The 431,413-nt window shown below is 33.3% G+C and overlaps 3 protein-coding genes and 2 long non-coding RNA genes across 11 annotated transcripts; 2 read left to right on the forward strand and 3 right to left on the reverse strand.

Annotated features, from left to right (window-relative positions):
- Window positions 1-84,091: 84,091 nt before the first annotated feature.
- Window positions 84,092-117,501, reverse strand: Arp2 (Actin-related protein 2). 2 transcript variants are annotated; one of them, XM_035353280.2, is made up of 9 exons: window positions 117,345-117,501; window positions 116,994-117,104; window positions 116,873-116,893; window positions 110,032-110,247; window positions 107,355-107,427; window positions 103,719-103,855; window positions 103,437-103,586; window positions 87,576-87,854; window positions 84,092-84,563 (listed from the first exon to the last, which is right to left on the reverse strand). In XM_035353280.2, exons 1-9 carry the CDS (start codon window positions 117,390-117,392, stop codon window positions 84,390-84,392), a joined length of 1,209 nt encoding a protein of 402 aa, XP_035209171.2. In that variant the 5' UTR covers window positions 117,393-117,501; the 3' UTR covers window positions 84,092-84,389. The 2 variants fall into 2 exon arrangements, with proteins under 2 accessions (XP_035209171.2, XP_035209172.2); XM_035353281.2 differs by lacking the exon at window positions 116,873-116,893.
- Window positions 92,887-99,591, reverse strand: LOC118183685 (uncharacterized). 2 transcript variants are annotated; one of them, XR_015041160.1, is made up of 4 exons: window positions 98,658-99,591; window positions 97,478-97,587; window positions 95,267-95,309; window positions 92,887-93,111 (listed from the first exon to the last, which is right to left on the reverse strand). It is a non-coding gene; the product is annotated as an uncharacterized LOC118183685 (long non-coding RNA). The 2 variants fall into 2 exon arrangements; XR_015041161.1 differs by lacking the exon at window positions 95,267-95,309 and having other exon boundaries at window positions 98,658-99,159.
- A 213-nt stretch (window positions 117,502-117,714) lies between the features above and the next one.
- On the forward strand, window positions 117,715-156,758 carry Rpn9 (regulatory particle non-ATPase 9). The gene is made up of 13 exons (XM_035353279.2): window positions 117,715-117,874; window positions 122,822-122,900; window positions 133,898-133,932; window positions 138,785-138,840; window positions 138,960-139,003; window positions 144,919-145,005; window positions 145,482-145,653; window positions 145,819-145,898; window positions 153,594-153,719; window positions 154,923-154,985; window positions 155,328-155,408; window positions 156,262-156,378; window positions 156,593-156,758. Exons 1-13 carry the CDS (start codon window positions 117,777-117,779, stop codon window positions 156,686-156,688), a joined length of 1,134 nt encoding a protein of 377 aa, XP_035209170.1. The 5' UTR covers window positions 117,715-117,776; the 3' UTR covers window positions 156,689-156,758.
- A 182-nt stretch (window positions 156,759-156,940) lies between these two features.
- ninaC (STKc_myosinIII_N_like and MYSc_Myo21 domain-containing protein ninaC) lies at window positions 156,941-389,629 on the reverse strand. 4 transcript variants are annotated; one of them, XM_085816856.1, is made up of 25 exons: window positions 389,010-389,629; window positions 351,134-351,306; window positions 335,968-336,072; window positions 332,545-332,644; window positions 310,743-310,819; window positions 303,275-303,414; window positions 297,927-297,992; window positions 293,703-293,859; window positions 227,972-228,136; window positions 226,648-226,764; window positions 219,327-219,431; window positions 218,920-219,003; window positions 213,662-213,812; window positions 208,842-208,893; window positions 202,423-202,618; window positions 196,764-196,875; window positions 190,985-191,159; window positions 186,486-186,627; window positions 177,739-177,862; window positions 177,542-177,618; window positions 170,054-170,113; window positions 169,316-169,432; window positions 163,747-163,994; window positions 159,853-159,964; window positions 156,941-157,177 (listed from the first exon to the last, which is right to left on the reverse strand). In XM_085816856.1, the coding sequence occupies exons 1-25, from the start codon at window positions 389,179-389,181 to the stop codon at window positions 157,049-157,051; spliced, it is 3,156 nt and encodes a 1,051-aa protein (XP_085672982.1). In that variant the 5' UTR covers window positions 389,182-389,629; the 3' UTR covers window positions 156,941-157,048. The 4 variants fall into 4 exon arrangements, with proteins under 4 accessions (XP_085672982.1, XP_085672981.1, XP_085672984.1 ...); XM_085816855.1 differs by having other exon boundaries at window positions 177,712-177,862; XM_085816858.1 differs by lacking the exon at window positions 170,054-170,113.
- LOC146997159 (uncharacterized) lies at window positions 213,793-334,268 on the forward strand. Of its 2 annotated transcripts, XR_015041163.1 has the most exons (4): window positions 213,793-213,918; window positions 323,359-323,593; window positions 333,278-333,466; window positions 334,088-334,268. It is a non-coding gene; the product is annotated as an uncharacterized LOC146997159 (long non-coding RNA). The 2 variants fall into 2 exon arrangements; XR_015041164.1 differs by lacking the exon at window positions 323,359-323,593 and having other exon boundaries at window positions 213,827-213,918.
- Window positions 389,630-431,413: the final 41,784 nt, after the last annotated feature.

Here is a 431,413-nt window from a genome sequence, read left to right on the forward strand (position 1 = left end):
TATTATTATAGATGTATCGTCAAAACAGCAAACTAACGCTAGAATAAAGAAATCAATTGTTACAATCGAACGTTATTTGAAAACAAATAATAATATCAGTGAGTCAAAAAAACCGTGATAAATTAATTATAAATAATAAGCTACAAAAAAGAAATGAATTGTAATTAATCGATTTAATGTATCGTCAAAACAGCAATCTAACGCTAGAATAAAGAAATCAATTGTTACAATCGAACGTTATTTGAAAACAAATAATAATATCAGTGAGTCAAAAAACCGTGATTAATTAATCATAAATAATTTTTTTTAAATTTTTCCAATTCAAAAATCGAAAATCGGTCTTCGAGGTCTGGTGGCCAGCCCCTTTGTGCTTCCGTATAAAAAATTCCAGGTCCCTGCGTGCGATAGATTTGGCTGGAGAGCTCGGTCAGACAGACAGACACATTACACTTGCTTTTATTATTATAGATGTATCGTCACAACAGCAAACTAACGCTAGAATAAAGAAATCAATTGTTACAATCGAACGTTATTTGAAAACATATAATAATATCAGTGAGTCAAAAAAACCGTGATTAATTAATTATAAATAATTTTTTAAAAATTTTTCTAATTCAAAAATCGAAAATCGGGCTTCGAGGTCTGGTGGCCAGCCCCTTTGTGCTTCCGTATAAAAAATTCCAGATCCCTGCGTGCGATAGATTTGGCTGGAGAGCTCGGTCAGACAGACAGACAGACAGACAGACAGACACATTACACTTGCTTTTATTATTATAGATGTATCGTCAAAACAGCAGACTAACGCTAGAATAAAGAAATCAATTGTTACAATCGAACGTTATTTGAAAACAAATAATAATATCAGTGAGTCAAAAAAACCGTGATTAATTAATTATAAATAATTTTTTTAAAATTTTTCTAATTCAAAAATCAAAAATCGGGCTTCGAGGTCTGGTGGCCAGCCCCTTTGTGCTTCCGTATAAAAAATTCCAGGTCCCTGCGTGCGATAGATTTGGCTGGAGAGCTCGGTCAGACAGACAGACAGACAGACACATTACACTTGCTTTTATTATTATAGATGTATCGTCAAAACAGCAAACTAACGCTAGAATAAAGAAATCAATTGTTACAATCGAACGTTATTTGAAAACAAATAATAATATCAGTGAGTCAAAAAAACCGAGATTAATTAATTATAAATAATTTTTTTAAAATTTTTCTAATTCAAAAATCGAAAATCGGTCTTCGAGGTCTGGTGGCCAGCCCCTTTGTGCTTCCGTATAAAAAATTCCAGGTCCCTGCGTGCGATAGATTTGGCTGGAGAGCTCGGTCAGACAGACAGACAGACAGACAGACAGACACATTACACTTGCTTTTATTATTATAGATGTATCGTCACAACAGCAAACTAACGCTAGAATAAAGAAATCAATTGTTACAATCGAACGTTATTTGAAAACAAATAATAATATCAGTGAGTCAAAAAAACCGTGATTAATTAATTATAAATAATTTTTTAAAAATTTTTCTAATTCAAAAATCGAAAATCGGGCTTCGAGGTCTGGTGGCCAGCCCCTTTGTGCTTCCGTATAAAAAATTCCAGATCCCTGCGTGCGATAGATTTGGCTGGAGAGCTCGGTCAGACAGACAGACAGACAGACACATTACACTTGCTTTTATTATTATAGATGTATCGTCAAAACAGCAGACTAACGCTAGAATAAAGAAATCAATTGTTACAATCGAACGTTATTTGAAAACAAATAATAATATCAGTGAGTCAAAAAAACCGTGATTAATTAATCATAAATAATTTTTTTTTAATTTTTCTAATTCAAAAATCGAAAATCGGTCTTCGAGGTCTGGGGGCCAGCCCCTTTGTGCTTCCGTATAAAAAATTCCAGGTCCCTGCGTGCGATAGATTTGGCTGGAGAGCTCGGTCAGACAGACAGACAGACAGACAGACAGACACATTACACTTGCTTTTATTATTATAGATGTATCGTCACAACAGCAAACTAACGCTAGAATAAAGAAATCAATTGTTACAATCGAACGTTATTTGAAAACAAATAATAATATCAGTGAGTCAAAAAAACCGTGATTAATTAATTATAAATAATTTTTTAAAAATTTTTCTAATTCAAAAATCGAAAATCGGGCTTCGAGGTCTGGTGGCCAGCCCCTTTGTGCTTCCGTATAAAACATTCCAGATCCCTGCGTGCGATAGATTTGGCTGGAGAGCTCGGTCAGACAGACAGACAGACAGACACATTACACTTGCTTTTATTATTATAGATGTATCGTCAAAACAGCAGACTAACGCTAGAATAAAGAAATCAATTGTTACAATCGAACGTTATTTGAAAACGAATAATAATATCAGTGAGTCAAAAAAACCGTGATTAATTAATTATAAATAATTTTTTAAAAATTTTTCTAATTCAAAAATCGAAAATCGGGCTTCGAGGTCTGGTGGCCAGCCCCATTGTGCTTCCGTATAAAAAATTCCAGGTCCCTGCGTGCGATAGATTTGGCTGGAGAGCTCGGTCAGACAGACAGACAGACACATTACACTTGCTTTTATTATTATAGACTAGCTGTACCCGCCCGGCGTTGCCCGTGCATTTAGAAAATGCAGATAAGTGAATAGCGCAGGAATAGTAGTGTAGGACATGTAGACTGTCTCTCTCTCTCCCCCCCCCCACAAGCTACAAAAAAGAAATGAATTGTAATTAATCGATTTAATGTATCGTCAAAACAGCAAACTAACGCTAGAATAAAGAAATCAATTGTTACAATCGAACGTTATTTGAAAACAAATAATAATATCAGTGAGTCAAAAAAACCGTGATTAATTAATTATAAATAAATTTTTTTAAATTTTTCTAATTCAAAAATCGAAAATCGGGCTTCGAGGTCTGGTGGCCAGCCCCTTTGTGCTTCCGTATAAAAAATTCCAGGTCCCTGCGTGCGATAGATTTGGCTGGAGAGCTCGGTCAGACAGACAGACAGACAGACACATTACACTTGCATTTATTATTATAGACTAGCTGTACCCGCCCGGCGTTGCCCGTGCATTTAGAAAATGCAGATAAGTGAATAGCGCAGGAATAGTAGTGTAGGACATGTAGACTGTCTCTCTCTCTTCCCCCCCCCCCACAAGCTACAAAAAAAAATGAATTGTAATTAATCGATTTAATGTATCGTCAAAACAGCAAACTAACGCTAGAATAAAGAAATCAATTGTTACAATCGAACGTTATTTGAAAACAAATAATAATATCAGTGAGTCAAAAAAACCGTGATTAATTAATTATAAATAATTTTTTAAAAATTTTTCTAATTCAAAAATCGAAAATCGGGCTTCGAGGTCTGGTGGCCAGCCCCTTTGTGCTTCCGTATAAAAAATTCCAGGTCCCTGCGTGCGATAGATTTGGCTGGAGAGCTCGGTTAGACAGACAGACAGACAGACACATTACACTTGCTTTTATTATTAACTAGCTGTACCCGCCCGGCGTTGCCCGTGCATTTAGAAAATGCAGATAAGTGAATAGCACAGGAATAGTAGTGTAGGACATGTAGACTGTCTCTCTCTTTCCCCCCCCCCACAAGCTACAAAAAAGAAATGAATTGTAATTAATCGATTTAATGTATCGTCAAAACAGCAAACTAACGCTAGAATAAAGAAATCAATTGTTACAATCGAACGTTATTTGAAAACAAATAATAATATCAGTGAGTCAAAAAAACCGTGATTAATTAATTATAAATAATAAGCTACAAAAAAGAAATGAATTGTAATTAATCGATTTAATGTATCATCAAAACAGCAAACTAACGCTAGAATAAAGAAATCAATTGTTACAATCGAACGTTATTTGAAAACAAATAATAATATCAGTGAGTCAAAAAAACCGTGATTAATTAATTATAAATAATTTTTTTTAAATTTTTCTAATTCAAAAATCGAAAATCGGGCTTCGAGGTCTGGTGGCCAGCCCCTTTGTGCTTCCGTATAAAAAATTCCAGGTCCCTGCGTGCGATAGATTTGGCTGGAGAGCTCGGTCAGACAGACAGACAGACAGACACATTACACTTGCTTTTATTATTATAGACTAGCTGTACCCGCCCGGCGTTGCCCGTGCATTTAGAAAATGCAGATAAGTGAATAGCGCAGGAATAGTAGTGTAGGACATGTAGACTGTCTCTCTCTCTTCCCCCCCCCACAAGCTACAAAAAAAAAAGAATTGTAATTAATCGATTTAATGTATCCTCAAAACAGCAAACTAACGCTAGAATAAAGAAATCAATTGTTACAATCGAACGTTATTTGAAAACAAATAATAATATCAGTGAGTCAAAAAGACCGTGATTAATTAATTATAAATAATAAGCTACAAAAAAGAAATGAATTGTAATTAATCGATTTAATGTATCGTCAAAACAGCAAACTAACGCTAGAATAAAGAAATCAATTGTTACAATCGAACGTTATTTGAAAACAAATAATAATATCAGTGAGTCAAAAAAACCGTGATTAATTAATTATAAATAATTTTTTTAAAATTTTTCTAATTCAAAAATCGAAAATCGGGCTTCGAGGTCTGGTGGCCAGCCCCTTTGTGCTTCCGTATAAAAAATTCCAGGTCCCTGCGTGCGATAGATTTGGCTGGAGAGCTCGGTCAGACAGACAGACAGACAGACACATTACACTTGCTTTTATTATTAACTAGCTGTACCCGCCCGGCGTTGCCCGTGCATTTAGAAAATGCAGATAAGTGAATAGCACAGGAATAGTAGTGTAGGACATGTAGACTGTCTCTCTCTTTTCCCCCCCCACAAGCTACAAAAAAGAAATGAATTGTAATTAAGCGATTTAATGTATCGTCAAAACAGCAAACTAACGCTAGAATAAAGAAATCAATTGTTACAATCGAACGTTATTTGAAAACAAATAATAATATCAGTGAGTCAAAAAAACCGTGATTAATTAATTATAAATAATAAGCTACAAAAAAGAAATGAATTGTAATTAATCAATTTAATGTATCGTCAAAACAGCAAACTAACGCTAGAATAAAGAAATCAATTGTTACAATCGAACGTTATTTGAAAACAAATAATAATATCAGTGAGTCAAAAAGACCGTGATTAATTAATTATAAATAATAAGCTACAAAAAAGAAATGAATTGTAATTAATCGATTTAATGTATCGTCAAAACAGCAAACTAACGCTAGAATAAAGAAATCAATTGTTACAATCGAACGTTATTTGAAAACAAATAATAATATCAGTGAGTCAAAAAAACCGTGATTAATTAATTATAAATAATTTTTTTTAAATTTTTCTAATTCAAAAATCGAAAATCGGCCTTCGAGGTCTGGTGGCCAGCCCCTTTGTGCTTCCGTATAAAAAATTCCAGGTCCCTGCGTGCGATAGATTTGGCTGGAGAGCTCGGTCAGACAGACATACTGACAGAAAGACACATTACACTTGCTTTTATTATTAACTAGCTGTACCCGCCCGGCGTTGCCCGTGCATTTAGAAAATGCAGATAAGTGAATAGCACAGGAATAGTAGTGTAGGACATGTAGACTGTCTCTCTCTTTCCCCCCCCCCACAAGCTACAAAAAAGAAATGAATTGTAATTAATCGATTTAATGTATCGTCAAAACAGCAAACTAACGCTAGAATAAAGAAATCAATTGTTACAATCGAACGTTATTTGAAAACAAATAATAATATCAGTGAGTCAAAAAAACCGTGATTAATTAATTATAAATAATAAGCTACAAAAAAGAAATGAATTGTAATTAATCGATTTAATGTATCATCAAAACAGCAAACTAACGCTAGAATAAAGAAATCAATTGTTACAATCGAACGTTATTTGAAAACAAATAATAATATCAGTGAGTCAAAAAAACCGTGATTAATTAATTATAAATAATTTTTTTTTAATTTTTCTAATTCAAAAATCGAAAATCGGGCTTCGAGGTCTGGTGGCCAGCCCCTTTGTGCTTCCGTATAAAAAATTCCAGGTCCCTGCGTGCGATAGATTTGGCTGGAGAGCTCGGTCAGACAGACAGACACATTACACTTGCTTTTATTATTAACTAGCTGTACCCGCCCGGCGTTGCCCGTGCATTTAGAAAATGCAGATAAGTGAATAGCGCAGGAATAGTAGTGTAGGACATGTAGACTGTCTCTCTCTCTTCCCCAACCACAAGCGACAAAAAAGAAATGAATTGTAATTAATCGATTTAATGTATCGTCAAAACAGCAAACTAACGCTAGAATAAAGAAATCAATTGTTACAATCGAACGTTATTTGTAAACAAATAATAATATCAGTGAGTCAAAAAAACCGTGAATAATTAATTATAAATAATTTTTTTTTAATTTTTCTAATTCAAAAATCGAAAATCGGTCTTCGATGTCTGGTGGCCAGCCCCTTTGTGCTTCCGTATAAAAAATTCCAGGTCCCTGCGTGCGATAGATTTGGCTGGAGAGCTCGGTCAGACAGACAGACAGACAGACACATTACACTTGCTTTTATTATTATAGATGTATCGTCAAAACAGCAAACTAACGCTAGAATAAAGAAATCAATTGTTACAATCGAACGTTATTTGAAAACAAATAATAATATCAGTGAGTCAAAAAAACCGTGATTAATTAATTATAAATAATTTTTTAAAAATTTTTCTAATTCAAAAATCGAAAATCGGGCTTCGAGGTCTGGTGGCCAGCCCCTTTGTGCTTCCGTATAAAAAATTCCAGGTCCCTGCGTGCGATAGATTTGGCTGGAGAGCTCGGTCAGACAGACAGACAGACAGACACATTACACTTGCTTTTATTTTTATAGATGTATCGTCAAAACAGCAAACTAACGCTAGAATAAAGAAATCAATTGTTACAATCGAACGTTATTTGAAAACAAATAATAATATCAGTGAGTCAAGAAAACCGTGATTAATTAATTATAAATAATTTTTTTAAAATTTTTCTAATTCAAAAATCGAAAATCGGGCTTCGAGGACTGGTGGCCAGCCCCTTTGTGCTTCCGTATAAAAAATTCCAGGTCCCTGCGTGCGATAGATTTGGCTGGAGAGCTCGGTCAGACAGACAGACAGACAGACAGTCACATTACACTTGCTTTTATTATTATAGATGTATCGTCACAACAGCAAACTAACGCTAGAATAAAGAAATCAATTGTTACAATCGAACGTTATTTGAAAACAAATAATAATATCAGTGAGTCAAAAAAACCGTGATTAATTAATTATAAATAATTTTTTAAAAATTTTTCTAATTCAAAAATCGAAAATCGGGCTTCGAGGTCTGGTGGCCAGCCCCTTTGTGCTTCCGTATAAAAAATTCCAGATCCCTGCGTGCGATAGATTTGGCTGGAGAGCACGGTCAGACAGACAGACAGACAGACAGACAGACACATTACACTTGCTTTTATTATTATAGATGTATCGTCAAAACAGCAGACTAACGCTAGAATAAAGAAATCAATTGTTACAATCGAACGTTATTTGAAAACAAATAATAATATCAGTGAGTCAAAAAAACCGTGATTGATTAATTATAAATAATTTTTTTTAAATTTTTCTAATTCAAAAATCGAAAATCGGGCTTCGAGGTCTGGTGGCCAGCCCCTTTCTGCTTCCGTATAAAAAATTCCAGGTCCCTGCGTGCGATAGATTTGGCTGGAGAGCTCGGTCAGACAGACAGACAGACAGACACATTACACATGCTTTTATTATTATAGATGTATCGTCAAAACAGCAGACTAACGCTAGAATAAAGAAATCAATTGTTACAATCGAACGTTATTTGAAAACAAATAATAATATCAGTGAGTCAAAAAAACCGTGATTAATTAATTATAAATAATTTTTTTTTAATTTTTCTAATTCAAAAATCGAAAATCGGGCTTCGAGGTCTGGTGGCCAGCCCCTTTCTGCTTCCGTATAAAAAATTCCAGGTCCCTGCGTGCGATAGATTTGGCTGGAGAGCTCGGTCAGACAGACAGACAGACAGACACATTACACATGCTTTTATTATTATAGATGTATCGTCAAAACAGCAGACTAACGCTAGAATAAAGAAATCAATTGTTACAATCGAACGTTATTTGAAAACAAATAATAATATCAGTGAGTCAAAAAAACCGTGATTAATTAATTATAAATAATTTTTTTTTAATTTTTCTAATTCAAAAATCGAAAATCGGTCTTCGAGGTCTGGTGGCCAGCCCCTTTGTGCTTCCGTATAAAAAATTCCAGGTCCCTGCGTGCGATAGATTTGGCTGGAGAGCTCGGTCAGACAGACAGACAGACAGACAGACAGACACATTACACTTGCTTTTATTATTATAGATGTATCGTCACAAGAGCAAACTAACGCTAGAATAAAGAAATCAATTGTTACAATCGAACGTTATTTGAAAACAAATAATAATATCAGTGAGTCAAAAAAACCGTGATTAATTAATTATAAATAATTTTTTAAAAATTTTTCTAATTCAAAAATCGAAAATCGGGCTTCGAGGTCTGGTGGCCAGCCCCTTTGTGCTTCCGTATAAAAAATTCCAGATCCCTGCGTGCGATAGATTTGGCTGGAGAGCACGGTCAGACAGACAGACAGACAGACAGACAGACACATTACACTTGCTTTTATTATTATAGATGTATCGTCAAAACAGCAGACTAACGCTAGAATAAAGAAATCAATTGTTACAATCGAACGTTATTTGAAAACAAATAATAATATCAGTGAGTCAAAAAAACCGTGATTGATTAATTATAAATAATTTTTTTAAAATTTTTCTAATTCAAAAATCGAAAATCGGGCTTCGAGGTCTGGTGGCCAGCCCCTTTCTGCTTCCGTATAAAAAATTCCAGGTCCCTGCGTGCGATAGATTTGGCTGGAGAGCTCGGTCAGACAGACAGACAGACAGACACATTACACATGCTTTTATTATTATAGATGTATCGTCAAAACAGCAGACTAACGCTAGAATAAAGAAATCAATTGTTACAATCGAACGTTATTTGAAAACAAATAATAATATCAGTGAGTCAAAAAAACCGTGATTAATTAATTATAAATAATTTTTTTTTAATTTTTCTAATTCAAAAATCGAAAATCGGTCTTCGAGGTCTGGTGGCCAGCCCCTTTGTGCTTCCGTATAAAAAATTCCAGGTCCCTGCGTGCGATAGATTTGGCTGGAGAGCTCGGTCAGACAGACAGACAGACAGACAGACAGACACATTACACTTGCTTTTATTATTATAGATGTATCGTCACAAGAGCAAACTAACGCTAGAATAAAGAAATCAATTGTTACAATCGAACGTTATTTGAAAACAAATAATAATATCAGTGAGTCAAAAAAACCGTGATTAATTAATTATAAATAATTTTTTAAAAATTTTTCTAATTCAAAAATCGAAAATCGGGCTTCGAGGTCTGGTGGCCAGCCCCTTTGTGCTTCCGTATAAAACATTCCAGATCCCTGCGTGCGATAGATTTGGCTGGAGAGCTCGGTCAGACAGACAGACAGACAGACAGACACATTACACTTGCTTTTATTATTATAGATGTATCGTCAAAACAGCAGACTAACGCTAGAATAAAGAAATCAATTGTTACAATCGAACGTTATTTGAAAACAAATAATAATATCAGTGAGTCAAAAAAACCGTGATTAATTAATTATAAATAATTTTTTTAAATTTTTCTAATTCAAAAATCAAAAATCGGGCTTCGAGGTCTGGTGGCCAGCCCATTTGTGCTTCCGTATAAAAAATTCCAGGTCCCTGCGTGCGATAGATTTGGCTGGAGAGCTCGGTCAGACAGACAGACAGACAGACAGACAGACACATTACACTTGCTTTTATTATTATAGATGTATCGTCAAAACAGCAAACTAACGCTAGAATAAAGAAATCAATTGTTACAATCGAACGTTATTTGAAAACAAATAATAATATCAGTGAGTCAAAAAAACCGTGATAAATTAATTATAAATAATAAGCTACAAAAAAGAAATGAATTGTAATTAATCGATTTAATGTATCGTCAAAACAGCAAACTAACGCTAGAATAAAGAAATCAATTGTTACAATCGAACGTTATTTGAAAACAAATAATAATATCAGTGAGTCAAAAAAACCGTGATTAATTAATCATAAATAATTTTTTTTAAATTTTTCCAATTCAAAAATCGAAAATCGGTCTTCGAGGTCTGGTGGCCAGCCCCTTTGTGCTTCCGTATAAAAAATTCCAGGTCCCTGCGTGCGATAGATTTGGCTGGAGAGCTCGGTCAGACAGACAGACAGACAGACAGACACATTACACTTGCTTTTATTTTTATAGATGTATCGTCACAACAGCAAACTAACGCTAGAATAGAGAAATCAATTGTTACAATCGAACGTTATTTGAAAACAAATAATAATATCAGTGAGTCAAAAAAACCGTGATTAATTAATTATAAATAATTTTTTAAAAATTTTTCTAATTCAAAAATCGAAAATCGGGCTTCGAGGTCTGGTGGCCAGCCCCTTTGTGCTTCCGTATAAAAAATTCCAGATCCCTGCGTGCGATAGATTTGGCTGGAGAGCTCGGTCAGACAGACAGACAGACAGACAGACAGACAGACACATTACACTTGCTTTTATTATTATAGATGTATCGTCAAAACAGCAGACTAACGCTAGAATAAAGAAATCAATTGTTACAATCGAACGTTATTTGAAAACAAATAATAATATCAGTGAGTCAAAAAAACCGAGATTAATTAATTATAAATAATTTTTTTTAAATTTTTCTAATTCAAAAATCGAAAATCGGGCTTCGGGGTCTGGTGGCCAGCCCTTTTGTCCTTCCGTATAAAAAATTCCAGGTCCCTGCGTGCGATAGATTTGGCTGGAGAGCTCGGTCAGACAGACAGACAGACAGACACATTACACTTGCTTTTATTATTATAGACTAGCTGTACCCGCCCGGCGTTGCCCGTGCATTTAGAAAATGCAGATAAGTGAATAGCGCAGGAGTAGTAGTGTAGGACATGTAGACTGTCTCTCTCTCTTCCCCCCCCCACAAGCTACAAAAAAGAAATGAATTGTAATTAATCGATTTAATGTATCGTCAAAACAGCAAACTAACGCTAGAATAAAGAAATCAATTGTTACAATCGAACGTTATTTGAAAACAAATAATAATATCAGTGAGTCAAAAAAACCGTGATAAATTAATTATAAATAATAAGCTACAAAAAAGAAATGAATTGTAATTAATCGATTTAATGTATCGTCAAAACAGCAAACTAACGCTAGAATAAAGAAATCAATTGTTACAATCGAACGTTATTGGAAAACAAATAATAATATCAGTGAGTCAAAAAAACCGTGATTAATTAATTATAAATAATTTTTTTAAAATTTTTCTAATTCAAAAATCGAAAATCGGGCTTCGAGGTCTGGTGGCCAGCCCCTTTGTGCTTCCGTATAAAAAATTCCAGGTCCCTGCGTGCGATAGATTTGGCTGGAGAGCTCGGTCAGACAGACAGACAGACAGACAGACAGACACATTACACTTGCTTTTATTATTAACTAGCTGTACCCGCCCGGCGTTGCCCGTGCATTTAGAAAATGCAGATAAGTGAATAGCACAGGAATAGTAGTGTAGGACATGGAGACTGTCTCTCTCTCTTCCCCCCCACAAGCTACAAAAAAGAAATGAATTGTAATTAATCGATTTAATGTATCGTCAAAACAGCAAACTAACGCTAGAATAAAGAAATCAATTGTTACAATCGAACGTTATTTGAAAACAAATAATAATATCAGTGAGTCAAAAAAACCGTGATTAATTAATTATAAATAATAAGCTACAAAAAAGAAATGAATTGTAATTAATCGATTTAATGTATCATCAAAACAGCAAACTAACGCTAGAATAAAGAAATCAATTGTTACAATCGAACGTTATTTGAAAACAAATAATAATATCAGTGAGTCAATAAAACCGTGATTAATTAATTATAAATAATTTTTTTTTAATTTTTCTAATTCAAAAATCGAAAATCGGGCTTCGAGGTCTGGTGGCCAGCCCCTTTGTGCTTCCGTATAAAAAATTCCAGGTCCCTGCGTGCGATAGATTTGCCTGGAGAGCTCGGTCAGACAGACAGACAGACAGACACATTACACTTGCTTTTATTATTATAGATGTATCGTCAAAACAGCAAACTAACGCTAGAATAAAGAAATCAATTGTTACAATCGAACGTTATTTGAAAACAAAGAATAATATCAGTGAGTCAAAAAAACCGTGATTAATTAATTATAAATAATTTTTTTAAAATTTTTCTAATTCAAAAATCGAAAATCGGGCTTCGAGGTCTGGTGGCCAGCCCCTTTGTGCTTCCGTATAAAAAATTCCAGGTCCCTGCGTGCGATAGATTTGGCTGGAGAGCTCGGTCAGACAGACAGACAGACAGACACATTACACTTGCTTTTATTATTATAGATGTATCGTCAAAACAGCAAACTAACGCTAGAATAAAGAAATCAATTGTTACAATCGAACGTTATTTGAAAACAAATAATAATATCAGTGAGTCAAAAAAAACCGTGATTAATTAATTATAAATAATTTTTTTTAATTTTTCTAATTCAAAAATCGAAAATCGGGCTTCGAGGTCTGGTGGCCAGCCCCTTTGTGCTTCCGTATAAAAAATTCCAGGTCCCTGCGTGCGATAGATTTGGCTGGAGAGCTCGGTCAGACAGACAGACAGACAGACACATTACACTTGCTTTTATTATTATAGATGTATCGTCAAAACAGCAAACTAACGCTAGAATAAAGAAATCAATTGTTACAATCGAACGTTATTTGAAAACAAATAATAATATCAGTGAGTCAAAAAAACCGTGATTAATTAATTATAAATAATTTTTTTAAAATTTTTCTAATTCAAAAATCGAAAATCGGGCTTCGAGGTCTGGTGGCCAGCCCTTTTGTGCTTCCGTATAAAAAATTCCAGGTCCCTGCGTGCGATAGATTTGGCTGGAGAGCTCGGTCAGACAGACAGACACATTACACTTGCTTTTATTATTATAGACTAGCTGTACCCGCCCGGCGTTGCCCGTGCATTTAGAAAATGCAGATAAGTGAATAGCGCAGGAATAGTAGTGTAGGACATGTAGACTGTCTCTCTCTGTTCCCCCCCCCCACAAGCTACAAAAAAGAAATGAATTGTAATTAATCGATTTAATGTATCGTCAAAACAGCAAACTAACGCTAGAATAAAGAAATCAATTGTTACAATCGAACGTTATTTGAAAACAAATAATAATATCAGTGAGTCAAAAAAACCGTGATAAATTAATTATAAATAATAAGCTACAAAAAAGAAATGAATTGTAATTAATCGATTTAATGTATCGTCAAAACAGCAAACTAACGCTAGAATAAAGAAATCAATTGTTACAATCGAACGTTATTTGAAAACAAATAATAATATCAGTGAGTCAAAAAAACCGTGATTAATTAATTATAAATAAATTTTTTAAAATTTTTCTAATTCAAAAATCGAAAATCGGGCTTCGAGGTCTGGTGGCCAGCCCCTTTGTGCTTCCGTATAAAAAATTCCAGGTCCCTGCGTGCGATAGATTTGGCTGGAGAGCTCGGTCAGACAGACAGACAGACATATTACACTTGCTTTTATTATTATAGACTAGCTGTACCCGCCCGGCGTTGCCCGTGCATTTAGAAAATGCAGATAAGTGAATAGCGCAGGAATAGTAGTGTAGGACATGTAGACTGTCTCTCTCTCTTCCCCCCCCACAAGCTACAAAAAAGAAATGAATTGTAATTAATCGATTTAATGTATCGTCAAAACAGCAAACTAACGCTAGAATAAAGAAATCAATTGTTACAATCGAACGTTATTTGAAAACAAATAATAATATCAGTGAGTCAAAAAAACCGTGATTAATTAATTATAAATAATAAGCTACAAAAAAGAAATGAATTGTAATTAATCGATTTAATGTATCGTCAAAACAGCAAACTAACGCTAGAATAAAGAAATCAATTGTTACAATCGAACGTTATTTGAAAACAAATAATAATATCAGTGAGTCAAAAAAACCGTGATTAATTAATTATAAATAATTTTTTTAAAATTTTTCTAATTCAAAAATCGAAAATCGGGCTTCGAGGTCTGGTGGCCAGCCCCTTTGTGCTTCCGTATAAAAAATTCCAGGTCCCTGCGTGCGATAGATTTGGCTGGAGAGCTCGGTCAGACAGACAGACAGACAGACACATTACACTTGCTTTTATTATTATAGACTAGCTGTACCCGCCCGGCGTTGCCCGTGCATTTAGAAAATGCAGATAAGTGAATAGCGCAGGAATAGTAGTGTAGGACATGTAGACTGTCTCTCTCTCTTCCCCCCCCCACAAGCTACAAAAAAGAAATGAATTGTAATTAATCGATTTAATGTATCGTCAAAACAGCAAACTAACGCTAGAATAAAGAAATCAATTGTTACAATCGAACGTTATTTGAAAACAAATAATAATATCAGTGAGTCAAAAAAACCGTGATTAATTAATTATAAATAATAAGCTACAAAAAAGAAATGAATTGTAATTAATCGATTTAATGTATCGTCAAAATTTTGGCTGGAGAGCTCGGTCAGACAGACAGACAGACAGACATACAGACAGACAGACACATTACACTTGCTTTTATTATTAACTAGCTGTACCCGCCCGGCGTTGCCCGTGCATTTAGAAAATGCAGATAAGTGAATAGCACAGGAATAGTAGTGTAGGACATGTAGACTGTCTCTCTCTCTTCCCCCCCCACAAGCTACAAAAAAGAAATGAATTGTAATTAATCGATTTAATGTATCGTCAAAACAGCAAACTAACGCTAGAATAAAGAAATCAATTGTTACAATCGAACGTTATTTGAAAACAAATAATAATATCAGTGAGTCAAAAAAACCGTGATTAATTAATTATAAATAATAAGCTACAAAAAAGAAATGAATTGTAATTAATCGATTTAATGTATCATCAAAACAGCAAACTAAACCTAGAATAAGGAAATCAATTGTTACAATCGAACGTTATTTGAAAACAAATAATAATATCAGTGAGTCAAAAAAACCGTGATTAATTAATTATAAATAATTTTTTTAAAATTTTTCTAATTCAAAAATCGAAAATCGGGCTTCGAGGTCTGGTGGCCAGCCCCTTTGTGCTTCCGTATAAAAAATTCCAGGTCCCTGCGTGCGATAGATTTGGCTGGAGAGCTCGGTCAGACAGACAGACAGACACATTACACTTGCTTTTATTATTAACTAGCTGTACCCGCCCGGCGTTGCCCGTGCATTTAGAAAATGCAGATAAGTGAATAGCGCAGGAATAGTAGTGTAGGACATGTAGACTGTCTCTCTCTCTTCCCCACCCACAAGCTACAAAAAAGAAATGAATTGTAATTAATCGATTTAATGTATCGTCAAAACAGCAAACTAACGCTAGAATAAAGAAATCAATTGTTACAATCGAACGTTATTTGAAAACAAATAATAATATCAGTGAGTCAAAAAAACCGTGATTAATTAATTATAAATAATATTTTAAAATTTTTCTAATTCAAAAATCGAAAATCGGGCTTCGAGGTCTGGTGGCCAGCCCCTTTGTGCTTCCGTATAAAAAATTCCAGGTCCCTGCGTGCGATAGATTTGGCTGGAGAGCTCGGTCAGACAGACAGACGGACAGACAGACAGACACATTACACTTGCTTTTATTATTATAGACTAGCTGTACCCGCCCGGCGTTGCCCGTGCATTTAGAAAATGCAGATAAGTGAATAGCGCAGGAATAGTAGTGTAGGACATGTAGACTGTCTCTCTCTCTTCCCCCCCCACAAGCTACAAAAAAGAAATGAATTGTAATTAATCGATTTAATGTATCGTCAAAACAGCAAACTAACGCTAGAATAAAGAAATCAATTGTTACAATCGAACGTTATTTGAAAACAAATAATAATATCAGTGAGTCAAAAAAACCGTGATTAATTAATTATAAATAATTTTTTTCAAATTTTTCTAATTCAAAAATCGAAAATCGGGCTTCGAGGTCTGGTGGCCAGCCCCTTTGTGCTTCCGTATAAAAAATTCCAGGTCCCTGCGTGCGATAGATTTGGCTGGAGAGCTCGGTCAGACAGACAGACAGACAGACACATTACACTTGCTTTTATTATTATAGATGTATCGTCAAAACAGCAAACTAACGCTAGAATAAAGAAATCAATTGTTACAATCGAACGTTATTTGAAAACAAATAATAATATCAGTGAGTCAAAAAAACCGTGATTAATTAATTATAAATAATAAGCTACAAAAAAGAAATGAATTGTAATTAATCGATTTAATGTATCATCAAAACAGCAAACTAACGCTAGAATAAAGAAATCAATTGTTACAATCGAACGTTATTTGAAAACAAATAATAATATCAGTGAGTCAATAAAACCGTGATTAATTAATTATAAATAATTTTTTTTTAATTTTTCTAATTCAAAAATCGAAAATCGGGCTTCGAGGTCTGGTGGCCAGCCCCTTTGTGCTTCCGTATAAAAAATTCCAGGTCCCTGCGTGCGATAGATTTGCCTGGAGAGCTCGGTCAGACAGACAGACAGACAGACACATTACACTTGCTTTTATTATTATAGATGTATCGTCAAAACAGCAAACTAACGCTAGAATAAAGAAATCAATTGTTACAATCGAACGTTATTTAAAAACAAAGAATAATATCAGTGAGTCAAAAAAACCGTGATTAATTAATTATAAATAATTTTTTTAAAATTTTTCTAATTCAAAAATCGAAAATCGGGCTTCGAGGTCTGGTGGCCAGCCCCTTTGTGCTTCCGTATAAAAAATTCCAGGTCCCTGCGTGCGATAGATTTGGCTGGAGAGCTCGGTCAGACAGACAGACAGACAGACACATTACACTTGCTTTTATTATTATAGATGTATCGTCAAAACAGCAAACTAACGCTAGAATAAAGAAATCAATTGTTACAATCGAACGTTATTTGAAAACAAATAATAATATCAGTGAGTCAAAAAAACCGTGATTAATTAATTATAAATAATTTTTTTTAATTTTTCTAATTCAAAAATCGAAAATCGGGCTTCGAGGTCTGGTGGCCAGCCCCTTTGTGCTTCCGTATAAAAAATTCCAGGTCCCTGCGTGCGATAGATTTGGCTGGAGAGCTCGGTCAGACAGACAGACAGACAGACACATTACACTTGCTTTTATTATTATAGATGTATCGTCAAAACAGCAAACTAACGCTAGAATAAAGAAATCAATTGTTACAATCGAACGTTATTTGAAAACAAATAATAATATCAGTGAGTCAAAAAAACCGTGATTAATTAATTATAAATAATTTTTTTAAAATTTTTCTAATTCAAAAATCGAAAATCGGGCTTCGAGGTCTGGTGGCCAGCCCTTTTGTGCTTCCGTATAAAAAATTCCAGGTCCCTGCGTGCGATAGATTTGGCTGGAGAGCTCGGTCAGACAGACAGACACATTACACTTGCTTTTATTATTATAGACTAGCTGTACCCGCCCGGCGTTGCCCGTGCATTTAGAAAATGCAGATAAGTGAATAGCGCAGGAATAGTAGTGTAGGACATGTAGACTGTCTCTCTCTGTTCCCCCCCCCACAAGCTACAAAAAAGAAATGAATTGTAATTAATCGATTTAATGTATCGTCAAAACAGCAAACTAACGCTAGAATAAAGAAATCAATTGTTACAATCGAACGTTATTTGAAAACAAATAATAATATCAGTGAGTCAAAAAAACCGTGATAAATTAATTATAAATAATAAGCTACAAAAAAGAAATGAATTGTAATTAATCGATTTAATGTATCGTCAAAACAGCAAACTAACGCTAGAATAAAGAAATCAATTGTTACAATCGAACGTTATTTGAAAACAAATAATAATATCAGTGAGTCAAAAAAACCGTGATTAATTAATTATAAATAAATTTTTTAAAATTTTTCTAATTCAAAAATCGAAAATCGGGCTTCGAGGTCTGGTGGCCAGCCCCTTTGTGCTTCCGTATAAAAAATTCCAGGTCCCTGCGTGCGATAGATTTGGCTGGAGAGCTCGGTCAGACAGACAGACAGACATATTACACTTGCTTTTATTATTATAGACTAGCTGTACCCGCCCGGCGTTGCCCGTGCATTTAGAAAATGCAGATAAGTGAATAGCGCAGGAATAGTAGTGTAGGACATGTAGACTGTCTCTCTCTCTTCCCCCCCCACAAGCTACAAAAAAGAAATGAATTGTAATTAATCGATTTAATGTATCGTCAAAACAGCAAACTAACGCTAGAATAAAGAAATCAATTATTACAATCGAACGTTATTTGAAAACAAATAATAATATCAGTGAGTCAAAAAAACCGTGATTAATTAATTATAAATAATAAGCTACAAAAAAGAAATGAATTGTAATTAATCGATTTAATGTATCGTCAAAACAGCAAACTAACGCTAGAATAAAGAAATCAATTGTTACAATCGAACGTTATTTGAAAACAAATAATAATATCAGTGAGTCAAAAAAACCGTGATTAATTAATTATAAATAAATTTTTTAAAATTTTTCTAATTCAAAAATCGAAAATCGGGCTTCGAGGTCTGGTGGCCAGCCCCTTTGTGCTTCCGTATAAAAAATTCCAGGTCCCTGCGTGCGATAGATTTGGCTGGAGAGCTCGGTCAGACAGACAGACAGACATATTACACTTGCTTTTATTATTATAGACTAGCTGTACCCGCCCGGCGTTGCCCGTGCATTTAGAAAATGCAGATAAGTGAATAGCGCAGGAATAGTAGTGTAGGACATGTAGACTGTCTCTCTCTCTTCCCCCCCCACAAGCTACAAAAAAGAAATGAATTGTAATTAATCGATTTAATGTATCGTCAAAACAGCAAACTAACGCTAGAATAAAGAAATCAATTGTTACAATCGAACGTTATTTGAAAACAAATAATAATATCAGTGAGTCAAAAAAACCGTGATTAATTAATTATAAATAATAAGCTACAAAAAAGAAATGAATTGTAATTAATCGATTTAATGTATCGTCAAAACAGCAAACTAACGCTAGAATAAAGAAATCAATTGTTACAATCGAACGTTATTTGAAAACAAATAATAATATCAGTGAGTCAAAAAAACCGTGATTAATTAATTATAAATAATTTTTTTAAAATTTTTCTAATTCAAAAATCGAAAATCGGGCTTCGAGGTCTGGTGGCCAGCCCCTTTGTGCTTCCGTATAAAAAATTCCAGGTCCCTGCGTGCGATAGATTTGGCTGGAGAGCTCGGTCAGACAGACAGACAGACAGACACATTACACTTGCTTTTATTATTATAGACTAGCTGTACCCGCCCGGCGTTGCCCGTGCATTTAGAAAATGCAGATAAGTGAATAGCGCAGGAATAGTAGTGTAGGACATGTAGACTGTCTCTCTCTCTTCCCCCCCCACAAGCTACAAAAAAGAAATGAATTGTAATTAATCGATTTAATGTATCGTCAAAACAGCAAACTAACGCTAGAATAAAGAAATCAATTGTTACAATCGAACGTTATTTGAAAACAAATAATAATATCAGTGAGTCAAAAAAACCGTGATTAATTAATTATAAATAATAAGCTACAAAAAAGAAATGAATTGTAATTAATCGATTTAATGTATCGTCAAAATTTTGGCTGGAGAGCTCGGTCAGACAGACAGACAGACAGACATACAGACAGACAGACACATTACACTTGCTTTTATTATTAACTAGCTGTACCCGCCCGGCGTTGCCCGTGCATTTAGAAAATGCAGATAAGTGAATAGCACAGGAATAGTAGTGTAGGACATGTAGACTGTCTCTCTCTCTTCCCCCCCCACAAGCTACAAAAAAGAAATGAATTGTAATTAATCGATTTAATGTATCGTCAAAACAGCAAACTAACGCTAGAATAAAGAAATCAATTGTTACAATCGAACGTTATTTGAAAACAAATAATAATATCAGTGAGTCAAAAAAACCGTGATTAATTAATTATAAATAATAAGCTACAAAAAAGAAATGAATTGTAATTAATCGATTTAATGTATCATCAAAACAGCAAACTAACCCTAGAATAAGGAAATCAATTGTTACAATCGAACGTTATTTGAAAACAAATAATAATATCAGTGAGTCAAAAAAACCGTGATTAATTAATTATAAATAATTTTTTTAAAATTTTTCTAATTCAAAAATCGAAAATCGGGCTTCGAGGTCTGGTGGCCAGCCCCTTTGTGCTTCCGTATAAAAAATTCCAGGTCCCTGCGTGCGATAGATTTGGCTGGAGAGCTCGGTCAGACAGACAGACAGACACATTACACTTGCTTTTATTATTAACTAGCTGTACCCGCCCGGCGTTGCCCGTGCATTTAGAAAATGCAGATAAGTGAATAGCGCAGGAATAGTAGTGTAGGACATGTAGACTGTCTCTCTCTCTTCCCCACCCACAAGCTACAAAAAAGAAATGAATTGTAATTAATCGATTTAATGTATCGTCAAAACAGCAAACTAACGCTAGAATAAAGAAATCAATTGTTACAATCGAACGTTATTTGAAAACAAATAATAATATCAGTGAGTCAAAAAAACCGTGATTAATTAATTATAAATAATATTTTAAAATTTTTCTAATTCAAAAATCGAAAATCGGGCTTCGAGGTCTGGTGGCCAGCCCCTTTGTGCTTCCGTATAAAAAATTCCAGGTCCCTGCGTGCGATAGATTTGGCTGGAGAGCTCGGTCAGACAGACAGACGGACAGACAGACAGACACATTACACTTGCTTTTATTATTATAGACTAGCTGTACCCGCCCGGCGTTGCCCGTGCATTTAGAAAATGCAGATAAGTGAATAGCGCAGGAATAGTAGTGTAGGACATGTAGACTGTCTCTCTCTCTTCCCCCCCCACAAGCTACAAAAAAGAAATGAATTGTAATTAATCGATTTAATGTATCGTCAAAACAGCAAACTAACGCTAGAATAAAGAAATCAATTGTTACAATCGAACGTTATTTGAAAACAAATAATAATATCAGTGAGTCAAAAAAACCGTGATTAATTAATTATAAATAATTTTTTTCAAATTTTTCTAATTCAAAAATCGAAAATCGGGCTTCGAGGTCTGGTGGCCAGCCCCTTTGTGCTTCCGTATAAAAAATTCCAGGTCCCTGCGTGCGATAGATTTGGCTGGAGAGCTCGGTCAGACAGACAGACAGACAGACACATTACACTTGCTTTTATTATTATAGACTAGCTGTACCCGCCCGGCGTTGCCCGTGCATTTAGAAAATGCAGATAAGTGAATAGCGCAGGAATAGTAGTGTAGGACATGTAGACTGTCTCTCTCTCTTCCCCCCCCCCACAAGCTACAAAAAAGAAATGAACTGTAAATAATCAATTTAATGTATCTTCAAAACAGCAAACTAACGCTAGAATAAAGAAATCAATTGTTACAATCGAACGTTATTTGAAAACAAATAATAATATCAGTGAGTCAAAAAAACCGTGATTAATTAATTATAAATAATAAGCTACAAAAAAGAAATGAATTGTAATTAATCGATTTAATGTATCGTCAAAATTTTGGCTGGAGAGCTCGGTCAGACAGACAGACAGACAGACAGACAGACACATTACACTTGCTTTTATTATTATAGACTAGCTGTACCCGCCCGGCGTTGCCCGTGCATTTAGAAAATGCAGATAAGTGAATAGCGCAGGAATAGTAGTGTAGGACATGTAGACTGTCTCTCTCTCTTCCCCCCCCACAAGCTACAAAAAAGAAATGAATTGTAATTAATCGATTTAATGTATCGTCAAAACAGCAAACTAACGCTAGAATAAAGAAATCAATTGTTACAATCGAACATTATTTGAAAACAAATAATAATATCAGTGAGTCAAAAAAACCGTGATTAATTAATTATAAATAATAAGCTACAAAAAAGAAATGAATTGTAATTAATCGATTTAATGTATCGTCAAAACAGCAAACTAACGCTAGAATAAAGAAATCAATTGTTACAATCGAACGTTATTTGAAAGCAAATAATAATATCAGTGAGTCAAAAAAACCGTGATTAATTAATTATAAATAATTTTTTTAAAATTTTTCTAATTCAAAAATCGAAAATCGGGCTTCGAGGTCTGGTGGCCAGCCCCTTTGTGCTTCCGTATAAAAAATTCCAGGTCCCTGCGTGCGATAGATTTGGCTGGAGAGCTCGGTCAGACAGACAGACATACAGACAGACAGACACATTACACTTGCTTTTATTATTAACTAGCTGTACCCGCCCGGCGTTGCCCGTGCATTTAGAAAATGCAGATAAGTGAATAGCACAGGAATAGTAGTGTAGGACATGGAGACTGTCTCTCTCTCTTCCCCCCCACAAGCTACAAAAAAGAAATGAATTGTAATTAATCGATTTAATGTATCGTCAAAACAGCAAACTAACGCTAGAATAAAGAAATCAATTGTTACAATCGAACGTTATTTGAAAACAAATAATAATATCAGTGAGTCAAAAAAACCGTGATTAATTAATTATAAATAATAAGCTACAAAAAAGAAATGAATTGTAATTAATCGATTTAATGTATCATCAAAACAGCAAACTAACGCTAGAATAAAGAAATCAATTGTTACAATCGAACGTTATTTGAAAACAAATAATAATATCAGTGAGTCAATAAAACCGTGATTAATTAATTATAAATAATTTTTTTTTAATTTTTCTAATTCAAAAATCGAAAATCGGGCTTCGAGGTCTGGTGGCCAGCCCCTTTGTGCTTCCGTATAAAAAATTCCAGGTCCCTGCGTGCGATAGATTTGCCTGGAGAGCTCGGTCAGACAGACAGACAGACAGACAGACACATTACACTTGCTTTTATTATTATAGATGTATCGTCAAAACAGCAAACTAACGCTAGAATAAAGAAATCAATTGTTACAATCGAACGTTATTTGAAAACAAAGAATAATATCAGTGAGTCAAAAAAACCGTGATTAATTAATTATAAATAATTTTTTTAAAATTTTTCTAATTCAAAAATCGAAAATCGGGCTTCGAGGTCTGGTGGCCAGCCCCTTTGTGCTTCCGTATAAAAAATTCCAGGTCCCTGCGTGCGATAGATTTGGCTGGAGAGCTCGGTCAGACAGACAGACAGACAGACACATTACACTTGCTTTTATTATTATAGATGTATCGTCAAAACAGCAAACTAACGCTAGAATAAAGAAATCAATTGTTACAATCGAACGTTATTTGAAAACAAATAATAATATCAGTGAGTCAAAAAAACCGTGATTAATTAATTATAAATAATTTTTTTTTAATTTTTCTAATTCAAAAATCGAAAATCGGGCTTCGAGGTCTGGTGGCCAGCCCCTTTGTGCTTCCGTATAAAAAATTCCAGGTCCCTGCGTGCGATAGATTTGGCTGGAGAGCTCGGTCAGACAGACAGACAGACAGACACATTACACTTGCTTTTATTATTATAGATGTATCGTCAAAACAGCAAACTAACGCTAGAATAAAGAAATCAATTGTTACAATCGAACGTTATTTGAAAACAAATAATAATATCAGTGAGTCAAAAAAACCGTGATTAATTAATTATAAATAATTTTTTTAAAATTTTTCTAATTCAAAAATCGAAAATCGGGCTTCGAGGTCTGGTGGCCAGCCCTTTTGTGCTTCCGTATAAAAAATTCCAGGTCCCTGCGTGCGATAGATTTGGCTGGAGAGCTCGGTCAGACAGACAGACACATTACACTTGCTTTTATTATTATAGACTAGCTGTACCCGCCCGGCGTTGCCCGTGCATTTAGAAAATGCAGAAAAGTGAATAGCGCAGGAATAGTAGTGTAGGACATGTAGACTGTCTCTCTCTGTTCCCCCCCCCACAAGCTACAAAAAAGAAATGAATTGTAATTAATCGATTTAATGTATCGTCAAAACAGCAAACTAACGCTAGAATAAAGAAATCAATTGTTACAATCGAACGTTATTTGAAAACAAATAATAATATCAGTGAGTCAAAAAAACCGTGATAAATTAATTATAAATAATAAGCTACAAAAAAGAAATGAATTGTAATTAATCGATTTAATGTATCGTCAAAACAGCAAACTAACGCTAGAATAAAGAAATCAATTGTTACAATCGAACGTTATTTGAAAACAAATAATAATATCAGTGAGTCAAAAAAACCGTGATTAATTAATTATAAATAAATTTTTTAAAATTTTTCTAATTCAAAAATCGAAAATCGAGCTTCGAGGTCTGGTGGCCAGCCCCTTTGTGCTTCCGTATAAAAAATTCCAGGTCCCTGCGTGCGATAGATTTGGCTGGAGAGCTCGGTCAGACAGACAGACAGACAGACAGACATATTACACTTGCTTTTATTATTATAGACTAGCTGTACCCGCCCGGCGTTGCCCGTGCATTTAGAAAATGCAGATAAGTGAATAGCGCAGGAATAGTAGTGTAGGACATGTAGACTGTCTCTCTCTCTTCCCCCCCACAAGCTACAAAAAAGAAATGAATTGTAATTAATCGATTTAATGTATCGTCAAAACAGCAAACTAACGCTAGAATAAAGAAATCAATTGTTACAATCGAACGTTATTTGAAAACAAATAATAATATCAGTGAGTCAAAAAAACAGTGATTAATTAATTATAAATAATAAGCTACAAAAAAGAAATGAATTGTAATTAATCGATTTAATGTATCGTCAAAACAGCAAACTAACGCTAGAATAAAGAAATCAATTGTTACAATCGAACGTTATTTGAAAACAAATAATAATATCAGTGAGTCAAAAAAACCGTGATTAATTAATTATAAATAATTTTTTTAAAATTTTTCTAATTCAAAAATCGAAAATCGGGCTTCGAGGTCTGGTGGCCAGCCCCTTTGTGCTTCCGTATAAAAAATTCCAGGTCCCTGCGTGCGATAGATTTGGCTGGAGAGCTCGGTCAGACAGACAGACAGACAGACACATTACACTTGCTTTTATTATTATAGACTAGCTGTACCCGCCCGGCGTTGCCCGTGCATTTAGAAAATGCAGATAAGTGAATAGCGCAGGAATAGTAGTGTAGGACATGTAGACTGTCTCTCTCTCTTCCCCCCCCCACAAGCTACAAAAAAGAAATGAATTGTAATTAATCGATTTAATGTATCGTCAAAACAGCAAACTAACGCTAGAATAAAGAAATCAATTGTTACAATCGAACGTTATTTGAAAACAAATAATAATATCAGTGAGTCAAAAAAACCGTGATTAATTAATTATAAATAATAAGCTACAAAAAAGAAATGAATTGTAATTAATCGATTTAATGTATCATCAAAACAGCAAACTAACCCTAGAATAAGGAAATCAATTGTTACAATCGAACGTTATTTGAAAACAAATAATAATATCAGTGAGTCAAAAAAACCGTGATTAATTAATTATAAATAATTTTTTTAAAATTTTTCTAATTCAAAAATCGAAAATCGGGCTTCGAGGTCTGGTGGCCAGCCCCTTTGTGCTTCCGTATAAAAAATTCCAGGTCCCTGCGTGCGATAGATTTGGCTGGAGAGCTCGGTCAGACAGACAGACAGACACATTACACTTGCTTTTATTATTAACTAGCTGTACCCGCCCGGCGTTGCCCGTGCATTTAGAAAATGCAGATAAGTGAATAGCGCAGGAATAGTAGTGTAGGACATGTAGACTGTCTCTCTCTCTTCCCCACCCACAAGCTACAAAAAAGAAATGAATTGTAATTAATCGATTTAATGTATCGTCAAAACAGCAAACTAACGCTAGAATAAAGAAATCAATTGTTACAATCGAACGTTATTTGAAAACAAATAATAATATCAGTGAGTCAAAAAAACCGTGATTAATTAATTATAAATAATATTTTAAAATTTTTCTAATTCAAAAATCGAAAATCGGGCTTCGAGGTCTGGTGGCCAGCCCCTTTGTGCTTCCGTATAAAAAATTCCAGGTCCCTGCGTGCGATAGATTTGGCTGGAGAGCTCGGTCAGACAGACAGACGGACAGACAGACAGACACATTACACTTGCTTTTATTATTATAGACTAGCTGTACCCGCCCGGCGTTGCCCGTGCATTTAGAAAATGCAGATAAGTGAATAGCGCAGGAATAGTAGTGTAGGACATGTAGACTGTCTCTCTCTCTTCCCCCCCCACAAGCTACAAAAAAGAAATGAATTGTAATTAATCGATTTAATGTATCGTCAAAACAGCAAACTAACGCTAGAATAAAGAAATCAATTGTTACAATCGAACGTTATTTGAAAACAAATAATAATATCAGTGAGTCAAAAAAACCGTGATTAATTAATTATAAATAATTTTTTTCAAATTTTTCTAATTCAAAAATCGAAAATCGGGCTTCGAGGTCTGGTGGCCAGCCCCTTTGTGCTTCCGTATAAAAAATTCCAGGTCCCTGCGTGCGATAGATTTGGCTGGAGAGCTCGGTCAGACAGACAGACAGACAGACACATTACACTTGCTTTTATTATTATAGACTAGCTGTACCCGCCCGGCGTTGCCCGTGCATTTAGAAAATGCAGATAAGTGAATAGCGCAGGAATAGTAGTGTAGGACATGTAGACTGTCTCTCTCTCTTCCCCCCCCACAAGCTACAAAAAAGAAATGAACTGTAATTAATCGATTTAATGTATCGTCAAAACAGCAAACTAACGCTAGAATAAAGAAATCAATTGTTACAATCGAACGTTATTTGAAAACAAATAATAATATCAGTGAGTCAAAAAAACCGTGATTAATTAATTATAAATAATAAGCTACAAAAAAGAAATGAATTGTAATTAATCGATTTAATGTATCGTCAAAATTTTGGCTGGAGAGCTCGGTCAGACAGACAGACAGACAGACATACAGACAGACAGACACATTACACTTGCTTTTATTATTAACTAGCTGTACCCGCCCGGCGTTGCCCGTGCATTTAGAAAATGCAGATAAGTGAATAGCACAGGAATAGTAGTGTAGGACATGTAGACTGTCTCTCTCTCTTCCCCCCCCACAAGCTACAAAAAAGAAATGAATTGTAATTAATCGATTTAATGTATCGTCAAAACAGCAAACTAACGCTAGAATAAAGAAATCAATTGTTACAATCGAACGTTATTTGAAAACAAATAATAATATCAGTGAGTCAAAAAAACCGTGATTAATTAATTATAAATAATAAGCTACAAAAAAGAAATGAATTGTAATTAATCGATTTAATGTATCATCAAAACAGCAAACTAACCCTAGAATAAGGAAATCAATTGTTACAATCGAACGTTATTTGAAAACAAATAATAATATCAGTGAGTCAAAAAAACCGTGATTAATTAATTATAAATAATTTTTTTAAAATTTTTCTAATTCAAAAATCGAAAATCGGGCTTCGAGGTCTGGTGGCCAGCCCCTTTGTGCTTCCGTATAAAAAATTCCAGGTCCCTGCGTGCGATAGATTTGGCTGGAGAGCTCGGTCAGACAGACAGACAGACACATTACACTTGCTTTTATTATTAACTAACTGTAACCGCCCGGCGTTGCCCGTGCATTTAGAAAATGCAGATAAGTGAATAGCGCAGGAATAGTAGTGTAGGACATGTAGACTGTCTCTCTCTCTTCCCCCCCCACAAGCTACAAAAAAGAAATGAATTGTAATTAATCGATTTAATGTATCGTCAAAACAGCAAACTAACGCTAGAATAAAGAAATCAATTGTTACAATCGAACGTTATTTGAAAACAAATAATAATATCAGTGAGTCAAAAAAACCGTGATTAATTAATTATAAATAATAAGCTACAAAAAAGAAATGAATTGTAATTAATCGATTTAATGTATCATCAAAACAGCAAACTAACGCTAGAATAAAGAAATCAATTGTTACAATCGAACGTTATTTGAAAACAAATAATAATATCAGTGAGTCAATAAAACCGTGATTAATTAATTATAAATAATTTTTTTTTAATTTTTCTAATTCAAAAATCGAAAATCGGTCTTCGGGGTCTGGTGGCCAGCCCCTTTGTGCTTCCGTATAAAAAATTCCAGGTCCCTGCGTGCGATAGATTTGGCTGGAGAGCTCGGTCAGACAGACAGACAGACAGACAGACAGACACATTACACTTGCTTTTATTATTATAGATGTATCGTCAAAACAGCAAACTAACGCTAGAATAAAGAAATCAATTGTTACAATCGAACGTTATTTGAAAACAAAGAATAATATCAGTGAGTCAAAAAAACCGTGATTAATTAATTATAAATAATTTTTTAAAAATTTTTCTAATTCAAAAATCGAAAATCGGGCTTCGAGGTCTGGTGGCCAGCCCCTTTTTGCTTCCGTATAAAAAATTCCAGGTCCCTGCGTGCGATAGATTTGGCTGGAGAGCTCGGTCAGACAGACAGACAGACAGACACATTACACTTGCTTTTATTATTATAGATGTATCGTCAAAACAGCAAACTAACGCTGGAATAAAGAAATCAATTGTTACAATCGAACGTTATTTGAAAACAAATAATAATATCAGTGAGTCAAAAAAACCGTGATTAATTAATTATAAATAATTTTTTTAAAATTTTTCTAATTCAAAAATCGAAAATCGGGCTTCGAGGTCTGGTGGCCAGCCCCTTTGTGCTTCCGTATAAAAAATTCCAGGTCCCTGCGTGCGATAGATTTGGCTGGAGAGCTAGGTCAGACAGACAGACAGACAGACAGACAGACACATTACACTTGCTTTTATTATTATAGATGTATCGTCAAAACAGCAAACTAACGCTAGAATAAAGAAATCAATTGTTACAATCGAACGTTATTTGAAAACAAATAATAATATCAGTGAGTCAAAAAAACCGTGATTAATTAATTATAAATAATTTTTTTTTAATTTTTCTAATTCAAAAATCGAAAATCGGGCTTCGAGGTCTGGTGGCCAGCCCTTTTGTGCTTCCGTATAAAAAATTCCAGGTCCCTGCGTGCGATAGATTTGGCTGGAGAGCTCGGTCAGACAGACAGACACATTACACTTGCTTTTATTATTATAGACTAGCTGTACCCGCCCGGCGTTGCCCGTGCATTTAGAAAATGCAGATAAGTGAATAGCGCAGGAATAGTAGTGTAGGACATGTAGACTGTCTCTCTCTGTTCCCCCCCCCCACAAGCTACAAAAAAGAAATGAATTGTAATTAATCGATTTAATGTATCGTCAAAACAGCAAACTAACGCTAGAATAAAGAAATCAATTGTTACAATCGAACGTTATTTGAAAACAAATAATAATATCAGTGAGTCAAAAAAACCGTGATAAATTAATTATAAATAATAAGCTACAAAAAAGAAATGAATTGTAATTAATCGATTTAATGTATCGTCAAAACAGCAAACTAACGCTAGAATAAAGAAATCAATTGTTACAATCGAACGTTATTTGAAAACAAATAATAATATCAGTGAGTCAAAAAAACCGTGATTAATTAATTATAAATAATTTTTTTAAAATTTTTCTAATTCAAAAATCGAAAATCGGGCTTCGAGGTCTGGTGGCCAGCCCCTTTGTGCTTCCGTATAAAAAATTCCAGGTCCCTGCGTGCGATAGATTTGGCTGGAGAGCTCGGTCAGACAGACAGACAGACAGACATATTACACTTGCTTTTATTATTATAGACTAGCTGTACCCGCCCGGCGTTGCCCGTGCATTTAGAAAATGCAGATAAGTGAATAGCGCAGGAATAGTAGTGTAGGACATGTAGACTGTCTCTCTCTCTTCCCCCCCCACAAGCTACAAAAAAGAAATGAATTGTAATTAATCGATTTAATGTATCGTCAAAACAGCAAACTAACGCTAGAATAAAGAAATCAATTGTTACAATCGAACGTTATTTGAAAACAAATAATAATATCAGTGAGTCAAAAAAACCGTGATTAATTAATTATAAATAATAAGCTACAAAAAAGAAATGAATTGTAATTAATCGATTTAATGTATCGTCAAAACAGCAAACTAACGCTAGAATAAAGAAATCAATTGTTACAATCGAACGTTATTTGAAAACAAATAATAATATCAGTGAGTCAAAAAAACCGTGATTAATTAATTATAAATAATTTTTTTTAAATTTTTCTAATTCAAAAATCGAAAATCGGGCTTCGAGGTCTGGTGGCCAGCCCCTTTGTGCTTCCGTATAAAAAATTCCAGGTCCCTGCGTGCGATAGATTTGGCTGGAGAGCTCGGTCAGACAGACAGACAGACAGACACATTACACTTGCTTTTATTATTATAGACTAGCTGTACCCGCCCGGCGTTGCCCGTGGATTTAGAAAATGCAGATAAGTGAATAGCGCAGGAATAGTAGTGTAGGACATGTAGACTGTCTCTCTCTCTTCCCCCCCCACAAGCTACAAAAAAGAAATGAATTGTAATTAATCGATTTAATGTATCGTCAAAACAGCAAACTAACGCTAGAATAAAGAAATCAATTGTTACAATCGAACGTTATTTGAAAACAAATAATAATATCAGTGAGTCAAAAAAACCGTGATAAATTAATTATAAATAATAAGCTACAAAAAAGAAATGAATTGTAATTAATCGATTTAATGTATCGTCAAAACAGCAAACTAACGCTAGAATAAAGAAATCAATTGTTACAATCGAACGTTATTTGAAAACAAATAATAATATCAGTGAGTCAAAAAAACCGTGATTAATTAATTATAAATAATTTTTTTAAAATTTTTCTAATTCAAAAATCGAAAATCGGGCTTCGAGGTCTGGTGGCCAGCCCCTTTGTGCTTCCGTATAAAAAATTCCAGGTCCCTGCGTGCGATAGATTTGGCTGGAGAGCTCGGTCAGACAGACAGACAGACACATTACACTTGCTTTTATTATTAACTAGCTGTACCCGCCCGGCGTGCCCGTGCATTTAGAAAATGCAGATAAGTGAATAGCGCAGGAATAGTAGTGTAGGACATGTAGACTGTCTCTCTCTCTTCCCCACCCACAAGCTACAAAAAAGAAATGAATTGTAATTAATCGATTTAATGTATCGTCAAAACAGCAAACTAACGCTAGAATAAAGAAATCAATTGTTACAATCGAACGTTATTTGAAAACAAATAATAATATCAGTGAGTCAAAAAAACCGTGATTAATTAATTATAAATAAATTTTTTTAAATTTTTCTAATTCAAAAATCGAAAATCGGGCTTCGAGGTCTGGTGGCCAGCCCCTTTGTGCTTCCGTATAAAAAATTCCAGGTCCCTGCGTGCGATAGATTTGGCTGGAGAGCTCGGTCAGACAGACAGACAGACACATTACACTTGCTTTTATTATTAACTAGCTGTACCCGCCCGGCGTTGCCCGTGCATTTAGAAAATGCAGATAAGTGAATAGCGCAGGAATAGTAGTGTAGGACATGTAGACTGTCTCTCTCTCTTCCCCACCCACAAGCTACAAAAAAGAAATGAATTGTAATTAATCGATTTAATGTATCGTCAAAACAGCAAACTAACGCTAGAATAAAGAAATCAATTGTTACAATCGAACGTTATTTGAAAACAAATAATAATATCAGTGAGTGAAAAAAACCGTGATTAATTAATTATAAATAATTTTTTTAAAATTTTTCTAATTCAAAAATCGAAAATCGGGCTTCGAGGTCTGGTGGCCAGCCCCTTTCTGCTTCCGTATAAAAAATTCCAGGTCCCTGCGTGCGATAGATTTGGCTGGAGAGCTCGGTCAGACAGACAGACAGACAGACAGAGAGACAGACACATTACACTTGCTTTTATTATTATAGATGTATCGTCAAAACAGCAAACTAACGCTAGAATAAAGAAATCAATTGTTACAATCGAACGTTATTTGAAAACAAATAATAATATCAGTGAGTCAAAAAAACCGAGATTAATTAATTATAAATAATTTTTTTAAAATTTTTCTAATTCAAAAATCGAAAATCGGGCTTCGAGGTCTGGTGGCCAGCAATTTTGTGCTTCCGTATAAAAAATTCCAGGTCCCTGCGTGCGATAGATTTGGCTGGAGAGCTCGGTCAGACAGACAGACAGACAGACACATTACACTTGCTTTTATTATTATAGACTAGCTGTACCCGCCCGGCGTTGCCCGTGCATTTAGAAAATGCAGATAAGTGAATAGCGCAGGAATAGTAGTGTAGGACATGTAGACTGTCTCTCTCTCTTCCCCCCCCACAAGCTACAAAAAAGAAATGAATTGTAATTAATCGATTTAATGTATCGTCAAAACAGCAAACTAACGCTAGAATAAAGAAATCAATTGTTACAATCGAACGTTATTTGAAAACAAATAATAATATCAGTGAGTCAAAAAAACCGTGATTAATTAATTATAAATAATTTTTTTAAAATTTTTCTAATTCAAAAATCGAAAATCGGGCTTCGAGGTCTGGTGGCCAGCCCCTTTGTGCTTCCGTATAAAAAATTCCAGGTCCCTGCGTGCGATAGATTTGGCTGGAGAGCTCGGTCAGACAGACAGACGGACAGACAGACAGACACATTACACTTGCTTTTATTATTATAGACTAGCTGTACCCGCCCGGCGTTGCCCGTGCATTTAGAAAATGCAGATAAGTGAATAGCGCAGGAATAGTAGTGTAGGACATGTAGACTGTCTCTCTCTCTTCCCCCCCCACAAGCTACAAAAAAGAAATGAATTGTAATTAATCGATTTAATGTATCGTCAAAACAGCAAACTAACGCTAGAATAAAGAAATCAATTGTTACAATCGAACGTTATTTGAAAACAAATAATAATATCAGTGAGTCAAAAAAACCGTGATTAATTAATTATAAATAATAAGCTACAAAAAAGAAATGAATTGTAATTAATCGATTTAATGTATCGTCAAAACAGCAAACTAACGCTAGAATAAAGAAATCAATTGTTACAATCGAACGTTATTTGAAAACAAATAATAATATCAGTGAGTCAAAAAAACCGTGATTAATTAATTATAAATAATTTTTTTAAAATTTTTCTAATTCAAAAATCGAAAATCGGGCTTCGAGGTCTGGTGGCCAGCCCCTTTGTGCTTCCGTATAAAAAATTCCAGGTCCCTGCGTGCGATAGATTTGGCTGGAGAGCTCGGTCAGACAGACAGACAGACAGACACATTACACTTGCTTTTATTATTATAGACTAGCTGTACCCGCCCGGCGTTGCCCGTGCATTTAGAAAATGCAGATAAGTGAATAGCGCAGGAATAGTAGTGTAGGACATGTAGACTGTCTCTCTCTCTTCCCCCCCCACAAGCTACAAAAAAGAAATAAATTGTAATTAATCGATTTAATGTATCGTCAAAACAGCAAACTAACGCTAGAATAAAGAAATCAATTGTTACAATCGAACGTTATTTGAAAACAAATAATAATATCAGTGAGTCAAAAAAACCGTGATTAATTAATTATAAATAATAAGCTACAAAAAAGAAATGAATTGTAATTAATCGATTTAATGTATCGTCAAAATTTTGGCTGGAGAGCTCGGTCAGACAGACAGACAGACAGACATACAGACAGACAGACACATTACACTTGCTTTTATTATTAACTAGCTGTACCCGCCCGGCGTTGCCCGTGCATTTAGAAAATGCAGATAAGTGAATAGCACAGGAATAGTAGTGTAGGACATGTAGACTGTCTCTCTCTCTTCCCCCCCGACAAGCTACAAAAAAGAAATGAATTGTAATTAATCGATTTAATGTATCGTCAAAACAGCAAACTAACGCTAGAATAAAGAAATCAATTGTTACAATCGAACGTTATTTGAAAACAAATAATAATATCAGTGAGTCAAAAAAAACCGTGATTAATTAATTATAAATAATAAGCTACAAAAAAGAAATGAATTGTAATTAATCGATTTAATGTATCATCAAAACAGCAAACTAACCCTAGAATAAGGAAATCAATTGTTACAATCGAACGTTATTTGAAAACAAATAATAATATCAGTGAGTCAAAAAAACCGTGATTAATTAATTATAAATAATTTTTTTAAAATTTTTCTAATTCAAAAATCGAAAATCGGGCTTCGAGGTCTGGTGGCCAGCCCCTTTGTGCTTCCGTATAAAAAATTCCAGGTCCCTGCGTGCGATAGATTTGGCTGGAGAGCTCGGTCAGACAGACAGACAGACACATTACACTTGCTTTTATTATTAACTAGCTGTACCCGCCCGGCGTTGCCCGTGCATTTAGAAAATGCAGATAAGTGAATAGCGCAGGAATAGTAGTGTAGGACATGTAGACTGTCTCTCTCTCTTCCCCCCCCCCACAAGCTACAAAAAAGAAATGAATTGTAATTAATCGATTTAATGTATCGTCAAAACAGCAAACTAACGCTAGAATAAAGAAATCAATTGTTACAATCGAACGTTATTTGAAAACAAATAATAATATCAGTGAGTCAAAAAAACCGTGATTAATTAATTATAAATAATAAGCTACAAAAAAGAAATGAATTGTAATTAATCGATTTAATGTATCATCAAAACAGCAAACTAACGCTAGAATAAAGAAATCAATTGTTACAATCGAACGTTATTTGAAAACAAATAATAATATAAATGAGTCAAAAAAACTGTGATTAATTAATTATAAATAATTTTTTTTAAATTTTTCTAATTCAAAAATCGAAAATCGGGCTTCGAGGTCTGGTGGCCAGCCCCTTTGTGCTTCCGTATAAAGAATTCCAGGTCCCTGCGTGCGATAGATTTGGCTGGAGAGCTCGGTCAGACAGACAGACACATTACACTTGCTTTTATTATTAACTAGCTGTACCCGCCCGGCGTTGCCCGTGCATTTAGAAAATGCAGATAAGTGAATAGCGCAGGAATAGTAGTGTAGGACATGTAGACTGTCTCTTTCTCTTCCCCAACCACAAGCTACAAAAAAGAAATGAATTGTAATTAATCGATTTAATGTATCGTCAAAACAGCAAACTAACGCTAGAATAAAGAAATCAATTGTTACAATCGAACGTTATTTGAAAACAAATAATAATATCAGTGAGTCAATAAAACCGTGATTAATTAATTATAAATAATTTTTTTTTAATTTTTCTAATTCAAAAATCGAAAATCGGTCTTCGGGGTCTGGTGGCCAGCCCCTTTGTGCTTCCGTATAAAAAATTCCAGGTCCCTGCGTGCGATAGATTTGGCTGGAGAGCTCGGTCAGACAGACAGACACATTACACTTGCTTTTATTATTATAGATGTATCGTCAAAACAGCAAACTAACGCTAGAATAAAGAAATCAATTGTTACAATCGAACGTTATTTGAAAACAAAGAATAATATCAGTGAGTCAAAAAAACCGTGATTAATTAATTATAAATAATTTTTTAAAAATTTTTCTAATTCAAAAATCGAAAATCGGGCTTCGAGGTCTGGTGGCCAGCCCCTTTGTGCTTCCGTATAAAAAATTCCAGGTCCCTGCGTGCGATAGATTTGGCTGGAGAGCTCGGTCAGACAGACAGACAGACAGACAGACAGACAGACACATTACACTTGCTATTATTATTATAGATGTATCGTCAAAACAGCAAACTAACGCTAGAATAAAGAAATCAATTGTTACAATCGAACGTTATTTGAAAATAAATAATAATATCAGTGAGTCAAAAAAACCGTGATTAATTAATTATAAATAATTTTTTTAAAATTTTTCTAATTCAAAAATCGAAAATCGGGCTTCGAGGTCTGGTGGCCAGCCCCTCTGTGCTTCCGTATAAAAAATTCCAGGTCCCTGCGTGCGATAGATTTGGCTGGAGAGCTCGGTCAGACAGACAGACAGACAGACAGACACATTACACTTGCTTTTATTATTATAGATGTATCGTCAAAACAGCAAACTAACGCTAGAATAAAGAAATCAATTGTTACAATCGAACGTTATTTGAAAACAAATAATAATATCAGTGAGTCAAAAAAACCGTGATTAATTAATTATAAATAATTTTTTTTAAATTTTTCTAATTCAAAAATCGAAAATCGGGCTTCGAGGTCTGGTGGCCAGCCCTTTTGTGCTTCCGTATAAAAAATTCCAGGTCCCTGCGTGCGATAGATTTGGCTGGAGAGCTCGGTCAGACAGACAGACACATTACACTTGCTTTTATTATTATAGACTAGCTGTACCCGCCCGGCGTTGCCCGTGCATTTAGAAAATGCAGATAAGTGAATAGCGCAGGAATAGTAGTGTAGGACATGTAGACTGTCTCTCTCTCTTCCCCCCCCACAAGCTACAAAAAAGGAATGAATTGTAATTAATCGATTTAATGTATCGTCAAAACAGCAAACTAACGCTAGAATAAAGAAATCAATTGTTACAATCGAACGTTATTTGAAAACAAATAATAATATCAGTGAGTCAAAAAAACCGTGATTAATTAATTATAAATAATAAGCTACAAAAAAGAAATGAATTGTAATTAATCGATTTAATGTATCGTCAAAACAGCAAACTAACGCTAGAATAAAGAAATCAATTGTTACAATCGAACGTTATTTGAAAATAAATAATAATATCAGTGAGTCAAAAAAACCGTGATTAATTAATTATAAATAATTTTTTTAAAATTTTTCTAATTCAAAAATCGAAAATCGGGCTTCGAGGTCTGGTGGCCAGCCCCTTTGTGCTTCCGTATAAAAAATTCCAGGTCCCTGCGTGCGATAGATTTGGCTGGAGAGCTCGGTCAGACAGACAGACAGACAGACACATTACACTTGCTTTTATTATTATAGACTAGCTGTACCCGCCCGGCGTTGCCCGTGCATTTAGAAAATGCAGATAAGTGAATAGCGCAGGAATAGTAGTGTAGGACATGTAGACTGTCTCTCTCTCTTCCCCCCCCACAAGCTACAAAAAAGAAATGAATTGTAATTAATCGATTTAATGTATCGTCAAAACAGTAAACTAACGCTAGAATAAAGAAATCAATTGTTACAATCGAACGTTATTTGAAAACAAATAATAATATCAGTGAGTCAAAAAAACCGTGATAAATTAATTATAAATAATAAGCTACAAAAAAGAAATGAATTGTAATTAATCGATTTAATGTATCGTCAAAACAGCAAACTAACGCTAGAATAAAGAAATCAATTGTTACAATCGAACGTTATTTGAAAACAAATAATAATATCAGTGAGTCAAAAAAACCGTGATTAATTAATTATAAATAATTTTTTTTAAATTTCTCTAATTCAAAAATCGAAAATCGGGCTTCGAGGTCTGGTGGCCAGCCCCTTTGTGCTTCCGTATAAAAAATTCCAGGTCCCTGCGTGCGATAGATTTGGCTGGAGAGCTCGGTCAGACAGACAGACAGACAGACAGACAGACATATTACACTTGCTTTTATTATTAACTAGCTGTACCCGCCCGGCGTTGCCCGTGCATTTAGAAAATGCAGATAAGTGAATAGCACAGGAATAGTAGTGTAGGACATGTAGACTGTCTCTCTCTCTTCCCCCCCCCACAAGCTACAAAAAAGAAATGAATTGTAATTAATCGATTAATTGTATCGTCAAAACAGCAAACTAACGCTAGAGTAAAGAAATCAATTGTTACAATCGAACGTTATTTGAAAACAAATAATAATATCAGTGAGTCAAAAAAACCGTGATTAATTAATTATAAATAATAAGCTACAAAAAAGAAATGAATTGTAATTAATCGATTTAATGTATCATCAAAACAGCAAACTAACCCTAGAATAAGGAAATCAATTGTTACAATCGAACGTTATTTGAAAACAAATAATAATATCAGTGAGTCAAAAAAACCGTGATTAATTAATTATAAATAATTTTTTTAAAATTTTTCTAATTCAAAAATCGAAAATCGGTCTTCGAGGTCTGGTGGCCAGCCCCTTTGTGCTTCCGTATAAAAAATTCCAGGTCCCTGCGTGCGATAGATTTGGCTGGAGAGCTCGGTCAGACAGACAGACAGACAGACAGACAGACACATTACACTTCCTTTTATTATTATAGATGTATCGTCAAAACAGCAAACTAACGCTAGAATAAAGAAATCAATTGTTACAATCGAACGTTATTTGAAAACAAAGAATAATATCAGTGAGTCAAAAAAACCGTGATTAATTAATTATAAATAATTTTTTAAAAATTTTTCTAATTCAAAAATCGAAAATCGGGCTTCGAGGTCTGGTGGCCAGCCCCTTTGTGCTTCCGTATAAAAAATTCCAGGTCCCTGCGTGCGATAGATTTGGCTGGAGAGCTCGGTCAGACAGACAGACAGACAGACAGACAGACAGACACATTACACTTGCTTTTATTATTATAGATGTATCGTCAAAACAGCAAACTAACGCTAGAATAAAGAAATCAATTGTTACAATCGAACGTTATTTGAAAACAAATAATAATATCAGTGAGTCAAAAAAACCGTGATTAATTAATTATAAATAATTTTTTTTAAATTTTTCTAATTCAAAAATCGAAAATCGGGCTTCGAGGTCTGGTGGCCAGCCCCTTTGTGCTTCCGTATAAAAAATTCCAGGTCCCTGCGTGCGATAGATTTGGCTGGAGAGCTCGGTCAGACAGACAGACAGACACATTACACTTGCTTTTATTATTATAGATGTATCGTCAAAACAGCAAACTAACGCTAGAATAAAGAAATCAATTGTTACAATCGAACGTTATTTGAAAACAAATAATAATATCAGTGAGTCAAAAAAACCGTGATTAATTAATTATAAATAATTTTTTTTAAATTTTTCTAATTCAAAAATCGAAAATCGGGCTTCGAGGTCTGGTGGCCAGCCCTTTTGTGCTTCCGTATAAAAAATTCCAGGTCCCTGCGTGCGATAGATTTGGCTGGAGAGCTCGGTCAGACAGACAGACACATTACACTTGCTTTTATTATTATAGACTAGCTGTACCCGCCTAGCGTTGCCCGTGCATTTAGAAAATGCAGATAAGTGAATAGCGCAGGAATAGTAGTGTAGGACATGTAGACTGTCTCTCTCTGTTCCCCCCCCACATGCTACAAAAAAGAAATGAATTGTAATTAATCGATTTAATGTATCGTCAAAACAGCAAACTAACGCTAGAATAAAGAAATCAATTGTTACAATCGAACGTTATTTGAAAACAAATAATAATATCAGTGAGTCAAAAAAACCGTGATAAATTAATTATAAATAATAAGCTACAAAAAAGAAATGAATTGTAATTAATCGATTTAATGTATCGTCAAAACAGCAAACTAACGCTAGAATAAAGAAATCAATTGTTACAATCGAACGTTATTTGAAAACAAATAATAATATCAGTGAGTCAAAAAAACCGTGATTAATTAATTATAAATAATTTTTTTAAAATTTTTCTAATTCAAAAATCGAAAATCGGGCTTCGAGGTCTGGTGGCCAGCCCCTTTGTGCTTCCGTATAAAAAATTCCAGGTCCCTGCGTGCGATAGATTTGGCTGGAGAGCTCGGTCAGACAGACAGACAGACAGACAGACAGACATATTACACTTGCTTTTATTATTATAGACTAGCTGTACCCGCCCGGCGTTGCCCGTGCATTTAGAAAATGCAGATAAGTGAATAGCGCAGGAATAGTAGTGTAGGACATGTAGACTGTCTCTCTCTCTTCCCCCCCCCACAAGCTACAAAAAAGAAATGAATTGTAATTAATCGATTTAATGTATCGTCAAAACAGCAAACTAACGCTAGAATAAAGAAATCAATTGTTACAATCGAACGTTATTTGAAAACAAATAATAATATCAGTGAGTCAAAAAAACCGTGATTAATTAATTATAAATAATAAGCTACAAAAAAGAAATGAATTGTAATTAATCGATTTAATGTATCGTCAAAACAGCAAACTAACGCTAGAATAAAGAAATCAATTGTTACAATCGAACGTTATTTGAAAACAAATAATAATATCAGTGAGTCAAAAAAACCGTGATTAATTAATTATAAATAATTTTTTTAAAATTTTTCTAATTCAAAAATCGAAAATCGGGCTTCGAGGTCTGGTGGCCAGCCCCTTTGTGCTTCCGTATAAAAAATTCCAGGTCCCTGCGTGCGATAGATTTGGCTGGAGAGCTCGGTCAGACAGACAGACAGACAGACAGACAGACACATTACACTTGCTTTTATTATTATAGACTAGCTGTACACGCCCGGCGTTGCCCGTGCATTTAGAAAATGCAGATAAGTGAATAGCGCAGGAATAGTAGTGTAGGACATGTAGACTGTCTCTCTCTCTTCCCCCCCCACAAGCTACAAAAAAGAAATGAATTGTAATTAATCGATTTAATGTATCGTCAAAACAGCAAACTAACGCTAGAATAAAGAAATCAATTGTTACAATCGAACGTTATTTGAAAACAAATAATAATATCAGTGAGTCAAAAAAACCGTGATAAATTAATTATAAATAATAAGCTACAAAAAAGAAATGAATTGTAATTAATCGATTTAATGTATCGTCAAAACAGCAAACTAACGCTAGAATAAAGAAATCAATTGTTACAATCGAACGTTATTTGAAAACAAATAATAATATCAGTGAGTCAAAAAAACCGTGATTAATTAATTATAAATAATTTTTTTAAAATTTTTCTAGTTCAAAAATCGAAAATCGGGCTTCGAGGTCTGGTGGCCAGCCCCTTTGTGCTTCCGTATAAAAAATTCCAGGTCCCTGCGTGCGATAGATTTGGCTGGAGAGCTCGGTCAGACAGACAGACAGACATATTACACTTGCTTTTATTATTAACTAGCTGTACCCGCCCGGCGTTGCCCGTGCATTTAGAAAATGCAGATAAGTGAATAGCACAGGAATAGTAGTGTAGGACATGTAGACTGTCTCTCTCTCTTCCCCCCCCCACAAGCTACAAAAAAGAAATGAATTGTAATTAATCGATTTAATGTATCGTCAAAACAGCAAACTAACGCTAGAATAAAGAAATCAATTGTTACAATCGAACGTTATTTGAAAACAAATAATAATATCAGTGAGTCAAAAAAACCGTGATTAATTAATTATAAATAATTTTTTTTAAATTTTTCTAATTCAAAAATCGAAAATCGGGCTTCGAGGTCTGGTGGCCAGCCCTTTTGTGCTTCCGTATAAAAAATTCCAGGTCCCTGCGTGCGATAGATTTGGCTGGAGAGCTCGGTCAGACAGACAGACACATTACACTTGCTTTTATTATTATAGACTAGCTGTACCCGCCCGGCGTTGCCCGTGCATTTAGAAAATGCAGATAAGTGAATAGCGCAGGAATAGTAGTGTAGGACATGTAGACTGTCTCTCTCTCTTCCCCCCCCCACAAGCTACAAAAAAGGAATGAATTGTAATTAATCGATTTAATGTATCGTCAAAACAGCAAACTAACGCTAGAATAAAGAAATCAATTGTTACAATCGAACGTTATTTGAAAACAAATAATAATATCAGTGAGTCAAAAAAACCGTGATTAATTAATTATAAATAATAAGCTACAAAAAAGAAATGAATTGTAATTAATCGATTTAATGTATCGTCAAAACAGCAAACTAACGCTAGAATAAAGAAATCAATTGTTACAATCGAACGTTATTTGAAAACAAATAATAATATCAGTGAGTCAAAAAAACCGTGATTAATTAATTATAAATAATTTTTTTAAAATTTTTCTAATTCAAAAATCGAAAATCGGGCTTCGAGGTCTGGTGGCCAGCCCCTTTGTGCTTCCGTATAAAAAATTCCAGGTCCCTGCGTGCGATAGATTTGGCTGGAGAGCTCGGTCAGACAGACAGACAGACAGACACATTACACTTGCTTTTATTATTATAGACTAGCTGTACCCGCCCGGCATTGCCCGTGCATTTAGAAAATGCAGATAAGTGAATAGCGCAGGAATAGTAGTGTAGGACATGTAGACTGTCTCTCTCTCTTCCCCCCCCCACAAGCTACAAAAAAGAAATGAATTGTAATTAATCGATTTAATGTATCGTCAAAACAGCAAACTAACGCTAGAATAAAGAAATCAATTGTTACAATCGAACGTTATTTGAAAACAAATAATAATATCAGTGAGTCAAAAAAACCGTGATAAATTAATTATAAATAATAAGCTACAAAAAAGAAATGAATTGTAATTAATCGATTTAATGTATCGTCAAAACAGCAAACTAACGCTAGAATAAAGAAATCAATTGTTACAATCGAACGTTATTTGAAAACAAATAATAATATCAGTGAGTCAAAAAAACCGTGATTAATTAATTATAAATAATTTTTTTAAAATTTCTCTAATTCAAAAATCGAAAATCGGGCTTCGAGGTCTGGTGGCCAGCCCCTTTGTGCTTCCGTATAAAAAATTCCAGGTCCCTGCGTGCGATAGATTTGGCTGGAGAGCTCGGTCAGACAGACAGACAGACAGACAGAGAGACAGACACATTACACTTGCTTTTATTATTATAGATGTATCGTCAAAACAGCAAACTAACGCTAGAATAAAGAAATCAATTGTTACAATCGAACGTTATTTGAAAACAAATAATAATATCAGTGAGTCAAAAAAACCGAGATAAATTAATTATAAATAATTTTTTTAAAATTTTTCTAATTCAAAAATCGAAAATCGGGCTTCGAGGTCTGGTGGCCAGCCCTTTTGTGCTTCCGTATAAAAAATTCCAGGTCCCTGCGTGCGATAGATTTGGCTGGAGAGCTCGGTCAGACAGACAGACAGACAGACACATTACACTTGCTTTTATTATTATAGACTAGCTGTACCCGCCCGGCGTTGCCCGTGCATTTAGAAAATGCAGATAAGTGAATAGCGCAGGAATAGTAGTGTAGGACATGTAGACTGTCTCTCTCTCTTCCCCCCCCACAAGCTACAAAAAAGAAATGAATTGTAATTAATCGATTTAATGTATCGTCAAAACAGCAAACTAACGCTAGAATAAAGAAATCAATTGTTACAATCGAACGTTATTTGAAAACAAATAATAATATCAGTGAGTCAAAAAAACCGTGATTAATTAATTATAAATAATTTTTTTAAAATTTTTCTAATTCAAAAATCGAAAATCGGGCTTCGAGGTCTGGTGGCCAGCCCCTTTGTGCTTCCGTATAAAAAATTCCAGGTCCCTGCGTGCGATAGATTTGGCTGGAGAGCTCGGTCAGACAGACAGACGGACAGACAGACAGACACATTACACTTGCTTTTATTATTATAGACTAGCTGTACCCGCCCGGCGTTGCCCGTGCATTTAGAAAATGCAGATAAGTGAATAGCGCAGGAATAGTAGTGTAGGACATGTAGACTGTCTCTCTCTCTTCCCCCCCCACAAGCTACAAAAAAGAAATGAATTGTAATTAATCGATTTAATGTATCGTCAAAACAGCAAACTAACGCTAGAATAAAGAAATCAATTGTTACAATCGAACGTTATTTGAAAACAAATAATAATATCAGTGAGTCAAAAAAACCGTGATTAATTAATTATAAATAATAAGCTACAAAAAAGAAATGAATTGTAATTAATCGATTTAATGTATCGTCAAAACAGCAAACTAACGCTAGAATAAAGAAATCAATTGTTACAATCGAACGTTATTTGAAAACAAATAATAATATCAGTGAGTCAAAAAAACCGTGATTAATTAATTATAAATAATTTTTTTAAAATTTTTCTAATTCAAAAATCGAAAATCGGGCTTCGAGGTCTGGTGGCCAGTCCCTTTGTGCTTCCGTATAAAAAATTCCAGGTCCCTGCGTGCGATAGATTTGGCTGGAGAGCTCGGTCAGACAGACAGACAGACAGACACATTACACTTGCTTTTATTATTATAGACTAGCTGTACCCGCCCGGCGTTGCCCGTGCATTTAGAAAATGCAGATAAGTGAATAGCGCAGGAATAGTAGTGTAGGACATGTAGACTGTCTCTCTCTCTTCCCCCCCCACAAGCTACAAAAAAGAAATAAATTGTAATTAATCGATTTAATGTATCGTCAAAACAGCAAACTAACGCTAGAATAAAGAAATCAATTGTTACAATCGAACGTTATTTGAAAACAAATAATAATATCAGTGAGTCAAAAAAACCGTGATTAATTAATTATAAATAATAAGCTACAAAAAAGAAATGAATTGTAATTAATCGATTTAATGTATCGTCAAAATTTTGGCTGGAGAGCTCGGTCAGACAGACAGACAGACAGACATACAGACAGACAGACACATTACACTTGCTTTTATTATTAACTAGCTGTACCCGCCCGGCGTTGCCCGTGCATTTAGAAAATGCAGATAAGTGAATAGCACAGGAATAGTAGTGTAGGACATGTAGACTGTCTCTCTCTCTTCCCCCCCGACAAGCTACAAAAAAGAAATGAATTGTAATTAATCGATTTAATGTATCGTCAAAACAGCAAACTAACGCTAGAATAAAGAAATCAATTGTTACAATCGAACGTTATTTGAAAACAAATAATAATATCAGTGAGTCAAAAAAACCGTGATTAATTAATTATAAATAATAAGCTACAAAAAAGAAATGAATTGTAATTAATCGATTTAATGTATCATCAAAACAGCAAACTAACCCTAGAATAAGGAAATCAATTGTTACAATCGAACGTTATTTGAAAACAAATAATAATATCAGTGAGTCAAAAAAACCGTGATTAATTAATTATAAATAATTTTTTTAAAATTTTTCTAATTCAAAAATCGAAAATCGGGCTTCGAGGTCTGGTGGCCAGCCCCTTTGTGCTTCCGTATAAAAAATTCCAGGTCCCTGCGTGCGATAGATTTGGCTGGAGAGCTCGGTCAGACAGACAGACAGACACATTACACTTGCTTTTATTATTAACTAGCTGTACCCGCCCGGCGTTGCCCGTGCATTTAGAAAATGCAGATAAGTGAATAGCGCAGGAATAGTAGTGTAGGACATGTAGACTGTCTCTCTCTCTTCCCCCCCCACAAGCTACAAAAAAGAAATGAATTGTAATTAATCGATTTAATGTATCGTCAAAACAGCAAACTAACGCTAGAATAAAGAAATCAATTGTTACAATCGAACGTTATTTGAAAACAAATAATAATATCAGTGAGTCAAAAAAACCGTGATTAATTAATTATAAATAATAAGCTACAAAAAAGAAATGAATTGTAATTAATCGATTTAATGTATCATCAAAACAGCAAACTAACGCTAGAATAAAGAAATCAATTGTTACAATCGAACGTTATTTGAAAACAAATAATAATATAAATGAGTCAAAAAAACTGTGATTAATTAATTATAAATAATTTTTTTTAAATTTTTCTAATTCAAAAATCGAAAATCGGGCTTCGAGGTCTGGTGGCCAGCCCCTTTGTGCTTCCGTATAAAGAATTCCAGGTCCCTGCGTGCGATAGATTTGGCTGGAGAGCTCGGTCAGACAGACAGACACATTACACTTGCTTTTATTATTAACTAGCTGTACCCGCCCGGCGCTGCCCGTGCATTTAGAAAATGCAGATAAGTGAATAGCGCAGGAATAGTAGTGTAGGACATGTAGACTGTCTCTTTCTCTTCCCCAACCACAAGCTACAAAAAAGAAATGAATTGTAATTAATCGATTTAATGTATCGTCAAAACAGCAAACTAACGCTAGAATAAAGAAATCAATTGTTACAATCGAACGTTATTTGAAAACAAATAATAATATCAGTGAGTCAATAAAACCGTGATTAATTAATTATAAATAATTTTTTTTTAATTTTTCTAATTCAAAAATCGAAAATCGGTCTTCGGGGTCTGGTGGCCAGCCCCTTTGTGCTTCCGTATAAAAAATTCCAGGTCCCTGCGTGCGATAGATTTGGCTGGAGAGCTCGGTCAGACAGACAGACAAACAGACAGACAGACACATTACACTTGCTTTTATTATTATAGATGTATCGTCAAAACAGCAAACTAACGCTAGAATAAAGAAATCAATTGTTACAATCGAACGTTATTTGAAAACAAAGAATAATATCAGTGAGTCAAAAAAACCGTGATTAATTAATTATAAATAATTTTTTAAAAATTTTTCTAATTCAAAAATCGAGAATCGGGCTTCGAGGTCTGGTGGCCAGCCCCTTTGTGCTTCCGTATAAAAAATTCCAGGTCCCTGCGTGCGATAGATTTGGCTGGAGAGCTCGGTCAGACAGACAGACAGACAGACAGACAGACAGACACATTACACTTGCTTTTATTATTATAGATGTATCGTCAAAACAGCAAACTAACGCTAGAATAAAGAAATCAATTGTTACAATCGAACGTTATTTGAAAACAAATAATAATATCAGTGAGTCAAAAAAACCGTGATTAATTAATTATAAATAATTTTTTTAAAATTTTTCTAATTCAAAAATCGAAAATCGGGCTTCGAGGTCTGGTGGCCAGCCCCTTTGTGCTTCCGTATAAAAAATTCCAGGTCCCTGCGTGCGATAGATTTGGCTGGAGAGCTCGGTCAGACAGACAGACAGACAGACAGACACATTACACTTGCTTTTATTATTATAGATGTATCGTCAAAACAGCAAACTAACGCTAGAATAAAGAAATCAATTGTTACAATCGAACGTTATTTGAAAACAAATAATAATATCAGTGAGTCAAAAAAACCGTGATTAATTAATTATAAATAATTTTTTTTAAATTTTTCTAATTCAAAAATCGAAAATCGGGCTTCGAGGTCTGGTGGCCAGCCCTTTTGTGCTTCCGTATAAAAAATTCCAGGTCCCTGCGTGCGATAGATTTGGCTGGAGAGCTCGGTCAGACAGACAGACACATTACACTTGCTTTTATTATTATAGACTAGCTGTACCCGCCTAGCGTTGCCCGTGCATTTAGAAAATGCAGATAAGTGAATAGCGCAGGAATAGTAGTGTAGGACATGTAGACTGTCTCTCTCTGTTCCCCCCCCACAAGCTACAAAAAAGAAATGAATTGTAATTAATCGATTTAATGTATCGTCAAAACAGCAAACTAACGCTAGAATAAAGAAATCAATTGTTACAATCGAACGTTATTTGAAAACAAATATTAATATCAGTGAGTCAAAAAAACCGTGATAAATTAATTATAAATAATAAGCTACAAAAAAGAAATGAATTGTAATTAATCGATTTAATGTATCGTCAAAACAGCAAACTAACGCTAGAATAAAGAAATCAATTGTTACAATCGAACGTTATTTGAAAACAAATAATAATATCAGTGAGTCAAAAAAACCGTGATTAATTAATTATAAATAATATTTTTAAAATTTTTCTAATTCAAAAATCGAAAATCGGGCTTCGAGGTCTGGTGGCCAGCCCCTTTGTGCTTCCGTATAAAAAATTCCAGGTCCCTGCGTGCGATAGATTTGGCTGGAGAGCTCGGTCAGACAGACAGACAGACAGACAGACAGACATATTACACTTGCTTTTATTATTATAGACTAGCTGTACCCGCCCGGCGTTGCCCGTGCATTTAGAAAATGCAGATAAGTGAATAGCGCAGGAATAGTAGTGTAGCACATGTAGACTGTCTCTCTCTCTTCCCCCCCCACAAGCTACAAAAAAGAAATGAATTGTAATTAATCGATTTAATGTATCGTCAAAACAGCAAACTAACGCTAGAATAAAGAAATCAATTGTTACAATCGAACGTTATTTGAAAACAAATAATAATATCAGTGAGTCAAAAAAACCGTGATTAATTAATTATAAATAATAAGCTACAAAAAAGAAATGAATTGTAATTAATCGATTTAATGTATCGTCAAAACAGCAAACTAACGCTAGAATAAAGAAATCAATTGTTACAATCGAACGTTATTTGAAAACAAATAATAATATCAGTGAGTCAAAAAAACCGTGATTAATTAATTATAAATAATTTTTTTAAAATTTTTCTAATTCAAAAATCGAAAATCGGGCTTCGAGGTCTGGTGGCCAGCCCCTTTGTGCTTCCGTATAAAAAATTCCAGGTCCCTGCGTGCGATAGATTTGGCTGGAGAGCTCGGTCAGACAGACAGACAGACAGACAGACAGACACATTACACTTGCTTTTATTATTATAGACTAGCTGTACACGCCCGGCGTTGCCCGTGCATTTAGAAAATGCAGATAAGTGAATAGCGCAGGAATAGTAGTGTAGGACATGTAGACTGTCTCTCTCTCTTCCCCCCCCCACAAGCTACAAAAAAGAAATGAATTGTAATTAATCGATTTAATGTATCGTCAAAACAGCAAACTAACGCTAGAATAAAGAAATCAATTGTTACAATCGAACGTTATTTGAAAACAAATAATAATATCAGTGAGTCAAAAAAACCGTGATAAATTAATTATAAATAATAAGCTACAAAAAAGAAATGAATTGTAATTAATCGATTTAATGTATCGTCAAAACAGCAAACTAACGCTAGAATAAAGAAATCAATTGTTACAATCGAACGTTATTTGAAAACAAATAATAATATCAGTGAGTCAAAAAAACCGTGATTAATTAATTATAAATAATTTTTTTAAAATTTTTCTAGTTCAAAAATCGAAAATCGGGCTTCGAGGTCTGGTGGCCAGCCCCTTTGTGCTTCCGTATAAAAAATTCCAGGTCCCTGCGTGCGATAGATTTGGCTGGAGAGCTCGGTCAGACAGACAGACAGACATATTACACTTGCTTTTATTATTAACTAGCTGTACCCGCCCGGCGTTGCCCGTGCATTTAGAAAATGCAGATAAGTGAATAGCACAGGAATAGTAGTGTAGGACATGTAGACTGTCTCTCTCTCTTCCCCCCCCCACAAGCTACAAAAAAGAAATGAATTGTAATTAATCGATTTAATGTATCGTCAAAACAGCAAACTAACGCTAGAATAAAGAAATCAATTGTTACAATCGAACGTTATTTGAAAACAAATAATAATATCAGTGAGTCAAAAAAACCGTGATTAATTAATTATAAATAATTTTTTTTAAATTTTTCTAATTCAAAAATCGAAAATCGGGCTTCGAGGTCTGGTGGCCAGCCCTTTTGTGCTTCCGTATAAAAAATTCCAGGTCCCTGCGTGCGATAGATTTGGCTGGAGAGCTCGGTCAGACAGACAGACACATTACACTTGCTTTTATTATTATAGACTAGCTGTACCCGCCCGGCGTTGCCCGTGCATTTAGAAAATGCAGATAAGTGAATAGCGCAGGAATAGTAGTGTAGGACATGTAGACTGTCTCTCTCTCTTCCCCCCCCCACAAGCTACAAAAAAGGAATGAATTGTAATTAATCGATTTAATGTATCGTCAAAACAGCAAACTAACGCTAGAATAAAGAAATCAATTGTTACAATCGAACGTTATTTGAAAACAAATAATAATATCAGTGAGTCAAAAAAACCGTGATTAATTAATTATAAATAATAAGCTACAAAAAAGAAATGAATTGTAATTAATCGATTTAATGTATCGTCAAAACAGCAAACTAACGCTAGAATAAAGAAATCAATTGTTACAATCGAACGTTATTTGAAAACAAATAATAATATCAGTGAGTCAAAAAAACCGTGATTAATTAATTATAAATAATTTTTTTAAAATTTTTCTAATTCAAAAATCGAAAATCGGGCTTCGAGGTCTGGTGGCCAGCCCCTTTGTGCTTCCGTATAAAAAATTCCAGGTCCCTGCGTGCGATAGATTTGGCTGGAGAGCTCGGTCAGACAGACAGACAGACAGACAGACAGACACATTACACTTGCTTTTATTATTATAGACTAGCTGTACCCGCCCGGCATTGCCCGTGCATTTAGAAAATGCAGATAAGTGAATAGCGCAGGAATAGTAGTGTAGGACATGTAGACTGTCTCTCTCTCTTCCCCCCCCCACAAGCTACAAAACAGAAATGAATTGTAATTAATCGATTTAATGTATCGTCAAAACAGCAAACTAACGCTAGAATAAAGAAATCAATTGTTACAATCGAACGTTATTTGAAAACAAATAATAATATCAGTGAGTCAAAAAAACCGTGATAAATTAATTATAAATAATAAGCTACAAAAAAGAAATGAATTGTAATTAATCGATTTAATGTATCGTCAAAACAGCAAACTAACGCTAGAATAAAGAAATCAATTGTTACAATCGAACGTTATTTGAAAACAAATAATAATATCAGTGAGTCAAAAAAACCGTGATTAATTAATTATAAATAATTTTTTTTAAATTTCTCTAATTCAAAAATCGAAAATCGGGCTTCGAGGTCTGGTGGCCAGCCCCTTTGTGCTTCCGTATAAAAAATTCCAGGTCCCTGCGTGCGATAGATTTGGCTGGAGAGCTCGGTCAGACAGACAGACAGACAGACAGACAGACAGACATATTACACTTGCTTTTATTATTAACTAGCTGTACCCGCCCGGCGTTGCCCGTGCATTTAGAAAATGCAGATAAGTGAATAGCACAGGAATAGTAGTGTAGGACATGTAGACTGTCTCTCTCTCTTCCCCCCCCCCACAAGCTACAAAAAAGAAATGAATTGTAATTAATCGATTTAATGTATCGTCAAAACAGCAAACTAACGCTAGAGTAAAGAAATCAATTGTTACAATCGAACGTTATTTGAAAACAAATAATAATATCAGTGAGTCAAAAAAACCGTGATTAATTAATTATAAATAATAAGCTACAAAAAAGAAATGAATTGTAATTAATCGATTTAATGTATCATCAAAACAGCAAACTAACCCTAGAATAAGGAAATCAATTGTTACAATCGAACGTTATTTGAAAACAAATAATAATATCAGTGAGTCAAAAAAACCGTGATTAATTAATTATAAATAATTTTTTTAAAATTTTTCTAATTCAAAAATCGAAAATCGGTCTTCGAGGTCTGGTGGCCAGCCCCTTTGTGTTTCCGTATAAAAAATTCCAGGTCCCTGCGTGCGATAGATTTGGCTGGAGAGCTCGGTCAGACAGACAGACAGACAGACAGACAGACACATTACACTTGCTTTTATTATTATAGATGTATCGTCAAAACAGCAAACTAACGCTAGAATAAAGAAATCAATTGTTACAATCGAACGTTATTTGAAAACAAAGAATAATATCAGTGAGTCAAAAAAACCGTGATTAATTAATTATAAATAATTTTTTAAAAATTTTTCTAATTCAAAAATCGAAAATCGGGCTTCGAGGTCTGGTGGCCAGCCCCTTTGTGCTTCCGTATAAAAAATTCCAGGTCCCTGCGTGCGATAGATTTGGCTGGAGAGCTCGGTCAGACAGACAGACAGACAGACACATTACACTTGCTTTTATTATTATAGATGTATCGTCAAAACAGCAAACTAACGCTAGAATAAAGAAATCAATTGTTACAATCGAACGTTATTTGAAAACAAATAATAATATCAGTGAGTCAAAAAAACCGTGATTAATTAATTATAAATAATTTTTTTTTAATTTTTCTAATTCAAAAATCGAAAATCGGGCTTCGAGGTCTGGTGGCCAGCCCCTTTGTGCTTCCGTATAAAAAATTCCAGGTCCCTGCGTGCGATAGATTTGGCTGGAGAGCTCGGTCAGACAGACAGACAGACAGACAGACAGACACATTACACTTGCTTTTATTATTATAGATGTATCGTCAAAACAGCAAACTAACGCTAGAATAAAGAAATCAATTGTTACAATCGAACGTTATTTGAAAACAAATAATGATATCAGTGAGTCAAAAAAACCGTGATTAATTAATTATAAATAATTTTTTTTAAATTTTTCTAATTCAAAAATCGAAAATCGGGCTTCGAGGTCTGGTGGCCAGCCCTTTTGTGCTTCCGTATAAAAAATTCCAGGTCCCTGCGTGCGATAGATTTGGCTGGAGAGCTCGGTCAGACAGACAGACACATTACACTTGCTTTTATTATTATAGACTAGCTGTACCCGCCTAGCGTTGCCCGTGCATTTAGAAAATGCAGATAAGTGAATAGCGCAGGAATAGTAGTGTAGGACATGTAGACTGTCTCTCTCTGTTCCCCCCCCACAAGCTACAAAAAAGAAATGAATTGTAATTAATCGATTTAATGTATCGTCAAAACAGCAAACTAACGCTAGAATAAAGAAATCAATTGTTACAATCGAACGTTATTTGAAAACAAATAATAATATCAGTGAGTCAAAAAAACCGTGATAAATTAATTATAAATAATAAGCTACAAAAAAGAAATGAATTGTAATTAATCGATTTAATGTATCGTCAAAACAGCAAACTAACGCTAGAATAAAGAAATCAATTGTTACAATCGAACGTTATTTGAAAACAAATAATAATATCAGTGAGTCAAAAAAACCGTGATTAATTAATTATAAATAATTTTTTTAAAATTTTTCTAATTCAAAAATCGAAAATCGGGCTTCGAGGTCTGGTGGCCAGCCCCTTTGTGCTTCCGTATAAAAAATTCCAGGTCCCTGCGTGCGATAGATTTGGCTGGAGAGCTCGGTCAGACAGACAGACAGACAGACAGACAGACATATTACACTTGCTTTTATTATTATAGACTAGCTGTACCCGCCCGGCGTTGCCCGTGCATTTAGAAAATGCAGATAAGTGAATAGCGCAGGAATAGTAGTGTAGGACATGTAGACTGTCTCTCTCTCTTCCCCCCCCACAAGCTACAAAAAAGAAATGAATTGTAATTAATCGATTTAATGTATCGTCAAAACAGCAAACTAACGCTAGAATAAAGAAATCAATTGTTACAATCGAACGTTATTTGAAAACAAATAATAATATCAGTGAGTCAAAAAAACCGTGATTAATTAATTATAAATAATAAGCTACAAAAAAGAAATGAATTGTAATTAATCGATTTAATGTATCGTCAAAACAGCAAACTAACGCTAGAATAAAGAAATCAATTGTTACAATCGAACGTTATTTGAAAACAAATAATAATATCAGTGAGTCAAAAAAACCGTGATTAATTAATTATAAATAATTTTTTTAAAATTTTTCTAATTCAAAAATCGAAAATCGGGCTTCGAGGTCTGGTGGCCAGCCCCTTTGTGCTTCCGTATAAAAAATTCCAGGTCCCTGCGTGCGATAGATTTGGCTGGAGAGCTCGGTCAGACAGACAGACAGACAGACAGACAGACACATTACACTTGCTTTTATTATTATAGACTAGCTGTACACGCCCGGCGTTGCCCGTGCATTTAGAAAATGCAGATAAGTGAATAGCGCAGGAATAGTAGTGTAGGACATGTAGACTGTCTCTCTCTCTTCCCCCCCCCACAAGCTACAAAAAAGAAATGAATTGTAATTAATCGATTTAATGTATCGTCAAAACAGCAAACTAACGCTAGAATAAAGAAATCAATTGTTACAATCGAACGTTATTTGAAAACAAATAATAATATCAGTGAGTCAAAAAAACCGTGATAAATTAATTATAAATAATAAGCTACAAAAAAGAAATGAATTGTAATTAATCGATTTAATGTATCGTCAAAACAGCAAACTAACGCTAGAATAAAGAAATCAATTGTTACAATCGAACGTTATTTGAAAACAAATAATAATATCAGTGAGTCAAAAAAACCGTGATTAATTAATTATAAATAATTTTTTTAAAATTTTTCTAATTCAAAAATCGAAAATCGGGCTTCGAGGTCTGGTGGCCAGCCCCTTTGTGCTTCCGTATAAAAAATTCCAGGTCCCTGCGTGCGATAGATTTGGCTGGAGAGCTCGGTCAGACAGACAGACAGACAGACAGACAGACATATTACACTTGCTTTTATTATTATAGACTAGCTGTACCCGCCCGGCGTTGCCCGTGCATTTAGAAAATGCAGATAAGTGAATAGCGCAGGAATAGTAGTGTAGGACATGTAGACTGTCTCTCTCTCTTCCCCCCCCACAAGCTACAAAAAAGAAATGAATTGTAATTAATCGATTTAATGTATCGTCAAAACAGCAAACTAACGCTAGAATAAAGAAATCAATTGTTACAATCGAACGTTATTTGAAAACAAATAATAATATCAGTGAGTCAAAAAAACCGTGATTAATTAATTATAAATAATAAGCTACAAAAAAGAAATGAATTGTAATTAATCGATTTAATGTATCGTCAAAACAGCAAACTAACGCTAGAATAAAGAAATCAATTGTTACAATCGAACGTTATTTGAAAACAAATAATAATATCAGTGAGTCAAAAAAACCGTGATTAATTAATTATAAATAATTTTTTTAAAATTTTTCTAATTCAAAAATCGAAAATCGGGCTTCGAGGTCTGGTGGCCAGCCCCTTTGTGCTTCCGTATAAAAAATTCCAGGTCCCTGCGTGCGATAGATTTGGCTGGAGAGCTCGGTCAGACAGACAGACAGACAGACAGACAGACACATTACACTTGCTTTTATTATTATAGACTAGCTGTACACGCCCGGCGTTGCCCGTGCATTTAGAAAATGCAGATAAGTGAATAGCGCAGGAATAGTAGTGTAGGACATGTAGACTGTCTCTCTCTCTTCCCCCCCCCACAAGCTACAAAAAAGAAATGAATTGTAATTAATCGATTTAATGTATCGTCAAAACAGCAAACTAACGCTAGAATAAAGAAATCAATTGTTACAATCGAACGTTATTTGAAAACAAATAATAATATCAGTGAGTCAAAAAAACCGTGATAAATTAATTATAAATAATAAGCTACAAAAAAGAAATGAATTGTAATTAATCGATTTAATGTATCGTCAAAACAGCAAACTAACGCTAGAATAAAGAAATCAATTGTTACAATCGAACGTTATTTGAAAACAAATAATAATATCAGTGAGTCAAAAAAACCGTGATTAATTAATTATAAATAATTTTTTTAAAATTTTTCTAATTCAAAAATCGAAAATCGGGCTTCGAGGTCTGGTGGCCAGCCCCTTTGTGCTTCCGTATAAAAAATTCCAGGTCCCTGCGTGCGATAGATTTGGCTGGAGAGCTCGGTCAGACAGACAGACAGACAGACAGACAGACATATTACACTTGCTTTTATTATTAACTAGCTGTACCCGCCCGGCGTTGCCCGTGCATTTAGAAAATGCAGATAAGTGAATAGCACAGGAATAGTAGTGTAGGACATGTAGACTGTCTCTCTCTCTTCCCCCCCCCCACAAGCTACAAAAAAGAAATGAATTGTAATTAATCGATTTAATGTATCGTCAAAACAGCAAACTAACGCTAGAGTAAAGAAATCAATTGTTACAATCGAACGTTATTTGAAAACAAATAATAATATCAGTGAGTCAAAAAAACCGTGATTAATTAATTATAAATAATAAGCTACAAAAAAGAAATGAATTGTAATTAATCGATTTAATGTATCATCAAAACAGCAAACTAACCCTAGAATAAGGAAATCAATTGTTACAATCGAACGTTATTTGAAAACAAATAATAATATCAGTGAGTCAAAAAAACCGTGATTAATTAATTATAAATAATTTTTTTAAAATTTTTCTAATTCAAAAATCGAAAATCGGGCTTCGAGGTCTGGTGGCCAGCCCCTTTGTGCTTCCGTATAAAAAATTCCAGGTCCCTGCGTGCGATAGATTTGGCTGGAGAGTCGGTCAGACAGACAGACAGACACATTACACTTGCTTTTATTATTAACTAGCTGTACCCGCCCGGCGTTGCCCGTGCATTTAGAAAATGCAGATAAGTGAATAGCGCAGGAATAGTAGTGTAGGACATGTAGACTGTCTCTCTCTCTTCCCCACCCACAAGCTACAAAAAAGAAATGAATTGTAATTAATCGATTTAATGTATCGTCAAAACAGCAAACTAACGCTAGAATAAAGAAATCAATTGTTACAATCGAACGTTATTTGAAAACAAATAATAATATCAGTGAGTCAAAAAAACCGTGATTAATTAATTATAAATGATTTTTTTAAAATTTTTCTAATTCAAAAATCGAAAATCGGGCTTCGAGGTCTGGTGGCCAGCCCCTTTCTGCTTCCGTATAAAAAATTCCAGGTCCCTGCGTGCGATAGATTTGGCTGGAGAGCTCGGTCAGACAGACAGACAGACAGACAGAGAGACAGACACATTACACTTGCTTTTATTATTATAGATGTATCGTCAAAACAGCAGACTAACGCTAGAATAAAGAAATCAATTGTTACAATCGAACGTTATTTGAAAACAAATAATAATATCAGTGAGTCAAAAAAACCGTGATTAATTAATTATAAATAATTTTTTTTTAATTTTTCTAATTCAAAAATCGAAAATCGGGCTTCGAGGTCTGGTGGCCAGCCCCTTTGTGCTTCCGTATAAAAAATTCCAGGTCCCTGCGTGCGATCGATTTGGCTGGAGAGCTCGGTCAGACAGACAGACAGACAGACAGACAGACACATTACACTTGCTTTTATTATTATAGATGTATCGTCAAAACAGCAAACTAACGCTAGAATAAAGAAATCAATTGTTACAATCGAACGTTATTTGAAAACAAATAATAATATCAGTGAGTCAAAAAAACCGTGATTAATTAATTATAAATAATTTTTTTTTAATTTTTCTAATTCAAAAATCGAAAATCGGGCTTCGAGGTCTGGTGGCCAGCCCCTTTGTGCTTCCGTATAAAAAATTCCAGGTTCAATTGTGCGATATATTTGGCTGGAGAGCTCGGTCAGACAGACAAACAGACACATTACACTTGCTTTTATTATTATAGATGTATCGTCAAAACAGCAAACTAACGCTAGAATAAAGAAATCAATTGTTACAATCGAACGTTATTTGAAAACAAATAATAATATCAGTGACTCAAAAAAACCGTGATTAATTAATTATAAATAATTTTTTTAAAATTTTTCTAATTCAAAAATCGAAAATCGGGCTTCGAGGTCTGGTGGCCAGCCCCTTTGTGCTTCCGTATAAAAAATTCCAGGTCCCTGCGTGCGATAGATTTGGCTGGAGAGCTCGGTCAGACAGACAGACAGACAGACACATTACACTTGCTTTTATTATTATAGATGTATCGTCAAAACAGCAAACTAACGCTAGAATAAAGAAATCAATTGTTACAATCGAACGTTATTTGAAAACAAATAATAATATCAGTGAGTCAAAAAAACCGTGATTAATTAATTATAAATAATTTTTTTTAAATTTTTCTAATTCAAAAATCGAAAATCGGGCTTCGAGGTCTGGTGGCCAGCCCCTTTGTGCTTCCGTATAAAAAATTCCAGGTCCCTGCGTGCGATAGATTTGGCTGGAGAGCTCGGTCAGACAGACAGACAGACACATTACACTTGCTTTTATTATTACAGATGTGTCGTCAAAACAGCAAACTAACGCTAGAATAAAGAAATGAATTGTTACAATCGAACGTTATTTGAAAACAAATAATAATATCAGTGAGTCAAAAAAACCGTGATTAATTAATTATAAATAATTTTTTCAAAATTTTTCTAATTCAAAAATCGAAAATCGGGCTTCGAGGTCTGGTGGCCAGCCCCTTTCTGCTTCCGTATAAAAAATTCCAGGTTCCTGCGTGCGATAGATTTGGCTGGAGAGCTCGGTCAGACAGACAGACAGACAGACACATTACACTTGCTTTTATTATTATAGATGTATCGTCAAAACAGCAAACTAACGCTAGAATAAAGAAATCAATTGTTACAATCGAACGTTATTTGAAAACAAATAATAATATCAGTGAGTCAAAAAAACTGTGATTAATTAATTATAAATAATTTTTTTAAATTTTTCTAATTCGAAAATCGAAAATCGGGCTTCGAGATCTGGTGGCCAGCCCCTTTGTGCTTCCGTATAAAAAATTCCAGGTCCCTGCGTGCGATAGATTTGGCTGGAGAGCTCGGTCAGACAGACAGACAGACACATTACACTTGCTTTTATTATTAACTAGCTGTACCCGCCCGGCGTTGCCCGTGCGTTTAGAAAATGCAGATAAGTGAATAGCGCAGGAATAGTAGTGTAGGACATGTAGACTGTCTCTCTCTCTTCCCCCCCCACAAGCTACAAAAAAGAAATGAATTGTAATTAATCGATTTAATGTATCGTCAAAACAGCAAACTAACGCTAGAATAAAGAAATCAATTGTTACAATCGAACGTTATTTGAAAACAAATAATAATATCAGTGAGTCAAAAAAACCGTGATAAATTAATTATAAATAATAAGCTACAAAAAAGAAATGAATTGTAATTAATCGATTTAATGTATCGTCAAAACAGCAAACTAACGCTAGAATAAAGAAATCAATTGTTACAATCGAACGTTATTTGAAAACAAATAATAATATCAGTGAGTCAAAAAAACCGTGATTAATTAATTATAAATAATTTTTTTAAAATTTTTCTAATTCAAAAATCGAAAATCGGGCTTCGAGGTCTGGTGGCCAGCCCCTTTGTGCTTCCGTATAAAAAATTCCAGGTCCCTGCGTGCGATAGATTTGGCTGGAGAGCTCGGTCAGACAGACAGACAGACAGACATATTACACTTGCTTTTATTATTAACTAGCTGTACCCGCCCGGCGTTGCCCGTGCATTTAGAAAATGCAGATAAGTGAATAGCACAGGAATAGTAGTGTAGGACATGTAGACTGTCTCTCTCTCTTCCCCCCCCACAAGCTACAAAAAAGAAATGAATTGTAATTAATCGATTTAATGTATCGTCAAAACAGCAAACTAACGCTAGAGTAAAGAAATCAATTGTTACAATCGAACGTTATTTGAAAACAAATAATAATATCAGTGAGTCAAAAAAACCGTGATTAATTAATTATAAATAATAAGCTACAAAAAAGAAATGAATTGTAATTAATCGATTTAATGTATCATCAAAACAGCAAACTAACCCTAGAATAAGGAAATCAATTGTTACAATCGAACGTTATTTGAAAACAAATAATAATATCAGTGAGTCAATAAAACCGTGATTAATTAATTATAAATAATTTTTTTTAAATTTTTCTAATTCAAAAATCGAAAATCGGGCTTCGAGGTCTGGTGGCCAGCCCCTTTGTGCTTCCGTATAAAAAATTCCAGGTCCCTGCGTGCGATAGATTTGGCTGGAGAGCTCGGTCAGACAGACAGACAGACACATTACACTTGCTTTTATTATTAACTAGCTGTACCCGCCCGGCGTTGCCCGTGCATTTAGAAAATGCAGATAAGTGAATAGCGCAGGAATAGTAGTGTAGGACATGTAGACTGTCTCTCTCTCTTCCCCACCCACAAGCTACAAAAAAGAAATGAATTGTAATTAATCGATTTAATGTATCGTCAAAACAGCAAACTAACGCTAGAATAAAGAAATCAATTGTTACAATCGAACGTTATTTGAAAACAAATAATAATATCAGTGAGTCAAAAAAACCGTGATTAATTAATTATAAATGATTTTTTTTTAATTTTTCTAATTCAAAAATCGAAAATCGGGCTTCGAGGTCTGGTGGCCAGCCCCTTTCTGCTTCCGTATAAAAAATTCCAGGTCCCTGCGTGCGATCGATTTGGCTGGAGAGCTCGGTCAGACAGACAGACAGACAGACACATTACACTTGCTTTTATTATTATAGATGTATCGTCAAAACAGCAAACTAACGCTAGAATAAAGAAATCAATTGTTACAATCGAACGTTATTTGAAAACAAATAATAATATCAGTGAGTCAAAAAAACCGTGATTAATTAATTATAAATAATTTTTTTTTAATTTTTCTAATTCAAAAATCGAAAATCGGGCTTCGAGGTCTGGTGGCCAGCCCCTTTGTGCTTCCGTATAAAAAATTCCAGGTCCCTGCGTGCGATCGATTTGGCTGGAGAGCTCGGTCAGACAGACAGACAGACAGACAGACAGACACATTACACTTGCTTTTATTATTATAGATGTATCGTCAAAACAGCAAACTAACGCTAGAATAAAGAAATCAATTGTTACAATCGAACGTTATTTGAAAACAAATAATAATATCAGTGAGTCAAAAAAACCGTGATTAATTAATTATAAATAATTTTTTTTTAATTTTTCTAATTCAAAAATCGAAAATCGGGCTTCGAGGTCTGGTGGCCAGCCCCTTTGTGCTTCCGTATAAAAAATTCCAGGTTCAATTGTGCGATATATTTGGCTGGAGAGCTCGGTCAGACAGACAAACAGACACATTACACTTGCTTTTATTATTATAGATGTATCGTCAAAACAGCAAACTAACGCTAGAATAAAGAAATCAATTGTTACAATCGAACGTTATTTGAAAACAAATAATAATATCAGTGAGTCAAAAAAACTGTGATTAATTAATTATAAATAATTTTTTTAAATTTTTCTAATTCGAAAATCGAAAATCGGGCTTCGAGGTCTGGTGGCCAGCCCCTTTGTGCTTCCGTATAAAAAATTCCAGGTTCAATTGTGCGATAGATTTGACTGGAGAGCTCGGTCAGACAGACAGACAGACAGACAGACACATTACACTTGCTTTTATTATTATAGATGTATCGTCAAAACAGCAAACTAACGCTAGAATAAAGAAATCAATTGTTACAATCGAACGTTATTTGAAAACAAATAATAATATCAGTGAGTCAAAAAAACCGTGATTAATTAATTATAAATAATTTTTTTTTAATTTTTCTAATTCAAAAATCGAAAATCGGGCTTCGAGGTCTGGTGGCCAGCCCCTTTGTGCTTCCGTATAAAAAATTCCAGGTCCCTGCGTGCGATCGATTTGGCTGGAGAGCTCGGTCAGACAGACAGACAGACAGACAGACAGACACATTACACTTGCTTTTATTATTATAGATGTATCGTCAAAACAGCAAACTAACGCTAGAATAAAGAAATCAATTGTTACAATCGAACGTTATTTGAAAACAAATAATAATATCAGTGAGTCAAAAAAACCGTGATTAATTAATTATAAATAATTTTTTTTTAATTTTTCTAATTCAAAAATCGAAAATCGGGCTTCGAGGTCTGGTGGCCAGCCCCTTTGTGCTTCCGTATAAAAAATTCCAGGTTCAATTGTGCGATATATTTGGCTGGAGAGCTCGGTCAGACAGACAAACAGACACATTACACTTGCTTTTATTATTATAGATGTATCGTCAAAACAGCAAACTAACGCTAGAATAAAGAAATCAATTGTTACAATCGAACGTTATTTGAAAACAAATAATAATATCAGTGAGTCAAAAAAACTGTGATTAATTAATTATAAATAATTTTTTTAAATTTTTCTAATTCGAAAATCGAAAATCGGGCTTCGAGGTCTGGTGGCCAGCCCCTTTGTGCTTCCGTATAAAAAATTCCAGGTTCAATTGTGCGATAGATTTGACTGGAGAGCTCGGTCAGACAGACAGACAGACAGACAGACACATTACACTTGCTTTTATTATTATAGATGTATCGTCAAAACAGCAAACTAACGCTAGAATAAAGAAATCAATTGTTACAATCGAACGTTATTTGAAAACAAATAATAATATCAGTGAGTCAAAAAAACCGTGATTAATTAATTATAAATATTTTTTTTTAAATTTTTCTAATTCAAAAATCGAAAATCGGGCTTCGAGGTCTGGTGGCCAGCCCCTTTGTGCTTCCGTATAAAAAATTCCAGGTCCCTGCGTGCGATCGATTTGGCTGGAGAGCTCGGTCAGACAGACAGACAGACAGACACATTACACTTGCTTTTATTATTATAGATGTATCGTCAAAACAGCAAACTAACGCTAGAATAAAGAAATCAATTGTTACAATCGAACGTTATTTGAAAACAAATAATAATATCAGTGAGTCAAAAAAACCGTGATTAATTAATTATAAATAATTTTTTTTAAATTTTTCTAATTCAAAAATCGAAAATCGGGCTTCGAGGTCTGGTGGCCAGCCCCTTTGTGCTTCCGTATAAAAAATTCCAGGTTGAATTGTGCGATATATTTGGCTGGAGAGCTCGGTCAGACAGACAGACAGACAGACAGACACATTACACTTGCTTTTATTATTATAGATGTATCGTCAAAACAGCAAACTAACGCTAGAATAAAGAAATCAATTGTTACAATCGAACGTTATTTGAAAACAAATAATAATATCAGTGAGTCAAAAAAACCGTGATTAATTAATTATAAATAATTTTTTTTAAATTTTTCTAATTCAAAAATCGAAAATCGGGCTTCGAGGTCTGGTGGCCAGCCCCTTTGTGCTTCCGTATAAAAAATTCCAGGTCCCTGCGTGCGATAGATTTGGCTGGAGAGCTCGGTCAGACAGACAGACAGACAGACACATTACACTTGCTTTTATTATTATAGATGTATCGTCAAAACAGCAAACTAACGCTAGAATAAAGAAATCAATTGTTACAATCGAACGTTATTTGAAAACAAATAATAATATCAGTGAGTCAAAAAAACCGTGATTAATTAATTATAAATAATTTTTTTTTAATTTTTCTAATTCAAAAATCGAAAATCGGTCTTCGAGGTCTGGTGGCCAGCCCCTTTGTGCTTCCGTATAAAAAATTCCAGGTCCCTGCGTGCGATAGATTTGGCTGGAGAGCTCGGTCAGACAGACAGACAGACAGACAGACACATTACACTTGCTTTTATTATTATAGATGTATCGTCAAAACAGCAAACTAACGCTAGAATAAAGAAATCAATTGTTACAATCGAACGTTATTTGAAAACAAATAATAGTATCAGTGAGTCAAAAAAACCGTGATTAATTAATTATAAATAATTTTTTTTTAATTTTTGTAATTCAAAAATCGAAAATCGGGCTTCGAGGTCTGGTGGCCAGCCCCTTTGTGCTTCCGTATAAAAAATTCCAGGTCCCTGCGTGCGATAGATTTGGCTGGAGAGCTCGGTCAGACAGACAGACAGACAGACAGACAGACAAACAGACACATTACACTTGCTTTTATTATTATAGATGTATCGTCAAAACAGCAAACTAACGCTAGAATAAAGAAATCAATTGTTACAATCGAACGTTATTTGAAAACAAATAATAATATCACTGACTCAAAAAAACCGTGATTAATTAATTATAAATAATTTTTTAAAAATTTTTCTAATTCAAAAATCGAAAATCGGGCTTCGAGGTCTGGTGGCCAGCCTCTTTGTGCTTCCGTATAAAAAATTCCAGGTCCCTGCGTGCGATAGATTTGGCTGGAGAGCTCGGTCAGACAGACAGACAGACAGACAGACACATTACACTTGCTTTTATTATTATAGATGTATCGTCAAAACAGCAAACTAACGCTAGAATAAAGAAATCAATTGTTACAATCGAACGTTATTTGAAAACAAATAATAATATCAGTGAGTCAAAAAAACCGTGATTAATTAATTATAAATAATTTTTTTTAAATTTTTCTAATTCAAAAATCGAAAATCGGGCTTCGAGGTCTGGTGGCCAGCCCCTTTGTGCTTCCGTATAAAAAATTCCAGGTCCCTGCGTGCGATAGATTTGGCTGGAGAGCTCGGTCAGACAGACAGACAGACAGACAGACAGACACATTACACTTGCTTTTATTATTACAGATGTATCGTCAAAACAGCAAACTAACGCTAGAATAAAGAAATGAATTGTTACAATCGAACGTTATTTGAAAACAAATAATAATATCAGTGAGTCAAAAAAACCGTGATTAATTAATTATAAATAATTTTTTCAAAATTTTTCTAATTCAAAAATCGAAAATCGGTCTTCGAGGTCTGGTGGCCAGCCCCTTTGTGCTTCCGTATAAAAAATTCCAGGTCCCTGCGTGCGATAGATTTGGCTGGAGAGCTCGGTCAGACAGACAGACAGACACATTACACTTGCTTTTATTATTATAGATGTATCGTCAAAACAGCAAACTAACGCTAGAATAAAGAAATCAATTGTTACAATCGAACGTTATTTGAAAACAAATAATAATATCAGTGAGTCAAAAAAACCGTGATTAATTAATTATAAATAATTTTTTTTTAATTTTTCTAATTCAAAAATCGAAAATCGGGCTTCCAGGTCTGGTGGCCAGCCCCTTTGTGCTTCCGTATGAAAAATTCCAGGTCCTTGCGTGCGATAGATTTGGCTGGAGAGCTCGGTCAGACAGACAGACAGACACATTACACTTGCTTTTATTATTATAGATGTATCGTCAAAACAGCAAACTAACGCTAGAATAAAGAAATCAATTGTTACAATCGAACGTTATTTGAAAACAAATAATAATATCAGTGAGTCAAAAAAACCGTGATTAATTAATTATAAATAATTTTTTTAAAATTTTTCTAATTCAAAAATCGAAAATCGGGCTTCGAGGTCTGGTGGCCAGCCCCTTTGTGCTTCCGTATAAAAAATTCCAGGTCCCTGCGTGCGATAGATTTGGCTGGAGAGCTCGGTCAGACCGACAGACAGACAGACAGACACATTACACTTGCTTTTATTATTATAGATGTATCGTCAAAAGAGCAAACTAACGCTAGAATAAAGAAATCAATTGTTACAATCGAACGTTATTTGAAAACAAATAATAATATCAGTGAGTCAAAAAAACCGTGATTAATTAATTATAAATAATTTTTTTAAAATTTTTCTAATTCAAAAATCGAAAATCGGGCTTCGAGGTCTGGTGGCCAGCCCCTTTGTGCTTCCGTATAAAAAATTCCAGGTCCCTGCGTGCGATAGATTTGGCTGGAGAGCTCGGTCAGACAGACAGACAGACAGACAGACACATTACACTTGCTTTTATTATTATAGACTAGCTGTACCCGCCCGGCGTTGCCCGTGCATTTAGAAAATGCAGATAAGTGAATAGCGCAGGAATAGTAGTGTAGGACATGTAGACTGTCTCTCTCTCTCCCCCCCCACAAGCTACAAAAAAGAAATGAATTGTATTTAATCGATTTAATGTATCGTCAAAACAGCAAACTAACGCTAGAATAAAGAAATCAATTGTTACAATCGAACGTTATTTGAAAACAAATAATAATATCAGTGAGTCAAAAAAACCGTGATAAATTAATTATAAATAATAAGCTACAAAAAAGAAATGAATTGTAATTAATCGATTTAATGTATCGTCAAAACAGCAAACTAACGCTAGAATAAAGAAATCAATTGTTACAATCGAACGTTATTTGAAAACAAATAATAATATCAGTGAGTCAAAAAAACCGTGATTAATTAATTATAAATAATTTTTTTTAAATTTTTCTAATTCAAAAATCGAAAATCGGGCTTCGAGGTCTGGTGGCCAGCCCCTTTGTGCTTCCGTATAAAAAATTCCAGGTCCCTGCGTGCGATAGATTTGGCTGGAGAGCTCGGTCAGACAGACAGACAGACACATTACACTTGCTTTTATTATTATAGATGTATCGTCAAAACAGCAAACTAACGCTAGAATAAAGAAATCAATTGTTACAATCGAACGTTATTTGAAAACAAATAATAATATCAGTGAGTCAAAAAAACCGTGATTAATTAATTATAAATAATTTTTTTTAAATTTTTCTAATTCAAAAATCGAAAATCGGGCTTCGAGGTCTGGTGGCCAGCCCCTTTGTGCTTCCGTATAAAAAATTCCAGGTCCCTGCGTGCGATAGATTTGGCTGGAGAGCTCGGTCAGACCGACAGACAGACAGACAGACACATTACACTTGCTTTTATTATTATAGATGTATCGTCAAAACAGCAATCTAACGCTAGAATAAAGAAATCAATTGTTACAATCGAACGTTATTTGAAAACAAATAATAATATCAGTGAGTCAAAAAAACCGTGATTAATTAATTATAAATAATTTTTTTAAAATTTTTCTAATTCAAAAATCGAAAATCGGGCTTCGAGGTCTGGTGGCCAGCCCCTTTGTGCTTCCGTATAAAAAATTCCAGGTCCCTGCGTGCGATAGATTTGGCTGGAGAGCTCGGTCAGACAGACAGACAGACAGACACATTACACTTGCTTTTATTATTATAGACTAGCTGTACCCGCCCGGCGTTGCCCGTGCATTTAGAAAATGCAGATAAGTGAATAGCGCAGGAATAGTAGTGTAGGACATGTAGACTGTCTCTCTCTCTCCCCCCCCACAAGCTACAAAAAAGAAATGAATTGTAATTAATCGATTTAATGTATCGTCAAAACAGCAAACTAACGCTAGAATAAAGAAATCAATTGTTACAATCGAACATTATTTGAAAACAAATAATAATATCAGTGAGTCAAAAAAACCGTGATAAATTAATTATAAATAATAAGCTACAAAAAAGAAATGAATTGTAATTAATCGATTTAATGTATCGTCAAAACAGCAAACTAACGCTAGAATAAAGAAATCAATTGTTACAATCGAACGTTATTTGAAAACAAATAATAATATCAGTGAGTCAAAAAAACCGTGATTAATTAATTATAAATAATTTTTTTAAAATTTTTCTAATTCAAAAATCGAAAATCGGGCTTCGAGGTCTGGTGGCCAGCCCCTTTGTGCTTCCGTATAAAAAATTCCAGGTCCCTGCGTGCGATAGATTTGGCTGGAGAGCTCGGTCAGACAGACAGACAGACAGACAGACACATTACACTTGCTTTTATTATTATAGATGTATCGTCAAAACAGCAAACTAACGCTAGAATAAAGAAATCAATTGTTACAATCGAACGTTATTTGAAAACAAATAATAATATCAGTGAGTCAAAAAAACCGTGATTAATTAATTATAAATAATTTTTTTTAAATTTTTCTAATTCAAAAATCGAAAATCGGGCTTCGAGGTCTGGTGGCCAGCCCCTTTGTGCTTCCGTATAAAAAATTCCAGGTCCCTGCGTGCGATAGATTTGGCTGGAGAGCTCGGTCAGACAGACAGACAGACACATTACACTTGCTTTTATTATTACAGATGTGTCGTCAAAACAGCAAACTAACGCTAGAATAAAGAAATGAATTGTTACAATCGAACGTTATTTGAAAACAAATAATAATATCAGTGAGTCAAAAAAACCGTGATTAATTAATTATAAATAATTTTTTCAAAATTTTTCTAATTCAAAAATCGAAAATCGGGCTTCGAGGTCTGGTGGCCAGCCCCTTTCTGCTTCCGTATAAAAAATTCCAGGTTCCTGCGTGCGATAGATTTGGCTGGAGAGCTCGGTCAGACAGACAGACAGACAGACACATTACACTTGCTTTTATTATTATAGATGTATCGTCAAAACAGCAAACTAACGCTAGAATAAAGAAATCAATTGTTACAATCGAACGTTATTTGAAAACAAATAATAATATCAGTGAGTCAAAAAAACTGTGATTAATTAATTATAAATAATTTTTTTAAATTTTTCTAATTCGAAAATCGAAAATCGGGCTTCGAGATCTGGTGGCCAGCCCCTTTGTGCTTCCGTATAAAAAATTCCAGGTCCCTGCGTGCGATAGATTTGGCTGGAGAGCTCGGTCAGACAGACAGACAGACACATTACACTTGCTTTTATTATTAACTAGCTGTACCCGCCCGGCGTTGCCCGTGCGTTTAGAAAATGCAGATAAGTGAATAGCGCAGGAATAGTAGTGTAGGACATGTAGACTGTCTCTCTCTCTTCCCCCCCCACAAGCTACAAAAAAGAAATGAATTGTAATTAATCGATTTAATGTATCGTCAAAACAGCAAACTAACGCTAGAATAAAGAAATCAATTGTTACAATCGAACGTTATTTGAAAACAAATAATAATATCAGTGAGTCAAAAAAACCGTGATAAATTAATTATAAATAATAAGCTACAAAAAAGAAATGAATTGTAATTAATCGATTTAATGTATCGTCAAAACAGCAAACTAACGCTAGAATAAAGAAATCAATTGTTACAATCGAACGTTATTTGAAAACAAATAATAATATCAGTGAGTCAAAAAAACCGTGATTAATTAATTATAAATAATTTTTTTAAAATTTTTCTAATTCAAAAATCGAAAATCGGGCTTCGAGGTCTGGTGGCCAGCCCCTTTGTGCTTCCGTATAAAAAATTCCAGGTCCCTGCGTGCGATAGATTTGGCTGGAGAGCTCGGTCAGACAGACAGACAGACAGACATATTACACTTGCTTTTATTATTAACTAGCTGTACCCGCCCGGCGTTGCCCGTGCATTTAGAAAATGCAGATAAGTGAATAGCACAGGAATAGTAGTGTAGGACATGTAGACTGTCTCTCTCTCTTCCCCCCCCACAAGCTACAAAAAAGAAATGAATTGTAATTAATCGATTTAATGTATCGTCAAAACAGCAAACTAACGCTAGAGTAAAGAAATCAATTGTTACAATCGAACGTTATTTGAAAACAAATAATAATATCAGTGAGTCAAAAAAACCGTGATTAATTAATTATAAATAATAAGCTACAAAAAAGAAATGAATTGTAATTAATCGATTTAATGTATCATCAAAACAGCAAACTAACCCTAGAATAAGGAAATCAATTGTTACAATCGAACGTTATTTGAAAACAAATAATAATATCAGTGAGTCAATAAAACCGTGATTAATTAATTATAAATAATTTTTTTTAAATTTTTCTAATTCAAAAATCGAAAATCGGGCTTCGAGGTCTGGTGGCCAGCCCCTTTGTGCTTCCGTATAAAAAATTCCAGGTCCCTGCGTGCGATAGATTTGGCTGGAGAGCTCGGTCAGACAGACAGACAGACACATTACACTTGCTTTTATTATTAACTAGCTGTACCCGCCCGGCGTTGCCCGTGCATTTAGAAAATGCAGATAAGTGAATAGCGCAGGAATAGTAGTGTAGGACATGTAGACTGTCTCTCTCTCTTCCCCACCCACAAGCTACAAAAAAGAAATGAATTGTAATTAATCGATTTAATGTATCGTCAAAACAGCAAACTAACGCTAGAATAAAGAAATCAATTGTTACAATCGAACGTTATTTGAAAACAAATAATAATATCAGTGAGTCAAAAAAACCGTGATTAATTAATTATAAATAATTTTTTTTTAATTTTTCTAATTCAAAAATCGAAAATCGGGCTTCGAGGTCTGGTGGCCAGCCCCTTTGTGCTTCCGTATAAAAAATTCCAGGTCCCTGCGTGCGATCGATTTGGCTGGAGAGCTCGGTCAGACAGACAGACAGACAGACAGACAGACACATTACACTTGCTTTTATTATTATAGATGTATCGTCAAAACAGCAAACTAACGCTAGAATAAAGAAATCAATTGTTACAATCGAACGTTATTTGAAAACAAATAATAATATCAGTGAGTCAAAAAAACCGTGATTAATTAATTATAAATAATTTTTTTTTAATTTTTCTAATTCAAAAATCGAAAATCGGGCTTCGAGGTCTGGTGGCCAGCCCCTTTGTGCTTCCGTATAAAAAATTCCAGGTTCAATTGTGCGATATATTTGGCTGGAGAGCTCGGTCAGACAGACAAACAGACACATTACACTTGCTTTTATTATTATAGATGTATCGTCAAAACAGCAAACTAACGCTAGAATAAAGAAATCAATTGTTACAATCGAACGTTATTTGAAAACAAATAATAATATCAGTGAGTCAAAAAAACTGTGATTAATTAATTATAAATAATTTTTTTAAATTTTTCTAATTCGAAAATCGAAAATCGGGCTTCGAGGTCTGGTGGCCAGCCCCTTTGTGCTTCCGTATAAAAAATTCCAGGTTCAATTGTGCGATAGATTTGACTGGAGAGCTCGGTCAGACAGACAGACAGACAGACAGACACATTACACTTGCTTTTATTATTATAGATGTATCGTCAAAACAGCAAACTAACGCTAGAATAAAGAAATCAATTGTTACAATCGAACGTTATTTGAAAACAAATAATAATATCAGTGAGTCAAAAAAACCGTGATTAATTAATTATAAATAATTTTTTTTAAATTTTTCTAATTCAAAAATCGAAAATCGGGCTTCGAGGTCTGGTGGCCAGCCCCTTTGTGCTTCCGTATAAAAAATTCCAGGTCCCTGCGTGCGATAGATTTGGCTGGAGAGCTCGGTCAGACAGACAGACAGACAGACACATTACACTTGCTTTTATTATTATAGATGTATCGTCAAAACAGCAAACTAACGCTAGAATAAAGAAATCAATTGTTACAATCGAACGTTATTTGAAAACAAATAATAATATCAGTGAGTCAAAAAAACCGTGATTAATTAATTATAAATAATTTTTTTTTAATTTTTCTAATTCAAAAATCGAAAATCGGTCTTCGAGGTCTGGTGGCCAGCCCCTTTGTGCTTCCGTATAAAAAATTCCAGGTCCCTGCGTGCGATAGATTTGGCTGGAGAGCTCGGTCAGACAGACAGACAGACAGACAGACACATTACACTTGCTTTTATTATTATAGATGTATCGTCAAAACAGCAAACTAACGCTAGAATAAAGAAATCAATTGTTACAATCGAACGTTATTTGAAAACAAATAATAGTATCAGTGAGTCAAAAAAACCGTGATTAATTAATTATAAATAATTTTTTTTTAATTTTTGTAATTCAAAAATCGAAAATCGGGCTTCGAGGTCTGGTGGCCAGCCCCTTTGTGCTTCCGTATAAAAAATTCCAGGTCCCTGCGTGCGATAGATTTGGCTGGAGAGCTCGGTCAGACAGACAGACAGACAGACAGACAGACAAACAGACACATTACACTTGCTTTTATTATTATAGATGTATCGTCAAAACAGCAAACTAACGCTAGAATAAAGAAATCAATTGTTACAATCGAACGTTATTTGAAAACAAATAATAATATCACTGACTCAAAAAAACCGTGATTAATTAATTATAAATAATTTTTTAAAAATTTTTCTAATTCAAAAATCGAAAATCGGGCTTCGAGGTCTGGTGGCCAGCCTCTTTGTGCTTCCGTATAAAAAATTCCAGGTCCCTGCGTGCGATAGATTTGGCTGGAGAGCTCGGTCAGACAGACAGACAGACAGACAGACACATTACACTTGCTTTTATTATTATAGATGTATCGTCAAAACAGCAAACTAACGCTAGAATAAAGAAATCAATTGTTACAATCGAACGTTATTTGAAAACAAATAATAATATCAGTGAGTCAAAAAAACCGTGATTAATTAATTATAAATAATTTTTTTTAAATTTTTCTAATTCAAAAATCGAAAATCGGGCTTCGAGGTCTGGTGGCCAGCCCCTTTGTGCTTCCGTATAAAAAATTCCAGGTCCCTGCGTGCGATAGATTTGGCTGGAGAGCTCGGTCAGACAGACAGACAGACAGACAGACAGACACATTACACTTGCTTTTATTATTACAGATGTATCGTCAAAACAGCAAACTAACGCTAGAATAAAGAAATGAATTGTTACAATCGAACGTTATTTGAAAACAAATAATAATATCAGTGAGTCAAAAAAACCGTGATTAATTAATTATAAATAATTTTTTCAAAATTTTTCTAATTCAAAAATCGAAAATCGGTCTTCGAGGTCTGGTGGCCAGCCCCTTTGTGCTTCCGTATAAAAAATTCCAGGTCCCTGCGTGCGATAGATTTGGCTGGAGAGCTCGGTCAGACAGACAGACAGACACATTACACTTGCTTTTATTATTATAGATGTATCGTCAAAACAGCAAACTAACGCTAGAATAAAGAAATCAATTGTTACAATCGAACGTTATTTGAAAACAAATAATAATATCAGTGAGTCAAAAAAACCGTGATTAATTAATTATAAATAATTTTTTTTTAATTTTTCTAATTCAAAAATCGAAAATCGGGCTTCCAGGTCTGGTGGCCAGCCCCTTTGTGCTTCCGTATGAAAAATTCCAGGTCCTTGCGTGCGATAGATTTGGCTGGAGAGCTCGGTCAGACAGACAGACAGACACATTACACTTGCTTTTATTATTATAGATGTATCGTCAAAACAGCAAACTAACGCTAGAATAAAGAAATCAATTGTTACAATCGAACGTTATTTGAAAACAAATAATAATATCAGTGAGTCAAAAAAACCGTGATTAATTAATTATAAATAATTTTTTTAAAATTTTTCTAATTCAAAAATCGAAAATCGGGCTTCGAGGTCTGGTGGCCAGCCCCTTTGTGCTTCCGTATAAAAAATTCCAGGTCCCTGCGTGCGATAGATTTGGCTGGAGAGCTCGGTCAGACCGACAGACAGACAGACAGACACATTACACTTGCTTTTATTATTATAGATGTATCGTCAAAAGAGCAAACTAACGCTAGAATAAAGAAATCAATTGTTACAATCGAACGTTATTTGAAAACAAATAATAATATCAGTGAGTCAAAAAAACCGTGATTAATTAATTATAAATAATTTTTTTAAAATTTTTCTAATTCAAAAATCGAAAATCGGGCTTCGAGGTCTGGTGGCCAGCCCCTTTGTGCTTCCGTATAAAAAATTCCAGGTCCCTGCGTGCGATAGATTTGGCTGGAGAGCTCGGTCAGACAGACAGACAGACAGACAGACACATTACACTTGCTTTTATTATTATAGACTAGCTGTACCCGCCCGGCGTTGCCCGTGCATTTAGAAAATGCAGATAAGTGAATAGCGCAGGAATAGTAGTGTAGGACATGTAGACTGTCTCTCTCTCTCCCCCCCCACAAGCTACAAAAAAGAAATGAATTGTATTTAATCGATTTAATGTATCGTCAAAACAGCAAACTAACGCTAGAATAAAGAAATCAATTGTTACAATCGAACGTTATTTGAAAACAAATAATAATATCAGTGAGTCAAAAAAACCGTGATAAATTAATTATAAATAATAAGCTACAAAAAAGAAATGAATTGTAATTAATCGATTTAATGTATCGTCAAAACAGCAAACTAACGCTAGAATAAAGAAATCAATTGTTACAATCGAACGTTATTTGAAAACAAATAATAATATCAGTGAGTCAAAAAAACCGTGATTAATTAATTATAAATAATTTTTTTTAAATTTTTCTAATTCAAAAATCGAAAATCGGGCTTCGAGGTCTGGTGGCCAGCCCCTTTGTGCTTCCGTATAAAAAATTCCAGGTCCCTGCGTGCGATAGATTTGGCTGGAGAGCTCGGTCAGACAGACAGACAGACACATTACACTTGCTTTTATTATTATAGATGTATCGTCAAAACAGCAAACTAACGCTAGAATAAAGAAATCAATTGTTACAATCGAACGTTATTTGAAAACAAATAATAATATCAGTGAGTCAAAAAAACCGTGATTAATTAATTATAAATAATTTTTTTTAAATTTTTCTAATTCAAAAATCGAAAATCGGGCTTCGAGGTCTGGTGGCCAGCCCCTTTGTGCTTCCGTATAAAAAATTCCAGGTCCCTGCGTGCGATAGATTTGGCTGGAGAGCTCGGTCAGACCGACAGACAGACAGACAGACACATTACACTTGCTTTTATTATTATAGATGTATCGTCAAAACAGCAATCTAACGCTAGAATAAAGAAATCAATTGTTACAATCGAACGTTATTTGAAAACAAATAATAATATCAGTGAGTCAAAAAAACCGTGATTAATTAATTATAAATAATTTTTTTAAAATTTTTCTAATTCAAAAATCGAAAATCGGGCTTCGAGGTCTGGTGGCCAGCCCCTTTGTGCTTCCGTATAAAAAATTCCAGGTCCCTGCGTGCGATAGATTTGGCTGGAGAGCTCGGTCAGACAGACAGACAGACAGACAGACACATTACACTTGCTTTTATTATTATAGATGTATCGTCAAAACAGCAAACTAACGCTAGAATAAAGAAATCAATTGTTACAATCGAACGTTATTTGAAAACAAATAATAATATCAGTGAGTCAAAAAAACCGTGATTAATTAATTATAAATAATTTTTTTAAAATTTTTCTAATTCAAAAATCGAAAATCGGGCTTCGAGGTCTGGTGGCCAGCCCCTTTGTGCTTCCGTATAAAAAATTCCAGGTCCCTGCGTGCGATAGATTTGGCTGGAGAGCTCGGTCAGACAGACAGACAGACAGACAGACACATTACACTTGCTTTTATTATTATAGATGTATCGTCAAAACAGCAAACTAACGCTAGAATAAAGAAATCAATTGTTACAATCGAACGTTATTTGAAAACAAATAATAATATCAGTGAGTCAAAAAAACCGTGATTAATTAATTATAAATAATTTTTTTAAAATTTTTCTAATTCAAAAATCGAAAATCGGGCTTCGAGGTCTGGTGGCCAGCCCCTTTGTGCTTCCGTATAAAAAATTCCAGGTCCCTGCGTGCGATAGATTTGGCTGGAGAGCTCGGTCAGACAGACAGACAGACAGACAGACACATTACACTTGCTTTTATTATTATAGATGTATCGTCAAAACAGCAAACTAACGCTAGAATAAAGAAATCAATTGTTACAATCGAACGTTATTTGAAAACAAATAATAATATCAGTGAGTCAAAAAAACCGTGATTAATTAATTATAAATAATTTTTTTAAAACTTTTCTAATTCAAAAATCGAAAATCGGGCTTCGAGGTCTGGTGGCCAGCCCCTTTGTGCTTCCGTATAAAAAGTTCCAGGTCCCTGCGTGCGATAGATTTGGCTGGAGAGCTCGGTCAGACAGACAGACAGACAGACACATTACACTTGCTTTTATTATTATAATTTCTTTCAATGTAAGTTGCTTCGTTTTATGTGATAATACTTTCTCTTTAATTCTATAAACAGACATAATTTCTTGTTCGTTTACAAAGTTCCGCTGTTCAAGTCCCGTTAATTGCTGTGCCGAGAATAGCGCTAACTTGTCAATCGAAATTTTTTCGTTTTCACTAACCTCTCTGTCACATTCATCATGTCTTTATCCATTTTTTTGCAGCAATTGCACTTTTTGTTTGATGAACATCGAAACATACTTTCGTTTTGTACGATCCTTTGGGAGCTCCAGAATCGGAAATTCTATTTGACATAATCGAAAGGTCAAGCTTACTTTTATAGTATTGCTCTTACAATCTGCAAAAAATAATAAGCCGGATCCAATTCGAAAATTAAGGAACAACGCAATCATCAACATTAACTGAAATCGATAATTAGATAATTTTAGCTTATACCATCCGTTATACATAAAACGCGCACGCGGAAACGTATTCTGCGCTTGCGCACACTCATATGCGCAGTCGTAAAAGGTCTTACACGCACGCGTAAACGCCTATGCGCGTGTGTCAACGCGGCGCATGCGCAGAAAGTTTTTAGCTTTGATGTCCGGATTATAGATCATTCCGAATTAACGACTTTTGACTGTATATGATGTACACGTGTTGAACCTGATATATTTACTGCATTTTAATCAAAACTGCTAATTAAAAGATTATTTATACGATTTTAAGACTGATCTATAAAATATGTAAGTGCTCATACTGAAGGTACTTTGCCAATAGATGGCAGCACCAGGCTTCTTTACTCATTGGGTGACATAATTTACTTATAATTATGTATGACATAATATGATACAGCTGTTTATGATTAATTTACATGTTGTTTAGGATTAAATATTTTATTTTCATGAATTGATGGGGGAGTTTAATCACCCTGTGCTAGGAATGAATATAAGTATTTTAGTTCCTTTTTATACTCTTTTTTTACTCCATTTGAGTTTTCATTTTGCTCTGTTTAGCAAAAATGTTAATGCACCACTATCGTTTCCTCAAGAAAGATTAATTGATTTCAAAATTGTTGTCTGGTGTCAAAATGTTACACAATTGTAGAGGTTAAATATGGCATGTTAGCCTCTAAAGATGCCTGTCGCTTTGTATTTTCCGAAACTCCAGAGTGCAGCGAAAAGGAAAAGAGGTGATTGATGGCTAATTTAGTCATACTGTCTTCACAGTGGGATTTTAATAAAAGCACACAAAAGGGAAGCTTACTTACAAACATGGGAAATAGGCATGCATTTTAGGCCCATCTTTTTTCACCTGGTAGTGGAATGGAAAATCTACTAATTTGAAAGCATGCTTTAGGAGATCATCTTTGTTAATTTCAGATGAGAGACTAAGACAAGAGAAATTTTTTTCCTAGGTAAGTATACAAGTAGCCGGTTTTTTGAAAAAGTCATCACAGTTGGTGAAAGGGAGGGGAAATATTTGTAAGGCCAGTTTTAGATGCAAAACATTTATCTTGGGAAAGAAAATATCCACTGGTTCCACAGGACTCATGGGCCTGCTAATTAGGAAAAAAAAGGCCTTGAAGTGTGTTAGTAATTTGCATCTATTGAAAAAATATTCTTCCTGAGCAAAATTATATATTACTACATTATTTATCGAAAAGGGATCCAATTGAAATAAGAGCTTTTAGGTGTATCAAATAATAAAATTGTTTAATGGCTTTTCTTCGTGAACAAAATGATATATTACAAGCTGCATTTACAAAAAATTAAAAAGGGGCCCTTATGGTTCCTGATAATTCAAAGTGTGTAAGAGGGGCGTTCTTGGTATAATAGCAGGAAGCATATTCTTTTCATATTAAATCATACAATATAATAATTCGTATTGTTTTATATATTAAAGCATAAAATATAATAATTTAAAAAATGTAACTTTAATTTCCAAGCTGAGTTATGTTTCATTTTTTATCTTATTTTTCAGCTGAATTACATTTCCTTGTAACATTGTATTAGTTTAGTTAGAGCATGATATGGTTTACTGATACAATGTTATATTTGCTAATTTTTTTGATAAAGTAATAATATTGAATTTAAAAATCACTTTTATGAATGACATCATCAAAATGAAAAAAAAAAAAAAAAAAAAAAAAAAAATATTTAAAAAATTTTAAATTTTTAGATAAATTTTAGAACTATTTGACGTGAGACTTCTGAAGCTATATTCAAGCACCCATTTAATAGACGCACATCAAAAGTATGTAAAAATAGAATAAAAAAACAAAAATTAAGAATTGGCAGTTGCATGGAAAAATGTATTGGGCAGTGGTATAAAATAAATACAGGCCCTCAAAATTCAGGATTTCATTCTAGATTTTTTTTCAATTCTCAATTATGTGTTCTTAGGGTCTGAAAGTTACATCTCATGCAAAATTTTACCACAATTTAAGTTCTTTTATATACCACCCCTTAGGGGTGGTATATAAAAGAATGTACTGAATGCTGAAGGGTTAGCAGCCCTTCTATATCTCAATATAGAAGGGCTGCTAACCCTTCAGGTAAAAATCGGAGACTCCAGAATTTTCACGATATCTCTTGGTCTCCTGGTAAATCACAAAATCTTAGTTTTTAATTAGTGAAACTTGAATTATATAAATACCAGATCTGCCATGGTGATTTTCAAAGTAATTCTTTGGATTAGTTTTTATTTGATCTGCAAAAGTTTAACTTATTATAGAGATTGTAGAGCATTTTATCGAGACTATATCATGAGCTCATAGACCAATTATATCATTGAGCTTAACCATGCTATTATTTTCACTTTAATTATTAATTTAATTTTTATCATTGTTCTTCTCTATTCTTGCTTTAATTGGTATAAAATTGTAAGAAAATTAAAAAAATAATATGAAGTTAGTCAAAAACACATTAAATAAAATTAAATATTTAGAATAATGAACTAAATATGAAGTCAACACATTTTCCATCAACAACATAACTCATTGTATTATCCAAATTAAGCATTATAAAGTTAAATTTATTGATTTGTAGACCTTTTAAAGTTGTGCAGTGTGAAAATCTTCCAGTTTTCCTTGCTTTTGGCAGTTATGGCATAGCATAAGTTATCATAGGTTTACTTGTATCACAGCTTTCTGTAAATCAGTGATCTCAAACTAGAAGGCTGCATGCAGCACCCAAAGCAATTTTATGTGGCTCATAATATATGTCCTGTAAGTTAACTAGCATTAATATGACATTAATTATTATGGCAGAAATTTGAAGAAACGTTTTAAGATAATGATGGATGATATTGAAATGGATGATTATTCATTATTTCATTGCTGTTAAAAACTAATGTGAATAATGCCTTAGAAACTCTACAAATGGAGCTAATTAATTTACATTGTGTTATGTCAAAAGATAAATGTGCTTATTTAGTTTTTTCAATAAGAATAACTGCTTTGTTTAAAATAATAATATATATATATATATATATAAACTTTTTTTGTGTCTTCAGTTGAAACTTAATAAGTATACATATAAAAAAAGAACCAAACTGACCAATGAAGCATGTGCAATTTATGATAGTCTTCTAGTAATTTTTCTCCAAGATTACAAACTTTATTAAAATTCAAACACCATAAGGTGGTGTAGCTAAAAATCATTGTAAGACACGAAAACATTTACAATTATTGGCATACAAATCTGTATGCATAAAAAAAAATATACATTTTTATAATTTATTCTAAATTTATATCCCACTTGGAAAGTTTTTCATTATTATTTATATTATTAATAAGGTAAAGAATTCAATCAATAAATAAATTGGTATGCCTTTGCATCATATCATTTTTATTAGTTTTTATATATGTTAAAGCATTTGACTGACAGGAAAATATTTGCAAGTGCTTATTCCTTAGTCGGATGTCAAAAGGGCTGTGGAGTCAGAGTCGGGCAGATTTTGGTAAAAAGAGTCTGAGCTGGAGTCGCTAAAAACAGGTTGACTCAGACTCCATGGACAGTTTGAATATGAAATGAAATTAAAATGAATTGAAAAAAAATAATGACAAACTGAGTTATTTTTATTTATGGATTATATACATTAATAAACAGTTTTCTATTTTATTGACATATTAATAAATAAATATAAGGGAGGAAGATGGATGTGATATTTGCCATTAGTGATTAAATTCATTTAGTTACAAATTTCACTTGTAAATTTAAGCAGCAACAACTCCCAAAATTGATGCCATTCTTAGGAAGCGAGCAGGAAAAGGAGCAATCATTGATCAAGCAACGAGATGAGGAAGTACATATTTGATGATAAAGAGGTTGTTAGAATTAAGAACTTTTTTAGAATATGTAGATAACTCTAATGTTTCACTAACAGAAAAACTGTGGAATGACCTAGCAGAATTGGAAAACTTCTTCCTACATCATATATAGCCACGAAAAAGCTGCAGTCTGAAGAAATGACAGGAGGTGAGATTGGAAGAATGTGATGCTTGTTCTTTCTGATATGGAGGGTTTATTGCAGAAGGAATCATTTCTTCAATGAAGAAAAGAGAAACTAGTTTGTTAGACAATGAGATCTTGCTGGGTTCAGTATATATAGATTTGAAACACTGAATTTTCTTGGATGACTAACAAATTTAAAAGGCAAAGAAAACCACCTATGAACTTTTATTAAGAATGAAATTATTCTCAGAACAATTGGAGAATTCGAATCAGGACAGTCAAACTGCAGACATTGCAATTGAGTCTCTATCATCCTTTTCCAGTTATGAATTAGATTTTGAAAAATATTTTTGGATAATATTGAAAAGGCTAAGGCAAAGTGAATGAAAATAAAGAACCAAGAGCCTTTAGATGTGATCAACAAACAAAATTTCTACATGGCCTTTGAAGAAACAGAGAAATATGATTGCTCTTGCAAGACACCTGTTTTAGAACTTATAAAAATCTATCCTGAAATGTTAAGTAGCCTTAACAGTAACAGCTCTTCCTCCTACTCAAAAGGAAAGGCTCTTCTCAGCTCTGAAGTTTATCAAATCGGATCTATGATCCTCCAACAAAGATCTTGCCGAAGCTATGCTGCTTCTTAGAAATAACCAATGCCAGTTTTTCCATTTTGTAATAAATGCTAATTAATATAAATAATTTGCTATGCCATCAATTTTTTCTGTAGCATCTATTACTTCTTTTATATTAAAAAAAATAAGCTGTAACCCATATGTTACACATGAGGGAGTCGAAGTCGGACATTTTCCCTACCGACTCCACAGCCCTGTTTTAAATCATTCATTATATTTTAAAATTATTTATACTAACTATTCATTCTTTGCAGAATCCCTAAGGGACTTAATTTCTACACTTTTATAACATGAAACTAATCCAGTTTATTTTAGATTTGACAACTTAATTGTATAACTGCAAATCAAAAATTTTAAGTGATTAACTTTAGATGTGTGTAAAAGTAAATGTATTAAATTTAGAACATTTTTCTCCCCCGGAATTAGAAGATGAAATTATGAAGTTGTTGTGGAAATAATTTATATACAAAAACAAATACTTTATAAAATACAGCCAATTAAACATGTAAGTGGCAAAAGATTATTAAAATTTTACTTTTAACAAAATATTTATGCAAATACAACATGTGAAATATTTCAGCCTCTATACAACATAATTTCTGTACACGGGAGGTTCACTTTCTTATATTCGAAGTTTCATACAAATTTCACAGTGAAAGTCTGTTAATCACACCTTTAATAAACAAATAATGTCATCTCTTATGGTGACAACTTCTGAAGAAGATCAGCATTTCTGACAACATAAACAAATATTAATATCGAATATGTTCTAAAACATTAAGGTCAGTCTCTGTTATTTCAAATTTAGCTAATCTATAGTATTCAGCATATTCATTTATATTCTTATGATTTTAAGCTAGATATAATTACATCTTCCTCAGTTAATAGTCAGGTTGTATTTTCAGGTTTGATTATTTTATGAAACTTTGTTTCAATGATGATTAATCCCATATAGTCATTTGATTCTTCTGTAATGCTGGCCATAAATAAATAAATTACAAAACTTGTAACAGACTTGATGTTACAAGGAAGGACATTATGATTTTGATCTTTACTATGACTTCTTCCTTCCATATTCTTCATAGAATGCAAATTACCTTTTAGTGTATTTAAATTGAGGGTTTTTGAATCTTGGATAATTTCTAGTACTTGCATAAAAATGTTAAAATTTTGTGAACTCTTGTCTAAAAGTAATTATCTTGACTTTGCATTCTCTCACACCCAATACTTTAAATCTGCCCTGATAAAATACTGAACCAATTTATGTAGCTTGGTTTATTTGACTGTGTAGTCTGAAACTACTTTATCAATATTTAAAGCTATTTGCCTGTTAATCTGCATAGTTTTTAATTTAGTGGCTCTTGTCTGCAACACAAGCTGTGCCTTTTATTTTACAAGTTGAAGATTAAATAATAATAATAATAATAATAATAAAAAAATGTAAAACCTTGATAAGTCTTTGTCATACTATTTTAGACATAGCGGTAACTTGCTAACCTGTCTACTAGGGTTGTTCCGAAAGCAATTGCACCTTGCAACTTGTTTATCTTATTTTAGGAAGTAAAAGGGCAAGGGGGGTTAATTTGAAGTTATAGAACTTCAGTTATTTGGAATAAATGCTACCATACCCCACATGAGTAATCGGAAAATTTTGATAATGGATTTCTGTTATTTTTTAGGCCTATATTCAAATGCTTATGAAGAACATTTTATTTTTTCAATTACCTAAATTCATTTCCACAAAGATTCTGCAATTAAAAGAATAAAAAATTTTTTTTTCATCAAACAATATATAAAAGCACTGGACCAATGTTCGGAATTATGATTTGACGTTTCTGGCTTTCCCGAATTCACAAGCCATTTCTGTTTTATTTAAAACTGAACCATAAAATTAATTTTTAATTACACAGACCTTAAAACAAAATGTATATCTTTATTTTTACTATAGCAAAATTTAAAAATTCCTAAATTTACATTTGCATAAAACAAAATGCACAATTTATTTTTATTTATGCTATTACTCTTAAAAAAAGAAGCACTTATTAAGCTTAATCAAAGATTGGCAGCTCTTTTAAATAATTATGGGTGGCATATGACAGTTATGTGTCTTAACATCATATTCATGTTACACTAGGCAAATGCCTTAACATTTTAAATATAGTAGATATGAAAAATGCTTTTCTGTTAATGATGATAAGCTGTATTTACTAAATATCTAATCCCATGTAGTTAAAATATACATGTTTGCAAATGATATGTAATGACACAGGACAGTTTATTGAATTTAATGAGATAAATACCTATGATATGTTTATTAGTTTTAATAAATTATCTTTTTTTGGAAGATAATAAATGTATACATGTTCATCTAAATTAATTCAGTAGTTCTTTAAATATTGTATTCTTTATCATTTTTGCATAACTTAAATAAATACAAAAATTAAAAATGCAAATAAATTTAAAGCAAACTTGAATTTGCACAGTATGTAAGGAAGAATAAGTGATTTGAGATTTTATAGCACAATTTTGTTCCTTAAAATTTCCAATGAATTCAGTTTTTACTGTATACAAGGCTTTTTTTTTATCATGGATTTCCAATTATGCACACATTATAAAAATTTTCAGCAGTAATGGAAAAAAGTACCACCAAAATAAAACATAAAAAATTTGTATTTATTTAATTTTTTACAGAGATATTTATTTTTATGTGATTGTGCCATACGAGGCTAGTTAACCCACTGATTTTTAATTTTTGTATTTATTTAAGTTATGCAAAAATGATAAAGAACACAATATTTTGAAGAACTACTGAATTAATTTAGATGAACATGTATAGATTTATTATCTTGCAATAAAAGATAATTTATTAAAACTGATTGTGAGTTATCTATTAGTCCCCCTGCTGTCCATTTGTGACATTATAAAATTACGAGGGCAATCCCAAAAAAAAGGTCTCCTATTTTTTGGGGATGTAGAGAAAGTTTTAATACGGTTGTTGGCAACACTGTTGTGAGTGGTGCCTTTTCCGCTACCACAGAAGCACGCAGGCGCTTTGCTCGGATCCTCAGTCTTGGCTTGGCAGCCATTCGAAATGGAGCTCCCGATAAACGTTACCGCCAGGTGTGAAGTGCGAGCAGTTATTCGATTTTGAACGCAAAAGGCGTTAAACCGGTTGAAATTTACCGCCTATTGACGGAAGTGTATGGACAGTCATGCATGGATGTCAAAAACGTTCGCAAGTGGTGTAGAGAGTTTCCAGCCGGTCGTACTGAAATTCATGACGAAGAAAGGAGCGGGAGGCCGTCAATTGCCGATGACTCAACTTTTGCGATTGTCTTGTTGAGTTCGTATTTGTTGAGTTTCGCGATTGTTGAGTTCGTAAAATGCGTAAAGATCGGAGGATCATCTGGATGCTCCTGAAGCTCCTCAACATTTCCTGAAGGGCATGGCGGCAAGCTGGTATGACATGGGCATTGTAAAACTGCCACAGCGTCTACAAAAACGCATCGACCGAAATGGCAATTATGTTGAAAAATAAAGCATTCTTCAATCTTTAAAGTGATGTAGCAATTATAGAAAATAAACGGTTCTTTGTATATCTAAAAATATAGGAGACCTTTTTTTGGGATTGCCCTCGTACTTGTGTATTTTTATAGTGTGTTAACAAATTACGATGTGATCCAGAAGGGAAAAAATAGCTCATGCTTATGAAAAGGTTGGATAGTCCTGGTGTAGATGAATAGTTATAAGGTTTAAATGACTTTATACATATTTCAATACAAGAATAATGTAATTTTTTCAAAATTTCAAAATAGGAAAAATATCAGTACATTGATTGTCACATTATAACATAACCAATTATTTATATGCATTATGCATTTTAAGAGCAAAATCCTAAAAATCTTTACCTGTAGCTCTTTAAAGTACCTCTACAAAATAAATTAGGTCTGCTTAATATTATACTAATAATTCAGAACATTTCTACACTTATATTTAAATAAAAATAATAATTATTAACAGACAGACTCCTTTGATTTTAAGAGTGGGATATCTACATTACAAATACATTTCAATACATTTCTCTTATCAAATTTATTTAATATATATTTCAAAAGAAACATAACAAATGTTAGCAAGGAAATGTACAACATAAATAGTTTTAAGAATCAATAACTTCAAAATCACTAGGATGAAACATCGCATCAAATACAAAATTCTATATATTAGAAAGTCATACTCGGTTCCATATTAGTTTCAGCAGACAGCTTTGGAATTGAAAGTGATTTTTAGAAATAAAATTTCTATGGTCCCAGATACAGATAAAAATGAAGTAGACAAAAGCAGAATTTGACTATGCAGGACTGATACAAGTTAATATAACGTTTTTGCACCCAATTTTTCTAGCACTTTGAGTCCTTTCTCTAAATATTCTTCTCTAGACAACCAAAATGAATCTTTGTCTTTCACAACATCTGCTAATACTGAACCACCTATGAAAACCATATCTTTCCTTCTGGGAGGATCTTCAATACGTATTTTAAATTTCTAGAGAAGAAAAAAGAATATAATTAACAAAATTATTTTGATATGTTCTTTTCTTCCAATACATGGGAATACAAATTTGGTACTTTTCTGTTATCAGAACCGGATTCAGAAATGTATGTATATATGTACGGATGTATATATATATATATATGATATAATTTATTTCCTAAACAGTATTGATTAATTGATTATATTATCTCCTAAGTTTAATTAAAGTAGAAGTTCATGAACACATACATACATGCATACACATATTTCCTAAATCCAGTCCCGATAACAGTACCACAGATTTTTCTAGATCAGCAATTTTGCACCTAATAGAAATTTAGCTATACAATAGGAAATTTTTGTAATATTCAATCATTCCCTAGATTATAATAGATTAACATCATTTCAATCAATAAGATATAAGAATGTTTGAAACAAAATTACAAATAGCAATGGATGTTAAAATTAACAATTACAGTTAATAAAAAGTAGCTGACACTTGTTTATTTTCATTAAACATGCAATTTCAGAGTAATAGGCATTGAATGTATTTAGCAGCTTTTAGCGCTAATTACCTAACTAGATTTTCTCATTTCATATAAGTAACTACATTTTTCATGTTCTAATAGTTTGGTTATTTTTTTCTTTCTTATTTCTTTAGTTTCCTGGTATAATTTTTATGCACATTGTTCTAACTTTTAATTAAACAAATTTATTAACAATATCTATTTTTATTATAATAGTTATCTTTAAAAAATATCCAAATAGATTTTAGTGGATTAAATTAGCAATACCATTTAGATTCTCAGTTTAATATTTGCTTACACTTTATTTACATATGCTTTCTGAATTTGAATGATACTGCAAATTAGTTCGCACCAATAATTAATCTTTTATTTGTTTACAATTGAATTTTTATAATTTTAAAGATTAAAATAACTTTACATGAATGAGATAATGTTTTTGTGCTTGTTAAATTCATGATATACCATTCTTATCTTTTATGTGAATATCTTTCATAATAAATAACTTCTCCCCCTAAAAGTAAGACTAACAATGAAATACCATTATGTGTATTCTAAAAGTAGGAAATTTTATAATTTAAAATAGAATCTGGCAAAATTAAACATTTTAAAAAGGCTTTTGAGAAAAAAATATGAAATTCATGATAAAAATTTTCAGGAGTATAAAGATGTAGAGAAACATAATTTTCTTTTAAATTGCATTTTTCACTGTAAACTGATACAGAACCATGTTATACAAAACCGTCACTACTAGTCACATGTGATGAATGCATGGTAGTTTTCTGTTATCAGGACCGGACTCATCGCCAAATGTTTTACTAAACTTGCCATTTTGCTTTACCACAGTAATCTTCTGCATATGACAATATTTGAATCCATTCCCCCCAAAACAGATGTACACTTGAAATATGGCTACTGCATATAGAAAAATTAATCAAGTCCATAAAAATTACATTTAACCTATTACATGCATTTCGAGTTTTGTCATTTAAATATTTTTTTCATTTTGCATTAAGTTAACTTTTACCCTTTTGACCCTATATTGCGAGATCTTTAATATGCTTAAAAAAGATGGTTTTTTTCTTATTTCTTGTTGTCCTTCTTTTGTAGTGAAATGATTTTTAAAATGGGGTATTTGCCAACCACGAACAATGAAAAGTTAAAAATTGGGAAAACCAGTACTATAAGTAAAGCTTTTTATGGAATAAGTGAATTTACAGAGATATCAAAAGTTTATCTTGCTGTCTATTATTAAAAGGTAGAAAAAACATACCCAATATATTTGACCTAGCTATCGTTTATAAGCTTTTAACAACTTGACTATAATGGATCGAAAGGGTTCCTATCAAAGCTTTGACCGCATGTGCCTATAAGTTCTTTCTATCTGATACCTGCACAGTCCCTGAATTACTTACACACACATTGGTACTTATTATTTATTTGGTACTCACACACCACAAACCACCTACTGGTGATGAAATTAGGTATTTAAATGTTTGGCAGGTAATTACTGCAAAATAACTGTTATTCTCTGCATCTTCCTTTTGCCTCCATCTGAATTCTGATAATTAAGATAACAAGTGATGGTGAACTGCATTATATTGTCGCTTATTCTTTCATTTCGCAGATCTCCATATGCGTTCCATTGTTTATGCATGAAAACCAGCTTTAGGACTAAAACTGACATAAAAATATACTTTTCACTTAAAAAAATTGTTTTTATAGAAGAAATGGAACAGCTTCTAGAATTGTTTATGCTAATAAAGAATTGTCAGCCAGGGTATTTTTGGCAGTGGATGATATCGGATAACCAACAAATAGCATTACATTAATAAATGAGTTTCAAAGGATTTTCTTTTCTTGACAATAGTGGACAATTATCTTTAGTGCCAATTTTATGCTTATTATCTTTTGTATAAAGATGTAAGCAATCAAAGTCAATCAGTGATACTTATCTTGTGATTCGGCGATACTTAATCAATTCGTCCTTTTTTCCCAAATAAATTTATTTGAAAAGTAAAAGATGACATTTTGGAAATGCAAAAGATAAACTTTCATTTACTGAGTTAGTGTAAATAGGTAAGTATTTTGATCTTTTTTTTTTTTAATGCTTTAAATTTATATATTAAGAATTTGTACAAAATTAATTACACCTTAAGGAATATAAAACAAATACTAGTACACATTACATAAATTTAAGCCAATAAAATCTGACACTGTAATTTACCCCAAAATAAAAATCTGATATGGCTTATATATGTTAATAATTATTATTGGTATGCACGTCTAAGTTAAATATGAAAGTATAATGAATCAGAAAAATATCATTTAAATGTGATTAATTTATTTATTAAATTAAAAACTGAATTAATTTATTTATTAAATTAAAAACTGAACTAATACACAGAATCTTCCTAATTAAGTAAATTTTTTATGAATGTTTAGGCATACATGAATAGATATATATTTTAATAACATACAAAAAATATAGTTTACTTACGGATAGCTTTTCTGTGTCACCTCGTAATACTCGTTCAAGATACAGTTGTTTAATTTCCCTTTCTAATCGACTAGGCAAACCAGGATACATAGTAGATCCTCCAGATAATACAATATGCTTGTATAATTCTGGTCTTATGTCTATATCAGCAGCTTGTATAGTATTAAAAACTAGTTCTGCTATGCCTTGGCCTTCTACATTAATAAGATGGGGTTGAAATAAAGCTTCTGGAGCTTCAAATCTTTCTCCTCCAAGTTTTATAACTCGCCCATCTGGGAGCTGATGGAATTGTGAAAAGGTGTGTAAATATAATTTAAGATACAAAACATTTTGAAAGAATTAAAAATCATATCAACTAAAATGACAAGGGTTAAATAATTAAAGAGAGACTTATGTCAAATATCATGGAAGAAAAACATCATTTTCAATAGTTATCTACATCAGAAATGCATGTAATATGGCATTACTCAACTTTTTACTTTGAAAAAATTCCAAATATATCAAATTTAATATAATATTTTGTTTCAAAAAAGGAAATGTTAACTAATAAACAAAGAAATTTTTTATTATAATCCATTATTTTGAGATAGCTAAACCAAAATGTTTTTAGCTCCCTTTTTTGGGGGAGATAGTTTAAAGGCTCATTAATTTTTATAAGTAACTTTTTTGCATAGATAGTCTGCATTTACAGACTGTCTATGCAAAAATATACTTTTTTACATTTATAGTCTGAAATCTCAAAGAAATATTTACCACTAAAAAGTTTAAAATATCATGTAAAACAAGAAGAACAAAAACTATTCTATACCAGTTATACAATATATGGCATTAAAAACATCTTTTATTAATTACATCAAAGCTGAAAATATTCACAAAATCAACAGTTATATATTGTATTTTAATTTATATCAGTTAGACACAATATTAAAATATTTGATCTGGACACCACGTTTTCCTTGTACAGCTTATTAAATTATACACACTTTTTGCTGCATTTCATTTAAACTTATTTCCTAAAACATCATTAGAGATATATTTTTCATTCAATACATCCAGTTAGTTCTTGCTTCGCGGCAAAGCAAAAAACTCAAAACATCTTCATTAAAAATTGTAAAATACAGGAAAACATAAAACACGAAATAAAGTTAAAAAATGTTATTACAATTAAAAGCAGAGTTCCCACACAAAAACAAGCAATTTGACCAATGGGCAGCAAGACATTTTCTTCAGTGCACAGAACTGAAAAAGTTTACTTTTGGTGCCAGTCATGAAAAAAAAAAAAAAAAAAAAAAAAAAAAAACTGAAGTTGGTGCAGAAACTCACTTATTTCACTATTACGTTTGATAGCATTTTAACAACTTTTAAATTGTTGATAATTTTACAACTACGCACAATTTACCAACATATGAGACTAACAAGAAAAACTGAGCTCACCAAGCTTGGTAACAGAGTGTGTGTATGTATTTATATATGTTTGGTGTAGCCTATTGCAACCAAAAAAGGAAGTGCATAACTACATGTTACAGCAGCAAAATATACAAAATTTCAATTTTTTAAGGCTACTTATGTTTTAGCTGTGCAAGATATATATGTAGATACAGACATAATGAAACAAATCTCTTCTGAATCCATTTTGGGGGGGGGAGAAGTGTCCTTTATTTTGTCCGTATGTACAGACATCATGCAAAAGCATCGTTCATATAAATATTTTATTTGACATATGATACCCGAAATGTTTTCATAATTACAATACTTCGTTTACCTCGTACAAGGGAGTAAAAATAAAACAAGTGTTTAAATTATTAAGAAGTGCATTTATCACTTTTAAATTGCTCATTTTTTATTCAATAATATATTAATAAATTAAAGTTCTTATGCTTTGCTGAATGACAATATTCTAAGATTTGCTATGCATGAGGATGGATGGAAAATAAATTATGAATTTTTTTGATTTAGTGTGTATATGTGTTTTTTATTTGATTGCTTCTATATTCTTTCCATTCTTTGTGAATAAATTTACGAAGCATTATGTGTCTATGGATTTTATTTTGCCTGGATGTTATTTTATAATTTAATTGAAAATGATACAATACCTTTGAGGGGAAGCATATAAGATTTACTATTATAAAATGTTATTCATAATTTAATCAAAAAAGGCTTCATGAACTCAAAGGAGTATTACTTAACGTGACATTACTAACAGTCTATGAAGACACTCAACATAGTTTCTGTTTTAAGACATCTTATAATTGCATAATGTTCTTATTAATATAATATAAGCATACTATAAATAAATTATTTGGAAAATATTTGCAGGTTTACAAACATTTATTTTATTACTATAAAATTTTTCGTAAAGCTACAATGCTTAGCAGGGAATATGCCTATAGGGATATATTGCTTACAAAGCTTTTAATGTTTACAATACATTATTTACAAAATAAAATTTTGGGCCATTTGAAAAGTTCTGCAGTTTTACAAATCAAAGCTTGTTTTCTTCTATTTTGCTACTGCTGATACCGAGTGACCTTGATCAAAGCGGATGTTTAAAAATATGCCCTTTTCTGCTCACCTGCTTAATTTTAGCATGTGCTGTGGAACAGTTTTTGTTTCAGTGCAGTATTAAAAATGGAGAATCCAAAATTTTTAAATTCATTATTGTCATATCATCCTCTTTTATTTAGGAAAAGGGGGAAAAATGCTCATAAAATTTCTGCTATAAATTAAAGAAGTGCTGTTTCTGATATCAGCCCAGGCAGCATGCATTCGTAAATTGCACGAGAAAAATACGTGCAATTTACGAATGGCCTTTCGTATAAAAAACGTTCAAGTTGAACGTAAAAATATCATAAAAAGTGTCCAGTGGCAATTACTAAATATTTACGTATATTTTTACGTTATACAATACGTAACTTTTACGTAAAATTTAGGTATATTTACGCGAGAGACTACTGTTCATTCGCTACTTTTACGTATAATATACGTAAATTTCAGGGATTTACGTATATTTTTAGTAAAAATTTACGTATATTTATCGTATATACGTAAATCTCAATTTTTTGCTTCACGTATGCTTATATATTTAGTAAAAATTTATGTAAATTTCCCCGATTTTTTACTGTATATAAACGTATATATTACGTAAAAATTAAGGTAGATATCCCCCGTATTTTACGGTACAAAAATGTATATATTTGATAGTAATTGACCTAAATCTTCCCTATGTTTTCTTTACATATGCGAATGACTGGTAAAAATTTAATCCGATGTATTCTCCACTTTACTGTGTATAAATGTACATTTTTTGGTAAAAAATTTGCATAAATCTCCAATTACCTTTTCACTGCATTTTTCATAAAATGTACTTATTTTAATCTCATATTTTTTATATAAATCTATGCAAAAACTTTCTGTATGCTATGATTAAAAGGTAAAATAATTTTTATATCAAATTCTTACATATCTGCCTTTTAGTTATGTACAGCAATATGGAATATATATAATTGGAAAATTTAAATGCACTAGTAAATGAAAAAAAAAAAAAAAATTCTATTAAAAAATTATGTAACACTTAAAGGCTGAAAATTACTTTTAATATTTCATTTCAAAGTGACTACAAAATATGCAATAAATTTTGTAAACATCAATTCTGTGTTTTAAATCAATTAATGCTATCGTTCATTTGCATTTTTGTTTACTAAATTCATTTCATAAATTTAAATTTAGTAAACAACTGTACCAAACAGTTGTTTACTAAATAACACTTTAAATAAATTATTTGCTTTTCCGAAGGACATTTTCTTATGCCATGTAAATGAACGATAGCATTAATTGATTTAAAACATAGAACTCAGGTTTACAAAATTTATTGCATATATTGTAGTCACTTTTAAATGAAATATTAAAAGTGATTTTCAGCCTTTTAGTGTTATGTAATTTTTGAATAGAAATTAATTTTTTTGCATTTAAATTTTCCAGTTATAGATATTCCATATTGCTGTACAAACCTAAAAGGTGGATATGTAAAAATTTTATATTAAATTAATTTTATCTTTTAATCATAATATGCAGAACATTTTTGCATAGATTTATATAAAAAATAAGAGATTAAAATAAGCACATTTTACGAAAAATGCAGTAAATAGGTAATTGGAGATTTATGCAAATTTTTTACCAAAAATGTGCACTTTACACAGTAAAGAGGAGAAGACATCGGACTAAATTTTTACCAAAGTCATTCGTATATGCAAAGAAAACATAGGGAAGATTTAGGTCAATTATTATCAAATATATGAGTTTTTATACCGTAAAATACAAGGAATATCTACGTTAATTTCTATCTAAAGTACAATATAGTTAATTAACAAATTCAGTAAACGAAGGTAGCACAAAAGAAAACATACGTTTAGATTATTTGAGTGAGTGTGCTAAATTTTAAAATTGTTAAATATAGACCAGGAAATTGTATAAAACTTACCTTTTCCAATAGTTTACCAAGTTGACTTTATTTTCCTTGAAGATGAATGTTTAATGTCACAAATATTTCATTCATATCTTCAGATAATACACAAATATATACATATTTATTTATTAAAATTCAGTTTATCCCAAACATGTTAAAGAAAATATTAATTTGCATGCAAGTTAATCGAGTAGCTTCTGTTTCAATTACACACATAATTATGATATGTAAAAATTTTACATTTATCAGTCAATCTTGCAGTGTATTGTAATCTATTATTGTTGTCTTTTTCAGTTTAAAATCTTATAAATATATTAGATCAGTACTAAAAGTTCACCTCTACAAAAGAAATGCTTTATTGAGGTATTTTTAAAAAGTTCCCTTTTACAAGGTAACTGTTAATTTCACAAATAAGTTCATAAAATTATGTAAATTCAAAATTACCTAAATATGTTCTTTATTTTATCTTATATACCAGATAAAATTTCAAAAAGTTAATTTGTTTAGGAATATTGAATTTTTTAATATTTATCTCATGTGACTTTTTCTATAACATCATTATAAATGTGCATGTTGATGTGGACATACCAATTATTTTTTTTCATCAAATAGCTTTATGGTATTAAATGATTTAAAAAGAGGCAACTGGACAAAAGAAAGCAATTAGAAGTTGGCTAATTTTTTATTAATTTGTTGTCAAACGCTGTGCATTTTAGATTATGCTCATATGATGACAATGAGTTATTTAAAATTATTATGAACATATCCCACATAAATTAACAAGTATAAAATTTCAAGTTGTTTGAAGTATTATGAACTGTAATACTTGCAAAAGAAATACACATGAAATTAATTTAAGAATTAGGTTTATTTTACAGGTATTCAAAAACTGCAATTACTGTTAAACAATAAAAACTAACATTAAATCTGAAGAGCATATTTTTTTCAATAATAAAATTCAACATAGACTTCATGCAGCTTCGCCATATTTGTTCTATAGTTCGCTGTCTTTAATATCCTGCTCGATTTTTGTAAAAGTGAATTCTTTGTCACCCAATGTTTTGAGAACAGCTCCTAAACAAGAAAAAGAAAAATTTGTAATAATTTCACACTTCAGATGTTTTCAGTTTTTAAATATAGTTGAAGTATTAAAAGATGCATATAAAATGCACTGAGTATTTCATATTTAAAAATTTACATTTCAGTAATTAAAAATTTAATTTCACACTATCACACAGTAAGCTTCAATTATATACCTTACACAATGCCTATAATTTCAAGTGAAAAATACTTAAGATTTGTTTAGAACTGCAAGGTTGAGAAAGTCTTTAATGGCTATGTTTGTATTTAAGTACATGAGAAAAAACTTAATTTTGTATTAATTATATTGCATTAGCCTTTTCAATTTTACTCCTACATATAGTAAAGAATATTCACTTTCTTACAGATAACGTTTTCTTAAATAAAGAGTAAGCAGAAAACTAATCACAACACTATATACATATAACAGAATACTTCATAAACATATACATGTCATTAACATACGTATCTGCATTAACAGGCTATTTTACACATTTCAATAAACCAGAAACCAATACACAATCAAAAGTATTATCAGTAAATTCCTCCAAAATCAGAGCAAAAATCTTTAATTATGATAACAATGGCATCTCAGTTTGTAATATAAAATATTTCAAGTCTACATTCATGTGCATTCTAAGCAAACAGAATGCTGAATAACAATAAAATTATAAATACCATAAAAAAGTTAAGAGCCATGTAGAATGATAGTAAGACTAAATAAGTCTTCCTTCAAAAATCAATTTAAATTCAAAAATTTGCCTTCCTATTTAACATCTCAAAATAGAGTTACTGCTTTCACTAACTAAATTTCCTGTCTTGGCAAAATAAAAATTGTCACTTCTGTTGCAGGAAATATTTGCTGCAAACTTTGTATGCAAATAATCCAGTGAAAAAATTTTAATTGTGGCTTGAATATTTTCTTTATTAAATAAATGAAAAATTGCCACATAATATTAATTTATGATCCACATGAAGCTTTTTACCTCTACCATATCATGCAGCTATTTTAAAACATATACTCTCATATAAAAGCCACAGAATTTTTTTACCAATATTAATATAGTATAAATCATTAATAAATCTTCTAAAAACAGCTCCAAATTTTCTGAATTTGATACCCAAAACATAATTCTACGTAACTGTTAATGTATGCATTTGCTTGCACATACTTAAAATGAATTATACACACAAAAACTTAACATATTAACTTTAATAAATTCTTAATTAGCAGGATGACTCATTTAAGGCAAAATATGAAAGAAATCTACCTGATGGAATAGTTGTAAAAGATATATTTAAAAAAAGCTAATATTGTTTACCTTACACAAGAGAAATTGAATTGATGGCAGAAATTGAGTAAACTGTATGCAGCTGGATTATTTATTAGGAATAGAAGTTAGATCAAAGTACCAAAGTCACACTAGGGCTTTAACCATTTGGGTGCAAAGAAGCACCTGAATTTCAAAAAGAATAATTAAAAAAAGCTAATAGAATTATATAACTTTTACAATCTAGTACAAATATTAGACACATAAACAACACTAAATGCCATTATTTACTTGCATATTTTCCTTCTTTGTGTACTTAACTCCTTAATTTTTCAGGATATGATTTAGAAACAGAGTTATGGTAAAAATGTATACTGGTAAAAAAAAAATATTGCTGAAACTGATAAGTCCTTTGAATTATATACTATAGTGCAAAGAGGGATGGAATATGTGACTAAATATGATAAATCAGATTACAATAACATTAAACAAATAACATGAAAAACTGAAAAAAAGAAATTTTATTTGAAATTATTTTTTAACTCATGGAAAGACAGACAGTATTTCCAACTTATTAAATTCAATTATATTTTACCTTCGTCAAACCAACATTGATAAGAGAGTTGTATTTAAAATTGGTGCTAAGCTAAAACTGCTTTCTTGCCTAATTTTATACTATTGAAAATACCGGTAATTGTCAAAGTTATTCATACTCAATATGTGTAAGATTATTAATGAGTTGCCAAACCTCAGTTAACCATCTAATATACTACATTCAACATTATTATTTTTCTTTTTGAATGTCAGGTTTTCATTATTTCTGCCAATATATCTGTAACAGGACATAAAGATTGAGTTAATGTAGAATAGAAAATTACCTTGCAAGTTAGCACCTTTACCTTAGCGGCAGTACTTCATTCTCTAGAAAAAACATTTTAAATTATTATACTTAAACAAAAAATTCATATTTGTTACAGCAAAACATCATTAATACAATAAACCAGAGTTGAATGCAAATCTAGTTTAACTCCATTCTTGAAAACTAGTTTATTACTTTCAATTTAATTTAAAAATAATAAAACATAAGGTAGTATTATGATGACTACCTAGATATCTCGCCTAAACTGGCAATCCTTGTAGGTTATACAGGTTAACCCTAACATAGGTTATAGAGGGCACTAAGATAGAGAGTATTAATCCCACACTAAGGACTCTAACATTTGGTAGGAACAGTTTGAAAAGTGAAACAGATATTTATAGTGAACCAATGCAAAACAAAAACAATAGTTCTTTAGGGACAAAGCCCCTTTGGACTAATAAATCCGAGTAAATTAACAGCTTTTAGCTATTTTTTCTTCTTGTAAAAAATAGACATACATAATATTTTTAGAAAATAACAGTACTTTAAGCATGCAATTTCCACATATTTAACACAATATTTCATTCTAGCTCTGCTGCAATACTGGCACAGGTACTCCTCCGTTATTAGGACGGGATTCAGAAATGTACAATGAAACCTCGAGATACGAGGAAAGTATGAGCAAAATACGAGATTAATTCGAGTAATGAGCAATGAGCCAGGCTGTTGGTATGGGTGGCGCCATTTCCCTATCCGGCTCAACTCGAGGAACCCCCTCGTCAGATCACTCAGTGTTCTTTTATATACGCGTTTGTGCACTTGCAAGTTAATTGTTTTGACATTTAACGTGAAAATAATTATTTCAAGATGCCTCGCAAGAAGATTGTTGCCTCAGATAGTGCTGCAAAGAAAAATAAGGAGGCCATGGCCGTCGATATCAAGAAAGAAATCGTAGATAAACATAAGCATGGTGACGGAATTGGCGAAGACTTGCGGCCTTTCAACATCGAAAATCTATACTATTCTGAAGAAGCAGGAAGAAATTAAGAAACCTGATGTAGCCAAAGGAATTATCGTTGCTTCCAAGCACCATAAAAGTATTCCTAGATGTTGAGAAGCTGTTGTTGGTGTGGATTAATGAGAATGAGTTAAAATGTTGGTAACAAAGTTAAACTATTGTTATATTATTTACCAGTGTTATTTATTAGGAAAAATTGACTTGATATTAAAATGTTGATATTTTTTGGGGCGTGGAAGGGGTTAACTGAATTTCCATTATTTTCAATGGGGAAGCTTGTTTCTAGATACGAGAAATTCGCTATACCAGTTGAATGCTGGAACGAATTAAACTCTTATCTCAGGGTTCCACTGTAGATATGTAAGCATGTGTATATGCATATATGCGCATATACACATACATACATAAAGAATATACACATGCACACACGAGCACCTACATTTAAAAATGCATGCATATAAACACACATTTCTGAATCTCCTGATAACAGAAGAATACCTACATGAATCACAGGATTTACATTATTCAGTTTCATTAGAATTCTTAAATGCAGAGGATTTACATTAATCAGTTTTATTAGAATTCTTAAATGCAGAGGATTTACATTAATCAGTTTTATTAGAATTTTTAAATGCGGAGGATTTACATTAATCAGTTTTATCAGAATTCTTAAATGAAATCTTCACTATCCGAAAATTCAGTTTCATTTCCAGCTGAAACTGTATCAGGACAATCTCATTTATATTATTTCCCTCTAACAACTGAACATTTTGAAAACCTTTTCTATTCCATGGAAAACTAATGCTACATTAAACATACATTTTCTAAATCTGAAAATTTTAAGTTAGCTTAGAAACTGTAATCATTCTTAAAAAAGTTTGATTTATGTTAGATCAATAAAATTACTTTCCTGTGAAAAAGTAATATGGCATTGAACAACACGATTTTACACATCAAGATATACTGAGTGAAAATTCCTGAAATGTTTTATTTCTTGGTATCTCTGCAAGAATTGTATAAATAAAACTACCTCCCTTTTATATATATATATAAAAAAAAAAAAAAAAAAAAAAAAATGTTTAGTAAATATACTATGAAGAAAATTGGTTACATTATTTACAGTTCATAATTAACAGATAATAAATAATTTCTTATCTTATCAGAATTTATTTTTATCACATTCATAAACAGTACTAATTTAAACAAACATACCATTATGATTTCAATAACTATGAAATAGAAAATCCAAATCTGCATCTTTGATGGTCTAGTAGATTGGACATCTCGTTTACTACAATTCAGCAGGGTGCTGACTCCCCAGACTGTAATATATATATATAATTAATTTACAAGGGAAAAAGCAACAAAAATATAAACAATTTCTTGGTTTTATATAAGCATTTCTGCACATTTACAATTTAAATTTTTTTAACTATCTAGCTATATCAAAATACATGATTTAGTAAAATATAATTCAAATAATTTAAGGTATTTTAGATCAAATACTAATTTTTCAATAAATTTTTTCATGCAAGTCTAATAATCAACATAACTATCAAGTTTTGACTTCAAAAATTATGTTTAGAGAAACTTGAAGCTGCAGTAAATAGTAATAAATTTATTCAAAACTGAAAGTAAAGCATTCTTACTTTATTTTCTTTCTTTAACTATGGCAGATCTTTTAAAACAACAAAATCAAACAAACAAAAAAGAAGTGCATTCATGAAAGGACTTAGGACTTACTTATTATTCATGAAAGGATATATTTCAGTAATTACTAGTGCATAAAAATTCAGTATATATATAAAAAAAAAAAAATGAACACAGATTTGGAACAAAGTACCTGTGTTTCTATGGCATAAAGTTTCCTTTTTTAATAGCACAATATCTTTGAGTTAAAGATTATATATTAAAGCAAATTTATAAAACTAAATTCAAAAATAAGAAATTAAATTATTTTTAGGGAAAACACTAAGCAAATAAAAAATTTTGAATTTCATAAATAAATGAAAGTTACATGCTTTATTTTTTGGCATAAGGTAGATAACATTTCCATAACAGATTAATGAACAATTAGCCATGTTAATATTGCCTTTCTTTTTCCATTAAAAGCTATTTCCTGCTTAATTACAGTATGCTTTAAGATAAATATTAAAACATTTGAGTAAAAATAATATAACTATAAAAAGGTGAGACACATACAAAAAGGAGTGACACAAACAGTAAGAAACAGACTAGTGCAAAATTTAACAGTACCAAATCCTGGAAATGAATCATTAGGCACGTACACAAAAGAAAAATCACATTTCCTACACAGACGCTATTTATAAAATTTTATATAGGTGAAAAAAGTACGAGTATTAAACACTGAAAATATAAAATATTCACTTACTTTCTTCAAATAATTAGTAACTTCGATGGATTCTGTCACAAACGCCAATCCACGAACAAACAGTATTCTTTGCGACTTTACCATTCTTTTCGACAGCCATTGCTGAGTGCTGACTTCACAAATATCCCGCCACAACCGGAAGTAGAAAGTGTCTGCTTTGCCATTGGTCGGTGAACAAGAATTGCAACGCTTTTTTTTTCTTTATAATTAAACATATTAAGAAAGCCTCTAAATTAGCATATGAAATAAACTTACTTTTGCATTATATAAATTTATATTCACAGCATCTCTGTATTAAGGTAATAATTAAATTTTTCTACGAAAAATAGAAATGTCTGTATATGCGCATGCTCAGTGTATAATCGTAAATCCGGTTAATTTTTATAGCGTAAAATTAACTATGCAAATTTTGAGTTCATTTAACTGGACCCTTGTACTTACTCTGTAGATCTCCATATTAAGAATGTCTTTAACTGTTTCAGGAAAAATATAAAATATAATATAATTATTTATTTACATTATTTATTAATTTTTTCCTCATATAAAAATTATTAAAATCGCTATATCATTTTTTCCATACATTAAACAAAATTTAAAAAAATTAGCCTCATATGATTTTTATAACAAAGATTAAAGGAACTGAAATATATGTAAAATATCAGGATTCAGCTTGCAATTTCGTAGAGTTATTATTATTATTATTAAATAAAAATATTAGTATATCTTTGATTATAATTAATGATCCTTTGGTCTACATTAAACTATTGTTCAAGAAGTTAAACGTTTTCGAGCATCTTCTGCTGTATTTATTATTCTATTCCTCGACATGAAAGATTTGCTAGTCTTATTCCAATTCAATTGCCCACATTTGCTAAATAAAATAAGGAGAGTATTGTACCAAACTCAGTAAGTACACAAATTTAATATACAGTTAAATTAATTAATTATTCCAGTTAAATGGGTAATAGGATTTTCATAAAAGAAATTAAATTGTGTAAATTAATATAAGTGTTGATATGAATAAAAATAACAAATTTGATATAAGAAAATAAATAAGTTATTTTGAAGATGTTTGAATTAAGAAAATATAATTTTTTGCAAAAATGCACGTAAAGATTTAGCTCACATGTTAAAATTTATAGAAAAATTTTAGCCTCATATATGAATGCCCCTTTTTTCATGTTCGTGGACAAGGAAAACAAAGTGAAATGCCAGAAATACACTAAATATTTTGAATTAATAAACTTCATTTTCAATCTTTTTAGACTTCGTATAATATCCGTAAAAGTGACGAATGAAATATACCATAAAGGCAGTAGTTTCTTTCAGAACATTCGGATTCGTATAATATGCGTAAAAGTGACGAATAAAATATACCATCATAACGGTAGTTTTATCAGTACATTCGGATTCGTATAATTTTCGTAAAAATAACGTGTGGAAAATAACGATCAAGAGTTAACAGTAACTTCAGCCTTTTTCATTCGTATAAATTTCGTAAAAGTAACGTGCAAAAAATACCATACCCTTATTTCACCAAAATTATACGTATATTTTTGGAGACGTGCTGCCTGGGAGAGTTCGAAGGTGGAAGGTTTGAGAAGTTTAAACATGAAAATTTCAGTCTCAAAGATGGTGGCCGCTCTAGACAACCATCTTCTGTAAAGCAAAGATATATTAAAAGAGGTTATCACTGAAAATTCAAATTACGCAGCTAGAGAATTATCAGACAGAATGCACATGATTTTTTGCTGAAAAAACATAAAATAAAGCTCCTTTTTTGAAACAACTCCTTACTGAGATCAGAAGTGGATGCCATACAATAATGCTACCCCTCCCAAAAAAGTAAGACAGAACATCCTCCTTAGTAACATTTATAGAGGAGACTGCATCCCAAGAAAGTAATGCTTTGTTTACGCGGACAGAGTAAAGAAATTAACACTATCAATTGTTGTTACCAAAACGGACAATAAATTCGGAAAAATACCATTCCCAGATAGCAATTTTAAAAGCAGAAATAGATGGAAAGTGTCCAAAATGAGTAGTCTTTGAGGTGCTGTCATGACAATGCTTGGACCCACATTTTAATGACTGTCAAACAAAAACTGAGATGTGTTACCTTTGTTATTCACTAGACTTAGCTTCTCGGATTTTCATCTCTTCAGGTCTTCAAAATTTTCTGAATGGTTGAGCATTCACTTCTTTGAAGACTGTCAAACAGCATGTTCATAACTTCTTTATGGATAAATTTAATGAAGTTTTTAAAAAAAAATTACATATTTCATGAGAGAAGACAGAAAGGTCATAGATTAAAATCATACTTTTATGATCCAATGAAAATTTTTTCTGTTTTTGTATGACCCAACAGATATTATTAATGAGAAGACACAACGGAAGTTCACTAGCTTTTCTAATCCCATTATAGGCAGTGAACTGAGCTAAGAGAATTTGTACATGGTTGAAATAATCCACCTTCTTTACCACAAATTTTATACAATTTGTAGCTCTTTTAGCTATAAGAAATCTTTCTTAGCTCACATCTTACAAATTATGCATATACTTGCAAATGGAACCGAAACACTATTTTCACAAATACAGTCTTTCTGCTCTAACAGTGAAGGCAACATTGTGAAAATTGACACATTTAAAGACTCAACTTAAAGAGGGAAGGATGGAAGTCAGAATTTTAGCAATAATATAGGATACTGAGTAATTCATTTTTGGAACAGAAAGAAAATAAGACAACAATGTAAGTAGAAGAAACTAAATTTCAATGATAAATATTACCGCAGAAAAGTTAGAAAAGAAATCTATATATACAGGAATTACAATTGTCTGATGATTAATAGATTAACAATTACTTATAACGTTAGAACAAAGGACTAACATAACATATACAGATAGGTCAAAAAATAAGTTGCACTCACCCAGAAAATTTTGTTATATTTTGACAAATATTTCCACAGTTATACATAAGTGGTGCAGTGATAGTTAAATATAGAATGTTATCAGCAGTGGAAATATGTCATTTGAAACTTAAAATCCAAACTGGAAGTTTAAACTGCTCTCTGTGAGCAAGATATGTATTTTTATTGAGATTCATTACAAACTGCAGGACATACATGATGCTAAAGAAATTTTGTGCCATGTAAATGTTAAATTATATGTTTGAGAATGGGTGGGCATCTTGGATAGAACCAATGAGAGGTGTCAAAACACTGTTACCTCTGATCTAAGACAATATTCATGTGCTTAGATCTATGAAATGCTTGAAGAGGTGATGCCATTTTGATGAGAAGGTCAAAACTGCACAGAAATAATGACTATTAACACTTTTGCTGCCAAGCGACATTTTCAAAAACAGTTCCACAATGCCAACAAATTTTAATTAATTGTAAAATAAAAATACAAAACATGTATTTATGAGAAAGATATTGAATTTGGATAATTTTTAATTGCTTTATTAATTACACAAGTTATATTGTAGTCGGTTTTTGTGATAAAATGTTTTATGACAGTGCCAACGAGTATACTTGTAACGAGTACATTTGTAGTTGGCGGTTGCTTATAACAAATATAACATTTATAATAAATATTGAAACATTTATGTTTAATATTAATAATATTAATTTGTCCTTTTATTCATATTTTCAAAAAGCAAAGTTTGAAATTTTAACAGACATAAAAGATTTTATTTAAAACCTTTCAGAAGCATATGCGATTTCTTCTTTTCTTTTAACCATTTAGTCTCATATATAAATTGCATTTTAAATTAATTTAGATGTATTAATTAGAGTTAAATGTTCCAGCACAATTTTCAATAAGGTTACAGTCAGCAAATTGATTACTTTCATTACATCACCTCTTTCTATTCATGTCTCATCACAAATGATTTCAGTTTTTGAAAGAGCTTAGCAAAACTGACAATACACATAGAAATATTTGCTGAGCTGAATACACACATATAAGCCTACTAGTTAAAAAATGGAAAAAAAAAAAAAAATCTACCAGATTTATGTTTGTGACATGATTGCTCGCAGTGGCTTATGCGTTAAGGGATGGAAGACTATGTGCATCTGAACTGGTTCTGAAGGCGAAACTGCTTTATATCCCCTTTTCTTCGTAATACAAATGGTGGCTGTGCAAAACAACATTGCACATGAATGGAGCTTACAGATATACTCATTTCATAGCTGGTGGTTCTTAAAAAAAAGATTGATTATCTTTACAACAATTATTATAATAAAAATTATTATAAATTGCTTGATCATTTTTACAGTTCCTATGTTATTTACTTTATAATTACTTATATTGTACTTATAATAAATCTCTTGAACGGCATTAAACTGCTTTTTTTTTTTCCTAATCCCCAAAGCCAGGTAACCTTCAAAGAACATGAAAATACTAAGAGTTTGATCGGATGTGGCATAAGTAAAACAAAAACATTCTATGAATTAACTTGTAGCTGGTGCCTAAACACAAACTTCGATTTACAAGATAAACTCATAGCTGGCAGAGAACGTGCTAAAAGTTTGACGGGAATTCTTCAAACAATGTATACAGATACCACATTATGATAATTGTTTGAAGAATCTAATTTTGGTAATACACACTTCATGTAAATTAAAAAAAATAGAGGAAGCATATATGTTTTATGTACTATTTCTTTTATGCAAGTGCAATTAACTTTTTGCTCATTATATGAAATTCAGTATGAACACATTCTATAAAGAAAAAAAGAAAACTAAAGTTTGCAAACTTTTTTTTATAGATACTTACAGTATATGGTTCAACAAGAAAAGTAGTTTCTAATGCTAATTTTTGTTCTTGTTCAATGTTATAACCTATATAACATAACTTTTCTTTAATCATCCTTACTGTTTCAAAGTCTGCTGAATGGTTGAATGCATATCCTCGAAATAGGAGTAGCTACAGTTACAAGAAATAAAATTAATGCAATTTTTGTCATTAAAAAAATATGGAACATATCTTGCATCAACTTAAGTATAATGTTATAAATACTAGTATTTCCAAATCAATATAACTAACTATACATCCTACCTTAATAAGATATCGAGTAATATCTCTTCCCGCTATGTCTAACCGACGGGTAATGTGCGACAGTGCAAAACCTTCATACACCGGACATATGTGAGTAACACCATCTCCAGAGTCAACAACAACTCCAGTAAACAAACCTTGAAAGATAAAATATTTCAAACCTTTCAAAAATATTCACTGTAAAAAAAAAAAAAATATCTATATCTATATATATACATATATATACTGTATTAAAAAAAAAGAGAGAGGGGGGGGGAGGGGAATGACATTTTAACCTATTTGCAGAAAAGAATCGTATAGCCAAACTTCTTTATCCCTCTAAATGTTCTGTTAGTTGTAAGGACTGCTGCTACATTTTATATGTTGTCTTGTTAATCAAAACATTTTTCTTATCCTCTTTAACCCTCTGACTGACGTGGTTTTTGGATCTTTCACGAAGATCTGTATTTAAACAGCCTTTATTAGCTAAATTTGTATATTTACTTAGTTTAGTCTCTATTTTCATAAGCTTACATTCATTACAATGACATTTATAATAAATATTAAAGAAAGTAAGAAAGCGAAATATCTTAAATTATGAGCTAATAGATACCAAGTGACAAAAAATCTCATTGCTTGTCATGATGTTAAGAGGGTTAATGATCAGGATATCATTTTATAAATGGAAGGTTTATGAAAACAGCGAACTAAGTAATTATATTACAAGTCGTAAGTGCAATTTAGCAAATGAATCTAAAGCATCTGGTTGTCCAGAGGTTAAGTTATCATCTGGATAACATACCACTCTTCTTATGGATAACATATTGCTCACTATATATGAAATAATGTTCAACTTGAAATTTTTTATTCTCTCCTTTTTCAAAATATTCAGTTCTAAAAAACTGCAGTTTAAAAGATGGAATCTAGTTATTTTTCTTAAAGTGCTACTATTTCTTGTAATTCTTTAGGATTGGATGTTCAGATTATCCTGTTTCTTGTTGCTTTAATAGAAATGCTACAAATTAGGTTTTAAGAACAGGCTTGGCATTGCAAACATGCAAAGTTGCCAAAACTGACTAATTTAATCTTTTAATCTAAATTATGCACAGCACATTGCCAAAGGCTTATATGATGCCCACTTTAACAAGCACTTTTTTTCTCATTTCAATAAATTTTAAAACATTAAAGTTTTAGATAACGTAGCTTATAATACTCGAAGCACATTTTACATACTCATTACACTATTTAAAAAACTACTACCTTCATTTAAATAATAACAATTGTCCTAATTTTAAATTTTCCATGTCACATATATTATGAATAAGTTTTGGATACTAAAGCTTTACTCAACCCTTTAATTGCCCGAAACTCTGTTCTTTCTACAGAAAACACGATACTCGTGTGTAAGACTATGTTGTGGACCATTCTTACCTATGTGGGTTTTGCATGTAATTCAAAAATGAGAGAAAAACTTACAGCAAATTCAAAATATCATACTAAGACAAAAGACAAAAACTATCCATGGTACATAAGGAATGAAGCTATTCACAACGAATTAAATGTTAATAAGATGGAAATATGTATTGCTAAAATTGCTAAGAAATTCTTTAAAAATATTGGTAAAGCAAACAACAGTTCAATCCCCTTTATGGATTATAATTATACTTATCAAAGCAGAAGAAAGTGACCTGGAGTGGTCTTACCGCACCTAAATTAATTTGTCTACTAAATAAATTAATATTTATCATTCTCTTTTTTACTTAATTTTTGTAATTTTATATTACACTAAACCCACAAATTCTTATGTATTTCCCCCATTTCTCCGAATTTGTCTATTAAATAAATAAACATTTGTCCTCATTTTTACTTAATTTTTGTAATTTTATACTACACTAATCACACAAATTCTTATGTTTCCCCATTTCTCTGTTCCTTTCCATCAGTTCTATTCAAATTTAAGCGGTTCTGGAAAAGAACCAGCCTCTCTTACCAATGTCCGACTTGCTTAGAAATGCACTCTCTTTACAGCTAAGAAGCTGGCTCTCCGCTGATCTGGCCAGATGCCTTGCCCATCCTCCAACCTAACATACATTTATTCTGGACTTCAAGATGCACAGAGCTCCAACACTTTAACTGCTTTATGTTTATACCACAACATAATCATTTTAAAATGAACAGTAGCTATCTTATTGTTGCTCAACTAACCTGGATTTTGAAGAGTAACTCTATCTCAAAGAATCACTCAAGCTTCAATTGAGAATTAGAATTTTTGCTGGTTCTCGCTTCATATTAACTCCATATTATGCTACCAAATGCCATGTGTTCCATTCAGGATGTAGCTATCGGTCAGGAGCCTAATATAAGTGTCTCATGCACCTCGTACTCTTCTAATTTTAATAAGAGAAGTCCGTAAAATTATTTTAAGTTTGACAACCACTGTTTTAGAAGGTGGCAAATTTTACTTTACAACAAATTTTTACAGTTCAATATTTTCTGCACAAATATAAACATACTAGCTTTACCTGCGGCTTTGCTCGCATTGATATCCTTAAATAAGTTTCAACTCTGCATGAATTTAAAAAATACACTCTGCGTAAAATTTCAAAATAAAGAACATTCGAGCGCCTTAAAATGATAAAACAAAATTTTTTATTGCACACAGTAAAATGCAAAGAATATAAAATGTAAATGCAATTTTTCAAGCAACTATAACAGAAATATATAACATGAATGAATAGATCTTTAAAAAAATATGAAATGAAACATTAAATATATCACAAAAGTCGAAATGTTGATAATAGTTTCAAGTTGGTAAGTTAATTAGAAGTTATTAATTTAAAAATGGTTTTCCACGTGTAAATCCGTGAACTTTGACTTTCGTCAAACCAACGGTCGACCGGATACCAGCTCCCCCCACTCCATCGCTTTCGAATCGCAGCCTGTCAACAAAGAGTTAACAATAGCAAGCAGAGTATTGTTTCAGCTGTGATTAAGCTGCAAATAATTAAGTGACAAAAACAGTTACAACACCATTGTTCCTATCATTCAGAGAGCGAAACAAGTTTCTAAATTTCTAGAAATTTGGATAATTAGATCAAAAGTTATAATTTTTATCACCAATTTATTGGACCCACACAGAAAGACTCAAGAAAAAATCCCTAATGTCCCTACTGAGTCACATTCAAATTAACACTTTCAGAGTTTTTAATGAATACTTCAGCTGATTAAAGTCGTACGAAGATGAGAATGGTATCGATAGATTCCGACAAATTTTTGGAATCAGTGGATATGTGTCTTGAAATTCAACTAACCGCCGTTCCATAGATATTTGTGAAAGTATAAATTGGCACATAGCCAAATCCCTTGAATAGGGAAAAACCCAACAAAGTAAGTGAAAAATGTAGGGGAAAAGTAGTTTTTAATTAATATCTCGGCTAATTAAAGTCATACAAAGACATTTTATAGCTTATAACCTTTTCTAATATATCAAAAATACTTCTTGAAAGTTTCATGATGATCGGTTAAGTAATTCAGGCGTGAAAGCATAACAAACACACACACAAACAAACTCACGTTCACATTTATAATATTAGTAAGGATTTCCATAATTATAAAATTTTTAAACTAAAAAAGAAGCTTTAAATGCAAAAAACCTACCTTGCGCATAGAGTGTAAGGACTGCTTGAATAGCAATGTATGTGCCTGCAAACTGATATTTTTCAAACATAACCTAGAAATCATAATATGAAAAAAAAATTAAAGTGTGAACGAAAATTTGTGAAGTATAAATTTATAAAGTATATCAGTTTCTTATTTTGGTACTTTCTAATTATTCGTACCTTTGTTTCTGATTATTTGCATTTGATTGAGGCAAAGCATTCTGTTGCCAAAATGTGTGCAACTGACGATGTTGATAAAAAGCATTTATGTGGCAACTCAAGTATGCGTGTAGCATGTCTGTTTTGACTAGTACACAATGGAGCAATCGTGCAGAAAGAAGCTTGAGCAATTCTCTCTTTTTTTAAAGTGAAAACAGATCACTGTGTACGTGGGAAGAACAATATCCTCCTAATAAAACAAAACAAAAGAACAAAAAACAAAACCAAAAAAAAAAAAAAAAAACTTCTTGAAAAGGGTAAGTGTTTTATTACCAGTGTTTCTTGTTTTTTTAAATTTTATTGATTGACAGTGGCGACTCGTAATAAGTACTGTGGAACTGCAGCACCCTCTATTTCCACTTATTATTTTTAATATTTAATATAGTGTGCCCTTTAGTCTTTAATTCTTTCTTTATACTTTTATAATACATAATCCTTAAGCTTAATGTCAGTTGCCATCCCCTGCTTTGTGAAAAAAGTACGAAATTCTTTCCTTGGAACTGCGCGCTTCACAGTTCCAGCAACGTGGTATTTGGCTGTTCTGCGCATGCGCGCACAGAAAACAGCATGCGAGCCGGGTAGCGAGAAGAGCACTGTCGCTCTTGCAGTGCCGGAATTCCGGCATGTTGTTGGAAACGTGATTTCTTTTTACTCCGCGTGTGGTATTCCTCCACAAGGTGGAACTTCATCATACGGACCATTAACAGAGTTCATGAAAATTTGCAACCTTTAAAAAATTGCCTTACTGAAATTCAATCAACATCAAATGCAGATCAAACTATTGCAAAAGCAACAGGAATTTAAAAAAAACCTATATGATGATAATTTAAGTTTTGGTTAGAGCTTTTTTATCAGATGCCTCATGTTGAAATAATATACAACTAAATGCAATCCAGAGAAATTAGTGTGTTGTTTAAAGTTAACGAATATATAACAAATTTCAAAACTGCTCTTTTAGAATTAAGAAACTCAAAGTACTGTAAGAATTTTTCAAAGACACTGATGGCAGAAGCTAAGGAAATATGTGATTTTATATGAGTATTGATATAATGCACAAATATTCTTCCACTAAACACTTAGCAGCTGCTAAATTGTTAAACAAAAAATGCTTCGCTAGTTTTAGGAATGAACATTCTACAGAAGAAATAGTACTGACCACTGAAGCATATTTAATGATTGACAAAGAAAAGCTTGAAACTGAACTAAAAGTATTCTATTGTAGGTCTGATATCCATGAATACTGCAAATTAATTGAGCTACTGAAATTTATCTTCGAAAATAATCTAGATGATGTTCTTAGTGAAATTACGAAACAGATAAAAATTCTCTTGAGAGTTACATCAGAGGGAGAACCATGCTTTTCAACATTTTAAAGAATGAAAACTTTTCTAAGAAGCACTAGGAATTCGGAAAGACTAAATGCGCTTGCATTGATTTCAATAAAGAAAAATCTCCTCAGTTGTCATCCAGAGATCAAGGAGAAAATTATTGATCTTTTCGCGCAAATTAAAACAAGAAGAATGGATTTCATTTTTAAATGAATAGACAAAGATTGAACTGTAACAATTTAGGTTAAAGTGATTAAGAAATGTTTAATTTTGCTCTTGTAAGATTTCATGAAGTTTCAAAATAAATTTTCTTTTTATACATGTTTATTTCCTTTTAGACAATTTTAAAACAAAGGTTAAAATTTTTTGGAACAGCACCCCCACTAATTTTAGCTACGAGCCGCCACTGTTGATTGAATAATAACTCTTGTATGAAATTCTTAGTGCCTCACTAGTTTGAAAATGGCTGTTGCCTTTTGCACATTAACAAAAAATTAGTGAACCACGAGTTTGTGACTTTTCAGTCGAGAGTGCAGATAATAAAAACAAGTTAAGTCGAGAGTTCGGATAATAAAAAAAAGTACCCTTAATTTCTATCATCTCTCAAATTACAGTGAAGCCTGTTATGATAATCATCACTGACAAATGACTGGTATTTTATAAAGAATAAGCATTATCTGACTACATTGAAGATGATGCTTACAGAGGATCAGAATTGCATAGTTGATAAAACTGTTAGCTGAATATGTTAATTTTGGAATAACAAGACATAAATGAAGATTCTTACAGAGGTATAAAATTTGCTTGGCAATTTATATGCATTATGCGTAACTAAATGTTGAGTTATTTTAGTCTTTAGTCTTCAAATGCCTTAAATTTAAAAGACAATTAAAAACTAAGAACAAATTTGTTTTCTGCAAGAATACTGGAGTGCAGTTCAAATGATAGATGAGCTTAAAGACATTATTCTACTTGTTACTAAGAGTAAATTTATACAATTTATGTGCTATATACATATTTAAGGAAAATATTTTGTTAACATTTTTGTATTTCTCTTTATTCTGCACCATATTTATATGTTACAAAATAGCACTCCCATGAGTGATGATAATATTATAAACTAAATACCTCAATCATATTTTCTCTATTTTTTACTGGATTCATTGGAGGCTCTGTCAACAGAATTTTACAATTTTTGGCATCAAGGTTCATCTTATTAGGACCAAATGTATAATCCCAGATATGGCACATATCTTCCCAGTTTCGAACTATGCCATTCTCCATAGGATATGAAACTTCAAGCATTGAGCGCAATTTACTAGCTTCATCGCCAACCATCAAATCCTGAAAAACATACAAAAATATAAAATACTTAATATACTCTTCCTAAATACTAAAAGGTCACAGAATGTTAAAAAAATCTTCAACTGTCATTCAAATGCAAAAAACAAAACAAGAAAGGTAATGAGAAAACATGCATGAGAATATTTCAAGCAGGTTAAACATAATGTTATTATGCTATACTCATGATTCCCTTCTTTTCTATACCTCACAATCCTGAGAAATGTTTGATTAGTATCTGCTATCTGCACATCTTACAAAGTAATGCCATTCCTACAAAATGTACTCAGTCTTATGAGCTATATCACATTATTTATCTCCTAATGGCACACAATACTCTGTCATAGTTCATGATACTGTATTTTCCACAGTGTATGTGTGTGGATGGGAATGCTTGCATAAGATAGACATTTCAAAATATTAAAAATAATGTCAAATGAAAGCTTAGTACCAGAAAATGCATTCGTACATTGAACAAGTACTTTTGTATCAAATGATTAAGGTTAAGGTTACTTGCAAAAAAGCGGTGAAAAAGGACAAAAAGATTATTTTTATAAAATATGCGATATCACAACAAGGTACAATTTTTGAACTATACCATTATTTTTTACAAGTACAGCAAACGTTGAAAAATGCGACAGCCATAAGTACAATTTAACTTCCTAACATTAATATACACAAAATCTTACTTTTTTCAGCCTAATTAAACAAACTAGACTTTTGTTGTGGCTTTATTTTAATTGTTCAAGTTCACAATATAACTGTATTTTATGCACACCGTAATTACAATAAATTATGGAAATCTGGGACTTTGTTTCTTATATCGGCACTATCATATTATCCACCCTAATCAAGCAAGAATCAACAGGCAAAAATGTTGCCAAAGCAGACAACATAGAAATTTAAGATAATGTATTTATCTGGCATCTCAATAATGCTTGTGTATGCATTATGCCATCCTCTAGTGGTGGTATATTAACTAATTTTGAAATCTGAGGCTCCTGTTTATGGTTTCTGTTTGATCAGTATTTTTCTCGTAATGAATCATAATGCCACTGTGGAGTTTGCCTGCTAATGCAAAAAAAAAAAAAAAAAAAAAAAAGCATCATTTTTTTCAGGTATATGACATATTAGGTAGGTGAGACTAAGCATTCAGTGAAGTTAATTCATACAATTTTCTGATTTTGGTTAATCTTTGGATTATGGTAACTGGGCGATTTTTTGGCGACCAACACTACTACAGCAACCTGCTAGTTTTTGTTTTTCTTCTAAATATTAAAAATCAATTTAATTTTATAGCTGTTTTATGTAATTTTGCATGGTTCATTATGGAATTTGTTTTATGTAATTTTTATTATTTAATTTTAATATTTATTGCATTTTTAATTTCGTTTATTCGTTGCTGTTTCATGTAATTTTCAGCGTAGAAGCATTTTTTAAAATGGCTACTATTTTTCATGCGTTAGGCTGTCAAAAAATTAGTTGCTAACGATTAACCACCGACTTGTGGAAGCGATAGGCGGATATTGTAAGAGCACCTTTACATTTATTAATATAATATTATATAACTTTTTTTTACAACAAAAATATCTCAAATCATTTCCATGCAAAATGCTACTGATACATTAATTAATTATAGACAAAAAATAATAAACCTAGAACCCAAACAATGAAGACTTTAAAAAAATGAAATATTAAACAAGTACAATCCCTAAATCTCCCATTAAAAATGTAAAAAGACCCTATTAACTCAGTGTATTTAAACAAGAAGAAACCCTTATAAAAAGAAATACAAAAATTATCAAGAGGAGGTTGATCAGATCTGAGTAAAGTTTTCTGTTCACCTGAATTCAGCTGACGAGCGCTTTTAAATTATTCAATTATTATAATTCATCTGAAAATTTTGAGCATCTCCTCTACACAGAAGTCCCCAAATTGACAATATATATAAAAAATGTAAATGAAATAAATGTAACAAAAATCAATTTGTCTAATAAAGCAAAAAGTAATATTAAAGTAAAAAAGCAAAAAGTAAAAGTAATATAGTATATAATTACAAATATCAAAATCGAAAATTTACTAGGTGCTACTTTGGTAGACGGTTGTACGGATTTTGGTGAGTGATACGACTTATGGTAAGCCCATTGCTGGTCAAGTTATTTATGGTAACTGATACTTTGTTGTCATTTTATTTAAAAATAATGCCTTTTATTATGCATAAATTCTGTGTTTTAAATATTATTTATGGCTATTTAAATATTAAAAATCAATTTAATTTTGCATTTTTATGTGAAATAAAAATTTTATCATTTATGATATTTTGTATAATTTATGTTGTGGTTGATGTAATCAATGATGTCACCTTGCTTTAAAAGTAATTGATTTTAATATCTATAAAGTTAATCTAATGTTTTAAACATTATTTATGACTGTTAAGTATTAAAATATAATTTAATTTGCATTTTTTTTGGAAAGCTGATTTTATTATGTTATTATTATTATTATGTATGATTATTTAAATAATTTTAATTCCAGGCGTGATGTACTTTTGCATTAGCGAGCTGTAATCAGCTCACTGATTGGTTACGGAATATTTGTGCATTACTGCGCCATTTTAAAATTTTATTATTCATCTCTTCAAATTCCTTAGATTTCATAGGAAACGGATATGTCCCTTTCATTATTAATGCTGTTATTGGTAAGTACCAAGAATTATTGGTATCAGGAAAAAAAAAAAAAAAAAAAATCTGAAATGTTTCAGATTTTAAATTACGTCCAAAGGGGCATTTTTTTAACATTTTGTGTGTTACCTTTCTTTATTAAATATCATGTTCCTCGCACTTAAACCATAAGATCCAGTGCAACAGCAATATCGCAAAATAGTTTTAAAACGAGCATATCTTTAGAATTTCCGATACAGAGACTCACGTGCTGGAGATAAAAATGGTTTTTCTGCACAACGTTGCCATTGCTCGCTTTGAAATCCTTGAGTTTGTTAATCAAAAATTCGTCAAAGTTTTAAAAAATAGGAAATCGATCATAAAACAAATTTCAAATTTCAAATTTGCTCTTCCACATGCTCATATTCGTTGGAGGATTACGTTATTCAAAATTCGATGACTCTATGTACCGTTGTTTTATCACAATACGAGAAATATACATACATTTATGCAGATTTTTCATTATTTAATTTCTTCAAATATAATGCAGGACTCTAACATTTTGTAGCAACAGTTTGAAAAGTGAACCGACATTTATGAGTCCGACGCAAAATGCCAAAACGAAACTAATAGTCCTTCGGGATTCAAATCCCTTTGAACTAAAAATGTTCTTCGAGACCTTATTTTGGCCAACCTGGCGTTCCTAATCAAAGATTTATTTATAAATTGCTACAAGGGTCAGAGGAAATTTATTTAAAATTTTTGGAGGAAACCTCGCTAATTGCTTCTTCAATGAAGTGCGAGAAATGTGGATCACAGATGAAGATCCTTAGAAGAGCCGATTCCAAGGACGATCGTATATGGTATTGTGGTCACAGTGGAGGAAATAACCGATGTAATGGTAAAAAATGTATTAGACATTCCTCCATTTCTACCGGCAATAAACTAATTGCTGTCATTTTAGCTCTAGTTTATGAAGTGTTCTTATTTACTTATTTTAATGTATTTGAGTTTAAGTAATTGTTATGTCGCGAATTTCAATTACTAATATGTGTTTTAAGTTATTATTATTCTAATATTTTTATTTGTATTCATGTGTATTTTAATCTGGAAAAAAGTATTCTTAAGCTCTTAAGGTTTTATTTAACTCATTATTCTTGAGTAGGAATTGTAACAAAGGCGAGAGACGGTTGCAAGGACACACATCTGTTTTATAGCCTTTCCAACAATGAAGGTAGTAGGGTATGTATTGTCGCCTTTTAGCTAATGCGTGTGAAACGGAAATCGTTTTTCCTGTCGCTTTGGCAGTTTTCTTACTTCAAGACAGTGGGAGGTGTACTAAGTTAAATAATTGGATACTCGTAAAAGCTAGTTTCGCTTGTTAGTTGGGGGGGTCTATTTTTTTTTCTCACTTTATGTGAGTGCAGATGTTTTTCGGATTGCATTGTCAGATTTTCTGGTGTTTGATTCGTCATGGGTGTGTCATTTTCTCAATTTAGATAACTTAAAATTCCGGGATTGGCAAGATATAATTTTATGATTTTTTTGAAAGCCTATGAACCCACAGAGGTGGAGAAACCGAGATTTCCTGGGTGCTTGCACCAGGCTAGAGTTCATTCTGATTCTGATTTTCAAGAAGAGTAAGAGGAGAAAAAGTGGGGGCTTGACCCTTCGGGTCTTGCTTCTCGCGAGCCGCGTGAACAGCCGGCAGAGGGTATGATTTTTCTCTCGGCTTTTAGCTGGCGAGAATTTGCATTGGTATAAGGCATAGAGCTCAGCAGAAGAATTTCGATTTCTCTTATCCCAAGAATTGTTCGGCAGATTCGCTTGGTGATCCTGACATCCTGATGCAGTATTCCTGTTTTTTACCGGCTTTGACTTCCTAATTAGATTTTGTTCCAAAGGTGCTCTACACTTATGGTGAGTTTCGGGGCTTCCAGAATGAAAGAGACTCGTGTAGGACCCTTCTAAGGTGTGCATTGCTGTTTATTCTGCCTGTGCCAGCTGCGTCGATTTTTTTTTTTCATCATTCCATGCTCTGGAATTTATTTATTGTAAGGACAGCTTCAATGGTGTTGCAACCAGGTCATCTTTTCGCAAGAACTGTCTGCCTCCATTAACGATGATTTTGTGAATAAAAGACAGCAGGAATAATGTGGTGCTCGAGTAAACTTTGGACGCTGTCAAATGACCTTATTAAATCAGTATACGAAGGTATTCCCGAGTAAAGTGAGTGTTGCAGTTTCGACTTCACCCCGTGAGTGATTTTATTTTATTTGTTTTACTTCAATAATTATCTTAATACTCAAGCAAGAGTCGTCATTTTAATGTTTGTTGAAATTTGAGCAATTACTTAATTTAATTAATCGATGTGGAAATTATCAGTGTTCTTAAAGTGAATTACTATGATAAATACTTAAAGTTAGAAGATGAAATGGGAGAAAATACTAGTGTTACACTTATGATACAGTAGAATTTGATAATGTTAATCTTAATTAATATAAGCTGTAATTTTGTGTAGTATTATGTGTTATTTTGCTTAGAAAAAATATGTATTACTGATCAGTTATCCATTATTTAATTATATAATATATATTCAAGAATTTAATAAATGTGTGTTTAAAATTTAATTATATTTGTGTATTTATGTAGCGTATAATTTACTGTGGTCTGTCATGTCCCTCCATTTGTTTGAGCCGGGAGGCTTTTAAGAAACATGGAGTTTAATTGAATTTGGAGTTATTGATTTTCCCTTTACATAGGTTACTCACAACGCAAACCTAAAAGTAAATTGTACTATACCACTATACGATTGATTGATAGATATGATATACGATTGATTTATAGATATGATATACGATTGATTGATAGATTTACTATACGAATGTTTATAAGAATGTCGAAATGATATTTGATTACTATGAAATAGATTTTGAATGTTTTGAATTATTTGATATTTTATTTTTTGATTTTTTTTTTGTTAATTTTGTCCGGCACCATCAGTCAAAGTCCAAAGTTAAAAGGTATTAAAACAACAACATAATTTTTTCCCATATAACATAATATTTATTCTCTTAAATATTGGTATGATGGTTTTTAATTCGATATTCAATTTACGCAATATTTTAATCCAATTAAATGTTGTTTTTATAGCGGTGTTTTTATTATATTTCTGTGCTATATGAAAGTAATAATTTAACCTTACTTTAGTATTTTATACTTGTAGTAAATGTGTTTATTTACATTTACCTGCCATCTTAAGAAACAACGTTTTCAACAAAAAAATAATCCATTATTTTTAACAATATTTATTTTTTTAAAGTTTGGAATACTTTACTAAATAACGCATAAAATAACGTAAAAACAGCGTTTTTCAAGATGGCTGACGATTGTAAAAACCCCGCCAACAATTGTGCCAAAGTATATCGCCAAAAATCCGTGCAATCGTCTATCAAAGTAGCATCATTTACTAGAACATGCAAGACAACAGTGAATAAGTGAAGAATAACCTCCAAACCTGTGAAATCAGGTTTGAACTATTATCGCCATTGTTGCTGGTAACATGTACTGGGTTCTTTGTGAAAGTGCTTCCGAACAGTAAAAAGTACTATGCATAAATCAGAAAGTATCTAACTGCCTAGGTTATATATTTTGATAATGAAAATTCTATTCAGATTGTGAATTATAAATCATGCAACACATTTAGTGTGTTTTAGTGCACAACAAACAAAAAATACAATTATAAATTAAGTTTTAATGCTGCATTTTTCATCAAATCTACTTTAGCTGTTATTTTGTCATGACTAATTGTTTCCAGACTACTGAATTTCGTATCTCCAGAATTAGTGCATGCTATGATCACTTTCAATAGACAATATTATGATTAAAAGTTGGTGAAATAAACACCCAGATATAACCTTTCCCATTGTGAAAGTGTCAGAAAGAAACATACGATAAAAACCACTTACACGAGCATCAGTAGGTGCATCCTAAGGCAGCATGAAGAAAAAGATAGATAAATAGAATTTGTAGGAGAAAAGTTAAACTTCTGAATGTAAACTTGCTGAACATTAAGCAAATAGTTCTTACCTTTACTTCAATATCTCCAATTTTGTGGGCAGCTCGTATGATAGGTCTTCCAACCAGAGACGGAAATGTAAAAGCAGGGAAGTTAGAACCAGCATAACCACATTTAACGAACTGAAAACATAGAACACAGTACAATTATTACTTCCTTATGTAACTTTCTATTAAAATAAATAAGCATTAAATGAAAAAAAACACATTGACCCACATATTAAATAAAAATTATACTGAATTTCAGTTACTTCAGTATGCACAGGGAGGGAAAAACATTTAAATACTTTTTTGGAACTGTCAATCAAATAGTGAAAATGAGATACTAGGTATTAAAAGTGAAATAATAGGTATTAAAATTACCCCTGTTCCATTATCACAAACTATTATTTTCCGACCTTGACTATCCATTTTGATACTTATGGATTTATTAATTAATAATAAATAATAAAATTGCACTTTAAGTCACAACATTACGGCAAAATAATCGGAAGGGTGGTGTGAAAATTGACAGTTGCCATTCTGTATCAGAGTTATTTGATATTACAATAAAATGCTCTAATAATATACTTATTTACAATTTAGTACATACAGGTTTAAAGCAAAAATATTTCATCACTTAAAAAAAACGTCAAACTTCTAACACTTGTATTGAAACTGTTTAACATTTTAATTATGCTGAGCATAAAATACTTATTTTTAAATTTGTCTATTCTGAATTGGCAACAATTTCATCTCGGCGAAATTTTGACTCTGTCACTGTTGTAGAAATAAGTTGTGATATTTGTTTCAAAAATGCGTGATGTAAATGCTTACTTGTCTGCTCAACAAGCAAAAAGTTCCCCAGAAAGAGCTGAAGAATGGGCGCAATTGGAAGAATATTATAATAAAAAGTAAGCTGAGAGTTCATAATATAATTTTGCCGGTTCATATTATGTTTATTATTGGAAGCTTGCGATACCAATTCGCAATTGTCAAAATTCTAACTTTAAGTAATTGCTTTCAATAACAGAAAAATTTCTTTTAATTAGCTTATTGTACCTTTTCCATGTATTATTGCTAAACGGTAAAAAATTAGCTATCGAAACAAATACAACATTTCCTTCACAGTCATAATTTTTTTCGGGTGAAATGCAGAATCGCCCACTTATTTGTTTGGCGCTTTTTACAAGAATAAGAAGAATGGGATTTTTGTCAGTTCTCTTTGACTTTTTAAGTGAAACTAGGTCGATGTGTACATAATGCCATTTTTGTGCAATTCAGAGATTTTTTTTACAGTAGGTCGATGTGCAGATGGATACTGAGTTAGTGCAATTCTTGGTGAATCTTCGGATCATGGTAACTTGGCGAAACTTTGGCGACCAACCCTGCTGCAGCAACCTGCTACTTTTTTTTAGATGCCATTTTGTTTTCACGAAGTAAAGGCATTTTTTTTTTTACTCAACATTTTTTCCAACAATCTGCTAGCCAAATTACGCTTATGCTAGAACTTTTATGCAACAAAAGTGCTTAATCATGACGAAGATTAGGTGCGAAATTGAAAGAAAGTAATCGCCCACTGCTTGCTGCGTTTTTAAGAATTGCATATACACGGTATCCATGTACACGTCGACCTAGTTTCACTTAAAAAGTCAAAGAAAATTGACAAAAATCTAATTCTTCTCAGTCTTGTAAAAAGCACCAAATACGTGGGCGATTCTGCACTTTAGCAGTGAAATTGTTTCTAAGTGCTTATTAGCTAAAATCCCGATTGGAATTTTTCGGAAACTGTCACATTACATGTCTGATAATCTCTCATTTCTCCGAGACAAAATAATCTCTGATTCGAACTGTGTACTTCTCAAATTATTGCTGAAGTCCTAGCTAGTAACCTTTATCGCCTTACCAAAATGTTGCCAAACTACCTGTTACCATTTTCCAAAGATTAGCGCAATTCTTAAAAATGCGCCAAGTAGTGCGTGATTCTGCACTTTCCCCGTTTCCCCCCCCCATATTGCTAGTAATAAAATAAGGGTACAACTCTGATAAACGCCCTAATTTCACCAAATGTGACAATATGTGTTTTGCGCTGGTTTTTGGCGCGATTGCCAACCATGTCGACGTTGAAAAGTCTTTTGGTGGAGTAGTTTGTTAATTGCTAGTTGGTTCGTGTCGCGTGTGTTTTTGAAATGGCCTGTGTTGCGATGAAAGACAGACGTGGTGGGAAGGTTTCAGCTGCGTATTTTAGATTATGTGCAGAGTAAATTTAGTATGAAAAGGTACAATGTTGTAGTTGTTAACGAGTCTTGTTAACGGATGTATTTATGGGGATCGTAGTGTATATTTAGAATTTCTGTGGGAGTCGGGACTTTTAAAACGGAGTTTGACGTGTCCGAAATGCGGAGCTGATATGGGAACTCGGACGAAAAATGGTGTTTCTGATAGACTTGTGTGGGTTTGCAGTAAAATTGTTGCTAATAAAGTATGTGGGTGTCAGCGGAGTTTAAGGTTTAAATCTTGGTTTTCGTGTAGCAAGTTAACGTTGGAGGAAGTTTTTATTGTTACTTTCGAAATTTTGAATCGTAGGAAGGCATGTGATATAGCAAAATCGTGGAAGTTTTCTTCACAGACGTTGTGTGACTGGCGAAATTTTATTAACGAATGTATTTTGGACTTTGCATGCTCTGTATCTGAGAAGATAGGGGGGAAAGATATTTCTGCTTTTAAAAGAAGCTTTCATTATGGTAAGTGCATTTTATTTTATTGTTTTTATTTTTTAGAATGTTATATTCATTGTTTTTGGTATGAATTTCCGTTTTTATTGTTGTTTTTTGAATTGTCTGAAATTTATTTTAGTTTATATTCTTGATTTGTTTTTAGTGTAGATTGTGCAATTCGTAGATGTTTTTTAAAGTTGAAACAGAACTCTGTGTACATGGTATTCTTTGAAATTTATTGTTGTTATGTTAATTTATTAAAGCGGAGGTGTGCGTATTTCGTAGATTCGTTTGTTGCCTACAGTGTGCCATTCGTAGATGTTTTTTTAAGTTAAAATATGTCGCTGTGTACATGGATTCTTGTCAAATATTTTTGGTTTGAAACTTTACGTTTTTGCTATCTAAATTTTTTGTTTTTGTTTCGGATTTTTAGCTTAAATCGTGTGTTCAAAACGTAGTTTTTGCATGTGCGAAAACCATGTTTTTGGAGACATTTTAGGCTTAAAGTTCGAAATGTAGACAAAAAATTTAGATAGTAATATGGTAGCGTAAAGTTTCTCACCAAAAATATTTGGCGAGAAATTTGGCGACTTGAGGGCGCATATCAGAGTAGTTCCAAAATAAGTAATAGATATTTCAAAATTTGGAAAGATATCTTTTGTACAAAGTTAAACAAATAATTCCATCGCAGAATTTTTGCTGGTAAAATCCTACTGTACGGTGCGGCCTTGGGGCGATTTTAAATATTGTCACCAACACCAAAATCACTCGTTTACTGTTTATCATAAAAAGCGTGTTTAGTGTTCACCATAATGTCGCCAAATCCCGTGTGTACAGTATACTAGGATTAATCGTTTTCGCTGAATAATTTTGAAAATACTCCCTGCTTACTAAAATACTCATGTACTGAAGTCTGCTTGTCTCCTTTGAGGTAATTTACCAGTAATATCTTCAATAACTTTTACTTGTACTTCTAAACTTAAAAATGTTATTTTTTGATTTCAAACATTTTAATCGGTTTAATCCTAGTATCCTGTGCGCAAGGGATTTGGTTACTTTTGGCGACTTTATGATGAGCAGTAAACGGGACATATACGATGAGTAGTTAAATGGGTCATTTTGGTATTGGCGATAATTTTGAAAATCGTGCCAGGGCTGCACCGTATACTAGGATTTTACCTTTTAATCTATGATTAACTATTTAAAGATTTTAGAAGAGTTTTTTTAAATTTGTGAGAAAGGGGCGAAATATGAGAGTAAATATGGTAAATCCTCATAACTCATAGGGTCTGTTTAATGTTTGGAGCTTTCATAGTTACAGTGAAAACATCTCGAAATTTTCGAATGGCAACACTCGCTTTTTCTCTGCAAATTGATAAGTGCACTGAAAAACCATAAATGGCATTGGAAAGATACACGTTTGACTAAAATTACCAGTGTAATATTATTATTATTCACCTTAAATTTAATAAAAAGAATTCTGTTATATAACAACATTCTTTTTACATTATCAGCATGAAATATTCGTTGCTAAAAATTTGGCAAATTTTTAGCAACGAATAATTTGTAAAATCATCAGAAATAGCACGTCGTAAAAGTGCTGTCTACTCTGAAATTTCCACGATTATAAATTTAATCAATATATAAACATTTTAAAAATGACTTAGACATTTATACTACAAAACAGCAGTATTATATATAGCATTTTCCGTATTTCTTCAATAAACCGGCTTCTATTTCCACTGTTCATGATCTCGCATTTACAGCCATCGCCATACTGAAAATTACCCGTGATCCTTTTCTTCAGAAGCAGAACTTTCATCTTATTGGTTGATCTCTTCGTGGAACACAGCGGTAAACGAAACATGTTCAAAAATGTTTCAAAATGTCTAACTAACGGTTGTCAATTCGAACGTGAATCCGTTGATATGACTTGTACTTCACTTATGTTACATTTGTTATTATGCTTTTGAACTGCGAGTAATAAACACCTTTCCCTCCCCTATTTTGTGTCCTTGTGTTTTATCTCTAAAAAATGTGAAATACAAAATGAAGCATCAAAACAAGCATGCTTGAAACACCAGCACCTATTTAATGCCCACTACTGTGTCAGGAAGGCCTTTCCGACCTGGCATTCCGATGTGATTCTGAGTCTGTCAGTGTACCTTATCTCCCTTCGAAGTATTGTCTTAGCGGGGACATCCTGTATATGAAGAAAAATTGTTTTGTTCTTTCTGAGATGCACAAGAAGGAAAGACATTTATATTTTTCGCAAGTAAGGATTTGCAATGAAGTAGTTGCATTAATATGTCTACAGCTTGTGCGGGGATAACGATGAGTGAGAATGGATTTGTATAAAAAAAACTGCTGGTAGTTAACATATTTTTACTCACTGTCTGTGCTTTGCGATGCTCTGAAATTCATTCTTTTCATAAGAAACCAAGCTCTTAACGTTTTTTGGGAAAACATTTGCAAAGATATGAATCTTGATTACCAAAGCTTATTGCTACATACAGAAATATGATGGCTCTTAAAAGGACAAGTGCATTGCTACAGATATTGGAGGTTATTGCATTTGAAAGATGTTATATTTTTAATTGAGCAGAAATCAGATTTTTCAAAGTTTTTCATGATGAATTATAGCTTTTAAAAATATTATTTATTAGATATTTTTTAAAGACTGTCTGCTTTAAACATGTCATTTCAAGGAGATATTTCTAAGCATATTTGCATTTAAATGTAGAATTGAAAGTTTTGTTTAAAAAGCGAAGAAATGGAGAAAGTTGAAAATGGATCTTTGAGAATCATCATTGGCATAATTACTTCCATAATTAAGTATAACCTTTTCAAAGATTTAATTCTAAAGTTATAGCTGATCATTTAAAGAGTGACTTTTTGCCTTAAAAATTCCTGAATATAAGAACACATAAAATATATATTGGATATAAGAACACATAAATAATAATGAATTTTATTATGAGTGTTTCTTTGTGGCATCTTGCTCTAAATCATAAGTCATATAACACATTTCACATTCATAAAATTTTTTTAAATTAAAATATTTGCATTCAAATAATATTTTTTGATTAGAACTTGTGTAATATTAGAGTATGTACACATTTTGATATTAAAATATTATTTTAGGCTATGGCATCAACTTACTTTGAAGCTTCTAACACTTGTCAAAGCTCCTCATTTGCAAGAAGGAACAGCTTTAGTAGAAGTATGTTTCATTTCTTTTTTAAAATGTTATATGTATTATTTCTATGTTAAGAGATCCTAACAATTTATAAGGACCTAAAATGTGAACTCTCTATTTTATGTAGGAAAATAATAAATTTGCAGTTAATATTTTATATGCGGTATTTCATTTGTATGATTATCTAAATTATTTTTGTAGATTAATGTCATAAGTAATTGTCAAAGCAATGAATGAGATAACTGATAGTCAACTTTTATGTGGATTATGTATCTATATGTCTGTATTTTGTAAGAATGACTAAAAATAGCAGAATGTTTTTTTACAGTTTCTTGTGGGTCAGCCAGAACGCGATATACCAAAGTATAAGAGAAAAGAACAATAAAAAAAATTTAAGAAAACTAAATTCAACATGATAGAATGGTGCATTATCATTCATTAAAAGGAGTTATCATCAACTGTAGCTCTAAAAAACTTTGCATAAAGATAAAGAACCTCATCTTTATATCTTTCAGTATTCATTGTTGTACTGGTAAAAATGTATAGGTTAATGTGGCCATTCAGAATGATGCCTACTCATACCATGATTCTATCACTTTTGTAAGAGGAATTCTCATCTATCAGTAAATTCACTGTCTCACATGTGGGCTTCATTTCAGATAACGAATTCTTGGGGCATTCTTAATAATGTGTTTTAATTTACAATGGTCAAATTAAGGAAATTTTGGCTAAAGAATACTAGGAATATGTTAGGAAAAATGAAACATGTAAATTGTCTGTTGCTTGATACTGTTGGTCAGAAAAATCATATTTGTCTATTTTTTGCAGCCAAAAGTATTCAAAAAATATCATCTGTTGGTGAATTAGAATTTCTAGAGGTGTTTTACATTCATAAAAATCGTTCAGTTCTAGTTATTATTCTTAATTCTAATCCATCTTTACCCACAGCTTTTAAGAAAATTATTTCATAGTTATTTTCATTTTTCAATAGATGGTGAACACTAACTTAACTTTCTTCCTGTCTTTTCATCACCTGATCACATGCTTTCCTTTTGTCACTTGTAGTTCTGTAGTTGAAAAATATTCTAACTATATTTAAACCTTCAAAACTAGTCCTGCAAATTTATGAATTGATATTGCTGATTGTTATTGCTGTCTTAACACCTCTCAAATATAATGACATACTTGTAATTTTTTTAAGCATAATATGCCATATTATTGGATAATATACGTTAATAGCAATATTTTGGTAGCCAAATGGTTTATTCTGTTATGCAAATAAATTACAAAATAAATTTTATTTTATATATCTTGTCCTCAGTCCATATTGGGAGGGGGGAAGCTTGCATTTGTAAACTTCTGTGCACTCTCAAATGATTAGAAAATAATATTTTTGCAATTTTTTTATTACAAATTATATACCTTTTCATTTTCTTTATCTTTAATGTTTTATTTAGAACCTAAATGTAACATATTAATTTTATAAAAATATGTAATTTTTTATCCCCAAAAATAAAATAGTGTTTTAAGTAAATATTACATTAATTTTCTTATATCCTAAGATTAAGAATAAAGGAAATCATAATTTGGAATGATTAATACATAGCATTAATTACTATAAGTTATTTAAAAGTTGGTAAATATTACATGCATTGGAAATCATTTGAAATTTTGTGCTTTTATGAGGCATTGCATGCTTAACACGTTCTCTACTAGTCAAATCTTAAATGACTTTCATTTTTTTATCTGAATATGTGATGCCAATGAGAAATAAGAAACAAATAATTAAATTACAGTATTGTGTTTTACCAACTTGAAAATTTTATTGTCATATATTCATGAATATTGTTAATTTCTTTTTTATGCTACAATGGTCATTTGACATTTCAGGGAAAGCCTCATTGATCACTATAGTTTGGATTAAGAAGTAGTCTGTAAGGAATTACTTATGTTACTAATTTTGTTATGCTTGAAAATATTACTGTATATTCTGGTGTTCTTTAATACAAAAAATAAGATCAAAACCTATGGGTGTGCATTACACACTGGGTATAACAATGATAGATTTAAAAATAAGGAAAATATGAGCATAAAAAAAGTAGATTTCTACATGTACTCAAATGCTGTTTATTTAAAAGAAATGATATATCTTATGAATTTAAATTTTTCTTCTATTATATCTTCAAGCACATCATCAAATTCTGTTTCATTTTCACCATCACTGTTATTCTGATCCATAAATAGAGCATCATCTGTTCCTTCTAGATTAGCTACATTTTTTAAATGACTTTTGGACTATGTTGAATTTAATAATTTCATCATGCGTTTATTATCCATTCACATGCTATTTCTAGACTGGCATGACACATCTTTAGTCCTTAATTTCTGTTTGTGTACGAATCATATGTATTATGCACATTGGAAAATGATATAGCAGTATTGTAGGGTTCTACTCTGTGTACAAATTAAACTCTGCCACTTGCAGGTAGTATAGATAATAGGAAGTTGAATTCATAAATTAATGTAATTTGTAGCATGAGACTACAAATAAGTCTTCTAACTAAGCACTCAAATTTTAAGCATACAATTTAACTTCAGCTAGAAAAATGGCCCATGCTGGCTAACTTACATAGTGGAGCTGGGTGGGCAGAATTTAACCCTTTGATCAACAAAGCTGTATATATAAATGTGTGGCCTAGATCAGCGGTTTTCAACTGGTGGTATGCCTACCTTACTTTATCTCTTTCTTACCACTAGTGGTAAGAAAGAGATAAATAGGTTGTATGCAAAGAAACAAAGTATTTTTGACTATTAAACTCAAAAATTAAATACCCCAACAACCTTTAAATTTTTTTTCAAAACTTGTAAATTTATGCCATCTGAGCTTTGTTCAAGTTCAATAGGTGCTCACAGACTTTAGCCAAAGAATCTGTTTTTATTTTCACAAATATTCTTTTAGCCTTAGAAAAATTTGTCATAAATAATATTCTTAAAAAGAGTTACAGAAATGGTTATTGCATTTAATAGGAAATAAAAATAAGTTCCTGTAAAAAGGTAATAGTATCTCATTAGACTCGATCGATTTATTAGCATGCCTACACTTTATGTTGCCACCATTTCCGAGCTCATATTGGTCTATTTTAAATTAGAATAATTTTTTTATGTCGATTTGCTGTCTCTTAACTGCAGGTATTTTGTTTTCTTGTTGCTTTGTATTCTTTACTTTTCTACACGATTTGAGAATAGCGTCGTTTGTTTTTGAAGAACTCGCAATATACTGTGTATTTAAATATTTGTGAAAAAATAATAAAACAAATGCAGATTTTCAGAATGGAAAAATGGCTATTCTTGACTAAGTGGAAGAGTGATTATCCACAAGTAATGGATCCAGGACACACTACTAGCACTAAGAAATTGAAAAGAAAGAGAAAAATTGTTTATAGAAAATGTAGCAAAAGTTAATTATCATTTAGGTTTACTTGGAATAGACACAAAATGGACCCTCAACCTTGATGTGTTGTTTGCAGTGAACTGTTATCCAATCAAAGTATGAAACCATCGCTTCTTAAAAGACATCTTGAATCTAAGCATGCCAATTTAAAGGATAAATCTGAAAAATATTTTAAGAGGAAATTATTGGAGTTCAAAAATAGTAAACAAGTAATGAAAGGTTTTGCTACTTCATTTGAAAAGGCTTTGGCCTAAGAATTGTAAGACTGGGCAGGTTCACACTATTGCAGAAAATAATATATTACTAGCAGCTAAAGATATTGTTTTTAACATTATTCAACAAAAAAGTGGCTAATGAACTTAAAAACATTCCGTTATCAAATGATGCAGTAGATTGGCGAATTCATTAAATGGCGAATTCTATAAAAGAGACTAAAATAATATAAAAGAGACTAAATTCTATAAAGAGAATTTTGCATTGCATTTGGATGAAAGTACTAATATAATGAAATTTGTTCAATTATTAGTTCACATACGTTTTGAAGGAGATGATCAAATTGCCGAAGAGTATTTATTTTATGAATCTGCTCATGATTGAGCAACTGCAAATGAAATTTTCAAAGTAATTGACAATTTCATGTCTGAGAATGATATTCCTTGGAATAAGCACATTGCCGTATGCAGTGACGGAGCTCGGGCTTTAACAGGAAAACATTCTAGTGTTATTTCTCAAATAATGAAAGTTGCTCCTGAAACTGAATTTACTCAATGCTCCATTCATCACGAGTAGCTAAAACTATTCCTGAAAACCTGAAAATCGTTTTGAATCAAGCTGTGAAAATTGTTAATTTTATTAAAAGCAAGCTATGAAATCAAGAACATTTATGATTTTTTGCCAAGAGATGTGAACATGAAATGCTTTTATTACATTATGAAGTAAGGTGGTTATCCAGAGGCTAAGTTTTAAAACATCTTTTCGAACTTCAATCAGAAATTCAAATTTTCCTGGTAATGCAAAATTTGAATTGCAAAATTGTTTATTTAATGAATTATTGTTGGCAAGTTTAGCATATTTAGCCAATATTGTTGGAAATTTAAAAGAATTGAATTTAGCATTACAAAGTGTTAATTTGTTTACTATTAGAGATAAAATAAATGCAATGATAAAAAATCAAGGCATCGAACTAATAATCAAAGAATTGGATAATAATATTTTAATCTTTTTCCCACTTTTAGAAAGTTTTCTAACCGAAAATGATTTGAAAATAAAATAATTAGCATACGACATTAAAAATCATTGTTTTTTATTGATAAATAATTTCAACCTGTTATTTCCTGAGGTTTATGAAAAAGAAAATTGGATTAGAAATCTGTTTTGTCCAAATGTACTTGAAATTTTATCTTGTGAAGAAAAGAACAATTGATAAAAAATTTCCAGTGATCAAAGTCTAACTGAAGATTTCCAAAATAATATACTTGTTAATATTTGGCTAAACTGGGGGGGGGGTAAAGGCATTTCAAATAAAGCTATTAAACTTTTATTATCTTTTTGCACGACCTATTTGTGTGAACAAGGATTTTCTTCTATGTTATATTTGAAAAATAAATACAGAACAAAATAAAAAGTGGATTCTAATTTACTGTTAAAACCAAGTGAAATAAGACCAGACATAAAAAAATTGATCTCTCTTAAACAGGCTGAAATTTTGCACTAAATTATAGAATTAAAGTATTGTAACTTAAATTTCAATAATTAAAATGGTAAACAATTTTTAATCTTATATTTTTTATCTGTGCATTATAAATTTAAATATCCAATAGGTTATGAAAATGCCAAACTATATATATTTTTTTTAATAATTCTGTTGAGGAATTCAAAAATAATCATTGAAAAATGTAGTGGTGGTACCAAAGTTTTTCAATGTTTGTTTAGATTGTACACCTTAATAAAAAAATTGAGAACCACTGACCTAGATTCTGTGTTCTAATTTTTTTAGTAAATCACAAAAAAATATATACACCAAGAAGAAATCGAGCCACAGTCACAAAACTTGGTAGAAATGTAATCTGGTAAGAGATATGCAAATGATTTAAATTTCGACGTCAATGAGACAAGGGTATGTACGCTATATGCACATGAAATGCGCAGCTGGGAGAGTAAGCATGCTATTCAAGCGAATCTATTGACTTAGATGAACAGTATTGTGACGAGAGATTCTTTTGACGTGTAACCGACAGCAGTACAAACAGTTGTCGGACTTTGAGAAGGAGCATATAGTAGGCCTCAGAGAAGCAGGTTAGTTGAACAGGCATATTGGCTGCCACCACGGTTGGAGAGATATGGTAGTTGCTCGGTATTGGTGACACTTCATTATGGAAGGGATAGTCTACTGACGTAGAGGATCAGAGCATCTCAAGAACACAAATGAGCGTGATGATCACATAATCATAAGAGTGGCAACTTCGTGCTAACAACATTGCTAACATCGATTAGACGTTATTTACGACCTTCCAGGCATCCGGTGATATCAAGGGAAACCATTCAGAGGCAACTGGCCAATGATGGTATATGCTGTCGACGTCCATTAAGATGCCTACCGCTGTTGGATTTTTGCTGAACTTGGGCAAGCTGGAGTGTGCCTGACCGGAGGCATGTGATCTTCAGCGATGAATCCTGATTCAGTCTCGCTGCTGATGACTAACACACATGCGTTGGGAAGTGGCCAGACTAGTGGTCCAATCTGGCATCACACATGCGTGGGGAAGGGGCCAGACTAGTGGTAAAATCTGGCATTTGTTGTCGAATGGCATATGGCGATTACACAAGGTGTGACAGTGTGAGGAGCGATTTGCTGGGATACATGATGACCTATAGACATCCTTCAAGGGGCTATGATTGCTCTCAGTTACATGGACGACATATTAACTCCAGTTGTACTGCCTGTGCTATTACAGTGTTTGTATGGTCCTTAAGAGTTCTTAAAAGTCCTTGAAAATTTTGAAATTGATTTTTGGTCCTTAAAAGCCTTTAATTTCAGCCCAAACCGGCAGAAGGTCTTTAATTTTTAATCATCTGAAATTTCTGTCTGTTTCTACGACTGCCATTTTGAGTGTGAATTAGCATTTTGGAGGAATATTTTTGGTGATTCACTGACAAATATGGTTATCTTTTGAATGGGTTATAATTTGTTCCTATTTCTAATATAAAATCGTGGGATACTCAAGTTTCTGAGCAAAAGTGAAAACTTAGCATTTCGAAATTATTTCATTTTTTCTAATGAAGAGCTCTTAAACAACCTTTTCACTTTTGGGGGTGTGACTTCTTTTATTAAACGAATCTAAATTTAACAACTTATCAACATTTTGGCAATTTTAAGATCAGCTTCTATAGAAAATTTTTAAGATCCGAAATCTAGGAATTTTTCGACGATTTTTTTTTTTAAAACATTGTAACATTGATAAATTTCATTAAAATAATGGTAATATATATAGAAATTAAATTTAAACAAAAATATTAAAATAAAAAATTTTTATTTTTCGGTGTCATATAAGTTCTATTTTGGCCACTTATTATACAAAATTTTGAATCTAGAAAATAATCAAGGTATAATTCGATAAACAGCAAAAGCAAAATAGCTATGTAATTTATTAAAAATGTCTTCTTAATTTTTTCATGGTAAGAGTTTTTTCCATATTAATTGTTCAGAATATTCGGAATTCTCAGAATATGCATAAGTTTTCTTAATTTTTTCATGGTAAGAGTTTTTCCATATAATTATTCGGAATTCTCAGAATATGCATCAGTTTTCTCTATAAAATTAATTTTATGCTTTTTCCTCCTTCTTTTTTTCCCAAAATATTTCAGACTTTTTGCTGTTACAGAATTGGTTAGGGTAATTTTTCTGTCAGATTTTAAACATTGCAGCTTAGCATGTTTTAGTAGGATTTAAAGGCAAGATTTAGAGATCCTCTATTCTAGAAGATTCCAGAAAAATGTGACAAAATGAAAAATTTCTCCATGCTATTAATACCCAATGGATGTAATTTACAGAAAGTTTGCGATGAATTTCTTACTTTTTGGAGAATATCTGGAAGACAATGATAACATAATATTTGAATGTTTTACTTCTGATATTAGAATCTTTTTCTTAACATGTTTATATTCCCTTTATTTTCTCTACTTTTTACTAGGCACAAGCATGGAAAATATCGAAAATGCTTCTAAACTTATCACGTGGACAGGCATTATAGAAAGAAGTTCTTGTTATTAGTCAAGAAATTGAAAACTTACAATTTAAAAGGTTCATGTCTTAATGCATCATATACAGAGCTGGCATTTTCCCACCTGATGCAATCTCTGTGGATCCTAAATTCTGCTGCCTAGTGCTTTTCTAAATTCTGCTTCCAATACCTGCTCTAAATTCAGAAAGTTTTGCCATTTCTAGATTTTGTTGCTCGGTGTTTCAGTAAATTCTAAAATATTTGCCACACCAGGTTTGCAATCAGCCCTTATCATATATCATTTCAAATTTCTTCTGAATGTTCATATTACTACAGAAATAAAATTAGTAGCTTTTTCTGTAAATTCTAAATGCATTTAGTTTTTTTTTTAGAATAACAGAAATCTTTAATTAAATCCAAAAAATTCTGAAATGAAAAGGAAATGTGTTTTGAAGAAAGAAACTGAATGCATAAAGAGGAAGAAAATTATTTTTCAAAAATATATACAGTTATTATTTAAATTACTCAGTTGCTTATAATTTCAGCATTTACTATAATTTTCTATTTATACTTCCTCATCAGAATACAAATCGCTTAGACAGTTTTTAAACTGAGGTTTTTGGAGTGTAAGACAGAGTGTGTTTCTGACCTCCGCTTGCTCCCTGCATTAGTTCCTACCAGCTTTGATAATTTGTATTTATTCATCTTTGTATTATCATCGCCAATATTTGAATTTGTTATGACGCTGAGTTACTGAGCCAGCTTAAATTAAAATTCAGTTGTATAGTCTTTGACCACTAGTCTACGTTTTTAGTTTGAATTTGACTCTTGTTTAAGTACATCACTACGAGCTGTAATTGATTTGGTTAGCATAAGAACATGCCATTATATTCTAAGTTCTTTTTAAATAAGAAGCTTACTTAAACCTTTGTGTGACTTTTAGTTACTTTCAGACAAAGTGATAATTTGCCTCACATCTGTTGGGGGGAGGTTTTGAACTATTTAACTTTTACCAGATCAAGTAAACCCTGATAGGTACATTATGGAGAGGTGACAAGTTAAGAGATAAAGCACGCAGAAACTGAGAACTTTGGTTTGCATATTGAGACAAATTTTTAATTGTTAGAAAAGATTTTTAAAGAGAAGGAAATCGATATAAATTAGCCAAAATGTCTCGGAAGGCTTCAAATTAAAAAGACGCATAAATATTTTGTTGAGAGTTGTTGCTACTAAGGATTTATGTTTTTTAGCAGCAACTGTTTTTAATGTGTAATTATCCTAATATTGTTTAAGAATCAATGTCATAAATTACATTTATTTTAAAATAAAAATTTAATCGTGGCCATGTAAATCCATAATGATTAAGGTTATTTATCTATCTAATTTAATTACTTATAACTAATGCTTACCCTTAAAAAATTATCTCTGCACATTAAAGTGAGTTATTGCCTTTTATTAATCCTTACCGTGATCACAAGATAAAACACAAAAATGTAAAAATTCATGTTGAATTTATTTCTGTGCATCTAGTGAAACTTGAAATAATACAAAACAGCTAGAGCATAACTTTCAAAATTGTCAACCGTGCCTAGATCAGGCCTTTCAGGTTTGCTCTGATCAGCAGGTCTCTCTCTGGGCAAGCAGCAGCAGTGACAACAGCCAGTCTTTTATTATGAATCATACTGATTATAGCTTTACTTGTCATTTTAACCTATGGCACTTGACATAAAATCTACCTGTTATTTACTAAACCTCTAGACTGAGTAAGTATGTGAAAAAATGAGTCATAAAAAACATAATCATGAACCTAGCTGTTCGTAAAACGTTAATATAATGTCACTTATCTTCTTTCAAATCTGTCCAACTATTATGAGTGTAAAATATTTAATGCTACTTGATAAATTTCATAAAGTTTATTTTATTTTCAAACTTATTAATAACTATATTAATTAATTTATGTTTAATTATACTGCATCCTATGCACAATCTATTTTATTTTTAGGATGGTATTACAAAAGTGAAGTTTACGCATATAGATAATATTTTTAATTGAATTGATTCAGTTTCCATTTGCTCATATGTCCTTAATTTTTTCACTAATGGTCCTTAAAAGTACTTAATTTCCATGGGCAGAAATGTGTAGGAACCCTGTATTAAATCGCCCAGGTGCCATTTATTAGCAAGACAATGCTCATCCACACACTGCATGACTCCCATCAGTGTCTTTAAGGATATGACATACTCCCATGTCTTGTCAGGTAACCAGACCTCTTACCAATAGAGTAGGTTTAGAACATGCTTGGAAGGCAACTGCAGCCGTCCCAGAATATTAGTGAATTAACTGCTGAATTGCCAATAGCAAAGATTATGGCATGATCTTCCACAGGGGATCATAGGTGACCCACTTGATTCGATGCCACATCTAGGTGTAATTTCATCATTAAAATCAAGAAAATACTCCATTTTATAGCAGTTTTGGGAAATTTGGAGTTTCTCAGCGAAACCCTCTGCTGGTTGGTGGGTTGAACTATTAAAAACCAAAAGCCTTTAATGACCTTGGAAGGGACAGTTTAATTCTAAAATTAAACATATAAGACACACTTTTACATACATAAGCGTTCTCCGCCCAAAATTTATCTTAGCTATCAGTTGCTCCTGTTAACAGTGTTACTTTGTCTTAGCTATCAGTTGCTCCTGTTAACAGTGTGAAATGTATAAATGCCAAAATATTACTGTATTTTTAAATGCTCTCACTTGTATACCAGTTTACAGTTCATATTTTGCTCCTCAGTTCTTTGAATAGATCATTTTTGTTTTGGAAAATTGTATGTACATAAAAACGAATCATTATCAAATGTGCAATTAAAACTCAGTGATAAATATTGTAGTACAGAAAGAATCTGATATGTCCACGTAATTAAAAATAAATCATTCAGTGTATGAGGAAAACCAATAATAAACATGAACAAAGAAAATTGCTTACTCACTTTGTTTAATATATAGTCAAGGCCATTAGGCTGTGGTATGCCAAAACTCCTGGTATATAAAACTTTATATGGTATATAAAATTTCACATAGGTGATTTAACCGTGAGTATTAACTATTAAAAATATAAATTTGTTTGTTTACTTCCTTCAAATATTAGTATAATAATCCAAGATATCGACGGTTTGGACTAATGTAGTTTGCAGATAGAGTTCCCACAGGTTAGAGTACTTAATCATGTCTTAATTTCTTGCAGACTTGTCACCAAAAGCCACTATTAATTTAACATCTTGTATCATGTTTTAGAATAAAATTTTATGTTCAATATATTTTTTATAAAAATTGAACTTATTTTATTTTTGCAGTTGTATGACAATTTTCTGGCTGATTTTGAAAATAAGTAAGTTTTTTAACTACTTTTGTTAATTAATTGTGCATATTAATAGCATATGCTTTTGTACATTTATTGTTATGTTTGAGATATATTTAATAAATGTAATACATTTAATTAAATTTTAAGTAAATAAAATGCTCTTTGTATTTTCTGGATTAGCTTAAATTCATCTTGATGTGTCCCCCCCCCCGATTTTCCTTTAAAAAAAAGAGGGCTTTGTGTTTTGAACTTTATTTTTGTTCTTTCTGATTAAGTGTTAACTCTGCTACGTAATTAAGAGTAACTAATCCACAGGAGTTATAGTAAGCTAAAGTTATTCACTGTTGTGCCATTTTGTGTATGCAGTATACAAGTGTTGATAATTTATTGCAACCTCAACAAAACTTTTTACTGGAAATTCAATTTTGGGTATACTTTGATGCATCTTCTTATATTGATGGAAAGGGCATTGAAGACAATTTGAAACTTTGTTGGAGACTTAAGTAATAATTTGTGTATCTGCTATTTAATTAGATGAAGGTGCTGGTTAAAAATAGCTAGTAGGGGAACCAGCAACACATTAAATTATCCTTAATGGCAAGAACAAATCTCTCCTAAAACAAAACATTCTTAACAATTTAAAGCTCAAACCAAGCGAAGATATAGTTTGGCATGAAAAAGCTAGGTCATCTAGAAATCTGCGTCATCTAAAAACTACTTAGTCCAGTCAATTTCCTAGGGCTTAAAATATTCCTTTGTTTACAGTTGCCTTAAATCAAAATCAAGCTCTTTAGTGATTTAATCTCATACCTGGAGACACGTCTCAGTCATTTAGCAATTTTTATACTCTATTTTGACCTTATTTGGCAATTTTAGTTCAGTTTAAAATATTAATTTTTAGAATATTTTTACATTAACCATCTTGCCAACCACAATAACCAATGTGTTTTTCCTGTTTTTGTATGCAAATGGATGAGACTTAAGCAATTCATTAACAATATCTGAATAACAACATTAACCACGTTCACATGAAGGGGCACTTGCTGTATTAAACACATCAATTAATGATCACACATGGTCATATAGCAATATATTGATATAATTTATATAATATTTATGTTTATATAATAATTTTGTTATACATTTTGTCTATTCTGCATAGCTTTAAAGCTTTACTTCTGTTTGTTTATTTTTTAAAACGTATTTTATGAAATTTGTTAATCGAGTAATTTAAAATTTGCAGTCATTAATCATATTTACATATATCTGGCCTATAATTTCATAGTACTTATGATTCCAAGTATTAAGATATTGGAATTATGAAAATGGCTTATGAATAATAAATATGAAAATAATATAAAAATTAGGCAATAGACCAGGGTTGAATTAACCATTAAGCAATACTTGTATAAGCACATGTTTAGGGTATCAAGAAAAGGGGGCACCACAAAAAAGGTCTTTAGGTATTCAGGAACCAAGGCATCAAAAAATTTCCGTTGGAATGATGGTACAGCTAAACCAAAATCAAGAGAGAGAAGGAATAAAATAAAAACAAGTGTAAACATATGCGAGGGCACCAAAATCTTTCAAGTGCTTACCACTTCTAAAAGTTTTAATCCGTTCCTGCTGAGACACCTACACAATCTTGGCAATAAATTGTTGTTGTCAAATTGGTAATATTTGGCAATGTTTCTTTAGCCTGAAAACATTTTTCCAACAAATACATTTCTCAGACCCTAAGAACTTATTTTTCTAGAAAGTTCTTCAAGTGCTGTTCCATCATTTAACAATGCATAACTAGGAAGCTGTTGAAAGCTGTCAGTTAATTAATACTGTGAAAGCCATCAGCCGATAGCATATGGGTTTGTCCGCCTCAGCTCATGTGCTACTGATTATTCCTCTATAAACTCATTCTTTATTCTGAAAGCAACTCAGCAGTTGTACTGTGTGCTTATAACTTTAAAAAATTAGTCAATGGAATGCTGCTCTTAATTTAAATATATCTCAACCTGTTTTATGCAGTATTTTGAAGAATGATGAAGAAATTGTTTACAAATCAAAGAAAAATTTAAATGAAAACATGAAACGAATGCATAGTGAGAAAGATCATCTTCTTCATAAAGCATGAAGAAGATGCTGAATTACTGAAGATGTGATTTATAATGTTCATAAATAAGATGTAGTCACCAAATGTTCCATTAATGCAGCAGAAAGCTGAAGAAGTAGCCATAAAAATTGTGAAAGATCGCTTTATGGCAAGCCAGTTCGGCTGATGGAAGAAAAGAGAAAAGTATTGTTTACAGATACATTCATGGTGAAGAAAAAGATGCTGCTTTACCTGCTTTTGGAACATGATTATCAAATGCATTGTCTTGTAAACGTATATGATGCTGATAAACAGGTCCGTACTATAATGCATTGCCTAAACATACATATTTATTTAAAACAAAATTCAAAAGGATATAAAACATGGATTTCCAACCATTTTCTTGCATTGACCTGTTTTAAAAGAATTGTTTTCTTCATTGACTCCCTTACATTTTTCTCTGTAATATACAGCATTCAACATCATAATACAAATAATTGCACATAATTTGAAAATATTTATTATGAAGATTATTATGTATTGAATTAGATTTTTATGTATGAATATATAGTATTAGACATTGAAATTTGAATTAGAATAAGAATGTGAACAAAAATTTTGGAAAAAAAAAGTTTTATTTGATTTATGTTTTATTATTTTTGTAATATTTTCAGTTTTGTATATAAAAAGTTTTCAGGAACAAAATAAGATGCTAATTGCATAAAAGTTCAATTTTAATATGGCTACAGTTACTGTACAGGTAGAATTTTTTTAATATTTGGTATAAAATTTCTTATTTTGAAGTCACCTCTTTCAAAAATATTTAATTTGTGTCTTGTTTTCCATTGTAAATTACTAGCCTGATTAAAGCTTGCTTTCTATAGGTAAGGAGAGAAAAAAGTCTATATTGTTGGTTTGGTAACAACTTTTATTTTGGGATAATTTTCTCAGTTGACTTTAAAATTACAAAACTTGGTGTAATTGTGTGTTTTGAATAAGACTTGTGCTTAAACATCCTTCTTCAATTCATCTTTACTTTTTGTATCATTAATATCAAGATGAGATATATTGCAGTTCAGTTCTATGAGCCATGCTGTCGCATTCAAATTTTCAATATGTTCGAAGCGAGCATTAAAATCTTCTTTTAAATTTTGCAGGTAGTTTGTATATAACATCATTTGAGGAAATAAATCCTTTTAAATAGCGAACAATCACATTAAGGTGTTATGAATTTAACATTTTGGTGGATATTAATGATGAAACTCAAGTTTAGCATCAATAGCAAAAGATGTTTGCCAGTCGCTTTCTTAAACAAATTCAAATGCATCATGTGATTGTCTGAAAAAGTTGATGATTAATTAGTGAGTGAATTACTACAATGTTGAAATGGGGATGTCCTCTAAGTATCAAGATTAGCAGTACAGTATTAAATAAATAATTTCCAGAAATATTAGATATGAACAATTCATAAATGAACTTTTGCATAATAATTGCTTACAGGCAGTTATTAATGCACATTTTTACCTAATTAAAATGCTGTGAAAGTAAGTATTGGTATGTTTCTAGTTATATTTATATTAACTGAATTCCATTGATGTTTTGAAGGGATATATTTCTTGTTGCTTAACATTATCTAAGTTGTTTGGACAAATATGATCACTATAATGTGATATGGTAGTGGTGCCTACTGTATTCAGTTTCTGCCACACTCAACGTGTAGTATAGTAAATTATTCAGTTGTATTATGCTTTAGATCATTAATATGATTGCTTCAGTTATTTCAGTTATACTTTAGATTGTTAATGTTGCATATTCATAGATTTAAATTATTTTATGTTTTAGATCATGAATGTCATCAGTTACTTTAGATCATATTCCATAAACCATCATCTTTAGTATGTTTGAATGATAAAGCTTGTGGCTTTTTTTTTTTAGCATTCTAAGTTTTACTGGACTTGGATGTCTCATTTTAATTTTTTAATTGTTGGGTTTTCTTTGGAATATTCATTTTCATGAATCCTACTTCATAGACAAATTAATAAACAGATTAAAATTGGAAAATTATCTTTCATATAAAAATAGATATCTTCATAATGTTTGAAAAATATTGTTTTGACAGATTTTTGAAGCTGTAGTGCTAATTTATAGACATCTTAATACAATGTACAATGAAACTTCCATTAGATGATTGCCTGAGGTTTATACAGTTTTCTCTCATTGAAGGTGAACATGACCATTTTTTATGTTCAATACTGTTATTTAATTATACTTTCAAGAGCATCAGGAGGGGTGTATTGCAGCAATGCATTAGCTAGATGGTTACTATGTGAAGTTTCAGTGTAGTTTGGTGTGGTGTATCAACTGTCACGAAAATCATATTTTATTTCAGCATTTAGAAATTTTGTAATTGTATTTTTGATTTTATTGTATCATTAATATAGACATTTTGTTTGTTAGATTATTATATTCGGTTCTGCATTCATTATTTTATGTTTTTTTCATAAAAATAATGGCACATGTAATTTTATTCTGTTAACTTGAATTTTGACAATAAAAGATAAGATATAATTAGTTGAAGTAATCGAATGAGAAAAGAAAAATGAATAAACTAATTTTTAAATATCTGTTATTGCTAATGTTTGAAATTAAAATTCAGTGCTGCAGATTTTAGTGAGTTTTTAACATGATTTTATTTTTATGTATGTATTATGATTTTATATTTATGTTTTATGTAAGATCTTATATTATGTCTCTTCTTATTTTACTTCTTATTGCTTACTTTTTATTTTATAGAATTAGTCCATTGTCTCTTGTTGAAATATTAAAGTTTGTTGTTAAACAAATTTCTGGTAAGCCTTTTTAAAAATTTTTAAACTAATTTTTTTCTTAATTTAAAAAGATCTGAAAATTTCAACATTCTTTTTTATGCTTTTGCATATTCGTTATTTTTTTTTTTTAATCTCTACAGATTATGATAAGAAAATAGACTTTATGATGAAGACAAAGGAAAAGGTAAAAAAAAAAAAAAAAAAAACATTTATATTTCTAACTTGCAGTTTGAACTAATTTTGAAACATTTAATATTGTTTATTATTAAAATGGAAATTACTTCTATCTTCCTGCAACAGTATATGAATTAATTTAATTCGTAAGTTTTTAACCTTTGTAATTTTTAGTTCAGTGATTCAGGAAAAGCAGTATTTTCACTAGCCTGCTTAATTTCTAAGACTTTCTAAGAGTTTCTGAAAAACTCAGGAGAAAGGCATTATTTTCCCAGTATTATTCAGTGTTCTTATTACTTTATACCAGGTCTCTCTTTCTTCCATTAAGTCATTGAGCATATTCAAAGATGTGCTTATTACTCAGAGACCTAATTCTTTCATTAAGAAATTTAAGGGCATGTCCAATGTAATTTATACTAAAAAATTGTTGCTTGACTAAAACAGGTTTTTTGAAGAAAAGATTTGATTGCATGGCTCAGGCCAACTTTTTGTTATTTATTAGCTAAACTTAAAACAAATGAAGTTTCTTATGAGTAATTCTGTGTTATCGAAAATAATGATATGATTTATGTTAATGTAATATTGTTTTACAAATGTGAAGCTTTTTTTGGGGGGGGGTCACAACAATGTGGAAGATGGGTCATTAATGTTTCATTTTAGATTCTGTACACTTGCAATCATGTTCACCAATAGCCGAGCAGTAAAACTGCTGAACACTAAAGCCTGTTACTTTAAAATAGGAACTTCAAGGTCATTTTCTGCTACCCTGTATGCCTTGTAACCATTAGAATAACAACTGCAGCAAATGGTTCGAGTTGCCTAAATTTTTTCCTTCCACTTCATTTTCATTTAGCTTGCTTTGCTTCCTGAAAAGCTTGTGAATGAAGGGTGACCCTGATCTACAATCTTAAATGAAGTGGAGAAAATAAGTGCTGTATGGTAGTGATGATAATATGCATTACTATCACAGATGGTGGTGGATGGTAATGGCCTTTGAAGTACCTTTCAAAGAAACATTGTAGAAGTTCGACCTGGATTCAAATCCTGGTGAAGGAGATGGCTGCATGAGATATTTTATGCTTTTCATCATGCATAATGTGAACATGATCAAGTTGCCATTAAGGAGTCTTTCACAAAGGCATTAGGAAGTAGTTTTTGCATGCTTTGTCATAATCCAAATGACTTAATCCATACATATACTCAAATTTACCATCTGTGCCTGGGGGAAAAAAAAAAAAAAAAAAAAACATCTAGGTAATTTTTGACCTGTTTGTGCATAAAGCTCTGTATAGTTTTCTAAACGACAGCTATTTATGATTACCATTCAGAAGCTTTGTTGCAAGCTCAGCAGCACTCCTTCTGACATTCATTTCATGTAAGAAAATTTACTACATATGCCATAAAATGCATCATAATTTTGAAAATATTATAGATTTATGCTTTATTATTTTACAGACTTGTGTGATATTCTCTGGTGCTTTGCTGATTAAAGAAAGTTCAGAATGATCTTCTCAAGTGCCTGATTTTGAATTAGTTATATTATTATTTTTACAAAGAATATTTCAAAGTTTTTGGCAAAGTTTAATGCTTTTATGTTATTATTTTATGCTATGCCGTATTAATTACAAAGTACGCAAACTTAATTTCTTATCAGAAGTAAGCAAGTCAACTTTGAAACATTGCCATATTGTAGAGTAATTTAAAATATAACACATGGTAAGTCAAAGAAGATGCTAGCAACTTCCATGTAGTTTAGCGGTGATTAATTTGGAAATTTTTTGAGGATATTCATTTTGTTTTTTGAAAATTTTTGCTGTATTTTTTTCATCAGATCGATTATAAAGCTGCATAAAATTCTGATATTTGGGCATGTGTCCTTTAGAGCTGAATATTTTGTAATTAAAAAATTATTAGTGTACGTACTGTTTTATGTTATCAATCGTTATATGTTCTTGCAATTGAGTTTTGATTGAGATAGATTGAAAATTTTCCAGAATGAACAAGGAAAAAAAATAATTGAACTAATATTTTATTTCCCATCATAAAACTTTTAAACTTTAGTCCAATATCTCTCTTTACATTTCAATTTCCTTCTAGAAGTGATTTTATTTAAGCTCTGCAAAATACCCATTCACAGCCTTTTCATTTGACAAAAATCTCTTTCCAACTAGGAATGTATTGAGATTTAAGAACAGATTAAAGTCCTAAGGAGTCAAATCAAATCAGTACAATATATGCAGAAAGATCACAATTTTTATGAAGTCATCAGAATTATGCCTAAATATTTCTTCACTGGAGGCAAGAGGGTGAATGTGTACCTCTGTCTAAAATACATGTTAACCATGCTTGCACATTTTTGTTCACAACAAATGTAATTGTTTAAAATCATGACTCCATAACTAATAAAGTCATTTTTATTACATCTTTTTATACTGCCAATGTTTTCGTATTAAGCTTGTGAAGTTTTTCAAAAATGTTTTTGGAAAAATAGTAGTGAATCCAAAGTTATTTGAATTTTCTACTTTTGATTTTAGAAGCCTTTCTCTTGCCATATTCCTCTTTCCATTATTTTATGTTCTTTTATTTCCATGTGTTTCATTGTACACAAGCATAGAAAATAGAATCTTTGACTGTGAAAAACTTTTAAATTAGCTGACATTGAAAAGGTGATTGTGAAAAACTTTTAAATTAGCTGACATTGGAAAGGTGATTGTGAAAAACTTTTAAATTAGCTGACATTGGAAAGGTGATGAAATTGATTACCAAACAAAGATCAGAGATGTTACAGCATGTTAAAAAATAGCTTTTAATCTGGATAGCAGAAAAACATTTCTGTATCATGTGCTGTGCTTAATTTATATGCAGCATATATTTTACCTACTACATTTGTATTTTAATATTTGACATTGTTACAGTAATAAAAAGTAGGATTTTTTTAATAAAAACAGATTAATTATTTCCCCTTTACTTCTTATTGGGAAAAGTTTGGTATAGTTCAAGAATCTGGAATGTATTAATGACGTGTACTGAGGTACCATTGTGTAAGAAATAATTTGGGTGTTAGTGGTGTGTAGGTGCATAAAGACATAATTGCAGTCATAGCCATTAGATAAACATTTTAAAGCCAACATAAATAGTATGGTGCAATAAGCATACTTGTTCTTGAAGAAGCTTACATTTTTGAAAAGCAAAGGAGCAACAGCAGTCTAGGTAACAAAAACAAAAACAAAAAAAAAAAAAAAAAAAAAAAAGCAGAGAGTAATTGCTTTAAGATGAAGTCCCTATTCAGAATGGTCTGGTTTAACATTTATTGGTTAATAATAACTTTCTAAAATTATTATTGCTATAGCCTTGTGTAAGTATTTGCATTATTAGTGTTGTGCAGGAATCATAGTATATAGATTGGTTTTGAAATGACACAGTTTGTAGTAATTTATTATAAGCAGTTACTGTTGTTAGAATAGATAGGGGAAGTATTCAAATTAAAATGGGGAGATAAGAGGCAATTGCAAATTAAAATTAGAATTTAATTTACACATTCTTTTATCTTAATACATATACATGTACAAGGTAGCCATAAAAAATTTCCTGATACATGAACCTCTAACAGCCTATCTGCTGAACCAATCAAAATGAAATTTCAAATATTGTTAATTGAAAGTATAAAGATTGTGATTTAAAACAATAGAGCTCTAATAGTTACAGTGAAAAAATTTCAAAATTTTTCAAATGTCAATACCAACCTTTTTCCTGCGCAAATTGATTAATGCATTGAAAAACTATAAATGGCAGTGGAATGATACATGTGGGATGAAAATTACCAGCGTAAAAAGTTTGCAAAGAAGAGCATTATAAAAGACCAATGACAACACAGGAAGGAGATGTATTGACCTTCTTGCATAATTCTCAGAGACAGGCAGTAGAAGCAACAATCACAGGGTATGATGTGCAAATCATTGCTTGTGGCAAATCTGTAATAAGGAACGTCGTGGCACGCAATGACCTAGAAGTTGATCTGTCAGCACTATCCTTATCTTCAGGGCAAATGTTTTTATTTTATTCGGTTGTAATTCCTTAATAAATGCAGTATTTCATCTCGAGGTACTCCGTCTTTGATTGGACACATCAGAAGCTGGCAGAAATTTTTGCTTGTAATGAAATTAAATATCATCCTTCTGTATGGAATTTTATGTCCTTAGCCTTTGGAGTGTTAAAATCTAGTCCTGACACAAAATGAAAATAATGTGCTGATTTGCCCGAATAGGTATGTTCTGTCATTATGCATAAATGTATCTAGATATGCAGTTTAGAGGTAAATTAAGTATGGGCTCTGAAGAACAAAATCTCAAAATGTTTGAACCATTCATCGCGTTCAACAGCAAACTTAGTTAACTCTTGGATGTCTATGTTTGCATATGATGTCTGTCAGAATAAGAGTGAGAGATCTGCCACGTTTGGTTTGGTTCTGGCACTTGCATATGATTGAGCTATAGCATTATTGTTGTGAAGCATCATCTTTCTGGACCCCAAATTGTTGATTTGTCTAAAAGGGTTGCACAGTATCCGCTAATAGCATTTTTTGCTTTTATAAGATAATAAGTAAAATATATTTGGTATTCCAAAAAACTGATGATGTCAATTTTGTAGTCAACTGAATGCTCTTTTGCCTTCTGAAGTCCATGCATTATCTCTAGTTCTATATCATGATTTTAGCTTTTGGTGAGTATTTGTTAACCCAAATCTCATCTTTTATAGCAAATCGTTTTCGAAACCTGATGGACTAAAAATGTTTAGATGTTCAGCTGAGATTTGTGTTTTAATGAATTTTTGCTCAGGTTTGAGCAAACATGAACTGCTTGTTCATAAGAGATGCTCACTGCTTCTTGAATTTCGTGCATTTTTTTTTTTTTTTTTTTTTACTGATTTGTTAAAATCATGTCATGGACTTCGCAATTTATTATTTCAAATGTAGTAACCTTTTGTACATAACCAGAATATGGTTTATTAGAATGATCTCAAACTGGTGGCATGGGGACCCCAACTAGCCTCTGAAGCAACTTTACACTGCTCAATACATTTCAATGATGTATTTATTGTAAATATGATATGTATAATTTAAAAAACATGGATATATGGATTATATGCAATTACTGTTGAAAGAAAGAGAGGTAAAATGCAGAGGTTGGGGGTTGAATTGCTTAAGTTTTACCCAAATGTCATGTGGGCAATCCTTCTGTGTGCAGCGTTATTTGCTCGTATATGTTATGGATATTTCAGAGTTTTATTTTTATTTTAGTTTACTTTTTCTGTTTCTAGATGGCATTAGTTGACCATAAGAAAAAGTTTTTTTTTGGGGGGGGAGGGGGGCTATTGAATTGATAGTAAAATGTCTGCTTTCTTACAGATACACTATGTTGTAATTTCTAAACATTTTGCTTATTAAGATTTTATTACAAGCTAATAAACATCTATAATCTTATTATTAAGAGCTTATGAAATAGCTCTTAAGTTATATAATTGTAATTTGCATGTTTTAATTAGTCTAGCACTGTACTTTCTTGCTAAAACCAAATGAGTTGTCACTTAGATTTGAAATTTATTTTCTGTCCATTGAAAATGTTGCCTTCTGAAATATATTAAAATTAATTTGAAAAAATATATCCACTGATGATTTTAGAAATGTTTTAATCTAAGAGCATAGTGCTTCTATATGATATCAAATTAAATGTACGTGGAACCTTTAGTTTATCTCATTAATGCATTTCTAAATGAACTGGTGTTGAATATTGATGCAAATCAGTGCAAAGCCAGTGGCATTCCTGGCACTTAGACATTAACATTTCTTATTAATCATTCAATATTGAATAAATTTACATATCTTTTCTTTATGTTCTCCCATTTATTTAAATGAAACATATTTTACAGGTTAAAGGAAACAATGAAGCAGTTGTTCTGTGTAACATAATCTTAGGATTACTGAAGTTGGAGAAAGCCGATTTGGATGGAGTAAAAGTAAGTTTTTAATTTTTAATGATTTCCACAGTTAATGTAATATTACTTTAATTCCATTAAAATATTAAATTAATTGCTGTGACATCTCTAATTTAGTAAAGAAGGTTAAAATAGTTTAAAATATTTGTTGAGGTAACTGAAAGCAGTGAAACAGAAATTTAAGGAATATATAACTATTAAAACACTTTAAAACGCTTCTAAGAATGAAAATGCTGTATACTTGTAAGAGTAATAATTTTTAAATGGCATTTAGACTTTTTTAAAATTTTACCATTATTATTCTCGTTAGCATACAATTAAATTTAATATCCGCTATATGAAAGCGCAAATGAAAAAGGAACTATTTCTGCCATGAAGAATGTAAAACAGTTGTGCATTGTTCAAGAACAGTAGTTTAGCTTTTGTAAGGCATACAGATGTTGATTAAAAATTGAGACTATTTCAAATGATTCCTAATAATCTAATCTTTAATTTAGAAAATACTTGAAGAAACAGAAGCTATGATTGATGCAATGGATGGCATAAGTACTGTTCATGGACGGTATTATCAGCTCAGCAGTGATTATCATCAGATTAATGGCCAACATGCCCAGTATTACAGAGATGCATTGCGCTACCTTGGGTGCACAGATCTTGATGATATTGATGGTTAGTCAATAACTTAGCTGTTACTTAAAAAATATAATTTTTATGTCATATGTTATTATAGCCAATTTTTTGAAAAATTTATTTTTGAATTTGTTTGCTGTTAAGTTTTTTCCTTTATCAAAATATTCTAATATCAGAGGAACATTTTAATAATATTTCTTTCAGGTGAAGAAAAGAAGGCAAGAGCTTTTACATTATCACTCGCAGCTTTGTTAGGTGATGGTGTTTATAACTTTGGAGAATTAGTAAGCTTTATAGTTATCTTATTTCATAAGCAAACCCAAATTTGTGTGTGTATATATATATCTGTGTGTGTGTGTATGTGTATCGGTATGAATGTAGGAAATTAAACGTAATGATAGTTTTTGGAATAAAATGCAAGAGGCTAAAACTAATGAAACATTTATTTGAGATTAGCAGTGCCAGAAGAATGTCATACTAATTTGTCAATGAATGATATCAATAGAAAATGATGTTATGGATACTTAGACATTAGAAATCTGATTAAGTACTTTGGAGCGAGTGAAAGAATAAAAGTGAAGAATAAAAATGCAATAAATACATAGCCTTTCAATATTTTAAAAAATATTTTAAAAATATCACTTTTAGTATCAAACAAAAACTTATACGGTCAAAAGTCTTTAATCCGGACTCGTCGAGACTTCGGCGATTTCGGATTATAGATCATCAGTTTAAATCTGGTAAGATGGCATGCAGAAATTATAAAATTAAAAATATGAAACCATAATTTTTGAAATAAAGAGCAATTATGATCTAAAGAGTATCAAAATTTACAAAAAAAATAATATTTATTTGTTTACTTTATTGAACATTTCTTTCAACACGCGCATGCGTAAAGCATACATTATGCATAGTCGAAATTAGAAAATTGCAACCAGAAAACTATTTGATTTGTGTTCGTGATATTTATAATGACGAGGAATTTCATTTAAATTATATCAAAGATGGAGTACATCGAGATGAAATACAACATTTAGTTAGGAATTATAAGCCAAATAAAATAAAAACATTTGCCCTGAAGATAAGGATAGTGCTGATAGATCAACTTCCAGTTCATGGCGCGCTGCGATGCTCCCCCCCTTCCCCGCACAGAGCAGCATGAAATTGATGAACAGATTTTGGAATGGTTAGAGAAACAAAGGAGCCTTTATCCATTTTTTGTAGCAATTCCACTTTTTGTTTAATGGACATCGAAACATGCTTTCCCTTTGTAGATCCAGCATCGGAAATTCTGTTTGACATAATCGAAAGTTCCAACTTACTTTTATAAAATTATTCTAACAGTCTGCAAAAAATAATAAGCCGGATCCAATTCGAAGATTAAGGAACAACACAATCTGCAGCACTAACTGAAATATATAATTAGATAATTTTAGCTTAGCTTATACCGTCCGTTATACATTAAACACGCATGCATAAACGTATTATGCGCATGCGTAAAGGTATTACGCGCATGCGTCAACGCATTATACATTGATGCATGCGCAGAAAGTTTGAAGCTTTGAGTCCGGATTATGGGTGTCCAAATTAACGACTTTTGACTGTATTATAACAATTTTAATTTTTCACATTTTTGACCAAAGTACTGTTCATACATTATCTTTTAAATTTCATATTGGTATCATAATTAGATCAATATCATAATCTCTGTGGCTTTCCCCTTAAATTGTGAATTTAAATGTTTCATTTATGTAGTTTTTAATTTTTGTCTTTAGTTAATGGAGTATTGAATTTCAATTGTATTTTATGTTATTACTAGATATTTTTAAAGCACAATAAAAAATGGAGTAACACAATAATTAATAAAATTCCTTAATTACAATATGTTAAAACATTGGAAAATTTTTTACTTCATAATCTTAAATTGTGTAGAATATACATTAATATTCTCTGCAATATATAACACAGCAAATATGCATGCCTTTCATAACAGTCTGGTATTAAAAGCAAGGCTTTGCTTATATTAACATTAGTTTACAGTCCTTTCTTCAGAAACCATCATTTAGTATACTGTAGTGATAAGATTGGATTTTTTAACATGAAGCCATAATGCAAGTGCTTCCTTTTAAGAATAAAATTGGAAAGTTTCTATTTGTCAGCTACAAGCAATGATACTTCAGCTCAAATATGCACTTATAAACTGAAATTATGAACAAAGACCTCTGATGGTTGAATTGCATATTTAAAAAAATTACTTCTCTTCAACGGCTGCATTTTTTTTTTAATTTAGAGGTTTTCTTAAAGTCAAGTCACCATCGGTAATATTCACTAGTAGTCCAATTACCTGGGTTTTAATGGTCAAGCAGCTGCATAAAGCTCATAGTCAGCCTCGGAAATTCTGAGCACAAAATAGAGTTGCATAAAATTTTAGGGTTGCTTAGAAGCTCTCTCTTTCTCTCTTTTTTTTTTTTTCCTAAGATTCAAAATCCTTAGCTTATATACTCTGTAAGCTAATTTGAATTCTGGTGAGAAATACAGAAAGAAGTTAAAAATACAGATTAAAATCATAATGATTAGTTAATTAACATAAGAACCTTACAGATTCTTCTGAAATTTTTACCAATTCATGATAAATTTGTCATTTTATAGGTATCATGAATCACTGTGATAACATCACTGTGCAAATGCATTCTATAAAATGATAAAAAAACCTTTTACAATTTGCCAGCTTGATAAGCAAATATATAGTGAATACTAGAAGAATGTTTTTTGTCTGGATGCTTTTTGTTGTGAAGTCTGGTGGTTGAGACATGGAGAAATGTTCATCAAATATTTCTGAATGTGCAGTTTAGTTTCTGTGGCTGAAGTCTGTGGAGATGTTAAAGACCAGCATTTCTCAACCTTTATGCTTTGAAATAATATTCATGCCTCTGGAAATTTTTACATAAATATTACATATGATTAGCAGTATACATACATACAGTAACAAATTTATAATAATCCTAGCAAATAAATTTGCTTAAATCCTGACAAATTCTTATAAAGCTCCAAGGTTTTAAGAAAACCTGAATGAGAAAAATTGTTCTAGAGTGCTTTAATCCCACCTTTATAGTGATGATTTAAGAAAAGCTGTTTTCTCTATAGTGTGATACTATTATTTACTAAACAAGGCCAGTGCATGATTATGCATGTGAATGCTCTTAAGGAGCTTGAAATGGTCTTGAAAAAGTTTTTATGAGAAACATATGGAGCACAATATATTTTAAGCTCTGATTCCAAGAAAAAAGTCGTCAATCATCATTATGGAGTTTTTTTTTGGGGGGGGGCGGGGTGTCTTCTGGAAATTTCTGCTGTTTTTCAGCATGCCCTTTTCTGATTGTTCTGTTACTGCTACTAGTGAGTAATCTTGATGGACATAAATGTTTAAATGTAGTTTTTCTGCTCACATTGCAAAATTCTGGGATGTGTTGTGGCATAATTTTTGTTTCAGTGCAGGTGCTAAGAATGGAGAATCCAAAAGTTCATTTTTCTCATACTATGGTCTTTCATTTTAAAAAAGAAAAAAAAGCTGTTGGTCAGACTGTTTATAAACTTTATGTATAGAAAATGTGCGGTTTCTGATAACGCAGTCTGAAGTTGGTTTAAGAAGTTTAAATGTAAAAATTTCAGCCTTGAAGACGATGCCCACTCTGGATGATCATCTTTTGTAAAAACGATTTATCAAAAGAAGTTGTCACTAAAAACTATAAGGGAAAATATATATATTCCAAAAACTTTAGGACATAATAATTTGAAAGTGTTTGGGTATGCAAACTGCTACAATGTATGGTTATTCTATACTTCAACAGAGCAAAATATGCTTGCTTGAGGATCTGCATTCGATTCATTACTGGGTTGCGGCATTCCTTTTTTGATGTGGTTCTTTACTAGAAATGAGAACTGTACTATACAGTAATATTGCAATAAAAAAGTTAAGCAGTAAGCCAAAAGAACCCCCTTTAGTAATACTGAGAGGGGAGTGAAAGAATTTTCTTGCTGTTCTTGGTAGCCATTCTTGGAAACCATCAATGAGAGATTGACTGATAAAATAATCAGTCTTCAGTGAAATGTTGTTTTCTGTAGGCTGCCTGACAGAAAATTATCTTCATGTTTTTTACAAGTATGCCATGGTTCTGGAGTGGATAATTAGTTCCATAACTTACGCAGCCTGCCTGATTTCCATGATGTGATGAAGATAATCAACAAGCTATTATTTTCTGGTGATTTATTTTCTTTAATAGTATTGATAACAATATCTAATTCTTCTAGAGTGAGGTTCTTTAGAAACAGGTCATCATGCTTGTGTTCTCTTCCCTTGAGAAGCAATTTTTTGGCAGAGCTTTTTATTTTCTTTCTGATAATTAATTTTACTAACTAGAGAAGTGCATTGCAAGCCCATTGGCCACTTTTCCATTAGTATCTACTGTTGATCCACCTGTATGAAGGATTTTTGAAGATTGGGCAGCACTTGGACTGAAAAGTTTTTCAGTAATTTATTTATTTTCCAATACTTAGAGTTTTTATTGGATCTAGGGTCTTACAAAGCTCGGCCCATTTTTGTTTGATGGCAGCAACCTTTTCTTCCATTCTCTTATGCCTCTGGTAGCAGTCTTCTGTTTTCTTCCATGTTGTTTGCTTTAAGTTGATCATTCAACAAGTTTCTCTCTTTAATTAGGAGTCTATATTTGGCCCTTCCAATAGGCAATCCAATTTTATTTCCTTTTCCTCTTGGAATGAAGCTCTTAGCTGCAGTGTTAAAGTTATGTGTTCTCTTCGGCTATTTCTCTGGGCAGGGATTTCAACATTAAATTGAGCTTCATAACAACTGGTCGATGATTGCTCATTGCATTATCAAGAATCTTCCATGTAAATTGAATGTGTGATAACTCACTGCAGTGATCAAGAGCTGGCTGTGTACCTGTTCTTGAAAGATGAGTATTTTCTTCATTGTTTAGGTAGCTAAATTTAAGTCTGTCAGTAGATCCTTCCTTCATCTGCTTTCTCTTCTCATTCAGAGAATGCAAACCCCAAGTTGAACTTCTAGCATTACAATGGTCGATCGTAATAATGAATTCAGCTTGGGAGTGAGGTATATTACATAAGGTTTCTGTATCGATACTTGAATAGTCCGAGTGATAGACATTAATCAAGAAGAAGAAATGTCATAGCAGGAGGATTTCCGTGGCCTGAATTTCTGTGCTTTCCAAGTGATCAATTTTAATCTTTCTGTATTTGGCATTATTATTTCTAATAAGGAAAGCAAGTCCTCCTCCCATTCTGTCAGTCCTATTTTTTCACAGGATAGGTTAGTTCTTAATGTTGAATTGATGATTTTTATTTAGCTTAGTCTACTGGGTACAAGCAGCGTGAATGTCATTATTCTGTAGGTATTGTATACCATCAATCCGAACTAGAGATGTGCGTGTTGTGTACCTAATGGCTGCCCAAACTATTACACCAGGTGCAGGGCTCCTATGCCAATATCGAATGATGTGCGTTCTTCTCGGACACTCCAGAAACCTATATGGCCATCAGAATACTGCATGTAGAAGCGGGACACATTTGAAAAGGTGACATTGTGCCACTCTTGTATCCAGCTTTGTTGTTTGGTGCACCAGAATCACCATCTCTCTCTATGCTGCATTGTCAAGGGAAGCTCAAGTAATTGTCACCCTGCATATAGACCATGCTGCTGCAAACGTTGATGTACCTTACGAGCTGATACCGGGCATGCTGCAAACATGCCCATTTCCTGTCTGTGATGGGGTCATACGGTTTTGCAGGCTGACCTCATAATATGTCTCTCCACTCTGGTGTCAGTCATGGGAGGGCGTTGAGATCATGTGAGCCATTCAGTATGACCCTTAGCAATCCATTAATTACATATTTGCATGACAGTGGTTGGATGTTGGTTGACCAGTGTGACCTGTAATATCATGGAACGATAATCTACACTTTGGATTGACAACAATCCTGCCTCTATCGAATTTCGAAACTTGATGATAAGCATTTTCTCTTCTTATTTGAGGCATAACACGATATTCTGAGCAAAGTCCAACCGTACAAAGTACTTTCTGAATGAGATATCCGCTACACAACTTTTCTTTTATGCAGTGCTTCAGATGTTGTTTCTCCCTTCTACATCTTCTAAATGTGCTGAAATACTAACCATTCGCATATCCCAACTTCTTCTTTCTTTCATGTGATTTTGACGTTCTTCAGATCGTCCGTCCTCACCGTGCAAACATCGTAAGCAAATGCCTTCAATCGGAGGATATCACCCATATGGACTGGCCAGTGTTCTCACTGGACTTGAAACCAGTAGAGCATGTGTGGGACATGCTTGGCCGACGAGTTGCAGCCCGTCAACCTACTCCTACATGTCTATTGGAACTTCGGAGAGCAATGCTTTTTGAGTGGTGCAATATCCCCCAAGATCAGATCGATAATTTGATACTCAGCATGCCTAGGCATTGTACGGACTGTATTGCATCGTCTGGGAGACATACAATGTATTAAGAATTATACCCAACTATGTAATATTTGTTTTTTGTAAATAGGCTTTTTTTTTTAATTTGCTCCAGGGAGAAAAATTGCTAATTTTTTTAATAATATCAAACATATAACATCTTTTTTTGCTCTTTACTTTTTGTTTAATAAATAAGCTTTACAAATAAGTCAAATTTGTTTTGCTTCTAACTTTTCTTTTACCTGATTTTGCATTATCCTTAATTTATGGACGTGAGTGTATTTTATATCAGAATCATAATGTAAGTAGTTGAATAAACTGAATCATGCGTTATAAACGAAATTAAAATCAGTTTTGAGTTCTTTTAAAATGGTGTTGCTGTACAATTTGAAAACTGCCTAGAAACTCCTGTTTTTCATGTTTCATAGACAAAAAGGTAAGAAATTTTACGCAAAGAGCCAAAAGAAGTGAAATTCAATACCAGTAAAATTCCAAATATTGAAAAAATATGAAAAGTAATAATTAAAGAAATGTAAAACTAAAACCTAGTTTTACATTTCTTTAATTATTTTAACCCTTGGGGGGGGGAGATATACAAAAAAATAAATAAATAAAAGACAAAGTAAAAAGATGAGGTTACATCAGATTCAATTACATTCCCACTCAATTTCACTTCTTTTGGGTCTTTGTGTAAAACTGGTTCTAAATTTCTTACTATTTGTTAATACTGATCAATATTCAGCAGTGCATTGCACAGAAATACTTGCAATAATTATGTTTTTAAATCAAAAAAATTTTGATACTATGTATATCTTGGCTTGTAGAGTTATTTTATAACTTAATTGTGTTGGAATTTGGCATTTTATATAATTTTTCACACACTAGTGTTTCAAGAAAGGTTGATTGTTCATGTAAGTTATTATTGTTATTATTTTTTTTTTATTTGTTCAGTGCAATCATCACTGAACAGAAAGTTCATGCTTTTTCCTAATTTGTTTGGATTGGAGATTAGAAACTATTTTTTATACTGCAAACTATGTAAATTTAGATTTAAATTTGGCACCCTAAAATCTGTTAACTTGAATGATCCTTTTAATTTCAGAATAGGAAGAAAAAGAGGAAATGAACTGATAAAAGTAGAAACATAAATGTTAATAAACAGTAATATTGTCAACTGAAAAATATTTGTTATTATTCAGTACCAAAAAATGGAAATAATGCAGTACCAAAAAATGGAAATAATTAAGTTTGTAATAGGCTTGAATAATGTATTTATATTTCTTTATATCTGTTTCATAGAAGAGGGACTGAAAGTTAACAAATTATTTTATTCCATATTTAAAAATGATTTGCTTATGAACAAAACTGTGTTGAAAGTGATTTGCTTTTTTCCTTTTCTTATTCACCATTTTTCGTCTGTGTATTAAAAATAAATTTTATGTAATGTTTTAAAAGTGTGTTTCTTCTTTAGCTTGCCCATCCAATATTAAATTCCCTTAAGGATACAAGCAAGGAATGGGTTGTTGAATTATTGTACACATTTAACAGTGGAAATTTATCAAAGTATGAAGAACTACGTAAATTTTGGATAACACAGGTATGTTTGAATACATAATGTTTGTGTAGGCATATTCAGAGCAACTGTATGTAACAGATAATATAAATCATACATATATAAAATCTTTGTAAAAAAGTGTTTTTTTTTTTAAAGCTTCTAAAACATTAAACATTTTTAAAGCCATAGTGTTAGCATGATGTATATATAGTCAGAAACAGTACATTATACAGTCAAATACCGAAAATCCGCCAACTCCTGAAATCCGCGTTGGCTCTCAAAATATAAACATTCAGTTTATAGGTTCCGGAAACTGCAACATGGAGTACGAAATATCAAAGAAAAAATACTTACCCAATAATGACATCATAATTATCAAATAATAATGAGTCATAACGGAAATACCAAATTATTGACATCATGATAAAAGTTTTTTCCCCTCTAATCTGCATCGAGGTAAGAATGCAGACGATTCACTCAACTCTTCTTTCAAGTTCACGATTCACGTTGTATTTTCTGAGCTTTCTTATTTCACAAGATTATTTAGTGCTGCCTTTTTTTTATCCGGATATTTTGTGGATAAATTAAGAATATTTTTAATTTCAGCCCTTTTTAATACATTGACCGATAAGAAACGTTCTCATGATTTTACTGCTTGCAACGTTGAAAAATGTAAACACCTTGCATTGACGGTAATGCAAAACGTGCAAATTATGCAAAAGATGGAGGCAGGTTCCACTTTTCGGTTTATAGCAGAATCATATGGAATTGCGACATGATTGTGTATGATATACAGAAAAAAAAAAAAAAAAAGAAAAGAAAAGCTGTTGAAATTTTACAGCAACAGTGATTCTAACACTGGAATCCGAAACTGGAAATCTTTGCATGAAGCGAAATCGGTAAACCTGGATGCTGTGTACATATAATACAATGAATAATGTAATCAATTTATATATGTAATAATAATTTAATGCATATAATAAATTACTGCAATAATGTATATAATAATATTAAATGTATCTAATATGCCTTTTTTATTTTGCACTTTGAGTCTGAATATTATGATTTATCTTTTCTGTTCTGAAATCCACAAAATCCAAAAATCCGCACAACCTCTGGTCCCAAGCTTTGTGGATTTCTGGACCTTCTACTGTAGTATGAAATAGTAAATTATGCTTAGAAAAAGATGAATAAAATTTTTATAAAATATCTTTCTGATTCTAAAACATCCATTTCTTTACGTAGGCTGACCTTGCTGCCCATGAAATAGCTCTACGGCAAAAAATCTCATTGCTTTGTTTGATGGAAGTATGAATTCTTGATTCCTTCCGTGTATTTTTATCAGTATTTTTCTAAATTAGCATATTACTTATATACTGCATACCATATACTTACATATATTTTTAAAAATCCACTGTGATACACTATTTTGTATAAATATATTTAAATTCTTATTTGATATTTTGTTTTGATGTACATAAAATTCAAGTTTTATAAACTTCTGCTAAATGTAATTTTTGTGAGAGAAGCCAAGAATTCTAGATTTCATTAATATGTACTGTTCTAGTATCCTTTCTTTATTAGTTTATTTTATGAAATCTTGTTTTTCATTATATTTTTGATAATTATGCCTTTTTAAAAACATTTTAGATGACATTCAAACGACCTGGTAACAATCGGGTGTTAACATTTACTGAAATAGCAAATGAGACAAGGCTACCAGAGAATGAAGTAAGCACATCAAAGTCATAATTTCTTATAAGTTATGCAGTTATAGAAGGATTTATAGGAAGTTTGATTGTAGTATATGGAACAGTGCATTTAATGTAATTAATTAAAAATTTAAAAGCAGGGCAGATATAAATGAGAATGATGAAGTGGCTTTAAGGAACAAACATAGTTAAAAACCTTATTATAAAGTTACCCCTAAATACTTGGTAAAGGTAATCTGTGAAGGGGGTAACCTAATATACACAAACAACTGAGCAATGTAATCAAAGTTATAATATATAGAGAGGGAAAAGTAAGTGAATGAAATGTTAATATAATAAGGGTTAACAAAAATATTTTAAATAAAATTGAGTTTTTTAGTGATTGTAAATTATTCTTTAAATTTAAAAATGCATATAACCCTCCCTTCCTAAAGTTCCATAATTACTACTTGAAAACCCCTGAATTTGTAAAACATTCTGAATAATATCTTTGAATTGTAGCTTGCTGTAATTTCACAAAATATGAAATAATTTTTAAATCTTGAAACATTTTGAATTTGTTTTCATTTTTCTCTATGTATTATTAAAAATTTTACATTTCAGTAGAAAAATAATACCATAAGCAATGTTACATTATTAGAGGTTTCAAGTTCTGTCATTTTTTTTATATTTGAGAAGGGAAACATGCTAGTTAACTGTCTAGTGCATTTTATTTATACATTGTATATCAAGAAATTTTAAGGGAATAGTGTTTGAGTTACCTTTTAATGATTAATATTTTGTAAGTGAGTGCAGTCTTATAAAATTTATTATAGAATAACTGTTTTACTACTTTTATAAAGCAAATGTATTTTTTAAAAATTGATTTACAGGTAGAACTCTTGGTGATGAAAGCCTTGTCTTTGGGTTTGGTTAAAGGCTCTATAGATCAAGTTGATAAAACTGTAAATATGTCTTGGGTTCAGCCACGTGTTTTATCACTAGAACAGGTATGTTTAAAAGCATATATATATATATATATATATAATTGTGATAATTAATGTAATTGAATTAATTTAAAAAGAATAACTCAGTATATCAGAAGATTTTAAAGGATTGGCTGAAAACCTTATTAAAGTTTGAGTTACTGTCTGTAATTGCCATTTCTTAGAATTTATAAAACAACTGTCAAAAATAAATGTAATAGTTAAATCTCCTTTCTAGATTTCAAATATGAAGCAGAAGCTTGACCGTTGGTGCCAAGAAGTACAGAGTATGGAAGTGCTTTTGGAAAATAAGGCATATGATATTTTAACATAGTTTATTTATTAACTTCCAATCATTCATCATGCAATGTAAGCAGTTATATTGAATAAATATTTTAAGGACATTTCTGACCCAAATATTTATTTGTATAGCTAGAAACAGCTGTTTTGGGGGAAGAAAATTTTCTAAAAAAATTTTCATTTTCATGAATGCATAATAGTAGTCTAAATAATAAAATGGAATGTAAAAGTTGCTTAACTCTTGTAAAATTTATGAATGTATGTGGAATACAAACAATGGACAGAATACTGCAGTTTCCAACTTTATTCATAGTTTAATGTAAAGTTCTTTTAAAATAATACTTTCAGAGCATAGCATATTCAACACTGATTATAAGTATCTGTTAATTCAATTTTATACATGTCTTCCATGACGGGCTTTAACTATAAACCTTCTGGCCATGGCTTGGACTTTTACAATTTTCTTCACATGTGTCTCATATAGGCGGGAAAGATATTCTTCAGCATAATATTTTAAGAATACCTGGAAGAAATTTAAACACCATGAATAAAAAGGAATAATAATAATGTGTAATAAAATAGCCTAGTTAGCATTCATTTTTTCTCTGGACAGGCTGCTCAGGCCTGTCATTTTTCATTTTTCATTTTAAATCTATTTACATCCTGAATTTTCTCTCAGTTCTTCTAAAATTTTTCCTTCGTGTTATTTTTTGCTTTCTTTTCTTTTTTGTTGAGGGGGGTCATTAGTCTTATATTTTGAACCTGAATTCGTTCATGTAGTTTTGTTTTTTATAATTAGCCAACCCTGATAATTTAGTTAGGGTGACCAGTTTTCCATTCTGAAAGTAAGAGAGATTTAGCTAAAGATGGTATTAGTCCTTTTTTTTTTTTTAGGGGGGATGTGATGACATGACTCCAATAAATATTGATTTTGAATTGAATTTGATATTGAATTGATATTAAATATAAAGTAATACAAATACAAAGTAATACTTTCTGTAAATACCATCTAAACCCAGACAGTCATCTCCAGAGCCTCATACAACAAATGTACCTTGCTTTCGCTTGATAAATAATCATTTTTGTAGAGATTGAGAGTCCCACTTTTCTGTGGCCTAAAATCCAAGTATTCAGCTCTGCTTCATGTTCAGGCCATTGTGCAGTTCCCCTTCATAGATTATATTTACTGCAAGTTTTTTTTTTTTTTTTTTTTTAAGATCCTTTTTCTGATTCTGCCAAGTTCTTATTATTTTCTCAGTTGGAGGTGGCTCGAAATGCCTTTCTGCTGCTCTGTTTCCATGTTCTGTTTAAGTATACGTAATCACACGTAACTTGTGTGCTGTGTTATAGCAATGTCGACATTGTTTTTAAGCGATGACTTGCCAACAAATTTAAGAAAATTGCACAGTCGAAATTTCACACACTTAAAAGTCATTAAAAAAATTGGAAAGTTTAAATAAACATGTGATCGTCGATACAGCACATGCACATTCATTGAACTTTACGCAACTGTAATATTCCCACACTCCTTAAGGAAACAAGGAAGAAAAAAAAATAACCCGAACTCCAAATAGAGGAAATTTCCAGAAATGAATGTAATCAAGATCTGAGTACCGAAGTAAGATGCACCTCGTTTTTCAGACCTGTTTTCAAAGAAAAAAAAGTGTGTCTTGTATGCTGGCAAATATGGTATTTTTTTGTGGAGTCATATTGTAAGATATAGTTATTCTTGTGGATTCTCAATTTAAAAGTTATTTTTACTCAAAAAATAAACCTGCAGCAAATTTTCATCTGATCTGAATCTTAAAACAGAATGGTCAAATCTAGGCCAGACATTGACAACTTTTTTTGGCAGTGGGTGAAAATCCACCAAAATGTGTGTATTAAGATGTTTTGGGTCAGTGGTATTTTCATTTTAGATCAGTCTTGGTGAATAATAAGATAAATTTTATTGAGAAAAATAATTACGATATGCTTATAAAGTATTTCCTCCCTCCTTTTGGCATGCTTTCATGGTGTAATGGTAGCACACTTGGTGTGGATTCGAAAGGTCCAGGTTCGAGTCCTGGCGAGAGATTGCTTATACTTCAATTCTCCAGCTTAAAAATAACCAAATGATTCTAAAGTTATGCCTGAACTAAAAAGGTGAACGATAGTTCATCACAACCAGGATTTAGTGATAGGGTCTCCTAATTCCCAGTCGTCCTTTAAAAGGGGGAGTATATAAAGTATTTTCTTCCTCCTTTCAGCATGCCTTTATGGTGTAACTGAGCACACTTGGTGCATATTTGAGAGGTCCAGGCGAGGGCTTTGCTCATTTTTTACCTCTCTAGCTTCAAAATAACCTAATGACTCTACATACTTTAAACATAAAAATTAAAACTCTAATTATTATAAAAACAAGCATAACTGTATTTTTTTCTTCAAGATCAATAGCTTCTCAGATGCTAGTTTAGTTAAGTTTGGCTTGTCATTAGTTGTCTTATAGACAAATACAAGCATCTGAATTTTCAGCATTTAAGCTGCTTCTGTTCTTACTTAAAATAGCTATCATGTGCGAAAATATTTGCTCGCATTTATAAGTTGAACTGAATGTCGGTATAAAGGGTAACTTTCTTTGGGGTTAAGGAATTATGGATTATGGATTAGCATTGCAAACGTACTGATTTCTCCTTGAAATTATAAATGCATGTTTGTTTACTGTAAGTTTGTAATCAAGCAAAAATGTTATTGTTATTAGATATTTTTTATTTATTATTATTTTGTTATGTATCCTAATTGCTTATTCCATGCTCTCTAATTGCCTGCTCTTTGCCATTTTCTATATTTGATTTCATTTTATGAAAGCATTTTAACATATATCTGATTTTAAAGTTGTATTTTTAAACATTGTTCACCATAATAGGCTTTTTCTTTCTAAAATAATAATTATTTATAAAAATACATTAAATTAATTTTTTTGTTGCTTTTGATTACCAAATAAAGTATTCATTTATAAAGAAAACTGCATCTCTTTGAGTTTGTCTTTAATAAGAACCCAAGTGAAAGTTTTTTCTGTCTTTTTACAATTAGGTGTTAAAGTATTCATGAAATAAATAGTAGAAAAATATTCTCATAATGTTATATTTGTGATGATTAATTTGTTGCATTTGAGGGTTTATAAGATACAAACTGAATCACATCTCTCATATACTTTACCTTATTTAGTCCCATTTTCCAACCATCCATTTTAAGTCTGATCAATAAAAGCTGACAGTTCTGTTTATTTAATTCTACTTCTTCATCAAAATCGAAAGCTAGGTATTTGTATCTGGAAAAAAATTTAATAGCACATTAAGGTTTAGTATGATTATAATAAAAAAAATATAGTCTGTTTAGCAGAGCATTGAAATCATAAATAGTGTTGATTACCTATTGATCCTAATTGGCCAAATATAGTTTTATAATGGGCTAATTCCACAAATAAATTAATCATGTTTTGCAATCAAAAAATATTTATGATCTGTTTAAAGACATTTTATCAAACTTTGTAAAACCAGTCTGTGTTTTATCTTTTTATTCTATATATGATGTGATTTATGGTGAAATTAGAAAATCAGAAGAAAGATGAAGATTTGGTAATAGGAGCTGCAACTACAAAAGTAGTGGAAGAACTTTCAATAGAAGACAAAAATAAGTTTTATCTTCATGTTAGAAGTTACTTCTGTCGAGTATGTGATTACATACATAAATTTCCAGTCAACGATGATTTTGCATGCTAAAGTTGCTGATGTTTCTGCTCTAGCAAATGCATCTTTTTCTGATATAAAGTACTTTTTGAACAGATTACCTGTGTTACTTCATTTAATCATGAAAGATGATGATATTGATGTTGCCACCGATAAAATATTGCAGTTTACAATTAGAAAACTTGGATGTAGTTATAAAATCAGCTAGGATTGACACCCAGTGGAGTTTAATTGGAAAACAAGTTAATTGTAAAAGGTGCTGATGGAATTTTAAAATATAGTGAACTGTGTAGAATTATGTTGGCCATCATGGCAGTTCCCCATAGTAATGCAGAGTGTGAGAGGATTTTCAGTATTGTTGTGAAAAAGATGACTAAATTTGGATCTAAAGTTAGTGATGACACATTAGAAAAACTTTTATTAGCAAAAGCAGTTCTATGTGGGAATTGCTATTAACAAAATTATGAAGTTTCTTTCTTAACGAAAGCAAAATCTGCCATTGTTCATAACATTTGTATGAAAACTGATTTAAAGTGCCTTTTTTTTTTTTTTTTTTTTTTCTTAAACGATGCAAGTAGTAAAAATGTTTTTTATGTGTAAGGTATTTTTGTGTTAGTTGCATTTAAGAATTAGTAACTATTTAAAGTTAATTCATTATCAAAAACTATATTTTTATCATTTAAAAAGTCTTTTTTAACATTGTGAAAAATCTGATGTCTTAAAAAAATCTCCTGATTTTTGAGTGTATTAGGCTGGAAAGTATGAAATTGAAATTATGCTAAATGAAAGTCATATTAAAGTTCCTGAGTGGTCAGTGATTAATGCAAGTTTAAATTATAAAAAGGCTTATTTAATCTTTTCTATTACAGTACAAAGTCCGAAATCCGGACTGGTTGGGACCTTGGCGATTCCGGATGTGGTATTTTTCCACATAATAAATCATCAATTTAAATCTGGTAAGATGGCATGCAGAAACTATACAATTAAAAATATGAAATTGTAATTTATGAAATAAAGAACAATTATAATCTAAATGGTATCAAAATTTATCCCCCTCCCCCCCAAAAAAGGCTTAATATTTATTTGTTTACTTTTTTAAACATTTCTGTCAATGTAAGTTGCTTAAGATGCTTTCACAAAAAATTCAAAAAGTTCCTTTTTCTTTTTTCTTGTGTTATATACAGTGGACTTTCCAATGCCATACTCCTCACATAATTTTGAGACGGATACGCCTTTATCCATTTTTTGCAGCAATTCCACTTTTTGTTTAATGGACATCGAAACACGGTTTCACTTTGTAGATCCTTTGGCAACTCCAGTATTGAAAACTCTTTTCAACATAATCTAAAGTTCAAGCTTAGTTTTTATAAAATTGCCGTAATAATAACAGTCTGCAAAAAATAATAAGCTGGATCAAATTAGAAGATCAGGGAGCAGTGCAGTCTGCTACGTTAATTGAAATGCCTTAGAATCAGTAAAGATAATTTTAGCCTAGCTTAATAGCGTCCGTTATACATTATTGGCTGTTTATCACAAGATTGGCGATGAAAACCAAGTTGTTTGGCTAAATTTTGTCTTGCTCATACTGTGTCCTGAATTAAGCCTGAATTGTATTAGTTTAGTTATTTACTATACCTACGTTTATTTCTTGCACATGCTTCAAACTAATCCGAGTCCTCAATAAATAAACTCCCACATATACTTAAGGCTTTATCTAGGGCCGGCGCTTGATACTGCCTGCTGCTGTCTCTATGGGTCCTAAATTCTGCTACAAAATGCTTTCCTAAGTTTTAAATTTTCACCGTGCCTAAACTTTGGTCCCAGTGCTTTCCCTAAATCATAAAACTTCTTTTCTCTTAATTTTGCCACTCAGTGCTTCCCCAAATTCCAAAAATTTCATCTTCTTTAAATTCTGCCATCCAGTGTCAACATATTTTGCCACCGCTTCTGGATTTATGGTGAATAACATATCAGTTATTCTTAATTAAAATAACACTAAATGTAATCTTTTTGCATTTTTAGCATATAAAAAGAATTTTTTGTTGTCAACATTTCTTGGAGCATTTAAAAATCTATAATCATCGCCAAGCGTAATGTGAGCGTAAAAGGTTGCCATACTCTTGTTATTTAATTACTAATATAAGAAAGGTTCAGACATCACAGCATGAGTTATTGTTGAAGCTGTCATGTATTGATAAGCATGCGGTGATGAAAGCAAAATATAATAAATAATGGGTCGGCGTCAGGGATATAAAATAGGTGAATGTTTCGGTTTGAGATGTATGCCAAGAAGATACTCGGCTACGGAGCCCAGTTATTAATCTCACAAATTTATGCTTACATGATTGTTTTTCCATAACGAGGTATTTTATTTAGTGCTTAAGAGAAATTAAAAATCAGAATTTTTAAGTGAAAATCTCCACATGTTTTATTATGGAAGCAAAAATCAAATGTGCATGCGTAAAGCATTAATAAAAATATTTGTGGTTTTGAGGTCCGAATTTTAGATCATTTCGGATAATGGATGTCCGGATTTCGGACTTTGTACTGTATTAAAGTTGTCTGTTTTATGAATTATTTTAAAGAATATTACAATATTTCTATTAATTTGAAACGTTTAATAAGAGGTTAGTAATTCTTGCAACATCTCAAACATTTTCACTAATATTAACTCACTAATACTCAATTAGGACCATTAATAATAATCAGACAGTTGTCACTAAATGTTTAAATGAAGGGAAGAGTCGCATAATTCTCATTACAAATGGGCCCACCAGCGGCCGAGCGGTAAAATCGCTGAACATTGGTATTTTGGTTCGAAGTTCGAATCCTGTGAATGGGCTGGCTGTATAGGCAGTTTTGTAATTTTCTCCAGGTGTAACATGTATATGAGCCAATTTTCCTTAAAAGGTCCTCCATGAAGGCATCCCTCCCCTTAGGCAGACAGCCCTCGATGCTTTACCATAAACACATAAACAAAACCTCATTACCAATAGAAAATCAGAAATCACTTTAAAGGATGTGCTATTTTTGTGACAAGCATTCAACCAATTTGTGAAGCAAAGGGGAAAAGACTTTTGAAATAAATATTGAGAAGTGCTTTTCAAGCAAACACATAAACAGCAAGCTAGTATGCTTTGCCATAATCTACCAAACCAAACCATGGATGATAAGAGAGCAATACATTTACAATTTATAGATTATTGTGTATATATATTGTGTAAACCAAAATGTCCATATGATTTCTTTCATTGCAATATTCATTTCGTGGGTGAGATACAACAACAAATATTGCACCTTGAAGTTTACCTGTATGAAAAAGCCATATTTTACTACTTGCATATTAAAAAAATGTCATTACTACCTGTTAAGGAATTCTGAAAACGATAGTCTTCGTGCATAACCCTTTTGCCTTATCATGATAGTTTCCATGAGTTTAAAAGCACGCAGCTGGTGTACGACATACTGAGGATCAAATCGAATGTCTTCTCGGCACGAATCAGTAGGCTGCATACATACGACCAAATGTGGGAAGTCTTCAGTTATCCCTTCAAGCAGTTTCGGTAAAAGAAACCGTGTTTGTTCTGCTAAAGACGAGTTCTCATCTGATAGCTAGAAAAAAATATGATCGATATTATCATCATTGCACATATTATCAGGGAAAATTGAATAATATGTAAAGTCATGAAATGAGAAAATCAGAATACATAAGTTCTTCACATATTTGACTGATCAAGAAGGCTGGAATGTTATTGAAACGCAACCCCCTTTTTTAAACTAGCAGATACATTTTGGATGCCGAAAAATTTTAATAGATGTAATACGTATACAGATGTAATACAGAGCTTGGAAAACGAGTGGCCATACTGAATGTAATTAAAACTGAGTAAAAATTTTAAATTTACAAAAAATGAGAAAATAGTTTGAAAGGGTGTATTACAGGCTAATTATCAATAGGAATTAAATGGATAGAACATTTATTGCAATGCAAGAATGAGTTTTGAAGACTACTAAAGTATTTAAGTGTTTACATATTAGGTTATTATGCTGACTGATTGAAATTTTCAGTCTTTATTCTTAGTTGCAAGATGGGTGATTAAAAACTTTTAGCGCGTATATGTGCAGTTTTTCGATTTTCAAAATAATGTCATTTAAAAATTTTCTTTTCCAAATATACTTCATATGGCATTTATTTATGATTATTATTGCACTCGATTATGATTATTACAGGATTCTTATTAGCACACAGTATTTGATAAAATACAAATACATTGATTGATAAATAAATATATGTGCTATTGTATATTGTAAAGAGAAATGATGAATGGTACGTGAATGGTATGAAGCATATTTTCTTTTTTTTTTACTTCATATAAGACACATACGTTCGAGCTTACCAAGATTGCACTAATCAAGTTGTTTCTATTAATGCAAAAGCTAGCTACTGTTGGAACATTGCTGAATGCATTTGAAAATAGTTATGAACCAGTGAGATGAGCGAGATATGATTTAATGTTGTTGCCCTCAATTATGGGAAAATGAAAATGACTGCTTATAATGGAAAACATCTGGGAAAGAAAACTCTTAGCAGGATTAGCAGAACATTGGTAATATTTAAGCAGAGCTAATAAATAGCCTTTCTCTTCCCTCTCCCAATAGAAAGCAATGAAGTAAGTCTGATTGGATTGTTATGCATTGTTCTTCAGTTTGAAGAACTGACTTAATTGGTAGGTAGCTAAAGGTCAATGTTATTACATATGAAAAGGAGTGCAAAGGATTACTTCATTCTAATTGCAAAAATTGTATGAGAAGCTCAGGTAAAATTTTCGCATGTAGCATTCGACAGATTTTGAGAAATGGTACATGACTGACGAATGATGATCTAGATCGGTAGTCTTAAACAGCCAAAAGTTTCATTTCAAGAAACTAGAAACGGCTCAGAGACACTGGTGATGTATACAGGTAACTAAATCAAAGTCGGAAATGGACCACAGCAGACTGACTCTTAGGATAAAAATTGGACTTTGGCAAAAGTTGTTTCAAGTATTTGGCAACAGCTGATATCAGCCGAGATTGCTAAGGAGCTTGGTGCAGCTGCAGTATTTTGACTATCCAGCTGTACTGTGAATAACAGGCTGCATAAAAGATGTATATAAAAAAAATTAAAATAAACCAGTACAAGAAATTGTTTTTTCTTGTAATGGTTTATTTTAATTTTTCAGAATTCTAATTCTACATTAAGGATTTCTTGAACTTTATTTATTGAATTTCACCTTTTTGTCTGAAACACTGGTTCTAAATTTCTTTTTTTTTTAATGTACATATATATATATATATATATGTAATATTAGCACAACTTTGGAAACATTAATGTAAGAACACTGAGATGTAGATGCGTAGAAATGCTGGTTGCAAATATACTTGATGCTTAGAACGTCCATCCATTTGAAGAATAAGCAGTCAAGCTGGATTAAATTCTATATTTATTTAAATTTAGATTTGTGGCCACAATTCACTTGGAACTCCAATCGTGCCTATTTCCAGAACAATTTTGATACTATTGTGATCATAGCACATACAGGATTGTAGCAAAGTGACTGGCCACGAGGAAAGCACAAGCAAAAAAGGGAAGAGTGTCGCAGTACTTCAGAGGAAGAAGAGAGGAAGTCAAGTTTCAGTTCGAGTTAGTTTTAGTTTACAATTATTTTGATTGGGCAAGGGATATCTGCAGTAAGCAATACGTAAGATCACATGATTAATTTTAATGATGCAGTTTAAACTTATGGGTCTATTTCTAAGAGAGAGAGATGAAGTCCCCCAAGTAAATAAAAAATAAAAGAAGTTGTAGCCAATTAAAATTAGAAGTTTGCTTTCATACTTTTTATCTTGCATATATAATATTTTCTAGTAGATTATTGAACATAGTATTGCCTTTGAAAATAAAATAGTTAAGTTAGAATTCTATTGAAACCAATTTACACATTAGCATATCTTGAATTATTAAAATGGAATACAGTACAAAGTCTTTAATCCAGAATTGTCGGGACTTCGGCGATTCCGGATTAAGGTTTTTTCCGAATTATAGATCATCAATTTAAATCTGCTAAGATGGCATGCAGAAATTATAAAATTAAAAATATGAAACCTTAATTTAATATAGAGCAATTATGATCTAAAGGGTATCAAAATTTACAAAAAAAAAAAAAAAAAAAAAAAGAAGCTTAATATTTATTTGTTTACTTTATTAAACATTCCTTTCAATGTAAGTTGTTTAAGTTGCTTCATTTTATGTTCTAATACTTTCTCTTTAATTCTATAAACAGACATAATTTCTTGTTCAGTTACAAAGTTCCTCAAGTCCTGTAATTGCTGTGCCGAGAATACCGACTACTTGTCATTCGAAATTTTTTCGTTTTCACTAACCTCTCTGTCACTTTCTTCATGCCTTTATCCATTTTTTGCAGCAATTTCACTTTTTGTTTGATGGACATTGAAACATGCTTTCACTTTGTAGATCCTTTGGCAGATCCAGAATCGGAAACTCTTTTTGACATAATCAAAAGTTCAGTTCAAGCTTACTTTTTATAAAATTGCTCTAACAGTCTGCAAAAAATAATAAGCCTGATCCAATTAGAAGATTAAGAAACAACACAATCTGCAACATTAACTGAAATAGATAATTAGATCATTTTAGCCTAGCTTATACCGTCAGTTATACATTAAAAGTATACGTAGGAGCTACGCATGCGCAGAAAGTTTGTAGCTTTGAGATTTGAATTATAGACGTCTGGATTAAAGACTTTGTACTGTAATTAAAAGCAAAATTACAACCAACAAAATAGGTAATTCTAGTCATTGACAGAAATTAGTTGATTTTTCAAGGGAATATATATATAAATAAATATATATACTCACATACACTACTGCAAATATTTACAAAACATAAAGACAAACATGCATATATACAGTCAAAAGTCGTTAATTCGGACACCCATAATCCGGAATGATCTATAATCCGGACCTCAAAGCTAAAAACTTTCTGCGCATGCGCCGCGTTGGCACATGCGCACAGGCGTTTTACGCGTGCGCGTAAGACCTTGACTACTGCGCATATGCGTGTGCGCAAGTGCAGAATACGTTTTCGCCTGCGCGTTTAATGTATAACGGACGGTGTAAACTAAAATTATCTAATTATCTATTTCAGTTAATTTTAATGATTGCGTTGTTCCTTAATCTTTGATTTGGATCCCGCTTATTATTTTTTGCAGACTGTAAGAGCAATTTTATAAAAGTAAACCTGAAATTTCGATTATGTCAAATAGAATTTCCGATGCTGGAACTTCCAAAGGATCTACAAAATGAAAGTGTGTTTCGATGTCCAACAAACAAAAAGTGGAACTACTCCAAAAAATGGATAGACATGAAGAATGTGACAGAGAGGTTAGTGAAAACGAAAAAATTTCGTTTGACAAGTTAGTCGGTATTCTCGGCACAGCAATTAACGGGACTTGAACAGCGGAACTTTGTAACTGAAAAAGAAATTATGTCTGTTTATAGAATTAAAGAGAAAGTATTATCACATAAAACGAAGCAACTTAAATAACTTACATTGAAAGAAATGTTTAATAAAGTAAACAAATAAATATTAAGCTTTTTTTTTTGTAAATTTTGATACCCTTTAGATCATAATTGTTCTTTATTTCATTAATTATGGTTTTATATTTTTAATTTTAGAATTTCTGCATGCCATCTTACGAGATTTAAACTGATGATCTATAATCCGGAATCGCCGAAGTCCCTACGAGTCCGGATTAACGACTTTTGACTGTATATACATATTCACTCTCATTTTGTTAAAAATAAATCCTTCTGCAATTTTCATGCAATTCAAGTTTGAGAGCAACGATGTAGAGATAATCGTGTTTGGAGTTTCACAGGCTGGAGCCAAACTTTTTTTATTGTTGAGTCTTGTTTTTGTTTACAGAGTTATTCCAAATGTCTTAGAATCTGAAAGTAGCAAAACACATGCAATAAGCCTCAAGGCATTTGTACAAAGATGATGGAATTATGCTATGAGCTGGCATCATTTTGAACGGCTACTTTATGCATTTATCAAGACAGCAGTGCGTGCTGAAATACGAGGTTCTTGATTCTTACATCAAGTTGTTTAGGAAAAAGTTGTTGGTTAAATCTTCCTTCTAATGAACAAATGCTTTTTTCATCGCTAATTCCTTCTAATGTTTATTCCGATGGCTCTGCACTTTGACGCATTATCTTGAAAGAGAAGTAATCCAGTGGAAGGAGTGGGCCGCATGTTTTCTGAATTTAAATCTGATAGAACATTGGTGGGATGCACTAAATTGCTGACTTGCATCACTGTAGCTCCTGGCATTCTATTTCGCATTCTTCAATGGCTTTAAGGCACTATTTATCTTGAATATACTTTGTTAACATAGGAAATCTTGGACAATCAAACGCATAGCACGGAAAATCTCAATAAAGCTTGCATTTTGGTCAAGGTTTATCAAACCTTATTACTTTTTTGTTGTATCTCTAAAACGTCGTGTGACGCCAACGTTTAACTACTCGACAACATATTCCAATTCTTATATTAGTATTTTAATTGTTATTCTTTTAATTTTTCCTGCTAATGTGTGCCTTCATCATACGATGCGAGTAAAAGTGTAGCTATACTTCCTTGTAAATTGACTTGCATTTATCAATTTATTCAAAGATTCGAGACTTAGCTCTTATACTGTCAAACTTATGAAGACATGCTATGAAATAAACATGAAATGTACTATTGTGCTGTGTAACTAGTTTTCACATTAAAATATTATGTCTGTCTGCGTATCGTTTTTTAACACATTATTATTTGAGACTGAATTATGCACTAATATAAACAAGCATCTTTTAAATTATTCGATACTTACTTTATTGGCAATGGCTGATGTTATTTGATCATCAGTTCCTTTAAAAGTTTCTATGAATTCCATCTCATTTATATTGCTAATATTTTCTACTGTTAGCTGTTGAATATTGTATGATACCTGCAAATATTTTTATAGCTTTTAATTTACTTTAGATTTTTGTTGTTAACATACATGCACTTATAAAAATTAAACAAGATTAAAAGAATGAAGCATATATTTTATCGTTTTAGATTTAAAGAACTTAATGTTAAAAGGGAAAGCATATATATTATTTTATTATTGGCATCAGAAACAGAGAAATAATGGAAATTTATGCTAAAGAAACTGAAATGATACTCATTTAAAATGGATGCATATTTTAGTAAGATTTTGATGTTTTTAATTCTTGGTAAAGAAAGTGTAATTTAAGAAAATGTTTATTAGCAGACCTGAAAAATAATAGAAAGTAGGGTGGTTGCAATGAAATATGGCTGAGAAAGTGTGAATTCAAAAGTGTGAAGTCATACACACTGAAGTTATACTTTAGAAAGCAGTTCTGTATAATAATGAAGCAAAAAGTGTACTTTGTTAAAATTTCTGAGCAAACTTTTATGCCGTTAAACTAATAAAGCTCCATAAATTATTTAAATTTATACAAAAATGAAAATTTTAAACTCAAGTATGATTCACTAAAGTATTTTAATTTTAATAATAATAAAAATTTAAAATTATGCTAAAAAATTCAATAATGTTTCTTACATGCTTTATTTTATAAATAAAACATTGAAATCTGGAAACTTCTGACTGCAGTTTAGTCATCTAAGAAAAGTTTATGATTAAAATTTTAAAAACATAAAATAGGGTGAAAAAAATCAGTTACATAACATAACTGCATTATTATAAAATAAGCTACAGATATGAATCAATACTTGCGGTGCAGCATGAAAGATTTTAGTCTTTTGTGTGTTTGCGTAGTGGCAGGCAGCACTTGCCAAAAGCTGCATCAATATTCCTTCTTCTCTTTGTGTATCTTCAGCTTTCAAGGCATAATCATGTTTGCAAAGTTTATCTTTTCCATAGAGGATCCCCATGTGTAAGGTGAATACGAACACATTACACATAGAAGCTCTTAGAAATTTCTTCACTAAGTTACCCATTCTTATAGTCAGATAGCCTTCGTAACCTTGGGTAATTAACCTCTAGCTGTTCAAAAAAGAAAAAAATTGCAAAAGCAAGTAATGCAAACAAAACTTGCATTTTTAAAGGGTTCAGTTAATTAGCCTAGAATTAAAATAAATGTGTTATATATATATATATATAAAGAAGGGGTAGTGCATCGTTTAAGCGGCCATCTCGATCAATCACCAAAATTGGTAACTTAATCGAAAGATTTTGAACGTGTTTAATTCAATGATTACGATATTGTTCACATGGAATTATCGATTCAATATTTTTCTTTCGTTGAAATGTTTACCATTAACATAATAAATTGGAAAAGAAGCAGTTTTTCTTTATTTTTGATATAAGTATATATAACGTGCAACATATTTTATCTTCACGCTCATTTTAGTCTAAGTGATATGTGATGGCATTCCTTTACTTTTTTGCCTCTGAAATGCAGGTTATTTTTAACTTTGCATCAAACAAAACCTAAGAAGTCGTTTCTTTGTGATATCATTTTTTTTCGTATGCTTCATTTTTTTTTATTTCCCTGTGAAGTATAAACTATATTTAACTTACCATCAACTGAAAAAGAAACAGTAATTTTTTCCCTCCAAAAAGCATCAAATTTTGCATACTGAGCGAATATGCAAAAATACTCTCATTTGGGACCATTTTTGCATATTCGCTCAGTATGCAAAAATGGCCCCAAATGAGAGTATTTATTGGGAAGGAAAGTGTTTGGAGATGCAACGTGAAACACCGAGGGGAGAAAATGGTCTTTATACCGGTAACTGATTGTGGTTCTAGGATTCATTCTGTTACTGCTTTGCGCTTCATATACAGTCAGGTTGAAGAATTAACTTCCATCAGATGATGTAATAAACGAATAAATATTTGTGAAAACACAGCTATTGATTGGAAAAATTATATGAGAGAAGTTTATTGCTTGTTTTTGATTAAACACTCAAAAGGTAAATCTAGTGTACCTAAAAAAATTGTCAATATTCAATAATGTGTATTCGTCAAGAGGAAGGGCAGTATATGCAGAATTGTGCCGGATGTTCACATGGAATTATCGATTCAATATTTTTCTTGAATCTTCAGGAGAAATCTTTCTTGAATCTTCAGGTTTGGAGAAATCTTCAGGGAAACAAATGAACATTTATTACAAATACCGGATAACGGAGACTCCAATGAAAATGATAAAGGTCATATATATGAAGGAAGTATAAAATACTGGGACTGCTCACGCGTTTATCACATTGAGGAATTAAGGCTGGTTTTCAGAATTTTACTGTGAATCGTAAGTACAGCATTGAAGTTTCAATATCTTGTGCACAGAAAATCCAGTTACTTTTGGAGGGAGGAATGGCAGAATAAAAGACAAACGGAAAGGCTTACTAACGATTTAATTCATAGTTAGTACTTATGTGGCGTCGATGTGCAGGGCGAAAAAATTATTTGTTTCTATAATAGCAACAATTACTGATTAATTGCTGCAGTAAACCCTCACCAGAATACAAATGAGATTAAATACACTGAAAAGCCAAAACACCACCTACTCAACGCAAACAGCCGCAACTCGCCTTGGCATGGATGCCACAAATCTCTACTTCGCACGAAGTTAAAGAGACTAACGTATTTTTTTAATCTACTTTCTGCAACAGGAGATCTAAAGGATTAATCGAAATTATTTTTAAGAAATAATATTCCTATTAAACAGTATGTGTACGTTTTATTTCTTTATCATACCAAAGGCATTTTTTTTTTTAACTTATTACGTGCTCCGCCCTTAGGCATACACAGAAAGGGAGGGATGCCCTGTGGAGGTCTTTTTAAGGGAAACTGGCTCGTATCCACGTTACACATGGGGAAAACCACGAAAACGCCCATGCAACCAGCCCGTTCGCCGGGATTCGAACCCCGGACGAACTACCAGTGTTCGGCGGCTTTTACCGCTCGGCCGCTTGTGGGCCAATCCAAAAGCATTCAACAACAAAAATGGTGCATGCTTAATAATGGGAATCATTTTCATTATTATTTTTATCATTCAAGTTATAGAATTTATCTGACCTTCTACAACAAATTTGTTGTTTCCTCCCCTTCATATATTAGTTAAGAATTCTCTAATTTTACCTTCTATTCCTTCCTTATGGTACTGAAATTGTGAAGGCGAAAGCATCTTTTACTCACAATCTGTCTTTCCTGTCACAATAAAAATTTTTCACAGAATTTAAACAAACAGAAATATTTTTAAATCCTCCCTGAAAACAAAGTTATTTCAGATCGTTATTATTGTAACAGTTGGTTGTAGATATATAGTTACAAAAATACAGGGTGTTTATAAAGTCCCAGACCCATTTTGATGATTAATAACTCATAAAATAATGAAGATATAAACAAACTTTTGGCATTTACTGATGGAATAACTTATATATTTTCCTTTTCAGGTTTGAATACCTTTACTTTTGTAAATATTGTCTGCGTGTGTGGTTAATTTCAGATAATTTCATTTTCCAGTCTAAATATCTGTACTTTTCTAAATATCATCTGCTTATTAATTGCATTTTTCATAATTATTAAGGAGTACTGTAATTAATAAGGAGAATGCATACACCACAAGAGAAAGCACAGATTTTATGGTGGTTCATAGAAACGAAATCCATAATGCAAACACAGAGAAATTGCAGAAGATTTTACCAAAAGGATTAAAGAACTTTGAACTTCAATTAAGAACCAAAAAGAAGAAAGAAAGAGGTTTGTGGAAAACTTCGTATTTCCACAAGCCACATGTCTTTTTGCAACAAGATGTTGCACCACCTCATTGGGGTACCATCGTTCGTAGTTCTTTGAATGACCATTTTACAGGAAGATGGATTGGGCGAGGAGGTCCAATTCCTTGGCCACCCAGATCACCTTATATAACGCCGCTGGACTTTTTCCTTTGGGGATTTGTAAAGGACAACGTTTACAGGAGGAGAGTGTCGAACATTGATGACCTAAAAGCCAGAATTACAACTGCAATAGCCTCTGTGGATGCCGACATGCTTGCTGTTACCTGGCGTGAAATTGAATACCGACTTCATATTCTCCGTGCGACGAAGGGGGCACACGTGGAAGTTCGTTGACAAGGGTCATGAAACTTTTTGAGTCTATCTAACTATTTATGGTATTAATTTTAATCTATCTTTATTATTTTATGAGTTATTAAAGTTTAAAATGGTTCCGGGACTTTATAAACACCCTGTATTTTAAGTGACTTAAATATTCATATTTTAGCATTTTTAAAGTTTAAAAATCAGTTTTATAAAAATTATGAAATAAGACTTTTTTAATGGTTTCCCATTCCCTATGTTTATATTTAGGAAGTTGTTTGAATCATTATTAAAAATAAAAAACAAAAGATTTGACTCCAGAGTGAAAAAAATTGACCGAGACATATAATAACAAAATTTTAGATACTTGACGCAATTTTCAACTTCTTTTGAGGGGTCTGTTTGTAAATAAACTAGAATAATTCGAGGTGCATTTCAAGCTCTACAAACAGGTTATATGATTTTACATATTATATATGCAGATGGAGGACAAAATAATGCGAACACCTGAGAAAAAATATGACGTATTTCATACCTGCAGTACAGCCTCGCCACCTGCAACAGAAGTGTGCCAACTAGTGAGCGTGAAGAGGAAGGTATCAGTCTCTCAACAGCAGTCACCTGCATTGCATGCTTCGATCGAACTGTCTGTGAGAAGTTGAAATGTCAGACCTGTCAGAGTTCCAAAGAGGAATGTTAGTTGGAGCGCGTTTAAGTGGAGCATCGGTTACGGAAACAGTAAACCTTGTGGGGTGTGTAAGCAGTAGGATATCAGCCGTTATGACAGCATACACGAAAGAGGGTAAGACAATGTCTTCAAAGCACAACAGTGGCCGAAAGTCAAAGCTGGCTGATAGGGATAGACGGGTCTTGAAGCGCATAGTAGCCCGAAAGCACAAGCAATCTTTATCTGAGATAACATCCTAAATGTACAGTCATCTCCAGGACCCTTTTTCAACAAAAACTGTCAAAAGGGAACTTCACGCTGCGAATATTTATGGCAGAGTGGCAATTCATAAACCCTTGGTGACAACAATTAATGCTTTCAAGCGCCACCAGTTGTGCAGAGATCACATAGGCTGGCCCCCACAGCAGTGGCAACAGGTAATATGGTCAGATAAATCGTCATTCACCCTATTTCAGACGACCGGACGCGTTTATGTCTGGAGAACATCCAAAGAAGCGTTTCATGCCGACTGATTCTTTCCAACTGTGAAGCATGGGGGGGGCGCCATTATGTAATGGGCTGCGATATCTTGGCGCGGTCTTGCGCCACTTGTTATTCTGCATAAGAGGATCACATCCAATCACTATCTAAGCATTCTAGGGGATCATGTCTATCCTTTCGTCCAGATTGTAACGCCCCTATCCACACTGCTAGGTGTGCTAATCTCGCTTGGCCCCCTCAGTCTCTGGACTTGAATATTATTGAACATTTATGGGCATATTTGGAGTCCAAACTTCGTTCCCGATATCCACCTCCATCCGGACTTTCGGAATTAGAGACTGCTCTGCAAGAGGAATGACTTAATATTCCTTTAAATATTGTGCATGACTTTTATGCATCTATCCCACGTCGCATTCAATCTGTACTTCAGTTAAAGGGTGGTCAAACCCCCCTTTTAATAAAGATTTTCCATTATTTCACAGGTGTTCGTATTATTTTGTCCTCGATCTGTATATGTGTTGTCTATAAGCCATTACTGTATTTTTAGTATGTGTCAGAATATAATTTCTTATGATATGTGCTGAATAAGAGCTCTTGTTTGAAAAAAAGGATATTGAGCAATACTTTTCACAACTATGTGTGTAGAAATGCTCCTAACTGAATCAATTAATGCGAGAAAACCTTTTCTAAACTGATATTTTATTTTGTTAGTTTGATACAATTGTCAACATTTTGCTGTCTCTGAATTTGATAATCAATATTAAAAAGATATATCTCGGTCGATTTTTGTCGCATGGTAGTCACACATTTTGTTTTTTATATTTTATAACAACTATAAAATTTCTCTAAATATAAACACGGAGAGAACATGAAAAGTTATACAGTTAGATTTCGTAATTTCTTTAAAATTTAAAATGCCAAAAAATTGAATGTTTTTATTACATGAAACAGTTTTGGTACTGGAAATATATATGTCTACTATCCAACGCTTAGAACTTTTGGGGGCACAGTGTATATGTAGGTTTATACATATACAGTCAAAAGTCGTTAATCCGGACTCGTCGGGACTTCGGCGATTCCGGATTATCGATTTTTCCGGATTATAGATCATCAGTTTAAATCTCGTAAGATGGCATACAGAAATTCTAAAATTAAAAATATGAAACCGTAATTTATGAAATAAAGAACAATTATGATCTAAAGGGTATCAAAATTTGCAAAAAGAAAAAGCTTAATATTTATTTGTTTACTTTATTAAACATTTCTTTCAATGTAAGTTGCTTAAGTTTTGCTTCGTTTCATGTGATAATACTTTCTCTTTAATTATATTAAACAGACATAATTTCTTGTTCAGTTACAAAGTTCCGCCGTTCAAGTCCTATAATTGCTGTGTCAAGAACACCGACTAATTTGTCAATCGAAATTTTTTTGTTTTCAATAACCTCTGTCACTTTTCTTCGCTATCGGAAGCGAATTATAATGACGAGGAACTTGTTTTAAATCATATCAAAGACGGAGCATATCGAGATGAAATACTACATTTGGTAAGGAATTATAAGCCAAATAAAATAAAAACATCTGCGCTGAAGATAAGGATAGTGCTGACAAATCAATTTCCAATTCATTAGGCGCCCGCCGCCGAGCAGCGTGAAATTGATAAACAGATTTCGGATTTCAAAACATACTTTCGCTTTAGATCCTTTACATATTAACAAATATATATCGGAAATTCTGTTTGATATAATCGAAAGTTTAAGCTTACTTTTATAAAATTGCTCTTACAGTCTGCAAAAAATAATAAGCCGGATGCAATTCGAAAATTAAGGAACAACGCAATCATCAACATTAACTGAAATAGATAATTAGATAATTTTAGCTTATACGTCCATTATACATAAAATGCGCACGCGAAAACGTATTCTGCACTTGCGCACACTCATATGCGCAGTAGTCAAGGTCTTACGCGCACGCGTAAAACGCCTCTGCGCATGTGTCAACGTGGCGCATGCGCAGAAAGTTTTTAGTTTTGATGTCCGGATTATAGATCATTCCGAATTATGGGTGTCCGAATTAACGACTTTTGACTGTAATACATATAGAGGAACAAATATATTTGTGAAAAGGATACTGTAAAAAACAATTATAAAAGATAAAATGTAAATAAAAATTGATAACCATGAAAAAATGAAATGGCAATTAATAAATAGAAATGAAATAGGTACTTAAGTTGACACTGCAATCATCATAACGATGAGAGCTTCAAATAAAGATGATTACTGCATATTTCTGTTTAGCATATTTATTCAATTTACATTTTGATTTTTTTAAATGCATATACACTAGGCAATGTTGTAAAATAATAAGTTAATCTTTTAGAGGATGTTCTTAAAGCAAGAACAGTTTTAGGAATAAATTTTAAATCAAAATTACAATGATTAGTAGATTTTTGAATACATTTACATCAATATTTGCTTTTTAATGATTTTAAAATGCTCATTATTCGATTAATTTTAAAATAAATTTTTTTTCTTGCTCTCTAAAAATTCCAAAATTTTTGCGAAAGGTATTCCTCGAGGAAAAAATAATTTGTTGAAATGAAAAATAATTGATTGGAAAGAAATAACGACATCAGAATGTTTTAGTTAAAAAAAAATCATAGAACTAAGTTTGTGATATGTATTTAGTGGAAAGATACGTAATCTGAATGAGCACCGTACTTTTCTGCTAGCAAAAAAATCAGTTGTATTTCAGTATAAATTGATTTCATGAGGCGGAAAATTCAAGTTTATGCGCACTTGCATTATTTACACTGCCACTAACCTTTTGAAACATGTGATATACTGTAACTTTATCGTTTTCCACTTCAACACACGCGCATGGCAAAGATCTCATTTTTTCTGAAAGGAGAATATTAAAATTATAGATTCATACGAAGCAAAAACTGGAAAGAAATTAAAAATGATGTCGAATGTTTTGTGCTCAGAGCTTACTCAACCAGTTGAAACTTCCTTTCACACCTGAGCTCTGCAGACCATTCAGCAGAATTTTCTCACTTTCTATCAAGTTATTCAGTGCTTGCTGTTGTAACGTGGATTCTTCGTACTTGAAAGGTATGTCCACGCTCTCTTCTTTGTATTCTTCCTACAAGAAAATTTGATAAACTATCAGATAATGCAGTTCTTTATTACGCATTGCTTAGCAGCCTGTAACACTAAAAGGATAAAGTAATGTTTTATTTTGTATATTCTTAGGTTTAGAATTTTATTGCATTTTTTCTTAAGTATGTTATGTTTCCCACAAAGTGTATTTCTCAAATATGGAATTTTACAAAGTATGTGCTGAACTGACCAAAATGTTCATTTGGTTTTGTCCTTTAATGGATAACACTGTTAATTAACTGGTAATAAATAAGCGGCTTTTCTTATATACCATTTCATAACTTTTACTACCACTTAGTTTATATTATTTTTGGCAAAAGAGAACTGAAATTAAAGATATTTTCTGTATGCCATACAATGCAATATTTCTGTATGCAAGTGTCATGAGCAAGGTTAATTTTGACACGCAAGTTTTTTTTTTTTTTTTTTTTTTTTGTCTCTGCTCTGTACTTAAGTTTCTTCTGTTACAATCACCAGATATGTAAATTAAGTTCTATTTAAACGACGAATGAAAGTTTTAACAGAGAGTGTTTTTAGCAACACACTTAAAGAATTATTTCTCTTGTGAATTGCCCTTCCTATAAATTGTATAGGTTTCGGTGAGTGGCCTTCAGTCATTTGATAGTGTTTTTGCTTAGAAGTCTTTAGAAGCCAGGTTGTTAGGTATTAAATTTATTATTTGTGTTGTTTATATTTTTGTTGTGTTCCAAAATCATGCAAGGATCAATGATTTAAATTAAAACTGTTGCAAGGATCGATGATTTTTGTAAATTTTTCAAAAAAAAAAAAAAAAAAAAAATTGAATTATAACCTATAAAATTTTTACCATCATCTTAAAGTAGGTGTAGTTCTAAGCATACCTGAAAAAAATTAGACTTTTTTATTCAAAATTTTCTAAGATATACACGAGTTTACATATTTTCGCGTTTTGAAATTTGGCATCTTTTTTTGTTTGAGCGATAATAACGCCAAATGTGGTTTATGGATTTTTGTTACAGTGAATTGCCACAGCTATTTTTAATCTTAAATTTCAAATAAATTTTTACGGATTTAATTACATAAAATTTTTTCCCTCAATGATGCGTAATAAATATTCATTAATACTATACGAAAAGCTATTTTTAGTCCAAAGGGGCTCTGTCCCTGAAGGACTATTGTTTTCGTTTTGCGATTTTGCGTCGGACTCATAAACGTCGGTTCACTTTTCAAACTGTTGCCACAAAATGTTAAGAGTCCTGCATTATATTTGAAGAAATTAAATAATGAAAAATCTGCATAAATGATTGTCTATTTCTCGCATTGTGATAAAACAATGGTACATAGAGCCATCGAATTTTGAATGACGAAATCCTACTGCGAATATGGGCATCTGAAATCCCAAATTTGGAATTTGTTTTATTATAGATTTTATATTTTGTAAAACTTTAACGAATTTTTGATTTACAAACTCAATGCTTTAAAAGCGAGAAATGGCAACGTTATATAGAAAAAAAAAAAAACTTTTATCTCCAGCTCGCGAGACTGTGTATATCGGAAATTCTAAAGATATGTTTAATTTAACATTATTTTGCGATATTGCTCTTGAACTGAATTTTATGGTTTAAGTGCAAAGAACATGATATTTAATAAATAAAGGTAACACTCAAAACGTTAAAAAAAACGCCCCTTTGGACGTAATTTAAAATCTGAAACATTTCAGATTTTTTTTTTTTAAATTATAGATGATATTATTCAAATTTTTAACTTTTTAAATTTCTTTCTTCCTTAAAAAAATATTTGTAAGAGTAAATTTTTACCTTCGCTGTGTTATCGTCTGCTACTTTGACTGCATTTAAATTCAATTGTCTAAAACTGAGAAAGTTCATTTGATGTTTTTTTTCACAATATTTTTAAGCAAACAGGATATTGAAAGTTTGGGTCATGACCCAGCTTTAAAAATTATATATAGATAAGTATAAATTTTTACATTAATTCTCTTCGAAAGAATGTTTTAAGTAGCTAATTTTTTCTCGTGTTATAGATTGTATAAAAAACATGATCTTTAATATGATTTAGATTGACACTCAAAACGTTAAAAAAAACGCCCCTTTGGACGTAATTTAAAATCTGAAACATTTCAGATTTTTTTTTTTAAATTATAGATGATATTATTCAAATTTTTAACTTTTTAAATTTCTTTCTTCCTTAAAAAAATATTTGTAAGAGTAAATTTTTACCTTCGCTGTGTTATCGTCTGCTACTTTGACTGCATTTAAATTCAATTGTCTAAAACTGAGAAAGTTCATTTGATGTTTTTTTTCACAATATTTTTAAGCAAACAGGATGTTGAAAGTTTGGGTCATGACCCAGCTTTAAAAATTATATATAGATAAGTATAAATTTTTACATTAATTCTCTTCGAAAGAATGTTTTAAGTAGCTAATTTTTTCTCGTGTTATAGATTGTATAAAAAACATGATCTTTAATATGATTTAGATTGTTTGTAGCCGATATAATAATCGGGTTACTCAGTGGTACAGAATAAACACTGCTATATTGTTTTATTTCTTTGTCATTTAGCAAAAATTCTCTTATTAAAATATTTATCCTTTGGACTTTGCTTTAAACTTTATTTATAGTTAAAATGCCTAGAAAATGAACAGCTGTCTTCAACTGAAACGCAGTTGATATAATTGATATTTAAAAAAGAATGACAAGAATGCAAAATTTATGGAAGTGTAGCAATTGTAAAATCTTAATTTTCTTGTGGTTAGCACTCAAAATAATGTAGAAGGAAAGAAGAAAATTAGGGAGAAAAGTAAGCAAAAATTTGAAGGGGAATTTGGCTGTCAGAAATACCAAGGTGTTTTGAAAAGTTGGATGCTTTTGAATATACTTTCAGAATACTTCAAGGAATTTGGGTGTTCAAAGAGAAAACACTTGGACGCGTACACCAGCAAATACCATCAGTTGAGCTTGTGCTAACGGAAAAGACAGAAACAATATCATTGCAGATTAGTGAAGAATGACTGGTTTTCGACTATATGTTTGTATAAATTTAAATTACGTTATAGAACATCATATCATCATAAACGGAGAATCCCATGATTTCTTAGTCGAATTATTTGAGTATTCACGAATTTATCTAGTGACATATATGGATGTCACCTAAAGACGTTTTCCCTCTTGATGAAACCAATCTTTCCTTTCATATCATTCCTTTAAAATGCTTAGTCTCTAAAGACTGATAAAGGTTGTGACTAAATACTGATGAAATGGATTGAATTGGATTATTAAGTTACGGCAAAGCAGGGCTATCTGTCTAAAAGGAGGGATGCCTTCGTGAAGAACTTTCTAAGGGATACCAGCTGGCATACACGTTACAATGAGAAAAACCAGAAAACTCACATGCAACCAGCCCATTCGCCGGGATTCGAACCCCGGAGCGGATTATCAGTGTTCAGCCACTTTATCGCTTGGCCATTTGTGAACCTTTATGAAATGGAAGGCGATAACTTTATTTAAAATGAATGTCAGAAATACCAAGATGTTTCGAAAAGTTGGATGCTTTTTAATATACTTGCAGAATGCCTGAAGAAAAAGAGCAAGCCATTAAGAAGAAAAAAATAAATTTTTGCATAAAATTTAGTATTTGTTTTAAATTTAAAACTTTTTAATCTTATTAGTCCAAAGGGATTTGAATCCCGAAGGACTATTAGTTTCGTTTTGGTATTTTGCGTCGGACTCATAAATGTCGGTTCACTTTTCAAACTGTTGCCACAAAATGTTAGAGTCCTGCATTATATTTGAAGAAATTAAATAATGAAAAATCTGCATAAATGTATGTATATTTCTCGTATTGTGATAAAACAACGGTACATAGAGTCATCGAATTTTGAATAACGTAATCCTCCAACGAATATGAGCATGTGGAAGAGCAAATTTGAAATTTGAAATTTGTTTTATGATCGATTTCCTATTTTTTAAAACTTTGACGAATTTTTGATTAACAAACTCAAGGATTTCAAAGCGAGCAATGGCAACGTTGTGCAGAAAAAACATTTTTATCTCCAGCGCGTGAGTCTCTGTATCGGAAATTCTAAAGATATGCTCGTTTTAAAACTATTTTGCGATATTGCTGTTGCACTGGATCTTATGGTTTAAGTACGAGGAACATGATATTTAATAAAGAAAGGTAACATACAAAATGTTAAAAAACGCCCCTTTGGACGTAATTTAAAATCTGAAACATTTCAAATTTTGTTTTATGATATTTGATTCTTGCGATTTCAAAAATAAAATATTTGACTAAAATATGAATAACATTTTAACAAACTAAATGTAGGATGATAAAATTGTGTAAAGCAATGAGCACAATGTTAAAGCTATTTAAAGCAATATATGCAAACCATCCTGTTTCTGTATAAAATACTGAAAAGTTAAAATACATCTTTCTAATTCATATATCTTTTTTGAGCGGAACATTGAAAGGCGTGTTAATTGTGCTTTACTGTATTTTCTCTTTTGATATATTCAGTTATCAGATGTATCGTAGTCTGGGACACAACGTATTCTTCCGAAAGAACCGCAATTCAAATAAATAAAATCAAATCCTATAAAATTTATATTAATAAATGTATTTAAAATGCTCAGTTCGAATGAATAAATAGAAAATTTTAAAACAATTATCTGAAGAGACAATGCAACACGAACAATTAAAATAAAAGTCTAAAAATTTAAAAATTACCTAAAATAATGACGAAAAAAAAAATATAAAGAAAACTATTTGAAAAAATAAATAACATAAATTATGCATGTTTTATTTAAGCTACGTAGTTCGAATGGGTAAATAGAAATTTTAAAAACAGTTATTCGGAAGAAACCATGAAACTTAAACAATTAAAATGAAATTCGAAAAAGAAAAAAATACTTAAAATATAACAGTTATATAATTAAAAATCTAATATAAAGAACATTATTTGAAAAAAGGAACAATTGTAACTTTTTTTCCGCTTACGGGGAAGGAAAATAGGTTGCCATATGTTAAGAAGTTCGTCAAGTGAACTATTCTTGGCGCAAACTGAAAAAAAGAGCCAACATAAATTTGTGAATTTCTCCGTAAATTTCGCGCCAAATTCTGCGAAATTTCATATTTAGGCATAATTTTAGTTGTAGAATCGAAATATGGAAAAAAATTGGTATGTTATTTCGGAAAAAGTCCGATTTTGTGTCAAAATAACTATGTTAGAATACAGCTATTTATAAATCTAATATATATCCTAAGTTGCGCATTCGAGACATGAAGAACGCAATTTGAATTTCGTCAATCGGCCCAGTAGGACGGGAGATATAGAACAGTCTCTCTCTCTCTTTTTTTTTTTTTCGCAGTGTACAAATCTAAAATTTTTTCAGACAATTTTGGAAAGGAAAAGAGAGAAATTGCTCGAAAAATAGGTAGTGCGTGTACTCAAACAGGTGTATTTAATAGACATTCTACTGTATCACTTACATTTTAGTCCATTTAATTCCTTAATAATTATATTTGAAAAATATAAAAGTGAAATGTTTTGATAAATATTTTTGTGGGACATATATCGTAATCCTAAAATTTAACACATTTTAAACTCAAAATGTAAGTCAAAATCAAAGATCATACTTTGATAATATGCTTATCGCCTGTTTCTAACATTTTAAGTAGTATTCTGCTAAAATAACACCAATAATAGATTTATTGGTACTATTTTCCAAATTTGGGTGTCGAACGTATTCGGCTACCTTTGAATTTATTTCAGAAATCAAAAGTCATTTCTTTGGAAGATGCTACATTTTCTGATGTCTTTACTTTTAATATTTAAAATAAACGAACAATGCTAATCATTGCTTCTCTAAAAAGGATTTTAAATAACATTTATTTTTGCAAAGAAATATATTTCTACACATACAAAAAGTGCTCATGTGCTGATGTTTCTAAGTGCATTTGAGAACCTTTTATAAAAAATAATACAGTTAAAAGTGTTTAAATAACAGAATACGTTCAAATGAAATACTATAATACTAAATCATTAAACATTTATGAAACAAACCTTTCATTTCAGCTAAACAAATAAAACATCTTCAAATAGCATTTCAAAGTTTTTAAAAATAGGTGAACTTTATGTTAAAGAATTTTAGTGGTTAATTAAAATTTCGTTTCTGTATAAAATACTGAATACGGTGGTCATGAAAAAAATATATATATCACTGCCCATTTCTCAAGAAATAAATTACATTAATAAACTTCTTTGCAGCTATATTCCGATATTTATATTCAGAATATTTGCATTGATTGTACTTATTTCTTCAGAAGTATAATTTCTGGTAACAACTATACTAAAATCTGTTACTGTAATGTAAACTTAGTGACAGGTGTAAGAACTCACTGATCATTGGCAATGTATAAAGCATTTTAAAAATGATTAGGTTACATACCCAAGGCTTCCTCATTAGAGGCATGCCTCATAGCAATCTCTTGATTTGATTTTATATGAACATTTCCTGTTCCGAACTTTCAGTAATATTTCACACACACACATAAAAAAAAAGTGAACGATGTATTTTTAGGTTTTCTAGTTAAAATCTGTAAAATTTACTGTTAGTTTCAATTAACATGTGAGCATAAAAATGACTTTTTTTTTTTTTTTTTTTTCAAAAATAGTCTTGAACCAGAATTTTCTTTCCAAAGTGTCTCGTACATGTCTTTGTGACATTGGCACTACATTATATCTTGTAAGTTCAATGTCATGGGGATATGAACAAAATTAACAGTAGAATTAATCTACTGGGAACAGCAGAATTAATATACTGTTCCCAGAACGCAAACTGGATAGGTAATGGAACTAATTTTGCAAAGTACTTCGAAGCCCTTATCTAACATCATTTGACTTTTAGCTGTAGAAGATTTGGTTTACTTCTTAAAGATTACCAGTCTGCAAATTATACACATATATGCCATCTCAAATATAATTACTGAATTGTTGAGCAACAAATAGTCACTAACGTAATTCTTGACTCTACGTAGTCCCTTTCAATTTTATCCCCAATTTAGGCTTAATAATACAGATTCATGTGAATGCGGTGGGTTTGGCAGTTCCTGTTTTCAACACGTTGAGCGCCACGTCAGTCATCGGTGGCTGACACTTTCTGTTTAGGCTGCGTCAGCCATCTGCGGCTGACACTAGACTTTCCGTTTAGGCCACGTCGACCACCGCTGGCTGACAGCGTGTAACATGATATATAACTATAAAATTTACTCTATTTTATGGAATTGCAGAAAATTTATTTAAAATTTACTTAATTTTGATTCATTACCGGACTAATGGATTTCATTGAAACACGATAAACATAAAAACGGCTCTCCATTACAGCTATTACAAAATGTGACAGCTCTCTTAGTCTTTTTTTCTGCCCATTACTCTACCAGCTTCTGTTGCATTATCTTACAATATTTCCGTACTTCAGAGGCTTTTCCCGGTTTTCTTTGGAGTTTATGTTGTCGTTTTTTAGATATTTTTGCATTTCTGTTCGATGGAATGTCTTCTTTTTCACAACTTGTAAGGGATAGCGCTAATTCTTTTCGGAATTCAGTAATGCTAATTTTCTGCTTCGTAATATCTTTGTATAGAATGTAACTATTTACAAAACAGACTTGACGCGTAACATGTTGAATGAATGAATGCCTATAGGAATCCCGTCCCGAATGTAAACTATTTTCTGCTGCGATAAGAATCACTGGCTCTACAATACCAGCGCTTTTAAGCGGCGCCCATGGCCTGAACGGGATTCCCTAGGAAATACTTGTGGCGCTCAACGTGTTAAATCATCGAATATTAAAGAACCTTGATCATCGAAGTGCTGTACCACCAGCAACTTACTCCTGAGAATGCTTCCTTCTGACTGGTCATCATTGACTAGAACCACACTGACAAGCAAAGTTGCACAGGTCAAATTTGGAAACAAATATTATTTAAAACACTGTTGACTTGCTTTAGCGTTGATCTGTCACCTTCGGTGAACTACTGCATATTCCTATTGTTATTCTAACTGAAAACCTTTGAAAACAGCATTTTATCAAAAATTAATGTTTTTAAATGTTGGAAGGTATATAAGAAAGCAAAGAATGCATTGATGATGAAACAGTCTTTGGAAGACAATCTATTTTAAACAATATGTCAATAAAGTTAGAAATTTGATGTTTAGCAGTTAGAGATTTTGTTAACTATTTGAGATATTATTGAACAGGTTCCTATAATGTTTTCCAGTGCGTGTTTTGCTGTATTATATGCTTGGAATAATATACTTCCCGCACCATAGTATATTTCCTGCGTTTGCATTGGTGTAGACCGAGTGTTATTTCGGTGGCACACTGTCATTAGATTGACTCTATAGTTATTCATTGTGTTCTTGGTATAATAAATTAACGGAACTATATATTGTAAATAAGACAGTATCATCTAAAGATATAAAATTTCTTGTGATGCTTGACTTATTAAAACATCTTTATAGCATTTATATGAACAGAATTGTCAATTTGTATAGTTTTATGCTGCTTCTGAAGTTTCATTTTAGTTAAACATTAAGTAAGAACTTACCAGTTCTTTGAAAAATATGAGCTGTTGAATGTAATTCTGTAAGAAATCGTCGATAATATTGGTGCTAAGCTGAAACATCTGGTTGTGCTCACCAGCTCCAAATCCAGGAGGATCAATGACAGTAACTGAATAGGAATCACCTCTAAATAAAATATTTTATTATCTTTAATGTTATAAAATATTGTATAAAACCTCTACTTACATAAAAGTACACAGGTATAGCGCGAATAAGAAATACTAAATTTCCTTCGTGAAATAGCCACTAGAAATCTAGAATTTTATAAGGAAATCAATAAATGATTTTCTACTTTATAAAGCTATTTAAATATAATGATGAAAGAAATAATGAAATTCGTTTATTTTAATTTTTTTCTTCTTATGCCGTAGAATCTCATTTAAGTCTGATATGTTTATGACATTCGTGGAAACAGAAAGCGAGGCAATTTAATTCCTGCAATGCTACTTTAAAATGTACATGTGTGAGACTCTATACTAACGGATATTGTCACCTTCAAAGTACTCGCCTCTTACATAACATACAGTAACATACATTGCCCTGAACCTTATTTTTGGATCCCTTGGCCTTATTCCCTGGAAGTGAGTCTTCTCTCTTTCCATTTTCCACCCAAGAATGTAAATGAATTCGCCTGTATTTAAAGGGAGGTTTTGAGATCGTTAAGTTAGAGCGTGATCTGCCACTCGTTGCCATGTTGACTATTCTAGATAAGGGCTTCTGCATTTAGCCTTAGACTGCCGATAGTTGAATTCACGCCGGTGAAGTTCTGGTCAACTTCGCGTTAAATTCTCTGTGTAGCATTTCGCTATTAGTTATTTAAATTTATCTTTGACTTACTATACTTTGAGTTTCTCGCCATAAATGTTGGCGAATTCGTAAACACCAGGCATGCGTTCTGCTCAGCTTATTTAGTTTAAAATAAAAGGTCATGTAACATCCTTCGCAAGTTTCTGTTTTTATTTTACACTTAGCGATAAGTCGCTTAACGTATGCCAAGAGTTTGGTCATAGTTATAAAAGAAAGATTTTAAAACCTTACAATTTAAAATTTTTCAGAAGTTGTTAGTACTTTTAGCCACATCTAGCAAAAATCGGTATTTGATTTCCCACCTGTATGCTTTTCATCTTCTATCCGTATGTTTTCAAATAAATTTATTTTTATCGAATAAAAAATTTCTCTTTCGGTAATTTTCTAATATGGCAAATATAATCAAGCAAAAACATAATTGTTTTCTCAGTAGGAATTTTAATATAAAAGCTTTTGAAATGTAACAAAAAACCTTTGAAAGCAGCATTTTATCAAAAATTAATGTTTTTAAATGGTGGAAGGTATTTAAGAAAGCAAAGAATGCATTGAGGATGAAACAGTCTTTGGAAGACAATCTATTTTAAACAATATGTCAATAAAGTTAGAGATTTGATGTTTAGCAGTTAGAGATTTTGTTAACTATTTGAGATATTGAACAGGCTCCTATAACATTTGAGTCCAATGAAAAAATTCTGTATGATAACTTTGGCTGCCGGTGCGTCGTTCTCGAGTTAATCCAATAACGTTGAATTTTTTCTCGAAGAAAAAATTTATTTAGGTCGTACAGAAATGAATGACACAAATACTGCCACAGAGCGGAATACAATTTATTAACAAAAAACTGATAGCACATCAGTTAGAAATAATCCTCGTTTATGTCCATACACTTCTGCCATCTGGCTGGGAGGTCCCGAAGTGCTTTGGTCAACCAGTCTGTAGGGTGTTGGTGCACAACCTATGGACAACTGTATACAATTCTGCAGAAGATTCAACATGTTGGCCCCTGACTGCGTCCTTCATGTTGTCAAGCAAGGCTTAGTCCGAGGTCCACCCACTTTGCACACATATTTGTCATCTCCAAATCACTATGCCCAATCGCCTGCAATGTTTCTTGCGCAAGCCCTGTCTCCTCCTGCATCTTGTTGAACGTTATGCGCCTGTTCGCCATGATCAAATCCGACACGGCTACCACATTTGCTGTTGTATGCGATATTGCTGGTCATTCCGCGCTGATACCATTGGCTGCAATCTCCACTCCACTGCTAAACTTGGCTAACCAACGTGATACGGTACGCCTTGAGGGTGCTTTGTTCCTGCACACCGACATGCGATGATGGGTTTCACTACCTTGTATCTCTTCCTTCCATAGGAGACGCTTTCCAGCGCTGATCTCGATAATCACTTTCTATTATTGCAGTCCACGCTCTCAATGACGACGGCGAAAGGGACGTGTGCTGACTTATACCATTCAACTTGCAGCCAGCTCCATCTATGCATTCTGAGTAGCTCACGCCCCCTTGTGCCTATTTCACTTGTTTTCCCTTCGCATAGTGTAATAGTTTCGTTGTGAGAGCCGTTGTGTCAATCATTTCTGTGCGATCGAAGTATTTAAGTAGCCCAAGATATACCTTCTCAAAGCGAGTTTTTCTAAATGCATTATGACCAGTGATGAATTGTGAAGCTAGGCTTTTGATACAGACACAGTTGAATAATCAAGTAAATAACGCTCGAAAGGTAAGGCAAGACCAAAACATATTACATGAAAGTTGGTCATACATAAAGTTTATGTTAACTGTTTCTTCAATCGCCGTGATATTGTGCATTATGTATTTCTAACAACTGGCTAAGCAGTTAACAAAATGTATTAACTGAAGATTTTGCGTGAAGTAACTTGTAAAAAGAACTGAAATGAGGTGAGATAAGTCACAGATTTAGCATCACGACATTGTACTTGTTCAAAACGTTCTTATTGTTGATCAAGTTTTGGCCCAGACTTCAACAAATGCTGTTCCGTAATTCGCATTCACCTAATATGGTACCGTGAGACTTATTTTTATTTCCGTAGTTAAAATTACAATCCTTTGTGCATCGTTTTGAGTTTATTAATGTAATAAAAAGATTCTTAAATTACTTCGAGATTACTTTGAAAGAGATATAATAAGTATTGACAAGTAGGCTGAAATTTTGTGTTTATATAATCATTATCGATATTTTTTTATCACAGCAATTTACCTCCTAAATTATCTTGTTTTCCTATATAAGTAATTCTTGCAAGCTAGGCATCAATGTTGATAACTACCAAGTAAGATAACTAGATCTTTCCAGTTAAATAAATATATAGTGCGAGTAAAGGAAAGGTGATAATGACACTAAAAATTTTCTTCATGAAGATGGGAAACTGCCTGTATTTTCAAATGTAACCTTGACCTAGCCGGACGTTACGGAAGAGAGACAGATTCGTGACATCATGCAGCGAGAAATAACCATGAGCCCCCATGTATATAACCCGTTATATACATGGGTTCGCCTCCAGTCGGATGATTTGTGTGTTTGGTAAAAGTGCTGCTTAATTGGCTGTGAACTCCAAAAGATTTAAGTAGGTGAACAATATAGAGTCAAGGACATGTTTTTATAGATTGAAAGTAACAAACGGATCTTATTATATTATATTCATAATATAATGGAATAAGTTAATGTGGATTCAAAGAACGTGAAGAAGGAAAGCTTCTATAGACGTGATATAAACCAGTTTGACTACTGCACTGCTAAATCATCGAGTGATATATCCGCATTTCCAAATCGCTTGGTGCACAGGAAATCGAGGAATGCAATACAAAACCAAAATACTTATTCGTTCTTTGACAAAACTTTTGGCGACAATTTAAACTCGGATTTTCCTAATTTTTTTTTTACTCAAAATAAATAATCCATTAAGTAATCTATTTGTGCGAATCTCTGATTTGACTTACGTCGATACTGCTGAAAAAAATGACATCGCAGAAGTTTGAACTCTTGAAGACTTTCGACCTTTGATAACGGTTTGATATCTATTTCGCACATGCGCATAAGGATATTTAGGCTGGATAGGTAGCCCCCGTAAATTAAATTTCGTGTATATTTTCCCCTCTTCGGTTTGAGGAAGCCACTTCTGCTTTGGCGTATCGTTGCTCGTTCTTAAGCCTAGAAGTTCTTTGGTGGATTAGGGTAACTTTTTGCAGCTGAAATGCCATTTTCAAAAGGCACGTTAGTGAAAGATGCACGCTATCTGGAGGTGAACCAGTGCTACACGCCAACCTATTATGCATGGTTATTATCCTCGCTGCATGACGTCACGAACCAGTTTATGCCCTTATGCTCAGAGGTTAAGCATTTATTTGAAAAAGAATGAATTTTTCATATACTCAAGGCAGAATTTGTTATCGCCGTCGTCACCTTTTCATCTAACAAAACCAAACAAATAATCTCAAATGATAAGATCCGAAAAGAACAGTCGTGTTTATGAGTTATTCAATGCAAAAGGGTTTGGTGAGGTATTTTGAAATATGAAATAAATGCTTACGATTTATACCAAAAATGAAGCATTAGTTAAACGAACACTTGCTGAAAATGTAATTAATTATAAGGAGTGTTATGAGTGTTACTTTTCAATAAGATAAGATTTTTCAATTGTACTTACAAAACAAGACGTGAAAAGGAGAGCTGCTTCTTGAGTGAAGATACAATCCATTCAAAAAGCCGCATGTACAAAAACTGTACCCAAGCATCTCTTTTCTGAGTAACTTCTTCTAAACTATCACCTCTAGAAATGACTGAACACAACTGCTCATTATCTACACTCAAGTTTTTCGCAGCTGAAAAGAGAAATTATTTTAATCATACGTATTAATTTTTTTTTCACTTTTGTTTTCTTTGTAAATTTTACCTTGAGTAAATGCATATAATAAAATCATGTTTTGTCAGCACTATACAAAACTACTCAGAGTTAATATCCTCTTTAAAATGACACAGCGCTGTTCATTTAAGCTCTTGGTAGGAAAGCGTCAGTCAAACTTATCATGTATTTAAAACAAACATTTTTGCTTATAAAACCCTTATGAATTTAAATTTTTAAGTATGAAAATTTGAAATTTATCTTTATTCCAAAGAAAGGATGAAATTATGAAAGTGGGAAAACTAGTTTAATGAAGTATCTATTGCATCCTTATTGAAATATCGACAACAAAAACGCGAGGTCTGACCTTCGAAATGGATTAAAATTTACTAAATGGTAAATCCAAATTGAACTTAGATTTCTTCAGTAGCAATTATTCGATGATATATGCCGAGAGACCAATAAACAATTGCCTCTTCAAAGACCTAATCGTACAGGCTTTTTTCCTTTTGCAATTAAATAAGTAATATTATAATGCAATTAATGAAATTCATATTAAGAACAAAAAGGATCTGAATATTTTAATCACAAATATAGTTTTACAGATCTAAAAATCGGTTGTGGATCAAACATGGTGACTTGGATTTTTAAGCAGTTTAAACAAATGCCCCATATTTGACGATATATCACACTCTTTTTCCCTAAGGATCAAGACAAAATTGTGAGCCCCATTATGAAACAAGTGCCCAAATTTATGTATGAAATGCTTCTTCAGAAAAATTATATATATTTTGGAACTTACTAGCACCTTAATAAAAACCAGTGGCAAATATTTAGAAATGCACCAAATTTTGTCAACCATGCGCGTAACCGTTCTTCAAGCATGCGCGGTTCTTTTATTTAACAATGTCACCATCGTATACGTTCTTATTGTTATTTTGCAAGTCCAATTGTTTCTCCAGGCAATTCGTATTATTATGTATCATAAACTCAATTTTTAAAAACATTTTTGTGGGATTTGCCTGTAATGAAATGACCTAAGAGGAAATTTCTGCAGGAATAGAATGTTTTGAAAGCATGTTTTGAATTTAAAATAAAATACGAATTAAATATTTAAACATAAAGCAGTAAGTTATTAAGATTGTTCTGAACGTTAAAGGGCCGTATAAATAGGATTTTGAATTTTATAGATAAATTGAGACGCATGAAAAGGCTATAAGTTCCTTATTCATCTGGGAGTATTCTACATATTTTCAAACAATCCATTCTGGAAAAAAAAAAAAAAAATCAATTATTTATTTAGATATCGTTACGATTATTTCATATTCTAATACTATAGTTATCTGCATTCTATAGAACATCTAGAATGTTTTCTTTATATAAGGATTTGTGAATTTTCTCTTAAAAACTTCATTATTTCGAAACTTTTAAAACTCTTAATTTGAATAAATCGATTTTTAATTTTTTTCTTTTAAATTTCTTCAGAACAATGAGTATTAAAATAAAAAATTTGATATTTTTTGCATTAGTAGCTTTTATTTTACGGAAAAGCTAACTGAGGCAGACAGAAATTTTTTGCATCGGGAATCAGAACTTTATATGAAATCACGTTAGAGTATAAAGAAGATGTCTATAACAATGTGAAATTTGAATGTAACATTTTACACTAAGAAGAAAGTGAGATGCATTAAACATCTGAGCTTTGGAAGCAACTTTTACTTTGAAACCTTGTTAAAATCGGAATTTCCAGTTAATTATAAATGTCTGAAGAAATTCGTGATATCAGTTCTTACACATGTCACAGGAAAGGCGTTTAGCAAAATGAAAGAAATTTTATTTTAGAGATACGTTTTCTTTTAAACTTGAAGATACTCATTTTATTTAATGGTATTCATTCGCTTCTTGAAATACATTTTACAAGAATGACTTTAACATGTTAATTGTGTTATAGAAGGGGTTCTTAACCCCTTGCCGCGGGCGCCAATGTGCCCGCGAAGCTATTTTTCTGCGCCAGCGACTGTCCGCTATGTACTATATCAATATCAACGGTGGCCAACCCGCGGCTTGCCACGATTTTTCCTGTGGCCGCGAAATTCTTCATACTTTTAGAAATAATATATAAAGCCGTAAAATTATTGTATTGGCAATACTGTTTTGTGAACACTAGTACTGGTAACACTGTTTTGTTGGATCAGTTGTTATTGTCGTTGAACACCCTCGAGTTCAATCTGTTGCAGATTAAGAAATTTCTCAGCAATTTAACTTTTTGTTTAATGTTTATTTTAAGTTTCTCACCCTAAAATGAGTTTCTCCAGCAAAAGGCAACGAATGTATCATTTCAACAACGAATTGGGAAGAAGACTACGGATTTATCCAGACAAAGGACAAGTGTGTTTGTTTGATTTGCAATAGTACTGTATCAGTTTTGAAGAAACATAACCTCGAACACCATTTCAAGACTAATGACAATACTTTCGTCATTGATTATCCGCTTAAAATAGAGAATAAGGAAAATTAATCAAAAATCAAGGCTATTTGCCCAGCAAGCTGTTTTTACTAATCGTGCGAATAAAAATAAAAATGCCACAGTCGCTTTCTTCAGAATTTATCATTTGTTGGCGAAATGTAAAAAAAAAAAACTTTTCTCGGACAGCGAATTAATCAAGAGAGCATGTCTAACAGGAGCTGATGGATTGTTTGAAGTACTTTGTAATAAGCAAGAAATTATTACAGTAATACAAAGATGTGAGTTATCTAACGATAGAGAATACATATGCTATCAACTAATTTACACAGTTGAACGATGATATGCAAATATGTTAATGATTTGCAATTTACGAGACGACAGATTTATCTGATACAGCGCAACAGTATGCATAAGGATGGTTTTTAGTGATTTTAGTGTAAAAGAAGAACTACTAAAATTACTACCAGTGCATGGGAAAACAAATAGGAGGAGATATTTTTAATATCTTTAAAAATTATGCTAAAGAAATTAATTTGCCTTTACAAAAGGTATCAGCAATAATTACTGGTGGGGCTCCATCAATGGTGGGCTGCAATAATGGATTCATATCTCATTGCAAAAGAGATAAATCTTTCACGTTCTTCATGAATTATCATTGCATTATTCACCAAGGAGCATCATGTGCTAAAATATTGTCCTTTGAGCAAGCCATGAATTTAGTTATTTTTTTGGTCACCTTTTCAGAAGCTTTTGGAACAATCCCAAAATATATTCCAGCAATTTTCGATTATTGAGCCAGTGGCTTCATTTTTTGTAAACCCATTCAATCCTCAATATTTCTGAAATTGCAAATTCCGTGCAGAAAATTATTCAGGAAGAAGCATCTTCAACTGAAGATGAGATTTTAAATATTCAGACTGACATTGTATTAAAATCATGCGAACTTGATGAAAATATTTGAAATCTAGTCGAAGATAAAAAATATCCCCTTTTGAAAAAAGGAGCTTACAAATTAAAATCCTGTTTCGGTTCCATATATTTATGTGGTTCATTGTTTTCAATATTGAATACAATTAAATCAGCAATCAGATCTCGACTTAACGATAGCAATCTCGAAGATGTTAATATAAGATTGGGAATATCATCTTATACGCCTGACTTTTGAAAAAAGGAGTAAATAATTTACTTTTGAAAAAATACTAAAAATATCCCCTTTTGAAAAAAGGAGCTTACAAATTAAAATCCTGTTTCTGTTCCATATATTTATGTGGTTCATTGTTTTCAATATTGAATACAATTAAATCAGCAATCAGATCTCGACTTAACGATAGCAATCTCGAAGATGTTAATATAAGATTGGGAATATCATCTTATACGCCTGACTTTGAAAAATTAGTGGATAACATGCAATACCAAAAATCGCATTAAATGTAACTATTTTGAATTTTTTGTTACCTTTTTAGTGTAGGATATTTTTTATGATGCTTATAATTGGAATAAAATAACGAAATATTAAGAATCGTTATACATTTTTTTCAACTGCGCCCGTCAGCAATTTCCTGTTTGTCAGATGTGCCCAGACGGGGTATACGGTTAAGAACCCCTGTGTTATAGAATACTTTATTATTTATAAACTAGGTGAGTGACAAAAATTCAGCTTTAACGTCTGTAGCCACACTATCCCAAAATGAAAGTGCATGGAAACAGCTCAATATATTAGTGAGAACGTAACAGTAACATACTGATTTCCAAAGGCTTTAGAAAACAAGTTCAATTTGTGAACCAAATCATAATTTTTAACTTAATTTTAAAAGTAAAATGTGTAGGTTATTATTACTTAAATTAACAAGGTTTTTATGATTTGGATGTTTAATTTCTTTTCTCTGTTTTTCTCACCAAAATGTAGATGAGTTATATAGTATCTATTTATACTGAAATATTTGGATTGTAAGATAGATCGTGTTCCTAGCTGTGCGGGCACGTTATGTTTAGCTCCTGCCGCCTTTGATAATTGTAATTTTCGGCTTTGCGTTATTCGCTGCCGACATATCGATTTTGACGCGCCTTCACATCTGTTAAGGGTTTCTGACTCATTGTCAGTTCCAAATCAAATAAATCTACATAAGTATGTAATAATATAATGTTTTTTGGAATTTGTTCATTAGCTAAGCGCAAAATTATTTCGTGATGTTTTTGTGAAGAGAATGTAATAAACAACCAAATATGGCGTTGTTAAACTAAGTAAAAAATTATATACTTCAATATCATGCTAAGGAAGTTTTGTAGTAAATCTTTGCATTTTCTCCAGATCCTTTTACTGCAGCTAAAAATGAAGCAGAAAAATTCAATTGCTGTTATTATTTGTTCTAACATCTATAGCATTCGTAATTATAACAGCAGCTACCAGTATCTGAATGAAAGTAAGTAAAATTGCTAATGGGCTTAAGTTTGAGTTCTTGATCGAGTCATGTGGTTGCTTTTACCGAATAAGTGTATTTAAAATCCATCTCATAGAAAGTCTTCAAGAAAATCTGTTAATATAGGAATAATGATTCGAATCATACGAGACATGGAAATATTAACAACAATAACCTTCAAAATGGAATTTTACAAAATTATTACTTTTTTATTCATTTTTGTTGAATGTACCACTTTAAATAACTTAATTAACAGATGTAATCATGAAACCTGAAAAATAACAAAAAGTAATTTTTCTTTCTTATTCAACTTGCAAAATTTATTCTTTTTAATTCTTTTTAATTTTATTTGTCTGATATATTTTGCGCTCATTTGATTTGTAGTAGACAGTTTATTTGCCTTATCAATTACCACAGAAATAAAAAGACTGCGTTGTATTTCTCAAACAAATAAAATATTCATATTGCAGTCAACAGGGTAATATTACCATATACTTTGGTTTCCCAAGAATAATGAATAAATCTAGATAAAATCTCTGTTTCATAATTTTTTGTTTATATGCTAGTCTTATGAGAAGTCTAAATAACGTCTGCTCTTGTATCAGTAAATCTTAAGAAAATAAAAAATGCCAGAGGAAAAACAAATTGAAAAATGAATTCACTAAGTTTTCAAAATAACTTCTAAAACTCATTATCATACCAGAAGAAATCAGATAAGGATTGCTTGCTGTCGCAGTTGATTCCTTCTCAGTATAAGTGACGTCACCAAGTAATAAAATAGCTGACAGTATGCGTAGAACCACCAATATTTCCTGAAATGTAACATTAAAGCATAATGCAAATAAGGTGCAGTAAGTCTAGCTAAATATAATTTGCATCTTACAAGGAAATTTGGAAAAAAAAAAAAAATGCGATTTTAGAGATCAGTATTTATGTAAATAAATTTCATATTAAACGTTTATTAAATCAATATTATCAAAAATAATTAAAATCTGTTTATCTTAAAAACTGTTATATAAATATCATGTTTATGTAGGTTTCCGTAATACTGTGACATGAAATCATGTTTTTTAGTGTTTTTATGAAAAACAAAAATTACCCTTTCCCCTGTTTTGATAAATTAGACAAAAATTTGGTTTTATTGTTAATGAAATAAAAGGAAACAAAATTGTATTTTCCCGTTTTTTTTTTTTTTTTTTTTTCCGGAAAGAATAAAAATGAGTGTACAATGACGTGATCCTAGACGTGTTTCCAAAAATTAAATTTCTTAAGCGAGAAGATTTATTAAAGAGAAATAACATACCGATTTTTTCCCATATTTCGATTCTGTGACTCAAATTATGCTCAACTATTAAACTTTATAAAATTTGGCAAGAAATTTACCGAGAAAATTAAAATTTATCTTGGTGCATTTTTTGCCAAGAATAATTCACTTGGCGAAATTCTTAATTTACAGTAACGTATTTCCATTTCTCTTTCTTCATTGTGCACGAATGAAAAAAAAAGGCGCATCGTACATTCTTTCAAATAATGTTAACAAAGTGCATAAAGCACATTTGGTGTTATTATCGTTTAAAACAAATATGCCAAATATCAAAACGCGCCAATATGTAAATTGACATATATCTTTGGAAATTTTGAATAAAAAACTCTAGTGTTTTGCAGGTATGTCTAGACATGCATCTACTTTAATGTGTGGATAAAAATGTTAATTTGAATCATAGAATCGAAACATGGAAAAAATAGGTATATCATTTCAGAAAAAGTCCGATTTTGTATCAGAACAATTATTTTCAGAGAATATTTGTTTTGTTTGATTTAAGAGGACGTAAGCTGTTAATATTTAAGTGTAATTCAATATAACTAGTCGATTATCAATAACGAGTTGATTATCAATCATTCTATGCACATTCTCTCAAAGCAGCAGACACAGAGGCGTTTGTATTCATCGAAACAAAACCAAAGCTGATTAAAAGTTTAGAAGATACTACAAAGAATAGGTTGTAATTCGAGTCATTTATTTGCAATTGTGTAGTTCTGCTATGGATTTCGGTCACAGAAACTGTGGTTATGATTATTAAATTTAAAAATTCGAATACGGGATGATTTTCTGCTTTATAAAATTTTCGCACAGTTATAAGGCTTTATCTTATTAATTTATTTCATTTCTTTGATTCTGTAGCTTTCATCTGATTCTTCCTAGAATAACTTAATTAACAGATGTAATCATGAAACCTGAAAAATAACAAAAAGTAATTTTTCTTTCTTATTCAACTTGCAAAATTTATTCTTTTTAATTCTTTTTAATTTTATTTGTCTGATATATTTTGCGCTCATTTGATTTGTAGTAGACAGTTTATTTGCCTTATCAATTACCACAGAAATAAAAAGACTGCGTTGTATTTCTCAAACAAATAAAATATTCATATTGCAGTCAACAGGGTAATATTACCATATACTTTGGTTTCCCAAGAATAATGAATAAATCTAGATAAAATCTCTGTTTCATAATTTTTTGTTTATATGCTAGTCTTATGAGAAGTCTAAATAACGTCTGCTCTTGTATCAGTAAATCTTAAGAAAATAAAAAATGCCAGAGGAAAAACAAATTGTAAAGAAGGGCAAGATATTTAAACTATACAAGAACTATTTGCAAAAATTTTAGTTTAAAAGGCATAAATTTGGCAGATCTGCCTTGCTGTTTGTTCTCTATGGCAGTTCGGTTATCTACTAGATACTAACTTAGAAGTCTAAAAGTATCTATTGATAAAACTATTAGTAAATTGATTTTTAATGCTAGAGATTCTAATTCAGAAGTCAAACAACAAAAATCAGCGTTATATTTTCAAAATTTTCACAGGACTAGTTTCGATGGTTTTACCGAACCACCATCCTCAGCTGCAAAACCGCAAATGAACAAGATAGGAAATAATGATTAGATAAGATAAGAAAGCCTGGATAAGAATAAGCAAGTGGCGCCATCTGTTGATGAAACCAGAACTAAAATATAATTTCTTTAAAGGCCGAAGGCAAAGATGGATTGGAATTAGGATCGTTAACTAGAACAGAAAGATTTTTTTTGAATGTGAAATGCCTCTAGAAAATCCAGTTCTCCAATGGAAGATGTTTTTTAAATGATTTTGGCAGCAGAAAAATTAAAAGTGTGATATTCGGACCAACAATGTTGTGCAACAGAAGACTTCTGTGTTTCCTTTTTTCTAACATATGCCTCATGTTCCTTGACGCGAAATTTTAAGGCTCTCTTAGATTGGCCAATGTGAATTAAACCACACTGGCAAGGAATCCTATATATACCCCAGGAATCCAGAAACTAGTCCTGTGAAAACTTTGAAAATATAACGCTGATTTTTGTTGTTTGACTTCTGAATTAGTATTTATTCGGCGTGTTATTGTGTCTAAACTAGAGATTCTAGTTCAATTTCATTGATTAAATTGGCAAGGCAAGTCCGTGGCTTTCACTAAATGCAGATAGCATACTATTAAGAAATTAAATCGCCTTTAGTTGCGGTCCTGCAAAAGGTGGTGATTAAATTTTTATGTCAAAATCTATAATTTACAGTTGATTAGAGAACATATAAACGTTTCGTTTGTTTTATTCTTGAATTGTTATCAATCCTACCAATATCCAATATTCATTAAATTAGGGTAGAAACAACAACTCGTCAGACACACAAGCTATATTTATATAGACACACAATATTTTGGAAATAGAAATTTAATAAAACTTGAAAAGTAGTTCTTCAAGGATCAAATCGCGTAAAATCTCTAAAATGTATGTATTGTTGGGGGTATCATGACGTTATATCTCTTCAGGAAGAAAATTTAATACGTTTAAACTTCATACACAAGAAAAATTTATGTCTATATTCCATTATTTTTAAAGTGCTCTTAATGTCAATTAAAATCCTATAAGCTAATTTTTAAACTCTGTTCTGTTAATTGTTTAGTTCTCTTTCTGATTAACATAAACTTCTGCGTTAATATTGAGTCTCTTTGGAACTATATGTATTTTCTTTGGATCTATATAAATAGAAATATATTCTCCTTTTAATACTTTATCTATCAGAAAGAATCATATAGGATTATAAACAAACCCTGGCAAAATATAGTTTAACGATTCAAAGAAGTTAGGTTTTCCCAATTTTGTATTTTACGATTGTACTCGGATTTTACACAAAAATGTGTAGACTCGTACTTTCCTAGGTGCCCTTTCTCACTTTAATTCCCCCATGTTTAATATAATCGAAAGTATTTGATTTCCCTGCTTTTGAAAAACTGCAAAATTTCCTCATGAAATTTTGTGTTAATTCCTTTCTATAATTTTTTTATATTATACAATTTAATTACTGCTTCCTGAGTTGATGAGTCTAATCTTTTAATAATTCCTGAGTCTAATCTTTTAATATTCAAGTATTGAATAAACATCACAGAAAAGAATTTTGATAAATGAACTTTTAGCCCAAAGAGGCAATTTGTCCAGAAGGGCTATTAATTTCGTTTGCGTCGATTCACTATAAACGACGAATCACTTTCTAAATTATTGCCACCAATATTAGAGCCCTGTATTATATTTAAAGGAATTAATAATGAATAATCTGCGTAAATTATATACAATTTTCTCACCTTGTGTTAAAACAACAGGTACTTAGAGCCATCAAATTTTGAATTACATACATCTCCACCCGAATATGGGCATCTGGAAGCCCAAATTTGGAATTTTTTTTATTATCTATTTCATATTTCGTAACATTTATGAGTTTGGGATTAGAAACTCAATGATTTTAAAGCGAGAAATGGCAACACAGTACGAAAAAAAAAAGTTTTTATCTCCAGCGCGCGAGGCTGTGTATCGGAAATTCTAAAGGATATGCTCAATTTAAAATTGTTTTGCGATATTGCTGTTGAAATAAATTTATGGTTAAACTGTGAAAAACATGATATTTAATAAATAAAAGTAACGAACAAAACGTTAAAACATTTGGCGTAGTATAAAATATAAAAGCTTTCAGATTTTTTTTTAAATTAACGTTTTTGTATCTGTTTTAAACTGTTATACCGTAAACTTGGTCACTTTCATTTAACTACTATTGCTCTGGCACTGATACTCGGCAGCTATTAAGCTAGGTTCGCATGTATATCTATTTACTCAGAAAGGATCTTATCCCTGTAGAAAAGTGGCAATACAGTACCGCTCGCAAACAACTTTTTGTATTCTCTTAATACTATTTTGAAATGCTGTTTTTAGAGCACTCTATATTTAAGATGTGTTTTTCAATAGTTTAAAAGGCGAAATACCTTTTACGTTGTTAAACTATATATGAAATTTTCAGATTTAATTTTTTCAATATGTTACTCTCCAGTTTCAATTTTCCGCCGATTATGCGTTTCTTTCACCCTTAATGCGAAACTGACACGCAAGGCTTGGGAAAATACAAGAAGAAATACTTGGTTAACAGTTGCAAAGAAAATGATAAAGCTGCAATTTAGTATTGTTAATATTAAATCCTTTTTTCTAATGTAATTCTGTATCTTAATATGTGACGTTTCATGTAGTTTCTTAAAAGGTTTTGCATTTCTGTTTTACGATCCCGTCTATTCTTTTGTTTATTTGACTCCATCAGTTACGCAAATGAGAACTGAGGACATAACAGAAGTTAAGAAAAAGGTGAAGTGACTAATTAATTGCTTGCGTAGGTTTTAAATTCTTTAAGTAACCCACCTATTTTAAAATTATATGCCCAAACAAAAAAGGGACTTCGTTATAGGTTTTTAGGAGAGAGTTCATTCATTTATCGTGTATTTCTTCGATTTAAAAGCTTACTGTGGTGTAATAAATTTAAATTGTTTGATGTTGTCTTTTTTGCATTATTTTAAATTTGGAACTTAGATTGATGAATAAGTTTAAATAATTATGTAGGCAAAAATTGCCCTGAGACTTCGGCTAGAAAAGTGAAATACTAAATCAGAAGTCAAACAACAAAAATCAGCGTTATATTTACCAAATTTTCACAGGACTAGTTTCGATGGTTTTACCGAACCACCATCTTCAGCTGCAAAACCGCAAATTGATTTTTGTTGTTTGACTTCTGATTTAGTATTTATTCGGCGTGTTATTGTGTCTTAAAGAGAAATAATTTAGCAAAGAATTTAAAAAGATATTATAGTATAGGTTTTTAATGTTAATATGCCGTTAATTTTTTATATATCTAAGAAGAACTTAAGATTGTAAGAGACGATTATTTGGGAATGCACAGAACATATTTTGCGCAAACAGAAACAATATGCTTTGATACTTCAGTTTAATAATAAGCAGAAATATAGCATGAGAAAAACTTTACCTCTTCTGTAAAAGAAAGAATTCTGAAAGCATGATAGACATTTTTGTAACCAGCCACTAAATCTGCGGGATTCTTGGAATCTCTCTGAGGGAGATATCGTATGCTTGATAGCTTATCGAGGCCAAATTCAGCAAGTCTTTTCTCAGATTTCAGGCCTTCAAAGAGGTAGTACAGGATATGAAAGTTGCTTTCGTTTCTGCAATCATTAAAAAGAAGTGCTTAATTTTGATTATTCATAATAAAAGTATTAATAATTATGAATATAAAAATAATACAGAAATTTAAACATGCAGATTTAGAAATATAAAGGGTTTTATCGGAGAGTATTAAAGTTTCACTTAATTTACGTGAATTTTTTAATGTTTAAAATGAAAAAAAAAGTTAAAATATAAAATTTTATTTTAATGTTTTTTATTACGAAGCTTACTGAAATTTAAGAATGTATGATTATAAAAAGTAAATTGGCGGTTCATACATAAATTAAATACGAGTATATATAAAGGTCCTTATATGAAAAAGAAAAAGAGTATTTGAATTTCAGAAGAGAAACTGAAATGAGAAAAAGGAAATCAGAAAAAAATCATAAATAAAAGCGATAATTGTTAAATAGTAACTATTGGATACTGTATTCTTCCCGCACATATTCTATGTTAGAAACGAAATGCCATAATTTGAATAACATCGAAATAATAAATAAATCGGTAAAAGAAATATTTCAATTTTTTGGAACCGAATTTAAGAAGAGATCTTCATGTTAAATGAAAGAGAAATGGCTAATTATTTTGTGTTTTTATTTGATGGTTAGGATAATTGCTTTAAAGTAGTTAAACCGAAAAAAAGTACATTTGGCTAGTAAAAAAATTACTTTTACAGATTATTTGACAGGTTGTTCTACATTATTATTTTACAAGTTATTCTACAATAAAAAAAAATATTTCAAAAGAAATAATCATCAGTGATTTATAATTGAGGATTATTATCAGCTTATCGCAGTTTATGAATGACCAGATATTTATTGAAGGTATGAAATACTTAACGAAGTTAAAGGTTTGTGAGGAACAGAGAACATTTACAGTAGGCGAATATCGATGTACATTCTTAATAATATCGTATAGGAATATTTTATGAGCTTTGTTTCAGTGAAGCTCATTACGCTGTTGTTCAACATTCATTATTCGCAAATCACAGCTCCTCACTATATATTTATAGCGTATCAAAAATTATAGTACCAAAATAAATAAATAAATAAATTACAAAAGTTTGAAATGTTTCAGATTTTAAATTATGTCCAAAGGAGCGTTTTTTTAAAAAACATTTTGCGTGGTATCTTTATTTATTAAATATCATGGTCTTCGCACTTAATCCATAAAATTCAGTTCAAGAGAAGTATTGCAAAATAATTTTAAATTGAGCATATTTTTAGAATTTTCGATACACAGTCTCACGCGCTGGAGATAAAAATGTTTTTTTTCTGTACAACGTTGCCATTGCTCGCTTTGAAATCGAGTTTTTAGTCAAAAATTCGTTAATGTTTTACAAAATAGGAAATCGATAATAAAACAAATTCCAAATTTCAAATTTGCGCTTCCAGTAGGATTACGTCATTCAAAATTTGATGGATCTATGTACCGTTGTTTTATCACAATGCGAAAAACATGCATACATTTATGCAGATTCTTCATTATTTAATTTCTTCAAATATAATACTGGGCGATAATATTTGGTGGCAACAGTTTCAAAAGTGAAACAGGCATTCAGAGAGATTCGACTCAAAATCGCAAAACAAAAACAATAGTCCCTCAGGGACAAAGCCTCTTTGGACTAATAAAAACGCAACTCAGATAATATTTCTAACATTGGTTATAGAGACATTAGGAGTTTTTTGGACGTAAGAGAGATTGAAAAATTAGCAACGCCTTCGCCAGAAATCGAACCGTGGACCTCTGGAATACGCGCCCAGCGTGCAGACCACCACATTACGAAGGCATGCCAAGGAGGTGGGAGAAATACCTTATAAGCTATCCCCCCCATAAAAATCCCAAAATGGTGACGCAGATGTGGATCTGCTGGACTATGAAAGATGTTCTCATGTGATCAGAATATCGATAATCACATTGTAAGAATGAAAACGTAATTTTTTACCTGTCACTTTTGTAGTCATAATTGAGAATATATCATTCGGATACAGCTTTAAGCACCATATCATGTTTTCAATTTAAACACTTTTCGTGCCACAGCAGACTTTTGTTAAATATAACCTTTTACAAAATTGTAAGAATTATATTTTAAGGTAAAATTTAAAATCTGAAATATTTATTACATCTGATTTCTTGAAAGTAAGTTTACAGTTCTGTAGTCAAAAACAGAAATGTAACAAAAAATTGCATTATTTCTGACATTTGCCTAAGTCATACATTGTTCTATAACAAAAGCAGAGAGTTAACTTCTTTCAATGTATTGGCATTTACTCCATGAAATTATCCTATTCCACTTTGGCTTTCGAGGATTAAACTGAAAACTCCAGTTTCATCTCCTAAGAAAAAATGTACAGTCGGATCACATTAAAAAAACCCTGGAATGCCATCACGACAAACATATTTCGTGCTTAGTTTAAGCATAATTTGACTACTCACAATGATATGTACGGAAATCAAAGTTGTGGTAATAACCAATAATAAAAAGAGTGCTTGGCTTGCGAACTAGAAAAAGAATTAGTATCAGATCTGAGTCATTTGTTAATTATTTAAAATCTTATTTCATTGGTATTAATATAAAAATGAATGAATTTTGACCTAGCAAAAAAAATTATTCTATTGCTTTCTAAACTGGCAGCAGAGTTGCCAGATTAAAATGTTAATTTGAGTCAAACAGTAATAGTAAAATGCCTTACTATAAGCCAAACAATTAAATATTTTTGATTTGCTCTCATTACAAGAAAAGCTTCTGCTAAGATTTCTTTTTCAGTCTTAATCAAACAAGTGCAATCTTCGTTAGGATAACTCGTGTCAGATGCAAAATGTTTGCCCAACATTTAATGCACTATCACTAATTTGGCAAGGTATCGCCAAGCTGGAATTGGTTCTGACGACTAAATTTTGTCGCCAAATTTGGTGAGAAATCTCCAAACGTCGTCAAACTTGGCGACATTTCGGTCAGATCCCTGTACTGTAATTGGTGTAAATGCCTGTGTAAATAGTAACGTTAATCCTCAATACATAACTGTAACTGTATCCGGCCTACGTAACTAAACTGTGTATGCCTTCTAGTAATTTCGAGAAATCGAAGGTACTGTAAATTTCTCGTCGAATGAAGAAACTATATAAAACAGGAGAGAGCAACAGTTTTCCGATTTTTGTTCAGAGTTGACTTCGGTGTATTGAGAGATTTCCATGTCAGCTTCGCTCTTTAGATGCATTTTGAGCTGAGTTGTCTTTAACGTTCTTAGTACTTTGAAGCTATAACTAACAATCATGCTGTGTGTTATGTTGATAATAGTTTGAATTTTCGGTTATGAAAGAGCTGAAGTTAACTACTTTTCTTATTTAAGAAAAATCTGAATTTTTATTCAATTCTTTGAATTATTAATTTAATGTTTTATTATTAATAATTAATTTAATATTCGGTTATGTAAATTCTTTAATTTTGAAAAAAAAAAAAAAAAAAAAAAAAAAAAAAAAAACAATGCTTCAATGATACTTTTATTTTTCTTTTATTTAAATTAATGAAGAATTCCGCGTCCTTGCGAAGGATTAAGGAAAGGAGCAAATTTTCTCCTATTCATTCTCTCAGGGTAACGTACTTCCGTAGATCTTTCTAGAAAGAAATTGCTTTATTTCGGTTGCCTTGAATGACAACAAGTACGTGGCGAAAGGTCAGAGGGGCTAACGTTTCACCTACAAATGAGGTCATTGCTTTGGCGATCTTACGAAACACTTTTAGACTGTTAGATTTTACACTTGGACTTTTGCGCGGAGTAGAATGAGGTGAAGTTTTATGTTCTTGCAGTAGTGACGGCTGGGAGCGGCAACTATGCTCCCCGGCCGCGTGTCTCATTGAAATTGCGAAAAATAGGATTTTGTGTGGCGATCTACTGAATTATTGAGCGAGTTTTTGTAATATCTAAAAGACTTTTTGCTCGAGTCGTCGAAGTGATGGTTGCCTTGGAGTGAGCTGCAAGGAAAAGGGGGGGAGCTGCACTTGTAGAGTCATTACGTTATTTGGAAGCATAAAAGATGAAAAATATGCATCCGCCTTCGCCGGGAATCGAACCACGGACCTCTGGAATACCGGCCCAGCGTGCTACCGTTACACCACGAAGGCGCGCTAGGGAAGTGGGAGAAATACCTTATACACTTATGCTCCCGACATTGTTTCTCTTTTTTTAAGTTCGGGAAAAAAAAAAAAAAACAGAGTTTTCAATGGTTAGCGCGAAAGTGGTTTTGCTCCCCAACTGTAAAATTTGTCTGAACTAACAAAAAGAATAATTCTGCATTATACGTTCTGGTTCTTCCCGCCTTTTTAGTTTAGGGCTGATTTGGACATCCGTTGTGCTTCGTGGGTTACTGCCAGTTGAGCGTTAATCTTACCTCCCATATACTACGATGAAAGTTGTTATCTCGAATGGCATTCTGCCTTAAGGAGTTTTATTATCGATTAGCGTGTTCCACGTGTTGGATACAGGATCTCTTAGCCGAATCTCGCTAATAGTTATTGTCGTGGTTTCGCCGCTGTGAATGAACCTCGTCTGCTTCTGCATAACGCTTCAGATCGCCATGTTCGGAAGTCCTGGCCTTTTCTTCGACGTTTTCCTGCAACTGGGAGCCTAGTTAATTGTACCAGCTGGAAAACTCTTATTCCTTGCAGGCATTTTCGGCAACCTCAAATGGAGCCTTGGTATCACTTCAATAGACAAATAAGTTTTATTTACTTTTTTTATTCATCACACAATTAAGAAATGGACTGGTATTGACAATGGATCTTGCTCTAACGTAATTTGTGTTGAAGGAATTTACCTTATTAAACTCAAAATTTAATTTTTTTGAAAATTCGAGTAGTTCCTTAATCCTACAGGAGACTTATTTTTTTAGGCTGAACCCAAATAATTAATAATTAATAGGTTAAAATTTTCTGAATTAATTGTTCGTCCAACTATTAACTCATACTTAACACCTGAAGGTGAAAACTCTAATAATATATCTTCTTCTACTTTATAGCTTGTATTGAACAGTATTAAATATGCCTTATTTCTTAGTTTATATCAAAATTATGAATTAAGTTAAAATACAAAATTTACTGGGTAATCCATAAATGATGATTCTGGGAAAATTCCTTTTAGACCTGAGAATATTTAATAAACTTGGAATTCGATCCTTACCTAGCATGGTCCCGGAAAGACATTACTCACAACCCGATGTCTATAAATAAATACAATCACAATTAAATATTTAATTTGCTAGCATTTATATTTCTATGATTATTTTAGGTTATGCTAGCTAATTGGTTTAAGGTTTAATAACTTATAATATTGGCTTAAGGATTAATAACTTATCACGAATTCAACAGATAATGTTGTGGGTCCCAAAAAGGTACAATATTACATTGGTGACGTTTATTAGTTACGGTGTCACCTGTCAGTTCTGTGTCGGTATTTTATTTAGATATCGTAGCAGAAACTGAACATGTGTCTTACTAAGAAGATCTTTGCGAGTACTATTGTGGAAAATTCCAGAGCTGTAAAGTGTTTCTTATGCGAAAATAAATATTATCAAGCTACCATCGGTTCTGTCAGTATTCAATCCATTGCGAATCTGTATGCACGTAAAATTATATGTAAGATTCAAGTCTAGTTTCTTACTTTGTAGTGGCTTCTGTATTGTTTAATATTGACTTTTGTACTACAAGGGAAAACAATGTACTACTTGAAAACCACAGTTACTGAAATATTACATTATTTCGAAAGCGAGAAAATGTAAAAAATCTGATGTTGAACAATCAGTATTTCAATTTAATGACCAACGTGAAAACTGAGAAAAAGCAAAAATTTGATCTTGAAGGTTATGTTTTATTTTGACATAGATTTATCTCTCGTCTTAATTTACTCGTATTACCATAACGTGGACATAAGTGACAGGTGATATTACATTTCAATATGAATAATAAAATGCTTACGCAGAGAATTCATACGGATAGTCATCCTTGTATGAGGGAAAAAAATCCTTTCAGACGAGGCGATTATAGCTAACACCAGGCGTCAAGAACAGAAACATAAAGAAGATTATTCGCAATCTACCTTTTGAATTTCTTTACCAGGTAATTGATGAAAAATATTTAACTCTCAAAACACGAAACTGAGAGTTTCCCAGGCTTGGGGACAAATAATCAAGAACAGTATAGGATCAAGGAAAATTAAATTAACTCACGGTGGTGTTGAACTGATTCTTATTCTATCCAGTAGCGTCGCTGTCAGAATTCCTGAAAAATAAGAAAAGAAATTTCAGAAAGTCATAAACGGAAACATGATAAATGATAATACATATATAAATGAAACTTTTTTTGCATCAGATCCAGTATTTATCTTACATGAAAAATGTAGTAAAGCCTCCATAAGATGACTAGTTATGATACCAGTTAGGATTTTTATTTCCTGCGAAGCTGGTTGCTTTACATAACGGCCTAACAGTGATCATTTAATTACGCTTACATTCTCTGAATCTTACGTTCTCATCATGAGAGGTTTCACAGTGCTATTTCAAATTTTAATAATTTGGCAACGATTTATTATATTTAATAACTACAAATGCGTTAAGTAGGCATGACTGTATTAAATGTATAAAAAAAAAGCATTACTGGGAGCATTTCATTCAAAAAATTCCTATAATTACTTACCATCATTCTCTAGAAATTTAATTTCTGACATTCATTTTATATTTTATTTGTAGTTATAAGTATGCATCTTAACTGCAGGAAGTTAAGCTGTATAAATCAGCTCAGTTTCTGTAAATTCTGAAAGAAAAGCCATAACAATTGTTTAATTTTACTACTTAATTTCACAAATACTCTCCATTTTAGCTCAAGAAATAAATAAAAATGCATTGAAGAATGAATGAGACATCTAAATTTTAATCTAGGTATTAAGATTTTAAAATTATCTGTCTCCTCAGTTCTATGAAGAAGTGATGATAACTTTGCATTTATTATTCTCTTAAACATCAAATAAAATTATGTTTTTTCTTTTTGTTAAAATGCATAGCATATTCAAAAACCTGAGCGGCGCACTTTTGCCATACAGTATGAAGAAAATATTTGACACTATTTTCCACATAATAATAAAATTTCTATGGATACTTGTTTTAATGTTCATTCAGTCATTTAATTCCCTGCCAACAGAAATTTTTTCATGGGTGAGTTAGTTGCAAAATCCCTGACTGCACCTATTCTTAATTCGAAAATTGTCGTCCATGCAGACACCAAATTTTCTTGCAATTTCTATGACTTTGCGATTCCCGTCAATAATTTCATCAGTTAGCAATACAATGCCCACCGTGATCGACGTTGATGATCTTTCTTATCGATCATAGTTAGTTAAGTCAATTCAGCCGTATTAAAACTGTTTAATTTTTGAATATGGGTAGAAATGACAAGCTTGTGGAGGTTTTGCTCAGCCTCCTTAATTTGACAATGAATCTTAACATAGCTGTGGCCCTTATCTTCTAGCGCATTGTGTTTTTTAATTCAACCTTGGACTAAATTTTTAGTTAATGCACCATTTTCTCATCGTGTTGAGATGCAATTCTCATAACTAAGTCATCATGAAATTATTTTCGTAGAAAGGAGTGGACATGAGCTTTATTCTACGCATGGCACCACTACTGCACTATTCTTTCAAGTTATAGCTACAGCTGTAATTCACATTTAGAGTCCCATGCGTAAGAATCTCTTAATGTTGTCAATTGCAATTAATATTATTTAATTGAGAATTTGAAATTTTTTGCGCAAATTCATTACTTATATGCAAGCATGTAATAATAATAATAATAATAATAATAATAATAATATTTGTTGATTAATTTTTAGTTAAAGTAATTTGGAAACGATTTCGTTTCGTCAGAGAAATCTATATTTACTCATTTTAACGTAATAAAATGACACGTTTGGAATATGCTGCCCAGGAATATAAATAAAATAAATTTTTAGCACTTTGTTGCTTTGAAGAATAACGCCTTTTTATGAGATGCAAGATAAAAGAAAGATTACAGACTTCATGAACTGAGATAACTTCTGATATTTGTTTGCAGATGGTAAAATTTACTGTCAACAGTATTGTCGGAGATGTTTAAAAAACACATCTACTGTTAACATTTATATACTTGTTACTGTTTTTTACTTGTCATAAATATAATAATATTAAAAATTTATTAAAATAAATTTTATTCATATTTTGGTTTGGGAAAGGCATACTGAAGGCTTTTCCTTATCTGTATTAAACAGCGTCAATTTGAGAGTCTATTTTTCCATTAAACTAACCGCTGCTTTATCTGTTTTTAATGATTTTCAATTGTTTTCGAAGTTTAAACAAATAAAATATTGCTACGAATTTTGTTTTTATGTAAATAATTTTAGTGAAATATGTAAATTGTAGTATTTATTGTATAATGTAATATGAAAGGATTCTTGAGGGCGAAGCATCGTCAGGAAAACAGGGTGATAATAGTAAGTCCATTGAAACCTTTGCGGCACAGTGTGTCCGGTCTGGACACACCTAAAAATTTCCTTCTGTACGCACAGAAAAATTGAATGGAAAAGGATTTATAGGTTACTATAGGTTACTCTGAACCTTCTTTATTTATAGTAGATGGCAGATCAACACAAACCAGTCCATATATTTTAGCCATGTTTAGTTTTTTAATACCCTCATTTTTCAAAGAAATCTTCCAGATTTTTTAGGGTATAAAAGGAATTGTTTGAAAAGAAATGTCTATATTATTTTTTGGCTGTATGCTAATCTCCTTATTCTATATTATTTTTAAATTTTTAGCTTCAAATCTTGCATAAAATCAAACTCTAGGTGTGCCCAGACCGGGCTCACCGATAATCTAGAACAACTGAGAGTCTGTATTCTTTGTTTCTCCGCATCTCATCGGTCAGTTAATTGACAGCAATGCTCGTTTCAGCACTCATTTCGAAGCTCTATTCAATCAGTGTGCCACTCTAGGCACACCCACAGAATTAAAGTGCTATCTTCACAAAATTTTACTTGTGTACTCCTCTAGGCCTAATTAGACTGCCTACCTTTTTTTTTTTTTTTTTTTAAATCAAAACTTCGACTTTAAAAGGTAGCGTGTCGGAAAGGAATAACATTGAGGTAAATGATTTTCTTGTCAAACTAGCGAGATAGCAACAAGCTGGCAATGCTTTTGGCGACTAATTTTGTTACCAAATGTGTCGAGAAATCGCGGAAACTGGCAAAACTTAGGTACCATTAGTGCCTTACGTAATTGTAACTGTGTATGCCTTACAGCAAAGTTTGAGAAATCGAAGGTAGAAACTTCTCAGCGGATGGGTAAAAACTCTAAGATAGGAGAAAACAGCAGTTTGCAGTTTAGTTCAAAGTTTAGCTCAGAGTATTGAGAGATCACAGTGCGAGCTCACTCATCTCAGGTTCTTTTGGGTTGCCTTGTGTTCAGTGTTTTTAGGATGTACTTGTAGTTTGTAGTGGTAACTACTAAATTGTGCTCAGTCATACTGAGAAGAGTTGTACGAATACTATTGTGTGAAATGTTCCAGAACTGTAAAGTGTTTTTATTCATTAGCCCGAAAGCGCGGTAGCCCAATAGGGCTGCTTGAAACGGCATTTTGGGTCGAATCACTATAAACGGCTGTGTCACTTTTCAAAATGTTGCCACTTAGTATTATCGCCCTGTATTATATTTAAAGAAATTAAATAATGAATAATCTGCATGGATATATGTATGTTTCTCTAACGGAGAAAAAAACGATGATACCTAGAGCCATCAAATTTTGAATAAAGTAGATCTCCACCTGAACACGGGCACATAGAAGCCCGAATCTTGAATTAAAATTTGTTCTATTAGTTATTTCATATTTTTTAAAATTTAGGGAATTTTTGATCAAGGAACTCAACGATTTCAAAGCGAGCAGTGGCAATACACTGTGCGGAATAAAATATTTTTATCTCCAGCGCGCGAGACTGTCTATCGGAAATTCTAACGATATGCTGTTTTTAAATATTTTTAGTCCAAAGGGGCGTTAAAAACTTTCAGAATCTAAAAATTTTCAGATTAAAAAAATTTTTTTTTTTGAAAAATAAATTAAATTAAGCTATTATCGGTTCTGTGAGCATGCAATCCCTTACGAACCGCACACAAGTAAAAATATTTACAGGCATCTTCTGGAAATCGAATAAAGCCGATAACACCCTACAGCGAGGGAAATTTTATGTGATTAAACTTGTTGGGAACTGGCTGTAGAAATTTGAGAATGACGGTATTTATAAAAAAAAAAAAAAGAATGTACGTCGCTTAGTGATTGTTGGACATGAACGCATCAATGGAATCAGTGGTTTAATAAGTGTATAATTTTAACCGAAATTTACGAAGAAGTTTTCCTTTTATTTATTTATTCAAGTAAAGTAATGGCAATAAGGTTGGGGAAAGCTCGGTTTTAGAACGGACACGAAAACGTTTGAAGAATCATGACTACACTGGCTGAAATGGTGAATGTATCGTTTCAGTTAATTTGATTCTTCTTATGTTTGCAGCATTCCGATAAATGTACTGTGGTTCTGTTACATTCATACTGAATGTATGAAATGCCATCAGAATGCTTCAACTGCAAAAAGCTAATTTTGAAAATGGTTTCCCAATAATCTAGTTTATTATGACATATATCATGCTATGAATGATATAAGTATTATCTTCTATCAAGCAAAATGACATCTTGTAAGCCCACTTATGAAATTTAATTCTTGGAGTATAGAATTCAGAACAAGAAGTTTATATTTCAAGTGCTTCCTACTTTAAAGAAAAATGTTTTGCACTTTTCTAGTATTCTTATATATATTTAAAGTATTCAGTTCATCTCCTTCCCCGAGAAAAGTTCAGATTTTACGTATATGTTTAAAGTTTCATATTGTATTCAAAAGTTCTTTATACTGAAATGTTTCTGCTTTTTCCTCCGAAAATATCACGATAATAAAAAAGATCAGAAAATTCACTCTTACCTCCCGTTATTTTCCCAGTCTTCGTAAAAGTAACGCTTATGGTTTTAAGTAACCTACTGGCGTTTTGATTATAGCTGGTGCGGGTTGAACCAAAAGCATCGAGGAGAGGACACAGCTGTTGAATCTTTTCTGCCATTGCCACATTGCCACTCTGTGAAAGAGGAAGTAAAAAATGTACACAACTTTTTTCTTCCAAAAAGATAAGCATTCGAGACTTACGTTTGAAAATCTAGTAAGAGTACGCAGACGCTGACATGGTATGTGCATTTATATTTATTTATTTCCTGAAAATAACGTTATGCCCTTTAAAAATCAAAAGTTTTCGTTTGAAAGCAAGCATCTTTGAATTCGGAGATAAAGCGTGCATTGCCAAGTCACTTTAAAAATAGGATTTTTAGATTGAATCCAAAAATAATTTTAAATGTTACATTTTGGATGTTATAATGCCGATTTTTGCATAGTTGTTTTGTGTTAACAAGGAAATAGCATAATGACTTCGATTAAGACTTATTTATTATAAGAAAAATTCCAAAAGCTATTTCTGTTCTGACAGAGAATATTTATATTCACGCTAAATCTTCTATTTTATACATTATATACAACGTAAAATAAAACAGCAGTAATATTCTGGTTCTGCTTTGATTTTATAGACGCACAATCTTCTGAAGAAAACTGACAGGCTAATTACATATTTCTTTTAAAAAACGTAGTAAAAAAAGTAGTTAAAAAGAGCATTTTTCCAAATTTAACCATGGGATTAGAAAGAAAATTTTCGATGTTATTCATTTAATTAGTCTATATATGAAAAGCAAAATATGTGCTATTAGGTGTTTCATTTCATATAAGAGATGAAAACTTATGCAGTGTAAACGTAGGTAATAATAAAAGATAAAATTTCATTTTTTTTGTTGTTAATAATATTTGCTTAAATGATATTATTAACTGAAACAAATTTTAATAGCAGCTATAGAAAAGAGATTTTCATGCTTAATAAATTTTTGAAGCAAATCTTCCTAATATATGCACGCATAAATATGTAAACAAAAATCTCGCCATGAATAATTATGTATACATTTATTTGCTTGATACCATAATAATTTTTTTATATATTTGTTAAAACATTATTCTTCAGTATAGTTTTTTTTTAAAATTTTCAGCTGTTATTTAAGCTTTATATTTTTAAGCAAAAATGAAACATTTTATCTCGGATGGTTGTATGTGCTAGTTGTATCTGTCTATTTCAAGCCACCCCATATTGTATCCAGAGTCCTATGTTATTTCAATGTCTTTTTTATTTCGATTTTGTTAGAATATAAAATTTATTTAAAGGTGACCTATTTATTTTGAAAAATTGATTGATAATTCAAAGTGTTTGACGTCTCCAAAATCATCGTTTTATTGTTAAACGTCTTATTCAGAGATTATGCTATTTCGTGTAGTAAGTAATAGGTAGCATTTATTTAGTACCTGTCATCCAGAAGCTTAATGATAGAGGGTTATGACAGAATGGAGAGGAAAGGAGAAAAACGGAAAATTTTATGCAGTTCTATTATTTCTCTTAGAACAAAACCATGCTCAAAATCATCTGTACTTATCAATTCTCCCTATTACATTATGCACTAAAGAAAAGAACTCTTCACTTAAATCAAATGAGGGTAGTAAATAGTTTGATTTACGCTAGTACCATTTCAAAATATATTACCATATTTTTAACCAGCTCTAAAAGAGTTCCAATAAAAGTATTACTTTCAAAATATTAACAGATATTGAACATTTTAAGATGACATTTCCATTGGTTATTATATTACATAAAATTATAGTATTTAAATTATAGTATTATTATTAATTATAGTATTAAGTTGCCTACAAAGAGAATAACTTTCGAAAACTGCATTATTTTCAAAACAGCTATATATGAGAACATACCCCCGAAAAAAACCGAAATTATTTTTAAGTAATTGTGTTATACTTTACATTAAATATTTTTCTTCTCTTCAAGCTTCTGTACATTTTCTCATTGATTTGCTCATTGCTGAAAACATATAAACAGTTCTGTAATGTTTGATAGCAAATATTATATAAGGCAAGTCACCTTTTTGCATTTCATCTACATCACTGAAATAATTTTTTATCGATATAATTCCTTTTTGAGAGCTTTGTTTGTATGGATAGAGAAAAAAAACATCGCATTGAACCAGAAGATTTTGTAACTCACATAAATGAGACGCATAATGTTCTCTTCAAGAATTGTTTGACGGAAAGAGCTTCTTTCTAAATCTGATGAAAGGTCTTTCTGCTGCCAGTTCTGAATTAACTAACCAGCGAAATCAAATTTAGAAGTACTCTTTCTTTTCAAATATCTAATTATAGCTGATCAATGTTCTGTTAATTTTTTGAATTCTTTGTTTCAAGTGAATTGAGGAAATGCTTACTGATCAGATATTCAGATCATTATTTGAGATACAAACAAAAGAAAAAAATCCTAGTTCAAATTTCTCCCACAGAAGGGAAATAAAGGTTTCTTTTACTTTTTAAGATTAGCATGACCTCATTCCATTCATAAATTAATTTATAAAATTATGTTAGGAGCATGTCTTTTAAACATTTAGTGTAGAAGGAAAATTTAAAGCTAGAAAAGGCTTTTCTGTAGGAACAGAATAGAAAACATCAATAAGAAACTTCTGTAAGAAATTTGAAATTTGTATTTAGTCTGAGACATAATATATTATCGAATGCATAATTACATTATTCAACTGAACGAATTAGATAATCTTATAAATTAAAATAATAATTATAAAGACAAACGTACTGTTCATTAAATACGCACCTGTAGTATGAACAGCATATTTGCTTTAATAATAATTTGAATAATAATAATAATAATAAAAATAATTTGAATTTCCTTTATGGATACTATAATTTCCTGTTTTTGGCTTAAATCGGAAATTACTTTCCAGCTATAGAAAAATTAATCAAAAACCAATGGTAGATTTTTATTTGTAACATTTATTCTTATTTCTGAGATCTAATTATATAAACAGATACTAAAGCTACCTAATAAATTAAGTTATTACTCATCTCAGTAATACGGTATGATATAACTCAATTTCAGCCCTTGGTACTTTGTACACTCATTTATTAAATGCCCTATAAAAGTTCTTGATTCAATAAAATTATTTCAGAATTTCTTTTATATTAGAAAAAATGTAAAGTTTTTCTATTGTTACGTCCTTGTACGAAGTGAATGAAATATAAAAAACCGCGAAAAATTTCGGGTGTCATATTTCAACAGAAATATTCAGTCGGATGACCATTTTCGAATCCATATGGACGATCTTTTGTTTGACGTCTGTACGTACGGACTGAATATAGGACTATTGTTACCAAAAAGGATTGTAAAATGGATTCAAAATGACTTTTTCGTGATGTCTATACGTACGTACCAACGTATGTATCTCGCTTAACTCAAAAATGATTAGCCGTAGAAAGTTGAAATTTTGTATATGGGATTACTTGTGTACTTCCCGTTTGTATTGAAATCGGCAGTATTATAAATGATTTACATTAGTCATGAAAAATTAAATTATAAGAAGTTTAAGTCCCATATGAAAAAAAATTGACCGGGAAGTATAATTTCCAAATTTGCAATTTTTGACTTCATTTTCAACTTTTCTTAATTGATCAGTTAATTAAGGTAAAAATATTCGAAGAAATAAGTTTAAATAAAGTGCCGGAAAGACTGTGTATAAATTAATAGGCGATACAAAGAAGTCATGTAGTGTTCACATCAGATTTCTTTTCCATTTAAGAGTCGACTTTAGTCCTTCGATTTGTTAGTTACCTATGCAAATCTCATGAGCTCTTGTTGGTATGAAGATAAGGAAGAGTTAGCGGAAGTTACCTCTTCACATTTTCAGAGGAAATAATACTCCATTATCTACATTTGCAATTTATCAAAAGCCTTTCTGTTGAAATACTAAAATCAGAATTCACATCTTTTCATCTGGGAATACATGAAAATTTTTTTTTTAATTTTCAGCTGAGTCAGTTATTATGAATCAAAATTTACTGAAATTAAGTCGAGGCAAGCAAACAAAAATATGCAGATACATTACTTCTCTTAAGTATAAAATAACACCAACAGTTGTCATTTAATAAAACTAAATCTTCCCCATTAAGTAACATTAAATATAAGCTAAAAATACTTCAGTTTTAAATGCTGTTGGAATGCTTTTGTGATTCGGCTTTAAACGTAAAAGGATATAGATGAAAAGCATCGAAATATTATTAATAAGTGCTCACGCTCACTCTTTTATAAGTCATTGATGAAATGTATTGCAATATGCATGCTACTTCGTCATAATTATCAGATTTTATTTTGAATGTAAGGGATAATGTACGATGAAACAAAGCTAGAAAGTTTGTAGAAGAATTTATATTATGACACTCTCTGAAGATATTTCAGCTGCCACAATCATATACTAGATTTTACCTCACTGATAAATATTTTCAGTAGTATATTTCTAACCATTTGTTTATAAATGAATTTTGGATTGCTGGATTATTGACGTCACATGTATGGTGTGGTTAAAGGAAGGGTAATGAAAACGCCGTTGTGGGGGAGCATATATTCGTTACCGGACATACGAGTAGCGCGGAACGACCATGAGCAATTGCGTGTGGGGTAGCATGGGCTCTCCTTCAGTAGGATTGCAGGCATGTTTGATGAATGCCTGCTTGAAAGTGGCTTTAAAATTCTTCGATAAATGCACAACGTGCAATCATGTGCTTTTTATTAACTGCACGCTATGAGATAATTCTTACTTATTATTTAAGACTGTGGAAACGTATTGAAAGGATTACAAGACCCGGCCAGCCAAACATAATCGTTACATATAAACTCAAGAAACCAGGTAGATCAATGAATGCTTCAAGGCGTAGGAGGAATTTTGAAGTTGAAATGCCATTTTTCTGCAGCAAATTTATCAACGCATGTGCCATCTGAGTGGAAGAGAATGAGTGCTACATGTAACATTAATGCGCTTGGTTCTTCTACGTTGTGTGATTTCATGAACCTGTTTCTATCATGTATTACACGGTAAGGTCAAAACTACATTTGAAAAGAAAAGGAGGTTCTGTTTCCACATCGTGAAAAATTTTAGCGAAGACGTTACCTTTTCATTTGATTAAATCAATCAGTCACACGATTAAAAATAAACCAATGAAGCTGTTATGTATATTATATTCAAAATACTTACTGTACTTAAAAATGCTAACTGGTTAATGATCTGCGTTGCGGAGAAGGACTTGCCGCTATTCGATTTCCCGAAGAGAATAATGACCTAAGAACATACAAAGTTAGATTAAAAATTGTTTTAATTTACTTAAGAGCTCAGTTTCAAGAGCACATTTTATTGCAAAGAGCGTCACAGAAGTCCCGCATCCTGATTTGAGTTACTATTATGCATTACGACATAATTTATGTTTGAAAGAATGCTTTTACCACTGCCTTCCATTGTCATGTCTGAAGGTTATGTGTGGTGAGATTGTGGTACACAACATTTATTTGCAGTCTTATAGGGAATGAATGAAGATCAATTCAATTTATGAGGAACGGAACTTTTGAGACACTAATTAAATTTCTTTTGCTTAAATATGCAGATACCTGTGATCTTTTATGATGAAGCATTTGCTGGTATGCTCTGTCCGCTACAGCGAATATATGAGGTGGATTATCTGATCGAGCCTTTTCCTGATACAGCATTTGTATCTAGAATGACGTTAAGAAAAAAAAAAGGCGATGCAGATTTGATATACTTCACATAAGTAATTATAAAGTTAATCCGATGAAAAATATATAAAATCGAGAATATGATTACAAACAAAATATGATGCAAAAATTGGAAAATATAAGTCAAATATTTGGTTTAACTCAAACGAAACTAAATTTAACAAAATATATAATACAACTGAAGTAATAAATTGATATTGACTTTTTTTTTTTAAATAATACTTTATCTTGGAATTTATCGTTTTTGATTCTTTCTTATTTCTACTTACTTCTAAAAAGCGATACAATACGGATATTGTTTTAGGTAAAATTTAGCAATGGTTCGTACTGTACAAAGACCGTTGCTAAAACCGCTATGCTACAAATATTGAATTCAAGCCATGTGATGTACATATAAAACAGCATTTTTAACTTATTGGGTACAAAATGACTGATAAATAGAAACAAAAACATTTGTGAGAGAGACACCTGGTTTTTAATTTGTTTTAAATTGTTACTTTTTATTTTGGTGTACTTACAAATTTTGGGGCGGGATTATGATTGTTTAAATAGCCAGGGAAAATTTAATCATGGGAAAAGGATTAGAGATATGAATTAATTTAAACTCTCTGTTATTCGGATTTAAACTAATATGATTTCGAATAAATTTCTCTTGGGATTTTGCGTATAAAATTTTAATACAGTATGATAATTTTATCGAAAATGTTTGAGTAAAACAAGAAAGTTTTTAAAATCTTAAGACAACAGAAGTATGTTTATTTTGGGCAAAAACTCTGACTTATGAAATCTGTAGAACGTAAATGTAATATTCATGATTTAAAAATAAGAATAGCTCGTTTACATAAAAATATAATCATATATATTTTATTAAAGATGATTAATGATGTTTTATTAAAGATTTTAAGCACTTTTCTACATTAATTAACATACTAATTATAATTTTTTATGCATGTCAACAAATTGTAATTAAAAATTAATAAGAACTTGTCTCTTAGTCGAATACTGCTCGCCTGAACTATAAGTCTACGGAAAGGGATGCCTTTAGGAAGGAAACTGGCTCTTATTCTCGTTCTAGTTTAGCTTATTTGAGGGGATTCGAACTCGGAATGGACAACCAGTATTTCGGGTTTTATTTATTTGGGCACTGTTATGTATTAATGAACGCATGCGTAAAATTAAACAGCTGCTTAACGTAGTAAGATATAATTTGCAACTGTTATGTAAAATAGATTGTTACATGTTAGCATCTTAAATACATGTTCTAAATAGACAGGCGGGAGGAAAAGGACAACTTAAACTTTTGTTAAAGTTCTGTGCAATGAATTACATTTACACATGCAGAGGATCATCTAAAGATAGTTTAAGAAAAAATGTCAAGATAAGGTTTGAATTCTGATTAACGCAGAAATTATTGTCACTACATTCATCCTAAATCTGTAGGACCACCAGGGTAAAACATTCACAGTTTAAAAGCTATAAACATATAATAGTATTATCAATCGCTTATACAGGAAAAGCAAAAATAATTAAATAATTAACTCAAAATTCTTAAGTTTGCAAATAATATGAACTAAACTCTCAAATGGCTCATGCCTCCTCGTAGTTTCCATCTGCGTTTAATATTAACCAGAGAGGAAAGGTGCAAACAGCAGTATAGTATAAGATAATTCTAAAAACGTCGATGTGACATCTAATGCATGTGCTTTCTAGAAAGCTCTAATTCTCCTAAATTTAGCGAGAAATTGTCTAACGCCATCAAGGTTTAGTCGATTTCAAATAATTTAATAATTTCAAATAATAATAACATTTAGTCTTAATCTATTTTCACAGTTCCAACGTCTGTTTATATAGAACTACAAATAATGAAAAATAATAAAGCATTGGAACATATATATATAAACACACCCACAAACTGAAATGATTCAAAATATACAATGAATAAGAACAGTGTTATAATAAAGGGTACTTCCATCTTTCAGCAGCGAACGGGCTAGTCGTTATTATTGACAAATATACTAATTCCCAATATGTAACAAGAAAATTTAAAATGTCACCAAAGACTTAACTTGTGGCGTCTTTGAAAGGAATTCAATAAAATTATATGCAAAATAAAAAAATAAAAATAACTGTAAATATTAAAAATTACTCGATATATGAAACAAAAGTTTGCTGAATATAAAAAACAAATATGAAACTAGATACAACCAAATAAACAAAATTATTTACATAAGTAACATCAATATGTACTCTATGCATTGACAAACATGCATAAATACATAATACATGGATAAATTATTTAATTCAAAGGGAATAATTTCAAAATTATGAAATATAGGTTATTAAATATGCATCTAATTAATTAAGGATCTGTAACTTTATAATATCCAGGTCATTGGCTAGAATGTGAATAAGCCGGAAGATGGCTAATCTATTTGCTTCAGTTTTCTTTTTCTTCAATATTTAAAAGTGTTTGACTTTATTAAAATTCAGATAATTTCTTGTTATTTCATGACTTATTAAGATCATTTCATGACAAGTTAATCTTTTGTTTTTCAAAATGTCAATCTAATATTTCAGGTAAAAGTTAAATTTTTAAATATAGATATTTTGTTCTGATCTTATAATTACTTCCATAAAAGATACAAAGAATTCCTTTCGAGATCTTCAGTGTTTAGCATAGCCCATTACTGGCGTTGAATGCTTTCCAGTCCTTCACTCTACTGTAAAGACACCTTCTGGTCGACTACGAACATATCGTAATGCTTATGCATTTGTAGAGAAGATCGATTCTTCATTAAAGCGCACTTAAACATTATAAAACAAATTTCTGTCTATTGATACCGAGAAAATATCCAGGGGAATTAAAAAATAAGATTTTAATTAAAAGTAACAAAAAGGAAAAAAATGAAATTGAAGAAAATAATGAAAGGATTCATATTTTAAGGGTTCCCACAAAAAGATTCTTTTGAAGGTTGATATAGTTTATAAGCAGAGACTATCAACGGAGGTAGAGCTTCTATGTAGAATAGGGAAGCATTTTTCAGGATGCTAGATGTGTATACATTTGGACTGACATCGGAACATTATATATCTTTTATATATTTGAAAATTGAAAAACTACATAGCGTAATTCTATAAAAATGTTAAATGTTTTTAATTAGGTATATCATGAATTAAATGCAGTTTTATTTAAATGAATCAGATTAAAAAGTAAAAAAGTAATGTTCTTAAGAAATGCATCTACGCTTTATTTTTTTAATTAGTAACAACAGATTAAATATGAAAGAATAACATCTTACGTTTTTCCAAATGGCAGCAGATTGAAACAACGAAAAATTGTGCTTCGAGATTAAAAGCCCTTTTCGGCTAATAAAAATTCTTCAGAAATAATAAAATATCAATTAAGGTTTTTTTATACTTCAAAATAAAATATTTAAGAATAAGTACTACGGTATTCGTTCTTTAACATTTTTAGCTTAAATATATATATTTTTTTATTCACACCAAGCTCAATTTTGTTCTTTTTTTTAAGCCTTCAAACATTTAATGCATTATTTTCCGTCTTTATCCGAGCAGATATTTGCAAAATTATGGATACAGTTTTAAACCTACTAAATTTGTTTATTTTTTTAATAAGCATATTTTCACCAGATTTTATTGATTTATTTATTTTCGTCCTTCGTGTAAATTTCATTTTGCTATCATATTTTACTTTCAAAAATTGGATATAATCCTCGTTCTTGTATAGAGCTTCACGAATAAAGCTTGCTGATAATATTGAATTTTCAAAAATTTTCCTTTTTCTGACCTTACTTAATTTTAATTTAAAAGGTTCTGAAGAATTTCAATTTTGTGAAGGTCTTTTTTACCAACCAGCTGAAAAACATAAAGCAAAGTCAGGGTTGAATATTAAGCAATAAATAAAATAAAATATTAATCAAATTATTTACTTAGAACATGAAATTGAATATGGAATAAATAGTCTTTACCACAATATCTAGTATGTGCAATTAATTTGGAAAACGACCACACAAAAAGCAAAAAAATAGGAGAAATAAAAATAATTATAATTAGCTTGTTATCTTAAAGAAAGTAGGGATGCCTTTCAAATGCTATAAACTATGACTATTAATTAAATGTCGCCATTAATAAATTAAGAAGTACAACACAAAAAAATCGGTATTTTAAAATAATTATTAATTTAAACTTATAATAATAATAATAATAATAATAATAATAATAATAATAATAATAATAATAATAATAATAATATATTATTATAATAATAAGAATATTTATTAAATAACTTAACATCAAAATTATTTTTTCTTTAAGTCTAATAATTTGTCTACGATTGTATTTGCAGATATTGATATAAATTTCTGTAAAAGAAAGTTATTGTTGCTTTATCATGTTGATTTTTTGCTTTGTTTTATTATTCTCCTCTGATAAATGTAATCCTCAATTTCCCAGCCATAATTTAAGGCGAAAACTTGAATATTTATCGCCTAAATATTGCTATAATTTTTACGTAGAGAAAGAATCTGGCACGCGTTTGTTATTTCTTAACCACCATGTCTGAAAGCAATTCTGATTATTTTCAATTAAAGTAATTGAAATGACACTTTTATTTCTAATGTAACGTACTGAAACGTATTTTTAATGCATTTGGATTCCACGGAACATAATTTGAGGGATTATTGATCTGAAATTACAGAAAAAAGTCCTTACTTGTTGTTTTACTTTGTTGCTTGGTATCTTAAGAACACTGTAGCAGAATACTACAGGTAGTTGATAATATTGTTCTTTTATATATCACAAGCGGAAAACATACTCATTTAAATGACAGATAGGCGCCTTAGAGGCTTTAATCAACTTTAGTTATCAGGGGAAAAAAGTAAAGGAAGGAGGACTGCACAAAATGTCTCGCCCATATGGCTGAGTAAATTAAAACACTCAAAACATAATTTGCGCTTCAAAAAGCAATATGCTCAATTAAGAATTGTAGAGGGATGTAGCTGTGAAATACGTAATTAAAAGGTAATACTTGAAATGAAAAAATTAAGTACAACGCAAAATCCATATATAGCTTATATATTTTTTTCTATTTTTCTGCAAGGAAAAAGATGAAAAAACTTTCAGTACTCTCTAAAGAGATACTTTTTCCATTTATCTAGAATTAAAATGCCAAATGTAGTGAATAAGCAACATGTTACAAACGCGTTCACTCAACTCAGCTGAGAATTATTGGTGCACTTTTTTTTCTGATAGAAACTTGCCATGCCTCTTAGTTAATTTTAAAATTATGCATATTATATTTAATTAGCAACTAATAAACTGAATTCTTAATTAATAATAGCAACTAATAAACTGAATTCTTAATTAAGAATATGATTTGGATTCATATCTAAAGTAAAGTCTTAGAGAGCTGAGGGAGTTTGGGAATATTTAGCTGATGTCATGAAGAATTATTCGAATTTTCACTTCGAAAGTGAATGTCATGATGATTAATGTGTTGTTAAGAATTAAGAAAAAATTTGGAAAATAAATACAGTGTTACAAATTAGAAAATTAATGTTGAAACTGAAATAATGATATTAGTTTTTACTGAGATGCATCTCAGTACCTAAAGAAATCAAGATTTCAGTGATCAATGCTTTATTCTTAGAATAGAATTAGTGTATTTTGAGACAAAGGAAAGACTCTTTGATTTAGAATTAGAATAAATTTGTTAATGATTAAGCATCCTGATTCTGTTTTATTCCAAAGTTTTGTAAGTACTCACTACTTCTATTATTGTATAAATTTTCCAGAAACATGTAATTGATAAATAGGAACGAAAAACGAAATAATGACAACTATGATGCCAGAAACAAGTGATAGTTTAGTGCTAAGTTAGAGAAAATAGGATATTAAATATCTTGTGCGTATAATGGCGTTGAAGGTAAGAGAACTAGAATTGTTTTTATTGTAATATTATAATTCAATGGATAAAATGGCGTGGCTGACTGTTTTACCTCTAGAATAGCTTTGCACAGCGGAAAATATCTAATGACATTTTTAATGTACAATATAATTTGTTTAAAATAGTATAACATTAAGCGTTTTTGGTACATTTTAAACTAACAGAAGCATTTGGTGAAATGCAAAAATTATGCTTAGAATTGTGAAATAGGCTATTATTGTATGAGTGAGTGAGAAAACAGTGATACGAGTTTGAAATTTAAAAATGAGAAAAATGAAACAAACGGCAACATTCGGACACAACATGAAGATAACATTCGGTTTCGAGGAAGAGGGAACGGTTTCATCACAACAAAATAAATTGATTAGAAGAATCTGTGAAAATATGTAAAAAGTAAACATTTCAGGTGTTGTTAGCATAAAAACTTAAAAGTGTTTTAAGTAGAGTACCAAGTACTTCAAAGCCAAGGCAAACTCGATAAAATCTGCTGCTGGTTGCTACCTATCACACGAAACATTGAATTTCTGTTTTTAAACAGATTGTAATTTTCATTGCTTTTCTTTAGGCTGTTACATTTTCGTCAAGACGTAGTAGCAGAAGAGTCCAGAAAGCTGTAAATGAGCTTTCAACTTTCTATAAACGGAAGAGAAACTGGCGTAAGTTATTCCTACGAAATTAAATTAAAACTGAAAACAAAAACTAAAATTTTATTTTCTTTAAAACTCGAAATTTAGATTTTTGTGTTTATTACTGCTATATGTGCATAAATTTCTATTTATATTTTGCAAATAAGTGCTATAATTATTCAATGGATATAGTCACTACTATTTCTAACTCTAATAAAAATTAACTTTGGAAAAATGATTAAGTGTAGTAGTTTATTTTTTATTTTTTTTTGTTTATTCTTCAGCGGAACATTTTTTAAAGTGTACTCTTAAAGGAACTAAAAAACTTTTAAAGTATTCAAATTTATATAAAAATGTGTTTCTGGCAACATTTAAGAAAGAAAAAATATTCTCAGAATTTAATTAAAAGAGAATAGTTACTTAATTACTGAGGAAAAGTGAGCTTGGAAACTTATCGCACTCTCACATTTTTTTTCCCGAACTTATGTCCAGAGGCACAGTTTTATTTTAATAGAAATTTTTTATACCTGAGTATGTGCAATAATTAAAATTTATTCACAAAAATTATTTTACTAAATTGTTAGAGAAAAAACTTGTGAAATACCTTTGAGTCATATAATGGTAGTTTTTTTCTCGGATTGATGGCAACAAGAATATCTCCTATATAAGTATATATTTCGTTTTGCGAAAATCGACGATATAAGAAATCAACCACAGAATCCTAGAATATTTAAAAACAAATTAAATATCGATTTTTTACAGTTCACATCTATATAATTTCAAGTGAATTTCCACACGAAACGAACTTTTTTTTTTCATTAAAGTAAGAAAACAGAAGAAGAAATCACACTAAAGACATGAAAGGATAAGTAAAATGCACAAAAATAAAGTAATAATTTATTTGTGTTCTAAATTCAAGTTTCTTAAAACTGTCATGTAATTAACGAATCATACTGCAAATTTAAATTACTGAATAAAAGCAGTTGCTTCTTGATTCCATATCAAATGTGTCATTACATACTGTATAGCCAGAATAAAAGCAAAAATTCATTGACAAGGTGTTTATAAAGAATTTCTGACGATTCCCGGCGAAGGCGGCTGCTCATTTTTCATCTCTCTTGCTACCAAAAATTACCTAATGTCTCTACAATGTACCAATAAGTTTTATTCTCTTGGACATGGCCTTTTTGATAGAGGTACAGAATCCTAACGTATATTATCTTGGCCTTTTTCTTCGGAATTAAAAGCAGAATTATTAAAAAACAGGTTAAGAACTGATATTAAATATAAAGCTATAATAAAGGAATTAGGAGGTAATTATAATTGCAAGCCTTTTTATAAAATTATATTTAATCTTCGTATATAAGGATTATAATTATTATAAAGCTTATATTAAATAATTACTTATAAGGATTATAATTATAACTATAAGAATATAATTAAATATAAGAATTTAAAGCAGATGCGTGCAGAATTTCCTTTGAACCTTAAATAACGTAAACATTGTTTTCAGACTAAGAAATAAAGTTTTAGCATCCAAATTGGGAGTTTTTGAATGCTGACAGGAAAGTGAGATTTCTGATAGATAATATGGATTTAAATCCAGGTTTCCTTGCAATGGAAACTTCAGAAGCTTTTATTGCGTAACATATCTAGTTAGATTGAAATGAGTATATAAAACAAATTAGGATAGATCTCGACGTTCGGAGGGAATTTTTATATCAACCACACGGCATGTAAAGACACGCATTGAAACTGTGCTTGTGTTAGAAATGTATTAGTTTTAGAAACTCGGAAAATATATAAAATTTATGCTCCTGTACTTTAATTGTAACTAAATTTTATTTATTTAACGGACGTTTATAAAATTGTGTAGCTTAATAATAGCAAGACTTTAATTCGCATTACCATAATATGAAGCTATTTACTTCGGATTGATTTTCTATTGCTGCCAAATCGTCAGGTAGTATTTTGACATAGGGTGAGTCAGCATCACTTTTGAAGTTCCAATTTTTCACTGTAGCTGTAAGCGGATTTGATGGAACAAGTGGATAAAGATTTTCCTCCACCAGCGTTCCTAGTTTTTTCAGAGTCTGCAAAAAAAGCAAAGGATTATGCCTGTATTTATTTAAATAGTTTAATTTATCATCATATAAAACTGCCTTAAAATTGCCAAAAATGAAAATAAATGATAATAGTAAATTATTTAAAATATTTTATAAACAAGAATGAATTTTTTTTTCAAATAATGGTATCATATAATCAAGTACAATCCGTGTATGATTTATATGTTTAGAAAAGAACGTAGGCCAAGCTTCGATTCCAGTAGGATGTCTAAATGTCAGTATTCGAAAGCGTATTCTCCATGCATTCAAACTCAAGTATTCTTTCAACATAATGCAGATAAAAGAATTTGTCTCTTAACAAATAATACAAGAAGAGTATTTTTCTTATTATTTAAGATTATTTAAAATGAAAGAAATGCTAATTGAAAGGATTTCTGTTATTCCTTAAAACGTAGACATATGATGCAATTATTGTTTTAGATCGTTGCTGAGTTTTGCTTTGGACAATATCAATAAATTCATGAAACGTTTCGCGACAAGGACTGTGAGGATTTCCAATATCTCTCATAATATGTCTTTTTCTTTATTCATTCGGATCAATTTTTATTTCAAAGTCAGACAGTTTTTGTGTCCTTTTTAACAATTCACTTAACTTTTTATACGTTAAAGGCTCCTTATATTCTTCACTATCGCTGCTTACACCGTTGATAAGATCATCAAAGATTTGCCATTTCACTACGTCATTTTAGACTAATTCTTTAATTTTTCCTCCTTTCATATCTGAAAATCCTTCATCTCCTTATTGCTTTTGCAATATTTTTGAATTCTTTGGTTTCATTTCAGTCGACAGAAATCCTTTAAAACTGTTAACAGCGGCTGGCCAGCCTTGATGCCAGCAAAAGTTCATTGTTGGTGAATGCAGCTGTTCTCATTTGAGTTTAAGCATTTCTATGCTGTGTATACCCTGAATTGCTTCCAAAATGCCATTAAAGTGACGGGCCTTCCTTCGTCTAGTACTTTATGTACAGTTATGTGAACATTCCTGATGTAAAATGCTTTGAATATTTTTATCATTTCTTGATCCAGATTATGAAAGTGGCCTTCGGTCTCAATAATGAAACCTCTACATTTAGATGCAATGTTGTGAGGACTTCAATACCGTGTCCTGGAGGATTATTGGGAATTAAGAGAACCTTAAAGTACAGGTTTTGCTTTCCTAAGCAATATTTTACTTTTTAATGAATGAAATTTCAAACCACTTGTTAACAAGGGCTATCACAACTCGACCGACGTTTTGCACTATAGCTGAACGCACTATAACGTTTTGCACTATAATTGAAATTTTCACATTGGACCAACTAAATGGAGAAAATTAAGAAACCGCGTATACTCAAGTTCGTGTTCCGAAAGTTTGCATTTGGTAAGCATTTACTGTAAATCGAAACCCGCAAACATTTGAATACTTTCAAGGAATCAAAATTGAAAAATATTAAATTCAAAATGTTTTAAAATTTTATATAAAAGTTTCACTTTTGTCTAATTTTTCGTACATAATGTTAAAAGTAACATATTTATCTTTCAGTATCATGCATCACAATGGTCTTATACCATAGGGTCTCTAATGGCTACCTTTCAAGATTCTCGAAAGTTCCAGAATTTTTAATAAATTATCAACAATGATTATTGTCTTAAAATTGGGATAACATATATGATATGAAATTCTCATATATTGTAAAGGTTAAATAATTTCTAGGCTCATTCAAGTGAGTTTCCGAGTAAAAATAAAATATCTTGAGGCTTTGTCATGCATTAATAATGACATTTGATTAATAATACAGCATATTTAAACAATTAAACTATTATTGAAGATTATAATAATTGATCAGCGTAATGTTTGTGAATTTGCAGGATTATAATTTCGTAAGTTAAACTATAAGTCGTAGTTGAATTTTTGAAAACGGTATTGAAAATCACAATAAAATTATTATCGACTTTTCTAGTCCCAAAGAGTTCTAGTTCCCAAAGATTAGAAATTTTGGAGCTCTGTGAACAAGAAAAACAATTACACCTTTTTATAAAAGCATTATATGACAAGAGAAGTGTAAAAATAATTACTTCGAATCTAGTTATATGAACATTAATGGATAAGTGATAACATTAGAGCTACTGAAATGTATGAGACAATTTGATTTGTTTTAAAAATTATTTTTATTTTTACATCACAAACACATAACTACAAATGGCATAGGAATGAATTTTAAAACTGCTTTTTGTTTGAGCGATAAAGTAGATAAACACTGGTTATTCAGTCTGGGGTTCGAATACCGGAGAACAGCCTGACTGCATGGAAGTTTTCTGGGTTTTCCGAATGCGTAACGTTTATATGAGCCAGTATCCTTCATGAAGGCTTACTTTTTCTTATGCACATAGCCGAGTCCATTGCTTAATCAAATAAACCAAATTGTCACAGTTTTCTTTTAATTTCTTCTTACGCAAGTCATTCGAATGATCCTAAGCATGTGATTTTGTAAGAGATTTAATTTAAAATTTTCAAAATGATACAATAATTCCAATAATTTACTATGGAAAACAAGGAACAGGTTAAATATTTTTGAACGAGAGGATTAAAGAATAAATGAAGCAGTTTTATGCCAAATATTAAAAACATTACATCAGTACATCACGCCCAGTCATAATATCAATTGAAATCGATCTTTTGCGCAGTTAGAACCTGCGATTGTTTTTCTGTAAACTTGATTATATTTGTAAAATTAATAATAATAATAACATAAAAAATAGCAAACCTGAAATCTAATAAACTACTTTTTTCCAAAACTCCTGTTTATAATATTAGGGTAATTATTATTTTTAGGTTATTTAGGTACAATTATTCGGATTAAGATTATTCTATATGCTACTATATATTATAGAGAAAAATGTAAGGGGTCGATAAAGAAAAAGATTCTTTTAAAACGGGTTGATACAAGAAAAGGGTTGGGAATCCCTCTCGTAAATCGATGATAAGATATTATCCTCATGAAAATGTATTACTATTAATTTTATAAAGTTGAAATATTCAAAAAATGAACTAATTAAAAATATTCTGTAGTTAACGAACTCAATTAATTAATAAGATTTATTTTGTTTCTTCGGGGGGATTTCTTAAGCTTTAATATTTTATAACATTTTTTTTTTTTTTTTTGCTTTCCGAAAATCTGCAACAAAGAAGTTTTTTTTTTCTTCTTTTTTAGAAGAAACTTCTTTCTTTAGTAAAATTTCATTATACTTTAGGATTTAGGAGGATGTTAAAATAATCAACAAGAAAATGAAGTATTATGAATTTTCTTGGTCGGAATTAACACTAAACTTGAAAATGCGTTAAGGGTATTTCTAAAATTCTTTGATTACTGGTTTATTATCTTTTCAAACCAATTTCATCTAATACTACGAAAACGTATCTTTATGGAGTGTTAACGGATTTATGATTACTCAGCGACTGAGAAGGGTGGAAGAAGAGACATGAAAAGGTGATTCCTTTTTCATACCGAAATTTATATTTAGCTTATGAGTAGGCTTGTCCAGTCGTCCCACTTTGACCGGGATTACCTTATTAGTTAAATGATGTGGTCCTTGCGTTCCGACCAATTTGTCATTTTCTTCCGGTTACTTGGTAAAATTTTAGAAAAGATGAATATATAAGAAGTAAAAATAGTAGAACCTCAGGTAAAACAGCTATGTGGCAGTTAAAATATTCCCTCTATTACACTCACTGTTGGCAATTTAAACATTTTGTATCTGTTTAAAATAAGTACTTTTAAAGTTGTCTAACTGTTATAACCTCGAAATTATAGCACGGAGCTTAATGAATTTAGACTATTTATTTTTTCATCCAGGTGTTTTTTAAACAGTTTATAATAGCATGTAGCCTATGACCTAACCTCTTCCGGTTAAGGTTTGTAAATTGTGCATTATTTGCTTAACTTTATTGTTCTTATCTTTCTGTTAAGGTTTTTATGCCTTTAGTAAATCTGTATGCAATATTTTTAGAATTATCAACAATTTAAAAGTTGTTTAAGTGCTGCTAAGCCTACTAATTTTTTTGATGGCGGCCATTGCTTGTTTACATTTGAAACAGCAGAGTAGTGAATTTGTAGCCAATCTAGAGAAACGTAGCTTCGCAACAACAAAGATAAACGCCTTCATTTATTATTGCGATTTAAATCATGTTTAATCCTTTCTGGAATTTTTTCGAGGAAATAAGTCTTTAAGATTTACTTAATTCTTAATTTTTAATTAGTAATTTAATTTTTAATAATTAGTAATTTTTAATACAGATATTTTGAGTTTTTATGTATTTTTGCCTTGTCGCGAAGTGAGAATTCAATTAATTGAATGAGAAATACTCAATCCTCTGTGAAAACTATTTCTTTTTTGTTTTGTTTGCTTAATTTCTTTTATACATCGTTTTAGCGTTAATATAGTATTTTAATAGAACATGTGGCAATGATTAGATAATTCTTTAAATGATACAAATTTTGTGCATTCTGAGTTATAATATTAACGAAATATAATACTGTTAAGTGAACCTAGCGCCAGAGTTTCGCTATGGTAAACAAATAGAGTGAATTTTAAAGAATGCATTTATTCTATTGTGGTTTATGCGCTGTCGGCGAAGAAGATTTAATTCAATCTAATAAATTTAAACGAAATGCAAGAAAAAATGCGTATAATTTAATATTCCGTACAAGGAAGTCATGTGGTGTACACATAAGATTTTTTTGCTTTGTATTAGCATTTATTTTGATTTGCATCATCATATTTATTTACTTATCTGGTACTTCCTGTTATGTGGACCAGATTCAGAAATGTATATATGTTTATATGATGAACGCATTCATGTATTTATGCACGTATATGTGTGTGTACACACACATACAAGTATGTATATACAAACAGACAAGCGTACTTACACAACATTTTTGAATCCGCTCCAGATAACACAAAAAAGTACAAATATCTTTAATTTGTATTTTTTACGTTGTACAGAGGATTTTCATACCCACAAGCTGCGACGTGGGTCGGCTGCGATGTCTTATCATACGGCCATTTCTGACCTATTTTATTCCTTCTTCTCGCATTTCGTACTAAATCTGCGAAGTCACATGGGAGCGGTTGCCCACTTTACTTCCTTTTTCTTATGTTCTCTAAGTCTGGTGTTCATGTTTCAGATAGATATCACTGAGATGTTATTCAATGGTGTTACTTTCAGAAGCTTTTGATACAAATTTGGGGCAAAATAAGCATTTCCGTCAATGTATCCCCCTTTGCAAAATCATTTATTTCTGAAGAAGAATGATCATTGTCAGATTACGCTATCAGTCTCAAAATCTATAGAGTTTTATTCAGAATCTTCGATTAAATTTTTTTTATGCTTAATTTTAAATTTGGCTCTTTATGCTTTTATACACAGCATATATCCTTTATGCACAACATAATGCTCTGTATTCACAGCACCCCTTTTAATTAATGCCTTTTATATACAGAATAAAATACGAATTCACAAAATAGCTGTGAATTAGTCTATGGGAGCTAGAAACGAGAGGATCAAAATTTTTTCCAACAATATATTTTATTTAGCTGAAGTGTGTATGTTGCTATATAGCTGAAGTATGCATGTTGGTACTTTTTATAGAAACAGCTAAAAATATTTTGTATTCAAATAAAACTGTGAATTTTTTTATAAATCACTAATTACATATTTGAAAGGCATTGGCAAAAAGTATGATTTTGCTAATCTGCTCATAGGGCAAAGTTTTGCCCCGTACACGCAAATTTTCAACATAGCAGTTAAAGCTTAATGCCTCTTATTACAAATGTAAATAAAAGGCGTTAAAACATTCAACAACGCTAAAAGCTTAGTATTTAATTTATTTTATTGATATGCCCTAACTAAATTATTGAAAATTCTTATACCTTAAAAAATTCTATTTAATATCTTACTTGTAAGATGTTAAAAGATATTTAAACAGCACTCTTAAGTAATCAACGAAGTGGAAGTTTCAAATCTTATCAGAGGAATATATCATGTATTTTTTTATCTGTTACATATTTATCGATATTTAGAGAGAAAGAAGTATCTTTCAATTTTGTAGTCACAGAGTGATTTTTAGTAAATCAAATACCTTGAAACTATGGCGTAATATTGATTTATGTGCACCTAAGGGAATTTTCTATCTAAGAAAGTGATTCACTGAAGTATTCTGTTATGCCCAAAGCTTTGTTTCCATTTCTGATATTTTTCGATACTTTTTGAAAAATTACCATCATTTCTGAGGTTGTTTTTTCATGTGAAAGTTTACTCGATACAACATAAGCAACAGAACATTGCTTTTGATTTTCCAGTTTCATTATCTATTTGAAGTTTTTGTTAAGTATTTTTTCCAAATTATCCAATATATTTACAATAAATTTAGGTTCTGAAATATTAGATGCAGTAAATATGAAGTTAACAATAATACAGTAAAGCTAATGGTTTTATAATTGCTTTGAAGAACGTCTTTTTAATATTCTTTTAAACTGGGAAGTTGAAAACATATATTTGAGATATTTTAAGGGTAATTTAGCACAGAGTATGTGGGAACATTGATAACAATGATAGTAAAAAAATGTTAAGAGAAAAATGCTTTGAGACCGATCCTGTTTTTAAGTAAGTATAGAAAAAAATTGACTCTAGGTTTGGTTTATTTTCCTACAGTGTCTTTTTTTCATGAGAAAACAAAACTCAGATAAGCAGTTAAAGTACAGGAAAGCCAAGTTTATTTAGAGCAGCTAACACGTTTTTAAAAATTGTTTTGGATATCTTGTGGTAAGGTTTCTTTTTATTAAAGATAAAAGGAGCTAATTTTGTGCATATTATTAAGTTAGATAATAATATTTTTGAATACATGTTGCATAAAATATATTATAAAAATGATCTTTTAAACATTTTAATTTCAATCAGATCTTATAGAGTTAACTAATATAGAGCTAAAACCTAATACGGAGGTTTAATTCTAAAACTTGTTAAATCTATAATTTTATTATTTATAAGCATCATTTTAAAACTACTTAAACAATTTCCCACAAATGAAGTTCAAAACCCAGCATGACGAAAATTAGTAATACTACTAGCGGGCAAGCCCGCCAGCTGAGCGGGCTGAAGCCCGCTTATCATTGTTCGTTTTTAAAAGATATCCTATGTTAAATTTGGCCGGTATTGAAAAGTTGAACCGAACTACCATTTTTTAGCGGTATTCCGCGGGCTTCCCCCGCTTTTTTAACCTATGCATCCAGAAGTTACCGCATACACTATACATATGCGGAAAATCACGAAAACACCCATGCTTCCAGCCCTTTCGCGGGTATTCGAAATTTGGACCGAAATACCAGTGTTCAGCGCTTTTGGGCGGGGGCCCGCCCAAAACAGTGTTCACGTGTGCATGCAAAAGATACTGCGTACACCGTACACATGCGTAAAATCACGAAAACACCCCTCCAGCCAGCCCGCTGCCGATTCGAAAGTTGGACCGAAATACAATTTTTCAGCGATTTTGCGCGTGCTGTGCCCGCTTTATTCACGTATGCATGCTGAAGATGGTGCATAAACGATACACATGCGTAAAATCACGAAAACAAACATGGAGCCTGCCTGTTCGCCGGTATTCGAAAGTTGGACCGAATTACCAGTGTTATGTGGCTTTGCGCGGGCTCTGCCCGCTTTATTCACATATACACCCAGAAGATACTCCATACACTATACACATGCGTAAAATCACGAAAACACCCATGGAGACAGCCAGTTCGTCGGGATTCGAAATTACCGCATTACCAGTATTCTGTGCCCGCTTTATTCACGTATGCATCCATGAGATACTTTATAAACGATACACATGCGAACAATCACGAAAACACCCATGCAGCCAGCCCGCTAAGCATGGAGAGGATACTGCATAAACGATACACATGAGTTAAAGCAAGAAAACACCCGGGGAGCCAGCTCGTTCGCCGACAACGAAAGTTGGATCGAACTACCAGCGTTAAGAGGTTTTGAGCAGGCTGCGCCCACTTTTATCACATATGCATCCAGAAATCACTTTATACACTATACATATGCGGAAAATCAGGAAAACACCCATGCAGCCAGCCCGCTCGCAGAGATTCGAATGTTTGACCGAACTACCAGTGTTCAGCGGTTTTACCCGGTATCCGCGCGCTGTATTCACGTATGCGACCAAATTTTATGTACAGTACCCCGGAATTCGAAAGTTGGACCGAACTACCAGTGTTCTGTAGTTTTGCGCGGGCTGCTCCCGCTTTATTCAAGTATGCATGCAGAAGATACCGCATACACGTTACACATGCGAAAAATCTCGAAAACACACATTGAGCCAACACGGTCGCTTGGATTCGAAAGTTGGACCGAACTACCAGTAATCAGAGGTTTTGAGCGAATTTTGGCCGCTTTATTCACTTATGCATCCAGAAGATGCTGCGTACACGAGGCACATGCGTAAAATCACGCAAACACCCATGGACCCAGCCCGTTCGCCGGGATTCGAAATTAGGACCGAACTACCAGAGTTCAGCTTTATTCATTTATGCATCCAGAAGACACTGCATACACAACAGATATGCGTAAAATCACAAAAAACATGAGTGTAGCCTGCCTGCTCACCGGGATTCGAAAGTTACCGTATACCATCTCAAAGGAGCAAAGAAAAATCTTTAATCTAAAAAAAAAAAAAAAAAAAAAAAAGTGTGAATTTAATTTTTATTGGTGCGAACTTATTTAAAATATCATTTGCATTAAAAGATAATATCTAAATTAAGTGCACGTATCTAATAACATAAAAAATATATTATTCCAAAAAATCAAATTTATTATTAAAAAAATAACAACATATTTTTAAAAAATAGCCTTTTCAGATTTTTTAATTAATATCCCAGCTGATTAAAGTTGTACAACTTCAAGAACGTCATCATTTAAATTTAATGTAATATAATAACTTTTATTCAATATCAATAAAAGAATTAACGTGACAATCATCCTAACCTGAAATTAAAAAAAAATTGTGAAAAGCAGCTGTTTATTTAAAATGCCTACATTAACGAAATATTTTTAAAATACAGTTAGGTAACATGCAATCGCGTGCTTTATTCAACTTTAGAATATAACCTTGATTTGTATCTGCGGCGATTCAAGAAACTGTTGCAATCGGAAAAATGAGCCCGAAAATTAGCGTTTTCACAGTTTTTAATTAATATCTCAGCTGATTAACGTCCTACGAAGATGAGAATGGTATCATTGGATTCGTAGAATTTTTTGGAATCCGCAGACACCTGCCTCGAATTCCAACTCAGCGCCGTTCCATAGATATTTAAGAAAAAAGAAATTGACACGTGACCTTTGGCCAGCACAAATCTCGAGCGAAAGCAATTGTCATCCCCCCGGCGCTTTCGAAAAAGCAATTTTATCTCAGCTAATTCCGAGACGGTTGCCACTCCGAAAAATGAAATAACGTTTTCGCAGTTTTTGATTAATAACTCCGCCGATTATTGTCGTACGAAGATGCGACCGGTATCGACGGATTCGTTGATTTTTTTCGAATGCGGGGATATGCGTTTCGTATCGCAACTCAGAGCCGTTCCGCAGATATTCGAGAAAAACGAATTTGGCACTCGGCCAAATCCCTAAAACAGGGAAAACGGGTGAAAGAAAGTGCAAAACGTAGGGAAACGTAGGGGAAAAAGCAGTTTTTAATTAATATCTCGGCTAATTAAAGTCGCACGAAGATGCCGATGGTCAATATGGCGAGCCACGGGAATTCTGAATCCAACGGTACCTTCCGCTAAGCTCTACACCCAGCCGTTCCCGAGGAGATGATGTTACAAACACACAAACAGACAGAGGCACACAGATTTTAATAGTATAGACTAGCGGGCAAGCCCGCCAGCTGAGCGGGCTGAAGCCCGATTATCATTGTTCGTTTTTAAAAGATATCCTATGTTAAATTTGGCCGGTATTGAAAAGTTGAACCGAACTACCATTTTTAGCGGCATTCCGCGGGCTTCCCCCGCTTTTTTCACCTATGCATGCAGAAGTTACCGCATACACTATACATATGCGGAAAATCACGAAAACACCCATGCTTCCAGCCCTTTCGCGGGTATCCGAAATTTGGACCGAAATACCAGTGTTCAGCGCTTTTGGGCGGGAGCCCGCCCAAAACAGTGTTCACGTGTGCATGCAAAAGATACTGCGTACACCGTACACATGCGTAAAATCACGAAAACACCCCTCCAGCCAGCCCGCCGCCGATTCGAAAGTTGGACCGAAATACAATTTTTCAGCGATTTTGCGCGTGCTGTGCCCGCTTTATTCACGTATGCATGCTGAAGATGGTGCATAAACGATACACATGCGTAAAATCACGAAAACAAACATGGAGCCTGCCTGTTCGCCGGTATTCGAAAGTTGGACCGAATTACCAGTGTTATGTGGCTTTGCGCGGGCTCTGCCCGCTTTATTCACATATACACCCAGAAGATACTCCATACACTATACACATGCGTAAAATCACGAAAACACCCATGGAGCCAGCCAGTTCGTCGGGATTCGAAATTACCGCATTACCAGAACCGCATTACCAGTATTCTGTGCCCGCTTTATTCACGTATGCATCCATGAGATACTTTATAAACGATACACATGCGAACAATCACGAAAACACCCATGCAGCCAGCCAGCTCGCCGAGATTCGAAAGTTTGAGCGAACTACCAGTGTTCAGCGGTTTTACCCGGTATCCGCGCGCTGTATTCACGTATGCATCCAAATTTTATATACAGTACCCCGGAATTCGAAAGTAGGACCGAAATACCAGTGTTCAGCGATTTTGTGGAGCGGGCTGCGCCCGCTTTATACACATAAGCATGGAGAGGATACTGCATAAACGATACACATGAGTTAAAGGAAGAAAACACCCGGGGAGCCAGCTCGTTCGCCGACACCGAAAGTTGGATCGAACTACCAGCGTTAAGAGGTTTTGAGCAGGCTGCGCCCACTTTTATCACATATGCATCCAGAAATCACTTTATACACTATACACATGCGGAAAATCAGGAAAACACCCATGCAGCCAGCCCGCTCGCAGAGATTCGAATGTTTGACCGAACTACCAGTGTTCAGCGGTTTTACCCGGTATCCGCGCGCTGTATTCACGTATGCGACCAAATTTTATGTACAGTACCCCGGAATTCGAAAGTTGGACCGAACTACCAGTGTTCTGTAGTTTTGCGCGGGCTGCTCCCGCTTTATTCAAGTATGCATGCAGAAGATACCGCATACACGTTACACATGCGAAAAATCCCGAAAACACACATTGAGCCAACACGGTCGCTTGGATTCGAAAGTTGGACCGAACTACCAGTAATCAGAGGTTTTGAGCGAATTTCGGCCGCTTTATTCACTTATGCATCCAGAAGATGCTGCGTACACGAGTCACATGCGTAAAATCACGCAAACACCCATGAACCCAGCCCGTTCGCCGGGATTCGAAATTAGGACCGAACTACCAGAGTTCAGCTTTATTCATTTATGCATTTAGAAGACACTGCATACACAACAGATATGCGTAAAATCACAAAAAACATGAGTGTAGCCTGCCTGCTCACCGGGATTCGAAAGTTACCGTATACCATCTCAAAGGAGCAAAGAAAAATCTTTAATCTAAAAAAAAAAGTGTGAATTTCAATTTTATTGGTGCGAACTTATTTAAAATATCATTTGCATTAAAAGATAATATCTAAATTAAGTGCACGTATCTAATAACATAAAAAATATATTATTCCAAAAAATCAAATTTATTATTAAAAAAAATAACAACATATTTTTAAAAAATAGCCTTTTCAGATTTTTTAATTAATATCCCAGCTGATTAAAGTTGTACAACTTCAAGAACGTCATCATTTAAATTTAATGTAATATAATAACTTTTATTCAATATCAATAAAAGAATTAACGTGACAATCATCCTAACCTGAAATTAAAAAAAAATTGTGAAAAGCAGCTGTTTATTTAAAATGCCTACATTAACGAAATATTTTTAAAATACAGTTAGGTAACATGCAATCGCGTGCTTTATTCAACTTTAGAATATAACCTTGATTTGTATCTGCGGCGATTCAAGAAACTGTTGCAATCGGAAAAATGAGCCCGAAAATTAGCGTTTTCACAGTTTTTAATTAATATCTCAGCTGATTAACGTCCTACGAAGATGAGAATGGTATCATTGGATTCGTAGAATTTTTTGGAATCCGCAGACACCTGCCTCGAATTCCAACTCAGCGCCGTTCCATAGATATTTAAGAAAAAAGAAATTGACACGTGACCTTTCGCCAGCACAAATCTCGAGCGAAAGCAATTGTCATCCCCCCGGCGCTTTCGAAAAAGCAATTTTATCTCAGCTAATTCCGAGACGGTTGCCACTCCGAAAAATGAAATAACGTTTTCGCAGTTTTTGATTAATAACTCCGCCGATTATTGTCGTACGAAGATGCGACCGGTATCGACGGATTCGTTGATTTTTTTCGAATGCGGGGATATGCCGTTTCGTATCGCAACTCAGAGCCGTTCCGCAGATATTCGAGAAAAACGAATTTGGCACTCGGCCAAATCCCTAAAACAGGGAAAACGGGTGAAAGAAAGTGCAAAACGTAGGGAAACGTAGGGGAAAAAGCAGTTTTTAATTAATATCTCGGCTAATTAAAGTCGCACGAAGATGCCGATGGTCAATATGGCGAGCCACGGGAATTCTGAATCCAACGGTACCTTCCGCTAAGCTCTACACCCAGCCGTTCCCGAGGAGATGATGTTACAAACACACAAACAGACAGAGGCACACAGATTTTAATAGTATAGACTAGCGGGCAAGCCCGCCAGCTGAGCGGGCTGAAGCCCGATTATCATTGTTCGTTTTTAAAAGATATCCTATGTTAAATTTGGCCGGTATTGAAAAGTTGAACCGAACTACCATTTTTAGCGGCATTCCGCGGGCTTCCCCCGCTTTTTTCACCTATGCATGCAGAAGTTACCGCATACACTATACATATGCGGAAAATCACGAAAACACCCATGCTTCCAGCCCTTTCGCGGGTATCCGAAATTTGGACCGAAATACCAGTGTTCAGCGCTTTTGGGCGGGAGCCCGCCCAAAACAGTGTTCACGTGTGCATGCAAAAGATACTGCGTACACCGTACACATGCGTAAAATCACGAAAACACCCCTCCAGCCAGCCCGCCGCCGATTCGAAAGTTGGACCGAAATACAATTTTTCAGCGATTTTGCGCGTGCTGTGCCCGCTTTATTCACGTATGCATGCTGAAGATGGTGCATAAACGATACACATGCGTAAAATCACGAAAACAAACATGGAGCCTGCCTGTTCGCCGGTATTCGAAAGTTGGACCGAATTACCAGTGTTATGTGGCTTTGCGCGGGCTCTGCCCGCTTTATTCACATATACACCCAGAAGATACTCCATACACTATACACATGCGTAAAATCACGAAAACACCCATGGAGCCAGCCAGTTCGTCGGGATTCGAAATTACCGCATTACCAGAACCGCATTACCAGTATTCTGTGCCCGCTTTATTCACGTATGCATCCATGAGATACTTTATAAACGATACACATGCGAACAATCACGAAAACACCCATGCAGCCAGCCAGCTCGCCGAGATTCGAAAGTTTGAGCGAACTACCAGTGTTCAGCGGTTTTACCCGGTATCCGCGCGCTGTATTCACGTATGCATCCAAATTTTATATACAGTACCCCGGAATTCGAAAGTAGGACCGAAATACCAGTGTTCAGCGATTTTGTGGAGCGGGCTGCGCCCGCTTTATACACATAAGCATGGAGAGGATACTGCATAAACGATACACATGAGTTAAAGGAAGAAAACACCCGGGGAGCCAGCTCGTTCGCCGACACCGAAAGTTGGATCGAACTACCAGCGTTAAGAGGTTTTGAGCAGGCTGCGCCCACTTTTATCACATATGCATCCAGAAATCACTTTATACACTATACACATGCGGAAAATCAGGAAAACACCATGCAGCCAGCCCGCTCGCAGAGATTCGAATGTTTGACCGAACTACCAGTGTTCAGCGGTTTTACCCGGTATCCGCGCGCTGTATTCACGTATGCGACCAAATTTTATGTACAGTACCCCGGAATTCGAAAGTTGGACCGAACTACCAGTGTTCTGTAGTTTTGCGCGGGCTGCTCCCGCTTTATTCAAGTATGCATGCAGAAGATACCGCATACACGTTACACATGCGAAAAATCCCGAAAACACACATTGAGCCAACACGGTCGCTTGGATTCGAAAGTTGGACCGAACTACCAGTAATCAGAGGTTTTGAGCGAATTTCGGCCGCTTTATTCACTTATGCATCCAGAAGATGCTGCGTACACGAGTCACATGCGTAAAATCACGCAAACACCCATGAACCCAGCCGTTCGCCGGGATTCGAAATTAGGACCGAACTACCAGAGTTCAGCTTTATTCATTTATGCATTTAGAAGACACTGCATACACAACAGATATGCGTAAAATCACAAAAAACATGAGTGTAGCCTGCCTGCTCACCGGGATTCGAAAGTTACCGTATACCATCTCAAAGGAGCAAAGAAAAATCTTTAATCTAAAAAAAAAAGTGTGAATTTCAATTTTATTGGTGCGAACTTATTTAAAATATCATTTGCATTAAAAGATAATATCTAAATTAAGTGCACGTATCTAATAACATAAAAAAATATATTATTCCAAAAAATCAAATTTATTATTAATAAAATAACAACATATTTTTAAAAAATAGCTTTTTCAGATTTTTTAATTAATATCCCAGCTGATTAAAGTTGTACAACTTCAAGAACGTCATCATTTAAATTTAATGTAATATAATAACTTTTATTCAATATCAATAAAAGAATTAACGTGACAATCATCCTTACCTGAAATTAAAAAAAATTGTGAAAAGCAGCTGTTTATTTAAAATGCCTACATTAACGAAATATTTTTAAAATACAGTTAGGTAACATGCAATCGCGTGCTTTATTCAACTTTAGAATATAACCTTGATTTGTATCTGCGGCGATTCAAGAAACTGTTGCAATCGGAAAAATGAGCCCGAAAATTAGCGTTTTCACAGTTTTTAATTAATATCTCAGCTGATTAACGTCCTACGAAGATGAGAATGGTATCGTTGGATTCGTAGAATTTTTTGGAATCCGCAGACACCTGCCTCGAATTCCAACTCAGCGCCGTTCCATAGATATTTAAGAAAAAGAAATTGACACGTGACCTTTCGCCAGCACAAATCTCGAGCGGAAGCAATTGTCATCCCCCCGGCGCTTTCGAAAAAGCAATTTTATCTCAGCTAATTCCGAGACGGTTGCCACTCCGAAAAATGAAATAACGTTTTCGCAGTTTTTAATTAATAACTCCGCCGATTATTGTCGTACGAAGATGGGACCGGTATCGATGGATTCGTTGATTTTTTTTCGAATACGGGGATATGCGTTTCGAATCGCAACTCGGAGCCGTTCCGCAGATATTCGAGAAAAACGAATTTGGCACTCGGCAAATCCCTAAAACAGGGAAAACGGGTGAAAGAAAGTGCAAACGTAGGGAAATGTAAGGAGAAAATCAGTTTTTAATTAATATCTCGGCTAATTAAAGTCGCACGAAGATGCCGATGGTCAATCCGGCGAGCCACGGGCATTCTGAATCCAACGGTACCTTCCGCTAAGCTCTACACCCAGCCGTTCCCGAGGAGATGATGTTACAAACACACAAACAGACAGAGGCACACAGATTTTAATAGTATAGACTAGCGGCAAGCCCGCCAGCTGAGCGGGCTGAAGCCCGCTTATCATTGTTCGTTTTTAAAAGAATTCCCATGTTCAAATTCGCCTACATTCGAAAGTTGGACCGAACTACCAGTTTCTGGCGATTTTAACCGGTTTATTCCCGTATGCATCCATACGGTACTGCATACACCTTACACATGCGGAAAATCACGTAAACACGCATTCAGCCAGCCCGTTCCCCGGGATCGAAAGTTGGACCGAAGTACCAGTGTTGATCGGTTTTGCGCTTGCTGCGCCCGCTTTATTCACATATGCATCCTGAAGACACTGTATACACGATACACATGCGGAAATCACGAAAACACTCATGCAGCCAGCCCGCTCGCCGGAATTCGAAAGTTGGACCGAACTACCAGTGTTCAGCGGTTTTTCGTGGGCTGCGCCCGCTTTGGTCACGTATGTATTCAGAAGATACTGCTTACTCGATAAACATGCGGAAAATCACGAAAAAACTCATGGACCCAGCCCGTAGGATTGGATTCGAAATTTCGTCCGAACTACCAGTGTTCTCCACCCGCTTTATTCACGTATGCATCCACAAGATACTTCATAAACGTTACACATCCGGAAAATCACGAAAACATTCATACAGGCAGCCCTTTCGCTGGTATTCGAAAGTTTGACCAAACCACCAGTGTACAACGGTTTTGTGCGTGCTGCGTCTGCCTTATTCATAAATGAATCCATAAGGTACTGCATACACATTACACATGCGTAAAATCACGTGAACACACATGGTGCCGGCCTGTTCGTCTGGATTCGAAAATTGGATGGAACTGCCAGTGTTCAGCGGTTTTGGGCGGGCTGCGCCCGCTTTATCCGCTTATGCATACAGGAGATAACCGCATACACAATACACATGAGTAAAATCACGAAAAAATCTATGGAAGCATCACGTTCAGCGGGATTCCAAAGTTGGACCAAACTACCAGTGTACATCGATTTTACCTGAGCTGCGCCCGCTTTATTAACATATGCATGCATAAGATACTGCATACACGTTACACATGCAGAAAATCACGAAAATACTCATGGAGCCAGCCCGTGTTCGCCGGTATTCGAAAGTTAGACCAAACTACCAGTGTTCACCTGTTTTGATCGGGCTGCGCCCGCTTTATTCACGTATGCATCCAGAAGATACAGCATACACTATACACAACCGGAAAATCACGAAAACACCCATGCAGCCAGGCCGTTCGCTGGGATTCGAAACTTGACCTAACTACCAGTGTTCAGTGACTTTACCGCTCAGCCGCTAAATGGGCCGTTGTAGAAAGTGTAATCGCGTAAATTTTCGCATTTATTATTCAAACAGTAGATTCGTTATTAAAATTCTTTTTATTTTATAAACTTCAATATGATCACACGCAAAACTGTATCAATATATACATTAATGCAATTAATAATTCATAATTAATTATAATAAGAAAGGTTTTCATATACCATCTCCAAGAAAAACATATTCAATTTAAATCCCTGAATGAAAATATTTTTTTTTAGTGAAAATTTAAATTAGTAGTTTACATAGTAATTTCAACTTCTTCTTTAAATATCTGCATAGAAAATTTTTAATCTAAAAAAAATATAGTAATTTTAACTTTTTGTTTAAATATCTGCATAGAAAATGTTTAATCTAAAATAAAAATCAAAAATAAATTGAAATAACGTGGCAATAACATATCGTGGCAATTAACCTAACCTGAAATAAAAAAAAATTGCATAAAGCAGCTGTTTATTTACAATACCTATATTAACGAAATATTTTCAAAATACAGTGAGACAACATGCAATCGCGTGGACGTATCTATATAACCATGAAAAAATATATTATTCGAAAAAATTAATTTATTATTAAATAATAACATATTTAAAAAAACACCGCATTCAGGTTTATTTAATTAATATCTCAGCTAATTCAAATTGTAGAACTTCAAGAACGTCAGCATTTAAATTTAATGTAATATAACAACTTTTACTCAATGGTAATAAAAGAATTAACGTGGCAATAACATATCGTGGCCATTATCCTAACCTGAAATTTAAAAATGTTAATTTAAAATGCTGACATAAACGAAATATTTTCAACATACAATGACATACAATCGCGTTCTTTATTGAACTTCAGAATATAACCTTGATTTTTATCTTCGGCGATTCAAGGAACTGTAGCCACTCGGAAAAATGAGCGCGAAAATTAGCGTTTTCCAGTTTTCATTAATATCTCAGCTGATTAAAGTCCTACGAAGATGAGAATGGTATCAATGGATTCGTAGAATTTTTTGGAATCCGCAGATACCTGTCTCGAATTCCAGCTCAGCGCCGTTCCATAGATATTTAAGAAAAAAGAAATTGACACGTGACCTTTCGCCAGCACAAATCTCGAGCGGAAGCAATTGTCATCCCCCCATCGCTTTCCAGAAAGTATTTTTATCTCAGCTAATTCCGAGACAGTTGCCACTCCGAAAAACGAAATAACGTTTTCGCAGTTTTTAATTAATAACTCCGCCGATTATTCTCGTACGAAGATGAGACCAGTATCGATAGATTCGTAGAATTTTTTAGAATCCGGGCATATGAGTTTCGAAACGCAACTCCGCGCCGTTCCGCAGATATTCGAGAAAAACGAATTTGGCAAGTAGCCAAATCCCTAAAAGAGGGAAAATCCGTGAAAGAAAGTGCAAAATGTAGGGAAACGTAGGGGAAAATTAGTTTTTAATTATTATCTCGGCTAATTAAAGTCGCACGAAGATGCCGATGGTCAATATGGCGAGCCACGGGAATTCTGAATCCAACGGTACCTTCCGCTAAGCTCTACACCCAGCCGTTCTTGAGAAGATGATGTTACAAACACACAAACAGACAGACGCGCACAGATTTTAATAGTATAGACTAGCGGGCAAGCCCGCCAGCTGAGCGGGCTGAAGCCCGCTATATATTGCTCGTGTGTAAAAGAGTTCCCGTGTTAAATTTCCCCGGTATAGGAAAGTTGGACCGAAATACCAGTGTTCACCGGTTTTACCCGGGCTGCGCTCGCTTAACTCACGTATGTATCGAGAAGATACTGCATACACGTTACACATGCGTAAAATCACGAAAACAACTTCCACCCAGCCCGCTTGCCGAAAGTTGGAACGAACTACCAGTGTCTAGCGGTTTTGGGCGGGCTGCGACCGCTTTATTAAGTTATGCATCCAGAATATACTGCATACAGGACACACATGCGGAAACTCAAGAAAACACCCATAGATCCAGCCCGTTGGCCTTTATTCGAAAGTTCGTCCGAACTACCAGTGTTCAGCGATTTTACCCGGGCTGCGCCCGCTTTATTCGCGTATGCATCCAAAAGATACTGCATACACATTACACATGCGGAAAATCATGAAACATACATGGAGGCAGCCTGTTCGCCGAGATTCGAAAGTTGGATCGAACTACCAGTGATCAGCAGATTTGCGCGGGCTTCGCCCGCTCTATTCTCGTATGCATCCAGAAGATACTGCATACACGATACACGTGCGTGAAATCACGAAAATACCCATACAGACAGCTCTTTAACGGCTATTCGAAAGTTGGACCGAACTACCAGTGTTCAGCGGTTTTGAGCGGGCTGCGCCGCTTTATTCACATATGCGTCCAGAAGATACTGCGTCCACGATACACATGCGTTAAATCACAAAAGTACGCATGCAGACAGCCCGCTCGCTGGTATTCGAAGGATGGACTTAACTACCAGTGTTCAACGCGGACTGCGCCCGCTTTATTGGCGTATACGTCCAGAAAATACTGCATACACGATAAACATACCCAAAATCACGAAAATACCCATGCAGCCAGCCCGATCGCCTTTATTCGAAAGCTGGACCGAACTACCAGTGTTTAGTGGGCTGCGCCCGCTTTATTTACGTATGCATTCACAATATACTGCATACACGTTACTCATACTCAAAATTACGAAAACACTGATGGAGCCAACCCGTTTGCCGGGATTCGAAATTTGGACTGAACTACCAGTGTTCAGCGATTTTACTGCTCAGGCTTTTTGCCAAGTGTAACCGCAAAACTTTTCGGGTAAAATATTCAAACAGCAGATTCGTTATTAAAACTCCTTTTGATAAACTTCAACATAATCACACACAAAAGTGCATCAATATATATATTAATGTAATTAATCAACCATAATTATTTATATTAAGAAAACTTTCCATATACCATGTTCAAGCAACAGAAATTCAATTTAAAACCCTGAACGAAAAATAAAATTTAGTCAGAATTTAAATAAATAGTTTATTCATATTTTATTTATTTTTTTGCAATTAAAATTTAATTAAAATTAAATTTAATATTAGCTTTAAGCGAACAGAAACCTTTGTTACCAAAAATACGACAGTATATATATATATTAATGAACTTATATATAATAACAAAAGCAGTGAATGATTACGTAGCTCAGTAACACAAATGAGCACGCGGATTTAAGCTATTAGAAATATTAAATTGTATTATTCAAAGTTGCTTTTCTTATTCAGATCCAAAAATCACGAATTGTTCGAAAAATGCACAAAAAACACATATCTCGGCAACTAACAGGCCGATCGGCTCGAAATTTACAATCTTATAATTGCCAGATTTTGAAAAGAGGTTTGGTCTTTGTTCCAGAGAGATTGGCAAATTAGAAGATTAATTAGCATAATGAATAAAAATCCTCCGCTATTTCATCCATGGCGAATGTCCTTGACGATTCCAACAGTCCTGCGGAAACCATCTCCCCTTCCCCGACACCCGTCGCTTTCGAGTCGAAGGCCCTCAACCAAGAGTTAGGTAGTAGCGCTTTTTTAATGAACCTTCTAATTAGGCTCCTAATTAGCAAAACAGTTTACAATCAACGCTAACGTTCATTTGAGCATGCGGGAAGTGCAAAATTCAAAATTTGAACGATATCGGTTAATTCTTTCAAAAGTTACGTATTTTTGTGCATTTTTCCGGCTCAATTTCTCTTATTAAGAAAAATGCACTAAATATTCGTATCTCGGGAACTAATCATGCGATCGGCTCCAAATTTAGAAATTTACGACCGATGGATGGTCAGATGAAGGATGCTCTTTGTTCTAGATGGATTGGCAAATTAGATGATTAATTAGCATAATGAATCAAAATGCGCCACTACGCTAATTTCAACCCTGGCGAATGGCCTTGATGATTCCAACAGTCAAACGGATACAATCTCTCCCCCCGGACACCCGTCGCTTTCCGAGTCGAAGGCCGTCAACGAAGAGTTAGGAACGGGAGATAAAGGTAGTAGCGCTTTTATAATGAACCTGCTAATTAGGCTCCTAATTAGCAAAACAGTTTACAATCAACGCTAACGTTCATTTGAGCATCCGGGAAGTGCAAAATTCAAAATTTGAAAAAAATCGGTCGCTTAGATCGGGAGATACGTATTTTTGGTGCATTTTTCCGACTCATTTTGTTTAATTAAGGAAAATTCGTAATTTGGGAACCAATCATCCAATTTTCTTGAAATTTCGAAATTTTTAATTCTCGGATCTTCAAATGACGGATGCCGTTTGTCCCAAGTCGATCGGCCAATTAGACGCTTAATTAGCATAATGAATAAAAAAGCGCCACTACGCTAATTTCACCCCTCGCGAATGGCCTTGACGATTTCAACAGTCGAGCGAATACCATCTCCCCCCTCCGACACCCGTCGCTTTCCGATTCGAAGGCCGTCAACGAAGAGTTAGGAAGGGGAGATAAGAGTAGTAGCGCTTTTTTAATGAACCTGCTAATTAGGCTCCTAATTAGCAAAACAGTTTACAATCAACGCTAACGTTCATTTGAGCATCCAGGAAGTGCAAAATTCTAAATTTGAAAAACATCGGTCGGTTACATCGAGAGATACGTATTTTTTGTGCATTTTTCCTACTCAGTTACTTTAATTAAGGAAAATTCGTAATTTGGGAACCAATCATCCAATTTTCTTGAAATTTCGAAATTTTTAATTCGCGGATCTTCAAACGACGAATGCCGTTTGTCCCAAGTTGATCGGCCAATTAGACGCTTAATTAGCGACATGACTAAAAATGCTCCAGTACCTTAATTTCGCCAGTTCCCGCGGAGAAATGTCCCTTCAATAGGGAAAAACCCAACAAAGAAAGCGAAAGAAATGCCGAAAACGTAGGGAAAAATTAGTTTTTAATTAATATCTCGGCTAATTAAAGTCGCACGAAGATGCCAATGGTCAATATGGCGAGATACGGGAATTCTGAATCCAACGGTACCTTCCGCTAAGCTCTACACCCAGCCGTTCCCGAGAAGATGATGTTACAAACACACAAACAGACAGAGGCACACAGATTTTAATAGTATAGACTAGCGGGCAAGCCCGCCAGCTGAGCGGGCTGAAGCCGGCTTTTCATTGTTCAATGTTCATTGTTCAATGTCCATTGTAATTTCGCCGGTATTCGAAAGTTGGACCGAACTACCAGTGTTCAGGGGTTTTGAGCTTGTTCCCCCTGCTTTATTCCCGTGCGCATCCAGAAGATAATGCATACACGTTACACATGCGGAAAATCACTGAAACACACATAGATTCAGCGTGTTGGCTGGGATTCAAAGTTGGACCGAACTACCATCGTTCAACGGTTTTGACCGGGTTACGCCCCCTTTATTCACGTATTCATCCAGCAGATACTCCGTATACGATACACATGCCTAAAATCACGAAAACACGCAATCAGCCAACCCGCTAGCCGGGATTCATAAGTTGGACCGAATTACCAGCATTCAACGTTTTTTCGCGGGATTCATCCGCTTTATTCACCAATTCATCCAGAAGATACTGCATACACGGTACACATGCGTAAAATCCCGCCAACACCCATGGACCCAGCCCGTTTTCGATGGTATACGGTAACTTTCGAATCCCGGTGAGCAGGCAGGCTACACTCATGTTTTTTGTGATTTTACGCATATCTGTTGTGTATGCAGTGTCTTCTGGATGCATAAATGAATAAAGCTGAACTCTGGTAGTTCGGTCCTAATTTCGAATCCCGGCGAACGGGCTGGGTCCATGGGTGTTTGCGTGATTTTACGCATGTGCCTCGTGTACGCAGCATCTTCTGGATGCATAAGTGAATAAAGCGGCCGAAATTCGCTCAAAACCTCTGATTACTGGTAGTTCGGTCCAACTTTCGAATCCAAGCGACCGTGTTGGCTCAATGTGTGTTTTCGGGATTTTTCGCATGTGTAACGTGTATGCGGTATCTTCTGCATGCATACTTGAATAAAGCGGGAGCAGCCCGCGCAAAACTACAGAACACTGGTAGTTCGGTCCAACTTTCGAATTCCGGGGTACTGTACATAAAATTTGGTCGCATACGTGAATACAGCGCGCGGATACCGGGTAAAACCGCTGAACACTGGTAGTTCGGTCAAACATTCGAATCTCTGCGAGCGGGCTGGCTGCATGGGTGTTTTCCTGATTTTCCGCATGTGTATAGTGTATAAAGTGATTTCTGGATGCATATGTGATAAAAGTGGGCGCAGCCTGCTCAAAACCTCTTAACGCTGGTAGTTCGATCCAACTTTCGTTGTCGGCGAACGAGCTGGCTCCCCGGGTGTTTTCTTGCTTTAACTCATGTGTATCGTTTATGCAGTATCCTCTCCATGCTTATGTGTATAAAGCGGGCGCAGCCCGCTCCACAAAATCGCTGAACACTGGTATTTCGGTCCTACTTTCGAATTCCGGGGTACTGTATATAAAATTTGGATGCATACGTGAATACAGCGCGCGGATACCGGGTAAAACCGCTGAACGCTGGTAGTTCCCTCAAACTTTCGAATCTCGGCGAGCGGGCTGGCTGCATGGGTGTTTTCGTGATTGTTCGCATGTGTATCGTTTATAAAGTATCTCATGGATGCATACGTGAATAAAGCGGGCACAGAATACTGGTAATGCGGTAATTTCGAATCCCGACGAACTGGCTGGCTCCATGGGTGTTTTCGTGATTTTACGCATGTATATAGTGTATGGAGTATCTTCTGGGTGTATATGTGAATAAAGCGGGCAGAGCCCGCGCAAAGCCACATAACACTGGTAATTCGGTCCAACTTTCGAATACCGGCGAACAGGCAGGCTCCATGTTTGTTTTCGTGATTTTACGCATGTGTATCGTTTATGCACCATCTTCAGCATGCATACGTGAATAAAGCGGGCACAGCACGCGCAAAATCGCTGAAAAATTGTATTTCGGTCCAACTTTCGAATCGGCAGCGGGCTGGCTGGAGGGGTGTTTTCGTGATTTTACGCATGTGTACGGTGTACGCAGTATCTTTTGCATGCACACGTGAACACTGTTTTGGGCGGGCTCCCGCCCAAAAGCGCTGAACACTGGTATTTCGGTCCAAATTTCGAATACCCGCGAAAGGGCTGGAAGCATGGGTGTTTTCGTGATTTTCCGCATATGTATAGTGTATGCGGTAACTTCTGGATGCATAGGTTAAAAAAGCGGGGGAAGCCCGCGGAATGCCGCTAAAAAATGGTAGTTCGGTTCAACTTTTCAATACCGGCCAAATTTAACATAGGATATCTTTTAAAAACGAACAATGATAATCGGGCTTCAGCCCGCTCAGCTGGCGGGCTTGCCCGCTAGTCTATACTATTAAAATCTGTGTGCCTCTGTCTGTTTGTGTGTTTGTAACATCATCTCCTCGGGAACGGCTGGTTGTAGAGCTTAGCGGAAGGTACCGTTGGATTCAGAATTCCCGTGGCTCGCCATATTGACCATCGGCATCTTCGTGCGACTTTAATTAGCCGAGATATTAATTAAAAACTGCTTTTTCCCCTACGTTTCCCTACGTTTTGCACTTTCTTTCACCCGTTTTCCCTGTTTTAGGGATTTGGCCGAGTGCCAAATTCGTTTTTCTCGAATATCTGCGGAACGGCTCTGAGTTGCGATACGAAACGCATATCCCCGCATTCGAAAAAAATCAACGAATCCGTCGATACCGGTCCCATCTTCGTACGACAATAATCGGCGGAGTTATTAATCAAAAACTGCGAAAACGTTATTTCATTTTTCGGAGTGGCAACCGTCTCGGAATTAGCTGAGATAAAATTGCTTTTTCGAAAGCGCCGGGGGGATGACAATTGCTTTCGCTCGAGATTTGTGCTGGCGAAAGGTCACGTGTCAATTTCTTTTTTCTTAAATATCTATGGAACGGCGCTGAGTTGGAATTCGAGGCAGGTGTCTGCGGATTCCAAAAAATTCTACGAATCCAATGATACCATTCTCATCTTCGTAGGACGTTAATCAGCTGAGATATTAATTAAAAACTGTGAAAACGCTAATTTTCGGGCTCATTTTTCCGATTGCAACAGTTTCTTGAATCGCCGCAGATACAAATCAAGGTTATATTCTAAAGTTGAATAAAGCACGCGATTGCATGTTACCTAACTGTATTTTAAAAATATTTCGTTAATGTAGGCATTTTAAATAAACAGCTGCTTTTCACAATTTTTTTTTAATTTCAGGTTAGGATGATTGTCACGTTAATTCTTTTATTGATATTGAATAAAAGTTATTATATTACATTAAATTTAAATGATGACGTTCTTGAAGTTGTACAACTTTAATCAGCTGGGATATTAATTAAAAAATCTGAAAAGGCTATTTTTTAAAAATATGTTGTTATTTTTTTAATAATAAATTTGATTTTTTGGAATAATATATTTTTTTATGTTATTAGATACGTGCACTTAATTTAGATATTATCTTTTAATGCAAATGATATTTTAAATAAGTTCGCACCAATAAAAATTAAATTCACACTTTTTTTTTTTTTTTTAGATTAAAGATTTTTCTTTGCTCCTTTGAGATGGTATACGGTAACTTTCGAATCCCGGTGAGCAGGCAGGCTACACTCATGTTTTTTGTGATTTTACGCATATCTGTTGTGTATGCAGTGTCTTCTGGATGCATAAATGAATAAAGCTGAACTCTGGTAGTTCGGTCCTAATTTCGAATCCCGGCGAACGGGCTGGGTTCATGGGTGTTTGCGTGATTTTACGCATGTGCCTCGTGTACGCAGCATCTTCTGGATGCATAAGTGAATAAAGCGGCCGAAATTCGCTCAAAACCTCTGATTACTGGTAGTTCGGTCCAACTTTCGAATCCAAGCGACCGTGTTGGCTCAATGTGTGTTTTCGGGATTTTTCGCATGTGTAACGTGTATGCGGTATCTTCTGCATGCATACTTGAATAAAGCGGGAGCAGCCCGCGCAAAACTACAGAACACTGGTAGTTCGGTCCAACTTTCGAATTCCGGGGTACTGTACATAAAATTTGGTCGCATACGTGAATACAGCGCGCGGATACCGGGTAAAACCGCTGAACACTGGTAGTTCGGTCAAACATTCGAATCTCTGCGAGCGGGCTGGCTGCATGGGTGTTTTCCTGATTTTCCGCATGTGTATAGTGTATAAAGTGATTTCTGGATGCATATGTGATAAAAGTGGGCGCAGCCTGCTCAAAACCTCTTAACGCTGGTAGTTCGATCCAACTTTCGGTGTCGGCGAACGAGCTGGCTCCCCGGGTGTTTTCTTGCTTTAACTCATGTGTATCGTTTATGCAGTATCCTCTCCATGCTTATGTGTATAAAGCGGGCGCAGCCCGCTCCACAAAATCGCTGAACACTGGTATTTCGGTCCTACTTTCGAATTCCGGGGTACTGTATATAAAATTTGGATGCATACGTGAATACAGCGCGCGAATACCGGGTAAAACCGCTGAACACTGGTAGTTCCCTCAAACTTTCGAATCTCGGCGAGCGGGCTGGCTGCATGGGTGTTTTCGTGATTGTTCGCATGTGTATCGTTTATAAAGTATCTCATGGATGCATACGTGAATAAAGCGGGCACAGAATACTGGTAATGCGGTAATTTCGAATCCCGACGAACTGGCTGGCTCCATGGGTGTTTTCGTGATTTTACGCATGTGTATAGTGTATGGAGTATCTTCTGGGTGTATATGTGAATAAAGCGGGCAGAGCCCGCGCAAAGCCACATAACACTGGTAATTCGGTCCAACTCTCGAATACCGGCGAACAGGCAGGCTCCATGTTTGTTTTCGTGATTTTACGCATGTGTATCGTTTATGCACCATCTTCAGCATGCATACGTGAATAAAGCGGGCACAGCACGCGCAAAATCGCTAAAAAATTGTATTTCGGTCCAACTTTCGAATCGGCAGCGGGCTGGCTGGAGGGGTGTTTTCGTGATTTTACGCATGTGTACGGTGTACGCAGTATCTTTTGCATGCACACGTGAACACTGTTTTGGGCGGGCTCCCGCCCAAAAGCGCTGAACACTGGTATTTCGGTCCAAATTTCGAATACCCGCGAAAGGGCTGGAAGCATGGGTGTTTTCGTGATTTTCCGCATATGTATAGTGTATGCGGTAACTTCTGGATGCAAAAGTTAAAAAGCGGGGGAAGCCCGCGGAATGCCGCTAAAAAATGGTAGTTCGGTTCAACTTTTCAATACCGGCCAAATTTAACATAGGATATCTTTTAAAAACGAACAATGATAAGCGGGCTTCAGCCCGCTCAGCTGGCGGGCTTGCCCGCTAGTCTATACTATTAAAATCTGTGTGCCTCTGTCTGTTTGTGTGTTTGTAACATCATCTCCTCGGGAACGGCTGGGTGTAGAGCTTAGCGGAAGGTACCGTTGGATTCAGAATGCCCGTGGCTCGCCATATTGACCATCGGCATCTTCGTGCGACTTTAATTAGCCGAGATATTAATTAAAAACTGATTTTCTCCCTACGTTTCCCTACGTTTTGCACTTTCTTTCACGGGTTTCCCCTATTTTAGGGATTTGGCCGAGTGCCAAATTCGTTTTTCTCGAATATCTGCGGAACGGCTCCGAGTTGCGATTCGAAACGCATATCCCCGTATTCGAAAAAAATCAACGAATCCATCGATACCGGTCCCATCTTCGTAAGACAATAATCGGCGGAGTTATTAATTAAAAACTGCGAAAACGTTATTTCATTTTTCGGAGTGGCAACCGTCTCGGAATTAGCTGAGATAAAATTGCTTTTTCGAAAGCGCCGGGGGGATGACAATTGCTTCCGCTCGAGATTTGTGCTGGCGAAAGGTGACGTGTCAATTTCTTTTTTCTTAAATATCTATGGAACGGCGCTGAGTTGGAATTCGAGGCAGGTGTCTGCGGATTCCAAAAAATTCTACGAATCCAATGATACCATTCTCATCTTCGTAGGACGTTAATCAGCTGAGATATTAATTAAAAACTGTGAAAACGCTAATTTTCGGGCTCATTTTTCCGATTGCAACAGTTTTTTGAATCGCCGCAGGTACAAATCAAGGTTATATTCTAAAGTTGAATAAAGCACGCGATTGCATGTTACCTAACTGTATTTTAAAAATATTTCGTTAATGTAGGCATTTTAAATAAACAGCTGCTTTTCACAATTTTTTTTTAATTTCAGGTTAGGATGATTGTCACGTTAATTCTTTTATTGATATTGAATAAAAGTTATTATATTACATTAAATTTAAATGATGACGTTCTTGAAGTTGTACAACTTTAATCAGCTGGGATATTAATTAAAAAATCTGAAAAGGCTATTTTTTAAAAATATGTTGTTATTTTTTTAATAATAAATTTGATTTTTTGGAATAATATATTTTTTTATGTTATTAGATACGTGCACTTAATTTAGATATTATCTTTTAATGCAAATGATATTTTAAATAAGTTCGCACCAATAAAAATTAAATTCACACTTTTTTTTTTTTTTTTTTTTTTAGATTAAAGATTTTTCTTTGCTCCTTTGAGATGGTATACGGTAACTTTCGAATCCCGGTGAGCAGGCAGGCTACACTCATGTTTTTTGTGATTTTACGCATATCTGTTGTGTATGCAGTGTCTTCTGGATGCATAAATGAATAAAGCTGAACTCTGGTAGTTCGGTCCTAATTTCGAATCCCGGCGAACGGGCTGGGTCCATGGGTGTTTGCGTGATTTTACGCATGTGCCTCGTGTACGCAGCATCTTCTGGATGCATAAGTGAATAAAGCGGCCGAAATTCGCTCAAAACCTCTGATTACTGGTAGTTCGGTCCAACTTTCGAATCCAAGCGACCGTGTTGGCTCAATGTGTGTTTTCGGGATTTTTCGCATGTGTAACGTGTATGCGGTATCTTCTGCATGCATACTTGAATAAAGCGGGAGCAGCCCGCGCAAAACTACAGAACACTGGTAGTTCGGTCCAACTTTCGAATTCCGGGGTACTGTACATAAAATTTGGTCGCATACGTGAATACAGCGCGCGGATACCGGGTAAAACCGCTGAACACTGGTAGTTCGGTCAAACATTCGAATCTCTGCGAGCGGGCTGGCTGCATGGGTGTTTTCCTGATTTTCCGCATGTGTATAGTGTATAAAGTGATTTCTGGATGCATATGTGATAAAAGTGGGCGCAGCCTGCTCAAAACCTCTTAACGCTGGTAGTTCGATCCAACTTTCGGTGTCGGCGAACGAGCTGGCTCCCCGGGTGTTTTCTTGCTTTAACTCATGTGTATCGTTTATGCAGTATCCTCTCCATGCTTATGTGTATAAAGCGGGCGCAGCCCGCTCCACAAAATCGCTGAACACTGGTATTTCGGTCCTACTTTCGAATTCCGGGGTACTGTATATAAAATTTGGATGCATACGTGAATACAGCGCGCGAATACCGGGTAAAACCGCTGAACACTGGTAGTTCCCTCAAACTTTCGAATCTCGGCGAGCGGGCTGGCTGCATGGGTGTTTTCGTGATTGTTCGCATGTGTATCGTTTATAAAGTATCTCATGGATGCATACGTGAATAAAGCGGGCACAGAATACTGGTAATGCGGTAATTTCGAATCCCGACGAACTGGCTGGCTCCATGGGTGTTTTCGTGATTTTACGCATGTGTATAGTGTATGGAGTATCTTCTGGGTGTATATGTGAATAAAGCGGGCAGAGCCCGCGCAAAGCCACATAACACTGGTAATTCGGTCCAACTCTCGAATACCGGCGAACAGGCAGGCTCCATGTTTGTTTTCGTGATTTTACGCATGTGTATCGTTTATGCACCATCTTCAGCATGCATACGTGAATAAAGCGGGCACAGCACGCGCAAAATCGCTAAAAAATTGTATTTCGGTCCAACTTTCGAATCGGCAGCGGGCTGGCTGGAGGGGTGTTTTCGTGATTTTACGCATGTGTACGGTGTACGCAGTATCTTTTGCATGCACACGTGAACACTGTTTTGGGCGGGCTCCCGCCCAAAAGCGCTGAACACTGGTATTTCGGTCCAAATTTCGAATACCCGCGAAAGGGCTGGAAGCATGGGTGTTTTCGTGATTTTCCGCATATGTATAGTGTATGCGGTAACTTCTGGATGCAAAAGTTAAAAAGCGGGGGAAGCCCGCGGAATGCCGCTAAAAAATGGTAGTTCGGTTCAACTTTTCAATACCGGCCAAATTTAACATAGGATATCTTTTAAAAACGAACAATGATAAGCGGGCTTCAGCCCGCTCAGCTGGCGGGCTTGCCCGCTAGTCTATACTATTAAAATCTGTGTGCCTCTGTCTGTTTGTGTGTTTGTAACATCATCTCCTCGGGAACGGCTGGGTGTAGAGCTTAGCGGAAGGTACCGTTGGATTCAGAATGCCCGTGGCTCGCCATATTGACCATCGGCATCTTCGTGCGACTTTAATTAGCCGAGATATTAATTAAAAACTGATTTTCTCCCTACGTTTCCCTACGTTTTGCACTTTCTTTCACGGGTTTCCCCTATTTTAGGGATTTGGCCGAGTGCCAAATTCGTTTTTCTCGAATATCTGCGGAACGGCTCCGAGTTGCGATTCGAAACGCATATCCCCGTATTCGAAAAAAATCAACGAATCCATCGATACCGGTCCCATCTTCGTAAGACAATAATCGGCGGAGTTATTAATTAAAAACTGCGAAAACGTTATTTCATTTTTCGGAGTGGCAACCGTCTCGGAATTAGCTGAGATAAAATTGCTTTTTCGAAAGCGCCGGGGGGATGACAATTGCTTCCGCTCGAGATTTGTGCTGGCGAAAGGTGACGTGTCAATTTCTTTTTTCTTAAATATCTATGGAACGGCGCTGAGTTGGAATTCGAGGCAGGTGTCTGCGGATTCCAAAAAATTCTACGAATCCAATGATACCATTCTCATCTTCGTAGGACGTTAATCAGCTGAGATATTAATTAAAAACTGTGAAAACGCTAATTTTCGGGCTCATTTTTCCGATTGCAACAGTTTTTTGAATCGCCGCAGGTACAAATCAAGGTTATATTCTAAAGTTGAATAAAGCACGCGATTGCATGTTACCTAACTGTATTTTAAAAATATTTCGTTAATGTAGGCATTTTAAATAAACAGCTGCTTTTCACAATTTTTTTTTAATTTCAGGTTAGGATGATTGTCACGTTAATTCTTTTATTGATATTGAATAAAAGTTATTATATTACATTAAATTTAAATGATGACGTTCTTGAAGTTGTACAACTTTAATCAGCTGGGATATTAATTAAAAAATCTGAAAAGGCTATTTTTTAAAAATATGTTGTTATTTTTTTAATAATAAATTTGATTTTTTGGAATAATATATTTTTTTATGTTATTAGATACGTGCACTTAATTTAGATATTATCTTTTAATGCAAATGATATTTTAAATAAGTTCGCACCAATAAAAATTAAATTCACACTTTTTTTTTTTTTTTTTTTTTAGATTAAAGATTTTTCTTTGCTCCTTTGAGATGGTATACGGTAACTTTCGAATCCCGGTGAGCAGGCAGGCTACACTCATGTTTTTTGTGATTTTACGCATATCTGTTGTGTATGCAGTGTCTTCTGGATGCATAAATGAATAAAGCTGAACTCTGGTAGTTCGGTCCTAATTTCGAATCCCGGCGAACGGGCTGGGTCCATGGGTGTTTGCGTGATTTTACGCATGTGCCTCGTGTACGCAGCATCTTCTGGATGCATAAGTGAATAAAGCGGCCGAAATTCGCTCAAAACCTCTGATTACTGGTAGTTCGGTCCAACTTTCGAATCCAAGCGACCGTGTTGGCTCAATGTGTGTTTTCGGGATTTTTCGCATGTGTAACGTGTATGCGGTATCTTCTGCATGCATACTTGAATAAAGCGGGAGCAGCCCGCGCAAAACTACAGAACACTGGTAGTTCGGTCCAACTTTCGAATTCCGGGGTACTGTACATAAAATTTGGTCGCATACGTGAATACAGCGCGCGGATACCGGGTAAAACCGCTGAACACTGGTAGTTCGGTCAAACATTCGAATCTCTGCGAGCGGGCTGGCTGCATGGGTGTTTTCCTGATTTTCCGCATGTGTATAGTGTATAAAGTGATTTCTGGATGCATATGTGATAAAAGTGGGCGCAGCCTGCTCAAAACCTCTTAACGCTGGTAGTTCGATCCAACTTTCGTTGTCGGCGAACGAGCTGGCTCCCCGGGTGTTTTCTTGCTTTAACTCATGTGTATCGTTTATGCAGTATCCTCTCCATGCTTATGTGTATAAAGCGGGCGCAGCCCGCTCCACAAAATCGCTGAACACTGGTATTTCGGTCCTACTTTCGAATTCCGGGGTACTGTATATAAAATTTGGATGCATACGTGAATACAGCGCGCGAATACCGGGTAAAACCGCTGAACACTGGTAGTTCCCTCAAACTTTCGAATCTCGGCGAGCGGGCTGGCTGCATGGGTGTTTTCGTGATTGTTCGCATGTGTATCGTTTATAAAGTATCTCATGGATGCATACGTGAATAAAGCGGGCACAGAATACTGGTAATGCGGTAATTTCGAATCCCGACGAACTGGCTGGCTCCATGGGTGTTTTCGTGATTTTACGCATGTGTATAGTGTATGGAGTATCTTCTGGGTGTATATGTGAATAAAGCGGGCAGAGCCCGCGCAAAGCCACATAACACTGGTAATTCGGTCCAACTTTCGAATACCGGCGAACAGGCAGGCTCCATGTTTGTTTTCGTGATTTTACGCATGTGTATCGTTTATGCACCATCTTCAGCATGCATACGTGAATAAAGCGGGCACAGCACGCGCAAAATCGCTAAAAAATTGTATTTCGGTCCAACTTTCGAATCGGCAGCGGGCTGGCTGGAGGGGTGTTTTCGTGATTTTACGCATGTGTACGGTGTACGCAGTATCTTTTGCATGCACACGTGAACACTGTTTTGGGCGGGCTCCCGCCCAAAAGCGCTGAACACTGGTATTTCGGTCCAAATTTCGAATACCCGCGAAAGGGCTGGAAGCATGGGTGTTTTCGTGATTTTCCGCATATGTATAGTGTATGCGGTAACTTCTGGATGCATAGGTGAAAAAAGCGGGGGAAGCCCGCGGAATGCCCCTAAAAATGGTAGTTCGGTTCAACTTTTCAATACCGGCCAAATTTAACATAGGATATCTTTTAAAAACGAACAATGATAAGCGGGCTTCAGCCCGCTCAGCTGGCGGGCTTGCCCGCTAGTCTATACTATTAAAATCTGTGTGCCTCTGTCTGTTTGTGTGTTTGTAACATCATCTCCTCGGGAACGGCTGGGTGTAGAGCTTAGCGGAAGGTACCGTTGGATTCAGAATGCCCGTGGCTCGCCGGATTGACCATCGGCATCTTCGTGCGACTTTAATTAGCCGAGATATTAATTAAAAACTGATTTTTTCCCTACATTTCCCTACGTTTTGCACTTTCTTTCACGGGTTTCCCCTATTTTAGGGATTTGGCCGAGTGCCAAATTCGTTTTTCTCGAATATCTGCGGAACGGCTCCGAGTTGCGATTCGAAACGCATATCCCCGTATTCGAAAAAAATCAACGAATCCATCGATACCGGTCCCATCTTCGTAAGACAATAATCGGCGGAGTTATTAATTAAAAACTGCGAAAACGTTATTTCATTTTTCGGAGTGGCAACCGTCTCGGAATTAGCTGAGATAAAATTGCTTTTTCGAAAGCGCCGGGGGGATGACAATTGCTTCCGCTCGAGATTTGTGCTGGCGAAAGGTGACGTGTCAATTTCTTTTTTCTTAAATATCTATGGAACGGCGCTGAGTTGGAATTCGAGGCAGGTGTCTGCGGATTCCAAAAAATTCTACGAATCCAATGATACCATTCTCATCTTCGTAGGACGTTAATCAGCTGAGATATTAATTAAAAACTGTGAAAACGCTAATTTTCGGGCTCATTTTTCCGATTGCAACAGTTTTTTGAATCGCCGCAGGTACAAATCAAGGTTATATTCTAAAGTTGAATAAAGCACGCGATTGCATGTTACCTAACTGTATTTTAAAAATATTTCGTTAATGTAGGCATTTTAAATAAACAGCTGCTTTTCACAATTTTTTTTTAATTTCAGGTTAGGATGATTGTCACGTTAATTCTTTTATTGATATTGAATAAAAGTTATTATATTACATTAAATTTAAATGATGACGTTCTTGAAGTTGTACAACTTTAATCAGCTGGGATATTAATTAAAAAATCTGAAAAGGCTATTTTTTAAAAATATGTTGTTATTTTTTTAATAATAAATTTGATTTTTTGGAATAATATATTTTTTTATGTTATTAGATACGTGCACTTAATTTAGATATTATCTTTTAATGCAAATGATATTTTAAATAAGTTCGCACCAATAAAAATTAAATTCACACTTTTTTTTTTTTTTTTTTTTTTAGATTAAAGATATTTCTTTGCTCCTTTGAGATGGTATACGGTAACTTTCGAATCCCGGTGAGCAGGCAGGCTACACTCATGTTTTTTGTGATTTTACGCATATCTGTTGTGTATGCAGTGTCTTCTGGATGCATAAATGAATAAAGCTGAACTCTGGTAGTTCGGTCCTAATTTCGAATCCCGGCGAACGGGCTGGGTCCATGGGTGTTTGCGTGATTTTACGCATGTGCCTCGTGTACGCAGCATCTTCTGGATGCATAAGTGAATAAAGCGGCCGAAATTCGCTCAAAACCTCTGATTACTGGTAGTTCGGTCCAACTTTCGAATCCAAGCGACCGTGTTGGCTCAATGTGTGTTTTCGGGATTTTTCGCATGTGTAACGTGTATGCGGTATCTTCTGCATGCATACTTGAATAAAGCGGGAGCAGCCCGCGCAAAACTACAGAACACTGGTAGTTCGGTCCAACTTTCGAATTCCGGGGTACTGTACATAAAATTTGGTCGCATACGTGAATACAGCGCGCGGATACCGGGTAAAACCGCTGAACACTGGTAGTTCGGTCAAACATTCGAATCTCTGCGAGCGGGCTGGCTGCATGGGTGTTTTCCTGATTTTCCGCATGTGTATAGTGTATAAAGTGATTTCTGGATGCATATGTGATAAAAGTGGGCGCAGCCTGCTCAAAACCTCTTAACGCTGGTAGTTCGATCCAACTTTCGTTGTCGGCGAACGAGCTGGCTCCCCGGGTGTTTTCTTGCTTTAACTCATGTGTATCGTTTATGCAGTATCCTCTCCATGCTTATGTGTATAAAGCGGGCGCAGCCCGCTCCACAAAATCGCTGAACACTGGTATTTCGGTCCTACTTTCGAATTCCGGGGTACTGTATATAAAATTTGGATGCATACGTGAATACAGCGCGCGAATACCGGGTAAAACCGCTGAACACTGGTAGTTCCCTCAAACTTTCGAATCTCGGCGAGCGGGCTGGCTGCATGGGTGTTTTCGTGATTGTTCGCATGTGTATCGTTTATAAAGTATCTCATGGATGCATACGTGAATAAAGCGGGCACAGAATACTGGTAATGCGGTAATTTCGAATCCCGACGAACTGGCTGGCTCCATGGGTGTTTTCGTGATTTTACGCATGTGTATAGTGTATGGAGTATCTTCTGGGTGTATATGTGAATAAAGCGGGCAGAGCCCGCGCAAAGCCACATAACACTGGTAATTCGGTCCAACTTTCGAATACCGGCGAACAGGCAGGCTCCATGTTTGTTTTCGTGATTTTACGCATGTGTATCGTTTATGCACCATCTTCAGCATGCATACGTGAATAAAGCGGGCACAGCACGCGCAAAATCGCTAAAAAATTGTATTTCGGTCCAACTTTCGAATCGGCAGCGGGCTGGCTGGAGGGGTGTTTTCGTGATTTTACGCATGTGTACGGTGTACGCAGTATCTTTTGCATGCACACGTGAACACTGTTTTGGGCGGGCTCCCGCCCAAAAGCGCTGAACACTGGTATTTCGGTCCAAATTTCGAATACCCGCGAAAGGGCTGGAAGCATGGGTGTTTTCGTGATTTTCCGCATATGTATAGTGTATGCGGTAACTTCTGGATGCATAGGTGAAAAAAGCGGGGGAAGCCCGCGGAATGCCGCTAAAAATGGTAGTTCGGTTCAACTTTTCAATACCGGCCAAATTTAACATAGGATATCTTTTAAAAACGAACAATGATAAGCGGGCTTCAGCCCGCTCAGCTGGCGGGCTTGCCCGCTAGTCTATACTATTAAAATCTGTGTGCCTCTGTCTGTTTGTGTGTTTGTAACATCATCTCCTCGGGAACGGCTGGGTGTAGAGCTTAGCGGAAGGTACCGTTGGATTCAGAATGCCCGTGGCTCGCCGGATTGACCATCGGCATCTTCGTGCGACTTTAATTAGCCGAGATATTAATTAAAAACTGATTTTTTCCCTACATTTCCCTACGTTTTGCACTTTCTTTCACGGGTTTCCCCTATTTTAGGGATTTGGCCGAGTGCCAAATTCGTTTTTCTCGAATATCTGCGGAACGGCTCCGAGTTGCGATTCGAAACGCATATCCCCGTATTCGAAAAAAATCAACGAATCCATCGATACCGGTCCCATCTTCGTAAGACAATAATCGGCGGAGTTATTAATTAAAAACTGCGAAAACGTTATTTCATTTTTCGGAGTGGCAACCGTCTCGGAATTAGCTGAGATAAAATTGCTTTTTCGAAAGCGCCGGGGGGATGACAATTGCTTCCGCTCGAGATTTGTGCTGGCGAAAGGTGACGTGTCAATTTCTTTTTTCTTAAATATCTATGGAACGGCGCTGAGTTGGAATTCGAGGCAGGTGTCTGCGGATTCCAAAAAATTCTACGAATCCAATGATACCATTCTCATCTTCGTAGGACGTTAATCAGCTGAGATATTAATTAAAAACTGTGAAAACGCTAATTTTCGGGCTCATTTTTCCGATTGCAACAGTTTTTTGAATCGCCGCAGGTACAAATCAAGGTTATATTCTAAAGTTGAATAAAGCACGCGATTGCATGTTACCTAACTGTATTTTAAAAATATTTCGTTAATGTAGGCATTTTAAATAAACAGCTGCTTTTCACAATTTTTTTTTAATTTCAGGTTAGGATGATTGTCACGTTAATTCTTTTATTGATATTGAATAAAAGTTATTATATTACATTAAATTTAAATGATGACGTTCTTGAAGTTGTACAACTTTAATCAGCTGGGATATTAATTAAAAAATCTGAAAAGGCTATTTTTTAAAAATATGTTGTTATTTTTTTAATAATAAATTTGATTTTTTGGAATAATATATTTTTTTATGTTATTAGATACGTGCACTTAATTTAGATATTATCTTTTAATGCAAATGATATTTTAAATAAGTTCGCACCAATAAAAATTAAATTCACACTTTTTTTTTTTTTTTTTTTTTTTAGATTAAAGATTTTTCTTTGCTCCTTTGAGATGGTATACGGTAACTTTCGAATCCCGGTGAGCAGGCAGGCTACACTCATGTTTTTTGTGATTTTACGCATATCTGTTGTGTATGCAGTGTCTTCTGGATGCATAAATGAATAAAGCTGAACTCTGGTAGTTCGGTCCTAATTTCGAATCCCGGCGAACGGGCTGGGTCCATGGGTGTTTGCGTGATTTTACGCATGTGCCTCGTGTACGCAGCATCTTCTGGATGCATAAGTGAATAAAGCGGCCGAAATTCGCTCAAAACCTCTGATTACTGGTAGTTCGGTCCAACTTTCGAATCCAAGCGACCGTGTTGGCTCAATGTGTGTTTTCGGGATTTTTCGCATGTGTAACGTGTATGCGGTATCTTCTGCATGCATACTTGAATAAAGCGGGAGCAGCCCGCGCAAAACTACAGAACACTGGTAGTTCGGTCCAACTTTCGAATTCCGGGGTACTGTACATAAAATTTGGTCGCATACGTGAATACAGCGCGCGGATACCGGGTAAAACCGCTGAACACTGGTAGTTCGGTCAAACATTCGAATCTCTGCGAGCGGGCTGGCTGCATGGGTGTTTTCCTGATTTTCCGCATGTGTATAGTGTATAAAGTGATTTCTGGATGCATATGTGATAAAAGTGGGCGCAGCCTGCTCAAAACCTCTTAACGCTGGTAGTTCGATCCAACTTTCGTTGTCGGCGAACGAGCTGGCTCCCCGGGTGTTTTCTTGCTTTAACTCATGTGTATCGTTTATGCAGTATCCTCTCCATGCTTATGTGTATAAAGCGGGCGCAGCCCGCTCCACAAAATCGCTGAACACTGGTATTTCGGTCCTACTTTCGAATTCCGGGGTACTGTATATAAAATTTGGATGCATACGTGAATACAGCGCGCGAATACCGGGTAAAACCGCTGAACACTGGTAGTTCCCTCAAACTTTCGAATCTCGGCGAGCGGGCTGGCTGCATGGGTGTTTTCGTGATTGTTCGCATGTGTATCGTTTATAAAGTATCTCATGGATGCATACGTGAATAAAGCGGGCACAGAATACTGGTAATGCGGTAATTTCGAATCCCGACGAACTGGCTGGCTCCATGGGTGTTTTCGTGATTTTACGCATGTGTATAGTGTATGGAGTATCTTCTGGGTGTATATGTGAATAAAGCGGGCAGAGCCCGCGCAAAGCCACATAACACTGGTAATTCGGTCCAACTTTCGAATACCGGCGAACAGGCAGGCTCCATGTTTGTTTTCGTGATTTTACGCATGTGTATCGTTTATGCACCATCTTCAGCATGCATACGTGAATAAAGCGGGCACAGCACGCGCAAAATCGCTAAAAAATTGTATTTCGGTCCAACTTTCGAATCGGCAGCGGGCTGGCTGGAGGGGTGTTTTCGTGATTTTACGCATGTGTACGGTGTACGCAGTATCTTTTGCATGCACACGTGAACACTGTTTTGGGCGGGCTCCCGCCCAAAAGCGCTGAACACTGGTATTTCGGTCCAAATTTCGAATACCCGCGAAAGGGCTGGAAGCATGGGTGTTTTCGTGATTTTCCGCATATGTATAGTGTATGCGGTAACTTCTGGATGCATAGGTGAAAAAAGCGGGGGAAGCCCGCGGAATGCCCCTAAAAATGGTAGTTCGGTTCAACTTTTCAATACCGGCCAAATTTAACATAGGATATCTTTTAAAAACGAACAATGATAAGCGGGCTTCAGCCCGCTCAGCTGGCGGGCTTGCCCGCTAGTCTATACTATTAAAATCTGTGTGCCTCTGTCTGTTTGTGTGTTTGTAACATCATCTCCTCGGGAACGGCTGGGTGTAGAGCTTAGCGGAAGGTACCGTTGGATTCAGAATGCCCGTGGCTCGCCGGATTGACCATCGGCATCTTCGTGCGACTTTAATTAGCCGAGATATTAATTAAAAACTGATTTTTTCCCTACATTTCCCTACGTTTTGCACTTTCTTTCACGGGTTTCCCCTATTTTAGGGATTTGGCCGAGTGCCAAATTCGTTTTTCTCGAATATCTGCGGAACGGCTCCGAGTTGCGATTCGAAACGCATATCCCCGTATTCGAAAAAAATCAACGAATCCATCGATACCGGTCCCATCTTCGTAAGACAATAATCGGCGGAGTTATTAATTAAAAACTGCGAAAACGTTATTTCATTTTTCGGAGTGGCAACCGTCTCGGAATTAGCTGAGATAAAATTGCTTTTTCGAAAGCGCCGGGGGGATGACAATTGCTTCCGCTCGAGATTTGTGCTGGCGAAAGGTGACGTGTCAATTTCTTTTTTCTTAAATATCTATGGAACGGCGCTGAGTTGGAATTCGAGGCAGGTGTCTGCGGATTCCAAAAAATTCTACGAATCCAATGATACCATTCTCATCTTCGTAGGACGTTAATCAGCTGAGATATTAATTAAAAACTGTGAAAACGCTAATTTTCGGGCTCATTTTTCCGATTGCAACAGTTTTTTGAATCGCCGCAGGTACAAATCAAGGTTATATTCTAAAGTTGAATAAAGCACGCGATTGCATGTTACCTAACTGTATTTTAAAAATATTTCGTTAATGTAGGCATTTTAAATAAACAGCTGCTTTTCACAATTTTTTTTTAATTTCAGGTTAGGATGATTGTCACGTTAATTCTTTTATTGATATTGAATAAAAGTTATTATATTACATTAAATTTAAATGATGACGTTCTTGAAGTTGTACAACTTTAATCAGCTGGGATATTAATTAAAAAATCTGAAAAGGCTATTTTTTAAAAATATGTTGTTATTTTTTTAATAATAAATTTGATTTTTTGGAATAATATATTTTTTTATGTTATTAGATACGTGCACTTAATTTAGATATTATCTTTTAATGCAAATGATATTTTAAATAAGTTCGCACCAATAAAAATTAAATTCACACTTTTTTTTTTTTTTTTTTTTTAGATTAAAGATTTTTCTTTGCTCCTTTGAGATGGTATACGGTAACTTTCGAATCCCGGTGAGCAGGCAGGCTACACTCATGTTTTTTGTGATTTTACGCATATCTGTTGTGTATGCAGTGTCTTCTGGATGCATAAATGAATAAAGCTGAACTCTGGTAGTTCGGTCCTAATTTCGAATCCCGGCGAACGGGCTGGGTCCATGGGTGTTTGCGTGATTTTACGCATGTGCCTCGTGTACGCAGCATCTTCTGGATGCATAAGTGAATAAAGCGGCCGAAATTCGCTCAAAACCTCTGATTACTGGTAGTTCGGTCCAACTTTCGAATCCAAGCGACCGTGTTGGCTCAATGTGTGTTTTCGGGATTTTTCGCATGTGTAACGTGTATGCGGTATCTTCTGCATGCATACTTGAATAAAGCGGGAGCAGCCCGCGCAAAACTACAGAACACTGGTAGTTCGGTCCAACTTTCGAATTCCGGGGTACTGTACATAAAATTTGGTCGCATACGTGAATACAGCGCGCGGATACCGGGTAAAACCGCTGAACACTGGTAGTTCGGTCAAACATTCGAATCTCTGCGAGCGGGCTGGCTGCATGGGTGTTTTCCTGATTTTCCGCATGTGTATAGTGTATAAAGTGATTTCTGGATGCATATGTGATAAAAGTGGGCGCAGCCTGCTCAAAACCTCTTAACGCTGGTAGTTCGATCCAACTTTCGTTGTCGGCGAACGAGCTGGCTCCCCGGGTGTTTTCTTGCTTTAACTCATGTGTATCGTTTATGCAGTATCCTCTCCATGCTTATGTGTATAAAGCGGGCGCAGCCCGCTCCACAAAATCGCTGAACACTGGTATTTCGGTCCTACTTTCGAATTCCGGGGTACTGTATATAAAATTTGGATGCATACGTGAATACAGCGCGCGAATACCGGGTAAAACCGCTGAACACTGGTAGTTCCCTCAAACTTTCGAATCTCGGCGAGCGGGCTGGCTGCATGGGTGTTTTCGTGATTGTTCGCATGTGTATCGTTTATAAAGTATCTCATGGATGCATACGTGAATAAAGCGGGCACAGAATACTGGTAATGCGGTAATTTCGAATCCCGACGAACTGGCTGGCTCCATGGGTGTTTTCGTGATTTTACGCATGTGTATAGTGTATGGAGTATCTTCTGGGTGTATATGTGAATAAAGCGGGCAGAGCCCGCGCAAAGCCACATAACACTGGTAATTCGGTCCAACTTTCGAATACCGGCGAACAGGCAGGCTCCATGTTTGTTTTCGTGATTTTACGCATGTGTATCGTTTATGCACCATCTTCAGCATGCATACGTGAATAAAGCGGGCACAGCACGCGCAAAATCGCTAAAAAATTGTATTTCGGTCCAACTTTCGAATCGGCAGCGGGCTGGCTGGAGGGGTGTTTTCGTGATTTTACGCATGTGTACGGTGTACGCAGTATCTTTTGCATGCACACGTGAACACTGTTTTGGGCGGGCTCCCGCCCAAAAGCGCTGAACACTGGTATTTCGGTCCAAATTTCGAATACCCGCGAAAGGGCTGGAAGCATGGGTGTTTTCGTGATTTTCCGCATATGTATAGTGTATGCGGTAACTTCTGGATGCATAGGTGAAAAAAGCGGGGGAAGCCCGCGGAATGCCGCTAAAAATGGTAGTTCGGTTCAACTTTTCAATACCGGCCAAATTTAACATAGGATATCTTTTAAAAACGAACAATGATAAGCGGGCTTCAGCCCGCTCAGCTGGCGGGCTTGCCCGCTAGTCTATACTATTAAAATCTGTGTGCCTCTGTCTGTTTGTGTGTTTGTAACATCATCTCCTCGGGAACGGCTGGGTGTAGAGCTTAGCGGAAGGTACCGTTGGATTCAGAATGCCCGTGGCTCGCCGGATTGACCATCGGCATCTTCGTGCGACTTTAATTAGCCGAGATATTAATTAAAAACTGATTTTTTCCCTACATTTCCCTACGTTTTGCACTTTCTTTCACGGGTTTCCCCTATTTTAGGGATTTGGCCGAGTGCCAAATTCGTTTTTCTCGAATATCTGCGGAACGGCTCCGAGTTGCGATTCGAAACGCATATCCCCGTATTCGAAAAAAATCAACGAATCCATCGATACCGGTCCCATCTTCGTAAGACAATAATCGGCGGAGTTATTAATTAAAAACTGCGAAAACGTTATTTCATTTTTCGGAGTGGCAACCGTCTCGGAATTAGCTGAGATAAAATTGCTTTTTCGAAAGCGCCGGGGGGATGACAATTGCTTCCGCTCGAGATTTGTGCTGGCGAAAGGTGACGTGTCAATTTCTTTTTTCTTAAATATCTATGGAACGGCGCTGAGTTGGAATTCGAGGCAGGTGTCTGCGGATTCCAAAAAATTCTACGAATCCAATGATACCATTCTCATCTTCGTAGGACGTTAATCAGCTGAGATATTAATTAAAAACTGTGAAAACGCTAATTTTCGGGCTCATTTTTCCGATTGCAACAGTTTCTTGAATCGCCGCAGGTACAAATCAAGGTTATATTCTAAAGTTGAATAAAGCACGCGATTGCATGTTACCTAACTGTATTTTAAAAATATTTCGTTAATGTAGGCATTTTAAATAAACAGCTGCTTTTCACAATTTTTTTTTAATTTCAGGTTAGGATGATTGTCACGTTAATTCTTTTATTGATATTGAATAAAAGTTATTATATTACATTAAATTTAAATGATGACGTTCTTGAAGTTGTACAACTTTAATCAGCTGGGATATTAATTAAAAAATCTGAAAAGGCTATTTTTTAAAAATATGTTGTTATTTTTTTAATAATAAATTTGATTTTTTGGAATAATATATTTTTTTATGTTATTAGATACGTGCACTTAATTTAGATATTATCTTTTAATGCAAATGATATTTTAAATAAGTTCGCACCAATAAAAATTAAATTCACACTTTTTTTTTTTTTTTTTTTTTAGATTAAAGATTTTTCTTTGCTCCTTTGAGATGGTATACGGTAACTTTCGAATCCCGGTGAGCAGGCAGGCTACACTCATGTTTTTTGTGATTTTACGCATATCTGTTGTGTATGCAGTGTCTTCTGGATGCATAAATGAATAAAGCTGAACTCTGGTAGTTCGGTCCTAATTTCGAATCCCGGCGAACGGGCTGGGTCCATGGGTGTTTGCGTGATTTTACGCATGTGCCTCGTGTACGCAGCATCTTCTGGATGCATAAGTGAATAAAGCGGCCGAAATTCGCTCAAAACCTCTGATTACTGGTAGTTCGGTCCAACTTTCGAATCCAAGCGACCGTGTTGGCTCAATGTGTGTTTTCGGGATTTTTCGCATGTGTAACGTGTATGCGGTATCTTCTGCATGCATACTTGAATAAAGCGGGAGCAGCCCGCGCAAAACTACAGAACACTGGTAGTTCGGTCCAACTTTCGAATTCCGGGGTACTGTACATAAAATTTGGTCGCATACGTGAATACAGCGCGCGGATACCGGGTAAAACCGCTGAACACTGGTAGTTCGGTCAAACATTCGAATCTCTGCGAGCGGGCTGGCTGCATGGGTGTTTTCCTGATTTTCCGCATGTGTATAGTGTATAAAGTGATTTCTGGATGCATATGTGATAAAAGTGGGCGCAGCCTGCTCAAAACCTCTTAACGCTGGTAGTTCGATCCAACTTTCGGTGTCGGCGAACGAGCTGGCTCCCCGGGTGTTTTCTTGCTTTAACTCATGTGTATCGTTTATGCAGTATCCTCTCCATGCTTATGTGTATAAAGCGGGCGCAGCCCGCTCCACAAAATCGCTGAACACTGGTATTTCGGTCCTACTTTCGAATTCCGGGGTACTGTATATAAAATTTGGATGCATACGTGAATACAGCGCGCGAATACCGGGTAAAACCGCTGAACACTGGTAGTTCCCTCAAACTTTCGAATCTCGGCGAGCGGGCTGGCTGCATGGGTGTTTTCGTGATTGTTCGCATGTGTATCGTTTATAAAGTATCTCATGGATGCATACGTGAATAAAGCGGGCACAGAATACTGGTAATGCGGTAATTTCGAATCCCGACGAACTGGCTGGCTCCATGGGTGTTTTCGTGATTTTACGCATGTGTATAGTGTATGGAGTATCTTCTGGGTGTATATGTGAATAAAGCGGGCAGAGCCCGCGCAAAGCCACATAACACTGGTAATTCGGTCCAACTCTCGAATACCGGCGAACAGGCAGGCTCCATGTTTGTTTTCGTGATTTTACGCATGTGTATCGTTTATGCACCATCTTCAGCATGCATACGTGAATAAAGCGGGCACAGCACGCGCAAAATCGCTAAAAAATTGTATTTCGGTCCAACTTTCGAATCGGCAGCGGGCTGGCTGGAGGGGTGTTTTCGTGATTTTACGCATGTGTACGGTGTACGCAGTATCTTTTGCATGCACACGTGAACACTGTTTTGGGCGGGCTCCCGCCCAAAAGCGCTGAACACTGGTATTTCGGTCCAAATTTCGAATACCCGCGAAAGGGCTGGAAGCATGGGTGTTTTCGTGATTTTCCGCATATGTATAGTGTATGCGGTAACTTCTGGATGCATAGGTGAAAAAAGCGGGGGAAGCCCGCGGAATGCCGCTAAAAATGGTAGTTCGGTTCAACTTTTCAATACCGGCCAAATTTAACATAGGATATCTTTTAAAAACGAACAATGATAAGCGGGCTTCAGCCCGCTCAGCTGGCGGGCTTGCCCGCTAGTCTATACTATTAAAATCTGTGTGCCTCTGTCTGTTTGTGTGTTTGTAACATCATCTCCTCGGGAACGGCTGGGTGTAGAGCTTAGCGGAAGGTACCGTTGGATTCAGAATGCCCGTGGCTCGCCGGATTGACCATCGGCATCTTCGTGCGACTTTAATTAGCCGAGATATTAATTAAAAACTGATTTTTTCCCTACATTTCCCTACGTTTTGCACTTTCTTTCACGGGTTTCCCCTATTTTAGGGATTTGGCCGAGTGCCAAATTCGTTTTTCTCGAATATCTGCGGAACGGCTCCGAGTTGCGATTCGAAACGCATATCCCCGTATTCGAAAAAAATCAACGAATCCATCGATACCGGTCCCATCTTCGTAAGACAATAATCGGCGGAGTTATTAATTAAAAACTGCGAAAACGTTATTTCATTTTTCGGAGTGGCAACCGTCTCGGAATTAGCTGAGATAAAATTGCTTTTTCGAAAGCGCCGGGGGGATGACAATTGCTTCCGCTCGAGATTTGTGCTGGCGAAAGGTGACGTGTCAATTTCTTTTTTCTTAAATATCTATGGAACGGCGCTGAGTTGGAATTCGAGGCAGGTGTCTGCGGATTCCAAAAAATTCTACGAATCCAATGATACCATTCTCATCTTCGTAGGACGTTAATCAGCTGAGATATTAATTAAAAACTGTGAAAACGCTAATTTTCGGGCTCATTTTTCCGATTGCAACAGTTTCTTGAATCGCCGCAGGTACAAATCAAGGTTATATTCTAAAGTTGAATAAAGCACGCGATTGCATGTTACCTAACTGTATTTTAAAAATATTTCGTTAATGTAGGCATTTTAAATAAACAGCTGCTTTTCACAATTTTTTTTTAATTTCAGGTTAGGATGATTGTCACGTTAATTCTTTTATTGATATTGAATAAAAGTTATTATATTACATTAAATTTAAATGATGACGTTCTTGAAGTTGTACAACTTTAATCAGCTGGGATATTAATTAAAAAATCTGAAAAGGCTATTTTTTAAAAATATGTTGTTATTTTTTTAATAATAAATTTGATTTTTTGGAATAATATATTTTTTTATGTTATTAGATACGTGCACTTAATTTAGATATTATCTTTTAATGCAAATGATATTTTAAATAAGTTCGCACCAATAAAAATTAAATTCACACTTTTTTTTTTTTTTTTTTTTTAGATTAAAGATTTTTCTTTGCTCCTTTGAGATGGTATACGGTAACTTTCGAATCCCGGTGAGCAGGCAGGCTACACTCATGTTTTTTGTGATTTTACGCATATCTGTTGTGTATGCAGTGTCTTCTGGATGCATAAATGAATAAAGCTGAACTCTGGTAGTTCGGTCCTAATTTCGAATCCCGGCGAACGGGCTGGGTCCATGGGTGTTTGCGTGATTTTACGCATGTGCCTCGTGTACGCAGCATCTTCTGGATGCATAAGTGAATAAAGCGGCCGAAATTCGCTCAAAACCTCTGATTACTGGTAGTTCGGTCCAACTTTCGAATCCAAGCGACCGTGTTGGCTCAATGTGTGTTTTCGGGATTTTTCGCATGTGTAACGTGTATGCGGTATCTTCTGCATGCATACTTGAATAAAGCGGGAGCAGCCCGCGCAAAACTACAGAACACTGGTAGTTCGGTCCAACTTTCGAATTCCGGGGTACTGTACATAAAATTTGGTCGCATACGTGAATACAGCGCGCGGATACCGGGTAAAACCGCTGAACACTGGTAGTTCGGTCAAACATTCGAATCTCTGCGAGCGGGCTGGCTGCATGGGTGTTTTCCTGATTTTCCGCATGTGTATAGTGTATAAAGTGATTTCTGGATGCATATGTGATAAAAGTGGGCGCAGCCTGCTCAAAACCTCTTAACGCTGGTAGTTCGATCCAACTTTCGTTGTCGGCGAACGAGCTGGCTCCCCGGGTGTTTTCTTGCTTTAACTCATGTGTATCGTTTATGCAGTATCCTCTCCATGCTTATGTGTATAAAGCGGGCGCAGCCCGCTCCACAAAATCGCTGAACACTGGTATTTCGGTCCTACTTTCGAATTCCGGGGTACTGTATATAAAATTTGGATGCATACGTGAATACAGCGCGCGAATACCGGGTAAAACCGCTGAACACTGGTAGTTCCCTCAAACTTTCGAATCTCGGCGAGCGGGCTGGCTGCATGGGTGTTTTCGTGATTGTTCGCATGTGTATCGTTTATAAAGTATCTCATGGATGCATACGTGAATAAAGCGGGCACAGAATACTGGTAATGCGGTAATTTCGAATCCCGACGAACTGGCTGGCTCCATGGGTGTTTTCGTGATTTTACGCATGTGTATAGTGTATGGAGTATCTTCTGGGTGTATATGTGAATAAAGCGGGCAGAGCCCGCGCAAAGCCACATAACACTGGTAATTCGGTCCAACTTTCGAATACCGGCGAACAGGCAGGCTCCATGTTTGTTTTCGTGATTTTACGCATGTGTATCGTTTATGCACCATCTTCAGCATGCATACGTGAATAAAGCGGGCACAGCACGCGCAAAATCGCTAAAAAATTGTATTTCGGTCCAACTTTCGAATCGGCAGCGGGCTGGCTGGAGGGGTGTTTTCGTGATTTTACGCATGTGTACGGTGTACGCAGTATCTTTTGCATGCACACGTGAACACTGTTTTGGGCGGGCTCCCGCCCAAAAGCGCTGAACACTGGTATTTCGGTCCAAATTTCGAATACCCGCGAAAGGGCTGGAAGCATGGGTGTTTTCGTGATTTTCCGCATATGTATAGTGTATGCGGTAACTTCTGGATGCATAGGTGAAAAAAGCGGGGGAAGCCCGCGGAATGCCGCTAAAAATGGTAGTTCGGTTCAACTTTTCAATACCGGCCAAATTTAACATAGGATATCTTTTAAAAACGAACAATGATAAGCGGGCTTCAGCCCGCTCAGCTGGCGGGCTTGCCCGCTAGTCTATACTATTAAAATCTGTGTGCCTCTGTCTGTTTGTGTGTTTGTAACATCATCTCCTCGGGAACGGCTGGGTGTAGAGCTTAGCGGAAGGTACCGTTGGATTCAGAATGCCCGTGGCTCGCCGGATTGACCATCGGCATCTTCGTGCGACTTTAATTAGCCGAGATATTAATTAAAAACTGATTTTTTCCCTACATTTCCCTACGTTTTGCACTTTCTTTCACGGGTTTCCCCTATTTTAGGGATTTGGCCGAGTGCCAAATTCGTTTTTCTCGAATATCTGCGGAACGGCTCCGAGTTGCGATTCGAAACGCATATCCCCGTATTCGAAAAAAATCAACGAATCCATCGATACCGGTCCCATCTTCGTAAGACAATAATCGGCGGAGTTATTAATTAAAAACTGCGAAAACGTTATTTCATTTTTCGGAGTGGCAACCGTCTCGGAATTAGCTGAGATAAAATTGCTTTTTCGAAAGCGCCGGGGGGATGACAATTGCTTCCGCTCGAGATTTGTGCTGGCGAAAGGTGACGTGTCAATTTCTTTTTTCTTAAATATCTATGGAACGGCGCTGAGTTGGAATTCGAGGCAGGTGTCTGCGGATTCCAAAAAATTCTACGAATCCAATGATACCATTCTCATCTTCGTAGGACGTTAATCAGCTGAGATATTAATTAAAAACTGTGAAAACGCTAATTTTCGGGCTCATTTTTCCGATTGCAACAGTTTCTTGAATCGCCGCAGGTACAAATCAAGGTTATATTCTAAAGTTGAATAAAGCACGCGATTGCATGTTACCTAACTGTATTTTAAAAATATTTCGTTAATGTAGGCATTTTAAATAAACAGCTGCTTTTCACAATTTTTTTTTAATTTCAGGTTAGGATGATTGTCACGTTAATTCTTTTATTGATATTGAATAAAAGTTATTATATTACATTAAATTTAAATGATGACGTTCTTGAAGTTGTACAACTTTAATCAGCTGGGATATTAATTAAAAAATCTGAAAAGGCTATTTTTTAAAAATATGTTGTTATTTTTTTAATAATAAATTTGATTTTTTGGAATAATATATTTTTTTATGTTATTAGATACGTGCACTTAATTTAGATATTATCTTTTAATGCAAATGATATTTTAAATAAGTTCGCACCAATAAAAATTAAATTCACACTTTTTTTTTTTTTTTTTTTTTAGATTAAAGATTTTTCTTTGCTCCTTTGAGATGGTATACGGTAACTTTCGAATCCCGGTGAGCAGGCAGGCTACACTCATGTTTTTTGTGATTTTACGCATATCTGTTGTGTATGCAGTGTCTTCTGGATGCATAAATGAATAAAGCTGAACTCTGGTAGTTCGGTCCTAATTTCGAATCCCGGCGAACGGGCTGGGTCCATGGGTGTTTGCGTGATTTTACGCATGTGCCTCGTGTACGCAGCATCTTCTGGATGCATAAGTGAATAAAGCGGCCGAAATTCGCTCAAAACCTCTGATTACTGGTAGTTCGGTCCAACTTTCGAATCCAAGCGACCGTGTTGGCTCAATGTGTGTTTTCGGGATTTTTCGCATGTGTAACGTGTATGCGGTATCTTCTGCATGCATACTTGAATAAAGCGGGAGCAGCCCGCGCAAAACTACAGAACACTGGTAGTTCGGTCCAACTTTCGAATTCCGGGGTACTGTACATAAAATTTGGTCGCATACGTGAATACAGCGCGCGGATACCGGGTAAAACCGCTGAACACTGGTAGTTCGGTCAAACATTCGAATCTCTGCGAGCGGGCTGGCACCATGGGTGTTTTCCTGATTTTCCGCATGTGTATAGTGTATAAAGTGATTTCTGGATGCATATGTGATAAAAGTGGGCGCAGCCTGCTCAAAACCTCTTAACGCTGGTAGTTCGATCCAACTTTCGTTGTCGGCGAACGAGCTGGCTCCCCGGGTGTTTTCTTGCTTTAACTCATGTGTATCGTTTATGCAGTATCCTCTCCATGCTTATGTGTATAAAGCGGGCGCAGCCCGCTCCACAAAATCGCTGAACACTGGTATTTCGGTCCTACTTTCGAATTCCGGGGTACTGTATATAAAATTTGGATGCATACGTGAATACAGCGCGCGAATACCGGGTAAAACCGCTGAACACTGGTAGTTCCCTCAAACTTTCGAATCTCGGCGAGCGGGCTGGCTGCATGGGTGTTTTCGTGATTGTTCGCATGTGTATCGTTTATAAAGTATCTCATGGATGCATACGTGAATAAAGCGGGCACAGAATACTGGTAATGCGGTAATTTCGAATCCCGACGAACTGGCTGGCTCCATGGGTGTTTTCGTGATTTTACGCATGTGTATAGTGTATGGAGTATCTTCTGGGTGTATATGTGAATAAAGCGGGCAGAGCCCGCGCAAAGCCACATAACACTGGTAATTCGGTCCAACTTTCGAATACCGGCGAACAGGCAGGCTCCATGTTTGTTTTCGTGATTTTACGCATGTGTATCGTTTATGCACCATCTTCAGCATGCATACGTGAATAAAGCGGGCACAGCACGCGCAAAATCGCTAAAAAATTGTATTTCGGTCCAACTTTCGAATCGGCAGCGGGCTGGCTGGAGGGGTGTTTTCGTGATTTTACGCATGTGTACGGTGTACGCAGTATCTTTTGCATGCACACGTGAACACTGTTTTGGGCGGGCTCCCGCCCAAAAGCGCTGAACACTGGTATTTCGGTCCAAATTTCGAATACCCGCGAAAGGGCTGGAAGCATGGGTGTTTTCGTGATTTTCCGCATATGTATAGTGTATGCGGTAACTTCTGGATGCATAGGTGAAAAAAGCGGGGGAAGCCCGCGGAATGCCGCTAAAAATGGTAGTTCGGTTCAACTTTTCAATACCGGCCAAATTTAACATAGGATATCTTTTAAAAACGAACAATGATAAGCGGGCTTCAGCCCGCTCAGCTGGCGGGCTTGCCCGCTAGTCTATACTATTAAAATCTGTGTGCCTCTGTCTGTTTGTGTGTTTGTAACATCATCTCCTCGGGAACGGCTGGGTGTAGAGCTTAGCGGAAGGTACCGTTGGATTCAGAATGCCCGTGGCTCGCCGGATTGACCATCGGCATCTTCGTGCGACTTTAATTAGCCGAGATATTAATTAAAAACTGATTTTTTCCCTACATTTCCCTACGTTTTGCACTTTCTTTCACGGGTTTCCCCTATTTTAGGGATTTGGCCGAGTGCCAAATTCGTTTTTCTCGAATATCTGCGGAACGGCTCCGAGTTGCGATTCGAAACGCATATCCCCGTATTCGAAAAAAATCAACGAATCCATCGATACCGGTCCCATCTTCGTAAGACAATAATCGGCGGAGTTATTAATTAAAAACTGCGAAAACGTTATTTCATTTTTCGGAGTGGCAACCGTCTCGGAATTAGCTGAGATAAAATTGCTTTTTCGAAAGCGCCGGGGGGATGACAATTGCTTCCGCTCGAGATTTGTGCTGGCGAAAGGTGACGTGTCAATTTCTTTTTTCTTAAATATCTATGGAACGGCGCTGAGTTGGAATTCGAGGCAGGTGTCTGCGGATTCCAAAAAATTCTACGAATCCAATGATACCATTCTCATCTTCGTAGGACGTTAATCAGCTGAGATATTAATTAAAAACTGTGAAAACGCTAATTTTCGGGCTCATTTTTCCGATTGCAACAGTTTCTTGAATCGCCGCAGGTACAAATCAAGGTTATATTCTAAAGTTGAATAAAGCACGCGATTGCATGTTACCTAACTGTATTTTAAAAATATTTCGTTAATGTAGGCATTTTAAATAAACAGCTGCTTTTCACAATTTTTTTTTAATTTCAGGTTAGGATGATTGTCACGTTAATTCTTTTATTGATATTGAATAAAAGTTATTATATTACATTAAATTTAAATGATGACGTTCTTGAAGTTGTACAACTTTAATCAGCTGGGATATTAATTAAAAAATCTGAAAAGGCTATTTTTTAAAAATATGTTGTTATTTTTTTAATAATAAATTTGATTTTTTGGAATAATATATTTTTTTATGTTATTAGATACGTGCACTTAATTTAGATATTATCTTTTAATGCAAATGATATTTTAAATAAGTTCGCACCAATAAAAATTAAATTCACACTTTTTTTTTTTTTTTTTTTTTAGATTAAAGATTTTTCTTTGCTCCTTTGAGATGGTATACGGTAACTTTCGAATCCCGGTGAGCAGGCAGGCTACACTCATGTTTTTTGTGATTTTACGCATATCTGTTGTGTATGCAGTGTCTTCTGGATGCATAAATGAATAAAGCTGAACTCTGGTAGTTCGGTCCTAATTTCGAATCCCGGCGAACGGGCTGGGTCCATGGGTGTTTGCGTGATTTTACGCATGTGCCTCGTGTACGCAGCATCTTCTGGATGCATAAGTGAATAAAGCGGCCGAAATTCGCTCAAAACCTCTGATTACTGGTAGTTCGGTCCAACTTTCGAATCCAAGCGACCGTGTTGGCTCAATGTGTGTTTTCGGGATTTTTCGCATGTGTAACGTGTATGCGGTATCTTCTGCATGCATACTTGAATAAAGCGGGAGCAGCCCGCGCAAAACTACAGAACACTGGTAGTTCGGTCCAACTTTCGAATTCCGGGGTACTGTACATAAAATTTGGTCGCATACGTGAATACAGCGCGCGGATACCGGGTAAAACCGCTGAACACTGGTAGTTCGGTCAAACATTCGAATCTCTGCGAGCGGGCTGGCTGCATGGGTGTTTTCCTGATTTTCCGCATGTGTATAGTGTATAAAGTGATTTCTGGATGCATATGTGATAAAAGTGGGCGCAGCCTGCTCAAAACCTCTTAACGCTGGTAGTTCGATCCAACTTTCGGTGTCGGCGAACGAGCTGGCTCCCCGGGTGTTTTCTTGCTTTAACTCATGTGTATCGTTTATGCAGTATCCTCTCCATGCTTATGTGTATAAAGCGGGCGCAGCCCGCTCCACAAAATCGCTGAACACTGGTATTTCGGTCCTACTTTCGAATTCCGGGGTACTGTATATAAAATTTGGATGCATACGTGAATACAGCGCGCGAATACCGGGTAAAACCGCTGAACACTGGTAGTTCCCTCAAACTTTCGAATCTCGGCGAGCGGGCTGGCTGCATGGGTGTTTTCGTGATTGTTCGCATGTGTATCGTTTATAAAGTATCTCATGGATGCATACGTGAATAAAGCGGGCACAGAATACTGGTAATGCGGTAATTTCGAATCCCGACGAACTGGCTGGCTCCATGGGTGTTTTCGTGATTTTACGCATGTGTATAGTGTATGGAGTATCTTCTGGGTGTATATGTGAATAAAGCGGGCAGAGCCCGCGCAAAGCCACATAACACTGGTAATTCGGTCCAACTTTCGAATACCGGCGAACAGGCAGGCTCCATGTTTGTTTTCGTGATTTTACGCATGTGTATCGTTTATGCACCATCTTCAGCATGCATACGTGAATAAAGCGGGCACAGCACGCGCAAAATCGCTAAAAAATTGTATTTCGGTCCAACTTTCGAATCGGCAGCGGGCTGGCTGGAGGGGTGTTTTCGTGATTTTACGCATGTGTACGGTGTACGCAGTATCTTTTGCATGCACACGTGAACACTGTTTTGGGCGGGCTCCCGCCCAAAAGCGCTGAACACTGGTATTTCGGTCCAAATTTCGAATACCCGCGAAAGGGCTGGAAGCATGGGTGTTTTCGTGATTTTCCGCATATGTATAGTGTATGCGGTAACTTCTGGATGCATAGGTGAAAAAAGCGGGTGAGGCCCGCGGAATGCCGCTAAAAATGGTAGTTCGGTTCAACTTTTCAATACCGGCCAAATTTAACATAGGATATCTTTTAAAAACGAACAATGATAATCGGGCTTCAGCCCGCTCAGCTGGCGGGCTTGCCCGCTAGTCTATACTATTAAAATCTGTGTGCCTCTGTCTGTTTGTGTGTTTGTAACATCATCTCCTCGGGAACGGCTGGGTGTAGAGCTTAGCGGAAGGTACCGTTGGATTCAGAATGCCCGTGGCTCGCCGGATTGACCATCGGCATCTTCGTGCGACTTTAATTAGCCGAGATATTAATTAAAAACTGATTTTTTCCCTACATTTCCCTACGTTTTGCACTTTCTTTCACGGGTTTCCCCTATTTTAGGGATTTGGCCGAGTGCCAAATTCGTTTTTCTCGAATATCTGCGGAACGGCTCCGAGTTGCGATTCGAAACGCATATCCCCGTATTCGAAAAAAATCAACGAATCCATCGATACCGGTCCCATCTTCGTAAGACAATAATCGGCGGAGTTATTAATTAAAAACTGCGAAAACGTTATTTCATTTTTCGGAGTGGCAACCGTCTCGGAATTAGCTGAGATAAAATTGCTTTTTCGAAAGCGCCGGGGGGATGACAATTGCTTCCGCTCGAGATTTGTGCTGGCGAAAGGTGACGTGTCAATTTCTTTTTTCTTAAATATCTATGGAACGGCGCTGAGTTGGAATTCGAGGCAGGTGTCTGCGGATTCCAAAAAATTCTACGAATCCAATGATACCATTCTCATCTTCGTAGGACGTTAATCAGCTGAGATATTAATTAAAAACTGTGAAAACGCTAATTTTCGGGCTCATTTTTCCGATTGCAACAGTTTCTTGAATCGCCGCAGGTACAAATCAAGGTTATATTCTAAAGTTGAATAAAGCACGCGATTGCATGTTACCTAACTGTATTTTAAAAATATTTCGTTAATGTAGGCATTTTAAATAAACAGCTGCTTTTCACAATTTTTTTTTAATTTCAGGTTAGGATGATTGTCACGTTAATTCTTTTATTGATATTGAATAAAAGTTATTATATTACATTAAATTTAAATGATGACGTTCTTGAAGTTGTACAACTTTAATCAGCTGGGATATTAATTAAAAAATCTGAAAAGGCTATTTTTTAAAAATATGTTGTTATTTTTTTAATAATAAATTTGATTTTTTGGAATAATATATTTTTTTATGTTATTAGATACGTGCACTTAATTTAGATATTATCTTTTAATGCAAATGATATTTTAAATAAGTTCGCACCAATAAAAATTAAATTCACACTTTTTTTTTTTTTTTTTTTTTTTAGATTAAAGATTTTTCTTTGCTCCTTTGAGATGGTATACGGTAACTTTCGAATCCCGGTGAGCAGGCAGGCTACACTCATGTTTTTTGTGATTTTACGCATATCTGTTGTGTATGCAGTGTCTTCTGGATGCATAAATGAATAAAGCTGAACTCTGGTAGTTCGGTCCTAATTTCGAATCCCGGCGAACGGGCTGGGTCCATGGGTGTTTGCGTGATTTTACGCATGTGCCTCGTGTACGCAGCATCTTCTGGATGCATAAGTGAATAAAGCGGCCGAAATTCGCTCAAAACCTCTGATTACTGGTAGTTCGGTCCAACTTTCGAATCCAAGCGACCGTGTTGGCTCAATGTGTGTTTTCGGGATTTTTCGCATGTGTAACGTGTATGCGGTATCTTCTGCATGCATACTTGAATAAAGCGGGAGCAGCCCGCGCAAAACTACAGAACACTGGTAGTTCGGTCCAACTTTCGAATTCCGGGGTACTGTACATAAAATTTGGTCGCATACGTGAATACAGCGCGCGGATACCGGGTAAAACCGCTGAACACTGGTAGTTCGGTCAAACATTCGAATCTCTGCGAGCGGGCTGGCTGCATGGGTGTTTTCCTGATTTTCCGCATGTGTATAGTGTATAAAGTGATTTCTGGATGCATATGTGATAAAAGTGGGCGCAGCCTGCTCAAAACCTCTTAACGCTGGTAGTTCGATCCAACTTTCGGTGTCGGCGAACGAGCTGGCTCCCCGGGTGTTTTCTTGCTTTAACTCATGTGTATCGTTTATGCAGTATCCTCTCCATGCTTATGTGTATAAAGCGGGCGCAGCCCGCTCCACAAAATCGCTGAACACTGGTATTTCGGTCCTACTTTCGAATTCCGGGGTACTGTATATAAAATTTGGATGCATACGTGAATACAGCGCGCGAATACCGGGTAAAACCGCTGAACACTGGTAGTTCCCTCAAACTTTCGAATCTCGGCGAGCGGGCTGGCTGCATGGGTGTTTTCGTGATTGTTCGCATGTGTATCGTTTATAAAGTATCTCATGGATGCATACGTGAATAAAGCGGGCACAGAATACTGGTAATGCGGTAATTTCGAATCCCGACGAACTGGCTGGCTCCATGGGTGTTTTCGTGATTTTACGCATGTGTATAGTGTATGGAGTATCTTCTGGGTGTATATGTGAATAAAGCGGGCAGAGCCCGCGCAAAGCCACATAACACTGGTAATTCGGTCCAACTTTCGAATACCGGCGAACAGGCAGGCTCCATGTTTGTTTTCGTGATTTTACGCATGTGTATCGTTTATGCACCATCTTCAGCATGCATACGTGAATAAAGCGGGCACAGCACGCGCAAAATCGCTAAAAAATTGTATTTCGGTCCAACTTTCGAATCGGCAGCGGGCTGGCTGGAGGGGTGTTTTCGTGATTTTACGCATGTGTACGGTGTACGCAGTATCTTTTGCATGCACACGTGAACACTGTTTTGGGCGGGCTCCCGCCCAAAAGCGCTGAACACTGGTATTTCGGTCCAAATTTCGAATACCCGCGAAAGGGCTGGAAGCATGGGTGTTTTCGTGATTTTCCGCATATGTATAGTGTATGCGGTAACTTCTGGATGCATAGGTTAAAAAAGCGGGGGAAGCCCGCGGAATGCCGCTAAAAAATGGTAGTTCGGTTCAACTTTTCAATACCGGCCAAATTTAACATAGGATATCTTTTAAAAACGAACAATGATAAGCGGGCTTCAGCCCGCTCAGCTGGCGGGCTTGCCCGCTAGTACCTATTATTTTACAAACTTATTTTGAAACTTTGAATTTATGAATACCCTATTATTTTACAAACTTAGTATGAAAAACCTGATATTAACAATTTATTTCAATATTTCACATTGTATCTTTCAGAAATCCCTTCTACCAGTAGGTTTTGTCGCAAAATGCCAAATATTCATTTGACATTTTCCGTAATTTGCTGCAGTTTTTATGCTTCTATTTTTAGTTCAAAGGGGAAATTTGCCCTGAAGGACTATTATTTTCGTTTTGGCGTTTTGCGTTGGTTCACTATAAATGTCCGATTCTCTTTTGAAATTGTTGCCACCAAATATTATGACCCTGTATTATATTTAAAGAAATTATATAATGAAGAATCTGCATAAATGTATGTATGTTTCTCGCATTGTGATAAAACCATGGTACCCAGAGCCATCCAATTTTGAATAACGTACGTTTCCACCCAAATATGCGCATCTGGAAGCCCAAATTTCAGGGCGCGGAACTGTGTATCGGAAATTCTAAAGATATGCTCATTTTAAAATTATTTTGGAATATTGCTGTCGAACTGAACTTTATGGTTTAAGTGCGAAGAACATGATATTTAATAAATAAAGGTAACACACAAAGCGTTAAAAAAGCCCCTTTGGACGTAATTTAAAATCTAAAACCTCTCAGATTTTTTTTGGTAGTTTAATGACTTCTAGGAAATTCGTTTAATACAAAGCAAATTTTAATGGACATAATCCATAAATGAATATAGATAGATACTTGAAAGTCAACCTCTGGACGCAGATTTCCAGTCCACCTTTTGTTGCACGAGGTATATTAAGATCATTTTCTATATTTCTAATTAATGAGACAATAAGAATCTGAATGAAATCAAAATGAAGGATATTTAGTTTTCGAAATCCAAAATTCAGTGTTGTTTTACTTCACTATAAGATAATTTCTATTAATCATACATTTTACTGTAAATTTTGAAATTCTCATATGCTCTAATTAGAACATGATTATGCAGATCACTTGTAAAATAGGACGAATCCTCAATAACAAGGAGAATATCAGAATCACAAGATACAATAAACTCATTTAACCAGTTAGCCTTTAAATGGCTTCATAATACAATATTAACGATTAAGTATAATGATTAAAACAATCGATTTAAAGCGGAAAACGATTAAGCGGTTTTCGATTGAAATAATCCCATATAATCTAGATGATAATGTTTTAATAATCCCATATAATAAATTAAACGAATTTTTATGTCGTATAACACATCATAAAATAAATTTGAAGGGAGAAAGAAACTAAATTTACAACAAATTAGAAACTTCTTTTAGAGAATACCGGATCTTAGAGAATACCGGATCTTAAACTCTTTGAAGCTTAAATCAAGAAACATTCTAATGTTTCAGAAGAATTTAACAATGAAACTAATTTTGTCTTGTGAAAACAAAGAGAATACTGTAAAATGCAATGTAAAAATTCCTGCTATTTAAACTCGAAAGCTTTATAGAACCATCCTAAAGAGTTTAATATAAGAATAATTGTCTTAGGTTTCCTTAATGTAGGTTTGAGAACAGGTTCAACTTGATGCTTAAAAGATATATAATAAAAAATATGGCCAGAAGTTTACAGCAAACCAAAATGCATTATTTTCAGAATATTCTTCTTATACAACAGTTAACATGTGCGTAAATAGATAGCTTTTCGTTACATGCGTGAACTTGTTTTTACAACCTTAAAATTCAGCGCTAGCAAAGTAACACACTTTTGAGAGAGGCCGTATTTCTTCCACCAAGAGAGAAAATAAGGAGTAAAAGTGCTTTTTTTCGTTTTGCATTAATGGAAGCTATGAATCCTTTTCTCTTAAGCGGTTCATACAAGATAAGAGTATATGTTTGTCGGAATGCTTCGCAAAAAACCTGTTTCAAAGCTTTTACCTAAATGTAAACAATGGCCCCGTTTTTGGCTTAACGTCAACAAAAAAGAGGGAGTAAGAAAGTTAAAAGAAATCTTCTAAAGAAGTTGGTTGGAAGAAGTAGAATTCTAAAAACGACTTGGTAAGAAGATTTGCTTTTTTTATGGTTAAAATCACTGTCTTTGTATTTTGAGACAAAGTCTAGTGACTTGCAAATTAATTTTAGCCCTTGTGTAAGATTTAGGGCATTTTTTACTATAGAAAAGGTAAAAAATGTGCTTTCTGCTGGAAATTAGCTTTTTTATAGGTGCTTTCTTTTACTACAGGAGAAAGGGTATTAAAAAATTCAGATTAATACATGTATCCAAAATACAGTTTGGAAGATAAGGAAAAGTTACCAATTTTGAAATATAATTTACACAAATAAAATATTCTTTATTTTGTATGATTATTAATTTCATCACATTAACCAAAGAAGAATTGTATTTTATAGGTATTCACACAATCCGAAGTAAAAAAACATTTTTTAATACAAATTACAAAATATCCAATATTAAAATCGCTTTCTTATATTAGAAGACCATTGTATAGACTATAATACAATGGCAGTATTATAGTCTTCTGGATTCCTTTCTGGATTTTGGAAAACGATACAAATAAAACGGAAAGTCAATAGAAACCAACTGATCTAAAACATTTCTTTAGAGTTTGATGGTATAGAAAGACGGATACACATTCTCGAGTTACATTCCTTGAGTTCTTCTTGAAAAAAATGAATACGGAATTTGTAAAGTATCTTATGTTAATCGACCAATTATTATTATAACTTATCCTTTCAATATTCTTCACCAGAATGCAAATTAGACTCTGTATTTAAGCTGAGGGTTTAGTTTCTTCAGATAAGCGCTTTTGGAAATCTCTTCTTGCTCTTCGTATTTTCGCTAGCTCTATTTAAAAGTTACATTCCGGTTGAAGTATTCTCGTTAACTGATGTTTTAAATGTGCGCTGGCAAAATATTCTGAGATTGTCTTTTTTAGTCTATATAATCAGTAGTCTTAGACTACGTTACTAAAATTTAGTTGTCTGTTATGTTAATTTAAATCTCCAAAAGTGGTGGACGTTTTGTCCCTAGCCCATGTTGTGCTTGTTCTTTTACCCTAAGACTAAAGAAAAAAAGGTTATTTTAAAACCTTCTTCTGTATTTTGTGAGCTGTGAGCTGTTTAAGATGTAGGGATGACTCGCTATTTATCTAATGGTATCTGCGGGACTTTAGCTTCCAGTTATAAAGAAACCTTACAGAGTTATTATGTAGCATTATGATTATTGCCCAGAGTATATGACGAGTGAGAATCTACTTCTTCACCACCTGTGGCTATTCTCGAAACCATAGATAGAAACCTAGATTCTCATATAGAACAAATATATAATTAAAATTTAAAATTAAGAAAATGAATCCTTTTAGTGTTCCAATTTATGAGTAAGATTCCAAAGAATTCAGACCCCAAACAGTTTGAATAATTATGAGTAGCCTAAGAAGTACAGAAGAAAGATGATAGTCTACTCCATCCGCGTCGAGATGGTCAATCATTTTGCTATTTAGGGCAATTAAGAGAATTTGGTAGAATTGTGATGTGCAGACTGCCCGCCAAAAAGGCAAAAGATGGAGATGAAGACAAAGTGAGAACTATTATGCCTCTTAAACTTCGATGTTTATTTGAAGGAGATCTGACATTTAATCAAAATGTGTACCAGAATGCTGAATGATTTGGTGACCGTAGTCAAGTCTTCAATTGAAGAAATTACCTCAGGTAAATCATACATATTCCAACGAAGCTCTGCACATGGCTAGGAAAACAAAGAAAATTTGGCTGGAGGATAACGTTTTCGTTTTTTACTATGTGACTCCTGATACGTGGTCTGGAAACTCAGCTAATTGCTATTCACTTGAATATTATTTGCGGGACACAGATGAACGGATAACTGAGAAGACTGCCTCTAACAGTAAAGGCGAGTTGAGAAGTAAAATCTGTCCGGTATTTCAAGATTTATCTCTTTGAGAGCTATATAAGCCCTTGTTCTCGTTTCCGATATTGTATGCTAGCTGTGATTAATGTTAAAGGCAGATTGAGTGAGTAAGTTCCAACTATAAAGCATTGCTTTGCTCTAGTATCCGAAATTTTTAATAAATGTTTAAAATTAGAACTTTTAGATACGTCTTTCATGCCATATATACTCGTGCGCATCGTAGATATATATTTTGAGTTATTTTGTGAAGTGAATTAATTTTTAAAACAATTTAGAAAAGTGTGTATTTTTTCCTTTTTCTCTAAATGTGCCTGATTGAAAATGAAAGATTGAGTTTAGAAAATGTCAATTCAGTTTGTATTTTCCATTTTTGTATGATATTGTTTAACTGTTAGCATACTTTTCGACTCATGTTTTTTGAAACAATTATTGACATCTGCAAATTTTCTGATAAAGAGTGGTTCTAAAACGTATTTTATTTCACAGAATAAAAAGAATGGCGAAGTTAAAATATATATTGTTAAAAGATAAAAATAATTTAGAAAGAAGTAAAAGTCCGGAATAGAATATTATCCTGGATATGCAAATAAAGTAATAACAAAATTCTCATAAAGATTTGAATCATTTTAAAGAAGAAATACACGTAGTATAAGATAAAGAGTAGTAGAAGAGCGAGATGAAAGAAAAAACAGAATAGCGGAAGTATTTTCTTGGAAGGCTAAATTCTAAAAACGTTCATCGATTTCGGTAGCATTTCTTGATTGGCAACGGTTCAGTTTGGATGAAATCAATATATGTTCTCTCAAGCATCTTCAGACTTTATTATCTGTCAACAAGTGCTGTTCGTATTCAGTTGCTGCAAGATGTTATTTTAAAAATCATAAAACATTTTAAGTCAGTGCTTCCTTGCGTAATATTGTTTTTCTTTACGGTTTAATATAGATACCATTTTAAGAATCCGTTATGAAATAAGTAAGATTGATTTTTTCTTTAATATGGAATTTTAACTATTAATAAATTGTGAGTATTATCGAATATCATGTTATTATACATATTTAATTAGGTATTGAAAGTATTACGTATTTTATCCAAGTTAATTTAAGGAGATAAACTTGACGTGGTTAGGTTTGTAATTTTCTATATTAATCAAAATAAATATTAATCCTCCGAGCGTTACGGGATTAGCCCTGAAATTTCAAAATTCCTCACAAAGTTTCCCAATAAACGGTATTTCTTGATTATAATTAAAAGATGACTCTGTCACGTTGTACTTAATTTCTTTGCTTCCAATGGACATCCAACCCGAAATCGCATACATTAAAAGCTGGCAGAAATTTTTATGAGTAGTGAATACGAAAGCCTCCCTTATACAGAATTTTACGTCTGTAATGCTAAGAGGGTTTCCAGGAAATGAAAGCATATAGTTGAAGAAAATGAATGCTGTAAGAGGCAGTTTGACTACTCATTTAGTGACGCTGTATTTCGTGTAATCTTCCCGCCCAGTTAGTTGTGTTGCTTTCGATAAATTTTCTGGCATTTTTCAATATTTAGAGATTGCTTGTAAATTGGTGCCGAATTACTAAGCATTTAATTTACCATTTATTTTCTACATATTTGGCTTGTATTTCAGGACTCCGCAAAGTGTGGTAATTAATTTAAGACGTTTTAGTTAGTATCTACCAGTGAGAGTACAAATAAATTTTCAGTTTGATTTTACTGTGGTTGTATAAGGAATTTAAGTTTTTACTAACGTTTTTTTTTATTTTAAATTTTATTATCCTCTCTTATTTTGCATTTCCGGCCAGAATAAACGCGAGTAGGATTTTTATGCTAAGGAGTTACAAAACTGTAGAAGGTATTTAAGAAGTGGCTTCTATCTAAGAAGAGAGAGAGCCTTCCCACTGTCCTGCTACGCGCGTGCTTTTCAATCAATTCGTCCCTACCTTTATGTCAGAACTTAGTTCCTGCTGATATACTAGAAGTATTCTAGTATTTGCATCTAGCTCACTACATACGCAGTGTCAAAAGTCCAATCTTCGTGTTAATAGTCTCTGCGAAGCATTTAAGTTTAATTCTTATTTAGTTTAGTTAGTTGTTAAGTGAATGCTTCTTATTTTTTTACGTTTTAGACCAAAAATGTTGGTTTCTGTATCCTGAAGTGTAGGAGTGTCTGCACAATAAGCCGTTTGCAGCTTAGGAAAATTAAACGACTATTTATTTTCAGCATAAATAATATATGCTTTTAAATCAATGATTTTAATTTAATTCTGGTATATGATGACAGTATTAGAAGTGTCAGAGTTATCGTTAATAGCCACCAAGTAAACGAAAGAAACCGTAGATCGGAAATTCGGTTTAAACTATAAATTTGGATATGGAATTCATAATTACTGTCACTTTCGTTACTCAGAAAGTTCATATAATATAATGTTTTAGTGGCTTTCATCCACACAGCTTTAAAATAGAAAGTGCTGTAAAGTGGGAAAGAAACGTATAAATGAATGTCTAATGCTTTTCTGATATAGGCATATATTATTAGTTATATTTCTACTATATTTAAAAACTGAGATTTCTGTAAATTAAAAAAATTGCACATTTAGCGTTAAAATTTCAATTGAAATTAGTTAACATATTCAAATTTGCATAATTTATTTAAATCTACCAGCTCCATTAGAATAAATGTTTTTGTTTTGTGCTATTCAAATTTTTGTTGTTGAGTACGATTCAAGATACAGATGGAGGACAAAATAATGCGAACACCTGTGAAAACGTATGACGTAATTTACACTTGCAGTACAGCCGCGTCACCTGCAACAGAAGTCTGCCACCTAGTGAGCGTGAAAAGGAAGGTATCAGTCTCTCAACAGCAGTCACCTGCGTTGCATGCTTCGATCGAACTGCTGTGAGAAGTTGAAATGTCAGACCTGTCAGAGTTCCAAAGAGGAATGATAGTTGGAGTGCGTTTAAGTGGAGCATCGGTTACGAAAATAGCAAACCTTGTGAGGTGAGCAAGGAGTACGGTATCAGCCGTTAAGACAGCATACACGAAGGAGGGAAAGACGAAGTCTTTAAAGCACAACAGTGGCCGAAAGTCAAACCTGGTGGATAAGGATAGACGCATATTAGTCTTGAAGCGCATAGTAGCCCGAAAGCACAAGCAATCATTATCCGAGATAACACCCAAAATGAACAGCCATCTCCAGGATCCCATTTTAACAGAAACTGTCAAAAGGGAACTTCATGCTGCGAACATTTATGGTAGAGTGGCAATTCGTAAACCCTTGGTAAAAGCAACTAATGCTTTTAAGCGACACCAATGGTGCAGAGGTCACAAAGGCTGATCCCAATAGCAGTGGCAACAGGTAATATGATCAGATGAATCATCATTCACCCTATTTTAGATGACCGGACGCGTTTATGTCTGGAGAACACACAAAGAAGCGTTTCATCCTGGCTGCCTCTTTCCGACTGTGAAGCAAGGGGTGGCGCCATTATGGTATGGGAGGCGATATCTTGGCGCGGTCTAGGGCCACTCGTTATTCTGCATAGGAGGATCACATCCAATCACTATCTAAGCATTCTAGGGGATCATGTACAACCTTTTGTCCAGACTGTATTCCCTGGGAAGCGAACGTTTTTTCAAGACCACCACGCTCCTATCGACACTGCTAGGTGTATTCAAGAATGGTTCGAAGAGCATGACGATGCAATTGAACATCTCGCTTCGCCCCCTCAGTCTCCGGACTTGAATATTATTGAACATTTATGGGCATGTTTGGAGTCCAGACTTCGCTTCCGATTTCCGCCTCCATCCGGACTTTCGGACTTAGGGACGGCTATGCAGGACGAACGGCTTAATAATCCTTTAAATATTTTCCATGGCCTTAATGCACCTATTCCACGTCGCATTCAATCTGTACTTCAGTCAAAGGGTGGTTCAACCCCCTTCATTATTTCACAGGTGTTCGTATTATTTTGTCCTCCATCTGTAGCTCGTAACAACAGGTAGCCCGTTTTACCCATTGCATTTAATTTTGATTAATGTGATAATTGTAGAGATTTTAGAGAACATGGTGAGTTACTAGAATTACCGTCGCTTCTTACTTTCTGTCGGAAGTTTCTGGATTTTGTTGATATCTACAGTTTTTATCTTATGTTAGAGTGCTCCTAGAAATTAAATCATAACAATTTACATCAATATGGCATTTAAAAACGTAAACTCACTAAACTCACCTGTTTAACTTTGGATCCAATAACAGGCTGGAATTCTGCATGTAAATGTTCCTCCATCGTAAGAGCTTCGTTACTAATATCATCTGCTGCTGATATAAATGGATGTAAGAGAAGTTCCAAAATACATGGCCGATGTTCAGCGTTTCTTTCTAAGCATCTAAACAAAAATGAAATCATTTAAGAATAAATCTATGGTTAATGTATCAAAACACTTTTATAAAATTTTTTATAAAATTTGTTATATAGTTTTAAGATGAAAGTTCTGTCTTTGGGCTATTGACAAGTTATTCGAATACTGTGGCAGTACATATTTTCCAAAATATGAATCTTACACACATATATCCATCCATTAAGTTTCTTGAAATAAAGTAAATATTTTAATGAAAATAGTTTTACGCTGTGGGTGGAAATGCTGTGTACAACTATTGTTACGAATTTAGTATAATGTAACATTATCGGCTTCAAGGAAAGCCAAGCTTTGCTTAAAATATAAGATTACAGGGTCAAATATTTTTAACATTGAGGTAAATAGCTATCTCGCTTAAATGGCGAGATATTGTCAAGCTGGCTATAGTTTTGGCGACTAATTTTTGTCTTTAAATTTGGCAAGAAATCGCCCAAAGTCCCCAAACTTGGCGACCGTTTGGAGACCTTTTTGTTCGGTCTTTGTATAACTTTAAACGATATTGTAACTGTATAACTGTTATTGATTCCTATATGTAGCTCTAACCGTATCCGGTCCTAATGTGTAACTTTAACAGTATATGCCTTCCAAAAGTTTCGAGAAATGGAAAGTACAAAAGATTTCTTTTGGCTGAGGGGGGGAACTATATAAGAGAGTATCAGTTATCATTTTTTTTTTAGTTCAGAGTGGATTCCGGAATATTGAGAGATCTCCGTGCCAGCTTCGCTCTTTAGATGCGCTTCGCATTGCGCTGTGTTTAGCGTTCTTAGTAGTCTATAATAGTAACTACTGATTGTGCTTTGTTATACTGAGAAGTGTTTTTCCAGTACTTTTGTGGAAAATTTCAGAACTGTAAAGCTTTACTTTTGGGATAATCACTTCTATCAAAACATTATCGGTTGTGTGTGCATTCAACCCATTACGAACCCATACGCATGCAATAGTATGAAAAACATTTCACATAGCCTCTGTTAAGCGAAATTTCAATTAGTAATACATACATTCTGCTTTTATTTGTTAAGAAAAGAGCTTACATATTTAGTGCAAATTTCATTCATATATACTAAACAAAACTTGTCAAGTGGCCAGCTGTAAATTTAATAAAGAATGTTATTTTGCCTAATACGGAAATTTTAATCCTGAAAACGACAAGCATTTATAACTGCTTCATAAACTTGTTCTCAAAAGTCTTGAATTTCACAGTCACAAGCATGGAACAGTAAACTAAATCATTAAAATATTTCTTAATATCTGGAGCTAAAGGTATGCATATTACTTTTAACTCATTAAATCGCAAAATAAGTTTTATTAATTGGAACTTCAACTCTACTTTGATTATGCGAAAAACTCTAGAAAACTCTATTATGATATTAGTTATCTCAATAAACTCTATTATCTATTAAACTCTATTATAAGGATCCATCCACATAGCTAAAATTGCTGGATAAAATTTTGTGCTTTATTTAAAAAAAATGTTGTATCCCTAAGTGTATAGACTAGGATCGATATTTAAGGAGGTAAAATCTAGAGCAACATTTTTAAAACTCTGAAAATACACCCGCTCACCAAAATCCGTACATAGGAAAAGAGAGAAAGGGAAGCCAAAATATCAGAGATGTAAAAAAATTTAATTTCGAATAAAAGTTTTTTCGACAACGAAATATGAAACTCAATAAAAACGTTCCATTGAAAATACTTTTTATAAACATATACTTTAAGATCAAAATTAAATTACAATGTTAAATTTTAATAGGAAACTGTGATCTATGAAATAAGTAATTAACAGTGTTTAAATAGATGTTATAATTATTAGCTGAAAAGGGACTATTGGTCTCAAAATGGTATTTTGCTTTGAATCACTATAAATGCGTCATTTCACTTTTCCTTCAAATCTTTTGCCATTCGGGAAAATGAAAGATATTTATATTTAAAACTGAATCTTTCTTTTGCGGATTAACAAACTAAGTTATTTCAAATCAATAGATGCAGTTCTTAAGAATATTTGTTCCTTGTTTTTGAATTGGATTGATTTAAATGATAAAAATGCATTTAATTCAAAATTTATCTAATTGGAAATACTCAATGTTTTCACACAATAATGTTATATATTTTTTTATAATCTATTGCATATTTTGTAAAATCTTAATGAAAATTTGATTAAAAACTCAATGAAAAAGATTTGAAAGCAAGCAATGGCAACATTGTACAGAATAATATATTTTTATTTCCAGTGTGCGTGATGTCTGTAAGAAAATCTAAAGATATGCTGATTTTAAATGTGTTGTGATTTTGCTGTTGAATTGTATGAGGCGTATGTGCAAAGAACGTATTGTTTAATAAATAAAGTTAACATACAAAAAATTGTTTTGCAAGCCATCCGATTAATAAAACTGAACATTGATGTGACGAACTCCAAAAAGATTGTAAAAAATAGAAAAATGTATGCGAACATTAGACATTGCGTCGTTAATTCTAAACATATACTACTTTAAAATTTCTGAAAGAAAATGATACTGAATAATAAAGCTGAAAAGAGAAAAAAAAAGGGTTAGTAGGAGTGAGTTCAATAGCAGACTAGTAGACTGCGAACTCAGAGAGAGCGTAAAAAACATTAACAAACCCTTTTGGTCGACCGTTTTTCCACTGAAATTGAAACTTGTGTTTTTCAGTTTTTTCCTTGTTTAATTTGTCATTTCAGTCTTTATTTACTGCAGGTGCATATGTTTTTATTCCTAATTTTTATTCAAGCAAAAGTGCACTTATTATATAACATAGACAAAACAATTTACATATCTATCTATTTAATATAATAATTTCAGACAATCCTTTCTAATGACAATTTTAAATTATTTTGATCAATGATTTTGATTATTGAATGACCAATTTTTAATAAATATTCAAAGATTTCCCAAGATTTTGGACGCTGGAGTTCAGATTAGAATTTCAACGTACGTTGAGTATATTAATTTTAAGTATGTTAATAGATAAAAGATGTTAATTCATTTTGAGTTGAACATTAGAAGGCTTTGAAGACGTTTATGCAATGAAGATGGTTGTTACATACTATTATACTGATTATATTTCCTCATTAAAGAAGTTATAAATTTGAACGGAAAATAACGCCCCATTGATATGATTTAGTGCACGTCAAATCTTGAGAGAAGGAGAGAGAATTGCATCTTTGGTTTTGTTACAATAAAATCTTAAACTAATATTAGTTGTGGCGTTTTTGAGGAACCACGTAAAGCAGATGTTATTTGGATATGCTCTTGTTGCATGAATGGTACGAAACTATGGCATGTATAATTTAATTTTTTTCTAAGAATTTCTATAATTCTTATATAGTATAATATAACCTTATATCCTTACAATTTTAATAATTCTGCTCATGAATACCCTTAGTTTCTGCTTGAATTATGTAGATGGAGGTTCGCTGATCTATTAATTATAATTTATTTAATATTTCAAGGAGGAATAAAAGCTTATGTCAATAAAACTGTTGTTTTACTAAATCTGAGTGTGAGGTGAAAAGAAATCATGAGTAAAATTACTGCTAGAAAAGCTTCATTTAAGCAGCTCGGTGAAACACGTGAAAGTCGAATTCAGATACATACCAAATTTATTTGAAAATTTGTGTTTCCTTTAGTAAGCGTTCCAGTTGCAATAAACTCTAGTTGTGCGGAAAGGATGAAAATGATAAAGCCAATCTGCTAAGCAAAATATTAAATATCTGTATCTCAAAATATTACAGCAGCAAATGATGCAAAAATGTTCTGAAATACTACTTTTTGCACAAAGACATTATTTCTGTTTCTTAGCATCTTATTCAGTTGTATCAAATTGGGGCGGGTACGCGAAATGTGACTTCAGTAGCCACACAGATTACTGCATACTTTATCTCTTCCAAGTAAATTACATTTGTTGAAAAAGTTTTGTGGAAAAAAGATGGAGAAATTGAAGCTAATAACACGGATCTGTTCTTAGCCAGGACGTGATATTTTTCTAAACTAATACGTGATGAGGATCTTAAATGCACTTACTCACTGATAAAGTCTTTGAACTCTTCACTCCATTCCGCAAGTTTCTTTAGAGTTGGAGGCGGGTTGCTAAAGAAGAAAATACGTTCACCATTTATTTTCCGTTTTTATAGATATCATCAACAGGTATATAAGAGATAAGATGTTCATTTCAAAATCTTTATGATGTTAAATGTAACAAGACTCCAAGTCTTTAAGAAGATCAGTTCATATAAATTTTAGTTGTAGTTATTATATCGTTTAAAAATTATTCGCCGATTATTATGTTTTTAATATTAATATTATTCTCCATAAATAACTAATATTACCTGCCCAGAAAAAGAAAATAAACAAGGAGATGTTTATGCTTCAAACTTGATGCTCTTCTGTGAGCATCCAAGATAACAGAAAAGATTAATATAAAATCATCACTAAATATAAATGGAAATACGAATGTTTAACAATGAGAAAGACCTTACTGTTTCTTTTAACTAGATCTAAGTATTACTGTAAAAGGCTTTACAGAATAAAATGAATAAAAATGTTATCTTGTAATGCAGAGAAATAAAAATAATAATAATAATAATAATAAAAAAACAATAATTACAAAAGGCAGCTCAGCATTCTAATTAAACCTCCAAATTATGATTCAAGAATTTAATGTTATACTTTAAAACTTTTTTTTATGTTTTTCTTTCATAAAATAGACCATAACTGTATTTTTTGGGTTTATAAATACTCTTGTATATTTCTTAAGCAGGTTTAAGAACAAGAGGCACCAAATTCAATTTTAAAAATCTCTATTTACGAAAACTATCGGCCATCCAAACACAGATTTCACGAATTAAAATCAGAATATGACTATTAAGAAAATGAAGACATGTAATATGATGGAATTAATTATGAAGAACTACCGCTGGTCAGTTATTGCTATCAGAGAAACAAAAAATATTGCTTTGCCATGCCCCTAATAAAGAACGAATGTGTTCAAAATCTTTGGAAGAAGTTGTAAACATTTTTAAAAATGGGAAGACGCAGAATAAACAATTGTTTCAAAAGAATATATGAATTATGCTACCCATGTGAACAACACGAATATCAAGGTAACGAAAGATATATAACTATTTGATGGAATCTCGAAAAAGAAGAATAAGCAGGAAGGCACAGTGGATGGTTATTCCCAAATAAAAAATGAACAATCAGTTGTGGATACTGAAGAATTAAATTACTTCTCCATTTTGGAATGGACGGAAAAGATGATCTAAGAAAGCAGAAAATCCCAGTAATACACGTATTACAGGAACTAGTGAAATACAAAATGATAAAAAAAACTCTCCAATGATTATTTATGACATCAATAGCAAATAGCTCAAAGCCCTTTTAAAATATGACAATATCTGAATCTCACAAGGTAACAAAATTTATCCGTGAAACCGATGCCTTGCATCTGCTTCATAGATTATATTTACTTATTAAAATTTGAATATTCAATTTGTGAGATTCTGAAAACTTTGCCTTAGAATACAGTTTAAAAAGATAAATCAAAGGAAATCGTTAACCAGCAGATACCAAGCGTGAAGGCATTACGTTGCAAGCAACCCAAGAAACATTAAAATTTCTTGTTTTTGCTTTGGTTCTTGATACATTCTTTAAGTGAAAGCGGAAAGAAAAGATTATTGGTATGATTCAGTTCCGGAATGTTTTAATTACAAATCTCCACTGTGTTGTCACTCCTTGTATTGATCTAGGATGAGGTGATTAACATATCCTCAAACGAAAAATAGTTTTCGTTGAATATCTGCCGAAAATAATCTACCTATATAAATATAATTAATTTTTTTGTTTTTATTTAGAAAATACAATACTATGTTTCCCATTTTGACCTTCGCAGGGATGTAACATCTGCCGTTTAATTTCTAGATTTGAAAACAATTAGATTTAAATTATTAGACTAAAACTGGGTTTAAATGAAAATATATGAATTGTATTTAAACTCATAATAATTAATCTAATAGCTTTAATTAAGACACAATAAACGCCGAACAAATACTTATTCAGAAGTCAAACAACAAAAATCAGCGTTATATTTTCAAATTTTCACAAGACTAGTTTCGATGGTTTTACCGAACCACCATCGTCAGCTGCAAAAGCGCAAAATGCAGCTTTTTGCAGCTGACGATGGTGGTTCGGTAAAACCATCGAAACTAGTCTTGTGAAAATTTGAAAATATAACGCTGATTTTTGTTGTTTGACTTCTGAATTACTAATAGCTTTAGTTGAATTGCATGAATTAGACTGCTCTTATGTGGCATGAATTATGCGTGATTTCAAGCTTAGGAGAAAAACGTCTTTGACAGTTTTTTGCATGTTATACTGACTCCGTCTAAATATCGACATGTAAACCTCTGCAATTTTGCTTCTTTACCGTGCCTTTTTTATTTGGTAAAAATGGTCTTAAATAAAAATCGTAATTGAACTTAGCTTCTTAATTCTAAAATTCTTTTCTACAAAGTATCGAAGCACTCCAGCAGTTAGTTTTTATTACTGAAAAATATATTTCTAAATAAATACTTACATTAAAGGAAAGATATAATGAAATTTAGGACCTCAAACATGACGTTGGTTCGAAAGTGTGAGTTTGAAGGAAAATTTGTTTACATTCAAGTGTGATTTTCAAAGCTTGAAAAATGAACATAGCGCTACTTTTCAGGTTTATGTTTTACATGCATCAACTCGTTTGCGGTAGAGGCAAGGTTATACGTTATTCTTTACTTGTAGCTATATCCGTTTCCGACCACAAAGTCCTCTTTATCGGAAAAGCAATTTGGCATCTTCAATGCATTGAACACGTCTCGGCAATCGAGAAGGTCAAAACTACTTAGACAGCTGTCGAAAAGAAGAAATAAAAAATTGAAACGTTGTGTAATCTTGCATCAGTGTACGAGATCTTTTATTGATTTTGGTTTTAGACAACTCCGTTAAAAGGGAACGGAGTGAAAACAAATCTACAGTTAGAAATGTTACGAAGTAGTTGTTAACCTAAGATATAAGTAAAGGTACTTGGAATGTAGAAGTGATGTTTACACGATTAGAAATGTTTCTGTTCGAGAGACGATCGATTTAAAGTGAAAGTTTTCAGCTGGAATGAATTAGAACTCAGCTGAAATCGAACGCTGTCATTTTGTCAAACCACCTTTATCTGGTAGTATGAATTTAAAACATTGAGTAAAATAATAAACTGATAGCACGGTATCTTCCTGTAATCTAAAATCTTATTATAATCAATATAATTTTCTTACGGAAAATATGTAGGATTAAGGATAACGTCGATTTAATGATTTCGTGGCTAACGCCATTCTTTCAAAAATAAACTATCAATTAAATTTCAGGACTATGATGTGCAAAACATGCATCATCATAAGAAGCTGCTGAGAGGTAAAATCGTTGAATGCTGGTAATTCTACCCAAATTTAAATCCCAGCAAGCGGGCTTGCTGTATAGAACGTTTCGTGCTTTTCATTAAGTGTAACCTGAATATGATCCAATTTCCCTTGAAACGTCTTCCGCGAAGACATCTTCATAGCTCTTGTATGCTTTTCCTTACTCAAAATAGACTAACTTACAGGAAGATTAAATCCTATTTATAGTTATTATGTTTCCAGTTTGGTAATATGCTCTTGAAAGCAGAATAAAATGCAAAAATTTAACTGTAGTCATCTTTAGCAGGTTTATGAAAGCTTTCGTTAATAAAAGTGCGTTTTTTTCTTTATGTTGGAAAAGAAGACAGACTTTGGAAACTGCACAAACGTAAGTCTATGAAACATATCTTATTTAGGAAACATATCAAATACTTAGTTTTATTTCCAGAAACACTATATAGTTTTTGTTGTTGGGAAAAAGGTTGTTTATTGAGCTTCTATTCAAATAATATAATAGGCGAATTTCGGAACATTAATAAAAAAGAATAACTATAACAAAACCCACAATAAGTTTTTTTTTGTGGTATGAATTTTTTTGGCTCAAAATGTTATTTCTGAAGTGTAGATTTACACTGAGGTGCTTAAGAGTTGATAAGTGAAATTTATGGGAGTGAAGTGTAATTTATTCTAAATAACCCAGATATTTTCCAAAGTAAGAAATGCTACTAAAAACGAAGGTCAAACAGTAAGTCTTTTTATATTCTTTGTCGATAGTTTACATCATGAATTAGGCCTAAAAGTGTTGTTGAATTTAATTAAAACAAGAGTATAATGATGATTTACTAATAATTTATTTCACTAATACTTTACCGTAATACTTTAATGATTACTTTAATTTACTAATTATTTAATATAGTTAATTTAAAAGTAAAATTAAATAACGAATCAAATAATTTAGTTTACTTTTTTCCAGTTAATATTATTTAAACAGACAAACTAATAATACTGATTAATTAGCTATCCTTCCGTTAGAAATAAATATTTGCACTTGTACTAATGGTGATATTCAGATGAAACACAATTAATTAACTCTCTTCATATAAAACACATGAAAACAGTTAAGCCTATGTATGACACAAATTAGTAACTATATACACTTATATAAAATATTATGTTCAGATAAAATATCAAAAAGTTGAATAGAATCCTAAGCATAATTCTGAATGAAAATTTAATTTTGCGTTATCGAAAAGACAAGAAATGATTCTGATGCCTTTAGAATGTCAGGTAGCAGTGAGCCCTTATTGTGATTCTAATGCCATTATTATAATATGCCGTTATTATGATGCCGTTATATGATTACACAGTATGACGTCCGTACCTACTAGTGAAGCCGATGGAAATTACAGTTAATGAGTGTACTGTTTAATATTATGTGCAAACCGTTTCTTTCTCAAGTATTGTTTGATCATGTGAGTTTATAGCTAGTCTGTATTTCCTCCAGGGGCTCACGTGCAGTATTTTGTATCTTTATGATGCTATGATTACTTTAGTTCCATCAGAAAAGATAAGAAATTGATTTTGTAACGTTCCTTCTATTTCCTGTAATGATTTCATGACACTCCTCCTATTTCAGAAGTTCAGACTTTTGTATTGCTCTTGTAGCAAAAATTTTTACCTTATGAACATATTAAATAGCAGAAGGTAGATCTATCTCTTACAAGAAATTTATTTAAACGGATTTAATTTACAGCTGCAAGACAAATAGCAATATTTAACGACATTAAGTATTACAATGACAGAAGATAAATAATAGTTCGTTAATGCGAAACATTAAATGAGCCGTGTTATTTCACAATATGAGCATCACATCAATAGGACACTTTGAGAACAGAGGAAATTTTGATAGTCACTATGTCACAGACCATGTGATTACAGCGTTTGATCACTTACCGAGCTATCTGGAACATTGCCCGAACAGGGTGGATGTCAAATAAAGGAGGTTGAGTCTCTGCCAATTCGATGGCTGTGATTCCAAGAGACCATACATCGCAAGACTTGGTATAAGGCATTAGTTGCTCGCAGTTAATAACCTGAAATATATATCATAATTTAGTGAAGTAGAATATTAGTTTTAAATTAAAATGCAATATAAGATCGCAATATAAGCAAGAAAATACAAGAAATACTGCCATGTCAAGTTTACATTGACATCATAATATGTAACTACGAAATTCCAGTTTTGGCTTAGATTTAGAGGAATTCTTTAAATACAGGAAACCAAAATACAATTATTAATTACAAATAGGTTCATATATTGTCCTAATAGCTACACGAAATTCGCAAGGCATAAAACACACTTTAACTCTTTTTAGTGAAGCTCGGACGCACAACAAAATTTGATTTCGTTTAAATCTTTGCTGGTATGTTCATGTTTTATAGACTTCAGATCCTTCTATAAGAAAATAAATACTTTCTTTTATAATAATAGGAAATAGTACAATATACATCCAATTAAAAAAATTTGTGGATGCACTAGAAATTTGAACTTTTAAATTAAAATTTTCCTTAGATATATTTCCTTTCTTAGTTTATTTCTATATTTTTTTTAGAGTTCGAGATTTTAAGTGAATTTTTGTAGTTGTACGAAATAAATATTTAGACTAAAAAATTTAAGTGTATGCAGAATTTTCTTTATAGTATGTTGTAAAGATTATGTTAATTTTATTAACAGTTAAATTTGGAGTTAAACATCCTTTCCTATCGATTCTTAATTCCAACTCACCACTTCCGACCAGAACGTAGTTTTAGAATCACGTCTGAATGCTAATGAGGAAGAGCGGTATGTAACCGCGAAGTTCTTCTGTCTTAGTGAGAGAGATACAAGGTATTTTGGCTGCACGCGTCCGTCCGCCTTTTTAGGCTACTCTCTCGTAAGCTATTATTACGCTCGGCCGTACTTTAGGCCCCTGATAGCTTCGCAGTCAATTAGCGTTAAGGGGCCACTCTGTTAGAATTTCAATAGCTTCGGCTATATCTCTTTAGATAAGATTAGTTTAGTTTAATTCTTAGTTTCTTAAGTTCAAGTCCAAGTGTCGGCTTTATTGTACAACTCCAATACGGAGTTTTGTTGAATTTTAATTTGGAATAATAAAGGGTTATTTCACCCTTCTTACTTGTTGTTTCCTGTACACGAATTCAAGCAATTATTCGCTTACTAGTTCTTAAGATGCTTCACTTTCAACTGTAACTTAGAATTACACAGTGGACAATCCTACAATGTATTTAAATCTCAATAGAACAACTAAATAAGTAATTATATATTCTAATAATGCTAAAATACTTCAAACTGTGATACGAAGATACTTTCTGAAACATAAAAATATTATATTAAGATGAATTTTAACTCATATTTTAAAATAAATTTTTTATTTCAAACCCAATTTTATGGATTCTGGAAATATTACTCAAAATTTTGAAAGCGCATTATGTATTGAAACTTCTAAGTGTTTTTAAGATTTTTTTCACTCTCAGTTTTAAAACCATATTTATGTGCTTTTTACTTTTATAGTCTTTTTATGTAATAAATACACTATTTCATACTCCTTCAGGATGAATCGATTCATGATGTTAGTTTTTCATTTCATGTAAGCTTAACAGCTCTATAAAATATGCGAATAGAATTCTAAATTGAGTAGATGTGTAATTTACATCGTTTCTAAGCTACTTACCTATTTGCGTTTAGCGAACGTATGAAATATCTCCATTCTTTCTAAGATAAAAATTAAGCTGTATATTTATAAAGCTATAAATATTTTAAATTCGACAAATTTTCTGAATAAATGTATTTATGTTGAACATGATAAACAACTATAAGTACTGAAATTTGCTGGGAAAGAAAGGATGGGGAAGAAAAGAAAACTGCGTAACTCAGTAAATGTAATGGCCTATCCAAACTAACACCACTTGCATAATAAAACTGGCGAGAATAAAATTAGCAATTTGTGTGATCTCCTCCATTGATATAACTTCATAAATGCTCTTCAGCATTAATTTAAACAAATATATAAAAGTACCACAAAACATATTCTTCCATGCTTCAGTAGTCGTAATTTACATCAGTAAAATCATCGAAAATTGTTGTCTATCTTAATAAAAGGTTCTAGCTAGTGTAAACCTTAGATTACTTTGAAAGCTTTAGGGTTAGGTCAAAGAAGCGAGGATAACTTCGCTTTGTTGCTGATGCAACATTTTTGCACAGTTTGAAGAGAAAATGGATGCATTATCACGCTGAAATATACATTTTTCTCAGAGAAAAGTTTTCAGGAAAGTTTTTAAAGTATAAACATTTTATTTTAGCAACTCCATAAGCATGTGAATTAAATTCTTAAAACAAATGAACTGAAACTGATATCAGTTTTCACTTGAACAGAAAACCTGCCATAAATGAACATTGCTCATTTCACTGTTCATAATGCTAATGCAAATATTCTTCTCATCAGTTTCACAAATGCTTTATGTTTAAATTGCTATTAATGTTAACAGAAAGGATTTTTATAGCATGTCATTAAGCCGGTTTTTACCTCTAAATTTGAGACCCTGTTCCGGATAGAAAGCTCACATATACTATGATTGGTTTTTTTTCAGATACAAACGGTAACTTTCCTTAGCGCCCTCTGCAGCAGCTGCAAAAAAAGAACGTCCTATATTTATCGCAATATTAGCAACGGAAGATACAAATGGCTTAAAATCTCAAAGTTCATTTTCTCGCAGCTCCGTTTCACATAACTGTATTTATCGAAAATCTTTCTACTAGAATTTCATTCCATTTATTTAATGCGGTAATCATGCCACGCAGAAGTTGATGCGAATGAGCTAAGTTTAAACTAATTTGCATTAGTTAAATTAAAATTTTAAGCTATCAAACAAACAAAAGAATATGCTGTATATGTTTTATTATCCATGTATATTTAAAAAAAAAATTTAAAGTTATTCAGAAAAGTGCTCTAGGAATTTCTTGAAATTGCATAAGCAGAACGAAAGGGAACAAGGTAATATGTATTATTTTGAACACTAAAATAATATTTTGTTTCAAATATCTCCTTAAAATGTTTTGGGTATTATATAACTAAGCCCGCACTGCATCAATGCATACAAAAGTCTTCGGTTACTAATAATTCATTAAAATTCAAAAATTAATTAAAAAACATTAAATTCTTTTTGGATTCATTAATAGCTAACTGTATGACTTCTATGGGAAATTACATTGCTGGCTATTAAAATTGCTATACCATTAAGGCGGCATTCGACAAGCGACACATATGCATGAAAGATGCAATATCCACGGATATGCAAATGATTAGCATTCCAGCATATGCCCTCAAAGCACGTATGAGTAACGCCATCTATATTGTGTATGCGGAAGAGTGCACAGTGGGTTTCTCATTTGAAAATCGCATTTAAACGTTGGTCGTTTGTTTAAAGGTCGTGTTATGCCTCATGTAAGAGAGAGAAACTCCTACTAGCATATGTCGGAAGTCCACCGCGACCTCTCTGAATTTCGGTTTACTGTTCCGCGACACTGCTGCTCATGATAGCTGGGATTCCATGACAATCAAGCGAATATGGAATCGACGGGTCCAGAACGGTCATACGGAACGCTAGAATCTTAGTGGTCCCGGGCCATTAATTCCCTAGAGGACAGACATATTGTTCCTTTTGACTTTGTTGTATCGTATCCTGAATGCAGAACTTGGCTCGTGTGCATTACCAAAGAACTTTTAGAAGATCAGTTCTCATAGAGGTTCTTTGACAGGACAACAAGTGACTGCAGGAAGAGTGCTACGTCATCTGCAACACTACGGACTGTCAGCACGGCTACCATTCTTACGGCTTTCATTGACACTGCAATAGGAACAGGAACACTTACAGCGATGCAGCGGACGACGATACTGTACACAAAAATAGTACAACGCGTATTTTCGGACAAATCCCAGTTCTGTATATAGTATCATGATGGATATGTGTGAAGGCACTAAGAAGCCATCTGCCAGCTTGCAATCGTCATCGCCATACGGACCCAGTACCTGCCGTGCTGGTATGAAGCACAGTTGGGTAAATATCCCGGGTTCGCATAGCCGGTAATGTGGAGAAAATCCGTCACAATTCTGTCTTGTGTTAACTTGGCAGTAGTTGTATCTTGTCCCGGAGGCCTCAGTGAGTTATTATTCAACAACATTAAATGCATGTTGTATGCTGCTCATGCTGTCCTGATTTTGTGGTTACAGAGAGTGTTCAATTGTTGTCTTGGCTAGCACGTTGTCCAGATTTCTCATTCACTGAGAATATGTGGTCATGGGTATGCCACCACTCGCCAGCCACTATAACAGACGAACTCGTTCGTAGAGTTGAAGCCAAAGGGAGGGAAATATTCGTATAACGGTTATTGAAGCTCAGTAAAGCTAGACGTCCAGCTGGATTACAGTCGTTGTTGCTGCCAGAGGTGGCAGCTCTGCGTACTAAATTCTGCATGCTGCATATCCCAAACTACCTGCAATTTTAATACTCTTTCTGTCCCATTATAGAGTATATTACAATGAATAAGATTCTTTTAGTTGCTTTTCTTTCTGGTGAAGCAATTTTAATGCCCAGCAGTGTATTTTATTCATTTATGTTTTAACTTTCCTTCAAATCTGAAGATTAAATTTTTTGCTTGCAACTACATCAGTGTAAGGAAGCTTGCTGAAGCAAGTAGAAAATACTTCTACAAAAGGTTTCATTTATTTCTCTTTCTCTGCATCTCGCATACAGTTTGCCTTAGTCTAAGAAATATAATTTTAAATCGTCTTTTATTTAAAAAATTTACAATAGTAGTCTAGTTTGCATGTTTAGATAAGAAATATTTACATTTCTTTCAACAGCTAAATGAAGGATTGATTCTCAAGAATAAAGTAAAACAATCTCAGCAACGGTAAAATCGTGAGAAAATTGAAACAATCGTATTTTGTAACTTTTCGTTAATCTGAAAGAAACATGTTGTGTATCTATGTCGATATTTTATGAGCTTTATATAAATAACAATGAACTTGTATTCAAAAATATAGTTTAGCGTCTCTATACTCTTCACTTACTATAATCCCTTTCTCAGATCCTCTTCTAAAGATTTACATTTTTCACTTATTTTATTAATTCTGAAAGCACGTTCGTTAGTCAAATATTTCCAGACGTTTAAAATCTGACGTTTAAAATTTCTATTACCTGTGAATGTCAGCTAGTTTCAAAACGGAATTAAATTTATTATTAAACGTTAGCAGAGAGGATTATATAGTCACGGAAGGGGAAAAATTATCATAAAGACAATTTTCACGTAAAACTAAATTATTAATTACTTTTAGAATATTATATTGAGGCTATTGCTATCTTTTATCTTTATTATGCAGAGCATGTCAATCTGAATTACGAACTCTCCCAAACTAAGGATAAAATTAAAAATTTTTTAATTGAGCATACATGAAATTCTTGCTTATTACATTCAGGGAAAGCCCTTTTAATCGAACACAGCAATTAAACAACTGCTGCGTTTCTTAGACACCGCTTCGAAATTGTGTGTGTGTGTGTTTTTTCAGCTATTTCAAAATGATATACTTTGACATGAGTTTTAAACATAAAAAATACAAGAAATTGCTCGAAACCTAATCAGGCCAATACGATAGACGGAGAAGCACTGCGATATTTTTTGAGCTGAAAAGTAGCTTACTAATAATAATATATTATACGGCGCAATACAGAGTGAAGGAAACACGTGTTTGAGATTTCACGACTGAAATTCACAACTCTTTTTAATATTTTTTTCGACTCAAAATCTTGAGTACCTATAAGCCATTGATAAAAGGATCAAAGGTTTATAGGCATAAGACCTTTGATGCAGATAACTTATACCATCAAAAGCTTATAGGCTCTTCTGTGATAGTAGATAATATATGCGACTACGCTAGTTTCCGGTTTTGAAGTTAAAAGAAGTTCTTCGTTCTCAACGCTACCCATTACGGTAATGAGCTCAGCGTATTATCTACAAATTCGGACCGAAAACAACATTTCAGAACTACATTTTCTAACTTTCATGCAAAACTTTATGAAGTAACTCTTTTCGACTCTTTTCTTCTTTTTTTTTCTAATACACCTTTGCTTGGTTCGTAACAAGGCAGAAAAACTATTGCCCGCTTTGCGAATGTATAGACAGACTGCTACTAAAATGTGGACTCAAACGAGAAACGTCAAATTGTACGTGCGGGTTCCCACTTTACCTGCTTCGATCACTGTTGTCTTTATTTTGTTCGTCTGCTCCTCATCCCTTCCTCCAAAATCGGCCCACCAGCGGCGGTGCGGTAAAATCGCTAAACACTGGTATTTAGGTCCGGGATTCGAATTCCGGAGAACGGGCTGGCTGCATGAGCGATTTCATGGTTTTCCCCATATGTAACGTGTATGCAAGACAATTCCTCTTAGAAAGTCCTCCACGAAGGCATCCCTACCCTTAGGCAGATAGCCCTCGAGTGCCTTGATATAATAAATTAAACTAAACCAAAACTTACCTTCTCCATAACTCGCTTTACTTCTGGGGAAGATCATTAATTGTGCAGTAGAACTCTAATTATTCGGATTCCATTCATCGGAACTTATATTCGGTTGGTTTATTTTTCTTTCTAGGCTCAGTAAAATTAAACATATTTTTAAATTATTTAAACGTTTATGTTTTTTATTATTCATTTAAATAAAGAGTTAATACAATAAAAAAAAATATTTTTCAAGAAGATTTTTCAGTGTATCAGGCGGATTTGTAAGACATGTGGATTGGCTTAAGATGTTCAGCAATTATATAGCCTATAACTATCTTCCTCCACCTATGTCTATCTATGGTTGTTTCTCCCTCCACCTATGTCCACAAGAAGGGTATCTTAAATATCGTATGCGTAGCTTCACATCGGCTGCTAGTTCCCTGCTGTCAGTTTCTGAATCGTTCCAAATTATTATCGAATTCAAATACTTGAGTGGATTGAATGGAAAATGAGGCAAAATAAAGAACAAAATCAAACTATAGCAGTTAATGAACTTAACTTCAGAGATCAAATAAATATTATGATGGATTATATTCAGATTTATGATTAAATTACATTTCGTGTTTTTTGTGAATGCAGTAAAAAAGTTTTTTTAAACTAATTTAGTTTAAAATGTTAATAAACTATATAAAATCTTTGATCAAAAGCATCAGCCCGTTTAAAGCCCGTTAAAATTAAGTCCGTTTAAAGCAGCACTTTGCAATATGAGTGAGGAAAAATTGAAAATTCATATTAAATAGAATTATTAACTACGTTTATGAAGAAATGATTATTGAAAAAAGTAAAATAAATACTGAAAATATTACCTCTGGAGCCATCCAATAAGGGGTTCCGATGGATGAATGAGTTTTTCCTTCCGTTTCTTTAACTAAAGCACAAGAACCTGTAAAATATTCACTTGTCATCAATTCAATAAAACATGCCTATAATCGTTATTTTTTCCAAATACGAACAAAGAAGTTACAAAGAAGTGCTTAAATTTGCATAATTAATCAATGAAAACATTTTAATACCCTAAAATTCAGTCTGTCATACTCTCAACCCATACGAGGCTTTTATGAGAATTTAAATACACGTCAAATTCGTGCGTTTTGCCATCTTTGGTGAAGCAACGAAGAGATTATTTTAAATAGGAAAATATCACTATTTTTGTTAGAAATTTTACTGAGCTGTTACAGTGAAACATCGCTTAACAGAAATACTGCTTTGAAAAGCAATAAATTAAATAGAAATCGTGGGATAAAAAAACTAGTTGATTAAAAGTGTTACTCAGTTCTAGGATTTTTAATGCATTCTTTTACCTTTCTGATTATTCTAAAGCAAATATATTGTTACGAAATGCCTAGCTGCGGCCAGATAACTTTCCCTCCAAGCGGGTTTAGGGTTGCCAGAAAGATGAATAGAAAGACCGGATTGCCAGATTTGGCACACAATCGCCATTTGGCGATATTTTGTGACAAAATTGTCGATATGCAGACGGAGCAAGAACATTCTAGAACGAATTCTGACCAGTTTTCCCCAGAATGTTCTCGAAGACCGCTCAGAAGCTATAGATTTAAAGCAGTTTATCGTGAGTAGTATCTAGAGTACAAAAAGTACACTGCTCAAAAAAAAAAAAAAAAAAAAAAGGACAGTTCTATATCTCCCGTTCTACTGGGCCGAATGACAAAATTCAAATTGCGTTCTTCATGTCTCGAAAGTGCGACTTAGGATATGTATTACATTTATATATAGCACTATTCTAACATAGGTATTTTGACACAAAATCGGACTTTTTCTGAAATAACATACCACTTTTTTTACATATTTCGATTCTACGACTCAAATTATGCCAGAGTGCCAAGTTTTGTAAAAATCGTACGAGTAGTTTTTAAATAATTATTTCTCGAAATTTTAGCTCCTCAATGTTAATTGAATTTGGCATATATTTATTAATATCTCTTTTTTTAATTTCGAAATTTATTTTCATTCCAAAACAAATTCACTCATTTTTTTGTGTTTTATTTTAAAAATTTCTATTTTTAAATAATTTTTAGATATTTTCGAAAAAAGTTTTGTATTATAACCTATAAAAGTTTTACCATCATCTTAAAGTAGGTGCAGTTCTAAGCATACCTGCAAAAAATTAGAATTTTTTATTCAAAATTTTCTAAGATATACACGAATTTACATATTTTTGCGCTTTAAAATTTGGCATCTTTTTTTTGAGCGATAATAACGCCAAATGTGGTTTATGGATTTTGTTACAGTGAATTGCCACAGCTATTTTTAACCTTAAATTTCAAATAAATTTTTAAAAAGGATTAATTATATGAATTTTCCCCCCTCAATGATGCGTAATAAATATTTATTAATACTATATGAAAAGCTACTTTTTTAAAATTACAGATGATATTGTTAAATAGCTACTGCACCAATGTTATGTTTCTATAAGAGAAACCTATGTTTTGTTTCTTTACTTTGCCGAAAAATCATGGGCACCAATGCTGTGTTACAACTTCCTCTTAGGTAGGAAGCTAATGCAGAAACAGACAAGTGAAACCGCAACTAACTATATATCAACTGAGAAATTAAACACTTAAGAGTTTGCTAATTACCAAACTTTTAGTGATCGTAGAAGTGAATTTTTAATGCATTGCGTTGTGAAAATGCATCCGGGACCGTGCCGTGAGAGGATCGAATAAACAACATGTAAAATCAATAAATATATAAGAAAAAACACATAAAAGATATAAAGAAAACATAAGTAATAGGTTTCCAGATTAAATACCAGTTTATTCAAATTCCTTACAATTAAAATTAAATCTTATCTTAATCAGAGAGTCAAATTTCTTATTCAGGTTACCATTTTAATTTACTTATTTTAGACACAGGTGAATTCTTCAATTTGTCATTTTCTTTTGTTACATTTAAATTCATGATTTGCAAATCTATTACATGACTCTTTTAATTTAACGGGTACCCGTTCTATAATTTCTAAGAGGTTAAGGAAAACATATTATTTGCAATTCACATCTGTTCTAAGGAAGATTACACAAACAACTTAAATTATTACATCCTAATTCATATAAAAACCTTAATTATTACATCCTAATTCATATAAAAACCTTAAAGTTTGTCTCGGTAATTTAGAAGGGGAAAGGGAAACAATTGAAAGCCTGAGAATTAATTTAAGATTCGACGTTGTTATTTTACATTCCAAGGAAGTCGTTGAAACCTTACTTAAAGTTCAAACACAAAAAAATAGAACTTATCTTGTAAGGACGTCTTGAAGTGGAGGACTCGTATCCTAATAAGCGTTGACGTCGGCGGGGCAGATTTTTACGGTCACAAATGGAAGTTTCAGAAGACATCGTCCTGTCCTGGCACTATTGGCGAAACACACACGCAGGTAACTGGTTTTCACAACGACGAAGCTATTTTTACTCTGGAAAACAGAAACAGGAGCACTGCTGCCCAGCACGGCTGTCCGCCTGGTCTTGAAAGTCTTAAGTCACTCGCCCGGTTCAATTTCGCCTTTTAACCAGAACGCGGCAGGGGAGCATGTTTGCAGCTCCCGGCCGGAAACCTCTCTCTAGGCAATTACAGCTCGCCTTCACTCGCTCATTCCAAGAGCAAGCTCGAAGTTATAATCTTAGCCCAAAAGTAAGCAAGTCCACCCAGTAAGTGATTCCAAGAGTAAGAAGAATAAGTGAGTAAAGTCTCTCGCCTCTTAGTCAAAACGCGGCCGGGGAGCATCTCTCTTCGTAAATTCCATCGTTTCTATCACTTTCAAACAAGTTTCAAGAGTAACGTCCAAAGTAAGTTCCGCAAGCAAGTCTTGCCAAGTCTCGCACGAAAAGTGATTCAAGCTCGAATTTTCTTCGTCTCCTTCACAAACGCGGGTTCCCACTATGGCTTCAATTATCGCCCCCTTAATTTGGGCAAAATTTGCGTTTTCAACCCCTGAATGCGGAAATAAGGGGGGATCGCGCATGCGCGCCCTTCTTCACTTAGCCAACAACCGGACCCTCAATCGCCAAAACCTGAATGTCTTACATCGAAAGTCATGTGGCAACCTCTGACCCTTCTGTCACGTACTTCCTGTCCTAAGGTCAACTGCAGAATGAAATTTCTTCTAGAACATTCTAAAAGACAAAGCGCGCGAAATCATGACTTAGTAAAATTGCCTCCCTTTCCCTGCTTTTTTCACAATGAATCAAAGCTTGTACAAAAATTGCAAATAAAAGAAAAATAAATAATTTTCTTTTAAACTAAATAATATTCCCAGAAGCATCTGCTTTTCCCCAAAATTAAAGCATTAAATTAAATAATTCAGAATCAAATAAAATTAAGATTTCCATAAATCAGAAAATCATTCACCTAGTTTTTATAACGCGATCAGAAATTCTCTACACAACAATATTATTCAAAATTTTAACTTTTTGTTTGTTTCTTCCTCTTTTAAAAATGTTTTGTAAGAGTAAATTTTTACCTTCGCTGTGTAGTCTGCTACTTTGCTTTAACTTCATTTAAACTGAATTGTCTAAAACTGAGAAAGTTCATTTGATGTTTATTTTCAAAATGTTTTTAAGCATACAGGACGTTGACAATTTGGATTATGTCCCAGCTTTAAATATATATAATATATATAAATTTTTACATTAATCCTTAAGAATGTTTTAAATAGTAATTTTGTCTCATGTTGTAGATTATATAAAAATGTTCTTTAACATAGAAATTATTAGGCTTAGATTGTTTGCACCCGATATAAAAATCGTGCCACTCCGGGGTACATGATAAGCGCCGCTGGAGTGGTTTATTTCCTTTTCATTTAACAAAAATCTTGTGATTCAAATAATTATCCTTTGAACTTTGCTTTAAACTTGCATTTGATGCAACTGATATTTTAAAAAAATTGATAGGAATACAAAATTTATGGAAGTGTAACAATCGAAAAATTTTAATTTTTTTGTGCCAGCACTGAAAACAAATGTAGAAGTAATGAAAGAAACTGGGGGGAAGCAAAAACTTAAATGAGAATCTACTTCAAGGAAGTTGGGTGTTCAAAGAGAAAACTCTTGGATGTGCATACCAGCAACTAATAGCAGCAACTGAGTTAGTACTAACAGAAAAGCAAAAACCATATCATTGCAGATTGAATTGAAGAGCGACTGTATGGTTGTATAAATTTAAGTTACATCATAGAACATCATATCGTATCGTAAATGGAACCATCCCATAATTTCTCAGTCAAATTATTTGAAGCTTCAAGAATTTATCCAGTGACGTTATAAAGTATTATAACGTCACTGGATAATTCCTGCCCCCACCTTCGTAGCTTGCATTCGTGGTGCAGTGGTCTGCATGCTTGGTGCATATTCGAGAGGTCCGTGGTTCCATTTCCAGCAAGGACATTGCTCATTTTTCATTTCCTCTACTTCCTGCCCCCAAAAAAACTAATGTCTCTGCAGTGGCGCCCGAACTAAAAGGTGGTGAATGATGATTCTTCACCACCAGGCTTTGGCGACTGGGTCCCCTAATCCCCAATCGAGCTTTAAGGGGGGGAGTGTATAAGGTATTTCTCCCGCCTTCTTAGTGTGCTTTCTTTGTGTAGTGTTCTGCCCGCTCGGTGCGTATTCGAGAGGTCGTAGTTCGATTTCCGGCGAGGGCATTGCTCATTTTTCAAGTCTCCTGCTTCCAAAAATCCTAATATCTCTAAAACATATATGGATATCATCTAAAGACGCTTTCCCGCTTGATGAAACTAGTCTTTCCTTTTTCTCATGCCTTCAAAATGCTTAGCCACTAAAGACTGATGAAGGCTCTGACCAAATACTGATGAAATGGATTGAATTGGATTATTAAATTACGGCAAAGCAGGGCTATCTGCCTAAAAGGAAGGATGCCTTCGTGAAGAACTTTCGAAGGGAAACCAGCTGCCATACACGTTGCAATGAAGAAAACCACGAAAACGCCCATGCAACCAGCCCGTTCGCCGGGATTCGAACCCCGGAGTGAACTACCAGTGTTCAGCAACTTTGCCGCTCGGGCGTTTGTGGGCCTTTATGAAATGGAATACAATAACTTTATTTAAAATAAATATCAGAAATACGAAGATATTTCGAAAAGTTGGATGCTTTTTAATATACTTGCAGAATGCCTGAAGAAAAAAATAATAAGAAGAAAATTAAGAAGAAAAAAATAAATTTTTGCATATAATTTAGTTTTTTTTTTAAATTTAAACTTTTTAATCTTATGATATTTGATTCTTGCGATTTTAAATAAAATATTTAACCAAAATATGAACTTAATGTAGAATGATAAAATTGTATAAAGCAATGAGCACAATGTTAAAGCTATATAATATATTTCTTCCGCCTTCTTAGCGACCCTTCGGGGTGTAATGGTCAGAACACTGAGCGCGTAATTAAGAGATCCGCGGCTCAATTTCCGGGGAAGGCGTTGCTAAGTTTTCATCTCCTCTGTTTCTAAAAATACCTAATGTCTCTACAGTTATTTAAAGCAATATATGCAAGTCATCCTAATTTAAAATGTCGGTTATACATCTTTCTCATTTATATATCTTTTCTAAACGGAACATTGAAAGGCGTGTTAACTGTACTGTATTTTCTCTTTTAATATATTCAGTTTTTAGATGCATCGTAGTGCAGGACACAGAGTGATCTTCCGAAAGAAACGCAATTCAAGTAAATAAAATAAAATCCTGGAAAATTTATATTAATAAATATATTTAAAATGCTCAGTTCGAATGAATAAATAGAAATTTTAAAACAATTATCTGAAGAGATATTGCAACACAAACAATTAAAATAAAAGTATAAACATTTAAAAATTACCTAAAATAATAAGTATGACAAAAATATATATGAGGAAAACTATTTGAAAAAAAAAATAAACGGTGCACCTTTATTTACGCAGTTCGAATAGGTAAACAGGAAATTTTAAAACAGTCATTCGAAGAAAAAACATGCAACTTAAACAATTAAAATGAAATTCGAAGAGAAAAAATTACTTAAAATAATAACAGTTATAATTAAAAATATAATATAAAGAATGTTATTGGAAAAAAAGAAACGATTGTGACTTTTTTCCTCTTACGGGAAAGGAAACTAGGTTGCTATATATTAAGAAATTCGCCAAGTGAACTATTCTTGGCGCAACCTGAAAAAAGTGCCAACATAAATTTGTGAATTTCTCCGTAAATTTCGCTCCAAATTTTACACAATTTCATATTTAGGCGTAATTTGAGTCGTAGAATCGAAATATATAAAAAAAAATTGGTATGTTATTTCAGAAAAAGTCCGATTTTGTGTCAAAATACCTATGTTATAATAGTGCTATATATAAATCTAATATATATCCTAAGTCGCGCTTTCGAGACATGAAGAACGCAATTTGAATTTTGTCAATCGGCCCAGTAGAACGGGAGATATAGAACTGTCCCATTTTTTTTAGCAGTGTACGTAAATATATGTTTATATATATCCACTCTGTTACTCAGCTCAGTGCTCTCAGTTTCTTCACTCTTATATGTTTGTAAATTGTTCATTTTTTTCTTTAAAAAGGATTGAATTATGTAGCTCTTATCTTCCGGTTAAGGATTTTATGCCTCTGCATGCAATATTTTTAGAATTATCAACAATTTAAAAGTTGTTTAAGGGCCGCTAAGCCTAATAATTTTTTCAATGGCGGCCATTGCTTGTTTACATTTGAAACAGCAGAATAGTAGATTTGTTGCCAATCTAGAGTAAGTAAGTCTCGCAATAACGAAGATAACGCCTTCTTTAATTATTGCGAATCAAACCATGCTTAATCCATTCTGGCATTTATTCGAGGAAATAAGTGTTTAAGATTTACTTTATAATTTTCAATACAGATATTTTGAGTTTTTATGTATTTTTGCCTTGTCAAGAAGTGAAAACTGAATTAATTGAATGAGAAATGCTGAATCGTCTGTGAAAAACTGTGTCTTTTTGTTGTTATTTGCTTATTTTTTTGTATACATCGTTTTAGATTTATTATAGTATTTGAGTAGAACATGTGGCAACGATTACATAATTGTTCAGATGATATAAATTTTGTGAATTCTGAGTTAAAAATGAATTTAAAAATCTGCAAAAAAGCCAACCAAGCAATAGGCAGTATCTATGCATTCATAGGAAGAAATTCTAAACTTAGTCTCGGTACAAAAAGAGTTATTTATCTACAAGCTATCCACCTGATTTTACTGATGCTTTCCCAGAGTGGGCTGCAACTGCAAGAACTCCCCACGAAAAAATAGAAAAAGTTCAAAACAAGGCCATCTGAATGAATAATTACAAATGCACCTTGGTTCGTACAAAACAGCACTCAACAATGACTTAAAAATTAACCCACGGACTCTGAAATTCTAAAAGCTTCTCATAACTTTTTTCACGAATTGTGACAGTCACCCTAAGAATATCATCAAAAAACTAGAAAATTATGATTCGACAACTGAACAATGCCACAAGAGGTCTTGCACTATTCACCATAATAGTCGGTGGTAATGCATATACACTGGTGTGCAAAAATTAAGGACAAGACGGTTTTTTCAATATAACTTTGTACAAAAGCTTTCCAAATCAACACATTTAATACCGTAAGATCCCCAATACGTAAGGACATAAGTAATGTAAGCAACACTTACTAAAAGAGAAATCAGAGGGATAAAAAGAAGCTTTATTGAAAAAGTAGCATGGAGCGCAATGCGACTGAAGGCCGAAACATCCCTGTGATGGGTGTCCAGCAAGAAACATCCGGTCTTTAATAGGGGATATGATCTCCCCTGACTGCTAGGCAGGTTTCACAGCGTCTGCCCATGCTGAGAATGAGGGTGTCAATGAGTTGTTGAGGCATTGCTGCCCATTCGTCTTGCAGCGTCAATCGAAGCTCCGGAATCGTTACTGGTGGTAAGGTGCGAGCTGCCAAGCGTCTGCCTAGAAAATCCCATACATGCTCGATGGGATTGAGATCCGGAGATCGTGCCGGCCAAGCCATACGTTCAATATCCTCACTCTCTAAGAGTTGTTCGGCAGCTACTGTGCGATGACATGGTGCATTGTCGTCCATGAAAAGGAACTGCGGACCCATAGCGCCTCTAAAAAGACGCACATATGGAAGAAGAATCTCGTTACAATAACGGGTCCCGTTGACTGATCCTGCGTCGAAGATGTGAAGGTCTGTACGACTACCAAGCATGATGCCTCCCCAAACGAGAACACCGCCACCTCCATACCTGTCCCTTTCAATGATGTTCGAGGGATGATTGCGGTCTTCCGCTCTCTCCAGATGAGTATGCGATGAGAATCGCTACTCAGACTGAATCTGCTCTCATCTGTAAAGAGTACTCGTCCCCATTCATTGTCTCTCCAATTCCGGTGTTCCCGGCACAACAGAGAACGCCTTCTCCGATGGGCAGGCGTTAGAGGTACAGACCGTACAGGGCGTCGTGCAAACAGACCACCACCGTGCAGTCTTCTGGCCACGGTAAAACGCGATATCGGTCGTCCAAACGCCTGTGTCGTGTGTCTAGCGATTTCTCCCGCTATCTGCCGCCTGTTTCTTCTGGCCTGTAAGGCAACATACCGGTCATCTGCGGGTGTGATTCCTCGTGGACGACCACTACTAAACCTTCGGATAGCTGTTCCTGTAGTTTGAAATTGTCTCCAAAGTCGTGAAACGATGCTGTGAACAATTCCGAAATCTGCAGCCACACTTGTCACACTGCGGCCTTCCTCCAACTTAACAATGATTCGACCTCGTGTAAAAGCATCCAGATGTCGTCTAACAGATTGATTATTCGCCATTTCTCGCTGAGGCAGCAACTCGGTGTGATTTTAACTGCTATACGGCGTGCAATCTCTTTGCCAGGAATACTGATCTTACACCGACAACATGCTTTATACTACTCAGACACTCCCCCATTACGTCTACCTGCATATCTGCGCATGTGCTACCGTACATCACCTTACTTAATCTCCTGATTGGTCTTTCTGTCCGCTCTGCCTCTTCGTTCAGCTGATATGCTAATTTTTCGACTTCGTCCTTAATTTTTGCACACCAGTGTATATTTTTGTTTTCTTCTTATTTAGCCAAGATTTTTACTTAATTTTCTTTACTTATAGTTTTACTTATCAAATTACAAAGCGCTATGGACTTTGTTCTTGCCAAAGAAGGTAGACTTTGTGTGTAAATAGTTTATACTCTTGTGGACCGTGTTTCAATGTACAGAAAATTGTGTTTGTCATCGTTTTACTTCATGCCAATTATTGCTCATCAGAAGAAAAATTTTTATGAAATTTTAAAAATGCCTTAAAATACATCCTGCAAGAGATAGCGCCACCAGAGTTCTAGTCAACTAAAATGGTGATGGCGTCACACGAGCGCCTCATTTCTTCAAAGTTCACTTATTTGACGAACGGCGGCACAGGAGCCTTCGTCGCTAGTAATCTCTGAGTTCTAGCACAGCATGTGCAAAAGTACTTCCATATTATTGGATAACTCTTAGTCGATTCTTTACGCATTTAAAAAGTATAATATATTGATAAAGGCTCCTAATGGCCAACTGCCTCTTACTAAGTGATAAGACATACAGACATAGATATAGTTAAAAATGAATGAAATGTAACGCTGTTAAGTGACGTAGGGCCAGAGTGTCGCTATGGTAAACAAATATAGTGAATTTTAAAGAGGGCATTTATTCTATTGTGGTTTATGAGCTATCAATGAAGTAAATTTATTTCAATCGAATAAGTTTAAATGAAATTCAAGAAAGGAATACGTATAATTTAATATTCCGTACAAGGAAGTCATGTGATGTACACATCAGAATTTTTTTATAAGTCATTATGAAAGTCCCATTTATAATTTGTTCGGTGCATGTCATCAAGGCATTTAGTAATTCATTTCAGCTGTCAACAAATTTTACAGTAAGTTTACAAATTATAAATCTTACTATATTTCTAGCTAGACCTTTTCTCTTGTGATAAAAATACCCATCAAAACTACTTTTTACCAAAGATTTTGTTCAAGGATTAGTTATGCATGGTTAACTAAAAAAATATTGACTTTCAGTTAATAATATAATGGAAATAATGAAGTTCAAATCTATATGTGTAGACGCGCGAGCCAATTATGTATGAAATCAGCAATGAACAACGTCATTTTCGATTTCATACTAGTTCATGTAATTTATAAGTAAAAGACAACAATATTTCAAGTAAAAATACATCGTGTCTTTTACTTGAATTCCGTTTCCGACATATCTGTAATTAAAGCTTGGAGGTCTTAGGGTTTTTTTGGAATTCAGCCACTGATGCCTTGAATTTTAAAGCTGCGTTCCAATTCACCGCGCTTACAACAGAGACGAATATCGGCAGAATCTGTCTGCAATTCCGATCCTTTAGGTCTGCTTTCTCCTTGTGTTATATTTTTTAAAATATTCTACCAAAAGCTATGGTTAATTAAGGGCGATTGGGATTCAGTTATTCTCCAATCTCTCCCAGACGATTGGTCGAAATTTTAAGAGGTATTCAGCCATATCAATAACTGTGAAATTCCGAGTTGTGTCTCTCCTACTTAAAACTGGCAATATTATTCAAGTCCATGAATTTTGTGATGCCTCTTCGCTGGCCAATAGTTTGGTATCAAAGACTAAATTCGCGCCTATAAAGCAAATATCTATTCCTCGATCAGAACTTTGTGCCTCATATTTGTTGACCAGATTATTTCGACCTCTTTTGAACACTTTAAAGAAGTTTAATTTTTGAAATTTATACTTGGATGGATTCCAAGGTAGCTCAATATTGGCTATCCGATTATCTACTTAAGTGCAAAACTTTTGTTGCAAATAGAACATCTCAAACCATAGAAGTGAAACCTATTAAACACTGGAATCATGTTCCTTCTAAAGAAAATGCAATCCTGCAGACATTGCATCTTGAGGTATTCTAGCGACATGTACTGTGTGGTGGAACGTTCCGCCATGGCTCCATTAGGACGAGGAAAAACTAGGCTAAATATAAGTTAAGATCTGAAAATGATACCGAAGTAAAGGCCGAACAAAGATCTGATCCTATTTTTATTTCTTATTTATGTGAATCGAACTATTTATTAATTAGTTTATTCGAAAAAAATTCACCTCATCGTAAGATTATTCGCATTTTGGCTTATTGCCAATAATTTGTTGCTAATTTCAAGAAACTTATTAACACTCAAAACATTTCGAATAACGATATTCATTCCAACTGCCTTATGCCACTAACATTTCTAGAGATCCAAGTAGTAGAAAAGATCATTATTCATTGATTCAAAATCTTTCTTTCCAAACTGATTTGGAACGTATAAAAGGCAAGAAACTTTTATCCAAGAAGAGACAAATGGGTTCTCTTTATCCATTCATAGACCAAGTTGGTCTCTTACGGGTAGGAGGACGTCTTCAAAATTTATCTTTAGCATTTAACTCCAAGTATCCTGCCAAAACTAGTAAGAGAGCGTCATATTACTTTCATGGTGGTCCATCTTTATTATCTCATTTCATTAAGTAATCATACTGGATGTTTAGAGGGGAAAGACAGATACGTAGTTGTGTCAACCACTGCTTAACATGTCATCGATTTAAAGTTTCCACATTTCCGCAATTATTGGATAACTTACCTAAACACCGCGTGACTTTCGAACGACCGTTTTTCATACCTGGTGTGAACTATGCTGGTCCTGTTACCTTTAAATTCAATAAGGGACATGTTTCTAAATTAACGAAAGGCTATTTAGCTTTGTTTGTTTGTTTATCAACTAAAGCTGTGCCTAGAAGCAGTCAGCGTTTCGATGGCAGACTCGTTTATTACTGCATTTGAAGCCTCATTTCATGTCGCGGTGTACAGAAGTATATTTACCGTTAACGGTATCACTTTTACAGGAGCTTGCTGAAAACTGCACAAATTAAATCAAATTTGGTTTTCTTTGTATTGAAGAGATCAGCGTTTCGATGACAGATCCGTTTATTACTGCCTTTGACGTCTCATTTCATGTCGCACAACAGCATATTTACAGTGACAACGGTATCAGTTCTGTAGAAGTCTGCCGAAACTGCTCGAAACTAAAACAAATTCGGTTTTCTTTGCATGGAACAGCATCAGTATCACAAGAATAACAAATTAATCTATTTAATGGCATTTCATACCTCCTGCTTTACCACAATTTGGAGGACTATGAGAAGCCAGCTTTCTGTTAGCGAAATTTCATTTGAGAAAAGTATTGAGAGAGACGCTTTTGACCTAGAAGAGTTATCAACACTACTTGTTCAGATAGAAGCTATTTTGAATTCGTGTCCATTTGCTTACATGAACGATTCTGATATCGACTCTATCAATGCGTTGACTCTATCTTATCTTATTACAGGTGATAAACACAGCTACCTGCTCGCATAATGAGTTCTATGTGGAAACTTATTCGACGTGGATTCTAGAATCGCTGGGAGAAGGAATATTTGGTTTCTCTTCAAACGGCTATCTAAGTGGCAGCTCAACAATCCCCATTTGAAGATCGACACTGTGGTTCTTGTCTTCGAAGATGCATCTTCACCTTTAACCTGGCTTATAGGGCGTATCATCGACGTCCATCCTGGCAAAGATGGGTTAGTTCGTGTAGCCATAGTCAAAACTAAAACTGGTAACTTCGAAAAGCCTACAATTAAAATTTACCTCTGTACCAGGACTGAACTTGAGTGTGTGTGTGTGATAATGGCAAAGCCTCGAGGGCTATCTGCCTAAGAGGAGGGATGCCTTCGTGGAGGACTTTCTAAGGGAAACTGGCTCATATACACGTTACACATGGGAAAAACCACGAAAACGCCCATACAGCCAGCCCGTACGCGGGATTCGAACCTCGGACCGAACTACCAGTGTTCAGCGGCGGAGCGGTAAAGCTCAGCCGCTGGTGGGCGAACTTGAGAGACAGGGAGTTATGTTTACTTTCGCTAGATGACCTCTGGTAGTTAATTTACAGTTATTCATTGCCCAGCGTCGGTTGTAAGATTTAGTGTTGTCGTCGCCATGGAATTCGAACATAGCCTACCTTTAACTATTTTATATTGACCTTTAACTGAAATATCATATTATTAGATGCTGCATATTTTAACTATTGTATGTTTAGAATTTGTGAAGTGCATGAAGAAGTAGTTGAATCGAGTAAAGTAAACAAACTTGAATTCGTATTTAAGCGCCATTTGATTATTGGCTATTAAACAGTGTGTATAAAAGTATTCGTGCGCTTATTAATTTCAGAACCATTGGTCGTAGATATATTCTTCTGAAACGGAAAGGAAAGCTTTAAATGATGCAAATATTTATGTTATAGCATTTTTAAATTAACAAAATAATACTGTAAGAAATGCAAATCTAATTTTTATATCTCTGGTCCGAACAGTTACATTAAATAGAAGTTCATACAGATTGTAAAAACAAGAAACATTTATTTTTCCTACGGCATATTTGACCGAAATATATAAGCTAAAACATTTTGGACTTTTATCCACTTACCGTGATAAGTCGGTTAAAGAATAAAGGAGAATAACTCCAGATCGATGTATTTCTCTTTAATATCACTTAATGGATTAACTTGGGATTACATTCTTCCCTTCATGGCTTTTTAAATTTGATTCGCCGAAAACATTTCACACGGATAAATCATAAATTTTCAGTTGCTTAAAGTATTTTAATAATATTTTTATACAGTTCCATTACTTTTTAATTCTAATTTAGTAATTATAAAGGCAATTCGTTAGATTAAACATATTTTCAATTTCTTAATTTATGCAAACTATGTTACGAGATGGTTTTGTGCCAAGACATGAAGCCTAACACTATTTTCCAGGATACGAAATCTGTAAGATTCTGTGAACAAGGTCATCTACTTGAAAAAAAAATAGTGATCAATACTTTTCACTACAGTCTACATAGCAGGAGCAGCCATTTAATCTAATAGCATTAGAAATCTTTTTCTACATTGGTCTTTCATTTTTAGCTACCTACAAATACAAACATTTCACTCTTAAATGTTTATACTATTTCTGAACATAATTTCAAATTTTAAGATTAAATCTCATTGATTAAATATCGTCATACTTTTTTTTTCAGTTTTTGTACAGGAGTGAAACGGTTTGTATCTTATTTTTTAAAATGATAATAAATGTTTGCTAAATATAAATCAGGAATGGAAGACAGTTAGTTAAAAGAAGTTAGATTTCGCAATTTTTCGAACATTATACAAATGATTTCTTATTAAAAGCTTTTTGGGAAAAGAAATGCATGTTTACGACCAATGGTTGCGAAAATAAAAGATTTTATGAATGCGATGCATAAGTGGTCCAGATTAGAAATTTTTAGAATAATTTCTTATTCTCGCTATTTTATATGAAACTCTGTTCGTATGAGTTGCGTTCATGTGTTCATGTTAAGAAGTACAAATCAAAATTTCAATTTAATAATCACGAAGAGTGATACTTTTAAAAACTCGCTTTATTTCTAATTATTTGCTTCCATTATTTGTTTCATTTGCTTCAATAAAGAAGCAAATAATTTCCATTATTTGCTTCTCGAGGATGCATATCAGTCTAAATCGTACTTCATTCTAAAGGATATTTGGTTTATCATTCCTGTTAATATATGAAATTTCGCGGAAAATCAGTGAATTATCTTCTTAAAAAATTATGTTTTATTAGTTTTGCTACTGCTGTTTCTAGAAATCAATTAGCAGAAATCTATCATTACTGTGGTCAACCTGTGATTTTTTTGTACCTGATTTTTCTACAATGTCCTTGTTACATATTTCCCTATAAAGATAAAGGTTTTAATTTTATTTATGTAGGCCTCCTTACAAAATATTTTTCTAGAGTATGAGGCATTACATGTATAAAAGACGTTACGAAAGAAAGACTCATTTAAGAAACATCAGTCAATGGAAAGAAAAGAAAATTTGTACTAAATGATACTTTAAGCGAAAGATTTTACACTACACTTACAAATATGTAATGATTGATGTATTTAATATACAGCAATTAAGAAAATCGAAGTGTTAAAACTCTTAAGTGATCTTTTGATATTACAAGTAAATTATTATAAATCAAATTTAATATAAGGGAAATATTTCTAAATTTTGCTAATGTAATTAAAAGAAGTATAATACTGTACCGTACTTCCTGAAACTATATTTTTTCATAAAAAGTAAAAAGTAAGTTTAGGTTCTTAAGAGAAGAATCTTCTTGATTGAGATAAAATTATTTTGGTTAATTTAGAACGTATTTTAGTAATTTAATTTTGGGTTGAAATTAATATTGATAGATTAGATACAGTAGGGGAGAATGAAACATTTGTCTGCAGCTGAAACCATTTAACAGATAAATACTTAAATTAATTGTAACTATATTTAAAAATACTCTTTTTCGCTCAAAGTAAATGAAAAACGGTTTTGTTTGGAAACTGTCTCGCCAAGATCACCCATGTTAGGAAAACAATCCTCACGAACATTGCCCCTAGTAATGTAACCTAATCTAATTTAATAATCTATAGAGAGCTCAGTCTCCTGGTTAAAATCAAGCATTTTTCCTGCGGAACATAATATTTAATTTTAAGCTTCATGATAAAAATTAACAATATTTTCCATTACGTCCTATGTTCTTCATTCGCATTTTATATGAACTTTTAATTATTTTATTCTATTTACTATTAATTTAAACAAAACATTTAATTGCATTAATTCATAAAATAATTGATTAAAATTAATGTTTAGCATTTTGCATAGATGTCATAAATAGTATTTAACTTTTTTCTCATATAATTCTAAGTACATGCAGAGAAAGAGTTTATAATACAATAAAAATAATTTGATAATTTTGAAAATGAACATCAAACTGTTCTATTGGTTATAATGAAAAAAAAAAAAAAAAAAAAAAAAAAAAACACCTTTTGAGAAAGAGTTTCTGTTTTACTTTGTTTATAAAAGTAGATATTGCAGTTCGAAGCATTTAGAGTATATAATAGTCTGCAAACATGCAAATAATAGAATTGAAAAAATTATAATTTGCATAAAATTTTACACGTTGATTGAAAATTTGTGCAATTAATTATATTACATATTTATTCATTTAAAGTTTTTAAAACAAGGCTGTTTATTATTTACACTTGGAGCATTTATGAAGTATTTGAAAGAACATTTCTTATAACATACATAATAAAAGAAGACAATTAATTACGTTGCATTTCCCGAATTTAGCGCTGCGAACAGTAAAATAACACGAAAGGCTGGTTCTTCCTTTTGGAACAAATTGCAATCAAAATTTCAGCTTTAATAGAATTTTAATGATTTTAATGTTCTTTCTTGGAAATTACAAGCGTTACATTGTGAAACGTATATATTATTCACTTTGAAAGAAAAAAATAAAAGAACTAACATAAGGGATATAGCATTAAAGGAAATGGTATTCTTCTTGTTTGAAAGTCTGATACAAAATCTATTGAATTTAGTTCAAACTTCGCAATGCAACTGCACAGTTTCAGGACTAAAATCGTAAAAAATGCAGATTTGAAAAATATTATTACTGCTTAGCCTTCTACACTCATTCTTTACATTACTGTATGACATTTAACAAATTCTTAGTATTTCTGGATGGTTTTGCAGGACTCGGTTTTTAGAGAAGTCTTTGATTCTATTTTTACATTAAATGAAGAAAATATAATCACCTTGTTCAGTCTTTAGAATTCTTATCCTCAAATAACCACTGCACATAATGAGACAAAAAAAAAATAAAAAAAAAAAAACTAACATTTAAATTTTTTTCTTTAAAGATAAATAATTTAATGATTATCATTTGTAATAATTATCACATAACTATTACTTTATAAATTTTGATTTGAAAGATACACTGTTAAAACTTTATAGATTCACTTCGTATAGAAATAAACTACAGTTTCCCAGTTTTTTTTGGACGTAAAAATGAGCATTTTAGAAACAAAAGCCGAATAACATGTCGTCATAGGATTTGACAGCACAGCTTATCAGCTTTTATCTTCAAATGCAATGTCAAAATTTACCAGAAAACTAATGTTACAGTTTAATTCAGAAGATTTGTGTGCAGAAAGAAAATAAGTTTCTTATAACATACATACTCATCTTATTGCTTTTTTCACTGTCAGTTAAACCAGGTTCTGACTCAGGAAGTCTGGGCGATACACATTCTTCAAAACTCTTTTTTCCTAGTTTTTATGAGTAAAACAAGGATTATAAAGAATTACACAAAACATTTTGGGACTCTGGATCCCTTATCTTCGTCCTTATCGGCTTATGTGGTAATTAGGTGCTTTTATATGTGAATTATATTTTTTATGCACTTTGATAAAAATTAATGAGTAAAATTGAGTAAATATCTTTCTCGATACAAAAACGAAGTTACTTTTTATGCAACCAAAATATATACTCATATCACAAATATCTATAATACTCATAATGTTTCGTGCATTAACAAATTCTAACTATTTATTATATTTGAATTTTTTATTCTTTTAAATAAATTAAATTACAGTATTGCTTACAATGCAATACTTGAAAATAAATCGTTAAACCAAGCAAATTTTGAACGGGTCAGCAAAGGGGGATATGTCAAATTGGTGCATTCCCCTTTGGTAGCATATTTCCCTTAACATGCAGTGAATAAGGAAAGCGGATATGCCACAGGAAAAATTTGACTGTAATTCTATTTAATATTTCATCTACTAATTTGGATTATCACTTACGATTTCAGAGAGATTAAACAATAAATACATGACTATCTGTCATGTATCTGGCTGCGGTTAGCCAACCAGCTGTCTACCTCGCGGTAAGAATCCAGCAAGTGAGACAGACGAAAGCTGTCTGCAGAAAGTGTGGTAGGGCGTTTACGCCTGAGTTCGAGTTTCGATTTTAACCAGCTTGGTTGATTAATTTGTAAGGTATTAAACAACTGTGTTTCATTGGAATTATTTTCTTAAATCATATAATATCAACGTCATGTAAATATTCGTACATAAAAGTTGTGCTTTTATATAATAAAGGATTCATTTTCCAATAATGTATCTCTGCCATCCCGACAAGCATGACAGCATGGTGTCAGGAGTGGGGTATCAGGAGTACAAATTAATCAGCCACGCTGGCTGAAATCGAAACTCGAACTTAGGCGTAAACCCCCTACCAAACTTTCTGTATACAGCTCTCGTCTGTCTCACTTGCTGGATTCTTACCGCGAGGTAGACAGACACTCCAGACGAAGGACCTCCGTCTCAGGTCCTCATTATACGGGACCCATTCAGAGTTTGGAACATCGAACGTCCGTGGGACCTCGTTCTCGCGGGCGCAACCCCCGCAGTCCCTGCCTGGCTTTTACGAAGCATTGGGCAGAACGAAAACGTTGCTATTTTGAAACTCTGTCACCTTGCCTCCGGGCACCACTCCATCGGCAAAACGACATTGTAGATAGGTGCTCTGTCCACTTTGTCAATCCCCGCCACGAGAACTGAATGGGGTCAAACCCCAGGGAACTCAGTCGATAAATCTTCCATATAGCTCCCCCAGAGCCGAAGGAACAGACACGACAGTACCAGTAGGGTCCCTGCCAAACCTGAAACAACCTGAGTACAATACTCGGGCTCTAGTCCTGTGAAGACAAATTATATACCACCGTGGTTGAGACTGCCTAGGTACAGATACTAACCAGTACTTGCTAAGTGTTCGCCTGAGTCAACCCCCCGGGGGGGGGACCGCGAGGTAGACAGCTGGTTGGCTGGCCGCAGCCAGGTACATGACACTATCTATTAAAGAAAATTTTAAAATCTTAGAATTCATTGAGCAGAGTATTTGTTTATTTATGCAATCATTTATTTTTATACTTAGTTGCTTTTACAAATAAAACTCCAAATTCTTTAATTAAAATATGACAAGCATTAAGTCGGATTTTCTACGGTGCTGACGATTATCACTCAAAGTCTATTGAAATTGCGAATTAATGAAGAAACTTCTAGCAAATGCAGATTTTATTAATATGTTTATTCATTGCTTTAATTTGTTAGTAGATTTTTTTCCAGATTGAAAAGTTGATCTATAAATTTTAGAATTTCTTTACGGATTATATTATTTTGTGGATATACCCTTACTGGTATAACACAGCACATTTTTTTTAATTATTGTGATGCACACGAAGGCATATTCAAAACAGAGAGCTGTCTCTGTACAGGACTTTTAAAGGGAACCAAGTTACATATAGAGAAAATAGCGAAAACTGACAGCTAATTCACCGGATTTTGAAATCAGATTGAACAATCGGTTTTCAGCGACTTCACTTCTTGGACACTGGTAGAACTTGACTCCTACTTAGAAGTCAATATTTCTCGAATTTAGCTTACGGATTATTGAACAGATATTATCACTCTAATTGGCAGATGTTCAGTCATTCATTCAAAGGAAAGGTTTCGGCAGTTGAACAATTTAATTTCTTTTAATATATATCTGTAGTATTCATAGCACCAATAGTTATGAATCTGTCTGATAGTCTCCTATAAGGTCTAAGTTCAGCACCTTTTGGGATTCGAGTATAATGGTGACATAACGCATCATTTTAAATTAGCGAAATCTGAAGGTTATGAAAATTCCAAGCATATCGTATCATGGAAAATCAGGGTAGAATAAAAGGAGATCTTATATGGTATTTAGAATTAACTTTTTTATCAAGTTTTAATTAAAATATAAAAATTCTAGTTTTGTTCTATACTTTTGCTTTTATTTCAGTACAATTCTAAGAGAAAACAAACTGTAGAACACTGTTGCAAAGAAATACCAATTACCAAAATTGAAAGTGAAGGAGTTTACGTTTTGTAACTATCAGCACTTTTAAAAGAATGAAATAAAAATGCCCCAATATTCAGTCAATTGTTAATTCAGAAAATAAGAAAGAATAGTTTTAGACTTAATGTGTAATTAATTTCATTCTGTTGTACTTTTAAGAATATACATTTCACTTTGAACCCTCTAAATTTTAGTTAGTGTAAAACTTTGCAGATATTCGTTCGAAAGCATGTGCATTTAGTCTGAAAACACAATGACGCTAAAGAGTGTAAAATTGTATCTCAAAGTGATAAAAATTTCTAGAATCGAAACAAAGAATTCCAATATGCAGTGTTGATACTATGTGATTTTGTTCATATTAATCGAGGATATCAGTTGAACAGTGCATTCAAATTTCAAATTTGCTCTGATTAGGAAAAAAAAAAAAAAAAACAGAAATGTAGTTAGATTCTGATATCGGAAAGACTCTGAATTTTCAGGTCATATGAAAATGCTCAAGAGATATAAACTTGTGTAATATATGAGTACATTGTTCAAGCATTTTTGGGAAGTTAATTTCTTGTTTGTTGAATTAATACTTCGCAAATGTTAGCTTAAATCGCATCTATATTTGCATTTCCATAGGTATTGTTCTTTCGGAACTGTAAAATAAATTATTAAAAGCTGAGTTTATGTCATATACATGAGAATATTCTATGTTAAGCTTTATTATGATTAGGTCTAGGTATATAAAAGTAATCTACGAGAATCTTTCGAGATTATTTAAAATTATTTAATTACGAGAATTTATTTAAAGCTGAGAGTTTTACAAATAATTGCATATATAAATTAGTGTTTATTCATCTATTTAAAGAATATGGGTTTAAAATCGGTATTACCATTTCTGGTTTCATACCACTAAAACAATAGCCAATATTTGCAAAAGTAGTTACATGGAAATTTTGTCTGTTGAATATTTTGCCCTTTTGGTTTGGGTTATTGCAGCATTAAAATGCCAGAGGGATCGAATGTGAATTGAATCTAGTACTTCCTTACCTGCACATAGATATGAGGCTTTGCTACAGCAGCCATAGCCCCCATCTTCATGATTATTTTATCGACTGGGTTAACGAATTAGGTGTTCATTGCTATTGGTTATTTTTAGCATTATTTATATTCTCCACTGTGCTTCTTATCATAAATTAACAGAAAAAAAATTAGAAGATTTATAATCCTATCAAAAGTAATCTATGATGAAATAATTTTTAATTATTAAGAATATTGAAGTAATTGTCACGCTAAAATAATATGCATTATAGTAAAAAAGTATCTTAATCCATTATGAATTTAAACAAAGAAATAAAATGATTTTTGTTCATATTTTTATGGATTACTTGAAGCTTACTTCATACACTATAAGTTTTCATTAGCAGTTTTCTCTTTACCTAAATATTTAAATTGAATATCAATTGAAAAAAATGTAACTTTTATATCTTTAACCAGTAAATATCTATAATATGGTCAAATATTTTAATTGCTTGCGTATATTCGTCAGTGTTCAACAATATTCTCTAAGAAACAACTCTCTGTTCTCAGACATGTTTCGATTTTCACTGCCGTTAGCATACGCATTCTTCATAAATATTGCTACGGTCGAACACTTAATATTCTACGTTGACATATTATAATGCACTCTTTTGTCGTATGTGGAAAGAAAATACAAAAGCTTAAAACACTTACCATAGTCGATTAGTTTTATGTCACCCTCAGTCGAAAGAATAAAATTCGACGCTCTGATGTCTCGGTGAATAATATCATTTTGATGGAGGTTATAAATTGCCTGTCAAACATTTACATAATGAGTTGCATATATTACAAGTTATTTATCTTTCTACAAACAAATATGCGCTAAAAATTGGTAAGGGATACACTCCAAATTTACAGATTAATAAAATGTTTAGCTTTTATGCATATTATATTAGGAAGTGTTGTCAGGAAAAACTAGAAAATGCAGTTCTTAAAAGAAGCATATTCACACTGTCAAAGTTCCTCTCTGTATAAAAGAAGTTTTTATTATGATATATTTTAGTACCTTTCAGGTATACATTCTAAACAACCATAAACAGTACATAATTCATGACTCTGTATTTTTTCTTTACACGTTTACATACTAGTGGGACGACTCCTAAATTTTCGCGATTATCTTAAATGTTTCAAGTAGGAATAAGAGGAAGAAAAACAAATTTTATTTAACAGTAAAAGTTTTTAAGTACAACAATATATAAAATAAACATTTATGAGTAACAAAACTAAGATTATAAATTTTTAAATTACTTTTATATATTTTCAAAGGACAAGAAGCAATTTAATAGATGAAGTGCATAATTTAAAATTTAAAATTTCCTTCTCTGAGTATAATTTAAAAAAATGCTTGAATAACGCTTAAAATTTCAGTTTAACAGCCCTTTTACAGGCGGGGGCAAATATCTTACCACTAGACAATTTGTTCTCTAGCAGCACACGGAAAATTATTTACTAGTGTACGATATCAGGAATTATCCTCTGGAACCAGAGCTTCACATTTTCTCTAAAAGATGGCAGTAGGGGCCACGTAAACTGCAACATTTCTGCATTCACCCAGTTTTCAAGCAAAATGGAGAGGGTAAACACGTACGCTTTTTCTTATTTTGTTGTGTAATAATATATAAGAATAAGTTAAAAGCTATATATTCACATATTTTGTATCTTATGCATTTAAAAAAATAGCGAAATATTTTGTTTTATACATATTTGCGTTTGGTGGTAAAATATTTACCACGGCACGCTTAGTGATTTTAGAGGTGGTATATAATTTGTTCTAAAGTAAAACTGTGTTTCGATCACTGCCTGATCGAAACACAGTTTTACTTTAGAACTTTACATGTTTTACTTTGCATGTTTAGCTTTAGAAATAGCATTTTGTTTGAAATAGCATTTTGCATGGTACTTGATTTCTTTGTATACATATATATTCTAATACTTTTATATTGTCATTTCAATAATTAATTGTTTCTAATATTAATTATTATAAATATTATGGAAAATAGTTTAGCATTTATTTAGGATTTTATAAATATTTATGCATTTAGAAATTAGAATTAAAATATTACTTTAGTTAGAATGCTATAATAAAATAAATAGAATATAGAATTAGAATGCTAATATAAAGGTAATATACTGATCAGTATGTTAAAGTGATTTCAAAATATAAGTAACTAATTAAATGTAATGAATATTATTTTAGGTAAACGCATTGAAGAAATGGAAAAAAAATAACCACCGAGGAAGCTGTAGAGCTCTATTTTCCACTGTCTTCAGATTCTGAAGATTCCGAAAAAGGACTCCCTCACGCAATAAGAACTGCAGGCTTTTTTGGGAATCCTAATTATGATGGGAATCAATAAATTAGCTGCTTTAAATTTGTACTAGTCTTCTGACTATTTTTTCAATAATCAGGAAATCTCAATGGCAATCAAAAGGCTGTACTTCGAAATAAGCCAGGATTTGACAAATTACACAAAGTGCGTTCTTTGATCACCCGTTTAGAAAAAAAAAATGCGAGAAATATATTTAAACTCATCAGTGCAATCTATTGATGAAAAAATGATAAAATTCAAAGGTCCAGAATGAAACAATATGTGCCAGGGAAGCCTGTAAAAGGAGGATATAAGATTTGGGCTAGATCAGACGCATCAAATGGCTAGCTATATTAGTTTGAAGTTGGGGAAAAAAGACGATGGTTCCATTTCTGAAAGTTTGGAATATAGAGTACAAGTAAGAGATCAAATAAATGGTAACATCTACTATTTTATTTTCTATTGGATGCTTCTCTTATCATTTCATATATTTTATATGTGGACTTCATAAAGTGTCAAGAAAGTCTCATCTTCAATTTAGGTTGAGAGTAGCTCGCGGCCTAATAGGAGGCTTCTCTAGTAAGAAACGAAAACTAACAATCAAACTGGGTATCAGCGTAAAAGAAAAACACTATTCCGAAATCCGAATAACTAATGTTGGAACCCACAATGCCAGTCAGAGGAGAAAGTTCATGAAACTCAGTAGAAGTATTGCATTTGGTTATACGTATTTATTTCTATAATAAATTGTATATGTGAATTTTATATTATAAATTTTATACATATTTAAATAATCAAGAATAAATAGTTTCCATCAAAAAATACATGTTTATTTGTAATATTTTTGTAATTATGATTTTTTTCTTTTGCACAAATCAGTAAAATGTGATTGCTGATACCGGGCGATATCTTGTTTATACATATTTGCGTTTATACATATCTTGTTTTATACATATTTGCGTTTATACATATCTTGTTTTATACATATCCACCACTATTACAAACAACAACAATAGAATTTCAAAAATAGTATTTTTAGTCATAAACGAGCTACTTTTTCCTAATAGTTGTATAAAATATCAATTTTGAAAATAAATGGCTTGGGCCCGTTAAAGGGTTAAAATTCAGCACATATGTCTGAATAATTCACTTGGCAGACAACTGGAATCTATACGTGATGCAGCGTTTATGTACAGCGGTATAAGCTCCTAGAAACATCTAGGACCAGTTAATCGATGTTACCCTTTTTTCAGAACCATCGAGAGGATTTGAGAGTCAGTTTCCAGAAAAGGCACCCCACTGATTACTAGAAAAGTTGGGAAGACCTTGCTAAATGTCATACTTTAAAATAAATATACAATACTCGTACTTAGTCAGATAGCGATTCTTGTGATCCATGTATTATGCAAATTGTAGTAGTCGCTTTCCTGAAGACGAAAGAAGATCTGAATGACGAAAATACGTTAAAATTCGAGTTTTACCCCTTTACCGAGTTTACACCCCTTTTTTCTTGCATTTCATTTAAACTTATTGGATTGAATAAAATCTACTTCGTCGATATCGCATAAACCACAATAGAATAAATGCACTCTTTTAAAATTCACTATATTTGTTTACCATAGCGACACTCTGGCCCTAGGTTCACTTAACAGTATTACATTTCGTTCATTTTTTAACTCAGAATACACAAAATTTATATCATCTTAAAAATTATCTAATCGTTGCCATACGTTCTGTTCAACTAAAGGATATGATGAATTTTACTTACTAGCATAAATATTTTCAAGAGAGCTCCTATTTCTTCTTCAGACAGAGATTTTCCTTCTTTTCTCAGCCATAAGAGAAGCTCCGAAATTGGAACGCCCTCGCACAACTGTTGAGAAAAATACACATATTGTGGCAAATGAAAATGTTAATTTAATTGTAAGATATAAAGGAATTTATATGCATTATTTTTAAAATCGAAATTGTTTTGCAATATTTATTATCAACATATATCTAATTTGAACTGAAAGGATAACTCATTTTAATAACAAAAAATATTTGTAAGTCATGGAGATATGATACTTTGTGTAATGCTCTCTAAAAATAATACTCTGTAATACTTTCTCTATCAGCAACCTATTATTAAATTGCAAGAGCTACTAAAGAACACATACGAGTGTTGAAAGTTTTATTAGTTCAAAATTTGTAAGTTATATTGATCTTCCAATATATTTTTGCATTAATTTTCTTATTTCATAGGCTAATTAAGTCATTAGCCTATGAAAAATCATAGGTAGTAAAAAGGGCTTTGCTGATTTTAGATCTTGCACGCAGAGCGTAGAGTACCGATAGCGTGACTCCTTCGTTCAACACTATGCCGACTTGGATCACCCAAACAAGAAGCCTCTGCTGAATATGGTAGGAAACCTCTTATCTTCAGCTATCCACCACCCTTAAAAAGGTGGATAAAAATACCTTACACCACCCTTAAAAAGATCTCCTAACAGTCAGATTTTGTGTGCCTTTGCTCCATTTATATACAGTGATGACAAATATTTAAGTCTTACAAAGAATTTTCATCTTCCCCACTATGTCTAGGTCATGTTAGAGAGAAAGGTTACTTTTAAAAAGAATATTATGTTTATCAATATTGATGTTTATTTATGTCGTTATAAATACTGGCCGATGTACATAAAATATACTATTATCTATTTAGAAGATGAGGAAAATTAGGTTAATTATTGAAAAATACATGAAGGCTACCTACCTTAAGACAAGAATGAATTCTTGGGGAAGAAGTGATGTGAATTCCTACACTTTCAAGGGTGTTTTATTGAATATTTCTTGAAGGTATAGAAGTAAAATTGCATTGGCAGCAATCAAATATTTTTCCTTAACAGATGGACTCTATTGGGAAGCTAGAAGTACTAAATCTACGCGAAAGTATTATTTTCAATTTTGTTTCTAAATTATCTGTTTCCTAATTGATATTATTAGTCCAAATGGCGTTAGCCCAGAAATGGTATTAATTTCGTTTTTGCATTTTTCGTTGAAAACTTTGAAAGACGATATCACTTTTCAAATTGTTGACACCAAATAGTAACATCCTGTACTATATTTAAAGAAATTAAATAATGAAGAATCTGCATAAATGTATATATATTACTCTCACTGTGATAAAACAACGGTACCTAAAACGATTACCTTTTAAATAGCGTAATCCCCCATTTGAGTATGGGCATCTGGAGGCCCAAATTTGGAAGTTGGAATTTGTTTTATAATCTGTTTCATATTTTGTAAAACTTTAGCAAATTTTCGATTAACAAACTCAAAAGTTTCAAAGTGAGCAATGGCAACACTGTCTGGCAAAAAACATTTTTATTTCCAGCACGTGAGACTGGGTATAGGAGATTCTAAAGATATGCTCTTTTCAAATTATTTTGTGATATTGCTGTTGAATTGAATTTTACGATTTAAGTACGAAGAACATGATATTTAATAAAGGTAACACACAAAATGTTAAAAAAAGCCCATTTGAGCGTAATTTTCAGATTTTTTATTTTTTACTTTTTACTTTTTTATTCTATCGTTTTACTTACCGAGTATCATTCTGTAACCTTTCGTTAAAAAATTACTTTTATTTATAACTGCATTTTTAATCTAAATGAAATTTTCTTCATATACTATAAAGGAAGTACAGATGTAGAAATATATCTAGAAAGTATTGCCGCGAAATTTATATCTCACAGTATTATAACTCAGTAAAATAGACAGGCAAGAAGAAGAGTTTTACTGCATTTTTTAAGGTTCAGTCAATGATAATACTACTAGCAGGCACAATAACATTGTATTCATATTTCTACTTTCATTCAGCAGAGACATTCAATATTCCATTACATCGAACTCAAGTCATTTTCATTTCATATACCAGAATGCATTATTGAGATTCAAAGTGCTCTACTCTTTTAAGCAAGAAGAGTGTTTTTGAAAATCTTTTACCTCCCAGAAGCAATAAAAATTGACGTTTGTGTTTTACATTTGTTTCCGAGTTGATTTATTTAAAACAGTCTTCATAAATGAAGGAGTAAAATCGAATGGAATATGTTTTGTTTAATGAAGTATAGTTAGTTATAAGAAGAGAAAAAATAGATGTGGTCTAACAGTTAGCTTTATATTACTGTAAAATGTAACAATTATCAAATGTCTGCGGATAGATTTCTCTAATTATCAGAGTCGTTTCAGATGATTTAGCTTCATATTCCATACCATGTTATGGAACGGGATGTGAAGATCCCGTCCCAATTAAGGAATGCCTTGCCAATATATTCTTATACGGATGCCACTGCACTATTAGTTTTATTAAAGCAGAGCTGTAAATCGTAATAAAATGTAGTTCGATTGAATCAAAGGAAACTGAAATTAAAAATTAAAAATTATTATTTATATTTGTTATTGTAGCTTAGCTCTGTTAAGTTAGAATAATAAATATAAATACCTTCTGGACTAGGACTTCTTGCTAGCTGAAGTTAAATCGCGCCATTAAAAGTTTGAGCCAATCATAGTTAAGTCCAAACTCTGTAGTCTCAAGCTACGAATCCATTTTAAATTTGTAAATTTAATTTTTGTTATTTAAAACATGCGAGTGACGGTGTACGTACAAGTTGTGCCTTCATTTAAGTTCAAGCTTTAATAGAAATGCTTATTTATAACCTTCATAAGGCTCTGCCGTTCTTCCACAGATGAAGTAAGAGTCCCATAAACATGAGTACATATTAACGTTAAAATAGCAAATGCATCATATAAAATATTTTGGTATTAGACATAGAGTCAGTTCCAGTTCCGTCAGAGGAGAGACAACAAAGTTAATGATCGTCAGAGAAGGGTCAACAAGGTCGGGTTAACCAAAAAAACTTATTTTGTAAATTAAACTGTTTAAAATGACAAATAAATTACTAATAACATTTGTCTGCTAATTACATTATTGGTTATATATGTTTTCTATGATTTTTAACTGCTTTTCGAATTAATGGTAATTCGAGCTAGCAGCGGATGGCATCTTGGGTAACACTCGGAAAACAAATAATTAGCAACTGATTTTATAAAGCGCTAAAACAAGGTATAAAGGAAAAATTATCTATATGCATTTCCCATGATTTAGATGTATGAAAATGTTTTTGGCAAATTGAGAAAAAAGAAAATTTTAAGAAGGCAAAGTGCCTTTGAGCATGTCACGTGAGAGCCAGTTTTCTCCTTTACTAACTTTGAATAATTTTTTTTTAAATTTGGATTTATTAGATTACGGAAGCACACACTAATGCTATCTGCCTATGAGGTGAGATACTTTATAACGTAACCTGTTTCGTGTTCATATTACACATGGGGCGAACTACGAAGTTTCCCATCTAGCCAGTTCATTCGGAAGGATGTGAATTCGGATCAATCTGCCACTGTTCAGAGGTTTTTACCTGCTTGGCCAATGGTGGGCCTGTTAATTTTGATAGCGGCCCTAGAAATACTATTGTTACGAAGTTTGTATTTAGCTAGCTATTTCTAGTAGAACTTGTAATTAAAATTGTTTTATATTCCCGTGCAATGCAGCACGAGACTTATTTGAAGAGAAAGCTACGCCAGAAAAATTAAAATATAGAAGTACGCGAATTTAACATTTTAAGAAATAGATATCTCGTAATTGAACTCTTTTGCTATCCAGAAAAATCGAGAAAATAACAGAAAATTCTCGTGCTTTATTAAAAAGCTTATAAAAGCTGAAGGAAAATATCTCAGTTCAGTTGTTTTATAAGTTGTTTTCTTGTTATTGTTTCTGCTGTTATTGACTGTAGCGAATTCATGATGAGATCGGATTAGCGTTTTTTAATTAAGTTCTAATAAACGTTTTAAGAGTTTAAAATATAATCACTGTGAAATATTATGATATTGTACGAATCTCTCTGAGGAAATTTCTTATTTGTTGCGATAAGAATAAATTTTATTCACTTTTAATCGGAGTTGTACATTCAATTTATTATGAATCCGTACGCACGCAACACACTTTTAATTTTGCATCTCATTAAGACCTGAGAATAGAAGTATATATATCTAGTGACTAGAAGCAGTGCGTTTTTTGATACACTGAGAAAAAAGTCGATACGTTATAGCCAAGATTATAATGTTTAGGGAATAGTTCTTTAGAACTTCACCAGCAGTTAGAGGTGTAGGTGAAAAAGTTATGACAGTAAAAGTGAACAGTGTTAATCGCTGTTATAATAATTCAATAATTGCATTCAGTAATTCAATAATTGCAGGACAGATATTCAAGCATATTATGTAATTTCAAGTAAGGATATATTACTGTTTAGGCTCAGACTGCGATTAATTAGAAGACTTCAATATTTCAATAGTTTAATATCGATTTTTTAAAATTTCGATTAGCTAAAATGGAAAGACTCATTTTTATAAGCACTGGTGAGAAAATATATTTCTTATTATTTATTCTTTGATTTTTGTAATCCATATTGGGTAATCTAAACTACAGTCAGCTGGCAAACTGATACAAATATTAACATGTAATTTAAGAAGCCCAGTCATATCAAATTAGCGGGAGGAGAGGTCCATGATTTAAATTGTATCGAAACAGAAAAAAATAATTTTATTAAATTTTAACTTATTTTTTTAAGATGCTTTTGGTTATACAAATTTTTATTTTAGTTCTATATGTGTACTATCAACCCCAGTTTACCGGAATGCTACCGAGGATGACATAGCCCAAATTTACGATTCGTCCGAATTGAATGAAAAAAATATAGGCAAAATATAAAATCCACATTAAAATTAATAATTTACATGTTTATAATTAATAATTTATAATTAATAATTTACAATTACAATTAATAATTTATATGTATTTTCAAGGAGTTTAATCTCGAGAAAAAGGTTTTTGGCTATGGAAATTAAATCAGTATTTTTTTAAAAAAGATAAAAGATACCTCATTGTAAATAACGAAAGAATAAACATGATGAGAGATGAGGAAACAAAAAGTTATAAATTACAGTAATGAAAAATATTTACGACAGGATATCACAACTGAGTTCAAAGTCACATAAAAAATCGTTTAGGACTTTTTCTTTTTCTACACAGTTTTAATACAGTGTGTTCGCAAAAGTCATTACCCGGACTCTATGTTCACAACCGTTGATTCTAGATACATGCTTCCAGTTAAAAAATGTTTTAAATGATGAAAATATTCATGTTTCGCGAATTTTAACTTAATTTTATAAAAAATTAGGAAATCATTTTTATGTGTTCCTGCGATCTCTATACTTATATTAGGAACATTCTCTGATCTTTGTAAAAAGTAGAGCATAAAAATGTCTATAAGGTATTTCTCCGCCTTCTTGGCATGCCTTCGTGGAGTGGTGGTCTTCACGCTGGGCACGTATTCCAGAAGTGGTCCGATTCTCGGCGAAAGCATTACCCACGCTCCCTACGTGCCATCTGCCTACTTCCATCCTTAGGTAAGGTGTACGAAAAACTCTTAGTACAACGTCTTGCTCACCACCTTCAAGTTACCAACTTCATCAGCCCAATTCAATATGGCTTTCGATCAAGACTGTCCGCACTACAAGCTCTGGAAGAGATTGCAACATTGAATTCAACAGGACGCAACAGCTCCACACAGCGTTCCTCTCAATCGATCTCAAAAGCGTCTTCGACACGTTTGGTGGCGCGCTTTGGTGGTTGCCATCAAGCAAGCGCTCAGAATAGCTGAATGTCTCACAAACCTGTATCACATATTTGCCAGTTACTTCAAATACCGCACTTTAATCATTGCATCATTGCCCACAGCCAAGGTATAAGGGTTCATGTACGGGCCCTATACTTTGGAACATAACTTTAAATTCTATTTTAACTGCCAATCGGCCATACTACGTACACCTTATTGCATATGCTGACGATGTGACATTTCTCGTGAAAAGACGAACTCGAGCAAAGAAGCACAAACATCTGCAGTCAGTTTACAGCCCTGTGTCATAACCTAAAACTCAAGATTTATGCAAAAAAGTCAACTGCCTTGATAATCTCTAAGCCGCTTACTAACCCCACACGGAAACCGCGCATCAAGCTTGAGAGCAAGAGCATCAAGATCGTCCCAGAATTAAAATTCTTAGGTCTTATATGGGATAAAGGTCTGACATGGATCCCTCACTTGCATTACTTAGAAACTAAAACTGAAGCCGTTGCACGGAAGGCTCGCAGATTTCAAGGCGCGACATGAGGACAAAATCCCAACTTTCGCAAAATTCTTTACACCACTGCTATTGAGAAGATCATCCTTTATGCAGCTGCCATCTGGCCTCAGACAATGAGAAGTCGATTATAAAAACAACTGCTCATAATCCAACGGCAGTTTGCTCTTAATCTGTGCAAGACACACAGGAAAACAGCCACTAACGCCGCCGTTGTCCTCGCAGGACTGATTCTCCTTCATATTCGAGCAGAACAGAAGGCTGCCTATACCAGAATCATTCAGCTAAGATGAGATGCCAGTTTTCACAACATAACATTCAGCCCAGTACAGTACGAATGCCCTATCAACGCCATGCTCACGCACCCAGGGCGTAAAGGCTTGGGCACACATGTTGAAATCAACAGCAATCTTCACCATCAATACATACAAGAAGCAGACCTTACCATATTTACAGATGGCTCCAAGGCCTCCGATGGAGTAGGCAGTGCCTTTGTAATTTTCGATGGCGCACATATAATTCACTCTTGGAAGGGTTATTTACAATCTTGGAACAGCGTTTTCCAGGCAGAATTAGCTATAACAGCGGCTATTGAATACGCTCTGGCTTCACCCTGTTCTTACATCACTATTTACTCAGACAGTATGTCCACTCTTCTGGCAGTCTTAAATTATAACTGCTCCTCTCCACTCATTATCAACATACAGCATCTTCTGCAAAGCAATGCCCATAAGTACATACAACTAGTGTGGGTCACAGCACACACAGGTCTGATAGGCAATGAAACAGCCGACAAACTCGCCAAAGAGGCAAGTAACAACATAAACCCAGGAGGAAATCAATATTCCGGCACCTCTCTGTTTCTTGAAAAAGGTGCTGCTTCAAAAATTTACCCTAAAATGGCAACAGGAATGGGACTTAAGTAATACCGGGAGACGTACATACGATTTCTTCCCAGTTAACATTCCAGTTTCAGTACATACGATTTCTTCCCAGTTATTTGTGTGACGGACACGTGTCTGTTTATTTTCTTCACTTTGGTATTTCCGAAATTGAAATCTGCCGTCTGCGGAGCAGAAGACTCCCCAGACCACTACGCCTATCAATGCTCTCTCACCAACGCCACTCACCTACGTCAGTGCTTCAGCGATGTGGACACTCACAGACGCTTGAGTAACTTTGCATAAGATATGTCAGACTATTATCATGATTGCAGCCTTGGGACAGGACATCTGCCATAAGACTTTCTCTCCCTCCAGCTGCCTGTTTTCTATTTCCCACATCTGTAGCCATTGTACAGCCACCTATCCCCTGTAATGCCATGTTTTTCACGTAACTCCTTTAATTCTTCGATAAGCGCTGGATAGTGGAGGACGAAGGGCATACACCTGCTTACCTCCGGTAGACGTCAGGTGCCCAGTTCTCCTCACCTGTCACCTGCATATTTTTCAATCTCTCTTGCTTCCTAAATTACCTAATGTCTCTACTGTGGCGCCCGAACTAAAAGGGTGTTGGATGATGATTCTCCTCACCCAGGATTTGTCGAATAAGTTCCCTAAAACCCCAGTCGCCCTTTAAGAGGAAGAGTATATAAGGTATTTCTCCCGCCTTCTTGGCATGCCTTCATGGTGAGGTGGTCTGCACGCTGGGCGCGTATTACAGAGGTCCATGGTTCGATTCCCGGCGAAGGCGTTGCAAATTTTTCATCTTTCCTGCTTCCAAAAAATACCTAATATCTCTACAAGTCTAACTTCCATCCCACAAAAATTGACCGAGATATTTAATTCCCAAATCAGCTATTTTTGACGTCATAGTTGCATGGATGGGTCTATTAGCAAATAAATTCAAAAAATTCCAGGCTGATTTTTTTACTCCTCAAGTGTCATTCAAAAACCTTTTTTGCAGTGGGTTATTAATTAATGATCTCATCATATTTGGAATGCCGAAAGCATTTTCACTCAAGTAATTTGCAAGTTTTCAAAGGATAGAAATACATTATTAATATTCTCATGAAGATTTAATACTTAAAAATCATAATCTGATAATCGTGCAAAAAATAACTGAAATTAAAATATTTTTCATTTTTAAATTAATGCAAATAATGCTACGAATTAGATTCGTGTCAAGACATAAGCCTGCAGTATTTCCTAAAAAAACATTTGTATAAGAATCTGTGAATAAGATCTCTATTTTGAAAAGGAAGTTATCAATACTTTTCACAAGAATCTGCATAAAAATGCTTGTCTCTCTTAACATTTGAAACTTTAATCTCTTTGAAACATTAATCTCTCTTAACATTTAAATTTTTTTTCTAAAGTGATAGTTTATTTTTAGGTACGCACATACGCAAATATTTTACTCTTCAACTTGCGCACGCCCCCTAAATATGATTCCTAACTGTAATATAAAATATCTCTCTCAGTTTGTGTCCTCAATCTGTGTTCTCGAGAATCACATTTTTTGCGTTTTGTTTCTTTTATGATGAGGGTAAAAGTTTCCTAAATATAAGCATGGAAACCGAGAGAACATATAAAAATATATATTTTTTATATTATGTAAAATTAATTTTTTTAAACACGTAAACATGAATCTTTTCTTTATTTAAAGCACATTTTTAGGTGTACGTACAGGCTGGTCGTAAAAATTTTCCCAATATATGAACCTCTAGCGACCTATCCGCTCAACGTACTGAAATAAAATTTCAGTTAAAAATAATAATATTTCAAGGTATGCGTTGATTGTAATGATTTAAAACAATAGAGCTGTCACGGTTACGGTTACAGTGAAAACACTCCGAAATCCTTTAATAACAACACACTTATTTTTGCTGCACAAATTAATAATCGCACTGTAAAACAGAAATGTCGTTGGAATGATGCACTTATGATAAAAACTGCCAGCATTAAACATTTGAAAAGCAGAGTATTGCAAAAGTACCAATGGCAGAATAGAAAGGAGAAGGAAAAAATCTTTTATTGGAATTACAAGTTTCCAACGTGTACAGTGTTTCAAGATAGAGTCATCTACCGTAACGTTGCAGTTTCGTGGCCACCGCAATGCCCCGCCCTCACACAGATGGATTATTGGTCTTTGGGTTATTTGAAATCTAAGTTGTACACATCAAATCCACGAGATTTGTCGGAATTGAAAGATATCATAAAATGTGAAGTTATACAGATTTCTCCTGCAATGTTACATTCTTCATTGTTGTGAACAATATCCGGCATGCAATGCGTTGTCATCTGCGAAGGTAAGCACGTTGAAAGCTTGTTAATTCCAATCGAAGTTTTCCTCCATTTCTCTCTTGTGTAGTCATTGGTCCTTTACAATACTCTTCTTACAATACTTGTTTTAAGCCGGCGGCATTCGTCATACATGTATCGTTCAAACGACATTTTTTGCTTTTCAATGCACTGATCAGTTTGCTGATGTTTGCTTTTCAATGCACTGATCAGTTTGCACTGATCAGTTGCCATTGGAAACCTTCGAATTGTTTTCAATGCAACCTTAACTGTGAGATCTCTGTTCCCTTTAATCATCACAATCTCGAGTGCATACCTTCAGATAAGAGTATCTGGAATTTCATTTCTACTGATTAAGTGAATAGACCGTTACGGGTTCATATATAAAAAAAGTGGGCCTTTTTTTTAACCCCCTCGTACATGTCTACGACCAGCGGTTGGACAGTCAAGGCCGAGTAAGTACTTTTTTATACAAGTTATATATATATGTTACCGCGAAAGACCGACATTGAAGAATGTCGACTTTCACCGGAGAATGTCAGCATTCACCAAATGCGTCGGTGAAATATCGAATATTGCATTACATTCTTGTACATTCGAACCCTCACCGGTGTATGTCGACAATACAGATATGCTCTGGTGTGTCGAAAAGAGAAGAGTATATGTACACGCTGTCATTGCAAAAGGAAGTGTTCCACAAATAAATGCAGTCGTAAAAGCAAGCGCCTCTTGTGCAGTTCAAAGTGTCATAATACACTCATGTCCATAAATTAAGGATAATGCAAAATCAGGCAAAGGAAAAGTTAGAAGCAAAACAAATTTGACTTATTTGTAAAGTTTATTTATTATACAAAAGGTAAAGAGCAAAAAAAGTCATTGTGACGTACCATCGGTTTGATATTATTAAAAAAAAGCGATTTTTTCTCCCTGGAGCAAATTAAAAAAAAAAAAAAAAAAAAAAAAAAAACTATTTACAAAAAACCAATATTACATGGTTGGTATGATTGTTAATACATTGTATGAGTATCAAATTATCTATCTGATCTTGGGGGATATTACACCACTCAAAAAGCAACGCTCTCCGAAGTTCCGGTAGACATGTAGGAGGAGGTTGACGGGCTGCAAATCGTCGGCCAAGCATATCCCACACGTGCTGTACTGGATTAAAGTCCGGTGAGAATGCTGGCCAGTTCATACGGGGGATATCCTGCGATTTAAGGCATTCGCTTACGATGTTTGCACGGTGAGGACGGGCGTTGTCATCCATAAACACAAATTGTGCGCCCATGGCGCCCCGACACAAAAGTACATGTTGTTCCAGAATGACGTCCCGATAGATTTCGCTTGTCATGGTTCCAATTTGAACATGCAGGTCAGTTCTGGAACCCAGAATAATTCCACCCCAAACGAGCACTCCTGCACCACCGTAACGGTGTCGTTCAGTGATGTTTTCTTGGTGGTAACGGGTACTCCACATGAACGTCCGGCGAGAATCAGACTGCAAGCTAAACCTGGACTCGTCGGAAAACATCACACAAGCCCACTGTTGCGGTGTCCACAATGCATGCTCTCTACTCCAGGCTAACCGCAGGCGACAGTGAGTTGCAGTAAGTGGAACGCATCTGACAGCATATAGACCAATCTGCCCAAAGCGTCTGTACACGGTCTGCCTTGAAATTGTCGTACCAGTGGCTGAAGAGAGCTGACGAGACAGGTGTGAAGCTGTGCTCCGCCTGTTTCTTTTGGCAGTAACTGCCAAATACCGGTCCCCATTCGGCGTTGTAACTCTGGGGCGACCTGTGCTGTAACGTCTACTCATATTACCATCATTTTGGAATCGTTGGCAAAGCCTGTAGATGACACTCTGGGCAATTCCAAGTTCGTCTGATACTTCCAGTTGGTTACGCCCACATTCCAGACGGCCGATAATTCTACCATGTTAAAAATCATCCAAATGCGTCCTTTGTGTCATAACTATTCGGTTATTGCACTGAAATGCTTATAAAACGCCTGCGAACAATTTTACTTCTTTGCCTGTATTCCTTATATATCACTCTCTTATACTCTCGTCATTGTGACGTACCATCGGTGTCATCTGGTCACTTCCTGAAATTCGCATATGATTCTTGAAGATGTGTGTAGTGATTTTAAAGGGGATATATTTATTTTAGAGTTCGATTTCCGCATGACTCCGAATTATCCTTAAATTATGGACTTGAGTGTAGTTTAAGTTGTTGAAATAAATAAGATTTGAATCACGTAATTTAGTAAGTTTTTAACTTCTATTATTTTCCTTTCTCATTTTGAATGTACTGTGTGTTTTAAGTTCTCATGTTCTTAAGTTTTCATTATAAGTCTCAAGTGCGTTTTTTCGCGACTGAATTACGGAGAAGAAAATATAATATTCTTATATGTTCAATATTCACCATTAGTACATAGTGAATGTCGACATTTAGCGTTGTAAGTCAGAAATAAGAGTAATTAGAAAATATTTCGGACATACACCACGCGACTATGTGAATGTTGACATTCACCGGTGAAAGTCGACTTTCTCCAGATTTTGGTGTTTCACCGTAACATATATATATGTTACCGTGAAAGACCGAAATTGGAGAATGTCGACTTTCACCAGAGAATGTTAACATTCACCAAATACGTTGGTGAAAGATCGAATATTTGACTACATTCTTGTATATTCGGACACTCACCGGTGTATGTCGACAATCACAGATATGCTCTGGTGTAAGTCGAAAAGAGAGGTCATAAAGTGCCATAATAGTTTAAGTTGTTGCAATAAATAAGATTTGAATCACATAATTTAGTAAGATTTTTATTACTGTTATTTTATTTTCTCATTTAGTACGTACTGTATAATTAAGTAAGTTTTTAACTTCTATTATTTTCCTTTCTCATTTTGAATGTACTGTGTGTTTTAAGTTCTCATGTTCTTAAGTTCTCATTTTAAGTCTCAAGTGCGTTTTTTCGCGACTGAATTACGGAGAGGAAAATATAATATTGTTATATGTTCAACATTCATCATAAGTACATGGTGAATGTCGACATTGACCGGTGTAAGTCGACATTCTCCAGATTTCGGTGTTTTACCATAACATATATATCTAAATTCCGGGTTATGTGCAGTTAAATTACGTGTTGCTAATTCAACTCCAAAACGTTATGACACAAACTGCTTTTACTGTTGTTAAACCACACAATTTTCTTTTTCTTTTCCGTATAAAAGTTTGTTTCGCATCTTTATATGCGTTGCCATAATAGTAATTTTCCATCCTTTCTCAATAAAGTAATTTAGCCTTTTTTTATACATGTCCAGTTAAGAGGGACTTGATTGTATTTTTTCATCCTTACAATAAAATTTGAAGCCTTATGAAAAAAAAATTATTAATCTTTACCAGTGAATGCCAAATGCCATTTAACATAGCTTGCTTGAATAAAAAGAAAAGAAATATGCTGAAGTAAATGATAATAATATCAGTATATTTTCGAAAATGCAATAGTAACTTTAACAAATTTTACGATATAATTTTAAAAATAAAAGATAGTTTCAAATAAATATTTGGGAAATACCCACACTGAAATATAATCCACTTCAGTCAGAATTGTGGTTAAGAGAGATTGCCGCATACATAAATAAATCTCAAAGAAGTCACAACTGCCTTATAGGTTAGAGTTGCCTTTAAGGTACCCTTGTATTATTGCGAAATTGTTGTTTCATTTATCGCCAAGTTGTTGTCTCATTTATGACAACCTGAGTAGTTGAATGCTATGGAAACCCTATTATGACGTAATTGGTTGCGGTGAATTTGAATCATGGGGAAAATTTGGAAAATGTGTGTCGGATTTTAGGTAAGGGTTTGTTGTGTGATGGATTATTTGTTGTTTACCCGGTAAATTGGCTGAATGTGGTAAGATTAATTTGACGTTTCTATAGGATTTTGAGCGAAAGGGAAAAAACGATTAATTGACTGGTGTGTAAATGAAGGTTTACTTAGTAGCCATTATTAAGTGTCCTGTTTGGAGGAAGAAAATGCGTATGGTCGAACATCGGATATTTTCGAACGGAGGATATATTTTACTCTTATTTTTGTGAATTTATGTGGCTACATCAGCATAAAGATTCTAGTTCAGATAATTTTAGGAAGTGTTTGGATGCTGTTAAGGAATTGTGTTTGACTGAAGACGCGTAAATTCGTAAATAAGGTAAGTGGATATTTCCTTCGTGTAGTGATAAGAAGAATTTTTTTTATGTTATTTCATTGTTTAATTTAAAATGTAGTTTATTCAGATTATATATTTTTTTGTTGGCTGCTTGCTCCTTTAATTTTTTAAGTGAATATAGTTTGATGTGTGGACAAAGTCAAGGGAGTGCGCAAAGCCTAGTTTGTGAAATTCTCTGATTTTTTTTAAGTGAAAATAGGTCGATGTGTACATGAAGTCAAGAAAGTGCGTAGTGCCCGTTTTGTGCAATTCTGGGAAGTTGTTTTAGGTGAAAATAGGTCGATGTGTACATGGATACCGCGTTTGTGCAATTCTTTCTCTTTTTATTTTTGATTTGTGAAGCGGCTATTTTTGGGGCAAAAATTACCGCTACGCAAGCCAAAATAACAAGTCAAAGAATTGCACAAACTCGGTTTCCATGTACCGCCAAAAATCACCAAGTTTCGCCAAGGCGTACCCTAAAATATACTTTTACCTGCCTCATATATAAAGACATCTCAAAGAAGCCGGGGAAGTTAACATCTGTGCTTTTATGAAATGTGAGAACATAAAATTTATCAACCCGAAAGCTCTGACAAGGGCTAGTAAAATTTTCTGTCAGATATCTTCGAATATCATCCCCTGGGGTGTTTCCCTTCAAATTGAGGAGGGAATTTAAATGCACAGTTCTCGCTTTCTATGCCAGAATTTAATGGTTTGATTACACTTAATTAATCATTATGAAACATAACCTAACTAGTTGAAATTGGTTTAAATTTTAACAAATCAGAAACTGATATCGAGCTGTAAAAAAATCCAAGCAAGTAAAGGAAACATTTTTGGTAAATCAGACAGGGTTTGTCAAATGTTAACGTTTTTATACGCATAATTACATATTTTGAACATATTTTATCTTATGTATTTAATGTATCTTTATAATAACGAAATTTATCTTAAAACATTATTTCTTTGAGTTAATTCTAAAAACGTAATTGCTAACACGCTATAAAAATAAATACCAATCATAAAAGTTAGAAAGATTAAGAAATGTAATATATAATTAGGTAGACTGACATGTGCATTTTGTGCTGGCATATAATTTTCTACTGTAAAACTTCTACATGGATTTTTTGTAATATTTGTCTTAAATTTATAGATTCAGAAAAAGGAGCTTTAAAAATTTGTTCAAGAACAAATGATAATATTTTTAAGAATTATTATAGAAGCTGAAGAACAAAATCGACTTACCTCCATAACAAACCACAGCTGCTTTTTGGCATTTTTGGGTGAATGTAAATAAGTGCCGTGAAATTCCGGTACGAGAGGCTGACCACCAATCGATGAAAGAACTCTGAATTCCGATTCTATTTCCAACAGGTTTTCAGCAATGTTGTCTATTATTTTTACTGCAACTTTATTTCCTGAAATATCGAAAGAATGTTGTACTGTTCATCTCACATTTATGAGAGAAGCATTCACAAACTATAAATTTTTTTTTGAATTTTATACCCTGTAGAAGTTACGTTGTGTTGCTTTCGAAGCCGCGTATTGCATCTGATAAAAGAGAGAATAGTATTTTTCTCTCAGATAAAAGGGCAAAATAACTCGAGAAAGATAAAAGCTATTTCCAGAATATTGAATAATGTAAAAATAGTTAGTAGGCATGAAAAATTTATTTGTTGAAAATTCCTAGGCTCGTTTAGAAGAATTTAGAAATAATTTACCCTTTTACAGGCATCAAAAGGAATTTCATATCAAATTATGCATTGTTTTATTATATTTAACTTTAAAAGTTAGATTTGTACTTTATATATATTGTAAATATATATTTTAAAAGGAATAAATTAAAAACCTGATGCAAAAGGGATTAATTCTAAGCATAAAATACATGACTTTTATGAAAGAGAAAAATAAATGATTTTTTAGTTTAAGCTCGCTTTATATTTTCAGGAGAAGCTAAATTAATAATTGAATAACAAACTGAAAATTGAAAAGTAGAGGCAATTATCTAGTATTCTGATGGAATTAAAAATAAAAAAACAACAGGGTAATTAAATATTCTTATCGAAAATAATTTCCAATTTTAAGTAAGAAAATTAAAAATTTTCAAATTAAGATAATAGTGAAATTTGTATCCAGTTAAAGGTAAAATAATAAATCACATTCCATAACATGAATTAAAAATCACAAAAATGAGCAGCTATTCAATTACAACTCATGCCTAAGAGATCAAACGAGACTTTTTGTTACTAACTGTCATGAAATTTCTTTTCAATTAAATTTGTTCTTAAATGAAATAAATAAAATTAATTACCAAAATACCTCAATAAAATAATTCAATTTTGTATAAAATAAATAGAAAATTAATTAAACACTTTTCATGACAACTAGTAACTTAAGACGAGCACCTCTGAAAGTATAATTCTGAGACTGTAAATAACACCAACGAACATTACTGAAAATGAAGTTCTTTAAGGTGATTAATTTACAGTAAATGAAGATCTAAAGCCTTGATAGGTCGCTCTCCAAAATAACTGCTGTATTGTTATTTCACCTAACAGATATTCAAAATCTACTCATTCACTTTACTATCACATGAAAGATACTTATAACTATATATTATTTTGTTTGAGTAAAATTTAAAAAAAAAGTATTTGTTATTCTTAAATGCCATATATAAAGGTGGTTATTTTTCATTCTAGCAATATGTATAATCGTATACAAGTTTAGATTACAATAAAAATAATGTTTTTTTAGACAAACAATAAAAGAACATTTATAAAATAAAACTAAGATGAGTTTATTAAGTAAGTATTTTGATCAAATAAGAATATTAGGAATCTTATAAATGCTTCCAGAAAGTAACAGTGTATATACAGCACATAATTATGGATGTAAATATGAAATTAAAAAAAGTTTCAGATTCGTTTTTCTTAAAGATTTTTTTAACTGCTATAAAGAAGCAGATAATTTTTTTTCGAAGATCGAAGGTCAATATTTGTAAAATGATCGGTTCTAGAATCTTTCCGTAATGCTGGCAGTAAGCAAATTGGAAAACGAATCTACACATTCTTCTATAGCTTAAAGAATAGGGTTACTTTCGCGACTTTTGTGTCAGCAGGGAAATGTCAAATTCTCCAGAAAAGACTAATGAAGGTAAATAGAATTTCTATTGGGCGTAATAATCCGAGGCAGTTCTTTCTGTGAAGAAGCGGATTCAATTATCAAAGATGAGCATAGATTCTAGAATCTACTTATTCATCAGAGGACATAGTCCGTTCCCATAGTATATGAATCGTTTAAGAATTAAGGAGAATGGTCTCTGTTGATACAGTGCACCCGGAAATCCAGATCAATATGTTTTAGCTGTCCAATACACGAAATCTAATAATACGCGTATCCCAGCTAATGAGCACTGGGGAGCGTGGCTGGAGAATTATAAAGCCTCTTTTATACATGCCTTCGTGGTATAACGGTAGCATATTCAGGGCGTATTTAAGAGTAAGAGTTCCAGGTTCGAGTCCCAGCTAGGGCATTGCTCATTTCTCGTGTTTCATATTTTAGAAATCCTAATGACTCTAGAATAACTGACAGAAATGTAGAAGGGATCAGGAACATAATCCCAGTTCTTACTTATTTTGCATCAATTATTGACACAGATTCACTGCACGTAGTTGCAAATGACATATGCATGCACTTAGTTCTGCACTAGTTTCTTTTGGTTAAGGAATTAAGCTGTTTGCTTACATGGTTTTCAGAAAAGCTTCCATTCCTAACGTTTAACCTTAATAAAGTTGCTAACGATAAACTTCTATAGCGGACAAAATTCACTCTTCATTCCTCTTCTAGAGTATGGAACAATGGGATGTTGGTTCGCGGTATACATATAGAATGGTTACCAGAAATATATGTCAGTAAAGTACTGCGTCAATGAATGCAAAAAATGGAAATTTTTGTCGAATTCCGTCGTACTTGCTTCGAAAAGCTTCTAATCCGTTTCAAAGCAAAAGCCACCTCGAGCTACTGCGAAAAGAAATTGAAAACAGACTTTCTGTACAGATCACTCTCCAGGACAGGGAAACGCGAGCTAACTCGATGACTGTCACAATCTTTGGAGTATCTGATGCTGGTACTATTGAGGATATTGTAGAGACCTTCTCCACTTTAGCTCCAAATTTGGAGCGCTATATATCCGCGAACCCCACTTAAAAGATAATTATAATACCAGATAATTTTAGTAATTAATAGTAGTTTAGTAGAACAGATCATTTCAGTTTGGTTAGTAAACGTAAATCAGCGTCTCATTGAAGAGCTTTCGACGCACCGAAAGGTACAGTGGGTGGACAAAAATATGGAAACACCTTGTGAAATGCATGTTTGAAAAGAAAGATAGATTTTAATGAAATATGTAGGTGGCGCTGGAGTTTTTGACTACTGACGCCACCTATACAACTTCGTAAATGTGCTAAACAGTTCAGTTGTTGTCGGAGTACTGTTATGTGAGGTTGTCATTGCATTATGTCAGAGTTAACAGACTTCGAACGTGGGCAAATTGTTGGAGCACGTACGGTAGGTGCTTCTGTAAGCAAGGTAGCCGAGGTGTTTAGTGTTTCAAGAGGTACTTTATCGAAGATTTATTCCGCATATTTGAAAAGCGGAAAAACATCATCATCTGCTAAATCACAGCGCGGACGAAAGTGTGTCCTGAGTGATCGTGACAGACGATCATTAAGGGCAATTGTGACGAAAAATAAGAAGACCACAGCTGCAAAAGTTTACTGCTGAAATGAATGTTGTGTTACCGAACTCTGTGAGTACCAAAACAATTAGAAGGGAGCTTCATAAACAGGGAATTGTTGGCCGTGCTGCAATTGAGAAGCCACTCATCAGTGATGCTAATGCCCGTAACAGGAAAAAGTGGTGTTTAAGTCATAAAGGCTTGGACTATAGAGCAGTGGAAGCGAGTAATATGGTCTGACGAGTCTTCTTTCACATTGTTTCCCACTTCTGGCCGAGTTTACGTCTGGAGAACGCCATCTCAAGCCTATAATACAGACTGCTTGTTGCCAAGAGTGAAACATGGCGGAGGTTATGTTATGGTTTGGACAGCCATATCGTGGTTCTCTGCTAGCCCCATGATAACTGTGTCAGGGCACATGACTGACAAGACTTATGTGAACATTTTGGCCGATCAAGTTCATCCCATGGTACAAACTTTGTTCCCAGATGGTGATGGTGTCTTCCAAGACGACAAATCCCCTGTTCACACAGCTCACATTGTCCAGGACTGGTTTTCTGAGCACGAGGATGAGTTGTCCCATCTCCCCTGGCCAACACAGTCACCAGATCTGAATATTATCGAACCTTTGTGGTCTACATTGGAACGGAAAGTGCGTTCTCGTTATCCACCGCCAACATCGTTATCTGAACTTGCCACCGTTTTGCAGGAAGAATGGTATAATATTCCCTTGGCAAACATACAGGAACTGTATTTATCCATTCCGAGAAGACTGCAAGCTGTTTTGGATGCCAACGGGTTTTCTACACCATATTAAGCTAAGAAACATGTTTTTTTAAAGGTGTTTCCATATTTTTGTCCAACCCCTGTATATCTAGGGTTCTGCTCGTGCTTGTTTCGCCTATTTGACAGAGTAAACAAAGTTAATAGGTGTTAGAATGTTGGAAATCGGTCTGTTCTGTTCAAATAGCCTTGTCTGCCCCAAATGCTACAAGAATTACTGCAGAGGAAGCAGTAGTCAATCATTATTATGCTGCATTAATTGTGCGATTTCAAACTCTGATAAGAATACAAATTTTGACGCATGCTACAAGGTAAGTATTGTAAGATCTGTCTCTTAATTCCACATAAACTAAAGTAGATCCAACAATGAACCTGGCGAATTCTCGCACAGGCGTGAATGAAATACCAGTACAGAAGAAGGGTGCAAATAACCTTTTATTAATTCCAACTAATAATAGAAAGGCGCGATCTTCATGCGTTACAATAACACCATCAACTTGCAGTGAAACTTAAACGTAGAATATAAATCAATTCAAAGTCTAATTAGAATAGTGCTGGATTGCAGGCTAAAGTATGGCTAACCTTAGGTTGACTCAACAAAACCTAACAGGTATGAAAATTATTCGAAGCGGCTAATGGGTGTACTATCGAAACAGCGGGATAAGAACTTAAAGTGCGCTGGCTAGCTTAAAACACGCTCTGAATAATGTTATGTAGAGAATTTGTCTGATAGCGTTATAAAAACTATGTGAATGATTTTATGATTATGGAAATCTTAATTTTTATTTGATTATGAATTATTTATTTTAAGGCTTTAATTTGGGGAAAAACAGATGCTTCTGGAAATATTATTTAGTTTAAAAGAATATTATTTATTTTCCTCTATTTGCAAATCTTGTACAAACTTTTATTCATTGTGAAAGAAGCAGGGAAAAGTAGGCAATTTTTTGCCAAGTCATGATTTCGCGCGCTTTGTCCTTTAGAATGTTCGAGAAAGAATTTTCATTGTTAGTTGACCTTAAGAGAGGAAAGTACGTGACAGAAAGGTCAAAGGTTGCTACTTGTTTTTCAATGTAAGTCATTCAGGTTTTTGGCGATTGAGGGTCCGGTTGTTGGCTAAGTGAAGAAAGGCGCGCATGCGCGATCACCCTTATTTCCGCATTCAGGGGTTGAAAACGAAGATTTTGCCATAATTAAGGGGGCGATAAGTGAAGCCATAGTGGGAGCCCGCGTTTGTGAAGGAGAAGAAGGAAATTTGAGTTGGACACATTCTCTTTTGGACTCGCGCACTTACTGGTTGGCTGGACTTGTGGATGTTACTCTTGAAAACAGGTTGAAAAAGCGAGAGAGAAGATGTAAGTACGAAGAAAAATGTTTTCCCGGCGGGGAGCGGCAAATATGCTCCCCGGCCGCGTTTTGGTTAAGAGGCGAGACTCTCTTACTCTCTGACTCTTGGACTGACTCGCTGATTTTCGGGCTTGCTGGACTTACGGGCTTGCTGGACAAAATGTAATTACGAAGAGAGATGTTTTCCCGGCGGGGAGCGGCAAATATCCTCCCCAGCCGCGTTTGGTTAAGAGGCGAGACTCACTTACACTGACACTCACGCTTGGATTCGCTGACTTTCGGGCTGCTGGACTTGTGGACGTTGCTCTTGAAAACTGGCTTGAAGGAAATTCGAGTTGGATTCTCTCTCTTACTGACTGGCGGGTGGAACTTACTTGGGACGTTACTCGTGAAGCTTGCTCTTGGGATGAGTAAGAACAGGCGAGCCGTAATTGCCTAGAAAAAACGTTTCTGACCTGAGGCTGTAAACCCTCTTCCTTGCGGCGTGCTGGTAAAGAGGCGAAATTTGAACGAGTTACCTGCGTGTGACTTTCAGGACCAAGCGGATAGCCGTCCTGGGCAGCAGTGCTCCTGTTTCGGTTCTCCAGTGGGAATTGGCGCCGACCCTTTTAGAACCAGTGTCAAGATGAGCCCGGCCGACATCAACGCTTGATAAGATACGAGTCCTCCACTTCAAGATGTCCCCTAACAGATAAGTTATATATATATTTTTTTTGTGTGTTTATTCGATCCTCTCACGAAACTTCTCAATATAACACTGGTGCCGTGACCTCTGCTTAGTGAAGGATCGAATCGGTAACTCATTTTTTGAATTTATTATTTCGTATAACTTACTGTTTTAAGAAGGTGTTAAATTTTATGTGCTAGGATTAATTGGAGTTTTTGATTTGTGTTTGCTTATTTGTTAATACGAGAGTGATAAAGCTTGAAAATGTGTGTGAATTTCAGGAATTTTGGACTTTAACGTTAGGCAAACAGAATTGAACTTTAAAATTAGGAAAAATATATTTTTTTAATGTAGCAGAATAGGTACTGTACATTCTTACTGTTGAAAATCCTTGAGTGTTTAAGGATGTATACTTTTGATTTCTGATTTATGATACAAGATGGAAAATGAATTATTTCACGATAATCCTATGCTATTTGTATATCCTTGTAACAAGTTTCGAGTGCTTGTCTTTAAAAACTGGACTCATTTTTTGAGCACTTCTAAGAGAAAGAGATTAAAGACTCTAATTATTTTACTGAATGAGACAAGCCATAGCTATGCGTAGTTAGAAATTTTTTTTTTGTGTTTTTGCTGATTTTTTAACCTAGAATCTTGTGAAATGTGTAATTGTGAGGGGTAACGTTAGAGAAATTTTGATTTTTTTTTGAATTAATTGAATAATATTTTGTGAAATGTATGTAATGTTTTCATAATTATCTAGCGTAGTATATTATTGCTTTTTGATTTACAATGTTTTGATATGATTCCAGTATATTGTGTAATGTGTTAGAAAATTTAATTTAGTATTGAGCAATGAATTTTATAAGTTCTGAAGGCATAATGATACAAATGAATGAGTTAGAAAAATTGAAGATTTTTTTTTTCAATTGCAAAATTCTGTTTTAAAGTGAACATGGGTTAGATTTGAATTTTTGCCTGAGATCAGCAATAGTGATGTTTGCATATTTAATTTTTTTGATTGAATTCTTCAGCTTGAGTGAAGTTCTAATTAGTTTATTGAGTCAGAGTAATTGAGATTAATTATCTTCTGAGTTTTAAGTTTGTGAAGGGTTGTCATGTGAGAATTGGTTAAACAGTAGAAATGGAGTTACTCTTGTGAATTGTAGAAAGTGAATTTTAATGAGAATTTTGGTGACAACGGGAATTGGTTTTATGAAATTTTTGAAATAAGTTTGAGAAGATTAGTTACTTTTGCTCTGTACTCATGTGTGGGAATTTTCTGTTGATTACAAGTAGTTTGTCTTGAATTTGCTAGTGAATCGTAATAGATTTGATTTGAGTTATTGAATTTTCTTTCTTGGTTGGACTTGTTGCTGAATTTGGGGTTAATTCTTGTTTTGGCTTAAGTTTTGTATTTCAATTGGTAGTATCAAGATAGTTGTATCAGGTTTTTGTTTTGTTTTTTGGTGGTTACTGCCAAGGTCCGTAAAATGTAAGTTCTCTGATGTTTAGTTTCCGTGGAAGAATTGAGATTTCTGTGGTCATAGGAAAATAGAAGAATTTGAGTTATGGATTTCATTTGTGTGATTTTTAGGGATTTTTGAGTTACGAGTTATGAGTATTTATTTTTTTTAGTTTAGCACTTTTGAGAACTTTGCATTTGTTGCTTGCAGTTAGGTCTTGCGTGAAGTTGTAATGTCCTGAAAGCTCGTTTTCTTGTAAATACTTGCACTTCATGGTGGCACTTGACCTCTTACACCGGGGCAAACAGGAACTTGTTATCTGAGAAAACTATTGTTGTATCTTTTTCATTGTGTTGGTTCAGGATTGTAACGTTTCAGTCAGCGCACTTTTCTTTCCGGGATTAGAGATCTTATGTTCTCTTTCAACGTGTCTGGGGGTTTGCTTGATACGTAAAGTTTGAGTCTGTCATATTCATAATACAGCGCTTTTCTCAGCTTACATGGACATGGTAAAGAGTTACTTTGTTTCTTTTGTTTGGGTGGAGGTGTGCTGAAAGCTATTGCTTAGGTTACTATACAACGTTTTGAAAAAGTCTGATGCAGAATAGATCTCAGTTTTTGCCTACATTGGGGGGTTGTTTTTAACACTTTGTTGATTTGTGATATTTTATTTAGTGTTCTACTAACGTGCTTCAGTCCAGCTTTGATTGATTTCTTTGACTAGCTTGAAAATTTTTTTTGACTTAGTGGATTTTTAGAATTACTGAATTTTTTTTTTGTTGTTGTCTTATTAAGGGGACTTAAATATGGTGTTGTTACTCACTAGTGTTTACCGTGAGGTTTGAATTTTTAGCGACACTTCACTATTGCTGGTTGATTTTTTTTATTTTTTGGATTGATTTGAATTACAGTGAAATATTTTTGACTTGATATGGTTTAACATAATGATTATGTGTGTATTTGTTTAGGTATTGCAGTTTAAATTTTTTTTAAGTATCACTGATCTCATTGCTCATTTGAATTATGTACGAAATTTTTACAGTTTAATTGTATTTTCATTTTATGTGTATATGTGTATCTTGTAGTATCTGTAAATATTGGCCAAACGTTATTTTGTATATACATTAGGTTGTATTATTATTACTATTATTTTTGTGTGTTTTGGATAAAATTCTAATTGGTATTTGCACAGCGTATTCTGGATGCTATTTTCGGAATTGATTTTGGTTGAATTGAATTTTTGGACAATCACGTTTTCTTTCTTTCTGATTTTTTGTGTGGGGTATTTTCGGCTGGTTCCGAGGTTCCTTGTGTTGTAACATTCTTTTCTTTTCTAATGCTTGGCCCTGATCAGGCCGCTTCTGTTCTTAGACGTGACTGTTTGGGATTCAATCTTGGAAGTTATTCAATTTCGTAGTACTTAGGGGTCTTTAGTCTTTGTTTGAATACGTTCATGTGACATATTTTATTTGGAATTGTTTGAATTATTAGTGTGTTATTTTCTCAGGAATGTATTTTATGTATCTGCGGCGCGTTAATTATCTTATTTTTTATTCATTTCATTTTTTTTTGGTGTGAACAATTGGATTAGATTATTTCTTTCTTCGGGTGTGAGTATCCGAACACATTCAGTGGCTTATCTATCGTAAGGGAAAAATTGAAAGATAGTCTTCTTCAACTTTGAAAGAGTGATTGTTCTTCCTTGGTCGAAGGTGAGACGTAGGAGGGTGAAATCTGGTTTCTTCTAGGGTCAAGTTCCTCTACTAAGGAGTATTGTGGTGCTGAGTTCACATTCCGGGGTTGGTTGCTTTCATTTTCTCGCGTTGAAAGCTGCAGGGGGGAGTTGCTAACACAATGATTTCTAACTACAGGGTTTTCCCTCGCTTGCATTGACAACTCCGTACTCATTTAATGTACTCCATGATTGTGCTCAGCAGAAATTGTCACAATAGTAGAATGTGCTCGACCTCAGGTGAAATTGTTTACATTAATGGACTGAAAAGGAATGAATAGATAAATAAACGTTCAGAAATGTGGCCACACAGAGACTGCAACACTAATGTGATGCAATGAACTGAAAAAAAAAAAGAGAAATTCTTTTTGTCATTATTGATTGATCTTAGACATATTTTGTTTGTGATTAACGCCTTATTTTTATTTTTATTTTTGTATGTGTTCTGAGTATTTCTAGGTAATTAATTAAGTGATTTAATTGATGTTTTTGATTAATTATTTTTTATGATCTTCCTTGAGTATTTTAATTAGTAATTGCTTTGATTAATCTTGTTGTTTTACTTGCACATTTTGGACTTGAAATTTAATGTGTCAGTAACGTCACTGTTACCAAGGAGTCGTGTGAAATATTGTTACATTATGTTATCCTTTAGCCTTATTGCACAGTATGAGTCATGGTATTTCAAGAAGTGTCTGTCTGCTAAATCTTGGTAAACCAAAATTTAATTCCTTAGGGGAAAGGAATGTTATGTAGAGAATTTGTCTGATAGCGTTATAAAAACTATGTGAATGATTTTATGATTATGGAAATCTTAATTTTTATTTGATTATGAATTATTTATTTTAAGGCTTTAATTTGGGAAAAAACAGATGCTTCTGGAAATATTACTTAGTTTAAAAGAATATTATTTATTTTCCTCTATTTGCAAATCTTGTACAAACTTTTATTCATTGTGAAAGAAGCAGGGAAAGGTAGGCAATTTTTTGCCAAGTCATGATTTCGCGCGCTTTGTCCTTTAGAATGTTCGAGAAAGAATTTTCATTGTTAGTTGACCTTAAGAGAGGAAAGTACGTGACAGAAAGGTCAAAGGTTGCTACTTGTTTTTCAATGTAAGTCATTCAGGTTTTTGGCGATTGAGGGTCCGGTTGTTGGCTAAGTGAAGAAAGGCGCGCATGCGCGATCACCCTTATTTCCGCATTCAGGGGTTGAAAACGAAGATTTTGCCATAATTAAGGGGGCGATAAGTGAAGCCATAGTGGGAGCCCGCGTTTGTGAAGGAGAAGAAGGAAATTTGAGTTGGACACATTCTCTTTTGGACTCGCGCACTTACTGGTTGGCTGGACTTGTGGATGTTACTCTTGAAAACAGGTTGAAAAAGCGAGAGAGAAGATGTAAGTACGAAGAAAAATGTTTTCCCGGCGGGGAGCGGCAAATATGCTCCCCGGCCGCGTTTTGGTTAAGAGGCGAGACTCTCTTACTCTCTGACTCTTGGACTGACTCGCTGATTTTCGGGCTTGCTGGACTTACGGGCTTGCTGGACAAAATGTAATTACGAAGAGAGATGTTTTCCCGGCGGGGAGCGGCAAATATGCTCCCCGGCCGCGTTTGGTTAAGAGGCGAGACTCACCTACACTGACACTCACGCTTGGACTCGCTGACTTTCGGGCTGCTGGAATTGTGGACGTTGCTCTTGAAAACTGGCTTGAAGGAAATTCGAGTTGGATTCTCTCTCTTACTGACTGGCGGGTGGAACTTACTTGGGACGTTACTCGTGAAGCTTGCTCTTGGGATGAGTAAGAACAGGCGAGCCGTAATTGCCTAGAAAAAACGTTTCTGACCTGAGGCTGTAAACCCTCTTCCTTGCGGCGTGCTGGTAAAGAGGCGAAATTTGAACAAGTTACCTGCGTGTGACTTTCAGGACCAAGCGGATAGCCGTCCTGGGCAGCAGTGCTCCTGTTTCGGTTCTCCAGTGGGAATTGGCGCCGACCCTTTTAGAACCAGTGTCAAGATGAGCCCGGCCGACATCAACGCTTGATAAGATACGAGTCCTCCACTTCAAGATGTCCCCTCAAGATAAGTTTTTTTTTGGTGTGTTTGAACTTTAGGCAAGCTTTTCAAAAAACGTCCTTAGCAGTAAAAAACAACGTCGAATCTAAAATTTAACTCTCATGCCTTAAATTGCTTCCCTTTCCTTTCTTTTAAATTACCAGACAAACCTTAAGTTTTTTTTTTATGAATTAAAATGAAAAGACTCTCAGATGAGGTTAAGATTTTTCTTATTGTGATGTAATTGAATAAACTGATATTTAATCTGGAACTTCTTACAATATGTTTTCTTTATATATTTAATATATTTTTTCCTATATTTCTTGTATATGTTTTTCTTATGTTTCGATCCTCTCACGGCGCGGTCCCGGGATGCATTTTTTTCACAACGCAAAAATGCTGTACACGTTTCACTATACGATCACTACCTTTCACGGCAAGTAGTTTCATATTTAACATTTAACAATATAGGAATTTCAGATATAACATGGTACCCTGAAGTAAAGCTATTTAACCTTGGTGTCGAAACACTCTCATAACAATAAACTCAGATATTCACACGTTTAAATACTTACTTCACGTAACTTCAAATATACCCCATGGCGAGGAAACGTGAGGCGAAGTTGAGGAGTTCAGAAAAGGTACCAAACTTAAAGTAATTTGTTATGCAAAATAAGGGAAACCCTACAGTGTAACGTAATGTTTTGCTTACCTAGTAGTTCTTCAGCAGCTCAAAGAGGGCAAGAGCAGGGCGTAGGTTTTACTTCAGATACACTAAGCAGCTTCTTGTCTAGCATGGCCTGTCTACAAAGCAGTCTTTAGCGAGCTCATCCAGAGACTTGGAAGTTTTCTTAACTTTTGATTAATTACGATGCTACAATAATGTTACAACAGAAACCATATGTCAAAGACAGTTTAACAGGATTCTCGTCTGCCTGGAAATTATTTCAATGAAGCACTGGACATATGGATATAAATATTTAACCTTCGTTTTGTTTCCTGGTTCAGATCTGAGAATTATTTTAGACCAACTCTGAGAATTGCTTTAGATCGACTTTAAACATTTTGCTAGCTAAATGTTCCCGCGCATTGTAGGAAGCGTTTAACCAAAGCTTGATAGGATTTTGCTTTGCCAATTTCTGGTGTTAAAACACTTTAAATGTTGCTTTATATTTTATGCTAGAAGAAGTTTCGCAACCAGCGGAGATTGTAAGCACTAGTTGTAAAAAATAAAATGAGTTTAAGTTTTAATAAAAATGTTGTTTAAACCTTCTCTCGCGTCACAATTGGTTTCATCAGACAGAAGGGATAAGTAGTTTCCAATAGTATTGCAAAAAAACGTAACAAAATTTTTAGGTATGTGATGTATAGGCTAGTAAATGGGAGAGATAGTTGCAGTTATTAATATTGTTGGGGAATTGCCTTGCTTTGCAATTTACTTTTAACTTTAGATGCTTTATATTTTACTTCAATTCTGCAGCTATAGCACAGAACGGGTGTAAAAAATTAGTTTTTAATTTTTGCCTCTTATTAAGTTTCTTTATGTACTTTTAAGTAAGGTATGCTCAAATTTATTAGGACACAATATTCAAATGATAAAGCATGTACATGAACAACCTTTAAAAAGTATTTCTAAACTGTAATAAAAAAAAAAAAACAAATTTTCAAAAATACAGTTTTAGTGGAATGCAAAAACTATATTTGTGCATCTGATGTAAACACACTGAACCAAATTATCGAGTCTGATATTATCACTTTTTAGTCTTTATGCACACTGCTTTTAAGGATAAAAGTAAAGATGGAAAATCAATTTCACGCACAGAAACTCCATTTCAGAATTAGTCAACTATCAGCAATGTTCTCTCAAACATTAGACATGATTACACGTGCATGGCTTTAGTAGTATTTGCTTTCATATTCACAGTCAATGCTGGTATTTTATTATTCTTTATTAATAGCTAAACAGTAAAACATAGTGAAATTTGGAATATATAAATCATAGTAAATTATTTATTGCATTACTACAGCCTACTATCCATGAAGACCATAACACAAACATCGCACAACATTAACAAGAACGGCGCCATATTGCTTGTTTGAAAAACTTCTGAGAGCGGGAGAGGGAGGGAGGGGAATTTGTTTCCTCACGTCAGCGTTAAAAATAGTTTTGCGATTGTGAATGAACAATGTTTGGTCGCGTTAAAGACATAATGGTTGATACCGGTGTTTATTTGTAATATCAGAATTGTAAGTGCGTATGTGTGTGTATTCAGAGAATCAACTCGTGGCAAAAACAACCTCCCTAAGATGACCGCCTCTGAAAGAGACCAATATTTGCGAAAACATAAGTATATTTTGGTATTGAAAATTCCCTCTGTAAGACGACCATTCACAAAGAAAAAAAAATTCTGCAAGTGTGATTCGTCGCCTTAGAGAGAATGATTTCGTAGAGGCAACCTCCCTAAGACGACCACCTCTAAAAGATAAACGTATTTCTGAGAACATGAGTATATATTGGTATTGAGCATCAGCTCTCTAAAGCGACCACTTGCAAAAATGCATTTTTATTTGCCTTTGGTCGCCCTAGAGAAACCTCGTTGTGTGTGGTGTATATGATTACTATTATTGTGTGGTGTATATGATTACTGTTACAAAAGTTTTTTAAAAATCAAATTAATAAGCATATTTGGAAAAAAAACCCTCTCTAAACCTAATAGAACAACCACCTGTGTTTCCAGGTTACTCTGATGGTCTTAAAGAGATCATATTTTCATTCTATTAATTTTATTGTTCACAAGAAGTCTATCACAAGAAAATTAGCATAAACCCATATAAACCAACAGAAGATTTATTTATATTGATACTAGTAAGAAAACTAGTAAAAGTCAATATAAACCAATACAAACCAGTAGAAAGTTCTGACATTGAATGTTGGTTGTATGGGTGTAAATTGATACCAGTAAGAAAATCCCACAGAGATCAATATAAACCTGTAAAAGTCAGTAGAGACCAACAAAATTCTATAGATACCGGTAGAAAGTTTTGCTGGTCTCTAAGAGCCATTTTGAAATCAGTAAGAAAAACCCATGGAGACCAATAGAAACCAGTAAAAGTCAATAGAAACACATAGAATTTTATGGGTACCCATAAAAAGATTTACCGGTTTCTTTGGGGTATTTTAGCAGGGTATATATATATATATATATATATATATATAGTCTATATATAACGAATCCACTAATCTAGCCATACATAATAGTAAAAGGTCAGTTGCTAATATTCTGTAGATAGGAAACATAACAAGAATTGGCGACAGAGCTTATCTGGCAACTTTCTAAGTTTTCAAAATGCAGTTTGAAACTTGTCACGAAACTGTGCGCAACGAAAGTGTAAAACATTGAAGGAAGAGATAAAAAGCAAAAGTTGTCTCTTTTAGCTCTCAATACGCAGTAATGTAACACTTAAAGTTAAATAGAATTGATGGAAATTTAATGTTTGGAAAATTAGGTAAGGATGCAAATAAGTTTGGTAATTATTTTACTGTATAAAGATGTCTCATACTGTAGTCATATTAGCGTAGTACAAAGACATTTACATACAAAGACATAGTATTAAGAGTACACATTTTACGTAATAATAAATACGTTGACTATGGGTTGAATGCATAGTAGACATGAGATGCAGTAAAAAGGATCAAAGTACTAATCTGTTTTACAGCTGGTTGCAAGGCGCAGCTGATTACAGTCTAGCATAAACCCAGCATAAACCACTGAATATAGTTAATTTGACATAGAATTCAAATTACAGTGAGTGGAAAGGCTGAAAAGAAATTTTAGTGTCTCTCTCTTCTAATAATGTAAATAAATATAAGCTATTTTACATCTTCATTTTTCCCTTTCCTTTTGAATATTTTCTGTATAAATATTGCTTTCAAATGTATAAATATTGCTACGATAGAATTTTACTGTTTCTACTAATGTATTCTTCTGTCGAGTTTCTTTTTTCCAGATTCATTATTTGACGGAAAAATTGTGAATGGAATTTTAAATGCATTATCTGATTTGATTTTAGGATTAGTCTATTCAGTTGATAAGATGATGACCTCTTCTACTACTTTGACAATTGTTATTTTCCATAGGCCTTTCATTTTCTTTAAAATCTCAGAAATCAGATATTTATATCTCCAATAAATGCATAGCTCAGAATTTGAAGTCTTATCCACTATCTCCTTTTTTTTAGACTTTAGGATTCAGATTTGATTATAAATTAAACTAAAGTTTTCTGCAGCTTGGAAAAATAAAAAAGAATAAAATAATGAGAGCAATTTGCATTGCAAGAAATAAATATTATATAATATCTATAAGCGCCAAGAGTTTGATCATAATTTATAGCAAAGGTATTAATATTAGAGTCTTGTCCTCCCAAAAGGATATATTGCAATGTTTCTCAAGAAAGACCTTTGTGCAAATGCTTTTTTGACTTACGGCTATCGAAAGAAATGAATTCGCAAATTGAGTAAAATATGCCAGAATGTTTGCCTTTGAAGACTAAAAGCTTTTTATCTGTTTATTTTTGCTTTCATCCTGAGAAAGTTTGCAGCTAACTTTATAACCTTTTGAGGATGTAAAACAGGGGTCAGCAACCTTGTAGCGGTGGTGTGCCAAAACAATCTGCCGGTTTGATTTAGAATGCCGCACAGTAGGGAATATTTGAAACAATTGGATTCCCGCGGCAATGCGTTCAGAGATTGGATTTGGATTATTCAGTTATGGCAAAGCACACGAGGGCTATCTGCCTAAGGGGAGTGATGCCTTTCGTGGAGGACTTTCTAAGGGAAACTGGCTCGTATACACGTTACACATGGGGAAAACCACGAAAACGCGCATGCAGCCAGCCCGTTCGCGGGATTCGAACCTCAGACCGAACTACCAGTGTTCAGCGTCTTTATCGCTCGGCCGCTGGTGGGCCGTGCAGAGATTGGAAAAGGAGGATAAGAATTAAGATTTAGAATTTCATTATATATTAGTTATACATCATTTAAAGATATTTATTAATACAAAACTAGTTAAACAGCATAAACTATAACTATTCCATCAACATAAATAAAAAATTTACATTATACATACATTATGTATTATGTGCCTTTTAAAATATTTGTTAAAATAAAAAATAAACGATATAAAATATAAGTATTCCTTCAGTATAGTTAAATAAAAAATTACAATTTTAATGCGAACCTTGTCCCTGTGCTGCTCTACTTAATATCGCAGTATCCAGGATATGATTTGTGACTTTCAGTTTGACATTTGATTCTGAATTTTCAGTTGTTAAACAATTTCTTTGTGGACACAAAATATGTTTCACATCAGAAAAGATTTGTTCACACAGATATTTGGAATCAAAAGCGGAAAACAAAGTACATGTAATTTCCTTTAAACAATTAAATCTCTTCGGAACTGATATCCAACAATTTAAAACAGCTGTCGATTTATCATCAGAGTTATCTTTAAGATTGTTTTTAATATGTTATAAATTTTGCTTTCTTTAATTTTAAAGATGTTAGTTTAATAAATTCCATACCAAAATTATCAATTTCCATCCATTCAAAAACTGAGAAAGCGGATACTAGTATTAATACTACGGAAAAATATATTTAATGTTGTAACGAAACCTTCCCACTACTCAAAACGTTCAAACACTGTTTGACCTTTTCCTTGCAATTCTTAGTTCATTGAGATATTTAGTTATATCAGTCAGAAACATTAATTTGCATAACCATTTTTTATCGTTCAATTCGGAGAAATGTTAGTTCTTCTCATTAAGAAAACCTTTTATGTGTTTCGGGCATGACACATACTTATTTAAGACATTACCTAAGCCAATGGACACTGTATTCTGATGGCTGTATAAGAAGAGATCCACATATCCGCTTTCCATTTCTTCTAAAAGAGGTTTAAATTGCATAATTAATAATGAAGAACTAGACACTATGAAATTAGCTATTTTGACAACAGTGTTCATTTTAGAAATTAAGTTCTGGAAAGAAAATTTGGACATTAAACGTTCCTAATGGCACAGAAAAGAGAGACAGGGTCATTTACCTTTACCTGTTAAATTTGTAGACTGGTGTAGAATAAACTATATTTTTTTTATCCGAAATAAGTTCAAGTTCAATTAAGTACAAACTGTAAGTTCATTGAAATACAGAGGGAGAATTTTTGATAAACCACTAAAATTATTAGAAATCAGACAATGCACAAACATTCCAAACGTTTGCTCATTTATATTATTAGAAAGCATTTAACTGCTAAATCAATGTAAACAGAATATTAAAAATATACCAATCTAATTATATTTAGCGATGCAATGATGTTTCGGATATTTTGCGAAATTTAAGATTTTTTTCCGAAAGTTGGCTGTTGCTGATCAAATTCTTCAGCAAATTCGCCATTGGCATTAAAAACTCTATATGTAACCCATTTATAAATTATGTTTGAAATGCTAGCTGTTAATTCGTTGACTATTATTTCTTCTATATGAGTAGAATAGTATATAATTTTTGTGAAAAAAATAAGGATTCAATTGTGTGTTCCTTTATAACACTTAATTCAATGAATACTGATCGGACTATCAGTTTGTACAAGTATATATGTAATAAAATCCCTATTTAACCGTTATCCTGAATTATCGAGAATAAATTGGAGGTTATATTATTTATATAACAAGTTTAATATTATATATGACATGTATTAACAATATTCTGAAGTTCCAATTTATATTCGCCAATTATCTAGTTATTTTACATTTTAAAAGCATCCATGACAGGAAATATTATTCTTTTATAAATGGTTTTGAAACCAAAAATCCAAACAACAAAAGAATGTGGCAAACGCACAGAAATATATTAAAATCTTCTTGGTCCACTTCAGATTTTAAGTATCTTTTTATACATTCTGGTATTCTTTGTTTTAGAAGAGAAATTTCGCTCGTATTTCCCTCATCTTGCATTCTGTTTCGAATAGATTGGCTTGATATTTAATATTTGCTTGTCACAATTTTTTTCACTCAGAAGAAATTCTTGAATGTCTCATCATGTAATCTATAATGCTCAAGACTTTCAGAGCAACAAATCTACCATGCAGTTAACTAACTGTTTCCAACGCGTCTTGCTTTTGTTTTTCTGCCCTAGGAAGAGGAAATCTCAATTTGCGAAACGAATGTGGTTTATTAAATCATCCCAGCTTTGAAAACAAATTCGATAGCCTGCAAAATATTAACTTTAAGCCAGCTGGCATTATTAAGAAATCCACTGCTAAATCGGGGAACATTTGATATTAGTTTTCTGTGTTTCAGACTAAATCAATGTTAAGAAGCATTTAACTGAAAATACCGCTAAATTATATGGATCAAAATCAGATTTTAAAATACACATATTAAAAGTAACCGAAGATACATCATACAAAAGTTCACAAAGAAGCTAGAATAAATTAAGGTATGCGTGATATTCTATATAAAATATATAAGGTGCAATAATCGATAAAATTGCCTAAAAACATCATAAAAATCTACAAAACAAGGCTGCAAAAACTAAAGAATCATTATGTAAGGCAATAAACACTCGAATATTTAAAAACAGATTTATCGAAAAACTAGGTAATAAATTATCAAATGAAAGCTTTATCCAATCTACAGAAAGTAAACACGTGGTGAACGTTTGCGAAACAAAGCTAAATGTACATTGTTGTGAAGAAGACCACAAACAGCAAAATAACAAAAAGCATGGTATAAAATAAAAGATTTAATTAAAAAAGATGCTGATTAGTCAGTTGAGTAAAGTGGACGCATAAAATAACAGATGAAATCCTAGGATCTGGTGTTTCATGTAACAGGAGTGTATAAAAAAATGTAAAAATGAATGTTAGAATGAAATATGATTAAGTAATTAGAAGAAAAGTAACAGTGTCCAAACATTCTTCTTGAAACAACTTTAAGCATTTATCAAAACCGAAAATGATATATTTTCGAAACAGAAAGTGGTCAAATAAAAGGAATAGGGGGAAGGAAATAGCGTCAAATAAAAATAGCAATCAGTCGTAAATAATTTGACTGTAAATAAAATAATAATTGTAAATAAAATTTGTAAATAATAAAAAGAATGAATATAAGGAAAACATAGGAGCAAAATGAAAGTTATCTTCCTTTTTAAAATAACATATTTGGATTATTTATTGCACTTTTTGTAATTCCTGGCTGACTACCATATACCGGGTGGCCATAATTAAACTGACAGTGCTCACAGTATTCTGTAGCGCGATCTATTTGCGAGATTGACGCCACATTTTGTAGGAAGATTAAACAAGACGGGGTACGAAGGGTTCCGCGAAAAAAAAAAAAATAGTTCCAAAAGTCACCGCTAGGGGAATATTTGGCGCTGTGTAATAGAAAATAGAGTGTTAACAAATGCAAATTAATACGGAATAAAATTACCTTTTATTATGGTTATGCCTTATGGAATATGGATATGCCTTACAGTACGGTATGGAAAATCTTACGAAAGATTATCAACTTCTATCCGTACAAGATCAGCCGTGTACAGGAGTTACTGTACCCCGACCATAATAACCGATTGGCTTTTGCTCTCACCTTTCTTGCCAGAATGGAGGTGGATGATGCTTGGCCGTGGAAAATCTTATGGGAAGACGAGGTCCACTTTTACCTGAATGGAACTGTGAATACCCAGAACTGCCGAATTTGGGATGACAAATCACCGCATGCAGTCACAGCAATTCCCTTACATTCACGAAAGGTAACTGTTTGTTGTGGGTTCACAGCGGAATTTATCGTAGGTCCATTCTTCTATGAGAACATTACCCCGACAGGACCGGAAACCTGTTCTGTTACCGGAGAGAAATATCGCTACATGTTGAACAGCTTTGTCATTCCGGCACTTCAGCAAAGACAATGCCTGGGGGAAATCATTTTCATGCAAGATGGAGCCCCTCCACACGTTGCAGTACGGGTGCAACAGATGCTACTACAGAAATTCACAACAGAGAGAGTCATTAGCCCCTACCTTCCAACTGCATGGCCACCTCGGTCGCCTGATCTTACCCCATGTGACTTCTGGTTATGGGGTTACCTTAAGTCCAAGGTCTATCAAGGAGTGGTCCAGGACCTGGCTACGTTGAAGGATAACATATCAAGGACTGTACGGGAGATTCATGCAGACATGTTACTTTCTGCTGTTGTGCATACTGTGCACAGAATGCAATATGTGGTCCACAACAACGGCAGCCACATTGAACCGCATTTGAATGCAAAATAAAAGGTAATTTCCGTATTGATTTGCATTTGTTAATACTCTATTTTCCAATACACAGCGAAAAATATATTGCCCTAGTGGTGACTTTTGGAACTAATTTTTTTTTTTTCGCGGAATCCTTCGTTCCCCGTCTTGTTTAATCTTCCTACAAAGTTCCTACAAATTGTGGCGTCATTCTCGCAAATAGATCGCGCTACAGAACACTGTGAGCACTGTCAGTTTAATTATGGCCACCCGTTATTATTAATTTTCGATTATGATATTCTTTTTTCACTCATTACAATAAACCTTTTATTAGAAGCGACTTTTAATTAGCTCCAGAAGTGCGTGTTTCTAATAATTTAATGACTTAAAAATTGTTTCTATACATGTATTGCCAGCAAAACATTTTTTAAAAGAAAGAAAAGCTCTATATTTTGTAGGATTTAGTTCAAAACTAACAACTTTTACGGTGAAATCATTCGTAAGCTACCCTCTTCTTTATACGGTCACATTTGAAAATAAGCAGATGTTTTTGAAAAACTAATTAAATAACTACTGTAGTGCAAGAAGAGTTTTGCTATTCTAAGGAAGAATAGTTTTGCTATTCTATCATCTCCGCAGAAGTCTGAAATTATCTGGCATTGGACATATCGTCTTAGAGAGATACACTTATAATTAGGAAATTAATTTACTTAAATAAGTTCAAAGCTCATTAATATGTTGATATGAAAACGATCTGCAGTGTTGTAGGAAATGAAAGGCAAAGAGATAAAGATGAGATTAAAATTCTTAAATTACGAAAGATTCTTCGCTTGCCATTGGTAAGCGGATTTCCGACTTTATTATAAATTCAAAGCAACTTGAGGAATTTCATTATTATGTCAATATATGTATTTAAAAGTGTTTTATAATTATTGACATTTAAAATTTGGAATGCAATGGTAGTTATGTTTCTTAAAAAAATTTCATAAAAGTAATACTGTATTGAAAGTACAGGGTGACTTCACAAAAACTGGCCCGAAAAATGCGTTAATTCTGAGACTTAATTTATTCTTGCTAATTAACAGAAATGCTTTCGCTACAGAATCAATTTCCTGCCCTTTTATCAGCAAGGTTTTCATTGCATATTTTTCTGGAGGGTTTTACAAGACCCTCCAGAAAATATTCATCCATTCTTAAAATATTCAGCAAATAGTTCAGTACATAGTTTTCACAAACTCATAAACAAATTCGTGTTGTTTCATCGTTAGCTTTATTTTGTGCTGCTCTCAGTTGGTCACTAAATAATACCTATTTCAATTTCTAATGATCTCTTTTACATTTAGACTACGTTTTCACAAAGCTCCAAAAACAATTTTCCGTGACAGTTTAATTGTGGTCACATTGCATTACATCTTACTGTTTTAAAGACAAAATTACTGAACCAACTGCAAATGTCTAAAAATGTTTGCTTGAGTGTGCATGCTAATAAAAGGGTTATCAGCTTGTTAATTATGCGCTAGATCGTCAAAATATATTTTTATTATGGATGGAAAGATAGTCGTATAGAAAAATAACCTCTAAATTAAAATATGGTAAAATGTTTTCAATATATCAACAACAATGTATTGTTGATAGCAAACACAATGAAAAACTTAGATAACTAAATTTAGCAAAGCATTTAAAGATGTTATTGTTTATGCGGGTTCGAGAACACTTGAATTAGCCTGCAGCAATATAAAAAAATGCATACAAACCTGACCGATATATCTTTAGAGCTCTGAACGTTCGACTTCGCCAATTTTAAAAACATATTATTTACAAATTATATAGCCACTTACTGGCATAGGATTTGTTAAATGTTTTATTGTCCTGCTATTTTATATATTTTTCAAAGTCTCCTACAACAATTATGTAGATATAAAAAATGCCCTCATTTATTACTGTAATAAGGAATCCAATTTTATGCTACCATACTGTTCTTGAAAACAAATATATAGTTAAAAATAAAAGTGTTAATTTTAAAGTAAATATGTCGGACTTAAAGGAAAGATATGCGTTATAAAATGCAATCCTTCCTGTCACTCTTATTAGCAACAGAAGATTGTACTTCGATCTGAAGGAATTCAATTCCAAATCAGTTAGTAAGCTACTGGATAGTAGTCGTTTGAGAAATATTACTTAGAAGAAAGCATATCATTAGTTATCTCCGCAAATAACGCTTGATAGTGATGAGCAGAAAATACCTGGATTAATCAGAAATGCGATATGTTCACTTGGAATTGGGTGAAACCATTAGAGAGCTTCACTGATTTTAAGTCTATTTTACATCGCTCTGTGCTAAAATAAACAGCTGTTTCTTCAGCCGTGGAACCTGCCAGTGGTAGATTTGTCAAAATCCCGAATTCTGTCATTTCGATCTAGGTTCAAATACAAGCGAACGGTCACGCAGCATGGGAGTTTCCTTGAGTTTTCTTTACGTGTAATGTAAATGTTAGGCAAGTTCTATTAGAAAGCCCTCCGCAAAGGCGTCCGTCTCTTTAGGCAGATAGCCCTCGCATGTATCACCATTGTTGTATTTGAAGATTTGGCAGAATTTCGAGAGTTGCGCGTAGTGGGTAAGAAACCAAGGTTCTCTGCTACAGAAGTATAAAATTCATCAAGTTGAAATATTAAACATAAAATTTAATCAGTGTCTTCTATCCTTAAGATTTAACAACATAAATGAACATACGTGTCAGACTATGACACATTAATGAACTTATACGATGGATAACGTACGATTGTACTATATTGGTACACTATAAATTGATCCTGCTTAACAGTCCTTTTCATATAGGCAGGTATATGGCGATGTAGATGGATAATCCGGAATGTTTGAGTAGATTCTTATTTCCAATGAACTGTTCCTTAGTAGGACTCCATGCATAACTTTACAGTTCCACGCTTGAGAGAATCAAAGCAGCTGGCCACGTCGGTAAACATCATTAGATAGCCTTAGCAGGGAGGTCAGACATTAGGATCCTGAGAATCGGGAAGACAGACTACCTGTTAATCTCTCCTCGTCTCCTCTTCGGCAGGAACCTTCCCCATAGCTATATAGTTCCGTATTTTCCCCTCAGGGCAATCGTGAATGGGAGAAATGCCAATTTCTATCTCTAACAACCATAATCTACATAATCCATTCCTTAGAAGTGAGGTTAAAGAGTGAGTAAACTATTAGTTGTTTAAGGTTAAGTCTACTATCATATGAAGTTTTTATTTATAGTTTAGTTTTATGCTTATAAAATACTCACGGCAACGTTTATAAGGAAAAATTGTAGTAGAATGCAAATAGCATTTCTGCACGGTCTTAAACACATATGCTGGTCTTTTGCAGTGGACCCAACTCTATGCCTTGTCTGATCAAACTTTGGGATACGGAATCATCTATGCTTAGAAACTTATTTTACACACTACGAATAAATGATTCAAAATTCCCATCGCAAAATGAGTGACATGCGAGCTCAGGCGCAATGCCAATACAGAATCTGAGTTCTTTTTTGCCAGTATAAGGCAAGATACGACAGGACCGGACAAGAATAAGCATAGGCGACATCATGATGTTATCATGTGATGATACAGATATTGCGCCCTGATGCTACTGACCCACTGAAGCATCCTACAGAAGTTCCATGCAATTATTCCAAAACATTTTCATGCAGTTATTATTTAGAAGAATCTGTATATCAATATAAAGACTTTTTAGTAATAGGTTTTGTTCACAAATATCGTGCCCTTGTTCCAAATGCTATTTTGCAACATTGTGGATTTTGTAATGAAATTTTGGATTATTTATCATATATCTTTTAAACTTCTTTTGTAGTTGGTCTTACTCTGCTATGTGTTTGCGTTAACGGGCGTGAGAAGACGTGTATGTTCTGGAGATCCTATTTTTCCATAACCACAGTTGTCTGAGAAAAAGTTATTTCTATCGTAGAAATAAGGGGGGGATCCAAGTCCAGATATGAATTGATTTAAACTAGGGTTATTGAGAAATCTTTTATCACTTATTACTTTGATTAGTTCATATGTTCTTCTGCGTTGGGGAAAACAGAGTTCCATTCGTTCTGCCAGATATGTTTGATTTTCTTGTTCGCTTCGTTTTTTAGGTATGACTCGGTTACAATTCTTTGGATTAATGACGAACTGACCTCATTGTTAAAACATCAAATGTGTACACCAAATGATTTGTATGACCTATTAAATTAGACAAATTTTGGCAGCACTTTATTTAAACTTTTCAAGTAATCAATCCTTCAAGGCAAATTGAAAATGATACAAAAAGTAATTCCAAATTTTGACATAAAGTGTTCCGGTCAAATTTTGTCCTACTCGATAGATTTCGCTTTTTGCTGAAAATGATTTTATTTTTAAGTTAGAGATTGCCAAAACATACATATTTTTGACTTTTAAAACACTTGTGTAACTGGAAGTATATAACTAGACCAAAGATTGCGAAAATAGTGGAGGATTTTAAGCTGGGTAAGGGGGGTCGGTATATTTTATATAGTATGTCACGAAAACCGTGAAAATTGATATTTGCATTGAAACGTGATGCCCGAATTTTTTCGCAATTACAAGACTTACTTTACTTATTACAAAGTTACAAAAATGGTATTTTAGATTTTATAAATCTGTGCTTAAAAAATGGAAGAACGATCCACTCCAAAATATCTGATTTACGTACTTGTCTAATTAAAAAGATACAGTACAGATATGCGTCGTAAGGATGTATTGATGGAACATTCCCTTATAGATTGCATGATCAAAGCTTATAAAAATCGCATTATTTTGAAGTGAGTAAGTTTTGATAGTTCCTGTTTCTGCTTCAATTCATGGAAACAATAAGTCATTAAAAATATAACACAGCATTTCTTCGCTTCTACGACACACCTTTTCCCACATAAGCGCGTTAGAAACGGCGTTGAGTCTTAAATTCCACATTTTATTAATTATTTTATATCGACACATTTTTTCCGACTTACTAATTTAAATAAGAATATTGTTATTTTAATAAACTTTAACTTCGTCGTAGTGGTTTTGATTTGCATGAAATGATTATTGCACGACTCAGTCATGCATGTTTAAAATCCCAGGGCATCATGTCTGACTCTAACGAATGAAATGATTACATATTTGCAGAACATGCTATTATTCGGTTTAGTGTTCATACGCTACGATACATCTTCTCCTTAATTCTAGAAGTCATTTTATCTCCTCTTTAAAAAGGAGTTTTTCTCGATATGTACTCGCTCTTGAACTGCTGTGATATTTATTGAGAATGCTAGGATCTAAATCTGTATTATAACGGAAGTATGACAACAAGGCTTATCCACTAAGCATGATGTAGATTATTCTATCTATATTGTTTGTCAAATCTATGTTGTTTGCAAAGACTAACCGAGCGTTGAGCATCTGAGATCTCTTTCATATAAAATTGAGTTAGAATCATTTGTTCTATTGATAAAGACGCTTTTCTTGTCTACCCCTCTCTTTCATATAGAATTGAATTAGAATCATTTGTTCTATTGATCAAGAAGCTTCTTGCCTATTCATTACGCTCAAGCTCTTTATGGGGATGCCAGTGTCGAAATACCACTGCAAAGTAGTTAACAACTGAAGGTTGGAATATCTATGAAATGTGTTTCAGGGATCACTGTGCAAAAAACTCAAACAACCCGGGGCATACTTTTATCTTAATAATTAGTTTAAAATATTTAAAAATAATTTGTATTAATTAATTTAGATAGCTTCCTCAAAATTTTGTTTGAGATGAAAACAGTTTACGAGCAAACTATTGTTGGAGAAAAAATATGATATTGTCTGAGTCAAACTCAAAACCATCCAGTCGTTAGATCATTGTATCACCAGAGCAAATACTATAAATGTCTTAATTCCTTACATCCAATTTTCCATCCAAAATTAGTTAAGAGGAGACCGGACAGTAAAATTATCATGAGCTTCCAACCGACCAATTCCAGTTTAATAACAAATTATTGTCCCCCAATTAGTTGAAGTGTCAAATGTTTGAGACCGAGGAAGTTCGAGAATGTGGTTTCGTTAAGAAATAATTGCTCTATTGCTCGCAATTGAACACTAGACCTTCCAGTTACCGGATCATTGGACTAACACAAACAACACAAAATCATACGAGAATGTCTTGATTTTTGCCAAATCATTCAAATAATATTTCAATATATTTATTTCCATATTTATTCAAGTGATTTTCTATAATTATTATTAAATTTCAATAAATTAAATATTCTATTCATTGAAAGATATAAAAGCTTCAACAAATTTTAAGCTTATTTTATGACCTTATCGGGACATCAGGCGCATTATACGAGTTCTGCATTCGCTAAATTCTTTGTAAAATATGCCTGTATTACTTATTCATCAATGATTACTGAACGCATAATAATACTGTGCTTCAGTATCACTGCATACTTTCGATCAACAATTTCAGTAACGATAAATCCGAAATAAAAGCCCTTGAGACTAGATGTCTGTTTACACGATATTTAAATACAATGATATTATTCAGGAGTTTGAAATAAAATAGTTACTTTAAGTATTGTAAGTTAAGCCTGGCATAGAAAGAATTTTTCTTTACTCGTTGCTCCCGGAATTTGTAGCAGCATCGGTAAATTTTCTTTGGGAATTAAACTACAAGACTGGAATTTATCCATTTGCAAATACTTGCATCGAAAATTAGAAATCTACTAAATTACGGAATTTGGGGAACAAACTATGTATACATGCGCATAGCTTAACGAAAACAGAACTTAAAGAAGTTATAACACAAACCTTCCAGCACAAGTCTTAAAAGATTCAAAAGGCTTTTGCATAAAAGCGCAGAAGGGCTTTAGTATGCTCAATGTATAATTCCTGATGATGTTAACGCTTCATTTGCATTTATCCTGGAATGCAAGTAGTATTGTGTTTTCGAGGCTTAATGGATTGCCATTACAACGAAGAAATCTGCATCGGATTCTAAGCATTAGCTTTTTGATCAAATAATTCTGTAATGAAGAACATTTTCTTTATTGATCGGTAAGTTCCTTTCTGAAATTGGAGCTTTAAATTTCTATTTCGAGGGCAGTTTACCTGGGCCGACATATTTACTGTCGCTTAAAACTGAAATGTTATCAAATGTCTTAGAGAATAATATCATAGTTAATGATATAGCAGAAAAGAATTTTAAAGTTGTATATAAGGTATTTGAAAAAAGATAGCAGATTTTATTTTAATAATTTGAATAGTTAGTAAGTGTAATTAAAATCTAAGAAATGAATTAAATAGCGTAAGCTTTTGGTTTATAAAAGTTATGATCTCATGACATATTTTACTAACAATATAGTTACTTAATTATAAAATTTAAGACTTAAAGACTTAAATTTTACAATTTAAGTCTTTAAGTCTTACAGGTTTACATTTAAAAGAAAACACTAGCTGGTAAGCCGTTTCCTATCCTTTGACATTTGGTAATTTGATAATAAGAATAAACTTATTAAGATTAAACTTAATATAATAATTGATAAAAATCGTTAAAGCATAGAAACGTTTTCCTCCAATAAAATAACACCGAAGAAATAGAATTTTAGGAAAGCTTAAAAATGGAATTCCACAGATATTTTAAAATTTTTATAGTGCCGGAGACATAAAAAATAGAATGCGTTTCTACTGGGATTCGAGCCGCAGATCTTTAGACTTCTATCTTGATCATCTAATCACTTACAAAACTTACAAACCACGCAGGAGAGAATGCAACAATTCCTTGTATTCATCACTCTTAAAGTCCGACTATGCAGAGGCACGAGACTCAGTCGACCGAAGCCAGGTGGTGACGAGCTATCACACAATTCGGTGGTAATTCTTTAGACCTCTAAAATAATTGCCGCTGTAGCAATTGTTTTAGCGGCCTATAAGAGTTAAAAATGAAATGCTACGTTAATGTAATTTGAATAATAGATCTTGCAACTGCTAGATGAGCAGGCAAACCACTTACACGCCCAGAATATGCAAGGAGGAATACGAAAATTCCTTATAACATAAAATTGTTAACAATTTCCACAAATAAGGAAATTGTAATTTTGGTGAATCTTCGGATTATGGTAACTTGGCGAATTTTTGGCGAAAATTTGGCGACCAACCCTGCTACAGCAACCTGCTATCTTTTTCTGAACGCCATTTTGTTTTCACAAAGTAAAGGCATGTTTTTATTCTATTTATTTATTATTTTTTTTACTTAACATTTTTCCCCCAACAATCTGCTAGCGGAATTACGCGTATGCTAGAACTTTTATGGAACAAAAGTGCTTAATCATGACGAAGATTAGGTGCGAATTCGGGAGAAAGTGCAGAATCGCCCACTGCTTCGCGCGTTTTTAAGAATTGCACATACGCGGTATCCATGTACACGTCGACCTATTTTCAATTAGAAAAAAAATCCCAGAATTGCACAAAAAGGGCACTGCGCTCACCCTTGACTTTATCCATGTACACATCGCCCTATTTTCACTTAAAAAGTTAAAGAAAATTCACAAAAATCCAATTCTTCTTACTCTTGTAAAAAGCGTCAAACAAATAAGTGGACGATTCTGCACTTTAGCATTTAAATTGTTTCTAAGTGCTTATTAGCTAAAATCACGATCGGAATTTTCCGGAAAATGTCACATGACATGTCTCATGATCTCTCATTTCTCTGAGACAAAATAATCTGTGATTCGAACTGTGTACTTCTCAGATTATTGCTAAAGTCCTACCTAGTAACCTTTATCGCCTTAACAAAATGTCTTCAAACTACCTGTTACCATATTCCAAAGATTAGCCGTAATTTTATTTTCCTTTAAAATTGTGTTTGAATACTTACATGCATGCTATATTCAGAACTATTTATAAACAAGCGTCTTTAGTTTTATTGAATGGTATCTTTGATCGCATGATGATGGAAGGTTACTTTGTTTTGAAAAATATGACTATGAAAAAATATTTTCTTCACTATCATCTATCTTTTTATCGGTCTCATGCAAAAATTTAAATCTTCGTGCTCCTTTTTTTTAAAAGATCTGCATGACGGAAAGTGAGTTACTACCGAAAACATGCTGGCACACATCTCCGTGAACGAAAATATCGGAGAGAAAACAAGACGAGGGAAGACATTATGGTTGAACAGGAAGTGAGAAGAGAGTATTGGGCACAAAATATTATGATTAAAAAAATAAAACAATCATAAAATAGCTATCGGATTTCTTCTCCAGATTTTAAAGTTTTAAAATATATTTTTTCATGAAAAACTAATAATATGATTTTGCAAAAAGGATAGAGTAAGTTATGACTTTGAGAGATTATTACATGAATTTATAATTTGATTTTCTGCAGAATGCAGATGTAATTTCTACCATTTTTTTCTATTTTGAGAGGATAATAAATTGTTATTCATACTTCAGTAACTTACTGCTATTTTCTAAAAAAAGTTAAAATAAATGAGTTAAAAATAATAATATGAGTAAAGTATTCCCCATTTCTTTTTATACCTATTTTTATATCTATTTTTTTAATTCTAAGATTCAGTGTTTATCAAAATTTTGCAGTAATATGCTTTGGCTAAAATGATGACTTTCCAGCACTATGTATAAAATGATGGAAAGAAGAATATAAATGAAGGAAAATACGACTAACATTGAAACATTGTAATGGAGTTTCTAAATTAAAGGGAACATATAACTAAGTTTAAAAAATAGAGCTTATTAAAAACACGCAGTAGTACTTAGTATAATATTTTAATAAATGATAACATTTAAGCTTTATTTTCCATTATTTTTAGTTAGAAAGACGCTTGTTATCGTTCACAGAACAGCTGTGTTTTCAGCCACAATTAGTTTTCTAAATTTAGCTACCATTATTTATTAAGCTACTTATTAAAAAGTTTACTTATTAAAAAAAGTTTTGGATTGGTATTCCTTGCAATTTAATGAGCGTGTTTAGAGTAAAAATAAATGGCCTTTAATTTTATGGAAAAATGAGGTTTGCTTAGTATTAAAGATACTGGATACTATTTTTGAAAACATTTCCGCTTTTGTTTTTAATTTTAAGGGTTTTGAAAATGCTAATCGATGGAGAAGTTGCTGCCGAAACGAATAAACATATGAAATAAACATTTTTTTCTGCCCGGGAATTAAACCACATATCTTCGAGATTGCACGCCGAGCGTACCAACCATTTAAAGCCTGTAAGATATCACGAGGAGTCTAACTTTATAACATTTTTACCAGTTTACACAGGAAAAGCACATTCCTTCATTATTTTAAAATGTTTTTGCTCAGAACAGTTGCTACAAATGAAAATAATTAGGAAAAAAGAAACTTAACTGCGAATTTTGGTGTTTTCCCAAGGCCAGCTTTTTACATATGTCCCTAAAGCATTGAAAAATTTTGCATTTTCACATTTATTTTTAGCTTTGATATGGTTGCAGATATAACCTCACCCGCGTTGGCTTTCCACAAATTGCATTATTGGGCTTCTGCATAATGAATAAAAAGAAAGCACATGTGAGGGATAGCAATTTATTGGAAATGCGTATACAATGGGTTTTCAGATATACTTATTGATAATAAAATTCAAAACTAAATTTTCTTTTAAAACTTCAAACATGTTTGGATCGAAATATTAAATCTAAATTAATTATTTACTTAAGGTTAAGAATTTTTTTCCAAAATGTAAATGTTTTCGATATTCGATTGCATTCCAACTAAACTTGGTTGTTTATATATATTTAATTTAAATGTATGAATTATGCATTTGTAAAGTATTACTTACTTAAGAAAGAAAAATTTGAATTTCTGCGCTTTATTAAAAGCAAGAATTGTTTGAGTTTATTTTGTTGATTTTGGGTGAACCAGGTGTATTTTCTTATGAGTAATCTAATTTTCGAAAAGGTACGACAGTGAATTAGGTAAATTACGTTTTATTTCGCTTAAGTAAGAAATATTTATATCTTTAAGAACCTAATTTAAATCATTTACGAAAGAATGTTTATACATACGGGTTGGGGTTATGTGTCATAAAATAACAGCGATGAACATAGCATTGAAATCTGAAAAAATAATTCCACAAAAACAGAGTGAAATAAAAACTAATGTTTTTTATGTTGGCAGTATGCAAGTATTAATTGGATTGAGGAATTTATATTTCTTAGCCATCATCCGTTTCGATGACACTGGTCCGATGAAACACCTGAGGTAGCTTCGTAGATTTTATTTCGAAGTTTAAATCCATAAAATAAATAAAACAACGCTATTTACATTTTCCAAATTATTTACGTTTCATAGCTTGTGGCGAAAATGAAAACATTAATTATTCAATAAATACATGCATAGCATATATAAATATGTTAAATTTGTAGCTTGTAAACCAACAAAAATATTCAGTTGGTTCAGCTTTAGGCCCAAAATGGGTTATTAGCCTCGAAATGGGATTTTACGTCCAAGCGCTGTGAATGCGTCGCTTCATTTTTTTATATGAGTCTGTTGCCATTTGGCAAAATGTGAGATATTTATTTTTTGAATTCGGTCTGCCTGTTGTTGATTAAAAACTAAGCTACCTGAAAGCCATAGATGCAGATTTTAAGAATATCTATTTCTTACTTTAGAATCGGATTTAGTACTTTAGAATTTACGATTTATCTAATTAAAAATGTTCAGTGTTATCACAGAATGATGTTATACACTTTCTGTAATTTATTTCATACACTGTAAAATTTTAATGAACATTTATTAACAAAATTAGCAGTTTTAAAGCCAACAGTGGTTGCACTGGAATAAAGCATTTTTTTCTCTAGCAAGAGACTGTTTATCGGAAATTCTAAAGATATCCTGTTTTTAAATATTTTGTGATTTTGCTGTTGAATTGAATTTTATGTGGCGTACGTGATATTTAATAAATAAAGTTTATATACCAAAAATTAATAATAAAAAGGAAAAAAGTTTTCTAAGCTATTTTACTAAGAAAACTCAAAACTGATATGATAAAATTAGAAAAGACTGAAAAGAATAGAAAAATGTTACGCTGACACTTAAAATTGCATCAGGGATTCTAAACATATGCTACTTCGCTGCTTCTAAAATATTTTGCAATTTTACTGTTGAATTGTATACGTTATGGTGCGTGCTGTCGTAGTGTGATAAACACAATGCTTAACCCTTTGTTGCATCATATCCACTCTAGTAGACAAGAGTTTAAATTTGTTTATTCTTCTGTAAATGCCTTAACAGATTCCATTCCTGGGTTTATTCATTCTATATTATTAGAACTTTCAACTGTCGATCATAGATGGCTGTATAGCATCACTAACTGCTATTTGGAAAACGGCTGCTACTTCTGTTTCCAAGTTAATACAGTTTCTCATAGTAAACATTATATAAAATTGCTTACAGTTTCTTATACTGCCATTTTTTATTCATAATTAGTAATTTTAAACATTTTATTTTAAATGTTAGTTTGAGAAAACTGTGGAGTGGGTAGATAAAGGTCTACCGAAAAGAGTGAATTGAAACCCAAATGTACTGCTTATCAAGCCAAAATACCACTGGAAATGTTTATGTTTGGCAAGGAATTTCTAGAACATTTGACATTTGAATCCAATAAGTACAGATTACAAAATCGTAGCAAAATGAATTCAATCACAATCGACGAAATGAAGGTATTTTGGGGGATCTGTATGTACATGTCAGTTGTAGATTTACCATTTAGAAGATGGTAATGATCACTGCAAACAAGGCAGGAAATAATTTCAAATGGCACTGACCGTAAATCTTTCGGAAGAGATTTGTATGCATGTACGTATATGCATGCTGTCCACTGTAGTAAACATATTTAAAATGAAATTTGAATAACATTAATATTTTTTTATTATTACTAAGGTTATTTTAAGTAGAAAAAATACAAACATTTTCGTTTAACGTTTCTAGATTATTTGTATGCAACAAAGGGTTAACAAAGCTAAAAGATTTTTTTAAAAATGAGTTAGCAAGAATGAAAACTACTGCAGAGTGATAAACTGCAAGCTTAGCGAGATTTATTTTTTATCTATCTATGTAGTGCTTTTTGGTGATTAAGACAGTATTCTCATCTGATCCGCGAATTTCTATAAATTTTACGGCATTGAATAATATTTTGTAAATCTCAGGTTTTTATGCAAATATCGAATGAAATTCGCAAATTTTGGAATTTTAGCCTATTACGCGTTAATTGATGATACAAGTATTATATTATTTTTTATGTTTATATATTTTTTACACTAATTTTTGTTAGAAATTCAGCAAAAATGCGTTGAAAAGTTATTTTACTAAGAAATGTAAACTACAGTAGTGAAATTTGATTTAACGCTAACGTTTCCTGGATTTCTGCAACATGAGAAATATTCATTCCCGTTTGCAGGCCCACCAGTGGCCGAGCGGTAAAGTCATTGAACACTGGTAGTTCGGTCCGAGGTTCGAATCCCGCGAACGGGCTGTCTGCATGGGCGTTTTCGTGGTTTTCCCCATGTGTAAAGTGTATACGAGCCAGTTTCCCTTAGAAAGTCCTCCACGAAGGCACCCCTCCCCTTAGGCAAATAGCCCTCGTGTGCTTTGCCATAATTAAATACACATACATTCCCATTTGCCTGACGATATGAACAAACAGTATCGAATAATAATCTTTTTGGAAAGTGATAATAAAAATTATGCGCAACATAATTTATAAAACCATCATCCAATTTAATGGTTTCTTGATAATGGTGTTAAAAGGGTTTCCAGAATTTGACTTTTAAAGAAAACTAAATTTCAATTAAATACGTAGTATAATATTTATTGAGTTGCGTGCTCGGTACTTGTGTTACTGTTTCGTTTCGAAAAGTCACGCTCGTCTCCCTAAACCAAAGCTTAATATAAAGCCTCAATCGCGATATTTTAGAACAAGTCTTAAACCTGCCGCAACATTGCGAATTTTGTCTTTTCTTACGTGGGTTAATTTATAGCCTTACCCATAAGTGATTAAACAGACAAAGAAACTATTTAAACAAAGGATTTACAAACATTGAATTAAATATACTCATTCAAATAATTACTTTTGTTTTCTTGAAGAAGGCAGTTCAATCTTAAACCCTCTCAAAATTCACCCACTGTATAGATAACCCTTAGAATGAATAATATTAATTTTTCCTTTTGAGGTTAAATATTGTCTATTTTCATGCATCCCTAAAAATTAAAATTATAATACAGTTCATTCTATATTTTGAATTCCAGTCTTAGATGATGCTCTTTGCTTAGACTATAAAAAATTCCTTTATTTCTACTCCTGGCATCAGCAATCTGTATAGATAAAGAAGAAGGCTGTATGTTTGGTTGTCCTCTAATAAAACGTTCACTTCTATAGCTATCGTCACCAAACTTTCTACAATTCTTTTCTGGGTCTTGGAAAAGGTCAACATCCAATTTTCTTCAAAAAAACAATGAGCTAAAATCAGAGATATTAATTACAAACTCAGAAAAACGATACGTTTTGCCCTCATTTTTCCGACTGGCAAAAGTCTCGCAAGCTGGAGATGAAAATCTGCTTTGTTTCGAAAGTTGTTGCCACTGCTCGCTTTCAAATCCTAGAGTTCGGTAATAAAAAAATTCCAAGTTTTACGATGAAATAAAAATAGCATTGGCAAACATTAAATACAATATTCCCGATTTCAAACTTCGTGGAAAGCCATTTCGACTGTTCCCATCTTCGTACTTCTTTAATCAGCCGGAATACTAATTAAGAACTCTGAAAGCGCTAATTTTCGCACTCATTTTTACACAGTCTTGGGTGTTGGAGATAAAAATGCTTTATTCCGAAAAGTGTTTCTGCTGCTCGCTTTAAAATCGTAGAGTTTTTTAATCAAAAATTTGTAAGTTTTACAAAATCTATACATATAAAGAAGAATATCTGTTTATGTGTTTGTTTGTTTGTTTGCGTTATTGATTTCTCATCAATTATGATCTATGTTTGGCCACATTTAATCGACTAAAATTGAATATGAAGATGAAACAGTGGATAGAACTTGAGTTTTTACGACGACCACTTGGTTGGAAAGACGAAAATCATTAAAATCTGCGTGCCATTGTTGCTGATATAATGAGAGAGAATTAGCTTATTTTTCTATAGAAATTTTTTATATGGGTTCCATATCGCACCAGAGTGAAAAATGTATGAGAATCATACTTTTTGCATCGTTATTAGAGAAGGATTACAGCGGTATCGTGCTCTCTGTTGTTAGATGCATTATTCTTAATCTAACTTAACTGGAATCGGGCACGTCCGCTACTAATAATATCATCAAATTTATGTTATTGTGCATTGAAATTTTAATGTTAAAGTTTTAATGGAACCTGATAAAGTTTAATGTATAGCTCCACTTAAATGCGATAGGCTTAATTTGTCACGCAGCTGAAGTCATTTTTCAAGCCATTGAGTAGATTCATATTAGCCTACAAGTTTGGTTTTAGTAACGCGTTATTCTCATGCTAAAACGAAAATTAGGTTGTACAGACATTGGGATTTTTTTTTTGGAAGCCGGAATGATGAAAAATGAGCAAACGCTTGCGCCAGGAATCGAACCAGAGACCTCTGGAATACGCGCCCAGCATGCAGACCACCACACCACGAAGGCACGAGAAGAAGGCGGGAGAAATACCTTATAAGGCTGAATTTAAAAGGAGAGCGAAACTGTAGTTTTGTGAAAGCACTGTCGCAACAATCCAGTGTGTCATATCAGCCAGAGATGATGAATTGCCCACATATCGAATCTGCGAATTATAGGTGCTACAGAGCAGGATTTGCTTATCCACTGCAGAAGCCGAAATAATAAATAATAATTTGATTTTGTGATTTACTGCTTAAAACACCTGTATTCTCAAACTCCGCAGGTAGTGTTATCTAGTTGGACTTGTTAAATTGTTTTTCATTTAAATACGCTATTTTTGAATTTAAAAATAATCCCTTTAGTTAAGCTTTATCTCTTTTCTTCTGTTATTACAATTTAGTTAGATTTCTATTGAATTTAAGAAAATAAAATTCTTCGTAAATATAGGGATTAATCAAATGGCAAATAAATAATTAATTAAATTTATATTTCGCATGCTTAGGATCTGGAAAGAATGCTGTTAGTTGTCTTTTTATTTATTGAGATTGTAGTTTTGTAACAGAATAATATGCTCATCTTTGGTTTTTCTATAATAAAAGTTTAAGACTAATATTCATTAAAAAATCATAGCTATTAATAAGTCAATAACTTTTATAATTCCATATTATTTTGGCGGTATATTTATGAAAAAACCTCATTCATTTGCTTCCGGAATATTGAAGGAAGTCTGACATTACAGATCAAATTATTGTTAAATATGTAAACTAACTGTATCTATATCGCATCTTCAAAATGGCTTTGGAGCGTTTAAAAAAATAACAATAAGCAACTAGTCAGCAATCACACAAATACATTTTTAGAATACGTTCTTGCATTAAAGAACTGTTATCTGTTTGGAAAAAAATTATTCATTCTGTAGTGCAGCATATTTTGTTGCCATTCATTTTGTAGCAAAAGAACTCTAATTTTTTACAGAATTTGCCATTAGCGGTATTAATAGAACGTTTTTCACATATTTCAGTTAACAAATAAATAAGCTTCGTCAAAGAGTAATAAAACAAATTTAGATAGAATTTATAATTTGCAATCGCTTTATTAAGAGATTTAATAATTCTAACTAAGTAATTTGAAAATTAAATTAAGCTGCATAATTAGTCTTATATAGAATTATTCTTAACTAGAAAAGAAATGCAAAATTTCAATTTATAGAATTCTCTTTTTCTTAGAAACTATATATTAAGTTAAAACACTAAAGAATCAGATAGTTAAAACTTTAAAAAGTTACAAAATTACCTAGCACCTTTAAAATGATTAGCAGGTCAATAATAAAATATGAGAAATTTAAAGATCCAGAGGCTTTACCTTTTTGTTTATCTGTGGCAGCGTAAACTTTAGCGCAAGTTCCTACACCAAGTAACTCTTGAAGTTCAAATCTGCTACCAGGAGTCGGTAGTTCATCTAAGTGTATATGCTGACTTACGGGATCCATGGATTTCCTCCTCGTACCAGATCCTAGGTATGGTTCTTCCAACATTTTTCTTAAACGGTTTTCCAATTCAAAGAGCAGAAAACAGACGAGGAAAATTTGGGCTTCTTCACTTGTTACAGTTGCGTTTTTTCATACAAATGATGGCTATCTTACTGTTATAAATAATGTCTCCTTTGCGTTAAAGAGTGATCTTAGAATCAAAGAAGATGCTACTTATATTGGCATGAATAAGATGAGTCTTTAACGATATTAAGCAAGTTTAGAAGTATTTCTATGGTCAAAAAGACACAACAGTTACTTAAAAGTATATCTAAACGTTTTAAATAAATTAAGAGTTTTACTCTAATTTAAGTTATTGGAGACTGTATTTATGAATCAAGTAAGACAATTTACACAGAACAGCTGAGGGAAACAAATATTAGAGAAGAGCGGTGTTTAGACGGAAAAAGGGTTAGCAGTCGACCTTTTCACGCCAGTTCTGCTGTTTTGCGAGAGCAGGGAGCTGTAAGATTATTTGGAACACCGAGCCAAGACGCCAGTGTAAGGCTTCACTTTTCATTGAAGATTAAAGCTAAGGGACTTCGTAGAAATCTCACCAATAAACTAAAAAGTCCTCGAATAAAATCTATGTTTCAGTGAAGTGTTTATCATGACAATTGAACGATAGTGAAATCATGAAAAAAACGATATTAGTTGCCATTAATTCTTGTTGCTATATCACATCAAACATAACATTGTTTCTGCCAGATGTTGCTGTCCAGTACATTTTCTGCATAAGAATGGAAAAGCATTCAGAAGCGATGTCAATTGTAATGATTAGGAAATATTTATATATTTATTATATATTTCATTTAAGAAAGCAAAAAATATATAAGAATTTACCCGAAAAGGCTTTCAAAAGAAATCATTTATTACCTTATAAATATTTGCCATTTTAAACTTAAACCTAGTTAGCTATCTAATAACATTTGCTCAACCTTTCTTGTTCCATCGAATGATCATCTTCACAAACACTAATGAGAGAATACAAAGATGAGGTAAAACGTAACTAAAAGACTCATTAGACTACTTGTTGTAGCTTACAATTTCCAAACAACAAATAATAGCCACCTCCACTTGCTAAATTTCAACAACTCATGTGTTTGAATCAGTACAGTATACAATGTAATTTTCAAATACCAGCACGGCTCCAGCAAGTCATATTCTAACATTTCACTGTAACAAAAAGAAAACTCATTATCCAATCTACAGGTCAGATAACTAGAAATGTATTCTTCTCAAAATAACTATTTGTAATGAATTACCATAACACTCTCAGTAACTTATAACTTAAATCGATATTAACTTATTCTAATGAAGGCTGAAAAAGATATTACAAGAAAGAAATAGTATGGAAATAGAGTTTCAACTGAAATAAATATTATATAGTATTCACTATTAATTAAATATTAAAAACAATTAGCTTAAAATGTTCACAGGAATTTTTGTTCTTCACCTTAAAAGTAAAAATAATGTAAATGTAATCCATCATTGTTTCTCATATCTAGTAATTTTCCCATTTAAATTTCATTAATAACGTATATATATATATATATATATGCAAAAGTAGAAAGTAATAAATTGAAAATTTAAGAGACCTAGTTGATCAAAACCTTTATATATATGTATATATATATATAATAGTAATTATTTTAAAATTATGTATTGATGTAAATTAAAACCAAGTTATAGAAAAATTTCTGATAAATGTATGCTCTGCCATCTCTAGGCGGATGTTGGTTTTTGAGCTAACGATTTGGCAAATTCCATTCATTTAGTATCTCTAATTGCCTCAGAAACATTTACAAAATATTCGTGATTTTAAATTATTTTAAATAAAACCGGCCGAAACCTAATTAAGGCAAGTTATTGAAGAACTGAAACGAGGATTTAGGAATGAATTATTATGGATTTTTACTTGATAAATTCTCTGATAATGACTTATTTTATTGCAGATTGAGGGGTATATTTTGCTACAGCCTGCTCTTTAGAAAATTCTCTTCAAGTATAAAAACAAGGTGGTGGTCCTGTTTGAAATCAGCCTGAAGATTTTATGACGCAACAAAGTGGGTTTTTTATGAATTTTATAACAAAAAAAGGCCAGTAACCATAAAAACCATCATAGACTGGAAGCTGATAGAAATACATAAACATTTATCGCACAATCTGAAATGCCAGCTTTTATGATGCACTTGGATGTAAATGATTACCTCCACTTTCTACGCACTGCTTCAAATACATGACTAAGAAGCAACATAAAGAAAATCATAAAATTATGTACTCTGTTTACCCATTGCAATATAAAACACTCAATATTTTTTGATGGATAGCAAAAAAAATATTGCTATTTTTGTTGCAAATTAGAAAATTTTGTTGCAAAATATTATTTTTGTTGCAAATTAGAAAAATTTGCTTAGCGTTTCATAGGTTATCTGAAACTCCTTAAATAAAGCAAGGTAGCATACTAAGAGTGCATATTTAAATTAGTTGTGAAATGTAAGATCTGAATTTTGCCTGATTTCACTTAATGCTTTCATTTCCCTGGTTAAATCAATCAAGTAATTTAAGATTCTGTTCCATTTCATTGCGTAAAATAATATAAACCACACCGTATATATACTATAATGTAATAGCATTTATTATGTGTAAATATTTTGAATAAATATAGCGGTTACATCCAAACGTCATTAAATTTTACACAAGTCACAGGGAATTTTACTTTCTAAAGTAGAAAAATGTCTATTCTTGGAACTTAATTTTTATTTTGTTAAAACATAACAAGAAGTTAAAAACTTCTTCCTACGTGTCCTTTTAGCATGATGGACACACACGAGTATCTGTCCAATAATATCAAAAGTTCGGTTAGATTATTTTCTGCAGCATAATACATTTTCTGCTATTCCTTACTCCTAAAGTTCTTAATTTCTCTACAACGTAAAATAACAGTAATGTTAAAATTGCAATCAGAGTACCAATATAAATGTTTGTGATGTAGATTGAAATGTAGAAACAATCCTTGTATACACACACACACAAAAAAAAGTTCTGAAAGCTTTTAGATTTTATATTACGCCCGAAGGGGCGTTTTTTTAACGTTTCGTGTGTTACATTTATTTATGAAATATCATGTTCTTCGCACTTAAACCATAAATTCAACTCAATAGCAATATCACAAAATATTGAAAAGAGCATATCTTTAGATTTTCCGATGCACAGTCACGCGCATTTGGGATAAAAATGTTTTTTTTTTTTTTTTTTTTTTCGTACAGTGTTACCATTGCTCGTTTTAAAATCCTTGAGTTTTTTGTTAATCAAAAATTCGTTAAAATTTTACCAAGTATGGAATCCATAATAAAGCAAATTCCAAATTTGGGCTTCCAGAGGCCCACATTCTGGTGGAGACGTACGTTATTCAAAATTTGAAGGTTCTAGGTACCGTTGTTTTATCACAATGCGAGAAACATACATGTATTTATGCAGATTTTCCATTATTTAATTTCTTTAAACATAACAGAGGGCGAAAATATTTGGTAACAGCAATTTGAAAAGTGAAACGTACATATAAAGTTTTCAACACAAAATGGCTAAACGAAATTAATAGCTCTTCTGGACTAACATTCTCAGGGCTAAAAAACATTTTTTTAAAAATGAAAATTAATAAAAGGAAAATGTTAGCCACATTAATGATGTTTGGCAGGTAAAATCGGATCATTAGTAAGAACAATAGCGAAAACAACATGCATAATTTGAAGATTTAATAGCTAATAACGAGTTTCTGCATCTGGTTTTACTCAAATATTTTTTCACAGTCACACAGTGACAAAACTACTGAATTTTGTATGTGCAGCTGTAAGTTTTATTAAAGTGCTACAAATTCAGAACGTGACTGAAGACTTAATGCAATACAATGTAGTGGAAAAAAATTATTATTAAAATTAATTATTATTAAATTGTTAATTTTGTATTACTTATAAAACAAAAATTAAAACAGAAAATGTTAAATTTTTAGTTCTCTGAATAAGATATCCCTGAATAAGATCTCTGAATAAAAATAAGATAAGTTCTCTGAATAACATTCTGTTATCTCTTCATTTAATGTAAAAAAACTAGAATTCTGTTAATATCTGTATATGGTTAACTAGAAGAATATTAGCAACTCTCAAATTGTCACATAGTCAGTTCTACATCACAGTATGAATTATAATCGGGAAACTCTCTTTATCTTCATTTAATGCATGATTTTTTATTGCTTAAAATGAGTAGAAAGATAAAAATATTTTATCAGGTATCTGCAAACAGCTTTTTAGATTTCTAAATACTATAAAAGAAAAAATTACTCAGCTAAGTTCTACAATGCTTATATCTAAAGAGCTCTTAATTAATCACTCTCAAGGTCCTTTGATCTTCTTGAATGTGGCTTACTATTAACGTCAATGTTCCCATTTCTGAGCCTTAAATCCATTCCTTAAAAACGTAAGAAGGCAAAAGTGTGTATGTTTAAGGATGATCCGTCTTCCTTCGGCAGCAATCCTTTTATTAGTTGCCCCAAAATGTCCAAGTACCGCAATGACCGCTGAACACTAGTAGGTCGTCTTGAGCTTTTATCACTATAAATGGGTTGACTGCATGGGTATTACCATGGTTTTCGTTATGTAATAACGTAAAACTTCGTAACGTAGAGTTTCGCTTAGAAAGGCCTTTACGGATTTATTTTTCCGCAAATTGCCTTAACTGCGTTTGCCCATGATCATATAATCCAAGCCATTTTTATCCAGTTAAAACAAAAAAGTATACTAGGACATCGATACTTTTTATCCGATTCCTACTGATATTATATTAATAAATTTATGATAACCAAGCATAAACTCTCAGAAGTGCTTTTTTTCAAGAATATTTCAGTACAAAATTTCGTGAAGAAGTGAATGATCATTATTTTTTCGAATTAATATTTCAATAATCATCTAAATCACTTTTTAAACAGAAATGAAATGAGGCAAATAAACTTCAGAAGTAATGCAAATGCGTATAAAATGCATTACTGTTTAGTATTTTGTTGGAACATTTCTATTCTGATGAACTGTTATTGCTGTTGCGAACCCTTGCAATAAATCATTTCCTGCGCGTTACACTCTAACTTCTTCTGCAAGGGTTAATTATAAATAACAACATAATCATAAATTTGTACTGAGTTCCGTCGAAACTGCAGGTAGCAATAAATGTTATGTTTGTTTTTGTTAGATCTTACTTTGAATTTTTCACTTATTTACTAAAGTCTAGAGAAAAAGGGCAGGATTTTGTACTTAATAATACTACAAGGTATTTCTCCCGCCTTCTTAGCGTGACTTCTTGGTGTAATGGTCAGCACGCTCGGCGCGTATTCGATAGGTTCGAGTCCCGTTGCTTATTTTTCACATCTCCTGCTTCAAAAAATCCTAATGTTTCTGCAATACTGTTGTTATAAACGAAGGTCAAAAAGAAAAATTTTATGAATTTATTGATTTATTTAAAAAAAATTCAACACTAAATTACTCGAAAATATAAATTGAAATAAAGAAATTTTCTTATTATTTTAACTCAAATCTCTTAATGAATGACAGATTTAAGTGTTACATTTCATGAACTTCAACAATGCACTGATTAACATTTTTATCTTCATATATGTTTACAGCTACTTAAACTTTTATCTCTCTTTCTCTTCCCTGCTGACCAAGAAATAGCATTTGTAATAAGTATAGGGCTCCTTTTCACATCTTAAAAAGGACATATTCTGAGGCTCTTTTATGGAGCATTAAGTGAGTTTGACTGAAGGGCTTCATCTTTACCCGTCCTAGCTGGATGGAAGCCTTTTAGGTTTCAGTACAGGCGCACCACTCCTGGCGATTTCAGTTACTTCTTTTTATACAAAGCATCTTAGGCAAAATGGTAATTTCATTTCATTAGCTCCAGCGAATACATAACAACATTTTGTTAATGTTGCCATCAGTATGTCTTATCAGAGATAAATTCCAGAAATATTGCATTTTCAGATTTGCTGAATGATTCGACAAAAATGTGTTTTTAAAAAATCTGATGTGGACTCCATATGACTTCCTTTACGGAATATTAAATTTTACAAAGTTTTTGCTTCACTTTATTTAAACTTATTTCCTTGAATTACTGTAACTCATTTAACTTATTCTAACTTAACTACCTTAACCTAATTTAATTAATTCTAATTAGAATTATTCTAACTTGAGTTATAAACCGATCTTTGAAGGCAAGTTGAAAAGAACATAAAAAAAAATTCAAATTTTAAAATGAAATAGTCCGGTCAGTTTTTGTCGCACGGGAGTCTAATTTCTTATATTTTTTTATTTTTCATAAAGAGTATAAAACTTTCTCAAATATAAGTAAAGGAATCCGTAGACCTCATTAAAAGTCAGGTTTCGTTATTGCCCAAAATTAATTTTGCTTTAAATCTGACATTTTCAAAACATGAATATTTTGGTCATTTAAAACACTTCTGTATTTTTGAATCACTTCATTTAAACTTGTTTCCTCGAATTACTTTTACTTAATTAACCGATCCTTTAAGGCAAAATCAAAATGACATAAAAAACTGCAAATTTTGGAATTAAATATCCTGGTCAGATTTTGTCGTATGGAAGTCAAACTTCATGTAATTTTATTTTTCCATAGCCAGTATGAAAATTTCCCAGATATAAGTATAAGAACCGGGAGACTGTATTAAAAGTTAGGTTTCGTTATTTGTCCATAATTGATTTCGTTTTAAACATGATACTGCCAATGTTCGTCATTTAAACACTTGTATACGTTTACAAGTGCAGAGCTCTCTCCAGCGTGGTATTGTAAAGATATTAAGTTATTTTGAAGCATCAGATGTGAAACATGTAATGCCCTTGCCGGGATTCAAACGCTGTAACTCTCGAATACGTGTCGTCGAGTATGCTTCCAATTACACCACGAAGGCATGCGGAAGGACGGGAGAAAATACCATATGGTATCTTAGGGCTGATAATTATTCTTCCGCAAATTGCTCTTTCCTTTCTAAATCATTCCAAATTGATATAGTTGAAATATTCAGTCGTCTCTCCGTTTTCAGTCTGCGGCGTATTACTCTGCGTTTATTTTGCTGCGCACGAAGATGCTTGGTCCACCAATTAAGAATTTCTTTGTTTGTCTGCTTGAAAGTATTTCTTCACTGTATTACCTAAAGTGCTTACATGTGAGGAAATACTCCCAAGCAGACAAGTAAAAAAATTATACACTCTTAATTGGTGGACCAAGAATCTCCGTGTGCAGCAAAATAAATGCAGAGCAGTATGCCGAAGATTTAAAACGGAGAGACGACTGAATATTCCAACTACTACTTTAGAATTATTTAGAAAAGAAAGACCAATCTATAAAAGAATGATCATCAGCCCTAAGATTCGAAGCTGGACAGTCTACTGTACTAAAAATAGACATATATGGCATTTTCACAATATTGTTACCAAAACAGTTAAGCAAATCATTCTTTAAGAATCCGTGCTGACATATAATGCAACAAATGGCATAACAGAAGCACTCAACAATAACCTTAATCCAGTTTTCCCAACGGACTGTCCTTCAGAAGATGCAGCAAAGCAACAGCGTATCCGTGCAAACAATACAGCAGTCAGCACTTCAGATGATAAAGCACTCACAAAACTAAAAATACAACATATTTTAAAGAAACTTCCTTTAAAGAAAGCACCTGGGCCAGACGGTGTAAATTATGCAATAATCACAATTATTTATTAAAATTTTCCAGCATTTGTTTTAGTTTGCTTTAACAAGTTTTTACATGCCGGCCTCTTTCCCACTGATTTAAAAGGCAGGTGAGTTGTATTTTACCTTAAACACAACAAAGAACCTAGTAGATCGCATTCCTACTTCCAATATACCTGGTTTCAACGATAGGAAAAGTATATGAAAAACTTCTAGTCAACCAACCTACCATCACCGACACAAAGGCAACATGATCAGCGTACGCCAATACCGCTTTACAGAAGGGAAATCCACCACGCATGTAATCTTGATTATGAAAACTACATCTTGGAGAACAGGCACAATGGCTACCACATAGTCATCCTCAGTATCGATCTTAAGAGTGCATTCGATATCTTGTGTTGGCCAATTATTAAACCTGTACTGAAATAAGCACGATACCCAGCAAACATACATAAAGCCTTCACTAGTTATCTCTTGAATCCAGCGCAGATGGTCGTGCATAACAATGCCATCATACAACAGACAGGAAGATGCTCACACAGATCACGTGCTGATTCAGCCTTACGGAATCTGACCTTCAAAAGAATTGTAACTACTACATGGTCTGAGCACGCATAAGTAATAGCTTACGTAGATGATGCCGCCTTCATAGTCCGTGGGAAATCCAGAAACGAGATGACAATACATGGAACTCTGACCTGTCAGTAGTTCTAAGATCTTTGCAGTGCCTTGAATTTAACCATCTCAGAAGGCAAATCCAAGGCCCTCATAATTCCGAAAAAGCGAGTCAAGAACAACAATAGTCCAGTCACACAATTAGCAACAGCAGGATTAAAATCGCGAAAGAATTAAAATACATGTATCTTACGTGGATTCGAAGACTGACTTGGATTCCCCACGTTAAGGAACTCAAGCAACGTACTAGCCCCATTGCGCAAAAATTCCGACAGTTCCAAGGAAACAATTAGGGACTAAATTTACCCATTCAAAAGACTCTTTACTCAATTGTCATAGAAAGAATGGTTACATGTGTTGCTCCAGTCTGAGCACAGTCGATGCAAGGAGGGAAGTGAAACATCTTCTCAGTATCCAGCGCCCATTTTCCCCAAACATACAGCAACTGCATCGATTAATCTGTTGGAATACCTAACACCACTGCATGTTCGTGTTGCGCAAGAAGCATTAACCCAATCATTATTTGATCTTCGTATTTCATCTTCATTCATTCATCATTTGTATTTAATATTCGCACTCCCACAAGCTTCTTCGATGAGTGGCATTATCCAAACAATTCCGAAGTGACGATGCTACATATTCCTCCAGCACTTAAAGGGCAAGGTATAAACATACATATGCACCCTCGTAACATCCCGAGCAGCAACACCCCGATTACATACACGGATGGTTTGCGTATGGAAGACAAATTTGCAGCGCATTAGTTCTCCAGCATGGTGAAGAAACCTTTCATCTATGGAAGCAGCGACTAAGCGACAATCAAACATCAAACATCATCGCATCACGCTCTCCTGTGTGAAAGCGCGTGCAGATGAGAATAGAAAAGAAACTGCTGGCAGATTAGGAAAGGCGGTAACATCAGGAAATATTCAATATCTCCAACCAGCACTTTGGCCCCATTCTGAAGAAATAACACATCTAAAATGACAAACAGAGTGGCGTGAATGTGAACATGGCCGCCTCAAATATTACTATATCACACAAGTGGAGGACAAACCCAACATCACCTCTCCGCAATTAACAAGATTTACTAGAGGACATAGTCCCTTTACTCAATATTTTAATAGGCACAGCGTTAGCAACACTACCACTGTCCTTCTGGAGAAACTGATACCCTAGACCATTATCTTACCAGTGCCCATCTGTCACAGAACTCAACTTTAAAATTCCCAGTAACAATACACAAGCTTTTCTGCAAGTTTATGGTAAAACAAAATTAACACTGGTATCAAGGATCTCCCAGATTGTCGACAAGCTTGCAAAAATTGAAGCTGACCTATGTCTCGCTATATAATTTTTTAAAATTTTATTTTACCTTTTTTTAAAGGGAGCTAATAAGAACAGTAAGGGGAGTAAAATTTAATATTCATTCAATTTGTTTCTAGAAATTTAACTCTCTGTGCTATTACTATATTTGGATGTCGCTCAATATACATTTGTAAATTTCTGGAAAGAGTGTGAAGTGTTTTCTTTGTAAAGTGCATTTGTAATGCGTACTGTCGTAAGTGTATGTTCTGCTGTAATTAGAGTATGTTAAATAATGTAATAATAATATAAATTATGTAATTATGCTCTGAGTCACAAAGGCTAAAATATCTTACCATGTTATTTGATGTATCGCCTAATGCTAGATATGTGGGTATGCGAGACTATACCACATAACCACTTGGTAGAATGATGGTGTTTCCGTCTTTAATCAACTGTCAGCTGCAATTTATTTAAACCTTTTTTCTTCTATTATTCGAATTTAAGTTAACCAATTCCTCAAAGCAAGTTGAAAATGACTTCGAAATTGTAACTTTTAAAATCAGATACTATGATCATCAATTTCGTCATTTTAAACACTTGGGATTGGAAGTATGTGGTTACGATCAATGATTGTGAAGTAAAGGCCGGGTAAGGACTTTTAAGCAGGGTATATATATATATAAGTTTGGTACTGCCGTATGAATAGAAAAGTGTGTGCAACTAGATGTTATAGTAGTCCCATATAGAAAACTTTATCGTTCTAAGACTAATAGGTTTGAGATATGTGAGATACATACATACGTACGTACGTACGCATGCATAGTCATTAAGAAAAAAATTCTCTTTTGAATCCATTTTAAATCAGTTTAACAATTCGGTTTGAAGAAAATAGTCTTTTATTTTCTCCATAGCTACAGACATCACAGGGGCTGAGTGGTAAAGTCGCTGAACGCTGGTAGTTCAGTCCGGGTTCAAATGCCGCGAACGGGTTGGCTGCATGGGCGTTTTCGTGGTTTTCCCTATGTGTAACGTGTATACGCACCAGTTTCCCTTAGAAAATCCTCCACGAAGGCTTCCCTCCCTTTAGACAGATAGCCCTCGAGTGCTTTACTATAATCAAATAAACCAAATCGTACAGACATCCCAAACAGAAAGTCGTCCTAATGGATTCGAGAGCGTTCAAAATAGATATTTCTACTGAAATATGATACCCGAAATTCTTGATTACGATACGTCCTTTTTACTGCGTGCAAGGAAGTGAAAATTACTTTCTTTTGTGACTTGATAAAGCAGTATGTATAACACATCAAAGCAACATAAAACTAAAAAAAAATAATATTTAGTGTTTAATGAAGCATTGTAGTAAATAGTAATATTGGTCTGTCTTATTTTAGGAAGAATTCGAAGCATGATAAAATAAAATAAATTCTCAGAAAAGAAAGAAGACAATTACATAATTATGTTTTCAATACGTGCACGCTAATATTGAAGAGTTATTATTTTAAAAAGAGAATTTTGGTTAATTTCTGTATGGTCTCCAACGTATGATTCACAGACGCGCGAAGATGCATGAAATCAGTGAATGAAATAAAATTTACATGAAATAAAATCTGATTTCTACAATCAATAGTTTGAAGAACAGGAACATTATTCAGCTGAAATACTAATATTCTATAAAAATTTTAAATGGGATTAAAATTAAAAATTGATTTTTTAATTTTTATCATTATTATTTAAAAATGATTTTCCTTATTTCTCCTGCCCTCTCCTGGAATACTTAAATGCAGTAGGAAATAAAAATTAGGTATAAAGAGGTGTCTGTGGAGCTGAATTAAGAGCGAATGCGATATTTATCTTAATGAAGAAATAAATGCGCTTTATTTGCTAAGAATCTTAGTACCATGGGGAAGTTAAGTGTTGCAAATGAAATTTTCTTCACATATTTTGCATTCGATATGTTCATTTTAAGATACAGTTGTTTTAAATATGGGCTGGAATTGTTTAAATTTCTGATTAAGCAATCTTTTAATATAATTTTACATTAATATCGTAAGTAGTTACGTGAGCTGTGTATTTTAGTCAGACGCAGTCTTTCGTGTTTAAAGTTTCTATAAATTCAAGTCGAGGGCATATTCTCTTAGATTATTTTGACCTAACTGACTACTCAATAATGGCAATTCATTATGAGACAGAGAAGAGTTTTATGGATAGGTAATAACAGCGGTTAAGATGCTATGCGTTTAAAATTTTACACAAAATTTCCACTTATATGACCATTCATAAAATCAATAAAATGTCCAATTTTGTTTTTGATTTATGAACTTACATTTTTTTATTTAAATCATTAATGAACTTATAGTCTTACAATAGACGGTATAGTGTCCAGACGGTGTAGTGGTTAGAGAAGCCTGACTGCAACCCCGAAGGCCCTGGATTCGAATCCCGGACAAGGCATAGATGTAAAATTGTCCCTTCAATGAGAAGTAGCGGTGACCGCCTTCACAATAAAATGGCCACCACATTTGGCCTTAGTAGAGGCAAATGCCGTTATAGGCAAGTCTCCGCCATTGGGAAAAAAATAATCAATAATCTTACAATAAAAACTAATGTTTATACAAGGTAATTCAGAAATATCTGGCAAATGTTTTTGAAAGGAGAGGGGAATTTCAGTTCCACTAGGGGGCACGGAAACAAACACATTTTGTAATGGAATGTCAGCTTCGAAATGGCGCGTTGAAGTGAGATAGTGCTGTTGAGTGGTAAGTAAATGCATTCTGTGGGCACTAACTGTCATTTTCGTCCTTGTTTTAAAGCGATATTAATCGCTACAAGAATACGGAGCTCGTCGATACGCATTTAACTTTGGGTTTGCAGATGGAAACGGAGTATTTGCTGAAACGTGGTGCTCGAAATTCATTCTGTATATCTCTTTTAAACTTAGCCAAAAATCTCATAGATAAAAGACATATCAGTGAGATTCGCGTTCGTGTATTAATGCGTATCGCTTGAACAATTTTTGCAATCATAATGCTTTTGCCTATTGCTCAACAGCATCATTTCAACACATGCATTCCGTTATAAATTCTAATTATTTCGGTCTTTTTTAAATGCAATATTTTTGATTCAACATTAAATAATTTTTATTTATTTCATGCTACATGTTATATATAATTTGAATGAGAGCAATTTGGTTTGGAAATATGTTTCTGTAAAGAACAAAGCGCAATATTTTGTATTTTTCTGCGTAAATAACTGAAACATTTAAAAAAAACTCGATATAAATTTATTAAGCACAAAAAGTAATTTACATACCAAAAACGTATAGCCTAAAGCTGCTTATTTTAGATATTTTGAAAACTGTAGTCTGTTTCATAAACCAAAGTAAAATGTTATAATTCACTTAAGTTACTTCCAAAGTAAGTCATTTGTAAAAGCTTAAGCATGTTATCTAGTCAAAGTAATAAATCTGAAGTTACAACACACAGCCTTAAAATTAAAGCAAGTTTAATTCTTGCTGAAATTAACTAAACCTGTCTGTCAGCCCTAAAATTAAGTTAAGTAATTTTCCTTAATTGCATTTGCAATTCCAAATTAAACGAAAAGTAAAGTCCTGTCTTAAATTAAACCGACAGTTCTAAATTAGCCAGGTTTACAAATTGAATTTCCTATTTCGAAACAAAGATAACGTAAGTTATGCTTCTTTATCTACTTACGGGATAATAAACAATCCCAGTCTCTAATTGTTTTAGAGACTGCGCTATGAAGTTTGATGCAATGGAAAAATAATTATAAATATTTCATTTATATGCAGAAGAATATTTTAGCAATATTGAGATAGGAATCTATTTCTGATCCAACTCTAAATCAAAAACACAAGACTGTGACTAAGAGGAAGAATACTCGAATTTCACAAGGTATATATTTCATTAATTATGATAAAAATTATGAGAAGAATTTCAAAACTTAAAAAAAAATATACTGTTATGTTTTTTTCCTAATTGATCTACTTGTGTCCGTGATTTTCTATGCATTCATGGTGTGAAACAATTTTCTGGGCACTCTTTTGTAGCCATGCTTATCAGTGGCCGAATTGTAGCCTAGACTTAAAAGTGGTTAGAGACTCTTACTGCCGTACCCAGCCGCTGAAGGCATGGATGTAAATTGTCTGTTCCTTCATAGGAGGGAACGGGGGTCGTCTGTTATGTGCCTTCATAATAAAATGACCACCGCTTCTGACCTTAGTAATGGCCAAACCCTAAATGGTTAGTTTCCGCCATTAAAAGAAAATTCGGTGGCCGAATGAATAGGACAAGCTGAATACTCGCAGTCCATTCTAGGTTCGGTTACCGAAAAAGCTTTTGTCTGCAAAGGGTTTTTAGGCTTTTCTATTCGTAATGTGTACACAGACAATTGTTTGGAAATTATTTTCTATCTGTAGGATGAGCTGCTATATAGCTAATTAATTAAATTATATGGAAAAAAAAATAAACCACAATTCTTTGTTTTGTAAATCATTGCTGAACAGTTTCAGTAAAGAATACGTATTGTTCGAGAATCAGAAATACTCTCATCATTAGACATCATCATTTGTTAAGCTAAAAATGATATACCCTCAAGAAAACTAGTATATTGCAATAAAATTTCCATTCCTAGTTCCAAACTCCGACCAACTTCTCAATGAAATTTCAATAATAATAGAAGTTTATATAACACACATAAAAATTAAAACATTAAAAAATACATGTTTTATAATTATGAAGTAATTTTTGTCCCATGCGGTATAAAAGGGTTAAACATAAACAAAATTAGTTCAAATAAATTAGTTCTATGAAATATATAAATAATCTAATTTCAGTAATGACGTAGTATGACGTAGCTATTAGCTTAAAATAGCTACGTCTACCCCATGTAGTCTTCCGTTATGGAAGGAAAAATATTGTGACAATAGAAATATATGAACTGCTGAAACACGAGGGTCGGCTTTTATGCCTTGCGAAAGTATGTATCCTATTAAAAATATGATATTTCATTTGGAGTGATTTAATAGTAAAACAGCAACTGTTGTTTGAACAAAGGCTTTTAAGTAGTGGTTCGATTGTTATTTATAAACAAGAAATCACAGCAATTTATGTTTTGTCAAATACTCTTGAATAAAAATAAATGAAAGAAATGTAATGCAGTTTGGATTAGATCTAAGCCTCTGTTGTTATCGGCTAGACTATATTCTTATTTACATATAAAATTAGAACTACTTCCAAAGTAAATTGAAACTATCTGAAACTTGATTGTAAAATATCAGTCACAAACAGATGTTTCTGAAAGTAAAGCAATGAATGCCTTAAAAACACCATTAAAACTCGTTAAGTCATAAACTAACTATTTTTCTTGGAAAATTTATTTTAAAATGGTATATTCTCCCTACTTTTTGCATGCCTTCGTGGCGTAACTATAGCACACTCGACACGCATTCGAGAGGTCCAGGTTCGAGTCATGTGGAAGGCATTGCTCATTTTTCGTGTCTTCCGCATCAAAACATCCTATTGACTCTACAATGGAGCCCGAACTAAAAGGTGGTGGATGATGATGCTACCTTCACCACCAGGATTTGCCGACTGGGTTTCCGAATCCCGAATAACCCTTTAAAAAGGGAGAATATATAAGGTATTTTCTCCCTCCGTTCTGCATGCCTTCGTGGTCTAATGGTAGCACACTCGGCGCGTATTCGTGAGGTACAGTTTCGAGTCCCGGCTAGGGCATTGATAAGTTTTCGCGTCTCCAGTTTAATGTTTCTACAAGGGAAACTTTACAGTTATGTCTAAAAAGGAATTACATAATTTATATTAAACATAATTTGTTTTCGCTTTCAGGATTAAATATATTATTTAATGTATGTTAAATTTTATAAATAAAAAATTCAATTGTTGAAGGAGAAAAAAAGATATTTTCTTGTCATAGAATATAATTATGTTGTACTGGAATGATAATGAAAATAACAGATGAGAAAAAATGCTTCAGTTGTCTTTTATGCATCACGTTTTTCATACTTATTTCTAAACTTTAACTGTTCGCACTTCAATTTGAAGCCATTAATATTCCTGAGATTTTTTTTGTAGTATGAATATTATTGCCAATGCAAGTATATTTTTCAGGTGCTATAAGCATATTTTTCTTATAAAATTGTGTTTCGGAAATCATTTGTATGGCAAATTTTTTCTACTTTTTCCCTAACTTCTCTTTCGAAAACAATTTTCATAAATCTATCGTTTCGCATTTCAATAATTTAGCTTGAAAAACCTTTCTGTGTATTTGAATTTTATAAACCGTGTCTATAAATCTGCATTTTGTGAATGATTTTCAGAAATATGAATTTTATAAATTTTAGTTTCGAAAATTCTTTTATTTTGTCATAAAAATCCTTATACTGAAATACAAATTTGTATTTGTACTTTCAAACCACTTTTTTTAAACCATAAATCTGAATAAGTCTTAAAAATGATATTGAATTGTAGAATGACAGATGTGAAAAACCAAAGTAAAAATTACTTTTGCTTAAACGTGTATATTTGTTAAGTTAATGTATAAAAGGGCAAGAGATTTGTTTTTGCTTGAATAAAAAATGAACCTTGCAGTATCTTTACATTTACAACCAATAATTTGGGCAACGTGGAAAAATCGTATTTTACGTTACAAAATATTTCTTAAAATACTGCATAACGTTTAACTGCGGGTGGACCAAAGAATTTTTTATCAACATTAATTTTTTTTCATTTAAAGAAAAAAAGGGATATAAAATAGAACTTATGACCTTTTTTCTTTTTGGCAAGTGTTCGCTAAAAAAAAAAAAAAAAAAAAAAAAAAAAACAACTGAAGTGTCCTAATTTCCCTAGTGTGTGCTTTTAAACGCATTCGGGTCTAAGAGGGGTAGAATTATAATTTAAGTTTCTAAGGCTGAGTTTGTTATATCTTTTAATCTTAGTTGCAGCTTAAAAAGTATGAATATTTCATAAAGAGACAAAATTGTGAGCAATATCTTAGGACGAAGAGAGAATTATATTTGTCGCATAGTTTTATCTTATATGTTTTATGGAATAAAAATTCAGGCTATGTTTAAAATTTCATAAACTGTCTTTGTAAGCAGACAGCAGTATATTATCACTAAATGCCTATTTTGTAAACCTTAAAATAAATTATTTAGGTGTATAAATAATGGTAAAATTTCTTTAACAACTCTTCATTCATAAACGACGAGTTAGCCCAATACTGTAATATTTGTTATTTTCCTAAAAAAGTATTTCAAAAATTCATATCTTAAGATTATATCTTATGTATTAAGAATAAAACTATAATTCTTAATATTTATATTTACATAATTAAAAAAAGCTAACTGTATAAAAAACATAACTGCAATTACAACATTAATTAAAAATAATTTATTTTATTTCCTTCAGATTGTTTTGCTAGAGTCAGTAAGGCGATAGTATATTTAAGAACCAAAGATTTTGCAAATTTGTTATGACATAGAATTCCTATCTGTCTCAAGAAGAATGTAATGTTGGAGGATATTTTAAAGAAAACAGGCTCATGTTTACGTTACACATGCGGAGAAACATGAAGACCTATGCAAATACGTTTTGGCTTTAACTTAAATCAGGTCGAACGACCAATTTACAGTGGTCTTTTTGAGTTTGGCCATTGCTTGAGCGAATTTCCACAGAAGAATTAAAATATTTGCAATGACACCTTCGAGAGTTCGGGTACCAGCACGAAGGTCACCTCTATTGTGTTGGTGATCAGGTATAAGTCTTCACATACCATATCTCACATAATTTGCAGAATGTTTTTATAAGTATTTATAATGATATCAGTGGTGACAAAACAATAATAATATTATCTCACAGAGGTGAATAAAAATAATACTATTTCTTTGTCATAAAATATCTAACAGCCTTTTTAAATATATCGAGTCATATTCGGACTGTCTTCATGAAACATCACACACAAGAGCTTGAGTAATTTCAGAAGCTCCAACGATTCTGTTCCTCGGTTTATCTGCATTCCTTATTCATATGTTAAAACATTTGACTCGAATTCCTCTGAAATAGTTTATATACTTCAAAACTGTTTCTCGACAAGTTCTCTAAATTTCGAGACATAAATCGAGACTTGTTTATAGTGAAGCCTACTTCATTTTGACGTTTATGTTTCTGGGTTACCAAGCGTGTAATAAGGGTCACGTCATAGAGAATGGAGAGCGGGTACTCTCAAGACACAGGAATGTTGCCAGCGATGAAATTTTCTGACTATATTTCTAAAGAACTTTCATATTCTGTGTTATTTATGAGGTTAACTGTAGATTATTACGAATTCCTGAAACATGATTTAATGGTAGAGTTCATAGATTAAATATTCTGTAAGTATATAGACTTATCGAATATTTAAGCAATAACATCTGCTACACAGGTTCAAAATAACGTAGACTAAATACGACTTTCTCTCCTCACACGTTTAAAAGAAATTTTGACCATAGCAAAACGTCTTCTATTTAATACTTAACAATTGTGAAGTAAACGCTATTTGTGAAATTAAAACAAGGTATTCGCTCCTAAAATTTTAAAGCTTTACTTTGGGTCGATAGTTCTTATTTTAAGTTTTTCATTTTTCACTATTGTCTTCCAGCTTTGCTTAGTTCTAAGGAGCATGAAACTTTAACCAGAATTTAAAACGATTAAGGCCTAAAACGCGTTTAAGTTTGCTAAACTTCTGTTATTTACTTTGAAGTCTGTGTTATAGTTCTACTTTATGCCAAAAATTACTTGAATTTTAGTTATTTGATATATATCTAGTAGTCATAAATTGTAACAAACATTTAGCCCCGCGCGTGTTTTTTTTTTTTTTTTTGTTCATATTAATTAACCCGTATTTCATTACTGAAGTTCTCTTATTGACTTTGAATCATGTGTTCTAATCATGTTTCAGCAAAATACTAAATTTTATTTTAATTCATTCATATATATTATACAAGTTAATAAAATTTCCAGCTTCGCGAGTTTTTTATTTATTTATATTAATTAGCCTGTATGGCGTTAAATTGACGACAACAGTAACGTTCAACCATGTAGTGAGTTAATAAGCAAAATAAATTTAATAAAAGTTTTGAAACTCATTTAATTAAAGCAATCAACGTTCAATGAATGAGTGAAAGATATTTATGTTAAAAACATTAAAAAAGAAATATCAAAATTGAATACAATAATATACGGGAAACAACTATGAGATTTTATGGAAATAACCCCTGTATGTGTTTAAAAGATGAAGAAAATGAAATAGTTGAAAAAGATGCATATATGCAACTTTAGAGTAAGAGCTGGAGATATATAGATAAGTTTTTGTATAAAAACTTTAAGATCTATTGAAAAGGCACAGAAAAGTTACCAAAAATAGTTATATGTTATTAAACATAAGGAATTAAAAAGCAAAGAAAATATCATAGCCAGTTTGTACTCGTATATAATTTTTGTAACTGACCAACGTTAATCACGTAACTGATCACTTTATTCCGCTTGGTTTCTAAATGTTGCCAGATTTCTTATGATCTCATGCACTTTAGTGAAATATTTTAATAAATTTATTAACAACAGTGTATAAAACAGAACTGCTGACTACACACTAAACTAGCAAAGTAATCAAAGGTTAAACAGAAATAATATCTTTTCCCATGCTTTCATGTTACGTGTAACTCCCCGTTATATATATATATATATATATATATATATATATAAAACAGTTATTTAAATCCTGTATTGACACGACCGTCTATTTTATACCGATAAAAGAAGACACACTCAGGAGTATTTATAACAGTTCGCTTTAGATGACTTGAACAGCATTTCAAATGATGGTTTTTAGATAATACGATAATACAGACAATTTAAACCACACCGAGGTTAGCAGTTTCGTTAATAATAAATGCGCGTATGATTGAGATGGAATTAATTAAAAAATTGGACTCGTTCTGTTTCTTCCATTCCGAGCTTCTTCTTATACAGTTTGAGATGTGTTAAAAATGATACACCATACAACTATATGTGGATTTTCTCCGATATCTATAATTCTAACCAGTGTTTGAATGCTTGGATAAAGGTAGGTGATAGAGATAGTGTGTCTATATTATATATTCATAACCTCTTTTTTGGCAATGAGGGATGGTGCTCTGTTTACAGAGGGTACTGCTGATACAACTATTGCCAGCTTTAATCTCACCTTTCCATCAGAATTCGCTTCTGTTTGCAAGTGTATGGTACAAAATATCTGGAGTACTACAGCTATTCAAGACTGGTACAGTGGTAATAGCGATAGAGGTTAAAACACATCTAAAAGTGCTAAAGTAGTTCAAAAGGCTCTCTCTAGATTTCTCAGTAGACATCATAAGTGTCTCAAACTCTATCGGTATCGTCAAACCTTTCCCATTTGCAATAAATGCAGCCTGGGCAAACAATCTATGTAATCTTTCTGTCTACGTTAATTTTATTAGAATGGAATTGCTTGCCAGTCCTCTCCTCTTTTCCGATTTTTTATGGATTAGTTGATAAGAGGACATAGTATGTCAGTGTACTATCCGACAGGATTAGAAGCAACACCGACAAAAATAACAAATAACTGTTACAAACACTATTCCGTTAACACTAAGTGATCAGGAATAGCCTTTAATTTACAAAATATTTGTAAATATAAATTTTTATTGTTATAATACTTACTTACATGAATAATAACATTTGAGATAGTGTGTTATGTGAAGAAATTGTGTCTTAAATAAGATACCATTCAAAACAATCACCGCTAGATTCTCCAAACGCTAGATTCTATTATCATCACCAAACAGGGGGTCTTCAAGACAATTATTTTATATTTTTAAGGAATATGGATATTTTTCAGAAGTGGTAATTTAGGAGAGACTGTCGTCAAGAAATATTTCTCTACATAATATTATTCCATAACGCCTATGCCTAAAGTGTGACTAGACAGATTTTAAAATTTAATCTAATAAGATTACTATGTGAATGCGTACTACCCGTGCATCAGCTGAACACTTTCAAAAATTTGTCAAGATTGCTAAAGCAAGAAACATTCAGTATTTATTTCCTTTAATTGTTTTAAAAATGCATTTATATATTTCACCAATATTTCTTGAAATTTAAAGAATTCTAGAATAATAGGCGAAGCATGAACAAATGTAACTGCAGTGTCTTTGCGACTTAAAATCTACCGAGTAAAATGTTTTCCTGAAGAATTGTGGTAAAAGAAAAAGGTACGAGGCTCACAGATTCGATCCTCTGGGGACACTCTGTCAAAACGGAGATGGAGCTCAAGCGTATAGCTCTTATGGAATTTACCAAACTCAAAAGCGACTCCTGAGGAAAATCCGAGCACCCACTCAACACGCAGTATAAATAATCTAACAAAAATTCTTTGAGATTAAGTGGCTAAAATTTTATTTTATTTGCGGACAGGCAAAACGAAGAACGCACAACATTATGGATTAGGAAAGTCCTAGACAGAATGGAATAGTTTTAACGATGTGAAGGGATAAAAACGTTAACAGATATTAAAGTAGCTGAAATTACAATGAAAGTATTTTTGAGAAAAGAATGCATAAAATGATATTTAGGAAGAAAAATAAGCGAAAAATATCAGTTTTGAATTTTTTGTAACAGAGCTTTTGGGCATCACAAATATTATAGGTAAACATACAATCTTTTTATTGAAAACCTGAATAACCTTCAGTACAGTTTAAACACATATTTTATCTAGAAATGAATTTAATAAAACTTTCCATGCTGATTGAAATTTTTTCATTATCATAAACTATCAAAATTATACACTTTGAAATCTTGTAAGCTTGGAAGACATTCTCTGCTGAAATGTTACTGATTTCTTGTTTCAAATATCATTAATAATAATAATAACAATAAAAATTATCACGATGAATTATTTTTTGTAGCACCTTTGATTCTCTCCATGAATTTGAAGATTAATTTCAAAATATAAACATGGCTGGCATCAAATTGGAATAAGGTTTGCTTATCGTCTGAAACATTAAAAATATTCATTTCTTTGACCTCTCCTTGAAAAATAAACAATGGATCCAAAGCTGTATTTTTGCACTGTCCGAAGAGAAATACTCTTATTCAGTTATTAAAAAAATTTGAAAAGCATGCTTTTTAATATTTCTACACGTAAAAATAAATTATATAATATGAGAGAAAACTTCAAAGTTTACATCTGACTGGGGAAAAGGCAAAAGTGCATACCCAACATAAGTACATACAGCTCTTATTAAATCTAAAGTCGAATATTATGTTGTAAAGGATATCAGGTTCAATGTTTCTCCTTACTTGCTTGGGGAACATTCAATGACCTGACTCGGAACAGGGAGCTTACTAAAGCTATGTTCAATAAATGTGGGAAGTAGACAAGACACACAGGAAGGGTATACGAAACCCTTTATTTTTCTCTCTTTACAATGATTTCCGGACTTCGGAATACAGAGACCAACCACTTGTGGTCTGAACGTAAGAATATAAAAATATCAACCAAATTCTAACTAAACTAACTTTGGATTAATAAACAAGGGTCTACTTGAAGATTGGCTGTATATTAACGGAAAGGCCGTATGTAGTACAGAGAACTGTTAACACTACAATACGTTTAAAATTATCAAGAGGATTAAACCTCTGGCCTTGAAGGCAACTAGCAACCGAGTAAAACTGCTAAGGCAAGCGGCCTGCTTCTACTAACTCCTTCCTCTCTCTCGCTTGGCAAAAAGCCACAACTTAAGTACTTGGCGTTCGCAAGACAAATTTGCATAAATAAGTTAAAGCTTTTAATTCTGGCCGGAAGTAGAAAATGAGAAGTGATAGTAAAGATTTAAAATAAAATAAACGTTAGTAAAACTTAAGATCCTTACAAGGAAAGACACCCCTCCAAAGAGCTATTGCAAAATCTTTAAATGTCTCTGTAGGAAATGTGAACAAAATTATAAAATATGATTTAAAACTAATAAAAGTCCAAACATAATGTTTTTTGCCTAATGCCGAAACATGCTTCACAGCATAATACTATGTGCAGATTATTGTATGAAAATTGTTTGGCAGGTGAAAAATGGAAATATAAAGTTGCAGTTGATGAGACTTATATATGCTTATCTGATTGCAATGGAAAAAGATAGATTTACTACCGAAAAAGACTTAATATGGTTCAGAGAAAATCCAGAATGTTTTCCTAAAGGTTTTATGATTATTACTGAATTCTTGTATAACGGAAAACGTAAAATAAAAAAAACGTGGAAACAAATGTCAAAATTAATTCGGATTACTATTAAAATTATCTTTTTAAAACCTATTTTTAAAGAAGAAATCAATCTCTTTTTCCAACGAATCTTCAGTTCCATCAGGATAAGGCTCCAAGATGTACCTCTATACTGCTCTATTTTTTTGAAAAAAATGAGAAACGAAAACGGAAATGAAGTTATTCCCTTTAAATGCATTTCAACCAAGACCCTGATACGTCGCTATGGATTACTGTGTATTTAGACTTTTAAAACAAGCTCTTTATAAGCGGCATCCCAAAACATTGGATGGGCTCTGGAAGATTGTGAAGAAGGAGTGAAATAAAATAAACCTTAATGTTTTAAGAAAATAACTTTTACCTTGGAAATCAAGATCTAATATAGTAGTTCGACAAAAGGGCTATCAAAAGGAACATATTAGAAAATAAAATTATAAGTTTGTCTATATATAAATCTTTGCAAAATCGTTGCAAAAATGTGTGAACACCCTCTCGGGAAGTAAAAGGATAATTTATGATTTCAATGGTTAGTAGAGGTGTCAAAGTTTTAAAGAAAATGTAATGACTTATAATTTGACTGGAGACAGCTGCAAAATTCAGAGAAGTGATTTTATGTGAGTTTCAAGCATCCTTTCATTGTATTGTTGAATTTACGAAGTAAATTCAAGTCATTTTGTCTTAAGAATTTCATTATAATAAATCATCAAATGTAAGTGACTTTAACACGAATTTTAAATTAACATTGAACTAATAATATTAAAAAGGAAATAAACTGAAAAATACAAATAATGAAAGTTCATTATAAGCTATTTTCTCCCTCCTTTCTGCATGCCTTCATGGTGTAACGGTCGCATACTCGACACGTATTCGAGAGGTCCAGGTTCGAGTACTAGCGAGTGCATTGCTAATTTTTCACGCCTCTTGCTTCAAATATTCTAATGACACTACAATAATATATGTCATTAAAAGCCTCTTTCATTAATTAAACTGAGAGATAATGAGATGCACTGTTGGTATGGTGGTAGAGAAAACGTCTGCCATAAACATGCACCCGAGTTTGAATCCTGAAGAATAAAGGATATATATAAAGAATTATTTTTGTAATTATATATATATATATAAGTGATTCGATGAAAAAGTAAGGAAACATTTTAAGTGTTATGTGCTTTATAAGCGTTATAAGCGACATACATTATCATCCGAAAAGCAAAATTCGACAACATGTTAAGGCATTACAAAAATAATAAGTTATGAAAGTTATTTTAAATGTGATACACTGCAAAAGTGAAAGTAATTTATTAGCTTTATATGTTATGTAAGTATTATACGCCTTATAAGCAATATACGTCAAAGTCTAAAAAGCATATATTCGACAACATGATATTGAGCTTTTTAAGCGTCCATGCGTTATAAACGTTGTAAAAGTAAGTTATAGAATATAAAAATAAGTTAGAAGCGTTATAAAAGTAAGTTATATACAACAAAAGTTATTCTACTTAAAAGTGAGTGAATAAAGGATGAGTTATATGCATTATTAAGGAAATACGTTATAATCCGAAAAATAAAAAAATGACAACATGATATGTTTGAACGTTCCTAGCGTCCATGCGTCATAAGGATTATGAAAATATGTAAATAAGCGTTATAAGCTTATCTGATAAAATTTTAAGTATTTATAAATATTTATATCAATGTCAATTCTACAGCGAAGTGGTGACCAACTTCTGCGCATACATATGTCATTGAGTTTCGATTAAAAAAAATTATATGCCACAAAATTTATGCAACACTTGACAAAAATTTTACAACAGTGAGAATCGAGAGTAGCCTCTTTGGTACTAAAACTTTTATGTCACGATGAATGGCAACAGATCATAGAATTGGGAGTTTGTCAGACTGTGTGGTTGATTTGATGAGTAATAGTAAAGTGTTAGCTTACGTTACATCACGCAACGCGACACGGAAAGTAGAATAGAAGATTATGAATGTTTCTAACATCAAGAGGTTTGCTATTTTAATTAAATTTTATGTTAATGGTGGGCAAAATGGAAACTAAATAATATGAGAGATTATTACGAAGCATTAACTTACACACTAAGAATATGTTCAAACATTTATTATAGTGAAGTACTGAAATGTAGAAACTGCGACAGGAAGCACAGATTTTCAATTCTCCAAGTAGTTAAACTAAATATAATGTAATCGAAAATTAAATATTCAGTTGATGATTTGACAAACGCCTGTGATACAGTTAGTCTCGAAATTTTAAAAAACGCGTTAATGATAAAATGAATATCTAAATGATGAAACAATTATGAAGCCAGTCTTTAAATCAGAAATAAAAATTTAAAACCCTATCTTTCATAACATGCACGTTATTCAAATTTAATGAATTCTGTGAAGATAATTTATCTAAACAGGATATTCATTTATCTAAAACGCATTTCAGAAAGTATTTTTCTCATTTGCGAAATTCTGCCACTCAAAATTTTTAACTACTAAATATTTAATTTTTCGAAATGAAACCTAACTTCATTATTGATTTATTGTATTTACACGGTTCAATGCGTTTCATATTCCGTAACATATCCAAAAACAGATGTTTGCTGACGTTTTGTAGATGAAAACCAAAATACATTTACTTTGAGCAGATTTAATGGATTTGTTAATTTGAGGTATCCAAACATCGTGTAATATTTATCTTCAATATCCAAAATACGTCAATTACCATATTTAGGACTTTATTTCTTTAAAGGCAAACAGAGCTTAACATCCTTTAAACAGTATTAATAATATAATATTTTACAAGCTTGCAATCTTACCACAAATGGAATGAATTAAAGGAAAAATAATTTTTCATAGACAAAAGGAAAAAGCTCCTAATATCGATATTTTGAATGCCAAATAAGCATTCTAAGCGAAATCTGCATAGTATAGTTTAAATTTGGTAATTTTTTATGTGCCACATTCTATTAGGAATAATAGTTTATTCTATTAGGAAGTAATTAAATTAATAAAAGTAATTAAATGCTGCCTTGAGAATTTCAAAAATTTTATCAAGAGTAAAATTAAATTTGTTTATAATTGCACCACAGAAGTTTATCTGTGAGGTCTTGGTGTTTAAGAATGCCCGTGATAAAGAGTGCTACCAGGGACTGTCACTACACATTTGACACCAGAAAGCCCATGAGGGTCTTTGTGAAATTTTGGAGCGCTTAATAAACACTATGATAGTCTACTAGCACATTTACCATCGAAGTGATCTCGCAAGCGTTAGGATTAAACAAAGTAGAAGATTTTAAATTTGTATTTGTACTTAAGTAGTTTCTAGCGTTCTAGACATAACAGATACCTTCCAAAGGGTCATTCGGCTTGTCATAAGATTGTAATTTATTCAAATTATTAATAATCTACTTACTAGATATACTTTGAAATACGTTTAAATAAATAATATAACTGAACATATGAAGTCTTGCTGCCATGAATAAAAGATACTTCTAACGTATTCACCCCAGAGCCATTTTCCAAAGGCTTTTCTTTTACCGCATCTCTTTGTGATGTAACTGGAAGCACGTCCAACAAGGGCTGTATAAATATCACCCTCCATCCCAAGTGCACCCTTATTTAGACGGCCACACACAAGGAAAAAAAGTTTCAATAGCGTGGTTTTTTTTAGTTCTCACGTTTCGTAAAAGCCAAATAAACATTATTGAATGCAATTACCTTCACGTATAAGACTGTGTCCTTCACGTATAAGACGCAGGTAACTTTTTTGAGACCAAATTTAGGAAAAAAAGTGCGTCTTATATGCCGTCAAATACGGTATTATATACATACATACCATAAAATTATACATAACATGCAATAGAAACATACAATATATACAAACACATATCATGCAACATAGACATAAATACTAACATACAGCATAAGAGTATTCATGTAAAGAAGTCTGTAAATATAAATATAGATTACATTGCTGCTTTGTCAGGATTGCCTTATTATCCTAAAATAATTAGGATGTTAGTTCATGGTTTAACGTTTTTAACAGTTTTTAAAATGTTCATACATTCATTAGTCAGTCAGATTCAGCTGATGTCAGCATTGTCACTGTTGAGAAAATTTTGTCCTTTTATTACTAACGTTTGGTCTTTTTAACATTATTTATTAAGCGTAATTTACGTCACATAAAATTCAACAACAAAATCACAAAATAAATAAAAGCATATTTTTTGAACTCATAATAGAACGTTAGGTGTTGGCATACATTTTTCTTATGTTCGCTGTATTATTTCTTTAAAATAATATACGGGGATTAACATTTGGTGACAACATCCTTTTATATGTAAGGTGATACGGACACAAGAAGTAACACTGACAAAAAAGTGAAGATCAAGAGTAATAGAATATTTTATGCTAAAAATTTTTAAAAAATGCAATTCTTGTTTCGTATTTACATTCCTTTTAGCATTTAGCTCGTTTAATTCTGAGCTTAAGAGTTGTGACAGTAAAAAAAAGACTGCTAGTAAAAGAAGTAAATCTCAGCAATTCAAGAGGTAAAAAATCATAAAATCGCTTGATTAAAATCCATTCAAAACAATGATACCAAGCAATAAGCGCGGGACACTAAGGAGCTAAGCCCTTCAAGTTGTCGCTTTTTAAAATTTCGAAAAATTAAAAGTATTAAAACATTAAAGAAAAACTATCTTATTTTTTTTCGTTTATGTAACATTTATTAATTAGATAAATTATTAAAAAAAGTAAAACAATTATTTCAATTATTATGAAAATCTGTTACTGCTTTTAAATCACTTACTTTGCGGAATAAGAATGATTAAATTGAAAAAAATAACAAAATGATTAAATTAAAAAGAAATCTGAAAGTTTTCAGATTTTAAATTACGTCCAAAGGGGCGTTTTTTTAAGGTATTAGTTATTAAATATCACGTTCTTCGCACTTAAACCATAAAATTAGTTCAACAGCAATATCGCAAAATAATTTTAAAATGAGTATATCTTTAGAATTTCTGATACACGTTCTCTAGCGCTGGAGATAAAAATATTTTTTCCGTACAACGTTGTCATTGCTTTGTTACTCGTAATAAAACATTCTTTAAAGTTTTTTAAAATATGAAATCGAAAATAAACCAAATTCCAAATTTCAAATTTGGGCTTCCTGGTGCCCATATTCGCAACAGAATTACGCTATTCAAAATTTTATGGCTCTAGATACCGTTGTTTTATCACAATGTGAGAAGCATATATACATTTTTGCAGATTTTTCATTATTTAATTTCTTTAAATATAATGCAGGGCGATAATATTTGGTGGCAACAATTTGAAACGCTTGTAGTAAAGCAACACAAAATACCAAAGGAAATTAATAGTTCTTCTGGGCAAATTGCCCTTTTGGAGTAAAACTTAATGGTTTCAGATTTGAAAGATGGAACACTCCAACAATCAGGGCTATGAGCAAGGACATAGAAATAGTAAAAAAATAGGGAAAAAATAAATCAACGGTCAGATCAGTCATTTCAAAGATCAGTCATTTCGTATAGTTAACAACACTTGCCAAAAAGGTGTCACCAAACCTTTTTTGTTCTAGTTATCAGTTATTAATTGCAGTTTAATACAGGCTTATCGATTTTATTTTGTTAAGGCAGGATTTTAAGGAAAGCAATTAAAAAAAGAATAAAGCAATTTTTATGCCTCTCTGAAGAAAAACGAAATAAAATTTGCTATGACTTTGTTCCATCAAAAAGTAACATCACGTAAATATTTTGCATATATTTTATTAAAAAAGCCTTCACTAATCGAGATGTAAGAATTCCATTTGGTTTCATTGGTTCGCTTCCGCTTTTGTTTTGTAACAAACGTTTTTTCAATATTTAAGTTTGAAATGGCGACAACTGTGTTTCTCTCAGACATGAAAGACATCTAAGACATCTTCTTTGAGATTTTAGTCAAGACTAGTTACTTTTGGAAACTGCATATAAAGCTGTCATGCTCTATAGAGAAACTATAAATTTTTAATAATTCATGAAAATAGCACAAAAAATAATGTATAAAATTTAAATTTAAATATTTATGTGAAATATACAAATTGCATGAAAAATGACGTAAAATGTAGGATGCAGAAATGTACAACAAATCGATTATTTAAAGATCTGACAATTTCTAGAAAAGGTCTTAGCTTCTATTTTAAAAGGCGGTAAAGATGTCCAGAGCCGCGTTTTTCTTTTTCCACTTCAGACTGGCAGTTGAATTTTCAGACTTGGCGTTAAATCAAATTTATTGCTTTCAGTGCACGATGATTACGTAGACATTCTCACGTCTAGAGATAATTCCTAGCTTTTTTAAAAGTTACAAATCCAGAGTTGATGTGTCATGTTTATATCTAATCTCCGAAAGGTGCGAATAATACTCAATCGAAATGGCCATTACTGCACATGATAAGTAATGATAAAAATGTTTCTTGCTTTAAAAAGATAGAGTTAAATTGTATAGGAAGTTGCATTCGTGAAAAGCGATAACTTTCTTTTTACTTCCTTGTACGAAAAAAAAGGAAGTGATGTAATCGAGAAAAATTTCGGGTATCATATTTCAACGAAAATACCCATTTTGACCGCTCTCGAATCCATTTGAAGGAAAGCTGTATGTATGGACAGAATAAAGGCTTCGTTTTTCCAAAACAAATTGTAAAATGGATTCAGAACACACTTTTTTGTGACGTCTGTACGTACGTATCTATGCATGTATTTCGCATAACTCAGAACGTTGAAATGTTGTACACAGGACTGCTGTAACTGTAGTTGTGCACCTGATGTTTTGGAAGTTGTCCATGTGGTACTAAGTCTAACAAGACCGTCATTTGTTTACATTTGAAACTCTTATTAGAATAGTGAGTTAAATCAGTTTGCTTATCAATCTGAGTATGTTTCTACCAAGTGGGACCGAAAGTAAACTTACGGAAAATCAAGCTTCTTACCCGCTGATCACATTGCTTGTTTTTGCGTAGAAACTTCAATTTTAATTGTAAAAATTGTTTTTCAACTAATTTTAACTTTATTTGGTGTTTTTTTTTCTGCTAAACTATTAGACAGAGCCAGACGTCATCCCGCATTTGTGTCAAAGATTATAATGACTTTTTTCTTCTTTCCGTGACTGAAAAGGTGACTGAAAGGATAGCCTTCATTAAAATCAAACGGGCTGTGACAAATAAGCTGCAAACATTGCAGTTGGAGAATTCCTTCTTGCTTCCAAGACATCCAAAAATGTTGGCAGTTGTGTATAGATAGCCAAGGGGACTAAATTGATAGAACCTAGGATCACTATTTGGTAAATTAATTTTTTTTTATTTTTTACGACCTTTGTCCTGGATCTTTTCTGACAAAGGATGTATTATTGCCTTGTCGTGAAATGAGAACTGAATTAATTGAATAAGAAATATTTCTCTAATGAAATTCAAGGAAATAGGTTTAAATGAAATGCAGCAAAAATTGTGCATAATTTAATAGGCCGTACAAAGAAGTCATATGGTGTCCATATCATATTTTTCTATTTTAAGCAGACTATCTGAATTAAAGGATTTAATTCTCACTTTGTCACTTGGCGTTTTATTTATAATTAGATGTTTAATATCTAAGTAACAATTAATCTTTATTCTAGCTTCATTAAGATGTGATTGTCAACGAAATCATAGGAAAGATATCTTGTTTCTCTTTGCGAAAGAGATAAAGTCTTTAGTTTTTTCAAAGACTTCAGGGGCTTGAAACGTCTAGAGGTTTCGGGTTCCCCGAAACTGATGGATGGAGAGCTACTCATTTCATGAAAATAGGGCATAACTGCTCATACTTGGTATTGGGTACTGGTAATTTGAATTCATGCACTTAAGCTTTATTTTCAGAAAGGAAACGATAAAGAAGACACAGTTTGTTTTTGTTGGTATTTTCACAGAAGTTGTTTTATTTGTATACTAGCTGCTACCGGTCATGCGATGCAATGTTACTTAAAAGAAGAAAAAGTATTTGTGTTTTAATTCTGTTTATTGATGTGATTTCGGATACACGCTATTTTTTGTTTTTCCATCTTTTGCGTAGAAGAATAAATCGTAATGTTTTCTGACACGTGAGCAAGCCATATGCAGCTTCCCATGTAAAAAGCATGGATTTTTAAAATTTAGTAATTGTAAATTCCAAACTGTAACGATCGTCCGTATGCTTCTGTTGATAGTCAGTGCAAATGCGAGTTGCACCGGAAACTACAAACGTTTAAATTCGACTAGCATTATGTGTCGGAACTATTGGGATACGTGGTTGTTACGCGGCATCCGTTGCATTGCTACTTAAAGGAGAGAAAATGTTTGTGCTTTAATTGTGTTTATTGAAGTACTTTTGGATGTACAATATCTTTTGTTTTCCCATATGGTGAGCACAATTTCACTTTTCCACGGGAGCATTCATATTCCTGCTGCTTCATTCTTAAACTTCAATACATCCATAATTTATACATCTTTCCAACGACCATACTTGGATGAAAACTGTAATCATAATTAGCAATTAGCATTGTAACGGTAATAGATTTAAATCAGCGTGCAGTGTTGGATCGAGCAGTGCGTACTCGAACGTTTTCCAGTCTCACCTCCCGTTGCTCATCTATTTCATACGAAAGGATCTACGAACTCAAATGTTTTATAGTCTTGCTTTCTAGTCGTTTCTAGTCTTTTCTTTCTGAAGTTCTTGATGGTATTTTCTTTGGTGCTTGAAGTATAGATCTAACAATCGATTTTCGTTTCGGTGGCATTACTGATTTCGCAACAAAAGTAATGCTTTGTTACTACTATTACAAATTAACTTTCAAAAAGCAAAGAAAATGCATTTAATGAGTGAAAAAATAAATATTTTACGCTTTGCTGAATGATAACACACTTTAAAATATATTAATTCGGGCACTGGCAACACATTTCTCTTAACAGCAGATTTTGTTTATTAAATTTGAGACAAATAAATATTATTGCGTTTTACCGAGTGGTAACGCAAGTTTTCTATATCGCCGTGTTTTCTAATTAAATTTAAAATAAAATTAAAATACATAGTTTCATACTTCAAAGAAGTATTTAACATTTGTAAAAGATTTTAAGTAATCACATTTTATAACTAAGGGTGAAAAGCAAGAGTGATCAAAATTGGATATAAAATTTGGCTCAGGAATATGTTTGAAGAAGGTGAATCTGTAGTGTTATATCCAAAAAAAATTATGTTTCTATTTTAAATACTTTTATTCCATTATAACTTAAACTTAACTGACTCACTGTGGTGCCAGATAAATTAACAAAAAAATATCAAAATCAGATAATTCACATTCAATAACTATTTCATAATATTCATATATCATTTCGACATTCTTATAAATATTCGTATAGTAAATCTATCAATCAATCAAATCAATCAATCGTATATCATAGCTATCAATCAATCATATATCATATCTATCAATCAATCGTATATCATATCTATCAATCAATCGTATATCATATCTATCAATCAATCGTATAGTGGTATAGTACAATTTAACTTTTAGGTTTGCGTTGTGAGTAACCTATGTAAAGGGAAAATCAATAACTCCAAATTCAATTAAACTCCATGTTTCTTAAACAATCGTATAGTGGTATAGTACAATTTAACTTTTTAGGTTTGCGTTGTGAGTAACCTATGTAAAGGGAAAATCAATAACTCCAAATTCAAGTAAACTCCATGTTTCTTAAAAGCCCCCCGGCTCAAACAAATGGAGGGACATGACAGACCACAGAAACTACACTAAATGAAACAAATGAAACATAAAATACATATCAAACACATTTATTAATTTCTAGAATATTCAAACATATGATAACTAGGTAAACTGATCAGTCCCCTACAAATTAACCTTAAGATGTAAATTAAGATATATATCATTTTAAATCTTATACTCATGTTAGGTGTACTAAATTTTTTTTAACATTACATAACTCACAATTTAGGCGGTTGTACCGTATATTAATATAGTATCATTACTCGGTTACAATTTAAATACAAAAGACAGAAAAAAAAATTCACTCACAGGGTGAAGTTCATACATTCAACTCCTATGCCATCATTGACTGATTAATATGGAGTGCTGATAGTTCAACAGATCGTCCTACTCATTGCGTTGACCATTCGAAGAGATCGAGAATGCCATCATCGACGGATTAATACGGAGTTTTAGAGAGTTCAACAGATCGTCCTACTCATTTCGTTCACCATTCGAAGAGATCGAGAATGCCATCATCGACGGATTAATACGGAGTTTCAGATAGTTCAACAGATCGTCCAGCGTCCAAAGTTTACTCGAGCACCACATTATTCCTGCTGTCCTTTATTAACAAAATCATCGTTAATGGAGGCAGACAGTTCTTGCGAATTTTAAAGATGACTTGGTTGCAACACCATTGAAGCTGTCCTTACAATAAATAAATTCCAGAGCATGGAATGATGAAAAAAAATCTACGCAGCTGGCACAGGCAGAATAAACAGCAATGCACACCTTAGAAGGGTCCTACACGAGTCTCTTTCATTCTGGAAGCCCCGAAACTCACCATAAGCGTAGAGCACCTTTGGAACAAAATCTAATTAGGAAGTCAAAGCCGTTAAAAACAGGAATACCGCATCAGGATGTCAGGATCACCAAGAGAATCTGCCGAACAATTCTTGGGATAAGAGAAATCGAAATTCTTCTGCTGAGCTCTATGCCTTATGCCAACGCAAATTCTCGCCAGCTAAAAGCCGAGAGAAAAATCATACCCTCTGCCGGCTGTTCACGCGGCTCGCGAGAAGCAAGACCCGAAGGGTCAAGCCCCCACTTTTTCTCCTCTTACTCTTCTTGAAAATCAGAATCAGAAAAATGAACTCTAGCCTGGTGCAAGCACCCAGGAAAACTCGGTTTCTCCACCTCTGTGAGTTCATAGGCTTTCAAAAAAACATAAAATTAAATCTTACCAATCCCGGAATTTTAAGTTATCTAAATTGAGAAAATGACACACCCATGACGAATCAAACACCAGAAAATCTGACAATGAAATCCGAAAAACATCTGCACTCATAACGTGAGAAAAAAAATAGACCCCCCAACTAACAAGTGAAACTAAGCTTTTACGAAAATCCAATTACCAGCCACCCCCACTGTCTTGAAGTAATAAAACTGCAAACTTACAAAGCGGCAAGAAACCAACTTCCGTTTCACACGCATGAGCTAAAAGGGCGACATTGTTAGTGAAACGGCCATAAACCAGATGTGTGTCCTCGTTCTATTTTGTTTTTATGTGTATGAATATTACAGTTTTGATCATAAATGATGAAAATTTTTTTGCGCTCACCTAGATGTTTGATCCATTTATCATTTAGTTTAAAGTTTTGGTGAGAATTGCATTTGTGTTAATGTGTTGATTTTGCTAATTGCACTTTAAATAGTTGCTTTGTAGATTTACATTACTTTGTAGATTTCTAATTTTAATTAATTGATTTAATGTCAGAACAGTATTTTTTTTGTGTTCGAGAAATAGTATTTTTTTTAACTTCATGAAGTGTGTTAATAGATTTTGTGGAATTTGTGCCTAATAGAATTGAGTTAAAAATTTGATTTTGAATTTATTTTTGGAAAAATCTGAAATGTTTGTTTCTTAAAGTTAATTTTGGTTAGATTTGTAAAGTTGCGCGGGACCAGTGATAGTTTACTTAAGGATTGATTGAATTTTTTTTTGGAAGTTAATTTTCAGCCGGAGTGAAGTTTCTTGTTTAGCTTTCTGAATTTGAGTAATTGAATTTCTACCTAGTTTGAGAATTCTGTGAACATTTATTGCTGTCTGAGAAATGTCTGAAAACAGTAGAATAGTGAGTTGTGCGTTTTACAAAAATTTTGAGTTGTGAATTTTGGAAAAACAAAGATTTTTTTTTGGAAAGGTAGAGTTGGTTTTGTTTGAAGTTTTGGAAATGTAGTTAAAAGATATTATTCTTACTCTTAACTGTTGGCTTTTCAAGTAGTTTTAAAGGTAGTTTCATAGTGAGGTTACTAGTGAGTGGTGTGACATTTGTTTTAACAGTGATTTTTTTGGTTTGTCAATTTTTGAGCTTAATAGCTTATTGCTTTGATTTTGAATTAAAAAATTTTTTTTTGGTTGAACTTGTTGCAGTGTTGTAGTAACTTTAAAAAGTGGATGTGAAATGTGTTTTGGAATTTAAACTTTGATACTAGTGGAAGTGAAAATTTGTTTGAGAAGTTAAACTTGATTTTGTGGTATTAGAAATTACTTATGTGAGTTTAGTGTTGTGGAGATTTTGAGAAGAATTTTGATTCGATTTTGAGATTTTTAAGAGTGATTAACTCCACTGAGTTTTGTACTGAGTTTCTGTTTCCAAGTTGGTTGTCTTTCAAAAACTTTTTCTTTTCTGGTTTCTGGTTATACTGTGTGGTTACTGAAAAATTTGTGATTGCTCTTGAGGCTTAGTGTATTTCAAGGAGTTTTTGTTTTGAAGTGGTTTAAGGAGAAATATAGAATTGGGTTTTGTGAGATTTATGGATTTTGAGATTTTGAGTTGAGATTTTTTTTTGTGTAAACACTTCCCTCTTGTCTGCTTTTGCATTTTTGTGCCTGCAGTTTTGTAGTTTTGTTGTGAAGTAGTCATGCTTACGATTGCTACCTAGAGTGCAATGCATACTCTTCATCTTCTTTAATTACTCTCCCGGAACTAGACTTTGAGAACATTGGGACAGCATTGTTTTCTTTAAAAATTGTGGCAAACCTTTTGTTGGGCACCTTCTTGTTTACATGTAAATTCTGTTTGTAACCTGCTTCAGTTCTGTCTGTTGAATTCATTTTGGCTGTTTTCAGAATTTGATTTTTTTTTTTTTTTTGGTTTGAGCTCGAATTGCTTACGAATTTGATTTTTTTTTAAGAGTGTTAGTTTTGTTTTCATGAAAAGAATAGTTAAAGGTTTTTCTCAGTATTTTCAACTGGTTTGGTCTAGGAGTTATCTGCATTTGTGTGAATTTCTTTTGGTTTCGGTTTCGAGTTCTTGACACAATAGTGTTTTGTTTTTAAGGATTTTTCGGCTGGTCCGAATTTTAATTTCGTTGTTTCCAAGTAAGTTTGTCTAAATTATTTTTTTCCCTTTTTGCTTCTAGATGCGTTCTAGTTTTTTTCGGCTTAATTGTTTTGGTCAAGTTCTCTTTTCCGTTCCTAGGGGTGTTCTCCGTTTGTTTCAACTTCTGGTTCAGTTCAGTGTGTAATTTTTAGGATTTTTTTTTTTTGTGTCACTATTGGTTGACTGATTTGTTAACGTGTAATTTTCACTCACTTGTGATTTTTTTTTGTGGTTTTTGTACTTTTGTTAACTTGCTTTGCAATTGGATTTTTTTTTGTGACACTTCACTCCTGCTGCTGTTAATTGGTTATTCGAGTTGGAATTAGATTTTGAATTTAATTGATTTAAACCTTATGCTTTGTAAGTAAATTTTAATTTTTTTTTATCACTGCTCTCCGTGACAACTAGTTTTGAATGGATTATTTGTATGGCACTTAACTTGGTACTAGTTTGAAATGCTGTTCTGTTTTGTTTTGAAAAAAAAATTTGTTGCTCAAAATTTTTTTTCCCTGGTGTGTGGGGGAATATGTTATGTAGCGAATTTAAATTACTAATATGTGTTTTAAGTCATTATTATTCTAATATTTTTATTTGTATTCATGTGTATTTTAATCTGGAAAAAGAAGTATTCTTAAGCTCTTAAGGTTTTATTTAACTTGTTGTTCTTGAGTAGGAATTGTAACAAAGGCGAGAGACGGTTGCGAGGACACACATCTGGTTTATGGCCGTTTCACTAACAATGTCGCCCTTTTAGCTCATGCGTGTGAAACGGAAGTTGTTTTCTTGCCGCTTTGTAAGTTTGCAGTTTTATTACTTCAAGACAGTGGGGGTGGCTGGTAACTGGATTTTCGTAAAAGCTTAGTTTCACTTGTTAGTTGGGGGGTCTATTTTTTTTCTCACGTTATAAGTGCAGATGTTTTTCGGATTGCATTGTCAGATTTTCTGGTGTTTGATTCGTCATGGGTGTGTCATTTTCTCAATTTAGATAACATAAAATTCCGGGATTGGTAAGATATAATTTTATGATTTTTTTGAAAGCCTATGAACTCACAGAGGCGGAGAAACCGAGTTTTCCTGGGTGCTTGCACCAGGCTAGAGTTTAATTCCGATTCTGATTTTCAAGAAGAGTAAGAGGAGAAAAAGTGGGGGCTTGACCCTTCGGGTCTTGCTTCTCGCGAGCCGCGTGAACAGCCGGCAGAGGGTATGATTTTTCTCGGCTTTTAGCTGGCGAGAATTTGCGTTGGCATAAGGCATAGAGCTCAGCAGAAGAATTTCGATTTCTCTTATCCCAAGAATTGTTCGGCAGATTCTCTTGGTGATCCTGACATCCTGATGCGGTATTCCTGTTTTTACCGGCTTTGACTTCCTAATTAGATTTTGTTCCAAAGGTGCTCTACGCTTATGGTGAGTTTCGGGGCTTCCAGAAAGAAAGAGACTCGTGTAGGACCCTTCTAAGGTGTGCATTGCTGTTTATTCTGCCTGTGCCAGCTGCGTCGTTTTTTTTTTTCATCATTCCATGCTCTGGAATTTATTTATTGTAAGGACAGCTTCAAAGGAGTTGCAACCAAGTCATCTTTAAAATTCGCAAGAACTGTCTGCCTCCATTAACGATGATTTTGTGAATAAAGGACAGCAGGAATAATGTGGTGCTCGAGTAAACTTTGGACGCGGGACGATCTGTTGAACTCTCTAAAACTCCGTATTAATCCGTCGATGATGGCATTCTCGATCTCTTCGAATGGTCAACGCAATGAGTAGGACGATCTGTTGAACTATCAGCACTCCATATTAATCAGTCGATGATGGCGTAGGAGTTGAATGTATGAACTTCACCCTGTGAGTGAATTTTTTTTTTCTGTCTTTTGTATTTAAATTGTAACCGAGTAATGATACTATATTAATATACGGTACAACCGCCTAAATTGTGAGTTATGTAATGTTAAAAAAAATTTAGTACACCTAACATGAGTATAAGATTTAAAATGATATATATGTTAATTTACATCTTAAGGTTAATTTGTAGGGGACTGATCAGTTTACCTAGTTATCATATGTTTGAATATTCTAGAAATTAATAAATGTGTTTGATATGTATTTTATGTTTCATTTGTTTAATTTAGTGTAGTTTCTGTGGTCTGTCATGTCCCTCCATTTGTTTGAGCCGGGTGGCTTTTAAGAAACATGGAGTTTACTTGAATTTGGAGTTATTGATTTTCCCTTTACATAGGTTACTCACAACGCAAACCTAAAAAGTTAAATTGTACTATACCACTATACGATTGATTGATAGATATGATATACGAATATTTATAAGAATGTCGAAATGATATATGAATATTATGAAATAGTTTTTGAATGTGAATTATCTGATTTTGATTTTTTTTTTTTTTTTTTTTTTGTTAATTTATCTGGCACCACAGAGAGTCAGTTAAGTTTAAGTTATAATGGAATAAAAGTATTTAAAATAGAAACATAATTTTTTTTGGATATAACAGTAGAATAAGCGAGGAACTATGTGCATTTAAGCGATTTTTCTCTTGAATAGGAATAAAAATACTATTAACCCTAATGCATTTATGAATAGAATAAATATAAACGTTTTACTTATTAAGTCAGAACAATATTAGCTTCACCCACGTACCAGAAGAATGCAAATCAGAGGGAAAATGTATAATTTCCGCACATTTTTTCTGCCAGACTGAGAATGCGTTTAAGAGTGTAAAGTCGCATAAAGGAAAAGAATCTAATTACCTTTTCCAGAAAGCTACTTCTGGTGTTCTAAACGATATTTTCCCTTCCTTTATTGCTTTTATTTTTTCCTATGATTTCTACAAGATATTTGGATTGTAGAAGCTGACCTCCGTGTCTCCTTTTCATAGCTTCTCGGCGTATGGAGAATAAAAGAGTTATTAAATTATATAAAAGTTATTTTAAAATAGTTGAAAATTTGAATGATAATGAAATAACGCCATCACGTCACAAGCAGTGACGTCAGATGAATTTTATACAGTTACAAAGAAGCACTGAGGTGTGTGTGGCGCGCAAAGTTTGCAGTGAAAGAGGAGAGTGAGCGAAGAGGACGTGAAGTACATCGCCTGTTGGAACATTGAGGTGACATGCAATTCCTCCTGTTGTAAGTAGCTGTTACGAGAAATGTAAAGCCGAGAAATTTACACAGAAGAAACTTACTCTCTATGTAACCTAGAGTCTTCTAGCAAAAATAAAAATATTACAATTCAAAGTCGTGTAATTCCATTTTTTCTAACCAGCACATACAAGAAACACCAAACACTTTTAATACAAGCTAGAGATTAGTGGTTATAAACTAGAACACCATTACTCGACTCCTATGTTCACATAACTTCCTTTTCTGAAAACATAGTAATAAGGTTTCACCTTATTTAACTTATACCTCGTAAAGATGATCACGATCACTTTCGATTTGACAATACACCACTCCACAGCATAGGAGGACATACTGAATGACAATGAGTGGCCGATTAATAATGAACACTTCTGAAATTCTGGAATCATAACACTTTCACTTTAAGAACGACACTCGACTTTCGTTTTTTAAGCTGCACATTCCATTACCTATAAAAACTTCATAACTCGTGAAATATGGTCGATCAAACACCAGAATGAAGACACCAGCTTCACGATAACGTTTTCACACACAGTTGAATAAAATATAATGAGTAAAATTACATAATTGAACTTTGGCGAATATGCCGGTTCATGCACACACTTCCACCCCTCCTCTCTCAACTGCCTAGCTTTTTAAGTTCTTTTACATGCGCTTCCTCGCCAAAGTCCACATTTGGCGAAATTCGCATATTTGGCGGTTCTATCAGTTTTTTTTAAACTTAACAATAGTGTTAATACAATATCAAATTAGCTTTGAAAAGGCGCAGCCCAAGTGTCTTCGATCGCACTATCAGTTTATATAGATAACACGTAACGCGTACTATTATCTCACCTTTCACTGATTCAAAGAAATAGAGTAAAAAATCAGTAAAGAAGTTTTCTTGAATTTTATGAAGTTTGCTTTCATATTTTCTCTCTGAAGCTATTTTATAGATTAATTAATCACAGAATTATATGACCACGAAGCCCACCAGCGGCCGAGCGGTAAAGACGCTGAACACTGGTAGTTCGATCTGAGGTTCGAATCCCGCGTACGGGCTGGCTGCATGGGCGTTTTCGTGGTTTCCCCATGTGTAACGTGTATACGAGCCAGTTTCCCTTAGAAAGTCCTCCACGAAGGCATCCCTTCTTTTAGCCAGGTAGCCCTCGTGTGCTTTGCCATAATTAAATAATCGAATCTAATCCAATCCTATATGAACGCGAAAGAAAAACATTTGGCACGAAAACTGTTGCCCGTGTAACAATTCAGTGCCAAGATGGGTCTACAGCTCTGAGCAATGTGAGGTATTGCCAAACCTAATACTTGTAAAAGCGCCACATTCAGAAATGAGTATTTTTAAAATACAGCAAAATACAGAAATGAGCAAAATACAGAAATGAGTATTTTTATGAATTACCTACTTCTTTGCGGCCTATCGCTTCGTCATTTAAGATTAATTTAATTTGAGAGACATCTGTAGGTAAAATGGACTCTACAGAAAATGATAGTAAAGCCGGCTAGACGTAAGCTAAACAAATGTTTAAGTTGATGAACTGTATATAAAAAATACCCTATAAGGTATTTCTCCCGCCCGCTTAGCATACCTTCGTGGTGTAGTGATCAGCACGCTCGGTGCGTATTCGAGAGGTCTAAGATTCGAGTCCGAGCGAGGGCATTGCCCATTTATCATGTCTCTCAGCATAAAAAAAATTCTAATGTCTCTACAGTGGCACCCGAAGAGGGACAGTCGCCCTTTAAAATGGGAGTCTATAAAGTATTTCTCCCGCCTTCTTAGCATGCCTTCGTGGTGTAGTGGTCAGCACGCTCAGAGCACATACGAGAAGTCCGTGGTTCGAGTCCTGGCGTGGGCATTGCTCATTTCTTTAGTTTCCTGACATTGAAAAATTCTAAGTACTCTACAGTGGCCCCAGAAATAATAAAAAAATGGTGTTGGATAATGATTCTCCCCCGCCAGGATTTGGCGACTGGTCCCCTAATCTCCAGTCGTCTTTTAAAAGAGGGAGTATATAAGGTATTTCTCCCACCTTCTTAGCATGCCTTCGTGGTGAAGTGGTCAGCACCCTTGTCGCCTATTCAAGAGGTCCGATGGTCAAGTGCCGGAGAGGGCATTGCACATTTTTCACGTCTCTCAGCATCAAACAATGTTAATGTCTCTACAATCTCATATACTTCTTATGAAAACTTTATGAATTTTTTGCTCCATTTTCAGAATTTAAATTTCATTTTCAATAAAATATAAAATATAGATTTTCAGAAGCTCTTCGCAAATATAAAATTTTCATTCAAAGTAATTAAAAAAAGTTTAAAGAGAAAAATGGAAGCGCCTGCGATAAACTTTTATGAAACTTTTAACACAGAATCCTAACTGATTATTTTATTTAGGATTAGACATTTTTTCTGATGACTTAAGGTTACTGAGTTTTAGAATTATAAAATTCTCTCTAAATGCGTAAATATAGTTAAGAAAGGAACAACGAACATTTATTAAAATATATTTAAATTTTTATATTAATTATAGAAATGAGTATTTTTATGAATTACCTACTTCTTTGCGGCCTATAATTAGAGCTCAATATTCACTATATCAACAATTCTGATTTCAGGTTGTTTTTAATAGAAGATCGATCAGGCTCATATTTTAAACGTCATTTTCGCAAATGATATTACTTTCCCATGTTTTACGGAAGAGAGGCATCACAATTTCTTTTTAACGCTTTTTGCTTTCATTTAATCACACGAAAGGAATTAGAGACTTAAAATCAAATGGGTAATCGCAAATCGGTTCCATTAAAATTATTAATTTTAAACTATCGCAACATTGTTCCTCGTTCGGAACTGAAAAATCGCAGAACGA

This window comes from Stegodyphus dumicola, chromosome 5 (assembly GCF_044657685.1).
Source record: "Stegodyphus dumicola isolate Sdum_Otavi_A_Nest chromosome 5, ASM4465768v1".
Classification (NCBI taxonomy): Eukaryota; Metazoa; Arthropoda; class Arachnida; order Araneae; family Eresidae; genus Stegodyphus; species Stegodyphus dumicola.

Excerpts from the sequence above, each read along its gene's own strand:
- Arp2 (XM_035353280.2), bottom strand. The coding sequence starts at position 117,392 with ATGGATAGTCAAGGTCGGAAAATAATAGTTTGTGATAATGGAACAGGG. Across the intron at positions 107,428-110,031 it reads ATAGAGAAAATATGATTGAG|GTTATGTTTGAAAAATATCA; the intron begins GTATTTAGTTTA and ends TATGATTTCTAG. Across the intron at positions 103,587-103,718 it reads TTACTCGATATCTTATTAAG|CTACTCCTATTTCGAGGATA; the intron begins GTAGGATGTATA and ends TTGTAACTGTAG.
- Rpn9 (XM_035353279.2), top strand. The coding sequence starts at position 117,777 with ATGCGTGATGTAAATGCTTACTTGTCTGCTCAACAAGCAAAAAGTTCC. Across the intron at positions 117,875-122,821 it reads GAAGAATATTATAATAAAAA|GCTATGGCATCAACTTACTT; the intron begins GTAAGCTGAGAG and ends ATATTATTTTAG. Across the intron at positions 153,720-154,922 it reads GTAAATTTTGGATAACACAG|GCTGACCTTGCTGCCCATGA; the intron begins GTATGTTTGAAT and ends TTCTTTACGTAG.
- ninaC (XM_085816855.1), bottom strand. The coding sequence starts at position 389,181 with ATGTTGGAAGAACCATACCTAGGATCTGGTACGAGGAGGAAATCCATG. Across the intron at positions 310,820-332,544 it reads CATAAAACTAATCGACTATG|GTTCTTGTGCTTTAGTTAAA; the intron begins GTAAGTGTTTTA and ends AATATTTTACAG. Across the intron at positions 226,765-227,971 it reads CAATAGAAAATCAATCCGAA|GATTCTGTGGTTGATTTCTT; the intron begins GTAAATAGCTTC and ends TAAATATTCTAG.